The sequence below is a fragment of the Loxodonta africana genome, chromosome 8 (genome assembly GCF_030014295.1).
Source record: "Loxodonta africana isolate mLoxAfr1 chromosome 8, mLoxAfr1.hap2, whole genome shotgun sequence".
Classification (NCBI taxonomy): Eukaryota; Metazoa; Chordata; class Mammalia; order Proboscidea; family Elephantidae; genus Loxodonta; species Loxodonta africana.
Window position 1 is genome coordinate 41,783,273 of NC_087349.1, and position 476,380 is coordinate 42,259,652.

Here is a 476,380-nt window from a genome sequence, read left to right on the forward strand (position 1 = left end):
ACTAAACCCAACCAGTGCTACGCATGATATATTCAACATTCTTCACAACACAATTCAAATGCATCATTGTCCAGCTTTCACAGGCATATAAGGTGCACCTGTGTACCTTAGTCATCAAAGTGGCATCTTTGCTTTTTAGATCTTTAAAAAATTCTTTTGCAGCATATTTTCCCAATGCAACACATCATTTGATTTCTTGACTGCTGCTTCCATGGGCATTGATTATTGATCCAAGTGGAATAAAATTCTTGACAACTTCAATGTTTTCTCCGTTTATCATGATGTTGCTTATTGGTCCAGTTATAAGGATTTTTGTTTTCTTTACCTTCAGGCATTGTAATCCATGCTGCAATCTTTTACCTTCATCAGTAAGTGCTTTAGGTCATCTTTATTTTCAGCAAGCAAGGTTGTGTCATTTAGATATTGCAAGTTGTTAATGAGTATTTCTCCAGTCTTAATGCCATGTTTTTCTTCAGATAGCCCAGCTTCTTGGATTATTTGTTCAGCATACAGATAGAATAAGTAAGTAAAGTGATACAGCCTTTCCGAACACCTTTTCCAATTTTAAACCACACAGTATATCCCCTTGCTCTGTTTAAACACCTGCTTCTTGATCCATGTACAGATTCCACATGAGCACAATTAAGTATTATGGAATTCTGAAAAATATATTATTAAAGTATAAAACAGAAAATACAATCACTTCTTATCCCATTTGCTTATTTCCTTCTGATCTTTTTTTTTCTTTCTATGCAGCCATGTATATACATTTTAAGTAAAATTATGATGCCACTCTTCTTTTGTATCCCTACACAGTACCTTGGCAAATTATGACAATATAATAGGTATTAGATAAATACTTGTTAAATTATTGATTGATTGTTGAATGATGGGATCTTGAGAAATGGTTGGATAAGAATGAAACTAATTTAGAAAGATAAGAATCCATCTTTTAAAAAAAAAGATAAATTCTTTCTAAACCTTGTGTAGCAGTTCATTGCAATTTAAAACAATTTTCAGCATAAATAAAACTTAATTTTTATGTAATACAATAAATGTCTCAGCCAGTAGGTGATGGTTTGATAATAGAGTGAGAAAAAGGAAATTTGAGGGCTAGTTCAGGTAAACAGTGACGTGCTGTGTGATCAGACATGGGATGTTTAAGTATTCCACTCATTCATTCTTCATTTATTTATTCATTCATTCAGTGAGGGTTTATTGAGCCCTCTATTTGTGTTAGATCTACCGTAAGTGCAAGGGATACTGTAGTTAACAAGTTTGACCAAGTTCCTGTACTCAAAGGACTTATAGACCAGTGGAAGACAATGGTGATGAGCAAATAAATAAATGATAATACTCAATTATAATAAAAGCTATAGGAGAAACAAACAGGAGGTTGTCTTGCTGAATAACTAATGGCGGGCAGTATACAGTGCTAGGAGAAGGAAGACCGCTATAGATGGGGTGGTCAGGAAAGGCTTTTTTCTTTCTGAGGAATAACATTTGACCAGAAACCTGAAGGATGAAGAGATGGCCTTCTTGGAAAAGGGAAAAAGTGCAAACAACCAGAGTCAAGAAAGAGCTTGATATGTTTAAGAAACAAAAAAGGCCAGTGCAAGGTGTTTTGGCCTTTGGTTCTGCTTCCTGAGAGCTGTACCGCACCTGAGGTCAATGAATGCTGACGAGACCAGGAGGGACCAATGGAGGCCAGTGCAGACTAAACCTCAGAAGCCATGATGTAATCTATCATGGCCACATGGTGAGACCAATAAAGGCCTTGGAAAAAGGAGGCTCAGTGGGGCTTCCTGGGTCTTGGGAGGATAAGTGAATCTCATGGGGACATAAAAACTTTGTGCCAAGAGCCCTCCTAGACCTTGCCCTATGTATCTGTATCCTTTTTTTCTGCTAAATTAAGGATAGCCATTTCCTTGGAGTTTGTAAGTCCTTACAGGAGACTGTCTTCAAAAACAGAATGGGCTGGTACCCGCTGGCCTAGCCCCAGGTGCATGGGGATGAGAAAGAGAGAAGAGGCTGACCGCTGATGAGACAGAGAAGGCTGAATGGAGCTAGTGTGGCTGATATTCAGATACTTCAGATCCGGAGATAGCAAACCCGGAGTCTTTGGTATGTATGTGGCAATTAAAACTAGGCATTTAAGGAGAGGGAGTAGACAGATAAAAGGACAACACACAGCCCTTGGGCAGTCCAACATTTAGAGGTCACATAGAGGAGGAAGAGAGGCTTTTTTTCTTCTGTGAAATGCAGATAATCTTTGAACTCAGATGGTGAGAAAAAAAAAAGCTCTAAAAAAGGTTGGAACTCCTTGGAGAACTATTCTCTAAATAAAACTATTTTGGCAGCTTTTTTTTTTTTTTTTTAATGACACATTTAAAGGAAAAAAATCTTAATATTTAAAATTTATTCAATTGTTTCTGATTATTACATGTGTGATCAATAACTTGACTTTTTCAGTAATGGTGGTACCTTACACTAAGTTCTCCTTAGTAGTCAAGGTAACTCATGTAGATCTGAGAAGAAATTGATTCAAGCTGTCACACTAACTACTTTATATAGAAAACAGCAGAGCATACCATCTGAGGCAGTTTATCTTTTTTGGCTGGCTAGCAGTTACTTCGCTTTATGAAGAATGCTTTATAAATTTATCCATATTTCCTTTATTGAACTATAAACTGGTAACAACACAATCCTAAAATCTACTATCAAATTCTTCATTTAAAATGAATCTTAAATAATAACAGAGAGAAAGCCTATCACTCATAAAGAGACAGGCTGGTCAGGTGGGCGGTGAAGAATGAGGGAAGGAAGAAGCTGAGGGAGGTAGAAGAGAAAGAACCATAGACCAAGACAGGGGAGAGAGACCAGGATGGAGGCTTGTGGCATTATTTGTACTGGATGTGCCACATTGCCCAGTGTAGTCTGACTTGAACCTTAATTTGAAAACTAAACAGCTTTTGAGCATAAGCATTATGTTGAGGTAGGTATTATACTCCCATTTTACATATGAGGAGATACATGCAGAAAGGCCAGGTAATTTTCTCAAGATTGCACAGCTTCACCAAGCTGAAACATGAACCCAAGCAATTTGACTCCAAAGCTCACATTCTTAAATACTATGAAAGTATACAGGTGTTTAGCAACATCATCTTTCCTCAACAATATTATCATAGGATTTCCAGCCCTATTCTATTACCCAATCCAGGCTTCATGGGCCCTTCTCTAAGTCTCAGCTTTTAAGTTCCCTCTTTTGATATAATATTTTAAAGTACAGTCCAAAAAAAAAAAAAAAAAAAAACCCGTTGCCATCAAGTCAATTCTGACTCATAGAGACCCTATAGGACAGAGTAAAACTGCCCCCCCCCATAGAGTTTCCAAGGAGTGGCTGCTGGTAGATTTGAACTGCCAGTCTTTTGGTTAGCAGCAGTAGGTCTTAACCACCATGCCACCATACAGACAATGGGATACTAGGGAATACTAACAAGGTACCTCAATATATACAGACTTGGAAAGAAATCCAAGGTGTATTGTAGATGAAAAACAAAAAGCAAGGTACAAAAAGTGGGTAATGATATGCTCATATTTATATGTCGTTGTTGTTAGGTGCCATCAAGTTGGTTCTGACTCATAGTGACCCTATGTACAAATGAAGGGAATATAAAATTGTATATTATATCTATCAGGATCCTAGCAAGAAACAGATGGCACACTTAAGTGGAGATGATGAAGGAATTGTTTATAACAGTGTAACAGGGTCAAGGAAAACCAACAAGGTATGAAAAAACACCAGGATTAGCTGAAAGGTGCTGTCAGAGGTCACAGAAGGGAATTGTCAACAATCCTAGCCTCCTCTTTTAAGGAGTTGTTATCAGAGTCCAAGGTGCTATTGGAGAGGGCTGCCCAACAAGAACTGTGACTTTCAGCAGAGGAATGGAGTCACTGCTAATTCCAGGCCCAACAAGGAGGGAACTGGGGGAATAAATATTCCTACTTCTCGCCTTCCTTCCTCTGATCACAAAAGAGAAGAATGGAGAGAGTATGTTGTTGTTTGATGCCTTCAAGTCAGTTCTGACTCATAGCGATGCTGTGTACAATACAATGAAACACTGCCCTGTCCTGCACCATCCTCTAAGTAGTTGCTATGCTTGAGCCATTGTTTCATCCACCGTGTCAGTCCATCTCATTGAGGGTCTTTCTGTCTTTTGCTGATCTCTACTTCACCAACCATGATGTCGTTCTCCAGGGACTGGTCCCTCATGATAACATGTCCAAAGTATGTGAAACAAAGACTCACGATTCTTGATTTTAAGGAGCAATCTGGCTGTACTTCTTCCAAGATAGATTTGTTCATTCTTCTGGCAGTCCACTGTATATTTAATATACTTCATCAACACCACATTTCAAAGGTATCAATTCATCTTCAGTCTCTCTTATTCATTGTCCAGCTTTTAAATGCATATGAGGAGATTGATAATACCATGGTGTGATGGTTAAGATTGTGTGTCAATTTGGCTAAGCCATGATTCTCTGTTTTGGCAGTTGTATAATGTTGTGATCACCTCCCTGTTGAAATTTGATAAGCAATCACCTCCATGATGGAATATGCTGAGTGGTACCTGCGAGGGTGACCTGTGGAGGCTCACTCCCCCCTCAGTCTTCATCTCTCTGCCCTCTGCCACCTACTTCCTTCCTGCTTACCTTGCCAAGGATTTTGACTTGTTCTGGATCCTGCAGCTAGCTCTTGTTTGTCTGACCTCCAGCTCTTGGGACTTCAGCTAGCAGCTTACCTGCCAATCTTGGGTTCACCAGTCCCTGTAGCTACATGAATCAGGAGAAGTCTTATCCTAATCCACGGACTTGGGATGTTCCAGCCTCTACAATCACATGAGCTGTTTCTTTGATATAAATCTGTCTCTATATACATATATTTACACACTATACTGGTTTTGCTTCTCTAGAGAGCCCAGCCTAAGACATTTGGTACTGAGAGTGGTTCTAGAGAAACAAAATTGTAAGGATGAGTTTTCTAAATTGGTTCTCAAGTCTGGTTAGTCTTAAAGATGTTGATGATTCTGCTTCCAGTAGTAAAGAGGGCACTGCTAATCCACAGCGTTGAGGCGATAATTCAAATATGCAAAATATCACTACCAATAGATCAGGTAGTGGTGAAAGGTGAAGCTCTGGGTGATTGCATATCTGATACCTTCCTATAATTTGTCATAATGAGAAGTATAAGGAAGCTGGTTGTTTGGTCCTACTTTCAGTAGACAAAGTGGTGAAAGAAAGAGATGAGCTCAGGGCTTCAGAGCCAAAGCTGAAGTGCCACATAAACAACCTCAAAGTTTCCACTTGTGTTTGAGAGAAAGACTTATTTCTTGTAGTAACAGAGCTGACATTGCTGAAAACCAAACCCAGAGTCTTATTGTAAGAGTGGCTGAGTTACAATGCCAGCTCAACTGCCAACCTCAAGAGATGTCTGAAGTTAAAGTGAGGGCATTGATTGGGAAGAAATGGAATCCTCAAATCTGGGATGGGGACATATGGGCAGATAATCAGGAAGCTGGAGATAAAAAAAAAAAAAAAAAAAAAAAAAAATGAGCCCTAAATTCTATTGAATCACTCTTGCCAATGGAACCACTCCCATCTGAAGAGATTGCTTCATGTTTGTCTGCTACACCACCCTGCCCAGAAAAACCATTAGCCCCTCCACTCCCATCTAATTAGATTAGTCCTAGCCCAGATGCCTCTAAAGAGCCCTTGCCTGAGTCATTGCCTGAAGTATTGCCAGAGGCAGATGCTTTAAAAGACAATGTTGAATGTTCTCAAAACAATTCCACACTACCTATTCTGGCTTCTAGACCTATAACTAGACTTAAGTCTCAGTGAGCCCCAAAAGGCGAAGTACAAAGTGTGACCTAGGAGGAGGTATGCTACACTCCAAAAGAACTGCTTGGCTTTTCTAATATGTACAAACAAACTTGGGGAATATGTGTGGAAATGGCTATTAAGGGTGTGGGATAAAGGTGCAAGGAACAGGAAGATATACTGGTCTGTGTTTATCGATATAGGTTCACTAAGCACAGATTCTTCCTTCAATGTTTTAGCTCAAGAAATTAGCAAAGGATCTAATAGTTTATTTGATTGGGTTGCTGAAGCATGGATTACAAAGTGGCCTATGCTAAATCAAGTTGAAATACCAGATCTGGCTTGGTATACTGTAGAAGAAGGTATCCAAAGGCTTAGGGAAATTGGCATGCTAGAGTGGGTTTATCAGGTTAGATCTACAGGTCCACACATGGAATGCCCACAGGACACACTTTTTACCACAACTGTGAGGAACAAATTTGTGAAGGGAGCTCTGGCACCCTTAAAGACTGCTGTGATTGTTATTTTATGTAAATCAGATTTGACAGTGGGAACTGCCCTAACTGAATTAAGACACCTAACTACAACGGGGCTGATTGGGCCCCATGGTAGTAGGGACTAAGTGCTGCACTTAATCAACAAACACATGGTGGGCATGTTTATAATAATAGACAGTGGAGTCAAAGCAGTAATCAGAATAGTCTGAGTTGTACGGACTTATGGCATTGGCTACTTAGTCGTGATGTCCCTAGGAGTGAAATAGATAGGAAATCTACTAAATATTTACTTGATCTGTACAAGCGGATGAATTCTAGGTCAGGTGAACAGTAGTCTAACTCAAATCGCCAGAATAGAGAGAAACGATCCCCCAATCAATTCTCAGAATTGAGCAAGTTTAAAGACCCACAACCCCTTGAATGAAAGGGAGGCCAGGTACCCTTGAGGAAGGACTTCAATACACTGCCAAAATTTTATACTGTTAATCTCTCTCCCAGCCTTCCCCAAAGGGATCTATGGCCTTTTACGAGAGTAACTGTTTGTGGGTGGAAATGAAATAATCATATTTTTCAGGGGTTACTGGATACTGGCTCTGAACTGACACTAATTCTAGGAGACCCAAAATGTCACTGTGGCCCACCAGTCAGAGTGGGGGCATATGGAAGTCAGGCTATTAATGAAATTTTAGCCAATGTCCATCTCGCAGTAGGTCCAGTGGGTCCTCAAACCCATCCTGTGATTTCCCCAGTTGCAGAAATCATAATTGGAATAGATATACCTAGCAACTGGCAGAACCCCCACATTGGATCCTTGACAAATGAAGTAAGGGTTATTACGGTAGGAAAAACCACTAGAACTGCCCCTACCTAGGAAAACAGTAAACCAAAAGCAACACTGCATTCCTGGAGGAATTTCAGAAATTACTGCCAACATCAAGGACTTGAAGGATGTAGGGGTGATGATTCCCACCACACCCCATTCAACTTGCCTATTGGGCCTGTGCAAAAAACAGATGGATCTTGGAAAATGACAGTAGGTTATCAAAAACTTAACCAGGTGGTGACTCCAATTGCAGCTGCTATTCCAGATGTAGTTTCATTGTTTGAGCAAATTAATACTTCTGGTACCTGGTGTACAGTTATTGATCTGGCTAATGCCTTTTTCTCCATACCTGTTTTGAAGGATCACCAGAAGCAGTTTGCCTTCAGCTGGCAAGGTCAGCAATAAGTCTTCTCTTGCCTACCTCAGAGCTACATCAACTCTCCAGCCCTATGTCATAATTAAGTCCAAAGGGACCTTGATCGCCTTTCACTTCCACAAGACATCAGTCACACTGGTCCATTACATTGATGACATTACGCTGATTGGACCTAGTAAGGAAGAAGTGTCAATGGCTCTGGACTTACTGGTAAAACATTTGTGTGCTAGGGGTTGGGAAATTAATCCCACAAAATTTCAGGCACGTTCCATCTCAGTGAAATTTCTAGGGGTCCAGTGGTGTGGGGTATGTTGAGATATTCCTTCTAAAGTGAAGGAAAAGTTATTGCATCTGGCTCTTCCCACAACTAAAAAGGAGACACAATGCCTAGTGGGACTATTTGGATTCTGGAGGCAACATATTCCTCATCTGGGTGTGCTACTCCAGGCTACTTGTCAAGTAACTTGAAAAGCTGCTAGTTTTGAGTGGGGCCCAGAACAAGAGAAGGCTCTGCAACAGGTTCAGGCTGCCATGCAAGCCACTCTACCACTTGGGCCATATGATCCTGGTGATCCAATGGTGCTTGAAGTGTCAGTGGCAGATAGAGATCCTGTTTGGAGTCTTTGGCAGGCCCATATTGGTGAATCCCAGTGCAGGCCCTTAGGATTTTGGAGCAAAGCCCTGCCATCCTCTGCAGATGACCACTTTTGAGAAACAGCTTTTGGCTTGTTACTGGGCCTTAGTTGAAACTGAACGCTTAACCATGGGACACTAAGACAGCCTGAGCTGTCCATCATGAACGTAGTGTTGTCGACCCACATAGTCATAAAGTCAGATATGCACAGCAGCACTCTGTCATTAAATGGAAGTGGTATATACCAGATGGGGCCCAAGCAGGACCTGAAAGCACAAGTAAGTTGCATGAGGAAGTGGCCCAAATGCCCATGTTCTCCACTCCTGTCGCATTATCTTCCATCTTCCAGTCTGCACCTATGGCTTCATAGGGAGTTCCTTATGATCAGTTGACTGAAGAAGAGAAAACTCGTTCCTGGTTTACAGATGGTTCTGTGCAATATGCAGGCACCACTCAAAAGTGGGCAGTGGTAGCACTACACCCCCTTTCTGGGAACTTCCTGAAGGATAGTAATGAAGTGAAATTCTCCCAATGGGTAGAACTTCGAGCAGTGCTCCTGGTTGTTCACTTTGCTTGGAGGGAGAAATGGCCAGATGTGCGATTGTATACTGATTCATGGGCTGTGGCCAATGGTTTGGCTAGACAGACAGTCAGGGACTTGGAAGAAATATGATTGGAAAATTGGAGACAAGAATTTATGTGGAAGAGATACATGGATAAACCTCTCTGAATGGGCCAAAGAAGTGAAGATATTTGTGTCTCATGTGAACGCTCACCAAAGGGTGACCTCGGCAGAAGATGATTTTAATAATCAAGTGGATAGGATGATGCATTCTGTGAAAACCATCAATGGGCCCATGAACAAAGTGGTCATGGTGGCAAGGATGGAGATTATGCATGGGCCCAGCAACATGAACTGCAAATCACCAAGGCCAACTTGGCTATAGCCACTGCTGAGGGCCCAATCTGCCAGCCGCAGAGACCAACACTGAGTCCCCAATAAGGCACTATCCCTTGAGGTGATCAGCCAGCAACCTACTGGCAAGTTGATTATATTGGACCACTTCCATCATGGAAAGGGCAGCATTTTATCTTTACTGGAATAGACACTTACTCTGGATATGGATTTGCCTTCCCTACATGTAACGCTTCTGCCCAAACTACCATACATGGACTTACAGAATGTCTTATCCACCATCACAGTACCCCACACAGCATTGCTTCTGATCAAGGGACTCACTTCACAGCAAATGAAATGCAACAGTGGACCTATCCTCATGGAATTCACTGGTCTTACTGTGTTTCCCATCATCCTGAAGCAGTTGGCTTGACAGAACAATGGAACGCCCTCCTAAACACACAATTATGCCACCACCTAGGTGGCAACATCTTGCAGGGTTGGGGCAATGTTCTCCGGGAGGCTGTATATGCTGTAAACCAGCATCCAGTATATGGTGCTGTTTCTCCCATAGCCAGGATTCATGGGTCCAGGAATCAAGGAGTGGAAATGGGAATAGCTCCACTCACCACTACATCTAGTGTCCCACTCACAAGATTTTTGCTTCCTGTCCCCACGACCTTATGCTCTTCAGGTGTAGAGGTCTTAGTTCCAAAGGGGGGAATGCTCCCATCTGGAGACACATCACTGATTCCATTGAACTGGAAGCTAAGAATGCCACCCGGCCACTTTGGGCTCCTTGTGCCTCTGGATCAACAGGCAAAGAAGGGAGTTACCATACTGGCTGGTGTGATGGATCCAGATTACCAAGAAGAAATCGGATTGATATTGTATAATGGAGGTAAAGAAGAGTATGTCTTGGATGGAGGAGATCCCTTACGGTGCCTCTTAGTACTACCATACCCTGTGATTAAAGTCATTGGAAAAGTATAGCAAGCCAATTCTGACATGACTACTAATGGCCTGGACCCTTATAGGAATGAAGTTTTGGGTCACTCCACCAGGCAAAGAACCAGGACCAGCTGACGTACTTGGTGAGGGCAAAAACAATGCGGAATGGGTGGTGGAAGAAGGTAGTTCTAAATACCAGTTATGGCCACATGACCAGTTGCAGAAACCAGGACTGTAATTGTTATGAGTATTTCTGCTTTGTATGTGTGCTTCAAATATTTCTGTTTTCTTCACTTATAAGATGTAAACAGGGCTAGTGAATTTTCAGTGTTACTTGTGTTAGTTGTATCATGTTAGACACAAGTATGACTTTGTACTTGTCTTTATTCAGAGATTATGTATGTATGGTTTAGGGAGATGTGACAAAGGATTCGCTGTGATGGTTAAGATTGTGTGTCAACTTGACTGGGACATGATTCTCAGCTGTGATTACTTCCCTGTTGAAATTTGATATGTGATCACCCCATGATGGAATCTGCTGAGTGGTACCGGCAGGAGCAGAGCTATGGTGGCTCATTGACCCCTCAGCCTTCATCTCTCTGCCCTCTGCCACCTGCTCATCTTGCCAAGGCTTTTGGACTTTCTGGATCCTGCATCTAGCTCTTATTTGTCTAACCTCCAGTTCTTAGGACTTGAGCTAACAGCTTACCTGCTGATCTTGGGTTCCCCAGCTCCTGCAGCTACGTGAATCAGGAGAAGGCTTGTGGTCTTGCCTGGTGATCTTGGGGTTTGTCAATCTTCACAGCTTTTGAGCAAGAGCCCTGCTTTCTGGTCTATTGATCTTGGGTTTGCCAGGCCCTGCAGCTACGAGAATCAGGAGAAGCCCTATCCTGATCCACCGACTTGGGATGTTTCCAGTCTCTATAATAGTGTGAGCTGTTTCCTTGATAGAAATCTCTCTCTATATATATACGTGTATTTACACGCTTTACTGGTTTTGCTTCTCTAGAGAACTCAGGCTAAGATACATGGCTTGTGTCAGGTGCACCTTAGTCCTCAGAGTGACATCTTCGTTTTTCAACACTTTAAAGGGGTCTTTTGTACCAGATTTGCCCAATACGTCATTTGATTTTTTGACTGCTGCTTTCATGGGTGTTGATTGTGGATCCAAGTAAAATGAAATCCTTGACAACTTCAATATTTTCTCCATTTATCATGATGTTGTTTATTGGTCCAGTTGTGAGGATTTTTGTTTTCTTTATGTTGGGGAGTAATCCATACCTAAGGCTATAGTCTTTGATCTTCGTCAGTAAGCGCTTCAAGTCTTCCTCGCTTTCAGCAAGCAAGGTTGCGTCATCTGCATATCGCAGGTTGTTAATGAGTCTTTCTCCATTCCTGACACCTCGTTCTTCTTCACATGGTCCACCTTCTTGGATTATCTGCTCACCATACAGTTTGAATAAGTATGGTGAAAGAATACAACCCTGACACACACATTTCCTAACTTTAAACCATGGAGCATCCCCTTGTTCTGTCCCAACAACTGCCTCCTGGTCTTCGTACAGGTTCCTCATGAGCACAATTAAGTGTTCTGGAATTCCCATTCTTCGCAATGTTATCCATAATTTGTTATGATCCACACATTTGAACGCCTTTGCATAGTCAATAAAACACAGGTAAACATCTTTCTGATATTCTCTGCTTTCAGCCAAGATCCATCTGACATCAGCAATGATATCCCTCATTCCATGTTCTCTTCTGAATCCAGCTTGAATTTCTGGCAGTCTCTGTTGATGCAACCACTTTTGGATGATCGTCAGCAAAATTTTACCTGCTTGTGATATTAATGATATTGTTCGATAATTTTCTTTCTCTGTTGGATCATCTTTCTTTGGAATAGGCACAAATATGGATCTTTTCTCCTTGGTTGGCCAGGTAGCTACCTTCCAAATTTCTTGTAATAGACAAGTGAGCACTACTAATGCTGCATTCGTTTATTGAAACATCTCAGTTGGTATCCTGTGGATTCCTGGAGGCTTGTTTTTCATCAATGCCTGCAGTGCAGCCTGTACCTCTTCCTTCAGTACCATTGGTTCTTGATCGTATGCTACCTCCTAAAATGGTTGAACATTGACCAATTCTTTTTGGTACAGTGCCTCTGTGTATTCCTTCCACCTTCTTTTGATTCTTCCTGGATTGTTCTATATTTTGCCCATAGAATCCTCAATGCTGCAATTCAAGGCTTGAAATTTTTTTTAATTTTATTGCATTTTAGGTGAAAGTTTACAGCGCAAATTAGTTTTTCATTCAAAAATTTTATATACAAATTGTTTTGTAACATTAATTGCAATCCCCACAGTGGGTCAGCACTCTCCCCCTTTCCCTTTCCACCTTGGGTCCTCTGCGTCCAGTTTTCCTGTCCCTTCCTACATTCCCGTCTTTACTTTGGGTAGGTGTTGTCCATTTGGTCTCGTGTACTTCATTGAACTAAAAAGCATATTTCTCATGTGTGTTATTTTTTGTTGTATAGGCCTGTTAATCTTTGGCTGAAACGTGGACTTGGGGAGTAGCTTCAGTTCTGAGTTAGCAGGGTGTCCGGGTGCCATAGTCTCGAAAGTTCCTCCAGTCACTGTCAGACCAGTAAGTCTGGTCTTTTGTTGTGTGAATTTACTAGGCTTGAATTTTTTCTTCAGTTCTTTCAACTTCAGAAATGCCACGCGTGTTCTTTCCTATTGGTTTTCTAACTCCGGGTCTTTTTTGCACATGTCCTTACGATGCTTTACTTTGTCTTCTCAAGCCGCCCTTTGAAATCTTCTGTTCAGCTCTTTTACTTCGTCATTTCTTCCATTCGCTTTAATTGCTCTACATTCAAGAGCAAGTTTCAGAGTGCCTTTTGACATCCATTTTGGTCTTTTTTTTTTCTTTTTGATTGCACTTTAGATGAAGGTTTACAGAGCAAACTAGCTTCTCATTAAACAATACACGTACTGTTTTGTGACATTGGTTGCCAACCCCACGACATGTCAATGCTCTCCACTTCTCGACCTTAGGTTCCCCAGTACCAGCTTTCCTGCCGCCCCTTGCTTCTCGTCCTTGCCCCTCAGCTGGTGTGCCCATTTAGTCTTGTCATGTTTTATGGGCCTGTCTAATCTTTGACTGAGGGCGAACCTCAGGAGTGCCTTCATTACTGAACTAAAAGGGTGTTGGGGGACCATATTCTTGAGGTTTCTCCAGTCTCTGTCAGACCAGTAAGTCTGGTCTTTTTTTTTTTTGAGCTAGAATTTTGTTCTGCATTTTTCTCCAGCTCTGTCTGGGACCCTCTATTGTGCTGCCTGTCAGAGCAGTCAGTGGTAGTAGCCAGGCACCATCTAGTTGTGCCGGACTCAGTCTGGTGGAGGCTGTGGTAGTTGTGGTCCATTAGTCCTTTGGACTAATCTTTTCCTGTGTTTCTGGTTTTCTTCATTCTCCCTTGCTCCATATGGGTTGAAACCAATGGACTATCTTAGATGACCCTTTCTTGTCTTTTTAATAAACTTTTGTTTTCTTCATGTATGACATCCTCCCACAACTGGTCTGGTGTTCGGTTGTTAATGTTCAATGCGTCAAATCTATCCTTGAGATAGTCTCTAAATTCAGGTGGGATATACTCAGGGTTGTATTTTGGGCTTCGTGGACAGGTTTTGTCTTCAGCTTTGACTTGATCTTGCATGTGAACAATTGATGGTCTGTTCCACAGACAGCCCCTGGCCTTGTTCTGACTAATGATATTGAGCTTCTCCTTCGTCTTTCACAGGCGTAGTCAATTTGATTCCCGTGTATTCCATCCGGTGAGGTTCATATGTATAATCACCGTTCATGTTGTTGAAAAAAGGTATTAGCAATGAAGAAGTTGTTGGTCTTGCAAACTTCTATCCTGTAATCTCTAGCATTGTTTCTATCACCAAGGCCATATTTTTAAACTACCAATTCTTCTTTGTTTCTAGCTTTCACATTCCAATAACCAGTAATTATCAAGGTACTTTGATTGCATGTTTGATCAATTTCAGACTGCAGAAGTTGGTAAAAATCTTAAATTTCTTCGTCTTTAGTGGTTGGTGTGCAAATTCTAATAATAGTTGTATTAACTGGTCTTCCTTGTAGGTGTATGGATATTATCCTATCACTGACAGTATTGTACTTCAGGATAGATCTTGAAATGTTCTTTTTGACGATGAATACAACATCCTTCCTCTTCAACTGGTCATTCCCACCATGGTAGGCTATATGATTGTCCAATTCAAAATGGCCAATACCAGTCCATTTCAGCTCACTAATGCCTAGGATATTGATCTTTATGCATTCCATTTCATTTTTGACAACTTCCAATTTTCCTGGATTCATACTTTGTGCATTCCATGTTCTGATTATTAATGGATTTTTGCAGCTGTTTCTTCTCATTTTGAGTCATGCCACATCAGCAAATGAAGGTCCCTAAAGCTCTACTCCACCCATGTCATTAAGGTCGACTCTACATTGAGGAAGCAGCTCTTCCCCAATCGTATTTTGAGTGCCTTCCAATTTGAGGGGCTCATCTTCCAGTATTGTATCAGACAATGTTCTGCTGCTATCCATAAGGTTTTTACTGGACAGTTTTTCAGAAGTAGACTACCAGGTCCTTCTTCCTAGTCTGCCTTATTCTGGAAGCTCTGCTGAAACCTGTCCACCATAGGTGACCATGCTGGTATTTGAATACCAGCAGCATAGCTTCCAGCATCACAGCAGCACAAAAGCCCTCACAATATGACAAAATTACAGACGAGTGGTGGGAATTGAGTATAAAACAAACAAACAAAAAAAACAAACCCCTTTGTCATCTAGTCAAATCCAACTCATAGCAACCCTATAGGACAAAGTAGACCTGCCCCATAGGGTTCACGAGGCACAGTTGTTGAATTCAAACTGCTGACCTTTGGTTAGCAGCCTAACACCTAACCACAGTACCACCAGAGCTCCAGGAAAGAGTATAGGGAGAGGCAAATGGAGAATACCCCTACATATAAGCACAGAGTATTTCTGGAAGTACGTACAAGAAACTAGATTCTGATAGAATAAGAGACTTTTTGTGACTTTATTTTTTAGGACAATTTCAGATTTACAGAAAAAGAGAATTTAGTAGAGTTCCCATATACCCTACGCCCAGTTTCTCCTAATGTTGACATCTTACATTATGAACATCTTACGTGGTACATTTGCCACAATTAAAGAACCAGTATTGATGTGCTGGAGTCCTGGTGGTACAGTGGTTAAGAGCTTGGCTGCTAACGAAAAGGTCGGGAGTTCAAATCCACCAGTCACTCATTGGAATCCCTATGAGGCAGTTCTACTCTGTCCTATAGGGTTACCATGAGTCACAATTGACTTGATGGCAACAAATTTTCGGTTAATCGATGCATTATTATTCATTAAAATCCATAGTTTATTCAGATTTCCTTAGTTTTTACCTAATATTCTTTTTCTGTTCCACAATCTCATTCACCATACCACATTACATTTAGTCATCATGTCTCCTTAGGCTCCTCTTGGCAGTGACAGTTTCTCAGATTTCCCTTGTTTTTGATGACTTTGATAGTTTTCAAAAGTAATGGTTAAGTATTTTGTAGAATGCCCCCCTATTGGAATCTGTCTGATGTTTTTCTCATGACTAGGCTGATGTTATGATTTTTTGGAGGAAAATCATTTTTTAAAAAGTGCCATTTTTATTGTATCATATCAAGGGTACACACTATCAACATGACTTGCAGGTGTTGATGTTGACCATAATTGTCTGGCTGAAGTAGTGTTTGTCAGGTTTCCCTACTATGATGTTACTCTTTTCTTCTCCTCTTTTCCATACTGTGCTCTTTGGAAGGAAATCACTATTTGCAGCCCACGCTTAAGGTGTGAGGAGCTAAGCTCTGCCTCTTTGAGGGTGGAATGTCTACATAAATTATTTGGGATTCTTCTGTAACAGATTTGTCTTGTCTCCCTTATTTATTAACTTATTTAGATCGGTATGGAATCCTGAGTGTTATTTATACTCTGGGTTATAATCCAGCACTACTTTATTTCTTTTGTTGATCAGATTGTTGCAGGTAGTGTCTATGCCTCTTTAAAACCCCATTAATGTAGTTTTTTTTTTTTTTTTTAATTGGGGAAGCACTTTTTTACTTTCTAGCACTATAAGATCTCCATGCTCATTTTGTGTATTTCCTGCCCACTCCTAAAATCAGCCATTTCTCCAAGGAATTTTGGCTCCTTTCGTTGGAGAATGGTATTAGACACCAAGATCTGGATACTAGGTGTGCTCATTGCTACTGGGAGATTGTTGCTTCTAGGCACTTTCAGCTGACAAAGCAAAGATATACATGTGTGTATGTGTAATAACTCATGTATATACACATATCTATACTATTTTTATATGTAACCATCTGTATCTATATTAAACTAAACATGAGTTCAAACTGACCAAGAGTCTTATTTTTATCATATAACATCATGTAATTTTTTTTTTTTAAGTAGGCCCATGTGTTAGTTTGCCAATAATTAAAACAAAATAATGTTTGAAATGCCTAGTGATAACATAAATTATGTGTAGGTCTTAGTAGTTGTAGATCACTAGATGTCTCCATTTCCTAGTGCTGTTATAACAGGAATACCACAAGTGAGTAGTTTTAAAGACCAGAAATTAATTTTCTCACTGTTTAGGAAGCTAAAAGTCCAAATTCTGCATGTGATTATAGGGGGAGGTCCTTTCTAGTCTGTTTCAGCCTCTAGTAGATCCTTGGAGACCCTGGGTTTATAGATTCATCTGCCTCTGTAATCTTCAGATACAGTCTGTCTTCTCTCCCTGTGTCTGCTTGCTTCTGTGTCTAATCTGCTCTTTTTATAACTCAAGTGATTAGGTTTTGGACACTCCCTACACTGACATGGCCTCATTAACATAACAAAGAAAACCCTGTTCCCAAACAGGATTACATCCACAGGTATAAGGTTTAGGATTCCTACACATATTTTGTTGTTGTTATTTGCTGTGGAGTCGATTCTGACTTATGGTGACCCCATGTGTGCAGAGTAGATCTGCTCCATAGAATTTTCAAGGCTGTGACCTTTTGGAAGCAGATTGCCATAACTATCTTCCAAGGAAACTCTGGGTGGGTTTGAATCACCAGCTTTAGGCTAGTAGTCAAGCCATCAACTTTTTGCACCACCCAGGGATCCAATACATATTTTGGGGAGACACAATTCAATCCATAACATTCCACCCTTTGCTTTCCCTCTTCCAAATTCATATCCTTCCCACGTGCAAAACGTATTCACCCTATCACATCATCTCAAAATTCTTATCTAATTCCAGCATCAATCTAAGTCCGAAATCTCATCTTTTGAATTATCTAAGTAGGACTCTGGGTGTGTTCCACCCTGGGGTAAAATTCCTTTCTATCAGCTGACTTCTGAAACCTAGAATACAAGCTATTTGCTTCCAAAGTACAATGTTGGCATAAACACAAGGTAGACACTTCCATTCCAAACGGGAGGAATTGAAGAAAAAGAAGAGGTCACGGGACCAAGCCAAGTCCAAAACCTAACAAAACAAATTTTATTAGCTCTCAAGACTTGAAAATAATCCTCTGTTTTCTAGGACCATTTAGGCAATGATCCCACTGTCCTGGCTGTGGGCATTAGTCATGCTTTCTGAATTCTGGGTGAAAGTCCCTTGGACCTGGACATCAGCCCTACCTTCCAGGCTCCAGGAAACAACAACCTTGCTCCTCTGGCTTTGGGTGGCCTCATCTCCAGGTCCCCTGGAGTGGTGAACCCACCCCCTTGGCTCTGGGCAGTTCTAGTCTCCGGGCCAACTGACATGGCACTCTTGCCCCCTCATCTTCATTCTCTTGGCCCACCTGAAGAGCAACCCTACCCTCTGGGACCAAGATGGTAGCCATGGCTTCACCCTTTGAAACTGAGGCAGCCCTACATATGTCCTTAAAACCAAACAAGAAAACCTGTTGCCATGGAGTTGATTCCAAATCAGAACAACCCTATAGGACATAGTAGAACTGCCCCATAGGATTTCCAAAGAGCAGCTGGTGAATTTGAACTGTTGATCTTATGGTTAGCAGCTGAGCTCTTTAACCACTACACCACCAGGGCTCCACATATGTCCTTAGCACTCTAGATATATATACACTCATAAACACCTTGAGCAATACATGGGTGGTGCAAACAGTTAAGTACTTGACTACTAACTGAAAGGTTGGCAGTTCAAATCTACCCAGAGGTGCCTTAGAAGACAGGCCTGGTGATCAGTTTCTAAAGGTCACAGCCTGAAAACCCTATGGAGCAGTTCTACTCTGCATACTTGAGTCACCACGAGTTGGAATCAATTTAATGGCAACTAACAACAGCAACATTAGCACCTTGAGAGAAAGGACTTTATTAAGAGTATAGTGGAGTCATACTGTCTCAGTTTCAGTCCTAGTTCTGTTATTTTCTACCTGTGTGACCTTGGGCAAGTTATTTAGCTTCTCTTTGATTTAATTTCCTCATTTTAAAATAAGATTACATGAGAATAGTACCTATTTCATAATGTTGGTGTGAGAGTTAAATGCCATGCCTGGCATATAGTAAGCACTTGATAAACCTTAGCTATTCTAATTGAGTTTTATAGCCATGGGGAGTGGTTTAAGATAGGTTTTGCTATATTTTGAGGATCATTTTTTTAAAAAGGCACATGAGTTTAAGTATATATGCTATTTGACATTGCCAGGAATAGTTAATTTTATCTGTCAAAAATTTCTTCTTAGCACACTCTTTTGAGTCATGGATTTTGGCTTTTAAGTAAGTTAAAGGTTGTTAATTGGGAGGACAGCCAGGAAAACTTATCCACGCCTTTTGAATCACATGTCGAACAAATTTGGCATCACAAGTGTCAAGCTGCCTTCTGTTTCTAATCGTTTTTCTTTCTAATTTAGTTTCTCCCACCCAAAGAGATTATAACTGATTTTCATTGCAGAGTCCAGTGAAGATGTCACAAGATATAATGACAATAATTTTCAACTAGACAGAACCCATATTTGCTGAATGTCAATGTTGGCTTCATTCTAAGTGGTAAGCATTAACAATACTTCCCTGGAATGAAGCGATGTACCACTGTCCTAAAGGGGCTAGAGAAAGTTTTGGCTGAGACAAACCTTTCTTCTAATTCACACCTCTGAAACTTTGGAAAAAAAAAAAAAGACAAGTGGCAGCATCTTATTTATGAAAACCTCTCTAAGAGCATACTGGTCAGTGGTCTTTGACCCCAAGTCCCATCTCAAAATCTATTTCCCTCAGGGAATTCCACTTTTTCCCCCAAGCTCTCAGTTTTCTTTCATGTCGTCATTTCCCAGTATCTACCTCCTCATACCCTTTACTCTAACCTTAAGAGAAGAAACCCCCTCCTCTTTAGTTCACATATTCTGCTTTTTCACCCCCACTTATCGTTTTCTAAGTTTAGGCATTTTGAAAATTCTATTAAAAAAGGCAAACCTGAAAATGACTTTTTGTTAACAGTACAACCAATATCTTGTAAAATAATGAAACATTTAAAAAAAGAGGAAAATTGCAAGTATAGAAAAGAACAACAATTAGGAACAATGCTGTTCACCCTTCCTTTCTGTCTATCCAAATCCTATGCATCAAGTCTTAGCTCACACAAATTCATTTTCTTCCGGCAGGTCTCACCAACGTCTCTCTCAGACTGAATACTCTTTCACTTGAGATCTTATTATACTTTTGTAATACCACAGATTTGGCATCATTTTGTAGTTTTGCTAGTTCCTTTTGTGTTTGTGTTATCGCCCAGAAGAATTTAAGATTATTGAGGGCAGAAGTTTATGTCTATGACCTTCAGTAAATTCCTTAACCTCTCTTCAAGCGTAATGAAGTAATAGTCATTCATTAAATTGTGCGATAATCAAATAAAATGATGTAACTTTCTGGGCCATAGTAAATGCTCAGTAAAGCTAATCCCTTCTTTTTCTCCTGTACTTTTGTGGTATCCTCCATAGTGCCCATTGCGCTCCTGTGGGAGGCAATAAAAAGCACCAATTTAAAGCGCGAGTTCTATGTTTGATTCTCTGCACAGCCAATCTCAAAAGAATTCAGAAACTGGATTTAATCCCTATGGGGCAGCTCTACTCTGTCTATGTAGCGTCGCTACAAGTCAGAATCAACTTGATGGCAATGACTTCCTGCCTTATTTTCCTTGTCTACAAATTGGGGATAATAATAGTATCTTCTTCATAAGGTTGCTATGATAATTAAATGATACGGAGTAGGTAAAGCAATTCGAATTAGCATATGGCAAGTACTAAACATACGTTAGTTATTGTCATAATGCCCAGTGTATAAAACAAAAAATTAACCCATTGCCATAGAGTTGAGCTCAGTGTATATGCTAAGTGCCTAAAAAGTACTTAAATGAATTGGAAAAAAATTCATAGCACGATCCTTTTAATAAAAATATCAGCCAAGATAATGTTGGTCTCTGTTTTCTATCCAATGGTTGTCTTCTTTTCTATTTAGTTTTGCCAATTTATCTTCCACCTGGACCTTGTAAAACATTTGCTGAACAAGTTCAAACTATATTCAAGTCATAAAAATAAAAAAATTGTTTGAAAGACAAAAGCCAGAAGAAATTCATAAGTGGAGTTATAATCAAATAGGGAAGGTGTTTAAGAAGAGTGAATAAGAAGTTCTTACCAGTACACATCTTATTAAAAATCTTAATTAGAATTATGGAAAAGGAAAAGTTATATGTTAATGTAATATTAATATAATTATATTAGGAACGAATGGAAATACTAGTATGGGCTGAAGACCAATATATTATTGCCATCGAGTCTATTCCTTCTCATAGTGACCCTTTAGGACAGGGTAGAAACCACTACATAGGATTTACAAGGCTATAATCTTTATAGAAGCAGACTGCCACATCTTCCTCCCACAGAGCAGCTGGTAAGTTCAAACCATTGACCTTTCAGTTAGCAGCTGAGCACTTTAATCACTGTGCCACCAGGGCTCCTGAAGACCAACATGTGGTGGTTGTTGTTAAGTGCCATTAAAGTGACTCATAGCAACCCTATGTACAACAGAATGAAACACTGCGTAGTCCTGAGCCACCCTCACAATCTTTGTTATGTTTGAGCCCATTGTTGCAGCCACTGTGTGACTGCATCTCATTGAGGGTCTTCTTCTTTTTCGCTGACCCTCTACTTTACCAAGCTTGCTGACTTTCTCCAGGGACTGATCCCTCCTGTTAACATGTCCAAAGTATGTGGGACCTAGTCTTGCCATCCCTGCTCCTAAGGAGCACTATGGTTGTACTTTTTCCTAGACAGATTTGTTCATTCTTTTGAAAGCTCATAGTATATTCAATATTCTTCACCAACATTACCTTTCAAAGGCATCAATTCTGGTTCAGTCTTTCTTATTCATCATACAGGTTTCGCATGCGTATGAGGCAATTGAAAACACCATGGCTTGGTTCAGGTACACTTTAGTTCTCAAAGTGACGTCTTTGCTTTTCAACAATTTAAAGAGGTCTTTTGCAGCAGATTTGCCCAGTGCAATGTAGTTTGATTTCTTGACTGCTGCTTCCATGAGAGTTGATTGTGGATCCAAGTAAATGAAATCCGTAAGAACTTCAATCCTTTCTCCATTTGTCATGATGTCGCTTATTGATCCAGTTGTGAGGATTTTTGTTTTCTTTAGTTGAGGCATAATCCTTACTGAAGGCTGTGGTCTTTGATCTTCATACAATAAGTACTTCAAGTCCTCTTCACTTTCAGCAAGCAAGATTGTATCATCTGCATATCGCAGGTTATTAATGAGTCTTCCTCCAATCCTGATGACACATTCTTCTTCATATAGTCCAGGTTCTCTGATTATTTGCTCAGCATACAAATTGAATAGGTATGGTGAAAGGATACAACCCTGACACACATCTTTCTTAACTTTAAACCACGCAATGTCTTGCTCTATTCGAACAACTGCCTCTTGATCCGTGTAGGGGTTCCTCATGAGCACAATTAAGTGTTCTGGAGTTATTATTCTTAGCAATGTTATTCACAATTTGTTATGATTCACATGGTCGAATGCCTTTGCATAGTCAATAGAATACAGGTAAACATTTTTCTGGTATTCTCGGCTTTCAGCCAGGATCCATCTGATATCAGCAATGATATCCCTGGTTCCACGTCCTCTTCTGAATCCAGCTTGAATTTCTGGCAGTTTCCTGTCGATATACTATTGCAACCGCTTTTGAATGATCTTCTGCAAAATTTTACTTGTGTATGATAATAATGATAAAAAAAAACTATTGTTTGATAATTTCCACAAATTTGCAGATCACTTTTCTTCGGAATAGGCATAAATGTGGATCTCTTCCAGCTGGTTGGCCAGGTAGCTGTCTTCCATATTTCTTGATATAGACAAGTGAGCACCTCCAGTGCTGCATTCATTTGTTGAAATATCTCAATTGATACTCGCTCAACTCCTGGAGCCCTGTTTTTTGCCAATGCCTTCAGTGCAGCTTGGATTTTTTCCTTCAGTATCATTGGTTCCTGCTCATATGGTACCTCCTGAAATGGTCAGGGACTCTCTGTTCTGTTCCTTGTGAGGGCGGTCATTGGTGGTAGCCAGGCACCATCTAGTTCTTCTAGTCTCAGGCTGATGGAGTCTCTGGTTGATGTGGCCCTTTCTGTCTCTTGGGCTAATATTTTCCTCGTGTCTTTGGTGTTCTTCATTCTTCTTTGCTCCAGGTGGGTTGGGACCAACTGATGCATCTTGGATGGCCATTCACAAGCTTTTAAGACCCCAGACGCCACTCACAAAAGTGGAATGCAGAACATTTTCTTAATAAACTTTGTCATGCCAATTGACCTAAATGTCCCCTGAAACCAGGGTCCCCAGACCACCACTCCTGCTACTTTGTCCCTTCACCTAAGATAATTCTTATCTACTATCTAGTTAGTGAATACCCACCTTTCTTGCTCCCCACCCTTGTAACCATCAAAGAATGTTTTCTTCTGTGTTTAAACCTTTTTTTGAGTTCTTATAAATGTGGTTTCATGTAACATTTGTCTTTTTGCAACTAGTATCAATTTTTTTAATATCACTCAGCATAATACCTTCCAGATTCATCCATGTTATGAGATGTTTAGAGGATTCATCAATGTTCTTTAATGTTGCGTAGCATTCCATTGTGTGATTATACCATAATTTGTTTATCCATTCATCTGTTGATGAGTAGCTAGGTTGTTTCCATCTTTTTGCTATTCTGAACAGTGCTGCAGTGAACATGCATATATCTATTTGTGCGATGGCTCTTATTTCTCTAGGATATATTCCAAGAAGAGGGATTGCCGGATTGTATGGTACTTCTATTTCTAGCTTTTTAAGGAAGCACCAAATCGATTTGAAAGTGGTTGTACCACCCAGCTACAACCGATGACTGCCCTGACAGGGAACACAACAGAGAATCCCTGATGGAGCAGGTGACCAGTGGGATGCAGACCTCAAATTCTCATAAAAAGACCAGACTTAATGGTCTGACTGAGACTAGAAGGACCCCGGAGGTCATGGTCCCCAGACCTTCCGTTAGCCCAAGACTGAGCCATTCCCAAAGCCAACTCTTCAGACAGGGATTGGACTGGACTATAAGGTAGAAAATGATACTGGTGAGGAGTGAGCTTCTTGGCTTAAGTAGACAGATGACACTATGCGGGCAGCTCCTGTCTGGAAGGGAGATGAGAAGGCAGATGGGGACAAAAGCTGGCTGAATGAACACAGGTAATACAGTGTGGAGAGAAGGAATGTGCTGTCTCATTAGGGGGGAGAGCAACTAGGAGTACATAGCAAGGTGTATATAAATTTTTGTATGAAAGACTGGCTTGATTGTAAACTTTCACTTAAAGCACACACACACAAAAGTGATTGTACCGTTTTACATTCCCACCAGCAGTATGTAAGTGTTCCAGTCTCTCCACAGCCTTTTCAACATTTATTATTTTGTGCTTTTTGTATTAATGCCATCCTTGTTGGGGTGAGATGGTATCTCACAGTAGTTTTGATTTACATTTCTCTAATTTTTTTTTTTTTTAAATGGCTAATGATCATGAGCATTTCCTCATGTATCTGTTAGCTGCCTGAATGTCTTCTTTGGTGAAGTGTCTGTTCATTTCCTTTGCTGGTTTTTTAACTGGGTTATTTGTCTTTTCATTGTTGAGGTTTTGCAGTATCTTGTAGATTTTAGAGATTAGACACTGATCAGATATGACATAGCCAAAATTTTTTTCCCAGTCTGTAGGTTGTCTTTTTACTCTTTTGGCGAAGTCCTTTGATGAGCATGTTTAATTTTTAGGAGCTCCCAGTTATCTAGTTTCTCTTCTGGTGTTTGTACATTGTTAACAATGTTTCCTATTATGTGTATGCCACCCATTAGGGGTCCTAGTGTTGTCCCTATTTTTTCTTCCATGATCTTTATCATTTTAGATTTTATATTTAGGTCTTTGATCCATTTTGAGTTAGTTTTTGTGTGTGGTGTGAAGTATGGGTCTTGTTTCATTTCTTTAAGGATGGATATCCAGTTATGCCAGCACCATTTGTTAAAGAGACTGTTTTTCCCCCTTTAATGGACTTCAGGCCTTTGTCAAATATCAGCTGCTCACAGGTGGATAAATTTACGTCTGGATTCTCAGTTCTGTTCCATTGGTCTATGTATGTGTTGTTGTACCAGTACCAGGCTGTTTTGACTACTGTGGCAGTATAATAGCTTAAAAAAAATCAGGTAGTGTAAGGCCTCCCACTTTGTTGTTCTTCTTCAGTAATGTTTACTTATCCAGGGCCTCTTCCCTTTCCATATGAAGTTGGTGGTTTGTTTCTCCCTCTTACTAAAAAGTGCTGTTGGAATTTGAATCGGGATTGCACTGTATCTGCAGATTGCTTTGGGCAGAATTGACATTTTCACAATGTTGAGTCTTCCTATCCATGAGCAAGATATGTTTTTCCACTTATGTAAGTTTCTTTTGCTTTCCTGCAGTAGTGCCTTGTAGTTTTCTTTGTATAGGTCTTTTACATCTCTGGTTAAATTTATTCCTAAGTATTTTATCTTCTTGGGGGCTATGGTAAATGGTATTGATTTGGTGATTTCCTCTTTGAAGTTCTCTTTGTTGCTGTAGAGGAATCCAACTGATTTTTGTATGTTTTTCTTGTATCCGATACTTTGCTGAAATCTTCTATTAGTTCCAGTAGTTTTCCTGTGGATTCTTTGGGGTTTTCTGTGTATAAGATCATATCATCTGCAAATACAAATGCTTTTACTTCTTCCTGACCAATTTGGGTGCCCTTTATTTCTTTTTCTAGTCTAATTGCTCCGGCTAGGGTCTCGAGCACAATACTGAGTAAGAGTAGTGATAAAGGGCATCCTTGTCTGGATCCCATTCTCCAGGCGAATGCTTTCAGACTCTCCATTTAGGATGATGTTGGCTGTTGGCCCTTATTATGTCGAGGAATTTCCCTTCTACTCCTATTTTGCTGAGTGTTTTTATTATGAGTGGGTGTTGGACATTGTCAAATGCCTTTTCTGCATCAATTGATAAGATCATGTAGTTCTTGTCCTTTGTTTATGTGATGGATTACATTGATAGTTTTTCTAATTGAACCATCCCTGCATACCTGGTATGAATCCCACTTTGTCATGGTGAATTAATTTTTTGATATGATGTTGAATTCTATTGGCTAGAATTTTGTTTAGGATTTTTGCATCTATGTTCATGAGGGTTACTGGTCTGTAATTTTTTTTTTTCATGGCGTCCTTACCTGGTTTTTGTATGGTGGTCTCATAGAATGAGTTTGGGAGTATTCCATCAATTTCTATGTTCTGAAATACCTTTAGGAGTAGTGGTGGTAACTCTTCTCTGAAAGTTTGGTAGAATTCTCCAGTGAAGCCATCAGGGCCAGGGCTTTTTTTTGTTGTTGTTGGGAATTTTTTAATTGCCTTTTCAATCCCTTCAGCTGTTATAGGTTTATTTAGTTGTTCTACTTCTGTTTGTGTTAGTTTAGGTAGGTAGTGTGTTTCTAGAAATTTATCCATTTCCTCTAGGTTTTCAAATTTGTTACAGTACAATTTTTCATACTATTCTGTTATGATTCTTTTAATTTCATTTGGGTCTGTTGCGATATTGCCCATCTCACTTCTTATTCAAGTTATTTGCTTCCTCTCCTGTTTTTCTTCTGTCAGCTTGGCCAATGGTTTACGAATTTTGTTGATCTTTTCAAAGAACCAGCTTTTGGTCTTGTTAACTTTTTAAATTGTTTTCCTATTTCATTTAATTCTGCTCTAATTTTTATTATTTTCTTTCTTCCGGTAACTGAGGATTTCTTTTGTGACTCTTTTTCAATTTGTTTGAGTTGTAGGATTAATGTTTTGATTTTGGCCTCTTCTTCTTTTTGGATGTGTGCATTTATTATTATAAACTGACCTCTGAGCGCTTCTTTTGCTGTGTCCCAAAGGTTCTGGTAGGATGTGTTTTCATTCTGATTCGATTCTGTGAATTTCTTTACTCCACCTTTAATTTCTTCTATAACCCAGTAGTTTTTGAGCAAGGTGTTGTTCAGTTACCATGTATTTGATTTTTTTTTTTCCCCTTGCTTTTTCTGTTATTGATTTCTACTTTTATGACTATGGTCAGAAAAGATGCTTTGTAATATTTTAATGCTTTGGATTTTGTTAAGGCTTGCTCTGTGGTCTAATATGTGGTCTATTCTGGAAAATGTTCCCTGTATGCTTGGCTGCTGTTGGATGGAGTGTTCTGTATATGTCTATGAGAACAAGTTGGTTGATCGTGGTATTTAGATCTTCTGTGACTTTACTGAGCTTCTTTCTGAATGTCCTCTGTTTCACTGAAAGTGGTGTGTTGAAGCCTCCTACTATTATTGTGGTGCTGTCTATTTCTCTTTTCAATGCTGTTAGAGTTTGTTTTATGTATTTTGGAGCCCTGTTGTTGGGTGCATAAATATTTATTATGGCTATGTCCTTTTGCTATATTGACCACTTAATCATTATACGGTGTCCTTCCGTATCCTTTGTGGTGGATTTTACTTTAAAATCTATCTTGTCAGAGATTAATATTGCCACTCCTGCTCTTTTTTTTAATTGTTTTTTGCTCAATATATTTTTTTTCCATCCTTTGAGTTTTAGTTTGTTTGTGTCTTTAAGTCTAAGGTGAGTCTCCTACAGGCAGCATATACACAGATTGTGTTTTTTATCCATTCTGCCACTTCCTATTTATTGGTGCATGTAGTCCACTTACATTCAGTGTAATTACTGATAGGTATGAGTTTAGTGCTGTCGTTTTGAAGTATTTGTGTGTGAGTGTGTGTTGTTGACAGTTTCTTTGTTCCACTTAATATTCTGTGCTGAGTTGTTTCTCTTTACATATTTTAGTTTTTTTCATTGTTGTTGATTTTGTATTTGCTGAGTCTTTATGTTTTTCTTGTTTTTTGTTTCAATGTGTAGGATTGTTAGTTTCCTTCATGATTACCTTAATATTTACCTCTATTTTTCTAAGCTTAAACCAATCTTTTATTTCTTTATGTTGCCTTGACTTCCTCTCCATATGGAAGATTTATGCCTGCATTATTTTTTTGTTTTAATGTTGTCATGTTTTACATATTGACATCTCTGTTTCCCTATTTTCAGTGTTTTAGCTTTGATTTATTTATGACTTTCCTATCTGGGTTCATATCTGGTTGCTCTGTCCTGTGTTCTTATCTTGAGTTATTAGCTGATGTTATTGAGTTTCTAGTTGGAAGACTTCATTTAGTATTTCTTGTAATTTTGATTTGGTTTTTACAAATTCTCCAAACTTCTGTTTATCTGGAAATGTCCTGATTTGGCCATCATATTTGAGAGACGGTTTTGCTGGATATATAATTCTTGGCTGGCAGTTTTTTTCCTTCAAGGCTTTATATATGTCATCCCATGCCTTCTTGCCTGCATAGTTTCTGCTGAGTAGTCGAGCTTAGTCTGATTGACTCTCCTTTGTACATGACTTTTCATTTATGCCTACTCACTCTTAAAATTCTCTCTTTATCTTTGGTTTTGGCAAGTTTGATTATAATATATCTTGGTGACTTTCTTTTGGGATCTACCTCATGTGGGGTTTGATGAGCTTCTTGGATAGATATCTTCTCATCTTTCACAATATCAGGGAAGTTTTCTGGCAACAAATTTTCTACAATTCTCTCTGTATTTTCTGTTATCTCCCCCACTCCCCATTCTGGTACTTCAATCACTCATAGCTTATTCCTCTTGATAGCGTCCCACATAATTCTTACAGGTTTCTTCATTTTAAAAAATTTTTTATCTTATTTTTTCTCAAATAAGTTGGTGGCAAGTGCTTTACCTTCAGTGTCACTAATTCTGACTTCCATTGCCTCAATTTTTCTCCTATGGCTTTCTATTGAGTTGTCTAATTCTGAAATTTTATTGTTGATCTTTTAGATTTCTGTTTGCTGTCTCTCTATGGATTCTTGCAGCCTGTTAAATTTTTCATTAGGCTGTTGTATAACCTTCTTAAGTTTCTCTATTGCTTTGTCTGTGTCTTCCTTGGCTTGTTCTGTGTTTTGCCTCATCTCCTTCTTTATCTCTTGAAGAGCTCTGTATATTAATTATTTGAATTCTACCTCCAGTAATTCCAAGAAATTCTCTTCCTCTGGAAGTTTTCTTTATTCTTTGTTTTGGTCTGCCTCTTTATGTGATTAGATATTGACTGTTGTCTCCAAGCAGTCAATAAGTTATTACATTTATTTTGTTTGCTTACTGTGTCCTAGCTTCTTCTTTTGCTTTGTTTTGTATGCCCAAATAGGATGGTCGTGTGAGCTAGTTTGATTATTGGTGTCTTTGAAGCTCTCAAGTCCTGTCACCAGGTGGTTAGAGCTGTTACTAGGTATGTGAGTCAAGGAGCCCATTTACTTTTCTTGTATGGATTCAGCTCATGTGTCCAGGTTGTCAGTCACCAAGTGTGTGGTGCAGGATCTCACCTACAGTCCTAGATGGGCAGGGGTGATTGGAATAGGCACAGGTATCTGGCTGCAGTAGGGGGTCATGCACTAAGCATGGTAAGGGGGTAGTGGCTGCCCCTGAGTGTTTGGGAGGAAAGTGTTTCCCTGTTCTCTAGAGTGCATAGGCGGTTGGGTTTTGTAGCTGGACTGTGGGCACCCAGTGCTGTTGGCTGTAAGGACTAGGAGGCACTATTTATTCTTAGACCCCTGTCGTGGGTGGCTAGGTGGAGTGGGTGGAGCCACCAGTCCTCAGGCCCCTGGTGCAGGTAAGTAAGGACTCTACTTAATAGGCAGAGTGGTGTTAAATATCATGAACCTGCCACTCCACCCTATAGCTGATACAGTTGAAATTAGGCTTCAGGTATATGCCCTGTTGTACTGTGCTAATGAGGGCCTATGCTGTTGAAATGGGCCCACCCCTATGCTGGGGTAAAAGGCATTCAAAGTCCACGGACCTCTCATGCATGTGCCTAGGCAAAGGAGCTCTGCCTGCCCTGAGTTCTCGGCTTAAGGGAGGTGGCAGGTTTTTTTTTTCCTGTTTGTTAATTTGTTCCCTCTCCAAAGCTGGGAGAATGGCCCAGGACACATGATAGGTCCTACTTCTGGCCCAGGGGACGCGACAAACACTGAAGCTGGCCCAGACCCGGTGCAGAGTGGGGAGAGGGCAGGTAAATGGGAGAGAGGTGCTTCCCAAAGGGGGTGTTTTTTGATCAATGTGGTAGGTTAGACTCATGTACTTATCTTTTGCTGATTGAACTGCCGCTCCTCACTGTTCCTGGAGGGTTGAGCAGACTCTCTGCCGCTCAGTCTCTCCCAATGTGGAAAACGCATCCCGAGCACCTTTGCTTGCCTCACTGTGCACGCCATCCAATCCAGCCTGCAGGGTGCCGGTTCCCCCCAGGTCAGGTCTGGCAGCTCCTCACTGCTTCTGAACCATCTCTCCTCCCTGCTGCTCAGTCCAATTTCTCATCTTTGCCTTTGATGTTCAGAGCTCCTAGATTATCATATACAATGGATACACTAGTTTTTCCAGGTCTTTGGTGTAAGAGGGACCACAGGAAGCATCTGACTACTCCACCATCTTGGCCCCACCTCTACTATTTGTTTTAAAAGCCTATCTAACCTTTGGCTGAACGTTTAACTTCAAGAGTGGCTTCTACTGTTTTTTATTTGTTTTCTTCTTCACCTTGTATTATCGCTTAGTTTTGTATGATCGACAATACTTACCATTTTTAACTCCAAACTCTCCTCCAGCTTATGCCTAAGTTTGCATTCAATATGTTCATTCATATCAGGTATTTGGTCAATTTCATTTTCTTGAAGAAGCCTCTCACAAAGTCATTCCAATAGCTTTGATCTAGACCAGTTGCTTTCTGCTTGGTATGACGCAACTAAAAATCTTGTCATCATCCTCTGGATTCTCTTTGCCTCCCTGTGGGGATCTCCTTTTCCTGGTGCTGCCTTCATCTTTCTTGGTTTACACACTCCTTTAGGTGGAGCACATCCTCTATCCACTAACTTCCTCAGGAAGAGTGTATGAGAGGTAAAGTTTTGGAGAACTTGCAAGCCAGAAAATGTCTTTATTCTTCCCTCACATTTGGTTTGGTCTAGAATTCTAGATAGGACATACTTTTTCCTCAGAATTTTGAAAACATTGCTCCATTTGTCTTGTTTTCCAGAGTTCCTGTTGAGAAATCTGAACCCATTTGGGTTCCTTAACCTTTGTGCAAGAGCTGTGTTTTCTTGCCAGAAATGATAAAGTCTTCTCTTTGAACAAGTTCCTTGATGTGGATCTATTTTTAGCCGTTGTGCTGGGTATCCAGTGGGCCCTCCTTCTATTTCTTTCCTAAGGACTCTTTTTTATTCTTTGGAAAAAAAAATGCTATAGCTTTTAGTTCTTTTTCCATGAGTGCAATGAAATTAGAATTCATTATCTCTCTGAAAACATTGAAAGATTTCTTTTTTTTAATCTACTTTTTCTTCTTCCTGCATAGTTTCTGTTTTCACATTTCTTCTCTGTTTGTTTTGGTCTCTATTTTTCCTGTTAGAGCTTTTCTTAGGTCTCAGGTTTGATTGTCTGCTCATATTTAAATGTGGGGACCGCAAGACCTATCGGAAGCTCTTAGTGGGTGAGGCTTATTCATGGTAAGATTTCCTGTAGGTGAACTGGCAGCATTGTTTGTTTGGGAGCCCCTGATGTCAACATTCATGTCAGTATCATTAGTCTTTCCTCTTTGATCTGATAGAAAAGACTCATTTGTTCTTCACCTGGAAGTAAAGGACTGGCTGGTAGCCTTTCGTATTGAGGAATAAGCTCTGGAATCATTTTGCTTTTATCATACACTTGGTTGTTGTTGTGTGCTGTGGAGTCGATTCCAACTCACAGAGATTCTATAGGACAGAGTAGAACTGCCCATGGGGTTTCTAAGGGTGTAAATCTTTACTGTAGCAGATTGCTACATCCTTCGCCCTTGGAGCGAATGGTGGGTTTGAACCCTGACCTTTCGGTTAGCAGCCAGGTGTTTAACCACTGTCTCCAGAGCTCTGTCTATCATTTACTTAAATCACTTTTTTTTATTAAAGCAGACCCTCTGCTTTACCCTCTTCAAAGAGTAAACCTTCTTCTTCTGGGGTGAGGAAGGGTATTCCCCTAGCAATCTTATGGGGATCTAGGATTCTAATTGCTTCTCAAACAGCTTTCAACCCTCTCTGTATTTTAGCATATCTCCTCCCCCTGAGTCTTGCTTTATTCTGTGGTTTACATTGACTTGATTCTGGGCTTGCCCCACTGAGGAATTAGAATTCAATTTTCGTCAGTTTTACTAAGCCATGCCACTTGTTTGTCTGTTTTCCAGGCTCTAAAAAGTTGGTGTTGTTTCCTGTAATGTTCACTTTAACACTGTAAGTTAGAAACTTAAAAAAAAAAAAATCCTAGGCTCTAGTTTGAGTGCAGTTTAGGAAGGAGTAAAAGTGTGTGTTTAATCAGTGATCTTTTCACCATTCTGCTTTCTTTAAGTGAAAATTCTACATCTGGTATTTTCTAATGTTTGGAGGATTTTGCAGCTACCTTCATTTGGAAAATCCAAAGGCAGGAGACTCTGGGCATGCTGAGTTTGGAGTACCCGCTCCCTTTCAATACTGAAATGTAAGATTGTGCTTTTGCTTCTCTCACAGTCTAATGAAAAATAATTTTTTCCAAATTGAGAGCAAAGAAAAAGTTATGGGATCCTGATTTCAGAAAACATTTTCAAAAGTACTTGGCATTCAAATAACTTGCCTACAATAGTAGCCAGATTAATGTCCTCCCAAAGATGTCTGCATCATAATTCTTGAACCCTGACAGCATATTTTGTTACTTAGCAAAAGGGAGTTAAAGTAGCAGATGGAATTAACGTTGTTAATCAACTGACTTTAAAATACAGATTGTCTGGCTGGATCCAATGTAATCTCAAGAGTCTCTAAATGTGTGGGGGGCAGGGAGGCAGAAAAGCCAGTGTCAGAGTGATCTAAGAAAGATTAGACCGGCCACTCCTCACTTTGAGGATAGAAAGGGACCATGAGTAAAGGAATGTGGGCAGACTCTAGAAGATGGAAAAGACAACAAAACATTCCTCCCTGAAGCTTCCAGGAGGAAGCAGCCCTGCTAACACTTTGGCTTAAATCCATGGGACTGATTTTGGACTTACGACCTCAGGAACTGTTAAGGTAATAAACTTGCAGGGTTTTTTGTTTGTTAGTTGCCATTAAGTTGATTCTGACTCATGGCGAGCCCTTGTGTGCAAAGAAATGCTTCACAGGATTTTCAAGACTGTGACCTTTTAGAAGGAGATCTCCAGGCTTGCCTTCCAAGGTTCTGGGTAGGTTTTGGCAGGTAGTGGATTGATTAACTGTTTGCATCACCCAGGGACTCCTTTGTAACTTTTTAAGCTGCTAAATTTGTGGTAATTTGTTACAGCAGCAGTAGGAAACAAATACACTTACTATAAATAAAATAGTAACTGTGATTGTGATTCAAATTAATTTAAATTTCAAGGTTTTCAGCAAGTTGCTTATGTTAACTGCCCTTTCTTTCCTTACCTAGAAGATTTATTTCAGGCCCCTAGAGAACACAAGCCCCTTTGAATACGGGAATTGCATAGTGTTGTAGGTAGAAAAGAGAAGCCAAGTTGCAATTATGAAGCATTCCTGATAAATTGCTCAAAGAGATCTTAGAAGAAAGAGATCTGAATCATCAAGGTTCCAGTAATTTTTTTTGAATTCTGTTCTTAGTTTGAATAAATTTTCATGCTCATGCCTTTTTTTTTTTTTTGTAATTCTTTGGGAAAGGGGGGAAAAAAAGAATTGCAGTGAAGTTTCAAGCAGGTCATGAAACACCCCAGTCCAGACTCTTTTGCAACATCAATGGGATTTCAAAGGATATAGTGTCCAGGAATAGGGACTTAAACTAACATTTTTAGGAGGCTGGCCAAAACTGTAGCTGATTATGTCATAATGGTAAGACATTAAAGTCTATGAAAGTGAAGCCATTTGAAAAGAATCTGACACAATAGAACTGAACTGATTTCAATCCCAATAAGCAAACATTGTTGCATACCTAAGCAAATAGGGCACTGTGCTTTGATTGGGGTTGGAGGAGGAGGGGTGGCAGGGGAATGGCTGCCAACAGCTAGGAAAAGTCATCCTAAACTGCCTAATAGTCCCACCACAGATATTATAGACTGTTTTTTAGAGCAATTTTTGGTTTACAGAAAAATTGTACAGAAAGTACAGGGAGTTCCCATTTGCCCCTTACCCCTGCACATTGTTTCTCCTATAATATCTAGTAAATTTTCATTACTTAGAATTGGGAGTAATTCTAATTAAAGACTTATGACTTATAAATTCTTATGGCTTATTTATAAATTGAAGACTTTTGACTTATTTTTAAATTATGGGGCAATTTATCATTGGGAACCTTTAAACTTTTTTATTGTGATAAAATACATATAACATAAAATGTCATTTAATCCATTTTTACTTGCACATTTCAGTGGTATTAATTACATTCACAATGTTGTGCAACCATTAGCTACTGCCAAAAAATTCCCATCACCCTAAACAGAAACTCTGTACCCATTAAGCAATTATTTCTCATTCCTGTCTCCCCCAGCCTGATAACCTCTAATTACTTTCTGTATCTATGAATTTGTCTCTTCTAAATAATTCATATAAGTAGGATCATATATTTGTCTTTATGTCTCTGGCTTATTTCACTTAGCATAATATTTTCAAAGTTTATCCATGTTGTAGCATGTATGAGAACTCCATTCCTTTTTATGGCTGAATAATATTTCATTGTATGGCTATCCCACATTTTATTTATCTACTCATCTGTTGATGGACATTTTTTCCATCTTTTTGCTATTGTAAATAATGTTGCTATAAACACTGGTGTACAAACATCTGAGCTTCTGTTTTCAGTTCTTTTGGGTATATGCATAGCAGTGGAATTGCTGGGTCATATGGAAATTGTATGTTTAAATTTTTGAGGAACTGCCAAACTGTTTTCTACAGTGGCTACACAATTTTACCTCACTACCAGCAAAGGAAAAGGGTTCCAATTTCTTCACATTCCTGCCAACACTTGTTATTTTCTTCTTCTTCTTCTTCTTTTTTTTTTTTTTATAATAGCCTTCCCAGTGTGCATGAAGTAGTATTTCAATTGTGGTTTTCATTTGCATTTTCCTAAGGACTAATAATGTTGCTGGAAACCCTGGTAGCGTAGTGGTTAAGAGCTACGACTGCTAACCAAAAGGTTGGCAGTTCGAATCCACCAGGCGCTCCTTGGAAACCGTATGGGGGGAGTTCTACTCTGTCCTATAGGGTCATTGAGTCTGAATCGACTTGATGGCAACAGTTTTTTTTTAAAATGATGTTGCTCATTTTTTTCATGTGCTTGTTGGTAATTTGTGTGTATATTTTTGGAGAAATGTCTGTTCAATGCATCATAGCAATATGCAAGCCTCCACTGATGGATGGTTGGTGTTGCACATGAGGTGCACTGGCTAGGAATGGAACCCAGATCTCCAGCATGGAAGGCAAGAATTCTATCACTGAACCACCAATGCTCCCATTTGTCGTATCAAAGTATCCATTGCCAAATCCAAGGTCATGAAGGTTTACCCCTGTTTTTTTCCTAATAGTTTTATGATTTTAACTCTTATATTTAGGTATTGATGTGTTTGAGTTAGTTTTTGTATATGGTGTGAGGTAGAGGTCCAACTTCACTCTTTCTGCAAGTGGAAATCCAGTAGTCCCAGTCTCATTTGTTGAAGAAATGGGTGCCAGTTTTTCTATAAAGTTCAGAATAGCTTACCACCAGAAACTGTTAAAAGTTCTTTATGTGTATTAACTCATTTAATCCTTTCAACAAGTCTATGAGGTGAAATCCTATTATCATTTTATAGATAAAAACTTAAAGACTAGAGTTGTTAAGTAACTTGCTCTAAGTTGTACAGGAGAGGAGATTTGAACTCAGTCTATGTATGCAACCACTGTTCTCTACTGCATCCACAGCATTTTCTGCCAATAGAGTCTCATGAAATGTGCAACAACAGGGAATAAGTTAATTCTGCTATGTCACAGGACAGTGGGTCTCATCTCCTATTTTTGCCCTCATATACCTGATGGTTATGACGTGATTTCATCACTAACAATGGCTGCCTGAGTCAGTAATTCTCAATGGTGCAGTGGTGGATGGGCATACGTGTATAGTTTGAAAAAATCTTGACCCCTTAGGTGATAATTTAGATGCTCTACGAAAGGCAGTTCTCTCCTATGAAGAATCCTGTTGTAGAAGAATATTTATTGATGCAAGGGACAGAAAGGTAGCTATAATTTTTTTCTCTGTGATTTCTATGCTTTCTTCATTTACCATGTGTCAATTTTGTTTTAAGAATAATCAACAAAATGTCTCGAGAAGTAAAGCCCCTGTAGGATTATTCCAGGAAGCCCTGGGTTGAGAAACGGCTGCTCTAGAACTGGTTTGTGCTCCAGGACGTTGGCAGCCCTTGAAATGGTGAGACACAAATCCTTTACCATGGGGTAGGGCTTTAGGGAGAACAGATTTCTGAAGGAGCAACAGACTCTCTGGAGAAGCCTTTCTGTCAGGAAGGCACCTGTTTTAGGGGACAAAGTCAAAACTTCAAAGTTAGGAAAAGGCTGATCAAGGACAAAACCTTGCAGGAAATTTAAGTTTTTCCTAGTTTTGTCACAATTACACATCAAAATCTTGTGCTATGAGTGTATATATAATGTCATCAAATGCTTTTGTGCTGGTGGTTGCTCTCCTTCTGGTTTAAGTTACACACTAAAGGCAAGGAAGAGACTATTTCTCTTGTAAACCCTTATGGTGTGAATTGCTTAGATACTTGGGGGCATATGGCATGTTGCTGGTGGACTAATAATGGTAAAGTTAAATATAAAAAGTTGAACATGTAGAGAAAGTGGAGGATGAAATTTTAAATCAAGATCCCAACTTAAAAGACAAGGAAGGTGAGACTCGACGAGTAGGGAAGATAAATAAAAAAGGCTGATGGTTTTAGGCTATATAGGAAAAACCATAGTTATGGCTTTTCTTTTTACTCAGATCTAGACATGAAGACAGAAGATACATTAAAAATACCTGATACCATTCATTTATACAACAATTTATTGAGCAACAATTCAGGACAGGTGTGGTACTTGTGGTATCAGGGACACAGCTTCTCATTTCTTCACTTTGCATGGTCTCAATCTCATGATTGAAGATGGACTTCAGACAAAAATTTCAGAGATATTAACGGAAAGGTCAATGCTTAAAAAGACATTTACACATTGTATATAGCAGGCACCCAAATGCATGGGGTATCATGTCAGTAGAGCTGGGCATAAGCCACTCGGTTGTGGTGCTACATAAGATGGCGGAGACAATGAAAAGGCAGTGGAAACTGAAATGGGAATGCAGAACTAGAGCAACCCATACAGGTAGATCAAGAGGCGCAGGTGCATCCAAGCAGCTGTGGATGGGAGGTCCAACGAAAAAGCAGGAGTGTTTCTGCTGGCATGCAGAGAAAAGCAGCCAAGAACTCTAAGAGCAGGTGTTATCTGGAGATTCAGGTAGGCTGGTAACATCTGGACAATATTCTAGAAGGTAGCTGAACTCCAGGCTCTAGATTGGAGTTCAGGGGCAGGACTCCTTCACTGAAAGAGGATCCAAGTTCCCAAAGTGCTGCTATAAATAGCCGAGAGGAACTCATGCCCCAAGAACCAAAACAAAAACACAGTTCCCAGTACTGGGGCCCAAGACAGAAATTGCTGGACAGCAACAAGGATGGCTCGTGCCAAATTCTAGAGAGTGTAGCTAGAACTTCTTAAGTAGCTAGAACTTCTTAAGTGCCACTTTCTAGGATCAGGAACCTCAAAGGCAGATTTGCAATGAAGTAGAGAGTCTGAAAAAACTCTACATAACTCTGTTGGGAAAGGACAAGAATAACACTCCCACGACACCATTCATCACTGGCAAGGAGAGTATTAGGAAGAACAGCCTGAGATACTGGTATGGTGGTAAAGTGCACAGACTCTGGATCCAAACTCCCTAGTTTAAACTCTGGCAAAGACATGGTGATATCTCCTCCTTAACAATATTGTACCTTGGGAAAATGCCTTAAATGTTTGAGGCCTCAGGTTACAGATTGTCACGGATTGAATTACGTCCCCCCAAAAATGTGTGTATCAAGTTGGTTAGGCCATGATTCCCAGTATTGTGTGGTTGTCCTCCATTTTGTGATTGTAATTTTATGTTGAGAGGCTTAGGGTGGGATTGCAACACCACCCTTACTCAGGTCACTTCCCTGATCCAGTGTAAAGGGTGTCTCCCTGGGGTGTGGCCTGCACCACCTTTTATATCTTGAGATAAAAGGAAAGGGAAACAAGCACAGAGTTGGAGACCTCATGCCACCAAGAAAGAAGCACCAGGAGCAGAGTACGTCCTTTAGACCTGGGGTTCCTGTGCAGAGAAGCTCCTAGTCCAGGGGAAGACTGATGAGAAAGACCTTCCTCCAAAGCTGATAGAGAAAGCCTTCCCCTGGAGCTGACTCCCTGAGTTTGGACTTCTAGCCTACCAGACTGTGAGGAAATAAATTTTTCTTTGTTAAAGCCATCTACTGGTGGTACTTCTGTTATAGCGGCACTGGATAACTAAGACGCAGATCTATAAAATTGAGAGGGTTGTGGCCTAAGGTCTCTTAAATGTAAATTTTAAAGTCCTTTTTGGGAATCTTTCAAATCCTCATGTTCCAGGGCCTTCTTCCCCTTGCTGTATAGTCTGAACAATTTTGAGAATCAGCGTGTTATTTAGTTCATATGATCTTGACCTAAGTTTTATTATTCCCATTTTGGAGACAAGGAAATGGAGGCCCACCAAGTCTGAATTACTTCTTCTGTATCATATGGCTAAACAGGTGGTGAAGCCACGATTAGATTTTAGTTTTGCCAATTCTAAAGCTGTGTATTTTTTACTTTTCTCTATGTTCCTCTGTCATCAGACCTGATTTCCATACAACGGGCCAGGATCCCAACTCTCGATAGCTGTATATTTACCCATGTAGCTCTCATTTCAGTATTTCTAAGTCTATACTCTGAGCTGTCATTTGTTCAGTTCGCTCTTCTTTCGGCACTCCCTTCTCTTGTTATTTATGGTGCTGTCGGCCCATATGGTCTAACTCCCATTTCTTACTCCTGTTAAATGTCTCCTACATCTCTGTTTTCTAGCAGTCACTCCTGACTTTTTCTAAAGTAAATTTCATATGTGCTTGCTCATTTCATCTACTTTACAATGAAAAAAATTAGATACGTGTGAAGTTAGTGCTAAAATTATAATAAAAGAGGGTGAAACAAACACCAGAAAAGTAATAACTCTAGTAGTTATCTTCCATTTTCTTTCATATTTAGATTTTTATAAGACAGGACGGCGGTTTTCATGTCTAAACCTTGGAACAACCTAAGTTATATTAATATTACAATCATTATCATCTTCTAAACGAGATGCTAAATGAATATTGAATGGAAAAATAGCATTTAATATTTAGCTTGCAGAATACATAAACATCTCAGAGAAACTGTGTGACCCCAGTATATGTATATTTGAGGTAATATCTATACAATTAATAATTATCACAGCCATGGGAATCACTGCTCTTTGGCTATGATATATATTAACTTTTAAAGTCAAGATTCCACTCTGTTGTAAAAGTAAGTTCAGTTCAGTACTATGGCAGTTATGCAAATAGACATAAACCGTACTATTAAACCTGAGAAGTTAGAATGCTTACCCAATTATGTGTTAACACAAATGTCAACAAAACACAAACAAGTGCAGAAGCACAGTAACAAAAATATACTTATCAATATAGCTGTCTGGTAAGAGTAAACCACAGTATCATCAGAATGAGAAAAAAAAACCCAACTAAGGTCAAAGGTCATTATTTTCACTGTTTGCTCTTTTGGACTCTTCCTTATAAATACAGTGGCTAATTCTAATAATTTATCCTTATTTAATCTCTGAACAAACTTGGTGACACTGACTTCTACTGTTAAACATCATCATCTGACTAACTAGATTACTATTATTATTGAAAACTCATGAAAGTTTTCAAGCCTATTAATGGTTTCATGCAACTTAAAAATCTAATTTTGGAAATAACTGGCTAATGAATTTTTCCTTTTATTTGGTAAACGGCCACTATATACCAGTGTTGCTATCAGTATGTAAATACGGTATTTAACATGCTTATATTTTTCTTAAGAGCTGGAATACAGACTTTACAATATATCTGAAACATCATCAAATACTGTGACAATGCCATTACCATACAGCCTATGTGTGGTGTTAAAAGAATTATTGGCTGGTCATATACAGTGCATTTTTCTGAACTGAACTGTAAATTTCTTAGAGGCTAACATGACAACCAATGAATCATCTTGACACAGTATATCACAATCTTCTTTCACAAAGTTCACAGGTCTTTCTTGCCTTTTTCTACACGATCCTGCAAGAAAAAAAAAATGGCTTAGGTAGTTATATCAAAGAGTGAGAAACATGCATAAATACAAGGATTTTTCTTTTTGTAAAAATGGTGTGGCGGTGTCATACCTTTAACTTCACAAGAGGGGTGGAGAATCATGATTAACACAGTCCAAAGCTGATGATTCCTATGGGGTGGAGGTCAGACATACCTCCACCCTCCAATCTTTACCAATTCTGACACCAGCCATCCCTCCCACAGCACTCTCTACTTCTCTGCTGGGTTCGATAATTTGTTGCAATGGCCACACAGAACTCATAGGCCATCCATACTCACAGTTATGGGGTTTATTAGGGAAGTTAACAGGTTACAATTCAGGATCAGGAACGACTCAAAATACAGTTCTTCGATCAGGACTGTTTCTTCTCAGCCATACATACCTGCAGGCAGGCCTCTCTCTTCTGGCCCTCAGCCCTGGCCTCTGCCCTGCTCCGGCAAGTGTTACAAAGCTCTTTACTGTGCCATTTATGGTCTTGTGATTCCCACAAAATGACTGGGTAGAACTATGCAAATAAGGTACCTGTGGCCCACCAAGGGTATTGGACACCCTGCTAGTAATGCAAATAAGGTACATGGGTGGGAACAAGCAAATAAGGTGTGTGGAACCCTAATGAGGGGATTGGTCAGTTTTGTCATCCCACTAGGCATAAAATGAGCTAATTCCAGAAGCGGACAGAAGGGACCTCACTACCACGAAGAAGAAAAGTCCCTGCACTGAGAATCTCCTGGACCCAAAGTGAAAATATGGATTGAGAAAGTCTCAAATCAAACAAACTACAAGATTTGTAGGTTTTGCTTGACAAAAATGCCTAGAAGGGAAAATAATAACACTCTTGAAAAGTTCACTTATTTCTCTGCCTTAACATAACTTTCACAGGTTACACCAGGAAAATAAAATTTCTAAAATTCCCCTATTGCAAACCTAATTAGAATTTTTGGCAAGGGAAGAATGAATGGAAGTAAAACCAAAACCAAATAAATCCAATGTCTTTTTTTTTTGTCCTTCAGATAGTTGCCAGTAGAACTGGCTTCTCAAACTCTTTGCTGACAACATTATAAAGATGGCTATTATACACTATCTAAACCTGGAGGAAGATGGAAAAGAAAGTTAACCTTAAGAAATCATTTAGCCACACTGAGATACGACTTCACACCTGCTAGGATGGAGTATATATTAAAAAGGAAAATAACAAGTGTTGGTGAGGATGTGAAGAAATCAGAACCTTTGTCCACTGCTGGTGGGAATGTAAAATTGTGCAGCCACTATGGAAAATAGTTGGTGGTTCTTCAAAAACTTAAATATAGAATTACTATATGGCTCAGCAGTCATATACCCAAAAGAAATGAAAACAGGGACTCAAACAGATATTTGGTTCACTGAAATGCTATTCACAATAGCCAACAGCAGAAACAACTCAAGTGTCCATCAACAGAGAATGGATAAACAAAACAATATATACATACAATTCGGCCATTAAAAAAATGAAGTTCTAATATACGCTACAATATGGATGAACCCTCAAAACATTATGCTAAATGAAATATGTCAGACACAAAAGGACAAATATTGTACGATCCCATTTATAAGATACCTAGAATAGACAAGTGCGGAGAGACAAAAAGCAGATTAGTAGTCACCATGGGCAGCGGAAGGGGACTTTGACTGTTTAACGGGTGCAGAGTTTCTGTTTGGGGTGATGAAAATGTTTTGCAAACAAATGGTGATGATTGCACAACACTGTGAGAGTGATTAATGCCACTGGATTGTATACTTCAAAATGGTTAAAACAGTGAATTTCATTTTGTGCATGCTTTTCCACAATTAAAAAAAAAAAGATTGTTTGGACTAAGAAAATAAATGTCTTTATCCAGGAAAAAAAAAAAAAAACCTCCTAAAATAAAGTTGTACAGGGTTATTGCTTACATACAGGAAGTTCATCTAGCTCTCATTCAGGCTGAACATTAATGCTTTCAGAGCAACGTGAATAACATTAATTTTAAGAATCAATTAGGAAGACCTGAGTGATAAGGTACCATTTTCACATGTCATACACATGTATCTTACCATGTTAGATAAAAACCAAAGCTTTAATGGAGCTGTTATTACGGGCAAGTCCTTTACGTGGAGAGTGACTTTCCAAAATGAAATTTAAAAATTGGCAGATGATGATGGGTTTGTGCTGCCAATGACCTCTAGTCAGTTCTGCTCTTTCTTTCCCAGAAGAGAGCCAGGGCAAATAAGGAAAGGCAAAGACTATATATTTTGAAGTGACTGTTTTCTAATATTTATTTAGTGCCTACAATAGAAAGAGGGGCCAGATGGGGAAATCCAAAAGGTTTTAAAAATGCAAAGTGAGATTTGTTTACGGTAAAGAAATCTCTTTCTCCTCTTCTGCCTTTGTTTCCTTAATATTTTAATAATAGTTTATGATTATTTCATTTAAAGTACATCAAGTGTGGAAAATTGAGAAAGCTAACAAGTTTTCCAAACAACCTTAAGATATAATTTAATGACTATGATAGGTGTGACAATAGAAGTTAAATTCATAAAGGAAAATTGGACACAGCTTTTTACCACAGATGGTCTACAGCTATGTTTCGCTTAAGTAAGGTTCAGAAGGTGAACATCAAAATGTAAGAGTCACATCTAAGAAAATAGTTCTCATTTAATGACACCAAAATGTCAGAATCTTATATAGGTTCTCATACTGGACAAGGGAAGGGGGTAGGTAAGTGGATGCAAAAAAAAAAAAAAAAAAAAAAAAATGTGACCAAACAAGACGTAATTAATAACACCTTATGGCTGTATAAAGCCTTTCTTAAGTACCTTCTCCCATAGAATCCTGTTCAATGTTCACAGGAGGCCCCCTGAGGAAGGTATTCAAATACTCAGTTGAGTAATGAAGAAGCCAAGGTGCACAAATGTCAAATGATTCACCCAAGGGTTACAGAACTCGTAAACTATGAAGCTGAGGTATTTTTCCCCCTTCAAATAGGAAATTGGTTTTATAGGTGACGAGAGAGTAGACACACCAAACACAGTAGTGAGGTACCTCAGGTATTGGCAACAACAGAAAGCCACCACCATTCCTTGGTGAAAGCTGGAACTTTGGTGGTTCTGCCCAGTGGGAACTGGGACCATGGAGGGAAGGAGCTAGAGTCATGAAGGACATGCAGCTGCTGCTGAAGTACCACCCAAAGCAGAGAGAGAAATCCCCTGGCTTTCTCCCTCCACTTGTCATTCAGTGTTTTACTAGTGCCTCCCCAACAGCTGAACCTGTCAAGAAGTCAGAGAACAAGGGAGCCTGGGAAATATAGCTTCCTGAGGCACAAAGTAGAACAGAGGTGGGAGGAGAATGAATTCAACCGCACATAGTCCAATAACCAGCGTAAGCCAAAGAACACAGTGGTTAGTGATGGAGATTCTAGAGAAAGATTTCCTGACTTTAAATCCCAGTTGCAATCCTATCACTTTCTAGCTCAGTGACTTTGGGTAAATTATATAACATCTCTGGGCCCTAGTTTCCTCGTTCACAAAATAGGGATATTAAAATATTTTAACTTACTGAGTTGTTATGGAGAGTAAACACAACAACACATATGAAACCAAGAGTTTGTTCCAGAACACACACGCAATAAATGTCACCATTAAATTATTTCAATAGCCTGGGTATAAGCAGAAATTAGATCAAGACCTAAATGTGCTAGTGAGCAAGGCTCAACTCTCAGTGTAGCATCTGGCATATTACTCCTAAAGGCTTTCTACATCCTTTGCCAAGAATGCATAAGCTGTACGTTGAGGGTGGCTTTTCTAGGGGAAGGAAATGGGTTGAGGGAATCTCATGGTTACATACATCCTTTAGGGATCAGGAAAAACATTAGCTGTTTCCACAAGCTGCTAACCAAAGGGTTGGCAGTTCGAATCCGCCAGGCGCTCCTTGGAAGCTCTATGGGGCAGTTCTACTCTGTCCTGTAGGGTCGCTATGAGTCAGAATAGACTCGACGGCACTGGGTTTTTTTTGGGTTACCACAATGGAGATATTCAGCAATGGCTACTTGTCACCGGAAATTGAAGGGATATTCCTACTTCTCCTTTCCCCAATTCAGGGAACTAAACATTTCTGGCACCCTGGCAAAGTTCACTGGCATGGATATTCATCTTGCTTGAGACAAATAGGAGAAAAAAATTGTTTTATTTCTAGGTGAGAGGACTCTGAAGTGACTCCTTCACTTCTGTGGTGGATCTTGAAGGATTCCGCGAAGTCACTAATTCTCATCATGTACTGGTGAGCCTGTCAGTTTTAGGATCTCTATTTTAGATAGCGATGGGGAGAGGGCAGTCTTGCTGAAGATCTCAGACCACATGACTGAGCCCTCAGTGCCCTGGGACTAGAACACACAGGGTATCCACCTTTCTCTGAGTTGCCCTGTCTTTTTCTTGCTATTTTTACAGTTGGTTAAATTAACATGCAAGCAACAGGGAATGTCAAATGTGCTTTATATTGCTTCTTGACTGGTTCTAAATAAAGGATTAAGTGACCAGAATGGGAATAGGTCATTCTTACAGCAAAAACTTCTACAGAGGAAGTAACACTGAAGATGATGATAATGAGAACAATAGCTACCATTTCATTAGAGTTTACTATCTTCCAGGCACTGTGCTGAACAACCTATATATTTTATTTAATTCTTCCAACAAGTCAGGGAGCTAGGCATTGTTATTCTTCTCATTTTACAGATGATGAAAATGAGGCCCAGAGGGGTGATGTAACCTGCGTGGGATCAAAAAGTTTGTATGAGGCCAGGTATAGTTATTTCAGGTCTGTCTGACTCCAAAGGCTATGCATATAGTGCCCACTTGTCTCACGTCAGGCACAGTGCTAGATCCTGGAGATACAATGACCATTAAGACATAGGGAAATAAAGTCCTGGGACTAGGGCCCCTAATACAGTGAAATAACTGTAGAACTGTAATTGCTAAAAAAAAAAAAAAAAAACACCCCTGATTGAAAGTTATGGGGGCTACCAAATTCTGAGGATCAGCCTAACCCAACAGCAGAAGAGCAGAGGTCTCGGCCTTGGGAGGAGCTGGGAAGGAAGGTCAAGGCTGCCTTTGGAATGGTCTTCTCCCTCCATCCACCAGGAAAGTGGGACCCCCTGCTCCTTCCCACTTCTCCCTATGTATGGTCAAAGTGTGGCTGGGAAATCAATTCAAGTGAGGGGCTGACAGGTAAAGAGCAGAGGGGAGCCAAAGAGCCCAACGTGGATGAAGGTGACTCTTGCTGGACTGGAGGGGAAGAGGCTTGACTCTGTGGCCAATGGAGCTGAGATTTTAAATACTGGCTTTAACAACAAACATTTCTTTCTCATTTCTATCCTTCAAACTACCTTTAAAGGTAAACCATATATCTGAATGCCATACCTTTTGTTCAAGATGACTAAAACACTAGGACAAGAGTAGTGTGGTGTCAGATTTCCATTTTTAGCTCATTTCAGCATGAATATGGTACACATTCCAAGCAATTTTTTTTTTTTTTTTCAGAACCAGTCCCTTTTTCAATATTGCCATTTTGTGGCTCAATTCTTTTGCTTAAAACTTCACTAAAACTGGAATGCTCTAAGTTAGCATATCAACAATTTTTTTTTAATTTTTATTGTACTTTAAGTAAAAGTTTATGAATCAAGTCAGTCTCTCATACAAAAATTTATATACACCATGCTATATACTCCTAATTGCTCTCCCCCGAAAGAGAAAGCATGCTCCTTCCTGCCGTTCTCTTCTCGTGTCCACTAGGCCAGCTTCTGACCCCCTCTGCCCTCTCATCTCCCCTCCAGACAGGAGATGCCAACACAGTCTCATGTGTCTACTGATCCAAGAAGCTCATTCTCCACCAGTATCATTTTCTATCCCATTGTCCAGTCTAATCCCTGTCTGGAGAGTTGGCTTTGGGAATGGTTCTTGTCTTGGGCTAACAGAAGGTCTGGGGACCGTGAACCCTGGAGTCCTTCTAGTCTCAGTCAGACCATTAAGTCTGGTCTTTTTATGAGAATTTGGGGTCTGCATCCCACCACTCTCCTGCTCCCTCAGGGGTTCTCAGTTGTGTTCCCTGTCAGGGCAGTCATCGGTTGTAGCCAGGTACCATCTAGCTCTTCTTGTCTCTGGCTGATGTAGTCTCTGGTTTATGTGGCCCTTTCTGTCTCTTGGGCTCATAATTACCTTGTGTCTTTGGTGTTCTTCCTTCTCCTTCGTTCCGGGTGGGTTGAGACCAACAGATACATCTTAGATGGTTGCTTGCTAGCATTTAAGACCCTAGAAGCCTCTCTCCAAAGTGGGATGCAGAATGATTTCTTAAGAGATTTTATTATGCCGATTGACTTAGAGTCCCCTGAAACCATGGTTCTCAAACCCCCACCCCTGCTACGCTAGCCTTCAAAGAGTTCAGTTTATTCAGGAAACTTTTTTGCTTTTGGTTTAGTACAGTTGTGCTGACCTGTCCTGTATTGTGTGTTGTCTTTCCGTTCACCTAAAATAGTTCTTATCTACTACCTGATTAGTGAAAACCTCTCTCCCTACTTCTCTCCCTCCCCGCTCTTGTAACCATCAAAGAATATTTTCTTCTCTGTTTAAATTATTTCTCAAATTCTTTTAATAGTGGTCTTATACATTATTTGTCCTTTTGCAACTGACTAATTTCACTCAGCATAATGCCTTCCAGATTCCTCCATGTTATGAAATGATTCATGGTTTCATCATTGCTCTTTATCGATGCACAGTATTCCATTGTGTGAATATACCATAATTTATCCATTCATCCATCGATGGGAACCGTGGTTGCTTCCATCATTTTGCTATTTTAAACAGTGTTGGAATGAACATGGGTGTGCATGTATCTGTTCGTGTAAAGGTTCTTACTGCTCTAGGATATATTCCAAGGAGTGGGATTGCAAGGACTGTATGGTAGTTCTATTTCTAGCTTTTTAAGTAAGCGCCAAATTGATTTCCAAAGTGGTTGTACCATTTTACATTCCCACCAGTGGCATGTGAGTGTTCCAGACCCTCCACATCCTCTCCAACATTTATTATTTTGTGTTTTTTGGATTAATGCTAGCCTTGTTGGAGTGAGATGGAATCTCATTGTAGTTTTGATTTGCATTTCTCTAATGGCTAATGATCGTGAGCATTTCCTCATGTATCTGTTAGCTACCTGAATGTCTTCTTTGGTGAAGTGCCTGTTCATATCTTTTGCCCATTTTTTAATTGGGTTGTTTACCTTTTTGTAGTTGAGTTTTTGTAGTATCATGTAGATTTTAGAGCTCAGGTGCTGATCGGAAATGTCATAGCTAAAAACTTTTTCCCAGTCTGTAGGAAATATTTTTACTTTTTTGGTGAATTCTTTGGATGAGCATAGGTGTTTGATTTTTAGGAGTTCCCAGTTATCTAGTTTCTCTTCTGCAACTGTTGGTAATGTTTTGTATCGTGTTTATACCATGTATTAAGGCTCCTAACGTTGTCCCTATATTTTCTTCCATGATATTTATCATTTTAGATTTTATATTTAGGTCTTTGATCCATTTTGAGCTCATTTTTGTGCATGGTATGAGGTATGGGTCTTGTTTCATTTTTTGCAGATGGATATCCAGTTATGCCAGCACCTTTTGTTAAAAAGACTGTCTTTTCCCCATTTAATTGACTTTGGGGCTTTGTCAAATATCAGCTGCTCATATGTGGATGGATTTACGTCTGGATTCGCAATTCTGTTTCATTGGTCTATGTATCTGCTTTTGTACCAGTACGAGGCTGCTTTGACTACTTTGGTGGTATAATAGGTTCTAAAATCAGGTAGAGTGAGGCCTCCCACTTTGTTCTTCTTTTTCCAGTAATGCTTTACTTATCCTGGGCCTCTTTCCCTTCCATGTGATTTGTTTCTCCATCTCATTAAAAAATGCTGGTGGAATCTGGATTGGAATTGCATTGTATCTACAGATCGCTTTTGGTAGAATAGACATTTTTACAATGTTAAGTCTTCCTATCCATGAGCAAAGTATGTTTTTCCACTTATTTAGGTCTCTTTCCGTTTCTTGCAGTAGTGTCTTGTAGTTTTCTTTATATAGGTCTTTTACATCGCTGGTAAGATTTTTCCTAAGTATTTTATCTTCTTGGGGGCTACTGTAAGTGGTATTGATTTGGTGATTTCCTCTTCAATGTTTTTTTGTTGGTGTAGAGGAATCCAACTGATTTTTGTATGTTTATCTTGTATCCTGATACTCTGCTGAACTCTTCTATTAGTTTCAGTAGTTTTCTTGAGGATTCTTTAGGGTTTTCTGTGTATAAGATCATGTCATCTTCAAACAGAGATACTTCTACTTCTTCCTTGCCAATATGGATGCCCTTTATTTCTTTATCTAGCCTAACTGCCCTGGCTAGGACCTCCAGTACAATGTTGAATATGAGTGGTGATAAAGGGCATCCTTATCTGGTTCTCAATCTCAAGCAGAATGCTTTCAGATTCTCTCCATTTAGGATGATGTTGGCTGTTGGCTTTGTATAAATGCCCTTTATTATGTTGAGGAATTTTCCTTCTATTCCTATTTTGCTCAGAGTTTTTATCATGAATGGGTGCTGAACTTTGTCAGATGTCTTTTCTGCATCAATTGATAAAATCATGTGATTCTTGTCTTTTGCTTTATTTATATGATGGATTACATTAATTGTTTTTCTAATGTTGAACCATCCCTGCATACCTGGCATGAATCCCACTTGGTCACGGTGAATTATTTTTTTGATATGTTGTTGAATTTTGTTGAGGGTTTTTGCATCTACATTCATAAGGGATATAGGTCTGTAATTTTTTTTTGTGGTGTCTATACCTGGTTTTGGTATCAGGGATATAGTGGCTTCATAGAATGAGTTTGGGAGTATTCCATCCTTCTCTATGCTCTGAAATACCTTTAGGAGTAGTGGTGTTAAGTCTTCTCTGAAAGCTTGGTAGAACTCTGCAGTGAAGCTGTCTGAACCAGGGCTTTTTTTTCTTGGGAGTTTTTTGATTACCTTTTCAATCTCTTCTTTTGTTATGGGTCTGTTTAGTTGTTCCACCTCTGTTTATGTTACTTTAGGTAGACAGTGTGTTTCTAGAAATTCATCCATTTCTTCTAGGTTTTCAAATTTGTTAGAATACAGTTTTTCAAAGTAATCTGATTCTTTTAATTTCAGTTGGGTCTGTTGTAATATCACCCATCTCGTTTCTTATTCGGGGTATTTGCTTCCTCTCCTATTTTTCTTTTGTCCGTTTGGCCAATGGTTTATCAATTCTGTTAATTTTTTCAAAGAACCAGCTTTTGGTCTTGTTAATTCTTTCAACTGTTTTTCTGTTTTCTATTTCATTTAATTCCGCTCTAATTTTTATTATTTGCTTTCTTCTGGTGCCTGAGGGTTTCTTTTGTTGCTCTCTTTCTATTTATTCAAGTTGCAGGGATAAATCTTGATTTTGGCCCTTTCTTCTTTCTGGATATGTGCATTTACTGATATAAACTGACCTCTGAGCACTGCTTTTGCTGTGTCCCAAAAGCTCTGATAAGAAGTGTTTTCATTCTCATTGGATTCAATGAATTTCTTTATTCCATCCTTAATGTCTTCTACAACCCAGTCTTTTTTGAGCTGGGTATGTTCGGTTTCCAAGTGTCTGATTTCTTTTCCCTGCTTTTTCTGTTATTCATTTCTACTTTTACGGCCTTATATGGTCAGAGAAGATGCTTTGTAATATTTCAATGTTCTTGATTCTGCTAAGGCTTGCTTTATGACCTAATATGTGGTCTATTCTGGAGAATGTTCCATGTGCACTAGAAAAGAAAGTATACTTGGTTGCTGTTGGGTGGAGTGTTCTGTTTATGTCTATAAGGTCAAGTTGGTTGATTGTGGCATTTAGATCTTCCGTGTCTTTAATGAGTTTCTTTCTAGATGTCCTGTCCTTCACCGAAAGTGGTGTGTTGAAATCTCCTACTATTATTGTGGGGCTGTCTATGTCACTTTTCAATGCTGTTAGAGTTTGTCTTATGTATCTTGCAGCCCTGTTACTGGGCACATAAATATTTAGTATGGTTATACCCTGCTGGTATATTGTCCCTTTAATCATTATATAGTGTCCTTCCTTATCCTTTGTTGTGGATTTAACTTTAGAGTCTATTTTGTCAGAAATTGATATTGCCACTCCTGCTCTTTGTTGTTTGCTTGATATATTTTTTTTCATCCTTTGAGTTTTAGTTAGTTTGTTTCTCTAAGTCTAAGGTGTGTCTCTTGTAGGCAACATAGAGAGGAATTGTGTTTTTTAATCCATTCTGCCACTCGCTGTCTCTTTATTGGTGCATTTAGCCCATTTACATTCAGGGTAATTATGGACAGATATGAATTTAGTGCTGTCATCTTGATATTTTTTTTGTGTGTTTTTTTAAAAATAATTTTTATTGAGCTTTAAGTGAACGTTTACAAATCAAGTCAGTCTGTCACACATAAGCTTATATACACCTTACTCCATACTCCCACTTACTCTCCCCCTAATGAGTCCGCCCTTCCAGTCTATCCTTTCATGACAATTTTGCCAGTTTCTAACCCTCTCTACCCTCCTATCTCCCCTCCAGACAGGAGATGCCAACACAGTCTCAAGTGTCCACCTGATACAAGTAGCTCACTCTTCATCAGCATCTCTCTCCAACCCATTGTCCAGTCCCTTCCATGTCTGATGAGTTATCTTCGGGAATGGTTCCTGTCCTGGGCCAACAGAAGGTTTGGGGACCATGACCGCTGGGATTCTTCTAGTCTCAGTCAGACCATTAAGTCTGGTCTTTTTATGAGAATCTGGGGTCTGCATCCCACTGATCTCCTGCTCCCTCAGGGGTTCTCTGTTTTGCTCCCTGTCAGGGCAGTCATCGGTTGTGGCCGGGCACCATCTAGTTCTTCTGGTCTCAGGATGATGTGAGACTCTGGTTCATGTGGCCCTTTCTGTCTCTTGGGCTCATAGTTGTCGTGTGACCTTGGTGTCTTTGTTCTTCATTCTCCTTTGATCCAGGTGGGTTGAGACCCATTGATGCATCTAGATGGCTGCTTGTTAGCATTTAAGACCCCAGACGCCACATTTCAAAGTGGGATGCAGAATGTTTTCATAATAGTATTATTTTGCGAATTGACTTAGAAGTTGCCTTAAGCCATGGTCCCCAAACCCCTGCCCTTGCTCTGCTGACCTTTGAAGCATTCAGTTTATCCAGGAAACTTCTTTGCTTTTGGTCCAGTCCAGTTGAGCTGACCTTCCGTGTATTGAGTATTGTCCTTCCCTTCACCTAAAATAGTTCTTATCTACTAACTAATCAGTAAATAACCCTCTCCCACCCTCCCCCGCTCATAACCACAAAAGTATGTGTTCTTCTCAGTTTATACTATTTCTCAAGATCTTATAATAGTGGTCTTATACAATATTTGTCCTTTTGCCTCTGACTAATTTCACTCAGCATAATGCCTTCCAGGTTCCTCCATGTTATGAAATGTTTCACAGATTTGTCACTGTTCTTTATCGATGAGTAGTATTTTTTGTGTTTTTGACAGTTTCTTTTTCCCGTTTAATTTTTTGTGCTGAGTAGTTCATATATTGCCTTTTCCTTTTATTTGTTGTTGTTGATTTTGTTTCTGCTGAGTCTCTATTTTTTTTTCTTGTATTTTATTTTGATGTGTAGGATAGTTAAGTCTGCTTTGTGGTTAACTTAATATTTATTCTTATTTTTCTAAGTTTAAACCTAACTTTTATTTCTTCATATCACTTTGTCTTCCTCTCCATATGAAAGATCTATGACTACATTTCTTAGTTCCTCTTTATTGTTTTAATGTTGTCTTCTTTTATATAACAACATCGCTGTTTCCTTGTTTTGAGCGTTTTTATCTTGATTTATTTTTGTGATTTCCCTGTCTGGGTTGACATCTGATTGCTCTGTCTAGTGTTCTAGTCTTAGGTTGATACCTGATATTATTGATCTTTTAACCATAGAACTCCTTTTGGTATTTCTTGTAGTTTTGGTTTGGTTTTTACGAATTCCCTAAACTTCTGTTTATCTGCAAATGTCCTAATTTCACCTTCATATTTGAGAGATGGTTTTGCTGGATATATGATTCTTGGCTGGCAATTTTCTTCCTTCCATGCCTTATATAAGTCATCCCATTGCCTTCTTGCCTGCATGGTTTCTACTGAGTAGTCCGAGCTTACTCTTATTGACTCGCTTTTGTAGGTGGCTTTTCGTTTATCCCCAGCTGCTCTTAAAATTCTCTATCTTTAGTTTAGGTAAGTTTGATTATAATATGTCTTGGTGACTGCCTTTTAAAATCTACCTCACGTGGAGTTTGATGGGCATCTTGGATAGATATCTTCTCATCTTTCACAATATTAGGGAAGTTTCTGCCAACGAATCTTCAAAAATTCTCTCTGTATTTTCTGTTATTCCTCCGTGTTCTGGAACTCCAATCACTCGTAGGTTATTTCTCTTGATAGAGTCCCACGTGATTCTTAAGGTTTCTTCATTTTCTAAAATTCTTTTATCTGATTTTTCTTCAAATATATTGGTATCAAGTGCTTTATCTTCAAGTTCACCAATTCTGCCTTCCACTTGCTCAAGTCTGTTCCTGTAACTTTCTATTGAGTTGTCTAATTCTGTAATTTTATCGTTAATCTTCTGAATTTCTGATTGCTGTCTCTCAATGGATTCTTGCAGCTTATTAAATTTTTCTTTATGTTCTTAAAGAACCTTTTTAATTTCTTCAACTTCTTTATCTGTGTGTTCCTTCGCTTGTTCTGCATATTGCCTGATCTCCTTCCTGATGTCCTGAAGGGTTCTGTATATTAATCTTTTGTATTCTGCATCCAGTAATTCCAGGAAGCCACTTTCATCTAGAAGATCCCTTGATTGTTTGTTCTGAGAGTTTGCTGAAGCGATCATGGTCTCTTTCTTTATGTGATTTGATATTGACTGTTGTCTCCAAGCCATCTATAAGTTATTATATTAATTTTGTGGTTGCTTACAGTATCCTAGCTTCTTGCTTTGTTTTGTTTTGATATGCCCAAATAGGTTGCCTGAGTGAGCTAGTTTATTTTTGCCTTTGAAGCTCTGACGTCTTGTCGCCAGATAGCTAGACCTGTTATCAGGTATATCAGTCTAGGAGTCCATTCACTTTTATTGTATGGATTCAGCCCAGGTGTCCAGGTAGCTGCTCGTCAAGTGTGTGGTACAGGCTCTGTCCTACAGTCTTAACGGGGCTGGGGTGATTGGTGTAGGTACTGGTATCTGGTGACAGCAGGGGTCACGCTCTGAACAAGGCAGGGGGCTGAGAATCATCCCCCAAGTGTCTCTGAGAAAAGCATGTCCCTCTTCCCTAGAGTGTACAGGTGGGTGTGTTCTGCAGATGGACCATGGGCCCCCAGTGCTTTTGGTTGGAAGGACTGGGAGGTATCACTTATCCTTGGGCCCTTGTCGCGGGTGGCTGGGTGACCTGAGTGGAGCCACCAGTCCTTAGGCCCCTGATTGGGGTAGGTGAAGGCAAAGCGGTGTCAACCATCAAACACTCACCTCTCCACTACACAGCTGAAACAGTTGTAGTCTGCCAACAAGGGCCTATTCTCCTGACATAGACCCACAGAGGTCCATTCAGGGGGGAAAGGTATTCAAGCTCCATGGACCGTTTATGGCTGGACAGGAGCTGCTTCTGTCTGGAGCTCCCCAGGTTAGCGGAGCTGGCAAATTATCTTTTCCCCCAAGTGCAAATTTATTCCTTCTCCAAGGGTGGGAGAATGGCTCCCGGTGCTTAACAGGGCCTATCTCAGGCCCAGGGAACTCAACAGCTGCTGAAGCTGGCTTGGGAGCAGGGGGCACGGTAAAATATATGTGAGTACTTAGCTTTTGCCAAGAGCGCCGTTCTTCTCTGGTTCCGGAGGTGTGAGTAGGCTGTACAGCTGGCTGCTTTCCCTGAGGAAACTGCAGCCAAACGCTACTACCAGCCCACCGCGGCTGCTCCTGGTAATGGTGTCTGGGGGATCCCGGTGGTTCACATCCGGCAACTCCTCTCCAGTTCTGAACCGTCTCTCCCTCCCCCTGCCACTAAGTCCATTTTCTAAGTTTGCCTTTGATGTTCAGCGTTCCTAGCTTGTCGTAAATATAATAGTTTCGCTTGTTTTTTTGGATCTTTGTTGTAAGAGGGATTGCCGTTTGGCTATTGCGCCATCTTGGCCCTGCCTCCTCTCAACAATTTTTAACGCTATGATTATCTTGTATTTCCATGCAAAGCTTATCTAGTTATCTGGCTTCTTTGATCACTTAACAAAGCCAGGATTAAGTACATCGTTCTTGATTTGGGAAGGGCAAATATGCCAGATAGTTGACTTAGGTAATTAATACTTCAAGAGATTTAAGCCCGAAAAGTGAAGGTCTGTCACCTACCTGAAGTTCTGCATGTTCCTTCAGGAGTCGATCGTATTCTTTTGAAAGTCTCTCTGATTGCATCTTCATTGTCATCACGTCATTTTGTGCCTTAGAAAGAGCTAGAAAACATCAAACAATTTGATTTTCAAATTTTTATTTGAAAACAATTTCAAATTTACAGAAAAGCTGCAAGAACTTAATAGAGAACTCCTTTCCTCAAATTCACCAACTATTAACACTGTGCTATATTTGAGTTTGGAGCCCTGGTGGTACAGTAGTTAAGAGCTTGGCTACTAACCAAAAGGCCAGCAGTTCAAATTCACCAGATGTTCCCTGGAAACCCTATGGGGCAGTTCTCCTCTGTCCTACAGGGTCGCTATAAGTCAGAACCATCTTGATAGCACACAACAACATCTGAGTTATTATCTTCTTTCTCTCATTACACACAGACACACATCCCCACACACTTAAGTACTTGAAACTTTTGAGAATAAATTGCAGTTTACTCCTTAACACTTCACTGTGTATTTCCTAAGAACAAAGACACTCTCTAATATAACCAAAATATAGTTACCAATTCAGGAAATTTAATATCAACACAATACTTTATGTAATCTATTATACATATTCCATTGGCAATTATTTCAATTATGTCCTTTTTAGTATTTTTCCCTTCTAGTCCAAGATACAGTACCAGATCACACATTGCATTTAGCTGCCATGTCTCTTTAGTTTTCTTTAATCTGGAATAGTTCCTTAGCTCCCTCAGACCATTATCCTTTAGCAGCCCACCTCTGGTCTTTTGTAACATCGGCATTTTGTAAAAATACAGGCTACTTCAAAAAAAAAAAAAAGACTATCCTTCATTTTGGTTTTGTCTGATGTCTCCTCATGATTAAATTCAGGTTACGTATACCACTTACATATGAATATGACATAAATGACACTAAATCCTTCTCAGGATATCACATCCAGAGGCCCATCTGCCCCTCACCGTTTTTTCATTTTATCATTACTATTTTCCCCTTGAAAGTAAGAAGCAATATGTGGAGAGACACTAAGACCACAAAAAACACCCTGTTCCTCATCAAAATTTATCCCCCTACATTTAGTATTCATTTACAATTCTTGCATAAACCAATCTGTATTGTGGCAGTTGCAAAATAGTGACTTTCCAACTGCACCATTCCCTCTACATTTATCAGTCAGCTTTCTACTGTAAGGAAGAGTTTTCCTTTCTTTTCCACCCATCCATCCATCATCAGTATGGACTCATGGGTTCTTATTTTTTTCAACAATTTTTAATTTGCTACTGTACTTATTTTGATGCTCAAATTGCCCCAGATTTGGCCAGTGGTAACATCTTTTGACTGTCTCCTTTTGACTATACCCCCATCAGTTTTCTGAGTATTCCTTACTTTTTGGCACAAGATTCGTCTTAAACCCTCCCTGTCTCCACCCTTGGACGCAAGTTTTATAAAAACAGAATTTATCAGAAAGGTCTGCTTTTGAAAAAAACTAACAGGAAGAAAAAATATTTTTATTATTCTTGCTAATGGACAGGTGACTATATTTCTTTAAGAACAAAGAAAATTAATTTTCTTATATAATAAAGTTGAAAAATATGGGGGTATATATAAGTGACACTTAAAGGCTTTACCTCAAGGTAATGACACATAAAAATGGCTACGGATTAGTGTTTGTCTACCAAGAAACTACAATCATAAGCCAGCAGATTCATGTCCTTAGATGCAAAAAAACAAAACAAAAAACATATTGTCATGGACTGAATTGTGTCCCCCCAAAATATCTGTCAGTTTGGCTAGGCCATGATTGTCTACCACTGTATTGTATTGCATGATTGTCTACCATTCTGTCATGTGATGTGATTTCTGTATGTGCTGTAAATCCTATCACTATAATATAATGAGATGGATTAGTGGCAGTTATATTGATGAGATGTACAAGATCAGATAGTGTCTTAATCCAATCTCTTTTGAGCTATAAGAGAGAGAAGCAAGCAGAGAGACATGGGGGGCCTGATAACACCAAGAAAGCATTGCTGGCAGCAGAGGTTCCCCAGACCAAAGGAAGACTGATGACAAGGACCTTCCCCCAGAGCCGACAGAAAGAGAAAGGCTTCCCCTGGAGCCGGTGCCCTGAATTTGGACTTCAAGCCTACTGGACTGTGAGAGAATAAACTTCTCTTCGTTAAAGCCATCCATTTGTGGTATTTCTGTTATAGCAGCACTAGATGACTAAGACACATACACACATATATATATACACACACACATACATAAATATATACATACATACTTACACACACAAATACCTGCTCCTCATGTATCAACATATTAGGCTGCAAAGACGAGGTCATTATATGAAAATCAGTATTATTCGAAAATGGAGAATGACCATATCAGATCACAAAATGGAGAGTGACTACATCATTACATAACTGCCAAATTATATCATTACATAACTGCCAAACCACTGAGAATAATGGCAAGCTAAACTGACACATAACCTTAACCGTCGCAGTCAGTGTTACTCTTGCCTCTCACCTCAGTGTTCATTACTGCCAGACATACATTGTTAATGTGCAAAATAGTTGGATAGTAGATTTTTTACTATTGTTGTAAATGCAAAATGGCAGAAAACAAGGTAGTCAATAAGTGAGGAGTAGGTGTATACATATAAATAACATTTAAGTCAACACCTTGTGGGGAAGAAGCTAATGAGCAAAATATGTAGAGGGGGGTGGAGAAGTTGGAGGTGGAGAAATTAAGAAGTCATACTTGAAAATTTTCTCTTTATATAGTACCTTCATAAATCATTTTTCCATATCTTAGAATTCTGAAATAGTTCTATCCTCAATTCTGCATCTGTAGCCTTTACAAACCAAAACCAAACACAGTGCCCTCAAGTCGATTCCGACTCATAACGACCCTATAGGACAGAGTAGAACTGCCCCATCGAGTTTCCAAGGAGCACCTGGGGTTAGCAGCCGTTGCACTTCACCACTATGCCACCAGGGTTTCCTCTGTAGCCTTTAGAAGTTCCGCATTTGTAATTTTTTTTTTTTTTTTTTAGGGTAGGAATTTTAGGGAAGAAAGCAGGCTATAGAAGTTTAAAAGCACCTTTCTGGCACAAGGAAAAGAAATTAGTTTTAATTTATAAACAATCTGGTTGCCTTTCCTCTTGAGAAGCCATTATATGGACATTTTTATATAAATGTATAAGTCATTATCAATTTAAATGCATTCTGAATCAGTATTTTATAGATAGCATCGTCAAATTAAACTTTCTGCAATGACGGAAATATTCTACATCGGCGCTGTGCACAACAGTGGCCACTAGCTACATTTGGCTATCAAGTACTTTAAATGTGGCTAGTGAACTGAGGAGTGAATTTTAAATTTTATTCAATTTTACTTAAATTAAATTTCAATTTAAATAGCCATGTGTGGCTAGTGGCTGCCTGTATTGGAAATTCAGTTCCATAATTTCCTTCATGTTTCTTATATAGATCTATAGTTCTAAATTAGGTACTGAAGACTGAATTTGACAAATTTAACGTAATGTCATTTAGTAAAGGTATGGATCAGTTATGGAAGACAGATTTTTGGTGGTTGTTAGATTTCACAAAGGCCACAGTTATAAGAGCCAAACCAAAACCAAACTCATTGTCATTGAGTCGATTCCGACTCATAGCGACCCTGTACACATTAATTTTAAATCTGAGTTCTATAAGGCATTTCCTAGAGGTTACCTGACAATGTGAAGCATGGTTAGTGTTATCTTCAGAACCTCACTAAAAATGTTTAACAGCCTGGATTCCCAGAATATAAAAGGCAAAAAAATTCCACAACCTAATAATATCTGACTAGTCTATGGATAGTTTTAAGAATGTTGGTCAGGAGCTTGTTTGGATAGAGATTGGTCTTAATGTTAAAACTGGTTTATACTTAAAACTTCTGACATGAATAAGTTACTAAGGAAATTTATTAAATCTTTTTTTCATCAGTCCCTTATTAAAAGTTACCATTTTTCTCAGGAATTGTTATGAGCATGAGTGTGTTTAGGAGGTCAATGAATTCCCTGTAGTATGAGTCTATAAAAGAAGCTGGAAAACCACTTTACAGCCTATCCAGAAGTTTCTTCTAGTCACTACTGCTATGAAGCTATAACAAAACAACTGTAGGAGAATCCTGCTTTTCTGTCATTCATCCAGTTAAGGTATGAACTGTGTTTCTTATTTTGTTTTGTATCTCAGTGGATGTTAAACCTAAGGATGACTATCTTACTGAATTCGCCCCAATTAAGGGAGGCTATTTTTTTATTTTTATTATTGTCTAGGGGCCTCTTGGACTGTTTGCCAGTCATTTTTCTGTCTCTTATTTTGTAAAAATTACAATATTGTGTTTTGGATGTCTTCTATCTCCTTCTGGAACTGTCTCTGTGACTAAGGGATTATATGGACTTGTTATCTGACAGTTGAATTTGCTTGTTTTATTTTGAACTATATTATTCTGGAAATAGAATATTATTCTGGAAATAGCATACAGAGGGAAAATATTATGGGACAAGGAGGACCGAGGTGATCCATCTAAATCACTATTTCAATTTTTTCATCTGCAAAAACGGGTTGATATCACTTGCTATCAACTTTATGGAAATGCTGAAATATTTCATGAGAATACTGGTTAGTTTTAACTAGAGACTAAGTTATAGCCTAGTCACTAGGAACTTTTTAAGGTACCTGAACCATTTAGTAATATTACAGACAATAACTGCTATTAATGTCACAGTGACACCGAAGTTGGGCAAAAATGTTTGCGTAAAATGACAAGTAAGCCAAAATTACATTTATGGAGTTATTTGCACAGCAAATGGAACTGGTGAGACTATTGTGCTGTGTAAACGTACTGTACCACTGTGATTTCTACCAGAGATAACAGATACTGCCAGCTAAGCTCTGCCAGGAAATGGAAGAGAAATTTTTTATAAGCATTGGCTCGTCAGCTAAAGTTGGGCTGTGGTACAACGGCAATAAGAATCGAGCCAGAGGAATACATTTTTTATTTGAGAAATTTCTATATGACTAATTTCCCACCACAGTTTATTTTTATTTATTTTTTGAGTACTCAAGAGTATGATACCCTGGGTCTTAATCCTCACATGTACTATTCCTTTGCAAGTGATCAATTACTGAACTGTTAATCCACAAAATACTTGGAAAGCAGACACAAGTGTCCTTTCAGTAAGTAACAAACTGTGGTTTTAATTATACTATAGCTATTTCTGGACATACTGTCAGGACCATGTAGATAAGGTCAGTTTTATTCATTACTTCAATCATTACCCACTCTTTAGAACTTACCACAGTATCTTGTATACAGTATTAATGAATAGTTTGAATTGGCAGTATCTTAAACTTCTTGCTATTGAGTGAATAAACCAGTGTTTGGAAGAAAAATTAAGATTTTCTTATGGGATTTTTAGAAAGAACTCTGAAAAACAGCAGCTTAAAAAACACAGAAATCAATGACATATTTTAGCTCAAATTCAACAATCTGTATCTGATTTCATCAGCTTCCCACAACTCCAATCTGTTTCTCTTCTTGAATTTTCTATCACAGTAAATTGCCCCCTCATCCATCCCCAATGAACAAGGCAGAAGCCTGATAGTCATTCTTGACTCCTCTCTTTTAATCCCCACATCCATCTGTTGATAAAGTTCTTTAATTCTACTTTCCTTTATATCCTCCCAATACACCCCACCCCCAACTTCATCTCTGTTACCACTGTCCTCATGTCTAGCTTTGATTTTGAAATGGGATCCTTCACCTATTTTCCCTGCTACTCTCATTCTCCACAGTTCTGTCAAAATGATTGATCCCCTACCTGAAAACTCTCCAACAGTGCCCCCAAAATGTAAACATAATAATGGCATACGAGGTCCTTCATAATGGGTCCTTGGCCTAACTCTCACCACTGCCTCCATCTTATTTTATGCTCCAGTCGCACTGAAGTCCTTACAGTACCTCGAGAGTGCCATACTCTTTCAGTTACATGCTACTCATTTTGTATAATACAGGTAGTTCCTGACTTACAAGGTATTTGAGTTACGATGAATCACACTAACGACCATCTTTTTTCTTTGGACATCTTATCATTAGTAATATATACTACATACAATGTTGCAGCTCACAATTTGCTGATGTTATCATTCTCAGATATTCACTTGCAGACGTTTATTATGTAATGTTCCCAGCCCCCAAAGACAAATAAATATCAGATTTATACACATATTGATAATAAAAGGCAATGCTAACGAAAACTAAAAAAAAAAAGAAGTATTCGACTTACATCAGAATTGACTGACAATGGAACAGAACCCTGGTGTAAGTTGGGGACCCTGTTGTAAATTGTTGTACATCCTTGTCCTTAATCTCTCTGCCTCACTCACTCCCTTCCATTTCATCTGGCTATTTAATATTCATCCTCTAAAACACCATGAAGTCTTCCTTGATCTCCATCCACTCTTGGCTCCTACTGCATCTTGAGTTCACCTTTATCATAGCACTTACCAGCTGAAGTACAACGACGTCCCCACTAGACTGTGGAATACTCAAGTAACAAAGCTGTGTCTTATCTCTGGGTCCTGAGCATGCAGCACAGTGCCTAGCACATGGTAGGTGCTTAAAATATGCTCCCTGTTGAACACATTCATGCTAAGTGAAATATATCAGACACAAAAGGGCAAATACTATATGATTCCACTTATATAAAATATCTAAATAGGCAAATGCAGAGAGACCAAAGTTTATCAGTGGTTATAAGGGGCAGGTGGGAAGGGGAACGGGGTAGTTACTGCTTAAAGGACATTGAGTCTGTTAAGGGTGATGAAAACATTTGGAAATGGCTAGTGCTGATGGTTGTACAACATAGTGAACATACTTAATGCCGCTGAATCGTACATGTAAAAAAAGTTGAAATGACAAATGTTTTAGTGTATACATATTTTTACCACAATAAAAAACATAATGCTAAAAAGCAAAAACAAACAAACATATTCCCTGAGGGAAGGAAAGAATGGACAAATGAAAAGTGAAAGCTTTAAGCGTCTGAAAAATTCACGTTTGGAACCAGTTCATTTCCTGACAATATGATAAAACCAAAAACACCAAACCGAGTGCCGTCAAGTCAGCTGCGACTCATAGCGACCCTATAGGACAGAGTAGAACTGCCCCATAGAGTTTCCAAGGAGCGCCTGGCAGATTCAAACTGCTGACCCTTTGGTTAGCAGCCGTAGCATTATGCCACCAGGGTTTCCAATATGATAAAAATCAGGTTAAAAATATGTGCTGTTACTTTAGTCACCTGATAAGAATCTTGGTTGTAACTCAAAACAATCGTATCTTCGATAAAAAAATATTCAGGATAGCTGGAGAGTCACAAAGCAAACAGACCATTGTTGAAATATCTTGATGAAAACAGACTCATGTTAAAAAATCTCAGGCTACTCTAGGTTTAAAACAAAACAAAGCAAAAAACCAACAAGCAGTATCACAGAATCCAGTTTAAAAAAACCCAAAATGCTGACTCTAGGACTAGGCAGGAAATATGTAAGATAAGCCTGTAGTAGTGCTAGAACATCTTGGAGTGCTAGAAAGTAAGGACATGTTCAAAAAACAAAAAATTCACAATAATGGAGATATGTCAAAGGAACACAGGAGACTACTGAAAGCGTTCTCAATAGCCAAAGCTGGAACAGCTTGATCAAAAGATAAAATAGTATTAAATTATTACCCAAAATATAAGATAAATACCCATGAGTCCATACTGATAAACGAATGAATGAATGGGATAGAACAGACAAATCTCCTGTGCAGAATTCCAAATAATTTATGTAGATATGCCACCCTCAAGGAGGTGGAGCTTAATTCCCTACTCCTTAAGCAAGGGCTGCAAATAGTAACTTCCTTCCGAAGACTACAGTATGAACTTAATGCACTGAATGTATGTTAATGGTAGTGGGATAATTTGGAAAAAGAGATCGAAAATGGTTGCACAATTTGAAGAGTGTAATCAATGTCACTGAAGTGTACATGTAGAATGTGATAAAATATTGTATGTGTTGTGTGTATATTACAATTAGTGAAATAAATCTCCCCAGAAGATACTCAATTATAAAGGGAAAAAGGGTATCTTTATAATGGGGAAACCTAACAGATAACACCTTAACCAAGTGATCAGAGTCAACATCACTAGTACTGAGAGAAATGTACAGCATGTGCCTCTCGATATGCTGTACTGGGAAGAACACAGCATCGTATCTGTGGTATTCTTGCTAGAAGTATATAAACTGAATCTAATTGGAGGAAACATCAGATAAACCTATGTCAAGGGACATTGTACTCTTCAAATCTGTCAATACCCCGATATACAAAGAAAACAGGATTAAAGGAGACGAAAGAGTCGTGGTGGTACAGTGGTTAAGCCCTTGGCTGCTAACTGAAATGCTAGAGGTTCGAACCTATCAGCTGCTTCATGGGAGAAAGATGTTACAGTCTGCTTGTGTAAATACTTACTACCTTGGAAACCCTATGAGGCAGTTCTACTCTGTCCTACAGGGTCTCTATGAGTCAGAATTAACTAAACAGCAATGGTTTTTTTAAAGAGACTAAAGTGACATGACAATGTAAAGCAATGCATGAACTAGAATTTTCTTCTGCTAAAGGACATTTTTGGGACATTGATGAAATGTGAATAAGGTCTGTAACATTATATCAATGTTAATTCCCTGATTTTGCTAACTGTATTGTAGTTCGTCCTTTTTTTTTCTTTATTTTTACTGTGGTAAGTACACAAGTATCAAAACATTTGCCATTTCAACAATCTTCACATGTACAGTTCAGTGACAAGGCATGTCCTCTTTTTTTTTAAATTTTCACTGTGCTTTAAGTCAAAGTTTACAAATCAAGTTAGTCTCTCATACAAAACCTTATATACACCTTGCTATATATTCCTAGTTGCTCTCCCCCTAATGAGACAGCACATTCCTTCTCTCCACCCTGTGTTTCCGCGTCCATTCAGCCAGCTTCTGTCCCCCTCGGCCTTCATATCTCCCTTCCAGACAGGACCTGCCCACATAGTCCCATGTGTCTACTTGATCCAAGAAGCTCACTCCTCACCAGTATCATTTGCTGTCTTGTAGTGTAGTCCAATCCCTGTCTGAAGAGTTGGCTTCGAGAATAGTTCCTGTCTTAGGCAAACAGAAGGTCTGGGGACCATGACCTCCAGGATCCCTCTGGTCTCAGTCAGATCATTAAGTCTGGTTTTCTTACTAGAATCTGGGGTCTGCATCCCACTGTTCTCCTGCTCCTTCAGGATTCTCTGTTGTGCTCCCTGTCCTGGCAGTCATTGGTTGTAGGTGGGCACCATCTAGTTTTTCTGGTCTCAGGCTGACGCAGTCTTTGATTTATGTGGCCCATTCTGACTCTTGGGCTCATACTTACCTTGTATCTTTGGTGTTCTTCCTTCTCCTTTGCTCCAGGTGGGTTGAGACCAATTGCTGCATCTTAGATGGCTGCTTGCTAGCGTTTAAGACCCCAGATGCCACTCTCCGAAATGGTATACAGAATGTTTTCTTAATAGTTTTTATTATGCCAATTGGCATGTCCTTGTTTTTATGGAGTATTCACTGAATTCTTTAGGGTAGAGTGGCATTACATCTGCAACTTATTCTCAAATGGTTAAAAAATATGTATGTGTGTATATCTATCTATACCCACTGCCATTGAGTCGATTCCGACTCATAGCGACCCTACAGGACAGAGTAGAACTGCCCGATAGAGTTTCCAAGGAGCGCCTGGCGGATTCGAACTGCCGACCTCTTGGTTAGCAGCCGTAGCACTTAACCACTGTGCCACCAGGGTTTCCATATCTATCTATATGTCTCATATATATTATATGTATATATGGAGAGAGTGGGAGAAAAGGGCAAAGCAAATGTAAAATGTTACCACATGGGGGACAAGTGAAGGGTATAGGGGAATTCTTTGCATTATTCTAGAATCTTTTCTGTGAGACTGAAATTATGTCTGAATACAAAGTTAAAGGAAAAAAAAATTTTGCTGTGAAGTAGAGCAGAGAAATGACACAGTAACTGGAGGGCAATATGGGGTACAGGGAAGTTTTTATTTTTTTGAATAGGTGACATCAGAAGATTTTTGTCGGATGACAGAAACAAAGTCCTTGAGAAGGATAGTGAAACTGGGATCCAGAGCACTCAAATAGGGTTTGAAACTTAATCCATCATAACTCAAGGGCAGGCACAGAGTTTGGGGCCACATGCAGTCAGGTTAATAGTTTTGGTGGTAAGAAGATGAGGAAGTTTTTTCTGATTAATTCTTTGTGCTCAATGAAGCAGAGGGATTTAGAATTTTGAAGTGAGATGAGAAATACCTAAAATAGTTTTGGAGAGGGGAAAAGTGGACATTTTAGAGAAGTATAATAGGGTCATTGTGATGACAGTTGAATTTAGTGATCATTTATTTATAGCAAGATGCTGGGCAAGCAACACTCAGATGTTTGGGTGGAGGTACCGAGACGGTGGACATTTGACTATTACTATGGCTAGATTTTTGCCAGGGGAACTTTCAGAGATAGAGAGAGTTGAGAGAGATAAGCAGTTTGCAAGAGCATAATTATGATGAATCATGACATATAAATTGGGTAAGAGGGAAAAGAGGGCACCAACGTCAGGGTTTGGGAATGAGATTTACTGAATATCTGTTACATACCAGCCTAGAACTTATGCTAGGTGAATATGCTGGTGACACACAGATGACTTAGCTGTGGCCCTAAACAGTACTTACAATCGAAAGAAAAATAAACAAGGATAACTTCTACAGAGTGCACTATCAGACATGTACCTATGGAGGAGTGTGAGGCACAGAAGGGTGGCACCCAACCCAGCTTGAAGGGAAGAGGTTTCAGGGAGGCTTCCTGGAAGTGGCAATGTTGGAGCTGAAGGATTAGCATAAGCTATCTAGGAAAACGAAGGAGGAAGAGCATCATAGGCAGACAAGACCACAAGGGAAAAGGTGAAAAATAATGAAACAGCTTCCTCTCTGAGAAGAACTAAAAGCAGAGGTATAAAATTTAAATTGGAGAAGGGTCAGAGGCAAGGCTGGGGTGACACCAAGGGTCAGATCACAAAAGACTAGGTTTGCCATCTTGAAGAGCCATAAAGGCGACATGGAGCCAACTGTTGTTGTTGTTAGGTGCTGTCGAGTTGGTTCTGACTCATAGCAACTCCATGGACAACAGAACAAAATACTGCCCAGTCCTGTGCCATCCTCACAATTGTAGTTATATTTGCGTCTGTTGTTGCAGCCACTGTGTCAATACATCCTGCTGAAGGTCTTCCTCTTTTTTCGTTGATCCTCTACCCACCGTGATGTCCTTCTGCAGGGACTGGTTGCTCCTGATAACATGTCCAAAGTACCTGAGATGAAGTCTCGCTATCATTGCTTTTAAGGAGCATTCTGGCTGTACCTCTTCCAAGACAGATTTGCTCATTCTTCTGGCAGTCCATGGTATATTCAATATTCGTGGCCAACACCGTAATTCAAAGGTGTCAATTCTCCTTTGGTCTTCCTTATTTGTTGTCCAGCTTTCGCATGTATATGAGACAACTGAAAATACCATGGATTGAGTCAGGCACAGGCCTTAGTCCTCAAAGTGACACCTTTGCTTTTTAACACTTTGAAGAGGTCGTTTGCAGCAAATTTGCCTAACGCAATACATCCTGGAGCCAATAAAGAGTTTTAAATAGTGCAGAGGCAAGATCAGATCTGGAGTTCTGAAAAACCACCTTGGAAGCAATGTGAGGAGGCCAAACTAATGACAGAGAAACCAGACTGGGAAATGTTAAAGCAGACCCTGCACGCAGAGGAGTAAGACGTTTCTGGGATGGAAACTAACCTGTCCAAATACAGACCAAAATAAATGAGTAAAACCAAAGATGGTTCTGTTTTTCTTATGTAACAAATGGAGGGAGAAATCAAGGACTTTTTTTGGCGTCTCTCTCAATTTCTTGACCTACATATAAATAGGCGTGAGTGCCTGCTCATACCTTCTGGGGTACTGGGAATAGGAATGAGGTTCCCAGGTAAAGTGCATTTGGATTTAGAAAAGACAGGGACTCAAGGAATGCTGGTATTTATACAGATAAGTGGCACTCTGTCCCAGAGAAATGGTAAATAGGTTTTCTAACTTAATAAATAAAATCAGCTGCACTGTATGCACTGTTGGTAAAAGAAATAATAGCCAAATGAAGACTCTTCCATTAATCTTAGTTAGGTTGCTATAATCTATTTAAGAAAAAAATTATGGCTCTGTTACAAAGCAACAAAAAATTACAAACTATATTAAGTAACACTCAAGCCTTGGGCTTAAAAATCAGGATGTACTTTTCAGGTAAAGCACTGTGTAAGTACAGATCAATCAAAACGGCTTTGAAAAGGTATGCTATGTAAAGCAAATTTGTGTGTGCATAGAAACAAACTGTGGAATCTAGAATTACTAACTATTGGATATGAGAATTGAAAGGAGTCAATTTTGTTTGACTCTAAAAAAAGAACTAGTAGTTTTTTTTTTTTTTATTGCGCTTAGGTGAAAGTTTTGGCTCAAGTTAATTTCTTATACAAAAATTTATACACATATTGTTATGTGACCCTAGTTGCTCTTCCTTTAATGTGACAGCACCCTCCCTCTTTCCAGCCCATGTTTCCCACGTCCATTCAACCAGCTCTTACCCCTTTCTGCCTTCTCATTCTGCCTCTGGACAGGAGCTGCCCATTTAGTCTCCTGTATCTACCTGAACTAAGAAGCACACTCTTCGAGAGTATTATTTTATATTTTATAGTCCAGTCTAATCTTTGTCTGAAGAGTAGGCTTTGGGAATGGATTTAGTTCTGGGTTAAGAGAGTGTCCGGAGGCCAGAACTAGTAGTTCTATTACACATAAGCATACACAATTTCTTAAATTTTCTGATCAATATATTCAACAAACACAAGTGCAGAACAAATTTTATAACATCAGCAGCACAAATCAATCTTTTCAGTATCACCATATTTATGCTGAAAAAGGTACTCTTCTTTATCTGAAGACCCTAAAGTAGGGATCAGCAAACTATTTCTGAAGAGAGCCAGGCAGTAAATGTTTTCATCTTTGTGGGTCATAAGGCCTTTCCTGCAACTACTCTGCCACCATAGACAACACGTAAACTAATGGGCTGGCTGTGTTATACTAAAAGTTAATTTATATAAACAAGGCGGCAAGCTGGATTTGGACCATGGGCCATAGTTTGCTGCCTCCTGCCCTAAAATACTACCACTCACATGTCAGTTTGTTGTACTGTGGTAGCTTGCGTGATGCTGTGAGGCTGGAAACTATGCCACTGGTATTTCAAATACCAGCAGGGTCACCCATAGTGGACAGGTTCCAGTAGAGCTTCCAGACTAAGACTAAGAAAGAAGGACCTGGAGATCTACTTTAAAAAAAAAAAAAAAAAAGGCCAATGAAAACCTTATGAACAGCAGAACACTGTGTGATACAGTGCCAGAAGATAAGCCCCTCAGGTTGGAAAGCACTCAAAATAGAAGTGGGGAAGAGTTGCCTTTTCAAAGTAGAGTTGACCTTACTGACGTGGTTGGAGTAAAGCTTTCAGGATCTTAATTTGTTGATGTAGCATGACTCAAAACAAGAAGAAACAGCTGCAAACATTCATTAATAATTGGAATATGGAATGTACAAAGTATGAATCCAGGAAAATTGGAAGTTATCAAAAATGAAATGGAAAGTATAAACATCAGTATCACTGGTATTGGCCGTTCTGTATCAGACAATCATATGGTCTACTATGTCAGGAATGACAAATTGAACAGGAATGATGTTGCATTCATCGTCAGAAAGAACATTTTCATATCTATCCTAAAGTACAATGCTGTCAGTATAATATCCATATGCCTACAAGGAAGAGCAATGAATATAACTATTATTCAAATTAACATACTACCACTAATGCCAAAGATGGAAAAATTGGAGATTTTTACCAACTTCTGCAGTCTGAAATGGATCAAACATAACAATCAAGATGTATTGATAATTACTGGTGACTGGAATGTGAAAGCTGGAAACAAAGAAGAAGGATTTGTAGTTAGAATTAGAAAATAGGACCTTGGTGATAGAATTTTACAAGACCAACAACTTATTCACTGCAAATACCTTTTATCAACAACATAAACAGTGACTATACACATGAACCTTGCTAGATGGAATACACAGGAATCAAATTGACTACATCTGTGGAAAGAGATGAACAAGAAGCCCAATATCATTAGTCAGAACAAGGCCAGGGGCTGACTATGGAACAGACTATCAATTGCTCTTATGCAAGTTCAAGCCGAAGCTGAAGAAAATTAGAAGTCGTCCACAAGATACAAAGTACGACCTTGAGTATAACCCATTCAAATTTAGAGACCATCTCAAGAACAGATTTGATGCACTGAACACTAAAAACTGAAGACCAGATGAGTTGTGGGATGACATCACACATGAAGAAAGTAAAAGATCATTAAAAAGACAAGAAAGAAAGAAAAGACCAAAATGGCTGTCAGAAGAGACTCTGAAACTTGCTCTTGAATGTACAGCAGCTAAAGCGAATAGAAGAAATGATGAAGTAAAAGAAGTGAACATAAGATTTCAAAAGACAGCTCAAGGAGACAAAGTATAATGAAATGTGCAAAGACCTGGAGTTTGAAAACCAAGCCGGAAAAACACGCTCAGCATTTCTCAAACTAAAAGAACTGAAGAAAAAATTCAAGCCTTGAGTTGCAATACTGAAGGATTCTAAGGGCAAAATACTGAAAGAAACAGGAAGCATCAAAAGAAGATGGAAGGAATACATAGAGTCATTGTACCAAAAGAACTGGTCAATGTTCAGCCATTCCAGGAGGTAACATATGATCAAGAACTGATGGTACTGAAGGAAGAAGTCCAAGCTGCACTGAAGGCACTGATGAAAAACAAGGCTCCAGAAATTTATGGAATACCAATTGAGATGTTTTCAACAAATGAACACAGCTCTGGAGGTGCTTACTTGTCTATGTCAAGAAATTTGGAAGACAGCTACCTGGCCAACCAACTGGAGGTCCACATTTGTCCCCATTTTAAATAAAGGCAATGCAACTGAGTGTGGAAATTATGAAACAGTGTCATTAATATCACACACAAGTAAAATTCTGCTGAAGATAATTCAAAAATGGTTGCAGCAATACATTGACAGGGAAAGTTTAGAAACTCAAACCATATTAAGAGGAAATGGAATAAGAAATACCATTGCTGATGTTAGATGGATCTTGGCTGAAAGCAGAGAACACCAGAAAAATGTTTACCTGTGCTTCACTGACCACATAAAGGCATTCAACTGTGTGGGTCATAACAAATTATGGATAACATTGCAAAGAATGGGAATTCCAGAACACTTAATTGTGTTCATGCAGAATCTGTACATTGACCAAGAGGGGGCTGTTCGAACAGAACAAGGGGATACTGCGTGGCTTAAATTCAGGAAAGGTGTGTGTCAGGGTTGTGGCCTTTCACCATACTTATTCAATTCGTATGCTGAGCAAATAATCTGTGAAGCCAGTCTACGTGAAGAAAAATATGGTATCATAATTGGAGGAAGACTCATTAACAACCTGTGTTATACAGATGACCCAACTTTGCTTGCTGAAAGCAAAGAGAACTTGGAGCACTTTACTGATGAAAATCAAAGATGACGGCCTTCAGTATGGATTACAGCTGAACATAAACCAAACAAAAATCCTCACAACTGGACCAACAAGCAACATCATGATAAGCAGAGAAAAGACTGAAGTTGTCAAAGATTTCACTTAACTTGGATCTACAATCAACACCCATGGAAACAGTAGGCAAGAAATCAAAAGATGCACTGCACTGGGCAAATCTGCTGCAATAAAGACCTCTTTAAAGTGTTAAAAATCAAAGATGTCAATCAGAGGACTAAGATTCACCTGACCCAAGCTATGGTATTTTCAATTTCTACATATGCATGTGAAAGCTGGATAATAAATAAGGAAAAACGAAGAATTGATACCTTTGAATTATGGTGTGCTGAAGAGTACTGAATATACCACAGACTGCCAAAAGAATGAAAAAATGTGTCTTAGAAGAAGTACAGCCAGAATGATCCTTAGAAGTGAGGATGGCCATGTTATCAGGAGGGACCAGTCCCTGGAGGACATCATGCTTGGTAAAGTAGATGGTCAGTGAAAAAGAACAAGACCCTCAAGGAGATGAACTGACACTGTGGCTGCAACCATGGGCTCAAACGTTAACAATGACTGTAAGGATGGTATGTGATCAGGCAGTGTTTAGTTCTGTTGTACACAGGGTAGCTATGAGTTGAAACCAACTGGACGGCACCTAACAACAGCCCTAAAATAATACTTGTAAGCTTTATCAGCTTCTCTTAGATTATAACTTTTACTCAAGTGAACTGTAAACATATCAGCACATCAGAAGAGGGTTGAAATTATGCTGAAAAATTTAAGATATCTCCTAAAAAGTTTTCCTTCTTTTTATCTCTATCAATTTTTCTCATAGAAAGAATAAAGGCTACGCAGATAGGGGATGTTGCCATGAGATTTACCTTCAGGTTGAAAAGTTTTTCCTCCTTTAATTTTCGAGTTCATTTCCCTCACTGACTGCTTCCTATCCATTTCAAAAGTGATTGAGTCATGAAACAATAGAGGGGACAACTTGGATGAGAAGATGGTAAGTTCAATTTAGGATATGTTAATTTGAGACCCAGGTTGGATTTTCACATGGAAATGCCCACCAAGCAACATCTACAGCAAAAACTCACACTCCAGTTTCTAAAACAAAAACTAATTTCACTGGTGTTCATCTAAACATTAAGCAACTAAAACACCCTGGGCCTGATTAATATAGTCCCAAGACACCCACAATGGTATCGTACCTTGGTTTTACAAATTAATCCCAGATTTAATTAGGAAATGAACAACGCAAACATCTAACGCTGCATATTTTACCAATTAGCAGGTTTTGAGAAGTTTTTCTCCTTTTTCAATTTAGAAAGTTTGTATAATATTTTACCTTAAAAATCAGGCTACCTTTTTATTATGACATACAAAAAAGCAATCCTAAATGGATTTGGAAAATAAATTTTATCACAGAAAAATTATCCCTAAACTTGAGGAAAATATTTTAAATTAGTTTTGATGAATTTTCAGATGTTGAAAATTAAAGTCTAAATTTTACGTCATCCCCATTTAACTTGGAAAGTTTTGCTGTTGAAGTTACTAAGAGAAAACAATAACAACACTTAACAATTTATTGAATGTTAACATAGGTCATGCACAGTGCTATGTGCTCCACGAAAACACTGCTCAGAGTAACTAACTTCCCTAAAAGCACACAAAAGCTAGTGAGAGTAGAGTCTCAAAATCAAGTCTGAGTGACTTCAAACTCTGGATTCCTCAATACTAGTTAGACTGTTTTCAGCATCTTTAAATAAATTACACAAGGTAATTCTTAAACAGATTCAAACATTTGAGAGCTATTTTATTTTCTCCTTTCTAATTCTCTATAAAATTTTTTAATTCTCTATAAATTAGTTGAGAAAAGACTCTTTCTGGCTCTACATTTTATTGTTGAAAATCTGCTGCTTTCCTTGTACTTACTTTAGAATTCAGAAGTTTTAAGCATGGTACTCGCGGCCCCCTCCCCCCGTATCTTGCCTCAGCTTCCTTACTGGCTTCCCACTCTACCCTGCCATAAACCATAAACTCAGTCATGATGGCCTTTCACCCTTGGTCTAAGTGTGTTCCTGAGGCTAGGGCGAACACACTCACCATCTATCTCTGTCTTCTGGAATCCCTGTTACCCCTCAAACTCAGCTCATATAATATCTACACCATGAATTTTTCCCTGACTCTGCCAGTAAGATTCAATTACCCTCTCCTCTTTGGTACCATGGCCCTTTGTGTTCTATCTTTATTTTGGCTTTTATTACCCCTTGCCTTATGTTTTTATTACTGGTGAGTTTATCTACCTTTCTTACCAGACATCCTTGAAGATTAGGATGACAAGCTATTTATGGGTATTCTGAGCTAAAGCCTCCATGTTGCTAAAACCCTTTTAACATGTAACCATCTAGGAACATGTGACCATCTGCAGAACCCCAATCCCAGGAACTGATGCTAGAAAAACTGTTGCAGAGAACAAAAACCACGAAGGTTGTAGGGGCATTCTATTAAGCAGAAGAATATGCTACTGATCCACTGCAGAGGGCAAAGAGGTGAAGGTTTTTCAGGAAAATAATTTTATGTGAAGATTTACTGAAATGAAATGTCAAGTCAATTCCAACTCATAGTGACCCTATAGGACAGAACAGAACTGTCCCAAAGGGTTTCCAAAGAGTAACAGGTGGATTCAAACTGCCGACTTTTTGGTCAGCAGCCAAGCCCTTAACCACTGAACCACTAGGGCTCCAATAACTACAGTCATAATAAAAATTATGATATACCTATATTGGAAGGATGGGGGATGGGAACTGTGTGAGGAATTAGGTGAGATAAGAGAGCTAAGTCCTCGTCTTTCGTATTAGAAAGTCAAGGATAATATGGCACACTGAAAGATTAAGAAATAGCAACCGAAACATTGCATTTAGAAATCTGGAGATGTTTATCAGAAGAAATAGCTAAATGAACTGAATATAGTTGTTTCTTGGGAGTGGGCTTTAGGGGACTGCTGTTTTTTCATTACAAACTTTGTAGTATACTATTTGACTTCTAAAATTATATAATGTAAAACTCTGATTGAAAAAAAACTAGTGACTCTATATGATTACCCTCTCTTATGAACATTATAGTGTCTAACTAGAGTTATAATCATGTAAGCAAAGGCTCTCATAGTTGGAAAGAGCTCCAGATATCTAGAGAACTAGTTTCAATTTTTATTTTCCAATGATGAAACTGAGGCCTATAGAGGCTAAATGGCTTACCTAAGTTCACAACAGTATAAATGGGACTACAACTCACATTTCATTGTTCTAAGTTTACTGATTCTTGAGCCTTTTATGCATAAAACATATAAGAACCTTTGTGGTATGGTATGTAGAGTAGTCCCAAACAATTAAAAGAAAACTCTTTGTATTTTTTTCTCTTCAGCCTCCTGTTACTCACTCACTTGAAAAGGACAATGAAAAATAAGCATTTGCTTCCCAACAGCTGCCAGAACTGTTATTACTATAATGCCTAAGTGCCACAACCACCAACAGCTGTAAGCACAAAGGCAATTAGCAGGAAGCACCTGTAATCTCATACAGGATTTCCAGAGAAATCTGTGGTCACGAAACTAGAAAAAGATACAGAGATATGAAGGACTGCTAGAACATTATGGAGCACACTGCTGGTGTAATAGGTTGGACCTGAGATCTCCATTATAAGCATCTAAGGAAAGGATTCTTCAACCCAATTACATCTCTGGCTCTATCAACCTGCCTCCTCCTGGTCTATAACCTTTTTAAGCTCAGCCAATGCTGCTGCTAAATGCTACAGTTAAAAGGGGTCTTACAGACGATCATCCAGTTTATCTGCCTCACTACCTGGATGAGGAAGCTGAAAGCTAAAGGGATGAAACAATTTGTCCAAGGCCAAACAACTGCTAAGTAGTAGGGCAGGGCCAAAGATCTGCTTTCCCCAACACCAAGTCCACCATTCTTTCATAATCAACAGTGTTCAAATCCTGTCTCTCATTTTAGATGAGGAATTGAGGCCTAAAGACTTGCCCAAGGGTACAGAGGTAATTAGTCGCAACCAAGGTCTAGTACCGAAATCTTAATATAACTTTTCTTTACCCACTGAAGGAAAGTGAGTTTATATATGAGATGATGAGAAGTCACATGATCTTGTTCTACAAAATGAAGTTCTAAAACAAAGATAAACATCTGATTTGAATACTCAGTTGGCCGTGGGTTTTCTGAGAGCATTCCCTCTCTGTTATTTCTGCAAAGAATTCATTCTGGGAGCATTTCAGGTTTCTACTCCCAACATATACCTCTGAACACAAATGTTTTTCCCGGGAAGTCTCAGCCTTAGAAAAATAAACGGGCTGGGCCTTTGACCTCATCATTTCCCGGAGACTTTGCAGAGAAATACGTTAATAGGTCACTGTTTTAATTTACAATTGTTTTCTGCAAAGATATTAAACCACCAATTAATTTTTTCACGTGTCCATCTCTGTACATCATCTGCAAATGCTTTCTCTTTGATGAATAAATATTTGGGTACATCGTCAGTGGAGATACTGCTTAATCTTGAAGACCTAATCTGAATACTGTGTATTCCCATTAATATCCTAAAAAGGCATATCAAGTACTGCCACATAAGGGCAGGGGATTACTTTGCAGTGAAAATTATTCATAGAATTATATTTGGTCATTGCTAAACTACCTGAATATAAATTCAGTTTTAAATTACAATTAGCTGCATTTTAACTGTTCAAGATGTCAGATACTTTACTGAGCAGTTTTTTCACACTTCCATAAAAACGTGCTTTCAAATGAACTTTTAAAGCCAATTCATAGCTTCAAATGAAATAGTGAAAGCATAAACAGTGAATGTTTAATGTATTTTAAACATTACTATATCCTGCCTCTAAAGAAGGAATACATACTCACTGTTAAGGGCCAAGAAACCATAACATAAAACATGCAATGCTTTTCATGACTTGAGGACCCCCAGAATTCTGTTTATACAATGGATGTTCTACAAAATTAGATGTTGTAGATATGTGAACCTCTATAGATCACCCAAGTAAATTAATGCTAAATTTCCATAGAGGAGCACCAGTTTGGGGCAGGGATTAAATGTGTTACTAACATAATTGCAGCAAAGAAGATCAAGAAATACATTACATATACACTCAGAAAACTGAGTGTCTTGAAGCATGTCACAATTTGGAAAAGCAGACAATTTGGGTCAGGGTCAATGTACTTTTTTGATTCCTGGTGTCTTTGTTCCTGTATTCATCAACTGCAGCAGGACTCCTCAAACTTTAATGTACATAACAATATACATAAACAAGGTAGTAATTTTTTGGCTTCTCTTTTCCATTACACAAATTATTTGATATTTAAATAAATTCACCACGTTTCTCAATGCTTATTCAGAAAGCTAGTTAAAAACACACATACACACACACCCCTCACTAATTCTTCCAATTCCCACACTCAGCTAACACTCAACTATCTGGGTTCAGAAGTAGTATAGATATACAGATAAATAAAATGCATAAATGAACTCAAAGTCTCATTTTAGTTTCATATGTATAGAATAATGAACCTACTTTTAAAAATTACTTTAGCAGACGCTGAAGAATTACCCATACATTAGTACATTTACTGAGAATAGTGAATGGTAAGAGAGTTCAGGAGAAGAATCAAAAGATTATAGTAGAAATTTGATTCTGAGGTCACTATGATACTTAGCACTTATTGCTTTAGAGTCTAAATAAAGACACATTTTTTAGGTTTCCCTAGTATATTTTTTGCACACACATCTGTTACTCTGTTGTACTGTGGTAGCTTGAATGTTGCTGTGATGCTGCAAGCTATGCTATCAGTATTTCAAACACCAGCAAGTCACCTATGATGGACAGGTTTCAGCGGAGCTTCCAGACAAAGACAGGCTAGGAAGAAGGACTTGGCGGTTTATTTTTGAAAAAATTAGCCAGTGAAAATCTTATGGATAGCAGTGGAACACTGTCTGATATAGTGCTGGCAGATGAGCCCCTCAGGTTGGAAGGCACTCAAAATACAACTAAGGAAAAACTGCCTCCTCAAAGCAGAGTCGATTTTAATGACATGGATGGAGTCAAACTTTCAGGATCTTCATCTGCTGATGTAGCATGACTCAAAATGTGAAGAAACAGCTGCAAACATCAATTAATAATAGGCATGTGGAATGTACGAAGTATGAATCTAGGAAAATTGGAAATTGTCACAAGTGAAATGGAACGTATAAACATCGATACACTAGCCATTAGTGAGCTGAAATGGATTAGTACCGGCCATTTTGAATCAGATAATCATACGGTCGACCATGCTGGGAATGACAAATTGAAGAGGAATGGTATCGCACTAATCATTAAAATGAACGCTTCCTGAAGTGCGATGCTGTGAGTGATAGGATAATACCCACACGCCTATAGGGAAGATCAGTTAATATGACTATTATACAAATTTATGCACCAACTACTAATGCCAAAGATGAAGAAACTGAAGGTATTTATCAGCTTCTGCAGTCTGAAATGGAACAAACATGCAATCAAGATGCATTGATAATTACTGGTGATTGGAATGTGGAAGTTGGAAACCAAGAAGGACTGGTAGTTGGAAAATATGACCTTGGTGATAGAAATGACACTGGAGGTTTCATGACAGAATTTTGCAAGACCAACGACTTTTTCATTGTAAATACTATTTTCAATAAGATAAGTGGCAACTATACACATGGGCATCCCAGATGGAATACACAGGAATCAAATTGACTATATCCGTGTAAAAAGACAATGGAGAAGCTCAATATCATCAGTTAGAACAAGGACAGGGGCTGACTGTGGAACAGACCATCAATTGCTCATATATAAGTTCAAGTTGAAGTTGAAATTAAAACAAGTCCATGAGAGCCAAAGTATGACCTTGAGTATATCCCACCTGAATTTACAGACCATTTCAAGAACAGATTTGGTGCACTGAATGCTAATGACTGAAGACCAAATAAGTTGTGGAAGGACATCATATATGAAGCAAGCAAGAGGTCAATAAAAAGACAGGAAATAAAGAAAAGACCAAAATGGATGTCAGAAGAGACTCTGAAACTTGCTCTTGAATGTAGAGAGCTGAGCAGAAGATTTCAAAGAATGGCTTGAGAAGACAAAGTAAATTATTATAAAAAAATGTGCAAAGACCTGGAGCCAGAAAACCAAAAGGGAAGAACTTGCTCGGCATTTCTCAAGCTGAGAGAATTGAAGAAAAAATTGAAGCCTCGAAATGCAATGCTGAAGGATTCTACAGGGAAAATATTAGATGATGCAGGAAGCATCAAAAGAAGATGGAAGGATACACAGAGTCACTATACCAAAAAGAATTGGTCGACGTTCAACCACATCAGGAGGTAGGATATGATCAAGAACCCATAGTACCGAAGGAATAAGCTCAAGCTGCACTGAAGGCACTGGTGAAAAATAAGGCTCCAGGAATTGATGGAATACCAATTGAGACGTTGTGACAAATGGATGCAGCGCTGGAGGGGCTCACTTGTCTATGCCAAGAAATTTGGAAGACAGCTACCTGTTCAACTGACGGGAAGAGATCCATATTTGGACCCATTCCACAGCAAGGTGAGCTAACAGAATGCAGAAATTATCAACAATATCATTAATATTGCAAAAAAAAAAACCACACGCAAGTAAAATTTTGCTGAAAATCAATCAAAAGTGGCTGCAGTAATACATTGACAGACAATTGCCAGAAATTCAAGCCAGATTCAGAAGAGTACGTGGAACCAGGGATATCATTGCTGATGTGAGAGTGATATTGGCTGAAAGCAGAGAATACCAGAAAGATGCTTACTTGTGTTTTATTGACTATGCAAAGGCATTCGACTGTATGAATCATAACAAATTATGGATAACATTGCAAAGAATGGGAATTCCAGAACACTTAATTGTGCTCATGAGGAACCTGTATATAGACCAAGAGGCAGTAGTTTGAAGAGAACAAGGTGATACTGCATGGTTTAAAGTCAAGAAAGGTGTGCATCAGGGTTGTATCCTTTCACCACACTTAATCTGAATGGTGAGCACATAATCCAAGAAGCTGAACTACATGAAAAAGAATGGGGCATCAGGACTGGAGGAAGACTCATTAACAACATGTGATATGCAGATGACACAGCCTTCCTTGCTGAAAGTGAAGAGGACTTGAAGCACTTACTAATGAAGATCAAAGACCACAGCCTTCAGTATGGATTACACCTCAACATAAGGCAAACAAAAATCCTCACAATTGGACCAATAAGCAACATCATGATAAACAGAGAAAAGATTGCAATTGTCAAGTATTTCTTTTTACTTGGATCCACAATCAACACCCATGGAAGCAGCAGTTAAGAAATCAAAAGATGCATTGCATGGGACAAATCTGCTGCAAAAGACCTTTTTAAAGTGTTAAGAAGCAAAGATGTCACCTTAAAGACTAAGGTGCACTCGACCTAAGCCATGGTGTTTTCAATTGCCTCAGATGCATGTGGAAGCTGAACAATGAATAAGGAAGACTGAAGAAGAATTGATGCCTTTGAATGATGGTGTTGGGGAAAAATATTGAATATACCATGGACTTCGTCTCATATACTTTGGACATGTTATCAGGAGGGGTCAGTCCCTGGAGAAGGATATCATGCTTCGTAAAGTAGAGGGTCAGTGAAAAAAAGGAAGACTCTCAATGAGATGGACTGACACAGTGGCTCCAACGATGGGCTCAAGCATAACCATTGTAAGGATGGTGCAGGACCTGGCAGTGTTTTGTTCTGCTATATATAGGGTCAATATGAGTTGGAACCAGCTCAACGGCATCTAACAACAACAACACTGACAATAATATTTTACTATTGAAAAGAACATGAGTATGTATTTACTAAAATCATTTCTCCTCTCCTGAAAAATTTTATTTTTCTAGTTAAACAACTGTGTTGTAACACTAATAAGAAGCAGTTATGTTTACTGGCATATGCCCTCTCCTCTCTATCAAGATGCACCACCGTAAGGAGTTAAACATTTAACATCTGTGGCTTCATTCCACATAACACCCTTGGGCTTTGAGCTAGCAGATGGATAAAACATGCCAGGTCCTGTCCTAATGATTCTAATACAGCATGAAACATTTTTCTAATGCGAGGAATATAGTTTAATTAACCACCTGCTGAACTTAAGTTTGAGGGAAAGGGAAAAAGTTACTGTGAAGAGTTCTTGCTCATGAAAAATAAATATAATTTTAAGAGTCAAAAAGCCAACAGTCAAAACACTTCTTGACAGTCACTTTTGCTTAATTACCTAATTTATAAATTTGAATTTATAAAGTAGACATTAAGAGTTAACTAGTTCATCCTCTCAATTTCACAGAGAACTATGGCCTAAACAGATTCAATGACTTGTTCAAGATTACCTAGTGTATTTTCACAGACTTTGCAATGTAATTCATATAACTGACCATATGTTAAACAACTTCTAATATCCGGTGTCTACTTTCAAAGTAAAGTTGCTATGAGTTGGATCGACTTGACGGCAATGGGTTTGGTTTTTTTTTCCAAAGTAAAGAAAGGAGTCGATTAATTAGATAATTCAAGTGAAAAAACTTCTGCCTCAGTTTATGTGGATATGTGGAAGAGTTTTTTTTTTTAAACAATAAAAATCTATTCTTTTCATTATATAAGTAAAATATTTATTATAGGAAACAATTTAAACTTTTGGGAAAAAAGGTCATCTACTGTACATGCCAAAGATAACTACTATTAATAGTTTGCTGCATTTTTTTCATAATTGAAAGTGGTTTTAGAGTAGAGTTGTACAGCTTAATTTCTGTACCTAAATTGGGAGTTAGCATAAACCTGATACAAGCTAATATAGTCATTACAAAAGTACTATTTATCATGAAGGCCTTTAGTGATCACATGTGTCCAGGTAGGGAATAAAATGGTAGCAAAGAAAACGAAAGCATTCTAATTAATCATTCACTCCAATCTCTTCGGGGCTCCATTAACTGACCCCTCATCTTTACATACAAGGATCTTTCATCGCATCCTTGCATGACACATCAACTTCTGCTGTATGCTTTGTCTTCTCACTCATGATAGTAATGACATTTTATTCAGCTTTCTGCCTATCTATATCTTTCTACACCTTTAGAGAACTGTGCTTCTCTACATTCTTATGATGTGGAACCATCCTTCATTCAGGATATGTTTAGCACTTTCCACTCCATGTTTTTTATATAGGGGAGGAAATGAATTGCAGTCATTTTATGCATATATGTTTGATCCACCCAAATGGACTATAAGCTCTTCAGGGAAGAGACTGTTTCCTTTTAATGCATCTCTGTAGAGATTATATATGCCTTTCCTCAGGGTAGATATCAGATATGCTAATGTCCTTATTCTCTTCTGCCTTCAGTTACTATCTTTCCTGTAGCTATACTTCCTGGTCACTGCATGACATTTAAACAGTTTATTTTACTCTTATAGGCCTTGGGAAGGGATAACAAGTTCTCAGGAAAGGAAAACATCCCAACTAAAGGGGAATGTGATGGGTGGAACAAACAGGATAAAATACCACTACTACACATTAGTCCCAGTAGTCCTACAGCAAGCAAACTCTCTCCTGGTTTGACAATAACACCAGCTATCTGTAGAGATGATATGGAGATTAAGTAATACATGGTAGTAAATCATTTATTTATTTATTTTTAAAGAAACAGCTGACACCTGATTAAAGGGATAGGCCATATATTTGTTTTAAATCATTAATATACTATTAATTATATATTATCTACTACCATATCCATCAAGTAAACTATTCTCTTTATAATATGAGCTTTTCTTCAGTTAATGAAAGAAAGGAAGGAGACTTCAGAGAAGCAGAAACTCCCAAATACATTAAGAGAGGAGAGAGAAAAGATGTTACTTTCTTATTCAAATCATGAAAGCTTATTAGAAGATAAAGAAACAAAACAAATGATGAAAATATGCATTTGCTTTTAAGCATTAACTTTTTTTTTCTTTTTTTTATTGTGATTTAGGTGAAAGTTTACAGAGCGTATTAGTTTCTCATTCAAAAATGTATATAAAAATTCTTTCATAGCATTGCCTGCAATCCCACATTGTGTCAGCACTCCCCCTTTCCATTTAGATACTGGGTTTCTCTGTTCCATTTGTCCAGTTTTCCTGGCCCTTCCAGCATTCTCGTCTTTGTTTTTGGGCAGGTGTTGCCCATTTGATTTCGTATGCTTTACTGATCTAAGAAACATATTATTCATGTTTGTTATTATTTCATGGGCTTGCCTAATCTTTGGCTGAAAGGTAAACTTTGGGATTGGCTTCAATTCTGAGTTAGAACGGTATTCGGGGTGGGGGCACATAGTCTCAGGGGTTCCTCTAGCCTCTGTCGGACCAGTAAGTCTGGTCTTTTTTGGGAATTTCATCACTTGTTCTACATTTTTCTCCTGTTCTGTCTGGGACCCTCTGTTGTAATCCCAGTCACAGTACCCAGTAGTGGTAGCTGGGCACGATCAAGTTCTTCTGGTCTAGGGGTCGTGTAGGCTGTGGTTCATGTGGTCATTAGGAAAAAAAAAAAAAAAGTACTTTGGACTAAATGCTCCCTTGAGCCTTTAGTTCTTTTCCCTCTCTTTTGCTAAGGACTCAGCAGTTTGAATCCACCAGCTCTGCTCCTTGGAAACCCTGTGACCCTGTACGGTCACTATGAGTCAGAATCGACTCGATGGCAAGGGGCTTACTTCAGATCAGAAGAGACCGATATTTGTATCTTAGCTGGCTGCCCATAAGTGTTTAAGATCCCGGACACTACTCACCAAAGCAGAATGTAGAACACTAACACTGTGTTTAAGAGCTATGTTGTGCCAATTGATGCAGATCTCCCCCAAGTCTGTGGTCCTTTGCCTTTGAACCTGGGAACTTCATCCCGTGAGCTGTTTAGTTATGTCTAAAAAGTTTCCCTGACTTGCCACTTATGCGCTCTACTATCTGTATTAATATATGACCTACAGTCACGTATTTAGACATTTCCACCACCAAATCTGTATCTGTTGGTGGGTATGTTGTTACTCCCTCCCTCACCTCTTGGCGTATCTATCTATGTATCCATTTGTAGATTATTGTTTGTTGAATCTATTGTTGCAGAATTGTCTATGCTCTAGTAGTTACCATAGTTGTCCTTTATTCCTGCAGTCCACTCAGTGTCCTTTCCTCTTACTTTGGTCATGTTGTGCTGACTTCTCCCATATTGTGTACTGCCTTTCCCTTCACCAATGTTAACTCATGTCTACTATCTCTTTAGTGATTTTCCTTCCCTCTCCCTCCCATACTTGGTAACCATCAAAGAGCTTTTCACCCCGTGTGTAAATCTTTTGTTATTGCTTTATAAAAGCAGTCCCACGCAATATTGTCTGTCTTTTTTTGATTGACGTATTTCACTCAGCATAATGCTCTCCAGATTTATCCATGTTGTGAGATGTTTAGTGGATTTGCCATTATTCTTTATTGTTGTGTAGTATTCCATGTGTGTATATACCACAGTTTGTTAATTGATTCATCTGTTGATGGGCACTTAGGTTGCTTCCATCTTTTGATTGTGGATAATGCTGCAATGAACGTGGGTGTGCATATGTCTATTTGTGCCATGGCTCATTTCTTTAGTGTATCTACTAGGAGTGGGACTGCTAGATCGTATGGTATTTCTATTTCTAGGTATGGTGAGGAAGCACCATACCATTTTCTATAGTGGTTGTAAAGCATTAACAGTTTAAAAATAAGATGCTGGCTTGGACATAAATGGAGGTTCAAGAAAGTTGAGTTCATGTCCTGAGAGGTTATAAATGTACAACATGCTTAGGCTGGAATTTGAGGGTTATTTTTAGATAGGTAGATGGCTTATAAGGAGTTGGAAACCCTATGGTTTTAAATCTGTATAAAAAGCTTCTATCTTACTCTTGTTATAAGACTCAAGAGATTGGAAGTTAAGGTTTCTAGTATTAAACAACCTGCCACAAGAGATCCCTCTAAAGTGTTGAAAAGCAAAGATCTCACCTTGAGGACTAAGGTGCACCTGACCCAAGCCATGGTGTTTTCAATCACCTCATATGCATGTGAAAGGTGGACAATGAATAAGGAAGACCGAGGAAGAACTGACACCTTGAACTGTGGTGTTGGCAAAGAATACTGAATGGACTGCCAAAAGAATGAACCAGAATGCTCCTTTGAAGCAAAGATGGTGAGACTGCATCTCACAAACTTTGGACATATTGTCAGGAATGATCAGTCCCTGGAGAAGGACATGATGCTTGATGAAGTAGAGGGTCAGCAAAAAGCAGGAAGACCCTCAACGAGATGGACTGACAAAATGGCTGCAACAATGGGCTCAAACATAGCAACAATTGTGAGGATGGTGCAGGACCGGGCAGTGTTTTGCTCTGTTGTACACAGGGTTGCTATGGGTCAGAATCAACTCGACGACACCTAACAACAACAAGCTAACAGTAAATAAAGTAGTAATTCCCCTGTAATTTTCAGATGGATGTTTGCTTAAGCAGAGAATACCAGAAAGATGTTTACTTGTATTATTGACTATGCAAAGGCATTCGACTGTGTAGATCATAACAAATTCTAGAACACTTAACTGTGCTCATGAAGAACCTGTACATAGGCCAAGAAGCAGTTGTTTGAACAGAAAGAAAGAGGAGATACTGCATGGTTTAAAGTTAGGAAAGGTGCGCATCAGGGTTGTATCCTTTCACCATACTTATTCAATCTGTATGTCAAGCAAATAGTAAGAGAAGCTGGGCTATACGAAGAAGAACATGGCATCAGCGTTGAAGGAAGACTTGCTAACAACCTGCAATACGCAGATGACACAACTTTGCTTGCAGAAAGCAAAGAGGACGTGAAGCATTTACTGATGAAAATCAAAGACTATAGTCTTCAGTATGGATTACACTCAACATAAAGGCAAACAAAAATCCTCACAACTGCACCAATAAGCAACATCATGATAAATGGAGAAAAGATAAATGTTGTCAAGGATTTCATTCTACTCGGATTCATAATCAACGCCCACGGAAACAATGGTCAAGAAGTCAAACAATGTGTTGCATTAGGCAAATCAGCTGCAAAAGACCTCTTTGAAGTGTTAAATAGCACAGACGTCTCTTTGAGGACGAAGGTGCACCTCACCCAAGCCACGGTATTTTTTTTCATATGCATGGGAAAGCTGGACAATGAATAAGCAAGTCTGAAGAAGAACTGATGCCTCTGACTTATGGTGTTGGCGAAGTATACCGAATATGCCATGGACTGCCACGAACAAATCTGTCTTGGAAGAAGTACAGCCAGAATGCTCCTTAGAAGCGAAGACGGTGAGATTTGTTTTATGTACTCTGCACATGTTATCAGGAGAGACCAGCCCCTGGAGAAGGACATCATTCTTGGTAAAGTAGAGGGTCAGGGAAAAAGAATAAGACCCTCAGCGAGGTGTAGTAACATAGCAGCTGCAATGATAGGTTCAAGCATAGCACAATTATGAGGATGGTGCAGGACCGGACAGTATTTCTTTCTGTTGTACATAGGGTTGTTATGGGTCGATACCAACGCGACAGTACCCAACAACAACAACAATTTTCCTTCTTGTCTTAAGCTTCAATTTCTCTTGAACATTAACTGTTTTCATCTCTGATTCCCACCATTAGTATAACTTGTTTATTACTGACATCAAAGGATTTCTTTTTTTTTTAAACTCCAATATCTTTAAGGGTAGTTACGTTGGTCTGTAAAAGGAAATGCTAGTTTTTTTTAAGGTAAGCCAAGATGACAGGCAAATATTTACTCAGGGACAGAGTTGAATTATCACTATTTTAAGTAGATGAATAGAAGGTGTCATGTTCTGTGTTAAATGATTTTACAATGAATGAATTACTTGGAATGTTCTTTAAAAAACTGCTGATAAAAGAAAGAAAGAATAATGGCAGGGTCAACAATTTTGCCTTAATCGCTTTTTAAGCCACACCTACACTTATCACTACCTGGATCCATACACTAATTGAATGCTATGTATTTACTCTAGCTCGATATGATAAAAGAAAGAATAATGGCAGGGTCAATGAATTTGCCTTAATCGCTTTTTAAGCCACACCTACGCTTATCACTGCCTGGATCCATACACTAATTGAATGCTATGTATTTACTCTAGCTCAATATGAATCAGAATTGACTCGACGGCACTGGGTGTACTGGGTATAAGAATAAATACTAAGAAGGTATTTATTTATAAGCACCAGTAGCTTTTTTGGAGAGGCCTTTTGCAGTCATTCTCCTTGGATATCAGACAAAGTCTTCCACTACAAACAAGGTCCATTTCTGTTACAAGAGCTTGTGAGCCTTGTAAATTCTTCAAAACTCAGGTTCACACGTTCACGGCACTGCCTTTTCCCAATTACTCTGCACGCTGGGATATCAGAGTTATTGCTAAACAGATCATTAAAAATGACAGGTCCTTACACCTGACTAAGTAGGTTTTGAGTGTAAATTAGGTGCTTTGTGATATAAACACACTCTTTTGGATCACTCTCTTTTATAGCACAGGTAATTTATTAACCTTGGTCAGAATTTGCACTGGTCACTAAAACTGATGAAAAGTTTGGCACTACTGATAGAGTATTCTTAGTACCTGCTTTCAGAACTCCTCTTTTCAATTTGGGGTTAGCCAGCTTAAATGCATATTTGTCCTTAAGGTTTATTTCCATGAGTATACTTTAAACAAAATGTTTTACATAAATAAACAGCAAGGGTAAGAAAATTCATATGGAAAATATCTTATTTGCCCCTTAAAAAACATCAACCACACTGCTTTTAATCAAGTTTCAAATAGAAGAGATCTGTTCGAAAACTTCTTAAGCACTGTCAGCCTTAATACCCATAAAGTTTTAGAAATCAGTAAGTATTTTCGAGTGGTACTGTGTATAAGACATTGGGTTGCTGAACTCATTCAAATCCTATACTATTCACTGATACAATTTCTTAGCTCTTGTCTTAATGAACTTGAATATAAAAAACAAGAATACGGCCAGGAAGTATCTTCTTTAGAAAGAGAATTTTGATCTTCCCAAGGTCACTAAAGATGTTATCTAAAACAGTAACTCTGGATAAATAAAAAAAAAAAAAAAAGATTTTTTTAGTACTCATAAAATATTACACATCTTGCGGGAACCAAACAGGGCATCCTCAAACTGGTAAAATCTGCTTTTACCTCAACACTGATTCAATTAGAAAATAGCTTTGCAGTCTACACTTCAAACACAGAAGCTGGTATATCTGGTTATAAGATTATAAACACAACGCCTATAGTATCAAAAAGTTCATGTTCTCCAAACATCTAATCTGTCTATTAAAGAGATGCTCATGTAACATTGAGTTTTGAGTTATACTTCAGATTTAAGTTAAAGCTCAAAATATTTCAGAATTGGAAAATAATTTTTGAAAGCCAAAGGCAGAAGAAATGAAACTGACTAAGGTTAAGAGAGGTGTAGCATGGCACACAATCTACTTCGTCTGTCTTTTATATTTGTAACACGCTGCTTAATACATAAGAAAATAGATCTTTGGCAGATATGAAGAAAAGAAAGCAATATTTTGAAACAAATTTTCTACCCTAATTAAAGGTATTTTGGACATAGTCTCGTGCATTCTTCACAAGGACTTGCAGCAGCAATATTTTATGTTGGGTAAAATAGAGAACACTAGCTTCTCTCCTGAAATGTCTAAAGTCGAGGGTAGGTAACAAATTTATTTTAACACAAATGACAAAACTTCTTAACTATGTCCAAATCTTTTGGAATTTCAAAAGAGGCAAGAATACCAGTTAAGATTCTTGAATTTTGGACTCTATTATGCCAACATCCATTATATGCTACCTTATCTAGAAAGGAACTTATTTTTTCACTTACTGCCTCTAAACTATTTTCCTTTTTCACTTTAAATAAGGAGTAGGAACGTAGCTAAAGAATATTATATCGCATGAAATAGACTCATATGGATTTTGTTTTGTTTTGCAAAATTAACTTCTATCCTGTTTTACATCTCTAGTTCAAATACATTCTGATGAAGTAAAAGCCTTTCAAACAATGTAAACAGATATTCAATAACAGCAGGTTACATTACAGGGAACTTCTAATATACTGATCCCTACTTAGAGAAAAATCTAAACTTACAAATGGCATAATACAGGTTTTTGATTCAGTGCCTGACCATTCTCCAATTTACCTTCCATTAAAGTAGCGGAAGAGATTTGAAATCAGAGATGGCCTACACACTGATCATTACCTTAACTCTGACTGGATAAATGCTTCCCCGGAGTCTGTCCAACATCAAGGAATGTCTGTTGTATGCAAGCTTGCTGCCCAAGGGTCAAGTCACAAACTTACACTCAGCTTCCAGGGATGACTCTAGGCTTGGGGTAGCAACTTTCCTGTGCTATGAGGCTGTGCAATAATACTTTGTTCTTTGATGAAGAATAAAAAAACACTATCAGAACTACTTTTAAAAAATGTAGGAGAAGAAATAATTGCTTCAAGGAAATGGGATTAGGATACACCACCCCTGCCCATCCTGTAACATATTTTGGACAGCGGTATCCAAATTCAGAAAGAAGCAACCAAATTCTCAGCTGACATTCCAGAGAGTTGCTTCTTCCATTCCTATCCATCTATTTTAGGGAACACTTTCCTTATACCTAATGAAAAAAAAAAAAAATTTTTTTTTTTTTTAATAGATAGGAAATATTGGGGCTTGAGATAAATAACGTATTTTTGTAACCAAAACTGTCCCCCTATGACTGTTTCTCTAAAGGAAGCAATATACGATGATGGAGAATGTGTTTCATTTTACAAAAATGTGTTTACATGCAACTTTTCAGGAGCATAGCTCTTTTGCTAAGGCAAGGAACATCTGTATTTACAACACAGATCTGAAACACCTACGTGTTTTTCTATATAACAGAGCATGTTTGTGTTGGCTGAAACAATGTTTTATCTTTGTATTTGAGTAGGAATTTATAAATAGGTCATTCTTGATATTTCAGCCAGAAGGACATTTAGACATTAGTTTTGTTTTGAGGGAAAACAGTGAAGTGTAACAGCATAAAATATCATTCTTGTCTTTCCACATTTGAAAATGCACACATTACCATCTGAAGTCTTCTTTAATTCAGTCTTCAGTTTTTCCTGGTCTTCTACTAGTTTCTTATTTTCTGCTTCCAACATATGTTGCTCTCCCTTGCCATAGGTTTTCAATAGCTATCACAAAAGAGAATATAGGAAGAAGTAAGCTTAAAATGCAATAGCCAGACATTCTTATGGGAAAAGAGCTAAGTAACCTATTTAAAATTATTGGTTTTTATTTTATTCTCTGTCCTTTTCAGTGTAATTTTCTGCAACGCACTTTTGTGATCAAAAGCTTAGTATTTGGCACAAACACAAAAAAGATTTCACCTTACTATTGTTGAAATCTCTTCAATGAAAATAACAAGTTTCTGGCTGGGCTACAATTAAAATGATAGCTGCTGAAGTATTTAGGTAAATAGCGTGAATCTCTTTTCCTAAATTATGTGATGTAAATCTAAGGAAAAAAAAAAATAGTAGTCTTGAGGATGATACTAATCGGAATATCATCTTGTTCCAATTGCTGTGCTGTCCACTCAGACTACAGAAGAATTTCATATCGTCAGGGTGGAGATGGCTAAATGGAAAATGATAGAGCCATCTCTATGCTTGGAAAATTTTATCTAATTTTCATTGAGTAGTCTCCAAATTACTTTTATTCAGTTAACCCTTTACAATATTCTTTATATTTTAAAATATATTCTGGTTTTAGAAATGGTTACTTGAAGTTTGTAGTTTATCTTGCCTAGGCAAGAAAAATTAAAATCTGAAGAGTAAAACAAAATAAAAACATTAAAAATCGAAATTTCATAATTTGTATGTCTGGATGGAAACTATCATTGCTAATTAAGCTAGCCTACTATTTTTAAGAAATTTGGTCAAGTATTTTCAGTTACCAAGAAAGGTAAATTAGATCAATGTTTAAAAAATAAAATATGTACACACTGGCACAGGTCAATTGACCAAAGGGGCAGCAACTTGATAATTGAGAGTTTCCACAGTACTGGTAAAAAAGCAACTCAGGACAATTTTAAACAGACTGATATAAGAATGTCTACTGTAGTGGGATTCCTTTTCTAATGTAAGCTAGTATATTCAACATCTAAAACCTATGAAGTTCTACTAAGAACTAACTAACATGACAGCATTATACTCTGCAAGGTGCTATAATGGATAAAAACAAAACATAAACATGATCTCTGCTCTTAGGTAACTTTAATCTAGTGGAAAGAATAAGACAAGAGCATAAAAACTGTGACACAAGATCCAATCCAGTACTACAGTGCTATAATGGAGGTTAGGCAGCTCAGGAAGAATTTAAGTTCTAATGAATATATAATTCTAAAAAAATTTTTTATGAGATAGGAAGAATGAAGTACATACTAAATTGAAGGAGTCTTACATCTTCCCAAACTGAAAACAAAAAAAGTTTTTTAGAGAGCAGGAACAAGAAAACATTTTTCCCTAAAGCTCTTTAATTTTGTTGCCCACTCTAGCTGTTACTTCATTGAACTCAGTTCAAAGAGTCTCTAATAATTACCCAAATTGGAACCACTGAGACGCAGGAATGTTTACACTGACTGCTTGAATTATTACGCCATTGACTTGGAAAAGTTGGATTTGTGTTGGTTTTGTAAATAGACTTTCATTACTGCACCCTGTAAGCTTGTCTAAATTTATTATGTGTAACTTGATGCTGGAGAAAGACCAAGAATCCTCAAATCTGAAATTCAATAGCTACCAGTTGTAATAATCGAAACATTCACTGCCCCACCTACCTTATCCTACTTAAAAAAAAAAAAATTGCATAGTACCTGGAGTCTTAAAACCTTGCAAAGTGGCCATTCAAGGCACAATAGTCGGTCTCTATTCATGTTGATCAACAGAGGAAGAACAGCAGTCAGGAGTAGGACGATATGGAATGTGTGGCTAATTGCCTCCATGAACAACAGCTTCCTCTGCCATGAAACAAGAAGAGCTGGACCGTGCCTCGCTACCATTACTGAACATTTGGTTCAAAGATTCCATAGAATAATCTTGATGAAAAGGGGGAAAACGCAGAACAGAATTTCAAATTCTCATGGACTATAGACTTCCTGGAGCCACAGAGGGTGGATGAACTCCTGAAACTATTGCCCTGAGATAACATTTAAACCTTAAACCAAAAATAGCCCCTAAAATCTTTTTAAAACCAAACAACTGTTTAGCTTAACTAGTAAAAAAAAAGTCTGCCTTACCCCAAGAGTATGGTCCCTGACACCCTTTTAGCTCAGTAATGAAGTCACTCCTGAGGTTTACCCTTTGTCCAAAAATAAGACAGGCTCATAAAACAAAACGAGACTAAACAGGCACACCAGCTCAGGGAAAAGGACTAGAAAGCACGAGGGGACAGGAAAGATGGTAACAGAGAACCCAAGGTCGGGAAGGGAGAGTACTGACATGTCAGGGGATTGGTAACCAACGTCATAAGACAATATGTGTACTAACTGTTTAACGAGAAATTACTTTGTTCTGTAACCTGCATCTAAAGTACAATAATAATAATAATACAAAAAAAAAAGATGTTTAAAAAAATGGTCTGCCTTGAGCATTACACTTTTTAAAGAACTACCTATATGGGGGAAACCCTAGTGGCGCAGTGGTTAAGTGCTACGGCTGCTAACCAAAGGGTCAGCAGTTTGAATCCACCAAGTGCTCCTTAGAAACTCTATGGGGCAGTTCTACTCTGTCCTATAGGGTCGCTATGAGTCGGAATCGACTCGATGGCGTTGGGTATCTATATGGGATCAAACTGAGAACAGCAACTTAAAAGATTGGTCAGGAGCCTTAGGGGACAATGAGTTTATGTTAATGAGGGAGAAACAACTCAGAAAAGGAGGATGAGAATGGCTGCACAACTCAGAGTATGTAATCAATGTCACTAAATTATACATGCAGAAACTGTTCCAAAAAAAAAAAAAAGAGAATGTTGACAGATTATGATAAATATAACTAGTGTCACTCAACAACTGTGTGGAAATTGTCAGATGGGAACCTAAGGTGTATAAACTTTCACCAAAAACTCAACAAAATATTATTTATAAAAAAAAAAACAGTGAGAGGTAAAGCCATATTATCCTTGTTATTTTAAAGTAGTTAAATTAAAAGTTGATTGGTAATTATAAACATGTATGCACCAAACAACACAGTCCCAAATATATGAAGCAAACACTGACAGAATTGAAGGGAGAAATATAGTTGTACAGTAACAGCAGGTGATTTCAATATCCTACTTTCAATAAAGGATAGAACATCTAGACAGAAGACCAATAAGGAAATAGAGGACTTAAACAACATTATGAACCAATTAAACTTAACAGACATATATAAAACACTCTACCTAACAACAGCTCAATACACATTCTCCTCTGGTGCACATGGAACTATTTCCATGATAGGCCATATGTTAGGCACAAAACAAGTCTCAATAAATTAAAAAAGATAGAAATCACACAAAATACCTTTTCTGACACAATGGAATGAAGTTAGAAATCAGTAACAAAAGGAAAATATAAAATTCCCAAATATGTGGAAATTACACAACGTACCTTTAAACAGTGGGTCAAAGAAGACATCACAAGAGAAAATTCAGCAAAGTTGCAGGTTACAAGATCAACACACAAAAATCCATCGTGTTTCTATACACCAGCAATGACCAATCCAAAAAGGAAATTAAGAAAACCATTCCATTTGCAATAGCATCCAAAAGAATAAAATACCTAGGAATTAATTTAACAAGGAGAGTGAAAGACTTGTATGTGGAAACTACAAAACATTGCTGAAAGAAATTAAAGACCCAATCATCGCATTTGTATGCAAATAACACATGCCTTCTATGTTTGTTTGCCAACTGCTCCTTCACCTTGTGAGGTATTTCTGTAAGTGCATTATGCTAATTTTTTTACATGTTGCTGTAAAAAATTTATCATAGTGCACTTATGAAAACATGTAAAAAATTAGCATAGCACACTTTTGAAAATACCTCATGGGGGATGGGAGTGACTGGCAAACAAACATAGATGTGTGCATTATTTGCGTAAAAATATGGTAAATGGAAAGACATCCCATGTTCATGGGTTGGAAGACTTAACAGATGTCAATACTACCCAGAGTGATACACAGATTCAACATAACCCCTATCAAAATTCCAAAGGTCTTCTACTACAGAAATGGAAAAGCCAATTTTCAAATTTATACGGAACTGCAAGTTGCCCAGGAGAGCCCAAACAACCTTGAAAAAGAAGAACAAAGTTGGAAGACTCACACTTCCAAACTTCAAAACATACTATGAAGCTTTAGCATTATAATAACACACACACAGATCAATAGAAATTGGAGTCCAGAAATAAAGCCATACATCTATGGCCAATTAATTTTCAACAAGGTTGTCAACTCCATTCAATGGGGAAAGAAGAATCTCTTCAATAAATGGTGCTGAGACAACTGGATCTACTTGCAAAAAGAATGAAGTCAGATTTGTTCCTCAAACCATATATAAAAGCTAACTCAAAATGGATCAACAACTAAAATAGAAGAGCCAAAACCATAAAGCTCTTAGAAGAAAAAATAACGCTAAATCTTCATGACCTTGGATTTTACAATGGATTGTTAGATATGACAGCAAAAACATGAAGAACAAAAGAAAAAAATAAACTGGACTTCATTGAAAGTAAAAACTTTTAACTTTGAACATTATCAAGAAAGTGAAAAAACAACCTACAGAATTCAAGAAAATATTTGCAAATGATATATATAAGGGTCTAGTATCCAGAATGTGTAACAAACTCTTACAGCTTCAACAACAAAAATACCAACAATCTAATTTAAAAATGGGCTAAGGACTTGAATAGGCATTTCTCCAAAGAAGATATACACAAATGGCCAACAAGCACATAAAAAGATGCTCATCATTAGTCATTATTTAGTCATTAGGGAAATGAAAATCAAAACCATAATGAGATATCACTTCACTCTCATTAGGTTTGTTATTAGAAAATAATTGGAAAATAACAAGTGTTGGTAAGAATGTAGAGAACCTGGAACCCTTGACCATGCTCGTGGCAAAGCAAAACGGTACAGCTGCTGTGGTAAACAGTTGGGTGTTTCGGAAAAGTTAATTACCATATAAGCCAATACCATAACTATGGAATTACTATACCAAACCAAAAACCAAACCCAGTGCCGTCGAGTCGATTCCAACTCATAGCGAGCCTATAAGACAGAGTAGAATTGCCCCATAGAGTTTCCAAGGAGTGCCTGGAGGATTCGAACGGCTGACCCTTTGGTTAGCAGCCGTAGCGCTTAATCACTACGCCATCCCTACTATATAACTCAATAATTCTACTCCTAGGTATGTACCCAAAAGAACTAAAAGCAGGGACTCAAAACAGATACTTGTACAGCAATGTTCACTGCAGCATAATTCTCAATTGCTGAAAGATGGAAACAACCCAAGTGTTCATTTCCCATAAAGTTTTGATACATATTATGACATGGATAAATCTTCAAAACATGCTGAGTGAAATAAATCAGACACAAAAGGAAAAATACTGTATGATCCCACTTATATAAAATATCTAGATTGGGCAAATGTATAGAGACCAAAGTTTATTAGTGGTTACCATGGGTGGGTGAGTGGGAGGGAGAAATGCGGAGGTATGGCTTAAGGGGTACTGAGTTTCTGTTAAGAGTGATGAAAAAATCTGGAAACGGATAGTGGTGATGGTTGCAAAACATGGTGACCGTAATTAATGTCACTGAATTACACATGTAAAAACGATTGAAATGGCAAATGTTTTGTTCCATATATTTTACCACAATCTAAAAAAAAGGAACGAAGCACTGATATATCATGGTCAAACCTTGAAAAAATTATGCTAAGTGAAATAAGCTAGACATAAAGCTCACATATTATATGATTCCATTTACGCGATACATGCAGAATAAGTTAAATCCATAAAAACTAAAAGCAGATTGGTGGTTGCCAGAAGTGGGAAGGGTTAGTTCGGAGTAAGTGTTTAATGGGTGTTTATAGTTGCTCATTTGTTTACTTTTGTTGCTCATCTTTAATGGGGTTTCCTTTTGAGGTAACGAAATGTTTTGGACTGGACAAAGGTAGTATTATACAATATTATGAATGTGCCAAATGCCGTTTAATTGCTGACTTTAAAGTGGTTAATTTTATGTTATATGAATTTAACCTCAATAAAAAAAGTTAATTGGTCTTTCACAATTACTTCATGTCATTAACTGAATACCAGAGCTGAAAGGGGCCTTAAGTACAATCTGGAATCCATTTTATAGTGTAATATAAGAATGAACCCCCACCAGTCTGTCAGTTTGCTGCACTGTGGTGGCTTGCATTTTGCTGTGATGCTGGAAGTTATACCACCAGTATTTCAAATATCAGCAGGGTTACCTGTGGTGGACAGATTTCAGTGGAGCTTCTAGACTAAGACAGACTAGGAAGAAAGGCCTGGTGATCTACTTACTAAAATTAGCCAATGAAAACCTTAGGGATCACAACAGAACATTGTCTGACTTGCTTGCTTTGGACACATCATCATGAAGGATCAATCACTACAGGAAGACATCACGGTTGGTGAAGTAGAAAGTTGAGGGTAAGGGAGACCCCAGTGAGATAAAAAAAATGGACTGACACAATACTCATACTGATGGACTTGAATATGCCAGCCATCATGAGGATGATGCAACACTGGGTAACGTTTTGTTCTGTTGCACATGAGGTCACCGAGTTGGAGTTAACTCGATGGCATCCATCCATCTGTCTACCCACCCACCTACATTATTTATTGGAATGAAGATACGAAGCAATGTGCTTAAGAATATGAATGCCAGAGTAAGGCTGCTTGGGTTCAAATCTTAGCTCCGTCACTTATTAGGTGAATGACTTTGTGCAAGTCACTTAACCTCTCTGTGCCTCACAATCTACTTCATGGGGCTGATGTGAGATTTAAAAGTTAATACCTTACTATATAAAAGGAGTCCTGGTGGTACAATAGTTAAGTGCTCAGTTCTTAACTGAAAGGTTGGCAGTCTGAACCCACTCAACAGCTCTGTGGGAGAAAAACCTGGTTATCAGCTTCTGTAAAGGTTACAGCCTGGAACATCCTGTGGGGCAGTTCTACTTTGTCACATGGGGTTGCCATGAGTTGAAAATCGATCCGGCAGTGCCCAATACTACCACCACCACCTTTATCATAAAGCAGTCAGAGCCATACCTGGCACAGAGTGTTGGCTATTATCAACAGCTATGGAGCCTTGAGGCCTACACCATAAGAGGTAACTTGCTTCAGATCATACTGCTAATTACTGGTAGAGTTGGGAGTAGTCTCTTGAAGCTCAGGGTAATGCTTTTGTCACTAGATGATGTGCATGTGATAGAGAATGAAGAGTCCTTTTAGCAGTTTTACTCTTCTTTGGCTAATATCCAAAACCTACACGGAAGTATCTTTGATATTCGATGAAATAGAAGTCATTTTTGATATTCTCCTATATGGCCCTTGGTTACACTGTGGGCACTGATAGCACCTATGTCCAGCCCAGACTCTCTCCCCACTCTGTACTGGCTCTAGCCCAGCATATCCTGTGCCCCTCTCTGAGGATACTGGACCACTGACTACATCTCTGCTACACACTGAGCTGGGAGGACATGGAACCAAAAGGGAAAAAAACAAGCAAACAAAAAACGAAAATTGTGGGAGGAATCAAGTAATTAGTAGTAACGAAATAACATTCCTTTCGAAGGTAATAAACTATCTCTGAAAAAAATTCCAGAAGAAAAGTTCCAAAAATGTTTTGGACCTTTTCAAATTCTCAAATTTCAAAAGACAAGACTAACTTAAGTGCATTAGTTATGGTATATACTGAAAATACAGTATATATCGTAAAACTTTACAAAAACACTTTCTGTTAAATTCTTAGAGCTGAGTGCTCCCTTCAGCAGCACATATACTAAGACTGGAACAATAGAGAGAAGATGAGTATGGCCTCTGTGCCAAGCATGACATGCCAATTCATGAAGCATTCCATATTTTTCAACTAAAAAACAATAGGCTAGAAAAAAAAATTTAGAGCTGAAAAATAAGAGGAAAAGAGCTGAGGAATAACAAGAAAGAAGCAAAGCTCTAGTAAGAGTTACAACCCAACACTCTAGGACGATTGTGTAACTTTAAACTGAGATAGGTGTATGACATGCCTTTCTACAAATACAAGGCTGTGTGCTTTTGAGTTTAACCATCATATATTAGCCAAAGCTTTGAGGGTTTTGCTTTTGTTTTTACCACTGGGAAATGAGATCAAAGGATAGAATATGAAGCAAAAAACATTAAGGTACAACATGAAGCTGATAGTGCTCATGAAACACTCTAAAAAAAGCAAAAAGACTTTTTACTTGTTTTTGAATCAGAAATACTATATTTTTTTTAAGACCCATATCTACTACGTAGGGAAATATATATAAGACATTTACGGATCAGTTTGTTTTCAAAACAGAACAAGATAACACCAAAAATAAACTGGTGTTTATTTTCTAAAAGTTTCCTTAAAAGACGCCTACTATAATTGACCCAAAGAAACACTTACGAATTCTGTGTCTGTGATAAAGATGTTTCTTTCCGCCTTTCTTTGTTGTAGTAGAAATAAGGCAGATATGCTAAGTTAAAATGTGATTGTTGAGTAGGTGACCATGATAATGTCCTATCGAGCAGAAGTTTTTAAGACTGATGTGGCTAAATCAAGGAGCCCTGGTGCTGTTAACAGTTAAGCACTCAGCTGCTAACTGAAAGGGTGGCAGTTGGAATTCACCCAGCAGCTCCAGGAGAGAAAGACCTGGCAATAGGCTTCTGTAAAGACTAAAAAATCCAACACGGCAGTTGTACTCTGTCACATGGGGTCACTATAAGTTGAAAATCAACTCAACAGCACCTAACAACAACAGCTAAATCATTTCTGGGATTGATGAAAGCTGGTGCTTACAGTTCTTTTTATAAGAGGCTGAACTTTAGGGCTCAAATACATATTTTAACTCTCTACTGTAGAAGTCTATACTTGTTACACTGACATGGTTGATGTAATATGTAACGACTGCTTGCATTTCTTTAATTTATAATAGGCAAATAATCTTACTGCATTATTTTTGGAATGCTTTCTTTAAAAAAGTTTCTTTCACTTCTGAATGGTTTCATTGACTCCTTTTTCTCAAAAGCGGAATTAGCAAAACTCACAGAGCTTAATATGAATTGAAAATACCCAAGCTATGAGACTGGACTGCTAAATTTTAAACTTGAGGAAAAAAAAAAATACCCGAAGTAATTTTATCTCTTTTGTTTTTACATTCATATCATTACCTGATCCATAATGTCCCTGAATGGCAGGAGAAGGACAGACTAGGCTTCTCAAGGACTACCAGAAATACCAAATTAAAGATTTTTAATGTTAACGTGCAATCAGTAACCTATCATAAACTACCCTCTTCTGCTCCCTATACTGGGTTTAAAAGAATAATATAACTGAAAAGGAAATGAGAACATAAGTTTTTGTAAAGACTTGCTTTAGATAAAATTAATGGTAACAAAAGAATTGAAATTCATATTCCCAAAATACTGTTTTCTCCTCAAATCATAGGAAGTACGTCCAAATTGCATTTATCTATTATGAAAGGAAATTGTGAGAACAAACAAAAAAAAGGATAATAAAATACTTTTGAAATGATCATTCCATAGAACAATATTGCTATTTATGGTCATTTTCTGCCTATACTTACAGAGTGAGAAAATGTTCTTTTTGATGCTACAAAATAATATACCCACCCCTTGGGAACACCAAAACATTCATCTCAATTTTAAAAAGAAATTAAAATACCCGTTTTAGTTTTTCATTCTCTTCCATGAATTTTCTGGCAGCCATGTTAGTATTTTCTGTTTGAGTTTTAAGTGCTCCTTTGGTTGACAGTTCTTTTGCTAGTTGAGTAATGAGGGTAACCAGACGTCTCAACACTCTAAGGGAAAAAAAAAAAATCAGAGTAATATATAACTAGACCAATCATCAGAAACTGTGATTTTAAAAGTCATTTTCAAAGGATTCCCCTTTAGGTATGGGTGTGGTTTTCAAGAGAACACTTGCTTTAAAAAAAAAAAACTTTTTTTTTTTAACTACAAGTCTCTTAGTCAAAACAAGGCTGTGTCTCATTTCTTTGGAATCTTTGATAGAAGACTAGCATTTGAAATATAGGTTCAGTGCTACTTATTGGTTTAATTATCTTCCTTACAGATGTTTGTAGGGCTTGGGCCCAGAGAAGAATTTAAGGAACATTTAAGAGGGTGTGGCAGGGCCAGAAGGATGGTGTTTTTCTTTTTTTTTTAACTGAGCTTGAAATTTGCTATTTAAAGTGTATTGTACAAGGCAGCCAAACCCCAAAGCTGCCATTCACATATGGTTATGGGGGAACTTCCATTTTTAGAAATACTAATTAATATCTTTAATTACTTGTTCAACAAATATTTACTAAGGGAGCTGTTAAGTGTTAAGTACTGTGCTAGGTACTGGTGACACAGTGGAAGACAAAGTCTCTGTCTTCTAGTTTGGAGGTGAGAATTAAAACAATATTTAACTACAACTGTGAATGATACCAAAAAAGAAAATACATACATCCTATAAGGGCATGCAACAGGAGACCTACCTCTTATGGGGGAGTCATGGTCACATCAGGGTTTGCTATGATGGCACTAGGAAACTAAGACAGGTATTATGGATTGAATTGTGTCCCCCCAAAATAGGTGTTGTAAATCCTAACCCCTGTATCTGTGGTTTTAATCCCATTTGGTAATGAGTTGTCTTTGTTATGTTAATGAGACAGGATTAGTGTAGTTTTAAATCAATCGCTTTTGAGTTATAAGAGATTAAACAAGCAAGTGAAAGAAGCAGAGATGGGGGAAGAGAGATGCCAAGCCACGTGAAGATTGCACAGGAACAGAAGCTCAAATGGACAAGGGCCTTCCTCCAGAACAGAGAGAGAGAGAAAGATTTCCCCTAGAGCTGGCACGCTGAATTCTGACTTCTAGCCTTCTAAACTGTGAGAAAATAAATTTCTTTGTGTTAAAGCCACCCATTTGTGGAATACTGTTATAGTAGCACTAGATAACTGAGATAACAGGCTTCCTGAGAAAGGGGTAACACGTAAAGAGGGAAGGGGAAGAAGGTCTGGTAGAAGGATCTTCATGCATGAAGGTCCTGAAGTGAGAAGGCACTAGGTACAGAGCAGGAACTCAGTTAAGTATTTGTTGCAAGGATTAATGAAGAGTGAAGGTCTGTGTCAGTGAAATGTATTACACATGTGTGAGAATAGTTTCAGACAAGACTCAAGAGAGGCAGGGACTAGATCACGCAGGTCTTACCCACCTACCAAACTTATAAGCAGTAACTATTGTTATTTGGGTACATCATCCAAGTTATTTTACGAAGACAGTGATATACTAAATACTATTTTTTTTTTTTAGAAAAAAATAACTACAGGTAAAAAAAAAACCAGAGAAACAAAAATTCTGTTTTTAAATTGTGTGTTTTTTTTTTTTTTTTTTACTTACAGCCAAAAAAATAGCGAAAATCCAGAAATGTAAAGATTTCTTTGAGACCTAAAAAGTTTCATCTGCGTATGTTCATAGGCACTAGGTCTGCTGATTGAGCTCTTCTCAATGGCATGAGCATAGGAATATTTTCGTATTTCTCTCACAGCATCTATTAGAAAAAAAAGAGAAAAACATTACTTTTGGTCTTTAAGAATATAAAATTGTTCTTAAAAATTAGAAGCAGTTTTAGAATAACTGACCTAACTTTTTAATATTGGACTTTACACACTAAAAGCCACTGCTGTCGAGCTGATTCCGACTCAGTGACCCCAGAGGGTTTCCAAGGCCATGAATCTCTTTTTTTTCCTTTTTCTTTGTATCTGTCTATGAAACGTCTATGACCTTGCCTTAGTTAAGCTGTGCTGACTGACTTTCCCAGTATTGTGTACTGTCTTATTCTTCACCAAAGTTACTGCTTATCTACTGTCTAGTGTTTATCTCCCCCCACCCACCGTAACCATCAAAGATTGTTTCTTTTTGTGTGTAAACCTTTTCATGAGTTTTTATAACAGTGGTCTAATACAATATTTGCCCTTTTGTGATTGACTTATTTCATTCAGGATGATGCCCTCCAGGTTTATTCACGCTGTGAGATGTTTCGCAGATTCATCATCGTTCTTTATCATTGTGTAGTATTCCATTGCATGTATGTACCATAGTTTGTTTACCCATTCATCTGTTGATGGGCACTTTGGTTGTTTCCATCTTTTTGCTATTGTGAATAATGCTGCAGTGTACATGGGTGTGCGTATGTCTACTCATGTGACAGCTCTTATTTTTCTAGGATATATTCCTAGAAGTGGAATAGCTAGATCGTATGGTATTTCTACTTCTAGCATTTTAAGGAAGTGCCATGTTGTTTTCCAAAATATCTGTATCATTTTGCGTAAGAGTTCCAATCTCCCCACAGCCCTCCGACATTTGTTATTTACTTTTTTATTCAAGCCACAGCCGTAAACCTGTATGGAAGCAGACTGCCACATCTTTCTCCCAAGGAGCTTCTGGTGGTTTCAAACCACTGACCTTTTGGTTAGCAGTCCAATGTTTTAACCACTGCACCACCAGGGGCCTCACTGGTCTTTGGGTAGGGGTTTTCTTTGAATACCCAGGAGAGGACCATGCTCCGTAAATGGATACTAGTAGTAAATGCCAAATTACTACAGCAATTTTAGATTGCACCATTCATCTAGCACTTACCATTGTTGTACAGATCTCATCTCTAGCTACACTGCAAACTATTACTTTTTACTACTTCTACCCCTAAAATGAATTCAACTAACAAGGAACAATGAAGAAACTCAATGGCAAACAACAAGGAACAATGAAGCAACTCAATGGCAACTAACAATGAATAATCCCTAACTATGACTGCCTAAAATTCAACGACAGTGGGTCATATCACATTACAATAAAACTCTACAAAACGGTCCTATTTCTCTTATTGCCCTGGCATTTTATTATACACATTACTTTAAAATACTGAGTCACTCGTGAGATTTTAGACATGGCTACACTGAGATTTTCACTAGCATAGGCTTGGTAAGATGGGATTCGACCTCTGCTGGCATATACTACTCCCACTGGCACGTGGATGGTACCTGCTACTGGAAATGTTTAGACAGCTGCTCCATTAGTGCTTTCAGTTCAAGTTTAAGTCTCAGGTTCAGGAGAGCATGTGGAAACAATTTTAGTTCACTAACATCCACATTTAGTGCACTTTTAGTCACTGCATTCTTGTATGTCCTAGGGAATGTACTCACCTTAGATGTCTCAAAGGCTAATGAAGATATGAGCAAGGACTTTTTGTCTCTGTGGATTTGCCTATTCTGGGCATTTCAAAATCAATGGAATCATACAATACATGGCCTTTTGTGTCTGGCTTCTTTATCTTAGTGTAATGTTTCCAAGGTTCACCCATGCTCTAGCATGTACTAGTACTTCATTCTTTTTTTATGACTTAATAACATTCAATTGTAAGGATATAGCCCATTCTGTTTATACATTTATCAACTAATGGAAATTTGGGTTGTTTCCACTTTTTGGCCATTATGAATAATGTTATGAACATTTGTTTACAAGTTTTTGTGTGCACATATGTTTTAATTTCCCTTGGTATATACCTAGGAGTGCAACTGCTGGGTTATATGGTAACCTTTTAAGGAATTGCCAAACTGTTTTCCAAAGGAGCTGTACCATTTTACATTCTCACCAGCAGTATAGAAGGGTTTCAATTTCTCTACATTCTTTTTTATTTTTTAATTGTGCTTTAAGTGAATGTTTACAACTCAAGTCAGTTCCTTATACAAAAACTTATATACAAATTGTTATATGACCCTAGTTGCTCTCCCTACAATGTGACAGCACACTCCTTCTCTCCACCCTGTATCTTCTGTGTCCATTCAACCCGTTCCTGTTCCCCTCTGCCTCATCTCACCTCCAGACAGGAGCTGCCCACATAGTCTCATGTGTCTACTTGTTGAGCTAAGCAGCATGCTCCTCACCAGTACCATTTTATGTCTTAGAGTCCAGTCTAATCTTTGTCTGAAGAGTTGGCTTCGGGAATGGTTTTTCAATTTCTCTACATTCTTGCCAACAATTGTTATTATCTTGTCTTTTTCATTATAGCTGTCCTAATGGGTGTGAAGCCGTATCTCATTATGGTTTTGATTTGCCTTTCCCTGATGGCTAATGACTTGGTTAGCAGCTGAACTCAACCACTGTGCCACCAGGGCTTCATTATTTTCTTTGGAGAAATGTCTATTCAGATCCTTTGCCCACCTTTTAACTGCGCTGTTTTTATTTGTGTGCAAATGCTTTTTATAGACTTTTTTCAAACTGTGAAATAACTAATAGCCACTTAGTGAATATAATTCAATGACCATTGTGTATTTCTTTAGTCTCTTTTAACTTAGAATTCTAATTTTTTTAAAGACATTGACTAAAGTGACCAGGTCAATTGTTTTATTGTTGTTGTGTACCATTGAGTCGATTCTGACTCACAGTGACTCTACAGGACAGAGTAGAACTGCTCCACAGGGTTTCCTAGGCTGTAATCTTTACGGGGAAACCCTGGTGGCATAATGGTTAAGAGCTACAGCTGCTAACCAAAAGGCTGACAGTTTGAATCCACCAGGCATTCCTTGAAAACCACATGGGGGCAGTTCTACTCTGCCTTATAGGGTCACTATGAGTCAGAATTGACTTGACGGTAATGGGTTGTTTTTGTTCCTTGTAATCTTTATGGAAGCAGATCATCAGGTGTTTCTCCCACGGGGTAGCTGGGCGGGTTCAAACATCGACCTTTAGGTTAGCAGCCAAGTGCTTAACCATTGAGCCACCAGAGCTCCATAACTGCTTTACAGAGTTCATATACTCTAGACTTGTCTGATTATGGCATAGTTTAATGTATTCCTCTAACTCCTGTATTTCTAGGAAACTAGAAGTTATGCACAAAATTTTAATTGGATCAGGTCATAGGTGTTAGTCTGTCTCATACTTGGTGATGTTAAATCTGATTACTTGGTGAAGATGGTGACCACCAGATTTCTCCACTGTAAAATTTTAAATGCAACTGGTCAATTTCTACAGAAATGCCTGTCAGGATTTTGAGTGGGACTACATTCAATTCATAGATCAATTTCCAGGAATAGACACTGTAATAACAGAGTCTTCTAAATGATGAAAATATCTTCATTTATTTAGGTTCAGTACAGAGACCTTATACATCTTTTATTAAGTTTATTCTAAGGTTTTAAAGCTTCTTGGTGTTCTTATGAAAGGAATTTAAAAATTTTCTTTTTCCAATTGTTTGCTGCTAGTAGTATAAAATTTAATTTTTGTATACTGATTTTGTATTTTATGACCCTGCTATCTTAATTTCTTTCTCATAGTGGTTTTTCAAATAGGTAATTTAGGATTTTCTACATAAACCACCATTTCATTTGCAAATAAGCACAGCTTTACTTCTTTCTTTGCAATCTTTATGCCTTTTATTTCTTTTTCTTATTATTATCTTGGTTAGGACAATTACTTAATTGAATAAAGACAGAGAACAAATATCCTTACCTTGTTCCTGGTCTCATGGGGGAAGCTTTCAATATTTAATTTAATATGGTGACACCTCTAGGTTTTTTGTAGATGTTATATTCATCGGAGAGAAGTTACTTTTGATTCCTAATTTGCTAACAGATTTTTTAAAAAAGACGAATTATGTTCTACATTCTACTTCACTGAGCAGCATCTGGTGTCTTAAAAGCCTATAAGTGGCCATCTAAGATACTCCGCTGATCTCCCCTTTGGAAGCCAGAGAGAATGAAGAAAACTAAAGACACAAGGGGAAATCAGTCTCCACCAGACTGAGTCCGGTAGAACTAGATGATGCCGGGTACCAACACTGACTGCTCTGACAGGGATCACAATAGAGGGTCCTAGACAGAGCTGGAAAAAAAGGTAGAACAAAATTCTAACTCACAAAAAAAGACCAGACTTACTGGCCTGACAGAGACTGGAGAAACCCTAAGAGTATGGCCCCTGGAGACCCTTTTAGCTCAGTAATGAAGCTACTCCTGAGGTTCACCCTTCATCCAAAGATTAGAGAGGCCTATAAAACAAAGTGAGACTAAAGGGGCACAGCAGCCCAAGGGCAGGGACTAGAAGGCAGGAGGGGACAGGAAAGCTGGTAATAGGAAAGACAAAGTCGAGAAAGGAGAGTGCTGACATGTCGTGGGGTTGTTAACCAATGTCATAAAACAGTATATTTAATGTTTAATGAGAAACTAGTTTGTTCCATAAACTTTCATCTAAAGTACAATAAAGAAAAAAAATGATGAATTAATACTCTTAAGGTGAAAACTTAGATAACTGGTTTAAACCTTTTTCTCTAAACAGTGTTTTAGCGGCAGTTGAGCAAATTTGGGTATGTTGTATTTTTATTACCATTTGGTTAAAAATATTTTCTATATGGGTGATGGTTGGACATCATTAATGTAATTGATATCACTAAATTATACACCTGAAAAATGTTGACTTGGAAACATCATGTTATATATATTTTTACACAACTAAAAAAAAAGCCATTAAATAAAACCTAATGTGCTCATTCAAAATTTTTTAAATATTTCCCTTGTGATTTCTTCTTTCCTCCATAGCTTATTGACAAGTATGTTCTCCAGTTTCAAATACGTAAGGGTTTTCCAGATACCTATTATTGATTTCTGTTTTAAATAGTCGGTATTTCCCAATCCTTTGTAATTTGCTGAGACTTGTTTTACAGCCCAGAATATAGTATAAACTTGATGACGAGAATACAGTGTATAATACATATAAGACATATATTCTATGGTTGTTGACTAAGTGTTCTAAAAATGTCTCTATGCTTACTTTTTTGTACCTAATTGTTCCATCAATTTTTGAGACAGTGGTGTAAAATCTCCAATCATGATTGTGGATCTATATATTTCTCCCTTTATTTTTAAATGTTTTTGCTTAATACATTTTGAAGTTCTGTTACTAGTTGCATGTGTACTTATGACTGTCTTCCTGATGAACTGACCCTTTTATTAGATTCCTCTTTAGCATTTGTAATACTCTTTGTCTTGTAGTCTACTTTGTATGATATTAAGATAAGCCACACTGGTTTTCTTATACTTACTACTATTTATTTAGAATATCTTTTTTCACCCTCTCACTTTCAACCTCTCTACGTCTTCATCTTTAAAGTATGCCTCTTGTATTTAGTATATAGTTGGGTTTTGCTTTTTAATCCAGTCTGAGAAGCTTAATTTTTTAATTGGCGTGTTTAGTCCAATTTAATAATGATATAATTATATATTTAAACAATTATTGCTATGATGGAGCTTAGGTGTAACGTTTTGCTGTTTGTCCCATATGTTTTTTTCCCCTCTGTTACTACTTTTCTGCCATCTTGTGGGTTAATCCAATAATTTTTAGTATTGGTTTTTAATTCTCTATGGTGTTCTTAGCTCTACTTCTTTGTACATTTTTTTTTAGTGGCTGCTCTATTGATTATAATACGTATCTTTAACTTATCACTGTCTAGTTTTATTGTATCACTCAATGTAAAATGGAAGAACCTTGCATTAGTATAATTCCATTTACTCCTTATGCTTTATGCTATTGCTGTCATATACTTTACAAATGTTACATAGAATTGGGGTTCAGAGATGGCTACTTAGTCCTTCTGAAGGATTGAAGCTGTAACACCTGGCGGCTCGTGGTGGTAGAGTATGAGTCTATAGAGAGAAAGAGGAATGAAGTAGACACAAGAAAAACTGTGGGTACCAAAAAATGACACTTCATTTTTATTCTAGTCCCTCCCTGGAATTTGGCTTCCTTCCTTCCCTTGGCTCAAGCCAGATCAAGTTGGTTTCTGATATTTATAACCAAAAGAACCTTGACTACAGCTCCCTTCCCTTAAGTGGATAAGTGACAGCTGTCAGTAGAAATTCTGTTAATATTAGAATAAGAAGATCACAATACTATTCTAGAGCTTGCAGAATCTACACAGATTATTCTCTTGTCTCCCTTATTTTAAAGATGAATAACCCAAATTTGGAAAAATGAAATGCTATTCCGAAGGTCAATTAACTAGCTGGTGGCAGAGCTGGGACCTGTTTTCCTAATTGTTCTTTACTCTTTTATTGTGATTTCTTACATGGCTGGAGAGTCAATCTATAAAATTAGCAATAATTTGCCACGAAAAAAATATCATTGACATTTTGGAAGGAGGCACAAACATCTGAACATATCATAAGGCAGTAACTTTCCTGTCTTTCACAATGCTCACATCCTCTCATGCCAACGTTCCCAGTTTTATAAAGAAGATTCCATTTCAGACATTAGTGATTTGGAACACAGGACCCATTTTCCCACAAAGCAGTGTCATGGTCCCAAGTTGGCTCCTGTAAAACCTATTTAATCCACAACTTAACAATTCTGAGGGACTTCTGAGGAAAAACATATTCTGGAATGATATCAAAAGCAGAAGTGCCAAGAAGTAGCTGGGTGATCTTAGTCGTTTAATTTCTCTGAATTCAGCTACTTTAAAAAAAATATGGTGATATACTAACATTATATGCGGTAACTCTGAGAACTGGGCTACATAATTTAGTACATTACCACATTTAAACCTAAAAACAGCTCAGTGAGGTACGTGTTATTACCTCATCTTGAGATGGAAAAATCGAGATTTAGAGGTCTAAGTGTGTATCTGCCTTTCTATAAAGCTCCTGTACTTAACCACCAATCTAGCAGTCCTCAACCTGCATTCTATGGGTGGGGTTTGAAGCCTTGTGAACACCCTAATCATTCTGTGTGCGTGGGGATATACACTATCTTTTACTAAGGTGAGAGATTCTGTAACTCACATAAGATACGTAAAAAGCATCTATATGAGCCAAAAGAGGTTAGGAAACACTGTACTCTGATGAAATTTGTGCTAGTCCATAGAGAATAGTAGTATCTCTCAACTGTGCATCAATATGTCAATATCTCCTCTATATATTATCAATATATGTTAAGTCAACTGTATTTCAATAGCAACATCAGCTTAATTTGAAAAACCAGTAAATTCATGCAGAAAACCTGGAGTTGTGCTTATTCAAAAGAGGAATCTAGTACTTACCTAAAAACAGAACAATCAAGAGGACTATAATAGTAAGGAAAACCTTGTTCCAAAAAGTTGCAATTTTACCCCAGACGTGAAATGAAAAAATCTTCCGCCATCTGTAAAGCAAATCAATCACAACAGGGGTAAGAAACCAAATGAAGCTTTTGTAACATTTGCTAAATATTGAATTAACATTTTGGTAATTTTGTAGTGAGTGAAAAGAATTACAGAAATTTAACTAAATTTCTACATAAGGATGTCTCATGAAATAACAAGTCTTTCAAATTTAGTAATAACTGACATATGATTACTGCTTGGTGGCTTAAATATTCTAAGATAAAAATAATTTCTAAAGAATATATACATGATCAAAACCTTAAAAAGAAATTTTTATATTAAAATATTATATTGTTGATAGAAGCCATCACTTTATATCTTTTCACCAGTCAGAGTAATGACAACTAAGAAATAACAAGCATCTACTGGTCTAACAACTAAGTACCATTTCAGGCCTGGGAGGCCCAATTTTCTGCTCTGTGTATTTTTATATGGTACAATTTTAACATTTATTGCAAATAAAAGAGTTTCTATACTATACTATCAGTGAATTAAAAAAAATTATTGAAGTATTACATATATGCAGTAAAGTACAAAAATCTTAAATCCGTAGCCTGATGAATTTTTATGAACGTCTACACCCATGTAATTACCACTAAGACCAGGATTTGAACATAGATGAAATGAGACAAAGAAACAGTCTAGATGGATGCAACAGTGTAAGTAAAGACAAAAAGGTAAGAAAGCAGGAGTTAAGAGTTATAAATGACAAAGAGTGACAGAGCAAGGCATCACAACTAGAAAGAGTATAAGGGCATTTTAAATGAATAACACATTAACTAGTCCAAAGAAGACATATAAAGGTAATAAAACCAAACCAAACCCAGTGCCGTCAAGTCGATTCCGACTCATAGCGACCCTATAGGACAGAGTAGAACTGCCCCATAGGGTTTCCAAGGAGCACCTGGCGGATTGGAACTGCCGACCCTTTGGTTAGCAGCCGTAGCACTTAACCACTACGCCACCAGGGTTTCCATTAAGGTAATAAGCACTTAAATGTACTTACAAGCTCTGAATTTTTTTTTTCTAAAATTTAACTTAAAGATAAACAAATTAAAGTTGACAAATTATTAACTAATGCTTTGAAATCAACTCTAAGTGATAATCTGAAGTTGGTGCGGAGAGGGAGATTGATAAGAGATGGAGCAGTTCCTTTTCCTTCTATGCTTCCAATTCTGAGCATCTTATAAGGGAAGCTATTAAAATTCTACATTACGAAAGTTTTATCTTTAAAAAGAAAGTGCAACTGTAATACTTCGATCTAGGTGTAAATTCACTTATTTTTTCAAAGATCAATATAAAAGGGAACACAAAAGAGACCCGGCCCCCCTGCTCCTGGGAGAATAACTAACATTTTACAGTAAGACTCAACTCAGTGAAGGGCTAATAACAGCTAATATTTAAGTTCTTACTATTTTATTGTTCTAAGGTCTTTCACATGTTTTAGCACACTTAATCCTAATAGCTACCATTGCTGTTGTTGTTATTAGGTGCCAACCAGTTGATTCTGACTCATAGTGACCCCTATTTACAGTAAAATGAAACACTGCCTGGTCCTACATCATCCTCACAATCCTTGTCATGCTTGAGCCCAGGAGGTAGATACCAGTATTATTTCCATTTTACATATAGGGAAATTGGTGTAGAGAAGCTAAGTTAACTTTCCCAAGGTCACACAGCTGGTAGTCTGCAGAGCTGGGATATAAACCCAGGCTGTCTGACTCCAGAGCCTGTGCCTTTAACCACTGGGTTACACGAGAAAAGAACAGAGATAAGTCAAAGACTTGAGATTCTTTCTTTGCAAATAATGGTGATATGCGTATAAAAAAAAAAGATGTGGACACGCATGCAAGAAGGACATATTCTAAATATGCATGTGTGCACATATAAATTTCCTTATTTTGTACACAAGGGTGTATTTATGCATGACGGATACATACACATACATCTATCAAATAGTTAAATTGACTAGAATAGGTAAAATATTATATTCTGCAGGAAGAAAAAGTATGATCCATCATTTTTTTTAACCCCTTTGATGGAGAAAAGACTAACCAACCAAAGATATTTTTTGTAATATCTTATTTTTAAATCAGATGTTCATGAATTTCTCTTGAATATACAATGTCATTGTTGTAAATGTTAAAAGCAAAGCTGAATGTTCTTGAGGGTACTAAACAAAATCAGTGAGAAGAGAGGCAAGAGTCCTAGACTCTTGTCTTGAATCTGCCACTGACCAGCTGGGTGACCTTATTTAGGGTACTTCCTTTCTCTGAGTCTCAGTAATGTGATCTAGAAAATGAGCGGGTTGGATAAAATAATCTCGAATGACCCTTCTTACTCTGTGATTCAATTTATTTCTCTAGTAGGGAAGAAGAAAAGTGATGATATAGCTGACAGATAAGGACAGAAATGAGAAGAAATCCAGGTGGCTTAAGGAGCAAGTAAAGAGTTGAGAAAGACTACCTTGAGCCAGGGTAAAAATTCCCTAAACCTCTTCCATTTACTACGATTTAAGTGGGTTATCTCAAGAATTTCATTTATAAAATATTTTCTTTTATACTATGAGGATGTACAAATGTCTTGTAACTTCTTTATTACATGTATATTTCACCATTCATCCTATCAAATTTCTGGATCTGAAACTCAACTGCTCATAGTGATTAAGAGTTCCGCTGCTAACAAAAAAGGTCAGCAGCTCCAATCCAGCAGCGGCTCCTTGGAAGCCCTTTGGGGCAGTTCTACCCTGTTTTATAGGGTCGCTGTGAGTTGGAACTGGCTCTTCCGCAACAGGTTTGGTACAGGGGTAAAGTCAGTCAATGCTTGGATGGAAATATTTAGTACTCAGAAGATCCTTTACCAAGGAACTAACGGCAATTCATGGTTCTGATACATTTCATATTCAGCACTTTTCACATAATTCATTACTTTTGTGTGGAATAAAAAGTAGTAAAACTACCATTAAACATTAATGAAAATATTATTAAGCCCAAACTAAGAATCATTCATTAGCTTAAGTTTCTAAGTTGCCAATTCACTATCCCCAATGAAACATTTTTTACGACTATGCTGTACTTTATATAAACATAATTTATGCCTTTACAATTAGTACACTGCTCCAACGTAGGGCAATAAAACAAGGGTGATCAGACAGGTGTTAAAAGCATAACCATTGCTTTGTTATATCTGTTATCAACAAAACCAAAAGTACTAGGCCTTTTACCTTTCAGACAGAAAGGAAAAAAAAAAGTGAATCATTTGCATATATAATAAAAAGTTTAACCTAAAGTGATGCTTTAATATCGTCATTATATATTACCTAATTTGCTTGCTAATTGGTTAATTTTTAAGAGCACCTTTTATGTTATGTTGTCAAAACTTTTTAAATCTTAAGAAAACTTGTTCTCCATCACACTAAGCAGTCTAAAGAAACTAATCAAATACTGTAAGGAGCTGAAGGCTTCCTACCTCTGGGGAGGAATAAAAGGCAGACAGAAGATTAAAATGAGTCCTATTTCAGCATAAAGAAAGGTTGCAACCGCCGTCCATTGGAGTGTCATTTTTTTTTTTTTTCTCTTCACACCTAAACAAACAGTTCTTTTATTTTGCTGCTTTTCAAAGAAAACTGGGTTAAAGGCACCGGGAGCGCAAGGTTTTTGTTCTGGGGGTTTACCATGCCCACTTTCCCCAAGCTGGAGACGCCCGGCAGTAACCCAGGGCGGGAGGTGACGGGAAGGGTTAAGGGTGGGTCGGGAGGCCGTGTCTCCACCTATCCCACTAGCAGTGCTGAACTTGAGAGGCTCAGGGGACCTAGGACTTCCCCGTCGGCCAGCTTCCCGGCGACCGCAGCCTAACGCCTCCCTCCCCTAACGCCCAGCGTCTTGGGGCCCTTCCGCCCCGCGTACGCGCCACCGGGCCTCGGCAGAGGCGTCGGGGGCAGGGCCGGCTCCCGGTGGTCCTCTCGCAGAGAAGGACTCGACCACGCTAAACAAGGGGAAACGAGGGGACTCCGCACGGCCCAGCGCGCCCGCAGCTCCTCGGCCGCGGGGACCGCCGCCCGAGGCCTCGCCCAGCCTTACCCCTTCCGCGGCCGCCCCGCTGCCCTCGCTGCTCCGCGGCGGCCGACGCGCTGGACGTCAGACGCCGAGGCGCGGGGGCGGGGGAGGCGCAGGGCCGCCGGGGCCGGCCGCTCCGCTCCTTGAGCGGGGCCGGGGGTGCTGTCCCCACCGGGGTCGCTGGCGGCGGGGGTCCCTGGCGGCGAGGCCCGCTTGCTGGCAGTAATCGTTTTCTAATTGGTGGTGGAGTCTTTTCCACCCGATCCTTGGTGCTCCCCAGCGCAGCTTCTTCAGGAGAGCAGGCGTTACATTTCTAATAAAGTGCCGTTTGCGTGGGTTTAACCGACGTTTTCTGAGTGAGCTTTATGGGGTCAAGGGAGGAGGAATGGCGCAGGCCCCGGAGAATGAGACAAAATGGTGTAAATCCATTCCTTTCTTGTTACTATGTCATTTTTGTAGCCCTACGGTAGAAACTGTCGTGAAAGAGGATATGCGTATATATATAGAAGGGCCGGGTTTGGGTGGTTGTGCAATATTTTGTTATTATGAGAATGTACGAGAATTTGTAGTGTCACAACTCCTGTTTTCTTGTCCATGGGCTGGGAGGAGGCGCATGAACCTTAAGGTGCCGTTTTGGAGACCAGTAAGAAAGGAAAAAGGAGTGGGGTACAGCAAATGATTTGAGTTATTGGTATCTTCCAGGTCTTTGAATTGTGCGAATACACTCAAATTATTGTCTTCAATATTGACAACATATCTAGAATGCAAATAAAAGTACCATCCTCCTGGAGACAATTTTGGGAACATTACATGTTGAAGTAAAAAGAACTGGAGAATATAAAAACATTTAAACAGGTACTTTTTTCATTTTATCACAAATATATTTGATTACATATAAGAAAGAAAAAGAGGACTTTGAATATAATCATGCAGAATTAAAAACAAACACGTAATAACTTGTTGCCCTTCCAAAACACTGTGCAGCTTACTCTAATGATGCCGCTGTGCTCACAAGTTTAGTATAATTATCTCCAGCGTTAATTTACAAACATAAAAATGACTAAGCTTTGACCATGGTCATATGAAGTGAAAATGCAAGTTTATTTTTAAAAATGCATCAGTTGAAAAGTGAAAGCCCAATAAATGTTCTTAAGAAAAAACTAAGGACAGCGCTTATGTTAAGATTGATTCAATTAATATCCCATTTAATAAGCAATTTTAGATAATTGTCTCATAACTGTTTCCATGTTGGTAATATAGAACAATATTAATTATGGAACTGTATTTCTGCTGGGGATACTTAATTCTTACAATGGCACATTCACTAATAAAATACTATTAGTAACATTTTCAAATCATGGAACTTTAAAGTTAAATTTATTATCAATTGCTGGGAGGCACAAAAATAACATCACTAAAAATGGGGTATTTTTATATTAAAAATAAAACCTTGTTACTATTCTCTAGGAAATATTATCTCAAGTATATAATCACCTTCAGATTAGCTACCAAACTTTCTACTTAAAATGTGGGGACTGCAATTAACTTCAGCATTTCAGATACGGTTGTATTTATCAAGCTCTCACTCTTCTAATGATCAGTAAAGCTTGAAATATAAAAAACCTAATGTCATTTTAAGAGTTCAATGGAATCTTAGTTTTAAATGATAGAAAGCATCATGTCTAACTAAATTCTGTTACACACAATTTAAAACAAACATCTTGAGGTTTCCAATTCAATTAGAAAGTACTAGTTCGATTTTCCAATTTGAATTTTTAATCTAAGCCTTGATCGCAATCCTATACAGAATTTCTGTTCCTTTCCATTTTATATGGATGTTGGCATTTGTTTTACCACTTCTCTGCACTTATTTTCACTAAAAACATACTTCTTGTTAATTTACAGATACCATGTGAGTCATATTTTCTCAGTGTTAAAAGGTTTTATTTAAAATGTTAGAAACATTTCTTCGTGAAAATTTTCTTTTTTTCCAATCCACAGTAGGATCCAGGGCAGTGTTTTGTCAATGTTTGGACCCAGGACGACCAAGATGTTTGAACCAGCTGGTGTCTTCTTTAAACTTGTAAATTCTTGGGTCCACCACTGAACTACCCGAGGTGTAGAGTCTCTGGGTGGTGCAAATGGGGTTTAGGACAGATTTTTAAAAACGTTCCCCAAGGGATTGTTTTTATACTAAATTTCAAGAGCCACTGATTTAAAGTAAAAACCAAGATTGTGTGGTTTCATTTTAAGTATAAAATTTAAAATAATTTAAAAAGGGGTCAAATGCCATAATGGTCTGTAAGGTAATCTAACACTGCTGATGTGCTTGACAAAGCATTAAATACTCTTTTTTCCTGCTTCGAAGTTATCTTTTCCATCATATACATTAAATGCTGATGGAAACACATATAAGGAGTTCCAAGTTCAAGTGCAATGTCAACCCAGTCCCAGATGCATTTCAGTGGGGTTTCCTCGTATCCAGCAAACATGGCCGGGTTTGCTAAGAGTCCTCTTGCAACCATCACACCTACAAATTAAAGCACACCATGTTTGTCCATACATTAAGAACCTCTGGTTTGAGGTCAAACTCTACGAAAGAAATTCAGACTATAAAAAAAAATACAGCATTATTATAAGGTTTCACAATACCCTTATTACATTAGTCTGTTTAACTCAGTTGGAAACCGTGGTGGTGTAGTGGTTAAATGCTATGGCTGCTAACCAAGAGGTCAGCAGCTTGAATCCGCCAGGTGCTCCTTGAAAACTCTGGGGAAGTTCTACTCTATACTATAGGGTCGCTATGAGTTGTAATTGACTTGACAGCAGTGGGTTTGGTTTTTTTTTTTTTTTGGTTTAACTCAATTTTGTTGTTGTCAGTAGCTTTCAGTCAATTTTGACTCACGGGGACCCCATGTATGCAGATTAGAACTGCTCCATAGGGTTTTCAATTACAAAACAATTTTTGTACTTTTTTGTAAACCAAGGAAGTTCAAATGTACTTACAAAAATTCTTTTTTTTAAAAGGCTTCTACGTTAAACAATTAGTCCTTAGTTTTTTTTAGGGTAAGTTGCGTTTGCTTAAAGTTAAGTTTATCTGTGTTCCTCCATCTATTGATACCTACCCTAGGGCTTGGTGTGCTAACATTTTAAGGGGATAATGAAATTGCACAGTAGGTCTGCGGTTCCTTTGGCTCCTATGATCACTTGAGTTCATTAACTCTCATTTCTATTCTAGGTGCTCTATTTTGCTAATAGGCTATCTGAAAGATTCTTAATTGGTGGCAGAAAAGTAACCAAATTAATTTACCCCATTTATAAAATTTATTGTTTCTAAGGAGTCTCTGGGTGGTGCAAATGGTTAACTTGATTGGCTGCTAACTATAAGGCTGGCAGTTTGAGTCCATTCAGGGGCCTGGTGATCTACTTCCAAAAAATCAGCCATTGAAAACCCTATGGAGCACAGTTCTACTCTGACACACATGTGGTCACCATGAGTTGGAATCTACTCAATGTTATCTGTTTTTTTTGGTTACTGTCCCCAAGTAGAAGAGTTAATGCCATTTAATAAGTTTTTAGCTTAAGTCAGTACAACATGAAAATATGACTTAATGTTAATGAAAAATAATGAAAATCACATTAACATTACTCCCCTACCTCCGTGTGTGTGTGTGTGTGTGTGTTTTGCTAATTAAAAGACAAAAGCCCTAAGTACTTATCTTACCATTTGTCCCAGTAATTTGCCATACATTTTCTGCTTCTTTTAAGGTTTTGATGTCTCCATTAGCAATGACAGGAATAGACATATTTTCTTTAATTATCTTAATGGCATCATAGTGGACTGGTTGATGTCTTTCTTCAACCGTTCTTCCGTGGACTGTAATCCAAGAAACTCCCGTTGCTTCAGCCTTCCTACAAAGATCTACAGTTCTCGTCAGGTCACCATGAATCCTGTAATTTCAAAATTATATCTACCTGTTCACAGCACACAAATCTTAAGGCTGCAGTTAATAAACTAAATAAAATGATATTCCATCTAATACATTATTTAGTTAACTTCGTTATATCATACTATCAATTCATGCCACTATCAGGTTTTGTTCAAGGGTCAGTTCCCACTTAAGACTTCAAATTTAGCTATTTCGCTATTGGCAACAACAGGATGACAAACAAGCTTCCTTGTATCTAGTGCTCTATCATTTTGGGTATAACAAAGTACTGTCACAGATGAATTAAAGATGCTATCCTAATATTTAACGAGCTCTGGTGGTGCGGTGGTTAAGTGCTTGGCTGCTAACTGAAGGTCGGTGGTTGAAACCCATCAGCGGCTCTGCCAGAGGAAGATGTGGCAGTCTGCTTCTATAAATATTTACAGCCCTGGAAACCCTATGAAGTAGTTCTACTCTGTCCTATAGAGTCATTATGGGTCAGAATTGACTCAACAGCAATGGATTTGGTATTTTATATCCCGATATTTGCTGTGCATATCCCAATCTTTAAATGGAAAGGAGTACACAATACTTTATCTTGAAATGTTTTGAACCTGTTACCAAAAACTGATTCCTGATGTATTTTATTTTCATTGTGAAATTTTAGTGCATTTATCTTTACTATATTCTACTTTTGGTACCAGGAATGTTTCTTAATACTAATTACACAGTACATGGAAAAACTGAGGGTTTATTTTAGGAAAAGTTTTCCATAATAAAGGGATATTTTAATATTTGTTAAAAATGTGAAGAAGTTTTTGATTATAAGTAAAAATTTTGGCTGTATTTTTATTTACTAAATATCTTGTTTCAACATTTCCATATACCAGTTACCAATTTATTAAGCTCCTACCACTTGAACAAAAGGAATATTTTCTTATTTCCTAAGTAACTGACAACCTCGTCAATAGATTAAAATATTGTCTTTACCTTATTTTAATAGATATTGAAAATCTGGGGTTTTCCACTTCATTTTTTACTTGTTTCACCATATCTTGAACAAGCTCTGGCTTATTGATTAAGCAAGCCCCATAACCTTCTGCCATTGCCCACCTTTATAAAGAGAAAAACACACACACACAAAACAGAACTGGTAAATAGCTGGAAGAGAAGATAAAAATCTAAATGGAAGAACTGAAATACACTAACTGCATCTATCTCTGTCTCTGCCTAGTGATCTGGAATGGAAGCAGAACTTTCAAACTGATAGATCCAACATCTTGAAGTGGATCTATCTGAGATTACGAAAAATATGTTCCCAGATTAAAAAGTACTTAGGGAAGTGGTTTTCACTGGCAAGTGAGAAAATTAAAATTTATCCAACCAAAATAGATTTAAGTATTTGTAATTAATTGCAGTTACTTCAGACTTTCTTAATTCCAAATTTGATGTTTATTATACATAAGAGGTTTTATTAGTTTCAAGAGTAGAAAGACATTTTTGGCTTACAGCTTATTAACTCTCCTAATTACTGTAAAATTTGTCTAAGCTGATCTGGATTGTACTGTGTTTAAAATCTTGAATTTCTTCTTTAGAAACATTTTAAATTATTTACAGATAACCTAGTACAGTGCCAGTAAGGTACAGGTATTATTATCAAATTAAGTACATTTAGTCAACACCCAGTTACTTAAACTCAACTAAATAACTGGCATAGAAAGAAAAGGTTATCATAAAAAAAGAATTTTTATAAGAAAAATTCATTGGGAGAAACTGTGGTGACCTCCCAAATCAAAGAATCATAGTTTTTATAGTAGGGTTGTCTAACATTGGCAGTAAAAATAAATTTTAGGGATTGCTGTAAACATTAGATTCTTACATAAATACTTGTAGATGAGGTTCAAGGCAAATCCACACATAAAAATTCTAGTGGTAAAAAAAAAAAAAAATTTTTTTTTTTTTTAAAATACTTGAAGCGTCTATACGCTGGCTCAGCCATCAGAAAAGAGCTTTGCAGTTATGTTCCTAAATAATGTTTCCTTGCTTCTAATTTGGATTCCTGGTGCTTTAACTCTCTTTTTCCTACTTTTTAAGTTTTGGAAAACTAGAAAGATAGTTTACCATGTTCACATAGATTTTTTTCTAATCTTTTTAAAAGTTCTTCCAACTTCTTTGAGCTTTACCTCTGAGGGCAACCACAGTTAATGTCTATTCCATTCGCATAAGGACAGACTATACGAGCAGCATCAGATAACAGTCTTGCATCATTAGCAGCAAACTGAACAATCAATGGGCAATCACCTGATAAAATGAATAGCTCATCATTAAAAGTCACAGGAAAAAAAAATTTATACACACATACAAAAAGATTAAAAAAAAAAAAAACTGTAATATCTGTACAGGATAAAACAACAACAGTAACTATTTCTAGCCTAAGAAGCATCTGTTCAAGTAAGATGGCACTGAAAAATAATTCTAAACATTTTAAATTAAAAGCAGTTTATATTTAGTAAAAAATTAAACAGTGCAAAATGTGATAAAATGAAAAGTAAAAGTTCTCCCACGCTCTTGGCAAACAAATCCTCTTTTCAAAGGTGAGAATTAATTTATTGTATCCTTCCAGAACGATTTTATTTTATGCAGATACTCATATAAACAAATGTGAATGTTCTATATACATTGCTGTGCCTACTGATGTTTTTCCTGATGTACCTGGGAGATGTACACAGACCTATTTTATTCTTTTTAGTAGCTAGTGTTCTATTGTATGTATATGATGTAGGCAATCATATAGTTTAGTATTATAGTATGCACAGTATTCTACTTCAAGATTATTTTTCTTCTGTGGCCCTTGCAAATAATGCCACAATGGAGGTACTATTACGTACATGCCTTTGTGAGTATATTCGTAGGGTAAATTCCTAAAACCATTTAACATTTTGATAATTATAAAATTATCTTCCAAAACAGGTTACCAATACAGACACACACCAATATGGATGAAAGTTCTTGTTTCCTTATAACCTATCCCATAACATATATCCAACATTTGTATATTTTTATTTGTGGGCTGTCTTTTCATAATCTTTGTACATTTTTTCACTATTTATAAACTTTTTTTAATAAAATAATCAGGCCTGCTCTCTATCATATCTGTTATGAATATTTTTTCCTAGTTTTTTGTTTGTCTTTGCATATACATATGTGTGGTCTTTTATATACAAAAGCTTCAAGTTTTAATATAGCCAAATGTATCAGAGCTTTCCTAGGCTTTAAAGAGCAGCTTTTTCTTATCTTTAGGTAGATGTTACAAGCTTCGGATAGATATATTTTAATGTTTCTTAAAGTGTTTCTTACTTTTCTGTATGAGATTCATTGGGTGTTTGCTAAAAATGCAATTTTGGGGCATCACCCTGGATGCATTGATTCAGGATGCCTATGGCTATCTACTGATTTACAGGATTATGATAGCAGAGGAGAATCTGCTTTTCCTTTTATGAGGATATTGGGTGCTTTCCCCTTTGTAACTCAGGAGAGTTATAATATTGCAACAACTGTTTATTAGTCTAATATATTTACAACACTGTGTTAGATACTGAGGATACAAACTGATAAGAAATAGCTCCCGCTCCCAAGGAACCCATAACCTAGTGGGAGAGACAGGCATGTATAGAAGAAGTTATAATGCAGTATGGTTAAGTAAACAACGCAGAGCTAGTACTTAAGAGGGAGGACATGAGTACATGATGATAAGGAAACGTTCCTTGGCCACAAACTTTGAACACTGGATTAAGAAGCATGAACTGTAGTTTGCCAGAGAGATCAGGATCTGGGAGACAGGCATGAATGTGCAGTGCATTCTAGATAGAGAAGTGAGAGAACAGGGCATGTTCAGGACTTAAGATAATTTAGTATTTTTGAAGAATAAAGTCAGTGGGCTATGGAGAAGAGCTGAGGGAAGATAAGGCTGCAGAAAATGTATTCAGAGGCTAGATCATGAAGGACTTTGAGTATTATCCTCAAATACTAAAATTTTATTCTTTAGGTCAGTGATTCTTAATCTTTAGCAAGCTCAGAATCACCTGGGGAGCTTGTTAAAACACAGACTATTGAATGCACTCCAGAGTTTTTGATTCAGTAGGTCTGGGGTGGAGCCCCCAAATTTCCATTTCTGACATATTTCCAGATGATTGTAATTCTGCTGGTCTGGGGATCACACTTTGAGAACTATTGCTTTAGGAAATGAGAAGTCCAAGAAGAATATTAAGCAGGGCAGAGATATGATCAAATTTTCATTTTAGAAAGGTCACTGTAGACTGTAATCTGTTCTAATAGTTCAGGTCAAAGGATGGGAGCCCTAGCAAAGGCTGGTCTTATTGCTACATTCATAAGGCACTCAGTAAAAACATTGATTGCATGATTTACTTCTACTTTGAAAAGGAAAGCAAGTGAATTTGTACCTGGAGTAAGAACTGTACGCTAAAAGATTCTGAAATAAAACCTCTGAATTGTATTATCTTTGATTAAACAAGATAGTTGAGATTTTTCTTTTCATTTTTAAAAACTTCTGCAAAGTCAGCAAATTGGGTTTCACATACCTTGATTTGTGGTAAATTCACTGTCTCTGGCTTTTAAAGATCTGACAAAATCAGCAGCAACTATCATTGGTGTATAACACAGATCACAATTGTATTTTCTTACTAGTGTTCTAAAAGCCAACCTGTGAGCATATAAAACTTCAATCAGGCATTTAGAAAACATCATACTCATGTGTACTTCCAAATTTAATTAACTATTAAATACTTATTGGGGAAATTTCCACCTCTAGGAGAATGGGATAGGTATACTTATTCCTCCTACAAGTATAACTAAAACTCTGGATAAACCCATTAAAACCTGCTGCCATCAAGTTGATTCCAACTTATAGTGACTCTATAGGACAAGGTAGGTCATAGGGTTTCCAAGGAGTGGCTGGTGGATTCAAACTGCCAACCTTTTGGTTAGCAGTCACTGCTCTTAACCACTATGCCACCAGGGCTCCTGGATAGTACACATAAAACAAACATAAGAAAACTACACACCCATCAGAATGGCTAAAATAAAAAGCAATGGCAATACTTGGTAAGGATGAGGACAAACTGGATCATTCATACATTATTTGTATATAATGGTACAGCCGCTCTGAATAAGTCTGGTAATTTCTTATAAAACTAAACTTGCTTATAAAACTAAACTTGCTTATAAAACTAAACTTGCAAATACCATGTGACCCAGCAATTATATTCCTGGGCATTTATCCCAGAGGAATGAACAGTTAGATGCACAAGAAAACGTGTACAGGAATGTTTATATCCACTTAATATTCACTATACCCTTATACCAAAAAATCAAACCAAACCCGTTGCCTTCGAGTCGATCCCGACTCATAGCAACCCTACAGACAGAGTAAAACTGCCCCATAGGGTTTCCAAGGAGCTGTTGGTGGAAGTGAACTACCAATCTTTTGGTTAGCAGCAGCCATAGCTCTTAATCACTATGCCACCAGTGCTCCATATCCTCATAGGTGAGTTATAGCCACTACCATTTTTACAGGTGTGAAAAGTGAAGCTTGGAGAGGTTAACTGTCCTACTTACAGTCATGCACATACCAGGAAAGTGGTAGCACTAGTACTCAAGCCTATATTGTGATTCCAAAGCAGGGCATTTGAAGAGCCCATGTGGTGGGGTGGCGTTATAGTACTTTTTAAAAACTCAAGGCATAAAAAGGAAATCACGTCTTAGCTCATTAACCATTTACAATACTTACTTCGAATATCGAACCATTGGGGCACAGACTTTTACCAGCTGTCCAGAGCAAAACATTTCAACTGGATCTTTTTTTCTTTCTTGGCATACTATGGTTTTTATGCAGTCACTCTTCATGAATACAGATTTATTTTAGATCTGAAAAAGATAATCAGTTTGCACAGAGAAAGTATACTTTCACTAGTTGAATTAACATCATTCTAACAAGTTTGATTGCCAAGAACATATACTTTTCATCAGGCTCGTGGGCTCAGGAATTTTTTTAGCTTCTTTTTTGCAGTATCAAATAGGATACAACATAATTCTGCCTCTATTTATAAGTCTCTATTATAAAGTCTCTGGCTCTATTTCTAAGTATTGATACAGCATAAAAATGCCTCATGAATTTCAATTTCCTTAGGTAGAGTGCACAGCTGGAATAAGACAAACTACTGTAGTTTTACTGATCACTTCTCCATCAGTCTGACTTAATAAAAATTTAAAGTTAGTAGCTGCTTTTTTTTTTTAATGAAAATTTGTGATTAGAAGGATGTAAGCCACCTATATAATAAGTATAAGCAACAGGAAAGCAGCTTCCTCTTCATGGGTCAAACCTATTCCTTCTCTCTTGCATTTCATATTTTGGTTATGCCATCACCATCTGCCCATATTTACTCAAGTCAGAAAACTGGGGCCTGCCCTAGACTTCACCATCTCCCACAAATGCTTTATCCACGTAGTACCTTTAGCTAAATATTGAGCACATCTTAATTGCCTCACAGTCTCTGTACTCATAATCCCTCACCTTGATGACTGTAACAGCCTTCCCTGAACTCCACACTGATCTTCCTCTTATTTACCTACAACACCCTGGATATGCCTCTGCTATGGTATCATTTGCATTTGCAATTATTTTTTAAAATAGTGATAACAATAACAACATATGTCTGTCTCCCCTAGAGTTTCTGAGGGTATGGACATGTTTTTATTCATTCAATCATTTATTCATTCAACAAATACTGAGTTCCTGCTACTTGTAAGGAATACAAATGAAAATCCATTTCTTGTACCCTCAAAAATTAGGGAGTTAACACCATTACACAAAACAATTTAGTAGTTGTCATACCTCTTGTTGTTTGCCGTCGAGTTGATTCCAACTCATAGTGACCCTATGACAGCGTGGAACTGCCCCATAAGGTTTCCTAGGCTGTAATCTTTATGTGAGCAGATCACCTGGTCTTTTCTCCCACAGAGCCATTGGTTGGTTCAAACTGCTGACCTTTTGATTAGCAGCCAAGCACTTTAACCACTGCACCACCAAGTCTTCCTGTAATAGCTCTAATGAATATATATATATATGTGTGTGTGTGGGTGTGTGTCTGTAAAAATAAAGATGCATTGTGGCAAGTGAAGGGAGTCATCAATAGAGGAGGAAGGTAAGCTTGAACTGACACTACATGGGAGATGGGGGTGTCCAATTACAGAGAACAACTCATGGACGCACGAGACTTGTTCGTGTTTCAGTGAACTATAAGTAGTTCAGTGTTGTCGGAGTTGTAACTAGACTAGAGAGGGAAGGGAGGAGTACTAGATAGTAATGGATCTTATATATCATGTTAAGATTACATGCTATAGGGCCTCAGTTCTTAACAACCTTTCTTCCTTCATGGGTGATATTTACATATGCATGCAACATGCTAACATGTGCATATGACCTACTTTCATGGGCATATCACATCTCTTTTTACAGGTTTTATGTCTCTCCTTGCACACTAGTTATAACTTTACCCCTTCCTTTTTGTGACATATTACTGTTAGGGAAATTATCCAATTAGACTTCTGATTTAGAAAAATATGACTGAATGGGTTAGGGCTTGTGGCAAAATTTCAGTAAGCAGGCCAGTAGAAGACCAAGCCATGGGTAATAAGTATTTGACCTGGGATGCTGGGAGTGAGGCTACAGAAAAGGGAACACATTTAGGAGCTATTTAAAAATCAAAATCAACTAGTAAGATAGTTAAACAAGAAAGTCACTTGGTAACAACACATGTTATGCAGTACCTATTTTTATTCAATCTGTATGCTGAGCAAATCATCCGAGAAGATGGACTATATGAAGAACAATGGGGCATCAAGACTGGAGGAAGACTCATTAACAACCTGTGTTACACTGATGACACAACCGTGCTTGCTAGAAGTGAAGAGGACTTGAAGCACTTACTGATGAAGATCAAAGACCACAGCCTTCAGTATGGATTACACCTCAACATAAAGAAAACAAAAATCCTCACAACTGGACCAATATGCAACATAATGATAAGGGGAGAAAAGATTTAAGTTGTCAAGGATTTCATTTTACTTGGGTCCACAATCAACGCCCATGGAAGCAGCAATCAAGAAATCAGAAGATGCATTGCATTGGGTAAATCTGTTGCAAAAGACCTCTTTAAAGGGTTGAAAAGCAAAGATGTCACCTCGAAGACTAAGGTGCACCTGACCCAAGCCATGGTGTTTTCAATTCCCTCATATGCATGTGAAAGCTGGACAATGAATAAGGAAGACCAAGGATGCATTTGAATTGTGGTGTTGGAGAAGAACACTGAATATATCATGGACTGCCAGAAGAACAAATATGTCTTGGAAGCACAACCAGAGTGCTCCTTAGAGGCAAGGATGGTGAGACTACATATGACCCTAATACTCCCTAGCATGTTTTCTCCCTTTCAAAATGGCCAGTTGAGAGCTGCCATAATTAATGCCATGATGAATCTTTTTTTCTCTGCCTGCCTTCTCCTTTCAGCATACCTTTGTTAATGACTTTGTTTTAATCTGATGCTAATGACTTTGTTTTGTTATGTCCAGCCACCTGTGACTTACAACCCCCCACATGGAGATATGGAGATGTCCAACATGTATCTCTTTAGTCTGTTAAGAGTCTCTTGTAATTATCTTGTAATGAACAGCTCATCCAGCCATGCCCTGCGTGCTACAAAGTCATTTCTAATCCTTGTAAAAATCACATATAAGCTCTAATGTAAAACTGCCTTTCGGGACTCCATAGAGACAGCCTGCATTGCTGTCGTTTTTTAAATAAACTTTCTCACTTTCTGACTTGCAGTACATTTCATTGGCTCAACTGCTTCAGGGCACAGACCCTAATCAGGCAACATACGTCTCACATACTTTGGACACGTTATCAGGAGGGATCAGTCCCTGGAGAAGAACATCATGCCTGCTAAAGTAGAGGGTCAGCAAAAAAGAGGAAGACCCTCAATGAGATGGATTGACACAGTGGCTGCAACAATAGGCTTAAGTATAACGATTGTGAACACGGTATAGGGCTGGCCAGTGTTTCGCTCTGTTGTACATAGGGTCACCACGAGTTGGAATTGACTAGATGGCACCTAACAATCTAGAATGACTCATATGCTTTTGGCTTGAGAGACTAGGTGGATGGCACCGCCGATCGATGAGATAGAGAATGAGAAGAAGGAACAGGTTTTGGCAGGGAGACGTGCATTCACATCTGCGCACAGTGAACTTGATGTGCTCAAGAGATTTCCAGGTGGTGATGCCTTATAAGTGGTTATACAGATATGGGACTTAGAGGTAAGCTGGAGATATATATTGAGAGTCTTTAGGTAATAGGTTGAAACTAAAAACACCGACAAGGCACTTAGGAATGTCATATCTTGCAAGAAATCCTTAGGAAGATTAACATTTAAGGAATGGAAGAAAAGAGAATGCAAAGGAGACTGAGAGATGAACTCTGCAGCTGGGAGGAATAAACCTGAAAAGAGATTCAAAAGCCAAGAGAGGGGAGTATTACAAGGTAGGGAGATGATATGCATCTTCAACATCACAGAAAAGTTAGGCAAGGTAAAGACTAAAAGTGTCCAATGGCAATTAGGTCATTTGTGACTTTAGCAAGGAAAATTTCTTATTCATTGTTACAGTTTTAGTATGTAGCACAAAGAAAGCCTCTCTCAAGAAATTATTTGCTGAATGAATTAAATCAGTAACTTTTAACTTTAGTTGTACACTGGAATAATCTGGGGAGTGTTTAAGGATCAGGATGCCCAAGCCATAACCCAGACCAATTAAATCAAAATCTCTGGGTATAAGGTACAGGCATCAGTGGTTTCTAAAGCATCCCAGGTGATTTCAATGTGCAGCCAAGCTTGGAATCACTGGAATAAGTAAATCTATTCACCCATTGCACGAGGTACAATTGTTTGTTTAAATGACTAGCTACTTTACCATTAGCTCTTTTAGGATAAGAGTTGCATCTTATGCTTGTAAACTCATGCCAGCATGAATAGCAGTGGCTCAAAACTCTTCACTGAATGAATGAATATTATGCAATTCTTCTAGTCTTCCAATGTAAATGTCAAGAAAAGAAAAACAATTCATAATTCAAAGATAATACTCTTCATTAACATTTATGAATTATTAAAAACGAACTAATTTTGTGAATTATGGGTAATGAAAAACTAAGGTGAATCTGAGAACATGGCCTTTGGCAACTCGTGTGACCTCCATTCAGATCAATACCATTCACGTCATGACTGTATCAAATTATATTACGGAAAAACGTCTCAGACAACATCAAGAGAAAGAACAGTGTAGTGTAACATGAGACTTCCCTATTTAAGTTATTATGAATGTTAAATGCATTTAGATTTATAAAGTACTTGGTACAGCGTTTAGCACAGAGTAAAGACTACTATAATACCTTCTAGAAATACTATCAACAGAATCAAGAGAACCATGTAGCTCCACAACTAGAAAAAACTGGTTCCCTGTTTACACACCTACTGTATAGAAAAGTTATAGCTTCTTTACTTTTATGTGGAAATGCTTAAGACCTCTTGCATAGTCGATTCTGACTCACAGAGACCCTATATAACAGAGTAGAACTGCCCCATAGAGTTTCCAAGCAGCCTGGTGGATTCAAACTGCCGACCTTTTGGTTAGCGGAAGTAGCTCTTAACCACTACGCCACCAGGGTTTCCATTTGTAGTAGATCTGTTAATTTATCAGTATTTGTAATTGGGAGAAATCTAGGATATTGGTCAATAATACAGATGTATCGCCAAGAAGATACAATAGGAACTAACTTGATCTTACAGCTTCAATACTGTTAGTTGAGATACAGGCAATCCATCGGTCTGCAACTAAGAAAAAATGTGACGTGACTCATAGCACATGGCTGAAACTGAGAGGAAGAGAAAAAGCAGAAGGTTAAGATCTCACGGAGGGAGTGCAGAGATAGTGAATACCAACTAAGTTTTCCCAAATTGTCTTCCATTCATCCTCTCCAACTTTCCTTCCAAACTTTTCCCGCCCGCCTGTACTCCAGGATTGGGTGCCAAACCGTGTGACAGATGAAGCTGGGTAGCAACTACCTCCAGTCTGCTCTGAATGTGGAGTGCGAGCGAAGCTCCCTGAAACATTCGCCCTTCTCTCCTGTCTTCTGCGGTGAAGCCCGTTTGCCTAGGTTTAATACTTGCATTAGAGAAAAGCGCTGCGGCCGCGTTCGGCGTCCACCTTCTCCTTGGCCAGAGGAACGATGCCAACCCTAGCGGCCCCGCTCAGAGCTGGGGCAGAAGGCGGTGGAAAGCTCCAGCCCGGCGCCTTCAGCTTCCCCTGCGCAATTGGGCCCTCGGCACCCGCCCCCTTCTGCACGCGAGTTCCAACCGAGCTCTGTCCAGCCACGGTCGCCGAATCGAGTCGCCAGGCCTGCCACGGGCGGAGCGGGCGGCGCCAGGATTTTGCGTCACCATCTGGGCCGGGTCCACGGTGACGCCATCAACCCAGCACCTGGCCAACATGGAAGGTGGCGACGGCGGCGTCGTTGTGGCTGGCCTTGGGGCTCTGGGCTCTGGAGCGGCTGCAGCGACAGTCCGGGAGCTTCTGCAGGACGGTAAGGAGTCAGGGTCCGGCCGGATCGTGGGCCTGGGGGGCTGCCCTGCTCCGCATTTGGGCCACAGTGATGGACTCAACCCGTTGCTTTGCAGAAAGTTTTCCGGTCTCGACATGACTACTCCCCTCCGCCCGGCCCTCTGGCGTCTGGGTTCTAGCCTCGCCGACCTGTTTGCCTAGGGGCTCACTGTCCCCTTCCTTCCGGATGTTTTGGGAACACCTAGTTTCTGCCTGCTCCTCGTTTCAACTGCCCCCGCCCCTCCACGTGTCCGGGGCTTCCCTGAAGTCCTGATACCCTGCACCCGGTGGCCTACGTTGGCAGCCACTGGCTGTTGCCGCAGTTCTTGACTGGAGGGTGAAGCGTTCAATTCCACGAAGAGTGTAAGACCTAGAACGGATGATAGACACTTCACTAAAGAAGGTCTCGTTTTGAATTGGAAACACCTTTCCGTTAACAAATTCTTAGAATATACAGGTGGCTCCTTTTTTAGTCTTGTTTGTTTTTTTAATGAGGCAATTATCCACAACCAGCCGTTGCAGGGTTCCCAGTTTTAGTTCAGATTGATCTTAACCGTTTGTATCGAATATAGCAGTCCGATTTATTGGTAGTTTTGGACAGAAGTTGCCCGAAATAGGAAAATACGTTAAATATAGTACAGTTGAAAATCACTTTTAAATGTATTAATCCAGTTAACATGCCCCAAGCCTCTCATCCCTAAGAATAAAGTTCAGATTTGTAATGATAAAAATAAATTCCCTTCTCACCTATCGTAATTCTTTTCCCTAACCACTGTCACATTCTATCTTGTATTAGAATCATTCGTATACTTGCCTGACTCTTCTACTGTATTGTAAAATCCCTTTACATGTTCCACAATGTTAATAACTGAATCTTGCATACAGTAGGTGCAGAATAAATGTTTTTGAACTGAACATCACAGTCAGAAGCATATGCACACATTTATAGAACCAAGTGGGTTCTAAATAAATGAAATAAAGTTCTAAACTATTGTTTGTTTTCTTTTCATCGCTCTTAACTTCCGCCCTGGTGGTAATGTATGTATTTTTGTCAAAATTTAACAGTAATGTTCTCTGAACTAAATTGTGTGAAGTTCTCTAGGTTGAAGTCTGTTTGATTCATGTTTATATCTCAATTTAGATTCAACTTAACCAAGTTCTTCTGAGCTCCAGATACATGTGCAATTCCTGCCCTTAAGTAGCTAACCATCTAGTAGGGCAAATGGTCTTGTAGAGCTATAAAAGTAAGCACTGTAATATAGTGTTGTAAAGGCCACAGCCTTGAAAACTATGGAGCAGTCTACTCGGGGGTTGCTGTGAGCCAGCATCCACTGGATGGCAACTAACAACACAACAAGGGTAGCAGCAGAATTATAGGCGGATGAGGGTTGGCAGCAGTCAGAGTCCCTGGGTGGCTCAAACAGTTAAATGCTTGACTATTAACCAAAGGGTTGGTGGTTCGAATCCACCCAGAGGTGCCTCAGGAAAGGCCTAGTGATCTACTTCTGAAAGATCACAGTCCTTGAAAACCCTGTAGTGTGGTATGCATTTCTACTAGGAAACACATGTGGTTGCCGTGAGTTGGAATCGACCCTATGTAACTGGTTTGGTTTTTTGGTTTAGGGTATGGTTAAGGAGTGGCTTTCTAGGTAGAGTTGGTTTTGAAGTATAAATGGGACGTCCCCAGGTGAAAAGGGTGAAGGAACAATACATGCCAAACATAAGTATATATAACAGTAGAATGCATCCAAGAATTGTAATCAGTTTTTGAAGGGTAAATAATCCCCACTTGTGCCTTATATATTTTGCTATTTCTCTCTCAATATTTAAATCTTCTCTATTCAAAACTGATTCTACTACCTTTCTCTTCAATCTCAACAAATGACTTTCATCTTCCCTAAAAAAAAAAAAAAAAGAATCCATCAGATGTGTATTTATGTTTCTTGCCATCAAACTTATAAATGTAGCCTAAATTTACAACCTCCTTCCTCCCCTCCCTCCATAAATTCAAATACAATTGAAATAGAATCTCTTCTCCTTCCTGAGGCTAGTCCCTCGTCTTCTGCTTGGGGTTCTCTCTTGTCCCCTCAGGGACCCCCGGCCCCCATTCTATGCCTTTGAAATAGTTTTGCCAATGTCTGCAATGACTTCTTGTGATAACTCAAATGGACACTTTTGGTCCTTATCTTTCTTAAACTCGTAATAGTGTTTGACTCCTCTCTGGAAATATTTCCCTCACTTGGCTTACGGATTCCATGCTTTCCTTTATTCCTAATTCTCTAGATGCTTTTCCAGTTTCTTTTAGGTGCTTGTCTTCTTCAGTTTGCCCCTAATTTGGTGGTTCATATTCCTCCACAGCAACATTCCAGAGAAATTGAACTTTCCCATCAGTGATAATGAATTCATTATGGCAGGGATTTACCAGTGGCAGGGTTGATGGGCAAATACCTGGTTTAAAAATTTGTGAGGCCTCCTTATGGGAATGAGGAAACTGTAAAAGAGAAGATTATATGACTTCTTTTAAGGACTGTCAGCCCTCAAATGCCAAATCCAACGGCTAGTATTGAACCTTTTTTGTATTTTACTTTTGTAAAGTCTTTGATGCTACTGACCACTTTCTTGAAACCATTCCTTCTTTTGCTTTTGCCACTCTCCTATTTCTCTTCATTTCTCTCTGAGTACTCTTAGCCTCTTATTGCCTTCGTTTCCTCTATCTTCTTCCAAGTATGTGGTGTTTTCCTGGCTTCTGAGCCCTCTCTCTCCCACCTGCACCTGTTTTTTACATTCTAAAGTTTCTTCCTAAATTGTCTGGTCTCTTTTCACAGTTTCAAAAATAATATCTGTACAGGCAAATATGCATGTATGTGGTTCTTAACTCCCTTCTGAGCTATTTTGTGAGTTGCTGTCCAGTTGATTCTCTCTCCCAGTGACCCCAAGTGTGCAGAGTAGAACTGCACTATACGATTTTCAAGGCTGTGAACTTTTGGAAGCAGATAGCCCAGACCTATCTTCCCAGGTGCTTCTGGATGGGTTCCAACTGTCAGCCTTTTGGCTAACTACGTTTTTTAATTAATTATATATTTTACATTTTTAACTGTCTATTGCACATTTCTAACCTGATAGTGAAGAGCAGTACTAATTATGCATAAGAAAACCTACGTACAAATAGTACAAGTCCTACAAACTAAGCAATGAAATAATTTTTTTTTTTTTCTTTCTCCACTAGCCTCGACTTTCTCTAATTATATGTAGCTAGTTAGATGTGTGCTTATTCCCCATACAGATTGTGAGTTCTTTGGAGGCAAGGGTCTGTTCATGTTCATCCTGATGGCACAGTGTATAAGCACTCAGCTGCCGATAAAAGGTTGGTGGTTTGAACCCACTCAGCGGCTCTGTGGGAGAAATATCTGGTGATCTGTACCCTTAAAGATTACAGCTTAAAAAACCCTATGTGGCAGTTCTACTCTGTCACATGGGGTCGCTATCAGTTGAAATCGACTTGAGAACACCTAACAACAACAGGAAGTTACCTAGCTTGGTGCAAAGCTGAATTCCCTATGTCAGTCACTTAATCAAGAAACTTGGGCATCGTCTTTCATGTCTTATTCTACCTAATCACCCATTTTCAGCTTATCACTGAGTCCTAAGCATTATGTCATTGAATATTTGTGACATTCTTAGTGCCACTGTCTTAGGTCAGGCTTTCATCATATCTTACTTGGACTGTTAACATACTACCTTCCTGGTCTCTCTGGCTCTGCTCCAGGGGTGTGTTGGTAAGTAGAAAATAGAAAAAGCCTTGATCTTGTAGTATTTGCTGATTTCTGAGGTGTAAATACTTCCACCGTGGTTGGTTTTAACACCTACATGTGATATTAGCTAGCTCTCACAATCCCTGACACTTTAACAAATGACTCTTGAGAGCCAATATGAGCCAGCTCCAGCACACCACTGCATGTCTAATCTGTTTTCAGTCATCCTCCACACTGCTGCCAGAGTTAATCTTCTAAAACACAAAGCTGACTGTGCTCATTCTCGGCTCTAAAACCTTAAATTGGATATCTTCTGAACTTCTTGAATGTCTTCCAGGATTCTTTCCAAACCCCCTCCCCCGCCTTGTTTTAGAGCCTTCTCTATCATTCTAGTTTTTTTTTTTTCCTATCATTCTGCCCAACACATACAGTCTATGATCTAGACATACTGAGGTCAGTATTTCTCTTCTCAAAATGTGCCATGGCAATTGCAGCCTCTAACCCTTCCTTCAATTTGAAATGACCTTCTCCACTTGTCTGCCTGGCAGAATTCTTAATTCTGAGAGTAACTTGGAAAACCAGAAGGAAATGTGTTTCTCAGAATTAAGGCCAAAGTAGCCTTCTTTCTACCCACTACATTCTGAGAGCAGTTAAGAATTTGAATCTTTACGTTTAGCAGGATGGTACTTCTAGCTGATATATACTGAAACCAGACCAAACTCTTTGCTGTCAAATTGATTCTGACTCATGGTGACTCCGTGTGTTACAGAGTAGAACTACTTTATGGGGTTTTCTTGGCTGTAATCTTTACAGAAGCAGATCGCCAGTTCTTCTTTCATGGCACTGCTGAGTGGGTTCAAACCATGAACATTTAGGTTAGTGGTTCAGCTTAAACCGTTTGTACCACCCAGGGACAGCAAGCCAATGTATAGATTAATTAAATCATTCAACCAATACTGAGCACCTGCCATGTGTCAGATATTTTTCAGGCTCTGGAGCTATGGTAGTAAACACAACAAAGACCTTACCCTAGTGCAACATACACTACCGTGGATATAGACCCTTGAAATTTTCTTATAAGTATTCTATTTTGTTTATTAGTTTTGTAACCTCTGTAAGGGCAGTCTTATCTCTAGCTAACTTGGTTATAAGGTTGTGGTGTATATCCACATTGAGCTCATTTGTAGGTATCTTGAACTTTTAAATCTTTCCGTTTTTCTTTCATCTGCAAATTTGTGGATTTCTGTATAGAAAAATGTCTTTTTAACATCCAGCATCACATCTCTTTCTTGTCTATTAAGGATCTGTTTTGAAGACAAGTTCTCTTTCCATTGCCTCATTTTACCCATGAATCTGAAATTTCAGCAATAAGTTTGTATTTGCCTATTTCTATTAAAATTCTGGATTTATTTATTAACAGTATTTGTACATTGATGTAAAGGTATCTGAGGCCATAGATATTGTATATAACCTGTTTTCCTCTTTATCTTCTCATTGTTGAAGACCTTGTTTTCTTAAGTTAAAGGTTACCTTTTTAACCATTCCTTATTCAGTGTTTTACTTCCTTTGGTTCATTGCAAAAAGTTACCATTTATTCAATGTTTTACTTCCTTTGGTTCATTGCAAAAAGTTACCATTTAGCAGTATAGTATAGCAAGTCAGAGTGTGGGCTTTGCAGTTACACTGCCTAGGTTCAAATCCCAGATTGTGACCTTGGACAAGTTGTGTGACCTGTCTTTACCCTCCTCTGTGAAATGGAGAAAATGGTAGTTCTCACAGGGTTATTGTGAGGATTGAATGAGTTAATATGTGTAAATTACTTAGATCAGTCCCTAGCACACAGGAGACTCTCAGTGAATATTACCACTCTTTTCTACTACTGGGTTTCTACTACTGCTTCCTCTTTTTCCTACCCATCATTACAGGAAGCATTTACATCAGTTCCTAGCATATAGGTAGACCTCAGCTGCTTCATTTGTATGCAGAAGACGGAAGAAGAATTGATGCCTTTGAATTATGGTGTTGGCGAAGAATATTGAATATACCATGGACTGCCAGAAGAACCAACAAATTAGTCTGGAAGAGTACAACCAGAATGCTCCTTAGAAGCAAGGATGACGAGACTTTGTCTCATGTACTTTGGACATGTTATCAGGAGGGACCAGTCCCTGAAGAAGAACATCATGCTTGGTAAAATAAACGGTCAGCAAAAGAGATGAAGACCCTCAGCAGGATGGATAGACACAGTGGCTGCTACATTGGGCTCAAGCATAGCAATGATTGTGAGGATGGCGAAGAACTGGGCTGTGTTTTGTTCTGTCGTTCACAGGGTTGCTATGAGTCAGAACTGACTCGATGACAGCCAACAACAACAATAACAAAATACTTTAGCTATGGTTACAATAGTTCTGTCACTTAATTTCTGTGGTTTGGTAGCATGTAATTAAGGACTTTCCCTTATTTTTTTCCCCCAGAGTGTTATAGTGACTTTCTAAATGAAGACTTTGATGTCAAGACTTATACTTCCCAATCTATTCATCAAGCTGTAATTGCTGAACAACTGGCAAAACTTGCCCAAGGAATCAGTCAGTTGGATAAAGAGCTACACCTACAGGTAATTTCAGTCTTCTCGATCATACGGATAAGCCAGCCTAAAATGATAGTTTAGCATTTTTATAGTCTTACTGAGCTTTAATCTAAATATGCGTTTACATGAACGAGTGCACAGTTACCAGTGGGGCATATTTTTTAACGTGCATTTTTGAAAAATTTTCTGCAAACTGCTTTTGTTAATTGAAAAACCAATATACTCATATCCTCAAAGCCTCTTATTCATACTTCTCTTTTACTACCCTAACTAATGCTCAGTGAATATAAAAAAAAAAGTGGGTAGAAAATAGGATGTTTTTGATAAAGATAAAAGAAAATAAATTTTGGGAATAGGGTAGTGTGGATAAGAAAGATTGAGATGTTCACCTGGCAGTGCATATCTTATGAGCAAAAGTAGCGTTTGCAGAAATTAGAAAGAGTTGATAAATGTTATAGTGGAGAGAATGCAATATGGGGAGTTAGGAAACAGGCCCTAATTTCAGTTGTGCTGTTAACTAACTTTAATATCATGTGATGTCTATAAGTCTTGTTTTTTTTTTTCTTTTTTAATCTATCAAATGGATTGAAGTGAATAAGAGGAAGAAAGGATTGGAGTAGAGAATCTCGGTCTTCTAAAGTTCTGTAATTTTTTTAAAAAATAATTTTTATTGTGCTTTAAGTGAAGGTTTACAAATCAAGTCAGTCTCTCACATATAAACTTATTCACACCTTACTACATACTCCCACTTAATTAAAAACTACTCTCCCCCTAATGAGTCAGCCCGCTCCTTCCTTCCAGTCTCTCCTTTCGTGACCGTTTTGTAAAATTCTGTAATTTTTATAGGATGATTTTATGGTATACTTCCTAGGGTTACCTTTTGTCTGAGTAGGCACTTAATAAATCTTTAATTGAATAGAACACATTTCCTAGCTCTTCATGGACTCTCTGACCAATGGTAGACACAGACAGAAATAATGACAGGCAAGTAATACCTGTTTTAAAGAGAACAGTACAAGGTATGTATGGGAGCAGTGTAGATTGTGCTTAACTCCGCCTAGGGCTTTTGACACTGGGAAACTGGAAGCAGAGAGATGTCCCATAAGTGGGCCCCGACTCTGCATTATCTTTTCGGATTAGGGTGTGGCCTTGATGATGCTCAGCTAAGTTTAAAAACTAAGAGAAGCTGATGTTTGAAAACGTTCTTTAAAGGGAAAGCATATATGTTGTTAGTGTAAGTTCTTTAGGATAATGAGTAAGCCTGAATCATAGTGTGGCAAGAATTAGCCACTTTTTTCAATTTTGATAACAAATCTGCCTGTACCATCCTGCACAACTCATTACGAAAGCAAAGGGCTAATAAAAAGATTATACCTCCTCCTGCTCTCTCATATTCACTAGATTCTATATTCTTAGCTAAATAAATCATGTACTATAAGTGTGCGCATTTTCCTGCTAATAACCCATCTCAAATACAACTTCATAACCTGCCTTTTTTTTCTTTGTTTAGTATGTCCCCCCCGATAGACAGGGGAGAGCCCTTCAGTTCTGCATTGTGGTTATGGTGAAAAAAATGCATAATGTTAATTAAAGGAAATGTTGATTATTCATCTTGATTTTCAGGTTGTTGCAAGACATGAAGATTTGCTGGCACAAGCAACTGGGATTGAGTCTTTGGAAGGTATGTTTTCATTAACTCTTACGGATTATTTAGAGCCAGACCAGGGGTTGGCAAACTTTTTCTATTAAGGGTCGGATAGTAAATAATTTGGCTTTGAGGTCATAGTCTTTGTTGCAGCTACTCAGCTCTATTATTGTGGAGGGAAAGCATCTAGACAATACGTAAATGAACGAGTGTGGCTATATTCCAGTGAAACTTTAATAAAACAAATGGTGGGTCGTACTTTGCTGACCCCTGAGCCAAACTATCTGGGTGCAAATCCTTGCCCTGCTACTTTACTAATTGTGTGACTTGGAGCAAGTTACTTAACCTTTCTGTGCCTCAGTTTTTCTACCTATAAAACAAGGATTTTACTATGTACTAACTCATGTTATGCTGAGGAGTAAGTGAGTTAGTAAAATGCTTAGAACAGTACCTAGCACTTATTTAGTGCTTCTGTAAGTGTTTTGTTAATTAAAACAACAACAGACACCACTGTTGTGAAAATAGGCTTGAGTTCTTCCCTTATTTTCACTTTTTTTGGAGCCTTTCTTTGCAACTCATTTCAATGAAAGAAGAATAACAGTACATTGGATTTTTATTTTTATGAATTCTTATTTTTGTTGGGTTAAATATTTTATGGATTTTCCATTCTCTCTTGAATAAATTAAACTACATCTCATAAATATGAAAAGTTACTATTGTGTTTTATGTTATTACTTGTGTTGTGATTACCGTTATTAATCATTGCACTTCAAAAGAAAACTAAGTGATTTTTCCCTGTGTTGATCAGATTCTCAAAGAGGGAGGATATTGTTTTCTGTGATGCATTAATCTTTAATGCTTCCCCCAGTATTTCATGAACTCAAAGGTATTAACTTACTGATGTCTTAAGTATGTTGAAAATAGTAAGGAACTTTTTATTTTCAGAAATACTCGCTTGACTGTTATTTGAATGCCTGGGAGGGATATCAGACTATGTTCTTGGGAAAATTAAGAGTCTCTAAGTACTGAAAGGCTTAGTATTGGAAATTAATTACCCTGTTTTGTCTCATAATAGTTTATAGGTTTTTGTGAGAAAATAAATAGTGTATTACTTTAATGGTAACTTTTTAAAACATTGATAAATTTTAATTTTTTAAAAAATGTTTAAGCATGGCATGGTGATACCTTGATTCCCAATACTTCTCATTATGATTCTTTTGTATGCGCTCTAGTTCTATAATGTTCTTGTTTTCCTCAGAAAACTCCTCAAGGATTGTGGCATTTAAAATATACTATTAGGCTGTCTGTTGAGTGAGGGGTGAGTGTATAGAGTACAAGACTGGCTTCTCTGATTCTTATTATAATCTCAACATCTTCTCCAGATTATTTGAACATAAAAAATCCAAAGTATGAATTAGCTAGTATTCATTTTAGTGTGGTATGTATTTCTAAAACTTAATTAGTATGTTATTTTGAGATACTGAACAGTAAATAGGATACGTATTGAAAATATTGGGTATTATCCCTAACTTCTACTTCATCTGCTTTTTTTCTATACATTTAAATTTTTGGCCATAGAAGTAGTTTGGAGGTACATTTATTAAGTCTATTTTATTTAAAAAAAAGGATGTTTTCTACTTGTTTACTCATTTATGTTTTTAAAATAGTAATTGAGAACTTGCTAGGTTCTAGGCAAATACAAACAACTGACAGAGTCCTTTTTCTTACGGAGCTTTCGTCCTAAGTGGGGAGATAAAGAAAACGTGTGCAAAAAGATAACTTTAGACATTTGTAAGTCCTACAAAGAAAATAAAACAGGTGGTGGGGTATAGAAAGAGGAGTCCGTTTTAAGCAAGGATAGTCAGGGAAAGCCTTTCTGAGAAGATGACATTTGAGCTGAGATCTGAATGATGAGTAGTAGCCATGATGTGAAAATCTGGGGAGAAAAACGTTGTAATCAAGGGAACAATAAACGAAAAGGCAGGACTTAACCTGGCATGTTCAAGAGGCAGAAAGAAGGCCAGTATGGCTGGGGTTTAGGGGATGAGGGAGAGAATTGTAGATGAGAACCTTGGAAGGAATTTTTATTTCATTCTAATGCAATTGTAAGCCATTAGAGGGTTTAATCAGCGGTACTATGTGATCAGTTTAATACTCTAAAAAGTTTACTCTGGTGGTTCTGTGGAAAAGCAAGGGTGGAAACAGGAATACCAGTTACAAAACTATTGGGGTAGTTAAAGTAGACGGTGGGTTTAAAGAGAAGTGGATGCGATAAAGTGGGGGCATAGCTGGTGGACTTGTTGATGGAAGAGGAAAGGGTCGAGGGAAAAAAGTCACCATGAATGATTCCTAGGATTTTGGTCTGAAAATTTGGATAAATGATGGTATGAGTAACTGAGATGGGCTAGATTGGAGAGGATTGTGATTTTGATGGGGGCTGGGGGGTTGGCACTAATGTTCTCTTGGGCATCTTAAATTTGACGTAGGAGAGTTCAGGGCTACGGAATTTGTGGGTGTGGTGTATGCATGTGTATATATTCCTTGCTGTTGAATTTGAGTCCAACTCGTAGTGACCCTACAGGGCAGAGCAGAACTGCCCCATAGAGTTTCCAAGGAGCTGGTGGTGGATTTGAACTACTGACCTCTTGGTTAGCAGTCAAGCTCTTACAGAGATAAGGAATATCCATAAATGTAGGCCTAATATTACTTCATCTAATACATGACAACTTAACTATCCTTAAATTTATTTAGAATCTTATGTTTTCACAACTGTGCTGCCCATTGAATATGGAAACTGAGTTTTAAAGAATGGAGTTCAAAATAATTAAATCTATAATACTGGAAGGAAACTCTGGTGGCGTAGTGGTTAAGTGCTACAGCTGCTAATCAAAGGGTCGGCAGTTCGAATCCGCCAGATGCTCCTTGGAAACTCTATGGGGCAGTTCTACTCTATAGGGTCGCTATGAGTTGGAATCGACTCAATGGCACTGACTTTGGTTTTTGGTTTATAATACTGGAAAGCCTATTTTTAGGCATAAAATAGTAAAATCCAAAATCTGGCTTCCTGAAAGTATTTTTACAGTTTGTAATAATTTTGGTATTATGTTCTGTTCTTATAAAGGCAAAAATATACTCGCAGTTCATGTTTATTATTTATCATGCATATAATTAATTAGTTCAGCAAATATTTATTGACTGCTTATCATGGGAAAGCGTTCTGAGCCAGGCTCTGGTCATACAGTACTAAATGAAAAAAATATTTTCCCTTGCCTCCAGGAATTTATAGTCTAGTGGGAGAGTAAAAAAATTTAAACAGATATATGTGTGGATATGTAATTACCTAATGTAATTAGTGCCATGAAGGAAAAGTATAGTATGCTATAGGAAAGAATAACAACAGGACCTTAATTAATTAGAGGGTCTGTTAGTGACTGTTGTTGTAAAGAAGTGGAATGTAAGCTGAGGCTTGCAGGAATCACAGAAGCTTACCCAGTAGGAAGGAGCTCTGATGATGGAGTGGTTAAGCACTCGGCTGCTAACTGAAAGATTGGCAGTTTGAACCCACCAGCTGCTCCATGGGAGAAAAATGTGGCAGTCTTCTGTAAAGATTTATAGCCTGGGAAGCTCTGTGGGGAAGTTCTACCCTGTCCTGTAGGGGCGCTATGAGTCGGAATTGACTCAATGGCAGTGGGTTTGGTTATCTAGTGGGAAGCTAAGGGTGAGAGTTGAAGAGATTATTCTAGGCAGAGAATACACCATTTGCCTCTGAGCAAATGTCAGGAACTCAGAGAAGGTTTAATGTGGTGGAATGCAGCGAGCCAGAAAAGTAGCAGGACTAGAGAGCTAGGTGGGAGCCAGATTATGCACAGCCTTGTAGACCAAGCTAAGGAGTTTAATTTAATATAGGAGCAAAGGGGAGACCATGGATAGATTGTAAGCAGAGGATGGTATTATATAATTTGTACTTTAAAAAATCATTCAGGCTTCTTTTCTCAATTGTGGTAAAATGCACATAATAAAAAACTTACCATTTTAACCATTTTAAGGCATACATTCAGTGGCATTAAATACATTTACGATGTTATGCACATGTCACCACTGTTTCGTTCCAGAACTTTTTCATCACACCAGACCTGTGTGGAAACCTGTACCATAGCCATTGCGCAGTCACTCCCCATTCCCTTCGGGCTTCTTTTGTGGAGCATGGATAGAGGCGGAGACTAGAGGCTTTTGCAGTTGTGCAGATAAGAGATATCTGTTGCTTGGATTAGGGTGATGGCAGAAAAAGTTAAAATTGTGTATTTTTCTTTTGATTTAATTTTTTCTCTATTTGAGTCTTTGTCAATTTGTACAGCTAATGTGAACTGTTATGTTTTCCTAGGTGTTCTTCAGATGATGCAGACAAGAATTGGAGCCTTACAGGGAGCTGTTGATAGGTACTGTTGTTCATTTTGTAAATAAATGGGACAGAAAGATTTTCATACATGAATATTTTGAAACTGATTTTATTCTTACCTCCCCCCCTGCTTCTTTTTTCTTTTAGGATGAAAGCAAAAATTGTTGAGCCATACAACAAAATAGTAGCCCGTACTGCACAACTCGCAAGACTTCAGGTAGCTTCTCACTTTTAATTTCTTTCTACTTTATTATTCATTTTGTTTTGATAAGTGAGCAAATTTCAAGAGTCTGAGTTCTAAAGAAATAAGGAAATGGAAATGAAATATGAAAGAAAAGGGGAAAAATACTAAAAAGCCTTCAAATAAGATATTCAGTTAGAAAAGTACAGATCTAAACTTCTATCCAAGTAAATTAGTTTTACTACTCTACTTAATACATTGTAAAATCATTTACACTTTTACAATTTTCTATAGAATTCAAAATTTGTCCTTTTAATAGAGAACAGGAAAGAGCTTAGCATTTATTGAATTCTTACAGTCTACGATCGAGTCTAAGGAACCCTAACCTACAACTTGCTGTTCTTATAGCAGTGTCCCTGCATCTTTCAGAAAATCCAGTTTCTGACTAAAACGAAGTGATTTTCTAGCTTTGTGAAAGAAATACACAAAACATTTTTTCATTATATAATCTATGTAGTTATCACGATTATTCAACAACTATTTGCTTGTAGTTAGATATATAGTTTCAAACTTTTCGTAATTGTAGGTGATAACTGCTGTAAATAATTTTCTGCATATAGTGTTTTGCCCTCTTTAGATTATTTTCCTAGGAAATCAGGTAACTCTGAACTTCGTTTTATGAAGTGAGTTCGGTAGCTGAACGTCATGAACCCATCTAGGAAAGGAATAGGGATAAAATGTTAGTAGAGGAACTCTTCTACTGTCTTGAAAGCTTAGGCAAGTATTTGTTTTGATGTATATTTTACCTCTAAAGATAACTTGGTTAATTATGTATTTACCGTCAGCAAATTAAATAGTTGTAAATAATTGGAACTGTTATTTCTAATTAGCTGAGGATCTCTAGACCTTCTAATAAGTCACTGGAACATCCTACGTGAGAGATAATGTGTTTGTCATGGCAGGGGATACAGAGATGGGTAAGATAGTCCTTGCTCTCAGGAAGTTTACATTGTGGTGAAAGGAAATAGCCATTGCCAGTGAGTTAATTCAGACTCATAGTGATCCTATAGGACAGAACAGATCTGCCTGATATGGTTTCCAAGGAGCAGCTGGTGGATTCGAACTGCTGACCTTTTTGTTTAGCAGCCAAACTCTTAACCACTACACTGTCAGGGCTCTGGAGATAGGGTAAGTGTACACAAATGACCAAATAAAATACTGAATGTATAAATTCCAAAATAAATAAAGTTCCAAGGAGTGTTCAGAGGAGAGAGAAATTATATGTAGTAGGAAATTGTCTTGGTCATCTAGTGCTGCTATAACAGAAATACCACAAGTGGATGGCTTTAACAAAGGGCAGTTTATTGTCTCACAGTCCAGTAGGCTAGAAGTCTGAATTCAGGGTGCCGTCCCCGGGGGAAGGCTTTTCTCTTTGTCAGCTCTGGAGGAAGGTCCTTGTCATCAGTCTTCCCTTGGTCTGGGAGCATCTCAGCACAGGAACCTCAAGTCCAAAGGACGTGCTGTATTCCCTGTGCTGCCTTCTTTGTGGTGTGAGATTCCCATGTCTCTCTGCTTGATTCTCTCTTTTATATCTCAACAAAGATTAGCTTAAGATACTATCTAATCGTGTAGACCTCATCGATATAACTGCCACTAATCCGTCTTATTACATCATAGTGATAGGATTTACAACACACAGGGAAATCACATCAGAAGATAAAATGGCAGACAGTCATACAATCATACAAGGGAATCATGACCTAGCCAAGTTGACAGATATTTTTGGGGGGCACAATTCATGACAGAGATGTTTAAAAATTCTCACAGTAATTTTTTTTGCACATTTTCATTCTTCTGTAACTCAGAATGTTCTTGTCATTCAGTAGATTTCAATTGATGTGTGAACTCTTTAGTGAAGTCTTCTCTTTGTTCCTTCTGGCAAAGCAGAATATTTCTTTTTTATTTTTTGGATGGCTGTTTTAATATCCTGTAGATTACTTCCATTATAAGGAGGCCAAGTGTTGCAGAGTAGAACTGCTCTGTAAGATTTTCAAGGCTGCGACCTTTTGGAAGTAGATTGCTTGGCCTATCTTTTGAGGTTCTTCTGGGTGGGTTTGAACTGCCAACCTTTCAGCTAGTGGGTGAACGCTTACCATTTGTACCACCCAGGGACTGTGGAGCATTTCTATTCTGTAACACATGGGGTCACCATGAGTCGGGGCCGACTTGATGGCAGCTAACAAGAACAACTTTCATTATAGCACTTTCTGCATAGCTTTTCCCTTGTCATATTCTGTGAGACTGAGCTCCTTGAAGGCTATGATATTATATTGCTAATGTTGAATCTCCAGCTTTTTCAGAGTGGTATGTGTCATTTATATTTAGTAAATGTTTAAGAAATGAATAAAGTTATTTTTTCCTTGGTCTGTGACACAGTTGTACTTTTTTCTAAACATGTAGCAAATGTGATTGAACAAAATGTACATGGGATTAAAATATGTTTTTTGTATGTGTTTGTATAGATACCTTTCCTAACAATCTGAGAAATATAGCATGTGGGAAGAGTTTAGATGTCTTGGTCTTTTTCAGTAGTAGAGAAGAGATACTTTCAGGTTATTTCAAGGCTAGATGGTTAAGAATACATGTATGGGGCAGTAAGGACACATAGGTACCTGCCCTAAAAATCAGACAGGTATTATGGAACAGTAGAACATTGTTCAACCTACAACCACAACCTAACAATCACTGTCCTATGACTCAGTCCCAGCATCTTTGCATCTCGCTCTAAGTGGCACTTTTTCTTGGTGTTACTATGGATTAATCCTCCATTCTTCTCACTTGCACATTGTGTCCACAAAGAGAATAGTGACTATTCAGTTGTCACTACCAGTTTTGGGCATTCTTTTTGCAAGGCTGTCTCGTGGCAACTGGTCACAGGCTTTGGAGGACTTCCTTTGAGTTAACGTTATTTCCTTGATCTAATTAGCTGTGGCTAGGGTTATAGGTTCACATGACCTGAAACATGGTGAACCACACATAAGGAACTGCCCGCACCAGTGACCTGAAAGAGGGGACTGTGGGCACTGTAAGTGCGCAGAGCATTGTAAGGGTTCTCTCCAGTTTTTTTTTTTTTTTTTTACTCTTATGTTAAGCTATATAGTACAAGAATTTTCTCCCCATGGTTAAATTGTAAATGCTGCATTTTAGGATTCTTTTTGGGATTACTTCTCATTCGGTACTATCAAATACGGCATTAAGTTTCACTAGAATTCTTTTTCTTTTGAAAGAATGAATCGGCATGTAAGGATGGTATTGTTATTTAAGAAAAATGATTATGCTTACATATTTGCAAACTTGTCCCTAATTAAATAAAATTGTATGAAATATCCTGAAATTTGGACAAAGAATGGAGGTTAACTTGGCTTTAGTAAACTTTAAAATATTTTTATATATGAAGACATAGGAGTGTTTTTATTAGCAGGACTATCCAGCGCCATGAGTCTCATGTACATTTTGATTGATTTCGTAGAGCATTACACACTGTGGCTTTGATTGGAGCTTATTGTTTAATTTTGGTAACCAATTCAAAATTTAATTTCAGTTTACTTCTTTGCTTTGAATCCAGATCTTAAACATGGCAGAACCATGCATTATTTCTCCTTTGTTTAATACATCTTTTGATAGTAAGTATTTAGAACCTGATTTATTTAGCCACTTGTCCCGCTGTCAATGAGTCGATTCCGACTCATTAGGACCTCATAGGATTTCCAAAGCTGTAAATCTCTACGGAAGCAAACTCCCGAAGCCTTCTCCCACAGAGCCGCTGGTGGTTTTGAACTGCCGGCCTTTTAGTTAGCAGTTGATAGCTTTAACCACTGAGCCATCTAGGTAGGTATTAATTACAAAAAGATTTGATGTTTATGCAGAACTTATGAAACATTTTCAAGTATTTTAAAATCACCTATTTTTTATAATAATTATGTTTAGAAGTTATATATCTTCATTTTATGGATGAATAAACTGAGATTCTGAAAATTCCTTGTTGAAGTTAATTTAGGCAGTGTACAATAGAATTAAGATTGCAAAGCAGGATTTCTTCTTCTAAATTTAGGGTTCCATTACTTTTGATTCTGTGGAGTATATAAAATAGAATACGTAGTTCTTGTTTTTCAATAGTTTGCTAGATGTAAAATAACAAACAAAAATCAGATTCATAAAGCTCAGATGAAGCATCTAATCTAAAGAGCACTGGACTAGGAGTTATGAGGCATGGCTGCTATTTTTAATCACTTAAGCTGCATAACAATGAACAAACTTTAGTTTCTTCCTTTTAAAATAAATTTTGGAATAGATCTGTAAAATCCTTTCTATATCTAAGATGCTGTGATTCTAGAAGCTGTGATAGTTTCTGTAATTGTATGTTTTTATTTTTTTTGGTTTGCGAGCATGAGAAGTCAGAATTGTTCATGTTTAAGATAAGCACTGTTTTTATTTTATTACTATGGTTATTAAATATTAGCCCTCATTTTCTGTACTCTTTTGTTGTAAAAGTATTACACTGTAGGGACTGAGTTGAGTAACTTTGGCTACGTTATTAAAAAGGACGAAAGAAAGGATGGTAAATAAAAGTTCGAAGAAATGAGCTTAGGTGCATGGTATCTTTACTTCCAATATTTAATTTTTTCTTTATTGACTGATTCTTAATCTAGTTTAGGAAGGAAGTTCACCTTAGAAATTAGTTGTTCTTCAAACTTTTTTGAAGTCTAAGGGCTCTTTGGAAGCTTATTTATGTTTTAACCATTGTTACTCTGTTCACTTTATCTAGCTATTTCCATTTTAAAACTTAGGAGAATTTTAATGTTTTTGTTTGATATCTCTATTCTTTGAGCTCCAAATTCATTTAAATGCATGTGGTATAAGAAAGAAAGAAACAATGATGAAGTATGTTTATGCTTTGAATATAAAATCCCTATGATTGTACCCTCAGTTAGGAAAAAGTACTTTGATATCATATTTAAATCTTTCGCTTTTTTCTCCAGTTTGCTTTCTTCTCCGATGGGCTTTTCTTTCCCAGAGCAGATGGTCTGGTTTCACCTGTACACATGAACACATGAGTTGGATTTAATTATCACCCTGAGGAGCACCTCTACCTTAGCTCACTTTAGTAATATTGTTTCCTTATAAAGGGCCTCAGAGTTTGTCAGAAAAAAACCCCTTACATAGAATATTTAAATTCTTAAACTTATCTCTCACATAGAACATTTAAATTCTTAAACTTTTAAATTAAGTAAGAAAATTTGAGCTTTTCAACTTTTAAATTTTAAAAACTTTCAATCATGTAAGTTTTTTTAATATAACAGCATTATATAATTCACATACTTATATAAGTTTTTATATTTTTAACATCTTTTTTTACTTTTTACCGTTTCTATTTTTAACTTTTTAAATTGCTTTTTAACTTTTAAAATTAGTTTTAAAAAATTTATTGTGATAAAATATATATAACAAAAGGATTGCAATTTTAATTATTTTTAAGTGTACAATTCAGTGACATTAATTACATTTACCGTGTTATTCTGCCAGCCCTACTATCCATTTCCAAAAGCATTACATTAGTTCAAACAGAAACACAGAACCCCTTCATCAATAAGTCCTATTTCATATTCCTCCCAGCCCCTGGTGACCATTAATAAACTTTGGTCTCTATATATTTTTCTATTCTAGATATTTTGTAAAAGTGGGATCATACAATATTTATCCTTTTGTGTCTGACTCAGCATAATGGTTTCATGGTTCGCCCATGTTGTAGCATGTATCAGAACTTCATTTCTTTTTATGGCTGAATAATATTCCATTGTATGGACATATCTCAAATACTATAAAAACATATAAAGCAATTAGGACAGCATATCTTAAAAACCCATGGTGATGGAAGTGATTTTTATGCCAGTTTGGACCCTAAGCTTTAAGAGACATAGCAGTTTTTGTTTTTGCTCTTGGAAAGCCATTCTCTTTGTAAGGAATTCAACTATCTTGAGGCTACCATGCTGTAAGGAAACCCAGACTAGCCATGTAGAGGTGACAAGTAGTGGAATACCGAAGTACCAGACATGTGAGTGAAGCTTTCTTATACTGTACAGACCAGCCTAGTTGTTAACTGAATGTAGCAGATTGATGGCCCCAGATGACACTACATAGAGCAGCTAAAACCAAAACCAGACCCATTGCCATCGAGTTGATTCCAACTCATAGTGACCCTGTAGAACAGAGTAGAACTATCTCATAGGGTTTCCAAGGCTGTAAATCTTTATGTAAGCAGACTGCCAAATCTTTTTCCTGCAGAGCACATGGTTAGTTCGAACCATCAACCTTTAGGCTGACAGCTGAGCGTTTAACCACTGCGCCACCAGGGCTTCTCGGAGCAGTCAAACCCTGCCCAAATTCCCTACCTACAGAATTTATTCAATTGAATAATTGCTTTGTGAATGATACTGCAGTGGTATGCTCAACGCCATGAGAAATAAATTGTTGTTGTTTTACATCACTAAGTTTTGGGTTAGTTTGTTATGCAATGATAGATAATTGGTAGAGCAGCCAGAGTGATTTTCAAATATAGAGACTGCCATCAACATGCAAGAACCCTGGGAATATTATAAAAGTGGCGGTGTGGTGGCAGCATGAGACCGCCTTTTCTAACTTAACAGGGTGGGTTGAAGAGAAATTACCATCAACAGCCCAAGGCTGTTTCCTGTAAGGTGGAGATTGGACATACCTTCTCCCTGCAAACTTTTTACCAATTCTGACACCAGTCTTCCCTCCCACTGCACTCTCTATTTCTCTGCTGGGTTCAGTGATTTGTTACAATGACCACAGAGAGCTCACAGATCATACTCACAGTTACGGGGTTTACTAGGAAATAACATGCTACAAGTCAAGATGAGGAATGACTCAGGATACAGTTCTTTGCTCAGGACAGCTTCTTGGCTGTGCCCACAGGCAGGCCTCTCTCTTGGCCCCTCGGCCTCTCAGCCTGGCCTCTGCCCTGCTCGGGCAAGTGCTACAAAGCTCTTTAGCTCCACCAATAAGTGCCCGGAGGCACACCACTCTGCCAAGAAGCCTCCTGTCTGAAGGCGCTCAGTTGTCTTGCCGTGTGGGTCAGCATACCCACAGTAGCTGCCTTGCCCTGTGGGCCAGGAAGCCCACTGCACCACTTCTTGCTGGTCTTCTGTTTCTGCTGCCACCATTTCTATGCTGTGCTTGCTGCTGCTGCTTCTCATCGTCTCACACCTCTCTGGTGTTACAACTTTTTGTCTCCTTGGTCTAGTAGGTTCTCAGTGCAGGGACCCCAGGTCCAAAGGATGCAGTCTGCTCCTGGCTCTTCTTTCTTGATGGTAGCGAGGTCCCTTCTCTCACATCTGGGATTGGCTCATTTTAAGCCCCCCACCCAGTGCCGTCGAATTTTAAGTCTAGCGGATGACAAAAACGACCAATCCCTTCATTAGGACTCCATGCACCTTATTTGCGTGATGCACCCCCCTCAGAGTTTCCATCACCTTATTAGCATTATTAGCAATGTTGTCCAATCCCTTTGGTGGGCCACAAGCACCTTATTTGCATAGTCCCACACAATCATTTTGTGGGAGTCACAAGACCACGCATGGTAGAAAGCCACATTAATTCCTGCATTGCAATTATCCTTAGGAACTAGTAGAGAATGTACTTCAAACAATCAAAATAACTGGAGAATCATCAATGCGAAGACTATATTATAACTAGATTAAGAGGGCTATAAAGGAGAGTATATTATGTAATGGCTACAGGCAGTCCCCAAGTTATGAATATCCAACTTAGGGACAACTCGTACTTGCCCTGTAATGTTACATAAATTTGCCCTCACTTCGAAATGATAGAACCAGCCCCTACTCACAACAAATTCTTCATCACAATCACCTTCACTTGCTGCATGTGCAGCTTTTAAATAATTGAAGAGGCTTCAAGCCTTTTCTTGCACTAACTAAAACCAAACCAAACCCATTGCCATTGAGTCAGTTCATACTCACAGTGACCCTATAGGACAGAGTAGAACTGCCCCATAGGCTTTCCAAGGAGTGGCTTGGCAGATTTGAACTGCTGTCTTTTGGTTAGCAGCCAAACTCTTAACCACTGTTTCACTAGGGCACCTTCTTGCACTGAAGTAAGGCTAAATAAGGACAGTATGCACCTGTTCTGGGACTTACCTATAAATTTGACTTAAAGACACAGGAATGGATATTGTTTTTAAGTTCTTAACCCGGGGACTGCCTGTATATGCTTCAACAATGAAATTGAATTCAACTGTTTAAAAAAAAAAAGGGTGGGGGAGAGCATGTATAAAGTTTTTTTAAACTACTTTCAGCAATCGTATTTTTGGTTATACTGTTGGCGTTATTATTCAGATAATATCTTTTGTGTTTCATGCAATAAAATAATGAATACTTGTGAATTATTCTAATTCTGTTACCTCTTGTGTCCTTGAGAGCCAGGATTCCCAGTGTGGAAGAAATGATATTCATATGTAAGGTATAAGGTTAAACAAATACCCTGTGCTCCTGAATTTTAATTGGAAGTTTCAGTATGAACTCATGATATATTTAAATTTTATCTTAAAATAATATATATATGTATAGATACGCATATTTTTCTACATATGTTTTTTTTGATATGCAAAATGTTGATTTGAGGATGCTTTATATTTTTATGGAATAAAGCAAATGAATATTTATGTGATATTTTAATTCTGACATTTCCTGTCTATGACTACTGAAAAGTCCCAGAAATGAGCAAACCTACTGCCCAGAATGTGGTCTTGAAGTGCTGTTTCGTACTATAAGAAACCAGGGCTTCCTTGAGAAATCTTTGATTCCAGGTCTGGGGCATAAATGTATAAAATGATCCTGGAACATTTTTATGCCAGATACCAAGGAATCTATCAGTGATTACTTGAATCATGACAAAAGGACGCAGGAGCTGACTCAAAGAGATGTGACCAGCCATCCTAGTTTTAGCACTGGAAGTCCTGTGTCCTGGGAAACCTCTCAGTCCCTGGCAACCCAGTACAGTTGATCACCTTCAGAGGTTTCCACTGGCTGAAAAATGAGACAATTTGAGCACTGAGGTACAACACATTGGCACTCCTTAATATGTTTACATGTATGAGTTCAGAATGATACTAAAAAACAAAACAAAACAAACAAAACAAAATAGCCACAGAAAACCAAAAACACTAATTGGTCATTGTCTTAGTTATCTAGTGCTGCTATAACAAAAATATCACAAGTGGATGGCTTTAACAAACAGAAATTTATTCTTTCACATTTTAGGAGGCTAGAAGTCTGCATTCAGGGTACCAACTCTAGGGGAAGGTATCCTCTCTCTGTTGGCTCCAAGGGAAGGTCCTTGTCTCCTTTTAGTACCTGTGGACCCATCGTTCTGTGCAGATCTCCATGTGTCTTGGCATCAATCTTCCCGTGGGTCTAGGAGGGTCTCAGCAAAGGGATCCTGGGTCCAAAGGATGCGCTCCACTCCCAGCTCTTCTTTCTTAGTGGTACCAAAGTCCGTCTCTTTCTTTTGGCTTCTCTCTCCTTTTGTCTCTTGTAAGATAAAATGTGTTGCAGGCCATACCCCTGGGAAACTCCCCTTGCATGGATCACAGCTGTGACCTGAGTAAGGGTGTTGCATCCCACCCTAATCCTACCTCATTAATGTAAAAAACATGACCTAATCCTCATTCACATAACCTATCTGGCCTCATTAACATGTAGACGTCAGGATTTACAACACATCACAAAATGAAGGATAATTACATCAGATCACAAAATGGAAGACAACCACACAATACTAGGAATCATGGCCCAGCCAAGTTGACACATATTTTTGGGGAACACAGTTCAATCCATGACAATCATCTTTGGTGGCTATTAGGAAACCAGTCCTTCATTTTGGAAGTGATAAACAAAGGGAAAGAATCTAATGTTTATGCTTGTTGTCCCGTATGAACAGTACCACTGTGTAAACAAATAATTAAAAAAAAGATGTGGTAAAGTTTCTTTTTACAGGAAATTTTATATGCTAGCAAATTAATAAAGATGAGATGATAGAATTTTAATATCACTACTTTGTATCATTTATGTTTTAATGGATTTTGGCATTGAGCGTAAAGTGGTTGCTAAGAACACAAAACACGTCGTCAGGAAAGACCTATCGCTAGAAAAGTATATCATGGTAAAGTGGAGGGTCAGCAAAAACGAAGGACATCTTTAATGAGATGAATTGACACAATAGCTCAAACAGTGGACTCAAACACACCACTGATCATGAAGATGGCAGAGGGCCAGGCAACATTTCCTTTTGTTATACATAAAGTTGCCATGAGTCGGAACCAAGTCAACGGCATCTAACAACAACACAAAAAGAGAAAATTATATATATGTTATGAATACACCACCACCTATGAAATAAAACTGGAGATGTCAAACCTAAATCTGATACAGTTGTCTACATCTAACTACTAATGTACAAGAAATACAGAAGATAAACATGTTAAACTACATGATGTGGATGTGATCAGCAAAACCTGGTCTATGGGACACTATAGGACAACTGATCCAATGTATTCAAAAAATTGCAATAAAAAAAGAGATGGTAGGGGGAACCTATAAATTTTAAACGAGAAGAATTGAACTATGGCATTTAAGTATGCACATGAGGGTGATAAAACCATAAATAAAAGTAAGGCAGTGATTACCAAAAAAAGGCAGGAGAGCAGTTTTTTTTGGTCCTGGTTGGAGGTAGGCCTAGTAGGGAATGTAGAATGTTGTGATTGGGAGTCAGTACATAGAGGGCTTCTGTGGGAGCAGACACACTTCAGTCTCCTGATCTGGGTGGTGGTTCCAAGGGTGTTCACCTTATAGTTCATTTAGTTGTATATTTATGTATATGGTTTTCTGTGTTTGTATTATATTTAACAAGGAAAGTCTAAAAAGATAAAGAACGATAGGAAATTGATTGGAGCAGAGGCAACTATATTGGGAAATGGTGTGTTGATGTCTTACATATTAGTTAAGACTTGTCAACTGAGGATTTTGTTGTTATTCTGAGAAGATTCAACATAATCTGTTAGTAGAGAGTCATTGAGGTTTATTAAAAAGAGGGCTGTAATGCTGAAAACGGTTTTTAAGAGGATAGATCTGGCATGATAGATTTTAGTGAGAAGAGATCAGAGACTGAAAAGCTAGCTGGGAGACCACTGCGATAAGGTGATGGTGATAAAGATTAGATTAGGGTGATGCTTATTAAGAATAGAAGTAAAATTACAACTGTTGTGTTATGCAACAGAATAGTCAAAAAGACTTGATGGCAGATTCAGTACGGTTGGTAAAAATAGAAACATTAGCAATAAACTCAAAGATTTGAAGTTTGAGGGCATACCCTCTCTTGGGTAAGTACTGGGGAGTTCTGGAAGGATAATTATAGGTGATTAGGCTAGAGTAAGGTCTTGCGTTTCTTCTCATGATTGCTAGAGATTCTACATTCTAAATGGTTCATCTAAAAATGTCAATTCTCAAAGCAAGAAACTGGTAACAGTGGTAGTTTCTGACAAGCGCATAGCTGGAATATAGAAATGAGAGGGTAACTTTTCAATGTTATTCACTTTTTAACTTTTGAATTTTAAATCATGTCCTTGTATTACCTGTTCAGAAAATAGAATAACGTTTACTTAAAAGATAAAGATGCCCAAGTGTTCTGATTTCTGGGGTGGTAATTCTTACTCAATGTTCTTTAATTATTTCAAGTACTTCAAATTATACCAAAAACCAACCCCGTTGCCGTTGAGTTGATTCCTACCCATAGCACCCCTGTAGGACAGAGTAGAGCTGCCCCATAGGTTTTCCAAGGAGCGGCTGGTGGATTTGAACTGTTGAGCTTTCAGTTAGCAGCCATAGCTCTTAACTACTGCACCACCAGGGCTCCCACTGTGCCAGCGGGGCTCCGTATAGGTTATTAGGTCTGTCGCCTCTTCCTCACTCTCCCTAAGGCAACTGCCCTGATCAGCATCTGTAATAAAGTGCCCTGAAATACATAATACATGAATCTTAATTTCTTATCTTAGTCTTTTGGATAGGTAAAAACCCAGTATTAGAAAAGGGAATAGGAGGTGACCTCAAAGTATGTGAGACAGTTAATTTTTTTAGTAATCTCTTTCACGGAAACGCTGGTGGGTAGTGGTTAAGTGCTTCGGCTGCTAACCAAGAGGTCATCAGTTTGAATCCACCAGGTTCTCCTTGGAAACTCTATCGGGAAGTTCTGCTCTGTCCTATAGGGTCGCTGTGAGTTGGAATCAACTCGATGGCACTAGGTTTGGTTTTGTTGTACAATTTGTTGTTAGTGATAAAAATCATTAGAAAAATTCAAGTAGGACGTGTATTCTTTAAGGACTAGTGAAGTTGGGAGACGTTTTAAGACCCTTCTCCCAGGGTCCTAGAAAACAGAAATCAGGATTGGAAACAACAGGAGGCAGTAGTAGGAAACTAAACAACCTAGCACAGTGGTTGTCAACTTTGGCTGCACATTGGCACCACCTGGGAATATTAAGGAAAAATACTGATGTTTGGTTCCCACCCCCAGAGATTACGGTTTACTTAATCAGGACTATGTCTTACATAGGAGCCCTGGTGACGCAGTGGTTAAGCACTTGGTTGCTAACCGAAAGGTCAGCAGTTCAAACCCACCAACCACTCCATGGGAGAAAGATGTGGCAGTCTGCTTCCATAAAGATCATAGCCTTGGAAACCCTATGGGGCAGTTCTTCTCTGTCCTATAGGGGTCGCTATGGCAATAGGTTTGGTTTTTTGGTTGTATCTTAGATTTTTTTTACACTACCCATTTGAATTTAATGTGCAGTCAAGGCTGAGGACTGCTGGTTTGGAAGAGAAAACTGGTCTAGGACTGAGAAGAGTTTCTAGGCTTTAAAGCTTCTCAACCCAAATTTTCTTTTTTATTCCTTTTTTTTTAACCATTAAGGATAAATTGGTGTTTATTGTAGAAGGTAAATACAGTATTTTGTGTGTTTCCTAGGGAATTTGATGCTTATAAAACCTATGATTATTTAGATTTCTGATATGTGGGGAAAAAAGGCATGAATAAATCCTTAGCATTGGGGAAGAGTTGACAGATTCACATATTAACAGCAATAGTAATAAAATTTCATGGATGGACTGTACTTACTTAACATTGTGATATTTGCACAGGTTGCCTGTGATTTGCTTCGGAGGATAATACGCATCTTGTATCTCAGTAAGAGACTCCAAGGACAACTGCAGGGGGGAAGCAGAGAGATAACAAAAGCTGCTCAGAGTCTCAATGAACTTGGTAAGTCCTTTTTTGATTCAAGTGTAGAGTTTTAAGAACTTTAAGTCACTTAATTTGTTGAATTTTGTTATGACCTTTAACAAATATTATTGTACAAATTTATGTCAATAATTGGATATGTATAGTATTGCCAGACTTTTCATTAGTTGATCTTTTGGAAGTGCAGTTTATTTTTTAAATGATAATACAGTAGAATTCACCTATTTTTGCCATACAGTTCTGTGGTTTTTAACACATGTATAAATTCATGTGACCACCACCACCGCCGCCACAGTCATGATACAGAGCACTTTATCATCCCCCCAAATTCCCTCATGCTCTCCTTTTATAGTCACACCCTCCCCCTTCCCTTAACCTTGGCAACCATGGATCTGTTCTCCATCATTTTTTGTCTTTTTTGAGAATGTCACATAAATGGAATCATATAGTATGTAAGGTGGCATCTTTTACTCAGCATAATACCTTTGAGATTCATCCAAGTTGTTATGTGTACCATTAGTTTGTTACTTGGTGTTGCTCAGTATTCCGTAGCGTGGAAGTAACACACTTTGTTTATCCATTCACCAGTTTAAGGACATTTGGGTTATTTGTAGTTTTTGGTGATTATGAATAGAGCTGCTATTTGTATACATGTTTTTGTGTGAACATAAGTTTTCATTTCTCTAGGGGAAATATTAAGGGGAAACATTATATTTTAGGTGACAGATCCCATGTTGATATTGTGATAAGAAGATTTATTTAATCCATTTCTTCATTTGTCCATTCTTTTCTCAAACATTTAGAACAGGCCCTTGGCATTCAAGAGTTTGATGTTCATGGTTTGTCTGTTAACAAGCTGCAAGGGCCGTGATGAAGCAATTCAAAATTTTTCAGGAAAAAATTTTGAGTAGCTAGTGAATGTACATAGACTTTCCCAGCACCTGCATTCTCACGAGGCTTTTTTTTTTTTTCCAATGGCTACCTAGTAGTGTTCCTGAAGTGGATATGTTCTGTGGTGTTTGTACATTTGTGGATTCAGAAGGTCTTTGATTATATCCATTCCAGATATCAGGATTCTCTGTATCAAGCAGTGTACTTTGAAAGTAATTATGCCAAAAGAGTATCAGAAAGATGAGCATTACATATTCTATCTGAATATTGTTGTCTTAGATATTTTAATTACATAGTCATGCAGTAATACTTTTTTCATATTCTTTACTGACCAAAAAAAAAAGGAATATCATTCACAAATCATGCTTTAACAACCTTTCAATGGTATAATACTCAAATATAGGTGTTGCTCAAGCACATCTGTGGGAATATGTCTAGTTTATAATTTAGTATCCTTGGAATATATTGTGTAAAAAGTTAATTTTTAAGAAGCGAGCAGTGCTTGAGCGTTATTTTCACAGTATGTGCTAAAATTTAGTGTTGTTAGGTGCTGTCAAGTCAGTTCCAACTCCTAGCGCCCCTGTGTACGACAGAATGAAACATTGCCTGGTGCTGCGCCATCTTCAATCACTGCTATCCTTAAGCCCATCGTTGCAGCCACTATGTCAGTCTATTTTGTTGAAAGTCTTCTTCTTATTCCCTGACCCTCTATTTTACCATGCATAATGTCCTTCTCCAGGAACGTGATAACATGTCCAAAGTACTTGAGATGAAGTCTCGTCGCCCTCTCTTCTAAGGAGCATTCTGACTGTACTACTTCCAAGACAGATTTGTTCATTTTTCTGCCGGTCCGTGGTATATTCAATATTCTTTGCCAACACCATAATTCAAAGGCATCAATTCTTCTGTCATCCTTATTCGTTGTCCAGCTTTCACATGTATGTGAGGTGATTGAAAATACCGTGGCTTGGGTCAGATGCACCTTAGTCCTCAAGTGGCATCTTTGTTTTTTTAACACTTTAAAGAAGTCTTTTGCAGCAGATTTGCCTAATGCAATATACGTAGTTTAATTTCTTGACTGCTGCTTCCATGGGCATTGATTGTGGATTCAGGTAAAATGAAATCCTTGAGAACTTCAATATTTTCTCCGGTTATCATTATGTTGTGTCTCGGTCCAGTTGTGAGTATTTTTATGTTCTTTAAATTGAGGTGTAGTCCATATTGACAGCTGTAGTCTTTGGTCTTCATCAGTAAGTGCTTCAGGTCCTCTTCACTTTCAGCAAGCAAGGTTGTGTCATCCGCATATTCCAGGTTGTTAATGAGTCTTCCTCCAATCCTGATGCCACATTGTTCTTCGTATAGTCCAGCTTCTTGGATTATTTGCTCAGCATACAGATTGAGGAAAGTCTGGTGGTGCAGTGGTTAAGAGTTTGGCTGCTAACCAAAAGGTTGGCAGTTGGAATCTACCAGGTGCTCCTTGGAAACCCTATGGGGCAATTCTACTCTGCCCTGTAGGGTTGCTATGAGTCGGAAATGACTTGACGGCAATGGGTTTTTTTTTTTTTTTTAATTTGTTTAAATTAATTTTGCTTTATGCCCCGTAGGGTTTCCAGGAGTGGCTGGCTGATTCGAACTGCCAACCTTTTGGTTAGCAGCCAAGCTCTCAACCACTCTGCCACCAGGGCTCCACAGATTGAATAAGTATGGTGGAAGGGTACAATCCTGACACACACCTTTCCTGATTTTAAACCGTGCAGTATCCCTGTGTTCTGTTCAAATGACTGCCTCTTAGTCTATGTACAGGTTCCTCATGAGCACAATTAAGTGTTCTGGAATTCCCATTCTTCGCAGTGTTATCCATAATTTGCTATGATCCACACAGTCGAATGCTGTTGCATAGTCAATAAAACACAGGTAAACATCTTTCCGATATTCTCTGCTTTCAACCAAGATCCATTTGACACCAGCAGTGATATTTCTCGTTCCATGTCCTCTTCTGAATCCAGCTTGAATTTCTAGTTCCCTGTCAACGTAATGCTGCAGCCACTTTTGAATTATCCTCAGCAAAATTTAACTCGCATGTGATATTAATGATATTATGTGGTAATTTCTGCATTCTGTTGGATCACCTTTCTTTGGAATGGGCACAGATACGGATCTCTTCCAGTTGGTTGGCCAGGTAGCTGTCTTCCAAACCTCTTGGCATTGACTAGTGAGCGCCTCCAGTGCTGCATCTGTTTGTTGAAACATCTCAGTTGGTGTTCTGTCAATTCCTGGAGCCTTATTTTTCACTAAAGTCTTCAGTGCAGTTTAAACTTCAGCTTTCAGTGTCGTTGATTCTTGATTGTATGCTATTTTCTGAAATGGCTGAGCATTGAACAGTTCTTTTTGAAACAGTGACTCTGAGTATTCCTTCTGACTTCTTTTGATGCTCCCTTCATTGTTCAATATTTTGCGCTTAGAATCCTTCAATACTGCAACTTGAGGCATGAATTTTTTCTTCAGTTCTTTCAGCTTAAGAAATGCAGAACGTGTTCTTCCCTTTTGCTTTTCTAACTCCAGGTCCTTACAGATTTTATTATAATACTTTGACTTTCAAGTCGCCCTTCGATATCTTCTGTTCAGCTCTTTTACTTTATCATTTCTTCCATGTCTTTAGCTGCTCTACGTTGAAGAGCAAGTTTCAGAGTCTCTTTTGACATCCTTTTCAGTCTCTTCTTTCTTTCCTGTCTTTTTAAAGATTTTTTATTCTTTATATATGATGTCCTTGATGTCATCCCACAACTCGTATTGTCTTTGGTTATTAGTGTTCAGTGCATCAAATCTGCTCTTGAGGTGGTCTCTGAATTCAGGTGGGATATACTCAAAGTTGTACTTTGGCTGTCATGAGCTTGTCCTAGTTTTTTTTCAGCTTCAGCTTGAACCTGCATGTGAGCAATTAACGATCTGTTCGGCATTCAGCCCCTGGCCTTGTTCTGACTTATGATACTGAGTTTTTCCATCATCTCTTCCCACAGATGTAGTCGACTTGATTTGATTCCTCTGTATTCCATCCAGTGAGGCCCATTTGTATAGTCACCATTTATGTTGTTGAGAAAAGGTATTTGTAATGAATAAGTTATTGGTCTTGCAAAATTCAATCATGCGATCCCCGGTGTTGTACTGTGGTGGCTTGCGTGTTGCTGTGATGCTGGAAGCTATGCCACAGGTATTTCAAATACTAGCAGGGTCATCCATGGTGGGCAGGTTTCAGGGGAGTTTCCATACTAAGACAGACTAGGAAGAAGGACCTGGTGATCTAAAGAAAAAATTGGCCTGTGAAAACCTTATGAATAGCAGCAGAACATTGTCTGATATAGTGTTGGAAATGAGCTCCTCAGGTTGGAAGGCACTCAAAATACGACTGGGAAAGAGCTGCCTCCTCAAAGTAGTGCTAAACTTAGGAGTATAAAAATTCTAATATCAGCTGTTATTTTTTGCTCTATCACATTTAATTCTATGCTTCAAAAATAATCTGCAGTGTAATGGAACCATTAAAAAACAAATACAAATCATTACAAGGTTTATTATGTATATTCGTCATTGCCGATACTCTTTCCTAATAAAAATTTGCTAGATTTTGATTATGATTACTGCCTTTTCTAGACTCAACAGATGCTATAATATAAATGGTGATTATGTAGTCTTTTTTAAAAAAGCAGGCACAAGTATTAATCATAATGTTCTAAGTTAGTGCAATGCCGAGCATAAACCCATTATCCTTCTGGTGTCATGTTGGCTTTACCCAGAACTTTGGTAAATATTAAATGTTATGAGGTTGTTAAAAAAGTATAGGTTATGTTGGAATTTTCTCACAATTGCTGTTTTAATTTAAATTTTTAAAGCTTTGCGGATTATGTGCTATTTTTACAAAGATACCGTATCTTCAATATTCATGATTGATTCAATCTTGGCAAATCCTGACATTGTTAACTAACAAGGAGAAGCTAAGAGGAAGAGAAATAAAGTTTCTACATTTGGAATTAATATTTTTAAAAAAGTAGTAATTTGGCAGTCTATTGCACATGTATACTAAATGGTATTTGTTATTGAAACATTTCTAAAATTATCAATGTCTATGTCAGTATGGTTCTTATTATAACAAAATGATTAGTAGAGGTATGTATACACAGCCACTTTAACTTAAAACCAATCTCTTAAACTTGAAAGACCTGGAGGCTTGAATTGGGGTACCCCAGTGAATTGGGGCAGCCAGATGAAATATTAGGGTATATGTCTTAATCATCGGAAACCCTGGTGGCATAGTGGTTAAGTGCTACAGCTGCTAAGCAAAAGGTCAGCAGTTCGAATCCGCCAGGTGCTCCTTGGAAAATCTACGGGGCAGTTCTACTCTGTCCTATAGGCTCGCTATGAGTCGGAATCGACTCGACGGCAGTGGGTTTGGGTTTTGGTCTTAATTGTCTAGTGCTGCCATGACAGAAATTCCACAAGTGGATGGCTTTAACAAAGTTTATGTCCACACAGTAAAGTAGTCTAAAAATCCAAATTCAAGGCATCAGCTCCAGGAGAAGGCTTTCTCTCTCTGTTGGCTCTGGAAGAAGGTCCTTGTCCTCACTCTTCCCGTGGTCGAGGAGCTTCTCAGGTGCAGGGACCCCAGGTCTAAAGGACACGCTCTGCTCCTGGTGCTGCATTCTTGGTAGTATGAGGTCCCCAACTCTCCACTTGCTTCCCTTTACTTTTATGTCTTGAGAGATAAAGGTGGTGCAGGCCACACCCCAGGGAAACTCCCTTTACATTGGATCAGGGAGGTGACCCGAGTAAGGGTGGTGTTACAATCCCACCCTAACCCTCTCAACATAAAATTACGATCACAAAATGGAGGACAACCACACAACACTGGGATTCATGGCCTAACCAAGTTGATACACACATTTTTGAGGGGACGTAATTCAATCCATTGCAGTATACCACATGAAACACTGGATTTGAGACAAATCGTTTTTTAATCCTGATTAGACATGTTAGGGTAAGTAGATACCATAACACGTCTAATCAGGGTTAGGTTGCATCATTTTGTATTACTAGGCTTGCTTTCATAATCATATGACTTCATTTTCTAGGTGGTTCTTGTCTTATGAGCATTCATTTTTTGCCCCTCAGTTGTATGGTAAGCGTTGAACGATCATGACTAGATTTTTAATATGAGTTCAGGTAATGACATAATACACCTGAGAATGAGAAAAACACCAATTTGGCATTTGGAGAGGGTGTTGCTAACCAGCAAACAATACGATGGTGGTTTCAGAAATTTCTCTCTGGAGACAAGAGCCTTCAAAATGAGCCTTGAGGAAAACCAAAATCTGTCATAAAGACGATAAATTGAAAGAATTGTTGGAAAGCAACCCTAGAACAACAGTTTCAAATCTTCTAACAGATTTGGGAATATCTCCTATGACTGTTTCCTGCCATTTGGATGCCATTGGAAAAATGGAAAAGTTGGACAAATGAATCAACACGAATTGACAGAAAATCAGAAATTTGAACATTTAGAGGTGTGCTCAGCGCTGGTAACCCACACCAAAAATGAGCCTTTTTTGCAATGTATGGTTACTTGTGATGAGAAATGGATATTGTTTGACAATAATAAACAATCTAGGCAATGGTTAGATATAGAGCAGTTTCCAACATGTTACCCAGAATAACCGCTGCATCCAAAAAATGTTATGGTGACTGTATGGTAGTTTGCAAAAGGCATAATCCAGTATTCTTTTTTTGCAACAAGGGCAAACAATCAGTGCAAACTTAGACTGTGAGGAAATTGATTGTATGCATAAAAAAATTCAACAGCGATGGACCAGTTCTGCTGCATGACAACGCTCAACTGTGCAATTCTCAAACCACTCTTTGAAAATTAATGGAGTGAAGTTATGAGATTTTGCTGCCCCCATCCTCTCCTCCCCCCTTACTCACCTGACATCTCCCCAACAGATTATCACCTTTTCAAACACTTGGAACTCTTCATACGTAATAAAAGATTCATAAATGAAGGAGATGTAGTTGAAGCATTTGAGCAGTTTACTGTCTCAGAAGATGAAGAATTTTTAAAAAGAGGAATATATAATGTAACATCATGTTGGCACAAGATAATTGAACATAATGGAGCATATTTTGATTAAATAAATTTGTTTTATCTCAATATATAATGTTTTCAGTTTTCCTTCAAGACCCGACATTTCATGTGGTACACGCTAATACATTGTCATGTAGACATTAAATATATTCTGAGGGGTTGGGGAAAGGTGGAGTGACTGCTAAAGGGGTTTCTTTTGGGGCTGATGAAAACGTTCTGGACTTAGATGGGGTGATTGTTGTACAAACTTGTGAATATACTAACAACCACTGAATGGTATACTTTAAAATGGTGAATTTTATGGTATGTGAATTACATATCAATTAAAGAGGTATGTTCTGGATCCTTAGGGACAATTATCTCATACTGATACCTTTTCATTTTTTTGAATTGGGATATAAGCGATGTAAATGGCACATTGAAAATGTACAATTTGATAAGTTTTGACATTTGTATTCATCTGTGAAACCCTCACTAAAATCATAACCTCCAACAGTTTCCTCATGTTCCTTTGTAATCTTTCCCAGGCAACTACTAATCTACCTTCTATCACAGTAGATTAGTTTGTATTTTCTAGAATTTTATACAAATAGAATCATACAGTGCGTACTTTCTTGTCTAGCTTCTTTCACTGAGCATAATTCTTTTGAAATTCATCGATGTTGTTGAGCATATCAGTTTATTCCTTTTTATTGCTGAGTAAAATGGATATATGCATGGGTGGATCACAGTTTCTTTTCCATTCATCTATTGATTGACAATTGGGTTGTTTCTAGTTCCTGAGTATTACAAATAGAGCTACTATGAACATTGATGTAGAAGGCTTTGTATGGACATATGCATTCATTTCTCTTGCATACATACCTAGGAATAGAATGGCTGGATCATATGATAGGTGTATGTTTAACTTTTAAAAAACTACTAAGGTGCTTATTAAAGTAGCTGTAACATTTTAAATCTCTACCTATTGAGTGCTTAACTGTTGTATCACTAGGGCTCCTTTCCTCCAGGGGTATTATTATTATTATATTTATGCTTATTTTATAGAAAAGGGAATTAAGGCTTAGATAAATTCACTCATTCATTCAACCAGTATTTATTGAATGCCTGGTATGTGCCACATGTTGTTGTAGACACTGAAGATACATCACTGAACAAAACAGAAAACTTCCTGCTCTTTATAGAGTGTATATTCTAGTGGAGCCAAAGGTCACACACCTGGTATATCTGTGAAAATCTGATTCCAGAGTCTGAGCTCCTAACCACCAATGCTGTACTACTTTTCTCAAATTGTGGTAACATTTAATTGCTTCACAAATTGTATTGCTGTTGTTGGAAGATTTCCCAGTGTCCTTTTTTTAAAAAAAGGATAAAAATCACATTTTTATTCTATTCTCTAAGAATACCTTAAATACAAAAGTAGTCTAAATGTGTGTATATTACAATTATGTGAAAATGAGAAAATGAACATTGATTAAAGTACAATAGCCTAGTATTAACAACTAAGATATAAAATATTTGTATATTAACATATATATATATATAAGATATGACATGATAACATGGTAAATATATTTTATGTTGTGATCATGGATTGCCTGTTCTTAGTGACTTAGTGTTCTATATCAAAGTTTTATTGGGTCATTATCTTAGCTTCTTAGTGCTGCTGTAACAGAAATACGCCAAGTGGGTGACTTTAAATAACAGAAATTTATTTTCTTACAGTTTAGGAGGCTAGAAGTCCACATTCAGGGAACTAACTATAGGGGGGAAGGCTTTGTCTGTGAGTTCTGGGCTAAGGTCCTTGTCTTAGCTTCTGTAGCTCTAGCCTTCCTCAGTCCTTTGGCGATTATCTCATGGCATCTGTCTTCAGCCTGTTTGTGCTCACTTGTCTCTGGGTCTGTGCTACTCCTTATAATTCAGAGGTGAGTGGGTTTAGGACACACCCTACACTGATACAGGCCATTAACACAACAAAGAAAACCCAATTCCTGAACGGGATTACGTTCACAGTATAGGGGTTAGGATTCTGTCTTAGGCTGGGTTCTCTAGAGAAGCAAAACCAGTAAAGTGTATAAATATCTACATAAAGAGATTTATATCAAGGAAATGGTTGTAGAGGCTGGAAATCCAAAATCCATAGGTCACGCTGGAGGCTTCTCCTGATTCAGATAGTTGCAGAGGCTGGTGAACCCAAGATCAGCAGGCAAGACTGCAGGTAAGCTGCTAGCCTAAAGTGCCAGGAACCAGAGGTCAGTCAAATAGGAGCCAGCTGCAAGATCCAGAGTGATCAAAAGCCCACAAGCCTTGCCACAGAGCCCACTTATATTCAGTGCAGGCCACATGCCCAAGGAACTACCTTTCTCCTGATTGGCTACTCATAGCAGATCCCATCATGGAGGTGATCACATTCTATCAAATCTCATCAGGGAAGTGATCACATCATCATACAACTGCCAAACTACATTATAACTGCCAAATCACTGAGAATCACGGCCCAGCCAAATTGACACACGACCTTAAGGATCGCAGATTCTAATACAGATTTTGGGAAAACACAGTTCAGTCCATCACACTATTTAAATATTCCTTTTTTTAAAGTATAATCCAATTGTGAATTATAATTAAGCAATTGGGTATAGTAGAAAGTATTTTCTTCATTAATTTTTTATTGCTATGGTTTCTCTTCTGTTTTAGAATTTTGTTGCTAAGCTGCAGTATATTAACACCATGTATCATGAGAAAACATTCTTAAAGAAGACAAAATTTATCACAGAGGCATTTTATGAGATTTATTGTGAAAAGAAGAGGTAACATAAGCTTGTTTCATCCCTTATGTTCTTCTTATAGCTAATATTTTCTCAATCTGATAAAACAATACTTATAGGCAAACATTCTGATATTTATGCACAGGTGAAAGTAAATATGATTTATATAATATTTCCCGTATAATAGGTACCCAATAGTTATTAAACTAATAAATGTTTTTTGAGATGTTTAAAGATATAGATGGTGAAAATTTTAGAACGTTTTAATATTTCAAGCTTATTAAAGTTGTTAATTGATAGGAAAAGTTATAAATATGCCATGAATCTGTTTCCAATATTAAATTAGGTTTGTCTTCATTATAATGAGGTGACTTGATTATTAAATGCATTTAATATATAGGGTTTTTTTGTGACAACTTTGATATAGGGAATTCAATATGCATTTTAAACTTACAATTTAATCACACAGGATGATGAACATTTTCAATGAGTTCATTTGGTTACCTGGTCTTTAAATTCCTCATGTACTACGTGACTGGGTTTAACTGCCACCAGGTGGAGATGATGATGTGCTTACATCCAAGTGGTCAGCATAATGGGCTCATCCTTAGGTATGGGTTTACGTGTCATAGAGAGAAGCATATTTTAATGCATACACCAAACCCTCTTTTTTTTTTAACTAGCTTTGAAATTAATGTTACTAAATTTTTTAAACAACTGAAACCCATACAGAATCTATGATCCTATTTTATTGGTTCTGTCTTTCATCATGTAGTGTCAAAAAAAGAAAACAAAAACAAGATAATATCCTGACAGAAACAAGTAGCCCACTTTTCATAATCTTTCGTACCTTGTTTTTCATCCATTTCAAAGTTGCAGTAGCATTTCTAGGTATGTGTTTTATTCCATATGGTTGGTTAGTAGTGCTATGGAAGCTGTGTATTTTACCTTACTGTTTGCCAGCCCCTGCTGGTACATTATCACTGTGTGAGAACTATTTAGTGAAAGGTTTTCAAACTAGTAGTGTATCACGTTTTCCATTTCTTGATTTTTAAGAGGTTATTTTGTTTTCTTGTTTCTCCATTTGGACTCTTAAGCCAGCTGCTCTTTTCCATTCTAGTTCATATCACTAATAATATTAATTTTTTAAAAATTGAAATTTAAGTGTATACAAACATAAAGAGCAAATACAAAAACCTGCTGCCGTTGAGTTGATTCTCACTCGTAGCAACCCTGTAAGACAGTAGAACTGCCCTACAGGGTTTCCAAAAAGTGGCTGTTGAATTTGAACGGACAATGTTTTAGTTAGCAGCTGAGCTCTTAACCATTGCACCGCCAGGGCTCCATACAAACATAGTACCTCAGAAATATAAGCTTCTTATTTAAATGATTTTTCCTTTAAAATGGTATCAACTGTCTTAATGAATTGCAACTTCATTCTAAGATTGTAAAAGAAGTTTAGGTGGGCTATTCTACTTTTGATTGACATTATACGTCATTACTTTATGTGTAAAAAAGCCAAGAACAATATGAAATAGTTTTCATAAGTCTTTGGTTTGGTGAATTGAAATTGGCGATAACCAAAAAACCCCAAACCCGCTCCTGTTGAGTCAGTTCCGACTCACAGCTACCCTATAGGACAGAGTAGAACTGCCCCATAGAGTTTCCAAGGAGTGCCTGGCGGATTTGAACTGCTCACCTCTTGATTCGTAGCTGTAGCACTTAACCACTACACTACTAGGGTTTCCGAAATTGGCTATAGACTGAGTTAAAATGGTTCAATGTAAATTTATGATCATCGGTATACTTATAGAATTCTACATTTTAATGCCATGTAAACAACAGAGAATGCAGGCATGATCTTTTCAGAAACATGTTCAGGAAAATAAGATACAGTTTTAATTTCTCTTGCTAGGAATTTGAAATCCCTTTTGATAAATCAGAACTGTGTTCTTTACCATATCCAAAAAGAAGATGATGCTGCTGAGACAGCTTTCTTATCACAACTAGGAATGTATTCAGTGGTTAGTGGTAACGATTTATATTCTTTCTATATAAATTATATTTAAAATAATTACATTTTGGAAAAAAATCCTGAAATCATTTTATCAGGCAAACCATTCTCTGAACTATAACGTTTATAGCATATAATACAAATGGCCAAGTTAGTTATGTAGGGATGTATTTTATGACCAGTTATCCTGGCGAGTTCATCAAGAAGGTATGATGCTCAGAATCAAATGATGTGTAAGAGCTTTATGAAGGTTCTTCTATAGCAGTGACCGGTATTGGTAACATCTGTTTTGAATCATCTCCATATCTAAATTATGTGGTACAGGTCTCTGGAAATTGACTTGCTCAGTTATCGTGTTTATCCAGAATTGCTGCTTGAGAAAAATGCGGAATGTGCCAGCAACTATTCCTGAAGACCTCCTTCATATATTCCAGAAAATAACAATTGGATAGGATCTTTATTTTTCAAATAGGATGCCAACTCTTAAATCTTTATTTAGTTTCTAAAACATATGGTTGTATGTTCAGTGTAACGATTGACTTCTCAATTGCTTTCTCCCTTTCTGGCAGAGTCTCACTTTTGTTGAGTGTTAATCTTCCTAGTAATCTTGGACACAGTGAAGCACGCACCTCCCTGCTCCAAGGCTTCAATCATGTTGGTCTTGGTAGTTCGATTCTTCTTCATAATGGTTTAGAAATGGACATGTGACCCCATCTGGGCTAAGTAGGGAGGTGAGCTAGGAGAACTTTGGCAAGGTTTTTTTTTTTTTACTTTTGAAATGAATGGAGATGGAGGCTAGATACTATATTTATAAACTTAGAAGTTGAGATATGGTACTTGTCTATTTGCATCAATCGAACAGCCTCCAGATTTATTTACCATTCCATTTAGTTCTCTCATTTTTTGATTCACACTTTTTTTTTTTGATTTCTCTGGATATATCAGTAGTAATCCTATTTGAGTGATTAATATTGAAGTTCTGCCCTAAGAAAACATTAGAGTTAAAACAAAATAAAATACACACAAACAAAACTCAGTTTTTTGTTTTTTAAATGTGTCCTGCCTCTTCTAGTGGAAGAAGAAAGTGCCAGAGTTCCCAGTTATATGATTTTTTGTTGACAAGAAATAGGTAGCTTTTTTATATACAGATATGAAATGTTAATTGATGGTTTTAAAGTAAGCAGCTGTAATGGGATACTGCTTCTGAAATATCCTCCTTACTCTATTTTTTTTAGATTTTTATTGTGCTTTAAGTGAAAGTTTACAAATCAAGCCAGTCTCTCATATAAAAATTTATATACACCTTGCTATATACTCCTAATTACTCTCCCCTCAATGAGACGGCAAACTCCCTCTCTCCACCCTGTATTCCCATGTCCATTCAGCTAACCTCTGTCCCCCTCTGCCCTCTCATTCCCTTCCAGACAGGAGCTACCCACAAGAAGCTCACTCCTCACCAGTACCATTTCCTATCTTACAGTCCAGTCCAATCCCTTTCCAAAGAGATGGCTTCAGGAATGGTTCCAGGCTTGGGCCAACAGAAGGTCTGGGGACCGTGACTTCTGGGGTCCTTCCAGTCTCAGTCAGACCATTAAGTCTGGTCTTTTTATGAAAATTTGAGGTCTGCATCCCACTGCTTTCCTGCTCCATCAGGGACTTTCTGTTGTGTTCCCTGTCGGGGCAATCATTGGTTGTAGCCGGGCACCATCTAGTTCTTCTGATCTCAGGATGAATGTAGTCCCTGATTCATGTGGCCCTTTCTGTCTCTTGGGCTCATAATTACCTTGTGTCTTTGGTGTTCATTTTCCTTTGTTCCAGGTAGGTTGAGACCAATTGATGCATCTTACATGGTTGCTTGCTAGCGTTTAAGACCCCAGATGCCACTCACCAAAGTGGGATGCAGAAAGTTTTCTTAATACATTTTATTATGCAAATTGAACTAGATGTCCCCTGAAACCGTGGTCCCCAAGCCCCCGCCCCTGCTACTCTGGCCTTCGAAGCATTCGGTTTATTCAGGAAACTTCTCTGCTTTTGGTTTAGTCCAGTTGTGCTGACCTCTCCTCTATTGTGTGTTGTCTTTCCCTTCACCTAAGATAGTTCTTGTCTACTGCCTAATTAGTGAATACCCATCTCCCTCCCTTCCTCCCCACTCTCGTAACCAACAAAGAATATTTTCTTTGTTTAAGCTATTTCTTGAGTTCTTCTAAGAGTGCTCTCACACAATATTTGTCCTTTTGCAGCTGACTAATTTCACTCAGCATAATGCCTTCCAGATTCCTCCATGTTATGAAATGTTTCACAGATTCATCATTATTCTTTATCAATGCGTAGTATTCCATTGTGTGAATATACCATAATTTCTTTATCCATTTGTCTGTTGATGGGCACCTTGGTTGCTTCCATCTTTTTGCTGTTGTAAGCAGTGCTGCAATGAACATGGGTGTGCATATATCTGTTCGTTTAAAGGCTCTTATTTCTCTAGGATATATTCCAAGGAATGGAATTACTGGATCCTATGGTTTTTTTTTTTTTTTTATGGTAGTTCTATTTCTAGCTTTTTAAGGAAGCACCACATAGATTTCCAAAGTGGTTGTACCATTTTACATTCCCACCAGCAGTGTATAACTGTTGCAGTCTCTCCACAACCTCTCCAACATTTATTATTTTGTGTTTTTTGGATTAATGCCAACCTTGTTGGAGTGAGATGGAATCTCATTGTGGTTTTGATCTGCATTTCTCTAATGGCTAATGATCGTGAGCATTTCCTCATGTATCTGTTAGCTACCTGAATGTCTTTAGTGAAGTGCCTGTTCATATCTTTTGCCCATTTTTTAATTGGGCTATTTGTCTTTTCGTAGTTGAGTTTTTGCAGTATCATGTAAATTTTAGAGATCAGATGCTGATGGGAAATGTCATAGCTAAAAACTTTTTCCCAGTGTGTAGTAGTCTTTTTACTCTTTTGGTGAATTCTTTGGATGAGCATAGGTGTTTGATTTTTAGGAATTCCTAGTTACTCTTCTGGTGTTTGTACATTGTTAATAATGTTTCGTATACTGTTTATGCCACGTGATAGGGTTCCTAACATTGTCCCTATTTTTTATTCCATGATCTTTATCGTTTTAGATTTTATATTTAGGTCTTTGATTCATTTTGAGTTGGTTTTTGTGCATGGTGTGAGGTATGCGTCTTGTTTCACTTTTTTGCAGGTAGGTATCCAGATATGCCAGCTCCATTTGTTAAAGAGACTGTCTTTTCACCATTTAATTGACTTTGGGCCTTTGTCAAATATCAGCTGCTCATATACAGATGGACTTATGTCTGGATTCTCAATTCTCTTCCACTGGTCTATGCATCTGTTGTTGTACCAGTACCAGGCTGTTTTGACTATTATGGTGGTATAATATGCTCTAAAATCAGGTAGTGTGAGGCCTTCCACTTTGTTCTTCTTCTTCAGTAATGCTTTACTCGTCCAGGACCTCTTTCTGTTCCATATGAAGTTGGTGATTTGTTTCTCCATCTCGTTAGAAAATGTCTTTGGAATTTGGATTGGAATTGCATTGTATCCTTACATCGCTTTTGGTAGAATAGACATTTTTACAATGTTGAGTCTTCCTATCCACGAGCAAGGTATGTTTTTGCATTTATGTAGGTCTCTTTTGATTTCTTGTAGTAGTCGTCTTGTAGTTTTCTTTGTATAGGTCTTTTATGTCTCTGGTAAGATTTATTCCTAAGTATTTTATCTTCTTGGGGGCTACTGTAAATGATATTGATTTAGTGATTTCCTCTTTGATGTTCTTTTTGTTGGTGTAGAGGAATCCAGCTGATTTTTGTGTGTTTATCTTGTATGCTGATACTCTGCTGAACTCTTCTATTAGTTTCAGTAGTTTTCTTGAGGATTCTTTAGCGTTTTCTGTGTATAAGGTCATGTCGTCTGCAAATAGAGATACTTTTACTTCTTTCTTACCAATCTGGATGCCCTTTATTTCTTTATCCAGCCTAATTGCTCTGCCTAGGACCTCCAGCACAGTGTTGAATAAGAATGGTGATAAAGGGCATCCTTGTCTGATTCCCGATCTCAAGGGGAATGCTTTCAGACTCTGTCCCTAGGATGATGTTGGCTGTTGGCTTTGTATAAATGCCATTTATGATGTTGATGAATTTTCCTTCTATCCCTATTTCGCTGGGAGTTTTTTATCATGTATGGGTGTTGGACTTTGTCAAGTACCTTTTCTGCATCAATTGATAAGATCATGTGGTTCTTGTCTTTTGTTTTATTTCTATAGTGTATTACATTGATTGTTTTTCTAATGTTGAACCATCCTTGCATACCTGGTATGAATCCCACTGGGTCACGGTGAATCATTTTTTTGATGTGTTGTTGAATTCTGTTGGCTAGAATTTTGTTGAGGATTTTTGCATCTAAGTTCATGAGGGATATAGGTCTGTAATTTTCTTTTTTTGTGGTGTTTTTACCTGGTTTTAGTATCAGGGATATGGTGGCTTCATAGAATGAGTTTGGTAGTATTCCATCCTTTTCTATGCTCTGAAATACCTTTAGTAGTAGTGGTGTTAACTCTTCTCTGAAAGTTTGGTAGAACTCTGCAGTGAAGCTGTTCTGGCCAGGGCTTTATTTTGTTGGGAGTTTTTAAATTACTTTGTCAATCTCCTCTTTTGTTATGGTGTATTTAGTTGTTCTACCTCTCTTTGTGTTACTTTAGGTAGGTGGTGTGTTTCTAGGAATTCTTCCTTTTTTCTAGGTTTTCGAATTTGTTAGAGTACAGTTTTTCAAAATCTGATACGGTTCTTTTAATTTCAGTTGGGTCTGTTGTAATATCTCTGTCTTAGTCATATATTGATGCTATAACAGAAATGCCACAAGTGGATGGCTTTAACAAAGAGAAATTTATTTTCTCCCAGTCTAGTAGGTTACAAGTCCAAATTCAGGGCATCAGCACCAAGGGAAAGCTTTCTCCCTCTGTGGGCTCTGGAGAAAGGTCCTTGTCCTCAGTTTCCCCCTGGTTGAGGAGCTTCTTAGGCTTCACAGGGACCCTGTGTCCAGAGGATATGCTCTGCGCCTAGCGCTGCTTTCTTGGTGGTATGAGGTCCCCAGCTCTCTGCTTACTTCCCTTTCCTTTTCTCTTTTGAGAGATAAAAGGTGGTGTGTGCCACACCCCAGGGAAACTCCCTTTACTTAGGAGCAGGGATGTGCCTTGGGTAAGGGGGGTGTTACAATCCCACCCTAATCCTTTTAACATAAAATTGTAATCACTGAATGGAGGACAACCACAGAATACTGGGAATCATGGCCTAACCAAGTTGATACACACATTTTGCCTGTCTCATTTCTTATTCGGATAATTTGCTTCATTTCCCGTTTTCCTTTTGTCAGTTTGGCTAATGGTTTATCAATATTGTTAACTTTTCCATAGAATCAGCTTTTGGTGTTTTTAACTCTTTCAATTGTTTTTCTGTTCTCTATCTCATTTAATTTGCTCTAATTTTTAGTATTTGCTTTCTTCTAGTGCCTGAGGGTTTCGTTTGTTGCTCTCTTTCTATTTGCTCAAGTTGTAGGTATAATTCTTTGATTTTGGCCCTTTATTCTTTTTGTATGTGTACACTTGTTGATATAAATTGACCTCTGAGCACTGCTTTAGCTGTGTCCCAAAGGTTCTGATAGGAACGGTTTTCATTCTCATTAGATTGTATGAAGTTATTTATTCCATACTTAATGTCTTCTATAACCGAGTCGTTTTTAAGCAACGTATTGTTCAGTTTCCAAGTGTTTCATTTCTTTTCCCTGCTTTTTCTGTTATTGATTTCCACTTTTATGGCCTTATGGTCAGAGAAGATGCTTTTTAATATTTTGATATTTTGGATTCTGTTAAGACTTGCTTTATGACCTAATATGTGGTCTATTTTAGAGAGTGTTCCATGTGCACTGGAAAGAAAGCATACTTGGCTGCTATTGGTAGAAGTGTTCTGTATATGTCTATGAGGTTAATTAAGTTGGTTGATGGTGGCATTTAGATCTTCCGTGTCTTTATTGAGCTTTTTTCTGGATGTTCTGTCCTTCACCAAAAGTGGTGTGTTGAATTCTCTTACTGTAATTGTGGAGCTGTCTATCTCACTTTTCAATGCTGGTAGAGTTTGTTTTATGTATCTTGCAGCCCTGTCATTGGGTGCATAAATATTTAATAGGGTTATATCCTCCTGGTATATTGTCCCTTTTTTCATTATATAGGGTCCTTCTTATTCTTTGTGGTGGATTTAACTTTAAAGTCTATTTCATCAGAAATTAATGTTGCTTCTCCTACTCTTTTTTGATTGTCGTTTGCTCGATATATTTTTTTCCGTCCTTTGAGTTTTAGTTTGTTTTTATCTCTAAGTCTAAGTTGCATCTCTTGTAGGCAGTGTACAGATGGATCACGTTTTTTCTAATCCATTCTGCCACACTCTGTCTCTTTATTGGTGCAGTTAGTCCATTAACATTCAGCATAATTACGGATAGGTATGAGTTTAGTGCTGTCATTTTGATGTCTGTTTTTGCTTGTTGTTGACAGTTTTTTTTCCTACTTAATTTTTTTGTGCTGGGTAGTTTATCTTTATATATTGTGTTTTCCTCTTATATGTTGTTGATTTTGTTTTGTTTTGCTGAGTCTTTATTATTTACTTGTATTTTATTTTGATGAGTAGGATTGTTAGTATTTGTGGTTACCTTAATATTTACCTGTTTTTCCCCAGTTTAAACTTAACTTTTATTTCTTTATATCACCTAGACTTCCTCTCCATATAAAAGATCTGTGACTACATTTTTTAGTCCCTGTTTATTGTTTTAATGTTGTCATCTTTTACATAATGACATTGCTGTTTCCTTGTTTTGAGCATTTTTTTATATTGATTTATTTTTGTGATTTCTCTATCTGGGTTGACATCTGATTGCTCTGTCCTGCGTTCTAGTCTTGGGTTGATATCTGATATTATTGATTTTCTAACCAGAGAACTCCTTTTAGTATTTCTTAAAGTTTTGGTTTGGTTTTTACAAATTCCCTAAACTTCTTTTTATCTTGAAATGTCCTAATTTTGCCTTTATATTTGAGAGACAGTTTTGCTGCATATATGATTCTTGGCTGGCAGTGTTTTTCCTTCAGTGCTTTGTATAAGTCATCCCATTGCCTTCTTGCCTTCATGCTTTCTGCCAAGTAGTTTGAACTTACTGACTCTCCTTTGTAGGTGAGTTTTCGTTTATCCCTAGCCGCTCTTAAAATTCTCTCTTTATCTTTGGTTTTGGTAAATTTGATTATAATATGTCTTGGTGTCTTCTTTTGAGGTATCCCTTATGTGGAGTTTGATGAGCATCTTGGATAGATATCTTCTTACCTTTCACAATATTAGGGAAGTTTCCTGCCAACAAATCTTCAGCAATTCTATCTGTGTTTTCTTTTAGCCCTCCCTGTTCTGGTACTCCAATCACTCGTAGGTTATTTCTCTTAATAGAGTTCCACATGATTCTTAGGGTTTCTTCATTTTTTTTAATTCTTTTATCTGATATGTCTTCAAATATATTGGTGCCAAGTGCTTTATCTTCAGTCTTACCAATTCTGCCTTTCGCTTGCTCAATTCTGCTCTTCTGACTTTATGTTGAGTTGTCTAATTCTGTAATTTTATTGTTAATTTTCTGAAATTCTGATTGCTGTCTCTATGGATTCTTGCAGCTTTTTAAATTTTTCATTATGTTCTTGAATAACCTTTTTAGTTTCTTCAACTGCTTTATCTGTGTGTTCCTTGGCTTGTTCTGTGTTTTGCCTGATTTCATTCCTGATGTTTTGATGTATATTAATATTTTGTAGTTTACATCTGGTAATTCCAAGAAGACACCTTCATCTGGAAGATTTCATGATTATTTGTTCTGAGAGCTTGTTGAAGTGATTATGGCCTGCTTCTTTATGTGATTTGATATTGACTCTTGTCTCTGAGCCATCTATAAGTTATTGTATTAATTTATTTTTTGTTTGCTTATTGGATCCTAGCTTCTTGCTCTGTTTGGTTTTGATATGCCCAAATAGGCTGCTTGAGTGAGCTAGCTTGATTTTCACCTTTGAAGCTCTGATGTCCTGTTATTAGATGGCTAGAAGTGTTACCAGTTACAGGAGCCTAGGAGTCCGTTTACTTTTCTTGTATGGATTCAGCTCAGGTGTCCAGGTAGTTGGTCATTAAGTGTGTGATACAGGCTCTGTCCTACAGTCTTAGAGGGGCAGGGGTGATTGGTGTAGGCACAGGTATTTGGTTGCAGCAGGGGGTCATGCTCTGAACAAGGCCTGGGGCTGACAACCGTCCTCCAAGTGCCTGTGAGGAAAACGAGTCCCTGTTCTCTAGAGTGCAGAGGTGGGTGGGTTCTGCAGCCAGACTATGCGCACCCAATGCTTTAGGTTGTAAGGATGGGGAGGTAACACTTATCTTTGGACTCCTGTCGCAGGTGGCTAGGTGACATGGGGGAGCCACCAGTCCTTAGGCCTCTGATGTTGGTAGGGAAAAAAAAAAAAAGAAGGACCCTGTTTAATAGGCAAAGTGGTGTCAAACATCATAAACCCACCTTGCCTCCTCACAGCTGAAACAGTTGCAGTCTGTCAACAAGGGCCTGTTCTTCTGAAATGGGCCCACACAGGTCCATGCAGGGGTGAAAGGTATTCAAAGTCTGCAGACCATTTGGCTGGATGGGAGCCGCTTTTGTCTCGAGCTCCCCAGCTTAGTGGAGCTGGCAGATTATCTTTTCCCCCAGTGTGAATTTATTCCTTCTCCAAGGCCAGCAGAATGGCTCAGGGCATATAGCGGGACCTGTCCTAGGCCCAGGAAATTGACAGCCACTGAAGCTGGCTTGGGGCTTGGGGGCACAGTAAAACAACCACAAGTACTTAGCTTTTGCTGAGAGTGCTTTTCTTCTCTGGTTCTGTAGGCGTGAGTAGGCTGTGAGGCTTGCTGGCTCTCCCTGAGGGAAACCATGTCCGGAATGCTACTGCCAGCCCCACCACACTGCAGGGGATTGTGCCTGAGGGTTCCCAGCGAGTCAGGTCTGGCAGCTCCCTGCCGCTTCTGAACTGTGTCTTCCTTCCGTTGCCGCTCAGTCTGTTTTCTAACTTTGCCTTTTATGTTCAGGGCTCTTAGCTTGTCATATATATAATCATTTCACTTGTTTTTTTCAGGTCCTTGAAAAAACAATCCCTTACAATCCCTTGTTGTAATAGGGATTACCTGAAGCGTCTGATTACTCTGCCATCTTCCCTGCATACTTTTTTTACATGATAGCTAATAATCCTGTTTTTTTTCCCCCTTGTTGGCCTTAAAAAGGAGTTCTGGTTGTGCAGTAATTAAGCATTCAGCTGCTAACCAGAAGGTCGGCAGTTCAAATCTATCAGCCATTCTTTGGAAACCCTATGGGGCAGTGTTTCTCTGTCATATAGCGTCTTTTTTTTTTTGGTCTTAAAAAACAAATAAAAGCTTCAGGCCATGTTAAACTTTCTTGCAGGTAAAAAATTTGGGATTTGAAAAAACCTACTTTTTTTGCTAACCAGATTCATATATTTAATTCTTTGCCAATAGATATGTTTTAAAACCCTACTATGTGCCATTCTCTAGGATTATTTTAGAGTTATACAGAGTAATAACGTTCATTCTTGGTCCTTCATATATCGTGTAGCATATTATCCCAGTTAATTAGTTTCTAATAGAAATAAGAATAATATTTAGCTAGGATCTCAGTAGGGTAAGCAGGAAAATTCCCACTATTAAGGCTAGGAGTTCAAAATCATGTTTGTTTCAATCTGTGTTCTAAGGAATCCTAGAGATTTGGATAAAGGGAGCATTGAATATTTCAGTTCTAGTCCTCTAATTTTGCTTCACTGAGAGTAGTTTGCTTTACCTGAGACTTAGTTTACAATTTGGGCTTGTAAAATATTTTCTTTGAAAAGGAAAAAATTTGTTGCTAAAAGAAGTTTAAAAACAGAAGTCATATTATTTTTTGGGAGATGTAATAGATCATTAAGGCAGCTGCAGGACCTAAGCCTTCACTTGGGAAGGGACTTGAGGAAGAATTGCATCTTGGGGAAGATGGAGAGCATGAATGATTAAAATGTGTATCAGCAATCTAAATGGAGTAAGAAGTTTAGTATCATAAAAGGGTGTTTAATTAGAATGTGTTGCATGGTGACTTAAATTCTCCATCTTGATCCAGTTACACTTCTGGAATGGAAGGCTTCCCAGGCTGATGACCTCTTGGAGAGATAAAGTAGAGAAGCAACCTCTGCTTGGTCTTCATAAAAACTAAAGAAGCCAGTTGCTGTAGAGGAAGTTCTGACTCATGGTGACCCATGTGTGTCAGAGAACTGTGTTCCACAGAGTTTTCAATGACTGATGTTTTGGAAGTAGGTTGCCAGGCCCTTCTTCCCAGGTGCCTGTGGATGGACTTGAACCTTCAACCTTTCAGTTAGCAGCCAAGTGCATTAACCATTTGCACCACCCAGGGACTCCTGATAAATACTAAGCTGTGGTAGTTTGAGGGAGGAAGCATAGAGGATAGAGATAAGGGATTTTGTTTATTTTTGTTTTTTGATAGGGTTTTGGGATACTTAAAGAATATCCCTGAAATTCCATAATGTAATACATACAGAAGAGCCATCTAATTGATGTAGAGACTTTCCATCTAAAATCAAGTAATGAAATTGATATTTTAGAATGAGTTAAACTATATTAATGAAAATATAACATGAAAAGGAGTGTTTGGGAAGACTTACTGAGGGTAAATAACTTATGAATGTTAACAGTGGAAAAATTCAGAGACTCTGTTAAAGTAAAATCAAAGAGATTTATTGGAAGTCAGATGCATTCAAATGGGGAAACATGGGCTCCACTGAAATGAAACCAACAAATCCAAGGGGTGGTTGGCATGCAGGGCTAGTTATAGGGCTGTACAAGGAGCTAACAGCAAGAATTCAATGGCTGGATCAAAGGGAAGTTGAGGCAGGACTCAGTAAAGCAGAGATTCTAACAGATTCAAAAGGTATTGGTGGGATAAACTGATTGGTCACAAGGGCAAATTGCAGAAGTATGTGCTTGCTTACCAAGGGGTTACAGGTTGTCACAAGACAATGGCAGGACGCAGCCAGTTCGGTAAATGGACTGCAAGCAAAGCAGTAACGTATTGATTAACTATCTTCGGACATAGGTTTCCTGAGATTACAACATGTAAGAGTTCCTTAGGTACCAACAACAACAAAAAAATTCATTGCCTTCAAGTCGATTCCAACTCTTAAGCAACCCTGTAGGACAGAGTAGATCTGCCCCGTAGGGCTTCCAAGGAGCAACAGGTGGATTGGAACTGCCGACCTTTTGGTTAGCAGCCTGACCTCTTAACCACTACCCCAAAGGGCTCCTCCTAAAGTACAGTTATGTACAGGTTCATAAGATGATAGTTTTGCTGAGCTAGACAACATATCTTATAGTAATGACGCTTGTGGTAAATATCATCTGAAAATGTCCGGCATGGGTCATTTCGATAAGACCCCTCTTGCCAGTACCCCATCTGGAGACAGTCTTTCTATGTCTTTAGTTAACTACAAAGAAAAACATTCCCGTAAATATACTTAGCAACCAGCAAAGAATTCAGGCCGAGAGTCAATGCCTGTATTAAAGAAAACTCAAGATGGATTCCATGTCCTGACTTTGCAGCAGCCATTTTCCTTTGGTCAGGTGCCTCTGTTTTGGTGAAAACTCTCCGTCATGAATAAATCTTCTTGAATGAGCACGTAGAAGGTAGTTATTTTAATGTAATAACTAAAAAACACAGTATTCAAAAACTTTTTTCATCAACGAAATATTCACTTTACTAACACATTAGAGGCTTTCAAAACATCTTAAAATTATACCATAAAATATCATAATCATTCCCGCTATGCAGTTTGTAATTAGGAGACGGGAAAGCATAGGCTTTGAAACCATCTAGACGTTGGTTTAAATCCCATTTCTGTTCCTCTTGTTAACTGTGGGAATTTTGACGAATCAAGCTAACTTCTCTCTTAGGTTTCAAAAGGCTATTGGGTAGATTTAAAGAGGCTAGAGTTTATAAGTCAACTTCCACTTTGCTTGGAGCCCTGGTGGTGCAGTGGTTAAGAGCTCAGTTGCTGACCGAAAGTTTGGCAGTTTGAATCCACTAGTTGCTCCCTGGAATCCCTATGGGGCAGTTCTACTCTGTCCTGTAGAGTTGTTATGAGTTGGAATTGACTCGATGGCAATGGCTTTCCACTTTGCTTAGCATATAGTAAGTCCTCAAGATACTGCTTTTCTCACCGTTCTTTATAAATAGAACTAAAGGACAAATTTATATGATATTTCGAAGGTCACATGGGTATACATCATAATCTGTGGTTGTGTGTTTTAGCAAAAGTGCTATCTATTTTTTAATTGTTTCATATAAAAATACGTTTCTCGCGCATTTTGTTAGAGAACAAAATATTGAAGTGTTACTGTAAAGATTTGCAAGTTAGAGATGGGTACTGGAGGGAAAATTAAAAAACAAAGGGAAAATCAAGCCTCTCAAATTCCTACTGGGGCAAGAAAGAATTTTTCTTTTTTTGAGGAGCTAATTTTTTTTTTTTTTTAATCAATCCATAGAAATTCCTTTTTTATTACTACATCACATAATTGAATTGAAAATGCATTTTTTCAATTGCTTTTTTAAGTACAATTTCAGAATAATAATAAAAACAACTACCATTGATTGCTGTGTGGCAAGTACTATGCTAAACATTGTGTAGTTTTATCTCTTAAGCCTCACAACAGCCCTCTGAGTTATATGTCATCATTTTACCATTTTACAGATAGGGAAACAGTCTGGATGAGATTAAGTGACATTCTGAGGCTCACACAGCTAATAAGAAAAGGGCTTGGATTTCTTCTTCTTCTTTTAATTTCTTCAGTTTGATTTATTTTTTATATTGCAAATTAATTGTTCAGTTCATTAACACCTCATACTCTTTATCTGACTGAGTGGCATTTTCCTTGAAGGTCTTTCCTTTATGAGCAATCCTTAGGTTCCATCTTCGAAAAATAACCAGTTGCCATCAAGTCGATTCCAACTCATGGTGATCTCATGTGTGTCAGAGTAGAACTGTGGTCCGTGGGGTTGTCAATGGCTGATTATTTGCAAGTAGATCGCTAGACTTTTCATCCAAGTTGCCTCTGGGTGGACTGGAACCTCCAACCTTTCAGTTAGCAGCCAACTGCACTAACCATTTTTATCACCCAGGGACTCCTGAAGTGTATAGTTATTCTCAAACCCTTATCTAAAGTTACAATTTGAGCTTCTTTCCTCACTATTCCTCATTAAACATAGATTGTTTTCTTTTAACAATAAGGAAAATTGACTGATCAGAGTTTTCACTCTTAATTCCTGGATGGCCAAAGGGTTAAGTACTAGACTGCTGGCCGAAAAGTTGATCGTTAGAACTCACCCAGAAGCTTTTTAGAAACCAGGCCTGGTGTGAATTTGCTTCTGAAAGGGCACAGCCTTGAAAACCCTAAGGGACAGCTCTCCTCTGCACATGTGGGGTCACCATGAGTTGGAATCAACTCAAAGGCGACTAACAACAACAGAAATTATGCTTGGTGGAGGTACTAATGAGAACCAAAGTTCTATGAGACAAAAGCAGAATGTGAATTTGGAACTTTTGTAAATTTTGGGTAGGGGCTATAACCATATTGCTTGTCAGTCGAGGTTGAGTGACCTTTTCAACTTTTTGTTCTGATTTAATGTAATGCTGCCTTCTCCGCTGATGCTACCAGCATTTTTCTTTTGAACTAACATTTCTCCCAGCTAACGTATAAGATTGGTTTGGGATTTATATGTGTTTATTTTGAGTATTCCAAGAATGTAAAAATACATCTTAGTTAAAAGTTCGTGTTTTGCTTCTGGTTATTTAAATGTATTCTAAAGATATTGAAAGATTTTCAACTGATACTCATTTAAGCAGTCCCTGTAATTATATTTTTTGACCTTTTATTGAAGTATAAGTACACATACTGTAAGTGTTCAGCTTAATGAATTCATACCCTACTAGTTTTTTTTTCTAGATGTGTGTGTGTGCTTTAGGTGAGCAAATTAGTTTCACAAAAATTTATACAGAAATTGTTTAGTGACATTGGTTGCAATCCCCACACTGTATCAACACTCTCCCTCTTTCTTCCCCAGTATCCCATGTCCATTAGTCTGATTTTCCTATCTCTTCCTGCCTTCTGGTCTTTGCTTTTGAGCAGGTGTTGCCCATTTTGTCTTATATATTTGATTGAACTATGAAGTGCGTTCTCCATGTTTGTTACTGTTTGTTTTATAAAAAACCAACCAAACCTATTGCCATCGAGTTGATTCTGACTCATAGCAACCCTATAGGACAGAGTAGAACTGCCCCATAGAGCTTCCAAGGGGCGCCTGGTGGATTTGAACTGCCGACCTTTTGGTTAGCAGCTGTAGCTCTTAACCACTACGCCACCAGGGTTTCTGTTTGTTTTACAGGCCTGTCTAATATTTGACTGAAAGGTGGACTTTGGGAGAGTCATCAGTGCTGAGTTAGCAGGTTGTCTAGGGGCCATAGTCTCAGGAGTTTCTCTAGTCTCTGTCAGACCAGTAAGTCTGGTCTTTTTTTTGAATTTGAATTTTGTTCTGCATTTTTCTCCCACTCTGTCTGGGACCCTCTATTGTGATCCCTGTCAGAGCCGTAGGTGGTGGTAGGTAGCCGGGCATCATCTATCTCTTCTGGGCTCGGCCTGGTGGAGGCTATGGCTCACGTGGTCCATTAGTCCTTTGGACTAATATTTTCTTTGTGTCTTTGATTTTCTCCATTCTCCTTTGCTCTGGACATGACAGGTCCAATAGATATATCTCAGATGACCGCTTACAAGCTTTTAAGGCCTCAGATGCTTCTCACCAACGTAGGATGTAGAACCATTTTCTTTAAGAACTATATTTATGCCGGTTGACCTAGATGTTTCCCCAAGACCATGGTCCCCAGCGCTCAGCCCCAGTATCCCGGTCCCTCAAGTTGTTTAAATGTGTCCAGGAAACTTCTATGACTTTGCCTTGGTCAAGTTGTGCTGACTTTCCCTATATTATCTTTTGTATTTCCCTTTGCCAAAGTTAACACTTGTCTACTATTTAGTTAGCGATTTCCTTTGCCCAACTCTCCCTTCCCTTGTAACCATCAAAGATTTTTTTTTCTGTGTGTAAACCTTTACATGAGTTTTTATAATAGTGGTTTCATAAAAATTGTCCTTTTGTGTTTAATGTATTTCACTCAGCATAATGCCTTCCAGATTCATCCCTCTTGGGAGATGTTTTGAGGATTGATTATTGTTCTTTATCATTGTGTGGTATTCCATTGTGTGTACGTACCATAATTTGTTTACCTATTTGTCTGTTGATAGGCACTTGTTTCCATCTTTTTGCTATTGTGAATAATGCTGCAATGAATATGGGTATGCATATGTCTATTCATGTGGCACCTCTTATTTCTCTAGGATATATTCCTAGGAGTTGGATTGCATGATTGAATGGTATTTCTATTTCTAGCTTTTAGGAAGAGCCATATAATTTTCCAAAGTGGCTGTACCATTTTACATTCTCAATAGCAGTGCCTAGGAGTTCCATTCTTCCTGTGACCGCTCCAACATTTGTTATTATCTGTTTTTTTTTTAATTCATGCCAGTAATGTCAGGGTGAGATGATATCTCTTTCCTGGCCATATAAAGTTGGTGATTAGCTTTTCCATCTTGGTAAAGAATGCTGTTGGTATTTGGATCGGAATTGCCTTATATCTGTAGATTACTTTGGGTAGAATTGCTGTTTTCACAATGTTGAATCTTCTTATCCATGAGCATGGTATGTTTTTCCATTTATGTAGGTCTCTTTTGGTTTTTTGCAATAATGTTTTGTAGTTTTCTTCGTGTAGGTATTTTACATCCCTGGTTAGATTTATTCCTAAATATTTTATTTTTAGGGGCCATCATAAGTGGTATTGTTTTCCTAATTTCTTTTTTGAAGTTCTCTTTGTTGATGTATAGGAGTGAATAGGAATGGTAATGAATGGCATCTTTGTCTTGTTACCATTTTTAGGGGGAATGCTTTCAGCTTCTCTCCATTGAGAATGATGTTGACTGTTGGTTTTGTATAGATGCCATTTATTTTGTTGAGAAATTTCCCTTCTATCCCTATTTTATAGAGAGTTTTTAGTGGATGTTGGGCTTTATCAAATGCCTTTTGTGGACTGACAAGATCATGTGATTCTTTTCTTTTCTATTTATGTGGTGCATTACGTTGATTAATTTTCTGATGGTGAACCATCTTAGCATACCTGGTATGAATCCTACTTGGTCATGGTGTATTTTTTTTTATGATGCTGAATTCTATTGGCTAGAATTTTGTTGAGAATTTTTTCATCTATATCCAGGAGAGATACTGGTCTGTAATTTTCTTTTTCTGTGGTGTCTTTGCCAGGTTTTGGTATTAGGGCTATGCTGGTTTCATAAAATAAATTTGGGAGTATTCCTTCCTTTTTCTATGTTGTGAAATAGTTTGGGTAGTACTGGTGTAAGCTCTCCTCTAAAAGTTTGGTAGAATTCTATAGTGAAGCCTTCTGGGCTAGGGCTTTTTTTTGTTGTTATTGGGTATTTTTTTAAATTACCTTTTTAATCTCTTTTCTTGTTATGGGCTTGTTCAGATTTTCTACCTCAGTTTGTGTTGGTTTAGATAGGTAGTGTGTTTCTAGAAACTTGTCCATGTCCTCTAGGCTCTCAAATTTGTTGGAGTACAATTTTTTGTAATAATCTCTTACAATCCTTTTTATTTCAGTTGAGTGTGTTGTAATGTACCCCATCTCATTGCTTATTTGGATTATTTGGTTCCTCTCCTGTTTTGCTTTGTTAGTTTGGCCAGAGGTTTGTCAATTTTGTTGATCTTTTCAAAGAACCAACTTTTGATCTTGTTGATTCTTTCTATTGTTTTTCTGATCTGTATTTCATTTATTTCTGCTCTGGTCTTTATTATTTCTTTCCTTCTGGTGACTAAGGGCTTCTTTTGCTGTTCTCTTTGTATTTGTTCGAGTTGTAAGGTTAACACTTTGAATTTGGCTATTTCTTCTTTTTTGGTGTGTGTATTTATTGCTGTAAATTGACCTCTGCGCACTGTGTTGCTGTGTCCCAAAAGGTTTAGGTATGACGTGTTTTCATTCTCATTTGATTCCAGGAGTTTTTTAATTCTATCTTTGATTTTTTCTATTACCCAGAGGTTTTTAAGCAAGGTGTTATTCAGTTTCCATGTATTTGATTTTTTTTTTTTTTCCTTGCTCTTCCTCTTACTCATTTCTACTTTTATGGTGTTGTGATCAGAGAAAATGCTTTGTATTATTTTGATGTTTTGGATTTTATTGATGGATATTTTGTGACCTAAAATGTGGCCTGTTCTGGAGAATGTTCCATGTACGTTGGAAAAGAATATCTGCTTTGCTGCTGTTGGGTGGAATGTTCTATATATACATGCTTATGAGGTCAGGTTTATTGATTTTGGCTTTTAGATATTCTGTATCTTTGGTGAGCTTCTTTGTAGATGTTCTGTCCTTTACCAAGAGTGGTGTGTTCAAGTTTCATACTATTACTGTGGAACTGTCCATTTCTCTTTTCAGTGCTGTAAGAGTTTGTTTTATGTATTTTGGAGCTCTGTCATTGGGTGTGTAGATATTTATTAAGGTTATGTTTGCTTGGTGGATTGTCCCTTTAGTCATTATATAATATCTTTCCTTGTCTTTTATGGTTGATTTTGCCTTAAAGTCTATTTTGTCTGAGATTTGTATTGCCACTCCTATACTTTTTTGATTACAGCTTGCTTGTTATATTTTTCGCATCCTGTAAATTTTAATATATTTATGTCTTTGGTCTAAGGTGTGTCTTTTGTAGACAGCATGTTGATAGGTTGTGTGTGTTTTTTTTTTTTTCCATCCATTCTACCACTCTGTCTCTTTACCGGTGCATTTAAGCCATTTACATTCAGTGTGATCATTGATTGGTATGATTTTATTGCTGTCATTTTGTTGTACTTTTTTTTTTTTTTTGTGGTGCTGACATTTTCTTTGTTCCCTTTACTTTCCTGAGGTGAGTTCCTTTTGTTTGTGGATTTTCTTTTCATTTCCTTCTTTATTATAGATTTTATGCATACTGAGTCTTTATGCTTTTCTTCTTTTTTATTTTGATGAGTAGGTTGTTAGCTTTTTTTGTGGTTACCTTGAAATTTACCCTTGTCTTCCTAAGCTTAAACTAGCCTTTTATTACTTGATATTGCCTTGACTTCCTCTTCTTTTGAAAGTTTTATACGTATACCATTTGTTCCCCCTTTTATTGTTTTCACGTTGTGGTCATTTACAGATTGACGTCTCTGGTTCCCTGTGTTAAATCCTTTAGCTTTGCTTTATTATTGAGAGTTCTTTACCTGGGTTGATATCTGGCTGATTTTGTGCTGTGTCCAAAACTCAGGTTGTTGTCTGATATTGTAGGTTATCTAACCGAAGGACTCCCTTTAATATTTCTGGTGAGTTTGGTTTTTACAAATTCCCTTAAATTCTGTTTATCTGGAAATGTTCTGATTTTGCCATCATATTTGCAGGAAAGTTTTGCGGGATATGTTATCCTTGGTTGGCAGTTTTTTCTTTCAAGGTTTTATATATATCGTCCCATTGCCTTGCCTGCATGGTTTCTCACGAGTAATCAGGGCTTAGTCTTATTGTTTCCTCTTTGTAAGTGACTTTTCATTTTTCTCAAGTTGCTCTCAGGATTCTTTTTTTTGTCTTTGGTTTTAGCAAGTGTGCTTGTGATTTGTCTTGGTGAATTTCCTTTGAGGTCTATCCTATATGAGGTTTTCTTGAGCTTCTTGAATGGTCAGCTTTTCACCTTTCATGATATTTGGTAAGTTTTCTGCTAGCAAATCTTCAACAGTCCTGTCTGTATTTTCTATTTTCTCCCTGTTTTGAAACTCCAATCATGTGCAAATTTTGCTTTTAATTGTATTTGACATAATTCTTAGGTTTTCTTCATTTTTCTTTGTTCTTTTCTCTGATTTTTCCTCAAAGTGGCATCCATGGATTTGTTTTCAGTTTCACTGGTTCTGTCTTCCACTGTTTAAAATTTGCTCCTAAAACCTTCTGTTGAGTTATCCATTTGTGAAATTTTGTTGTTTATCTTTTGGATTTCTAGTTGCTGTTTTTGTATGATTTCTAATTGTTTATTTATTTTGACGTTTTGTTCTTTTATTATTTTTCTCAGTTCTTCCATTGCTTTGTCTGTTTTCCTTGATTTTGGCTATGTTTTCATTGGTTTTGTTTGTAGTTTCCATGATTTTGTCTATTTTTTCCTTGGTTTTATCTGTGTTTTCCTTGATCTCTTTCTTAAATTCATGGAAAGCTCTGAATATTTGACTTTTAAATTCCATATTAGGTAGTTTTAATGCCTTTCCTTCTACTGGAAGGTTATCTGATTATTTTGGTCACTTGCTGGAGCCATCTTCTCCTGGTTTTTATGTTTTGCTATTGTCTGCTGTCACCTAGACGTTAAGGTGTTATTTTCTTTATTTATCGATTGTATGTTTGTTTCAGCATGCTTTTTGGTTTTGCTTTGATGTGTCAGGGCGGGCGGGCCGGGCATGCTTTGCTGCTGGCTTGCGTTTCCACACGATAGCTAACGCACCTTTTCTGGGTGGGCAGGACAGCAGCAGGCATGGCTACCCTACTAGTTTTGATGTCGTTAGGTTCTATCGAATTGATTTTCAACTCATTATGATCCCCTGTGATAGGGTAGAATTGCCCCAAATGTTTTCTAGGCTGTAATCTTTATGGGAGCAGGATACCAGGTATTTCTTCCATGCAGCCATTGGGTGGATTCGAACCACTGACTTTTTGGTTAGCAGCTGAGTGCTTAACCATTGTTGCACCATGGCTCTTTTTGATCCCCAAAAATGATAGTCTGTCCTTATTGTAAGTATAGGATAGTAGAGGCAAACTTATACAAGGAACTTTCCAACAGCTGGTATAATATGTTTATGTAGCTGTCCAGGTTTTTTAAATGAAGAAAGATGTGTTTCATATATTTGATGTTTTAACTTTTCGGAAGTATATAGTGTTGAATGCAAGAAGAAGATATGAGAAAAATGCTGTCTATTAATGTTTTTTAAATAAACCAAAAAGCTGATATATATGATGTTTTCATCTTTTTAATCTCTGCAAAATATGGTATAGGGATGAGTATTTTTTAAAGTATGCCCATAAATAGAAGACACTCGTAAAACTAAAGACAAGAAAAACAACAAGACCTGGATATTGACAAATTAAGTCTCAATATGGATAGTAGCTTTGTGAGAAAATGCCTATTTTAAATATTATATAATATTATATACCGGTGACCAATTAATTTGATTTTCAAAGAGTTGATTTTAACCTGTATATGTTTCATTTAATAATTTTACACTTACATTGGGGACTATTACCCATTGCTGTTGAGTCGATTCCAACTCATAGTGACCCTATAGGACAGAGCAGAACAGCCCCATAGGGTTTCCAAGGAGTGGCTGATGGATTTGAACTGCTGACCTTTTGGTTCACAGCCGAGCTCTTAACCACTGTGCCACCAGGGCCCCTGGTGACTATTAGTAAGGTCCTAAATACAGCTATATGCTGTGGAAACTGGTAGTGTAGTGGTTAAGTGCCACAGCTGCTAACCATAAAGGTCAGCAGTTCAAATCCAGTAGGTGCTCCTTGGAAACTCTGTGGGGCAGTTTTACTCTGTCCTGCAGGGTCCTTATGAGTTGGAATCGACTCAACGGCAATGTTTTTTTTTTTTTTAATATGCTGTGCCTTTTTTTTTTTAATAAATTAACTTTAGTATAGTCATCTCAATTCTGTATAATTTTGGTTAAGAGCCACGACGTGCTACGGCTGCTAACCAAAAAGGTCGACAGTTCAAATCCACCAGCCACTCCTTGGAAACCCTATCTAGCAGTTCTGCTGTGTCCTGTAGGGTCACTGTGAGTCAAAATCGACTCAACAGCAACGGGTTTGGTTTTGCTTTTGCCGTACTAATACCATTGGCTTACTAAAATACTGTTTTTTTAAACCTTTTTAATTTGTAAAATTATGCTAATAATATATGTTCACTGTGACAATTAGACATTCAAGTATATATGTTAATTGCTGAAAACTAGAAAATACAGGTTTCACTCACAGATTTATTATTAACATTTTGAGAAACTAACCCTCCCAATTGTATATTACTGTATCTATTATTCATATTATTTTATACTTAACAGTACATTATGAACATCCTTTCATGTTAAACACAAATCCTTATGATCATTTTAATGACTGTATAATATTCAGTTGAAAACGTCCCGATAATTTATTTAAATAGTTTGCTATTGTTTATTGTCTTGGTGGTTTACATTTTTTCACTAGTAAAGCCAGGGCTTTGATGATCATCCATTAACATACATCTTTGCACAATGGTGCAATTAGTTCCTTAGGATAAATTTTCTAAGTGGAATTTCTTGGTGAAAGGCCATGTTTAAGGTGTGGCTTAATATTTCAAAACAAAGTATATTTCCAGTAGCAGTGTCAAAGAGCATATGCACACCATTGCCAAATAGCATTTAAAAAATATTTGCCAATCACGTTTGTGAAAATTGCTATATTATTTTAATTTGTTCTAATTTGCATTCTCTTGCTCACTATGGTTGAATGGTTTTTTATTAGTCATTTGTTTTTTCTTTAGTGAGTTACCTGTTTGCATTCTTTGCCCATTTTCCTATTCCTGTTTTTTTTTTATTAGTGTTCTTTATATAATTAAGGTACATTTGCCTTTCTGTTTAGGTTGTGGAGCCCTGGTGGTGCAGTGGCTAAGAGCTTGGCTGCTAACCAACAGGTTGGCAGTTCGAATCCTGCAGTTACTCCTTAGAAACCCTATGGAGCAGTTCTACTCTGTTCTATAGGTTTGCTATGAGTCGTAATTGACTCAGTGGCAACGAACAGGTTGGTTGGTTGTTATATAGGTTGTAAATATGTTTTTTAGTTGTATTTTATTCTTCTTTGAGTCTTTATATATAACTTTAAAAGTTTTAAAAAGTCTTTGTTTGATTTAAAAAATTTTATATTACATTTATTAGTTCCTTACTTAATAATATATTCCTTTGGTTCCCTGCCACAATATTACAAAAACATTCACCTCCATGGTCTCCAAATATTTTTATGGTTTTATTTTTATCCATCTGAAGTTTATTTAGTATTACTTACACATATAGCCACTGTATCTCACAACTTCAGGAAATATCATCAACTGTCACATGGAATACAGGGTGAACTGTCCATCCTGATGTTGTGTGACTGACTTACTAACCCTGGTAATGGGTAAGCATTTAACTTTATTTTTCCAGTTTTTAGTTATTTTCCCAGTACCTTTTTTTCTTTTTAATGACTAATACATCACGTACCACAAATTGGAAATATCCATTATTTCGAAATACTTTCTTATATTTGCTTGAGTATTTGGACTTCCTATTGTATTTCAGTTGTCAATGTACCAACCAAACTGAATAACTCCCTAGTCTGGAGACTGTTTTCTGTATAATTGCTCATAATGTATCTCTTTTTGAAATGCTGTTCTTGTCCACATGCCATCGGCCAGTCTCGTCCCTCATTGAGACTTTATGTCAAATGCCATTTCCTTTCTGTAGCTTTTCCAGATATACATTACATATGCTCCTTTTCCTTTGAGTCCCGTTGCTCTTTGTTTGTACTTCTTATTATAGTTATGTTTTGCTTTATGATATTATGTTGGCACATCTGTCCTATCTCTACCACTTTTGTAAGCCATATAACTCCAAACCATTTATGAAATACATTTGGGGACATAAAGGCCAAATACTCTCATAATGGACCATTTAAAAGTACTTTTATAATTTTTTAATGCTTGTAAAATAACAACCTTGTTTAGATGGTAGCTAGGATTTTATGATTACTATTGTTTGACAATTTTTTTTTTTTTTATTATTGTTTGACAATTTAGTCCGGGTATTTTGTGATCCTGTTGCATATGTTATTGATTAAGTTTTTAGAAACATTTATATAGGCTGAGAAGTTAGTTGTGCTATAAAACCAGTAAGCATATTTGTTAACATAAATGGTACTGATAGAAGAATACTGCATTTAAAGTAAAAGTGTCTCATAGCTTATTTCCTGTATTTAACAACAGTGATAAAATATTTGTATGGTGTCTTTTATCATGTAAGTGAGAATACAATTTTTTCCTGTTAGCTTTTATTGTATCCATTCAAATTGTATCTTTGAATTATGGGTAGAAAGCAGATATTTTAATGAGGATCATAAATTTCTGGCACTACAGATTTTTCTTAAAATTCGTTGATGAAAATTCAGTTCTTTAGCTTATCATTTCAGAATTTGTTAACAGCCGCCTCTGTGCAAGGTTGGGGCGGCCTTCTCCAGACGTTAGCCTTTCCCTTAGCTCAGGTAGCTATTCAAGGTTATGGTTATGCCCTTAATCATTTCTCTGCCAGTTATTTTTTCCAGAATTTTGTTGAGAGAATACTTATGGAAGAGTTCTGAAGGCTAATCAATCCAGAATCTATCCTTGGATTAAGTCAGAATAGTAGAGGGTTTTATTCTTGGACACATTATATTACTCATTCCTATATAATTCTTTTTATTAAATTTCCCTTCAGTTTGACGTTATTATTGTGAATTGAGGAAATTGTAAGAACCAACCTATCTTAGTTATCTAGTGCTCCTATGACAGAAATACCACAAGTGGATGGCTTTAACAAACAGTTTATTCTCTCACAGTCCAGTAGGCTAGAAGTCTGAATTCAGGGCACCAGCTAGAGGGAAAGGCTTTCTCTCTCTGTTGGCTCTGGAGGAAGGTCCTTGTCATCAATCTTCTTTTGATCTAGGAGCTTCTCAGTACAGGGACCCCCAGATCCAAAGGACATGCTGTGCTCCTGGTGCTCCTTTCTTGGTTGTATGAGGTCCCTATGTCTCTCTGCTTGTTTCTCTCTTTTGTGTTTCAAAAGAGATTGGCTTAAGACACAGCCTAATCTTGTAGATTGAGTCCTGCCTCATTAACATAACTGCCTCTAATCCCACCTCATTAACATCATAGAGATAGGATTTATAACATAGGAAAATCACATCAGATGATAAAATGGTAGACATTCACAACAATATTGGGAATCATGGCCTAGCTAAGTTGGCACACATTTTTTTGGGAACACATTTCAATCCATAACACAACCTTATGAGACTTCTGTAATTGTGTAGCCATTTTTGTACATTGAGGGACATAAGAATCAATCATATGAGACTTGGCTTGTCCTTAGTGTTGTTTTTGAAGACCAGGACTTTGAACCAGTTCATTCCGGTTTGAACCCCTGCTGAGAATTTGTATTCCCACTCCAGATATACTGAATTAGAATCTACAGTTTACTAAGGTCCCCAGGTGATTCTTACGTATAATAAATTTTGAGAACCACTGCTCAACTAGTGGTTCCCCGAATTAGTCCCTAACCAGCAGCATTAGCATCGCCCAAAAGCCTGTTAGAAATGCAGATTCTCAGCATGGATTCAAACTGGAATGAACTCAGTTCAAAGCCCTGTGGAAAACATTGTTTCTATGTTATATACTTTCTGAGAAGACCTGTGAGAGACATTGGACTGAGTGCCAGGAATAGTTTGTACTTCTGCTGAACAGCTGAAGGATGCTATGGATGCTAAAAGTCATGCAACCAACCCCTCTTCCCTTTTTGAATTATCTAATAGAAAGCCTAGGGAACAATTTATGGTTCATTTCTTGCAAGAATGCGGGGCTTAATGATAAGGATTTTGCATTTTTATTTCACATCAGGGTTTCTTATTTTTTACAATTCTTTTCACCCTCCTTGCCCTAATTTTATTACTTATTTTCTCATTTAGTTTAATTGTATCTAATATTGTATGCTTTTTAAAGTTGTCTTATATTTCCTTAGAATAAGGCAGGGCATAAGTAAGTAAAATTATATGTAACATTTACCAGTTTTGTTTCCCTACTTTCCTTCTAACACTGAAGATAGCTTTCAGTTTTAAACTCTTTTGAGGGTCTTACTAAATTTGTAAATGTTTGCTCTAGGAAAAACACACACATTAATATGTCCATAAAAAATTGCATACAAGTTTAGAGGATCTATGAGACTCCAGAAAGCCCTGTATCAAAATCATTGCTATTTATCTGTAATATATTATTTGACAAGTCTTTTTGTAAGATGGCTGTATCCAACCATCTGAATGGTTATCTTTATATATTTAAGTTGTATTCAGTAGTAGCCCATTTTCAATTCTGAGTTGTCATAGGTTGGTTTTATGGTTCAATTGATGAAAATATAAAAAATTAAGAGAGTTACAACAGAAGATAATATCAAAGTAGTTGGAATGAATTTTTCATGAAAGGGTTGATAAGAAATGTTTCTAGGGTAGTGTTTCATCAGTAACATTTGAGGTATTCAGCAAGCATTAGTGTTGTTTAAACTGTTATAAAACAGAATAGGCAATTAAATTAAAGATATGAATATATCAAAGAGTAGTAGAATATTTCATAAATATTTTTGATGGCATAACAAAGGAAAAATGTTTGACTCAAACTATCTAACTTGAGTGACATCTGTTTAAAAGATATACAAAATGCAGTTTTTCAGTATTTTCACTGCAAATTTATTTTAGAAGTAATTCGTGTCCTCCATGCACAGTATTATATTTTAATATAAATTTTGTATTGAAATGAGCAAAAATGTTCTACTACCTAATTTCTGTTCAGGATGAGATAATTTAAGACAAACAGTAGCTGTGGAATTTTATGCAGATAGTCCCCAACTTATGACAAGGTTCTGTTTTGGGGACTCCGTTGTAAGTTGGTTCTGACATAAGTCGAATACCTAATTTTTTTTTTTAGTTTTCAATACTATTACCTTTTATTATCAGTATCTTTGTAAATCTGATCTTAAATATTTGTCTTTGGGAGTTGGAAATATTATGTATCAACTTACAGATATATTTTAATATACACATACATACATAAAAAAAATACACAAATCATAAAAATTTACCCTGACAAGATGAGGTAGATGACGTTGGCATTTTGTCAGTTGTGGTAATAACTCCACTTGTAGAAGGTTCTGGATCACCTGGATTATCCCAGGAATGGGGATGGCGTTTCTAGGCAGAAGATTAGTGAGTGTTGCGTGTATGGTCTTTTTCTTTTTTTCTTCATATATTTCCTGGTAACATCTCACTGTTCCTGAATCTGTCTATAAACTTTAGCAAAGCGATTGGTGTTTGGTTCCATGTTTCAAGCAACTGAAGCCCCCGATTTAGTTTAACAAACCTCCAGCTAATCCTTTCGCTGCAAAATTTTTTGAAACTTCCCTCCTCCTCTTCTTTTTTCTTTCTTTAGCATTTCTTTCCTCTTCAAAATCCATTAAGTCCTGTTCTGTCAGTTCCCCTTCTGCGTGATCTGTGAGCTGTTCAACATCAGTGATACCAAGTTCTAAATTCAGTGTTCTTGCCACATGGACAATTTTTCCACCAATCTCTCTCATCGTATTATACTGATCAAATGCTTGGAGCATGTTCATAAAACTCAGTAATTTTTTTCATATCCCCTGCATGCACTTTCCCATCTCTTCCTCCCAGGAAGATGCGGTATTCCAGATACACTGATGGTCTTCAGTGCAGTTCGTCATAACTCAAATACGTTGTAAGTTGGGGACTACCTGTAATTAAGAATTTGAGTGAAGTAAAAGTAAATAACACTTTATAGTGTCATGTTCCAAGTTTGGTGCCATTTTATCTTCTGAGTGGGTATGATTTTAAAAGAAAATTTTGTTTAGATAACTTCTTTTAATAAAGCTAAAACTTTAGTCTTGAGGAAACTATTGTCCTACTGAATTGTAATATGTAGAATCCAACAAAAATTTTATTAGTTAAAATGAAGTAAATTTTAAATATTTTTCTTCAAGAAGGCAGCATGGCCTGAATTGAGTTCAGAGCTGCTTCTGTATCTTTTTATTTGTTAGTTATCAGAATGTCATTTTGGCACACAGTCTGTCTTCCAGTATCAAAAACAGTGATTCTTAAAGTTTAGCACACCATCCTGGAGTATTTACTGATGTATAGATTTTTCAAGGCTTCATTCCCAGAGATTTCTGATTTAGTAAGACTGAGGTAGGGCCCCACAACTTGGCATTTTAAACAAGCACAATAGGGGATTTTGATATAGGTGGGCTTTGTTTTGAGAAACACTCTTCTAAACAACATACAATAGGGTCAGAAGTTTAAAAGTTGTTCATTTTCAATTCCACTAGTATTTACTGATTAGTACATATATGTTCCTTTTTTTTTGAAGCTTTATAAAAGATTATATTACAGATTGTTATTGTATAAATTTCAGACATTTTATAAAGTTAAGTAGCTATAGTTTACTAGCATTTTATGGATTATAAGAAGTGATAGGTGTAAAAAAATTTAACAGCAAAAGAAAAAGGCAGTAAAAGTTTTAAGGTTTCAGAAGAAAACTTTTTTAAGTGTGTAAATTTGATTTTTACGTTTCAGCTGTCCTAAGGTGTTAAGAGTGAAATATGTGTTTTTATATCTTTACTTCTTCTCTATCCCATCAATAAAGAATATATTTTTTGACACGGGATTGTGTTTAATATTACTGACTGATATATATATATATATATATATATATGAATATATAAATATGTGTGTGTGTATATATATATCTCACTTCTACAGTCTAGGTTTAATGTGGCCAGAACTCTCATTTTTTAGCAGTAACATTAAAAGATTTATATTAAATTAAAAAAAATTATTGTGCATCCACTATTTGTATAGTATGTCCACAACTGTCTGCGTATCATCCTCTCTGCTACTTTTTATTTTCATTCTGAAAAATTGATGGATGTGCTCTGACAGTCTGCCCTGCTTAATAACCTCTCAGAAACATACAACATATTGCGTTCGTGGAAGCAGGATGAAGAAAATGATCCCAATCCCAGACTGACTCAGCTCTCCTCCCTTATCTTACTTATTGCTTGATAGTGTTTGATAGTGGTAGGGAGTTGATGTTGATGGCAGTTACTGGAATGACAATACTTTTTACCACTTGCTGGTGGAAGTACAAAGCTATCGTGCTTGAAAGGCGTGGATGTAGCTTGTAGAGAGGTCTGTTAAAAAATGTGAATAGTAAGGTAGGACTATTTAGTATTATTTCTACGTGTTATTTTACTATGAGCAAGGAGAGAAATAATATTGTATTTCAGTATTATTATTGTTCAGCTTTTTCAACTGCCAAGATGAGTGTTCTTTAAAAGATGATAGCTTTCATATTAGTGATGGGCCCAATTTTCTTGTTTCTACATCTCAATACCATTCTGTTCCTAACATCTATGAATTGTTCTAATACTCCAATATTTAATTTAATTCTACTTATTATGCAATAGATGTTTTTATATCTTGAATCTGTTGAGTCAGTCAACTGGAGTTTCTTTTTTAAAAATTTCTTTTTATTGTTTCGAACGCATTTTAGAGAAAGGTCAAACTTCAAATAAAATAGCTATTAGTTTTTTTCTGTGAACTCTAACCCACAATTCTGTATTCTCTTTATATTTCTCTAAGAGCTCAGCATCTCTGAGTATCTTAGGTCTTTTTCCTGCCATTATCTCCAGGTTTTATTATCTCCTTATTTTCCTCTTTTATAATATAACCTGAGCTTTTTTCCTTAACACTTTTTTTTTTATTGTTAGTTATCCCATGTTTAGCTTTGAGTTCACTGTAGTTGCTGTGTCTCTACCTTTAGGGGGCTTACATTCAGAAGGAGTACATACAAGTGCCTATCTCTGAACTGTAAAGAAAATCATCTCCAAAAGTTTCCTTTAGTTTTTTAATTCTCATTTTATTTAGTAGAGGGGAAGAAAAACAATGTATTACGGTTTTTTCCTTGCCTCTTCCTTCTATTCAGAAAAATTACCTTCTGCTTCATTCGCATTTGCTAAGTTGCCTTTTTTAAGATGATCTTGAAATACAGCTTGAAGTTGTTTGATTATAATAGAAAAAAGGATTAATTATTTGATCTTTTATTAATACTATCTTTTGTAAATATTATATGTTTTAAAAACTTATTTATTTTTTAAATTTATTTTTATGTAGACATTAAAAAAGAATGAAAGATATACAGGCAGTCTCCAGGTTATAAACGTCCAACTTACGTGCAACCTGTAGGTATGAGCCAACCTCTGTAAGGCCTGTTATATTAAAAACTGGAGATACATATGGTGGTTCGTAACAACAAACAGACGCTCCTTTGCGATGTACATCAAAACGTTATTATTCTATTACTATGTTAAAGATGTTTTAGTGAATCTTTAATGTTTTTATGCATAGAAAGGTACACTATATATTAAGGCAAACATTTGAGTAACTGATGTTAGATACGAGCCATACCTAACTGTTCCAACTTACATGGAAAATCGATTTAGGAATGGAACGCTTTTCGTAAATCCGGGGACTGCCTGTATGTAAAAATAATGATTTGGATGGATGTTCCTAATGAATTGATTAGGAGTAAGAAAAAAAAAAACTGATATTTGTATTTTTTTTACTTTATATATCCTGGCATTTTCCCATTAAATGTTTATAATTCTTTGTAATTACAAAAAATTATTAGGGAAGAAAATATTTGTGTGTAATGGAAAAACTGAATAAACCAATGTGCTAAATATGAAGTAGATAATTTAAAGCAACAATTTGAAATGTTGGTTTTGAATATCGTTTCTGACAGCTAGAATATTCTTGAATAATGTTATTTTTTTGTACTTAAATTTTCTGCTTTGCCAAAAATTATTTTTTGTTTTTGCCCTTATTATCCATGTGGTTTACGCAAAGCATGATTAAATAACTCTTAGATCATTGGGGATAATCTGGTTTCTTATGGTCCTTCTTATAGTTATTATTTTTGATACTTTAGTCTCTTACACCAGTGTCCTTCTAGTCATTTGGCAAACCCTACCAATTCTGCCTTCATGTTTCCTGTTGCAGTGTAGTCTTTGCCAAGTTATTGCCATCACATTTTGCCATAACTTTCGATACCTATCAAGATTATGGCAGTAGCCTCCCATCTCCTGTGCCTTACTCAACCAATTCTTTCTACATTTTGCTCTTCTATTAATTTTTCTAAAGCTCATTTCTAATTACACTACTTTCTTGCTCAGATTTTTCAGTCTGGCATTTAAGGCCTTTCTTTTTACCTTATGGCACCAATTTAACTTTCGGGATCAATTTCTCACTTTCATATTACTTTCTTTCTAAAGAGAACAATTTGCTGTTCCCAGAATACACCAGAATAGCTTTCCTCAACAATGCTTTGTTTATGCTGTTCTTGAATCTAATAGAATCACTTTCTTGTTAAATCTCTTAATGACTTTACTCTTTTATTTTACCACATTCTACTTTCTTTTACAGACATTGCCATACTTTTAAAATACCTTTATTCTAGTTTTTAAGCCCTCGAGGCTAATGACACTCTTTTATGTAATTCAAAGTATCTTACATAATGTCTTCTACATTGTAAGAATTCAAATGTTAATTCAGTTACAAAGCTTACTTAATTGTATAATCATAAAATGTAGTAAAACTGAAAGTATATTGACTTTGAAAAGTAGCTTTGAAATTTCTTTGTGAAATAAAACTCTAGTAGTGGGCTGCTTTCTTATAATTTTAGGTTTTCACCTTTAAATCTAATCTTAGTTAAATGAAGAGTCTGATTTTTAATGTTCAGAAAAATGAGAATTTGTTATAATTTTATTCGGGGGATGAAAAAATAGACCACATACTTAAAAGTAGATTTACCAGTGGTAAGAAGTACAGAATTAGTTCGGATGGCATTTGATTAAAAAGCATAATTGTAAATAATTCAGTTTTTATAATAAGTTTGAACATCCATTGGATAGTAATTGATAGAATACTTAATCCCTTTAATTAGCAAACAAAATAAAAAGGCAAACAAAAATTTGCATACTTCGTTGAGACCATCTTTAAGTGGTTTTAAAAATAATAGTTCTTATTTCTGTTCTTCAATGGACTGACCCAATTAACTATATAGAAATTTATATCTATGTCTATGATCTGTAGCACATGGGTCGAAAAATATTGAGTTTTTGGAAGGATCTCATGTCAAGTAGTTTATTGTTGCCTCTATGGCTTTTATATTTTTAATTTTCATTTTAACAGGAAAAGTGAACAATTACACTTTTTTCTGGTTAAAATTCTTTGAATTGAACTGAAAAATTTACACATTGGCACAAAAACCACCATGAGGAAAATAAAAGTAACTCACCTTTTCATAGAACTAACATTTAGTAAAGAAAAGCTGTCTAAGCTTCTCATTCTCTGTTTTAAACAGGTCAGTAATTGCAAACATATTTGTGACTTGTTTTTAAAAATGGAGTTTTTAACACATAAATATTATTTTGGTTTACATATTATGTACTATTTAACACATTAAAAAGCTATTAAAAGTTTTCTGATAAGTATAAATTTTCTTTGTTGTGAATCAGTGAATGCATTTTTGTATGCCAGAAAGATTACCCATTGCCCATTGCCCATCGAGTCAGTTCCAACCCATAGTGACCCTATAGAACAGAGGAAAACTGCCCCATGAGGTTGCCAAAGCTGTAATCTTTACAGAAGCAGACTGCTATATATCTTTCTCCTGAGGAACCGTTGGTATGGTTTGAACCACTGACCTTTTGGTTAGCAGCCGAGTGCTTTAACCATTGTGCCATCAGGGCTCCTTGAAAGATTGTTACAGGTGGGTGAAAATACTTGTTAATTGCCAGCTCCAATGTCGAGTGTAGAAATATAATGGTTTAGAGAGCAACATTATAATAATTGCCCTTTATTTTCATTTTGTTAGATTTCTCATCATGGAGGGCATGAAAGCAGTTAGGTAAATATATTACCAATCTGTGTTTTTAAACTGAGTTTTTTGGCATGCTTACAGACTTGAAGATTAAAAATATTTAAAGCATAAGTAAAGACTTTTATTAATATTAACAATAAAAAGTCTAGTTTTTATTTAAAAAATTATTGAGATTATATAAAACAAAATGTGAAAAATTTTAATTTTATGCTTGGGGATCCAAGTTTAAAATTGTCTTTTTAAAATTTTTAATGAGGATATTAGGAGATACTCTGTGCCAAATATATTTATGCAATAAAAATTTTCTTAATACCGTTATTTATGAAGTGCTAATTTCTCTTCAGAGTTTCAAAAAATAAGGTTTGCTGGCTTACGCTACGTTTTGTCAAATGGAAGCCTTTCTTTAATTCTGTAGAACAGTAGAAAATAAGGCAGAAGAAAACTGGGCCTTTGCAAAGATTTGAGATTATTGTTAACATTATCAGAAATAAATCACTACTTAATTTGCTATGTAACCTCAGTGGATTCAAGCTATTGCCTCACGCTTACTTCCCAAGGATTTAGGGTATTCGGTAAATGAGATTGGATGAATCTCATTTATTTACGTTAAAGTCATATATTATTGTGTTGTTTGGCATAAAACTTTTATTCATCTAAAACTGAGTTGCTGTTTGATTTAGTGAGTACAGTATTAAAAAGCAGAATACAAAGTAGTCAAGTTAACCTAATTTTAAGGTAGCAAGTATTTGTCTATTTTGAGCAACTTATTGCTAATGTTCTGATATAGTGATATTAGGACTCAGTTGATAGGTTATTAGATTGTAACAGTTGAAAAACTTGTTTAATATAAGATTCCCAATCCTGAGAATCTACAGTTAGGATTAGTAATTTTATAGTTTTCCAACATGATTTGAGGATTGGAGAGAAAATGTTTAAAGTTAAATTAAGTGGCGTAGAATAGAAAAAGTGACAAGAGTTACTCATTTTCAGAATGGAAATTAATTTTCAGAGTGGAAATAAAATAGAACTACTATATTCTGCAGCACTTTGGATTATGATAGTGTAGGAACATTGTATAAATTGTATTACTGTAAAGTTGCTATTATCTAAAATTAGAAGCTGTTGGCTTTGTTAGGTTTTTCTTCAATGATAGAGTCTTTTTTGTTTGTTTTTTATTTTTCACATTCAGATATAGATAGTTATCTTCTGTTTTACAAAAAGGCTGAGGTGGATAAAGTTGGGAACTCTGTTCATTTTAATGCACCAATTTTTACCGGTATACTGTATTACCCGAGACCATTTGGCTTAGACTGAAGCAAAGTGAGAAAGGAAGATAGACTTGTTTAGTTTTCTTCCTTCTCTATTGTTGGTTTTTTTGGATATTATAGGCATAGTCCCCTTGATCTTAGAAAATCAAGCATTTTTTCATAGTAAACTTGATTTAAAAATTGCCCTATTTTTGGTGTACATTAACAAGTTTGTTTATTATCTGTTTCTTGAATTTTAGAATTCTGATAAATCCTAAAACTTTCTACATTAAAAAAATATATGTTTCATACATAATTTTTTTTGATGCATCAGATATTATAGCTAGTAGACTATATCAGAAAACAATGTAGTGGTACAGAAAATCCTGGATTGTGTTAATTGCTTTAAGCCTATAATTTTGGTTTTTATATTCAAATGCGATTTCCATTGTCATCATATAAATATACCTGTAGTTAGTGACTTAGAAACAATGCACTTTATAAAAAAAATCAAGGATACCTGTGTCAGTTACATTTTAAAGTTATACCCTATTTTAAGGCTATGTATTTATTCTTTAGAAAATATGACTTACATTAATATCTTCTGATGGACATAATATTGACAAAATATACACACGATGTTACTTCAACAAACTGCCATGCAACAAATACATTAAGTAATGAAGAAATTGAATATATATGACCAAATCTAATTGACATTTACATTGAAAATCTACAAGATAACCAATACTTAAAAATTTTTTTTCTTATATTTGGCAGTAATTTTATTTTTTACAATTTTAATTTAAAACTCATCTGAATGTGATTTTGGTGAAACTTTGAGTTTACTCTAGTCCGTGACAACCTGAGGTACTAAACATTTCTCTCTGATTTCACTATCTTCAAAGGTAAATTTTTTGTTCCTTTTAGGATCTATCCATGAATTATGTATTACAGCATTATTAGGCATGGGATCAGCTTCCACTATAGAAACAACTCGCTTTTTCATTTTACTTTTCAAGACTTTTTGAAATTTTTGTCTAGTGAATGCATATAATAGAGGGTGAAATATAGTTGTTCCATAAGCCATGACTAGAAAACACAATCTTAATTTTACCAAAAGGTCACTTGGGCCTAAACATAAAATGGTGGTATTTAAAACAGAAATTGGTGTCCAGCAGAGAAGAAATGTAGAAATAATCAATAAAGACATTCTGAAGACTCTTTTTTGCCTTTCTCTTCGTTCACGGTGTCGTTTCACAGCTCGCCGCAGGGCAATTATTACAGAAACTGAAGTTCTTACACCAAAGACTACATTTCTCCCACTACTGCTTTGTGACATGTCTGTAGTCTCATGTTGCGTGGTTAGGGAAATTGTCTTTTTCTTTCTTGCCTTCTTCTTCTGCCCTGCTGAAAATCTTGTGCCTATTCGAATATTAAGAGCCTGCAGTATTTTGGTGTACGTGATTAACATTACGATGACAGTGAAAAAGAATATAGGGATCTGTACTAGCAGATGGTAATACATTCCCAGTTCAGTGTAGTATTCATTTGTACTGACACACAAAAGTGTCTTGTTTTCCCATGTATTTCCACTTTGAAGACTGAAGAAATTGACCTCAATAAAGGGGATCAGGAATGAGAAAAATGAAAAAATCCATATGGATATCATTAACATTACAGCTCTGCCCATTGTCAGAATTCGGTTTGCAGGTTTTACAGAGATGTCATATCTGTCCAAAGTGATAGCAAAAACGTTGATTGCTGTTGAGACACTTGCAAAAGATACACAGGCCTCATGGAAACAGCAGATGAGAGCATTGTTACTCTCCAGTGAAAGCAGAAGGATAACTATAGTTAGAGGAATACATCCCACGCAAATTATTACATCAAGTACATGAAGATTCATTGTAATAATGTTACTGACAGAGTTGATTAAGTTGGATTTCATGCAGTAAAGTACCAATACGGTGAGGTTGCTGCCAAGTCCCAATACAATTTCTAACATAAGAAATCCGGTGAGAGACACTTGAAAGCTTAACGGATATGATAGTGGTTGGTACATATTGGTATTGATGTCATCAATGTCATCTCGCACTGTAATGTTAGATTCAGACTGCATGTTGACTTCCAGAATGGGAAAAAAACACATTCTTTTGGAGCGGTTGGTGTTTTTCCTAGAAAGTGAAATAGAATAAACTATTTGATATTTGGCAATTTAAATGACTTGTATAAAATGTGTAAAATCTTTTTTGTTGTGTACCTAATAAAAGCAGCAAGTTTAAGTTTTAAGTTTGTAACTATGAATGGAAAATTAAGAAACATCAAGATTGTATTGTTTTGATGTAAAAGGAAATTGGGTTTTATTTTTGAAGAAATATCTGGGGATTATTCCTATATAATGCAAAATCATGTAGCATAGTAAAAAGGGTTTCCTTATTTGGGTTCTTCAAGCTTATTATTTGAGGTAAAGTATATTTTTGTATAATAAAATTACCCAGTATGCAAAAGTAATTTTAACCCAAGTGTTTTAAAATTTCATTTTAAAATGTTGTGAGTAGGTGGGAAATAAAAGCTATTTTAATATGTTCTAGCATAATTAGTGTAGGTGTAATTATCCCTGTGAGATTTCAACTCAACAGGACAAGTGTTTATTTAAACTGATAGATGCTACAGAGCACCACTTTGTTTTAAACTGTTTTGTCCATGTTCTTTGTTGAAACTCATATTCGGAAGTCAGCAACATGCTTGGAGTATGTTTGGAGTTATTTCCCACAGAAATAGGCAAAGACGAGTGTTTCATATATGGCAGTGAAAATGGTTATTGAATTTTATACTCGACAAACTTAAAAAGTTAGAAGACAAGGGAAAGTATATTAAAGTAAAAAGAAGCCACAAAGCTTGGAAAAAGAGCAGTAATCACTGTTATGAATGATTTTATTTCTGTGACCATACCCTTTTATATTTTGTGGAAGGAGAAAATTGAAATTTAATATCATGTTGAGAAATAGCTTCTTTTTGAAGTGGTTTAACAGAATATATCAGTTGATTTTATTTCTTTAAACAGAGTTTTTGAAGTAAAAAATGAAATTGTAGGGAAAAGGAGTATCTGAAGTTCATTTTTTGAGAAAGCTTTTTAAGTTATACATTACTTGTGAAACCTTTGTATAAATTACCCAGTGTATAATTTTGAAGAAAATTAAAAAAAAAAAAAAACAAACTCTTTAGCTCATTGATGCAAATCTATATTTTAATATATAGGGGTTTAGCATAATTTGTAAAAATAATGTCTGATTCTCAGTTAAAATGTCAGTAATCAGTATGTTCAGCTTAAAATTTGAAATCATACAACCAACTATATTTCACATTTCAAGTACAGCATTTTGATTGCAAATTCATACTCAAATATAAATTATAAAAGCTAATTTTCAAATTTCATGTTAACCTTTTACTTGATTACAACCTTTGACAAATTTTAGGATAGAGTTTTCTTTATACATGTGATTTTGGGGATTAATATTTCAGACACACAAATGATAATGTTATTACTCTATATAAAACATTACTAGAGGCATATTTATTCACGTAAGTGATGCTCTTAGCTAAAACCAAAAGCCTATAAAAAAAATGGAAAATTTTAAGTGCCAGATTTTCTGAACTGTCAGATTAAACTCAGGTCTTTGTCATATCAGTTAGATTTACAATTAAATAAAACAGAAATGTCAAGTTAGATGATAATTAAGAAAAATGCATTTCCTCTAGAGAAAAGCTCTTTTCTTTTGTAAATGTTAAACGGTGTGGTGGGGTGCATGCATTTTCTGACCTACCTGTTTGCTGTTGCCTTATGGGCCTTTTGGCTCACTATGACAGTTTTTCACAAATTGATACGTGATGCCATTGCCAGATTTTTGATATGAGTTTTCACCTGACAATGGTGAAGTAGCAGATTTTATTTCATGTCTTGTAGGAATTCTTTCATTTTTCTCTCCAATACTTCAGCTGCATGAATTGTGAGATTTAGTTGGCTGATGCATTTCTAAAGACCAGTACATAATATTTAGGTTTGTTTTGCTTTAAAAAGTCACGACCAAGAGCAGCCTTCCTCAAATGATAGGAATTATGTTTCCCTTTGAAGGCATATATGATAGTGTCTCTTTGTATTCCAGGATATGTGAAAACCAAAAAGGAAACATAAGGTTTCTAGCTTCTAAAATGTATTTAGACATCCTCTCATAAATTACAACTGTAAATAGCAGTCCTCATTATTTTGAAATGATTTTTTGATCACATAACTTGCTTTTTATGATAAATCCAGTCCATGTTCTTTTGATTGAAAACCACCTGCTATTTAATTTGGTTTGCTTTCATTAGAAGAGGATACATAATTGGTCGTAAAACTCAGATGGAAAAAATCCGTTAGTCATATCAATTGATACAAATATCTGAATAGTGCAGAAAACACTTGCTAAAGCTTCATTTAGCTTGCTGATAAAGTATGTACATTCTCCTTTTGGAAATTCATGTTTCGTGTTTCTTCAAGAATCAGTAGCTTCCATAATTCTGGTTATGTTAAAGTATAAAATGCTCACCATTTTTTTTTTCAGGGTTTTACAGTTATATTGTTTTTCTTTTTGTGGCTGTTTTCTCTAGCATCTTCTTAGGATATCATTGATTTGTTATATTCCAGCTGTAATGTAGATCTCGTCCCTGGTTTTAACTCCTTAACGTCTTAAAGTCGTGTATTACAAGAATATCCTGCAGTTCGTGGCTCAGACAGCTAGGAAGATGCTCGGTCAGTTGCATTCTTCATAATGTCAGTTGTAAATGCTGAATTAGCTGCCGTGGGCCCGTGTGAAAAAGAAAAAAAAAAGTTAAGAAATAGGATACCTAATAATTTCCAATTAATTAAAAAAGTTACTTTATTTAAAACCATATGGTGTTTGTTATCAAAATAAACAAGCTGTATTATTAGAGCCAGAACCATAGGCATAAAATTACAGATTTCTTTAAAGAAAATACTCCTTTTTCCTAATTAAGAATTATGTATATAATCTTATCAAACAGAGTTAACATTACAAATATAACCATGAGAGAAAAGCTGTATTCTTTGAACTAATTTCTGCTCTCATTTTAGAAGCTAACCTGTATTTTCAGAGATTATAAGCAATTAGCATACACTAAATATACTGTCATTCCTTCTTTGTAATAAATTTAACAGCATTTCCTGCTGTAAGAATATTGTAGCTTGCTTAATTATTACCACATGGTTTGAATTTTAACTGATTAAAACAGATTCCATGATAAGATACTCTAAATTTCCGTTGATAAATTGTTCATGTGGTTGAAATGTAAAAGGCAATACAAAAATGTAACTATGGATTGAATAATTTTCAATGAACATGACCAATAATAAACTTATCTGGAAACTGAGTAATAAATCATAACTAAATAGTGAACCTGGTTCTCCTAAGAAATATAAGTATTTTTTTAACACTTGAGAAACATTAAGAATATTTAGTATGTCTGAAATGATTTAAAAGCTGATGTCTTCATAGTGAATTAACAAAGAATATTCTTCGTATTTAACAATGCATCCTAAAAAATGACATTGAAAGTATATCATGTCTTAAAAGAAATAGATCTAAAGAACACATGTTTAGCAGTAAGTAGAATTAAACAAAGTAACTCATACAATTTAGGCTGAAAATTTTCAAAGTAATTTTACCCCACTATGCTGATTCCAAAGCAGCTCTATACTATATAATAAGGAACACATCTTACCTCTGCTAAAGATCTGATAAATTCTTGATGTAGTTGAAGCATTTCCAGTTTTGATTGATTCATTTTGTTCACTTGTTAGTAGAGGACTGGGGGAAGAGGGTCATAAACATCTCTTCAAAAATGACCTTAATGAAAATAGGTATCTGTACTGTGCCATTGTTTGAGCAGTACTGCTAATGTATAGAACATGTAGTGCTGCTTAGAGGCTGCTGCTGTCTCTCACTCTTCCTATTGTGGAATCAATAAGCATCTGAAAATACATAATGAAAGTAATTTAACATACTGAAGGCTTCATGTCTCCAGAGACAACATTTAGATTCAGTCTTTCTAAAAAGGAACTGCACTGCTTTTCAGAGGAAAGCCTTTCTGGGCAGCTTTTGCAGAATGACAGCCTACCTTGTCGCTTCTCTCCACTGCAGAGAGATGCAGTGCATTCACTAATTTTGATTGGTCAGTTGTATGGGTCTTAAATCGTGCTTCATATGTATAGCAGGGATCCCCCCGCCCCCCCTACTGTTTTATATAAGGATGCTTTTGAAAAAAAAGGCTAGATTTATAAGTGGTTGTATGTTCTTAAACAGAGTATGTATAAATTAGTCTTTTAAAAATGTGTGTTCTATTCTGGTTTGTTGTTCACTTATGCTAAACATTTAAAAATGCAGGGAGGTGGGGGGCAGGAAAGAATTACATAGTAAAAAGTATATATTCTTTTTAAAGCCTTGATAATTGCACTTGAGGGTATCTTAGTCCTATGTATGATTTTGGTTGAGATTTTTTGTGCTACGAATAGAAAGCCACTGTATCTTTACTGTGAACCACATTGAATTTCAACTAGTCTTTCGTAGTTAAGTCATCTCTGTGTATTCCAAATTATTGTGAACATTTCAAGGGGGTAAATGCTGTTGTGACTTCATTATTCGTTCATTCAAGTATTCATATGTTCATTCATTCATTCAAAATATTAATTAGATTGATTTAAGGTGATTATACTATAAATTTTTATAAAAATTCCATTGCTGGTAGCATAGTCTCAGTGTATAAAAATATAATCATTTGCCTAACTTTTAGAGTTTACTATTCAGTCTTCATCTTTGGTAATCCTTTTATTTGGTAGGTATATACTGATCATTTGCCATAATATTTTATGTCAGCTGACTATCTCTATTTTTGACCCGGACACTCTTCTTACTGGACTGCTATTCCTTCAATATTATATCTAGTTGTATGCTAATATTCTTGATAAATGTATGAGGCATGCATGCAGATGAGTTACATGTCTTCATAAAGTAGGGTAAAGCTAAATCATTTTAATATAGATATCCTGTCAAAAGAATAAAAATTAATGTATAAGTAACGAACTTGAATTAATTTAAAACTGAAATTCTGTTAACAGATTATTTATAAGGAGCCCTGCTGGTGCAGAGTTTAAAGCATTTGGCTGCTAATCAAAAGGTTGGTGGTTTGAACCCACTACCCACTCCATGGGAGGATGATGTGACAGTCTGCTTCCATACAGATTGCAGCCTTGGAAACCCTACGCAGCAGCTCTACTCTGTCCTGTAGGGTCACTATGAGTTGAAATTGACTTTGATGGCAGTGGGTTTAGGTTTGGTTATCTATAAATAATTTTCTATTCTCCATAATGAGAAGAATTTCATTTTAGACTTGGGTATATAGAGTGTTTGGATTCTGTATCTTACTGACAAAATAGAAGACATGTTGCAGGTGGCTGAATTATTAGAATATTAATTATCACTTCCATTGCATTAAGAATATTAATAATCTTCATTTTTTTAAATGTTATATACTAAGTTTAATTTGAAATTGGAATTATAATATTGAAAAGAAGTATGCACTTTTATCATCTTCTGCGTCACAGTGATGGCTGGGTAGTATATGATTTTTGAATTGCATTTATAGAAGTTGACAGTAATATGGTAGACAGTTTTGTTGTGAATTTCAAAAATTTTCTGCATAACTTTGGGTGGCAAGGCTTTGGTAAAGCTAAAAATGAAAATGTTGTGCTATTAGTCATGCATTTTGAAAGTTGAGAAAAAGGACCTTGTTAGAATGCCAGACATGTCGACCCATAGCTGATACACACACACGCACGCACTCACATGCACACACATAATGTTATTTTAAGCATAAAACTAACGCCAGAGAAAAGATATACCCACTGTTCACTTATTGAAATGATTAGGTTTCAAAGACCAAGTCATTATTGCAAAAATCCACATTATGTGAAAATGTAGGATGACCATATCAGATCACAAAATGGAGGATGACTACATTGTTACATAACTTTCAAATTACATCATCACACGACTTCTAAATACATCATTATATAACTGCCAAATTACATCATGCCATACCTGCCAAACCACTGAGAATCATGACCCAACGAAGTTGACACACAACCTTAACCATCACGGCCAGCGTTACTCTCACCTCACACTTAGTGTTTGTTACTGCCAGATGTACATCGCTAACGCACAAAATAGTTGGACGGTAGATTTTTACTATTGTTGTAATGGGAAATGTTGGGTAACAAGATAGTTGTTAAGTGAGGAGTAGGTATATTAGCATGAGTTGGTGGTTGGATTTGGAAACTTGTAGTGGGGAGAAGGAAGTTATTAACATAGTAGAATATATATATATTTATATATATGAGGGATGGGAGAGAAGGGGAGAGTGGGGTACTGGACAGGTGGGTAGAGAGAGACAGAGCACACAGTGGTTAAGTGGTTTTCTGCTAACCGAAAGGTTGGTGGTTCAAACCCACGGGTAGATCTGCAAGAGAAAAGACCTGGCGATGTGCTCTTGTGAAGATTAAACCAAAAATCCATTGCCATTGAATTGATTCTGACTCATAGTGACCCTATAGGACAAAGCGGAACTGCCCCATAGGATTTCCAAGGCTGTAAATCTTTATGGAAGCCAACTGCCACATCTTTCTCCCCTGGAGCGGCTGGTGGGTTTGAACCATCAGCCTTTCTGTTAGCAGCTGGGTGCTTTAACCACTGTGCCACCAGGGCTCATTAAGGATGCTCAAGGAATCACAAATAACAATGTTTCTTCATTGCATAGGATGCTTGCTACTGTTGTTGCTCAGAGAGCTGAATTGATTCTGACTCATGGTGACCCCTTGTGTGCAGAGTAGAACTGTTCCACAGGGTTTTCAAGGTTGTGACCTGTTGGAAGCAGATTGTCAGGCTTGCCTTCTAAGGTGCCTTTGAGTGGATTCAAACTGCCAATTTTTGGGCTAGTAGTCAGTCACTTAAGTGTTTGCGCTACCCAGAGTCCACCATACAATGCTTAGTATAATTTTATTTCTCTTTAAAAACCACAAACTGGTTTAGGGATTGCACTCCAGTTGCTGTCTAGTTTGACTCATGGAGAGCCCATGTGTGTCAGGGTAGACTGTGCTGCATAGGGTTTTCAGTGGCTAATTTTGCAGAAGTAGATTACCAGGCCTTTTTTCAGAGATACATCTCTGGATAGACTCAACTGCCAATCTCTGGTTAGCAGCTGAGTGTGTTAACGTTTTGCACCACCCAGGGACTCCTAGTGATTGTAAGGTACTCTTATTTCTTAGCAGGACATTCCTAAATTCCCCTTTATTTAACAAATATATAAATATCTAAACCACTGGATTGAGAATCTAATGATGTTCTTTTCATGAAAAAAGTTCATATCAAATTACATATGTCAGAGTTTTACAAAGATTTTGGTTTCCATAGTAACAGATTTTCACACTTGTGTATTTAATACATTTTATATTCATATAAGATACTAATTTTGAAAAATGCTGTAATTGGTAATTTAAAACCAAATTTTATGTTATAAAAGAATATTATAAATTATTTGTTCAGTTTAACATTTCCAGTGACAACTAAGCAACAGACACAAATTTAACCCCCAAATGGAGCTCTGTTAAAATTCCTTTTTACAGCTGTGCTTTCCTTTCAAATTATAAATATTTTGATTGCATGTTTGTTTTGATTTCTAAAATTCCTAAAAGGGGGGCCTTTGATTTTTAATTTTATACATTAGCCCCCTTAGGTTTTGACAAATTCGAGTGTGAAAGAGTAATTTATAGATCACATTTACATTGTACTATACGTATCATTTATCTCCAGTTTGTGACTAGTTTTGACTATACGTTTTTAAAAAATTCAGTGTAGTAAAATATATATGACAAAAAATTTGCCTTTTTAACCATTTTAAGTGTTCGATTCCATGATATTAATCACATGTACCATGTTGTGTAATTATCACCATTATCCATTTCTGAATGCTTTTCATTATCCTAAACAGAAACTCAGGACCCCTTAAGCAGTAACTCTCCATTTTTCCTTTCTCCCAGACCCTAGTAACAACTAATAAGCTTTTGTCTCTATTCATGTGTCTGTTCTAGATACTTCATATAAGCGGGATCAAACAATATTTGTCTCAGAATGTTTTCAAGGTTTATCCATATCATAGCATGTGTCAGAACTTCATTTCCCTTTATGGCTGAATAATATTTGATTGTACGAATATACCACAATTTGTCCATTCATTTGTTGATGGACACTTGAGTTGTTTCCCTCTTTTGGCTACTGTGAATAATGCTGCAGTGAACATTGATGTACACCTGCTCTACATTTTTTATGATTCTCTAAGTTTGTAATAATGAAATATTGTGAGATACTGTAACTAGCCACAACTGAAAGTGCTTTGAAACTATTAGAAAAGTATACATGAAAAAGTATGACAAGGACGTCATGCTTCTTAAAGTCAGGGGTCAGTGAAAAAGAGGAAGACCCTCAACGAGATGGATTGACACAGCGGCCGCAACAGTGGGCTCAAGCATAACAATTGTGAGGATGGCATAGGACTGGGCACTGTTTCTTTCTGTCATACATAGGGTCACTGTGAGTCAGAACCGACTCAATGGCACCTAACAACAACAACATCAACGTATGCAAAAGCAGTTTTCTGGTTCCTTAGTATCACCTTTAAACCGTATTGGTTCATGGGTGCTTTTTCTTTGGTTATGTTTTGTTTTAATTTTTATTGTGCTTTAAGTGAAAGTTTACAAATCAAGTCAGTCTCTCACACAAAAACTTATATACACCTTGCTACATACTCCAGTTGCTCTCCCCCTAATGAGATAGCCTGCTCCCTCCCTCCACTCTCCCTTTTTGTGTCCGTTTCGCCAGCTTCTAACCCCCTCCACCCTCGCTCTCCCCTCCAGGCTATCCTCAAAAAGTTTTTTCTATTTTAAAAAGTGATCTTTTGATGTAATATTGTCAAACAGAGCTCTGGTGGCACAGTGGTTAAGAGCTTGACTGCTAACCAGAAGGTCAGCAACTCGAACCTACCAGCTGCTCCTTGGAAAACCTATAGGGTTCTACCCTGTCTTATAGGGTCGCTATGAGTTGGAATCAACTCAAGGGCAATTTTTTCATAGCATATGGCCTTTCTTTTCACTCTTTTAACGGTGTCCTTTGAAGAATGAAGTTCTTAATTTTCATGAAGTACCATTTATCAATTTTTTCTTTAATGGATCATGCTTTTGGTATTGTATCTAAGAACTCTTTGCCTAACTCAGGGTTAGAAAGATTTTCTGCTGTTTATTCTAGGAACTTATTTATGGTTTTAGGTTTTACATTTGGTATTATGATTCATTTTAAATTAATTTTTGTAAACAATGTGGGGCATAAATTAAAATTTTTTTTTTTTCTTTTTGCCTATGGGTGTCCAGTTGATCCAGTATCATTTGTTGAAAAGATTATTCTCTCCCCATTGAATTACCCTCTTGCCTTTGTCAAAAATCAATTGTCCATATTTGCGTGGGACTATTTCAGGGCTCCTTTTTCCATTCCATTGATCTATGTATCTATCCTTTACCATGCTGTGTTTACTGTAGATTTATAGAGAGTCTTGAAATTAGGTAGTGTGAGTATTCTAACTTTATTCTTTTTCAAGATTATTTTGGTTATTATAGTTCCTTTGTCTTTCTATATGAATTTTGGAATCGGCTTGCTAATAGCTATAAAAAGTTCTGCTGTGGTTTTGATTGGGATTATATTGAATCTACAGACCAGTTAAGGGGAGAACTGACATCTTAACAATATTGAGTCTTCAGATTTATGCACACTGTATCTCTCAAGAAGGTGGACTATATGAAGGACGGGCATCAGCACCGGCGGAAGACTCATTAACAACCTGCAATATGCAGATGGCACAGCCTTGCTTGCTGAAAGTGAAGAGAACTTGAAGTAATTACTGATGAAGATCAAAGACCACAGCCTTCAATATGGATCACACCACAATATAAAGAAAACAAAAATCCTCACAACTGGACCAATAAGCAACATCATGATAAATGGAAAAAAAATTGAAGTTGTCAAGGGTTTCATTTTACTTGGATCCCCAATCAACACCTGTGGAAGCAGCAGTCAGGAAATCATTGCATTGGGCAAGTCCGTTGCAAAAGACCCCTTTAAAGTGTTGAAAAGCAAAAATGACTCCTTGAAAACTAAGGTACGCCTGACCCAAGCCATGGTGTGCCTGACCCAAGCCTTGGTGTTTTGAATCGCCTCATATGCATGTGAAAGCTGGACAATGAAAAAGGAAGACTGAAGAAGAATCGGTGCCTTTAAATTATGGTGTTGGCGAAGCATATTGCCTATACCAGGGACTGTCAGGAGAACGAACAAATCTGTCTTGGAAGAAGTACAGCCAGAATGCTCACAAGAAGTGAGTATGGTGAGACTCTGTCTCACATACTTTGGACATGTTATCAGGGTGGACTAGTCCCTGGAGAAGGACGTCATGTTTGGCAGAGTAGAGGGTCAGCGAAAATGAGGAAGACCCTCAACAAGATGGATTGACTCTGGCTGCAACAATGGGCTCAAGCATAACAACGATTGTAGGATGATGCAGGACCAGGCTGTGTTTCATTCGGTTTTACATAGGGTCACTATGAGTCGGAACCAGCTTGACACACCTAACAACAACATATCTGTCTTTATTTTTTTTGGATCTTTTTAAATTTATTTTATCAGCGTTTTATAGTTCTTAACCTGCAGATCCTGTACATACTTTGTTAGATTTTTACCTCATTATTTCATATTTTCCAGGGTTGTTGAAATAGCACTGAAGTTTTAAAAAATTTTCTAATTTTTTATTGTTAATATATAGAAAATACAGTTGATTTTTGTTATGTTGACCTCATATCCTGCAAATTCCCTGAACTCATATATTAATTCTAGGAGTTTTTCTGTGTAGACTGTTAATGTCTGCAAATAGAGTTGGTTTATTTCTTCCTGAACAATCTATGTGACTTTTATTTCTTGTCTTAATATACCTGCTAAGACCTCTGGTATTAGGCTTAAGAGGAGTGTGTTGGGAGAAGCAATCCACATGGGCTCTGAGTGTTCCTGAATGTTCTTGCCGGGTATGCTAAGAATGCAAAGACATGAGTGCCCCGTACCTGGGTCTTTGCTCAAGCTTTTGTTTGTAGTAATCAGCCTGGAAGGTTGAGGTAATGATTACCCAGACAAAGAGCAGACTTGGTTCTGCTTGCTCAAAAAATGGTAAATTTCCCATGCCCATTATTCCTTGACTCAGTATTCTTTGATGCAGACTATTGTATACACAGTATTCACCTAGGCCCCTCTGCCTGTCACTGACCTGACGCCCATGCTCCTTGCTATGTCATGGGTAACAAAGTCCTTTGCCTCTGACGCAGGCGTTTTATGTCTTCTGCCAGCATCTATGAAACAGCAATAGGCTAGCTTCATAGCTTGCAAGTGAGGTAAAATTTCAGACCCTTCACAGTTTTTGACAGCTTTGGAAACCAGGATGTGCTGTTGACAGAGTAATGGCTCTCCAGAAGAGAAAGGTCAAGGGGGCTGAGTTAGGGAATATAAGATCTGGTACCATATGTAAGAGCTTAAGTGGTGGACTAGGAGGAGTGAGTAAGGGTCCTCTACTGATCTACCTGCCGATGAATTTTTACAGGCTCAACAAAAAAAAAAAAAAAAATTTTTTTTTTTTTTAAACAATGGGAAGTAGAATTGAAACAACCTACCCAAATGGTGCTTTGGTTTTTGCTCGCTCTCTAGGTCAGGGGAGGAAAGAATGTTATTATATCAATGAAGCAGCAAGCCTCAGGACCTTAGGCAAAAGGCTGAATGGCTATACCTGCTGAGTCAAAGGGTCAAAGATGTCAGCAATGAGGATATAGAGCTTTGGGTAGATTAAATGCGTTATAAGTTCATTTAAATCTGAGTGGGCAGCCACTTGCAATCGAATGTAAACGCAAAGCCTTGCTTATTGATGCAGAGCTGCTCTTTCTGTGCTCCCTGATTCCTCTCTCCCCCTATATTTTAATCTTAGCTGCTTAAGGAAGAAAAGGAGCTTAGCATGGTAGGAAACCTCAAGGAGGGGAGGAATTCAAATTGTTATAGTTCTTTAGGCACCCTAGTTACCATGCTACCCAGTTCTGTGGGGAGAAAGCATGCTAGCTGGCAAGGGTGGCTGAAGGTATTGAGGACTGCAGGATAGAGCCGCAGCACTTTTCGTGGGGGTGAATTAGAGGCTCTGAGGCCCAGGTGCTTGTGGGACCTTGGAGGTACTTGAGAGAGGAAGTGGCACTGACCCTGGGGTGAGGAGCTAAAGCAGAAGAAAAGCCCCCCTGGCACCATAGCTAGCCTCCGTGGGCTAGCCTCCCCTGCTACCCTGTGCTCCCCATGCTTCAGGTCAAGAAACAATGTGGTCTCCTATGGCAGCTGTCCCTTACAGATATGTTAATTCCTTAGTTTGTGTTCCTGTAGGGGGAAGAAAGCACTCACATTCAAGAAAAGCTAAAGTGTGGGTGGAGCCTCTGGGCATATTCAATGTCCTGTTGTTCTGGCTTCCACTGCTAAATGTGTAATTGGTATTGATGTTTTTTACATGCTTATACTGTGAATGCTTATAAAGTCCAGAGAAGATTTTCCCACTCATGGACTGCTGCATGTGGAGAGGCGATCCTCTGTCCCCCTCCCTGCATGGTTCAGCAAAAATAATGTATAATCCCTAAAGGAAAGAAAAGAACAGTTGTGTTAAAGATTTGGTGACTATTGGAGTACTCAGGCCATTTCCCCATACAGCAATGCCTGACCAAGCCACCAAGTATACCCGTTTTGAAAAGGTGGAGAGCTACTGGCGTACTGCCAAGGTCTTGTTAAAACTAGACACCTGACTCATAGATGCCTTGTGACTAATCCAGAAGCAGAGCCCTGATGGCGCAGTAGTTAAAAGGTATGGCTGCTAACCAAAAGGTTGGCAGTTGGAATCTACCAGCTGTCCTTGGAAATCCTATAGGGCAGTTCTGCTCTGTCTTGTAGGATCGCTATGAGTTGGTATCAACTCAGTGGTAACAAGTTTTTTAATCCACAAACATGGTACATCTCTCCATTCATTTAGGTCTTGTTTAGTTTCTCTGAGTAATATTTTGTGGTTTAGAGGTCTTGCACATGTTATATCAAGTTGAACAATGCTGGAACCATAAAAAGTTTTTGATGTTATTGTAAACAATATTTTTAAATTTTGATTTTACGCATGTATAAAAATACTGGAGCCCCGGTGGTTAAATATTGAACTTATGCCTTGTGATCTTGCAAACTCATTTATTTATCCTAGTAGCTTTTTTTCTTGATTCCTGATGATTTTCCTCTTACAGAATGATCTTGGAAATAAACAGAGCTTTATGTCATCCTTTTCCATCTTTATACACTTATTTATGTGTTGCTTTATTGCCATAGCTAAGATTACAAGTACAATATTGAGTAGAATTGTTGGGAGCAGGCATCATTTGTTCCAGATCTCAGAGGAAAAAGCATTCAGTCTTTAACTATTAGGTGTGTCTTTTGTACTATTTTTTCCAAACGTTTTATTTCTATATGCGATTTTAAAAACTTTATGATACATTGTTGCTATTTTTGTTTTAAACAGTAATCTTTTGAATAAACGTTGAAAATGAAAAATATATTTACTTGTATATTTATCATTTTTGGTACTCCTTATTTCCTTTTTTTTTTTTTTTAGTGCATCAGAGATTCCTTCCGGAATTATTTTCCTTCAATCTGAAAAACTTCCTTTGACATTTTTTATAGTGCAGGTCTTCTGGAAACAAATTCTTTATGCCTTTTTTGGTCAATGTTGTGTTGTTTGTACCTTCATTTTTGGCTATTATTTTTACTTGATATAGAAATCTGTATGACAGTTATTTTTATTCTCTCCTTTTAAAGATATCATTTCCCTGTCTTCTGGCATGCATATGTTCTGATGAGAAGTCTGTGATCATTCACCTTTGTTCCTCAGCTATGTAATATGTCTTTTTTTCCTCTGGTTCTTTTTATAATTTTTATTTCCTGCTTTCAGTAGTTTCATTGTGGTGTGCCTTAGTGTCATTTTCTTTGTGTTTACCCTACTTTCCTGCTTCGGGTTAACTGATATTTTTCAGTCTGCGTTTTTGTTATTGGTGCCGCTGTTGCTATTGTTATGGTTACTTTTGTTTGTTTTTTCAATAAATTTGGGCAAATTCATCCATTGTTTCTTCAAATATTTTCTCTTTCCTGTATCTTTCCTCTTCTTGTGGGACTCTAATAACATGTATTTTTAGACGTCTTGGTGTTATCCCAGATATCACTGAGGCTCTGATTATTATTTTTTTCCTAGCTTTTGTCTTTTCCTATGCTTTAGTTTGGGTGGTTTTTGTTTGCTCTGGTTTTAGGTTCACTGACCTTTTCTTTTGTAGTGTCAGATCTGTTGTTAAGCCCTTTCAGTAAATTTTTCAGTTCAAATATTGTGTTTTTCAGCTCTAGAAATTTCACTTGGCCAGTTTTTATAGTTTGCACTTCTCTCATAATTGCATTCACCTTTTTCTTTAAATCTTTGGACATAGGATAGATGTTAAAGAACTTTGTCTCCTAGTTCCATCCTCTGTGTCACTTCCCATTCTGTTTCTATTGAGTACTATTTTTCTCCTGGTTATGAGCTTATTATCTTGATATTTCTAATAATTTTTGATTCAATGCTGTTTGAATAATGTGAGTGGATTTTGTTATCGTCTTCTAATGAATATTGAGCTTTGTTCTGTCAGTCAGGCAGGTTACTTGTGGATCAGTCTGAGGCTTGTTTTAAGCTGTATTAGGGCAACGTTGTTGTTATTAGGTGCCGTCGAGTCAGTTCCGACTCATAGCGACCCTATATACAACAGAATGAAACGCTACTCTGTCCTGTGCCATCATCACAATTGCTGTCATGCTTGAGCCCATGGTTGCAGCCGCCGTCAGTCCGTCTTGTTGAGGGTCTTCCTTTTTTTCTCTGGCCCTCTACTTTACCAGGTGTAATGTTCTTCTCCAGGGACCGGTCCTTCCTGATAATGTGTCTGAAGTGTGTGAGACGCAGCCTTGCCATCCTTGCTTCTAAGCAGCATTCTGTTTGTACTTCTTCCAAGACAGATTTGTTCGTTGTTTTGGCAGTCCATGGTATACTCAATATTTTTTGCCAATGCCACAATTTAAAGGTGGCAGTTTTTCTTCGGTTTTCCTTATTCATTATCCAGTTTTCGTATGCATATGAGACAATTGAAAACACCATGGCTTCAGTCAGGTGCACCTTAGTCTGCAAGGTGACATTTTGCTTTTCAACACTTTAAAGAAGTGTTTTGCAGCAGATTTGCCCAATGCGACGCATCTTTTGATTTCTTGACTGCTGCTTCCATGAGTGTTGATTATGGATCTAAGTAAAATGAAATCCTTGACAACTTCAGTCTTTTCTCCATTGATCATGATGTTGCTTATTGGTCCAGTTGTGAGGATTTTTGTTTTATGTTGAGGTGTACTCCATATTGAAGACTGTAGTCTTTGATCTTCATCTGTAAGTACTTCAAGTCCCCTTCATTTTCAGCAAGCAAGGTTGTGTCATCTGCATATGGCAGGTTGTTAATGAGTCTTCTTCCAATCCTGAAGAACACCCTCGGAATTTCTCAAGCTGAAAAAGCTGAAGAAAAAATTCAAGACTTGAGTCACAATATTGAAGGATTCTACAGAGAAAATATTAAACAATGCAGAAGCATTAAAAGAAGGTGGAAGGAATGCACGGAGTCACTATACCAAAAAGAAGTGGTTGACATTCAGCCATTTCAGGAGGTAGCATATGATCAGGAACCGCTGGTACTGAAGGAAGAAGGGCAAGCTGCACTGAAGACACTGGCAAAAAACAAGGCTCCTGGAATTGACAGAATACCAATTGAGATGTTTCAACAAATGGATGCAGCACCGGAAGTGCTCAGTTGTCTATACCAAGAAATTTGGAAGACAGTTACCTGGCCAACCGACTGGAAGAGATCCGTGTTTATGCCTATTTCCAAGAAAAGTAATCCAACTGAATGCAAAAATTATTGAACAATATCATTAATATCACATATGAGTAAAATTTGGCTGAAGATCATTCAAAAGTGGCTGTACCAGTATATTGACAGGGAACTGCCAGAAATTCAAGCCGGATTCAGAAGAGGACGTGGAACCAGGAATGTCATTGCTGATGTTAGATGGATCCTGGCTGAAAGTAGAGCATACCAGAAAGATGTTTACCTGTGTTTTATTGACTATGCAAAGGCATTCAACTGTGTGGATCATAAAAAATTATGGTTAATATTGCAAAGAATGGGAATTCCAGAGCACTTAATTGTGCTCATGAGGAACCTGTACATAGATCAAGAGGCAGTCATTCAAACAGAACAAGGGGATACTGCATGGTTTAAAATCAGGAAAGGTGTGTGTCAGTGTTGTATCCTTTCACCTTTCGGTAGTCCATACTAAAGGCTGTAGTCTTTGATCTTCATCAGTAAGTGCTTCAAGTCCCCTTTACCTGAAGCAAGCAAGGTTGTGTCACTGCATAACCTAGGTTGTTAATGAGTCTTCCTCCAATCCTGATGCCCTGTTCTTCTTCATATAGTCCAGCTTTTTGGATTATTTGCTCAGCATACAGATTGAATAGTATGGTAAAAGGACTGCCTCTTGATCCATATACAGATTGCTCATGAGCACAATTAAGTGTCCTAAAATTCTCATTCTCCACAATGATATCCATAATTTGTTATGATCCACATAGTTTAATGCCTTAGCATAGTCAATAAAATACAGGTAGACGTCTTTCTGGTATTCTCTGCTTTCAGCCAGGATCCATCTGACATCAGGAATGATATTCCTGGTTCCACGTCCTCTTCTACATCCAACTTGAATTTCTGGCAGGTCCCTATCGATATACTGCTGCAGCCCCTTCTGAATGATCTTCAGCAAAATTTTGCTTGTGTGTGATATTAATGATATTGTTTGAGAATTTCTGCATTTGATTGGATCACCTTTCTTGGAAATAGGCATAAACACGGATCTCTTCCAGTCAGTTGGCTAGGTAGCTGTCTTCCAAATTTCTTGGTGTAGGTGAGTGAGCACCTTCAGCGCTGCATCTGTTTCTCAAAACATCTCAATTGGTATTTCATCAATTCCCAGAGCCTTGTTTTTCACCAATTCCTTCAGTGCAGCTTGGACGTCTTCCTTCAGTATCATTTGTTCTTGATCATATGCTACCTCCTGAAATGGTTGAACGTCAACCAATTTTTTTTGGTATAGTGACTATATTCCTTCCATCTTCTTTTGAAGCTTCCTGCATTGTTCAATATTTTCCCTGTAGAATCTCTTCAGTATTGCAACTCGAAGTTTGAATTTTTCTTCAGTTCTTTCAGCTTGAGAAATGCTGAGTGTGTTCTTCGCTTTTGGTTCTCTATCTCCTGGTCTTTGCACATGCCATCATAATACTTTACTTTGTCTTCTCAAGCCACCCTTTGAAATCTTCTACTAAACCTCTTTTACTTCATCAGTTTTTCCTTTTGCTTTAGCTACTCGACATTCAAGAGCAAGTTTCAGAGTCTGTTCTGACATCCATTTAGGTCTTTTCTTTCTCTCATCTCTGTTAAATGACCTCTTGCTTTTTCATATGTGAAGTCATTCCACAACTCATCTGGCCTTCTTCGGTCATTAGTGTTCAACCTGTCAAATCTATTCTTGAGATGGTCTCTAAATCCAGATGGGCTATACTGAAGGTCATGCTTTGGCTCTCATGAACTTGTTCTGATTTTCTTCAGTTTTACTATTTACTTGAATATGAGTAATTGATGTAATTAATATCCATGTGCCTACAAGGAGGACCAGTTAATACGACTATAATCCAAATTTATGCGCCAACCACTAAAGCCAAAGATGAAGATTTTTACAAGCTTCTGCAGTCTGAAATTGATCGAACGTGCCATCAGGATGCACTGATAATTATTGGTGATTGGAATGTGAAAGCTGGAAACAAAGAAGAAGGACCAATAGTTGGAAAATAGGGCCTTGATGTTAGAAATGATGCCGGAGATCACTTGATGGAATTGTTGGATGCAAGACCAACAACTTCTTCATTCCAAATACCTTTTTTTACCAACAGAAACGACAACTGTACACCTGCACCTTACTAGATGGAACTTACAGGAATTAAATCAACTGTATCTGTGGAAAGAGATAATGGAAAAACTCAATATCATCAGTGAGAACAAGGCCAGGGGCTGACTGCGGATCAGACCATCATCTACCCAGTTTCCTATGTTTGTTGTTGTTGTTAGGTGCCGTCGAGTCGGTTCTGAGTCATAGTGATGCTGGGCACAACAGAAAGAAACACTGCCCTGTCCTGAGCCATCCTTACAATCGTTGTTATGCTTGAGCCTATTGTTGCAGCCACTGTGTCAATCCACCTGGTTGAGGGTCTTCCTCTTTTCTGCTGACCCTGTACTCTGCCAAGCATGATGTCCTTCTCCAGGGACTGATCCCTCCTAACAACATGTCCAAAGTATGTAAGACGCCATCTTGCCACCCTTGCCTCTAAGGAGCATTCTGGCCATACTTCTTCCAAGACAGATTTGTTCATTCTTTTGGCAGTCCATGGTATATTCAATATTCTTTGCCAATACCACAATTCAAAGGTGTCAACTCTTCTTTGGTCTTCCTTATTCATTGTCCAGCTTTCACATGCATATGATGTGACTGAAAATACCATGCTTGGGTCAGGCGCACCTTAGTCTTCAAGGTGACATCTTTGCTCTTCAACACTTTGAACAGGTCCTTTGTAGCAGATTTGCCCAATGCAGTGTGTCTTTTGATTTCTTGACTGCTACTTCCATGGCTGTTGATCGTGGATCCAAGTAAAATGAAATCCTCGACAACTTCAATCTTTTCTCTGTTTATTGTGATGTTGCTCATTGGTCCAGTTGTGAGGATTTTTGCTTTATGTTGAGGTGCAATCTATACTGAAGGCTGTGGTCTTTGATCTTCATTAGTAAGTGCTTCAAATCCTCTTCACTTTCAGCAAGCAAGGTTGTGTCATCTGCATAACGCAGGTTGTTAATGAGTCTTCCTCCAATCCTGATGACCCGTTCTTCTTCATATAGTCCAGCTTCTCGGATTATCTGCTCAGCATACAGATTAAACAGGTATGGTGAAAGAATACAACCCTGATGCACACCTTTCCTGACTTTAAACCAATCAGTATCCCCTTGCTCTGTCTGAACAACTGCCTCTTGATCTGTGTAAAAGTTTCTCATGAGCACAGTTAAGTGTTCTGGAATTCCCATTCTTGGCAGTGTTATCCATAGTTTGTTATGATCCACACAGTCAAATGCCTTTGCATAGTCAATAAAATACAGGTAAACATCCTCCTGGTATTGTCTGCTTTCAGCCAGGATCCATCTGACATCAACAATGATATACCTGTTTCTACGTCCTCTTCTGAAACCGGCCTGAATTTGAATGATCTTCAGCCAAATTTTGCTTGCGTGTGATATTAATGATATTGTTCTATAATTTCCGCATTCAGTTGGATCACCTTTCTTGGGAATAGGCATAAATATGGATCTCTTCCAGTCAGTTGGCCAGGAAGCTGTCTTCCATATTTCTTGGCATAGACAAGTGAGCCCCTCCAGCACTGCATCTGTTTGTTGAAACATCTCAATTGATATTCCATCAATTCCTGGAGCCTTGTTTCTTGCCAATGCCTTCAGAGCAGCTTGGACTTCTTCCTTCAGTACCATCAGTTCCTGATCATGTGCCACCTCTTGACATGGTTGAATATCGACTAATTCTTTTTGGTATACTAACTCTGTGTATCCCTTCCATCTTCTTTTGATGCTTCCTACATCGTTTAATGTTTTCCCCATGGAATCCTTCGCTATTGCAACTCGAGGCTTGAATTTTTTCCTCAGTTCTTTCAGCTTGAGAAACGCCGAGCATGTTCTTCCCTTTTGGTTTTCCATCTCCAGCTCTTTGCACGTGTCATTATAATACTTTACTTTGTCTTCTTGAGAGGCCCTTTGAAATCTTCAGTTCTTTTACTTCACCAGTTCTTCCTTTTGCTTTAGCTGCTCAATGCTCAAGAGGAAGTTTCAGAGTCTCCTCTGACATCCATCTTGGTCTTTTCTTTCTTTCCTGTCTTTTCAATGACCTCTTGCTTTCTTCAATGATGATGTCCTTGATGTCATTCCACAACTTGTCTGGTCTTTGGTCACTAGTGTTCAATGCGTCAAATCTATTCTTGAGATGGTCTCTAAATTCAGGTAGGATATACTCAAGGTCCTATTTTGGCTCTCGTGGACTTGCTCTGATTTTCTTCAGTTTCAGCTTGAACTTGCATTCCACAGTCGGCCCCTTGCCTCGTTCTGACTGATAATATTGAGCTTTTCCATCGTCTCTTTCCACAGATGTAGTCAATTTGATTTCCATGTGTTCCATCTGGTGAGGTCCATGTGTATAAAAAAAAAAAAAAAATAGTCACCGTTTATGTTGGTGAAAGAAGGTATTTGCAGTGAAGAAGTCGTTGGTCTTGCAAAATTCTATCATTCGATCTCCGGCATTGTTTCTATCCCCAAGGCCGTATTTTCTAACTACGGATCCTCCTTCTTTGTTTCCAATTTTCGCATTCCAATCGCCAGTAACTATCAATGCATCTTGAGTGCGTGTTTGATCAATTTCAGACTGCAGCAGCTGATAAAAATCTTCTATTTCTTCATCTTTGGCCCTAGTGGTTGGTGCGTAAATTGGAATTACAGTCGTATTAACTGGTCTTCCTTGTAGGCATATGGATATTATTCTGTCACTGACAGTGTTGTACTTCAGGATAGATCTTGAAACATTCTTTTTGACGACGAATGCAATACCATTCCTCTTCGTGTTGTCATTCCCGGTATAGTAGACTATACGATTGCCTGATGCAAAATGGCCAGAACAGTCCGTTTCAGCTCACTAATGCATAGGATATCGATGTTTATGTGTTCCATTTCATTTTTGATGATTTCCAATTTTCCTTGATTCATACTTCGTACATTACAGGTTTTGATTATTAATGGAAATTTGCAGGTGTTTCTTCTCATTTTGAGTTGTGCCACATCAGCAGATGAAGGTCCCAGAAGCTTTACTCCATCCACATCATTAAGGTCGACTCTACTTTGAGGAGGCAGCTCTTCCCCAGCCATCTTTTGAGTGCCTTCCAACCTGGGGGGCTCATCTTCCAGCACTATATCAGACAGTGTTCCACGGCTATTCATAAGGTTTTCACTGGCTAATGCTTTTCATAAGTAGACTGACGGATCCTTCTTCCTAGTCTGTCTTAGTCTGGAGCTTAGCTGAAACCTGTCCTCCATGGTGACTCTGCTAGTATCTGAATACAGGTGGCATAGCTTCCAGCATCACAGCAACACACAAGCCCCCACAGTACGACAAACTGATAGACATGTGGGGAATTTCTTATGTTAGAAACCAACGATAGCCTGTTAAAACCTATAATTCAGATTCTTGGGGTTTAAAATTTATTGCCCTAGACTACTGATTTCATATGTGCCTCCATTTTTTTTCTCTTCAATATTTCTTGTTGAATGCTGATGGAAGAAAGATCACACAGTTGTACAGACTGGTGTGTTTTTGAACTTATGCCTGCTAATCTGTTGTCAGGAAACGCTGGTGGCATAGTGGTTAAGTGCTATGGCTGGTAACCAAAGGGTCGGCAGTTCGAATCTGCCAGGCGCTCCTTGGAAACTCCATGGGGCAGTTTTACTCTGTCCTGTAGGGTCAGTATGAGTTGGAATCGACGCACCGGCACTGGGTTTTGGTTTTAATCTGTGGTCATTTCATCTTATCTCACATGGGTTCTTATATAAACCAGATTTTGGAAACTTTTTCTACAAAGGGCCAAATAGTAAATACTTTATGCTTCGTGGGCCATATGCAGTCTGTATCGTATATTCTTCTTTGTTTTCTTTTCCAACACTTGAAGAATGTAAAACCTCTTCTCAGCTTCACAGGCCTTAGTTTGATGACCTTAGCTGTAGACTTCTACCACTTTCTTCCAGAAACCTCTGCCATCTCTTTCATTTTCCCTAGAAGACCTTTCCTTTTACTTCATTGAAAAAATAGAGGCTTGGGCTTTCTCATGTTCTTGTTTCCAGTGTATCCCATCTAAAAGCATATCTAGATTTTCAGTCATTTGTCCACCTTTTCATTTATGTCAAGGAAAGATGTATGTATATCCTTTCATGTAAGTCTGAACCTACTGTGTAGATTCTTCTTTTTGTCCTCTTCCAAGTTCATTTACCCCTTCTTTCCATTATGTGGTCACATGTATCATCTTCCCTGACTCTTCTAATTCTCCTCTATAAATGTGCATATTTATTTTCTGTTCTCACTTTACTCCTGCACGTTTAATTTTATATTTATGCCATCTCAAAATGTTAATTTTAAGGAAAAAGGAAAACTCACCACAGCAGTTTATCTTAAGTACATTCAGTTCAGTTGAAATTGCAAATGAAAAAAAATTAATATTTTTAAACTGTAATAAAGTATATAGGTAGAAGGTGTATTTATGATACTCATTTTTGAGTCACTTTTGGCCATGTTTTTCTTTATTTCATAAATTAATGCCTTTTTTCTTCCACTGAAAACATATTAAGACTAAGGAATTTGAAGTATACATCTCCAAGAAAAATGTTTTGTGGTGGGGAGGGACATAGTTCTCTAAAAGGGAAAACACTAAGTACAAAAATTCCTTTTTTTTTTTTTTTTTAAATTTTAGGAATCAAACTAGATCTAGGTACATTGTGTTGCAGGCATCATCTCACAAATCTGCCAACGCATGTCCTTTCTAAGCTTCAACACAGCTGCTGCCCCAACCAGTGTCTTTTCTCTCCTTTTTTTGACAGTGGTTTGCTTTGGTTTATGTTAGGGGAAGGAAAAAATGCAAACTAAGCCCTACCTTTTGATATTATCATGATTATAAAAAATAATGTGAGTCAAGTAGTAGTCGCTTCTTATGGTCATTATCATACCAAGAAACACAAAGTGCGTTAGTTGTTTTAAATATGTGTCCATTTTATATATTAAAAAAACAAAGAATAAGGTTACTTGTGAAGAATAAAGACACATTAAAAAACTACATGTTCTTACAACAGTTTGTTCTATTCTTTTTTTCCTATAACACAGTCATTACTCCCCCGCTCCCCACACAACAGATTTGTAATGTAAGAATAGAATCCTGGTGCAGCCTGCAAATCCCAGAGGCAAAACACACAGTACTAGACTTCCATCTGTAGATTTTACTTTGCAGATTTCATGTCATTTCTCACACTTAAATTCAAATTTGAAATGATTTTAAGCTTTCAAGGACAGTATTTATGTTAGGTTGTTCTCTTAAATGTTTTCTTCCTACTGGTTATTTATACCGTGTTCATGTATTTCATTAGATGCAATTCTTTTTCAATCACATGTGATATAACCTGGCAATTGCTTTGTGTCTTGAATTTTAATTGCTTACGTTTGTTTTACTGGGTTTTTGGGTACTTTTGTTTTATTTGATTAGTTTTGTAATGGTCTTTTACCCTTGGATTTTCCTTTCCCTCCCTTTTTTGACTGACATATAGTAACATCATTAATAAGTATTTTATCTATTTAAATAAATTTTTAAAATTGGTTTTGAATTGGATGTTTTAAATATGTGAGGATAACTCAAAATTGAAGAAAGGTAATCTGAATGACCTAGAAGGATTCATAATGTAATAATTCAATATTTTTAAATGCATGTTTGACATTGTATTTGGATTTGAGAATATTTAGTGTGGGGGTAAAGAAGCTTATTGGTATCATAACAGCTGTGTCAAATATTTAAATCTATTGAATCACAGATTAAATTTTCAGACAAGCCGGATAAAAGTTTATGCCATGATGTTCTTTCTTTTTGAACATGTGATTTCAGATATCTTAAAAATAAAATAGTTTTCAGTCACTTTTAGAAAGTACAGCAGTTTAAGTGTTGTCACATTGACTTATGTTACCTGGGGAAATTGCTCTGTGAAAACAGTAGGTGATTTAAGATTTGAGGTCTTGACTGTTTTATACCTGTGTTGGAAGATCCTTAATTTATAGTAAGGATTTATAGTAATCTGTTTATTTGCTGAGACAAGAGTATGGAACACATGTGGAGAGTCATTTAGCTAATATGTAGGCCTAGCCCTGCCCGCTTTCCCAGTCTCATCCTGATTAGCCCTCTACATTTCTCAGATTCTCATTATTCATACCATATGCAGTAACTCTCATAAGAGCAGTATTAAGAAACTGGTGAATTCTTGAAGCGCCTATAATTTATCTCATTAAAAAAATATATTAACATGAGAGATTTGACTCCTGTACCTTCAGTTATAATTCTTACTCACTTTTATGTTGGGGAGACATGGCTATCGTTCGACAGGCTATTTTAAGTGATGTTAAAATCACCATAGGAAAATCTGGAGAATTGTGATAACTTGGTTCCAAAAAAAAAAAAAAAAAAACCAAACCTGTTGCCGTTGAGTTGATTCTGACTCCTGGCAACCCTATAGGACAGAATAGAAGTTCCCCATAGGATTTCCAAGGAACACCTGGTGGATTTGAACTGATGACCTTTTGGCTAGCAGCTGAACTCTTAACCACTATGCCACCAGGGTTTCCTGATAACTTGGCTAGTCATTTATAAATATTTATTTAGCATATTCTGTGTGTCAAATAATAAGTAACACCTTTTTTTTTTTTTTAGTGGTGCAGTGGTTAAGAGCTGTATGGCTGCTAACCAAAAGGTTGAGAGTTCAAATTCACTAGCTGCTCCTTGGGAACAGTATGGGGTGGTTCTACCTTGTCCAATAGGGTCGCTATGAGTCAGAATTGACTTGGAGGCAGCAGGTTTAGGGGAACAATGACAAATAGTGAAGTTGCAGTTTAGTAAGAGAGACCCCATACCCATACAAAAGGCAATGAAATATATCATGGCAGTATAGAGTAAGTTAAATTAGCTAAGAATTAGTTATAAGGTGATATGAGATCACGTAAGAGGGACACTAGTCTGAAGGCAGATAATTGGGAAAAGCTTTCCGGAGGAAGTAGATAAGCTGAGATATGAATAATATTCAGGTATTAGCCAGATCAAGGGGATGGGTGCAGGTCTAGGTTGGTGAAAGTATACTAGACAAAAGGTATGGCCTTTCGTAGAAGAAGTTATGGGTGGGCAAGACAATGTAAGAACAGGGGAGTGTTGATGTAATGGCCATGCAAGCTGTGTTAGAGGACTTGAAGTTTTACAGAAGGGGAACGATGAATCCATTTACAGGTCTTTAAGTAAGAGAGTAATGTAATCAGATTTGCATTTTCTAAAGATCACTCTGACAGTAGTGTCGAATGGATTGGAAGGATAGGAGCAAAATTCGAGATAGAGAAACCCAGGGAGGTTGTCATAGTGTTTTAGGCAATAGTTGATGATGGTAAGAATTATGGGAGTAGCACTGAGGATGTAACAAAGGATTATTATCCAAGAGATTTTTAAGGAGGCATTAAAGCATTAAAATTTGATGAGGGGGACAGAGTTGACTTGGCAAATTAAGTGAATCATAGGGTATTTAATGAGTTAACGCTCTTAGGAGGAACAATTTTGTGAGGAATAATTATAGGTATATACTTTGGGACATGTGAAATTTGAGGAGCTTGTTGGACACAGAGGTGTGGATATCTAATAGGAAATATATATGTGGATTTTGGAGTCTAGAAGAAAGAAACAGACTGAAGATACCAGTTTGGGAGTTGTCACATACAGTTGTTACATACAACTGAATATGAAGAAGTATGGAGTTGGATCCCCAAAGGGAGGAGAAATAGGACTGACCCCTAAGCAACTCTAATATGTAAGGAATGGGAATAGGAGGAGAACACCACAAAGGTAACTGAAAGGCAGTTGCCAGGGAGGTGAGAGGGTATGATATAATGGAAGCTAAGAAAAGACAGTGTTTTCAGGAATAAGTGATCGACATTGTTATATGTTGATGAGACTTGAAATAAGACTTGAAAAGTGGTGTTAGGATTTACCCAAAAACAAAGGTAGTTGATGACCTTGGCAAACAGTGTGAGAAATGTGATAATCACCAGCACTGAGAGATCAAGGTCAACACTTAGTGTGATCACATTTCCATATCACCCTTTCAATGAAGAAGTAACTTCCATTTTCAACTTCAGCAATAAAGCATTTCATGGTTTTAGGGGGAGAGATGTCAGTAAGAAGAAAATTAATTTGTGGAAAATTCTTTTTGAAGACTATATTTAAAAGAAGAATCCAATTCTTGGTCTGATTCTTGAAATACATAACCGGAAATTTTTAGGCCATAAAGGAGAATTAAAAGATAAAATATATATATATATATATAAATTGGATTTGAAATAACTGGGACTTAATCTGAACAATCACTATTACTAGGAGTTCCACTTTGTAGATTATAATAATAATAGTATGGCTATTGACAGAATTTAATGAGATAATATATGAAAAATGCTTAGCATAATGCCTGATGGGTGTGCAAATGATATAGAGAACACCATACTACATAAATATATATACTACGTAAATATATATATATATATACGTATTTATTTATAATTCCAGGGCATTTTGTCTCTTGTTATGTATATTGTCTATCTATTTGCATAACAAATTACCACACAAAGCTAAAAGTTTTAAAACAACAAACATTAAGTCCTGCCTTTTCTGAGGGTGTGGTGGGCAGAATAGTTTACTAAAGATGTCCATGTTCTAATCCTTAAAACCAGTGAATATGTTAATTTACATGGCAAAAGGAATTTTGTAAATGTGATTAAGGTTATGGACCTTTAGATGGGGAGATTATCTTGGATTATCTGGGTAGGCCCAATCTAATCACACAGACTCTTAAAAGTGGAGGACTATTCCTAACTGAAGTCAGAAGAGATGAGACAGAAGAGATGGTCTAGGAGAGAGGAGTTAGAAAGATGAGGCAGAAGAGGAAGTCAGAGAGATACAAAATGCGAGATGAAGCAAAAGAATGTGGGTAGCCTCTAGAAGCTGAGAATTTCCCCCAGCTGACAGCCATCAAAAAAAAACAGGGACTTCACATAGCTTAAAAAGAAAATGTTCTACATCCCACTTTGGTGAGTAGCATCTGGCCTGTGAGTGGCCATCTAAGATATATCTATTTGTCCTATCCCACATGGAGCAAAGGAGAATGAAGAAAACCAAAGACACAAGAAAAATAGTAGCCCAGTAGAACCAGGGACTCCACCAGCCTAAGACCAGAAGAACTAGATGGCGCCCGGCTACTACCAACGACTGCCCTGACAAGGATCGCAACAGAGAGCCCCAGACAGCAGGAAAAAAATGTAGAACAGAATTCAAATTCACATAAAAAGACCAGACTTAAGGTCTGACAGAGACTGAAGGAACCCCCAAAACTATGGCCCCAGATGCTCTGCTTTTTATTTAGCTCAATCAAAAATGCAAGACCAAATGGGCAGCTCCTGTCCAGAAACAGGATGAGAAGGCAGAAAGGGACAGGAACTGGACAAATGGACACAGGAAACCTGGGACAGAAAGGGGGAGCATGCTGTTACAGTGTGGGGATTGCAACCAATGTCACAAAACAATATACGTATAAATTTTTGTATGAGAAATTGGCTTGAGCTGTAAACTTTCACCTAAAGCACAAACAAACAAACAAACACACAAACAAAAAACAGGGACTTCAGTCCTATAACCACATGGATCTGAATTCTGTCAGTAACCTGAATGAGTCTGGAAGTGGATTTTCCCTCAGAGTCTTTGGGAAGCATTGCAGGCTAGCCGACACTTTAACTTCCAACTTATGAAATTGGAGCAGAGAAAACTGGCTGAGCCTAAGACAGGGAGCAAAGGCCCTAAGGTCAGAGGGTGCCTGTTTGAGAAATAGTGAAGAGATTGCTGTGGTTAGAGGAGAAACAAGTAAAAGAGAAATAGACTATACTATCAGGGAGGTAATAGGGGGTTGAGTGTGGAACCTACAGGCTTAGTAAGACAGGGAACAGAGGGGAACCCAAATCTGCAAACAAAATAACAAGAAATGGGCCAGGGTGCAGAAACAAAGCCATTCCCCAGAACAATGGGGCAGAGTATCTAAAAATAGCCCACACTTTAAAGTTACCTTTCAGAAGCAGTTGGAGAAGACCAGGCCCAGGGACACCTATGACCGCTGTGTGACCTTCTACCAGGGGCAGTGAGGGGCTACAGCCCCAGGTGGGGAATCAAACCCGGGGAGCAGGAGACTATGCAGGCGCGACACCCCATAATAAGTCCTGCTACGAATCCCAGAGGCCTCTGGGACAGGAGCCATCTTGGAAAGCTGCTGCGAGCACCTTAGTTAACATATCCCTGCCTATGCCTATGAATAAACATGAATCTTTTCCTGCCCAAGGACTTTTAAAAACATGGGCCAGTCTTTTGTTCTGTGAGATGAGGGTAAGTGTTGCTCTAGCCCCTCCTCCTCTCTGCCAGCAAGCGTCTTCAATAAAGCTTTGCTTGTGTGGAAAACTGGGTGCCTTACCTGCTTATTCTTGACCAGTGAGAGGCAAGAACCTTTTTCTGGGAACAAGCCTATTGGACTTCTTACCTGCAGAACTATGAGATAATAAATTGTGCAGTTTAAAGCCATTATGCTTGTGGTAATTTGTTACAGCAGTAATTTAAACTAACACAGAGGGTCAGTAGTCTGGAAGCGGCTGAGCTGGATGGTTCTGCCTCAGTGTCTCTCATGAGGTTGCTGTTAAGCTGTCGACCAGTGCTGCGCTTATCTGGAGGGTTACTTGGGGCTAAAGGATAAAATTTCAAGCTCTCTCAGTGATTGTTGGCAGGCCTCAGTTCCTCACTGTGAGGACCTCACCATAGGGCTGCTCGTGACCTTGCAGCTGAATTCTCCAGAGTGGGTGGTGTCTATAACAGAGACACAGACAAACACAAGTGCACAAGAAGGAAGCCGTGATGTCTTTTATAACCAAATCTCAGATGTGATATACCATCAAGTCTACAATATTCCATGGGTCACACAGACCAAACTTGGTACCATATAGGCTGAGACTACTGAAGGTTTGATTCCAAGCAACAGGGATTATTGGGGTCCATGTTGAAGGCTGGCTCCCACAGTACGTGTGTGCCTCAGATGAAAAATTGTGAGTTCCAGATTATTAGGCATATATAGCTGCAGATCTGCAATGTAATTATAAGCAATTTTTTTAACGTTAATAAAATTATTAGTTCAAAATAGTTAAGTTTGTTTTATGTATCAATACTAAAAATTGGCATAAGCTAGTTTAAGCAAATAAGGGACTTTTTAAAGGTTCTAACACCATTTTTGAATGTGCTGTTTTAAGATTAAATGTATTGCCATTGACTCGATCCTGACTCATAGCAACCTTTTAGGACAGAGTAGAACCACACCATAAGGTTTCCAAGGCTGTAATCTTTATGGAAGCAGATTGCCACATCTTCTTCCCATGGAGTGGCTGGTGGGTTTGAACCACTGATCTTTTGGTTAGCAGCCAACCACTTAACCACTGTGCCACCAGAGTTCCTTGTTTTAACATTAAGAACCCTGAAATATTTTTTAGAAATTCAAGGAATGGTGGAGAACTATGGTTTATCTGGGTTTAGAAGACAGTTTTTGAAACAGTCAAATTTGGTCATATCATATGAACATGGCTTCTCCTCATGAAATGATATGGATTGATGGGGAGGGTTTCTAGAAAAAGATGCTGAGTGTTGTCACACCTGCAGGAGGCAGTATTCTCATTGTAGTCTAGGTGAGTGGCATCTGCACATTTGTGCAGTGGACAATCTATGTAGCTGTACACAGTAGCCCTGTGTTTATATATTCTTTTTTTTAATTATGAAATTAGAAAAAATTTGCTTTAGGTAAAAGTTTACAAAGCAAATTAGTTTCTCATTAAACAATTAATACACATACTGTTTTGCAACATTGGTTGTGAACCCCACGATGTGTCAACACTCTCCCCTTCTCAACCTCAGGTTCCCCATTTCCATTCATCCAGCTTTCCTATTCCCTCCTGTCTTCTTATTCTTGCCTCTGGGCTGGTGTGCCCATTTAATCTCATACACATGGTTGAACTGTGGGTGTTACTGTTGGCTTGTCTAATCTTTGGCTGAAGAGTGAACCTCAGGAGTGACTTCAATATTGGGTTAAAAGGGTGTCCCGGGGCCATACTTTTGGGGTTTCTCCAGTCTCTGTCAGACCAGTAAGTCTGCTCTTTTTGTGAGTTTGAATTTTGTTCTACATTTTTTTCCAGTTCTGTCTGGGACCCTCTATTGTGATCCCTGTCAGAGCAGTCAGTGGTGGTAGCCAGGCACCATCTAGTTGTGCTAGACTCAGTCTGGTGGAGGCTGTGGTAGTTGTGGTCCATTAGTCCTTTGGACTAATCTTTCCCTTGTGTCTTTAGTTTTCTTTATTCTTCCTTCCTTCCACATGGGGTAGGACCAGTAGATGTATCCTAGATAGTCCCCAGCCCTCAGCTCGGTAACTCAGTCTCTCAGGGAGTTTGGATGTGTCTAAGAAGCTTCTATGTTGTTGCTTTGGCCACGGTGTGCTGACTTTCCCATTATTGTGTACTGTCTTACCCTTCATCAAAGTTACTACTTACCTATTGTCTAGTTGGTCTTTTTCCCTCCCTACCCCGCCCCGTAACCATGAAATATTATTTCTTTCTATATGTTAACTTTTTCATGAATTTTTGTAATAGTGGTTGCATACAGTATTTGTCCTTTTGTGATTGACTTATTTTGCTTAGCATGAATACCTCCAGATTCATCCATGTTGTAAGATGTTTCACAGACTCATCGTTCTTTATCACTGCATTGTATTCCATTGTGTGTATGTACCGTAGTTTGTTTATCCATTCATCTGTTGATGGGCACTAAGATTGTTTCCATCTTTTTGTTATTATGAATAATGCTGCAGTGAACATGGGTGTACCTTATGTCTGTTCGTGTAATGGCTCTTATTTCTCTAGGATATATTCCTAGGAGTGGGATTGCTGTACTGTATGGTATTTCTATTTCCAGCTTTTTAAGGAAGTGCCATATCATTTTCCAAAATAGTTGTACTGTTTTGCATTTCTACCAGTAGTGCGTAAGAGTTCCAGTCTCCCCTTAGCCTCTCTGACATTTGTTTATGTATTCTTGACAGTTTGGATTTGTTCCTATAGATATAAGTGTGTCTTTTATTCATTGGCGTGTCATAGCATGGTGCCTGGCACATGGTTATTACTCAATAAATATCTATTAAATGGATGAATGAGTGAATAGTTGATGTGACACTATGACCTTTATTTAAATATTTAAATACTTTTCAACTATGTGATTCTTCTTTTTGGCCATTATAAATAAATTGTTGATTTATACCTTATATTGTGATACCTAGAAGCTTCCATTTGCATTTTACTAAAGAGTGAGCTAGTGAAGGTATAATTACTTGCTGGCCAATTTCTGATTTATTAAGGCAATTTTCTAGTAGCTCATCTTTGAACAACTAAGTGCAACAAGGAATTAACAGTAAACCCATTTGGTATAGTTATTAAACATCCATATGGAGAAGAAGTCAAGGCGATATGATTTAACAGCCTATTTTAAACTTACAATGACAAACGTTCTGCTGCTATTCATAAGGTTTTCACTGGCTAATGCTTTTCAGAAGTAGACTGCCGGGTACTTCTTCCTTGAGTATATCCCACCTGAATTTAGAGACCATCTGAAGAATAGATTTGACGCATTGAACACTAGTGACCGAAGACCAGACGAGTTGTGGAATGATATAGGGAAGAAGCCCAAGCTGCTCTAAAGGCATTGGTGAAAAACAGTGCTCCAGGAATTGATGGAATATCAATGGAGATGTTTCAACAAACAGATGCAGCACTGGAGGTGCTCACTCATCTATGCCAGGAAATATGGAAGACAGCTTCCTGGCCAACTGACTGGAAGAGATCCATATTTATGCCTATTCCCAAGAAAGGTGATCCAACTGATTGTGGAAATTATAGAACAATATCATTAATATCACATGCAAGCAAAATTTTGCTGAAGATCATTCAAAAACGTTTGCAGCAGTATATTGACAGGGAACTGCCAGAAATTCAGGCTGGATTCAGAAGAGGATGTAGAACCAGGGATATCATTGCTTGTGTCAGATGGGTCCTGGCTGAAAGCAGACAATACCAGAAGGATGTTTACCTGTGTTTTATTGACTATGCAAAGGCATTTGACTGTGTGGATCATAACAAACTATGGATAACACTGCCAAGAATGGGAATTCCAGAACACTTAATTGTGCTCATGAGGAACCTTTACGTGATCAAGAGGCAGTTGCTCAGACAGAACAAGGGGATACTGATTGGTTTAAAGTCAGGAAAGTTGTGCATCAGGGTTGTGTTCTTTCACCATACCTATTCAATCTATAGGAAACCCTGGTGGCATAGTGGTTAAGTGCTATGGCTGCTAACCAAAGGGCCCACAGTCTGAATCCGCCAGGCGCTCCTTGGAAACTCTATGGGGCTAGTTGTACTCTGTCCTGTAGGGTTGCTATGAGTCAGAATCGACTTGACGACACTGGGTTTGTATTCAATCTGTATGCTGAGCAGATAATCCGAGAAGCTGGACTATATGAAGAAGAACGGGGCATCAGGATTGGAGGAAGACCCGTTAACAACCTGCATTATGCAGATGACACAACCTTGCTTGCTGAAAGTGAAGAGAATTTGAAGCACTTACTAATGCAGATCAAAGACCACAGCCTTCAGTATGGATTGTACCTCAACATGAAGGAGACAAAAATCCTCACAACTGGACCAGTGAGCAACATCATGATAAACGGAGAAAAGATTCAAGTTGTCAAGGATTTCATTTTACTTGGATCCACAATCAATAGCCATGGAAGCAGCAGTCAAGAAATCAAAAGATGCATTGCATTGGATAAATCTGCTGCAAAGGACCTCTTCAAAGTGTTGAAGAGCAAAGATGTCACCCTGAAGACTAAGGTGCACCTGACCCAAGCCATGGTATTTTCAGTCACATCATATGCATGTGAAAGCTGGACAATGAATAAGGAAGACCGAAGAAGAATTGACACCTTAGAATTGTGGTGTTGGCAAAGAATATTGAATATACTATGGACTGCCAAAAGAACGAACGAATCTGTCTTAGAAGAAGTACAACCAAAATGCTCCTTAGAGGCAAGAATGGTGAGACTGTGTCTTACATACTTTGGACATATTGTCAGGAGGGATCAGTCCCTGGAGAAGCACATCATGCTTGGCAGAGTATAGGGTCAGCAGAAAGGAGGAAGACCCTCAACGAGGTGGATTGACACAGTGGCTGCAACAATGAGCTCAAGCATAACAACGATTATAAAGTTGGCTTGGGACCAGGCAGTGTTTCGTTCTGTTGTGCATAGAGTCTTTATGAGTCGGAACCGACTCGATGGCACCTAACAACAACTATGACAAAAGTAAAGTTCAGAGTTACCAGAAAGAAAATTAATAAATATACTCACCAAAATAAAGGAGTAAAAAACCAAGAATACTTCGTAAACTCAAAATCAACAACAATGAAGGATACAAAAAGAAAATCCATAAACAAAAAGAACTCAGCACAGAAAATTAAGAACAAAGAAACCGTTAACACTACACACACAAAAAAAGCATAAGAAAATAGCAGCAGTAAATTCATACCTATCAATATCGATAAATGGTTTAAATGCACCAGTCAAGAGACAGAGTGGCAGAATGGATAAAAAAAACATGCCCCATCAGTATGTTATCTACAAGAGACACACCTTAGACACAAAGACATAAATAGGTTAAAAATCAAAGGATAAAAAACAATATATCAAACAAAGAGCAACCAAAGGAGAGAAGGGGTGGCAGTAACAATCTATGATAAAGTAGACTTTAAGTAAAAATCCATTATAAGAGACAAAGAAGAGCATTATATGATGATTAAGTTGTTAATCCACTAAGAATACATAATAATAAATATGTATACAACTCATGACAGAGCGCCAAAATACATAAAAGAAACAGAATTGAACTAACAGAATTCAAAAGAGAAACAGACAGTTCTACAATAATAGTAGGAGACATTAACACACCACTTTCAGTGATGGACAGAACTAGAAAGAAGCTCAGCAAATATACAGATCTAAGTAACTCAAACAACTCGACCTCTTAAACACTACCCAGCAGAAGCACAGTATACTTTCTTCTCCAGTTCACATGGATCATTCTCCAGAATAGACCATATTTTAGGCCACAAAGCAAGCCTCAATAAATTAAGAACATCAAAATAATACAAAGCGTCTTCTCTGACCATAGCCCTATAAAACTAGTAATCGATAACAGAAAGAACAAGGGGGAAAAAATTAAATACATGGAAACTGAATAATATCTTGCTTAAAAACCATCGGGTGGTAGAACAAATTGAAAGTGAAATTAAAAAATTCTTAGAATGAAGTGAGAATGAAAACACGACATACCAAAGCCTTTGGGACATAGCAAAAGCAGTGCTCAGAGGAGAATTTACAGCAATAAATGCACACATCAAAAAAGAAGAAAGGGCCAAAATCAATATCTTAACCTGACAACTTGAACAAATACAAAGGGCAGCAAAGAAGACCGCAGTTACCAGAAGAAAGGAAATAATAAAGATCAGAGCAGAAATAAATGACACAGAAAACAGAAAAACAGTAGAATCTACAGGACTAGAAATTGTTTTTTTGAGAGGATCAATAAAATTAACAAACTGTTAACCAAAGTGACAAAGGAAAAAAATGAGAAGGTGCAAATAGTCAAAATAAGAAATAAGATTGGTGACATAACAGAACTGAGATAAAAAGGATCATAAAAGAATATTATGAAAAAAAGTACTCCAACAGATTTGTAAGCCTAGAAGAATTGGACAAATTTCTAGAAACACACTACCTACCTAAACCAACACAAATTTGTTGTTGTTGTTAAGTGCGGTCGAGTTGGTTCCGACTCGTAATGAACCTATGCACAGCAGAACACTGCCTGGTCCTGCACCATCCTCCCAGTCATTGCTGTGTTTGAGCCCATTGTTGCAGCCACTGTGTCAATCCATCTTATTGAGGATCTTCCTCTTTTTCACTGACCCTCCACTTTACCAAGCATGATATCCTTCTCCAGAGACTGGTCCCTCCTGATAACGTGTTCAAGGTATGTGAGATGAAGTCTCATCATCCTTGCTTCTAAGGAGCATTCTGGCTGTACTTCTTCCAAAACAGATTTGTTTGACAGATTTCATTCTTTTACCAGTCCATGGTATGTACCTTCAGTATTCTTCACCAACACCACAACTCAAAAGCATCAATTCTTCTTCGGTCTTCCTTGCTCATTGTCCAGCTTTTGCGAGCATATGAGGCAATTAAAAACACCATGGCTTGGGTCAGGCGTACCCAAAGTGACAACTTTGGTTTTTAATACTTTAAAGAGGTCTTTAGCACCAGATTTGCCCAATGCAGTGAGTCTTTTGATTTCTTGACTACTGCTTCCATGGGTGTTGATTGTGGATCCAAGTAAAATGAGATCCTTGACAACCTCAAACTTTTCTCCATTATCATAATGTTGCTTACTGGTCCAGTGGTAAGGATTTTTGTTTTCCTTTTATTAAGGTGTAATCCATTTGAAAGCTGTGGTCTTTGAGCTTCATCAGCAAGTGCTTCAAGTCCTCATCACTTTCAGAAAGCAGGATTGTGTCATCTGCGTATGCAGGTTGTTAATGAATCTTCCTCCAATCCTGAAGCTGCGTTTTTCTTCATATAGTCCAGCTTCTCAGATATTTGGCCAGCATACAGATTGAATTAGTGTGGTGAAGAAATACAACACTGACACACACCTTTCCTGACTTTACACCACTCAGTATTCCCTTGTTCTGTTTGAATGACTGCCTGTTGATCTATGTACAGGTTCCTCATGAGCCCAATTAAGTGTTCTGGAATTCCCATTCTTTGCAATATTGTCCATAATTTGTTATGATCCACCCAGTCAAATGCCATTCCACAGTCAATATAACATAGGTAAACATATTTCTGGTATTCTCTGCTTTTAGCCAGGGTCCATCCGACATCAGCAATGATGCATCTCTTTCCATGTCCTCTTCTGAATCCAGCTTGAATTTCCAGCAGTTTCCTGTGGATGAACTGCTGCAACTGCTTTTGAATGATCTTCAGCAAAATTTTACTTACGTATGATATTAATAATATTGTTCGATAACTTCCACAGTTGGTTGGATCACTTTTCTTTGGAATAGGCATGAATATGGAATAGGCATAAACCAATGCAAATAGAGGTAGAAAAGCTGAACAGACCCGTTACGAAACAGTAACCCATTTAGAAATAGCAGTTACTGTGTACTGGAGGATTGTTTTCAGTTTGTGTAAGCTCAAAAGGAGTGTGTTGTTGTTAGGTGCTGTTGAGTCGGTTCTGCCTCATAGCCACCCTGTGTACGATATAATCTTGCGCCATCCTCACAATTCTTGTTACGCTTGAGCCCATTGTTGCAGCCACTGTGTCAGTCCATCTTGTTGAGGGTCTTCCTCTTTTTCGCTGACCCTCTACTCCACCAAGCATGATGTCCTTCTCCAGGGACTGGCGCCTGCTGATAACATGTCCAAAGTATGTGAGCGTAGTCTTGCCATCCTTGCATCTAAGGAGCATTCTGGCTGTACCTCTTCCAAGACAGATTTGTTCATTCTTTTGGCAGTCCGTGGTATATTCAGTATTCTTCGCCAGCACCACAACTCAAAGACATCAATTCTTCTTCAGTCTTCCTCGTTCATTGTTCCGCTTTTGCAGGCAGGCACATGAGATGATTGAAAACACCATGGCTTGGGTCAGGTTCACCTTAGTCTTCAAGGTCACATCTTTGCCTTTTAACACTTTATAAAGAGGTCTTTTGCAGCAGATTTGCCCAATGCAATGTGTCTTTTGATTTCTTGACTGCTGCTTCCTTGGGTGTTGGTTGTAGATGCAAGTAAAATGAAATCCTTGACAACTTCAGTCTTTTCTCTGTTTATCATGATGTTGCTTATTGGTCCAGTTGTAAGGACCAGTGTAAGTGTAGTTCAATACAAGTGTAGAATACTTTAATAACTGTATGCATTTTATGGTATGTATGAGAACTGCTTTAGTCATATTTTAAGGAATTATGCTATTGTTTCTTAGTCAAGTTCTTTGAAATATACTATATGTTGTGTTAAACACAAACTTTAAAAAATAAAGGCCTACCAAGTGTTTTATTTTTCTTTTTAAATCTACAAATATTTATTAACTCTATTTCTACTTATTAGTATCAAGGTTATAAGTAATTTTCAGGATACAGGTGTCAAAATTAAAAAAACAAATACTTTATGTAAGTGGTGCTTTTTAAAAAATTGTATTTTCAGTTGTCCAGGGAGCTATTTTATTCAATTTTGTTAAGTGTTTTTTATGCACAAATTACTATTCCAGTATTACAATGGAGGCATAATCCTTTCTCTCTGAGAGTTTACAATATAGTATTTGAATATTTGGGAGGATGAAGCTAAGACAAGTATAAAAATAACTTTAATATTGTGAGTGTTCTAAAAGTGGTATTAATAATGTGCTATGAAGATTCAAAAGAGACCATCTGGCTTGAAGAATCATAACAAGTTTCATGAAATAGGATGGGGGCAAAAGAACAGACATAATTTTGAAAAGTAGAGTTGGAGTGGAAAAATCAGGGTAGGGAAAGTGGAGGCATATAACTGATCCTGTCTTGAAACTTGGAGCTTCAAAATCATGAGCCATTTGGCCTGTATTATTATACATGGGTAACTTTCTTATTTTTCATTATTATCCCTGATATTGGTGGTAAGATAGACTTGAAGGATTTAAACTTCATAGTAATAAACCTGAATAATTTATACTGTATATTAAAAATAAATTTTATGATTAATTTACTACTCTAACATGCAACCAGCTGTTTTACTTAGGATAAGGGCATTGTGTTAGTATTAGATAAACTAGAGGATGGTATACCATTTACAGACTTAGAGAACTGAAAGTCACAGTAGAGATCAGTTAATTCCACATCCTCAGTTTGAAGAGTAGAACCAGGACTAAGGGAAAAATGAGTTACCCATAAATCTGAGGGGAAGTGCTAAACCGTCCTGAGAGAGAGAGGGATTAAATCACAGCAAAATAAGACTAGGATTTCTAACAAAAAAATATTTTTGGACTATCAACAAAGTCATTCACAATTTCAGTTTATAGTTGCAAAATACCCTTTAGGTCTCTCTTCTATGATGGCACTTCATTACATTGGAGATAGCATTTTGACTGAGGTGATTTTTTTGAACAGTTTTATTAAGATACAATTAACATGCCATACAATTCACAGATTTAAAGTGTACAACTGAATGGTCTTTAGTATATTCAGAGTTGTACAATTATCACTTTTATCTAATTTTAGTACATTTTCGTAATTCCAGAAAGATACTCTGTACCCTGTAGCAGTCACTTCCCATTTCTCTCAAACTCCGCAGCCCTAGGCAATTAGTATTCTACTTTCTCTTTAAATTTGCTTATTCTGGACATTTTATTTGAATGGATAATACAATATGTGTTTTTTTTTTTGTTGTTGTTGTTGACTGGCTTCTTTCATTTAGTATGGTTTTCAAAGTTTATCCATGTTGTAGCATGTATCAGTACTTCATTCTTTTTTATTGCCAAATAGTGTTTCATCATATGAGTATGCCACATTTTGTCCATTTATCACTTGATGGGCATTTGGGTTGTTTCCACTTTTTGGCTATTATGAATAATCCTGCTATGAACATTTGTGTACAGATTTTTTGTGTGGACGTATCTTTTCACCTCTCTTTGGTATTGACCTAGGAGTGGAATTGTTGAGTCTTACGGTGACTTCAGGAGCCCTGGTGGCACAGTGGTTAAGCCTTCAGCTTCTAACCAAAAGGCTGACAGTTTGAACTCACCAGCTGCCCTGTGGGAGAAAGATGTGGCAATCTGTTCGTGTAAAGATTATAGCTTGGAAACCCTATGGAACAGTTCTACCCTGTCCTATAGGGTTACTATTAGAATCAACTCGATGGCGATGGGCTTGGTTTTGGTTTTTTTGGTATGGTGACTTTAGGCTCTGTGTGATGCACGTGGTTAATGCACTTGGCTGCTAACCATAAGGTTGGTAGTTCTAGTCCACCTAGAGGCTCCTCTGAAGAAAGGCCTGGAGATGTACTTCTGAAAAATCAGCCATTGAAAACCCTGTGGAGCATAGTTCTACACTGACCCGCATGGGTTCTCCATGAGTCAGAATCAGCTCCATGGCAACTAGGTATGGTAACTTCATGTTTAACCATTTGAGGAACTGCCAAACTATTTTCAAATGGCTGCACCATTTTGTATTCCCACCAGCAATCTATGAATAATGCAATTTCTCCACATCCTTGCCACATTTGTTATTATTTAGTTTGTTTTTTTGGTTTGATCTTTTTTATTGTAGCCTTCCTAATGAATGTGAAGTGCTATCTCATTGTGATTTTGATTTACATTTCCCTAATGACTAACGACGTTGAGCAACCTTTCATGTGGTTGCTGGCCATTCGTATATCTTCACTGGAGAAGTGTCTGTTCAAACCCTTTTTCCATTTTCAGTTGACTTTTTCTCTTTTTATTGTTGAGTTTTAGAAGTAAGAAATACATATATTCTGGATATATCCCTTATCAAAGATACGGTTTGCAAATATTTTCTCCCATTTGGTGGGTTGTCTTTTCAGGGGTAATTTTTTTTTTTTTAAACTGGAAGATAATACAATTTGAGAAATATAACATACCCTCTTCTCATGGACCTGCAGCAAATGAAACTCCTTGGTACTGCATCTTTAAAAAAGATATTATTATAGATATTCTCAAACATAGAAAGAGAATAGGAAGTATGAATAAAAAAGCTAAGAGGCAAAATGCAAGGCCAATTGTTTTATTATAATATTCTTAAAACTGTCTTTGGATCCTGTTCTTGCTTTCTGGTATTTCTCTCTCCAGCTTTTAAAATTTCACTACCCTTGTTTTCCCTGAGACACCTTTGTTTTAGCATATTATTGGGTCTACCATCTACCGGAATCGACTTGACGGCACTAGATTAGGATAGGTTACCATCTACCCAAATGGTCTGTAACCCTCAATTACCCCTTTTTGTCTATTGGTTACAAATTGCATGCTGTAATTTTCTCTTTCCTTATAGACATTTTTATTTAGATGAAATTGTTAAGAGCATGTTTCTAGAAGGTAACATGCAGCTTGAGGCGTAAGTATAAAAGTAGAGAGAGAACGTTGTTAAAATGCCTTTGAACCGATGTTTACCTTGAGTGAATGTATAAAAGTATTTTGAGTTTTTTTTATACCTGCAGATTATTCATAGGACTTCCATCCATATCCTGCTTTCTCTTTTCTTCCGAGTCCCGGATGCCTAGTCCTTGAAATTGTGTAAATCACGTTTTGTTAGCCAGCAGAAATCACATTTACTCAGTTCATGGATTATAGTTTGAGATAGAAGGAAAGGACTCATTAAATTAATGCGTGCTGGTAGGCATATCATTTTAAAGAACATTTTTTTAAAAGCTCACTTGACTTACAAAGTAAATTTCTAATTGATAGAATTTAAAGTATTCCAGTGAAGTGAATAACTTTGGGCAGTGGGAGAGATTTTTGAGTATTAGTCATTAAGATTTAGCACATATGGTCAAAGTAAATGCCAGAAGAGATACACATAATGTGCTGTGAAAATTGAGAAGACAGATAAATTATTTACAGTTTGAAACATTAGAAAAGATGTTTGGTGTAGTTAGCATTTGAACTAAAGATTGAAATATGGGATTGTAGGGGGATGTTGGGAAACTGGGATGGTGCAAGTGTTTGGAGTTGGAGGGAATAGGTAGTATTCTAGTGTGACCAAAATGTAAGCTTTGGGATAGTGGTTTAATAAAATGGATTGAATACACACCATTATTTCCTCTTCTTCCTTAAACTTCACTAAAATGACAGTTGTTGGTTGCCACTGAGTTGATCCTGACTCATGGCAACCCCATGGGTGCCAAGTAGAACCACTCCATAGGGTTTTCAAGGCTTTAAGCTTTTGGAAGCAGATTGGCAGACCTGTCTTAAAAGGCGCTTTTGAGTGGGTTCGAACCGCCAACCTTTTGGATAGTAGCCCAACGCTTAACCGTTTGAGTTATCCAGACTAAAAATGTGTAAATCCACAAGGATATGAGATAGCAAGAAGAAATAAAGCAGATGAAAGAAATTAACAAAACTTTTAATATAGAAAGCAGATAAATGAGGGGTAATTCATTCATTATGTTATAGAATGTAACTGGAATTAACAAATACTATACCCCCATTATGGGAATCCAGAATTGCAGTTTTTATGAGGAATGTCTGATTTTGTTATAGTTTAACAATTCATGTTAAGACCTTCTAGCTCCTGTTATGTGTGTCTGAACAGTGGGGCCTTAAACTAAGTATATAGAAGAACACCTGTTAGATAGTGACTATTAATAATTGTCCAGTGAAAGGAGGGAATGGTATAATGAACCAACATTTTATATTCCTAGGCAGAAACTATCACATAAGCAATAATAAATATATAGTCCTTTATTTAAGATGCCCAAACCTCAGGTTTTGGCTTATTGTTTTAGAATAAGTAACACCAGAGGCAGTGCTACCCTAGTACAATAAATCAGTATCAAGCACAATGCACTAGAATTACATATTCACCCTTTTTTTAAAAATTTTTTTTTTAGAGTGGAGTGTATAAAGGGGAGGGGACTTGGTGAAGTAAGGTAGGAAAGAAATCATCATGCATCGATATAACCGTTTGCCTTTTATATTTAATAATATTTTTATTATAATACCTTACATTTTAATAACATATTCGTGTTTTGTAAGAGATTTTACAAATATCTCATTGGAAACTCATACTAATTCAGAAAGGTGATCCCACTTTAATGAATTAACAAACTGAGGAACAGAAATTTACCTGTTCAGAGTTACATGGCGTATGTACAGTGGAGTTGAGATTAGATCTGATTCCTAACTTATGGCCTAGTTTTTGTGAAAAACATGCTGTTTGACCACAGATAAAGGCATTGTTGTTGTGGTTAGGTGCTGTCAACTTGGTTCCAACTCATAGTGACCCCATGTACAACAGAATGAAACATTGCCCACTCCTGTGCCATCCTCACAATCATTGTTATGTTTGAGCCCATTGTTGTAGCCACTGTGTTAGTCCTTCTCATCGAGGATCTTCCTCTTTTTTGCTGACCCTCTACCAAACATGATGTCCTTGTCTAGGGACTGGCCCTTCCTGATAACATGTCCAAAGGATGTGAGACGAAGTCTCACCATCCTTGCTTTCAGGGAGCACTCTGACTGTATTTCTTCCAAGACAGACTTGTTTGCTTTTCTGGCAGCCCGTGGCATATTTAATATTCTTTGCTAACACAATAATTCAAAGGCATCAATTCTTCGGTCTTCCTTGTTAATTTTCTAGCTTTCACATAGATATGACACAGTTGAAACTATCATGGCTTAGATCAGGTATACCATAGTCCTCAAAGTGACATCTTTGCTTTTTAACACTTTAAAGACGTCTTTTGCTGCAGATTTGCCCTATCCAATACATCATTTGATTTCCTGACTGCTGCTCCCATGGACATTGATTGTAGATCCAAGTAAAATGAAACCCTTAACAACTTTAATCTTTTCTCTGTCATTTCTATCTCCAAGGCCATATTTTCCAACTACCAATCCTTCTTCTTTATTTCCAACTTTCACATTCTTGAAGTGTCATTGGGATGTCTAAATTAATTTAGGTTTTAGTGTATATGGACACTAAAAAAAAATAATTCAGGGTGATAATATTTGGATTATAAATAGGTCATAGTATTTGCTTTAATTACTGAATAGTAGACTTCAGTAATTATCTTTTAACAAGCACAGTGAGTCTTGATAACATTAATTGAACACCCATGATTCAATCTGCTTTAATTTGCTGTACCTTTGGATTTTTCATTATGTGAGCCAATAAATTTTTTACTTCTTGCATCAGTTTTAGTTTTCTTTCTGTCAGTTGCAAGCAAAAATAACTGAAAGTTTGAAAAAATTGACTGTGGGGTAAAGAATTTAGCTTTACGCAAAGTAAGGTGAAGGTAGGTAGGTAGTGCAAATGATTTGCACTTGACTGCTAACCTAAAGGTTGGTGGTTCAGACCCACCAGTGTTACCACAGAGGAAAAGGCCTGGCCATCTGTTTCATTAAGATTATAGCCAAGAAAACTCTATGGAGCAGTTCTACTCTGAGGTTGCCATGGGTTGGAATTGACTTGATGACAGCTAACAGCAAAATAAGGTGACCTTTGTTCCTGAGAAATAACCCTTGGAGAATTGGGGTGCCTTGGTCTAGGACTTCCAGGACAAATCTTAGGATTTGTGCTGGCGAGTTGGGGCTGACCAGATCAGAAAATACTCACCTGAGAGGCCTATGTCAACTAGCCTCAGCAGGTATGATTTAGCCTATCATGCAGAACTAGCCAATACAAACCCTGAACACAAAGGCTTAGAGAGTTTCTGGTCTGCAAGGGGAAAGTGATGCCCTCCCTTTGAGATACAAAAGCTCTGCGTTGGGGACTCTCCCAGACCTAGCCTGTGCATCTCTTCCTCGTGATGATCCTGCTTTGTATCCTTTTGCTATGATAAATCTGTAATCATAAGTATAGTATTCTCTGTGAGTTTTGTGAGTCATCCCACTGAATTATTGAATGCAAAGGAGAAAAGGGAACCAGCAGGTGAAAGTGAGGGTGTCATGTAGACTCCCAAACATCCAGCTGGTATGTGCCTATTTGGAAGTCTACAAAGACAGAACAAGGGGGTGCTACATGGTTTAAAATCAGAAAAGGTGTGCATCAGGGTTGTATGCTTTTATCATACCTATGCAATCTGTATGCTGAATAAATAATTCAAGAAGCTGGACTATATGAAGAAGAATGCAACCTCAGAATTGGTGGAAGACTCATCAACAACCTGTGATGTATAGGTGACACAACCTTCCTTATGGAAAGCAAAGAGGACTTGAAGTATTCTGATAAGGATCAAAGGCTACAGCCTTCAGTATGGATTACACTTCAACATAAAAAAAAAAAAATCCTTACAACTGGACCAATAAACAACATCATGATAAACAGAATATTGAAGTTGTCAAGGATTTCAGTTTACTTGGATCCAAAATCAATACCCATGGAAAAGCTGATAAACAGCATATTGCAATGGGCAAATCTGCTGCAAAAGACCCTTTTAAAGTGTTAAAAAGCAGAGATGTCACTTTGAAGATGAAGGTGTGCCTGACCCAGCCATGGTATTTTCAATCACATCATATGCATGTGAAAGGTGGACAATGAACAAGGAAGACCAGAGAAGAATTGATGCATTTGAAATATATAGTGTTGGCGAACTGCCAGAAGAACGAACAAATCTGTCTTGGAAGAAGTATAGCTAGAATGCTCCTATGAAGTGACGGTGGTGAGACTTAGTCTCACATACTTTGGAATGTTATCAGGAGGCACCAGTCCCTGGAGAAGCACATCATGCTTGGTAAGGTAGACGGTCAGAGAAAAAGAGGAAGACTGTCAACAAGATGGATTCACAGAGTGGCTACAACAGTGAGCTCAAACACAGAAACGATTGTGGGGATGTACAGGCCAGTCAGTGTTTCATTCTGTTGTACATAGGGTTGCTATGAGTCGGCACCTGACAACAACAACATTTGAGGACTAGGTAATTCCATCTTTTTTGTTGTGTCGGTTGCCCTTGAATCCCCAGAATGTTTTCCAACCTAACATTATATTTCATTAGTTTGAAATTTATTATGTTTAAGCAATGTTTTTGTCTGACCTCCCTGTGTTTAACTTTTCAGCTTCAGTTAACTACAAACAGCTATTTTTATAGCATGCTATGGTATTTTCTCTTGATATATCCTCCTTGCTGATTCTTTTTTTGTAATTAAGATTTAGTGCTAATGCTGAAGTATATACAGATAAAACAACTTGCTATCTGAAACTTGCTTTAAAATAACCTAGCAAAACAAATGAGGTGGGGGTTTAAGCAAGTGAGATTGGCAAAATGATAAAATTGTTGAAATTCAGTTATGGGCACAATGGTTCATTATACCATTCTACTTTTATGCAATTTTATATTAAAATATTTTTAAAATTTCCTGTTCAGAATAACAATTCTTTAGGCTTTGTTTGGAGACTGACCTGCATTTAAAAATCAGTGTGGCAAATGGTAAGATTCTTCTAATAAGTAATAATACTTCGATGGTAAGATGATCAAGTTTGATGATGCCCAAATAAAAATAAACTCTATTTCATATATTATATTCTTTGTATTTCTGTGAATTTTCCCATATTTTTGGTTTGAAAAATTTCAAACTAGAGAAAGTTGAAGGAATAGTAAAGTGAGCATTCTTTTACCCAGAACCTAGATTTACTAGTTATAAAAATTTTAGCCCTTTTATCTTCTCTTTCTCTATAGATGAACCTTACTAATTTCCTTTCAGTTCTATCAATTATTGAGAGATGGATATAGACATATCTGACCATAATTGTAGTTTTTCTGTTTCAGTTTTATTAGTCTTTCTTCATGTATAATGAACTCTGTTATTAGATGTGAAAACATTTAGGATTGCTGTATCCTCTTGATGTATTGATTAGAAAATGATTCTCTTCACCTGTGGCAATATTCTTTGCTCCAAAGTCTGCTTCGTCTGATATTAACGTAGTTACTCCAGCTTTCTTTTGGTTGATGTTGCATGGTATATCTTTTTCATGATTTTACTTTTAACCCATATAATTGGTTTTTTTCATTCTTTTTTTTTAATCCAATTTGATCATCTTTGGCTTTGAATTAGGGTGGTTAAAACTTTTAGATTTAATGTAATTTACTATATGATTTGTTTCCTATCTACCATCTCTACTCTTTTGTTTTTTTGTTCTATCTTATTCTTTGTTCCGGTTTTCTTCTTTTTCTGGCTTCTTTTACATCAACTGAATGTTTTTTGATAACCTTTTTATCTCCCTTACGTCTCTCTTATTGGTCTGCCTCTTTGTTTTTTGTTTTGTTTTTTAGTGATTGCTTTAGGGTTTTACAGTATGCATCTTTAATGTATCACAGTTTACCTTCAAATAATATTATACCATTTCATGAATAGTATAAGGACTTTGGCGTGCTTGGATAGTGGAAACAGTTAATAGCTTTGGCCTGCTAACCAAAAAGATGGAGGTTCGTGTCCACTCACAGGTGCCTCGGAAGAAAGGCCTGGAGATCTACTTCTGAAAATCAGCCATTGAAAACCCTATGGAGCACAGTTTTACTCTGACACATGTGGGGTTACTATGAGTCAAATTTGAATTGACAGCAAATATTCTAAGAACCTTAAAACTGTGTACTTCCATTTCCCTCTTCCTGCTGTTTGTGCAGTGGATGTCTTATATTTTATTTTTCCATATGTTATAAACCCCACAATGCATTGTTATTATTTTTGCTTTAAACTGTCCATTATCTTTTTTCTAATTGTGCTAAAAATACATATAACCAAACATTTGCTGTCATTATCTTTTAAACAGATTTTAAAAAAAGAAAGAAGGCATTTATATTTACCTACACAATTACAATTTCTAGTGTTTTTTTTTTTCCTTTGTGTAAATTCAGATTTTTGTCTGGTATCATTTTCTTTTTGCTTGAAGGGTTTACTTTAATATTTCTCTTAGTGCTAGTTTCCTGGTGTTGAACTCTTTAAGCATTTATATGCCTGTAGTTGTTGTTAGGTGCCATCGAGTCGGTTCCGACTCATAGCGACCCTATGCACAACAGAACGAAACACTACCCAGTCCTGCGCCATCCTTACAATCCTTGTTATGCTTGAGCTCATTGTTGCAGCCACTGTGTCAATCCACCCCGTTGAGGGTCTTCCTCTTTTCCGCTGACCCTGTACTCTGCCAAGCCTGATGTCCTTCTCCAGGGACTGATCCCTCCTGACAACATGCCCAAAGTATGTAACACGCAGTCTCGCCATCCTTGATGTAAGGAGCATTCTGGTTGTACTTCTTCCAAGACAAATTTGTTCGTTCTTTTGGCAGTCCATGGTATATTCAGTATTCTTCGCCAACACCGCAATTCAAAGGCGTCAACTCTCCTTCGGTCTTCCTTATTCACTGTCCAGCTTTCACATGCATATGATGTGATTGAAAATACCATAGCTTGGGTCAGGCGCACCCTAGTCTTCAGGGTGGCATCTTTGCTCTTCAACACTTTGAAGAGGTCCTTTGTAGCAAATTTGCCCAATGCAGTGCGTCTTTTGATTTCTTGACTGCTACTTCCATGGCTGTTGATTGTGGATCCAAGTAAAATGAAATCCTTGACAACTTCAATCTTTTCTCCATTTATAATGATGTTGCTCATTGGTCCAGTCGTGAGGATTTTTGTTTTCTTTATGTTGAGGTGTAATCCATACTGAAGCCTGTGGTCTTTGATCTTCATTAGTAAGTGCTTCAAGTCCTCTTCACTTTCAGCAAGCAAGGTTATGTCATCTGCATAACGCAGGTTGTTAATGAGTCTTCCTCCAATCCTGATGCCCTGTTCTTCATATAGTCCAGCTTCTCGTATTATCTGCTCAGCATACAGATTAAATAGGTATGGTGAAAGAATACAACCCTGACGCACACCTTTCCTGACGTTAAACCAATCAATATCCCCTTGTTCTGTCCAAACAACTGCCTCTTGATCTATGTAAAGGTTCCTCATGAGCACAATTAAATGTTCTGGAATTCCCATTCTTCGCAGTGTTATCCATAGTTTGTTATGATCCACACAGTTGAATGCCTTTGCATAGTCAATAAAACACAGGTAAACATCCTCCTGGTATTGTCTGCTTTCAGCCAGGATCCATCTGACATCAGCAGTGATATCCCTGGTTCCACGTCCTCTTTTGAAACCGGCCTGAATTTCTGGCAGTTCCCTGTCGATACACTGCTGCAGCCGTTTTTGAATGATTTTCAGCAAAATTTTGCTTGTGTGTGATATTAATGATATTGTTCTATAATTTCCACATTCGGTTGGATCACCTTTCTTGGGAATAGGCATAAATATGGATATCTTCCAGTCAGTTGGCCAGGAAGCTGTCTTCCATATTTCTTGGCATAGACAAATGAGCACCTCCAGCACTACATCTGTTTGTTGAAACATCTCAATTGATATTCCATCAATTCCTGGAGCCTTGTTTCTCGCCAACACCTTCAGAGCAGCTTGGACTTCTTCCTTCAGTACCATCAGTTCCCGATCATATGCCACCTCTTGACATGGTTGAATATCGACTAATTCTTTTTGGTATAATGACTCTGTGTATTCCTTCTATCTTCTTTTGATGCTTCCTGCATCATTTAATATTTTCCCCATGGAATCCTTCACTATTACAACTTGAGGCTTGAATTTTTTCTTCAGTTCTTTCAGCTTGAGAAACACCAAGCATGTTCTTCCCTTTTGGTTTTCCATCTCCAGCTCTTTGCACATGTCATTATAATACTTTACTTTGTCTTCTTGAGAGGCCCTTTGAAATCTTCAGTTCTTTTACTTCACCAATTCTTCCTTTTGCATTAGCTGCTCAACGCTCAAGAGGAAGTTTCAGAGTCTCCTCTGACATCCATCTTGGTCTTTTCTTTCTTTCCTGTCTTTTCAATGACCTCTTGCTTTCTTCAATGATGATGTCCTTGATGTCATTCCACAACTTGTCTGGTCTTTGGTCACTAGTGTTCAATGCGTCAAATCTATTCTTGAGATGGTCTCTAAATTCAGGTGGGATATACTCAAGGTCCTATTTTGGCTCTCGTGGACTTGCTCTGATTTTCTTCAGTTTCAGCTTGAACTTGCATATGAGCAATTGATGGTCTGTTCCACAGTCGGCCCCTTGCCTCGTTCTGACTGATAATATTGAGCTTTTCCATCGTCTCTTTCCACAGATGTAGTCAATTTGATTTCCATGTGTTCCATCTGGCGAGGTCCATGTGTACAGTCACCATTTATGTTGGTGAAAGAAGGTATTTGCAATGAAGAAGTCGTTGGTCTTGCAAAATTCTATCATTCGATCTCCGGCATTGTTTCTGTCACCAAGGCTGTATTTTCCAACTACTGGACCCTCTTCTTTGTTTCCAACTTTCGCATTCCAGTCACCAGTAATTATCAATGCATGTTGATTGCATGTTTGATCAATTTCAGACTGCAGCAGCTGATAAAAATCTTCTATTTCTTCATCTTTGGCCTTAGTGATTGGTGTGTAAATTTGAAGAATAGTCTTATTAACTGGTCTTTCTTGTAGGCATATGGATATTATCCTATCACTGACAGCGTTGTACTTCAGGATAGATCTGGATACGTTCTTTCTGACGATGAACGCATCACCGTTCTACTTCGAGTTGTCATTCCCAACATAGTAGACTATATGATTGTCCAATTCAAAATGGCCAATACCAGTCCATTTCAGGTCACTAATGCCTAGGATATCGATATTCATGAGTTCTATTTCATTTTTGACGATTTCCAGTTTTCCTAGGTTCATACTTAATACATTCCAGGTTCCGATTATTAATGGATGTTTACAGCTGTTTCTTCTCATTTTGAGTTGTGCCACATCAGCAAATGAAGGTCCTGAAGGCTTTGCTCCATCCACGTCATTAAGATCGACTCTATTTTGTGGAGGCAGCTCTTCCCCAGTCATCTTTTGAGTGCCTTCCAACCTGGGGGGCTCATCTTTCAGTACCATATCAGACAGTGTGCCGCTGGTATTAGTAAGGTTTTCACTGACTAATGCCTTGCCGAAGTAGATTGTCGGGTCCTTCTTCCTAGTCTGTCTTAGTCTGGAAGCTCAGCTGAAACCTGTCCTCCATGGGTGACCCTGCTGGTATCTGAATACAGGTGGCATAGCTTCCAGCATCACAGCAACACACAAGCCCCCACAGTACGACAAACTGACAGACACGTAGGGGAGGCTTTTTATTAGGGGCTATTAAAAACAGTTATACACAGGCTGCTAACCTAAAGGTTGTTGGTTCGAACCCATACAGCAGCAGTGCAGGAGAAAGATCTGGCAATTTGCTCCTGTAAAGAGTACAACATAGAAAACCCTATGTGGCAGTTCTGCTCTGTCACATAGGTTTACTGTGAGTTGAAACGACAACAAAAAAATGTTCCAGAATTAGATTGTGGTGATGGTTACACAACACTGAACCACTGAACTCTACAGCAAATGAATGAATTTTGTAATATGTGAAATATAGCAGTAAAGATGTTTAAAAAAAAAAAGATTATTTTATTGTCATCTGAAAAGCTTAACATAATTATAAACTCGTTGCTATAGAATTGATTCCGACTCATAGCATCCCTATAGGACAGAGTAGATCTGCCCCATAGGCTTTCCAAGGAGCAGCTGGTGGATTCGAACTGCCGACCTTTTGGTTAGCAGCCTGAGCTCTTAACCATTGCACAACCAGAGCTCCAATATAATTATAGTCATCCGTAAGGTAGAGGAAAGATTAGGATATTTCGGCTTTTGAATTTCGTTAGTTCATAAACATTTTTTTAAACGGGAAAAAAATGTATGTATATAATGTATATAGTGTTTTCAGGTTTTAGTGTGTTATATAGCCACTTAGAATTTTCTGAAATCATTGGAGGACTAATGAAGGAGTTTTTCAGTTAGAAACATTTCACTCGCTCTGAGCTGTTGTATTTATATTATACCACCAGAATGCTTCGAAGATTGCAGTTATTTTAATCTATTTGAATGTTTAACCAAAAAATAATTGTTCCATCAATATTCTGTATGCTAAGAGGCAGGCAAAGTATTTTAAGTAAAATTTTGAATAGTACGCCTAGTAATATTCTAGTGCTTTGTGTCTTTCTTTATACAATTGGTTTGTCATGCATTACTTCTTGAATATTTTCTTCTAATAAAGAGCAGACAGATAAGAAGTGCTAACGGTGAAATTGACATGGCAACCTCCATTTTATTTAAAGAAATATCTGATGCTGGTGCTTCGAGCCCGAATAGTTTTTTGTTGCACTTGCCTAACTCTTCTTTATAAGCATAATTCATTCATTGTGAAAATTGTATTCAGTAGCTCAAGAGCTCTTAAACTAAGAGATTATGGGGAACTTGCTGGTAATGTGCCAAAGAATGTTGCATATGAGATTAAATGGCTCATCCTTCAGCTGCCCTGCATGTGGAATCTTCTTTCTCAATTAACTCAATTGGTCTATAGCTTCAGACCTAAATTGAGTTTGATTGAAGATGGAAAAAAGAGAATATAAGGATAGAAGAGTACATTTTATTTTAAAATACCGTTAACTCTCAAATTGTGAAATAATTTGTGAGTGCAGTGTTCTCACAGGGAGTAACATGAAGTGAATTTAATGAAGAGCAGTGAAAGATGAGAGAGAAAGAATTATGAAGCCAGCGCCCCAGTCAACTTTGATGTGTAGGAAAAGCCTAGTCTCAACCTCTGGTCTCTAGTCACTGTGAAACAAATGGTAGTTTGGACCCTCCCTTATCCTTCTTAGCTTCCCACTCTCTACCCCTCAACTGGACTCACTGGTCTCTGTGTTTGTCTGATGCTGTTGTGTGGAGTGTTCTATAAATATTATGTATAACATTAGTTCTGTGATTTTAACCATTTTTAAGTGTACAATTTGGTGACATTAATTACATCCACAATGTTATACAATCTTCACCACTGTTTATTTCTAAAAAGGGTTTTATCTCTCCCGAACAGAAACTCAGCACCCTCATTCTCCTCTCCCCCCAGTCCCTGATAACCACTAATAAACTTTTATCTTTGTTTTTGCCTATTTTGGATCTTTCATTTAAGTGGGATAATACAATATTTGCTCTTTTGTGGTCTTATTTCACTTGGCTTAATGTTTTCAAGGTTCAGCCATGCTGTAGCGTGTATCAGAACTTATATCTTTTGGATGCTGTTGTATATAATTGCAAGGCATGGCATGGATGGAAGTTAGGACTCCACCCATAGTCCTTGAAATTGTAGGTCCTATAGGGAGGAACCCTGGTGGTGCAGTGGTTAAGAGTTCGGCTGCCAACAAAAAGGTCGGCTGTTCGAATCTACCAGCCACTCCTTGGAAACCCTGTGGGGCAGTTCTGCTCTGTCCTGTAGGGTTGCTATGAGTCGGAATTGATTCGATGGCAACGGGTTTGGGTTTTGGTGGGGAATGGAAGGGATGCACTGTGGGCTTTCTTTGCCTTTTCCCGATTCTTTGACTAGAGAAAGGCTCTCCTTGGGACTTTTTGGTTAGTTGTCATTTCTGGATTGTGGGCTTTTCTAGCATCCATGTGTCTGGTTTCTTTTTAGATTTTATCACTGCTTTTAAGTAATTTGATTATGAGGTGCTTTCATGTTGTCTTTATGTTCTTATGCTTGAGGTTTGTTCAGCATCTCACATAAATGTGTTAATAGTGCTCATAACATTTGGAAAATTTGGGGTCATTATTTCTTTAAAATTTTTTCAGTTTTCCTCCTCCCTCCATTTTCTAGGACACAAATTATACATACATTATGCCATTTGAAGTTATCTCACAGTTTATGATACTCTTTTCTTTTTCAGTAATTTTTCTCTTTGTATTTCATTTTAGATACTGGATTTTTAGAGCTATGTTCGCTAATTTCATTTTCTGCAGTTCTTGAGGATTATGCAAGGGGCCATCTTAGAATTATACCTATAACAGAGGGCCACAGATATAAATATTATGATTTTTTTATGCTCCATTTCCCCTACAGAAAACCAGTTTTTGCCTCATGGGGTGATATCACGTGTGTTGAGAAGGCTTGGATCTAGAGTTAATTTTCCTCCATCAATGAGGCAGACCTTGGTTCTTTCATTAATGTCACATCAATTATGAGGATTTCTACTCTGGTCGTACACCTGTACCTGTTGCCATTGAGTCGATTCCAACTCACAGTGACCCTATAGGACAGAGTAGAGCTGCCCTGTAGTGCTTCCAAGGAGCAGCTTAGTAGATTTGAACTGCCGACCTTTTGGTTAGCAGCTGAGCTCTTAACCACTGCATCACTAGGGCTCCGGGAGGCACTGTTTCTGGTCTTACATGATCACTGAGCACTGTTTCCTCTAATTCTTTTGGGTGGTTTGCTCATATGCCTATGCTGATCAGTACGCAGTTGAGCATTCAAGGGGAACCTCTGGAGTTCTTTCTCTGTGTAGTATTCACTTTTGTGACCTTTAGCTGCCTGGGCTTCCAAGGACTCCCAGCTGTCTCTTCAATTCAGGAAGACTGCTGGGATTTTCCTGAATTCCCCGTCCTTGTGACATGGCCAAGAATCTTTCTCTAGATAGTGAGCTGGAATAATCATAGGGTTCCCCTTATTTGTTTCCTATTTCACAGAGATTACGGTCCTGAGTTGTTTAATGTCCAGTGTATGTTGTTTCGTATATTTTGGCTGTTTTTTGGTTCTTTCATGAGGCTCAATCTGCTCCTTATTACTTTAGTTTTGCTGAAAACACAAGATGTGTCTGTTGCACAATTCTTTTTTTTATTGTGCTTTAAGTGAAAGTTTACAATTCAAGTCAGTTTCTCATACAAAAAGTTATACACACACTGTTATGTGACTCTAGTTGTTCTCTGTATAATTTGACAGCACACTCCTCCTCTCCACCCTGTATTTCTCATGTCCATTCAACCAGCTTCTGTCCCTCTCTGCCTTCTAATCTCACCTCTGGAGAGGAGCTGCCCACTTAGTCTCATGTGTCTCCTTGAGCCAAGAATCACACTCCTCACTAGTATCATTTTGTGTCTTATAGTCCCGTCTAATCTTTGTCTGAAGAGTTGGCTTTGGGAATGGTTTCAGTTTTGGGCTAACAGCAAGTCCGAGGCCATGTCCTCTGGGGTCCCTCCAGTCTCAGTCAGACCGTTAAGTCTGGTCTTTTTACTAGAATTTGAGTTCTGCATTCCCACTTTTCTCCTGCTCCGTCAGGTACTCTCTGTTGAATTCCCTGTCAGGTCAGTCATTGATAAAACTTGACACCATCTAGTTCTGCCAGTCTCAGGCTGATGCAGTCTTTGCTTTATGTGGCCCGTTCTGTCTCTTGGGCTCATATTTTCCTTGTGTCTTTGGTATTCTTCATTCCCCTTTGCTCCAGGTGGGTTGGGACCAATTGATGCATCTTGGATGGCCCTTGCTAGCTTTTAAGACCCCAGATGCCACTCACCAAAGTGGGGTGCAGAACATTTTCTTAATACACTTTGTTACACCAGTTGACCTAGATGTCCCCTGAAACCATGGCCCCCAGCCCCCCGCCCCTGCTACTCTGTCCCTTGAAGTGTTTGGTTGTATTCAGGAAACTTCTTAGCTTTTGGTTTAGTCCAGTTGTGCTGACTTCCTGTGTATTGTGTGTTGTCCTTCCCTTCACCTAAATAATTCTTGTCTACTATCTTTTTTTTTTTTTTTCTAGTTAGTGAATACCCCTCTCCCTCCCTCCCACCCTCATAACCGTCAAGGAATGTTTTCTTCTGTGTTTAAACTTTTTCTCGAGTTCTTTTAATAGTGGTCTTACACAATATTTGTCCTTTTGCGACTAATATCACTCAGCATAATGTCTTCCAGATTCATCCATGTTATGAGATGTTTCATGGATTTATCATTGTTCTTTATTGCATAGGATTCTATTGTGTAAATATACCATAAATTGTTTATCCATTCGTCCATTTATGGGCACCTAGGTTGTTTCCATCTTTTTGCTATTGTGAACAATGCTGCAGTGAACATGGGTGTGCCTATGTCTATTTGTATGAGTGCTCTTATTTCTCTAGGATATATTCCAAGGAGTGGAATTGCTGGATCGTATAGTAGTTCTGTTTCTAGCTTTTTGAGGAAGCGCCAAACCAATTTCCAAAGTGGTTATACCATTTTATATTCCTAAACCAGCAGTGTATAAGTGTTCCAATCTCTCCAACATTTATTATTTTGTGTTTTCTGGATTAATGCTAGAGTTGTTGGGATGAGATGGTATCACATTGTACTTTGATTTGCATTTCTCTAATTGCTAATGATTGTGAGCATTTCCTCATGTATCTGTTAGCTGCCTAAATGTCTTCTTTATTGAAATGCCTGTTCATATCCTTTGCCCATTTTTTAATTGCGTTATTTGTCTTTTTGTTGTTAAGGTATAGGAATATCTTGTAGATTTTAGAGATTAGATGCTGATCAGATTCATTGTAGCCAATTTTTTTTTCCCAATATGTAGGTTGTCTCTTTACTCTTTTAGTAGAGTCTTTGGATGAGCTTAAGTGTTTGGTTTTTAGGAGCTCCCAGTTACCTAGTTTCTCTTTTGGTGTTTATGCATCATTTAGTAATGTTTTATATACAGTTTGTGCCATGTATTAGGGCTCTTAGCATTGTCCCTATTTTTTCTTCCGTGATCTTTATCATTTTAGATTTTATATTTAGGTCTTTGATCCATTTTGAGTTCGTTTTTGTGCATGGTGTGGGGTATGGGTCTTGTTTCACTTTTTTGCAGGTGGGTATCTAGATATGCCAGCTCCATTTGTTAATGAGACTGTCTTTTCTCCAGTTAACAGACTTTGGGCCTTTGTCAAATATCAGCTGCTTATAACTGGATGAACTTATATCCGGTTTTTCTGTTCTGTTCCATTGGTCTATGTATTTGTTGTTGTACCAGTACCAGGCTGTTTTGACTACCGTGGTAGTATAATAGGTTCTAAAATCAGGTAGTGTGAGGCCTCCCACATTCTTTTTCTTCTTCATTAATGCTTTACTTACCTGAGGCCTCTTCCCATTCCATGTGAAGTTGGTGATGTGTTTCTCCATCTCATTAAAAAATGCCATTGGAATTTGGATTGAGATTGTATCGTATCTGTAGATCACTTCTGGTAGAATAGATATTTTCACAATGTTGAGTCTTCCTATCCATGCGCAAGGTATGTTTTTCCACTCATGTAGGTCTCTTTTGGTTTCTGGCAGTAGCGTATTGTAGTTTTCTTTGTACAAGTTTTTTACGCCTATGGTTAGATTTATTCCCAAGTATTGTATCTTCTTGGGGGCTATTGTAAATGGTGTTGATTTGGTGATTTCTACTTTGATATTCTCTTTGTTGATGTAGAGGAATCCAACTGATTTTTTTTTTTTAATAATTTTCATTGTGCTTTAAGTGAAAGTTTACAAATCAAGTCATTCTCTCACATATAAGCTTATATACACCTGACTCCATACTCCCACTTACTCTTCCCCTAGTGAGTCAGCCCACTCCCTCCTTCCAGTCTCTCCTTTCGTGATGGTTTTGCCAGTTTCTAACCCTCTCTACCCTCCCATCTCCCCTCCAGACAGGAGATGCCAACACAGTCTCAAGTGTCCACCTGATAAAAGTAGCTCACTCTTCATCAGCATCTCTCTCCAACCCATTGTCCAGTCTCTTCCATGTCTGATGAGTTGTCTTCTGGAATGGTTTCTGTCCTGGGCCAACAGAAGGTTTGGGAACCATGACCACTGGGATTCTTCTAGTCTGAGTCAGACCATTAAGTCTGGTCTTTTTATGAGAATTTGGGGTCTGCATCCCACTGATCTCCTGCTCCCTCAGGGGTTCTCTGTTGTGCTCCCTGTCAGGGCAGTCATCAGTTGTGGCCAGGTACCATCTAGTTCTTCTGGTCTCAGGATCATGTAAGTCTCTGGTTCATGTGGCCCTTTCTGTCTCTTGGGCTCGTAGTTATCATGTGACCTTGGTGTTCTTCATTCTCCTTTAATCCAGGTGGGTTGAGACCAATTGATGCATCTTAGATGGCTGCTTGTTAGCATTTAAGACCCTAGACACCACACTTCAAAGTGGGATGCAGAATGTTTTCATAATAGAATTATATTGCCAATTGACTTAGAAGTCCGCATAAGCCATAGTCCCCAAACCCCCACCCTTGCTCCGCTGAACTTGGAAGCATTCAGTTGATCCCGGAAACTTCCTTGCTTTTGGTCCAGTCCAGTTGAGCTGACCTTCCATGTATCGAGTATTGTCCTTCCCTTCACCTAAAGTAGTTCTTATCTACTAACTAATCAGTAAATAACCCTCTCCCACCCTCCCTCCCTCCCCGCCTCGTAACCACGAAAGTATGTGTTCTTCTCAGTTTATACTATTTCTCAAGATCTTATAATAGTGGTCTTATACAATATTTGTCCTTTTGCATCTGACTAATTTCACTCAGCATAATGCCTTCCAGGTTCCTCCATGTTATGAAATGTTTCACCGATTCGTCACTGTTCTTTATTGATGCGTAGTATTCCATTGTGTGAATATACCATAATTTATTTAACCATTCATCTGTTGATGGACACCTTGGTTGCTTCCAGCTTTTTGCTATTGTAAACAGAGCTGCAATAAACATGGGTGTGCATATATTTGTTCGTGTAAAGGCTCTTATTTCTCTAGGATATATTCCAAGGAGTGGGATTTCTGGGTTGTATGGTAGTTCCATTTCTAACTTTTTAAGAAAACTCCAGATAGATTTCCAAAGTGATTGTACCATTTTACATTCCCACCAGCAGTGTATAAGAGTTCCAGTCTCTCCACAGCCTCTCCAGCATTTATTATTTTGTGTTTTTTGGATTAATGCCAGCCTTGTTAAAAAAAAAACAAAAAAAAAACCTTTTTTTTTTGTTGGAGTGAGATGGAATCTCATCGTAGTTTTAATTTGCATTTGTCTAATGGCTAATGATTGAGAGCATTTTCTCATGTATCTGTTAGCTGCCTGAATATCTTCTTTAGTGAAGTGCGTGTTCATATCCTTTGCCCACTTTTTGATTGGGTTGTTTGTCTTTTTGTGGTTGAGTTTTAACAGAATAATACAGATTTTAGAGATCAGGCACTGGTCAGAGATGTCATAGCTGAAAATTTTTTCCCAGTCTGTAGGTGGTCTTTTTACCCTTTTGGTGAAGTCTTTAGATGAGCATAGGTGTTTGATTTTTAGGAGCTCCCAGTTATCTGGTTTCTCTTCATCATTTTTGGTAATGTTTTGTATTCTGTTTATGCCTTGTATTAGGGCTCCTAGGGTTGTCCCTATTTTTTCTTCCATGATCTTTATCGTTTTTGTCTTTATGTTTAGGTCTTTGATCCACTTGGAGTTAGTTTTTGTGCATGGTGTGAGGTATGGGTCCTGCTTCATTTTTTTGCAAATGGATATCTAGTTATGCCAGCACCGTTTGTTAAAAAGACTCTCTTTTCCCCAATTAACTGACACTGGGCCTTTGTCAAGTATCAGCTGCTCATATGTGGATGGATTTATATCTGGGTTCTCAATTCTGTTCCACTGGTCTATGTGCCTGTTGTACCAGTACCAGGCTGTTTTGAGTACTGTGGCTGTATAATATGTTCTAAAATCAGGTAGGGTGAGGCCTCCCACTTTCTTCTTCTTTTTCAGTAATGCTTTACTTATCTGGGGCTTCTTTCCCTTCCATATGAAGTTGGTGATTTGTTTCTCCATCACATTAAAAAATGTCATTGGAATTTGGATCAGAAGTGCATGGTATATATAGATGGCTTTTGGTAGAGTAGACATTTTTACTATGTTAAGTCTTGCTATCCATGAGCAAGGTGTGTTTTTCCACTTATGTAGGTCCCTTTTAGTTTCTTGCACTAGTACTTTGTAGTTTTCTTTGTATAGGTCTTTTACATCTTTGGTAAGATTTATTCCTAAGTATTTTATCTTCTTGGGGGCTACTGTGAATGGTATTGTTTGGTTATTTCCTCTTCGATGTTCTTTTTGTTGATGTAGAGGAATCCAAGTGATTTTTGTATGTTTATCTTGTAACGTGAGTCTCTGCCGAACTCTTTTATTAGTTTCAGTACTTTTCTTGAGGATTCCTTAGGGTTTTCTGTGTATAAGATCATGTCATCTGCAAATAGAGATAATTTTATTTCTTACTTGCCAATCCAGATGCCCTTTATTTCTTTGTCTAGCCTAATTGCTCTGGCTAGGACCTCTAGCGCAATGTTGCATGAAAGCGGTGATAAAGGGCATCCTTGTCTGGTTCCCGTTCTCAAGGGAAATGCTTTCAGGCTCTCTCCATTTAGGGTGATGTTGGCTGTTGGCTTTGTATAGATGCCCTTTATTATGTTGAGGAATTTTCCTTCAGTTCCTATTTTGGTGAGAGTTTTTATCATGCATGGGTATTGGACTTTGTCAAATGCCTTTTCTGCATCAATTGATAAGATCATGTGGTTTTTGTCTTTTGTTTTATTTACATGGTGGATTACATTAATGGTTTTTCTAATATTAAACCAGCCTTGCATACCTGGTATAAATCCCACTTGATCGTGGTGGATAATTTTTTTGATATGTTGATGAATTCTATTGACTAGAATTTTGTTGAGGATTTTTGCGTCTATGTTCATGAGGGATATAGGTCTGTAATTTTCTTTTTTTGTGGTGTCTTTACCTGGTTTTGGTATCAGGGATATGGTAGCTTCATAGAATGAGTTCGGTAGTATTTCATCATTTTCTATGCTTTGAAATACCTTTAGTAGTAGTGGTGTTAACTCTTCTCTGAAAGTTTGGTAGAACTCTGCAGTGGAGCCATTTGGGCCAGGGTTTTTTTTTGTTGGGAGTTTTTTGATTACCTTTTCAATGTCTTTTTTTGTTATGGGTCTATTTAGTTGTTCTACTTCTGATTGTGTTAGTTTAGGTTGGTACTGTTTTTCTAAGAATTCATCCATTTCTTCTAGTTTTGCAAATTTGTTGGAGTACAATTTTTCATAACAATCTGCTATGATTCTTTTAATTTCAGGTGGATCTGTTGTGTTATGGCCCGTCTCGTTTCTTATTCGGGTTATTTGTTTCCGTTCCTTTATTTCTTTAGTCAGTCTGGCCAATGGCTTATCAATTTTGTTCATTTTTTCAAAGAACCAGCTTTTGGCTTTGTTAATTCTTTCAGTTGTTTTTCTGTTCTCTAATTCATTTAGTTCAGCTCTAATTTTTATTATTTGTTTTCTTCTGGTGCCTGATGGATTCTCTTGTTGCTCCCTTTCTATTTGTTCAAGTTGTAGGGACAGTTCTCTGCTTTTGGCTCTTTCTTCTTTATGTATGTGTGCATTTATCGGTATAAATTGACCTCTGAGCACTGCTTTTGCTGTGTCCCAGAGGTTTTGACAGGAAGTATTTTCATTCTCGTTGCATTCTATGAATTTCTTTATTCCCTCCTTAATGTCTCCTATAACCCAGTCTTTTTTCAGCAGGGTATTTTTCAGTTTCCAAGTAATGATTTCTTTTCCCTAATTTTTCTGTTATCGATTTCCACTTTTGTGGCCTTGTGGTCTGAGAAGATGCTTTGTAATATTTCGATGTTTTGGATTCTGCAAAGGTTTTTTTTATGACCTAATATGTGGTCTATTCTAGGGAATGTTCCATGTGTGCTAGAAAAAAAAGTATACTTTGCAGCTGTTGGGTGGAGTGTTCTGTATAAGTCTATGAGGTCAAGTTGGTTGATTGTAGCAATTAGGTCTTCCGTGTCTCTATTGAGCTTCTTACTGGAAGTCCTGTCCTTCTCCGAAAGTGGTGTGTTGAAATCTCAGACTGTAATTGTGGAGGTGTCTATCTCACTTTTCAGTTCTCTTAAAGTTTGTTTTGTGTATCTTGCAGCCCTGTCATTGGGTGCATAAATATTTAATATGGTTATATCTTCCTGGTCCATTGTCCCTTTAATCATTATGTAGTGTCCTTCTTTATCCTTTGTGGTGGATTTAACTTTAAAATCTATTTTGTCGGACATTAATATTGCTACTGCTGCTCTTTTTTGCTTGTTGTTTGCTCGATATATTTTTTTCCATCCTTTGAGTTTTAGTTTGTGTCTCTAAGTCTAAGGTGTGTCTCTTGTAGGCAGCATATAGACGGATCGTGTTTCTTTATGCAGTCTGAGACTGTATGTCTCTTTATTGGTGCATTTAGTCCATTTACATTCAGTGTAATTATAGACAAGTATGTGTTTAGTGCTGTCATTTTGATGCCTTTTTATGTGTGTTGTTGACAATTTCATTTCTGCACTTACTTTTTTGTGCTGAGACGTTTTTCTTTGTAAATTGTGTCTTCCTCATTTTCATAGTATTTGACTTTATGTTTGCTGAGTCGTTATGTTTTTTTTTTTTTGAGTTATGAAATTGTTAGACCTCTTTGTGGTTACCTTAATATTTACCCCTATATTTCTAAGTAAAAACCTAACTTGTATTGTCCTATATCTCCTTGTTTTCCTCTCTGTATGGCAGTTCTATGCCTTCTGTATTTAGTCCCTCTTTTTTATTATTGTGATCTTTTACATATTGATTTCAGTGATGCCCTGTTATGAGCATTTTTTTCTTTTTAAAATTAATCTTAATTTGTTTTTGTGATTTCCCTATTTGAGTTGATATCAGGATGTTCTGTTCTGTGACCTTGTGTTGTGCTGGTATCTGATATTATTGATTTTCTGACCAAAGAATTTCCTTTAGTATTTCTTGTAGCTTTGGTTTGGTTTTTGCAAATTCTCTAAGCTTGTGTTTATGTGTAAATGTTTTAATATCTCCTTCATATTTCAGAGAGAGTTTTGCTGGATATATGATCCTTGGCTGGCAGTTTTTCTCCTTCAGTGCTCTATATATGTCATCCCATTGCCTTCTTGACTGCATGGTTTCTGCTGAGTAGTCTGAACTCATTCTTACTGATTCTTCTTTGTAGGAGACCTTTCTTTTATCCCTGGCTGCTTTAAAAATTTTTCTCTTTATCTTTGGTTTTGTCAAGTTTGATGATAATGTGTCTTGGTGATTGTCTTTTTGGATCAATCTTATATGGGGTTCGATGAACATCTTGGATAGATATCCTTTCGTCTTTCATGATGTCAGGGAAGTTTTCTGCCAACAGATCTTCAACTATTGTCTCTGTATTTTCTGTTATCCCTTCCTGTTCTGGAACTCCAATCACATGCAAGTTATTCTTCTTGATAGAGTCCCACATGATTCTTAGGGTTTCTTCATTTTTTTAAATTTTTTTATCTTATTTTTTTTCAACCAAATGGGTGTTAATTGCCTTATCCTCCAGCTCCCGCACTCTGCATTCCAATTGCTTGAGTCTGCTCCTCTGACTTCCTATTGAGTTGTCTAATTCTGTAATTTTATTGTTAATCTTTTGGATTTCTGAATGCTGTCTCTCTATGGATTCTTGCAGCTTATTAATTTTTCCACTATGTTCTTGAATAATCTTTTTGATTTCTTGAACTGCTTTATCAGTGTGTTCCTTAGGTTTTTCTGTAGATTGCCTTATTTCATTCATAAGGTCATCCCTGATGTCTTGAAGCATTCTGTAAATTAGTTTTTTGTATTCTGCATCTGGCAATTCCAGGATTGTATCTTCATTTGGGAAAGATTTTGAGTCTTTAATTTGGGGAGTTGTAGAATCAATCATGGTGTGCTTCTTTATTTGGTTTGATACCGACTGCTGTCTCTGAGCCATCTATAAGATATTGTAATGATTTATTTTATATTTGGTCACTGAGTCTTATCTTGTTTTGTTTTCTTTCAATATACATAGATGGGCTACTAGAATGCGCTGTCTTGATTGTTGTAGCCGTTGAATCACTTATGTCCTATTACCAGCTGGTTTGGGCTGTTACTAGATATATAATCCTAAGAGTCCTTTCACTATTCTTGGGTAGAATCTGATTTTGGGTCACCAAGTGTGTGGTGCAGACTGTCACCTATTCACCTAGAGGAGTAGTGGTGATAGTTGTGTGCACCAGATTCTAGTAGCAGCAGGGGGTCACCCTCCAGGGGGGCAGGATGCTGACAGGGTTCCCCCAAGTGCCAGTGAGGTAGGTGTGTCTCTATTCCTAAAGCACTTTGGTGGGTGCGCCCTGCAGCTGTACCTTAGGCACCCAATGCATGTACTTCTACAGATTGGTAGGTGTCACAGTCCTCAGACCCCTAAGGCAGGAGCCTAGGTGGTCTGGGGGGAGCCTCAGCCCTCAGTTCCCCGTTGTGGGTCAGTGAGGGCTCTGTTGAATATGCAGAGATATCAGACCTGGGAAACTTGTCTTTCCCGTAGCTAAAACAATTACAGTCAGATCCCTATCAGAATTGCCTTTGCATTATAATAGCCACCTTGTTCCTTGTAGGGATGAAAGCCCAAGAGTGTGGATCTCATATGCTTGGCTGGAGCTGGTTTTATATTTTTAGTCCAATTTCGGGAAGTCAGGGAAGGATTTTTGGTCCCTGGTTGTTTTGCAGCTGCTTCTCTCAGGCCAGGAGAATGGGTTAGGAAAAGACAAAAAACAAAAACAAAAACCCACAGAGCACTTCACTCTCTGGCCCAGGAAATTCCAATGTTAATGAAGCCGCCTGGGAAGGGGAGGGGAGGGGAGGGATCAGATAGACAGGAGAGAGTAGCACCCAGGAATATAGACAAAGTTACTTATCTTGCTTGGTGATGACTGTTTTATCTGAGATTCCTGAGGGGTGTGTATCCTGTGTGTGTTGGCTGAGTTGAGTTTGCCCCCGAGGGTCAGGCCTGCGTCCTGTGCTTGTGCTGTCTCAGAAGCCATGGCCAGTTCCTCTGCTCCCAGTCCAAAGTCCAGCGCCAGGGTTCCCTGACTGGGACGCCGTACTCCAAGCTCCAAAACCAGTCACTGTCTCCCGGTGACTTCTCCTCCTGTCAGCCGTGTCGCTGTGCTGCCTACATGCACTGGCTGAGCTTCCCCCGAGTTCACTTAATGGGGGCTAGGGCTGTGTCCCCTGTTTGCGCCGTCTCAGGATGCTGTGCTAAGCTCCCCTGCGCCCAGTCCAAAGCCCGGCGCCAAGGTTTTCTGACTGGGACGCTGGCTCCAGGCTACGAAAACAGTTGTTGCTTCCCTGTGGTTGCTCGTTCTCAGTCTCTGTCGCTCAGGTCAACTCTTTAGATCAGTGTTTGATGGTCAGGGCTCGTAGATTGTGATGTATGTGATCGATTCACTTGTTTTTCTGAGACTTTGTTGCAAGAGGGACCCGAGGTAGCTTCTACCTAGTCAGCCATCTTGGCCCCGCCTCCTCCAACTGATTTTTGTATGTTTATCTTGTGTCCTAATACTTTGCTGAACTCTTCTGTTAGTTCAAGTAGTTTTCTTGTAGATTCTTTAAAGTTTTTCTGTGTATAAGATTATAGCATCTGCAAAGAGATACTTTTACTTCTTTCTTACTAATTTGGATGCCCGTTATTTCTTTTTCTAGCCTAATTGCTCTGGCTAGGACCTCCAGCATAGTGTTGGATAAGAGTCTGTTGCACAATTCTTAAGACTTGGCCTCTTTTTAAAAAGAATTATTATTTGTTTGGTATGAGCTAGGAATTTTTTTCTACTTCGATATCAGAAAACAGCCAAATAGGCAGTTCAATCCAGTGAGAGCTGATTGTTATGATAACATTGAAATGTATATTCTATTGTTCTCTTACTTCTCACTAAGTATTGATCAGAAGGTAGGCATTAAATAAAGGAACAAAGGACCTGAGATATCCTCCTATCCTCTTGGTGAAAAGGGGGAGGTTTTGTAAAAAACCCAATTTTATACTATAATGTAATATCAACAGTACCATGGTTAGAAAATCAGGAAAAACTTTGCCCAGAGGAATAGATAGAGGACACTGTCTTTCTTTTGGCCCTGGGCAATTTTTTGTGCTGCCTGAAACAGACACAGTAGATTTAGGAAAGGAAAGCGAATCCCCTTTTTAAATAGTAATGTTGTTTTTTCCCACTTGTAGTGAGAAACGGGGGTGGGGGGGCGTGGGGCGGTGGGGGGGGCGGTGGGGGGGAAGTAAGCCTTTTGATGCCAAATCCTGCTGAACCTTTGAAGAACAAGGAAGATCACTGTGCCCTGAGAAGTGCTTCTGACTTGAAGTACAAAGATGTAGCCAAAGAAGTTTATAGCCTGAGGCTATTCTGTGCATAGTTTAAATTGTAATATCAATTAAGGATTGGTTTAAAAAGTAACAATTTTAACTGTATTTCTTTTCTGTAATACTGAACTCTTTATGAAAATCTATTTTTTCTTGAGCCCCCACCCCCAATCAAAAGAACACAGGCTAGTGACTAGTACCCCTCTTTGGAAATTACAGCTTACTTCATGTAGCTCTTTATGTTTTACAAAACATCCTTCTCATACATTATCTCATTTGTTTCATACAACCTTGCGAGATTTGGATCACAGGTTTTTAAATTTTCATTTTTGAAGTTTCAGAAAGGTTAAGTGTCTTTTTTTCAGGTCATAGAAGTTATTAGTAGACTTGAAACTCAGGTGCTCTGATTTCTAATTCAAGATTCTTTGTATTGGGCTCTGCCTGTATAGGGATGTACCTGTTTTCTCTGAAAGTTTAGTAGAATTTACTTTGTAGTTAAAAGTTTTTTTTTTTTTTAACAGACGTTTCAGTGATCATTTATTGTTTCAATTTGCGTAAATATTAATTTCATCCGTTATTAGAAAGACTTGGTTTTTCAAACATTAGCTTATTATACATTTCCTCTTACATGAACTTTTAAAAGTATCTTTGGGTTATTTAGTGTTGAAAACTATTAATTTACTTATTGGGAACTCTAAATTTTTTATGTTTTGATGGCAAGACTTTTATCTGTCTCATTTATTACAAATTTTTCCTCCATTCTCTTTTTCTTTTTATCTTATTTTTATAGTTTTCATTAGAAAAGATTAAGAATTGTACATACTAATGATTGTGAAATTTCTCTTATAATTCATTCATTTCTTTAAAGCTCAAAAAGTTATTTTCCCCTAACAGTTGGAAACCCTGGTGGCACAGTGGTTAAGAGTTCGGCTGCTAACCAAAAAGTCTGCAGTTTGAATCTACCCGGTGCTCCTTGGAAACCCTATGAGGGCAGTTCTACTCTGTCCTGTAGGGTCGCTATGAATTGGAATCCATTCCACAGCAATAGTTTTTTTTTTTTTTTTTTTTTAAATGGTTGGAATAAGTATTCTATTTTCTTCTTTTCCCTGTGATTGGTTTTAATTATGAGAAGCATTTGTTAGTAACTTTTCCTTTTTGTTTAGTTATATTTTAGTTATTACATATTAGAAGCTTTTACGTTGTAAACCCATGTTACTATGTCCTCTCTACCCTCTATAAGTCATTATTTCTGATTGTGTGTGAATACCACATTACTTTTGAATAATTTTGCTTTATTTCATTATGTTTTCAATTACATTATTCATTATTGAAATTTTCCTGTGATTGTACATAAAAAATCTTCTTTAAAATATTTTTTTCTCAGACATAGTTTGCCATCATATTTAAGATATATCCTTAAATACAATTAAAAGAATGACCAATATAATAATAATGCACCGTTTATAATAGTTTGGCAGTTCTTCAAAAAGTTGAACATAGAACACAAACATATGACCCAGCAATCCTAATCATAGGTATATACCCCAAAGAATTGAAAGCAGGAATATAAACCAAAACCTGTATACCATTGTTTACTGCAGCGCTATTCAAAATAGCTAAAAGGTAAAACAACCTAATATCCATCAACAGATGAATGGGTAAACGAAATGTGGTATATACATACAATGGAATATCACTCAACCATAAGGAGAAATGAAATCCTGATACATGCTACAATGTGGATCAAGTTTGAAAACATTATGACTGAAATAAGTCAGTCACAAAAACACAAATATTATACAATCCCATTTATATGGTAGTGTATAGAGACCAAAGCTTATTAGTGTTTACCAGAGGTGTGAGGGAAGGGAAGAGGGGAGTCGTTATTTAGGGGGCACTAGTTTCTGTAAATGATGGTGGAATAATTTGGAAAAAGATAGTTAATGATTGTACAACATGGTAAATGTAATCAATGTCATAGAATTATACATATAAAAATTGCTGAATTGGCAAATGTTTTGCTATATATGGAGCCCAGGTGGCACAGTGGTTGAAGCGATTGACTGCTAACCAAAAGGTTGGTGGTTCAAATCCACCAGCAACTCTGCAGGAGAAAGATATGGCAGTCTGCTTCCATAAAGATTTACAGCCTTGGAAGCCCTGTGGGGTCACTATGAGTCAGAATTGACTCCATGGCAGTGGGTTTGGTTTGGTTTTTTGGTTTTGCTATATAGGATCACTGTATGAGTTGGAATTGACTTGACAGCAATGGGTTTGATTGGTTTTGGTATGTATATTCTTACCACAATAAAAAAAAATACAGTTTATGTCCTGAATAAGGAAATGAAAATAAAAATCTGTATGTAGCTGTTTTTGATGGAATTTTGGGTGACCTTTACTTTTTCTCTAACTTCGTGTGTTTTCTAAGGTTTTTTTCAGGAAATAAGGTTTTTTTTCCTTTTAATTAATTTGTTTGTTTAGATAAACCTCGTGTGCATAAAGTAATTTTTCTAAAAGATTGGGCAACTATTGATATACATGGAGCCCCTTAGCCATTTGTTAAAAATATCAAACGAGGATTCTAGGGCATTATTATTTTCAGTATATAGAAACACAAATCTCATTTTTGATTGGATAAATTAATTCTATCAGTTTTATAACTGTGCAGCATCCATGTTATTTCGTGTAGTTTTATAGTTGTTTTGTTTTGTCTTAATTTTGTCATTTAGCTCAGTAGTCTCTAGTAACTTTATACATTTGTATTCTTTATACAATCTCTAATTTGGGTTATTTACTATCTTAAGCACATGTCTTAAGATTAATATATATTTACTATCACATTAAATTAATATAATTCTTAGTATATTTGAACATGGAGAGGAAATTTGGATAATTAATGGAGAGTTCAGGGTTAAATCAGTGATAAAGTACATGGAAATTTAAGTAAATTAAACAAGGGAGTTATTAACTTAAGGGAAAACAAGAATAATCATTTTTAATTTTGCTTAAGAAGAAAGATAGATGCTCCAGAACAACTTAAAACATAATTGTTGTGATAAACCCCAATCTTTCCAATACAATTTATTTTAACTTCAGGGATTTAATTTTTGTTCAAAGGGCAGCTTTCCCGTCTAGATATTCATCAGTCTACCATGTAACCCTCTGTAACCTACAGTTTTATATTTTGACATTTTGCTTTTGTAAAGGCAGGCGTTAGTCTGGAATTGCTTAATTTGGGATGTGTAGAAGTATCAAATACGGAGGTTTTTCGATAATTTACTGACACGGTTTTGTTTTGAGAATGGTCTCAGGAGGAAATATTTAAGTAAGCAAATAAGAATTTAAAAATCAGCACACTGAGAAAATATTCATAGCAAATATGATAGACAAACAGTGAGTATTATTTTATAACTAATATAGAACGATTTAAGAAAAGCAATAGATAAGAGGTCAGAAATTATGAAGAGATCCTCAAGAAGAAATAAAGTTAGTAAACAGTAGTTGGTGGTGTTGACGAAGAATACTGAATATACCATGGACTGCCAAGAGAATGAACAAATCTGTCTTGGAAGAAGTACAACCAGAATGCTCCTTAGAAGCAAAGATGGTGAGACTACATCTCACGTACTTTGGACATGTTATCAGGAGGGATCAATCCCTGGAGAAGGATATCATGCTTGGTAAAGTAGAGGGTCAGGGAAAAAGAGGAAGATCCTCAATGAGACGGATTGACACAGTGGCTGCAACAATAGGCTTAGGCATAATGACAGTTGTGGGAATGGCACTGGACAGGACAGTGTTTCATTCTGCTGTACACAAGGGTCGCTATGAGTCGGAACCAACTCGACCACGCCTAACAAGAACAACAACAATAATAAACAATGGGTATTCTACCTCATCATTTAAAAATTCATGTCAGTCCATCAGTAAAAACATTTTTTCATTAGCGTAAAAAATATTCAAAGCGGTGGTAATATCCAGTACTATTTGTGGTTAGGTGACTCCCATAGATTCCTGAAAAAAAGCATGAAATACTATAGCCCTTTTGAAAAGTAGTTTATTTCACAAAACTTAAAAATGTTACTTTTTAAGTAAAATTAAAAAGGATTATTCTTTTTGTTTTCCCTGAAGTTAATAATTCCCTTGTTTTTTAATTTACTTAATTTCCCACACACTTACCATTTGACTGTGTGGATCATAACAAATTATGGATAACATTTCGAAGAATGGGAATTCCAGAACACTTAAATGTGCTCATGAGGAACGTTTACATAGATCAAGAGGCAGTTGTTCAGACAGGGCAAGGGAATACTGATTGGTTTAAAGTCAGGAAAGGTGTGCGTTACGGTTGTATTCTTTCACCATACTTATTTAATCTGTATGCTGAACAAATAATCCGAGAAGCTGGGCTATATGAAGAAGAATGGGGCATCAGGATTGGAAGAAGACTCATTAACAACCTGCGTTATGCAGATGACACAACCTTGCTTGCTGAAAGTAAAGAGGACTTGAAGATCAAAGATCACAGCCTTCAGTATGGATTACACCTCAGCATAAAGAAAACAAAAATCCTCACAACTGGACCAATGAGCAACATCATAATAAATGGAGAAAAGATTGCAGTTGTCAAGGATTTTGTTTTACTTACATCCACAATCAACAGCCATGGAAGCAGCAGTCAAGAAATCAAAAGATGCATTGCATTGGGCAAATCTGCTGCAAAGGACCTCTTCAAAGTGTTGAAGAGCAAAGATGTCACCCTGAAGACTAAGGTGCACCTGACCCAAGCCATGGTATTTTCAATCTCATCTTATGCATGTGAAAGCTGGACAATGAATAAGGAAGACCGAAGAAGGATTGACGCCTTTGAATTGTGGTGTTGGCCAAGAATATTGAATATACCATGGACTGTCAAAAGAACGAACAAATCTGTCTTGGAAGAAGTGCGGCCAGAATGCTACTTAGAGGCAAGGATGGTGAAGCTGTGTCTTACATACTTTGGACATATTGTCAGGAGGGATCAGTCCCTGGAGAAGGACATCAGGCTTGGCAGAGTACAGGGTCAGCAGAAAAGAGGAAGACCCTCAACGAGGTGGATTGACACAGTGGCTGCAACAATGAGCTCAAGCATAACAACGATTGTAAGGATGGCGCAGGACCGGGCAGTGTATCGTTCTGTTGTGCGTAGGGTCGCTATGAGTCGGAACCGACTCGGCGGCACCTAACAACAACAACAGGCATATAAATGCTTAAAGAGTTCAACACCAGGAAACTAGCACTAAGAGAAATATTAAAGCAAATACTTCAAGCAAAAAGAAAATGATACCAGATAAAAATCTGAATTTACACAAAGGAACAAAGAAACACTAGAAATGGTAACTGTGTGGACAAATATAAAAACCTTCTTTCTTTTTTTTAAATCTGTTTAAAAGATAATGACAACATCACTGATTTAACCCTGAACTCTCCACTAATTATTGAAATTTTGTCTCATTATGTTCAGACATACTATTATATTAACTTAATGTAATTTACATTTAATGTTACATTAAATTAATATTAAGATGTGTGTCCTTCTCTAGGTTGAGTTACTCTTGAAATCTCTTTTATTGCTATCATCCCAGAATCTCTCTTTACCATTAACTAGGACATTTATTTTGCCTTTCTTTTACGTTAAATCCATTGTGTACTGTATTCCATGTCTTTCTCTTTCTTGGTTTGCTGTCTTATGGAGAGTATCTTCTGGTAGTTTTCAGAGAAAGGGTGTATGTGAGATAATTTTTTTGATACCTTTAACATGTGAAGACGTCTCTTTAACCTTTCTATTTGGTTACTAGTTTAGCTGATTATGGAATTTTAAATAGGAACTTAATCTATAAAAATATGAAGACAGTACTACACTGTTTCGTGGTTTTCAGTATTGCTGATTGTGGATCCTTTGTAGGTGACTTACGTTTTCACTCCTTGAGTCTGTAGCATTTTTTTTCCTTCCTTTTTTATTGTGTTTTAGGCGGTTTACAGAGCAAATGAGCTTTGCATTAAACAATTAATACATTTATCGTTTCGTGACATTGGTTGCCAATCCCGCAACATGTCAACACTCTCCTCTTCTTGACCTTGAATTTTTTCCATTCATCTAGTTTTCCTGTTACCTCTTGCCTTCTCATCCTTGCCCCTGGGCTGGTGTGCCCATATAGTCTTGTGTACATGGTTGAGCTGCATGTATTATTGTTTTGTGGACCTGTCTAATCTTTGACTGGAAACCCTAGTGCTGTAGTGGCTAAGAGCTACGTCTGCTAACCAAAAGGTAGGCAGTTCAGATCCACCGGGCGCTCCTTGGAAACTCTATGGAGCAGTGCTACCCTGTCCTATAGGGTTGCTGTGAGTCGGAATTGACTCCACCGAAATAGGTTTTGGAATTTTTGGCTGAGAGTGAACCTCAGGAATGACTTCAGTACTGAGTTAAAAGGGTGTCTGGGGGCCATGCTTTAAGGGTTTCTCCAGTCTTTGTCATACCAGCAAGCCTGGTCTTTTTCTGAATTGGAATTTTGTTCTACATGTTTCTCCTGCTCTGTCCAGGACCCTCTGTTGTGGTCCCCGTTAGAGCAGCTGCTGGTGGTAGCCAGGCACCATCTAGTTGTGCTGGACTCAGCCTGGTAGACGCTGTGGTTCTTGTGATCCATTAGTCCCTTGGACTAATCTTTCCCTTGTGTTTTTAGTTTGAGTCTGTAGGATTTGTTTCTTTGTTCTTGATTCCGAAATGTCACCATGATATATGCCTTGTCTTTTTCAACCATGGGCATTTTGTAGACTCCATTATTCTAGAATTTACATCCTGTAGCCTTGGATACTCTTTATTTTACTGCTGATTTTTAAACGTCCATTTTCTCACATTTCTTTTTTTGGAACTCCTATTATTCTGCTCTTAAACCTCTTGGGCTAGTTTTCTAATTTTTACTTACCTATATTTTTCTCTGTTTTTTTATGGTCCATTCTTGGGAGGTTTTCTCCATTTTTTTAAACTTTCCAGTGACATTTTCATTTCTCTTGGTATACTTTTAATTTCCAAGAGTACATTTTTGTTGCCTGACTGACTGTTCCTTTTCTGCTACAATTTATTCTTGCTTTTTTTTCATGGATATAATATCACCTTGGATTTCTGTAATGATTGTCTTTTTTGACATTTTCTTCTCCCTACTTGTTTTTTGTTCTTTCCAGTTTTTTTTTTTCTGTTCACTTTATCTTTCATGTTAGAGGCTTTGTTCAGATGTAGAAAACACTTTGTTGTATGCTCATATTTAATAGTGGAGAAAGACTAAAAGTCGGTTGGAAACTCTGAGCCTGTGGTTGGGACTTAGAGATTATGGACTTCACTATCTGGTCATCCATCAGAGCTCGTTTGTAGAGGAACCCCCATATCTCTTCTGTTGGACTGTTCACATTCCCAAGGGAAAGTTCTTCTAATCATACAATTATTCTGGGGATTGAGATAGAGGAGAAAACTGAGAATTCTGTCCCAAAATTTAGCATGCACACTTTAACGTAATTCCCATGTCCTCTCCTCTAGAGACTCTTTTACCCTGCCCAGGAAATAAGCCCCTATTCTTTCATGAGGCTGAAGGAGGACCAATCACCGTGCTATGGTGCATGTCCATATGTAAAAAAACCTCAACAACAATAAAAAGAAAAAAAAAACTGAGAATATTAAGTGCTGACAAGCATGCAGAGCAAATGGTGGAACCTGGCTAAACATACACTTATCATGGGATCCAGGACTTCCACTCCTAGGTATTTATCCAAGAGAAATAAAACTTATATTCACACAAACACTTCTACATGAATGTTTGTAGCAGCTGTACTTATAATCATCAAAAAGTAGAAAACTAAAACCAAACCCAGTGCTGTCGAGTCGATTCCGACTCATAGCGACCCTATAGACAGAGTAGAACTGCCCCATAGAGTTTCCAAGGAGTACCTGGTGGATGCAAACTGCCGACCCTTTGATTAGCAGCTCTAGCACTTAACCACTATACCACCAGGGTTTCCCAAAAAGTAGAAGCAACCCAAATATTCTTTAATAGGTGAATGGTTAAAAAGGTATAGTAAATCCATATATTAGAGTAGTATTCAACCATAAAAGCAGATGAACTATTGATTTGTACCAAAACATGGCTCAATCTGAAACACATTATGCCAAGTGAAAGAAGCCAGTCTCAAAAGTTTATATACTATATAAGCCCATTTACATGACATTCTGGAAAGGAAAACAAAAACAATGGAGACCAAATCAGTGGTTTCACTGTGATAAGCTGCATGTCTCTTTAGAAACACACATTTTTTGAAAAAGTGCTTATGGTTGTAGTACAATTAGCAGTAAATTAGCAGTAGTAACCATTATTTAGCTACCTGTTACATTATTTCCTTTTGCCCACTTACATAGAACTAATAAAACAGTGTTTAGCTAACAGATATCTGAGTGCTGGTATCTGGCCGTAGTCGGAATCAACTCAATGACAACTCACAACAATAAGTCGTTAGTTAGCATTGTACTGGATAGTTTAATGTAGTTTTACCTAGGCAATATGTTGTAGGAGTTCCTGAGTTGTACAATAGTTAATGTAGTTGGCTGCTGTCTTAGTCATCTAGTGCTGCTATAACAGAAATACCACAAGAGGATGGCTTTAACAAAGAGAAGTTTATTCTCTCACAGTCCGGTAGGCTAGAAGTTCAAATTCAGGGTGTCAGCTCCAGGGGAATGCTTTCTCTCTCTGTCGACTCTGGAGGAAGGTCCTTATCGTCAGTCTTCCCTTGGTCTGGTAACATCTCAGCACAGGAACCTCGGGTCCAAAGACACACTCTGCTCCCAGTGCTGCTTTCTTGGTGGTATGAGGTCCCCAACGCTGCTTGCTTCCCTTTCCATTTTTTTTCTTGAGAGATAAAAGGTGGTGCAGGCCACATCCCAGGAAAACTCCCTTTACATTGGACCTGGGATGTGACCTGGGTAAGGGTGGTGTTACAATCCCACCCTAATCCTCTTTAATATAAAATAACAATTACAAAATGGACGACAACCACAGAATACTGGGAATTGTGGCCTAACCAAGTTGATACACACATTTTTGGGGGGACATAATTCAACCCATGACAGCTGCTAATCAAAAGGTTGTTGGTTTGAGTACATCTATAGGTGCCTTGGAAGAAAGGCTTGCTGATCTGTTTCTAATAAACAAGCCATCAAAAACCCTATGGAGCTCAAAGACACATCCAAATGCCCTGAGACCTTAGTCTTTGGGGACCATAGTCTTTGGGGACATCTAGCTCAATTGGCATAACATAACCTATACAGAAAATGTTCTACATCTGACTGTGGTGAGTAGCAGCTGGCATCTTAAAAGCCTCCGAGTGGACATCTAAGATACATCTACTGGTGCCATCCTGGCTGAAGCAAAAGAGAATGAAGAAGACCAAATATAATGGAAAGATTAGTCCAAAGGACTGATAGACCACAACTACCACAACCTTCGCCAGGCTGAGCCCAGAACAACTAGATGGTGCCCCATTACTACCACTGATTACTCTGGCAGGGATCACAATAGAGGGTACTGGATAGAGCAGGAGAAAAATGTAAAACAAAATTTAAATTCACACACAAAAAAGGAGACTAGGCTTGCTCGTCTGACAGAGACTGGAGAAACCTGCAAATATGGCCCCCTGGACACACTTCTAACTCAGTACTGAAGTTACGCCTGAGGTTTGAGGTTCACCCTTCAGCCAAAGATTAGACGGGCCTATATAGCCAACAATAACATGTGTGTGGGACATGCTTCATAGTTCAATCATATATACAAGACTCATGGGCACACCAGCCCCAAAGCAAAGACAAGAAGGCAAGAAGGGACAAAAAAGAAAAGAAAACCCTATGAAGCACAGTTCTACTCTGACACACATGGGGTCAGCATGAGGCGGCATTAACTCCGTAGCAACTGGTTTGATTTGATTTGATTTAGTATATTGCAACCTTAAGCTTAAGAAAAAGATGATAGTGTGTAAGTGCTAGTGATATATTTTAATAAAACTTAAAGATAAAAAATTACTTCTGATTAAGATAATGTGATGAAGAAAAAATACATTTGATATTTTATTAACTGGCAAAACTAAGTCATCTTCTGACTAAATCAATTTTATTTCTAGAAATAATTTATCTTGTTGAAATAGAAAATATGAGTTTTGGAACTATATCTAAGTTTCTTAATTACACCTTGGTATTCATTCATAGCATTTTAGTTTTTAGGTATGTTTTTTTTAAGGTTAAGCCAAAACAGAAAATTTAATTAAAAAATTTAATTACCCAAATTCTATATAACTATTATTAACATCATACCCATACTCATTGCCGTTGAGTCGATTCTGATTCATAGGGACATTATATGACAGAGTAGAATTGCCCTATTGGGTTTCCAAGGAGTAGCTGGTGGATTTGAACTGCCAACCCTTTGGTTAGCAGCCCTAGCTCTTAACCACTGTGCCGCCAGGGCTCCATTAACATCTTGGTAGACATGTTTTCACATTTTTTGCTCTGCAGATTTGTGCATACAATTCTATAAAAAAAACCATGCCGCTGAGTCAATTCTAACTCACGGTGACCCCATGTATTACAGAGTAGAACTGAGTTCCATAGGGTTTCCTTGGATGTAATCTTTATGGATGTAAATTGCCAGGCCGTTCTTCCCAGTGCCACTGAGTGGCTTTGAACCGCCAACCTTTCTGTTACCAGCTAGTGCAAACTGTGCCACCCAGAACCAAAACCAAACCCAGTGCCATCGAGTCAATTCCGACTCATAGCGACCCTATAGGACAGAGTAGAACTGCCCCATAGAGTTTCCAAGGAGCGCCTGGCAGATTTGAACTGCCGACCCTTTGGTTAGCAGCTGTAGCACTTAACCACTTGCACCACCAGCGTTTCCGTGCCACCCAGGCAACTTATAATTCTGTAAATGGAGTTAATTCCTCTCTAACTTTTTTTTTATTCAATAATACCATGGAGATCCTCTAGTGTAACTAGCTGTAGATCTATCTGCATGATCATATAAACTGGCTGCATGGTAAGGTTTGTTTTCGTAATTATTAGTCATTCTCCAAATGTTGGATATTTGTTTCAAATGTTTTTATATTATAGAATACAACTTTTATAACCGCAGATTTCCGGGCTTTTCAGGATATTTATTTACAGTAAAATAAAGTTGATAATAGATTTTATACAGTCTGTTGACATTGCTTTCAACTTATAATAATCATAATTTCTATACTTGTTTACCAACTTTATCTTATCTGAAATATTTAGCTCCACAGTAAAGTTATTTATTAAAGAGAAAATATGTGGGCGACCGTATTTTTTTAAATGTTGATTTTTTGAAAGGAAACCGTATTCAACAGTAAATCTATAGTATTTTTTAATAAGTTATACATGTTTTGATACCTTGGTATTTATTTGGTATTGAAATATTTGAATGTGTTTGTATTGTTTTTTGTTTTTTAAATAGATTATCTTTCTCAAGGAATAGATCTTTCTGGAATAGAAGTAATAGAAAATGATCTACTCTTTATTGGAAGAGCTCGACTTGAGGTGGAAAATCAAGCTAAGCGCCTACTGGAGCAGGGTGTGGAGACTCAGGTAATAACATAGCTTTTTTTAATGTGAAAAATATGGCTTACTACAGATGAATATTTATTTGACTTTTAGTTCAAAAAGTAATGTATATCCGCATTTTACTGGTGAAAAACTACATGCTTTACAGTTTGAATTGAGAATAGGGTATAAAAATATAAAGAAAATTATACCAGAAATATATTTAATCCTACTAAAAGTAGACACTAAGATTTCTAATATGTAGTGTATGCAATATGAAATGTATTTTATATAATGTATATATGTAGATAAATAGATAGTTAACACCTATTGAGCATGATTGCTTTGTCCAAGACACTGTTACTCATTTAAGCCTCTGAACAACCCAGTAAATTTGGTACTATTGTTATTTCCTTCTTTCAGATGAGGAAACAGGGAGCTTAAATAATTTGTCCAAGATTACTCAGCTAGTAAATGGTATAGTTATATCCGAATCTTAAGCATACTAATTCCAGAGGCTTATACCCTTAATCACTATGCCATAATTTAAAAATTTTACTCATGATTTCTCCTTAGGTCTCAATATCCTGATGCTTATTTTACTCAATTAGAAGAAACTCAAAGGTATTGATAATATTAGAATCAACAAATTAGCGTTAAACTTTAGTTCTTTTACGTTTGTAATGTACTCATATTTTCTTCATTTGGATTAGACCCAAATACAGTTATACTATTCAGCTTTTTTAATATCACCTAAACCAAGAGTTTCATTTTGTACATTTGTATTGGACAAAGATAATGTTATTAGTAGTTCTTTAAGTGTTCTAAAAATCAGGAAGGTACTTGTTTGACTTGTGAGTCTTAATACTTGTAATTTAAAAAATATAACAATTGAACATCACTTTTTAAAATAAGCTTTTTAAATTGAAGTGTTACATGCATAATGAAAAGTGAAAAAAATCATGAATGTACATATAGCATGAAATATCACGATGTGTACACACCTGTGAAATCAAAACCCACATCAGGAGATATCCTTTACCAACACTCCTGGAGTATCTTCATTCTCACAGTCACTACCACTCTTCCCCAGAGGTGACTATTGTCCTGACTTCTAGCACTAGAAACTAGTTTTACCTGTTTCGTCATTTATCTTTTAACTCTAGGTCTCCCTAGGAGGATACAGCTTTCAATCTGTTAAAGAATTAGGTACGTCACTACATCAAATAAGAAAAGATACCTTATTAAGATCTTAAAAAGAGAAGCAAACAGAACTCTATTAATCAATTTTTCTGCTCTGAATTAAGGAAGAAAGAGTAGTTGCCTTCTTAAGAAATGGCATCTCAGTTCAACTCTCCAGCTTTGCATCCACATATGCAGATTATACCTTCTTTGAGGTTTTATTTATTTCTTTATTTTTATGTATCCAATACTTAATATTTTAAGGTGGCAGTCAAACCAAGGAATCATGGCAGTCAAACCAAGGTGTTCTGGAAAGGAACAATAATGTAGCACTAAAACACCGTAGTAGGGATGGGTGACTTTAATATGCCACATTGGAATGGTTACTTTAAAAGGTTAATTTTTTTGTATTCTTGTAATATTTTGAGTGAGAAAGTGTTTTCTAGAATAGTTCCTAAGTAAGCCGTATTTTACATATTTTATTATTTTTGTGTACATTTTAATGATTGCCACTTTTGATCTTGCTTTAGACTTTTAAAATTCGTGTTAAAAATTAAAGAACTGACAAACTTTTAGGAAATTAATATTCCTTAAGTATTGATAGTTTTATTATATATTCAGATTGTATTACATTGATCAAAAGGTTATTAAAGTGGATAACTGTGGTTGTTCACTTGTTTCTGATCAAATTAGAAAAGGTAAGTTAGAAAGATGAAGAAGAAACGTAGAAGTATTGTGCATCTAAATGGGTAGATGTGGGGTGATCTGTGTGGATCTTAGAAAACGGGAGCTAGAGAGCTATAATTTTTTAATATAAATTTGCATGGTTCGGAGGAGGGTAGATCTTCCTCAGTTCCAAAAACCCAGTGCCGTCGAGTCAATTCTGACTCATAGCGACCCTATAGGACAGAGTTTCCAGGGAGCGTCTGGCGGATTCTAATTGCCGACCCTTGGGTTAGCAGCTATATCACTTAACCACTACGCCACCAGGATTTCCTCTTCCTCAGTGGATGGAAATAATGTCTCTTTGTAAGGCTGTAAGGTTAAGGGTCATATTATCCTAGTTTGTTGACATTAGCCATTAAGATTATCTAGTTCTTTTTTCTTGTTTAGATCCAATATGTTTGAAGTTATGTTCTGAATATAATTTGGGTTCCTACATATCTTTCCCTAAAGGGTGAAAATGTACTGATCTGCCAGTATTAACATTCTGGTTCAGTTGAGTCTATACTGTTTTTCTCATTTGTGAATTGCTATTTGTATTTATAACATCATTTATTTCTGGGTTTGGGCATGTATGTCTGCCTCCCTCACACCTGGAGCCTGTGGGATATTTCAGAAAGTCAGGGTTCTAGCTTTGCTGAGATAATGACATCACTGAGATAATACTTTCTAGAAAGCAGAGTGTTCTAGTAAAAAAGACCCTGTGTTGGGAACTAGACAGCTCTGTTAGTCTCTTTTTGGATAACAAACTAGAGGTGACATTCAACTGTGTCATCAGGCAGTTTAGGAATTAAGAATGAAGCTAACCTTTATTGAATGTCTGTTCTTTGCCAGGCTTTGTGTTAGTCACTTTACATTTGTTATCTGACTTGCTGTAACAAATCTGTGAGAAAGATATAATTATCCACTTTTTATAGTTAAGGAAACAAAGGCCTGGAAAGGTTAGGAAATTAGCTGAAGATTGCACAGCTAGGAAGAGGTAGAATCATGGTCTGAAGTGCCTGCTTTCCCCCTTCTTTAATAAGACCAAGCAGTTAATTCTAATTTTGTTTAAAAATTTGCTTTTAAAATTATTTGACAATTTGTGAAACAATTTATGTTGAAAAAGGAATTCTTACAACATAAAAATTTCTTTAGGAAGTTTCTGTGTAATGATTCATCTAAACTGTTCCCTCAATATTCCTCAGAATTTTGATGTTTCTCTTTTTACTCTCTGAAATGACTATTTTAGACTTCCTCCACTTTCCATCAACCTTCCCCTCTTGCCATACACTCCATTTTACTCTGAGTAGATGCCCTTAACTTCTACGCCACAGAGAGATACCTCACATCACCTATGTTTTAGACCCCCCTATTTTTTTTACTTTCTTATGAGTCTTGTTGACTTTTCCATCTTTCATTTATATCTTCATCCTCTCCCTTTTTACTGACTCTTCATCAGCATTTAAACATGTACATTTTCGGCCACTCTCTGTTCTCTATTCTTTAGTTACACAAGCTTTCTTTTAGTTTTTCACGTACATCATTTTCCTTTCTCGCTTTGGACCTTTCTTCATATTCTTTTTATGCCTGAAATACTCTTCATAGACAAAAAACAAAAAGCCAAACCTGAGTCAATTTCGTCTCATAGCAACCCCATAGGACAGAGTAGAACTGCACCATAGGGTTTGCAAGGTAATAAATCTTTATGGAAGAAGACTGCCACATCTTTCTCCTGTGAAGTTGCTGGTGGGTTTGAACTGTCCTCCTTTTGGTTAGCCATCGAGCCTTTACCCACTGAGCCACCAGGGATCCTAAACTACTCTTCATACTTTCCATTAAAACAGAAGCTGTAGCTTATCACCATTTTATTCTTAGGTATATTCTCCCACTTGTCAAGAATCATTGAAATAGTTATTCTTAATATTTATGTTGTTGTTAGGTGCCATTGAGTTGGTTCTGACTCATAGCAACCCTATGTACTACAGAACGAAACACCGTCTGGTCCTGTACCATACTCAAGATTGTTACGCTTGAGCCCATTTTTGCAGCCACTGTGTCAATCCATCTTGTTGAGGGTCTTCCTCTTTTTTGCTGACCCTCTCCTTTACCAAACATGATGTCCTTCTCCAGGGACTATAAGTATAGACAAAAGAAATACTTTAACTTGGAGATACTATTGCATTCATGAAATATTACACACATAGTTTACAGGTTCATAGCCTAAATAGAGTTGTTTAATATTAATAAACAAGGAACTTTTAAAAAATTACATGTCATAATTTGCATTTCATAATCAATTTGACATTTATATTGGTTTCTCAAAACTGTTGATAATTCTCTTTTGTTGTATAGGTAGTTGATGGCTGTCATTCTCAATATCTTAATTTTAAAACTTAAGATAGTACAAGGTTCTTTAGTGATATGTTTGCCAACTGTAGAATATCAGAAATTCTCCATCTTTATTTTCTTCAGTAATTTTAGATGATTTGACTGTTGGCTGATAAATTGAGATCACTTTTTTTAAATGAAGTTATTATCACCTACTTGCATCTAAAGAAAGAAATGAACACCATTTCTACTACTTCGTTGCATCCAGGTGTTATGCAGGAGGGAAAAAAAGGAAAGTCACCCAACTGCAACTTTTACGGAGATGATGTCACTTCAGTTTCATGACCATTCCTATTGTCTGAAACAACTATTTATTAAAAGAAAGTTAGTGCAAAAAAAAAATGTATTTTTTTAGCGTTCTTTTTCCAAACCAATTTTTAAAAATTAATGCAAATAACTGCTCTTTAGCCTAGTGTGTTGTATTCACTTATAGGTTTTAAATAGCTTTGTAGTATTACAAAGCCTCTACTACAGCATTACAAAACTTCTGTTTTCAAAGTCATAAACTAAGTGACTACTTAGATACAGAGGAATGCTGACCTCACAAAAGCCCTAATACTGGTACGTGGAAGGATCTGTAGTAAGATCCCTACCACTTTCTTTAAAAAAAAAAATTGGAAGAATGTGATGATCTGGAGCCCATCTCTTGGTGAAGCATATCATGTCACCATATTAGAAAAAAACATCCTTCCACTTGGTAGGCAGTCTTCGTTACAGGCATGAGCTGGGTGTGTATATGTGAAGTAGCCAACTACCTGCAGCTCTCATCTGACTCCTTTATTGCTGGGTGTGTGTGTGTACCCTACTGACCCTCAAAGTCTTTCACTGATAGAAACCAGAATAAGGAAGAGAAGACTTTATTATCTTTTCAGGATTGCTACAGACTCCGTTACCTTAAGCTCTAACTAGCTTTCAAAAATAGGTGATAGAGATTTTGATCTGGACTGGTTCCTGCATCACCATAGATACCAGGCCCCCACAGTCAAATGATGACATTTTAATTAGGAAGATGGTTTTAACTTGTAAATTATAAGCTTTCCCAGTAAACAAGTGTGGGACTTTCTGGGGGTTCCAGGATAGAGGGAAATGATGTACTTTCTTATCTTTAGAGGTCATCGGGAAGCAGGGTCTGTGCGTTCACTTCTTTCAGAGTTCAGTACCTGGCTATCGCCTCCTCTGTGGTAGTTGTTGAAGTGCTAGTAACTAAATATCCACAAACTCACTTTTCTCCAAGGCAGAAAACCTTGGTCAAGACCAGGATCCCAGGATTCTGGTGCTCGTGGCCTACCAGCCAAGAGGTACTGTGATAGCATATCTAGATAGATGTTTCTGTAACATGACAATGTAGAATTGGAGTTCAGTAAGCAAATGTCTACGTAGCATACAGGAAATGATTGTTACATTATGAACCTCTTTACTTTCCAAAATAAAAATTTTAAATAAAATTCTATAAAAGATTAAAAAAAATTGATTTGTGTCAAACATAACAAGGGTACCAGTGAAAATGCACTGTGTGCAAAGGGATCTGTGAAGTTAAGCATTTTTTTGAGGTTCAAAAAGAAATTCCTGGCAAAGTTGAACATGTTGGTTGCTTTTGAAGTTAATTACAGTGATTCAGCAAACAGCACTTCTTTTGTGATCTCTTTCTTCACTTAGTGACCCAGCAAACACCAGTAGTAAACTGTAGCCATCTATGTCAGTTAATTTGTCAAGCTGAGTAGCTGCTCTAAGAGGCCTAGCTTTCCTGTCTTTTTAACTGCTAGATGTTTCCCTGGCTCACCTCATGAAACTTTGAATAAATTTCATCATTTGGATCTATAGAAACTCCTTTTGTATATTTGATCCCAGTGTTATATAAGGTTTTGATAATTTTTCAGCTCTCATACAAAGCATTTTTTCTTGGTACATAATAAGCAACTTGAAAGGATAATGATAGTGCTTTTCAAGCAAACAGACCTGTTCGTATTTCCTTTAACTAGCCTCAATTTACTCATTTACCACTGTTCCCCCAAATATTTGTCCATTTGCTCCCGTAACTGTTAATTTCCTTAGATTTAGGAGAGATCTTAGACTAAGTATGGAGCCCTGGTGGCACAGTGGTTAAGAGCTTAGCTGCTAACCAAAAGATAAACAGTTCAAATTTACTAGCTGCTCCTTGGAAATCCTATGGGGCAGTTCTACTCTGTCCTATAGGGTTGATCTGAATAAGAATTGACTCAAGGCAGTGGGTTTTTGGTTTGGCCTAGGTACATCATTCAATCAGATAAGCTTTATAACATTGTGTAAATAATAACTCAAAAAGTTACTATTTCACAGTTCCCCTTTAAAGATAATACATTGCTTATGTTGTTATTAATAATAGTAATATTATTAATTTATAATGGCATAAACCAGTGTTTAATAATTTAAAATGATACTTTTAACTGGTTATCTAATTTTTTTTCCCTAAAACATGTTTAGTTTCTCCTTAAATTTGAATAGAAATGAATTTAAACACCTATCACTATAAATCAAGATTTGGCAATCTATAGCTTATGGCCTGTTTTTTTATGGTGCAGGTGCTAAGAATTGTTTTTACATTTTTAAATGGTTGAAAAAAAGAAGAATATGCAATAGATAGAGACCATATGTGGCAAACAAAGCCTAAAATATTTACTATCCGGCCATTTAAAGAAAAAGTATGCCAATCTAAATAATTGCATTTTCTTCTTGGTGGGTAATTTAATCTTTTCCTTTCTTTCTTCCTCACTCCCTTCATTCTTTCCTTTTTTTGCAGTATTTCAGCTATCGTATGGTATTTCTCTTATGTTTTTCTTTTATGCCAAACTAAGAGTACCACTGACGGGTATTTCTGTATTATACAGTCATCTTATCTTCTTATTCTTTGACATGTTCTCTTGCCCTGAGCAACCCACAGTAACATTGGCATCTTTTATTGTATTTTATTACCATCTTGTAGTATAGATTCACATCTAATTAACTGTCTGTTTTCTGCCTTGGGTCTGTTTTGGCATTATTGCCATCCAAAGTTTTTCAGTTCACTTAATGGCATTTCATTTCATTCTGCCCTGTGAATAATTTCTTCAATAACAGACTAAATTTTAATTGTATTCATATCCTGCTTTTTGGTTAAAGTTTGGTTGTCACTCTTCAATCTGTATGTTTTCTGTTTCTCAAAAATTTACTGCGTTTGTATTTGGATGACTGTTTTTATGATTTTGCTTCATTTAAACAATCTTATGTTAGACTTTTATTAAAGTGGTGAAAACGGAAAAGTTTCAAACTGGAGACACTTATGTCTGACTACGAATGATGGGGCCAACATGCATTCTCAGGAAACGAAAGGTCAGGATGTAAACCATTTAGGAAGAGTGTGTCAAGATGTACATGATTGTTCTCAGGAAAAATGTGTTCATAACTGACCTAACAGGTCAGGATGTAAACCATTTGGGAAGAATGTATAAACAGTTTCCTTCCCAAACTGACTACAATCATGAATCCAAAAAAAAAAAACAACCCTCTGCCGTCCAGTCAATTCCGACTCATATATGACCCTATAGGACAGAGTAGAACTGTTCCATATGGTTTCCAAGGAGCAGCTGGTGAATTCGACCTGCCAACCTTTTGGTTAACAGCTGAGCTTTTAGCCACTGTGCCACCAGGGCTCCACAATCATGAATAGCTGACTACAATTCCACAATAAAATGTAACCCAACCTGTTAGCATCTCACACCTAGGTGGTTAACTCACTCCTCCCTCACCAAGTGATTGACTTTTATGTTTCAAAGAACTCCAAGCTGAAGCTGATCTTATTTACAATAAATCATTAACCCCCTACTTTTCCTTTGTTCTCTGTGTTCTCTCCACTTGAACTGTGGAGTATTTTGTATTTCTACCTAGTGCTGCCCAGCTATAGCTGTTACTATTTCTCAGTAAAACTTCTTTTCTTTCCCTCTAAACAGAGTACAAGATTTTCTTCGTTGATGGTAATGAATAGTAAAATTTTTATTTTGTGATTCAGAAAAAAATGAAAACTCAGTCAACCACTTTGGGTAACTCTAAATTAATTTGCATTTGCCGTAGATTTATATAATTGGAGTGATACAGCATGTTCTTTCTTGCATCTGGCTTTATTCATTTAGTATAATTATCTTGAGATTCACCTGTGTTGTTGTGTGCCTTGGTAGTTTGTTCCTTTTTATTTCTGATTAATATTCCATTTAGTGGATATACAACATTTTATTTATTCATTCACTTATTAATAGGCATTTGTGTTGTTGCCAGTTCAGGGCTATTGTAAAAAAACCTGGTACGAATAATCACATACAAATGTTTTCGTCAGCATATGTTTTCATGTCTCCTTGATAAATACCTAAGACTGAGAATGGTTGGGTCTTTGTGAATAATTGTGTGTTTACTTTTGAAGAAATTGCAGGTTTTCTAAACGGTTCTATCATTTTACATTCTCATATGCAGTGGATTAGAATTCTTCCTCTAGATTCTAGTCAACATTTGACATTTGCAGTCTTTTTAGTTGTAGCCATTTTAATGGGTATGCAGTAGATTCTCATTGTGGTTTTAATTTACGTTTTCCTAATAACTGTCGACATGACCAATTTTTCAGATGCTTAATAGTGAAGGGTCTTGCCCAACTTTTTTTTAAAATAATTTTTGTTGTGCTTTAAGTGAAAGTTTACAAATCAAGTCAGTCTCTCACATATAAACTTATATACACCTTACTACATACTCCTACTTCAAACACACTTACTCTCCCCCTAATGAGTCAGCCCTTTCCCTCCTTCCAGTCTTTCCTTTCGTGACCATTTTGCCAGTTTCTAACCCCCTCTACCTTCCCATCTCCCCTCTAGGTAGGAGACGCCAACATAGTCTCAAGTGTCCACCTGATACAAGGAGCTCACTCCTCATCAGCATCTCTCTCCAACCCATTGTCCAGTCCCTTCCATGTCTGATGAGTTGCCTTCTGGAATGGTTCCTGTCCTGGGCCAACAGAAGGTTTGGGGACCATGACCACTGGGATTCTTCTAGTCTCAGTCAGACCATTAAGTCTGGTCTTTTTATGAGAATTTGGGGTCTGCATCCCACTGATCTCCTGCTCCCTCAGGGGTTCTCTGTTGTGCTCCCTGTCAGGGCAGTCATCTGTTGTGGCCGAGTACCATCTAGTTCTTCTGGTCTCAGGATCATGTAAGTCTCTAGTTCATGTGGCCCTTTCTGTCTCTTGGGCTCATAATTACCTTGTGACCTTGCTGTTCTTCATTCGCCTTTGATCCAGGTGGGTTGAGACCGATTGATGCATCTTAGGTGGCCGCTTGTTAGCATTTAAGACCCCAAACACCACACTTCAAAGTGGGATGCAGAATGTTTTCTTAATAGAATTTGTTTTGCCAATTGACTTAGATGTTTCCTAAAGCCATAGTCCCCAAACCCCCTCCCTTGCTCCCCTGGTCTTCGAAGCATTCAGTTTATTCAGGAAACTTCTTTGCTTTTGGTCCAGTCCAGTTGAGCTGACCTTCCCTGTATTGAGTGTTGTCCTTCCCTGCACCTAAAGTAGTTCTTATCTACTATCTAATCAGTAAATAACCCTCTCCCACCCTCCTTCCCTCCCCCCCCATAACCACAAAAGAGTGTGTTCTTCTGAGTTTAAACTATTTCTCAAGATCTTATAATAGTGGTCTCATACAACATTTGTCTTTTTGCAACTGACTAATTTCACTCAGCATAATGCCTTCCAGGTTCCTCCATGTTATGAAATGTTTCACAGATTCATCATTGTTCTTTATCGATGCGTAGTATTCCACTGTGTGAATATACCATAATTTATTTAACCATTCATCTGTTGATGGACACCTTGGTTGCTTCCAGCTTTTTGCTATTGTAAACAGTGCTGCAATAAACATGGGTGTGCATATACCTGTTCGTGTAAAGGCTCTTGTTTCTCTAGGATATATTCCAAGGAGTGGGATTTCTGGGTTGTATGGTAGTTCTGTTTCTAACTTTTTAAGGAAATGGCAGATCGATTTCCAAAGTGGTTGTACCATTTTACATTCCCACCAGCAGTGTATAAGAGTTCCAGTCTCTCCACAGCCTCTCCAGCATTTATTATTTTGTGTTTTTTGGATTAATGCCAACCTTGTTGGAGTGAGATGGAATCTCATCATAGTTTTAATTTGCATTTGTCTAATGGCTAATGATCGAGAGCATTTTCTCATGTATCTGTTAGCTGCCTGAATATCTTCTTTAGTGAAGTGTGTGTTCATATCCTTTGCCCACTTTTTGATTGGGTTGTTTGTCTTTTTGTGGTTGAGTTTCAACAGAATCATATAGATTTTAGAGATCAGGCGCTGGTCAGAGATGTCATAGCTGAAAATTTTTTCCCAATCTGTAGGTGGTCTTTTTACTCTTTTGGTGAAGTCTTTAGATGAGCATAGGTGTTTGATTTTTAGGAGCTCCCAGTTATCTGGTTTCTCTTCATCATTTTTGGTAATGTTTTGTATTCTGTTTATGCCTTGTATTAGGGCTCCTAGGGTTGTCCCTATTTTTTCTTCCATGATCTTTATTGTTTTTGTCTTTGTGTTTAGGTCTTTGATCCACTTGGAGTTAGTTAGTGTGAGGTATGGGTCCTCTTTCATTTTTTTGCAAATGGATATCCAGTAATGCCAGCACCATTTGTTAAAAAGACTCTCTTTTCCCTAGTTAATTGACACTGGGCCTTTGTCGAATATCAGCTGCTCATATGTGGATGGATTTATATCTGGGTTCTCAGTTTTGTTCCATTGGTCTATGTGCCTGTTGTTGTACCAGTACCAGGCTGTTTTGACTACTGTGGCTGTATATAGCTTCTGAAATCAGGTAGAGTGAGGCCTCCCACTTTCTTCTTCTTTTTCAGTAATGCTTTTTTTTTTTTTTTTTTTTACTTATCTGGGGCTTCTTTCCCTAGCATATGAAGTTGGTGATTTGTTTCTCCATCACATTAAAAAATGTCGTTGTAATTTGGATTGGAAGTGCATTGTATATATAGATGGTTTTTGGTAGAGTAGACATTTTTACTATGTTAAGTCTTGCTATCCATGAGCAAGGTATGTTTTTCCGCTTATGTAGGTCCCTTTTAGTTTCTTGCACTAGTACTTTGTAGTTTTCTTTGTATAGGTCTTTTACATCTTTGGTAAGATTTATTCCTAAGTATTTTATCTTCTTGGGGGCTACTGTGAATGGTATTGATTTGGTTATTTCCTCTTCGATGTTCTTTTTGTTGATGTAGAGGAATCCGAGTGATTTTTGTATGTTTATCTTGTAACCTGAAACTCTGCCGAACTCCATTAGTTTCAGTACTTTTTTTGAGGATTCCTTAGGGTTTTCTGTGTATAAGATCATGTCATCTGCAAATAGAGATAATTTTACTTCTTCCTTGCCAATCCGGATGCCCTTTATTTCTTTGTCTAGCCTAATTGCTCTGGCTAGGACCTCCAACACAATGTTGAATAAGAGCGGTGATAAAGGGCATCCCTGTCTGGTTCCCGTTCTCAAGGGAAATGCTTTCAGGCTCTCTCCAGTTAGAATGATGTTTTTGCCCAACTTTTTAGAGGATTTATTGTCTTCTCATTATTTATATATTTTGGATATAATTTTTTTACCATATATGTGTATGTATGTAAATATATATATAATATTTTCTCCTATTCTATAGCTTGCCTTTTTTCTTTTAGCGTCATCGTTGAGATGTAATTTAAATACCATGACATTCATCCATTTGAAGTTGCTTTAGTAAATTTATACAGTTGTGCAACCATATCACAGTCCAGTTTTAGAATATGTCAATCACTACAAAAAGCTCCTGCTTCTCTCCCCGAACTCCAGCAATCACTAATCTGCTTTCTGACTCTATAGATCTACCTTTTCTAAAAACTTCCTAAAATGGAATCCTATGACAGGTAATTTTGTGTATCTGTCTTCTTTCACTTACCGTAATGTTTTATTTAGGTTCATCTGTATTGTCGTGTGTATAAGTAGTCTGTTCCTTTTTATTGCTGAGTAATATTCCATTTTGTGTGTGTATATATCTATATATACATACATACATATATATATATGCAGGTATATGTCGCATAATGTCCGTTTGGGCAACATCTGATCACTTGTACGTCTGTGGTCCCATAAGGTTATAATAGAGTTCAGAAATCCTGATCGGAGTATGGGACATAGCAGGGTTACTTTGCTAAATACTGTAGATCTTATCTGTCTCTCACTAGCTCTCCAGGTCCTGCAGCAGCCCTCCCCTGGGACAGCAGGGGGAGGGGTCCTGGCACTTATCTGTGACTGCCTGTTCCACTGTGCTTGCCTCAGGTAGGGACCATGTAGATGACACTGGAGCCATCAAGGAGCTACTACATCAGTGTAGTGCCTTGTGAGGCCACTGCAGCACTTGGCCAGGGCACCCTATGCATCACGCTGGGGCCCAAGACCACAACTCCTCCCATGGTGGTGGCCACTGAGTGGTTCAGGCTGTGATGGTGGTGGGAGGAGGAGCAAGAATGGCTGCTGGGAGAGAAAGAGGAGATGGAGGAGGGCTGAGCAGGGCTGAAAGAGTTTAAAGCCCCTTGGAGAGGGTGGGGAAGGCAGGCACAGAGGAAAGAAGGAAGGAAAGGGAGCCGGTGGCACGCCTGGAGGTGGCCAACTAGATGGCGAGTGTATGCCACAGGTGGGGGTGGGGCTGGCATGGCTTTTGAGACTAAGTGGCCACCACTGGCAGTGGCAGAGCCAAAGTTTTCGTGCAGTGCCTTGGTGCAAGGATGGTAGTGTCATCCCAGACCTGCCCGGTGACCATCATGCACGCCTCTCTCCTGTATATAATATGGTGTTCCCACAACGTCCAGATCATATAAGGTTGTATTTCACAGAACGTATCATTGACATTAAGTGACGCATACCTGTACTCATTTAGTTTTTCCATTGATAAGTTGATAAGCTTTTGGACTGGCTCCAGTTTTTGTCTATTAATAATAATGCTGCCTTTTCCCTTTTGTGAAAGCAAAAGTTTTAAAATTTTAATTAAGTCTGGTTTATCAACGTTTTCTTTTTGTAGTTTATGTGAAGAATTTTTGCATACCCTAAATTTCCACAGATTGCTTCCTTTGTTTTAGAAGTTTTATAATTTTATCTTTTCAGTTTAATTTTTCTGTGTAGTGAGAGGCTCACTATTTTCCATAAAGATACTCAGTTGTTTGAGCATGTTTTGTTGAAAAAGATTACCCTTTCCCCATTAAATTGCTTCATTGTAAATTTGTGGTAACTTTGGCACCTTGAGAATATTAAATTCCCTGTCAGCCTCAACATTAATTGATGATTTTTACCTGAATCCTTTTTTTGTTTTTGATAAAGGACTGCCAAGGGTGATTCTCTATTTTTGCTATTTCTCTGTGTGTATTAGCTGTTATTCTTTTGTAAAGAAAAATTGTAGTTCCTTTTGAAAATGACTGATATTTAAAATTTTTACTTTCATTACCAGTTTACAGAGTAATAAGTTGATACAGTAGTCACCACCAGTGGTAGCAAATGAGGCATGATTTTGCTTTCTTTTATTTTTCCTTTCTTTTTTCAAATGTATTCTTATGGTTCATGTACTTTTATATATTCATTGAGTTTTGATATGCTTGATCTTGGATGAGAATACCTGGTGCAGTAAGAAAAAACTAGACTAACAGTGGCTTAACTAAGGATTTGTCTGGGGGTAGGTGGTACTATTATTATTTCAGTTAAAAAAAAATTCAGTTATTCAGCAAGAATTCAGGTCTTTCTTTCCATTCCGTTATTCTTAGTGTCCTCTTACTTGTCACACTGTGGTCACAAGATAGCTGCCATACCTCTAGACATTATGTCCATGTTTAAGATATGATGACGGGGTAGTGCCAACTGCTAGTCAAAAGGCAGTGTTGAAAAATCTTTTCCCCAAAATGCCCTAGCAGACCTCTCCTTATGTTTCATTGGCCAGGCCTGAGTCACATGGCATCCCACCTGTCGGGAGAGCTGTGGAAGCAAGCTAAGAGGAATAGAATTATCAGCACTGGCTTATATTACTTGCGTACTGTCATCTGAGGATGTGCACATTGTCATCCCTGGAGAAAATTAGGTTTTTACTAGCAAGGAAGAAGCAAAGCGTGAATTTTGGGGGAATAGCACAGAATGAGAGAATTGTATACCATTACTTTATTACTTTAGTAAAAAATTCAGCAATATTTATACATTTTCACTTAAAAATTATACTAAAACCTTACGATTTGGGGCTTGCCACATTACTGTGCCATAATTACTTTCATTTTTCTATAAAATGCATTTTATTATTGAACACATTTTATATGTTCTGAAATATTATCTAACACAATGAGAATGTTATCTAAGTATTAATATCATTTAAAAACTTTTATTTAATACCAAACTATGGATTTGTATAGACTGTGCTCTTCAGATTTATTTTATAAAGACATTTGAAACATAAAATAGCCCTTCTCTCCATATTATTCATCCCTATACTCTTCTTCCCAAGTTTTTTAGCTGTTCTGTGTCTGTTACTTCTCTGTCTCCAGGATCTTTCTCTTCCAATCTGTGTTCACTTTACTTTCATTCTTTCCTCTCTATCTCTTTTCTTTCTCCTTTTCCCTTGCCTTTCAATAGCTCCTCTCCCTTAATTCTGCCTCTCTTCAAAATGAGGGTTATGAAAAAGTTGGTTGCTGGTTGATAAGATCATATTGTGCAATTAAATGTTCTTTTTAGTCTCTTAATTACATTTGGGTTATGTGCTTTTGACTGTTGATTGTTAACAGGTTCTGCAATAATCATATTAGGTTAGCTGAGACATACACAGCAAGCATTAATGGGCTGCGTGTTACTGAGTCAGAGAAGATACTGGTAAGCTATGAATCACAACCAAGGTAGCTAATACAATTCTTGCTTGTAAATTGCATTACTTAATATGAGTCTCTCTTTCTGTAGTGTTTGTAATCTGACATGGAGCTCCCTTAAGTTTTCAGCATTCTAGGCATGTGGTAGATGTGTATCATGTTAAGGCATATGCACACAGATGTTATAAACTGCCTTAAATATTTTGGCCTAATATGTAGCTGTTGTGTATAGGGTATTGTGAATTTTTTAACACTGCTTTTCATAAGTAAGAGACTAGGATTTTCTAATACCTTAATTATTGTGCATGATTAAGGTGCTGTGCTTTTTAAATTTACCATAAAATCAGCCAAATTTTATTAAATACATATCCCATCTAGAGAGTGGTTTGAAGAATTATAATGGATTCGTGTTATTCCTAGTAGTTAGGTTCTACAAAGTTGCAATGAACACTGAATTAGCAAATACCGAACCATTGTTCCTAAGGTGAATTACAAATTTAGGCCTGTGAGACTCCGATCACAACATTTTCATCAGCTGATAATATATAACCATGTTTCCTGTGTGTTTCTTTTTAAAGACACCCTAATTAATATATGGTGTTGATTCATTAGCGTTGAACTCATGGCCAAGATCGCTATAACTTATTCCTGAATGAAGCTTATCTAACACACATATTTTCTCCATAAGGCATGTCACAGCCTGCTTGTGCTTAGGAACGCTAGACAGCACTTCAGCACTACAGTTGGGGGCCATTTTAAACAACAAAGTCATTAACGAAAGCACAGAAATGTGAAAAACAAGGCACTAAATAGACCACAAAAAGGACACTTGTTTACAGTAGGAGAGCTGGAACAAGAAGGCAGAGCACTGCTTTGTTTGACCTCAGTTGGGAATATATGTATTGGGTACCTCAAATTTTTCACCATTCTGTGAATATTCACAAATAAATGCAAAAATGCCGTGCGTATTGATTTTGGGATTACAAATAAATTTTAGCAAGTAGGCAAATTCACAAATCCGGAATCTGTGAATTATGAGGAAGGACTCTATTTGCTTTGTGGTAAAGATTTGTATCTTTTCTATGCTACAAAAAAAATAAAAGTTTGCTGTCTTTTTCAGCAGCAAGGATTATCTGTGTAGTGAAAGGCAGCTGCTGTTTGAATTTTTGATTGATTCTTTTACTTAAATCTGACTCTGCGTGTTTCAAACTACTGTTTCAAACTGTGACTTTGGGAAAGCTTAATCTCCCTGAACCTCGATTTCCTTATCTGCAAAATGAGTTGGGAACATGTTGATCATTTATCTCAATCTCCCTCTCTTTTTCACTCTCCGTTTCTTCCTGTCTTCCTCTCATCTGTTCTTACACCTGCTGTCTTTTTAATGTAATTTCTGGGGTTCCTTAATTTTTGTTTAATTGAGTATTAAATGGCTATTCTAATCAAACTTTGAGGAAATAACTGTAGTCCTGAAACTTCCTCACTTATAATTTTTTTTGGAAGTAAAATTTCCTGATCTCTTCTCACCATTTCAGTTAAAATGATTTGGAATCAAGTAAGTCTTTATCATAGGACACAAAGCTTTGTGAACTGAGTCACTTTGGGATGGTGCATTGAGTACTATAGCAGAATAACACCAGCAATATTTACATTCTTTGTTTGTCCTTTTCCTCCCTTCAGCTCATTGCTCTTCTCTTATATATGAAACACTAAAGAAAACTTTTAAAGAGTTGTTTTACTAGGAGAAAAATACGATTATTAGTTTTCATGATTCAATAATTATTTTGATCCTTCTTAGGTTTTTAATACATAAGACTGTCATCCACAGTGGAGTCCTAGACTTGTACTTTTTATGTGCATTTGTGTTGTTCTTATATTTTGTCTTCAGTTAAATTCTGTCACTCTTTCCGTTTCTAATTTGAATTATATTAAGCTTTAAAAATTCTTCAAACTTTTGATTTAATGTTGTATTTATGCTAACAAAAGTTATCTCTTATTAGCCTGTGGCTTAGTAGTGCTGGAATTATTGCTTGACATTTCATGGAACAGTCTTTACAGCAGTCTTGCTATATCCCGGTTCCATTAACTCTGTGCCAGCTCTTGCCTTGGTTACAACGTTCTTGTTTTGGCAAGCATTTTAGGGATCTTAAACAACTATGCTTCTTTTCTTTCCATTTCTGACTATATTCCTGTGGGGTTTTATTTTTCTTCCATGTATGCTACAGAGATGTTGAGAAAGAAAGAAAAAATACATCGTATTTATTTCCAAAGCAGGAGAAATAATTTTAGTTTAAAAAGAAAATGGTTGTGGCCATATCCTGATAAGCTTTTGAAGGACTAGAATTGTGTATTGATCTGTTTACAAAAATATTCTTTCTGCTGTATTTTGTAGACACCCTGGTGGCATAGTGGTTAAGTGCTATGGCAGCTAACCAAAAGATTGACCATTTGAATCTACCAGGCGCTCCTTGGAAGCTCTATGGGGCAGTTCTACTCTGTCCTGTAGGGTTGCTATGAGTTGGAATCAACTCGATGGCAATGGGTTTGGTTTTTTTTTTTTCACTCTATTATGCAGTCTTTCAGCTCATTTTCATACTACAGTTTACAAAGTTGGGAAATTTGGTATCAGGTTAGATGATTTGTTGACAATTACAGTGACATTCTGTACGATAATTATTCTCAGAATATTGACTATCTAATTTAAAGAGAAGACATTATCTAAAAGACATTGCTACTTTTTCAGCAGAAATTTTTCTCCTTCTAGCACAGTTCTACTCTGACACACATAGGTTTGCCATGAGCTGGAATCCACTCAGTGGCAACTGATTTTAACATGGTATGTTTGAGATGTTTTTAGTCTCTTAATATTGCCAGATAATATTTCTCACTGCAATATTGGCACATCTGGAGATCAAAAGTTAAGGTATGACAGGATGACTTGTTGCAGGGAGTATAGAATAGGGGGTTAGAGGCCTGAGACCTAAACCTCCTCTACCGCTAAGCAGCTGTGGTTCTCCCCTCTTGGCACCTTATTTTCCTTTATTGTAAAATGGCCATGTGGTACTGACTCTACCTATCTCGTGATGACAAAATAAGATTAGTGAATGTGAAGGCCCTTTTTAAATCTGAAAGCTATATGCATATATATTATGTTGCTATCTAGGGGAGAATGTATCTCCATGGAGTACACGGGTGGTCCCCAACTTGGGACACATTCAAGTTAAGACAACCACACTTACCGCCATCCTTTTTTTGGGTACATCTTATCATTAATAATGTCAGCTACATACAGTGTTGTAGCATATAATTTGCCGATGTCATCATATCTTTAAGTTTATGTTTAGCGTTTCCAACCCCCAAAGACAAATTAAGATCAGATTTATAAAGATACTGATAATAAAAGGCAATAATAATAAAAACTAAGAAGAAAAACAAAGAAATATTCAACTTATATCAGAACGGACTGATGACGGAATGATCTGGATGGAACCCTGGGTTAGTCAAGGATTACCTGTACTCTACTGTATCCTGATCTTCGCAGATCAGGATGGGTCGTGACAATGAATGTGGACTATCCAAGGGCACAGAGTCTTAAGAATGGGCCTGGTTTTATAAAGAGAGGGGCTGGGTAGGGGGTGTTAAGAAAGGAAGAGTAGAAGTTTTAGAGCGGATCCTAGAACATTGAGAAAATAGCCCCAACAAAGCGGGCACTTCAAGATGAGCAGCAAAGTGAAATATATGCATTATATTTACCAGAATTTCCTGTGGTCGAGGAAGAGTACCCTATTAAGGACAATTTGATTTTACTGATTTAAACTGTGCTGAAATGGTGATTTGCAAAAGTGTATGGGGAGTCACGTGAGTGAGGTAAGACATTGATTAACACTTAGCTGCTGACTTAAAACCATCAAGCTTCCCAGAGAACATAGTGACCTAGGGTACTAGGAAAAAAGGAGTATTTCATGCTATTTTAAATGGACTGTTTTCAGGGAGACTAAACTCGAGAATAATTTGTGTAGATTTATTTTGCCTCTCAGCAGGATTGGACTACCCTGTTTATTTGTAGAGAAAAGTAGCGTAAGTACTGGTTTCCCAACACTGATGTGCAGGTAGCAGTCATGTTGAGGTTTTATCAGTTCTCAGTAAAATTAAAAAATGAGAACAAGGTAGTGACTTTTTCATAAAGCAGTATTCGTGCTATTTAAAGAATGATTCTGAAATTTTTTTACCTAATTTTTTTGGTATTTAAATATTTTTTCTTTTCTGATAGTGATAGTAGATAGTGTGTTGTTTATGTCCTTACTTAGCAAAGTAAAAAGATATCATTCATTGGCCATTCCCGTTACTTCCTTTTAAACCTTCTTTTGCCAGTTAAAGATTTCTGAGAACTGCAGTCATTTGGAAAGGGCATGAATTTTAAAATCAGACCTCTCTGAAGCCCAGCTCTGCTCTTTATTCTGTATTGCTTTGGACAGTCTCTTAACTTCTCTGACCAAAAACTCTTTTATCTGTTCTGTTCTTTATTTTCTCATTTCCACTCCCCAGTTCAGGCTGTTTTTTCCATAGTTTTTTGAACCCTCGCAAAAGCCCATCTAATTATTTTTTATTTCCTCAAACAAATAAAATTATGGTATTTAAAGATTATCAGTGATTTCTCTAGTATCAACCAAATAAAATAAGATAAAAATTTCACGGAATGCCATTCAAGGTTGTCAATGACTAGGCCCTCACCTGCCTGTTTAACATTATCTTTTACTACTTTTTTTTTTCGTGTACACAGCTCTCCAGGCTATAGAGTATTCACCACTCCATAAGCATACTCTGTGTTTTTTGCCTGTCGTTTATTTGTGTATTCTGTTCTTGTTTCCAAAAAATACTTGTCTTCTCATGAATAAATGATTCTCATCTTCCAAGCCTAGCAAAGTCATCTAGTCCAGTGGTTCCCATATGCTGGTCCTCAGGTGGCTGCCATGCTAACTATATCAGAATCAACTGAGAAGCTTTTAAAAATACAAATAATCAGGTCCCAGTCTGGTCTAAGGAAGCCCAGTGCTCGGCTGCTAATCAAAAAAGGTTGGTGGTTCGAACCCACCAGCCGCTCTGTGAGAAAAAGATGGAGCAATCTGATTCTATAAAGATTACAGCCTTAGAAACCTTAGGGGCAGTTCTACCCTGTCCTGTGAGGTCCCTGTGAGTTAGAATCAACTAGACAGCAATGAGTTTGGGTTTTGGTTTTGGAATCTAGTCTAACTGAATCAGATTTTTTTTGAGGTTAGATCTTATTAGCTGTATTATTATTATAATTAAGATCTTCAGTCAGCTTTGGGAATACCTTTTTTGATCTATCCTCATCCTTTTAAAGTTTATGAAACTAAGACACAGAGAAGTGCCAACTTCCTCAAGGCTACCCAAGTAGTATATACAGTATAACCTGCGAAAACTAGAACCTGTGTAAGGCAGAAACCTGTCAGAGAAGGAAGCTCAAATGTTTTCCACTAACAGAGAGCAATAGAAAAGTGGTAAGACTATACCCTGTCAAAAGTGGAAAACTTGGGAGACCTTGAAAACCAAGGCAGCCACGTCAAGTTTCGGCTCACACAGTTTCACTGTATTGGGTAACTTTACTTATCTCAGAGACAGAGTGAAAGATGGATTTCTTAGGAACTGGAACAAAGGCTATTCTTAACATTCTTATAACTCTTGTAATATTAATAAATAATGTGAGAGACAATATTTTCTATTACTCATCTACTGCATACCAGGTACTGTAAATGTGTTATCTTACGTAGTCTTTCAATAGTTTCCTGAAGAATGTGTTAGTTTTTATCTCTTGCAAACGAGAAAACTGAATGATAGAGATTTTACTTACTCATTTACTTATTTAAGTGGTAACTCTTGAACACGTATCTATACAACTCCTATACTAGTTGCTAGGAGCATAGCAATGAACAAAACAAACAGAACCTTTCCTCAGACATCTTAAAATCTGATGAGGAAGCAAACATTAACTAGGTAAATACCATAAAGTTTGATGAGTGATAAAGTAATTTGCCCAAAGTCACACAGTTTATGTATAGTGGAGTGAGTTTTCATCCCCAGACTTTTTAATTTTAAAGGCCTATGTTCTTCCCAGTGTACCATGATGCCAACCAATCAAGGTAAAGGTAACTAATGTTTGTTCAGCTCCTCTTCCTATCTGCCAGTGCTAGATGAGTCATAAGGATTATTCCATTTACCTGTCAGGTTGGTGCTATTATTTTTGCTATTGTACAGTTGAGGAAACTAAGTCCTGGAGAGATTAAGTAATTTTCCTAAGGTTATGGCTACTAAGTGGTAGAGCTTGAATTCTGATCTAGGCCTGACTCCAAAGCTGATGAAATAGGAATAACAAAAACGAATAATAGAATCAACAAAGCCAAAAATTGACTGATAAGACTAATATTGACAAGCACCCAAAAAAAATTGATCAAGAGACGGAAAAAAACAAAAAAAGAAAGCACAAATTACCAGTATAAAGAATGAGAAAGGTGATTTAATTATAGTTCCAACAGAAACTAAGAGGATTTTAAGAGAACATTAGGTACAACTTTATACCAATAGATTTGAAAATTTAGACGAAATTGACAAATTTCTAGAAGCAACTTACTAAAACTGACACTAGGAAACTTCTCTAGCTTCACTGGTAAATTCTTTAAGCATTTAAGGGATAAACAAGTCAATCTTACATAAACTCTTTCCAAGAATTGAGAAAGAAAGAACATTTATCCATTTATCTTATGCAGCTGGTATAACCTTGATACCAAAATGAGGACATTATGAGAAAGGAATATTACTAGCCATCTCCTTGAAAACTGACACAAAAATAACAAAGTATGACCAAATGTAAGCCAGGGATGTGCAAAAAGAATAATTCATCATGACTATTTATAATGGCTTCATTCCAGGAGTGCAATGTAATTTCTCCAATAAAGAGGAAAAATATGATCATCTCAATATGTGCAGAAAAAGCACTTAATAAAATTCAACATCAATTTGTGCTACTTGTAGCACACTAAAAATAGAACTTTCTTGAACTGATAAAGATTATCTACAGAAATTTCAGTGGTGAAATATTTAAGGCTTTCCCCCGAGATTAGGAATGACACAAGGATACCACAGTTACCGTATTTACTCAGTGACATACTAAAGATCCTAGAGAAAAGCAATAAAATGTAAAAGTAATGGGGAGGAAGAAATACAAATTATTCAGAGATAACATGATTATATATATAGAAGATCCAAAATAATTTACAAATAAACTCTTAGAATTAATAACTGAATTTTGAAATTCGTTAGCTAAAATGTTGATATATAAAAATCAACTGTAATTTTAATGTATTAGCAACAGACAAATAGAAAACAAAGTTTTAAAAAGCTACCATTTATAGTATCACAAAACAACAAATGTGTAGGAATAGTTCATATTGAAGATATGTAAGATCTCATCATAAAAAACTATAAAACGTTATTTAGAGATATTACATAAGACCTGAATCAATGATGAGAGATAACATATTCATGGATTAGGGAGATCAATATTATAAAGACATCAGTTCTTTCTAATTTTATCTCTAGATACAATGCAATTCCAAACTAAACTCCAGAAACTATTTTTTCCAATGAAAACTACCGTGCTGATTCTAAAATTTTATGGAAGTACCATTAACAGAGAATCCAAATCAAACTAAACCCACTGTCGTCGAGTCGATTACCAACTCACAGCAACCCTATACGACAGGGTAGAACTGCCCCATAGAGCTTCCAAGGAGCACCTGATAGATTCGAACTGCCAACCTTTTAGTTAGCAGCCGAGCTCTTAACCACTACGCCACCAGGGTTTCCGAACAGAGAATGGCCTGTACCAAATTGAAGAAGAACAGAATTGAAGGACTACACTAAGCATACAATTCCTTCCTTACCCGGCAAAAATGTGTATGTATATACGTTCACTGAAACTCATATACTACTAGAATGTTCATGAAAGCCTTATTTATAATAGCTAAAAAGTAGAATAGCTCAAATGTGTATCAGGAATACGATGGATAAACTAAGGTAAATTTCTACAATGGAATACTTTATGGCAATAACAACGAACCAGCTACTGCTTCAAAAACAACATGGATAAATTTCACAATCAAGATGTTAATAAACAGAAGAACCCAGACAGAAAAAAATACATACTGCAGTGAAACCTGTAAGAGCCAGAACTGGATGAGACTGGCTTTTCTTTCCTGAGTCTCCCAAGGTTTCCACCTCACAGGGTGCCATCCACCACTTCTCTATCGTTCTTTACTAGTGGAAAATATTTGCAATTTCCTTCTCTGACAGGTTCCACCTTACACTGGTTCTAGCTTTCGCAGGTTTTACTGTATGTGGTCCATTTATGTAAAATTCAAAAACAGGCAAAACTATGATGTTAGGAGCTAAGAAAATGGTAAGAGTTAGAGAGGTGCAGTTGGGGGATCCACACAAGAATTGGAGATGCTAATAATATTCTGTTTCTTGATGAAGGTGGTAGTTACATAGGTATGTTCACTTTGGGATAATTCGTAGAGCTATGCTTATATCATTTACAACCACCTCTGTATGTATGTTACTTTAAGAATTTAATTTTTAAAAAAATCATTATTTTGTAGTTTCTTTGCTAAAAAATGATATGTTTGGATTAGACTATGAATGCGAATAACTGTCATTAATAGAAAAAGTAGTCATGTTAGTTGACAAGCTTAAAATTGCTATTAGTATTATAATTATTGTGATTGTTATAAGTATTGCTATAATTTGTGCTTTTAAAAATAAAGAGCTGTATATTTCTGTTTTGAAAAGTTTTGAGAAGTTATTAATTTTTGGACAGGGGTATTATGAAGACTGGCTTATTTTAGCCAGATCTTTTAAGTGAGATATAACTTTAAAAGTTTTTCAGTTAACTTACACATAGATTTTATAATGTGGATTCAACTGATAACACTGCAACTACACCATACATGAAGAAGCTACTCATTTCACATTTTCCGAGGATAGTAAAGGCAATAAATATAATTTTAAAGTGTATATCTAATTTTCATTTTGTGAGATGAAAAGTATTCTTTGAAGTTGCTCAGATAATGCTTTCTTATATAGACACTTGAATAGTGATATGGATGGTTTCTTTACAGCTGCTTGATTTTGATTCTTGATCTACTAAAAAGTTAAAAAAATAGCAATCTGGGAGAAAGGAACAAAAAATTGAAATAACAACAACAAAAGCAAAGTGCCGAACCCATTGTTTTCAGTTAATACTTTTAAGTGAAGTAGCTTATTTTCTCCTATTCTCCATGTTGGGATGCTAGTAATTCCCAATGTGTACTACAATTAAGGTGGACTGTCACAGTGGCTACAACAATGGGCTCAAGCATAAGAATGATTATGAGGATGGTGCAGGACTGGGCAGTGTTTTGCTCTGTTATATGTAGTGTCGCTGTGAGTCGGAACTAACTCACCCACGCCTAACAACATCAACAATAACACTAGAATTAAGTTCTGCTGTGTTGTTACCAAGAGTCCTGGTGGTGCAAATGATTAAGTGCTTGGCTACCAACTAAAAGGTTGGTGATTCGAACCCATCCAGTGGCTCTGTGGGAGAAAGACCTGGCAATCTGCTCCCATTAAATATAACCTAGGAAACTCTGTGGGGCACTTCTGCTCTGTCACATGGGGTTGCTATGAGTTGGATTTGACTGCAGCAGAGCACTTAACTATTTGTGCTACCGAAAAAAAAACAAACCAAACCTGTTGCCATTTAGCCGATTCTGACCCAGAACAACCCTATAGGACAGAGTAGAACTGCCCCATAAGGTTTCCAAGGAGTGGCTTGTGCATTTGAACTGCCAACCTTTTGGTTAGCAGCCAAGCTCTTAACCACTGCGCCACCAAGGCTCTTATAAATTGTACTATTACTGCAATTAAAATAAGTTTTTATAATTAGAATATATTGTAATTTGAAACAATATCCTTTTGATCCTTTTTCTTGTTTAATAAAAATAAATTCCCAGGTGGGTATAGTTATTCATTGACAGTGTTCCTTTTTTTGTTTTTTTTTTAAGCTGATTCTATTTTGCCTCTCTCAGTGTGTATGTATGTGTATCTGCTGCATGTGCTATTGTTTTAAAATAACACCAGTAAATTTGAGAAGTAACCTTTTCCTTTATTTATAAACTTATTAGTCTAGAAAATAAGTTAATGAAATAACCTTTTAATCATGTGTCTCTAATAACTGAATCATAAATGAAAGAGAAGTTTCAGCTATTTGAGCCTGGAAATATAGGTTGGTATAATCTCATCTGTTAACCGAAAGGTCGGCAGTTTGAATCCACCAGCCGCACCTTGGAAACCCTAGGGAGCAGTTCTACTCTGTCCTATAGGGTCGCTATGAGTCAGAGTCGACTTGACTGCAATGGGTTTGGGGTTTTTTTTGGTACTAAATTTAGCTTGATAATTCAGTCATTCACTTAGTGACAAATCCAGTGATCTACTTATATCACTGTTGACTTAGCCTCGTTATAGATGGTGTTTCTATTACCTGTCCTGTGACCTCATTGCTTCGCTCCCTCTGCATTGGTCACTCTGCTCCAGCCACCACCATGGCCATCTTGCGATTTCACTGGCATACCAAGCATGTTTCTACCTCAGTGCTTTTGCTGATACCTCTGCTTAGATTTGCATTTCCCCATATCCTCCTTTGACTCCCTCACTCACTATATTCAGGTCTCTGATCACATATCACCCCAGAAATGCATTATTTGACTCCTCTTTCTATAACAATCCCCATCATTCTCTATTCTTATCCTCTGCTTCCTTTTATCTTCACTACAGTCATCACTGTCTGATGTTTATTTATTTTTTATACTTACCACCAAATGCAAGCTCCGTAGAGCAGAAACTTAGTTGATTTTTTTTCCAGCACCCGTAACTGTGAGAAACACATAGTAGGCACTCTATAAATATTTGTAGTTAGAATGGATGAATGAGAGAAAGAACGCATGAGTGAAACAATGAATAGTAAGTTTCACTCTACATGGTTCAGCCCTTAATCAACTCTGTAGAATTCATTTTTTTTGTTCTTTAACCAAAGGTAGTATTGTTGCTAATTATAGCATGACTCTAGAGGGATTAGTGGTAAATTTTAAATAAGCTCTAATATCATACAATAGACTTCTAAACTTGTTATTATCCTTCAAAGGAAGAAAAGGGAAAAGAGGGAAATACAGAATATACATGGTATTGATTTAACTTTGTCTTTTTTGAAATAAATAATGGCTAGAAATATTAATTCCAAATGCATTTTCCTTGTTTTTTTCCTTAGATAATTTAAAAATGTGGTAGCAACTGCTCAAGCATCACTTAAAATTGTATATTTACGTTGATTTTGTTTATTTTTCTATTTGTGTCTGCTTCCACTCACCACCTTTTTTTTTTTTTTTTAAGAATCCAACTCAAGTCGGAACAGCTCTTCAGGTTTTCCATAATCTTGGGACTTTGAAGGATACTATTACCAGTGTCGTGGAAGGATATTGTGCTACCGTAGAAGAAAATATTAGCAGTGCATTAGACATCAAAGTTTTGACTCAGCCTTCCCAGTCAGCTGTGAGAGGTATGGATGTGTTTTATATTTAGCTTCTTCATTTATTTATAACTGAGAAGTTCTTTGAATAGTATGTAGCGCTAAAGTTTCAAAGCAATCTAATGACTCATTTTTTAGTAGATAGAAAATGAAGGAAGAAATTATGTTTCGGAATTTATTTATAATTTTTTTCTCTAATCAGCCCGTTGAACTGATCAATTGGTATATTCAGAACTTCGAGTTAAAAATCTATAAAATGTGATGTCATTTAGTTGAGAGGAAACAGATGCAGAAAAAGCAAAACAGCGTTGTTTTCTTCCTAAAATCCTTATCCTCGTGCCTTACATATACTTCTTATTGAGAGAGAAAAAAATTTTTTTAAGGAAATACAGTTTCTACTTTAGCCTTCTGGGCTTTTTCTTGTAATTCTGGTCATTAGGAGCAGTAACGGCTAAGCGAAGAGATAAAAACATAAAACTATGAGAACATTATAACTACGTTATTGTTATTGTAAGCTGCTGTTGAGCCTGTCCCCAACTTACGGTGGCCCCATACGCAATGGGATCAGATCTTTGTGATCCATAGGGTTTTCATTGGCTGATTTTTCAGAAGTAGATTGCCAGGCCTTTCTTCCTAGTCCATCTTAGGAAGATCTGCCGAAACCCGTTCAGATCAAAGCAACACACAAGGCTCCACTGACAGACAAGTTGGGGCTATGCTTTAGGTACATTGGCCGGGTGTCTTGCATAGAGGGCAAGAATTCTACCAGTGAGCACTACTGCCCCCACAGTATAACTGTAAACCCCCCCAAAAACCAAACCTGTTGCTGTCAAGTCAATTCCGATTCATAGTGACACTATAGGACAGGGCAGAACTGCTCCATAGGGTTTCCAAGAAGCAGCTGGTGGATTCAAACTGCCGACCTTTTGGTTAACAGCCAAACTCTTAACCACTGTGCCACGAGGGCTCCAGTATAACTGTAGGAAAGTTTAAAGAAAACTGTTAAAGACTTTAAAGACAGATTCAAGGTGGAGAGGAGTAGCCCTAGAGTACCTGTCTTCAACCCTTTTCCTGCCGAGATAATATTTGGTGTTGGCATATGTATGATACTTCTCCACAGACAGGAAAGACCACAGGTTATGTACAACTTGCACTTACTTGCTGCAACTCCATCTCCGTAGTTCCCCCCATAGTCGTCCTTCTCGTTAATGTGGATGAATTGTATTTGTTCCTAGCGAAAACCAACTATAGTACTACACTTTTGCACTAGATCCCATCGCTCAAGGGCATTGTTTCAGCAGATCCTTTCTCTGTCACTTTGTCAATTTTTCCTTCTTTACGGTTTCTTTCCTATCATATACAATCCTGCTATTGTATCTTCTGCTTAAAATCAATCAGACAGATATATCTTGATTCCATTTCTTTCTTCAGCTTTACCCTCCCATTTTATTTCTTCAGTCTACAGAGAAATTCCCCGAAATATTCTTTATGCTTACTGTCTCCAATCTTTCTTTTCCCATTTTGCTATCGAGGGCACTCCAAACCTAGTGAATAAATGAGATGACTTGTGTAGAATTAATACTTACCTTACCTATTGCTGTCAAGTCGATTACGACTCATAGTGATCCTATAGGACGAGGTATAACTGCCCCACAGGGTTTCCAAGGAGCGTCTGGTGGATTCGAACTGCTGACCTTTTGGTTAGCAGCTGAGGTCTTAACCACTGCGCCACCAGGGCTCTGAGTATAGAATTAATAGCACATTGCTAATATGGAAAAAATATTTGCAGCCATTTATTGTTAAATTATATTTATCTTATATAAACATGACTCTAAAGACCATTGAATATATGTAACTCATAAATAAGCTGCACTAGATAAAAAGAGATTTTAAAAAACCTTAGATCTTAAAGGGGTTTTTAAAGGTTAGCCCCAGCCTCAGAGTAGGACTGTATTAAGACTATTCTAGAACAAAGGCTTTTAAAAGAAATTACCAAAGTAGATTTCACTCTCAGCCTTTCCCAGCAATTGTTCTCAGAAAGTTTGATCTAATGTTTAAATTTCCAGGAGCAGTTTAATCTCATTCCCTCTTGTGTTGTCAAGAATTGGGGAAAAAATGAAAGCAATTATTCACATGCTGTCAGCCCTAATGTATGCCTCTTTTGTCGAAAGAATAAAGAGTTTTAAAGCCTTCTCATTATCATATGTTGAGAAGTGGATATCGTGATTTAATGTAGAAACCTTAAGCATCAATTCTTTTTTATTTTTTAAAGAATAATTACTCGTTTTTTAAAGAGTTATGTGCAAAGCATGAATGTTAATTTCCTGATCTTAGTGGTTATATTGAGGTTATGTAGGCGAATGTTCTTGTTTGTTAGAAATACACTTTAAAGTATTTAGGAGTGATGGGGCATCATGTCACTAACTTAATTCTCAAATGCTTTAGGGAAATTTTTTTTTTTACTATACTTGCAGCTTTTCTGTAAGTTTAAGATTGTTTCAAGATTTGAAAAATATGTAACATTCATACAATTTTCAGGGGAAAATTGTACCTAGGGTATATAAAGAAAGCATATAATTCGATAAGAAAAAAGTCAACAATTCCAAAAATGGATAACAAATTTGAACAGGCAATTCACAGAAGAACACATTGAATAAACATGGGGAAATATGCTCAACATTTGTATAGAGGGTGAATTATTTATTAAGGAAATACAAATTAAACAAGGCACTATGAACTATCAGAGTGGCAAAATCTAAGACAGAACTAAGTTATTAGATGAGAACAAAAACCCACGTGCCCTGATGGTACGTGAATAAATTGGTTCAACCACTTCACTCAGTATTATAAAACTGGCCTCTAAAGTTAAAAATGTATATACCTATGGTCTTATAATTTCTCTTATAAGAAACTCTGGCATGTATGTATAAGAATTTTTATTGCATTATTGCTTGTAATAGTGAAAAAGTGAGACTAACTTTTCCTCCAATAGAAGAATGGATAAAGTTTATTATTATTAAGTAGATTACTATACAGCATTGGTAATGAAAGACATAAAAGGGGCTCTAGGAGAGCTGGCAAACTTGGCCTTGGTGGTGTTCACCTTATAATAATTGATAAAGTTACATATTTTACTTATGTTTTCTGTGTCTGAGTTTTACTTTACAATAAAAAATTTTTAAAAGCATATATCTTAAAATTCCACTTATGTTCATCTGTCTCTGTATCCATCCATTTATCCTTCTATCAAGATATAATGCATAAAGAAACATATGGACTTATGTTCATTGTACAGTAAAAACTATGGTTTCTGGATGATGAAATGTGAATCTTCTATTTTGTTTACTTTCCATCATCATCTTCATCTCCATCATCATTATCACCATTATCATCTTTCTTTATCGCTTGACTTTCTTTTTATAATATTTACCTTTTACAGTTAAATATTTCAGGCATATAAAGAAGCATAGAGAACAATATAATGAATATCTACCACAAAGCTTAAGAAATACATCATCAAAAAAAATGAAGTTACCCATATACCTGTCTTTTCCTAGTCCTAGTCCCCTCCCTGTCTCCCTAGAGCTAAAAAGCAAAGATGTCACTTTGAGGACTAAGGTGCACCTGACCCAAGCGAGGGTATTTTCTTTTTTATTGTGCTTTAGGTGAAAGTTCACAGCTTAAGTTAATTTCTCATACAAAAATTTACACACATATTGTTTTGTGACATTAGTTGCAATCCCCACCATGTGACAGCACACTCTCCCTTTCCACCCTGGGTTCCCTGTGTCGATTCAACCAGTTCCTGTCCCTTCCTGCCTTCTCATCGTGTCAGTTAGTCTCATGTATCTGATTGAACTAAGAAACACACTCCTCACGGGTATTATTTTTTGTTTTATAGTCCTGTGTAATCTTTGTCTGAGGAGTGGGCTTCAGGAAAGTATCTGGGAGCCATAATTTCAGGGGTTCTTCCAGTCTCTGTCAGACCATTAAGCCTGGCCTTTTGACGTGAATTTGTGTTCTGCTCAGAACTTTTCTCCTGCTCCCTCCAGGACTCTGTTGTGTTCCCTGTTACGGCAGTCATTGGTGGTAGCGGGGCACCGCCTAGTTCTTCCGGTCTCAGGCTGGTGAGTCTCTGGTTTATGTGGAGCTTTAAGGGCTAATATTTTCCTTGTGTCTTCGGTGTTCTTCATTTTCTTTTGTTCCAAGAGGGTTGGGACCAACTGATGCGTCTTAGATCCAAAACGGTATTTTCAATCACCTCATATGCTTTTCATATCCATGCAAAATCTGGACAATGAATAAGGAAGAACAAAGAAGAATTGATGCCTTTGAATTGTGGTGTTGGTGAAGAATATTGAATATACCATGTGTTATGGATTGAATTGTGTCCCCCAAATTATGTATTGTAAATTCTAACCTCTATGCCTGTAGCTATAATCCCATTTAGGAATGGGTTGTCTTTGTTATGTTAATGAACAGGATTAGTGTAGGGTATGTTTTGAGTCCATCTCTTGAGATATAAGAGATTAAACAAGCAAACCAGAAACTGAGGTGGGGGAGGATTGATGTGAAGGCACATTAAGATTGCCAGTAGCAGAAGCTCTAAGAGACAAGGACCTTCCTTCAGACAGAGAGAAAGCCTTCCCCTCGAGTTGGCACCCAGAATTCAGACTTCAAGCCTCCTAAACTGTGAGAAAATATATTTTTGTTTGTTAAAGCCTTCCAACTGTGGTATTTCTGTTGGTTAGCAGCACTAGATAACTAAGACAGAATTTGGTACCAGAAGAGGGGGTTGCTGTTCTAACCCAAGCCCAACAGATACCTAAAATGTGGAAGCAGTTTTGGAATTGGGTAATGAGTAGAGACTGGAAGAATTTTAAGGTACCTAACAGTAAAAGCCTATGTTGTCTTGAAGAGACTGTTGGTAGAATTATGGATGTCAAAGATAATTCTGGTGAGACCTCAGAAGGAAATGAGAAGAGCTACAGAAAAAGTCTGTATAGTCTTAGAGAATACATATGGTGACAGCAATGGAATGGTACTAGAAATGTGGACGTTAAATGTGCTTCTGTGAGGTTTTAAAAGAATATGATGAACACGTGATTGGACAATGAAGGAAGGGTGATGTTTTTTATGCAGTGGGAAAGAACTTGTCTGGATTATGTTTAAATGTTTGGTGGAAGGTAGAACTTGTAAGTGATGAAACTGGATATCTGGCTGAGGAGATTTCTAAACAAGATCTTAAAGGGGCCCCTTATAGTAAAGTGTGAGGGGAAGGAGATGGACTTAAAAATGAACTGAGCAAAATGAATAGAACTTAAAGATATAGAAAATTCTGTTAAACAAACTAAGGATGTGTGTCTTAGAATGTTTACCAAAGATGTGGCTATACAATCTTTTATTAAAGAGATTAAGCTTGTGACTGATGGACCTAACCAACTACCACAGCAGAAAACCCATTGACTTAGACTGACAGGGACGGAGAAAGAATGAAAGGAAAGAACGCTGTCCGCCTCTTGGAATTCTACAGACAGGAAACAGGCCAAAGTAACTACGTCTATTATTCTCCAAGAAAAAAGAAGGACCATCCCTGGAGCAGCTTGGAAATCAGCGTAACTGTTGCAAGGAACACAGGAAGCAGGGCCTTCTCAGTTTCAAAGGGTGGGGCCACACTCGCCTCAGTCTCAAAGGGTTGGGCCACAGCCTTATCAACTTGATTCCAGAGTATGGGGCTGCCATTAAGGTATGCCAGGGGTTTGGTGCCCTCATCCAAAACTGAGGGGGTAGGGTTGCAGTGCCCAAGAAGCAGAAGAATGGGGCCTGCCTGGGCCGAAGGGGTGGGGTCACCACGTAGATGGACTAGAATGGGGCCACCTGAAGCTGAGAAAGCAGAGCTGCCATCCCATAGGGCCTGAAAGACAGAACGGAAGCCCTGAGCTGAGGAGCTTTCACCCAGAACCCAGAGAGTATGGCCAACACCCAGATTATGGAGGCTGGGGCTATTGCCCAGATGATCCCAAAGAACAGAGGATTATTTTCAAGCCTTGAGAGCTAATGTAAATTGTTCTGCTGAGTTTTGTACTTGCTTGGTGTCCATTATTCCTTCTTACCCTCCACTTTCTCTCATTTGTAATGGAAATGTCTACTTTGTGCCTGTTCTACCACTGCACTTTGGAAGAGATAGCTGGTAGTCTAGATTTCACAGATTCGCTGATGAAGAGGAATTTCGCCCCGGGATGTCTCATCCATATTTGATTTAGATGATTCAGAAGATGAGATTTTGAACTTGGGGTTGATTGAAGACTTTTGGGATGATGTGATGAAGTGAATGTGTTTTGCATATGGCAAGGACTTGAATTTTGGGGGGCCAAAGGGTGAAATGTTGTGAATTGAATTGTGTCTCCCCAAAATAGGTGTTAAAAATCCTAGCCCCTATGTCTTGGTTATAATCCCATTTGGGAATAGGTTGTCTTTGTTAATGAGACAGGATTAGTATAGGGTGTATCTTGAGTCAGTCTCTTTTAACATATAAAAGAGATTTAAGAAGTAAGTGAGAAGAGATAAGGGAAGATTGATGCCAAGCCCATGGAGATATTCAATGCACCAGGAAACATGCTGAAGACACAAGGACCTTCTCCTAGAGCTGACAGAGAGAGAAAGCCATCTCCTAGAGTCAGTGCCCTGAATTCAGACTTCTAGCCACCTAAACTGTGAGAAAATTAATTCCTGTTTGTTAAAGCCATCCATTTATGGTATTTCTGTCACAGCAGCACTAGATAACTAAGACACCACGGATGACTAGAAGAAGGAACATTATCTGTCTTGGAAGAAGTGCAGCAAGAATGCTCCTTAGAAGTGAGGATGGTAAGACTTTGTGTCACATACTTCAGACATGTTATCAGGAGGGACCATTCCCTGCAAAAGGACCTCATGCTTGGTAAAGTAGAGCGTCAGTGAAAAAGAAGACGACCCTCAATGAGATGGATTGACACAGGGGCTGCAACAGAGATTGTGAGAATGGCACAGGACCAGACAGTGTTTTGTTTTGTTGTATATAGGGTCACTGTGAGTGGGAACCGACTCAGCAACACCCAACAACAACAGTGATCTAAGATGTCAACTATCTGGTAGTGGTTTCTTCTTCATTTTAATTTAGCTACAATGTTTGGCACGCATGCATCATCATCTCAAGTCTGATGTTTTATCTGCTTCTTTGAAGTTGACATTTTCTCTACTTTTTGTTTGTCCTTATTTTCATTGTCTTTCAAAGGAAGAAAGTAGGAAAATGCCTTTTACCATTATTAACTAGAAGTATTCTTTGAGGAACTTTTAGTTTCCTTTATTCCTTTAATGAAACGTAATTTATGACACCATTTATTTTGTTTCTTGAGTTCATTGAAGCTAACTATATCAGCTGCTGACCGAAAGGTCAGCAGTCCAAATCCACCAGCCGCTCCTTGGAAACCCTATGGGGCAGCTCTACTCTGTCCTGTAGGGTCACTGTAAGTTGGAATCAATTCGACGGCAATAGGTTTGGTCTTTGGTACAATGACATCAGTTTTTGTTTTAATTATTCTTCCTTCTTTTCCTTTATATAGCTGTTCTATATTCTACCACTTGATTATTTCTCTCGTTTGTTTCTTTTATTCTATATTCTAGCAGTTGATTATTTCTGTCGTTTGTATCTTCAACAAGATACATTTAGCATATAAGGGTAAAAATATTTATGTACTATTCTACAAGTAAGAAAAATTGAGCCTCTAAAACTAGTTCAACTACTATGATCGTTTTTCTGTGCCTCAGTTTCTCTAAAGTAAATACAGATAATTATATCTTTTTATATTTCTGCTTGTATTTACTTTAAAAAATAATGAGTTCATGAGTCCCATAATTCTTTATAATAAAACCATTCCTTGCATATTCCAGGAATGTGATTAGTATTTTCTAATTTTTGCAAAGCACTACCTGTCCTTTCCTGCATGTTAGGAATTTCTTCTTTGTATAACATCTGAAACAATTGCATATTGTTACAGCGTTATTTCTCTATTCCCTCTATACTTTCCCTTAATATTCTTTTTTAACAATGCAAATAATTTTAAAAATTAATTAGACCTAAATTTCAAACAGGAATTATTCATATTGTTACAGCCAGCATCTCTCTCCTAGATTTCTGTCTCTTTTGTTCCTTTCCACTATTATCAGACTAAGAAAATAATAGCATCTCTTTAGTAAAGGTATATGCAATTTTTTAACACATTTCATTGTGCTTTAGGTGAATGTTTACATATCAAACTAGTTTCCCATTCATGCAATTCTTTGTAAACATAGAATTACAGAAAAATCAGAGTGAAGCAGCTTACAGAAACAGAGTGCCTTGGTTTTCTTGATTCTTGCCCACTTTAAAAGCAGAGCCACAATCTTTGTCCTTTTGCAACTGACTAATTTCACTCAGCATAATGCCTTCCAGGTTCCTCCATGTTATGAATTGTGTGAATATGCCATAATTTATTTATCTATTCATCTGTTGATGTGCAACTTTGTTGCTTCCATCTTTTTTCTATTGTAAACAGTGCTGGAATAAACATGAGTGTGCATATGTCTCTTCATGTAAAGGGTCTTATTTCTCTAGGATATATTCAAGGAGTGGGATTGCTGGATCCTATGGCAGTTCTATTTCTAGGCTTTTAAGGAAGCGCCAAATCTATTTCCAAAGTGGTTGTACCATTTGACATTCCCACCAGCAGTGTAGAAGTGTTCCAATCTCTCCACAGCCTCTCCAACATTTATTATTTTGTTTTTTGGATTAATGCCAGCCTTGTTGGAGTGAGATGAAATTTCATTGTAGTTTTGATCTGCATTTCTCTAATGGCTAATGATCGTGAACATTTCCTCATGTATCTGTTAGCTACCTGAATCTCTTCTTTAGTGAAGTGTTTATTCATATCTTTTGCCCATTTTTTAATACGGTTGTTTATCTTTTTGTAGTTGAGTTTTTGCAGTATCATATAGATTTTAGAGATCAGATGCTGATCGGAAATGTCATACCTAAAAACTTTTTCACAGTCTGTACCTAGTGTTTTTACTCTTTTGGTGAAGTCTTTGGATGAGCATAAGTGTTTGATTTTTAGGAGCTCCCAGTTACCTAGTTTCTCTTCTACATTCTTAATAATGTTTTGTGTACTGTTTATGCCATGTATTAGGGCTCCTAACATTGCCCCTATTTTTTCTTCCACGATCTTTGTTATTTCAGATTTTATATTTAGGTCTTTGATCCATTTTGAGCTCTTTTTTTTTTTTTGCATGGACAGAGGTATGGGTCTTGTTTCATTTTTTTGCAGATGCATATCCAGTTATGCCAGCACCTTTTGTTAAAAAGACTGTCTTTTCCCCATTTAACTGTTTCGGGGCCTTTGTCAAATATCAACTGCTCATATGTGAATGGATTTATGTCTGGATTCTCAATTCTGTTCCATTGGTCTATGTATCTGTTGTTGTACCAGTACCAGGCTGTTTTGACTACTGTGGCGGTATAATAGGCTCTAAAAACAGGTAAAGTAAGGCCTCCCACTTTGCTCTTCTTTTTCGGTAGTGCCTTATTTATCTGGGGCCTCTTTCCCTTCCATATGAAATTGGTGATATGTTTCTCCAGCTCATTAAAGAATATCTTTGGGATTTGGATCGGAATTGCATTAAATATATAGATCGCTTTTGGTAGAATAGACATTTTTATAATGTTAAGTCTTCCTATCCATGAGCAAGTTAATGTTTTTCCACTTATGTAAGTCTCTTTTGGTTTCTTGCAGAAGTATACTATAGTTTTCTTTGTATAAGTCTTTTACATGTCTGGTAAGATTTATTCCTAAGTATTTTATCTTCTTGGGGGCTACTGTGAATGGCATTGATTTGGTGATTTCCTCTTCGATGTTCTTTTTGTTGGTGTAGAGGAATCCAGCTGATTTTTGTATGTTTATCTTGTATCCCGATACTGTGCTGAACTTTTCTATTAGTTTCAGTAGTTTTCTTGAGGATTCCTTAGGGCTTTCTGTGTATAAATAACATCATGTCATCTGCAAATAGAGATACTTTTACCTCTACCTTGCCAATCTGGATGCCCTTTATTTCTTTATGTAGCCTAATTGTATGGGTAGGACCTCCAACACAATGTTGAATAAGAGTGGTGATAAAGGGCATCCTTGTCCGGTTCCCGATCTCAATGGGAATACTTTCAGATTCTCTCCATTTAGGGTGATGTTGGCTGTTGGCGTTGTATAAATGCCCTTTATTATGTTGAAGAATTTTCCCTCTATTCCTATTTTGCTGAGAGTTTTTCTCATGAATGGGTGTTGAACTTTGTCAAATGCCTTTTCTGCATCAATTGATAAAATCATGTGATTCTTATCTTTTGTTTTATTTATGTGGTGGATTACATTGATTGTTTTTGTACTGTTGAACCATCCCTGCATACCTGGTATGAATCCCACTTGGTCATGGTGAATTATTTTTTTGATATGTTGTTGAATTCTATTGGCTAGAATTTTGTTGAGGATTTTTGCATCTACGTACATGATTGATATAGGTCTGTAATTTTCTCTTCTTGTGGTGTCTTTACCTGGTTTTGGTATCAGGGATATGGTGGCTTCATAGAATGAGTTTGGCAGTATTCCATCCTTTTCTATGCTCTGAAATACCTTTAGTAGTAGTGGTGTTAACTCTTCTCTGAAAGTTTGGTAAAACTCTGCAGTGAAGCCATCCAGACCAGGGCTTTTTTTTTGTTGGGAATTTTTTGATTACCTTCTCAAAGTCTTTTTTTGTTATGGGTCTATTTAGTTGTTCTACCCCTGTTTGTGTTACTTTAGGTAGGTAGTTTATTTCTAGGAATTTATCCATTTCTTCTTGGTTTTCAAATTTGTTAGAGTATAATTTTTCATAGTAGTCTCATATGATTCTTTTACTTTCAGTTGGGTCTGTTGTAATATCGCCCATCTCATTTCTTATTCAGGTTATTTGCTTCCCTTCCTGTTTTCCTTTTGTCACTTTGGCCAGTGGTTTATCAATTTTGTTGATTTTTTTAAAAAAACCCAGCTTTTGGTCTTGTTAATTCTTCCAGTTGTTTTTCTCTTTTCTATTTCATTTAGTTCAGCTCTAATTTTTATTATTTGTTTTCTTCTGGTGCCCCTGGGTTTCTTTTGTTGCTCTCTTTCTATTTGTTCAAGTTGTAGGGATAATTCTTTGATTTTGGCCCTTTTTTCTTTTTGGATGTGTGCATTTATTGATATAAATTGGCCTCTGAGCACCACTTTTGCTGCGTCCCAAAGGTTCTGATAAGAAGTGTTTTCGTTCTCATTGGATTCTCTGAATTTCTTTATTCCATCCTTAATGTCTTCTATAATCCAGTCTTTTTTGGGCAGGGTATTGTTCAGTTTCCAAGTGTTTGATTTCTTTTCCCTGCTTTTCCTGTTATTGATTTCCACCTTTGTGGCCTTATGGTCAGAGAAGATGCTTTGTAATATTTCAATGTTTTGGATTCTGCTAAGGGCTTGCTTTATGACCTAATATATGGTCTATTCTAGAGAATGTTCCTTGTGCACTAGAAAAGAAAGTATAGTTGGTTGCTGTTGGGTGGAGTGTTCTGTATATGTCTATGAGGTCAAGTCGGTTGATTGTGGCATTTAGACCTTCCGTGTCTTTATTGGGCTTCTTTCTGGATGTCCTGTCCTTCACGGAAAGTGGTGTGTTGAAGTCTCCTACTATTATTGTGGAGCTGTCTATCTCACTTTTCAATGCTGATAGAGTTTATGTATCTTTGCAGCCCTGTCATTGGGTGCATAAATATTTAATATGGTTATATCTTCTTGGTGTATTGTCCCTTTAATCATTATATAGTGTCTTTCCTTATCCTTTCTGATGGATTTAACTTTAAAGTCTATTTTTTAAGAAATTAATATTGCCACTCCTGCTCTTTTTTGATTGTTGTTTGCTTGATATATTTTTTTTCATCCTTTGAGTTTTAGTTTGTTTGTGTCTCTAAGTCTAAGGTATTTCTCTTGTAGGCAGCATATAGACTGATCTTGTTTTTTAATCCATTCTGCCACTCTCTGTCTCTTTATTGGTACAGTTAGTCCATTTACATTCAGGGTAATTATAGATAGGTATGAATTGAGTGCTGTCATTTTGATTTCTTTTTTTGTGTGTTGTTGACAGTTTCTTTTTCCCACATAGTTTTATGTGCTGAGTAGATTATCTTTATATATTGTCCTTTCCTCATATTTGTTGTTGGAGATTTTGTTTCTGCTGAGTCTGTATTTTTTTCTTATATTTTATTTTGGTGAGTAGGATAGTTTGTCTCCTTTGTGGTTACCTTATTATTTACCCCGTTTTTCTAAATTTAAACCTAACTTTTATTTCTTTGTATCGCTGTATCTTCCTCTCCATATGGAAGGGGTATGATTACATTTCTTAGTCCCTCTTTATTATTCTAATGTTGTCTTCTTTTATATAATAACATTGCTGTTACACTGTTTTGAGCCTTTTTTTTTAATAGTCTTGCTTTTTTTTTTTTTTTTGGTTTTCCCTGCCTGGGCTGACTTCTGGTTTTTCTGCCCAGTGTTCCAGTCTTGGGTTGATACCTGATATTATTGATTTTCTAACCAAAGAACTCCCTTTAGTATTTCTTGTAGTTTTGGTTTGGTTTTTATGAATTCCCTAAACTTGTGTTTATCTGGAAATGTCTTAGTTTCTCCTTTATATTTAAGAGACAGTTTTGCTGGATATATGATTCTTGGTGGGCAATTTTTTTCCTTCAATTTTTTAAATATGTCATCCCATTGCCTTCTTGCCTGCATGGTTTCTTCCGAGTAATCCGAGCTTATTCTTATTTGCTCTCCTTTGTAGGTGACTTTTCATTTATCCCTCACTGCTCTTATAATTCTCTCTTTATCTTTGGTTTTGGCAACTTTGATTATAATATGTCTTGGTGACTTTCTTTTAAGATCTACCTTATGTGCAGTTCTGTAAGCATCTTGGATAGATATCTTCTCATCTTTCACAATATCAGGGAAGTTTTCTGCCAACAAATCCTCAACAATTTTCTCTGTATTTTCTGTTATCCCTCCCTGTTCTGGTACTCCAATCACTCGTAGGTTATTTCTCTTGATAGATTCTCACATGATTCTTAAGGCTTCTTCATTTTTTTTTTTTAATTCTTTTATCTGATTTTTCTTCAAATGTATTAGTGCCAAGTGATTTATCTTCGAGTTCAGAAATTCTAGCTTCTACTTGCTCAATTCTGCTCCTCTGACTTTCTATTGAGTTGTCTACTTCTGTAATTTTTTTGTAAATCTTCTGAATTTCTGATTGCTGCCTGTCTATGGATTTTTCCAACTTATTAAACTTTTCATTATGTTCCTGAATAATCTTTCTGAGTTCTTCAGTTGCTTTATCTGTGTGTTCCTTGGCTTGTTCTGCATATTGTCTCATTTCCTTCCTGATGTCTTGAAGGATTCTGTATATTAAACTTTTGTATTCTGCATCTGGTAATTCCAGGAATGCACTTTCATCTAGAAGATCCCCGGATTCTTTGTTTTGAGAGTCTGTTGAGGTGATCATGGCCTGTTTCTTTATGTGACTTGATATTGACTGTTATCTCTGAGCCATCTACAAGTTATTGTATTAGTTTATGCTTGCTTACTGTGTCGTAGCTGCTTGCTTTGTTTTGTTTTGGTATACCCCTATGGGTTGCTTCAGTGAGCTAGCTTGATTATTTTCGCCTTTGGAGCTCTGGTGTTCTGTCCCCAGCTGGCTAGAGCTGTTATCAGGTATATCAGTCTAGGAGTCCATTCAGTTTTCTTGTATGAATTCAGCTCAGGTTTCCAGATAGCTGATCGTCAAGTGTGTGGTACAGCCTCTGTCCTACAGTCTTAGAGGGGCAGGGGTGATTGGTGTATATACCCATATCTGATTGCAGCAGGGGGTCACACTCTGAACAAGGCAGGGGGCTGAGAACCAATCCCCGAGTTTCTCTGAGGAAAGTGCGTCCCTTTTCCCTAGAGTGTGCAGGTGGGTGGGTTCTGCAGAGGGACCATGGGCACCCAGAATTTTTGGTTGTAAGGACTGGGAAGTACCAGTTATCTTTGGTCCCCTGTCATGGGTGGCTGGGTGACCTGAGTGGAGCTACCAGTCCTTAGATCCCTCATGTGGGTATTTGGGGACCTTGTTTAATTGGCAAAGCAACGTCAAACATCAAACACGCACCACCCCACCGCACCACTGAAATGGTTGGAGTTTGCCAACAAGGGTCTGTTCTTCTGAAATAGGCCCACACAGGTCCATGCAGAAGGGAAAGGTGCTCAAAGTCCACGGATGGTTTATGCCTGGATAGGAGCTGCCTCTGTCCTGAGCTCTACCGGTTAGTGGAGCTAGCAAACCATCTTTTCCCCCAAATGCAAATTTTTTCCTTCCCCAAGGCCAGGAGTATGGCAGTAGGTGCTGCACAGTGCCTATCTCAGTCCAAGGGAATTCAGCTGCTGAAGCCGTTTGGGGTGGGGGGGCGGTTAAAATATACGCAAGTACTTAGCTTTTGCTGAGAGCACTGTTCTACTCAGGTTCCGGAGGTGTCGGTGGGCTGTGTGGCTGGCTGCTTCTTCCTGAGGAAACTGCTGTGGAACGCTAGTACCAGCCCACTGCCGCCGCCTCTCCGGGAATGGTGCCTGAGGGCTCCCTGCGATTCAGGTCCAGTAACTCCTCTCTGCTTCTGAATGGTCTCTTCCTACCCTTGCCCCTCAGTTCATTTTCTAAGCTTGCCTTTGAAGCTCAGGGCTCCCAGTTTGTCACAAATATAGTCGTTTCACTTGTTTTTTCATGTCTTTGTTGTAAAGAGGGCTCGCCAGAAGTGTCTGTCTATTCCGCCATCTTGGCTCCCAGATTTGCCTGTGTATACTTTTTATACTAACATACATTTTGTTATATTTAGAAAATTTTATTTGTCATGTTTGTCACTCATAAACAGGAGGGCCTGGACGATCTACCATGCCAACCCCAGGAAATACTGCAGCTTTTCGTGCTTCCCTTTGGACCAATATGGAGAAACTTATGGATCATATCTGTACTGTTTGTGGGCAGGTAAATAGGGAGTGGAAAAAATTTAAATTATGGTTTAAATCTTGATTATTCCAAGTTGTCTGATTTTTTACAGATATCTTAAAATCTTTGAGCACTTCAGATACCTATGTTAGCTTATTATAATATATTGAAAGGCCCCAGCAAAATGCTAGTTCCCTTTCCTTACTTTTCTAGTTCCAAGCTTTTCATTTGTTTTAGTTGAAAATACCCAATTATATATGTAGCCGTCCCTCCTTTTTTTCAGGTACAACATCTACAGAAAGTATTAGCCAAGAAGAGAGATCCTGTTTCTCACATTTGCTTCATTGAAGAAATAGTTAAGGTATGTTTAAATGAAAATATTTTCACTTATTTTCCTGAGCCAACATCATTCATGTTCCTTCCTTACAGTGGCTGTATGTCAGATAACAATTGGAAAGTGTTGTTCTTGACAAGCATAAGTTTTCTTTGAGATATATATATATATATATATATATATATATATATATATATATATATATGGAGGAGTCCTTTGTGGTTCCGATCCACCCAGAGGTGCCTCAGAAGAAAGTCCTGGTGATCTACTTCCGAAAGGCCACAGCTGTTGAAAACCCAAGAGAAAATACTAAGGTCCAGAATTTCATTTTACTTGGATCCACAGTCAACGCCCATGAAAGCAGCAAACAAGAAGTCAAACCACGTATTGGGTTGGGCAAGTCAACTACAGAAGATCCCTTTAAAGTGTTGAAAAGGTGTCACCTTAAGGACTAAGGTTCACCTGACCCAAGTCATGTTTTCAGTCACCTCATATGCATGCGAAAGCTGGCCCATGAATAAGGAAGACCAGAGAAGTACTGATGCCTGTGAATGACGGTGTTGGCAAAGCATATTGAATGTACCATGGACTGCCGGAAGAATGACCAAATCTGCCTTGGAAGCAGTACAGCCAGCATGCTCCTTAGAAGTGAGGATGGCGATACTTCATCTCACATAGTGTGGGCACCAGGAGGGAGCAGTCCCCGGAGAAGGGCGTCATGTTTGGTAAAGTAGAGGATTAAGGAACAAGAGGAAGACCTTCAATGATATGGATTGACACAGTGGCTTCAACAGTGGGCTCAAACATAGCAACGATTGGAGGATGGTGCAGGACCAGGCAGTTTTTTGTTCTTTTGTGCATAGGGTCACTATGAGTTGGAACCAGCTCTGCAGCACCTAACAACAATGACAACATTGAAAACCCTATGGAGTGCAGTTCTGCGCTGAAACACATGGTGTCACCGTGAGTTGGGCACAGTACATTACATAAAAACACATATATCAAGGATTTTTACTCTGAATGTGTCAAGACTGTATTCCTCCCTTTACTAAAGAATCGTGAGTTTATGGTCTAACATTTGGTAATTTTGTAGGTATAAAAAATAGTGAAAATAATTTTCCTTAGTTCTGTGAAGTGTTGTAAAAATTAGTAAATCATTTATAAGCTTTTATTGGGCAAAAAATAAACATTTAGGTTTACTTTAAAAACTCTATTTTCAGATTAATGTTGCCAATTCTGCCTCGTTGTTTGCTAAGATATTTATTCCAGTTGATAGAACTATTCATATTAGTATACAAAGCCTTATCTCAAGAATCTTCAAAAGAAGAAAAAAATCCTCCGTGATGTTAGTTTCTGTAATGCTTTATTAGTACAGAAGGTTTTTGCAATGGGTATTCATCATGTTGCAAACAGTATATCAAAGTGTAAAGAGGGCGTAAATGGGTTGAGTGTAACTAGACCAACAATTCTATCAGGTGTAACAAATTTTAAGAATAGTTTAAATGTAGAGTCTTTTGAACACATTTCTGTGTTCAGATTTTAATCTGTGCAGTTTCTTAATTGAGATAACTAATTCTGCTTCTATTTAATTAAATAAATGCTCTGGCTAACTTGAAAAATTAGCCTGTAATTTTCAGTTCACACTGTAATTTGAAAAGACACATTCATACCTATCAATTCATATTAAATATTCATAGTATTTCAATGTTGAATATTCTTTTCTCTTCTGTATTGTGTTTTCTGAATAATGGATAATAATCTCATTTTTTAAATAAGAATTTTAAGCTGATTATTAAAAATCATGTTGCCACTGAGACATTAAAAATTCAATTTTGGTATCTTTTAAACACCAGTTAAGCATTCTAGTAGCACTATATAATAATCAACACTGTATATAACACTTTGCTTGACGTGAAGGCAGCAAATTATTGACTGTTCAGGATCCACACAGTGGAAAACAGATTGTAGATTCTCATCTGTGGAATTAAGCCAGTTTAGCTGTATGTGGGAGTGTAGATATGGTACTTCCATTTTCTAAGCCAGCAATTTTTATCATCGAACAGAATCTTGTAATCATATGTGTAGGATGCATTAAGCTAAATTTGGAGTGTGTTCAGCATTTTGAGTAGCTATAGTACTAATTGGAATTCTAACTATGAAAAAAGAATGTCTTTTGCCCTTTTAGACATATCAAATGATTTGATAATAGCATTAAAGACTTCTCAGAAAAATTTTAGGATACCCAAATAGCAAACCTTTTTAATATTATGAGAAAGAAGCTTAACTTGTTATCTGTTACATCTTGAGTAGCTAAAAGCCAGTTAAATTTACAATTATATCAGATAATATTCTTATCTCTAAAGGTTAGAAAGTTTCTACTTTTACTAGTATGGTGTTCCAGATATTATGAAGGGCCCTCCAACTATAGTACAAATAAATTTTGGATAAATGTTATAAACCTCATTCTTAATGCACTGTTAGGCCTGCAAAAAGCAAGAGACTCTCTGAGGAGCATACACACAGACAAAATAGTTGAAACTGTAATGGAGATTTCTGAGCTATAAGGGAATACAAAAGCTGGGGTTACCCTGGGGTCAAAGTTACCCATATCAATGATGGGATCAGCACTTTAGACCTGTACTCCTGCAAGACTGAAGAATAAACCCAGGAGCATGAGATCCCTGAAGGTGATTAACTTGGTTCTGGGTTGGTAAGAGTACCTCACTCCAATGACAAGTAAATGCAGATCCTCTCCAGAGGAAAACATTTCTATATTTAGTCATCAGATTTCCCCTCATAAGGTTAGCCAAATACGAGTTCCCTTTAAAAAAAAATAAAAAACAAACAGAAAAAACCCAATTTTATAAATAAAGCTAGAAGCTATGAGTGAAAATCAGCAGAAAAAAATTAAAACAAAGCAAAACAGATTTTAGACTTCTAAAGAATTTCTAAAAGACCCTGTGAACTTTAAATATTAGAATTATGGAGAATCTAAAATATCTGTGTATAAAATTTAAAAAAAAAAGAAAGAAAAATAATGGAATAAAATAAACGAGAAACATGTGACTATCTAAAATGGACCAGGAATATCTTAAAAAGAACAAGATAGAAATCTTAGAAATTAAAAATAAAATCATGGAAATTAAAAAAGAATCAGCAGATAAGGTTAAACAGAAGATTACATAAAACTGTAAAGAGAATTAGAGGCCTGGCAGATAAACCAAAACCAAACCCATTGCCACTGAGGCAGAATTCAGTATAAAGACAAGGGTATGGGAAATATGAAAGAGAGGTTAAAAATGATGAGGATATGATGAGGTTTTAATATAAGGCTAATTGGAAAAGGAAAGCAACAAACTAAAAAGGAAAACCATATTATCACCTGAGTAGATGAAGGAGAAGTATTTGACAGACTGAACATCCATTGCTAGTGAAAAAAGGAAACAAAATTGAAGGGCTAACATTATCTGAGTTCAAGATGTATTTTAAAGCTTCAATATTCAACACTGGAGTTGCTACAAAGTTAGGCACATAGATCAATGGAGAAAAATAGAGAGTCTAGAAATATACTCACTCATATATGGACAGCTGATTTTCAAAAAAGTTGCAAAGGCAACTCAGTGGCACCATGATAGTCTTTTTTTCAACAAATGGTGCTAGAATAACTGGATATCCAAATGCAAAAATATCAGTGATCCATACCTCACACTATATTAAAAAAGCACTCAAAATGGATACTAGACCTAAATGTAAAACTCTAAAACTTCCAGAAGCAAACGTAAGAGAAAATCCCTGTGACCTTGTAGTAGACAAAGTTGTCTTAGATGGAATACCAGAAGCATGATCCATAAAAAGAAAAATTGGTTATTTGAACTTTCTCAAGATTAACAACTTCTGCTCTGTGAAATACCCTGTTAACAGAATGCAAAAAACAAACCGTAGACTGGGAGAAAAATATTTGCAAATCACATATCTCATAAAGGCCTCCTATCTAGAATGTATAAAGAACTCTCAAAACTCAGTAAGAAAACAAAAAGCCAAATTTGAAAATTGGGCAAAAGATTTGAACAGCGATTTTATAGACAGATATCAAATAAGCACATACCTGAAATTTACAAGACTGACTGTACTAAGTCATGGAGCAACTGGAACTCTCATATCCTGCTGATAAAAGAAGGTAGAAAATTGGAAAACCACTTTGGAAAACAGCTTGGCAGTTTCTTAAAAAGTTAACGCATACACTTTCTATATTGGCTCAGCAATCCACTCCTTAGGTATTCATCTAAGAGGAATGAAAACCTATGTACAACTTATTCTCAAAGGTTCAGAGAGAGAAAAAATGGGAATAAGAAATATGGCTTAATGTTAACAAGTGATGAATCTTAGTGACTGTAGTGAATGGGAGTTTTTTGTGCTATTCTTGCAACTTCTAAGTTTAAAATTATATTAAAGGAAAAGGTTAAAAAAGAGAATATTAGGAAAAACTTTGTGCTAATTTTAAAACAGTGGAAATGTACACATTTCTAAAAAAATGATAACTTCCCAAAACTCTTCAAGTAGAATTAAAAGCCATCATAGTCCTGTAACCTTTAAAGAAGTTGAACCAGTAGTTTAAAGATTTCATACCAAGAAACTAGTTGGCCCAGATGGTTTTGTAAACAACCTCTACCAGAATTTCAGGGAACATATCATGCCATTCTTTTAGAAAACAGAGAAAGGAAAAACTCCCCACTCATTTTGTAAGACTGGTATGATTTTTATACCAAAACCAGATAAGGATTATAAGAAAGGAAAATTAGAGTCCAGTCATGCTCAGGAACATATATGGAAAAACCTCAAAATATTATTATTATTTTTTTTATTAGCACAGCAAGTCCAGCAGTGTGTAAAAATGATATAACTATCCAACCAGATACAGAAACAGTATTTGACAAAATTCGGCATGATAAAAAGTTCTAGCAAGCTGGGAGTAGAAGGAAACTCCCTTAAGCAGATAAAGGACGTCTAGCAGAAACCTTTAACCATGTGTAATAGACTATAAAGATAAATTCAACTAAATTATATACTAACTCACTAAAGTTCATAACAAAATAGATATTCTCTTATGGAGAAAAACATGTTTATGAGACATAGTAAGCATCAAACTTAGACTGTAATAAAACTTTTAAAGGCACATGATTTTAAAAAATCTAATAAAGCTGTGTATTGTAGAGCTTGACCTATTTCTCTACAATAAATTTTTAGATGCCCTTAGAGTATTACTTTAGATGCTATTTCCGGATAGATAGCATAAAAATTAATTTTTGCATTGAGGGAATTCCTTAAAATGTCTTTAATCTATAGGAAAAATACATCTTTTATTTAACCTCATTATTTCCTCAAATTAGAAATGAAATGGAAATTAAATTTTCACTAGCTCCTAGAATATTTTTATATTTTTATATACACAACATATATAAGCAAAATAATTAATTTGGGTTAAAATTATAGTAAAATATTTCACAATATGAAAAAAAAAGGAAGATGCTTAAGTTCTTTTATTATAGTATAAGACAGATTAGAACTGCCCCCTCGGATTTCCAAAGGAGCGGCGGGCTGGTGGATTCCAACTGCCAAACTTTTGGTGAGCGTATGAGCTCTTAACCACTACATCACCAGGGCTACAGTTTTCTATCCAGTGCTACCATATTCCATATTCTTGGCACTGTGTTAGGCATAGGAGATAGGCGGTGGCATCTCTAGGGGCGTTGGTGTCAACCTAGTGCCACCTAGTAGGGTAACTCATCAGCACCCTCCCCACCCCATCATCTGCCAGTCAGAAAGCCAGTGGCCAGGCCCAAACTCCACCACTGGGCAGGGAGGACTGTCTCTGCCTGGGCCAGTGGGAGAGGGGAGGAGCTGTGGGGAGCCAAGAGGGGCAGGGCCTGGAGGGGGCTGGGCAGCACAGCTCTGTGCTTGGCCCTGCCTGGGGATGGGGCAGGACCAGGCTGCTCCGCCCACAGGGGGTGTGGTTTGCCGGCGCGCGGGGGCGACACCACGAATTACTGCACTGAGTGACACCAACCTTAGTGGTGCCCCTGGAAACAGAGAAATGAACAGAGTAGATGAATGGTACCAAAAGGAAATAGATATTAGGCAAATAATTATGTAAGTGATTAATTTTAATTATAATTGTGATAGCTTACAAGGACTTGCAAAAATAAAAAACAGTGCCGTCGGGTCCATTCTGACTCATAGCGACCCTATAGGACAGAGTAGAACTGCCCCACAGAGTTTCCAAGGAGCGCCAGGCGGATTCGAACTGCCGACCCTTTGGTTAGCAGCATATCACTTAACCATTACGCCACCAGGACCTGCAAGGTGTGTGAAAATATGTAATATGGTGACTTCATGAAGTGATTTTTTTAAAAAGCTGAGACGTGAATGATAGTGGAATTAGCTTGGTGATAGGGAAAAAGTGTGCAAAAAGAAGTATGTAAAAAGGAAGGAAGATTAGATTTTTGAGGAACTAAAGTCCCGTGTGACTAGAGGGAGAAGAGCAGTGCTAAATGTGGCTGGAGAGGACAGGTGGAGTTCATACACCACTTATAGGGTCACTGTAAGTTGGAATCCACTCGACGGCAACAGGCTTGATTTTTTAAAACTTTTTTAAAGCACAGTTGACACGATCATACTTGTATTTTTTAATGATGACCTTAACTGCGTCGTGGCTATAGATTGGAAAGGTCAAGTAGTAGAGAAAAAGAAGAGTGTTGTACTCATTCAGAAAGAGATGATTTTTATTTTAGGTTGATGGCAGTGAAAAGGGAGAGACATGGACTGATTTGAGAAGTATTCAGGAGGTAAAACAGGTCATAGTGACAAATTAGTAGTAGTGGTGAGGTGAGGAGGAAGGTATCAAGGATGACACCAAGGGTTTCTGGTTTGACAAGGCCTCTTACCAGGCAGTAGTGACTTCTGTTTGAGAGAAGCACGTTTAAGAGGAAAGATGAGCTCTGTTTTGGACATGCTGACTTTTAGGTGTTCCTGTGACTGCCAAGTGAAGATGTCAGTTAGGCAGTTTATTCCTGGGCTAGAGACATAAATTTGGGAGACATCAGCTCACAGGTGGCAGTTGAAGCCATGATGATTGATGAGATCGCCTATACAGTGAAAAGAAATGTACCTTGATAGACCCTGAAGGTCCTAAACCAGGAAAATCAAACCCATTGCCCTTGAGTCGATTCCAACTCATAGCAAACCAATAGGACACAGTAGAACTGCCCCCATAGAGCTTCCAAGGAGCACCTGGTGGATTCGAACTGCTGACGTTTTGTTTAGCAGCTGTAGCACTTAACCACTACTCCACCAGGGTTTCCAAATCACTGCCATCAAGTCGATTCTGACTCATAGCAACCCTGTAGGACACAGCAACCCTATAGGACAGAGCAGAATGGCCCCATAGCGTTTCCAAGGAGCAGCTGGTGGATTTGAACTGTCAGCCTTTTGATTAGCAGCCAAGCTATTAACCACCATACCACCAGGGTAGGTGCCTTCAACTTAAAAAAAACTGGTGTGTATATTTTGAGATAGAGAAAAATAGTTATAATTTCTTCTTACGTATTTTTAAAATCTTATCCTTTAAAATATTTTTGTATATTTTATATTGTACATATTTTATTAGTACAGTAGTACTTATATATCATTAATAAATAAGTAAACGTATATTGAAGTGTGTATTCAAAAACATTTTGCAGCCAGTGAGTTTGGGAAGCACTGTAATAGAGGAGAAGGAGTATCCAGAGAGGAGGATGAAACCAAAGAAAATATGTGAAGAAAGCCAAGGGATCAGTGTTGTAAGGATTGTATGATGCGTACTGCATCTAATTTGACTGATAATTCAAATATTATATTTTCAAAATACCAGTAAACCATGCATTCTCAACAGGAGCAATTAATCCCAAGAGGACAAAAATTGTTTCAGGGGAAGGGGTGGTGAAACAATTTAGATGTTACAGTACTTGGTGGCCTTCAAAGTTTAACTGCCCTACAAAATCTTAGCCCTTAGTGTTTTAATTCTCTTTTTAGGGAGAAATTAAACTTAGGTTTACATTAATATTAACTAATTAACTGGATTAATTAAATTTTTCTCCTTAGCGTAAGGCAAATAGTGTAAAAAAGATTGTGAAACACTGCAGTAAACTCGTAGGAAAGTGATTTTTAAAGCTATAATCTGTGGTGAAACAGTGGTCTCTAGGAAAGAATGTATTTCAGTATTGAATTTTTTATATCAAGAATTTATTCTTTTTAAAATTAACAGATTATATTACTCCTCGACAAAATTTAAAAGAGAAAAGGAAGGATCATATTTAATCCTATCATCCAGAAAGGATACCTCTGTTAACATTTCATATTTCATGTATGGTCTTTTTATTTAACTGTATACATTTTTAACAAGTCATATCTGTTCTGCCTTTAAAATATACACCTACTCCATACTTACTATCTTATTATATGACATTTTGCATTTACAACAATAGTAAAAAATCTACTATCAGACTATCTTGCCCGTTAACAACATACATGTGGCGGCAACAAACACCAAGATACAAGGCTAGAGTAACACTGGCTTTGATGGTTAAGGTTGTGTGTCAACTTGGCTGGACCATGATTCTCAGTGGTTGGCAGTTATGTAATGATGTAATTTGGCAGTTATGTAATGATGTAGTCATCCTCCATTTTGTGATGTGATGTGGTCATCCTCCATTTTCACATAACACTGATTTTCACATAATGACCTGGTATTTGGAACCTAATCATGTCAATAAGTGAAGAGTGGGTATAATTCCAATCAGACTACTTCTCTGTCCCACTACCACTTTAGCCTAAGCCCCCATTTTTCAAAACAAATTTTGTTCTGTTTTATACATTTTTATTTTAACTGAAATTATTTTGGCTTTCTCGTTTTGCTCTGTAGTATTTGTCTTGAAGTTCCTATATTATTTCTTTATCTTTCTTCTTTTGTAATCATACACAGCAAAATATTTTCCCCTGAAGGCTATTTTCCAGTAAAGAGATTTTTATTCTTTGTGTGTTGTGTTTGCTTTGCCAGGGTCCCTCTTCTTTGAATCCAGAAGATACTTTTAAATTCATGTATATCTGATTTCTTTGACCAAATCTGCAGGCTTCCTTATTCATATTGTGGCCTCTCCATGGATATCTCTGGCATGGACTTTTTGCCAAATCTTTTATGGAGCACACACACCTTCTTTTCTTTGATCTTAATTTAGCTTCCTCCACTTCCCTTCTGTCTTACAAACCTTTTAGCGCTTATCTTTTTTTGAAAGGATCCTCACCCACCACCCCCTTCTATCTCAAAGGTAGATGTAGATTGTATCTTCTCTTTTCTCAGACTTACCCCTCTAGTTATGTTCTTGTTTCCACACTTTCCCATCTTGTAGGGTATTCTCTACTTTCTCTAATAGCAACCTCTTTTTAAAGTTCCTTCCTGTCAAGAGGCTACCGTCTAAAAACAAAGCCCTTGGTCTTATATCTACCTCTAAGTACTTTTCCCTTCACTCCCAGGTTTCAGTAAGCTACTAATTATTTAGACTTCCTTGTCTCTCTTTTGCCCCAAACCGTTGAAGTCAAGGTTCTACTCCACTGAAACAGTTCTTGCTAAGCACACTGTACTGACCCAACTGCCAAATCCTCAGGCTACTTCTTAGGCCCTATTTTGCTTAACCCCTCTGAGCTAATTGACCATTTCTTCTGCCATAATAGTATGGTTGCTAACCAAATGGTCGGCAGTTCAAGTCTGCCAGGCGCTCCTAGGAAACCCTATAGAGTCGCTATGAGTCAGAAACGACTCGATAGCACTATTTTTTTTTTTTCTGCCTTAATGATCTCCTCCCTCACAGAAACTAGTGCTCTTCAGAATCCTTCACAGACACCTTTTCCTCTGCTAAGCCCACCTTTTTAAAGATTTTATTTATAAATTTCAAATATATAACAAAATATAGAACACTGAATCCCTATGCACCCATAATCCAGCTCCAACAATTACTCATTTATGGCCAATCTTTTTTTTTTTTTTTGAATAACTATCTCCACCCATTCCTCTCTATTCACTTGAATTATTTCCTCCACCAGCCTTTAATGTTTCATTGGATTCCATCCTCAGCCTTCTTTTCTTCTTATGCCATATGCAGTCTAGGAAAAGTTCATATATTCTAACAGTTTCTACTACCTCCAAATGCTAATAATGCCTAAATTGATTTCTTCAGCCTAGATCGTACTCTTAAGCAGGAGTTTTATATCCAGCAGCTTAGATCATCTGTACTTGGATGGCCTATAGATTCAGAAGCAAAGGTCTAAGTGAGCTAACCTTTCCCCACCCACCTCTTCCTCCTGAAGCTCTATTTTGGTTGAACAATCTCCATCCTCCTAGTCATTCACCCTCTTTATCCACTTGCTCACCATGTCCTATAGAGACTTTATCTTGATTTTTATTTTAATTGATAAATTCCTGAAGATTAGAATTATAAATGAATTTTTGTTAATGGTAGCCTCAGAAGGTATATTTTCATTTTTGCCTTCAAAAAGTAGGAAATATGACATCAAAACAGTTTCTGAAAAAAAACCTGTAAAGGTAACTTTTGATAGAATTAAAATCAGGATCTATAGTACTCAAATTACTAGAGAAGAGAAAAGCAAACAAAAATAACTTACAGAACAAAAGCCAAAAACAAAGGAAATAGCATAAAATGAGATGATAAAAGCAAGAATGACCTATTAGTTAAACATGTTGTAATTTTTTATTAAAAAATAAAAATTGTGTTTTAAAATAGAAGTAAAATGTGTGCTATTTGTAAAAGTCACATCAAAAAGAAACATCATAGAAAGAATAAAAATAAATGGATAAACATTTCTCAAATGAAAGCAATAGTGGCAATATTAATTTCAGACAAGACAAAGTTGGTATACAGAATAAAGAATATCACACAAACTTTATATTACCAAATTTGAAATTCATGATAACATGGATAATTATCAGAGTATATATAATTAGCTCAAGGAATAGAATACTTGAATAAAACAATGAGTTTTAAGTTATCAAAATGTTAAAAATATTATGTGTGTATGTGTTTTTTTTTAGCTAGTAAAATAGGAAAAATATCTTAGGCTATTGTTATGGATTGAATTGTGTCCCTCAAAAATGTGTATCAACTTGGCTAGGTTGTGTGGTTGTCCACCATTTTCTGATATGTTGTGATTTTCCTGTATGTTGTAAATCCTAATCTCTGTCTGTGGTTAATGAAGCAAGATTAGGTTATGTTAAAGAGGATTCGGGTGGGATGCAACACCTTTACTCAGGCCACAGCCCCGATCAGATATAAGGGAAGTTTCCCTGGGATGTGGCCTATATTACCTTTTATCTTAGAAGAGAAGAGGAGAGAAGAAGCAAGCAGAGGGATGGTATCTCATGCCACCAAGAAAGAAGCACCAGGAGCAAAGCATGTCCTTAGGACCTAGAGTCCCTGTGCTGAGAAGCTCCTAGACCAGGGGAAGATTGATGACAAGGACCTTCCCCCAGAACTGACACAGAGAGAAAACCTTCCTTAGAGCTGGTGCCCTGAATTCAGATGTCTAGCCTCCTAAACTGTGAGAGAATAAACTTTTGTTTTTTAAAGTCCACCCACTTGCAGTATTTCTGTTATAGAAGCACTAGATAACTAAGACAGTTATAATTATCCCAAAATATATATTAAAATAAAACTTTAAAAGGAGTAGCTAATTAATCTTATAAAACATGCATAACCCTGTTTCCAAAGTTTAATAACTATATACTTTTACACTCACATGTACTTACACTGAAAAAAGAAAACTTGGGTCAATCTTGCTTAAAATGGAAATACAAAATTCTCAGGTGTGATAGCATTGATTTCAACAATATATTTAAATAATTATCTGAATTATCTACCTAAACAAGTAGGATTCACGTCAGCAATGTAAGGACTGTTTAATATTACAAACTCTATTAATAGCCTGTGTTTCCATTAAGGAAATCTACATGATCATGTAGCTGAGTGTATAACGGGCAATAAAATAAAGTTTACACCCAGTTAATAGAAAATCAGGCATAAAATGATACTTTTCCAATATGAAAAAAATCTACTTTAGGATATGAGATACATAATATGCATATTGCATAAAATTTTGGAACTCTAAATCTATTTTCCGATCATTGTATAAGAGGTAAACAATTATTTGATTTGCCATTTTTACAATATACAATGCCCACGAGTAAATTCAGAGCCAAAAGACTTATTAAACAAAAACAACTAATAATGAAAATGGAAGTGGGCATAGGTGTAAAGTCAAAAATCAGCATTTTTTCAGTGGTTGTTTTGGTCATTTATACTATCCAGAATTAAAATTCCATTTGTTACAAGTACAAAGTAAAACAGAGCTAATGAGCGTCTTAATTCTTTTTTATGATAGCAGTCATATTTTATATATGCTATTATTATTAGGTTTTTTTTTTATTATTAGGTGGAACCATATGAAATTGTTATTTTTGTACTTCAAAAATGGTAGACCTTGAAAACATTATGCTAAGTGAAATTAGTCAGATACAATAGGACAAATATTGTATGATCTCACTTATATGAAATATCTAGAGTAGGCAAATGCATAGAGACAAAATATATTCGTGATTATCAGGTGCTAGAGGGAGGGAAGATTGAAGAGCTATTGCTAAAGGTGCATTGAGTTCTGTTTGGGGTGATGAAAATTTTTGGAATGGATAGTGGTGATAGTTGCACAATGTGCTGAATGTACTTAATGCCACTAAATTGTGCATTTTAAAATGATTAAAATGGCAAATGTTTTATATATGTATACACCACAATAATTTTTTTAAAAAGTTACAGCATTGGCAATTTGATATTATATGTCATACATGTGTAAATATCTTGAAAGTATTTGGTAAAATTTCTAGGAATGCTGTCCCATTTTAACAGTGTTAAAGTACTGTGTTAGGAGAAATGAACTCTTGATACATGCTATAATGTGGAAGGAGCTTGAAAACATTATGCTGAATAAAGTAAGTCAGTCACAAAAGGACAAATATTATATGACCTCACTTATATAAAAGAGAAACCCTGGCGGCGTAGTGGTTAAGTGCTACAGCTGCTAACCCAAAGGTCAGTGGTTTGAATCCACCAGGCACTCCTTGGAAACGCTATAGGGCAGTTCTACTCTGTCCTATAGGATGGCTATGAGTTGGAATCGACTCAGTGGCAGTAGTTTTGGTTTTTTGGGTTATATAAAAGATAAGAAAAGGCAGATGTATAGAGACTAAAGTTTATTAGTGATTACCAGGAGTGAAAGAGAGAGGAAACAGGGGGAGGTATTGCTTATGGAGTACTGAATTTTGGTTTACGGTGATGGAAAGATCACTGATTAAGGGTAGGGTTGCGCAGCCATTTACTGTAAGTGGTGTCAATAAGTTGTACACCTGAAAAGCTGAATTGGCAAAAGTTGGGTGATAGACATATTTCCAACAATGATAAGGGAAAAAAAAAAAAGAATAGCTGCTGAGGCTGGTTATGTACCACCAAATACCTCATAGGATTTCACTCCTTGATTTGGAGCTTTGTAGTCATGTTTTCATGGGACACCTCAGTTAATTGGCCTAATACCATGTTTAGTGCTTCCTTTCTACCTTCTACTTCATTGTGTAGTGACTGGGGTCTTTAAAGCTTGCAAGTGGCCATCCAGGGCATGACAATTGATTTCTATTCACCTGGAGCAACAGAGGAAGAAAGAGTCAGGGACAGGAGGAGGAGATGTAGTGCATGGCTGATTGCCTCCATGAACAAATGCCTCCTTTGCCATGAGACCAGAAGAACGGCATGGTGCCCATCTACCATTACTGAACATTTTGATCAAAGATTTTATAGAAGAACCCTAATCAAAGAGGGGAAAGTGTAGAACAGAATTTCATATTCTCATGGACTTCAGACTTTCTGGAGCCATGGAGATTGGATGAACCCCTGAAGCTATGGCCCTGAGATAATCTTTAAACCTTAAATCGAAAATATCTGAATCCTTCTTAAAATGGAACAGTAGTTCAGCTTACCTAGTGAAAAAATATCTGCCTTGAACATAATGCTGTTTTCAGAGCTACCTATATGGGTTCACATGGACAACAGTAACTCAAAAGATTACATAGGATCTTCAGAGGGCAATGAGTTTATGTTAATGGGGGAAGAACAACTCAATGGTGGATGAAAGAATGGTGAGAATGGTTGTACAACTTGAAGAATGTAATCAGTGTCACCAAATTGTACATGTGGAAAATGGTGAATTGCTGTATGTTTTACTGTGTATATTCTCAACAACATAAATAAAAATTTTTTTAAAAGTACTTTTGTCTTTTCTTAACAATGATACTTGAACTAATATTTTTCTTTTCAGTGATTACATTTTCAAATATATATTCAAAGTTGAAGGAAGTATTGTGCTAAACCAAACAGTAATCCTGTTTTTGTTTTTATTTAAACTGTATCTAGGCTTTAGCAGTTCTCTTATTTCCTGTGGTCGTTTTTGGTCTAAGCATGCTTTGTCCATCGTTTTGTCATGTTCACACAGATTGCCTTCTATATATCAAAGGATGATGATGATAATAGTTGCAGTGAAAGCTAACATTCGCTGATGGCTTATCATGTCAGTCACTGGTCCAGAAATTTACTTTTATTAACTTGTTTAATCCTAACAATAATCCTGCGATGTAGGTTTTATTATCTACTTTACAGATGAGGAACTGAGGCACAGAATGGCTAAGCAATTTACCCAAGGTCACACAGCTAGTAAGTGGCAGAGCAGAATAATGACCTGAACATGAGAAATGATTTGAGTCATCTGTACATTTCCACTTAATTAATAATCCCACTGTTTGATGGTTTGATGTCCTAGAAATTTTCATTTATAAAAGTTTTAAAGAAATTTTCCATGTTTCATTATATCTATTATAATTTCTTTAAAATAACTGAATAAATTTTTGTCATTCACAGGATGGACAATCTGAAATTTTATACACGTTTTGGAATTCAGTTACTCAAGCACTTTCTTCTCAATTTAACATGGCAACAAATTGTAAGTGTATTATTTTGCAAAAGTTCATTTCAAAGTTAACTTTTTATATTTGCTGTCAAGAAGTTTTGCTTTGTAAGTTTGTAAAACATTTTATTTTTATTTTAGAGCTCCAGGCTTAATGCTTCTAGATGTTTAATCTAGAATCTCTTAGCTGTATAATAATTTTATAAACAATAAACCAATTCTTAATATTTTTTTTGTAATTAGTATTTAGAATAAAAGTCTCCAGAATAAGAGGTTTATCCTCCATCATTCAAACATGGAAGAACTCTGTCTAAATTTTTCCTGTGTTAGAGGGTGTAAACCATAGATGTTGAAGAATTTAGTTAATGCTTCTAGAGTTATTTTAATACTTAAGTAAAAGATATTAAAATGCAGACTTTAAGGTGTTTCTCTTAGTGTTAAAAGTGAAGATTTGATGAGTGAACAAATGAAGTATCTGTATCATAAATTAAAAGTTGCTTACCCAAATATGATCTACAAAATATTTTTTCTTTTTTTTTACTATACTCCTTTACATACAAGACTTTTTGTAGACATGTATCTTTATTCTCTTGGGTAAATACATGAGTGAAATTCCCTGACCTGTGTATGTTTATAAAAAACTGCCAAAGTATTTTACAAAGTGGATGTACCATTTGGCTTTCCCATCAGCAGTGTATGAGAATTCCAGTTGCTCCACATCCTCATCAATCCATGACATTGTCAGTCATTTCAATTTTAGCCAGTCTACTGAGTGTGCAGGCATATTTTCTTGTGCTTTTGATTTCCAGTAAGTAGCCTGAAGACTAATGATGTTGTTTTGCCTTCAAGTCGATTCCGTCTTATGGCAGCTTCATGTATTACAGTGTAGAATAGCTCTTTAGGGTTTCTTGACTGTAATCTTCACAGAAGAAGATCATCAGACTTTTCTTCCCACCAAGTGAATTAGAACAGCCAGCCTTTAGGTTAGCAGCCGATCACAAAAGACTTGTACCACACTGGGAAGTACTTCTTAATTGCTGACTCTGGTGAATATTTTTGTTTATATCTTATACACCTATCTGACTTGTGTTTGTACTCAAAGAAGCTCCTGAAAGGGAATACAGTCTTTTTAGGCAGAAGCCTCTTTAACATTTCACATTCAAGAGTAGCCTGCTACTCTTGAATAGCATTATTACTTTAATAACTTCCTTTGGGAAAACTCCAAAAGGAGTTGTTTGTAAAGCACCTTCCATTTTTATAGCACATACAGTCCCTGAAGTGTACTGTAGTACTTCTTAAAATTATAGATAGGCGATATTAAGGAAGCACAACCATCTGCAGGGTTGAAGATTATACACAATGTAACAGATTGTTTAAGTAAGTAGTATTTTGGCAGAAAATATCTAAAGGGAAATTTTCCTAGTTAGGAACATGTTCTTTCTGATTGTAAATGTTCATGCTTAGTAGAAAGAAAGAAATTCTGCTTAGAAAGTATCTTCCAGGAGTTTTACAAAAAACGAATTTAACTTTATTCAAAAGGAAAAAAGCCTTACCTGGTCACCGCCAAGATTCAAACTCGCTTCTGTAGGAAACCTACCTCTTTAATTGGTTATTTTCAAAATGATTTCTAAGTCTCTTGCTGTTATTTTTCTATCGTAGCTTCCAGATAATAATATTTGTTCACTAACCTGTTAAGATATGATACATATTTGTTTTTTAAACTTTTCGGTAGAAGCAATGGAAATACACATTCCTCATTTGAACCCTTTGAAATAAAAAACATAATTTCTCTTTGTAATCTGATGATTTTTCTAGAATGTCTCCTCCCACTTACCTTGCTTTATTTTTCTCCAAAGCACTTATCACTGTCTACAGTGGACATTTGTTCCTATTAAGAAAGTTGGAGACTATAAACATTTATAGAGGGAAGGGATGTTGAAAAGTTGAAGGAATTTTTTCTTTTTTTTTTTGGTATCTTTACTTTTCTGTGAGATCGGGACGGTGGTCATCTTCACATCATGAGTGGGTTAAGGGTTAGGTTGTTAGTAGATTGGAAAAAACTGTATAGGCTTTATATTCCTGCTAAAATGAAGTGATATGGGTCAGGTGAAAGGATTAAAGTATAGAATGTATACCCAGTTGGTACGGAATTCTATAGCTTTGTATCGGTGCTATTAAAAGATTTTCAGATTTTGTTTGTGATTTTCTCAACCACATTTAAGTTCTAGACTTGAGCCTTAATGGCAGACAAGTTTATTTCCATGTATACTTATAGAAATAGAAATATACGATATTGTGCTGTTGTTAGGTGCTTGTCAAATCAGTTCTGACTCATAGCGACCCTATGTACAACAGAACAAAACACTACCTGATCCTACGCCATCCTCACAATCATTATGTTTGAGCCCATTGTTGCAGCCACTGTGTCAATCCATCTCATTGAGGGTCTTCCTCTTTTTTTGCGGACTCTCTTATGTTACCAAGCATAATGTCCTTTTCCAGGGACTGGTCCCTCCTGATAATATGCCCAAAGTATGTGAGAAAAAGTCTTGGAACCCTTGCTTCTAAGGAGCTTTTTGGTTGTGCTTCTTCCAAGACAGATTTGCTCATTCCTCTGGCAATCTGTACCATATTCTTCATCAATACCATGATTCGAAGACACCATTTCTTCTTTGGTCTTCTGTATTCATTGTGCAGCTTCTACATGCATAGGAGTCAGTTGAAAACACCATGGCTTGGATCAGGCGCACCTTAGTCCTTGAAGTGACATCTTTGCTTTTCAACACTTTTAAAGAGGTCTTTTGCAGCAGATTTGCCCAATGCAATGCATAATTTGATTTCTTGACTGCTGCTTCCATGAGCATTGATTATGAATCCAAGTAAAATGAAATACTTAACAACTCCTATATGAGAGTAAAAAAGAAAAAATATGAGAGTAGGATAGAATAATTGTCTGGAAATATCTGGCTGTGAACTCTATGAAGTTTCTTAGTTTTTGTGTCACATTCTGAGTTCCAAACTTGTATTTAATCTCTGTTAATCCTAAATGGGGTTATTCTGCATTTTAAAAAGTTCTGTTGTATTTCTGTCCTGAGCTTAGCTTTATTAAATTATAATTAGAAAAATTAAATCAAAAGAATTATTAATCCTCAATAAAAATGTATTTATAATTAGTTTTCATTCAAATAAATGTTTATTTGCTTTTAATATATTTCTTGGAGCAAGTAAGTTTCAGGACTTAGAAGGAAAAGTCATTGCTCACTTAGTGGAAGACTAAAAAGAGTAATGGAAAAACTCATTAACTTGGACCAGAGGGTTTACCCATAGTTTATTCTGGTATTCTTATTTTACTTCTGGTCTGTTTCTATATTTTGACCTTTTCTCCCCCAATAATACATTAAACAATGATATTTTTTATGTAAAACTGATTTTGTTTTGCCTCATTCTTTTGAATTATCAAGGACTAATATAGTAGAGAACATAGCAGTATTTGAAAAGTAGTTGTGTGGAAGACAATTGTATGACATTCACCATTTGACTTTTATATAACTAGTATTGATCTGAATGAAGCATGGTATGTCTTATTGTAACAGGCAGACTCCAAGATGGCCCCTAATTATCCCAACCTCCTGGCATTCACACCCTGTGTAATCTCTTACCCTTGATCTGTGGTCACCATCTGTCCGTCAGTTTGTCGTACTGTGGTGGCTTGCGTGTTACTGTGATACTAGAAACTTGGCCATCAGTATTTGAAATACCAGCAGAGCCACCCTTAATGGACAGGTTTCAGTGGAGCTTCCCGACTAACACAGACAGAAAAAATTGGCCAGTGAAAACATTATGAATAGCAGCAGAACATTGTCTGATACAGTGCTGGAAGATGACCCCCTCAGCTAGGAAGGCACTCAAAATACAACTGGGGAAGAGCTGCCTCTTCAAAGTAGAGTCGACATTAATGACGTGGATGGCATCAAGCTTTGTGGACCCTCGTTTGCTGATGTGGTACAACTCAAAATGAGAAGGAACAACTGCAAACATTCACTAAGAATCAGAACATGGAATGCACAAAGTATAATCCTAGGAAAATTAGAAGTCATCAGAAATTAAATGGAATACAAAAAGATCGATATCCTGGCCATTCATGAGCTAAATGGACTGGTATCGGACATTTTGAAACAGATAATCATGTGGCCTACTACGCTGGGAATGACAGCTTGAAGAGGAATGGCGTTGCATTCGTCGTCAAAAAGAACATTTCAAGATGTTTCCTGAAGTGCATTGCTATTAGTGATAGGATAATATCCACACGCCTACAGGGAATACCAGTTAACACAACTGTTATTCAAATTTACACACCAGCACTAAGGCCAAAGATGAAGAAATTGAAGATTTTTACCAACTTTTGCAGTCTGAAGTTGATCAAACGTGCAATCAAGATGCATTGATAATTACTGTTGATTGGAACGTGAAAGTTGGAAATGAAGAAGGAACTGTAGTTAAAAAATATGACCTTGGTGATAGAAACAATGCCAGAGATCACATGATAGAATTTTGCAAGACCCATGACTTCTTCATTGCAATTACCTTTTTTTAAAACATAAACGGTGACTATACGTGTGGACCTCACCAAATGGAATACGCATTGCCGTAACCCATTGCCGTCGAGTAGATTCCAACTCATAGTGACCCTATAGGCTAGAGTAGGACTCACCCACAGAGTTTCCAAGCAGTGCCTGGTGGATTCAAATTGCCAGCCTTTTGGTTAGCAGCCATAGCTTTTAACCACTACGCTACCAGGGTTTCCCGATGAAATACACAGGAATCAAATTGACTACATCTGTGGAAAGAGACAAAGGAAAAGCTCCATATCATCAGTCAGGACAAGGCCAGGGGCCAAATGTGGAACAGACCATCCACTGCTCATATGCAAAGTTCAAGTTGAAGTAGAAGAAAATTAGAACAAGCCCACAGTAGCCAAAGTATGGCCTTAATGATAAAAAAAAAAAAAAAAATTTTATTATTTTTTTTTAATGATATCCCACCTGAATTTAGAGACCATCTCAAGAATGGATTTGTGAAATTGAACACTAACGACCGAGGGCCAGATGAGTTGTGGAATGACATCAAGAGGGTCATACATGAAGAAAGCAAGAGGTCATTAAAAAGACAGGAAAGAAAGAAAATATCAAAATGGATGTCAGAAGAGACTCTGAAAGTTGCTGTTGAACATAGAGTAGCTGAAGCAAAAGGAACAAATGATGAAGTCAAAGAGCCAAAGAGAAGATTCCGAAGGGCGGCTTGAGAAGATAAAGTATTATAATGAAATGTACAAAAACCTGGAGATAGAAAACCAAAAGGGAAGAACATGCTCAGCGTTTCTCAAGCTAAAAGAACTGAAGAAAAAAGTCAAGCTTTGAGTTGCAATATTGAAGGATTCTGCAGGAAAAATATTAAATGACACAGGAAGCATCGAAAGAAGATGGAAGGAATACACTGCGTTACTGTTCCAAAAAGAACTGGTTGCCGTTCAGCCATTTCATGAGGTAGCGTATGATCAAGAACTGGTGGTACTGAAGGAAGACATCCGAGGTGCACTGAAGACACTGGTGAAAAACAAGGCTCCAGGAATTGACAGAATGCCAATTGAGATGTTTCAACAAATGGATGCACTGCTGGAAGTGCTCACTTTCTAAAGTGGTTGTACCATTTTTACATTCCTACACCAGCAGTGTGTAAGTGTTCCAGTCTCTCTATATCCTCTCCAACATTTATTATTTTGTGTTTTTTTAATTAATGCTAGCCTGGTTAAGGTGAGATGGTATCTCATGATATTTTTGATTAGCATTTCTCTAATGGCTAATAATCATAAGCATTTTCTCATGTATCAGTTAGCCACCTGAATCTCTTCTTTGATGAGGTACCTGTTCATATCCTTTGCCCATTTTTAAATTGGGTTATTTGTCTTTTTGTTATTGAGGTTTTGCAATATCTTGTAGATTTTAGAGATTAGACGCTGATCAGATTTTTCATAGCCAAAAATTTTTTCCCAGTCTGTAGGTTTTCTTTTTACTCTTTTGGTAAAGTCTTTGGATGAGCATAAGTGTTTGATTTTCAGGAGTTCACAGTTGTCTAGTTTCTCTTCTGGTGTTTGTGCATTGTTAGTAATGTTTTGTATTCTGTTTATGCCATGTATTGGAAACTCTGGTGGCATAGTGGTTAAGTGCTACAGCTGCTAACCAAAGGGTCAGCGGTTCGAATCCGCCAGGTGCTCCTGGGAAGCTCTATGGGGCAGTTCTACTCTATCCTATAGAGTCGCTATGAGTCGGAATTGACTTGATGGCACTGGGTTTGGTTTTTGGTTTTTATCATTGTCCCTATTTTTTCTTCCATGATATTTATCGTTTTAGATTTTATTTTTAGGCCTTCAATCCATTTTGACTTAGTTTTTATGCATGGTGTGAGGTATCGGTCTTGTTTCATTTTATTGCAGATGGATATCCAGTTATGCCAGCACCGTTTGTTAGAGAGACTGTCTTTTCCCCAATTAATGGACTTTGGCCTTTGACACACAATCTTTTTTTTTTTTTTTTGTGCTTTAAGTGAAAGTTTACAAATCAAGTCAGTCTCTCATACAAAAACTTATACACAGCTTGCCATTTACCCCCAGCTGCTCTTTGCCTAATGTGATAGCACACTCCTCCTTTCCACCCTGTATTCCCCGCTGACACACAGTCTTAACCATCACAGCAACCAACTTACAAAGGCGGAACCTAACCTAGCTATTAGGGCTTGCTCTTTCAGGCCAACATGATCAAAGAGCATGGCAAGTTCTATTATAATGTATACAGTAGTCCCTACAGGGATAATCTGCTTCACGTCCTTTGCATTTGTTGTTTCTTCTGTCTAGATCACACTCTTTTCTCAGATATCCAAATGGGTCATACTCTCACTTCATTCAGAGAAAACCTGTGGCCACAGTTTGTAAAATAGCACCCTCTAGTCACTGTCTGTGGGGGCAGTGGTGGTTCAGTGGTAGAATTCTCGCTTTCCATGTGGGAGACCCAGGTTTGATTTCCAGCCAGTACACCCTCTCTCAGTCATCACTCATCTATCAGCAGAGGCTTACATGTTGCTATGATGCCGAACAGGTTTTAGTGGAACTTCCAGACTGAGATGGACTAGAGAGAAAGGTCTGGCAATCTCCTTCTGAAAATCAGCCAGTGAAAACCCTGTGGATTGCAACAGTCCAATTTGCAGCCAATCATGGGGATGGCGCAGGACCAGGCAGTGTTTCATATCATTATGCATGGGGTCACCATGAGTCAGGGGTCAACTTGACAGCAGTTAACAGCATCACTATATTCTCTCTTTGCTTTATTTTTCTTCAAAGCATTTAGCACTACCTGACATTTTGTTATGTACAGATTTGTTTATTATCCTTCTCCGTTGCTAGAGAATAAGCTCCGTGTGAATAGGAACTTTGCCTATTTTATTTACTACAGTATGTTTAGCATTTACAACAGTGCTTGGCATGTAGTAAAAAAAAGTGGTCAGTAAATATTTGTTGAATGTGTGAATATTAAATTCTTCCATGTAGATTGGGCACTGCTCAGTATTTGGGCATGCAAAAGTAGGGGAGAGTTCTAAAAAGTATTTCCCGTTCTTTGCCTGACCCCAGTCAGTGGCCTAGAGGTGAGATGTTTGATTCTTACATAGGAAGATGCAGGAGCAAAAGCATAGATGTAGGCTGAGGCTTAGGCATAGCTAGTCAACACTGAGAAGGAGGGAGTTAGACACAACAGAATAGTGGAGAGCTATGGGTGCTGAAGCTCTGGGACAAAGCAGACATTAGGGATGTTCTCCGGAACATTGAAGCAGGGTTCTAGGACTAGTGAGGCAATTCGGACTAGGCTATTAGAGTCTGGAAAAATGACTTAAGTTAATTCCAGACTTAGACATTTCTTCATTATGTCTTTATTTTGCTTGATTTTGGTAAAATATACGTAATGGAAATTTGCCGTTGTATCTTTTTTTTTACATTTTTATTGTGTTGAAAAATATGCAACAAAATGTAAGTGTACAATTCAGTGGCATTAATTACATTCACAATGTTGTGCAACCACTACCACTATCCATTTTCAGAAGTTTTCCATCATCCCAAATAGAAACTCGGTACCCATTCAGTAATAACTCCCCATTCCTCCTAACCCCAAGCCCTTGGAAATCACTACTAAATGTTTGTCCCTATTCATTTACCTGTTCTAAGTATTTCACGTAAGTGGGGTGTGATGACTAAGATTGTGTGTCAACTTGGCTGGTCCATGATTCTCAGTGTTTTTGCAGCTGTATAATGTTATGATCACTTCCCTGTTGAAATTTGATATGTGATCACTCCCATGATGAAACCTGCTGAGTGGTACTGGCGGGGACAGGGCCTGTGGCGGCTCACTGCCCCCTCAGCCTTCCTCTCCCTGCTCTCCACCACTTACTTCCTGCTTGCCTTGCCAGGGTTTTTGGCTTGTTCTGGATCTAGTATCTGCCTCTTGTCTGACTTCTGTTTCTTGGGACTTGAGCTAGCAGCTTATCTGTCAATCTTGGGGTTCATCAATATTCACAGCCTAAGAGCAAGAGTCTGCTCTGCAATCTGCTGATCTTGGGTTCACCAGGCCCTGCAGCTATGTGAACCAGGAGAAACCGTGAAATCTTGCCTGCCGATCTTGGAATTTCCTTGAACTTCACAGCCTGTGAGTGAGAGGCCTGCCCTCCAACCTGCTGATCTTGGGTTCGCCAGCTTCTGCGGCTGCATGAATTGGAAGAAGCCTCTATCCAGATCCACGGGCTTGGGACGTTCCAACCTCTAAAATAACGCGAGCTGTTTCCTTGATACAAGTCTCTGTGTATATTTATATGCTTTACTGGTTTTGCTTCTCTAGAGAACCCAGCCTTAGACATGGGGTCATAAAATATTTGTCCGACTGCATCTGGCTTATTTCTCTTAACATAATGTTTTCAAGGTTCAGCCATATAATAGCATGCGTTAGAACTTCATTTCTCTTTCTGGCTGAGTAATATTCCACTCTATGGATATACCAGATTTTGTTTATCTGTTTGTCTGTTGATGGACATTTGGGTTGCTTCCACCTTTTGCTATTGGGAATAATGCTGCAGTGAACATTGATGTGCAAGTATCTGTTTGAGTCTCTGCTTTCAAGTCTTTTGATTTATAACTAGAAGTGGAATTGCTGGGTCATATGGTAATTCTGGAAATCCTGGTGGTGTAGTGGTTAAGAGCTATGGCTGCTAACCAAAAGGTCAGCAATTTGAATCTAGCAGGTGCCCCTTGGAAACTCTATGGGGCAGTTCTGCCCTGTCCTGTAGGGTCACAATGAGTTGGAACTGACTTGATGGCTGTTGGTTTTGTTTTTTAGTTTATTTGTTCATTTCGTTAGTCAATCCCTGGTGGTGGTCTAGGCATAGGAAATACAGAGATAAACAAGTCATGTAATATCCTTGCTCTTTTAACTACATTCTAAGGAGAAGGATAGTCAACACAAACTAATAAGTAATTTTTTAAGCATTATGAAGAAAATAATACAAGGTACTGGAATAGAGAAGATAAAAGAGAGAAAAGGAGCACAGACTTTATATCCTTTCATCTCTATGTGAATTAGCTCAAGGTTTGGAATGGATCTGAGCCTACAGATTTTTGAAGCTACAGAGGTTCCTATAAGGAATTGAGGAAGACAGAGATTGGGAGATAAAGTCAAGGACAGACGTTCTTTTTTTTTTTTTTTAAATTAATTTTTATTGTGCTTTTTAAGTGAAAGTTTACAAATCAGGTCAGTCTCTCATACAAAAATTTACATACGCCTTGCTATACACTCCTAATTGCTCTCTCTCTAAAGCAACAGTGCAGTACTTCCCTCCACTCTCTCTCCTCATGTCCATTCAGGTAGCTTCTGGCCCCCTCTGCCCTTTCATCTCCCCTCCAGACAGGAGGTGCCAACATAGTCTCATGTGTCCAGTTGATCCAAGAAGCTTGTTTTTCACCAGTATCATTTTCCATCCCCTATTCCAGTCCAATCCCTGACTGAAGAGTTGGCTTTGGAAATGGCTCCTGCCCTGGGCTGACAGAAGGTCTGTGGTCCATGGCCTCCGGGGTCCCTCCAGTCCCAGCCTGACCATTAAGTCTGGTCTTTTTATGAGAATTTGGGGTCTGCATCCCACTGCTCTCTGGCTCCCTCAGGATTTCTCTGTTGAGTTCTCTGTCAGGGCGGTCATCAGTTGTGGCTGGGCACCATCTAGCTCTTCTGGTCTCAAGCTGATGTAGTCTTTGGTTTATGTGGTCCTTTCTGTCTCTTAGGCTTATAATTACTTTGTCTCTTTGGTGTTCTGCATTCTTCCTTGTTCCAGGTGTGTTGAGACCAATTGATGCATCTTAGATGGCCGCTTGCTAGTGTTTAAGACCCCAGACGCCACTCTCCAAAGTGGGATACAGAATGTTTGCTTAATAGATTTTACTATGCCAATTGACTTAGTTGTCACCTGAAACCATGGTCCTCAAACCCCCACCTCTGCTACACTGGCCTTTGAAGTGTTCAGTTTATTAAGGAAACTTCTTTGTTTTTGGTTTAGTCCATTTGTGTTGACCTCTCCTGTATTGTGTATTGTCTTTCCTTTCACTTAAAATGAAACTTATCTACTATCTAATTTGTGAATACCCCTCTCCCTTCCTTCCTCCCTCCCTCCCCTCCTCATAACCATCAAAGAATATTTTCTTCTCTGCTTAAGCTGTTTTTCCAGTTCTTACAATAGTGGTCTTATACAATATTTGTCCTTTTGCAATTGGCTGATTTCACTCAGCATAATGTCTTCCAGATTTCTCCATGTTATGAAATGTTTCACGGATTCAACACTGTTCTTTATTGATGCATAGCATTCCATTGTGTGAATATACCATAGTTTATCCATTGATCCGTTGATGGGCCCCTTGGTTGCTTCCATTTTTTTGCTATTGTAAACAGTGCTACAATGAACATGGGTATGCATATATCTGTTCATGTAAACGCTCTTATTTCTCTAGGATATATTCCAAGGAGTGGGATTGCTGGATCGTATGGTAGTTCTATTTCTAGCTTTTTAAGGAAGCACCAAATCAATTTCCAAAGTGGTTATACCATTTTACACTTCCACCAGCAGTATATAACTGCTCCAGTCTCTCCACAACCTCTCCAACATTTATTATTTTGTGTTTTTTGGATTAATGCCAGCCTTGTTGGAGGGAGAGGTAATCTCATTGTAGCTTTGATCTGCATTTCTCTAATGGCTAATGATTGTGAACATTTCCTCATGTATCTGTTAGCTACCTGAATGTCTTCTTTGATGTTCTACTTCTGTTTGCGTTAGTTTAGGTAGGTTGTATGTTTCTAGGAATTGATCCACTTCTTCTAGGTTTTCAAATTTATTAGAATACAATTTTTCATAGTGATCTGATACGATTCTTTTAGTTTAGTTGGGTCTGTTGTGATATGGCCCATCCCATTTCTTATTCGGGTTATTTGTTTCCTTTCCTGTAGTTCTTTAGTCAGTCTGGCCAATCCATCCCAGTGCCAATAGCTTAATTGTTTCCTTCTGGTGCCTGAGGGTGTCTTCTTGTTCCCTTTCTATTTGTTCAAGTTGTAGGGACAGTTCTTTAATTTTGGCCCTTTCTTCTTTTTGTATGTATGCATTTATTGGCATAAATTGACCTCCGAGCACTGTTTTCGCTGTGAAGGACAGGCATTCTTAATGAGAGATTTCTTCTTAGAGGTATTTATTGGCAAGAAAAATGTACATATATTCTAGATTATAAAATAATATTTTGTTAGTAATTAAAGTGGTTAGTATGAGCTTCATCCCCATTTTAATGCCTGTATTGTAATCACTAGTAATGAGTAAAAAAGAACAACACTTTGTGCAGTATCAAGAGACTTAAATTTCTAAAAGGGCTAATATGAATAATAGATTCACAAACAATTGAGAATTAATAACTTGTCATTTTATGTCTTTGAATGATGTTAGATTATTAAGATATTGTGATCTCGTTCAATAGATGTATGAATATTTATTGAATGAATGACTGATTATAATCAAGTTGTATGATTAGTGCAAACACCTTGTAACTACATATTTTAAAAGAGCAAAATAGAATTTATCTTCAAGAATTAAACATACAGTGCTTATTTATAAGCTTTAAATATATTTGACTTAAGTAGTTTATAATTAGTCACATTTACTGAAATAATATAGTCAAAGATTGACTATCTGAAACCCTCAACAGTGATTTGTTCTATATAGAGAAGATTTCTAATAAACTGAGAATGCATTTCATTGAAAAACAAAACTTCATTCTGTCATTCAAGAAATGTCCATTTAATTTCTGTTATTCTGGGTACTGTGCTAAGTACCAAATATGGATTGAAGAAAACAGTCATTGTCCCTACGCTCATGGGAAATTACAATCAAGTAGGAGAAACATAACAAATTTACGCAAATATAGTTGAAAATTGTGGTAAATGCAAAGAAACCAAAGAGCCATAAGAGAATAATAAAAGGAATATTTAAATTGGGGAAGTTGAGGAACTGTGGACATGATTCATGATCATGTCATCTGTGAATAAAGACAATGTCATCTCTGCCTTTCTAATCTTAACATGTCTTTTTTTTTTTCTTGCCCGTTGCACTGGTTGGAATCTCTGCTTCAGTGTTGAATAGAAGTGGTGACAGCAGACATCTTTGTCTTGTTTCTGATTTTCAGGGAAAAAAAATTAAGTATTTCACTGCCAAGTATAACATTAGCTGTAGGTTTTTCATAGATGCCTTTTATCAGGTTTGGGATGGTCCTTTCTATACCTAGTTAACTGAGAGTTTTTGTCAGAAAATGGATGTTGGATTTTGTCAAATGCCTCATCTGCATCTATTATAATGGTCACATGATTTTTCTTTTTAGTTTGTGAATATGATGAATTACACTGAGTTTTCAAATGTAAAACCAACCTTGAATTCCTGGGTTTAACCTCCTTAGTTATGATGTTTTATCTATCTTTTTTATTTTTTGATTTAGCTAAATTTTGTTTAGAATTTTTTATATCTATATTCATGAGGGATATGATCAATAGTTTTTCCTTTTTTTCCTGTAATATCTTTGGTTTTGGTATCAGGGTAATGCTGGCTTCATAGAATGAGTTGGGAATTATTCCCTCCTCTCCAATTTATTTGAAAAGTTTCTATAGAAATTGTATCATTTTTCCCTTAATTACTTGGTAGAATTCACCAGTGAAGCTGTCTGGGACTGCGGTTTTTCTTTGTGGAAAGATCTTTAAAAAAGCAATTGTTTTAATAGATACAGATGGCTATTTAGTGTGTCTGTTTCTTCTTGAGTGAGCTTTGGTGATGTGTGTCTTTCAAGACATTTGTACATTTCATTGATGATATCAAATTTATTGGCATCAAGTTGTTCATGATACCTTTATTATCCTTTTAATTTCTGCAGAATACATAGTGAGGTCACCTCTCTGATTCTTAATGTGGCTAATTTGTTCTTTTTTCCTCACCTGTCTGGCTAGTTTTGTCAGTTTTATTTTCTCAAAGAACTAGTGTTTGGTTTCATTATTTCTCTATTGTTTTTATGTTTTCTGTTTATATCTGCTCAGATCTTTATTATTTGCTGTCTTCTGTTTACTTTGGGTTTCCTTTGTGCCTCTTTTTCTACGCGCTTAAGGTGGAAACTGAAGTCATTGATTCGAGACCTGTCTTCTTTTCTAATACAGGCATTTATGTAAATTTTCCCCAAGTATTCCTATGATGAATTGCCACAGATTTTGATATAATGTGCTTTCATTTTCATTCAGTTAAAAACTTTTGTAATTTCTCTTTTGGTTTCTTTTTTCACCCATGAGTTATTTAGAGCTGTTATTTAGTGTCTAAATATTTAGTAATTTTTTTCAGATATCTTTCTGTTATTGACTTCTAATATAAGTCCAGTTTGGTTAGAGAACATGCTTTGTATGACTTGAAGCCTTTTACATTTATTCAGACTTGTTTTATGGCACCAAACATTGTACGTTTCGATAAATGCTCCATGTGCACTTGAAAAGAGTGTGTTATTCTGCTATCTTGGGATGGAATATTGCATAAATGTCGATTAAGTCAGTTGAATGTTAGTGTTGTTCAGGTCTTCTATATGCTGATTGTTTTCCTACCTGCTTGTTCTACCAATTACTGAGAGAGGGGATTGACATCTTAACTATAGTTGTTGATTTTTTTTTTTTTTATGTTGATCGAGTTCTAAAATATATAGTCCACACATCAAATGTTGTCAGTAGTCTGGGAGAAAATTTTCTGCTACTGTTGTTATTATTTTAAAAGGCTTTCTTGGAACATGTCTTTGGTTTATCCTGAAGTATGGGCTATTTGCAACATCATCCCTGTATCAAAAGAAACATTTATTTACTATATTTTATTGTCTTATCATTTATTTAATCCTTGTTATTGTTTTACTTGACAGCTTCTATGTTTTTGAAGCAAGCATTTGAAGGAGAATACCCTAAATTATTGCGTCTTTATAATGATTTATGGAAGCGACTTCAACAATATGGTAAAAATATTCAAGGGAATTTTAATGCAAGTGGAACTACAGACCTCTATGTTGACCTACAACACTTGGAAGATGATAAACAAGATATATTCATACCAAAAAAGCCAGATTATGAGTATGTTTGTCTAATTGAACTTACGTTTTTTTTGGCATGTTAAGAATTTTTATCTTTTATGTTTACTATAAGTTAGAAATTGGAAATATGTTCATCTACATTGTTGTAATGATTGTTATTTATTTGTATGTCTGAAAAGGCTTTACAAGTCTTAACTGAAGAAGTCAAACATCACCCTTAGTTGAGCAACCTGGTTCCTGCTAGCATGTTAAAGTATAACACCACTTAGGGTGACTAGAAGCTAGGAGATGAACATATGTGGTTGTCTTTTAATTGATATTATGATATACCTGTAAGCACATCAGATAGCATCATTATTGATGGGCCACTGGCATAAATGTGGTGTAAAATAAACTGGTATTTTCAGGGACTAAAGGAGAGACAAGTATCCTGCTGGAATAGATTCTCAATCCGTGTATTAGGAAAAAACTGAATATAAAGTAAAGAGAAGTGACGACTGCAAAACAAATAAGCAAAACTGAACATAGTGAAACTCACCCCTGAAGATCCTTTAGGTCATGCATAAAGTACGGCATCCAGGTTCAGGAGCCACATTGGAAACCAATATACCATCTTAGTAAGTCCAACCCAGCCAGTTGTTCCTACAAAATTGAAACACAGTATTCCTTGTTTATTTTTATTTGAGCACCAGATCATTTAGTTGACTTACACATCTATCTTTAAACACTAGTATCGTATTTATTGTACAGAGATTGATTCAAGTAGCAGCAGGTTGTTATGGCTTACCTTGTGAGAAAAAATGTTGAATAGATTCAAGTATGTTATTCAAATAATTGTTTTTTCTCTTTTAGTTTTTTTTCTAAATATGTGTAGTTGAGTTTGTGTCCACAGTAATAAGTTTTGACTGGCAAAATACAGGATTTCTCCAGATAAGTGGCATAAGAAATAGCGGGAAAGACATAATGAGACCAGATTATCTCCTTAATTAGGCTTTCATGCTAAACTAGGGAGAATAGGTAAGGCCTAATGGAAGAAGGAGCCCTGGTTGTACAAACCATTAAGTGCTTGGCTACTAACCAAAAGATTGGTGATTCGAACCCACCCAGCGGCTTTGTGGGAGAAAGACCAGCAATCTGCTTCTGTAAAGATTAAAACCAAGAAAACCTAAGGGGCAGTTCTACTCTGTCACATCTGATCTCTATGAGATGGAGTCAACTTGATGGCACCAAATAATAACAACAGTGGAAAGAGGGGACAAGAGGACTGAAACCATATCTGTCAATCTACAAAGATTTAATGATATGTTAAGTTTTTAAAACAAGGATATGTAAGAATAGTGTGTACAGTATCATTCTAGTTCTAGCTTAGCTTTATTTTAAAGACATATGCCTGCATTGAAAAATGCTTGAAAAGATATATAACAAATGGCAACAGTGGTTTATCTCTGGGAGGTGGAATTCTTAATTTGTATTTTTCTGCATTTATTTAGAATGATTGTATGCTATTTGTATAATTTAAAAATGCAGTAAATTCAGTGGAGAGGGGAAAGCAGGGTGAAAAAGGCCATTATATTTGACTAAAAGGTCATTGATTAATAGAACATCATTGTCACCATTTGGAAATTAAATTCAGTAAAGGCATTGGTGGGGAAAAGGAGGTAGGACCCATATACTAAGAAGCCAAAAAATGAGGCAGGTGAGAAAAAACAAAAGCAAGGGATCTAAAATATTCATTTGAGAAGGAAGGCAGAGAAGAATACTTAAACTTGACCATGTTAACTGAGTCAAGGGAAAGCTTTTTGTTTGCTTTTGTGTTTTGAATCACAGGGGGAGAGTTGAGAGTGTTTGTAGGTAAAAAGATGCCAGTGAAAAGAAAAGGAGATAGGAGATGAAAGAAAGAAAAGAGAATAGAAGCAGGGGCACAAATAGCTAGCACTCATACTGAAATTTAGATAGTGGCAATTGCTATGAAGAAAATGAACCAAGATAATTTAATAGAGCAGCTTATATAGGGTGGGCAGGGAAGGCCTGTATGAGGAGTTGACATTTGACCTGAGATCTGAATAAAGTGAAGGAGTCTACAGTGGGAAATTTTGGGGGGTAAAAGTCTTACAGGCAGAGAGAACAGCAAATGTAGAGGCACTGAAAAAAAAAATGGGGAGGTTCTAGAAACAGAAAGAAGCCAGTACAGCTGGAACACAGTGAATGAAGAAGAGAGAGGTATGAGACTGGTCAGAGAGGAAGGGAAATGTGAGATCATATAGGGCCTTATAGGTGAGGGGTATAGAGTTTATTCTAATGAAGTTGAATACCATTGGTTTTAAACAGAAGAGTGGTAAACATTTAAAAAATTAGCGCTCTGGCTTCTATGTGGACAGCTAAGGGGGTGGCCATGAAGGAGAGGAAAAGGAAATGGAATCTATTTTGCTAGTCCAGACAAGAGATGATAATGACTTGGACTACTAGATAAGATGATAAGAATTGGGTTAGATTAATTCAAGATATATTTTGAAGGGCAAGTGAACAGAATGTGCTGATAGGTTAGATGTGGGAGAAAGAGAAGGAAGAGTCAAGGATTATGCCTTGACAAATTGGCAGAAGACTGTTGAGACTGGAAGACTGTTTTTTTTTTTTTTTTTAAGAGCGGTGGTGATGAATTAAGGTTTTTCTTTTGAAACTATTAAATTGAAGATGTAAATAAAGTTGTTTAAAAGTCAGTGGGATATGAATCAGGAACTAGAAGTGTATATTTGAGAGCTATCACGTTATGGAGCCCTGGTAGCACAGTGGTTAAGAGCTCAGCAGTTAACCCAAAGGTCAACAGTTCAAATACACCAGCCACTCCTTGGAAACCCTATGGCACAGTCGTAGTCTGCCCTATAGGGTCTCTATGAGTTGGAATCAACTCAACAGCAGCAGGTTTGGTATAGACATTAGATAGTAATTGTCAATGGAAAAGTGTAAGATCCAATAGTTTGATAAGTGAGAATCAGTGGAAATTACTGACAGTAGGAAAGGGTACAGAGGAAAGTGTTTAGTAGGCTGAGTTTAGTTTGTGAAGAATATTGTGAAAAAAGCTCAGAACTCCAATTCAAGTATTTATGTAATCGTAGAACTTTCACAAATACATACGTATTCCCAGGGCTATGGAGTCGATTCCGACTCATAGCGACCCTACAGGACAGAGTAGAACTGCCCCATAGAGTTTCCAAGGAGTGCCTGGTGGATTCGAACTGCCCACCCTTTGATTAGCAGCCGTAGCACTTAACCACTATGCCACCAGGGTTTCCACAAATACATACATACATATATAATTATACATGATAGTGAACTTTTTGGAAGATGGCAGTTGTGGGTAGAAAGGGAAGAATGTTGAGCTAGTAGCGCAGATCTCTGAAGACTTGCCTCTGTTGTGTATGCTTTGACATTCTATAAAGATAGGACTTGCTAAGTAAAGGCAAAGCCCCTATTACAATTAATTAGATTTTACTATATTTTTCTTTAAGTTTCAAATGACAGACTTGGTACATAATACATGACATTTATAGCTAGGACATATATTTAAATTGAAATATTTTTGTAGCCCTTAATAAGTGTTCCATTATGGAATTTATTTGCAAATATATTTATACATTTTAAAACATAGATACTTTTCTTTTTGTTAGAGTTAGCGTTTTATGTAGGAGGTAATTTTTTTAAAGGGTATTTACAACCTGATACAATAGCATTTAGTTTTGTATTATTTAAGTTTATTTTTTACAAATTTTGTTCCCATAGTCCAGAAAAGGCTTTGAAAGACTCACTGCAACCCTATGAAGCTGCTTATCTATCAAAATCCTTATCGCGGCTCTTTGATCCTATCAACTTGGTTTTTCCTCCTGGTGGTCGTAACCCCCCTTCCTCTGATGAGCTTGACGGTATCATTAAAACAATAGCAAGGTATGTACTTTCTTATATAATAACGTGCCATAAAATGCCTGCCACAATTTTTAGTGAAGTACGGTAGCAGTGCTTTTTGATTCATCTCAAATTATTCAAGTGATTAGCCCTGCAATTAAATGAAGAGTTTTCCAGTGAATGAGTGCCCATGTAATAAGTACTTGAAATTCCAATTAATAAAACCATTTAAATACAGTCTAAAAATAGTTTATTATAATTATTCTGTATCTTGCCAAGGATACATAGTAAACCTGACTTTTTAATACCCTAATAAATTCCTAATATTATGTAAACAAAGCATGTATAAAAATAATTTTACAAATTGAGAAACTAAAACATAGAGGTGAATATTTTTGAACCTAAAACCAGAGAGTGCTTCATGGCGAAAACAGGATTATAACCCTGGTTAGTCTACTCATGTTTGCTATTTTAAGTTTTCTAAGTGAAGGTGACAGCTCCTAAAACTAAAAATTGAAGGTATCCTAGCAGAGGTGCCACCTGAATGTTTTCAGACAATGTAACTGTACTGTTGTTTTTAGATGTTTACACTTAACAGTTATCCAGATTAATTTGCAGTTTTGACTATCTCAATTTCTGTGATAGCTAACAAGTTATTATAATAGTAGGGCTGTATACTTGTAGATGGACATTTTGTGAAGTAAAAATAGTAATTGGGCAATATAGGACCAAGGTGTAGAACTGTCTAGATTCTTTAGACTACAAATTTGCAGATGTATTTCTCAGGCATGGAGAGTTCGAATAAAAAGCCACAGGTGTAATATACATAAGTGTATCTGCAACTACAAATGTATCTACAAAGTGTTCAAACTCTGGCAGAGCTGGTGGGTTCAAACTGCCAACCTTTCGGTTAGCAGCCGAGCACTTAACTGCTGCACTACCAGGACTCATCAGTCAGATCAGATGTCGCAGTTAATCCAGTGTTAAATTGAAAATAAGCATGATAAAGAAATACTTTTATTAGGAATCTAATTTTTTTTAATTTCAAATTATATTTAAAATCTAGTCTATATAAAATAGCATGAGATGACAAAATTTGTACAGAAACCAAGTATCTCTATGCATCATACGTAATTTATATTTTTAGCCTATGTCCCTCCAATGTCATCATTTTCATTCAAGAGCTGTCATTTCCTTGCAGATGTCTGTGATATGCAGTGCCTCTAATTGCACTTATCAGTATTAGATAGAGTGCTACTTCAAAAATCTGTACACAATTTACTCTCTTAATCACAGCCTGAACCCACACATGGCATGCTTTCATTAATGAGAAACTGGTCATTAACAAAGCCATCTCAAAAGCACTTTTTCCTTATGCTGAATTTAGTACAAAAAAAATGAAACAATACAACCAATTCTTGGAAGCAATCAGTGAAATCTATAAAAAGAATTATCACATTGTTTATTGGGTTTAGGTTTAAATGTTGCTCTGCACTTGTTGATGAATGACATTGCTAATAATTAAAATCCATTTTTGTTTTCTTCAGTGAACTAAATATAGCTGCTGTTGATGTAAACCTTACTTTAGCTGTGTCAAAAAACGTGGCAAAGACTGTCCAGTTATATGGTGTAAAGTCTGAGCAGCTTGTAAGTGATTTCTTTTATCTGTAAACTTTCATGGTATTTGTTTAAAATTACTTATTGTACAATACTTGGCTAACTATAAATGTTTTAATGGAGTAAATATTAGTTTACTGGCATTTCCACTCTAGTGAAAGTCTGAAATTATCTGATAGAATTTGAACCTGAAAAAAAAATCTTTACATGTATTTATAAAAAATGACCCTCTGATCCACTGTTGATAAATTTTCAGAATGCAGGCAGGTTTTATAAAACTTTTTTTTTTTTAATGCACATGCCAATTTATGGGCTCATTATATATTTTTAAGATATAATTGTCTATGATTGATCAGAGTTTCTTCTCTAAGTTCCCCTTTCATGTGACCACTCTCCCCAGATATCATTCATGCACTGTTATCGAGTGTGAAATTGACTTGAGCTGTAAGAAAATGATTGGAGGAAGTAAAGCGCTTGGAGTTGTAATAGAAAAATGTTGCGTTGCTTTGCTTTCTAAATGTTGCAACTATAAAACTCTCATGTATGGAGATTTAACCCTAAAATTATTTTATTTGAAACAACTCTCTGCATGCGTATGTATTATATGCATGCAGATATATATATGCATAAAATATATATATATGCAAAAATATATATATATATGTAAGTGAATCATAATCTTAATTCTATTTATCAGTGTTTTAAAGTCAAGCACCCATAAGTTAACTGGTATATAGGTATGCTAACAGAAATCCCAGCAAAAGAAAATTAGACTTCAATATATTTTTAACTGTCATTGATTTACTTATTTTAGAGGATGTGCCAAAATCTGAATACCTCTGCTTTCTCTACAGGGTAGTGAAGTGCATTTTCAATTTAGCCTCTCTGCTCTCAGTTGAAGCAGCATAAGAAGTGAAATAGTCTAGTGTTGCCTACATCGAAGTAGTTTCATTTAGTTCTGGGATAATTTTTAGGATACCTTGGTAACAAATTGAACTGAATAAATTTGCATAAAAACAGTCCTCTGTGGTAACAGTTATTTTATGATGTCTCCTACTTGTAATTCCAATGGATGGTGGTATGTATCCATTCACTTATTCTTTCAGTTATGCCAAGTAATTTAGAAGCTTGCTTTTTTTTAATTTGGTCATTGAAAACTGGCCATACACTGTGGAAACTGTTTGTAAGTAGAGGATTATTTTTTCTCTCAAAATTTATTTACAGATACTTTATTATAATGTTTATATGATTTATTATGAGTTATAATTTACAGATAATTTATTATAATTGCTTTAAAAATATGGCTTATTGCTATAAATAAAATTCAGTATTATATTCAATACAGTTAATGTAATTACTGAAAATGCCAGGAAAAAGTCCTTATGAAATGATCCTTCCTAATGGCAACACTATTAGAAAGAGCTTCCATATGTATAGCAAGTATTTTGTTTTTATTCAGGGGGCAGAAGGTAAGTGGTAATGCTGACATGTGACTTCAATTAAGGTATAATGGCAGAAGGCTTTGACAAAATTAAAATACATCAATAAGCTTTTTTTTTTTCCAAGCTCTTAATAGTAGTTCTTAATAGATAATGACAGTATCAGTAATTTTTATTTTTTTCTAAAGCATTTGTGTATTTCCCATATAATACGTACTAATTTTTTTTATATGTAGTAATACATGTGTATTATCATTTTAATGATTATTGTTTTAAAAATTATACCTTATCCTTTAATGTTTTTGTTGTTAATTGTCACCAAGTCAGCTCTCACTCATGGTCATCCTATGTGTCATAGAAGGAAACACAGAATAAAACGTTGCGCAGTCCTCCTGTGCCATCTCCATGATCTTTGATGTGTTTGAGCCCCGTGTTGAGCCTGTTGCATCAGTCCATTTTATTGAGGGTTTTTCCTCATTTTTGCTGACAGTCTATTTTACCAAACAAGATGTCGTTTTCTAGCAACTGATTACTGGGTGGTCTTTCCTGATGATGTGTCCAAAGTAAGCAAGATAAAGTCCTGCCATTTTTGCTTCTAAGGAGCATTCTGGTTGTATTTTTTCTAAGACTAATTTATTTGCTCTTCAGGCAGTCCATGGTATATTCAGTGTTCTTCACCAACACCACGATTCAAATGCACCAGTTCTTTTTCCGTTTTCTTTTTTCATTCAACAAATATTTGATTGAATTGATACTGTTAATAAAATAGTCTGTGGCCCTAACTTGGAGCCCTGGTGGTGCAGTGGTTAAGAGCTCGACTGCTAACCAGAAGTTCGGCAGTTCGAATTCACCAGCCACTCCTTGGAAACCCTATGGGGCAGTTCTCTTCTGCCCTATAGGGTTGCTATGAGTTGGAATCAACTCCACGGGAACGGGTTTGGCCCTGACTTACTTAGGCCTACATCTATTTATATAATGCTGAAGGTTAGTAGAAAGTTATTTATATAAACAATTATTTAGGTTTTTGTAATTGAATTTTTTCTTTTTTATTCAAAAATAATTTTATTTTTCAACTTTTGTTTCAGCGTATAAAGAAAGCCTAAGCATTAAAGACTACAAAGAGCATCAATCACATGCTTTATTTTTTAATGTTATTGATTAGTGATTTAATTAACATTTTAGTATTAGTGTTTATGTCTTCGTTAATAAAGCTGTTTCTGCCACTCTTCTGTGTTTTTAAAATTTGGCATGTTTTCTTTGTTCATTGCATATTTCTTTCCTTTTAGAATAGTTTCACTGAAACCATTTAGAAGAAAATAGCTAAATATCAAGTCTTTAGTGAAATCATCTTTGAAAGTAGAATACCTACTCCATCTGTAAATGGAAACGACTTGAGATCTGGTATAGCAAAAGCTATACGTGGAAAATTTTTAATAGATGAAAAAATTTAAGCCTCAAGTTTGACAAGTGACAGAAATCAGATCATTAGTGGAATGTAATAATTCGAGCAGTGATATAAAAGAAAGTTGGAGTTTTAAAGACAAGATGCTTTGTAAAAGGGTGACTTGAAATTATAAAACCTGAAATGTGGAATGAGCAGCTTTCTAGAATCCTAAGTTTATTACCCTAAAAGTTAGTTATAGTAGTTTCTTGGTTATCAGACCATTTTTAGTATACTTAACTGCAGATTAATTTCACATCAGGAAAAAGGCTCATACAGAGAATTTTTGAATTGATATACTCTGTGGGCATCCTTATGTCATCTCCATTCACTGTGTACATTTGGATAGAATCCTCACATGATTTGGAAAACTATGTATTACTTATTTTCAACCTTATTATTTTAATGTTCTTTTGGGTATAGTATGGTATAAAATATATAAGTTATATACATATATATAATACCCACCAAAAACCAAACCCACTGCCGTCGAGTCGATTCCGACTCATAGCGACCCTATAGGACAGAGTAGAACTGCCCCATAGAGTTTCCAAGGAGCGCCTGGAGGATTTGAACTGCCAACCTCTTGGTTAGCAGCCGTAGCTCTTAACCACTATGCCACCAGGGTTTCCATATATAATACATATATACTTAAATAAATATGAAATTGCTTTTATTATTACACATGCATTATTTTTTTCTAAGACTTCTCTGTTATTAATCATCAAAGATATATGCCATATAAACCCAAACATCTAAAGGGACAAAATCTATCTTCTGAACCTTAAGTGAATCAGAATCCGTTTTTAAGGATAGGATTGGGCCACAAAAATAACTGTTATTAAGCACCAATAGTAAGTCAGGGATCATGGCAAGCCATTTGTGTGTATTAGCTCATTTATTTCACAACAACCTATAAAATAGAAGTATTAATATCAAAAATTGCAAACTGTGAAAATTAAGGCTGAGAAAGGTTAAGCAGCATGCCCAGTATAGACTGCTAAAAGTAGAATTCCAGCCAGCAAGCGCTGAAACTAGCATCCAAATCCAAGCTTGTCTCTAGACCAAGCTTAAATATGCTCTTCTTTTTGACCTGTATCTTACACTCAAACACAGCATCTTTTTTGTTTAAGAAAAGTGGAAAGGTACTCTAAATATTGTTTTGTGATTTGCTTATTCACTACTACATAATATAGAGATCTACATTTACTATTTTAATAAATGTATAATATATTTCATTTAAGTACCATAGTTTATTTAACCTATATGACCTTAATGGATGGTTAGATGATTTAATAGTTTAATTTAGAACCAACAAGGGTTTAGCATTGAATTCTCACATGTAAGTTCTAAGCATTTGAGTTTACTTCCTCTAATATGTGTTTAATATAGTGTATGTCTTGTGAATAGCAGCTTCCTAGGTGTGCTTTCGTGGAAATGATGCTTGATGATTTTTAGAGTTTTTTTCATTTAAAAATTCTTATCACTTAGTATCTTGACAGCAATTATGAATTTGCAATTAATTTAGTAAGTAGAATTTTGTGCTAAATATATATATATATATGAATTGACTTGATGGCACTGTTTTTTTTTTTTATCCTTGAAAGTATATATATCATAATAGTTCATGACTGAATATAACAAATTGATTCTCTAGCAGTGGTGTATTGGTTATAAGTTATGTGTAGTTCTGAAATGTGGCCTTTAAAGGAAAAGATTACTAATCCTTGCTATGGCAAGTTTGAATCAATGCTTCCATTGTCCTCTGTATGTTAAAAGGAAATGAAAATATTAATCCTTAAGGGAACTGTTGTGGTACTTTTGTATTACCTTTATAGGTTCATAGACACTTTTGTGATATAAAAATCATAGACAAATAAGTATTCCTTTTACAAGGTGAATTATTACAGCATTTTCCAACAGTAACTATTATTTGATGCTTTAGGGAATGGCATCTAGAATCTTAGTGTAAATGTCAAATGTTACAAACTGTGAGAAAGTAGATTGGCATTTAATTAGATTGCTGACCATTGGAAACATTAATAATACGAATGACATTTAAGAGGAGGGTTCAACTTCAGTGCAGGTCAGTAGCTGTGTATGAGGTCAGCAATTTTAGATGACACTAGGGTTTGTTTTTTTTTAAGCTTTGTAAATATCCACTTTATTCTTCGTATAATTTCATAAGTAATTTGGAGGCTTGACATTCCTATAATTGAGGAAAACCTACATGTGTGATATTTAAATGGTAATACATAGATGCCTATGAACACAATTTTTTTAATATATAAAAGGATTATTTAAGAATTATTTAATAGAGATTTAAATATCACCTACATGAATATCACTCATGTAATATCACATGTTAATAACCTACGTTATTAACATTCAAATAAATAAAAAACAATATGGAATCATTTGGAAGAATTTTTATATAATGTGCAGACAGTTGAAATGTGTCAGTGGAATCTCATGGACCAAATGCTCTTTAACTGTAATATGAATACCCCTGTCCCTTTGGATTACCTATTCTCTTAATTTTGTGGATAGCCTTCTACACCTCCATACCCCAATTCTTGTGTTGGTCGCTTACCCTAGCTTTCTGACTTGCTTGTAAGAGCTTGATTTTCTGGGGGTACATAGTACACTTCTGGGCAGCTAACTTGATTTTCTGGGGGTACATAGTACACTTCTGGGCAGCTAACTTGATTTTCTGGGGGTACATAGTACACTTCTGGGCAGCTAACTCTTATTCAACTTGCTACTATGAGGTTGTGCAGATTTAACAGTATTTTCTGAAACATACCTAAATGATGACAAATGGAAAGCTTTCCGCCTATGATAGGAATCAAGAAAATCCGCTTTCTTCTTCTCTTTTTAGTATTCTTCAGTAACTTAAGGTTACAATCCTTAATCTAGGAGGTTTGTGAATGGGTTTAAGGGGATCTATGAACTCCAGAGGAGCCCTGGTGGCACAGCAGTTCAGCTCTCAGCTGCTAACTGAACCTGTTGCCATCAAGTCAATTCCAACTCATAGTGACCCCATAGGACAGAGTAGAACTGCCCCATAGGGTTTCCAACACTGTAAATCTTTGCAGAAGCAAACTGCTACATCTTTCTTCCATGAGGTGGCTGGTGGGTTCAAACTGCCAACCTTTTGGTTGGCAGCTGAGCACTTTAACCACTGTGCCACCACAGACTCATAGTATTAAGAGTTGGCAAGAATGTAGAGCAAAAGGATCTGTCATACATTGTTTGTGAGGGTGTAAAATACTTTGGAAAGTAGTTCGGGATTATGTATTAAAGTTGAAGGTATGCATCCCTCTGATCCAGCAGTTCCTTCTATGTATAGACCTAAAGGAGACCTTGCATATGTACACCCTTAAGACACATATATAGCAGCATTATTTGTAATAGACCCAAACTATAAACAATCTGTATGCCCATTATCAGTAGAATGGTAGATGAATATTCTTAGATAATCAATGGACTACTATACAGCACTGAAAAATGAGCAACCTGTAGCTTACATCTCACAAACATAATGTTGAGATTCTAATAATGGAAATATATTACAAATGAAATAATAATAATATAATATATCCTGAATAATTATAGAACGAAGTCACCTTGGAGGAGGAAAGAGGAGATGTGATTGAGTTTGGACCTCAGGGAGAGTTTTTGGAGTGCTAGCAATGTTTAATTTTTTTAATATGGTTGTGGTTACAAGAGTTTTTGATTTGTGGTAATTCCTTATCTGTACTTTGAAGCTGCATATACTTTTCTATCTTGGTTTTATATTTCAATTAAAATTTATTTTAATTGTATAGGGATGTGGTGCATCGGTGTATGCTAGCTTTATAAGATGACAATCATTCAGTCCAGGACTTGAGGGGAAGTAGAGGCTTCTATAAATCTCTGAATATATCTAGTAATTGTCTAAGATTTAATAAACCGACCCAGAAACTGGACACAGATCAGGAATTCAAATGTGGAAATGCCTTTTTTGCTTCCTCAATTCATCAAACAGGCACCTTTTCTCCAGTTAAAATATCCAGCACCTTCCTAAAATAAACCTACCAAAACTAAACATAATCTGCTACAAGTTTTCGAAGTTTGGAGAAAATAAAGCTGAGGGTGTATGTATGTGAGAGAGATTTCTTTCTTTTCTTGGGTGTAGACTTCTTATTTTCACTTTTGTTAATGCAAAACATGTGTAAGCACTATCTTCACTAAGAGCCCAATTTAGTTAGGAAATCACATTCCTCACTATGATAACTCTGATAGTCTTCAAAGACTGACAGTAATGACAAGGAATATTGAGTTCTGGGGGATTCAAGTCTCCTGCCTTTTCTCTCTCTTGCATCCACAGAAAATGTATCTTCAAGAAAATATTAATAGTTTGGGAGCTCGATTACAAATTAGTGAGGGAAATACATTGTGGCATGGTAAGGATTTGTATGAGTTCATTTGGAAAAATCTCTGTGAAAGTAGTACATTCAGTAGTCCTACCTCAGAGTATCTTGGAAGAAGATGCAAGGATCCTCTAGTTCTAAGGACTGTGCTTCTTCAAGCTTGTTTTTATACCTGGATTTCTGATTATTGACTGACTAAAAGCTCTTATCCAGAATTCCTTGTGACCCAATCTAATACCCTTTAAACTGCAAAGTTAATCCTACATCATGCTGGGCCTTGCAGGCTATAGTAAAGAGTTTATTTAGCCTTCACTCTGAGTGAGAGGGAAGCCATTTAATAGTTGAACTTAGAAGGGGAAAATCTAATTCAAAAGGAAGGATTGGAATGCAAGATGCAATGGGTAAGGAAAAAAAAAATGATAAAAATTGGTAAATCTGAGCCTTAATTGCATGAAAGAAGAAATGGTAGTGACTAATTTGGGACATACAAACAAGGCTGAACTGAAATACAGGGCCCCATTAATATGTGAGTTGAGCCACATAAACCAGAGACTCCATCAGCCTGAGACCAGAAGAACTAGATGGTGCCTGGCTACCACCAGTGACTGCCCTGATAGGGAACACAACAGAGTCCCTGATGGAGTAGGAGAAAAGTGGGGTGCAAAACTCAAATTCTAGTAAAAAGACCAGGCTTAATGGTCTGACTGAGACTGGAGGAACCCCGGAAGACATGGCCCCCAGATTCTCTGTTAGCCCAAAACTAAAACCATTCCCAAAGCTAACTCTTCAGACAAAGATTAGATTGAACGATAAGACATAAAATGATACTAGTGAGGAGTGTGCTTCTTAGATCAAGTAGACACATGAGACTATGTGGGCAGCTCCTGTCTGGAGGCAAGATGAGAAGGCAGAGGGGGACAGGAGCTGGTTGAATGGACATGGGAAATACAGGGTGGAGAGGAGGGGTGTGCTGTCACATTATAGGGACAGCAACTAGGGTCACATAAAAATGTGTGTGTAAGTTTGTGTATGAGAAACTGGAATTGTAAACTTGCTCTTAAAGCACAATTAAAAAAAAAGATTTAAGTTGAGAAAAGGGTGATGAATCTTAAAACGTTATAAAATGCTTGGAATATTCAGAACTATAAAGCCATAGATTACTTTGACTTAAGTCAAATTAACAATTTAATTTTTACTACCAAAAGAATAGAAATAGAATATATAAATTCTAAATAAATTGATGGAAAAGGGGGTAAAAAAGAAAGCTATTAGTCCAATAAACGGAGAAAAGAAGAATAAAAAGAAGCCCCCCGCACCCCCAAAAATCATGATATATAGAAAGTGCATAGTGATATACTAAAATAATTCCAAATATATAACTGATGGTAAAAAAAAATAAACAGAGTGAACTGGCTGGTGACATTTCTCAATTTGGATAGTCAAATATAAGGACATAAAAATGATGAAAGTAAACGAATGGAGAAAAAAGTATTTAAAGTAATTGTTAATTAGAAGAAAGCTGATATAACTGTATTAACCTCAGACAAAATATACTTTAAGGCAGAAGGCATTATTAGGGATTAAGAGGGTCACATAACAAGAAAAGGAACAATTTACTGGAAGACATTAGAATTATGGTATACCTTATAACACAGGCTCAAACTAATAAAGCAAAAATGGATAGAATTATATAGAGAAATTGATAAATCCACTATCAAAATGGGAGATCGTCATGGCGAAGGGGATAAATCAGGCTACCTTGGAATGATACTCCTTGGAACTAACTCCTTGAGACTCCTTCTCAGACAATTATAGTCATTTATGGCAGACACAAACGTAGAATGACAAACTGCTGCCCCAGGCGAATAAGAGTATATATCTTCACACACACACAAAAGTCTGGTTTGAGTATAAGTATGTTTTAATTCATGTTATTCTTGGAAACATTGTAGTTGAGTATGCATTTCACATTGTTCCGTTCTCTAAATCTATGAAATTCTAGTACAGACTTTTTTCTCATTTATTCTCTGTATACTTGCAAAGAAATCCATAGAAGAATTATGAACAAATCCACCTAAAGAAGGAGTTATCCTGCAATTTTGGCATATCCTTAGCAGTATAGAAATCAGATAAATAGAGCACTACTGGTATTTCCATAATATCTGGAAAGTAACTTACCCTTCTATAATTCATAACTAATCCATAATATATTTTCTTGTTCTTTTTACACCTTCTTCTGGGTCACCAACTTTATAACTCCCCCAAAGTAATTTGCATTAGATTTTCTTAATAAAAAGCTTAAGGCCATCATCTTGCTATACCCTTGAATTGTTGGGGTTTTCAGCTCTATCCCTCAGCTGTGATGAATAGGGAGGTCTTGGTCATTTCATCCACGAATTAATAATTATGTAAAAACATTCTTCATGTTAGCTATATAGGCCATCATTGTTTCAGAATTCAGCCTCATTATTTGTTTCTCATTCACTGAATTCACATGCTGTTCTTAGTGAGCAGATATACATAGTTAGAATTACTAAAAAATATTTTGTTCATATAGTGATCAAGCATCCTGTAGTTAAATTCGAAAGTAAATAATATGTCTAGTCATTTGCACATAGGAACCATTTTAATTATTATTTAAGGTTTCTTTTAGTCTTTGGATTCCCCGTCTTTCTTTGTGGTGTATGTGGGGACGGGGGAAGAGAGAGAGATTTGAGAGACTGATTTTCTAAACTCAAATGCAACTCTTTTGATTTCTGACATCTTTCCAAACTGTATTAGAATAGCGTAACATGATTCATTAGTATGCACATTTCTCATATTTTATAATGTTGGATCTCTTATTGCTTCCACCTTGCTAGGCCCTTAATTTCCACTGTTGTGTTTTTGCACTTCATGATTAGGGATGGATTACCGAATAAGCAAGGTAAGCACATGCTTAGGACATAATTTTGTATCCAGCTAAAATGAATGGCAACAGCTAAGTGGAGTGCAAAGATGAAAGCTTGCAGAAGAGAAAATGAAAAGGATTTGTGAATCCCTAAAGACAATTCCAAAATTAACTTCCTTTTTAAAATGTGATGAATCAGAAGAGACTTTTTCCGTTGAACGCTCAAGTTTAATGGGTGCAAATCATTGTACTAGTGCAAAGCATAACTAATAGCAACATGAATATAAAAGATTTTTTCCTAAATACTGCACCCATTCCTTGCTGTAGTAAAAGAATTAATAGTGGTGTCGAAAGTGAAATAATTTTAGAATCTGAAATTGTCACATCCAGAGACCCTAAAAATAGCAAAAATATAGATCCTGCTTTGCAGAATAATGTTTCTTTTAATGATGTAAATTATTGGATTGAAAGAGGGCCATGTGATTGTCAATATCATAGTGAACCATTTGAAAATTCGTGTCGAAAATTTCTGAATGGTAAACAAACAAGATTCTCTAGCCAGAATATATTTCTAAGTTGCAAAGCTAATGGAGAAAATTATAAGAGGGCGTGGCTACTGTATTTTCCATCAGTCAGCTTCTATATATTATCTTGTTTGTAAACTACTCAGTCCTAAATCATTTAATTCTCAATTTGCTATGGATGGATTTAGCAATTGAAAATTTTGAAAACACAACAAAACAAATACTGATTATCAAGCAGTTCACCGTCACAGAAGCATTAGAAAGAAACAAGTAAATGACTGAAATGCTGCAGAATTGAGTGTCACCATCATTGACACACTTGAATCTTGCATGAAAAGGAGGGTGAAAGTGTGTGACGTTCTTTCAAATAGATTTTCCTTCTTAAACAATATGAATATACCTGATGAAGAATGCATGAAGACATCCTAGAAAGTAGCGCAGGCTCATCCTGATGCCTTAAATACAGACCTTTATGGAGGAGTGTAACAATTTCATTCTTACATGAGAACTAAATTCACAGATTCAAGAAAGATAAATATTACTCACGTAGGCATGTATGATTCCATAATAGAAGATAAAATACAGTGTTCATTTCCAAATGTTGAAATTGCTTTATGCATATTCCTAAGTTTAATGATCATCAACTGCACAGCAGAATGCTCATTTTCGTCCCTAAAAAGTATCAGAAACTCTCAGTGTACAGCAGTGATTCAAGAAAGACTCGATTGATTATCGTCATTAGGGAGGTATGTATTGTTCGGTAGCTTAATTGTGAAATTATTGAAAAATTTGTAACAGCAAAGGATAGAAAGAAATGTTTTCAATTATAAAATGTTAGAGATGGAAGATCTTTCAATACAAAATAGTAATTTATTGTAATCTTTGTTTTCTGGTCATTGTATTTCCTTTATGACATCTTTCCTTTTGTTCATTTATAATTATAGCATTTATTATGAAGCAAGCATCAAAGTTGAAGTATGAGCCATTTAAAGCAAAACTGGCAAAAGTCAGTTTTTTTGCTACGGGAGATCAAGAGAATTTTACATTGAGTGTTGAAACAACTAAATTCACTGACTCATTTTCTTATAACATATGTGGAATATTCTTTTTTTAAAAAATGTGGCATATAGTAAAGATCTTAGTACCTCACATCCACTAAAAATGTTATAATCCAGTTCATCTCATTCCACTAAAATGGCACACACCACTTTTGCTTTCAATTGCTAATACTATAGTCAGATTTAAAAAGAAGTTACATCCTGGATAACTAAGACACACACACACACACGTACACATACGCACACAAATATATAAGTAACCCACATTTCCTGTTTGAATGCATGTATAAGCAGAGGAGGGGGTACCACAGATTATCAGTGTTTAAGGCCCTCACATAATCTCTACTTAATCCCCTCCTTAATCTGGCCCTATTTATAATCCCTAAAGTGAGCATCAAAAACGTAATACAGAAAGGTACAGCTAAAAGACCAGTAGATTAAGTAAAAAGAACTCTAAAAAAATTCACTTAATCCAAAAGAATGTAACAAAGGAGGAATGGGGAGACAAGCAAAAGTGATGGGACAAACATCCAGACATGATGGAACAATAGTTATCATCCCATTTAATGTTGAAGTATTGAAAATGTTTCTCCTTAGGTCAGGAACAAGGCAAGATGTCCCCTCACTACCTCTATTCACCAGTGCTCTGGAGATTTTAGACATTGCAGTTAGGCAAGAAAATAAAAAAGCTATAAATATCTGGAAGCAAAAAGTTAATCCATCTCTCTTTGCAGGTAATTTTTTTTTTTATGTAAAATATCCCAAGGAATATGCAAAACAATACCAAAACTAGTAAGTGAATTTTGCAGGTTACAAGATAAAAGATCGATGTGTTAAAAAATTAATAGTATTTTTATATACTAGTAGGAATCAACTGGAAAATAACTACAATAGAATCAAAATATAATGAATACTGAGGAATCTCTTTAACAAAAAGCATGCAAGACCTCTACACTGAAAACTCAAAACATTGCTGAGAAATAAACGAAGACAATAGAAGGAGAGATTTGTCATGTCATGGATTGGAAGACTCAACATTGTTAAGATGGCATTTTTTTTAGGTTGATTCATAGACTCAAGACTATTCCAATCAGAATCCCAGCAGACTTCTTTTTGTCTGATTCTAAAGTTTATATATGAATATGTTGCCACAACGTAGAATAGCCAAAACAATCTTGAAAGCAAAAGAGCAAAGTTGGAAGACATACTACCTGACTTGAACACTGTAATAGCTACCCTACAGCAGTCAAGTAGTCAAGACTACAGTAGTCAAGACAGTGTTATATTAATATAATAATTGGTAAATAGATCATTATAAGGATTAAAAGTGGATCAATGGTACAAAACAAAGAATCCAGAAAAAGACTCATACATTTTTGGTCATTTGATTTTGGGCAAAAGCACCAAAAATCCAATGTAGAAAGGAATCTTCACAACAGTTCGTTCTAGAGTAACTTGATATTCATATGTGAAAAAGTTAACCTCAACACTTACCCATGCCATACACAAAAATCAATTTGAGACATGGCTGATTCCAGATAATGTAAATTACCTGGATAACATATCAATGCAAATTTATGAAACTGATAACTGAACTAAATTTGTAAGATTATCTCTATCCCTAGGAAATTCACAATGAAATGTCAAAATATTTAGGAGTAAATGCCATAAGGTATATATGACTGTGAGGTAAAGGACCTAGTTTTACCCTAAGTAAAGTGGCCTTTGTCTCTGGCACTGGAGAAATAACCCTTGAAGCAATTGGGGTGTCTTGTTCTGGGTTTTCCAAGACACACTTAAGAATTTGTGCTGGGAGTGAGGCCTGGACAAACCAGTCCAGACTCACCTAGGAGGCCGATATCAGCTAGCCTCAGGAAGCTAGTGTGGTGGCTTGCATGTTGCTGTGATGCTGGAAGCTATGGCACCGGTATTTCAAATACCAGCAGGGCCACCCATGGTGGCCAGGTTTCAGGGGAGCCTGGTAGTCTATTTCTGAAAAAATTGGCCAGTGAAAACCTTAAAAATAGCTTCGGAACATTGTATGGTATAGTGCCAGAAGATGAGTCCCTCACGTCGGAAGGCACTCAGAATACAACTGAGGAAGAGCTGCCTCCTCAAAGTTGAATCAACCTTAATCATGTGGATGGAATCAAGCTTCTTGGACCTTCATTTGCTGATATGGCACAACTCAAAATGAGAAGACACAGCTGCAAACATCCATTAATAACTTGAACATGCAATGAATGAAGTGTGAATCTAGGAAAACTAGAAGTCATCAAAAATGAAATGAACTGCGTAAAGATCGATATGCTAGGCATTAGTGAGCCAAAATGGACTGGTATTGGCCATTTTGAATCGGACAGTCATATGGTCTGCTATGCCAGGAAGGACAAATTGAAGAAAAATGGCATTGCATTCATTATCAAAAAGAACATTTCAGAATCTATCCTGAAGAAGAGTGCTGTCAGTTATAGGATAACTGAGGGCAAGAATAAATTGAAGATTTTTAGCAACTTCTGCAGTCTGAAATTGATCAAACATGCAGTCAGGACGCATTGATAATTACTGTTGATTGGAATGTGAAAGTTGAAAACGAAGAAGGAACTGTTGTTGGAAAATATGGCCTTAGTGATAGAAAAAACACCGGAGATTTTGTGATAGAATTTTGCAAGACCAATGACTTCTTCATTGCTAATATTTTTTTCAACAACATAAACAGCAACTGTACACATGGATACTCGTTGCCATTGAGTTGATTCCAACTCATAGTGACCCTACAGGACAGAGTAGAACTGCCCCATACAGTTTCCAAGAAGTGCCTGGTAGATTCCAACTGCCGACCTTTTGGTTAGCAGCCATAACAATTAACCACTGTGCCACTAGAGTTTCCTGGTCACTAATAGTCGGAATTGACACAGTGGCAATGGGTATAGTACATTATACACGTGGACCTCACTGAATGGAATACACAGAAATCAGATTGACAACATCTGTGGAAAGAGATGATGGAGAATTTCAATATCAGTCGGAACAAGGCTAGCGACCAACTGCAGAACAGAACGTCAGTTGCTCATAAGCACATTCAAGTTGAAGCTGAAGAAAATTAGAGCAAGTCTTTGAGAGCCACAGTACGGCCTCAAGTATATCCCACCTGAATTTAGAGAGCATGTCAAGAATAGATATGATGCATTAAACCCTAATGACTGAAGACCAAAGAAGTTGTGAAAGGACATCAAACATGAAGAAACCAAAAGGCCGTTAAAAAGACAGGAAAGGGAAATAACCAAATCAATACCATTCACAGTAGCCCAAGAAGATAAAATACTTAGGAATAAATCTTACCAAGGATGTAAAAGACCTATACAAAGAAAACTATAAAACTCTGCTACAAGAAATTCAAAAGGACATACTTAAGTGGAAAAACATACCCTGCTCATGGATAGGAAGACTTAACATAGTAAAAATGTCTATTCTACCAAAAGCCATTTATACATATAACGCACTTCCAATCCAAATACCAATGTCATACTTTAAGGGGATAGAGAAATCACTAATTTCATATGGAAAGGAAAGAACCCCCGGATAAGCAAAACATTACTGAAAAAGAAGAACAAAGTGGGAGGCCTCACCCTACCTGATTTCAGAACCTATTATATAGCTACAGTAGTCAAAACAGCCTGGTACTGGTACAACAACAGGCACATAGACCAATGGAACAGAATTGAGAACCCAGATATAAATCCATCCACGTATGAGCAGCTGATATTTGACAAAGGACGAGTGTCAGTCAATTGGGGAAATAATAGTCTTTTTAACAAATGGTGCTGGCATACCTGGATATCCATTTGCAAAAGAATGAAACAGGACCCATACCTCACACCATGCACAAAAACTAACTCCAAGTGGATCAAAGACCTAAACATAAAGACTAAAAGGATAAAGATCATGGAAGAAAAAATAGGATCTACCCTAGGAGCCCTAATACAGGGCATAAACAGAATATAAAACATTACCAAAAATGATGAAGAGAAACCAGATAACTGGGAGCTCCTAAAAATCAAACACCTATGCTCATCTAAAGACTTCTCCAAAAGAGTAAAAAGACCACCTACAGACTGGGAAAGAATATTCAGCTATGACATCTCAGACCAGCGCCTGATCTCTAAAATCTACATGATTCTGTCAAAACTCAACCACAAAAAGACAACCCAATCAAGAAGTGGGCAAAGGATATGAACACACATTTCACTAAGAAAGATATTCAGGCAGCCAACAGATACATGAGAAAATGCTCTCGATCATTAGCCATTAGACAAATGCAAATTGAAACTACGATGAGATTCCATCTCACACCAACAAGGCTGGCATTAATCCAAAAAACACAAAATAATAAATGTTGGACAGGCTGTGGAGAGATTGGAACTCTCATACACTGCTGGTGGGATTGTAAAATGGTACAACCACTTTGGAAATCCATCCGGCGTTATCTTAAACAGTTAGAAATAGAACTACCATACAACCCAGAAATCCCACTCCTCGGAATATACCCCAAAGATACAAGAGCCTTCACACAAACAGATATATGCACACCCATGTTTATTGCAGCTCTGTTTACAATAGCAAAAAGCTGGAAGCAACCAAGATGTCCGTCAACGGACGAATGGGTAAATAAATTGTGGTATATTCACACAATGGAATACTACGCATCGATAAAGAACAGTGATGAATCTCTGAAACATTTCATAACATGGAGGAACCTGGAAGGCATTATGCTGAGCGAAATGAGTCAGTTGCAAAAGGACAAATATTGTATAAGACCATTATTATAAGATCTTGAGAAATAGAAAAAATGGAGAAGAACACATACTTATGTGGTTACAAAGGGGGGAGGGAGGGAGGAAGGGAGAGAGCTTTTTATTGATCAATCTGTAGATAAGAACTGCTTTGGGTGAAGGGAAAGACAACACTCAATACAAGGAAGGTCAGCCTAATTGGACTGGATTAAAAGCAAAGAGGTTTCCGGGATAAAATGAAAGCTTCAAAGGTCAGCGGAGCAGGGGCTGGGGTCTTGGGAACTTGGTTTGAGGGGACTTCTAAATCAATGGGCAAAATAATTCTATTATGAAAACACTCTGCATCCCACTTTGAATTGTGGCGCCTGGGGTCCTAAATCCCAACAAGCGGCCATCTAAGATACATCAATTGGTCTCAACCCGCCTGGAGCAAAGGCAAAGGAAGAACACCAAGGTCACACGACAACTAAGAACCCAAGAGACAGAAAGGGCCACATGAACCAGAGACCTACATTATCCTGAGACCAGAAGAACTAGTTGGTGCCTGGCCACAATCGATGTCTGCCCTGTCAGGGAGCACAACAGACAATTCCTGAGGGAGCAGGAGACCAATGGGATACAGACCCCAAATTCTCATTAAAAGACCACACCTAATGGTATGATTGCGACTAGAGGAATCCCAGAGACGATGCTCCCCAGAACTTCTGATGGCTCAGGACAGGAACCATCCCCGAAGACAAATCATCAGGCATGAAAAGGACTGGTCAGTGGCGGGGAGAGAGATGCTGATGAAGAGTGAGCTAATTAAATCAGGTGGACACCGGAGAGTGTGTTGGCAACTCTTGACTGGAGGGGGGATGGGAAGATAGAGAGAGAGGGAAGATGGCAAAATTGGCACAAAACGAGAAGACTGTAAGGGCTGACTCAATAGGGGGAGAGCAAGTGGGAGAAGGGAGTAAGATGGATGTAAACCTACATGTGACAGACTGATTGGAATGGTAAATGTTCACTTGAAGCTTAATAAAAATTAAAAAAAAAAAAAAAAAGGAAAGGAAGAAAAGACCAAAATGGATGTCAGGAGAGACTCTGAAACTTGCTCTTGAACATAGAGTAGCTAAAGCAAATGGTAAAAATGACAAAGTAAAAGAACTGAATGGAAGATTTCAAAGGCGGCTTGAGAAGACAAAGTAAAGATTAAAATGAAATGTGCAAAAACTTGGGGTTAGAAAACCAAAACGGAAGAACACACTTGGCATTTCTCAAGCTGAAAGAACTGAAAAGAAAATTTAAAAAATCAAGACTGAGCTGCAATATTGAAGGATTCTACAGGGAAAATATTGAATGATGCAGGAAGCATCAAAAGGCGATAGAAGGAATTACACAGTCACTGTACCAAAAAGAATTGGTCCACGTTCAGCTGTTTCAGGAGGTAGCATATGGTCAAGAACCGATGGTGTTGAAAGAGAAAGTCCAAGTTGCACTGAAGGCATTGGTGTAAGACAAGTGTCCAGGAATTGACAGAATACCAACTGAGATGTTTCAACAAACGGATGAAAGTGCTGGAGTGCTCAGTCACCTGTGCCAAGAAATTTGGAAGACAGCTATTAGCCAACCAACTGGAAGAGATCCATATTTGTGCCCATTCCAAAGAAAGGTGATCCAACAGAATGTGGAAATTATTGAACGTTAGTATCACACACAAGTAAAATTTTGCTGAAGATCATTGAAAAGCACCTGTAACAGTAAATCAACAGGGAACTGCCAGAAGTTCAAGCTGGATTCAGAAGAGGACATAGAACAAGGGCTATCATTGCTGATGTCAGCTGGATCTTGGCTGAAAGCAGAGAATACCAGAAAGATGTTTACCTCTTATATTAACAATGCAAAGGCATTTGACTGTGTGGATCATAACAAATTATTCATGCCATTTTAAAGAATGGGAATTCTAGAACACTTAATTGCACTCATGAGGAATCTGTACATAGACCAAGAGGCAGTCATTTGAACAGGTAAAGGGAATACTACATGTTTTAAAATCAGGAAAGGTGTGAGTCAGGGTTGTATCCTTTCACCATACTTACTTAATCTGTATGCTGAGCAAATAATCATAGAAGCTGGGCTATGTGAAGAAGAATGGGGCATCAGGATTGGAGTAAGACTCATTAACAACCTTCGATATGCAGATGACACAACAACCTTGCTTGCTCAAAGTGAAGAGAACTTAAAAGTATTTACTGATGAAGATCAAAGACTACAGCCTTAAGTATGTATTACACCTCAACATAAAACAAAAATCCTCTCAACTGGACCAATAAGCAGCATCATGATAAACAGAGAAAATATTGAAGTTGTCAAGGATTTCATTTATTTGGATCCATAATCAACGCCCATGGAAGCTGCAGTCAAGAAATCAAGCAATACATTGCATTGGGCAAGTCTGGGCAGAAGACCTCTTTAAAAGTGTTAAAAAGCAAAGATGTCACTTTGAGGACTAAGGTACAGCTGACCCAAGCAAGCCATGGTATTTTCAGTGGTCTCATATGCTTGCAAAAGCTGGACAATGAATATGGAAGACTGAAGAATAATTGAGATGATGTTGGTGAAGACTATTGAATATACCATGGACTGTCAGAAGAAGGAACAAATCTATCTTGGAGGAAGTACAGCCAGAATGCTCCTTAGAAGCAAGGATGGCAGGACTTCATTTCACATACTTTGGATATGTTACCAGGAGGGACCAGTCCCTGGAGAAAGACATCTTGCTTGGTAAAGGACAGGGTCAGCAAAAAAGAGAAAGAACCTCAACGAGATGGTTTGACACGGTGGCTGCAACAGTAGGCTCAAGCATAACGATTGTGAAAATGGCACAGGTCCCAGGCAGTGTTTTGTTCTGTTCTACATATGGTGGTTATGAGTCGGAACCAACTCGATGGCACCTAAGAACAACATGTAGGACTGGCTCATAAAAACCCTGAACACAGAGGGCTCAGAGTTTCCTGGTTGGCAAGAATATCTGCTCTTGGAAGGGTATCGTGTCCCTTGGGACAGGGAAGCATCGTTTAAGAAACCCTCCCAGACCTCACCCTGTGTTTGTTTGTATCCTTGTAGGTTATAATAAATCTGTAATGGTAAGTTTGGTATCCTCTCCATGAATTCTGTGAGTCGCTCCAGCAAATTATTAAACCCAAAGGTGCAGCGGGAGCCAACAGGTCAGAAAGTAAGGGTGTTGTGTGGACTCCCAGGCTTGTTGCTGGCATCCTGAAGGAGTAGTAGGAAACTAACCCTGAATTGATGCCTGGTAGATCAGAGGGTTAGAGTATGTATGAACTTCCCATAATTGCGGATGACATCTACCTATTTGGCAGTCTGAACAACGGTGGTTTTTTTATCTTGTGAGCTCTGACCTAGCTCTGGGTGACTAGGGTCAGACAGAGAGAGTGTGTGCCACAGGTGTGGCTGGTGGTAAGAATGAAAAAGTGGAAATGTAAGGACTGGATCAGTCTCCACGTTTTGGTGACTGGATTAATGTTGATTCTTACCACTCAATAACTTGGAAAAATATTATGGATATGCATATATATGTCTGTGTCTGTGTGTATATATGTGTTTGAGAGAGAGAGATAGAGAACAATAACAAAACAAATAAGATGCTCATAATGGGTAAATCTAGATAAAGGACATGGCTCTTCCTTGTACTATTTTTATTTTTGTAAGTTTGAAATTATTTCCCGAACTGATTGTGATGGGAGTAGTGTTGGAGAGACACAGGGTGATCTAATTAGCTAAGGTGTTGGACTGATTTTATTCTGTACAGTGAGACTAGGATAAGTGGCAGATTATTTAAGTGTCCAGTTTTTCTAGTGTTATATTTTTACTTTGATATTTTAATTTTGTTCCTTGTTTGCTATAGTGATATTTCATTTTTAATTTTTATATTAACAGTGTTTTTCTTTTATACCTATGTTTTCTTCATATGACTGTATAGATCTGTTGAGCTTAGCCGTATTTTCTTAGCCTTAGTTTTCACAAGACTCTCAGGGTATCATCAGACACTTTAAAAACAGTTTTATTGATATATATATTTACATGCCATACAATTCACCCATTTAAAGTGTAGGTTAAGTAGTTTTTAGTATATTCAAAATCAGTTTTAGAACATTGCATAACCCAAAGAGGAAACCCTACTTCCATTAGCAATCACACACACCCCTGCTCACTAGCAACCGCCAGCTTATTTTCTGTTTCTATTGATTTTTCTATTCTGGACATTTCTTATAAATGGAATCACATAACATGTGGCCTTTTATGCCTGAACTTTCTTCACTCAGCATCATGTTTTCTGGGCTCATCCATGTTGTTGCCTTTATCAGTACTTCATTCCTTTTTATTGCTGAGTAATATTATACACCACATTATATTTATTCATTTGTCTTTTCATGGACTTTTGAGTTGTTTCCATTTTTTGGCTATTTTGCACTGCTGTTATGATCACTCATGTACAGGCTTTTGTGTGGACATATGTTTTCATTTTTCTTGTAACTAGGAGCAGAACTGCTGGATCGCATACTAAGTTCATGTTTAACCTTTGCAGAATGGCGAGACTCTTTCCCAAAACCGCTACTCCTCTTTATATTTCCACCAGCAATGTAGGAGGGTTCCAGTTATTCAACATCCTAACAACATGGGTTACTATCTGTCTTTCTGACCATAGCATCCTAATAGGTGTGAAGTGGGACTTTCTATACCTTTAAACCTCCAAAATGCATTCATTCCTTAGTACGCAAATGATCTCCACCCTCTCCTAGCCACAGCCTGTCTCCTCATTAAATTCAGGTTGTTGTTAGGTGCCATCGAGTCGGTTCCAACTCATAGAGACCCTATGTACAACAAAACAAAACACTGCCTGGTCCTGTGCCATCCTCACAATCATTGCTATGTTTGAGCCCATTGTTGCAGCCACTGTGTCAGTCCATATCGTTGAGGGTATTCCACTCTTGTTGACTGTCTGCTTTACCAAGCATGATGTCCTTCTCCAGGAACTGGTCCCTCCTGATAGCATGTCCAAAGTATGTGAGACAAAGTCTCATCATCCTCACTTCTAAGGAGCGTTCTGACTGTACTTCTTCCAAGACAGATTTGTTCCTTTTGGCAGTCCATGGTATATTCAATATTCTTCACCAACACTATAATTAAAAGGCATCAATTATTCATTGGTTTTTCTTGCTCATTGTCCAGCTTTTGCATGCATATGAGACAATTGAGAATACCATGTCTGGGTCAGGTACACCTTAGTCCTCAAAGTGATATCTTTGCTTTTTAACACTTTGAAGAGATCTTTTGCGGCAGATTCACCCGATGCAACATGTCATTTGATTTTTTGACTGCTGCTTCCCTGGGCATTGATTGTGGATGCAAGTAAAGTGAAATACATGACAACTTCAGTACTCTCTCCGTTTATCATGATGTTGCTTATTGGTCCAGTTGTGGGGATTTTTGTTTTCTTTATGTCGAGATGTAATTCATACTGAAGGCTGTAAATTTTATGTAAATTCAGTTACATAAAATAAATTGCAATAATATAAGAAATTTTTTTTCTATTCTTTTGTTCTTTAATTCTTTGTAAAGAGTCTCAAGAGAAATTAAAAAGATGGGATTTTAAAGATTATACAGCTATAGCTCATAAATTTTAGATGTCCATTATAGATAAATATGTATAGTGACCATCTGACCCCCCTGAGCTACGGCAATCACTGATTTCACTGACCATTGCCACTTTAATTTCCAAAGAGGCTTATTCAGGAGACTTTCCCTTTCATAATCATATGACAGAGCTCATCATCTGCTTTTTCCTGGGAGCACAGAGCATTAGTCATTAAGCTGCATTTTGTGGGCTCTTTTGAGACTCTAACCATTCTTTTTTAACAGTTTCTACGGAAAAATATGTTTTTTGTAGACCACCAACTTATAAATGACCATTTTAGAACACAACTTCATTGCAAGTTGATAACCATCTAGATCCATGAGGAAATGCAAGCTAAGTTGAATTATTTAAGCTGAAGTCAAAAAGCTTGTTTGATTAAATAGCCATCCATTGTGTGTTGAACTTTAACAAAGCTCTCTTTCTTTTAATTGTAATTTTTCATACTTTTTCTCCCTTTATTACAAGTAATCAAGAATTGATCAAGTGGAAATCAGATTTGATTTTGAAAAGTTTATGTGTGTGTGTTTATAAAAGGAAAGTAGAAAAAAAATAGTATTTCTTTCCTCTTATTTTATTTGGCTCACTATAACAAAGGGAAAATGCTGTTAGTTTCAACTCTGCTCAAAGGCTAATTTTTTGTTACGTTTGAAACATGCACCCACATTCAGAGAGTTACTTGCATTGTATCTTATTTGTCCTGTGCATATTTAATTTATTTTTAAATCTTGAATATTACAGAGTATTAAATAAAATCTGATCAATTTGAAAATGGTTGGTACGTGGATTTTTTTTTACCTCAAATTCCAACTGTAACAGTTTTAGATTAATTAAAACTTGCTATGCCCTCTTCTCTAAAACTGATGCATTGAGATGTAAATTTAAGGTAAGGAGTACAGAGTTTTTAATAGTACTTTTACTGATCATCCATGCACAGTGTAATCTTTGGCAACTTTTCTTTTTTTTTAATTCTATGAAAAATAAGAGTAATTTCACCAGCTTGTCATGATGGCTGTCAAAGATTCATGGAATTTGGGTTTCTTTCTCTTTTTCCCTTCTTTCCTTCCTTTCTCCTCTTTCCCATCCCCCCTCCTTCCCTCCCTTTCTCCCTTCCTTGTTCATTTCTGAGTTTTTTTAATAGAGAGAAGCCTATTGGCAATTGTCAGGAAGTGTTCCCTAGGAATAATAAAACAGACTGAGACTGGGGCCTCAACGGTCCATCATCTCTAAAGTATTAAGAGATATATTTTTCCTGTCCAAGACTAATTTGGCTTCCACATCCAAGGTTTTATGTCTACACAGGTTCCTTGCACTGCCTAAAGTCCAAAATTGTAACCAGACCTAAATATTTCCAATTAGCATTTTTTTTGTCAGAGGGGCACATTCTTCCCCAGTTAAAGAAGTGTGTGTGTGTATGAACCATCATTTTAGTAATTTCTTTTGAAAACTTTGTTGTGATAAAGTATATATAACATAAAATTTGCCAGTTTAATCATTTTTAATTGTATAGTTCAGTGACATTAATTACATTCACAGTGTCGTGTAACCATCACCACTGTCTATTCCCAACACCTTTTCATTACCCTGAACAGAAGCTCAGTGCCCTGAAAGAATAACTACTCTTTCTCTTTCCCCTCATTTCCTGGTAACCATTAATAAATGTTTGTCTATGCTTTTGCCTATTCTAGATATTTCTTACAAGTGGGATCATACAATTCTTGTTGTTTTGTTTCTGACTTATTTCACTTATCATTATGTTCTCACTGTTCATCCATCCATGTTGCATCATGCGTCAGAGCTTCATTTCTCTTTATAGCTAAGTAGTATCCCATTGTATGTCTATACCACGTTGTGTTTATCCATTCCTCTATTGATGGACATTTGGGTTGTTTCTACCATTAAGATATTGTAAAAAATGCTGCAGTGCCCCCATTGAGTGAACTTAGCACCCTTGTTGAAAATTAATTGACAATAGACACCTGGGCTTATTTCTGGACTCTCAATTAGTAATTTCTTTTTGTGTTGAATTCTTACAGCTCTGCACACAAGGAGATGCAAGTCAGGTGATTGGGCCTCTTACTGAAGGGCAGAGAAGAAATGTGGCGGTAGTGAATTCATTGTATAAGTTACACCAGTCAGTAGCAAAGGTAACCTTTATCTTGCTTTATTTTAATGAAGCTCTTTTGACTTAATTTCAGGTTCTTCTTTCTTCTTACATCAGATTTAGACAGCTTATGAATTAGTATTCATTCCAGTTTTGGTTTTTTTTTTTAAGAATGCAGCAATGAAAATATAATTGTAAAATAAGCTTTTTCTTTCATCCTGGCTTTTACTGTTCTTATGACTTTTTGTCTGTACATTTGGTTTAAAACGCAAGAGCTGTAGATTCTCAATTTTTGGTTGGTATACTCAAATTTATTGAATAAATGAGTCAAGTGTAAACAGTATGTGTTTCATACGTATTGAAAAGCATAGTTGGATATTTTGTGGATGGTAGTAAATTTTAGCAAAGCTAATGACAAAATAAGATGTCAAAAAATTTCTATCTTTGCACAAAAATTGTGGAACAGAGTGGCTTTAAAAACTAAGTTTTTTGATACCATTGATGACTACTTGCAAGTAGAGTATATGTCGTCTTTTCTTTTTGCAGTTCTCCTGGTACATTTGAAAGAAAAGGCTGAACTAACTTGTTTGCCTTCATATGTTATGTCTAAGATGAACCCTTCATAATTATTAGGAAATTAGCACTTTCAACCCAATCTTTGACTTTTGAGTACAGTGTGTTTAATAATTCTCTATAGAGCATTTGCCAAATATTTAATAAGTAGGAAGTTAAATATTTAAAAGACCTGAAGGAGACTCAAGGTTAGATGATATTTTTGAAACTTGATCTCTAATACCAAGTTAAATATGCTAGGTTGTATTTTAGAATAATTATAGGTAACTATTAATCAGTTATTTAAAATTTTTAACAAGTCCTTTAATCAATTAGGCATTTCTAAAATGTATGTTTCAAATACTAGACAAAATATATTTTAAAGGGTATCAGTAGGTATATCTCAGGAAAATAAAATTATAAAAAACACTAAACGTTATATTTTCCATTTCCTTTATTACTCTAAAGTACCATAAGCAATGAAAGATTGTATTCTGTTTCAGCCTGATTTAAATGTCTTTATTGATACTTCCAGACTTTTTATAATGTTTGCATTGATTTGTAAAAAGGGAAATGTCTGACTGACATTTGTATTTTAAAGACTTGTTGAAAATTAAAGTCAGTCTGGGATCCCATGTGAAAAGTGAATTTTTTAAAAGAAATAAGTAAATATGGCTTTATACTGACCTTTTCCAGTTAAACTTTATAATGAAAACCTACCTAAAGTGAATAAAAGAAAACTCTTAATATTCTTAATATTTCAGTTATTTGAAGTACATATTTGCTTTGTACACTGAAGTATTTTCCAACCTATCTTTATTAATAAATTCCAATGGGTTTTTAAAACATGTATGAGATACTACTATAATGTAATGATAGTATTTTTATATGCAGTTTATAAAAACAACTTTATCATGTTATGATCAAAATTAGTATTAGTGAAATAAATGACTTAAACAAAATTGTAACTGTATTAAAACCTTATTCTAGGTGGTTTCCAGTCAAAATGCATTCCCACCAGCAGCTGAGCAAACTATAATTTCAGCCCTAAAGGTAAAAGAAAATAATTTAATTTTTGACTCTATAGATCAAAGTGGATTTTTGATTTGTTTGACTGAATGGAAGATGTTACATTTTAAAAATGATTCAGAATCCTCTAGATATACCAAAAGTAACATGTTGATATTTATCATGGAGAGAATACATTTGTGTTATTATTTCTATATGATTTAAAAATAGAGTTTAAAAATAGACTCCATTGGTGCCCACAGATTGTGTTCTACTTATGACAATTGAATACACAGAAGCAAGAGTTCTACAAGTATTCACTGTATCTTAGGGCAGTGCAGCCCAGTATTATTCCATTAAAGCAGTGGTTCTCCACCAGGGGTGGTTTTGTCTCCTAGGGGACATTTGGCAATATCTGGAGACATTTTTGATTGTCATGACTGGGAGAGGGGTGCTACTGGCAGCTGCAAAACATCTTGCAATGCCTCAGACAGTCAGTAATTCTAAGGGTGAGAAACCCTACTTTGCAGTTGATTTGTAAGGTATAAAATCAGGATATACTCTCATTGTTTTGATACAGTAACATAAATATATACCCCTTTTCTAATATTCAGGAAGTTTTAAAAAAAAAATAGGGTTGGTATGAGATTTAGAGCCATATGCAATTGATGGTAGGTATCTCTTTAAAAAAACAAGTAAATCATTCATTCTGTCAACAGTAATAGCTATCCTTTATTTCCTACTGTTTGCCAGGCTTATGCAATATATTGAAATATTATAGCAGCCCTTCAAGTTATGTATTATTGTTCCCACTTAATTAGATTTAGAAATAATTATTTACTCAAGGTCATACAGCTGGTAAACAGCTGGACAGATTTAAACCCATACCTCATTAACTCAAACGAGTTGTATCTACTACATCTTGCCACCATATCGATTCATTAATTTACTAAATATATATTAAATACTTCTTACTAGAGACAGTATAGTGTAGTAATTAAGAGCATGGATTCTGGAGCCAAACTACCTGAAAATGAATGTCACCTAAGCTATTTAATTAGCGGAATGATCTCAAAGAAGTTAATAAGCTCTCTCTTGCCTTAGTTTCTGCATCTATAAAATGGTACAGTATATGTACACAAAAGTAATAGATGTCAAATATTAGTTTGGATTTACATCACTGAGAGATAGTTAAAAAAAAAAAAAGATAGGGGCCCCCAAAACTCCAAGGAGAAACACTTACCTTTAGAGAGTAAGGAGGAGACAAAGAAAGAACCATTAGAGGAAGTGAATTGGGAGAGTACAATGTCATAGATTCTAAAGGAGAAGGAAACTTCTGAAGTCAATGGCTAACCATAGGTTACATGGATGAAAATTTAACCGGCCGTAAAAACTTAAGGACACTGCATTCATATCTGTATGCATTTGACTCATTGAGGCTAAGAGACTGAAACAGTTTCTCTTCCCGTAGCATGGTAAAAGTATACTTAGAAGTTTTCTTGTATCCTTTTCTCCAGTGTGCTCATCTCATGATTAAATATTGTTAAAGCTTTCATAATAAAATAATTGTTTTTAGTATGAGTTGTCAAATTTATTCATGATCATAAAAATATCATAAAATGGGGCCAGTGTGACAAACCAAAAGATCTTAACGTCCTAGGCTGTAGGCAAGGAGCAAATGTAGTCTTCTTTTCTACATTTCCACATTTTTTCCTCTGTCTTCTAGTAGTAGCTATCAAACATTTTTTATCACTACTCAGAATGAGAAATGCATTTTACTTCCTGACTCTGTTCACAATACATGGGCATTTACAAATATATGCACACATATGTAATTGCTTATATACGTTTTTGTAATTGACAAAAAATTTCACAAACAATACTTACCCTTACTTTGGTGATATTTTCTAGAAAATACTAATGTACTACTTTTTAAAACGTTCTGATCATGACCCACAAATGGTCACAACCCATAGTTGGAAAACTCAATTTGTAGGTTAAAACAAGGTCTTCAGTTTGCCTGATGATAAAAATTATCTGGAAAAGTTAAAAACAGAAATTCCCCAAAGACTATAATTGAGTCTAGGTTAGGCTCTCTTAATCTATATTTTAACATACAACAAAGGTTATTACTCTTACTAGTCACTTTGGTTGGAAGTTAGAGCCAGTGCAAGAAAAATTGCCCCGATGTTGGGCTCCAGCCCTGACTCTGAAGCTTGCTCAGCGGGACCGTTGCTGTGTGTGGCTGGGTGCTGTAGCTTGTTGAGGTATTGCTGATTTTGCCCTTCTTAAGAGAAGACTAAGCAATAAGTCGAAGGCCCTCCTGCAGTGGCCCTGCATTAGAGACTTAACTGCTTATGTTAAAATAATTCAATGAAACAGTTTTGACTTTATTTTTTAGTTAAACCTTACAAAAAATACTATGACATGTTAAGTAAACACAAAATAAAACCCTCTGACTTAAAAGAAAAAAAGAGAACCTGGAATTTCATAAAACTGTAGAAAGCATTAAATCATTCTGAATTATGGATAGAATATTATAATACAGAAATGACTATACCCCAAAACTGGTATGCTTTTATTATTTGATAAGATACTAAGCATACTTTTTTACTTACTTGAAAAAACAGGTATAGATATATAATAGTCTTCTCTAACTTGCTGAGACTTTATCCAAAATTAAATGTCATTTTAGGCTTGAGACTCATCATCACATATTATGAACATTATCTAATATGTCTGTATGGCATTATTAGTATTAATGAATATACATTTGGAGTCATTTTTTTTTAACCATGTTGGCTGTGAAAAAACCAAACCTAACCCAGTGCAGTCGAGTCGATTCTGACTCATAGTGACCCTATAGGACAGAGTAAAGATGCCCCATGGAGTTTCCAAGGAGCGCCGGGCAGATTCAAACTGCCAGTCCTTTGGTTAGCAGCCGTAGCACTTAACCACTATACCACCAGGGTTTCCATGTTGGCTATAAATGGCAGTAAACACCTTACCCTAGTAATTTTGTACCTTTTTGCTCAGATTGTCTTGTGCAGATAGTGACTGAATTGCTAAATTTATGGTAATGCTATTTTTCTCCCTTATTGTGGGGGTTTGATACTCTGCAGAGGGGTATATTCCATATTGCTGAAGCTCCAGTATATTTCTCGTAAATATTTTTAGGTAAATCTTTTTGAAACATATAACACACTTCCTTGCTGTATAAATCACATGTGAAATATAATCTAATCTCTTTTTGATGTCTAAAAGGTGTTATGAACTCTACACTTTCTCCTGCAGAGAAGACTCTGGCATCTCAGTTTCCTTTGGTAGTTGCTAATCCTCAATCCATACTATAAATGAAGGCATTCGCTAAGATGCTGTCTTCTCTTTCTGTTTCGTATTTTCCCAAAGCTATATTTTTTTTTTTATATTTTCACACAGCTATGAAGTTTTCTATGTAAGCCATCATACCATATATAAATAGAGACAGTTTTACTTCTTTCTTTCTGATCTTTATGCCTTCTTTTTCCATGTGTTGTTTAACTGGCTAGGACCTCCAGTACAGTGTTGAATATAACTGGCGAGTGGACCTCCTTCACTTGTTCCTAATCTGCTGAAAAGTGTTCAATATTTTACTATTTTCAGTATGATTTAAACTATAGGTTTTTCATAGATGGCCTTTATCAGGTTGAACAAGTTCCCTTCTCCACCTAGTTAACTGGGGCTTTTGATCATAAATGGTGTTGAATTTCATTTAATATCTTTTTTCTGTATCTATCGAAATAATCATATTATTTTATCCTTTATTCTGTTAATAAAGTACATTAAACAATTTATTTTCAAATATTAAACCAATCTTGGTCATTATTTATTACCCTTTTTATGTATTCCTGGATTTGATTTACCTAGATTTTTGTTACGGATGTTTACATCTGTGTTGATAAGACGTATTAGTGTGTATCAATATGTAGTGTTTTCTTGTGTTATCTTTGTCAAGCTTTGGTATCAAGCATACAGTTGGGTCTTACCTTTTCATCCGTTCTGAAAAATCTTTTTCTTTTAATTGGAGTGTTTAGTCCATTAACATGTAATGCACTTATTGATATGAGTCATCTCAGGGTTGGTATCTGTTGATTATCTTTTCCCTTGAAAAGTGGTACCATTTCCTAGCTCTTTGCATATTTATTAATTTTCACTTATATCTTGGACATTGTGAATGTTATGTTCTGGAGACTCACAATTTTTTACATTGCTCCAAAGAGTGTTGATGTTTTTGCTTTAAAAGCAATTAACTTGATTAGATTCAAACTAGATTGTCATACCTGCAGTTGGTCATGCCTCAAATCTCAGTTTTGTTATTTAAGCCTTAATTGCAAGCCACTTTTAGTTTGCTCTGCACATACACAGTTAATGAGTCATCTGAAGACTACTGCTGAGTTTAAACACAGATTTAGGCATTCTTCTCTGACTCTCTCCTTTCTGAGGTTCTCTCTCTCTCTAGCAGCCCTGGTTGACCTAGGGCTCATTCTTGTTGTTTCTCTAACCTGAAAGACAGAAGTTTTGTTTGTTTGTTTTTCCCTTGGAGTTTTAGCCACCTAGCCTTACAACTATCATGACTATACCAAAAAAACAAACCCAGTGCCGTCAAGTCGATTCCAACTCATGACTTTAAAAAAAAAAAAAAATGACTATAGCCATCATTAAAGCAAAGCCACAAAAAACGTAATACTCCTCCTCATTCTGTTCTGGTTGCTTGCTCTAGGTTTCTGCAGCCCTTTAAAACTACCTGCTTTTTTTCTTTCTCCAGAGATCTTCTAGTAGATTTTTGTTGTTGTTATTTTCTTTGTTTTATTTTCTATATTTTTTCCAGAGTTACTTGTGGGAGGTTCTCTAGTCAGACACTCACTCCTTCATACTGAAAGTGGAAAATCCACTCTCCCTTCTTGAAATCTTCTTGTCTGTTTAGTTCCACCATACTCTTTAGTCTGTTCCAATTTCTCTGCCCAGTGGCATAGTGTAACTAAAAGCCCGTTGGAGCCAGTGATATCTAGGAAATTCCAGTTCTTCCTCTTGCTTGTTTATGATTTTGGGCAGTCTCCTTCACTTCACTTCAGTTTGCCCATCTATGAATTACTTTAGATGCCTCATCTTTAAGTTGGAGATTGTAGTAAAGCTTTGAGGAAGGATTAGTTGAGTTCTAAATTATATTATTATATGTAAGCACTAGCACATAGTGGGTAATTAATAAATGTTATAACCTCTTAAGCCTTCAGGGGCTCCTCTTCCTCTACCTGATCTTAAAGTGTCATTTGGCCTTTTTGCTCCACACACCGTTCTCTGTCATCCCATTGACTCTTTTGGCTTCATCTCCCATCCTAAAGGCCAGTATTACCAAATTTAGTCAAAATGTCTCTCAGGAAGTACAAATTTAAATATCTCAGTACCTACTAGATACGCCTCTGTATTTCCAATGGACACTTCAGACTCATGTCCAAAACTGAACTAATCACCTTCTCTCCCTCCTCCCTTTACCCCAGATCAACTTATAGTTTCTTCCGATTTACATATTAAGTTAGTAATACCACCAAATCATTAAAGAAAAAAAAATCTAAGTGTAACCTTAAATGTTTCCACTCCATATTACCCAAATCTAATTACCAAATCCTACTGTATTTCCAATTTGTCTCCTCATCTCTGTTCTGTTGCCTCTATTTGTTAGAGGCACTCATCGTTTTGCAACTATATCACTACCGTGGCCTCCTAATTCATTCCCCTGTTTTTAGTCTGTTTATCCAGTCAGCTCTCCAACATGATTTTTCTGAAATTCAAATCTTTACCTACATTTTTTCACTGCTTAAAACCCATCATTGGTTTTCCAGTGCCTATGAGATAAATTCCCAGCTCCTTGGCAGCTTACACAAAGCTCATCCCTTGCTGCCTCTCTCTTCCACGTAGGCAGGCACTTTATACTCCGTCTGTATTGAATGCTTTGCAGTTTCTCAAATGCATCACCTTTCCCAGCTCCTATGCCTTTAACATATGTGCTCCCAACACCACCATTCTTCACCTGGCTCTTACCTACTTGTCCTTTGAAATTCAGTTCAAGCAACATCTGTCATTTATCATATCCTGTCAACATGAATTGGGGGTTCCTCCCATGATGTTCCCTGTTAGAGGACATATCCTGCTATATTATAACTTACCTACTACCACTAGACTGTGAACTCTTTGAAGGTAAACTGTATGTATGCACATACCCTCTTGCTCCAGTATATGGTAATTTTATTTTTACTGGGGAGTAAGGGCTAGAGAGGACATTTAGGAATTTAATAAATATCCCATTTAACCATCTCTCATTGATTTTGATCATTTGTATGAGCAGAAGCTGTATATCTTCGTTGTATGTAAGCATCATTGAAGCGTTTATAATGTACTTAAATTTTTCCATTTTGAGTATTTACTGAGGCCCAGTTAATATTTTCACATTAAAAACTTCAAACTAAGGCCTACAGTCTTACATAAACTAACAATGGCTATACTTCACTATAGAGCAGTGTTTCTCAGCCTCACCACTGTTAACATTTTAGGTGAGGTAATTCTTTGTTGTGGGGGCTGTCGTGTGCAAGCCCATGCATTGGTAGGATGTTTAGCAGGATCCCTGACTGCTACCTACTAAATGCTGTATCACATCCCTTCCCTCTGACAATCAAAAATGCCTCCAAACATTGCCAGTGTCCTGTGGGAGACAAAATCACTGGAGAATCACGGCTGTAGAGCTCTAAATAGAAACCAAATTCACAAAATGCCTGTCTGTTCTGCTGTACAAGGATCACCAATATAGGTGTTGTATTCACTCTGGTTAAAAGCATACAACATTTTTCTAATTTTTTGAAGAATACTTTCACTCTGCCTTACTCTTTCGAGAAACCTAAAAAAAGAAAGTGTTCATGTGATCTTTACTTATGAGCACCACTGCTCCTGTCTTCTCACATCTGTCTGCCCTTTCCCGAGGGGCTCGTTTAACCACTAAACCTTTTGGAAAAATGAGAGGGGTGAGGAGTTGAAATCTTTAATGCTGTGTTCTACGTATTACATGCCTTAAAAATCATCACTGCCAGCAGTCAGGGAGATGAGAGGACTTCTGTTGTTATAGTTAAACTATGTAAGTCTGAATTTGATGTAAAGTGAAAACTTTTAGTCAAAGTGCTTCTCAGATCTCAGAATCCTTTGCATTGGTTTTCCTTAATTTTGCCTCCCCTTCCTTTTTCTTCTTTTCAGACAATTCATGCTCTCATGGGAAATGCTATGCAGCCCTTACTGACTTCAGTGGGAGATGCGATAGAGGCCATAATCATCACCATGCATCAGGAAGATTTTTCCGGGTAATAACTTTTAATCAGAAGGTCCACTGACCTTTATTTCCTTTGTTTTTCATTCACACTTCCACCCTGCCTCCTAGGCCACCTGTCTTCTAGGGCCTGTTCCTCCTGTGATGTGGATGGCCTCCAATCTCTCCCTACTTTATCCATTGTGAGTGCCATTAGCAGATTAAAATTTTCAATGCTTATTTTCATCATTTCTGTCCTCCCATTGAAACATAACATCATTAAAGTCTACAGGATGCAACTTGGCACTTCTGAATTTCTGGAAGCTGCACCATCTTCCCTTTCCAGTCTTTTTCCTTGCCCCCACAGATATCCTCTACCTCATCCCCTTTGTTATCTGCTGGCACAAGCATGGCATTACCTGTTTAAAACGCCCTGCCTGTGCTTCTCCGAGCCCTGCTCTGGCTTGGAGGGAAAGCTTCTGCCCCAGTCCTTCCAGGACTGATTTTCCCTTCTCGGAGTTTCCGAGGCGGTCTAACGTGGTGATGTCACACTTAGCCAGAAACACCCTGGTATCACTCCATAGCTGTTCTGTATGGGCATTGCTTATCTGTACCCTGTGCATCTTGAGACTAGGAGTCATAGTTTCTAACCCAGTGTTTGTTGAAACTTTTTTAGAGTAAAATGGTTTTGGTTGAGTTGGAGTGCATTAGAAAAGTGTCTATGGAGAAGTTGCAGTATTATTTGGACATGCTTAGAGAGAGTTTTTGAACTGAACCATACACTATTGCTGAACATTCAAATATTAATATATTCTAAGCTGCTATTTTTGAACTATCCTGTTTCTTTTATATCCATGTTGTTTAAAAGAATATCTACTTCATTAAATTTTCAGCCACTGGTTTAGCTGTTTGTAGAAAAATTGATAATGTGATTATTTCACTATCCTTTACTTATTCAAATAACTTATCACTTCATTTGCATAATACTCTTTGAAGTGTCAAATGATCAGTCGCTGTTTTTAATAATGGTATGAATCGCAGAAGGCTAAAGTGAGTCCTATAAAAAATGCAGTAGTATTTGGAATTCAGTGGGAGATAGAATGTAAAACTGCTGATTACCAATGTTTGAGAGGAAACTGGATTTTGTTCAAAAGTGATTCGAAATAGCCCAGTTAGATCAATCATGAATGCTTCTGAAAGAGGCACAAAAAAGAGGTGATTTTTGAAGGCTTATCTTATAATGAGTAGTCATATACTTATTAATTGTGTTGATGAGGAGCTACTAGTGCCTACAGATAACACATTAGACATTGAAAGTTCGTTTCCAGATAGGTATGTTTTCCCTAATTTGCTTAACTACAAGTGAGCCAGATTAGGTCTTTAATTGGTAGGTTGCCAAGAGTTTAAAGCATTCTTTTAAGGTGCATAGCATTCTGTTTTTTGTTTTTTTCCCAAATGGCTTTTGATGATTATTTCAGCTCATTTTTTTTTTTTAGTATACATACAACAGCCATTTGAGATTCTGCTGATAGTTGTTCTCCTTACGTGGCCATCTAGGAGTGTGAAACGCTGCTGCTTTATAGTGTATTTAAAGCATTTCTCTGTCCCATGGAGGTAATTTTTCCACTTTCTGGAATCTTGTTATTGGTATTTATATCATTTTTACATAAGTATGGCTTATATGAAATATAAAGTGAAATTGGATTAAACTATTCAAAAAGTTAATCACCTTTTGTGGGGTTTACAATTAACTTTACCTAGGGAGTTTTGTCTTTGCCCTTGGTTCCTGAGAAATAACCTCTAAAACCTTGGAATTTCCTCAGTGATTTAAGTGTCTTTGATGAAGGCTTCAGACCACAACTACCTAACAGGTTATGCTAATGAGGTGATGCTTAGGTGGGGGTTGACCAGGCCAGAGAGATCCACCACCTGGTATTGCCCAACCTCAGTGGAAGGTGGCCAAAGTAAGTTCAATCACAGGGGGTGATTCAGTCAATCTTGCCTGCGTAATGAGATCCCAATATAAATCTCCATGGGCTTCCTTGTTGGCGAAAGACATTGGTGCTTGGGAGGGTAGCATGTTCTTTGGGACGTGGGAGCTCCACCTTGGAAACCCTCCTAGACCTTCCCCTATGTGTCTCTTCATTTGTATCATTTTCGTTATAATAAAACTATAATTTTAAGTATAGTTCTTTCATGAGTTCTGTGAGTCATTCTAGTGAATTATCGAGCCCGAGGGAGTAGTGGGAGCCAGCAGGTCAGAAATGAGGGGGCTCTGGGGACCACTGAGCTTATGGCTGGCATCCTGAGTGGATGCAGGGAACCCCAAATTTGTAGTCAGCAGGTGAGAAGGGAGAGGGACCTGGGGACCCCCAAGCTTGTGGCTGATGTCTGAGCAATCTAGAGGACTGTGTTCTTTTAACTTGTGAGATCTGACCTAACTGGTGGTTGGGGTTATAGGAACAAGTAGTGCATTTGCAGTTGGTGTCAGAACAGAAGTAGAATTGAATAATTTGACTTCTAATACTTTTCTTCATCTTATAAGAGGGCCATCCCTCCATTAAAAAAAAAAAAAAGTTGCCGTCAATTCCAACTCAGGGCTGCCCCATGTGTGTCAGAGCAGAGCTGTGCTCCATAGGGTTTTTAATGACTGATTTTTTGGAAGTAGGTCACCAGGACTTTCTTCTGAGGTGCCTCTGGGTGGACTCGAACTGCCAGCCTTTTGGTTGGCAGCCGAGTGTGTTAACTGCACCACCCAGGGACTCCATACCTAGTCTAGGTAAAAGAAATAAACCTTCTAAGCCAATCTGAGATGTAGTGTGGCTATAGAATCTCCTGCTATCTAAAATGTAATCCTCAACAGTTTCCTGGTATTTGAAATGTATTTAATAGGAACAGTGTGTTTCTTTCCAAATTAGAGAAGCCTTAAAATGTAAATGTCTGATTGGCATAGCACATGGATTGAAACTCATCCATTTAGCATAAAATGACTCATGCTGTGAGTTGGAATCGACTGGACAGCAGTGGAGTTGGTTTTGTCTTTTGGTCATGTCAGATGACAGTTTTGAATGGGGTGGAGGAGGGGCTTTAAAAGTAGAAGGACTCTAGATCCTGGAAATGAAGGATGACAATCTCTGAGGAGTACAGAGGACACACACACACACACAAAGATTAGTGCCATGAAGGTGAACATCTCCTACTTTTCAGTTGTGCAGTGGGTTAGTCCTTCTTCCTACAATTTCTATATGCAGGGAGTCATAAAGACCCTGCAATTTTTGCACAGTTACTGCTGCACTTTACCTTCTGACATAATTGGTAAAACTGAGCTTTAGCAATCACTAAGCAAGTTTTGTATTCTAGTAAATTTACATAAAGCTTATAGTCCTCACTGAGAATTGATAATACGTATTTTGAAATTTTGTCTAACAAACACAAAAAGAAAAAACATAGATTTTACCTATGTTGACACGTTTATGAAAATTGTTTTAGTATGTTATTTTGTAGTATTCAAGGACATTGTTTCAACTGACCAGATTACAATCCAGAGTAGTGTCAAGATAACAACTGTGCTTTTGATAAAAGGATAAGATGTGAAAAAGATTGAAACTATTTTTTTTTTTTGTAACCTAGCCTTTTGGATTGACAAAACTCCGATAAAGCTAGGCCATACCATGGTCTGAATCTGGGAAAATCAAACCCTCTTGAAGACTGCAAGCAGCACTCCATCCTGTGAGGGGGAAAAAGATATTCCACCCTGAACCTGTCAAAGGCCTTGCCATTGTTAGGACATGCTTTCACACACCTCAACAAAATCCCTTCCTGCTGAAATGTAAACCTAATTTCTCTATTTCTGTCTGTGTCAGGATGTGGAGAAGCTCTGGTTAGCATCTGTCTTAGTTATCTAGTGCTGCTATAACAGAAATACTACAAGTGGATGGCTTTAACAAACAAATTTATTTTCTCACGGTTTAGGAGGCTAGAAGCTCAAATTCAGGGTGCGAGCTCTAGAGGAAGGCTTTCTCTCTGTTGACACTAGAGGAAGGTCCTTGTCTCTTCTGAGCTTTTGCTCCTGAGCCGTCTTCATGTGGCTTGGCATCCTCTCTTCTGCCATCTCTGCTCACTCACTTGCTTGTTTAATCTCTTTTATATCTTGGAATAGATTGACTCAAGACACACCCTACACTAATGCAGTCTCATTAACCCATTCCCAAATAGGATTGTAACCATAGGCATTGTTGTTGTTAGGTGCCTTCGAGTCAGTTCTGACTCATAGCAACCTTATGTACCACAGAATGAAACACTGTCCAGTCCTTCACCATGCTCACAATCATTGTTATGCTTGAGGCCGTTGTCACAGCCACTGTGTCAGTCCATCTCATTGAGGGTCCTCCTCTTTTCTGCTGACCCTCTACTTTACCAAGCATGATGTCCTTCTCCAGGGACTGATCCCTCCTGACCAACATGCCCAAAGGATGTAAGATGCAGTCTTGCCATCCTTGCTTCTAAGGAGCATTCTGGTTTTACTTCTTCCAAGACAGATTTGTTCATTCTTTTGGCAGTTCATAGTATATTCAATACTCTTTGCCAACACCGCAATTCAAAGGCGTCAGTTCTTCTTCAGTCTTCCTTATTCGTCATCCAGCTTTTGCATGCATATGATGTGATTGAAGATACCATGGCTTTGGTCAGGAGCACCTTAGTCTTCAAGGTGACATCTTTGCTTTCCAACACTTTAAAGAGGTCCTTTGCAGCAGATTTGCCCAATGCAATGCATCTTTTAGTCCTGTTTCATTAATATAACAGAGACAATCCATTCCCACATAGGATTATAACCACAAGCATAGAGGTTAGATTTTTCAACATATATTTTTCAGGGACACAATTTAATCGATGACAGCGTCCTACTTACAATAGCTATTGCCACACTGAGAATAATTTAATTCAACACATTCTCTTGCTCTAGGCATTTTAGTCATATCTGTTACTCTTCTCTAGACCATAATCAATTTCTCTGTCATTCTCAGTATATGGAAACGCTTGATTTTTAAAAAAAGTTTCAGCACTTTGTAGCCACTGAGCTCCTCTAATTAGCTAATTACATTGAGGTGATTTCTAGTTTTCTTTCCTTTGTATTTCCTATAAATTCTTTCCTATAAATATTGTACACTTTTAATATAGTCTTTAAAGAACAATTATAAACATTTGTAAATTATAAATAGTATTTCATGGAGCATCAGCTGGCATCATCTGTTGATCCAAATTAAAGCCTTTCCAAACCTCATCATCTGGAGGAAAGAATTGCATACCATATGTATTGTTATATAACCAATTTCACAGTCAGAATTCTGCTATTGGGCTGATGAGATTAAATAGCACAAGAGCTGAGTTCTTTTCGCCAAGAATTTGTTTGGGGCAGGCAGCATTTTTGCCATTGCAAAGTAAAAAGTGTTAGCCCAGGATCTGGTGTTGATGTATTCACTTACCAGGCAAAACATGTCAGTGGATCAAGAGTCGTTAAGGCTGAGAGACCTTGAGAGGCGGTGGGGTACGTAGGGCACTTGGATCATCCGAGACAGATGGTTGCCTACTCCATTCTTAATCTTTAGGCAAATGAATTCTAAAACTTCTCCAGTGATCCTCCCAGCATGTAAAAATACTCTTTAGAATAAAATTGAACATTATTTTATGTTCTTTAACTTTTAGCAAAAATAAACGATGCCTTTTATATCATTAAGGGAAAAAATTGTGCACAATTGAAATAAGAAAAGCAGAAGAGGAAAACCCCCCAGCAGTGCTGTTTAGTGCATTGGTGCTGAAAATTGCTGCTGCTTTGTTTTTTTTTCTCCTTTCGCAGGTCATCATCCAGCTCAGGAACACTCGAGGTGCCTTGTTCTTTATACATGAAGGAGCTACAAGGTTTCATTGCCAGAGTTATGAGTGACTACTTTAAACACTTTGAATGCTCGGATTTTGTCTTCGACAACACGAAAGCTATTGCCCATAGAGCAATTGAACTTTTTGTCCGCAATGCTAGTCTCATAAGACCTCTTGGGGAAAGCGGGAAGATGCGACTTGCTGCTGACTTTGCACAGGTAAATTGATGCATAGTTACAAAGGAAAAAAGTGTTTCAGCCTCAATATTAATTAAATGAAAGAGTAAATATGTATTCTTCAGTGTTTTAGAGTTAGAACATGAAGAAAAGGAAGCCCATTTTAAACTGTTAAAAAAAAAAAAAAAGAGTTTAACGATACTTTTATACCAGATACTTTTTCTTTGTATTTAATAAAATAATCCTAACTAATCCTTGATATCTCAGGGTTGAGGTGAAGGAGCTCATTCCACAGTAAAGCAACATTTTCTACTTTTATGTCCTATGGGGCTTTCAGTATTTTACTTTCCCACAGGATCAGTATTGATAAGAATAATTGATTGACCTTGATGGAAAATGATATGGGTAATGAAATAACCTTTCAAACAGGGGACAGGGGTCTCCTGGTTGTCATGTAAAGAGAAAGGATGCCATTACTGCTGTGATTCTCTAGTGGCCACTCAGCGTTCCAGGACAGTGTTTTAATTCATTTCGATTCACAGTGGTCCAAGTATATATGGAACCTGATTATTTGGTCTCCCAATAGAGTGCATTTCTTGTCTGTGACCTGCCTTGAAATCATTCCAGGCTGTCTTATGTGGTTGATGAGGGATGATATTAAAATATCAGAACCTAATCAACTCTTTTAGGAAGGTTTTTTTTTTTTTTCCTTTGTCCCTTAGACAGATTCTAAAAAGCCTTTCAATAGTATCAGAGACAAAGAAGAAACACCCCAAACATACATCCTCATTAGAAGATTCAGAAACCCGAGCTGACTCTAATTTACGTAGCATGTCAAGGGTGAATTCTTTTTGTCAAGTCTTCCAAAGCTGTTAGCTCTACTAATCTAAATAGTTATTCAAATGGTTATTCATATGGCTTGCCAGATCCTCCCTGCTTATTAGGAACTATAAATGTTAGTGTCAATATTTGTCCCTGAGCGTATCTGGGAGCATGTCTGGTTCATTGTCCCTGCACCAGGAAAGGAAATGGGCTGCTTGCACCAGGATGATGGTTGTCAGACACTCCCTCACACATGACATGATTTGCACAAAAGAAAAAAAACAGGTAACACAAACCAAGGGTTTTTAGAGCCAGGCTCTTTGCATATCAGTTGGTTCAGCAATTAGTCATTTTCGGCCACAGAAAAGAGCCTGCTTTTGGGAAATACGCCTTTAGGAGCCTCAGCATGAAAACAGAAATTAAATATTACCATTAGTGTGGCTCCTTCTTAGGCACCTGCACATTTTGCTTTCCTGATACGGGTAAACTTCAACTTACAGAGAATTATAAATAAATAGTACCTTACTTGTCCCTATTGGAGTTACAGACTGCTTATTGAAATGAAAACACAGTGATATACCAAGACCTGTTCGTATTTGTTAAAAACATAAAACATAGTAAGCTATACTCAAATGCGACTCTGTTCTCCTTTTCCCCTTTCCTTCTTAATTTTGTTTTTCATCTTCTCTCTGCTGGGCATCCTCCCCCACCAGTTTTATTTGCATTTTGCTCCAGCTGGTTCTTGAGTCACTTTCCTGGAGGCAGCACTTCAAGTCCAATTAGTGGCAGCCGAGCAGGAGATGGCCAAAATGAGTGAGCATGCTGTAGGAAAGAGGGTTTTTGTTTCTGTTTTGGTTTTTTTTTAATGATATGTTTCCTTATGAGTCTTGGAAGATGAAAAGTGTTATCCTTTAACCCTTGCTACTACAGCTAGCACCTGCTCAGAATGTGTCGTGGCCTGTGACAGGGTTGAGCTTCCGCCTTCCTAAAACTGCATTATTCAGATTTTATTGAATATTCTTTCTTTCTTAAGACATGTTGCCCAATAAATCAGATTTTTCCCAGGTCCCTTCCCTTTAGTTAAATGAAACTCATCAATCCGTATTGCCAACTTAGGCTCAAACAATTCTCTTTTCCATATCTTAACTATTGAAAAAGTGTTTATACACACACCATTTACTCAGTGTTTAAAGTATAGGTTTCAGCCTTGCAGTGGCAGTTGGTTGCTGCGATCTGTGTGGTAGAGGGAAGCAGACTCCTTTGTTTACCCCTGTTCAGTGCGTCCCAGTTTCACACCATCCCAGCACTCACCTTGAAGATGGTTCCCAGATCGTGGCAGTCACAAGCGTAGGAAAGACAGGTGGAAGCATTATCATAGTCATATTTCTGACCACTAACTTTGGCAAATATTGTCCAGCTCTTATGTTGTGATTTCCCCCTGGTTTTTGGTGCATTTGGATTGGTTTCTTCCCACAACTGCAGTTGCCTGTGTTGTACCTCAGCTTCCAGAATCATGCTTGGTTAGAAGTGTTCTTCTGGGGTCAGTCAAAACACTTAAATAGCATGACCCTGACATTTGTATTTATGGCAGGCATCAACCTTTCAAGGGTCTCATTATTGGAAATTTATGTCAATTTTTATTCAAAATTAAGCAAAACCATTGAAGTCACTGGAATCAAGAATACAGAAATATTCTATGTGTTTTGAAAAGTGTTCTTGTGATAAAAGTAGAGCTTTTGGCTGCTAACCAAAAGGTCGGCAGTTTGAATCTACCAGCCACGCCTTGAAAATCCTATGGGGTAGTTCTACTCTGTCCAGTAGGTCACCGTGAGTCAGAATTGACTTGATGGCAACAGGTTTGGTTTTTGGTTTTCACTCTGGCATAAATATCAGAAAGAGAAAGAGTTTAAAAAGGGACCAATAGAGTAGATTTGGAGAATACTGATTTTTTTTTTTTTTTTTTTTTTGGCATAAAGCCCAGTTGCAAAGACAAATGATGACATATTTGAAAGATTTCTCTAAGAATCCTAACTTCTCCCTGCTGGCACCATTGCAGAGGTGAAAGAGACAGTAGTTGTAGGGTGCCATCTGGAGGGTTCGTGATGAGGAAAGTACCCAGCTTATGGCCCTCCCAGAGGAATCCAGGTCAGTGGCATGAGGTGGTTTCCTACAGGTAATTAATTCCCTACTGTGACCACATGGTCTCTGTATCTACACTGATCACACAGCAGTTCTGAAAGCGCTAAGCTTGTCCAAGACCACTGGGGTCCTGCTGACTCAGAATCTCTTTGGGGACTTGTCCACACAGCCCTCTGAAGTACACATGGCCCCCACCCTGCAGTGTCTTTATCTTTCCTGAGGGAAAAGATGACTATTGAAGTTGGCATTAAATTATTTACTTGGTGTTACTCCTGGCAGTTTCTATTTATAGGTCTTCTGGTGCCCTTAAGTATGTATTTATATCTGTTTCTCTCTGTGCCTGAAAATATAAATTTAGAAAAGAAAACAAAATAATCAAGTGTCTAATTTGTTCTAATTTCCATTTCCTCTTCTTCTCCTGACCAATGTCAGGGCAGGAGTGCCCTAGGAGTATCCAACGATGCCCTGTGGTTAACCAAATGTCTGTGGTGGGTAAGGAGCAGCTATGTAATTAGTTCACCGTGCCTGCAGCTGACTGCTCATCCTTCCAAACAGGAGGGCTGGAGAGGCAGTTGCACATGCCATTTCTGTATCCACTGCTAATTTGCAGAGTCACCTCTTCTAAAAGGAATACTTCTGCCCTTTAAAAACATGGCGTTTATTGTGTAATCAAATTCTGGCAGAAGAAAATTATTTTCAATACCCTGGATATCCTTTAAGGATGAAAAATTAATTTTAAACATTTAACATTTTATAAATGTCCTATAGTGTAGCGGTCTCCTGCACCATCACAGATTTCATAGCCGTTTGAGGTCATATTCTCTCATAAAGTAATTTTTTTACTTGCCAATGATTTGTTTTGACATTTAGTCCTGCTCACCTGTACCCATTGCCATCAAGTCGATTCCAACTCACAGCAAGCCTATAGGGCAGGGTAGACCTCCCTCATAGGCTTTCCAAGGCTGTAAATCTTTACAGAAGCAGACTGTCACATCTTTTTCCCATGGCTGGTGGGTGTGAACTGCTGACCTTTTGGTGTTAGCATCCAAGAGCTTAACCACTATGCCACCAGGGCTCTTCGGTCCTGCTCCAGGGCTTATTCTCCTCAAGGTTTAATCTTTGAAGACAATGAAGTCAGTGAGGGTAGTTGAAAAAAAAAAGAATTGACAAAAAATTTCATGAAGAATACTTAAAAACTATCACATATATATATATATATATGGTTAAGTATATGATTGGAATTACCAAATCAAAGATACACAGTAATCACATTTTTACTTTGTGCTTGACGTAGAGTAAATGACACATTCTGAAGGAAACCAGAAACCCGCATCCAGTGAATAAACTAAACAGGTCCCCAGGAACAGCCCATCACCTACTGTCTTAGGAGCTGAGAACGCTGGCTCGCAGCTGTTCTGTTTTGCGTTGTTGGCAGGAGTCCTGAATTTTCTTCCTTAGATTTTCCTCTATTTTTCACTTATTCTTCTGAATTTTAGAGAGTTTTCCAGCCATTAGAGGTTTTCCTCTAGGACATAAAGAATAAAGCCTGTATCTTCTATATGTTAAGGGAGAAATTAGCCTAGCCACTGTTCATCCCCAGGACTCTTCCAGGAAGCTGCCCTCCAGTTCTTCTTTGACACTTAGCTCATACGTTTGATCTAGCACTTACTTTGTTTATGATCATTATATAAGCAAACAATATGTATGTGTGTGTGTATACACATACCTACCTTTCTTAGGATTTTGTTGAATAATAATCATATTGTTTAAATAAATAAATACCCCCTTCTTCACTAAATTTGAGAGAGCTACTTAAAGGCAAGATAGTCTAATTCATCTTCTTATCCCCGTGTTTAGCTCAGTGCTTTGCAATTAATAGGAAGTCAAAAAAGGTTTGTTAAATGAGCGTGTGATTGGTCTCCATGGTTTTCCAATGGCAAGGAGATTTTGAGTAGTTTTTCAGAAGCTTGGCCGGCAGGACAGAAACTTCACTTCCTTTTGTATGTTTTTCTTGAAGAAAGGTGCTGTACCACCAGGGAGAAGCCTGCTCTCAGTCATTTTCTAGACTATTCTTTGTCAGTGTCTTATTTACATATAGCAAGATGAAGAAACAGGGCCACATATGCAAAAAGTTTGCATATGCACTTTGTAAATAAAGAACAGGTAACCTAAAACTCCAATTAATGAGGAGTAGGATTTCTAGTCAAAGGAGGAAAATAAAGAGAATTGAAACCAGTATTTGCGGAATTCTTGAAGCAAACTAATTTACAAATAATTAAAAAGAGGGAAATTTAAAAAAAATACTGATAATTGCTGACATTTAACTAGCACTTTGAATATACCACGCATATAGCGCTTGTGGAATTATCTGTTTAATTTGCATAATTCTATGAAGTAGGCATTATTATCATTTCCATTTTACATAAGAGAAACCCAAGACTTAGAGAGGTTAAGTAACTTGTCCAGGGTTGCACACCTAGTAATTATAGATTTGGAATTCCAGAGTAAGTGCTTTTAATCACTGAGGCCATACTGACTGGTAAAAATAGTCATTCTTTATCTTTACTGTAAGAAGGCTTTACAGTATAGGCACACAGTCAGTCTTAAAAATCTTTTTTTTCTGGTTTTTCAATGGAGAAAAGATTTAAACTGCCTCCTCTTACATAATAAAATTTCTTTCCTATTTTCATGGAGTAATTGCCTCATCTATGTCCCTTTAATAAATTAATGCAGAAGTTACCTAAGTTTTTACTTTTCAGTACATTTAATTGGCTTTCAAAACTTGCCTCACAGTCCAGATAGTTTACTGTGTCCTGAATTCACCTTAGGATTCTGAAGTAAAAAGCTGTGGAATATTTTTCAATCTTTCAGATGGAGTTGGCTGTGGGTCCATTCTGCAGACGAGTATCTGATTTAGGAAAATCTTATCGAATGCTGAGGTCCTTCAGGTGAGACATAATTCTGTTATCTCTGTTAGTATATTAATATCTTATTAGCATATAAATCCTTTTCTCCTATTCAGGTCTAACTGTATGAAATTGCCAGTACTGAATCACTATTGACCCCTAGCAGGAGCCCTGGTGGCACAGTGGTTAAAGTGCTCTGCTGCTATTTGAAAGGTCAGCAGTTTGAACCCATCAGTTGCTCTGAGGGAGAAAGATGTGACAGTCTGCTTCCAAAAGATTTATAGCCTTAGGAACCCTATGGAGCAGTTCTGCCCTGTCCTGTAGGGTTGCTGTGAGTCGGAATCAACTTGACAGCATTGGGTTTGGTTTTTGGTTTATTGATCCACAATGGCAGTTTCATAAGGTTCATCTTAAAATTATTATTCAAGTCAGAAACCCATATAGAATTATATGCTATGAGTAACGCACTTGTGTGTGTGTGTGTGTGTGTGTGTGTTTTCTTTTTGAGTTACCATTCACAAGATTGATCTGGTAAGTTTTATTATGCTCTTCCTAAGGGGGATTTTTCTACTCCCCGTTCTTATGGTAATGCATTGAGGCAATATATTGAATAAAATATTGTACAGACTTTTTTCTGTAATTTTCATTCATTCATTTATTATTTCCAACCCAAACCCACTTCCAAAAGGTTGTAGGTTGCATTACAAGATATAGCTATAACAAAACAATTGAAGTAGAGTAATAAAAGAATGAGGTCCTGTGATGAAATATAGGGAATGACTGTAAATGCAGTAGATAACTTACTTAGGCTAAAGATGGCTGATACAGCTGAGCACAAAAATGAGCTTCCTAGAAACCAGTTCTAAAAGAGAAGCCATGAGTTAACTGGCACTCATATTTAAGAATCTATCAGTTTAGCAGAGGAAAAAAAACCCTTTTTAGCGCTGAACACCTAAATAGGGTTTTATCAGTTCAGAAGTTAAGGAACATTAAATAGCTTAATGACTGTGGTCTTCAATAGCAGATTTTAGAAAAAAAGGAGATGTTGTCCACATGGATGTTCGTTATATAAACCAGAACTTCCCAGATTATTTCCATATCCTGCCACACATAGGAAATATATACATTCAAAAAGGTGACTAACCTGAGGGCTGAGGAGATCAACATCTCAGTGTACTTACAACCAGTTTGTGACCACAGCATACCAGATGGGAAGCCTTGGTATAAACTACCCATAATATCTAAGAGCATAATGGTCTTCGAATGTATTTCTATAAAAATAGACTCCAGGCAAGTAATTTTCTAGAAACTAAATACTGGAGTCTAAAGTAATCAATAAGCAGTACATTCAGTAAATGATTCCTTTGTATCTCTTACGTCAGCCAAGCTTTTCATAGTAGAGAATGCAGGTGTAATGGCATTTGAAATACAAGAATCCGGTATTATTTGTTGAGAGTGGAGCCCTTCGCTTTACATCACTCATTTGTAATTGGCAAAGGTGATCTTTCATTTTCTTTTGCCGACCCAAGAGCCTAAATTATACTTTTTCCCAAATGAAGGACCACTGTCCATCTGTACAGAGGTGTGTTTCAGAACAACTTAAGGTAGGATCAGTGTTTTCAGGTATTTTCTTTGGATCAGCTCACATTTTTAAAAAAGTATTTAAATATTTTGTGAAGCACTACCCAACATGGAATAATTGAAAGATTATGATGTCCTGAGGTTCCTAAGCCAGTAGTCATTTGTGCCATAAAAATAACTTTAATAAAACTCTTGTAAGTCATTTACATTGAATAAGATGATAACACAGCAGTCCCAGCCAGGTGATAAAAAATGCCGCCCTGGCTACCTGAATCTGTTAACATACTGAATGATATTAACCAACTAGTTATTGGAAAAGGTATGGGAAAAGCTGGGATTTGGCATTTGTCATATTATTTTTTTTATATATATGTTAAGATTAGGCAGTTATTGCTAATAGCCCCAGGTCCCATGCTTAGTTGTTTGTTGCATTTGTGTGTATTAAAATTGTGCTTATCTTTCTGTTTGCTAAGGCAGAATGACCTTTATCCAAGTGCTTTTAAAGTGGTGACACATTATGGAGGTACAAGTTCTGAGGATAGGTTTCAGATAAGACCAATCCTGTTTTAAGTCATTTAAGATGGGGATTTTCTTCCAGCCCTCCCAGTTCTCCCATCAGGAAAATCTGTTGACAGCTTATGTTGTTGTTGTTATTGTTGCCAAGTGCCATTGAGTCAATTCAGACTCATAGCGACCCTACTGGACAAAGTAGAACTGGCCCAGAGGGTTTCCTAGACTGTCATCTTTATGGAAGCAGATTGCCACGTCTTTCTCTGGTGGTGCGGCTAGTGGGTTCAAGCCTCCAACCTTTCAGTAAGCAGACAAGCACCTAACCATTGCACCAGAAGGGCTCCCTTTTGACACCTTATAGTGCCTATTTGTGGAATTAAAAATTAATGGTTGATCAATACACAATTTAAGAAATCTTCATGGGGCAATGGTCAGCCTTAGTTGGGTTTCAAACTTGCAACTATAACTCACAATAAGAGATACATTATGATCTGACATACACTTGCATGCAAACCTGCAAACACATTCACAGCCATGCACACACGCGCACACGTGCACAGCCACGTGTTGTTTCATGAAACAGTAATTGCCCTTATTTCATATAATATTCACCGACACCTCTGTTTTATTTGATTATTTTAGCCCACTAAATTGGTTTGCACCCAGCAGTTTCTCAGCTTTCTTACAGGGCCTTTAGCTCTTAAATTTTTGTTGTTCTAGTGACAGGGAGCAGAGTTTTTTTCTTTCTACAACTATAAAGGTTTATGCCCTTTTCTCGTGGGATTCTGGTATGCCTGAGCTTCTTCCTGCAGATGGCTCCTTAGCTCTTCAGGCCCCAGGCACATACATAATAATTGTATCTTGCCTATGGGGCATTCTCTAAAACTTGAAATAAGTGAAAAATTCCAACAGATTTATATGTACCAGTATATTCTTTCAGCTATGTTGAATCTGGGAATTCCCAGGTGGTACGTATTGTTAATGTGCTCAACTGCTAACCAAAAGATTTAAGGTTCAAGTTCACCCAGAGGCACCTCAGAAGAAAGGCCTGGCGATCTACATCTAAAAATCGCATTGAAAAACCCTGTAGGGCACAATTCTACTCTGACACGCATGGGGCCACCATGACTTGGAATTGACTCAACGGCAAATAGTTTTTATATTGAATCTGCAGAAATCTATTGAATTGATCCACTTCCTCAGTTGTTTCACGGAACTTGGGCAACTATTTTATAAAGAGCTGAGGACTAACTGGAGTAAGAAATAAAATGAAAACATGGTTTATTCTCGGATTCAAATCCAGCCCTGGTCTACAAAGAACGTTGTAGGTCCCATCTTTTGAAAAGAGGAGAACTGAATACACGCTACTGCCTCGGCCCAAAAAACATTGCTGGGAAAGCCCCAGCCCTAGCCAGCTTCTCCGCAGTTGCCACATGAGGAGAACTGACTTAGGAATGCTCACCTGTGCGAGGGCCCTACCGAGTTGCTTCCTGCCTAGAGAGAAGGAGATTCAGTAGAGAGTAATCTCTATTCTAAGAACCTAATTATAGGCCTTCTATTTTGCTAACCTGCAAAAAAAATTATTAGGGATCTGGCTGTTCTCCAAAATTGCAGTGGAGGGGCCCACCCTTATTAATCCTTGCCACTGCATTTTTTTTTTTTTTGTACTGGGGGCTGTGACAGGAGTTGGCGTCATCTGGCATAGTGTACCTGGTAGACCTTGGGTCTCACTCATGGGGCTTCTCACCGAAGGTTCTGAATCACACAAAAACCAGCTGAATGGTGGCCAGTAGGGAAATGGGTACATAAAATATGCCATGTTCATAGGATCAAATATCTACAGCCATTAACAATTATGTTGTTCGCTGACATCTAATAATATGAGGAACACTTCCGGAGACATCTAAATGAAAAAATAGGCTGCTAAACAGCAAATATGGTATGATCCTTACTATTTTTTTTTAAATGATAGTATGTGTTTATGTAAAGAAGAGAGGCCAAGCAGAATAAACATAAAAATGTTGTTTTTGGATAGTAGGATTATTGTCACTAGTGTTTTTCTTTTAGGGATTTTCTAATTTTTCAAGTTTTCAACCTTGATTATATATTATTGTTGTAGTCAGAAAAGTGAATAAATGTTATTGCAAAATGTCTCTTGCATTGCATTCCTCATCTAAAAATAAAAAGGGAACTAAAAGTTAATATAAAATATACTAAAACATTATCTAATAAAGGGGGCAGGAAAATATGAGAAAACGGGCAGCCAAGCCACCAAAGCCCAGCAGGTTGCAATGGCCCTGGAGGCCCTCAGTCTGAATTAGAGGCAGTGGCTGTAGGGAGGGCAGCGGGCTCTGTGCTGGGTCCCCTTTGCTAGGTCTTGGAGAGCCTGCAGTTCAGACCCCAGGTGCCGTCCCCACTCCCCACGACCACCCCACAGCCCTAGCAGCGCTGCCTCCCAAGTCATCCAGCCATCCGCTGCAGGACACTTCCTTCTTGACAGTAATATCAGTGGACTATAAGCCCCCTAGCTTCTTGCATGCATTTACATTTTACTGTTGACATTCTAGTTTCTCAGGCAGCAGCGATTGGGACAGAATGCTGCCTCAGAAAGCTGCTGACACAAGTGATTTGCCCCTAGGTGATTTGTATTTCTACACAAGACACAAGAGTCTGAACTGCTGAGACCCATCTTTGTCCATCCCTCTGCAGCTCGGCCTTCTCCCCCTAAGAGGTGCTTGTAAGCGTTACTCCCTTTCACTCCACCTGGCCACAGGCCTGAAAGCTCTGGCCCTTGACGTTCTCAATGCAGATCTTTGTGAGGCCAAAACCAGAACAGGGCCCTCATACCCTTTACCAGCTCAGGGAGACAGACCCCCGTTTACAGGCAGGTACCGCCACCTTCACTCCTGAGGGAAGAGCTTTGTCCCTGCTGGAAGCTTCATTGCCATGTAGGTTTAATGAAACAGCAATGAAAGCTGTCAAGAGATATGGGCTCTGTTATGATCAGTGTGTTGGCTCAAGGGGTGGTGGAAGAAGGAAACCATCAATAGCTCTAGAATGTAGTGTTCATGTCAATTGTTTGTAATTGTAGGAGTGGTCAGGGTTTTCCTTGTCTCCAGTTTGTATTGATTATCATCTGCTGCTTGAAATCCCAACTCTCTGTGCCTGAGTCTTTGTAGCTTCCACTTTTAGCATTTTTGGCCCTAGCACTCCCAGATGTGTTCTATCCTTTCTTTCCTCTTGTGAGTCCAGGCCCCCCTTAATCCATCTCCTGAAATAACTATTTCACCGAGGTCATTCAGAATTCTGGATTCTTAATTCCAAGGTTCAGATTTCAGCATCACATCCAGAAGGCAACCACCATCTCTGGTTTGTTTTTTTTAGTTGTTGTTTGACACCAGTTTGGCAGTGCTAGGAGCACCTGGGTAAACATGAGGGTTGAGTATTTAATTTATTATTGTTTTTGTGGTTTGTAGAGGCCATTATTTGATCATTTCTCATCTGTTGAACCTGTGCTAAGTGTTGTGCTGATAGTTTCTCATTCAGGCCTCACAATGACACTTATGATGAGGCAGGCGGTACTCAGAGCTGAGAGTGTGAGAACTGCAGAGCTGCCATTCACACCCAGACCTGCCCTTCACACTCAGAGCTGCCTAATTCCAAAGCCTGCACTTGTAACCTCTACACCCCATGTCTGATTCCAGAAGTTTCCAATGTTTTTTTTTTTTCCACTCTGATTGGTCCTGGAACAGCATTTGAATACCTACCTGTATCATTCTAGGAAAATGTCAGAATTTTTTTTAAGAGAATCTAAAACTTCCCACTTTGGTGGCAACCTCCTGCTGCTGAAATGCTTCATCTCCCTGTCTTCTGCTGCATACAGTTTACCAAGAGATGCCCCAGGAGCGGTCAGCCAGATGTACACACTTTATCCCTAGAGAATGTCTGCCAGATACCCCTGCCTCCTTTCCTCCTTGACTTTCTGGGGCAGATGAGCTAGACTCTAAGCAAGGAAGCTGGACGCCCTCTAACACCCAGTCATTGGCCTCTTGCTTCATTCTTTCCTGGGACCCACAAAGCCCCACTTGCCACTAAGGGGGCTTCCCTAGGGAGTCTCTGTAGGGGCCCTCACCCTTCTCTCAGAAGACCCTCCTCTACTCCTGTGCAGGGAGGGATCCATCTGTGCCCCTGGCCCGGGACGGAATTGGGCTTCTTCCCTCCCATTCCCCTCAAAATTTCTATGCTGGTTCCAGATCTCAGCGCACATACTCAATGGTCTGGCCACCCTCCCAGTTCCCTCCCAAGAGGTGGTGAGGAATGGGGTTGGCAGCAGGTGGGAGGGAAGGGAGTGGGGCCTGCATGTATCTCTGGCCATCTGGTGTCAGATGTGGGTGCATGAGTAGCTGCACTTTTCTCTTACTTCGCTTTGTGATTGGTCTTAACAGAAGTCTGACAGCTACATAGCTCTGAGTCATTTAAATGTAAATATCCCCCACTAGAATGCCAGTTTTTTCTAGTGTGAGCTAATACTTGACTAATTAACACTGCCTTGGAAAAAAAAAAATTTTTTTTTTTCTTGCTACAAAGTTTAACCTTGAAGGTGCTGCTGTATTTAGAATATAATTCTCTAAGAATGATGTTGTGGCATTTGAGGTATCTACTTTTTATAACACCTCAATTAATTTCTTTGTAAGTCAGATGGTGATTTATTTTTCAACTGCCAGTGTTTCAAATTCCACCGGCAATCAGGGAGGAGGGAGGGCTCAAGCTGTGTTCTTTCTGCCTCTTGAAACAAGCAGTAGAAAGAAAATGTCTGCATTTGATGTTTATAGGTAATTATGTCAGTGATGCAGAATACAGAATCAAATCCAGCTTTGCCTCTCAGGACTCTTTTGGCACTCCTGTTAGTGGCCAGTGGGGGTGACTTGGTCTTGTCAGAAAAATAACTGCTGTGACTCAGAGCCCCAAAAGGACAGGTGATGGACCAAAATACCCCATTTTAAAAGCTGGTTTTTACCCAACGCGGCTTATGCAGGCATCTTGGCCACCACTTCAGTGTGCCAGGCTGCTTGACTGGGGGTGTAGGGGGCACGTCCAGATTTTCCCTGACTCCCTCCTTCCTCTTCTTTCTTCCCTCTCTGCCCTGCTTTTCTTCCTTGTCTCATTTCCAGTTTACATTCAAGGAGGATAAAGAAAAATACAGTGATTCAAACCATAAAACTCACGCGAATCCTATAGATATGTTTCAAATTTGGCTTTAAACTTCCTGACACCAAAAATAAAAGAAGAACTGAATCAGCTATCTAGTTCCCATCATCAGAAGGAAGGAAATGTATCAATTCCTAAACGAAAGTTAAGCTTTTCTAAACATTGAACTCTAAATTATTTGTATATGGGACTTCATACATGGAACGTTGAGAGATGGGGGCCAGCATTCTTGATCACCCTCCTTTAGTAGAGGCAGTAAAGGATTCCATATGCCTGCTCTTCAATGACAGTTGAGGACTGAATCCCTTCAGGTCATGAACTAGGGTTCGAGATGAATTCTATCATGTCAGATGGCTTGGGTAAAGACTAGGCTGTAGGGGAAAAAGGGAAACCTCACAAGACCAGGCACAGTAAGAGGAGAGCCAGTTATGAGTGCCCCTGTCCCTCCTGTCATCCCTCTGAACAGCGTTTCAGGGTCTGGGCATACCAGGCCTGCAGTATGAGCCTGTGACCTGGAGCAGGGGCCCCTCCTCCCCTGCCTCTTTCCCTTCTTATAGCTCAAACTGGCGAGTCACCTGGTCAATGCAACAGTAAGCAGACTGCTTGGCACCAAATGGGCTGGACTTAGAGTTTCAGTTGTTTATGAGAGTTGTTTGGGAATACCAGCTGCTCAACACCAAGGGATCTTAGGAGCAGTGAGATGTTCAGTTTTCTCTACTGGGGAGAAGAGGCCACCTGTCTTATGGTAAGCTGAGCTGGGGTGCAGCCCCATCCCATTCCAACACAGAATCAGCTTCCAGACTCCCTAAGACAGCAACACTCACTGTACCACAGGAACTTGGAGGCCACCCTAGGGGAAAATGTTTCCAAGAGAGACCGTGATGATATGGTCCAAGTATGTAGGAGGCTGAAGGTCTACTTTGACCCCAAGAGAGAATTTGGAGTACTTGAAGAGTCAGTAATTGCATGGCCTTCAGATGCTGTAAATATTAATTTTCTGGGATACGGTTTTCTATAGGAGTCGACAGTTTGTACTTTCTCCAGGGGACTACAGGGCTGATATTCTTTGTTTATGACTGTGCACATGTCTGTCTGTTCTAGAACAGGATGAGTCTTTGCTACAGTTGATGTGGTAAAAGGCCGTATGACAGAATTAAGAGCCCAGGCTCTGGAGCCCGATTTCTTGGGTTTGAATCCCTGCTTTGCCACTTCCAGCTTTTACTTAATCTTTGCATACCTTTATTTACCCATCTGTAAAATGGGGATGGTAATAGTGCCTACCTCATAGGGTTGCTTAGATGAATATATGAGTTAACATATGTAAAGCTTTTATAACTGTGCCCGACACATTGCAAGTGTGTGTGTGTTAGCTATTTTGTTGTGGTGGTTGTTAAAATTGGGGGCTTTCACCTAGATGAAGGCAGTATCATCCACATATGCAGAAAGGGGTACCTGCAGACAAAACCAAAATTTTCTTTGGTGACATTTCCATACCTGATTAAGCCCTAGACTGATTGCCTAAATCTCTGCAGCACAGAACAGAGATGATTTGAGCTTGGAAATTTTTCAGGGTAGGTGTTAACTGTGTTCTCAGTGTGGCCATAGGAAAACCTTATTCATACTCCCATAGAATGTCTGGTTTGGAGCTTTCTGGGATTCTGGTAGTGGACAACAAAAATGCACTGAAATATTTACCCGATAACTAAAGAAAAATAAATTACAGAGTGGAGTTATTTGATAAAATAGTTAAAGTATATAAATCCCTTCCAGAGATAGATTTTAGTTATAGAATACAGGCATACCTCGTTTCATGCACTTTGCAGATAACTGTGTTTTTTTTACAAATTGAAGGTTTGTGGCAACCCTGTGTCAAGCAAGTTTATTGGCTCCATTTTTCCAACAGCATGTGCTTACTTTGTGTCTCTAGGTCACATTTTGGTAATTCTCACAGTATCTCAAACTTTTTCATTATTGTTCTATCCATCATCGTGATCTTTGATCATTGATCTTTGATGTTACTATTGTAATTGTGGAGCCCTTTTGGCATAGTGGTTAAGAGCTTGGCTGCTAACCTAAAGGTCAGCAGTTCAAATCCACCAGCTGCTCCATGGAAACCCTATGGGGCAGTTCCACTCTGTCCTACTCTGTATTGTAATTGTTTGGGCGTGCCACAAACCATGTCCATATCAGACGGCAGAGTTAATCGATAAGTATTGTGTGTGTTCTGACTGCTCCACCGACCAGCCATTCCTCCATCTCTCTCCCTTTCCTCAGGCCTCTTTATCCCCTGAGACAGGACAGTATTGAAATTAGGCCAATTAATAACCCTACAGTGGCCTCTGAGTGTTCAAGTAAAAGGAAGAATTGCTTGTCTCTCACTTTAAATCAAAAGCTAGAAATGATTAAGCTTAGTAAAGAAGGCATGTCAAAAGCCAACATAGGCCAAAAGCTAGGCCTCTTGTGCCAAACAGTTAGCCAGCTTGTGAATGCAAAGGAAACATTCTTGAAGGAAATTAAAAGTGCTTCCCCAGTGAACCCACAAATGATAAGAAAGCAAAACAGCGTTATCGCTGATATGGAGAAAGTTTTAGTGATCTGGATAGAAGATCAAACCAGCCACAACATTCCCTTAAGCCAAAGCCTAATCTAGAGCAAGGCTCTGACTCTCTTCAACTCTTTGAAGGCTGAGAGAGGTGAGGAAGCTGCAGGAGAAAAGTTCGAAGCTAGCAGAGGTTGATTCATGATGTTTAAGGAAAGACGCCGTCTCTGTAACATAAAAGTACAAGGTGAAACAGCAAGCGCCGATGTAAGTTTCTATAGCAGTTTCGCGGCAAGTTATCCCTAACATCTAGCTAAGATAATTGGTGAAGGTGGCTACACTAAACAACAGATTTTCAATGCAGACAAAACAGCCTTATATTGGAAGAAGATGCCATCTAGGACTTTTATAGCTAGAGGGGAGAAGTCAATGCTTGATTTCAAAGCTTCAAAGGACAAGTTGACTCTCTTGTTAGGGCCTAATGCAGCTGGTGACTTTAAGTTGAAACCAGTGCTCATTTGCCATTCCAAAAATCCTAGGTCCTTAAGAATTTCACTAAATCTACTCTGTCTTTATAAATGGAACAACAAAGCCTGGATGACAGCACATCTGTTTACAACATGGTTTACTGAATATTTTAAGGCCACTGTTGAGACCTACTGCTCAGAAAAAAAAGATTCCTTTTCAAATATTACTGCTCATTGACAATGCACCTGGTCACCCAAGAACTCTGATGGAGATGCACAAGGAGATTAGTGTTTCCGTGCCTGCCAACACAACATCCGTTCTGCAGCTCATGGATCAAGGAGTAATTTCGACTTTCAAGTAAAGCTATAGCTGTTTCCTCTGTGATTCCTGTAATGGATCTGGGCAAAGTAAATTGAAAACCTTCTAGAAAGGATTCACCATTCTAAACACCATTAAGAACATTAGTAATTTATGGGAGGAGGTCAAAATATCAACATTAACAGGAGTTTGGAAGAAGTTGATTCCAGCCCTCATGGATGACTGAGGGGTTCAAGGCTTCAGTGAGGAAGTAACTGCAGATGTGGCAGACATAGCCAGAGAACTAGAATTTGAAGTGGAGCCTGAAGCTGTGACTGAGTTGCTGCAATCTCCCAATAAAACTTTAATGGGTGAGGAGTTGCTTCTTATGGATGAGCGAAGAAAGTGGTTTCATAAGATGGAATCTACTTCTGGGGAACATTGTTGAAATGGCAACAAAGGATTTAGACTATTACATAAACTTAGTTGATGAAGCAGCAGCAGAGTTTGAGAAGAGTGACTCCAATTTTAAAAGAAGTTCTACTGTGGGAAAAATGCTATCAAACAGCATCACATGCTACCGAGAAATCTTTTGTGAAAGGAAGATTCAGTCGATGCAGAAAACTTCGTTACTGTCTTATTTTAAGAAATTGCCACAGCTACCCCAGCCTTCAGCAACCACCACCCTGATCAACACTGAGGCAAGACTATCCACCAGCAAAGAGATTATGACTCCCTGAAGGCTCGCTCAGATGATGGTTAACACTTTTTTAGTAAGAAAGTATTTTTAATTAAGTCACATACATTTTTTTTAGACACAGTGCTATTGCACACTTAATAGACTACAATATAGTGTAAATATAAGTTTTACATGCAGCGGGAAACAAAAAAAATTTGTGCGATTCACTTTACTGTGATGTCCGCTTTATTGCGGTGGCGTGGAGCCAAACTCACAGCATCTTTCTAACAGTATCCCAGATCCCCAAGAACCGACTGCCTGGTAAGAGCACTCCTGACTTGTGACACAACCCTAATCGTTAGTGTCAAGGAGAAGCTTGCCTCTCTGTTTTGTACAGGCCTTCGTTTGTAGTAATTCAAGGAGCTAAGATGCGGTGAAGAAAGACCAGGGTGCAGCATTGTTTTACATGGTTCCTAATCGTTACCTGATATGTCAAGATATGTTATTGCCATCTTAACTCTCGAGATTCAGACTCTTCAGCTTGACCTGTAATCAGCTCTTGTCCATCAGAGCCCAAGGCAAGGGATATCAATAAAGTTTCAAACAGTTTTAAATTATTCTTCCCAGCCTTTGGCACAAGTAGTAGGTGATGGGCAGTTGAGTAAATTTGCCTGCAGGGCCCTCTTGTAAAATACTAGACTGCAAAACCCAAACAGGTAGTGTATTAAGAAAGGAGCTGGGGAAAAAAGAAGAAAGGAGGTGGTGTAGATATTTGAAGGAATGTTCAGCAAAGTAATGATTTTGTATTTTTGGACATTATTGCTCTTTTTTTTTTTAAATAATTTTTATTGTGCTTTTTAAGTGAAAGTTTACAAATCAAGTCAGTCTCTCACACAAAAACCCATATACACCTTGCTACGCACTCCCAATTACTCTCCCCCTAAAAAAAAAAAAAAAAAAAAACCGGTCTCTCCCTCCACTCTTTTCGTGTCCATTTCACCAACTTCTAATCCCCCCCACCCTCTTGTCTCCCCTCCAGGCAGGAGATCCCAACATAGTCTCAAGTGTCCACCTGATCCAAGAAGCTCACTCCTCACCAGCATCCCTCTCCAACCCATTGTCCAGTCCAACCCATGTCTGAAGAGTTGGCTTCGGGAATGATTCCTGTCCTGGGGCAACAGAAGGTCTGGGGGCCATGACCACCGGGGTCCTTCTATTCTCAGTCAGACTATTAAATCTAGTCTTATGAGAATTTGGGGTCTGCATCCCACTGGTCTCCTGCTCCCTCAGGGGTTCTCTGTTGTGTTCCCTGTCAGGGCCCTCATTGGGTTGTAGTTGGGTACCATCCAGTTCTTCTGGTCTCAGGATGATGTAGTCTCTGGTTCATGTGGCCCTTTCTGTCTGTTGGGCTCATAATCACCTTGCGTCCTTAGTGTTCTTCATTCTCCTTTGATCCAGGTGGGTTGAGACCAATTGATGCATCTTAGATGGCTGCTTGCTAGCATTTAAGACCCCAGACACCACTCTTCAAAGTGGGATACAGAATGTTTTCTTAATAGATTTTATTATGCCAGTTGACTTAGATGTTCCCTGAAACCGTGGCCCCCAGACCCCTGCCCCTGCTATGCTGGCCTTGGAAGCATTCAGTTTATTCAGGAAACTTCTTTGCTTTTCGTTTAGTCCAATTGTGCTGACCTTCTCTGTACTGTGTGCTGTCTTTCCCTTCACCTAAAGTAGTTCTTATCTACCGTCTAATTAGTGAATACCCCTGTCCCATCCTCCCTCCCTCCCCCTTCTCGTAACCACAAAAGAATGTTTTCTTCTCAGTTTAAACTATTTCTCAAGTTCTTATAATAGTGGTCTTATACAATATTGGTCCTTTTGCAACTGACATTTCACTCAGCATAATGCCTTCTAGGTTCCTCCATGTTATGAAATGTTTCACAGATTCCTCACTGTTCTTTATTGGTGTGTAGTATTCCATTGTGTGAATATACCATAATTTATTTATCCATTCATCCATTGATGGGCACCTTGGTTGCTTCCATGTTTTTGCTATTGTAAACAGTGCTGCAATAAACATGGGTGTGCATATATCTGTTCGTGTAAAGGCTCATTTCTCTAGGATATATTCCAAGGAGTGGGATTGCTGGATCGTATGGTAGTTCTATTTCTAGCTTAAGGAAGTACCAAATCGATTTCCAAAGTGATTGTACCATTTGACATTCCTATCAGCAGTGTAGAACTGTTCCAATCTCTCCACAGCCTTTCCAACATTTATTATTTTGTGTTTTTTGGATTAATGCCAGCCTTGTTGGAGTGAGATGAAATCTCATTGTAGTTTTGATCTGCATTTCTCTAATGGCTAATGATCGTGAACATTTCCTCGTGTATCTGTTAGCTACCTGAATGTCTTCTTTAGTGACGTGTCTATTCATATCTTTTGCCCATTTTTTAATTGGGTTATTTGTCTTTTTGCAGTTGACTTTTTGCAGTATCACGTAGATTTTAGAGATCAGACGCTGATCAGAAATGTCATAGCTAAAAACTTTTTCCCCGTCTGTAGGTAGTCTTTTTACTCTTTTGGTGAAGTCTTTGGATGAGCATAAGTGTTTGATTTTTAGGAGCTCCCAGTTATCTAGTTTTTCTTCTACATTCTTTATAATGTTTTCTATACTGTTTATGCCATGTATTAGGGCTCCTAACGTTGTCCGTATTTTTTCTTCCATGATCTTTATCATTTTAGATTTTATATTTAGGTCTTTGATCCATTTTGAGTTAGTTTTTGTGCATGGAGTGAGGTATGGGTCTTGTTTCATTTTTTTGTGGCTGGATATCCAATTATGCCAGCACCTTTTGTTTAAAAGACTGTCTTTTCCCCCATTTAATTGTTTTGGGGCCTTTGTCAAATATCAGCTGCTCATATGTGGATGGATTTATGTCTTGATTCTCAATTCTGTTCCACTGGTCCATGTATCTGTTGTTGTACCAGTATCAGGCTGTTTTGACTACTATGGTGGTATAATAGGTTCTAAAATCAGGTAAAGTAAGGCCTCGCACTTTGTTCTTCTTTTTCAGTAATGCCTTATTTATCCGGGGCCTCTTTCCCTTCCATATGAAATTGGTGATTTGTTTCTCCATCTCATTAAAGAATGTCGTTGGGATTTGGATCGAAATTGCGTTAAACGTATAGATCGCTTTTGGTAGAATAGACATTTTTATAATGTTAAGTCTTCCTATCCATGAGCAAGGTATGTTCTTCCACTTATGTAAGTCTCATTTGGTTTCTTGCAGAAGTGTACTGTAGTTTTCTTTGTATAAGTCTTTTACATCTCTGGTAAGATTGATTCCTAAGTATCTTATCTTCTTGGGGGCTACTGTAAATGGCATTGATTTGGTGATTTCCTCTTCGATGTTCTTTTGGTTGGTGTAGAGGAATCCAACTGATTTTTGTATGTTTACCTTGTATCCCGATACTCTGCTGAGCTCTTCTATTAGTTTCAGTAGTTTTCTGGAGGATTCCTTAGTGTTTTTTGTGTATAAGATCATGTCATCTGCAAATAGAGATGCTTTGACTTCTTGCTTGCCAATCTGGATGCCCTTTATTTCTTTATCTAGCCTAATTGCTCCGGCTAGGACCTCCATCACAGTGTCGAATAAGAGTAATGATAAACGGCATTCTTGTCTGGTTTCCGATCTCAGTGGGAATGTTTTCAGGTTCTCTCCATTTAGGGTGATATTGGCTGTTGGCTTTGTATAAATTCCCTTTATTATGTCGAGAAATTTTCCTTCTATTCCTATTTTGCTGAGAGTTTTTATCATGAATGAGTGTGGAACTTTGTCAAATGCCTTTTCTGCATCAATTGATAAAATCATGTGATTCTTTTGTTTTATTTATGTGGTGGATTACATTAATTGTTTTTCTAATGTTGAACCATCCCTACATACCTGGTATGAATCCCAGTTGGTCATGGTGAATTATTTTTTTGATATGTTGAATTCTATTGGCTAGAATTCTGTTGAGGATTTCTGCATCTCCATTCATGAGGGATATAGGTCTATAATTTTCTTTTCTTGTGATGTCTTTACCTGGTTTTAGTATCAGGGATATGGTGGCCTCATAGAATGAATTTGGTAATATTCCATCCTTTTCTATGCTCTGAAATATCTTTAGTAGTAGTGGTGTTAACTCTTCTCTGAAAGTTTGGTAGAACTCTGCAGTGAAGCCATCCGGACCAGGGCTTTTTTTTTTTTGTTGGGAGTTTTTTGATTACCTTTTCAATCTCTTCTTTTGTTATGGGTCTATTTAGTTGTTCTACCTCTGTTTGTGTTAGTTTAGGTAGGTAGTGTGTTTCTAGGGTTTCATCCATTTATTCTAGGTTTTCAAATTTGAGTATAGTTTTTCATAGTAATCTGATATGATTCTTTTAATTTCAGTTGGGTCTGTTGTAATATCGCCCATCTCATTTCTTATTCAGGTTATTTGCCTCCTCTCCTGTTTTTCTTTTGTCAGTTTGGCCAATGCTTTACCAATTCTGTTGAGTTTTTTTAAAAAACCAGCTTTTGGTCTTGTTAATTCTTTCAATTGATTTTCTGTTTTCTATTTCATTTAGTTCAGCTCTAATTTTTATTATTTGTTTTCTTCTGGTGCCTGTGGGTCTCTTTTGTTGCTCTCTTTCTATTTGTTCAAGTTGTAGGGATAATTCTTTGATTTTGGCCCTTTCTTCTTTTTGGATGTGTGCATTTATTGGTATAAATTGGCCTCTGAGCAACGCTTTTACTGCGTCCCAAAGGTTCTGATAGAGGTGTTTTCATTCTCATTGGATTCTCTGAATTTCTTTATTCCATCCTTAATGTCTTTTATAATCCAGTCTTTTTTGAGCAGGTTTTTTTTTTTTTATTGTTCAGTTTCCAAGTGTTTGATTTCTTTTCCCTGCTTTTCCTGTTATTGATTTCCACTTTTATGGCCTTATGTTCAGGGAAGATGCTTTGTAATATTTCAATGTTTTGGATTCTGCTAAGGGCTTGCTTTATGACCTAATATGTGGTCTGTTCTAGAGAACTTTCCATGTGCACTAGAAAAGAAAGTATAGTTGGTTGCTGTTGGGTGGAGTGTTCTGTATATGTCTACGAGGTCAAGTTGGTTGATTGTGCCATTTAGATCTGCTGTGTCTTTATTGAGCTGCTTTCTGGATGTCCTGTCCTTCACTGAAAGTGGTGTGTTGAAGTCTTCTACTATTATTGTGGAGCTGTCTATCTCACTTTTCAGTGCTGATAGAGTTTGTTTTATGTATCTTGCAGCCCTGTCATTGGGTGCATAAATATGTAATATGGTTATATCTTCTTGCTGTATTGTCCCTTTAATCATTACATAGTGTCCTTCCTTAGCCTGTCTGATGGATGTAACTTTAAAGTCTATTTTTTCAGAAATTAATATTGCCACTCCTGCCCTTTTGTGATTGTTGTTTGCTTGATATATTTTTTTCCATCCTTTGAGTTTTAGTTTGTTTGTGTCTGTAAGTCTAAGGTGTATCTCTTGTAGGCAACATATAGACGGATCTTGTTTTTTAATCCATTCTGTCACTCTCTGTCTCTTTATTGGTGCATTTAGTCCATTTACATTCAGGGTAATTATGAATAGGTATGAATTTAGTGCTATCATTTTGATGTCTCTTTTTGTGTGTTGACAGCTTCTTTTTCCCACTTGATTTTATGTGCTGAGTAGATTATATATTGTCCGTTCCTCGTATTTGTTGTTCTTGATTTTGTTTCTGCTGAGTCTGTATTTTTCCCTTGTGTTTTATTTTCATGAGTAGGATAGTTTGTCTCCTTTGTGGTTACCTTATTATTTACCTTTCTTTTTCTAAATTTATAACTAACTTTTATGTCTTTGTATCACCGTATCCTCCTCTCCATATGGAAGGTGTATGATTACATTTCTTAGTCCCTCTTTATTATTTTAATGCTGTCTTCTTTTATGTAATAACATCACCGTTACGCTGTGTTGGGCTTTTTTTTTTTTTTTTTTTTCCCCTGTCTGAGTTGACTTCTGGTTGCTCTGCCCAGTGTTCTAGTCTTGGGTTGATACCTGATATTATTGATTTTCTAACCAAAGAACTCCCTTTAGTATTTTTTGTAGTTTTAGTTTGGTTTTTACAAATTCCCTCAACTTGTGTTTATCTGGAAATGTCTTAATTTCACCTTCATATTTAAGAGACAGTTTTGATGGGTATATGATTCTTGGCAGGCAGTTTTTTTTCCTTCAATTTTTTAAATATGTCATCCTATTGCCTTCTTGCCTGCATGGTTTCTGCCAAGCAGTCTGAGCTTATTCTTATTGTATCTCCCTTGTAGGTGACTTTTCTTTTATCCCTTGCTGCTGTTATAATTGTCTCTTTATCTTTGGTTTTGGCAACTTTGATTATAATATGTCTTGGTGACTTTCTTTTAAGATCTACCTTATGTGGGGTTCAATGAGCATCTTGAATAGATATCTTCTCGTCTTTCACAATATCAGGGAAGTTATCTGCCAACAAATCCTCAACAATTTTCTCTGTATTTTCTGTTATCCCTCCCTGTTCTAGTACTTCAGTCACTTGTACATTATTTCTCTTGGTAGAGTCCCACATGATTCTTAAGTTTTCTTCATTTTTTTTAATTCTTTTATCGATTTTTCTTCAAATATGTTAGTGCCAAGTGATTTATCTTCGAGTTCAGAAATTCTAGCTTCTACTTGCTCAATTCTGCTCCTCTGACTTTTTATTGAGTTATCTAATTTTGTAATTTTGTTGTTAATCTTCTGAATTTCTGATTGCTGTCTGTCTATGGATTTTTCCAGCTTGTTAAACTTTTCGTTATGTTCCTGAATAATCTGAGTTCTTCAGTTGCTTTATCTGTGTGTTCCTTGGCTTGTTCTGTGTATTGCCTCATTTCCTTCCTGATGTCTTGAAGTGTTCTGTATATTAAACTTTTGGATTCTGCATCTGGTAATTCCAGGCATGCACTTTCATCTAAAAGATCCCTGGATTCTTTGTTTTGAGAGCTTCTTGAGGTGATCATGGCCTGTTTCTTTTTTTTTTTTTTTATAACTTTTATTAAGCTTCAAGTGAACGTTTACAAATCCAATCAGTCTGTCACATGTAAGTTTACATACATCTCACTCCCTACTCCCACTTGCTCTCCCCCTCTTGAGTCAGCCCTTTCAGTCTCTCCTTTCTTGACAATTTTGCCGGCTTCCCTCTCTCTCTATCCTCCCATCCCCCTTCCAGACAAGAGTTGCCAACACAATCTCAAGTGTCCACCTGATACAATTAGCTCACTCTTCATCAGCATCTCTCTCCCACCCGCTGACCAGTCCCTTTCATGTCTGATGAGTTGTCTTCGGGGATGGTTCCTGTCCTGTGCCAACAGAAGGTCTGGGTAGCATGGCCACCAGGATTCCTCTAGTCTCAGTCAGACCATTAAGTTTGGTCTTTTTATGAGAATTTGGGGTCTGCATCCCACTGATCTCCTGCTCCCTCAGGGGTCCTCTGCTGTGCTCCCTGTCAGGGCAGTCATCGATTGTGGCCGGGCACCAACTAGTTCTTCTGGTCTCAGGATGATGTAGGTCTCTGGTTCATGTGGCCCTTTTTGTCTCTTGGGCTCTTAGTTGTTGTGTGGCCTTGGTGTTCTTCATTTTCCTTTGCTCCAGGTGGGTTGAGACCAATTGATGCATCTTAGATGGCCGCTTGTTAGCATTTAAGACCCCAGACGCCACATTTCAAAGTGGGATGCAGAATGATTTCATAATAGAATTATTTTGCCAATTGACTTAGAAGTCCCTGCAAACCATGTTCCCCAGACCCCCGCGCTTGCTCCGCTGACCTTTGAAGCATTCATTTTATCCCGGAAACTTCTTTGCTTTTGGTCCAGTCCAGTTGAGCTGACCTTCCATGTATTGAGTGTTATCTTTCCCTTCACCTAAAGCAGTTCTTACCTACTGATTAATCAATAAAAAACCCTCTCCCACCCTCCCTCCCTCCCCCACTCGTAACCACAAAAGTATGTGTTCTTCTCAGGTTTACTATTTTTCAAGATTTTATAATAGTGGTCTTATACAATATTTGTCCTTTTGCCTCTGACTAATTTCGCTCAGCATAATGCCTTCCAGGTTCCTCCATGTTATGAAATGTTTCAGAGATTCGTCACTGTTCTTTATCGATGCGTAGTATTCCATTGTGTGAATATACCACAATTTATTTACCCATTCATCCGTTGATGGACACCTTGGTTGCTTCCAACTTTTTGCTATTGTAAACAGAGCTGCAATAAACATGGGTGTGCATGTATCTGTTTGTATGAAGGCTCTTGTATCTCTAGGGTATATGCCCAGGAGTGGGATTTCTGGGTTGTATGGTAGTTCTATTTCTAACTGTTTAAGATAACGCCAGATAGATTTCCAAAGTGGTTGTATCATTTTACATTCCCACCAGCAGTGTATAAGAGTTCCAATCTCTCCGCAGCCTCTCCAACATTTATTATTTTGTGTTTTTTGGATTAATGCCAGCCTTGCTGGTGTGAGATGGAATCTCATCGTAGTTTTAATTTGCATTTCTCTAATGGCTAATGATCGAGAGCATTTTCTCATGTATCTGTTGGCTGCCTGACTATCTTCTTTAGTGAAATGTGTGTTCATATCCTTTGCCCACTTCTTGATTGGGTTGCTTGTCTTTTTGTGGTTGAGTTTTGACAGAATCATGTAGATTTTAGAGATCAGGCGCTGGTCGGAGAAGTCATAGCTGAAAATTCTTTCCCAATCTGTAGGTGGTCTTTTTACTCTTTTGGAGAAGTCTTTAGATGAGCATAGGTGTTTGATTTTTAGGAGCTCCCAGTTATCGGGTTTCTCTTCATCATTTTTGGTAATGTTTTGTATTCTGTTTATACCTTGTATTAGGGCTCCTAGGGTTGTCCCAATTTTTTCTTCCATGATCTTTATCGTTTTAGTCTTTATGTTTAGGTCTTTGATCCACTTGGAGTTAGTTTTTGTGCATGGTGTGAGGTATGGGTCCTGTTTCATTTTTTTGCAAATGGATATCCAGTTATGCCAGCACCATTTGTTAAAAAGGCTATCTTTTCCCCAATTAAGTGACACTGGTCCTTTGTCAAATATCAGCTGCTCATACGTGGATGGATCTATGTCTGGGTTTTCAATTCTGTTCCATTGGTCTATGTGCCTGTTGTTGTACCAGTACCAGGCTGTTTTGACTACTGTGGCTGTATAATAGATTCTGAAGTAAGGTAAAGTGAGGCCTCCCACGTTCTTCTTCTTTTTCAGTAGTGCTTTGCTTATCCGGGGCTTCTTTCCCTTCCATATGAAATTGGTGATTTGTTTCTCTATCCCCTTAAAATATGACATTGGAATTTGGATTGGAAGTGCGTTAAATGTATAGATGGCTTTTGGTAGAATAGACATTTTTACTATGTTAAGTCTTCTTATCCATGAGCAGGGTATGTTTTTCCACTTAAGTATGTCCTTTTGAATTTCTTGTAGTAGAGCTTTGTAGTTTTCTTTGTATAGGTCTCTTACATCCTTGGTAAGATTTATTCCTAAGTATCTTATCTTCTTGGGGGCTACTGTGAATGGTATTGATTTGGTTATTTCCTCTTCAGTGTCCTTTTTGTTGATGTAGAGGAATCCAAGTGATTTTTGTATGTTTATTTTATAACCTGAGACTCTGCCAAACTCTTCTATTAGTTTCAGTAGTTTTCTGGAGGATTCCTTAGGGTTTTCTGTGTATATAATCATGTCATCTGCAAATAGTGATAACTTTACTTCTTCCTTGCCAATCCGGATACCTTTTATTTCTTTGTCTAGCCTAATTGCCCTGGCTAGGACTTCCAGCACGATGTTGAATAAGAGCGGTGATAAAGGGCATCCTTGTCTGGTTCCCGTTCTCAAGGGAAATGCTTTCAGGTTCTCTCCATTTAGAGTGATATTGGCTGTTGGCTTTGCATAGATGCCCTTTATTATATTGAGGAATTTTCCTTCAATTCCTATTTTGGTAAGAGTTTTTATCATAAATGGGTGTTGGACTTTGTCAAATGCCTTTTCTGCATCAGTTGATAAGATCATGTGGTTTTTGTCTTTTGTTTTATTTATGTGATGGATTACATTAATGGTTTTTCTGATATTAAACCAGCCTTGCATACCTGGTATAAATCCCTCTGGATCAGGGTGAATTATTTTTTTGATGTGTTGTTGGATTCTGTTGGCTAGAATTTTGTTGAGGATTTTTTAATCAATGTTCATGAGGGATATAGGTCTATAATTTTCTTTTTTTGTAATGTCTTTACCTGGTTTTAGTATCAGGGAGATGGTGGCTTCATAGAATGAGTTGGGTAGTATTCCGTCATTTTCTATGCTTTGGAATACCTTCAGAAGTAGTGGTGTTAACTCTTCTCTGAAAGTTTGGTAGAACTCTGCAGTGAAGCCGTCCGGGCCAGGGCTTTTTTTTGTTGGGAGTTTTTTGATTACCGTTTCAATCTCTTTTTTTGTTATGGGTCTATTTAGTTGTTCTACTTCTGAATGTGTTAGTTTAGGTAGGTAGTGTTTTTCCAGGAATTCATCCATTTCTCCTAGGTTTTCAAATTTGTTAGAGTATAATTTTTCATAATAATCTGAAATGATTCTTTTAATTTCATTTGGTTCTGTTGTGATGTGGTCCTTCTCATTTCTTATTCGGGTTATTTGTTTCCTTTCCTGTATTTCTTTAGTCAGTCTAGCCAATGGTTTATCAATTTTGTGAATTTTTTCAAAGAACCAGCTTTTGGCTTTGTTAATTCTTTCAATTGTTTTTCTGTTCTCTAATTCATTTAGTTCAGCTCTAATTTTTATTATTTGTTTTCTTCTGGAGCCTGATGGATTCTTTTGTTGCTCAGTTTCTATTTGTTCAAGTTGTAGGGACAGTTCTCTGATTTTGGCTCTTTCTTCTTTTTGTATGTGTGCATTTATCGATATAAATCGGCCTCTGAGCACTGCTTTTGCTGTGTCCCAGACGTTTTGATAGGAAGTATTTTCATTCTCGTTGCTTTCTATGAATTTCCTTATTCCCTCCTTGATGTCTTCTATAACCCAGTCTTTTTTCAGGAGGGGATTGTTCATTTTCCAAGTATTTGATTTCTTTTCCCTAGTTTTCCTGTTATTGATCTCTAGTTTTATTGCCTTGTGGTCTGATAAGATGCTTTGTAATATTTCGATGTTTTGGACTCTGCAAAGGTTTGTTTTATGACCTAATATGTGGTCTATTCTAGAGAATGTTCCATGTGCGCTAGAAAAAAAAGTATATTTTGCAGCAGTTGGGTGGAGAGTTCTGTATAAGTCAATGAGGTCAAGTTGGTTGATTGTTGTAATTAGATCTTCCGTGTCTCTATTGAGCTTCTTACTGGATGTCCTGTCCTTCTCCGAAAGTGGTGTGTTGAAGTCTCCTACTATAATTGTGGAGGTATCTATCTCACTTTTCAATTCTGTTAAAATCTGATTTATGTATCTTGCAGCCCTGTCATTGGGTGCATATATATTTAATATGGTTATGTCTTCCTGATCAATTGTCCCTTTTATCATTATATAGTGTCCTTCTTTATCCTTTGTGGTAGATTTAAGTCTAAAGTCTGTTCTGTCAGAAATTAATATTGCTACTCCTCTTCTTTTTTGCTTATTGTTTGCTTGATATACTTTTTTCCATCCTTTGAGTTTTAGTTTGTTTGTGTCTCTAAGTCTAAGGTGTGTCTCTTGCAGGCAGCATATAGATGGATCGTGTTTCTTTATCCAGTCTGTGACTCTCTGTCTCTTTATTGGTGCATTTAGTCCATTTACATTCAGGGTTATTATAGATAAATAAGTTTTTAGTGTTGTCATTTTGATGCCTTTTTATGTGTGTTGTTGACAATTTCATTTTTCCACATACTTTTTTGTGCTGAGGCGTTTTTCTTAGTAAATTGTGAGATCCTCATTTTCATAGTGTTTGACTTTATGTTAGTTGAGTCGTTACGTTTTTCTTGGTTTTTATCTTGAGTTATAGAGTTGTTATACCTTTTTGTGGTTACCTTATTATTTACCCCTATTTTTCTAAGTAAAAACCTAACTTGTATTGTTCTATATCGCCTTGTATCACTCTCCATATGGCAGTTGAATGCCTCCTGTATTTAGTCCCTCTTTTTGATTATTGTGATCTTTTACCTATTGACTTCCATGATTCCCTGTTATGTGTATTTTTTTTTTTAATTAATCTTAATTTGTTTGTTTTTGTGATTTCCGTATTTGAGTTGATATCAGGACGTTCTGTTTTGTGACCTTGTGTTGTGCTGGTGTCTGATATTATTGGTTTTCTGACCAAACAATATCCTTTAGTATTTCTTGTAGCTTTGGTTTGGTTTTTGTAAATTCTCTAAACTTGTGTTTGTCTGTAAATATCTTAATTTCGCCTTCATATTTCAGAGAGAGTTTTGCTGAATATATGATCCTTGGCTGGCAGTTTTTCTCCTTCAGTGTTCTGTATATGTCGTCCTGTTCCCTTCTTGTCTGCATGGTTTCTGCTGAGTAGTCTGAACTTATTCTTATTGATTCTCCCTTGAAGGAAACCTTTCTTTTCTCCCTGGCTGCTTTTAAAATTTTCTGTTTATCTTTGGTTTTGGTGAGTTTGATGACAATATGTCTTGGTGTTTTTCTTTTTGGATCAATCTTAAATGGGGTTCGATGAGCATCTTGGATAGATATCCTTTTGTTTTTCATGATGTCAGGGAAGTTTTCTGTTAGGAGTTCTTCAACTATTTTCTCTGTGTTTTCTGTCTCCCCTCCCTGTTCTGGGACTCCAATTACCCGCAGGTTTTCCTTCTTGATAGAGTCCCACATAATTCTTAGGGTTTCTTCATTTTTTTTAATTCTTTTATCTGATTTTTTTTCAGCTATGTTGGTGTTCATTCCCTGGTCCTCCAGATGTCCCAGTCTTCATTCTAATTGCTCGAGTCTGCTCCTCTGACTTCCTATTGCGTTGTCTAATTCTGTAATTTTATTGTTAATCTTTTGGATTTCTACATTTTGTCTCTCTATGGATTCTTGCAACTTATTAATTTTTCCACTATGTTCTTGAGTAATTTTTTTGAGTTCTTCAACAGTTTTATCGGTGTGTTCCTTGGCTTTTTCTGCAGTTATCCTAATTTCATTTGTGATATCTTTAAGCATTCTGTAAATTAGTTTTTTATATTCTGTATCTGATAATTCCAGGATTGTATGTTCATTTGGGAAAGATTTTGATTCTTTTGTTTAGGGGGTTGGAGAAGCTGTCATGGTCTGCTTCTTTAAGTGGTTTGATATGGATTGTTGCCTCTGAGCCATCACTGGGAAACTAGTTTTTCCAGAAAATCCGCTAAAAAAAAAATGCAGTCCGATCCCTATCAGAGTTCTCCCTCTGGCTCAGGCTATTCGGATGTTAATGAAGCCGCCTGCATCCAGTCCAAATCCCGGCGGGACGGTTCTCCGGCTGGGACGCTGCTCTTCCTGCTCCAAGACCAGTCACTGCCTCCCGGGGACTTCTCCTACCGGCTGCGTCCCACGCCGCCCGCGGAACCGGCTGGTCCCCCTCCCGGGGTTAGTTCAGGGGGGGTGGAGCAGCTCTCTGTGGTTGTGCCGTACCTGACTGGTATGCTGGCTCCAGGCTCTGGAAACAATTGCTGCTTCCCCGTATTAGTTCGTTCTCCGTCTCTAAATCTGTGTTTGTTGTTCAGGGTTCGTAGATTGTTATGTATGTGATCGATTCACTTGTTTTTCCGTGTCTTTGTTGTAAGAGGGATCCGAGGTAACGTCTGCCTAGTCCGCCATCTTGGCTCCGCCACCCATGGCCTGTTTCTTTATGTGACTTGATATTGACTGTTATCTCTGAGCCATCTACAAGTTATTGTATTAGTTTATGCTTGCTTACTGTGTCGTAGCTGCTTGCTTTGTTTTGTTTTGGTATACCCCTATGGGTTGCTTCAGTGAGCTAGCTTGATTATTTTCGCCTTTGGAGCTCTGGTGTTCTGTCCCCAGCTGGCTAGAGCTATTATCAGGTATATCAGTCTAGGAGTCCATTCAGTTTTCTTGTATGAATTCAGCTCAGGTTTCCAGGTAGCTGATCATCAAGTGTGTGGTACAGCCTCTGTCCTACAGTCTTAGAGGGGCAGGGGTGACTGGTGTATATACCCGTATCTGATTGCAGCAGGGGGTCACACTCTGAAGAAGGCAGGGGGCTGAGAACTGACCCCCAAGTGTCTCTGAGGAAAACACGTCTCTGTTCCCTAGAGCATGCTGGTGGGTGGGCTCTGCAGAGGGACCATGGGCACCCAAAGATTTTGTTGTAAGGACTGGGAGGTACCAGTTATCCCTGGGCCTGTGTCGCGTGTGGCTGGCGACCCAAGTGGAGCTCCCAGTCCTTAGGTCCCTGTTGTGGGTAGGTGAGGACTTTTTTTAATAGGCAAAGCAATGTCGAACGTCAAACACCCACCTCTCTACCGCACCGCTGAAATGGTTGGAGTTTGCCAACAAGGGCCTATCCCCTGAAATAGGCCCACACAGGTCCATGCAGAAGGGAAAGGTGCTCAAGGTCCGTGGACGGTTTATGCCTGGACAGGAGCTGCTTCTGTCCTGAGCTCCCCCAGTTAATGGAGCTAGGCAAATTATCTTTTCCCCCCAGTTACAAATTTTTTCCTTCCCCAAGGCCGGGAGGACAGCTCCAGGTGCTCACCAGGGTCTATCTCAGGCCTAGGGATTCAGCCGCTGAAGGTGGGTTGGGGGTTGGGGGGGGCGCGGTAAAATATAGGCAAGTACTTAGCTTTTGCCGAGAGTGCCCTTCTGCTGAGGTTCCGGAGGTATGAGTGTGCTGTGTGGTTGGCTGCTTCTCCCTGAGGAAACTGCAGCTGAATGCTAGGACCGGCCCGCCGCCACCGCTGCCGCCGCTGCAGCCGCTCCAGGAATGGTGCCTGAGGGCTTCCCGCGATTCAGGTCCAGCAACTCCTCTCTGCTTCTGATCGGTCTCTTCCTTCCCCTGCCCCTCAGTTCGTTGTCTAAGCTTGCCTTTGATGCTCAGGGCTCCCAGCTTGTCACAAATATACTCGTTTCATTGTTTTATTGGGTCTTTGTTATAAAGAGGGCTCGACGGAAGTGTCTGTCTATTCTGCCATCTTGGCTCTTCCTCCATTATTGCTCTTTTGAAAAGTTGTGTAGAAAATGTTTGAATTTACCCGTATAAGATTATAACCCCAAAAGTATCCCATTAAAAATGAAGTTTTAAAAGGTTGACCAAGATAAGAAGCTATTAGTTATCAATACTCAAAGGTTTTACTGTGTGCTTTCTTTGATTTGGAGCCCTGGTGGCGGAGTGATTAAGAGCTATGGCTGCTAACCATGTGGTTGGCAGTTTGAATCCACTAGCCGATCCTTGGAAACTGTGTGAGACAGTTCTACTCTGTCATGTATGGTCATTATGAATTGGAATCGACTTGACAGCAATGGGTTTTTTGGGGGCTTATTTGATTTTAGCTTATTAATGAGATAAGCTCTTAGAGATTTTGCTGAGTCACCTTGAAGTAAAGCCAGTCCCAAAGACCAGTGAACTAGTGGGCAAAGAAGGACAGATTAATCTGCTGGAGTGTAAGCATGCCTGTGGGTGTGCAGATGTTGTATGTGTCTCAGGGCTGAATGAGGAGGGGCATTAAGAGATGAATGGTTTACAGTAGCCAAAAGGTGGGAACAACCTACGTGTCCATCAACAGATGAATGGATAAACAAAATATGATATACAGATACAATGGGATATTACTCAGCCATAAAAAGAAATGAAGTCCTGATATATGCTACAACATGGATAAACCTTAAAAACGTTATGCTGAGTGAAATAAATCCATTGCAAAAGGACTGGTACAGTATGATCCCACTTGTGAAATAGGCAAATGTACGGGGACCAAAGCTTATTAATGGTTACCACATGTTGAAGGGCGAGAGGAAAAGGGAGTCATTGCTTAAGGGGCACTGAGTTAATGGTGGTGGAATAATTTGGAAAAGAACAGTGGTAATGCACAACATGATGAATGTAATCAGTGTCACTGAATTATGTATGTAAAGATTTTCCATTGAGAAATGTTATATATATTATCACCCTAATAAAAATAAAGAAGGAAGGAGGGAGGGAGGAAGGAAGAAATGGGGTGGTTCTTTTTTAGCTAGCCTAGAAGAAATGTCATTATTCTTGGAGAATGATTCTTCCACCAGATAACCTCCTTCGATATTGAACAGCCTAAAAGGACTTCTGCCTTTCCTGCTTCTAGACCACTGCTCTTCCAGACAAATGAATGTGTGGCCTCCAGTCCTGCTTTGGGCGACATTATTCCGTTCAGCGTCATTATTCAGTTTTTGTTCACGAGAGCACCAGCTGAGCTGAAATCCCCCTTCCAGGTAATAAAGTGAAGCCAGCATCCTCTTGCCTTTCCCTGTTAACTTTGTGCAAACTGAGCTCCTCTCCCTGAATGGGTTCTTGGCCTTCTCTGACCTAATTCCATCATGGATTTCTATTTTTGGCAGTACATGGAGATCAGAAGAGGAAAATTCCCACTACCCAGCACCTACTTTCCCATCAGTGTAAAAAAAATTACGTAGTGAATCCCTTTAATTAATAATGGCACACGTGGCTTATGTTCATGAAGTATTTTTGGTGGAGGCCCCAGTTCTTTTGCTCACCCACCATCAGTTGGCAAATCTAGAAGGTCCTTCATGGTGAATCAAGGGCTGTGACACCTCTGCACACTGGCCCCAGGCGGTGCTTGGGTAGTTTCACCTTGCAAATCCTTGAGAGTGCTTTCATTCACGCATATGTACTCTGTCTCCTCCAATTGTGTTCCCACACGGCAGAGGGCAGAGTGGTCCCACGCACGCTTCTCCCAGTGGCTGGATGACCATCCATCTGAAAAGGACAGACTCTTCCTCATCAGGTAAAGTCATCTGTTCGGGGGCTTCCGTCTGTGCTGGAAGCCCAGGAGGGAGGGGTTTGGGGAGATGAAGGGGCTGCGCCTGGGTGGGCGTGTATGTATGCTGTACCTCCTCCTCAGCACAGGCATAAACGTGCTGGAGCATGTTCTTGGGACCGTTCGTCACAACAGCTTTTTCTTTCCATGCCCTTCCCTACCAAATCTGCACACCATCCTTCATGCTATCAGACACCCAAAGCAGCCCTAAGAGCATGCATTTCCAGTTTGGAAAACCAACTTCAGCTACGAAAAGACCCCTTACCTTAGCTCCATGTCTTCTGCATCATTTTATGTCTGGCAGCTATTGAGCTGGTGGAGCACCCAGTGTGAGTAAACTTTGAAAAATACCCAGATGTGACATGTTAGCAGGAGACCACTTAGATACCTGGCAGCTACTTAGATTCCACATGCCCTCATGTAGTACCTCAAAAATGCACACATGCACACATGTGCATACACACAAATGCAACATACATACACCCCAACCATGTCCAGGGTGGGATGCTTTAAATGTCACATGTAGGGTATTAAACACCTGTTTTCCGTCAGCATTGTCCTCTGAAATTGCTGTCACCGCATTCACCCGGGACCTTAGCGCTGTGTAGCTTTCAGTAGAGTTGGTCACCATTTCCTTCTTGAAACTCATCGACTGACTGATCCAGCAGTTTTTCCTGAGTGCTTACTATTTGCTAGGCCCTGTCCTGTTTTTTTGTCCTAGGAACAGAGGACGCAGAGTAAACAGACATGGCCCCTGCTCTCAGAGCTCCCATAGTCATGTTGCTTTTTAGTTTTCCCCCATGTGGCTTGTTGTATATATGAATATGCATACATGCACATGCATACCTGTGGATGCATCTATCTGTGCACACATATATACCCATATATTCATACCTATACACATATATGCCTATGTATGTATTTGTGTAAACACACATATTTTTTGGTTGTTACTGCAAAATTATATATGTCATATCTCTTACTAAAAAATCCTCTTCTCTTTTGCACTTCTTAGTGACTTCATTTACCTTGGTCAGGCTTTGTGCACTTCACTCACATTGGTTGCTACCTTTCCCATCACCAAAAATAAGTGTCTACTTGTCTTGGAAGGCCCTCGCCTTCTCCACCTCACCCATCCTTGGACACCACCAGAGAACGCTGGTCTCTGTGTAAACATAGGCATCTATTTCTGTTCTAACCACTCTGGCCATTTTCTGTTTTTGTCTTGTTTGCTGAATTGTCTTCCTCTGTCCAGTCCCTAAATGTCATCATTCCCCATATCTTGTTCCTAACTCTTTTTCCTTCTCATTCTGCCTGTACTTTGGTGAGTTCATCCAGATCCATGACTCTAATGACCTCTCCTCTACAACAACTCCGAGGTCTATGACTCACACTGATGCCATGGGGCCTGCGGCCAGCACACTGACTCTCATATGTCACCATTCAAATGTCTCACAGAACCCCTAAATCTTCAAAATAAATCTTCTTTCCTCACAGATATGCTCATCCTCTTATACTCCCTGCCTTGGTTGGGATGTCACTGTCACCTGGCTAGCCAAGCTAGAAAACTTTTAAGTCATCATTAACTCTTCTTTCTCCAAATCCATTCGGTTGTACTTCTTAAGTAGCTCTTGAAATCATTCTCAGCTCTCCCAGAGGACCCTGATGCTGCTGGTCTGGGGGTCACAGCCCCAAATAAGTCTTGTTTGAGCCTAAGTGCAGGTGATGAGTTGGGTTCCCCAAAAACAAAGTGGGCTGATGTGGTGAGGTGGTCCACCCTGTTTGCACAAAAGAATTGTTATAGAGCTTTGAAAAATCCTGATGCCCAGGCCACACCCTAGACTATCCCAGAATCTCTGGGGCGGGACCTGGCATCAGGATTTTCCATAGTGCCCCAGGCAGTTCTACTGTTCCAAGGTTGAGACCCACTGCCATAGTGGGGCATGTTCTAGTTGTCAGGTGAAAGACTCAGCTGAGGCGGCTACAATCGTCCTCAGCTTCCAGGGTGGCACTGAGCTTTCCGGTTTGGTACCCTGAGCTGCAGTGAGCCCCTGGCCACCTAGTGCCTGTGTGGATAGAGTATATCAGCCCAGGCTCTTCTTCCTTGCTTTTTATCTGTTACGCTTTTCTCAGCTATGAGCATCTGACCAAAGAATCTGACCAGCGAGCCTCCCATCGCGGTTAATGTGACTGGTTACAACTGCCCTCAGAAAAGACTTTGGATATGGACAAGGGAGGCTGTGCCTGGGGATAACTCAGGGATTTTCAATGTCTGGGTGGATTCTTTTCCTGAGTCCCAAAGATTCACTCAGCTGCAACACACTTGGTAATAGAAGAGGTCCTTGGTAATTGGGTTAGTGAGCAGGTTCATTTTTGTGGTCTTAACAAGTTGGAATGAGCTCGTCCACAGCAGTTGTCCTGCTGTGGGCACATCACAAAACTGTTTGCTTTTGCTTCTCTTTAAAAATGTCTCTGGAATGATTTCACCAGCAGTGCTGTTGCTAAGCCTATATTTAGCAACTGAAAATCCTGCTCAGTAATGCTGTCATGCCTTTTAAATAAGGCGTACCCATCACTCCACACATGGTTGATGCCAGAGCCTCCATGCTCTGAGCAGAAAATTGAGCCCTCCTGGGGGGATTTAAAAAAACTGGGCTCGTGCTGCAGTCCCGGCTGTTGGCAAGGAGGAGGCCTTTGTCCTAGAGAATGTTCTTTCTTCCCTATTATTGCAAAACTAATCTTGTTCTTACATACTGACGTGTCACTGCATGAATTTCTTTCCCCTGTAGATAAGCCCAGGGTGAATGTTGCTCTTTAAATGTCAGTAAATTTGTTTTAGCTTTGGGGGCAAACTTTTTTTTATACTCATTCTGTTTCTCCTAGCATAATAGTTTAGGCTATCATAAAGTAGGGCAAATTGAGGACAGTGTAACTACTGCTGCTGAATAAATGACAAATATTGGACTCTCTTCTGCCTTCCTTTGCTTCCTTTTGACACCAAATGTTTTTCTAGAGCTTGAGTGGATACTCATCAAGTCAGCTTTAAAGTAAGAGTAATGACTGACTCATGGGGCCAGGTGGTGTAAGTGGGGGATAATTGTCCCAGCTGGGCCCCCACCGGGAGGTGCTCCAGACATGCGCACGCCCTCAGGTACGTGTGCAATACCTGTGGGTCTGTAAGTGGTGAATGTGCTTTCGGTAAAGATAAAGAATGGGTTTTTGATGCACAGGTTTCTCAAGCCCTGCAGAAGTGGTAGGACTGGCCCACAAATCCATTTACTCTTGGTATTTTTACGGAGCAGCACCTCTTCTTCTGGTGGCCCTCTCCTGCATTTCTTTTTCTTAGTCCATCTGAGTAGAACACCTTTATGATGTCAGAAATGTCCACAGGTCTTGTTAGCCTAGTATCACCTTATTTGTTCAATTATCAGACAATGCTTGGTGCCCAGACAATGTTCGGTACTCGTATGAATCCTTGAACCCCTTGTCCTCCTGCTATGGTACAGGGGCTGCAGGCTGGGAACCATTCCTTCAGCTCCTCTGAACTTCTGCAAAATGACTAGATCCCTGTTGGTGGAGGGTAATGTTTGGTCTCCCCTTCTGGTACCTCTCATGCCACTAGATACCTACCACCTCTGAAAACTTTGGGACCAAGAGGGAGGGTGGAGCCAGGGGAAAGCCTGAGGTTTAAATGGCGATGAAGGCATCTGGTATGTCTTTAAGCATTTATTTAATTCAATACTAAGCACACTGAATATTTAGTGCCGGGCACAAATCAATTTTATTTTCTATGAAAACCTCTCCACTTGGCTAGTTTATGTCATATTGAGCTGTGTTGCCACGTTACCATAAGCCTTTCCTTTGCTTATTGGTCCCCCTTCTCCCTCCCAGTAAGGATACCTTAAACAATTTACTTCTTTTGGTTACAAACCAAAGGAGTTGAGACTAACTCTTACATAATGCTTGGCCTGACTTCCAAGAAAGCTGATGTTTTGCTCAAGCAAATGAAATAATTTAATAAAAGTACTTGAAAATCTTGCTCTGATTTTATGTGGGTGGGCAGCTTAAATCTGTTTTTCTCTCACAGTTCTGATGGTGTTTTTGATGAATACCAAAAAAAAAAAAACAACTCATTTCTGAGCTTCCTTCTACATATTGTGTAATTTATATAATGTCTTATAGTTTTGTATGCAACTGAAACTGCTAAGTTGATTTTACTCATTTATTTAAATAAAATGGATTTAATCCATTTTTCAACTCACTTTCTTTCTTAGATGAATACATATACCATTGTCTCAGAGATAGTTGGGGGCCTTGGAGATTTCTCTGCTGTGTATTAATCTTTAGGGACTCCATTCGGGGAGTGGAGGTACAGCATGTTGCCCAGGATAGTATAGCAACTGGAAAAGTGTGACAAAAAGAAGCAGGTTTTCCATAGAGAAGCAGCTACATTAGGGCTCAGCTCTGATATGTTAACTAAGACATCTCACCAGGCATTGTTCTGTAACAGCATTAAATTCTATCTTGCATGTTTGTGCTTCTTTTGAGGATCGCTTTATCACATTTCACCTTTAAATTTCTTCTGCACTTCTGTTTTTACTTGTCATTACAGCTTCTACTTTGCTGTATATCTAATTCATTTTTTTATTCATTCACCATGCACTTGTCAAGCACCAGATCCTGGGGATACATAAATGAACAGAACAGCCCAACCTTCAAAGTTAACTTACACGTGAACAGATGCTTACACTGTGATGTGGTAATGTGGTGTTAGAAATGTAAATATCTTGTTGAAATTATATAGTCTGAGCGCGAGACTCCATGTAGAAGTGTGGTGGGAGAAGAGTCTTTGAGTGCCTTCTGTGTACCTAGCAACAGCCAGGTGCAATCACAGTGCAACCTTTTAATTCTCACAGTTGTATCATGTAGGTAGTATTCCCATTTTGCAGATGAGAAGATAGGCTGAAAATGTAACCAAGGTGACACAGCTAGACAGTGGGGCAAAGCCAAATATCCAGAAATATACCTCTTAATAGGAGCCTGCCCATCTGTCTACACACAGCAGATTGAAAGTAATCATGCCCTGAAGGGAGAATGGAGCCAGCTTCCAGCGATTCCAAAATGCCGAGATCCTGCTAAGCCAAGATTGTTTGATACAGAAGTCATAGGTCTTTCCACAAATTCCCGTTGACTCCAAGACATTTCCATTCTTTTGTGCTTTCTGCAATTAGGAAAAGCTTTAACAAAGAGGGAGCATTTGATAAAGAGCTGCATAGAAAAAACCAAGAAAGGACATTCCAAGGATAAGATACTATGCAAAGACCTAAGAGAATGTGTCCCAGTAACTAAGATATTTGGGGTTGCTAAGATGAGTAGACTCTTCCCCAGTCCCTACCTTGTTACAGAGACATCTATATTTCAGAGTACTACTATGCACACAAACACCCCAGCCCCCCACCTGGGAGGACATTGGGGTTGGGCTAGGAGTCACAAATGGGGTAAAACGGCTTTGCACATTACTTGATAACACAAACAACTGAAACTCATAATTCGAGGTTTTTTTAGGCTGCGGCAAACTGTCTAGAGCCTAGCTGCAGCACAGAAAAGTCTGGGAGAAGGACGATGATGAAACAAACCCGTGAGCTTAGACATTATTCTATAGGGAGTATGGTGTGGCAAGTGATATTATACTTCAGGAAGACATCTCTTGATACAGCATGGAAGATGGAGATGGCAAGGGTTCAAACCGAAGCAAAGGGGAAAGGAGGGGCTGGATGTGGCAATACACTGATGAGGTAAATTAATAGGATTTGATGTTGGGGTATAGGAGTCAAAGAGAACTTGATAGAGACCCTTGGGGAGATAGCACCCTTTGTTGAAATAGGGGACAGGAGGCAGAACAGGGCCCTGAGTTTTTGACAAGTAAGTTAGACAAATCAGAAGTAAGTCAGCTAAAGAGGTCCAGAAGACAGCCAGATACAGAAATCCATAGGGGGGTCAGGGCTGGAAACTAGAGATTTGAAATTCATTAGTATATGACAGTGGAGGGAGACCGTTGAGTGAATAACAAAATAGACAGGACTCTGGGAATTTTTCTTTTTTCCCTTACATTTTTTTTTTATTGTGGTAACAGTGTATGTAACAAAATTTTTGACATTTCAATAATCTTCACATGTACAGTTCAGTAACATTATGTTCATCATGTTTTTCAACCATCACCCTTACCAGTCACAGATTATACCATCAGCCTTAATAGAAGCTCGGTGTCTCCTAAGAATCGTGTCTTCCTGTCCTCCTGCCTCCCACCTGCCCCTTGTAACTGATAAACTTTGGTCTGTATATACTTGTCTACTCTAGATAATTTATATAAGTGGGAACATACAATATTTGTCCTTTCGTGACTGACTTTATTCAGCATGATGTTTTCAAGGTTCATCCATGTTGTAACATGTATAAGGACTTCCTTTCTCTTTTTTTTTGCCATCTACTGCATCTTTTTTTTTTTTTAATTGTGCTTTAGGTGAAAGTTTACAGCTAAAGATAATTTCTCATACAAAAATTTACACATATATTGTTATGTGACACTAGTTGCAATCCCTATAATGTAACAGCACACTCCCCCTTTCCACCCCAGGTTTCCCGTGTCCATTCAACCAGCTCAGATCCCTTTCTGCCTTCTCATCCCATCTCTGGACAGGAGCTGCCGACTTAGTCTTGTATGTCTACTTGAACTAAGAAGCACACTCTTCACAAGTTTTATTTTATGTTTTACAGTCCAGCCTAATCTTTGTCTCTTCAGATTGGTTTCAGGCATCTTTTTAGTTCTGGGTTAACAGAGAGCCTGGGTACCATATCTTCTGGGGTTCCTCTAGTCTCAGACAGACCATTAAGTCTGGTCTTTTTACGTAAAACTGAGTTCTGCCCCACACTCTTCTGCTCCACTGGGGACTGTATGTTGTGTGCCCTGTCAGGGAGGTCATTGGTGGTAGCTGGGTACCATCTAGTTCTGGTCTCAGGCTGATGGAGTCTCTGGTTTATGTGGCCCTGTTGCCTCTTGGGTTAATATTTTCCTTGTGTCTTTGGTGTTCTTCATTTTCCTTTGCTCCAGGTGGGTTTGGGCCAATTGATACATCTTAGATGGCCAATCACAAGCTTTTAAGACCCCAGACGCCACTCACCAAAGTGGGATGCGGAACATTTTCTTAATGAACTTTGTTATGCCAGTTGACCTAGATGTCTGCTGAAACCATGGTCTCCAGGCCCCCGCCCCTGCTCCTCTGTCTCTCGAAGTGTTTGTGTCCAGGAAAGTTCATAGCTTTTGGTTTAGTCTAGTTGTGCTGACTTCCCCTGTATTATGCTTTGTCCTTCCCTTCACTAATTGTCTATTATCTAGTTAGTGAATTCTCCCTCCCTCCCTTCCTCCCCTCATAACCATCAAAGAATATTTTCTTGTGTGTTTAAACCTTTTCTTGAGTTCTTCGTGGTCTCATACAATATTTGTCCTTTTGTGACTAATTTCACTCAGCCTAATGCCTTCCAGATTCATCCATGTTGTGAGATGTTTTGCACATTCATCATTGTTCTTAATCGTTGTGTAGTATTCCACTGTGTGAATATACCATAATTTGTTTATCCATTCATCTCTTGATGGGCATCTAGGTTGTTTCCATCTTTTTGCTATTGTGAACAGTGCTGCTATGAACATGGGTGTGCACGTATCTATTCATGTGACGGGTCTTATTTCTCTAGGATATATTCCAAGGAGTGGGATTGCTGGATCGTGTGGTACTTCTATTTCTAACTTTTTAAGGAAGCACCAAATCGATTTAAAAGTAGTTGTGCCATTTTACACTCCCACCAGCAGTAAGTGTTCCAGTCTCTCCACAATGTCTCCAATATTTATTACTTTGTGTTTTCGGGATTAATGAGGATTCTGGGAATTCTATTCCCAATTAAATGTAAAATAACTTGAGCTAGGATTTATGTTTTCAATGTTTGGGAGCCAAAGAATCAGTTAAGAACTAAGTATTCCATGGGGCTTGAGATTGTATTAGTGAGCTGCATAATGGTATTAATTTATATCTTTATAGAAATGCTCACATCTCAAAGTATGAAATTTTGAAGAAAACAGTATCAGGGCAAAAATCTGATTGGTGTACCTGGGATACTGAAAAATTAGTCTTTTAACCATTCTTTTTAGCTCCACTTAAACATGATGTAATACTTAAGCAAAGGACCTAGTTCAGATTGGCAAATTTCTTCTGTAAAGGGCCTAACAGTTAATATTTTAGGCTTTGTAGCCCATATGGTCTCTGCCTCGACTGTTCAAGTAACTCTGCCATTGTAGTGTGAAAGCAGCCATAGAAAATACATAAATACATGTGGCTGTGTTCCAATAAAACTTTATAAAGGAGGGCAGGATTTGGCCCGTAGGCCTAGTTGGCTGACCTCTGATCCGTGAGAACATCATAATCATAAATAGCTGATTGGTACCCCATGCTTTTGACTAAATTCAGACTGCTTCCTCATCACATCATTTATCAAAAATTGAGTCTAAGAGTAGTTTATCCTGGTTGTGGGTTGTTCATATTCCTTCAACAACAAGGGCATAATGAACCTCCACTAGTAACACTAACTCTGTGAGCCACAGGGTCTCATCCTCTCCGCACGCCTAAGCCCAGTGCAGGGCTCCTCCTCATGAGCTCTGTAAACAGCTACAGGCTATAGTGTGACTTTACAGAAGTCGCTTTAATAAGGGAGTAGGAGAAGGGAAAACTGACTGGACCACTTACCATAGTATAATAAAAAAAATACCAAACCAATCACATTACCATCAAGTCGATTCTGACTTAGAGTGACTCTATAGGCAGAGTGGAACTGCCCCATAGGGTTTCCAAGGCTGTAACCTTTACAGATTAAAGTGTTAAAAAGCAAGGATGTCACCTTGAGGACTAAGGTGCGCCTGACCCAAGTCATGCTATATTCAATCACCTGGTATGCACGCAAAAACTGGACAATAAGGAAGACCAAATAAGAATTGATGCCTTTGAATTATGGTATTGGTGAAGAATACTGAATATACCATGGACTGCCAGAAGAATAAACAAATCTGTCTTGGAAGAAGTACAGCCAGAATGCTCCTTAGATATGAGGATGGTGAGACTTGGTCTCACTTACTTTGGACATGTTATCAAGAGGGCAGCCCAGTCCCTAGAGGACATCTGTTTGGTAGAGGGTCAGCAAAAAAGAGAAAGACCTTCAACGACATGGACTGATACAGTGGATGCAACAATGGGCTCAAACATAACAATGATTCTGAGGATGGTGCAGGACTGGGCAGAGTTTTGTTCTGTTGTACATAGAGTCATCATGAGTCAGAACCGACTTAATGGCACCTAACAACAAATCTTTATGGAAGCAGACTGCCACACTGTTCTCTTGCCAAGCAGCTGGTGGGTTCTAACTGCCAACCTTTGGATTAGCAGCCAAGTGTTTAACCACTGGGCCACTAGGGCTCCTCCTTAGTACAAGACAGACTGAAAAAGTTTTATCGTTTTGCACATTAGCCATACCAACAGTATCAGTAAATGTTTGAAGGCTCTTGGTCACTTGGCTTGTGGAACTAACTGATCATGGCACTTCCAGAAATGGGATTATTTCTGATTTGTATATATTGGCACTCTTTAGGCTGTTTTAGGAGCTCTGGTGGCACAGTGGTTAACAGCTCGGCTATTAACCAAAAGGTCAGCAGTTTGAATCCACCAGCTGCTCCTTGGAAACCCTGTGGGGAAGTTCTACTCTGTCCTATAGGGCTGCTATCAGTTGAAATCGACAGGGCAGCAATGAGTTTGATTTTCATTGTTTTTTATTTCATTTATGTATTTTTGACATTGTTTTCGTTTTGGTTTTCAGGGGAGCCCTGGAAGCTTATGTTCAATCAGTAAGAAGTAGAGAAGGCAAAGAATTTGCACCAGTTTATCCCGTAATGGTTCATCTGCTTCAAAAAGCTATGTCTACTCTTCAGTAACAATTTGAAATATTTGTTAATCTCCATTTTGCGCTAAGCTATTCAAGGTTGACAGTTAAACTAAGAAACATATATTCTAAAAGACAGCAACTATCCACTATTTTAAGAATGTAATTGATTTCTCTATTTCCTATTGATCTTTTTGTCTGTCTTCAGTACTCCTACTTTGAGTAGCATAAAATGTCAAAGTAGATTTATCACCCAACCTTCAAACTCCATGGACCTCATTTTTCTAAAAGACATCCAGCTCTATTCTTCCCTAGCTGATTTTTCTACAAGGCTGGATAAAATTTTTTTCTCATCATGTTAACTGTGTCCTCCTGTGGGTACACACACACAAAATCCCCGCTGCTTTTAAAGGGATATGATCAAGTTATGTAATAGATACCCTGATTCCCCCAACCCACCTTTTTGCTAAGTAAGTGTATAGGCTCAGTGGTCCCCAAATTTGGCCACACATTAGAATGACAAGGGGGAGCTATGAACATTCCTGATGCCCATGTTGCAGCCCATACTAATAAAATTAGACTGAGGAGAGTCAGGCATCCCCCCAAGGGATTCCAGTTATGTACCAGAGTTTGGGAACCACTGGTGTCCTTGTTTAAAAATGTCATACTGTGTCTTTAAATAAAGCAAGGCTTTCTTTACACTTACTGCGTCATTTTGTTAAAAGCCACTTTTGGGGCCATGTTATGGATTGTGTCACCCCAAAATACGGGTGGTAAATCCTAACCTATATGGTCACTGTAAGTCAGAATCGACTCCAGGGCAGTAGATAATGCCTCTGGTTATAATTCCATTTGGGAATGGGTTATCTTTCCTATGTTGATAAGACAGGGTATGTCTTCAGTCAGTCTCTTTTAGGATATAAAAGGTTAAACCAGCCAAATGAAAGAATCAGAGATGGGGGAAGAGAGATGCTGAGCCACAGAAGATTGCCCAGGAACAGAAGCTCAGAAAAGACAAGGACCTTCTTCCAGAGCAGACAAAGAAAGGCTTCCCCTAGAGCCGGCACCCTGAGTTCGGACTTCTAGCCTCCTGAACTCGGAGAAAATAAATTTGTTTGTTAAAGCTACCCAATTGTGGTATTTCTGTTATAGCAGCACTAAATAACTAAGACAGGCTGTTTAACCACATTATAAATCTGTCAAATTAAAAGTAGAAAATTTTTATTCTACAAAGAATCCTTATAAATAGTAGATAATCTGGGTCTCTATTTTTGTACTCCCCTTGCCCTGTTATTAACATTTTTATTTTTAATTAAAATTTTAAGTCCCCTTAGCTACCTCCTAATTATAAAACCAAGTCTTCTTAGTGTTAGGAACGTACCTTCTATTTCTCACCCCCGAGCCTGGTTATTCTGACAACTCATGCATGATATTCAGTCAAGGTTAATCACCACAAGTCAGAGATAAACTTTTTTTTTCTTCATTTTATTTGAAATAATATACAAGAATATAGTGTGCAAAATTTAGGGGCAACATCATGAAGAAGTGTAATGAACTGAAATCAATTTTACAGCTGTGATTCCTAACCAGAAACACCACTTGGTAAGTAACATGAAAAGCCATGATTGTAGCTCAGAGCAAAAGCAGCTGTATTGCCAATGTATTTGCTCTAATTTTAGACGGAGGAAAAAGTAAAGTGCAAGTGTTGCACTGCAGAAGTGCAAAGTCTGCCCCCACCATAAAGATACGATGACAAAATAAGGTATTTAGGATACGTGGCTGAGGAGATATAGAACACAAAGTTAAAAAATACAATGGTGTCGACTGTTAATAGCACCATTACAGTGACTATATCCCAATGCTATTAACTAACTTATCTTGACCTAGGCTAGGTCTCCATTGGAAATAATGGATAGGTGCTGCCACCTGGTGCACAAACTCAGCATCCTGTGGTAACTGCAGCAGGTGGCTCTGGGACACTGACACCATCCACCTGAAACATATCCTGGCAGCCTCTTGGCACTGGCCAGACTAGGAGCTCCCGTGTTTGGCACAGATGCTGGGCCATGTGGTGGCTGCTCAAAAAAAGGCCAACTCCCAGTTTCTGCTTCATTCCATCATGTGTACAATACAGATTAATAAGCAGTAAGGAGCCAATGTATAAACAGCAGTTACATATTTTTAAATTCTTTTGTACAATTTAAAATAAAACATGTATACACTTCTCCTCTCTTTCTACTGTACTTTAGCACCACAGGATATCAATTTTCAAGCCTATATTACCTGATAGACATATATGAAGTTTGGAAGAAAAATAAGGCAATTTGGTTTACAATGTTGATAGTTTTAGCTTACTTAATGCTCTAATGGAGAAAGCAAATCCTCACTCATATTATTAAATCATTTCAAGATTCAATACTATCAGTATTTCATGGTCACACGAATTCAGGACAAAGGGTGAGACCTTAATCTTCTTAAGTCTTTCCATCAAGAGTCAAATGTTTATGCAAATATAGACTTAAGAACATCGCATCCTGGTTTAATGTTGTTGTGAGCCCTGTGGAAATAAAATTAAACTCAGTGAATGTTTACACATCAATACATAGTGATTCTACATATGAAAGCTAAGAGGTGTATAAGACAATGTTTATAAATTTACTATTTTTTAAAAAAGACTGCTTTCTTAAGGGTGGTGATTAATAGAAACCTGCTAATATATTGATGGCTGAGGCATCCAGAAAATTTATGAAAATGATGACAGCAAAGAAATGGGCTAAGATGAATAGAAAAAGGGATACAGGCAAAGTCCTACCACATGAAATTCCAAGTTAATAAAGAACTTCAAAAATCCAGTTCAGCCACCCTCATATATATTGGAATCTGACTACTGAATAATTCTTTAAAATAAATTCTTGAAAAATTTTAACAGATGTGACCTATGTGACACTACAAAACAAGCTTAACTACAAAGAATGAATTAAAATTAAAAACATCCTTGGCCAGCTCTCCTACTGCAAAGTACTGACATCTTCCCTATAGTTTTTAGGGATACTTCAAATTGAGCCCGTTCTGTTCTATCATGTGAAATTTTCTTGTAATTAATCTAAAAAAACTTAAAAGTTGCTGGTCTAGTAATGGAAAAGTTTTAAGAACCAAGTCTATCCAAGACAGTATTATTATGGGGCAAACTTACACTTCCTGTGCCTTTACACTTCCTCTCTTTCCTGACATTTTAATCTAGAAATGCGGTGCAAATGGGAAAAGTTCCATGAAGGTTGGTTAATGTACCTCCCCACACCTCCAACCCTCCTTAGTCCCTCACCAATTAAGGACAGAAAGGCTGTTGAGACATACCACCAAAAATCAGGGAAGTTTTCTCCTGCGCTCTTAATGGGTTAATAGTGTTCGGCTTTCAACCCAACTAGAAATACTACATTTCAGGATTACTTTTCCACCTCAATATTTAGGCCAAACATTCTTCTCCAGCTTGCCAGAGACTTCTACTTAACATGCTGAAATAGTGACACTTAATGGTCAAAAGAAAGGCAGCCCTCCTTACATAAGAATGTGAAAATATTATTAAAGGTTTTGAAGTATAAAAATGCTGAGAAATAGCATCAACACAACCTTTTAAAGGTTATAACAATTGCCCCGACATGCCAGTTCAGCTGTGGGGATAAATCAAGATGATTTTATGCAACTACTTCGTGAAACATACTGAATTGGTTCTTTTCCTTTTCCAACAGTCAGGATTTAAACGTTTTTGTTCTTCAGCCAAAGCCTTTGCTTCTAATGTGTACATCCTTCTCTCTTCATTCTTCATTTTCTTCCACCTGTCACCAAGGATCACACTTATGGCTCTGTAAAATAAATATTTACACAATGCTAAAGACAAGAAGTTTTCATAAAACTATCAAAGTGGTATTACTTCTGTAAAGTTTAAAAAAAAAAAGATGAGCATCTTGTCCAACATAAAACCCAAAAACCAGACCCACTGCCATGAAGTTGATTCCAACTCATAGCGACCCTAAAGGACAGAGCAGAACTGCCCCATAGAGTTTCCAAGGAGCACCTGGTGGGTTCAAACTGCCAACCTTTTGGTTAGCAGCAGCAGCTCACCGTAGCTCTTAACCACTGAGCCACCAGGGCTCCATCTCAAATGGCTAGGATACATTTGAAATTGGATGAATAATAGTTAAAGTATTTCCTTTAATTCTAGCTTTATTTTTTTTTATAAAGCTAGAATTAAAAGAAATACTTTAACTATTATTTCAAAAAAAAAAAAGGTCGAAATTTCCACTAGATCTATCCTGACACATCGATTTTAAAAAGATATTTAAGATATAAAGGCAGATAATGTTCAGAATCAGCAACATCAAGTATACAGCTAGTATTAAAACTATTCTTACTTTCTGTTTATGCCTATAACCCACCAAATAGTTTGACAAACGTCCTTTTTCATTCATGCAACCCCAGTGAAAAATGTGGTAGCATTAATTATGCACGCCTTGCTGTTTATCTCCTAAGATGACACCATGTAAACCTTTGGCAATATTCATACTTACACTTAGGAAAATTAAACTCAAATGGTTAAGTCAAACTGAGAGATACATGATATAAATTTGAAGCTATTTGCTATTTATACATGTTACTCTGCTCCCAAACCTGCTAATGCAGTTTTACCCAGGACACTTAGATGTAAACCACTTTCCTCCTATGGAAAAGCTTTTAGCCACTTATTTTATGACACAACACAGGAGATCCCAAAACATCTTGCACAAAGTATCTACAAGTGATTTTATACTCTGATGCAGAAGTTAAAGAGATCAGCATCTGTTTCAGAAGAACAGTAACCACCACAGAGGTTCTACTACTAAAAAGGAAATTAAATATATAGTAAGTATATTTGTCTTTTTATCCAATTAAGTTTTGCAATTAAGCACTGTATTACATCTTCCTTTAATAAAATAAAAACTACTTTTTTATAGTCTTTGGGTTGAAGGTACCATATAATTTATATTTTTACCAATTAAATAACAGTCACACATACGCCCATTTCAGTCTTCCAAGGTAATTATGAAATATTTCTGAAGGAGACAGTTATGCTACCTTCATTTACGGTACCTTGAAAACCTTCATTTAAATTAAAAGATGATGGCTAATGAAATGTGCCCAATACAGACTATCAGCTCCTCTACATTATTTATAAGTTACCTTTCCTTGACAATTATCAAATATACACTTAATCGAAAAATTAGTTTTGCAGCTGAAGTTTACATCAAACTTAAAATGATATCCCTAAGTTATGTATCTCTCTGACCTATCTGTTCCAGTCTCCATTTCCTCACAATTTGCCCCATAATGTAGACTTCTTTATTGAATTAAGACATATCCTTATTACAGAAAGGGAAAAATACAAGTTCAAAATTAAAATTCAATATAAAGATAAGATAGGTGTGCATCTGGTATCACTCAATGTTAGATGATTACAACATATCACATGGGAGCAGTGCTAAAAGTGCAAAGACATACTATGATTTATAAGCAATAAGGGGTATAACCTGATAACTAGAGATCCTAAAAAAAAAAAAGAAAAAGAAAAACAATAAACTTAAGGAAGCTAAACTGAGGCTGACACTCTTCTCATAATCAGGGTAGTCTTAACTACCCAGAAAGCTTCCTTGCTGAGACTCTCAATTGTTGGGTGAAGAGGATTGTAAAGGAATCCTATTCTAGCCCTGCTTCTGTATCATATTGAATAATCAGGCACCGGATGTGCACAAAGTCCTACACATACCATCCCTGTGGGACGAGACAAGGAGAAGTGCTGCATGGCTCCAGTAAGTCAATCTCTAAGGCCAGCCATTCTCTCAGTTTTAAAAAAAGAGGAGTAATAGTGTAAATTATTCTTAAAGTGCTTTTATATTCTAAAAGTATACATTTTCTTGAGAAAATCACCTACTAGTCATCAGAGAAGTAGACTTCCGAACTGAATTTTTAAAAAACAATACAGCTTAACCCACTCTTCTTACCGATAAACGAAAAGATTAGAATTAGAACTTTGGGTTTTTTGGTTTAATAGCCCAAAGCTACAAAAGTGACAAAGCCAAGAGTTAGAAAATTTCAGTGGTGTTGAAAAGGCCCACAGAATTCTTGACTCAGTAATTCTACATTTAGGAATTGATTCTAAAGAAATAAACAGGATCTAGGACAAAGATTATTAATGTTACTTGTATGTTTTAATGTAAACTGACAAGAAATATGCATAAACTCCCAAATCAGATGCATTTGGGATAAGAAGCTTCTCTTTTAAAATGTAATACTTAGAATTAAGCTTATCAGACATTCAAACCTGAATTAATAACCGAGTTATTTTATATGGATATCATTTTGGCTTTCCTCATGAGATCAAGGGTAAGGAAAATGATAGTTTTGATTAAGAGGGAAATAGGAAGACTGGAAGAATATAATTCACAGAGAACTTGGTTGGTTTGAGAGGGAGGGAGCAGTAAAGGACTGTAAGGGACAAGTAAGGGTACAAAAAAGAAAGGAAGGATTTGAGTTTTTATTCCTGGCTCTACAGAGGACAACTCTTAAGGTCAGTCAGCACTTCCACAAATCTGGCATCTTAATATAAACTGCCAATGTCCGCACATTCTGTAGCATGACGTAGTTTTAAAATAAGTACATCCTTTAGATCTGAGGAGCCCTGGTGGCACAGTGGGTAGGTGCTTGGCTGCTAACCAGAAGGTCAACAGTTCAAACCCACCAGCCACTCCTCACGAGAAAAACACGACAGTCTGCTTCCATAAAGATTACAGCTTTGGAAATCCTATGGGGCAGTTCCAGGGTCACTACAAGTCAAAACTGACTTAATGGCAACTGGTTTGGTTTTTTTTTTGAGATCTGACAAAAAAAGAGCTAGTCTTTTCTATAAAGCTCCCAAAAAACAATGAATGGAGATCTGTGTTGTATAAAATCTCTGCTACCTTTAAATCCTTCAGGATATTCTACAGAATGAACATGAGGTAACCACCACCTTCTCTCCTTAAAGAAAATAAAAATGGATATTCTGCCTAGCCCAATTATTTAAGAAATTATTCTTAAGAGTTCCTTTACATTCTAAAAGATACTGCTTAAGTATTACAGACACAGCTAAAATGAAGAGACTAGTGTTACATGATGACAAGGTACTTGAAGATGAAGATTTTTCAAAACTGGATTTGGAAGATGAATAAAGTTAGTATTTGGGGAGGGGTTAATTGAAGGCGGCTTATGAAATTTAGTTATTGCCTCAAAAAAGTTAATAGCGCTAAAATTTAAATATATTCCTGATCTAGAAGCAGTTTTCATGTTTTAGTATTAACCCTAAACAGTAAATACCTGAGTCTTCCATTTTTTAATGTCTTTTATTTTTTTTTTACAAAAGAATTATTGTTTTCATGAAATATTCAAGCTAAGTGAAACAGTCTGAGCTAAATTAAACTTTTATTAACATAAGGTGGTAATGTTGTTGTTAGTTGTCATCAAGTCGGCCTCCGACTCATGGCAACCCATGTACAACGGGATCAGATCATTGTGATGGGTTTTCATTGGCTGATTTTTCAGAAATAGATAGCCAGACCTTTCTTCCTAGTCTGTCTCAGTCTAGAAGCTCTGCTGAAACTGGTTCAGCTTCATAGCAATGCAAGCCTCCACTGACAGATGAGCGCACTGGAAGTGCAACAGCCTGAGAATTAAACCTGGGTCTCCTACATGGAGGCGCGAAATCTACCAATGAACCATCACTGCCCCCTCAAAGTGGTAATATATACAGTGGCAATAGAATATTTTAAATACTTGCATCATTACACATTAGAAGTCTGGTTCAAGAAGCTACTTACTGATTTTTTCCCCTCCAAATCTGTAACAACAGGCTTAGAATAAGAACCTCAAAGTTATTCTTATTTTCTACCTTTTCTTTGTTCATACTGATAGAATATGGAGGAGAAAGATCCCTCTGGAAAACTTTGCTGTATTTCTAAAACATGATCCAAAGAATATCTTTAGTAATTAAGTTAAATGTTTTTTATAGAGCTTAAATCTATGAAAATGCCAGGATGCTGAAAATTTCTCAAATTTATCCAATACCTTGCTCCAAAAGCTGGACCTGTCAGTTGTTAGAAGTATGCTTTCTAACAGACTAATGACATTATTTCTGAAAAGGTAGATACTTACCATTTATGTGCCCTAACTGCCTATCTAGGTATTATAAAATGGTTGTGCATGGTCCTAAAAATTCCACTTAAGCTTTTCATTTTAAAGTCCATCTGAGAAAATAAAAAGAATTCAATAATAAAAGCTGTTCAAGAATAAGTTCATTTAACTATCCCAGTTACTGAGAACTGCACTGAAATGTTATTCAATTATAATCAGAATTATCACTATTTTTACCTGTTATCTTTCCCTGGATACATCTGAGTATATTCAACTCTGTATTTTTTGGCAAAAAGCATGAAGGCATTCATTGGTCTTTTGCATTTGTTAGGAGAAGTGGCACTCACAGTCCCTGAGCTGTGATTTTTAACAGCTTTAGCATACAAAGAATTGGAAGAGAGCTGTGATGATCCAGGTGAGCCACAGTTTTTACTGAATCCTGATCTGGCAAAGTCTTGACCACCAGGTCCTCCACAAGACAAAGATGCACGACGCTGACGAGCCATACTACTTAACACATACACTGCAGAAGAATCCAGAGGTGTGAAGTCATAGCTATAAAATGAAGAGAAAAAAAAAAAAAAGGAAGAAAGAAACATGGTTTTAATTCCATTTAGATTACCCAGTTTGTAAAAACCGAGTAAATTTTTTAAAAAGCAAGAGCAAAAAACCTTTAACAGTTGACTGAAATGTCAATATATTCACCCTACACAATGTTACCGAAACTATACTTTAACCTCCCCATTGATAGTTGCTTGTAAGATGAAACCTTACTTATCTAAGTTATGTATCCAATGACTAAACTTACTAATTTAAAAAAAAAAAAACCTCTCCTGAAAAGAAGGAAGTTAATTTAAAAAAGACTTTGAGCCCCCCATAGGGATCTGTTATAATCCACATACTTCACTGACCCCAAGCACCTCCTCCTGATCCTACTCACAACCCATTTATTCTTAAATTAGATTCAATTTTGACAAATTTGACAATGTGATTTCTTGGCCTATAGGAGTTTAACCAAAAGAAAACGAAACCCAGTGCCATGGAGTCGATTCTGACTCACAGCGACCCTATAGACCTAGAAAATTAAGATACAGTGGCAGGTCTGGGGACTGACTACCACAGAAGAAAAAAGGTAAGTAGACACTGGTACTTAAAACTGTTAAAATCAGCTAAAGGAACACAAAATGCATAAGCAATCTGAGTCATCTGCATAGGGACAAATACTCGTACATGTATCAGTATCCCTAGAAGGCCATCCATGTACTACAGCATAGATGACTAACTTAAAAGTTCACACTGAAAACACAGATTTATCAGGGAGTGCCGTATTTTGTTTTGTATAAATCTGAATAGTTTTGAGAGGCACAGAAATAAGCCATCTATATTATACCTTATCTCTTTAAAAAGCCTGCTTGGAAGGTATCATTACCCTCCTCTTTGATATGTGGAAACAGTCTAAGAAAGTATTATTACAAAGGCCACGCTGCTATAATTCAAACCCAGATCTATCCGCTTCCCAAACCCCCAGTTTCCTAACCACATGATGCTACTTCTCATTGCCAAATAACTGAAAAGTCATCAACTAAAGTCAAAGTGAACAAAAAATATTAATTAATAATATTAGCTGAAACTTAAAGCTACTGTAGACCATAGCCTACAGGCAACACCGGTCAAAAGAATTCTCCTGTTCCAACTGTGCCAACTCTTTCCGCCCACACTTTTATACCTTCTTGGTAAAAAACCTTTATTCAGCTTTTAGTCTGAACCCAGCTTCCACTTCTCTCACTGAAACAAATTCTGGTAATACAGCAAAACAGGCTGATACTAGCTGTTATGGATCAAATTATGTCTCTGAAAAATGTGTGTTATTAATCCTAATCTCTATGCCTGTGGTTGTAATTCCATTTGGGAATGGGCTGTCTTTGGGATGTTAATGAGGTAGGATTAGCACAAGGAGTATCTTGAGTCAATCTCTTTTGACATATAAAAGATTAAACAAGTGAGCAGAGGAGAGATGGGGCAAGACAGATGCCTAGACACATGGAAATTTCCAAGGAAGAAGAAGCTGAAGAGACAAAACACCTTTCTCCAGAGCCGACAGAGACAGAAAGCCTTCCCCTATAGCTGGTGCTCTGAATTTGGACTTCTAGATTGGATTATGAATTATTCCAAAGACAGAAGATGGCTAAATGAGTTCCATACTATTCACTAACACAAATGGCTTCTAATTATCAATCACACAATGTCTTTTTTAAAAAAAGGTAGTACATGAAATAAATGTACTTAAACTATGACTCTAAAATCATCTAATAAATACTTAGCAATCAGTAGTGTGTCTGAAGCAATTCTGTCTATAGGGTTTCAACTTCCACAAAATCCCTTTAGCCCCTCCCACACATAGTTTTTAAAAATAGCAACCATACGCATTATAAATGAAACTGACACAAAATTATTAATCTCTACTAAGGAAATGGAAATCCTGGTGGTTAAGAGCTACAGCTGCTAACTAAAAGGTTGGCAGTTCGAATCCACCAGGCACTCCTTTGAAACCATGTGGCAGTTCTACTCTGTCCTATAGGATTGCTATGAGTTGGAATTGACTCGACAGCGATGGGTTTGGTTTTTTTGGGTACTAAAGGAAAATATTTAATCACAACTTGAAATACCAGAAGATTTTAAAATAGGGTAGATAACGGCACTAGGTTAACGCTAAAATATGAAACTCAAAAAAAATTTTTTTTTGTGCCTCTAGGGGCACAAATAACAACCATCATCTATTCCCATTATGGATACAACTTAAATCAATCTGAAATAACCATAGAATTTCTGACATGACTGTAGTGTTAAAACAGGACACATGATTCTAGAAAATAGCTAAATCCTCTACTATACCCCCTCAGATAAGCATCTGTTCTTATTACACTACCTGCATTCTCTGGAACGTGCCTTTTTTCACATCTCTACATTTTGTACATGCCATTCCTGCAGCTTAGAATGCCTTTCCCCACATTCTTTGTCAAATCATTTAAGATTTCACAATGTAGTGCCTTTGAAAGTCACATCACGTAAGTTATAATGTCACATATACTGACTCATTTAATCCTCCCTACAATATTATCCCCGTTTTACAGATTGGAAAAAAGAACCATCAAAAGGTTAATGTACCAAAGATTCCACAGCTAGTATGCTGCAAAGCCGGGATTTGACTAGGCAGTGCAGCTCCGGAGCTCAAGGTCCTGGCAGGATACGATACACTGCCTCTCAACCAGTATACCACATCATGTATTTACTAATCCATTTCCTTCTCGAGACTGGAAACAAAGCAGGCAAGGCCTACGTTTTAACTGATTTTAAACCCCCAATGCCCAGCACATACATAACTAGGCTCTAAAATATTAGCTCAGTGACTGGACAGGTTAAATCATGAAGCAAAACTGTGCAGAACATAATACTGTGAAATTTTAATTGGGTTCAAAATCTGCCCTTAGACGAGTAATATGAGCGAGCTTGTGTAAGTTAAATAAACCATCTAGCCTGAGTTTACTTATCTGTAAAATGAAGACAATGCATGTTTTGCAGTACTGCAGAAAGAAAACATATGTAAAGTACTTAGACAAGGTGGGCACATAGTAGGTACTTAATTAGGGGTATCTATTATTGGAACCGACTCAATGGTAACAGGTTATTATTGTGGAGCCCTGGTGGCGCAGTAGCTAAGCATCTGGCTTGCTAACTAAAAGGTCGGCAGTTCGAATCCACCAGCCGCTCCTTAGAAACCCTATGGGGCAGTTCTACTCTGTCCTATAGGATTGCTATGATTCGGCATCAACTCAACAGCAACAAGTTTTTTTTAATTATTATTGTAGAAGTGGCCTAGATTAGTACATAAGATTAGGACATACGAGTAGTGAATTTGGAATCTTTACAAGACGTAAGCTTGACTCCTAGTTATACTTACCGGCTATGTTTTGGGCATGTTCCCTCTCTTTGTTTTAGTTCCCCCTCTGTTAAGAGGACAATATAATCTACTAATAGAGTAGTGAAGATTATGTCAATGTATGTACAGTGCCTGGTACACAGAGTAGTAGGCACTCATTTCAGTTTGTCTGTTAAATTATCATTTCACTTGAATAGAAACGTAAACTTTACAAAGTCAAAAGGGACTGCTTTAAACTTGCCCGATACCCAAAAGGCTGGCCTCAATTCTCAATGCCTCAGAATGAGCTTTCAAAAACCATGCTCTCACTTGGAATCTTTTTCTTCAAGAGAGCCTCAACTGGTGTTTAAGAGAGCATTCACTGCTTGCTGCCTTTTGGTCCTTACCAAACTAGAATCTGCTTAAATGTCTTTCCTTGTACATCATGACCCAAAAGCTTCCCCCAAGTCCCCAAGTGGTACCTTGGAATTTATTCCGGGGTCCTCTCTTGGACTAAGGGTTTCTTCTTCCTGCCTTTCTTTCCCTTCTTGCCCTCCCTATGTCAGGCAAACCCCCCACCAAGACATAATTCCATCCACAATTACATAATGCATGTTACATATAATATTTAAAGACTATAATATAAATTTAACTGTATTTACAATTTTATTAAATATATTTCCAAAGAATGTGAGTCCATAAAAAACAAAATCACACTATATATATTCTGAGACAATTTTTTACCTAACATTTCTGAAATTAATCCATGTTTTAAAATGTACGGTTAAGGTTTAGTCCTCTTCCACTGGCAGAAGAATTCCACTATATAACTGTATAACAATTTAAGTATTCACTTTCCAGTTAATGGGTACTGATATTGTTGCTACTACAGTAATACAGCTGCAAACCACTTCTCTGGGGTATAGATATACTCAGGAATGTAATTGCTCATATCCAACTTGACAAGATAAACCAAATTACCCTCCAATTTTTTATCAGTTTATACTCGCACCAAAACGTGTAACTTATAACTGATCCGTATCTTAAGAATAGTTGAAGTGGAGGGGGGGAGGGAGGAAGAGGGGTATTCACTAATTAGATGTAGATAAGAACTATTTTAGGTGAAGAGAAAGACAACACACAGTACAGGAGAGGTCAGCACAACCGGACTAAACCAAAAGCAAAGATGCTTCCTGAATAAACTGAAAGCTTCGAAGGCCAGCGTAGCAGGGGCAGGAGTTTGGGGACCATGGTTTCAGAGGACATCTAAGTCAACTGACATAATAAAATCTATAAAGAAAACATTCTGCATCCCACTTTGGAGAGTGGCATCTGGGGTCTTAAACGCTAGCAAGCAGCCATCTAAGATGCATCCATTGGTCTCAACCCACCTGGAACAGAGGAGGAGGAAGAACACCAAAGACAGAAGGTAATTATGAGCCCAAGAGAAAGGGTCACATAAATCGAAGACTATATCAGCCTGCGACCAGAAGAACTAGATGGTGCCCGGCTACAATCGATGACTGCCCTGACGGGGAACACAACCAAGAACCCCTGAGGGAGCAGGAGAGCAGTGGGCTGCAGACCCCAAATTCTCGTAAGAAGACCAGACTTAATGGTCTGACTGAGACCAGAAGCACCCCAGTGGTCATGGTCCCCAGATGTTCTGTTAGACCAAGACAGGAACCATTCCCAAAGCCAACTCTTCAGACAGGGATTGGACTGGACAACGAGATAGAAAAACGATACTGGTGAAGAATAAGCCTCTTAGATCAAGTAGACACATGAGGCTATGTTGACGTCTCCTGTCTGGAAGGGAGATGAGAGGGCAGCGGGGTCAGAAGCTGGCCGAATGGGTCAGAAGAGAGAGTGGAGGGAAGGAGTGTGCTGTCTCATTAGGGCAAGAGCAATTAGGAGTACACAGCAAAGTGTATATAAATTTTTGTATAAGAGACTGACTTGATTTTTAAACTTTCACTTAAAGCACCATAAAAAAAAAATTACAAAAAAAAAAAATACTTGGGGAAAATATCAGACCTTAAAGTGGTGTCTTATCTCTCTATAATTTTTCAGTGTGTGTATGATGGATATAAACAAACAGCATTTAGATTCCAATCTTGCAGACATTTACTGAACACAGGCCTTATGCCAGGTCCTATGTTATTTGCTTTTCTAAACAGTAATCTCACTATTTTTACAAGATACATATATATTAACCTTATATTTTATTATACTAAATTGAATGAAATAAAATCTAAAAGCCAGTAGAACTCTTGAGAATTCTCTTAGTGCCCATGCATGCTTATAGATTTGATAATTATCTTAAAGTCTTAAAATCCCAGATACTTGCACACAGACTTTCTCTAGGTATCTTCTTTTAGTCTAGCCCCATTTTTCTCAAACTGTAGTATAAATAAGAATTACTCTGTAAGGTTATACATACAAAACCATGCATACTATACTTTTTGGGTGATTTAAAGACCTTCCAAGAGTAATGCTGACATACAAGATTTTTCACCTCACACCTGTACTTTAGAATCTAGCTCTATTACCTCAAAACATTAAGATGTCAAGTTCAGCTACACAAATTTCTCATGCTCAAAATAACCTACCTAGAAAAGGCATGCAGTGGGAAATTAAGAACTGAAATGATGACTTAAAACACAGAGTAGTGGAAATGAGTCTCAGATCTGGGAGTAATGTGACCAACTGTTCCAGTCTACCCAGGATTTAGTACCTCCCAGAGATGCAGGAGTTTCGGTGCTAAAACCAGCAAAGTCCCAGGCGAACTGGGACAATTGGTCAACCTTTCTGGGAGTCGGGACATGTGGGTTCATTCTGTCACTTACTAGCTTCCTTCTCTAGGTCTTTCCAAATGTCGAGCTTTTGCTATTTTTATTATTAGCTAAACCATGCAACTAATACATCTGGCAAAAACGAGTATTATACAAAGACACAGTTAGTTAAAATTAAACGAGAGTCATTTAATTACAAATCATATTACTAAGAGATTTATGAACTAGTTAAAAACAACTGGCCAGAAAGGATTTTTATTTAACTATCAAAACTGATCTATTAAACTTGGTCATATAACATGTGTAATTTTTCCTAATCTAATCCTAAATGTTTTATAAACTCGCTTTTCCTATATGACTGACTGTGCAAAACTCCCCACTTATTATATTACTTTAATAACCTAATTTTTATTTAATTACATATATACTTTAAGTAACTTTTTTCTAATTCTCCAATTTTTAAAGGTTCCACCAAATCCCTCCTAAATATTTGACTAAGCAATAATTAGGGAGACTGAGAGGAAACCTTAACCGGAAAAAAAAAAAAAAAATTTAATCCAATATTACCTTTTAAATGTATCAAAAACACCTGAATCATCAAAATTAATGGCATCGGGGTGTCCAGGAGGTAGACATACATCGCCAATATGAATCTCACAACATGGAATGCCATGCTGTACCACAGTCAAGCTCGGATAAAATGATGACCAACCTGAAGTTAAATTAAACAACAGTCACACAGAGCTTGGGGATTAACAGAAAGCACCTCAATTACTACACAACAGACATATCATTTCTGTGTCTTTAGAATAAAAAGTTATTATTTCAAATAAGTTCCAAGAGATTTTCTAACAAAAGTCATGAATCTTTGCAATAAAGCAAGTACTAGACAAGTGTTTCTTTTAAGCTATGTAAAAATCCTATAAAACGAGTTTAAGTCAGCATTTTACTAACTAGATCCCTATGAATCGCACTTTCATCAATCTACGAAATAAAAACTAAAAAAAAATTTGCTATCGGGTCAATTCTGACTCATGGCTATACCATATATTACAGAGTAGAACTGTTTCATAGGGTTTTCTGGGCTGTAGTCTTTATGGAACCAGATCACCATGACTTTCTTCCGTGGCATCATTGGGTGGGTTCGAACTGCCAACCTTAAGGTCAGTTTGCACCACTCAGGGACCTTTAATCTACAAGACAGTAAGTGATAAGTGATGATGACTGAATCCACGGAATAAGTCTCTAAATTATTAAACTACATTTTATATGATGTTACCTGTAAGGCTCTGAAAAGTGATTCAAGTTTATAACATATCTGATAACTCTAAACCAAAATGTCATTATCCAGAATATTCCATTCCCCAAACTATATCAAGATAACAGAAAGCTTATTAGAGTATGTTACATGAACATAAAAATTTCTTATACTCACAGGAAGAAGAGTTCCACCTGACTACTGCTAAGATTGTTAAGCATCATTAGGTATTTTTACAAGCATCTCCTATGGCAATCTTACTTAGTTTGAAAGAAATTTTCCCTTAATTTTTTTTTTAAACCATCAAGGCCACAAGACATAATTAAGGACTTAAGAAGTTTTTCTTGAAGTTAAAACAAATTCAGTTGAAACCCTACCTTTATTTTTAACATAGAAAGGGTGGTCCAGCTTACACTCTACAGTAAGTAAACCATCTTCTACTGTACCAGGATCAAAAGTCAACTTCAGGACAGACTCGCCAAATGATACACTTTCTTCATGTGATAACAACTTTAGACCATCAGAACCATAGCCCTGAAAACATATGCATAGAGGGAATGAATTGGAAATGTACAATTCAAGACATAATGAAGTTCCTATTACATGCAAGACTCTGTGGAAAAGATAAAAATGAACAAGACAGGATCCCTGTCTTCAAGGAGCTTTCAACCTAGTAATGAAAAAAGACACACATAAAAATAATTGTAACAATGCAAACTGGAATAAGCCCTTTAATTCAAATGTAAATAAGCTAATGGAGTTTAATAAAGGAAGATATTAATTCCAAAAGACAGAGATGTTAGGCAGGATTTTCAGTTTCCATTTGAACTGGTATTTAAAAGAAGAATGAAATTCAGAAAGGTGGAAGAAGACCATTTCTTGCACCAGGAACGAATTTTAATTAGCAACTTCCTTGGGGAGTGCTGCATATTTGCTAAAAATACAAAGTGAGTTCAGAGCTGGGGGCAAATAAGGTTGAAAAGGTGGTGCCAGTTAATAGAGATCTTGAAGATGTACAAAGTACTTAAGCTTTCCTTTTAGACAGTACTGGGAAGTCATTTTTATTAATATGACTGTCGATTTTAAAATGATAACAATGACTACAGATCAATGCAGATACCTTAAATATTCAATTATTTGAGGATATAAAAAGACACCTTGTTACTGAATTAACAAGGAAACAAAACCTTAACTAATGCAGTGGTGGTAAAACCAGATTAAATCTAAATTCAAACTATATTTATTGAGCATTCAGAACATGCTGGGTGCTAAACTCGAAATACAAACATGAAGAAGACACGATCCCTACCCTGAGACTCAGAAAAACAAAGGAGACAAACATGCTGACAGCTAGCTATACTATCCAATCATTATTAAACTAGAGCATGAACAAAGTAATGAATGAGAGAAGAATGACTGTAGAAAATCTTTATGAAAATAGAATTGATCAACTGAATATGAAGGGAGAAAAGGGAATTGTAAAAGATAACTTTATGGTTTTGAATCTGAGCATCAGGAAGGCTAATAATTTCTTTAAAAGAAAAGGGAAAGAGTAAGCCGGGAAGGGAAAGAAAGTAAATCTAGTTTTGGTCATACTGAGCTGAGCCTGAAGAACTGACTGATGTTCACACAGAGATGTTGTAACGTGCAACTGGGAACGTGCAGGTAAGGGCTACAGACATACATTCGTAAACAAATGAATTACAGAATCTTATAATTCTTAGAAAAGGAGCCCGGGTGGTGTAATGGTTAAGTGCTCAACTGCTAACCGAAAGGTTGGCAGTTTGAACCCACCCAGAGGCTGCTTGGGACAAAAGACGTGGCAATCTGCTCCCATAAAGATTTCAGCCTAGGAAACCCTATGAGACAGTTCTACTCTATCCCACAGGGTCACTATGAGTCAGAATCGACTCAACAGCACCTAACAACAACATAATTCTCAGAGCTACACTAGTTAAACCTACACGGATTAAAACTAATCCAATCCCATTTAACAGATCAGGAAGTCAACACCCAGACAGGTTAACAATCTGTTCCAGGTCAGTCACACAAATAGTTACTGGAAGAGCTAGAAGTTTCCCGACTCCAAGTTCAGCCTGTCCCCAGCCCACTATGGAGCTGCTGCCGACAATACAGGTAGAGAAGAGTTGGCGAAGAATGAGGAGGGGCAAAACCTTGTGCTACATTTGTGGGCAGACAAGTAACCAGTCAAAAAGACTGAGACATTAGAAGACAAACTGGGGCACTGCCATGATACACAAATCAAAAACAAAAACAAACCAACCCAGTGCCGTCGAGTCCATTCCAACTCATAGCGACCCTATAGGACAAAGCAGAACTGCCGCAGATAGTTTCCAAGGAGCACCTGGTAGATTCGAACTGTCAACCCTTTGGTTAGCAGCCATAACACTTAACCACTACACCACCAGTGCTTCCACACAAGTCAAGGGAAGATGTTTTCAAGAACTAACCCACTGTGTCAAACGTTGCAGAGATGTCAAACAGAACAAGCAGAAGTCTCTGGTCGTAGAAATTAGAATAAAGCTAGAGGCCTTTGAGACAAATTTCAGTAAAGTGGTAAAAAGGCCAAAGCCGGCTTCTATCATGAAGTAGAGAAATGAAGGGGGGAAAAAATGAAGGCAGCCAAATCAGGACTATTTTCTCAAGACATTCAGGGGTAGGGAATAGCAGGATCAAAAAGGAATTTTAAACAAGCACACTTTGCATGCCTATTTTCTCTGCCTTACCACAGAGATAGGACAAATAAATTTCAAAGTGAAAAGAGTCAATCTGTTAATCCTAATGTTGCCCACTACTGCTTTTGTGAAAATCCAATGTTTTTTGGAGTTATTTAAAAATTAACAATATATTCAACTCTTAATTACCCACAGGGGAATTAACCACCTTGTAGATTATCTAAAATAAGCCTTTGGTTGGTTGATTTACTCATTTATTTTATTTTTAATGCCAGTTTAGTTGTCCCCAACATAAAATGGAGACTGCTAAGAAATACACTCTTTTTTGCATATAACCCAACCCAACCCACTGCCACCAAGTCAATTCCAACTCAGCAACACTAACAGGACAGGGCAGAACCACCCCGTAGTTTCCAAGGAGTGCCTGGTGGATTCAAACTGCCAGCCTTTTGGTTAGCAGCTGTAGCATTTAACCATTATGCCACCAGGGTTTCCTTTTTTGCATGTAAGAAAACATAATTAGAAAGGTAAACCCAAAGTCACTGTTCCTCTCTATCAGGTTAGGCAACAAAGAGTAGTCACAAAACCTCTACTTAAAATGTAACGTGCCATTTAAATATGAAAGCAAATGGTGGCTAGAACTTCAGGTTAACAGTAAACTAGGTTTCATTTTGGAGGATTTTCAAAGAATTTGAAAGATTTTGAAATTTACCTTGTGAGTGCCCATTCGGAGATCTTCCTCATTATCACAGCCTTCGGCTCTAGCAAAATCTTCAACATCCTGCCATTCCTTATTGCTGCCCTTATGAAAGCACAGTCGGGTGCCTGGTTTAAGCGGAATACCAATGTTAAATATGCGACTAGTGCGTTACACAAGGAAAAGCTGAGGAAAATTCAAGACTTTTTTTTTTCACCTTTCAAAAAACAGTGCCAAACAGTTGAAGGCCAGGAATTGCACCATCCCAAATCATCATCATCTGAGAGGGAAGACATGCAGAAAATGCCAGATTCTGACTCACTATTTGCCTAGCGAGAAAATATTAAACATTTTTATTTTGATTTTTTTAATGTATCTTGTTAATACCTGTTTTTACCTCAAGCCGACATATTAGTGAATAATTTAGTCATTCTAAACGTAGGGAAAAATACAGTGCCTTCAAAAACTGAAGCTTATAGACATTTATGGAACTTTTAAATGCACGTTCCCATTTTTAATGCTTTGCTTTTATTTAAACCAGTAATACAGCTATACATAAAATCAAATCCAGAACAATGAGACCTATTTCCCATCTGTATGTGCTTCTACAGAATTTCTTAAACAGGGAAAGTTGATTTATTTCAACTATTGTACAAACTGTGTCAAAGTTTAACCTCATAAATAAACGTACCCTTTCATGTCTGACTGGTGTTTCATCCTTCCAGTGGTGATGAGGGAAGGCTGATTCACTCTTAGAAGAAGAGGACACTGGTGGAGGGCGTGCATAGGAATGTAAACTTTTGCTAGTCGCTATGATGTGTACAGGAGATGATCTAAAATAAAGCAGCAGTTTTAATCATAAAGCACAGGTTTTTAAAACAGATCTTTCCTTCTGATGAAAAACTTCATATTCACATTCAAATGCCAATGTTACATATAAGACATATAAGGAAAACAATAAAGACAGCAAGGTTTCATTTATAATATGCTGTTCCTTAACACAACTTACCTAAATCCTCCTCATACGTTTTAAATAGCATTTTTTTTTCAGATTTGACAATGTATTTTAAATCACTAAACATTTTTTCATTTATTTATGCCATCCATTCTTTACAAATACACATAAATATACATATTTTCAGTCATGAATGACGATGTTCCTGTGCAGGGCTCCTTATCACTTTCTTTCCTCTACCTTTATGTACTCAATCAGTCTCAATATGAATAAAGTGTATCTAAGCTTATGTGGCGTACCAGTTAAGAGTTCAGCTGCTAACCGAAAGGTCGGCAGTTCAAATCCACCAGGTACTCCCTGGAAACCCTATGGGGCAATTCTACTCTGTCCTATAGGGTTGCTAAGAGTCAGAATGGACTTGATGGCAATGGGTTTGGTTGGTTTTAAGCTTAACATAGAAGCCCTGATGGCTCAATAGTTAAACACTTGGCTGCTAACAAAAAAGTCAGCAGTTCAAACCCACAAGCAGCTCTGCAGGAAAAAAGACCTGGGGATCTGCTCTGTAAAGATTACAGCCTAGGAAACTCTATGAGGCAGTTCTATTCCATCCTACAGGGGTCTCTACGAGTCCAAATCAACTTGCCAGCACACAAGAAACTTAATGTGATCAACACTGAACTCTTTGTCTGCCAACCACCTATCACTGAGCAGATACAATGAATTACTATAAGGTAAAATGCTTAAATTTATTATAACAGGAAGCACCTTATCTACAACTCCTTGTAACTGGACACTATTTCTTGCTTTTTAATAAAAATTTGTTGAAAATAAACTACATGCAAGGTCTATTTATCTCCTCTAAAGAAGCCCCTTAAAAACTTTAGCTCAAGAAACTACTAAGGTCCTTCCCTCATGAAGAGATCAGATATTCACAAGAAGGGTAACAGTAAGCCTATAAAGGATGGATTAGCAATGTGTATTGATTCTGGAGTTTGGAAAAGAAGGAGAGAGGAAGACAGTAAGGTCTGAGTGGAAACCTGTCCAGAGGTCCTAAATTCTGAGATGCCAAACAGAGATTTGGTCCTTAACAGAAAAAAAGTTTATGCATGTCTGTCCTATCCTCTTTTAAAAGTGGGAATGAGGGACATCTTTTCCAATTTTTCCCTTATTTCCTTGGAAATTTTATTAGCCTCTCAATTTTTATTTTATCCCCATTAAGGTTTTTCTCATTATACACTTGCAAAAATTACTTTTTAATGAGGATTTATGAGGCTGTACTTTGCTTCCATTTTCATATTACTTCTTAAAAAGTCCCTCAAATTTCCATGTATTTTAGCATACTCTCCAATCAATTTTAGATTTTAAATTACATGCTGAATGTTTCCTCTTTGCCCAACTTCTTCCTTTTATTATACATTTAGATATATAAATATTAGAGAGTGGGAAAACTGCTAAAAATTCCTTATGCTCATCCCTAATAAAAGAAAAGTTTTTATCAGTTCTTCTGTTTATCCATTTAAAACAGAAGTAACAGTGCAATGTTCTTAGTTGGCCTAAATGTTCTATAAAAATTAACAAGCTAAATGGGTCTAAATCACTAACACCAACAGTCCTTCATCCCTCTATATATGCTGTGATAATATAAATTTTACCTGTCCTCAACCCCTTGGTACCATACAGTTATGACTTCGGACATCCAAAGCTCAAAGACTAACATAGTTTAATACTCTACAAGAAGTTATGTGAACAGCCACTGGCAGTGTGAGAAGGCACATAAGATAGCAGAACATGATTCTTGGTCTTGTTCCCTAGTAAGAAGGGAAGCAAGGAAATGCTGCAAAGAATATATACTCTTTTATTTATGTTTTTATTTATATTTATTTTCTTCTGAAGTGTTTACTTATCATTCCATGAACTATATTATTAATCCTCATGATACTGCTGTGAAAAATGAATAGTATTATCTCTACACTAGAAATTAAAAAAAAAAAAAAATCCAAAAATTAAATCAGTTTTTTTTAACCTAAACACTCTACAGTCCTTAAATGAAAAACAGAAATTTTTAGCTTCTTGACTATTAAGATTACAATGAAAACTGGGACTATAAAGGAAATAACACTCTGAAAGGGGAGTTTTCTTTCCTGTGGAAGTTTATTTTTACATGGAATTAAACTGAACGTAACCAAACTGAATTTAATCTAAACCGATCACTACTGAATAGAAGATAAGCAACACAGCTTAATGGACGGTAAGAAAACAGGGTTTCACACCTAAGAAGTTCATTGTATAGCAAGCAAAGAATTATACAAACTTATGAGCACTACCAAAATTTAGTTATTGCTGTATCACCTACTACTGACTATGGTATATCATTTTCTACCCAAATCTGTGCAAATCTGGGCATTTCTCTACTCTATAACCTATCCAATTTATGCTTGTCTTTGTCTTTTCACATTTTAGAGATAACTAATAAAATGTTATCTGCTTAACTCTCTAGGAGTATCAGTTGGAAGCTTCCATAATTTCACAGCACAATAATTTTCTTAAATTCTGGTCTGGGTAAATGAAACAGTGGTTTTTACCAACAGGAAGTCCACTTTTGCACGTTCAAGATTTTAGTATTAGTAAATTTTTGTATTCATGAACAGGTAAATAATCTAAGGCCACATACATTATGGAAGAAAATAAGCCTAGACCAAAAGGAGCCAAACTCAAGGTTGATAAAAGTTTAATAACATATAATGTTTATTATAATTATGGTTCATTAGACAAATACAGTTTCACTTCTATTATACAAGTAGGAATGTACAGTAAAAGTATTTCTCAGTCCAATTTACTTTCTGATGACTACAAAACATTTACAAATATTTTTGACTATTAGTTCTCTTATCATCTTTACCTAATACTTTAAATATGAAATCACGGCACTGAGTGATCATTATGATACAAGGAGCTAAACTAAAATCTAATGACTTTTCAGGTTTAACATACAATTTAAGTAAAACCATCCATTAGAGGCTTAACAGCATTATTTATTTTAAAACTGGAAAAAAAATTGTATAGTTTTTTTTTTAATGATATAGGTTTTTAATATGAATATAATCAATGCTCTTACCTGTTGTAAAATGAGCACTGCATAAGCGGACTTTGTGGACTGGTAGCAATATTTGCTAATTCTGTTAGCCAATCCACCTCATTTTCACGGTAAGTATTCTCTGATATGTCTGAGGTATTCTGGTTCCAAGATGGTCTCGGATATTCTTGATGTGAAACATCTGAACTTAGCTGGAATATGGCAGATCGGGTAGGATCACTTTGAACAGCCTGAAGTTCAGGAAGGTCATCTGCAAATAAAAACACCAAAAATTATAAAAAAAAAATTACTAATACAAGGAACAACAATATAATTACAGTTGGAATAGAAGTCTTCAAATTTAGCTAATTAATTTTGTGAAAGGAAAATCACAAATTCTGAATTATATTCAGTATGTTTTCTGGAATGAAACAAATGTCAACCTTTTACACTGAAGGGTCAACAGAGCTTGATGGAAAAGTAAACCCAATAAACATAAATGTAGTAATGACTTCACTACCTAAAACACGTAATTACCACAACTGTTCACAAATTGGAAAAACAGGGTTTGGTATGTGTTGAGTTTTTTTTTTCCCCAGTTTTTATAGGTCACCTGGGAGTAAACCACATATCACTCAGACACTTTTATGTTTCGTATGTTCATGAGGAAAAAGGCATTGTATGTGTGTGTATTGCTCACAGACTACATTGAACTATTATATAGATTACTACAATAATGGAAACAATAATTTCCAAAGATGAGATTACAGATCATATAAATTTTTAGGTACAATTTACTCGACTCTTAGTTAAATTTCTTTTTACTAAAAAATTCTGATCTCATTAGTATCTATTGGTTATTTCTTCCTTTGTGTTCTCAAAAGGTAGCTCATGATAGACTTTCAGCTTCCCAAGAGAAAGAGCTGAGAAATACTACCAGATACCACTTGTATACACACTAAGGCTATAAATACTTTTAAGACTGAATCCTAAAAAAAAAAGGTAAATTCTTAAAAAAAATAAAAATAAATAAAAAAAAAAATAAAAGTGGGGGAAAAATGCACCTTGTAAGCCTTTAAAAAAAATTCCTCTATGAAACACACATCTACATACTATAGGTTTATTGGGTCTCTTCAATATACAAGTTAAGAAAACTCTTCCAGTCCTGGGAGTTCTCCTAAAATGTCCCTATAAAAGTACATATAATTTCTATCCAGGCAAATACCTCACAGTATCCTACTAAAACTGAAATGTCTTAATTAAATACTGATTCAGTATATATAGTTATAAAACTGACTAAAGGTATCCCCTTTCATGGAGGTCAAGCAGTTCTAAAACACCAATTTAAGATAAAAGAAAAAAAAAATTTTTTTTTTTAATAAGTCTCTCTTAATTGTCACACTGGTGTAACTATTTCCCTCATTTCCATTACTCTTCCTTTGAAAATCACTCTTATTCACTGTAAAAGGTTCGTTTCTGTCTCTCAAGTTCAAGGAATTAATTACTTTTTAACTGAAATCACTGAGAGGAGGGTGAGTATGAAGTTTTAACCCTTCTGGGTTCTAAGTTCCTGATTTCTTCCTGAAACCTAAAACGTGACGATGGAGAATGAACTACCTGATTAAAATGGTTCGTTGCTCAACAGTGACCACTGCTCAGTGAAAAGTAGGGTTCAGGAGACCTTTGGCATTCAAACAGGTTACGTCCCAAGACTTCCAAACCAAAACCAAAACCAAAGCCAGTGGCATCAAGTCGATTCTGGCTCCTAGTGACCCTATCAGACAGAGTAGAACTGCCCCATAGGGTTTCCAAGGCTGTAATCTTTATGGAAGCAGACTACCACATCTTTCTCCTGCGGAGCGGCTGGTGGGTTAGAACTGTTGACCTTTCGGTTAGCAGCCGAGTACACCACCAGGGCTCCAGGATCCCCAAATATCCAAACACTACTCTAGAATATAAGCTCCATTTTATCATTTATAAAATGGGGATGATCATATATACTCCTCAGAGTTCATACAAACATTAAATAAAAGTACATATTAAATGGGACAAAGCCAAGCTGAAAAGCTGGGCAATAAGCCAAAGTTACTCATTAGCTAAGTGATTTACTCCTGAACACTAGCCTCAAAGCAGGTTAATTCAAAATCACACCTGAACCAAGCCTACACGTTTCTATATATCACATATCGCTGGAAGAGCTTAAAAGAGTATGTCACACAGATCTGCAGTAGCTCAATAACAGTGATAACCATAAATGTTATCCTCAAATCCTCATATTCCAAGAGTCCACTGTCATCTCCCCATCATACCTGCAAACCAGCCACAAAGAGTGGCCAAGTATAATTTATTAAGCTCACTAGGAGGCCATTTCAAAAGTAATGTCTTTCGAAAAGTCACACAGCAGGGTTTTCCTGAAGGTGTTAACAATCCAGTCTTTCCCCACAAAGTAAGGCAGCTTAATTTAATCATTTTTAAATGAGAATCTATATAACCAAATGCCCAAACTCATGCTGGTTTTAAGTAACATTTTAAAAGCTGTAACAAGAGAGTCCTGAAAATTCCTAATGTACAAAAACATCACGTACTTTTTACCAGACGAAGGTAGGCAGAGGAGCTGACTAAACACAAAAATTAATCAGAAGCTTATTGAGATTCCTAAATAATTTTTAAATTTGTTTACCAAGCTCCATGTGCTCATCACAGGAGTTATACCCAGGTGAGGATGGCAAATTCTCATTACACTGCAGCAACTCCAATGAGTCATTCATTCCTGAAGCTCTCTTGTCCATTACCAGCAGGAGTTTCTGTACTGCATTAGGCATCTGATTTGTCTTCACTTCCCACACCATGTTATGGTGCTCTGACTTAAAAATAAGAAAAAAATGTCAAGTCATGTGTAAGTATAAAATCAATCAGAAACCACCACGAAAATGTATTCCTTTTTTTTTTATGTGAGTATAAAATCAGAGACATCACAAAGTTCCATTCTTTAGCTTAATTACAAATTGCTATTTGAACCCCTCTCAAATCCTTTAGACCAGGCAGACTCCCTAATATCTTGATCTACAACTGTGTTGTCAGCACTAAGTTACACCTATATTCCAAAGGAGTAATATTTTAAATTTATAAGTCTCTTCTTCCAAAAAAATAGCATAGTTATATGCTTATTTCTTCTTAAATCTAGTAACTCTGAGACACAACTGTTAAGACCAATGAAATCTTTTTTTTTTACTTGAATCTTCAAATTTATTTAATATCTGCAATGTAAAGGTATTATACTAGTTGCAATGTTGGGCCTCAATGGACAAGTTATCAGAGATCTCAAGGAACCTATATGTTAATGGAAAGACATAGTTCTACAGAGCAGGACTTAATGAATGTGCATAAAGGGAGCAAAATCTACTGAAACTCCCACGAGCACACTTGCAGTTAAAAAGTACTGAATGAGATCAGGAGAATGTAGAATCCATATCATTAGAAGGTATTAACAGCCCTGCATGTCAAATGGTCATGAGCACTAAGCAGGAAAGGTAGACTGGGATCAGAATCTTCAATACTAGTTTAGAAAACTGGATTTTTTTTTTTTTTTTTTTTTTTTAGTAGACAAGAGTAAGGACTCTGAAATTAGGCTGCCTAAATTTATATCCTGGATTTGCACTTGCTAGTTATGTGCCCCAGACAATTAAAAGCTTTGTCTTTTTTATAAAATGAAGGTAATAAAAGGGCCTACCTCACAGGTTGTTGTGAAAATTCAATGAGGTAAGAAATGTAAAACAGATGCTTAGGATAATGCCTAACATAGAGCAAAAACCCTCTATGTAGAGTGATTATTATTATTATTATTATTAGCAATTAGCAAACATTGGGGAACCACTAAGGATTTTTGAACTGAGGTCTGACGTGATCAGAACTATGAACATTCTCTTTGAATCTATACAAAATCATGCTATTCACATTCCCAATTTCTGCCTACATAAGCTACCTGTCCCCAGCTTCCTTTGAAAGAGTTCTCATAAAAGGTAATTGGTAATAAAGATTCTTTATTTAGCAATCTTATAAAACAAGAGAGAGGAACTAGACATCCTATGAGTTCTGTGAATAGCTAATATTAACAATTCAGAAACTAGATTTTAAATATTTCCAATACAAATCTCTGTATTTTAAGTACTAAAAAAAAAAAGTTGCCATCAAGTTGATTCCAGCTCATAGCGACTCTGTAGGACAGAGTAGAACTGCCCGGTAGAGTTTCCAAGAAGCACCAGGCAGATTCACACTAATGACCTTTTGGTTAGTACCCATAGCACTTAACCACTATGCCACCAGGGTTTCCCATAAATTAAGTATACAGAACATAATTTAACCTTTCTTAACAGTTCGAAACGTACTATGCTTGACATACAGATGGGATCTGGAGAAGTCAACCTCAACTGTAATCCAAAAGTTGAAAACAGTCCCATTAACTTTTTACCTCTATTATGAAATTCAGAAGTTGCACTACATACATATAGCCTCAGCACTATGAAACAGTGCTGCTCTTAGGGTCAACAAAAGCAGAGCTGCAATGTCTTGCCCTCCCCCTCCCTTCATAGAGCTCTTTGGTTTTTTCTGGTGGCACAGTGGTTAAGAACTTGGCTGCTAACCAAAAGGTCAGCAGTTCAAATCCACCAGCTGCTCCCTGGAAACCCTATGGGGCAGGTCCATTATCCTATAGGGTCGCTTTGAGTCGGAATCAGTTCAAAGGCAATGGGTTTGATTTTTTGGTTTCTAGCTAGATTTCCCTATTAGTAGTTTCTGCAATGTCCACCATTCACAATTTACAATACACTAGCATGTCCTTAGGAAACCCCGGTGGTGTAGTGGTTAAGTGCTACGGCTGCAAAACAAAGGGTCCGCAGTTCAAATCCACCAGGTGCTGCTTGGAAACTCTATGGGGCGGTTCTACTCTGTCCTATAGGGTTGCTACGAGTCGGAATCGACTCGACAGCACTAGGTTAGCATGTCCTTGCAACTTCTCTCATTTCTTCAGCACCTTGTCTCAGTTATCTACCATCAGCCTAACACTAACTCTTTTAAGAAAACAAACAAAAAACCATTAATTTCAACACAGAGCTACCTACAAATAACAAAAGGGACCAAATAAATATTCGCTGAACTTGAGTTCTATGTGTTTGGACCTCTCAATGTTCAAAGCTATCAAAAGTTTGGTCTTTAGATAACTGAGGTTTTGCTACTATATAGTACAAGAGAGCCTAAAGTCAACAGACTAGAGTTTCACCCTTGCCGGCTGTGTAACCTGGGTGCTAGTGACTTAACCTGTCTCAAGGTACCGCTACTTATCTAACAGGGCTCTAAAAAAAAAAAAAAAACTAGTGAGCATTAAATAATACATATGAAGACAAAATTCGAAACTATATGTAAATGTAATTTTCTCTCAAAATATTCTGGGAGAAGCCAGGCCTGTGATATAATAAAGAAATACCACAACAGTCCTTATTCAAAAATACTCCCCACATACATTATACCAATTAGATACTCATTTTAATTAACAAGCTCCTCTTTCAACTATCTCCTGGTAGAGCTAACCCTATTGTTCATTCATGCTTTTGTATACTGCTTTAGTATTACAGGACTCAACACAGCTTGCCTTGTACTTTAGTTAACTCTGGACATGTCGTATCTTCTCTAAATCACTGATTCTCAAAAGGGAAAAGTAAAATTCTCCATCAGTTGTACTTTGAAATGGCATGTTCGATATTACAATTTTTACTGGGTAGGGATGAAAAGGCTCTGACGTTATGTAAACTTTAGGAAGCAAATAAAATCTTAGAAAGATAGGAGAGGAAGACAAGCCTAGACATAGCTAAGCCTCAGTGAATGAGAAAGAACGAAACCAGGTTTTACTAAATGTCTACCTATTATGTGCAGAGCATTTCTACATACTTCATCTAATTATATTTAAGCCTCAAAACAGCTGTGAACAAAGTACTATTAGGGATGAAGAAAACGGGATTGCTAAATGGAACCACTTTTTTTGAAGAGAAAAGCAGACAAAAGATACACACCAACATAGGCTAGATTATTTTCAAGTGTCTATTCTTCTCTGAGGGGCCCTAGGGGTGCAGCAGTTAAAAGTTCAGATGGCTAACCAAAAGGTCAGCAGTTCAAATCCACCAGCTGCTTCTTGGAAACCCCACGGGGCAGTTCTACTCTGCCCTATAGGGCAACTGAGTTGGAACTGATTCGATGGCAGTGGGTTTTGGTGGATTCTTCCCTGAATCCTTACCTTTCCATTGACATTACTGATTTTCATGGTAGGAACATCTATAAGCTCTCTTCTAATATAGGGTCCCTAAAAGTCGGAATCAATTCGACAGCAACGAGTTTGGTTTTTAATTCTGAAGAACTTCTATACCAAGTCCAGACCACACACTCGAATTGTTTGGGGTAATGAAGAGAAAGTAATTTCCAATCAATCTGTATTTCTTACACAAGGTATTTAAAATAGATCACATAATTACAAGTTAAAATGACTCTCCTTAACAAACTATACTAAATTCAATTTTTTATATAAAAAGCTGTAAGGGGCCTTAATGCAGTTCTTTTAGAATAGTTTCAATAGAAACTTCTTCAAACATAAGATTTCACAGAAGTGTTTCTACAACTCTAATTTTCCACTGTGCTAAGGAAAAAAAAAACACATCTACAGTGGGTAGTACTGTTTTGGTAAAATATACCACTGTGGAATATCACTTACCACCTGTAACGACCCTGAATAATTAACCTCCATGCCAGCTTTCCTGTGCCAGTGGGACTAGTAACTACCTACCTTTCAGAACTATCATAGGTATAAAAGATAATAAATCTTACATCCCTAACTAGCTCCAAAGCACTCTTTCATTTCATCACCCACTGCTGCCCAAACCAGGCTCCTTGCCTTTACTGCCCAATCACATTTAGACAAGTTCTTACTAATTTCATGCTGATTTGACAGAAGTGCTAATACTGATGAAGGTAATACAAAACTCATAATACACCACATAAGATCATCCACAAAACTGTTTAAATAGAGCGCTGTCAATTCAAATAGTACTTAAGATGAATTGTATGAAAAAACCTGGAATGTTCTGGTATAATGTAAAAATTCATATATGAAAAAACTTGACAGGTTTTCCTAAACTTGATGGTAACCCTAAAAATTTATAGGGTCACTATAAGTCAGAATCGACTCTATGGCAATGGATTTTTTTTTTTAAATGATAATCCATTAATCAGAAACTCTTTAAAGCTACTACCAACAACATCTGGAGAACCCTGGTGGCACAATGGTTAAAGTGCTTGGCTGCAAACCAAAAGATCAATGGTTACAATGCTCCAAGAGAGAAAGCTGTGGCACTGGGATTTCTGTCAAGATTTACAGCCTTGGAAACCCTGTGGGGCAGTACTACTCTGTGCTATAGTGCTTCTACGAATCAAAAGAGACTTAACAGTAGTGGGTTTTTACCAGTAACTTTTAAAAAATTCAATCAACTGCATGAGAGAAAAAATTATTTTGTGATGATATGAACCACTGAAGTGCATGCAGATCAAATTATGAATATGATATAACTGTTAATAAGAATATTACACTGTGTCATTTTTTCTGAATTGTGTGATACACACAGTATTTGTCATTTTTTTAATTTGTCATTAGTTGTAATTTATTTTGTCATTCTAAGTAAATACTTTGATACTTAAAAGATAATAGACTAAACAGGCATTTGTCATAGTCAAGAAAATAATTTCTTATGATAATCTGTGACAAAAAAAAAAAAAAAGTCCTGGTATCTTCATTTTAAACAAATATAAGAGGCAGTCTGCAACTCTCCCTGAAAAACTTTCAGGGCCTAGCAGTTTATTCATTACGTCCATGCCATATGCCTGGTGCTTATGGCACCTGGATAGCAAGGAGAATCCAAAGAAGTTAAAATACAGTGGAGGAAACAACCGTTAAAGTGACAGCACCATGTGTGAAGTCTATGAAGTATGCACTGTGTAAGTACAAAAGATCGGGGAGACTTGGTGGGTGGGAAATCCTAAGAAAAGGTAACCCTTTCCCTAATGTAAGTAGGAGTTGAAGAAGCGAAAAAAGGGGAGGATTTTCCAGTCCGAAAGTAAAGGTAATTGGGCATATGAAACTAAGTAACACGGAAACAAAGAAGTGAAATCAAATTTTCATTCTATAAATAATTCGTCAATTTATAAGAAAGAGCATTATTATTTTGCTGTAAAGTGGTTAAATAACTTCATTAGAAAGTATACAGTAGCTCAAAAACAATGAGTTTAATTCTTCTGAATATAATTCAAATTTCCTTAAAACTTTGTCAAACATTGCCCACCCAGCAAAACCTGAGTTTAATAGAGGAAACTGAACAGATGACCGTAACACTCCTGATTGCAAGCTAAAGCAAAAGACAGTAGCAAAAAATAAATGATCAAGTCAAAACTAAACCTGTAAGACATTACAGATTTAGATCGTTATCAGGAGTTAAACAACTGAATGGTATTTACAAATGTTAAATTTTTTCTAATTCTCAAAAGGTAATTTAAATTTCAAAATCACTGTTAAAGAGTCATTCCTTACTGCCATAAATCAAAGGCGCTCGCTCCATCACTTCTCAGTATAGACAATTACCTTTTACCCTTCTCCCGTACTGGCGTCAGTGCAACCCTTAAGCTAAAAAACGTAGTGTTGCTCTGCTGTCAGTGCTCCTTTTAAAAAAAGATTCGTGCTGAAAACTCCCTAAGAATGAACTCTCAACTGGGTGGAGTGCAAAGCCGAGGGTGAAAACCCCTAGACAGCACACAGCGTTTAAAGAAGACACAAACACCGTCCGGACCGCGACTACAGATTCTTCGCCTGGATTCTTTTTTGTTTTGTTTTAATCGGCCTGGAGCAGCAGCAGAGGTTGGAAGGCGGAGACTGAGATCGCCTGCCAAGCCTCCTCTCCCGGTCACACAGCAGCAGCGCCGCCCGGTCCACGCCAAGTCCATCCCCCACGACTTTCGCCATTCATCGCGCTACCCTTCCCTCCCCCCATCATGTGACCGCAGCCTGGACTCCGGGCTTGTTTTTCCCCCTCGGCTCAGCCCCACCGCGCAGGCGCCTCGGAGCCCATTCATTCGAACTGCGTAACAATGAGCCCCGGGGCCCAGCGTCTTCGCCAGCTTCCCGGCCCGGCCCGAACCCCTCTCGGCCCACAAGGAGGCGGTACCTCACTGGGGTCCCCCACCCCTGGCCGGCCCCCCACTCCACGCCAGCCTCCGATCCCCCCGCCCACACTCGGGGAGTTGAAGTCAAACTTTCCTGGGCTGCGCCGGCCCCTTCCTCCGCCCCAGCCCGTCCCATCTCCGCACCCGGCCCGGCCACCCACCGCGAGACCCTGTCCGAAGCGCAGTCCTCGCCCAGACTCCTCCCAGCCCTCGCCCCCGAGACCCCCTTGCGCCGCCGCGGCCGCGAAGCCCCGAAGAGCTCGCGGGAGACGCCGGTGCCGTGGGCTCGCAGCGGGCAGTTACCGGACAGTTAATTGCCCCCAACCTGAGTGCAGCCCTTCAGTACGAGAGCCAGCGCAGCACCGAGCTTCTCCGGCCGCCCGATCCCCTCGGGCTCCTGCCCCTCCCTTCCCCACCCCCACCCCTTCGCCAACTGAAAGACAACAAACCCGTCGCTGAGTGCCGGCAGCCCAGGCGCGGGCCGTCCTGGCGGCGACAACACCACCAGCAGCTCGCATATCCCCCATCTGACTAATGCTGGCCTCCCCGGCGCGCGTTACTGCTCCCGCCGCCGCTCTTAATCCCCAACCGAAACTTTCCTACTTACCAAACCCGTCGCCATTACCAAGTCTTTCAAGCTTCGTCTTCCCCTCCCCTCAACCCCCCGAGGGTTGAGCCTTCGCCCAGCTCTTTTGCGCTCTCATTGGTCTGCAGAACTGCCTTTCGATCCTTCCCCTTTCCCATTGGGTGATCCTGTGGCCGTCTCGGGGGGCGGGCTTGTATTGACTTTTGTGTTGTGTTTACTGGAGAAGATGGCGTGTCAATCACTAGAATGAGCGCTTTGGATTGGATTACTGGCTGGACTCCGGGGGTTCAAGCCAAATTTTGCTCCCGAAATGGATTATGGGCTCGTAGTCTCAATCCTCTGCATTACCTCTGGGAAACTGCGGGCAGAGGGAACCGGCTGGACTACATATCCCAGAAGGGCGTGCACAGTGCCGTCTTGATAGTAAACAAGAGTCATAGGGACACGTGTATCAGCTCGTTTGTTTTGGTGTCTAGGACAAAAAGGAGGGGGCGGAGGAAGGGAGTGTTATAAAGCTTGGGTCTTTTCTCTTCCTCTGGGCCTCTGGTAGCACCCAGAGCAGCCCAAACCTCCTGCAGCACCCTTTCCGGGCCATAAACAGCCAAGTCGCTCGCTGCTCAAAGTTTGGCAGGCAGCCAAGGTATTGTTTTAGTGCGAGGGGAAGGAGATGACTGCACAAGCGGAAGCAGTGTAGCCTCGCGAAGGACCCGGTCACCCACAAATCGAGGTCCTAGGCTTGATGGAGATAATAAAAGTGGTGCTAGGTTCCTGTGGGAAGAACGAGAACTCCTTTATCGCCTCTGCCTTGCCTCGCCACTCCCAGGACAGTAACTCGAGATATCTTTACCAACTCTGTTCAATTCACCCATAATTTGTTGAACGCCTGCTGCGTGCCAAGCACTGTGAGGCTTGGGGAGGGCAGTGAGAGAAGCTCGGGGTCTGGAGAATTTACAAAGCTCGGTTGTCTTAGCGGGATCTGTGAGTGGGCAATTACTACTGGCTTTGAAATGGAGGCAAGTCACAGATCTGTTTTTCATATTGACCAGCTTGTTAGTTCGTTGGTTGAGGTAATATAGAGAGGTGTAATGTAATAACATTTTCAGTGTATAACTTAGAAACTGATTCGTGAGTCATTTTCTGTAAGTTTTTCTGGTGAGTTTTTTGTAAGCCATTTTCCCCCTCCAGACGGCTTCCCATTTATGAAAGAAAGAAAACTGTCTTTCCACTTTGTTTCCACTAGGAGTTACTTCTTAAGCTGCTAACGCTGTGACTCACCAGGGGATGATGATGACTTCCCTGCATTATAGTTTGACTCACTTTAAACATGGTTGTCCCTCACGGTCGGGCGCATCCAGTCCATAACTGATGTTTTTCCCACTCACATTACAGAGGCATTATTAAACTTTTTTCCTTTGAACTTCTGGTGTTTGATCATTTAAGCTCTGCTTTTAGATTTTATATCTTTCGATCATTGAATGCTTAAAATTTAGATGAGGAACTTAATAAGAAATCTGTGAAGTTAAACTTTTGACAAAAATTAAAAAAAAAAACTTTTAACAAGTATTTCTTTAAAACCCCCTACATTTAATTTTTAAGTCTATCTGAAAGCCACATAACCAAGAAATTCGAAATAATCCACGTGTTGAAAGAAGTTTTAAAATTTCTTTTGAATCCTTTAAGTGAAATTATAAAGTAGTCCTCCCTACCATGTGATCAGAGATTTCATTTCTATATTCAGAGTTGGTAATCAAACATGTTATTTCTTTCTTAAATAAAACAGTTCAGAGAGAGGAGGGCCAACAAAATGCCTAATTTTTTTTCCAAGGAAAAGGGACAGAATTTGAATTTATCATCTTTCAGAGATTAATAGAGTGATCCAAAAAATAACGTCTGTTTTGCTGTTACTTTGTGTAAATGCTTGTTTTGTTTTTCACAGTGGAGGGGCATTGTGTCCCCAAAAGGAAAATATATAATCCAGTGTTTAATTTCTTGATGAAAAGAACTCACCTAATCATTTAAAATCAAAATCTGAGATATTTATGTCTAACTCCCTCCAGGAAACTAGAAGGATCTACCCTCTCCCAAAAAGAATGATCTCCCACAGTTTGAGTCATCCCTTTCCCCCTCTTCAGTACCCAAACCGTGAGATATGCTTCCATGTGAACCTTATCTCAAAAGTTCAAACTATTTTAAACAATTTAAAGTCTTAATGGAGATTTTTTTTCCCATTCACTCATTCAAAAACAGGTAGTTCCTACTATTTTTTGATCTTTGGGGTAATTGGCGAGGATAGGAAGACAAAAGACATTTCCCCATACTTCATCTTATTTTTATCCAAGTCTTTGAATATAAGTAAAATTAAGGTACTTTAGTCACAACTGATTAAATACCTGTATTAGCATTCTTACACAATTTAAGAGGACAATTAGACCTGTCTTCTCTTTTCCCCGGGAAGCTAAATGACCACATCAGTATCTTAAAGTAAAATCTGTGAAAGCCAAAACCTGTGTACGGTGGAAACCTGTCTGAAAAAGAAAACTCAAAATATTTTCCACTGAAATGAGCAATATTAAAGTGGTAAGACTGCACCTGGTCAGTCAGAAAACTTGTGAGACCTGGGAAAACAAGGCAGTCCCACTGAGTTTCAGCTCTCACAGCTTTCACTCTATTTAAAACTGGAAGAGCATCACTGATTCTTGAATGACCAACAAAATCAGCCAACTCATAAGCCAGAACACGGCTCAAAGTACAAAACTAGTAAGATCTCTTTGGAAATTTTTATATATGTAAATTCTACTCTTAGCCTAAAAAGGATATAATTACAGAAACTTTTATGATAAAGCTGACATAAAATCAGTTTCTTTAAATACACCTACAATATACACATAGACTCTATACCAAAATTTGTCAAGAAATTGTCATCTCAAATCAAAATGTATTTTCAACTGTTTGTAAAATTACTTATCATACAGAAACATCAGTTTCTAATTTGTTAGCTAAAGGTAGTAAACACGCACACACAAGGTAAATGCTAGTTAGGGGTGAAGTTAAACAATATATTTCACATTTCCACATCTCGCACACTAATGATTACTTTGCTGGGTAAAAAAAAGTCACATGGCATTGCCTGAATGTGGAGACTATCACTGTTGAAATTGTCAAAAGTTAAGGTTGTCTCTGTTCTTATTTCAACTTCTTCCTTTTTGTCAAAATTCTTTTTGTCATATGGAGCACTGATATTCAACATTATCAAAAAGTACTTTACACTACTTTTAATTTTAGAAGCCAGCATTCCTTATAATTCTATTTCCCACTTAGGTATTGATATTTTATTTAGATATTAGAATCCCTTCTTCAGCTATTTAACAAAGCCTAGGCTTATACAGGAAACTCTGGTGGTGTAGTGGTTAAGTGGTATGGCTGCTAACCAAAAACGTCAGCAGTTTGAATCTACCAGGCGCCCCTTGGAAACTCTATGGGGCAGTTCTACTCTGTCCTCTAGGGTCGCTATGAGTTGAAATTGACTCAATGGCAGTGGGTTTGGTTTTGGCTTATACAGATGTATTACTTATCTAGGCTTACACATTATTAATTTTCTCTAAGAATGCCAAAGGTCATCTAATCCTAGTTATATTTCTTGAGAAAATTAACCCACTGCCGTTGATTCTGATTTATAGCGACCCCATAGGTTTCCAAGGCTGCAAATCTCTCCAGAAGCAGACTGCCGCATCTTTCTCCTGTGGAGTAGCTGGTGGTTTCGAACTGCCACCTTTCAGTTAGCAGTTAAATGCTTTAACCAGCTCTGGAAAGGAAAAGGACTCATCACTTTGCGCTTTTTTTTGAGAATAATCCAAAATATAGTTGTTTTTTTTTAATTGGGTTATTTTATTTTGCTTTAGGTGAAAGTTTACAGCTCAAGTT

General features: G+C 37.5%; 5 protein-coding genes and 1 non-coding gene across 23 annotated transcripts; 2 read left to right on the plus strand and 4 right to left on the minus strand.

Annotated features, from left to right (window-relative positions):
• Window positions 1-39,998: 39,998 nt before the first annotated feature.
• Window positions 39,999-112,808, minus strand: LOC100674416 (B cell receptor associated protein 29). Of its 2 annotated transcripts, XM_010587350.3 has the most exons (8): window positions 112,362-112,808; window positions 111,751-111,865; window positions 108,181-108,281; window positions 100,497-100,647; window positions 98,776-98,911; window positions 88,881-88,989; window positions 54,750-54,850; window positions 39,999-40,250 (listed from the first exon to the last, which is right to left on the minus strand). In XM_010587350.3, exons 2-8 carry the CDS (start codon window positions 111,840-111,842, stop codon window positions 40,218-40,220), a joined length of 723 nt encoding a protein of 240 aa, XP_010585652.1. In that variant the 5' UTR covers window positions 111,843-111,865; window positions 112,362-112,808; the 3' UTR covers window positions 39,999-40,217. The 2 variants fall into 2 exon arrangements, with proteins under 2 accessions (XP_010585652.1, XP_064145918.1); XM_064289848.1 differs by lacking the exon at window positions 112,362-112,808 and having other exon boundaries at window positions 111,751-112,200.
• LOC111749786 (U6 spliceosomal RNA) lies at window positions 96,844-96,951 on the plus strand. The gene has a single exon (XR_002784979.1). It is a non-coding gene; the product is annotated as a U6 spliceosomal RNA (small nuclear RNA).
• Window positions 112,809-113,225: 417 nt separating the features above from the next.
• Window positions 113,226-127,795, minus strand: DUS4L (dihydrouridine synthase 4 like). Of its 12 annotated transcripts, none has more exons than XM_064289845.1 (8): window positions 127,564-127,793; window positions 127,181-127,268; window positions 122,073-122,209; window positions 120,865-120,986; window positions 118,450-118,567; window positions 117,257-117,379; window positions 116,062-116,288; window positions 113,235-114,867 (listed from the first exon to the last, which is right to left on the minus strand). In XM_064289845.1, the coding sequence occupies exons 3-8, from the start codon at window positions 122,186-122,188 to the stop codon at window positions 114,620-114,622; spliced, it is 954 nt and encodes a 317-aa protein (XP_064145915.1). In that variant the 5' UTR covers window positions 122,189-122,209; window positions 127,181-127,268; window positions 127,564-127,793; the 3' UTR covers window positions 113,235-114,619. The 12 variants fall into 12 exon arrangements, with proteins under 12 accessions (XP_010585651.1, XP_064145916.1, XP_064145915.1 ...); XM_064289843.1 differs by having other exon boundaries at window positions 127,171-127,268; XM_064289842.1 differs by having other exon boundaries at window positions 123,177-127,268.
• Window positions 127,796-127,835: 40 nt separating this feature from the next.
• On the plus strand, window positions 127,836-457,890 carry COG5 (component of oligomeric golgi complex 5). Of its 4 annotated transcripts, XM_003407008.4 has the most exons (22): window positions 127,836-127,976; window positions 134,220-134,359; window positions 135,956-136,013; window positions 140,359-140,413; window positions 140,521-140,590; window positions 153,841-153,961; window positions 277,944-278,074; window positions 304,714-304,879; window positions 319,857-319,969; window positions 320,214-320,291; window positions 335,324-335,405; window positions 349,915-350,119; window positions 353,857-354,018; window positions 355,524-355,623; window positions 379,888-379,998; window positions 381,498-381,560; window positions 388,791-388,894; window positions 394,694-394,931; window positions 400,722-400,798; window positions 428,371-428,497; window positions 428,951-429,030; window positions 438,976-457,890. In XM_003407008.4, the coding sequence occupies exons 1-22, from the start codon at window positions 127,883-127,885 to the stop codon at window positions 439,088-439,090; spliced, it is 2,490 nt and encodes an 829-aa protein (XP_003407056.3). In that variant the 5' UTR covers window positions 127,836-127,882; the 3' UTR covers window positions 439,091-457,890. The 4 variants fall into 4 exon arrangements, 3 of the variants coding, with proteins under 3 accessions (XP_003407056.3, XP_064145905.1, XP_064145906.1); XR_010322654.1 differs by lacking the exons at window positions 428,951-429,030; window positions 438,976-457,890 and adding an exon at window positions 413,078-413,222 and having other exon boundaries at window positions 127,838-127,976; window positions 428,371-428,486; XM_064289835.1 differs by lacking the exons at window positions 428,371-428,497; window positions 428,951-429,030 and having other exon boundaries at window positions 127,838-127,976.
• GPR22 (G protein-coupled receptor 22) lies at window positions 199,918-201,245 on the minus strand. Its single transcript, XM_064289847.1, has one exon. It carries the CDS (start codon window positions 201,228-201,230, stop codon window positions 199,929-199,931), a length of 1,302 nt encoding a protein of 433 aa, XP_064145917.1. The 5' UTR covers window positions 201,231-201,245; the 3' UTR covers window positions 199,918-199,928.
• Window positions 440,503-472,590, minus strand: HBP1 (HMG-box transcription factor 1). 3 transcript variants are annotated; one of them, XM_064289837.1, is made up of 11 exons: window positions 472,481-472,590; window positions 465,305-465,488; window positions 462,667-462,895; window positions 459,288-459,429; window positions 458,814-458,925; window positions 458,612-458,724; window positions 455,581-455,737; window positions 454,513-454,657; window positions 447,472-447,789; window positions 442,757-442,898; window positions 440,503-441,595 (listed from the first exon to the last, which is right to left on the minus strand). In XM_064289837.1, exons 1-11 carry the CDS (start codon window positions 472,493-472,495, stop codon window positions 441,578-441,580), a joined length of 1,575 nt encoding a protein of 524 aa, XP_064145907.1. In that variant the 5' UTR covers window positions 472,496-472,590; the 3' UTR covers window positions 440,503-441,577. The 3 variants fall into 3 exon arrangements, with proteins under 3 accessions (XP_064145907.1, XP_064145909.1, XP_064145908.1); XM_064289839.1 differs by lacking the exon at window positions 472,481-472,590 and adding an exon at window positions 472,318-472,323 and having other exon boundaries at window positions 465,305-465,484; XM_064289838.1 differs by lacking the exon at window positions 472,481-472,590 and adding an exon at window positions 472,317-472,323 and having other exon boundaries at window positions 465,305-465,487.
• Between the last annotated feature and the right edge of the window lie 3,790 nt (window positions 472,591-476,380).

Coding starts and splice junctions, on each gene's coding strand:
- LOC100674416 (XM_010587350.3), bottom strand. CDS start 111,842: ATGACACTCCAATGGACGGCGGTTGCAACCTTTCTTTATGCTGAAATA. Junction 100,648..108,180: donor CTTGATTGTTCTGTTTTTAG/GTAAGTACTAGA, acceptor TTTTTCTAATAG/ATGCTGTGAGAGAAATACGA. Junction 40,251..54,749: donor AGGAACATGCAGAACTTCAG/GTAGGTGACAGA, acceptor TTTTTCTTGCAG/GATCGTGTAGAAAAAGGCAA.
- DUS4L (XM_064289845.1), bottom strand. CDS start 122,188: ATGAAGAGTGACTGCATAAAAACCATAGTATGCCAAGAAAGAAAAAAA. Junction 117,380..118,449: donor AACTGTGGTTGCCCTCAGAG/GTAAAGCTCAAA, acceptor CTCTTTATAAAG/GTGGGCAATGGCAGAAGGTT. Junction 114,868..116,061: donor GCAAATTACTGGGACAAATG/GTAAGATAAGTA, acceptor TTTAATTTGTAG/GTGTGATGGTTGCAAGAGGA.
- COG5 (XM_003407008.4), top strand. CDS start 127,883: ATGGAAGGTGGCGACGGCGGCGTCGTTGTGGCTGGCCTTGGGGCTCTG. Junction 140,591..153,840: donor CACAACTCGCAAGACTTCAG/GTAGCTTCTCAC, acceptor ATATTTGCACAG/GTTGCCTGTGATTTGCTTCG. Junction 278,075..304,713: donor AGCAGGGTGTGGAGACTCAG/GTAATAACATAG, acceptor TTTTTTTTTAAG/AATCCAACTCAAGTCGGAAC.
- GPR22 (XM_064289847.1), bottom strand. CDS start 201,230: ATGTGTTTTTTTCCCATTCTGGAAGTCAACATGCAGTCTGAATCTAAC.
- HBP1 (XM_064289837.1), bottom strand. Junction 459,430..462,666: donor CAGTGCTCATTTTACAACAG/GTAAGAGCATTG, acceptor GCTTTATTTTAG/ATCATCTCCTGTACACATCA. Junction 455,738..458,611: donor TCCGAATGGGCACTCACAAG/GTAAATTTCAAA, acceptor ATATGTTTTCAG/GGCTATGGTTCTGATGGTCT.